Below are 576,716 nucleotides of genomic sequence, written 5' to 3' on the forward strand. Positions count from 1 at the left end.
AACTTGGAACAGTATGGTGATCATTCCCTCACTCTTTCCTGCCTCATGACCTAAAACTCCTAGAACACGCTTCAGAGCTGCCACAGGTGGTGTTCCTGTCTGATGTTCCCATGGGCAACACCAAGAAGATGTAACAGCACCTGCAGCCCCAAAGAGAAAACCAGCCTTTCTCTGACAGAAGCACACAGAAACCCCACGCAGGAAACCTGCTCCTTCCCCAACACACACACCAAAAACAGAACCATAACAACAAAGGAAAAAGTAGCCTGTGTGGTGGTGTAAAAAGTTCCTCTTTGCACTTGCCATTCCCTCTACCTGGAATGCATGTAAAAAACTCTTTTTTACCCCCCTCTGAACACCACATCTGGAAAAAACATACTTCTATCAGGGCTAAAATTGTACACCATAACTAATTCTCACTACCTGGACCCCTTTTCTTTGTTCCTCTTCCTAATTTTCTTCCCTAGTCCCATTTCTCTTTGTCCAGTGTTCCTTTTTTTTTCATGGGCAGTATCACTGTGAGTCCCTTTGCTCTCTCTCTCATTCATTCATTCATTCATTGATCACTATGTGTCAGGTACTATTCCAGGTGGTGGGGATACAGCAGCGAATGAAACAGAAGACCCCTGATGCTACAGAGCTTATGCTCTGTGGGGGAAATGGAAGAAAATAAAATTCAAAATGATAAATAAGAGAATTTCAGGTAATGACAAGAGCTTTGAAAGAAATCTCACTGGGTAATGGGATGGAAGTATCTAGGGGTATGGAAGAGGATAGACTTCTTTAGATAGGATGGAAAGTTTCTTGGGGGAGATTAAAATTGAACTGAGACCTGGATTATATGGAAAGAAAGCCGGTATGACTGGAGCTTGAAGAATGAGGGTGAGGGTGGGAAGACATGAAGGTAGAATTTGCAGGGGCCAGATCATGTTGGGCCTGGGAGGTGATGTAGGTATTTGAATTTTATTCTGAATGCAATGGGAAGCCAGGCCTAGAAAGACAATTATTTTTCCAGAACATGACTATCCATTATTTAGTTCCTTTGCATTCTCCACAGGCTACTATTATAAAAGATTCTATGACAGGGCATACGTTGGGCTTCTATAAGAGAATGCAGGACACAAGAACAGATGACAAGTGTAAAGACCCCTCAGCTTTACTCAGCATCTTTGTCCTCTGCCCCCATCTTTGTGACATCTTAAAGCTACCCTCTTCCTACATACTTATGCCATGTTTTTCTTGGTTTTCTGATAAATTCATCATTTGCCTTTGGATTTTCATCTGTTTTTACCCTATGATTGTTAACATAGGTGCTTTTTTTGAATTAGTCTATTCTTTACATTTCTGTGTAGGTAGTGAAAAAGACCAGGAAAATCTGTGACACACTAAACCAAAAATTCCCATTCACTGCAGGGTGATGATTCACGACAATGCTGCAATTCAGGTACTGGGGTGACCTGCAAACCACAGCACACTGCCATTGCAGCCCTAATACATTAAGTGCTTTTTCTTGGTCACCAGCTCTATTAAATTTCCAACAATCTTTGACATAGCCCCAAAGGTTTTCCAAATAATATCCAACCTAGAAAACAGTTCTAGATAATGAGCATTTTTTGGCAAATTCCACTATAGTTGGGATAAAAATATTCAAATGGTTAATATGACTTAAAATTATCCAACTTTATATCATGTGGTGCTGTAACTTACAAAGCATCGTAGTGTACATAAAAATCCCACAGTAATCAACTTCAATTAAGATGCCTCTCCACCCAAATTAAGTTACCAATTAAATAAATTTCTCCTAAATGAGGAGTGCATCTAAGGTAAATTAGATTAATCCCATCAAATCTGTATTCTCCAGTTGCATTGTAGTATTCTCACCATTTTTCTTCAACAATAAAAAAGAATGAACAATTCAAATGTTTCCATTAGAGAGACAATAAAATTGGTTGTCAATTTTAAGCAAACAGCTATATCTAATTCCCCATTGTGTTTTTTCTGCAAACTTCAGCTACTATTTTAATTGCTTTGGAAAGGAAATATACACAATCAGAGTTTTTCAAAGTTTTCCTATTAGGCATGTTACTCAGAGATGAGATTCCCTTTTTCTTGTTTTACCCTAAGCAGGGCAAGACATTTCTGATATACCAGTTTTCAAGTCAACCTGTCTGTGTAGATTCTTTTCTAGAATTGTGTTTGTGCAAACCAGTCTGTATAGATTCCTTTCTAGAAATGTCTTTGTGCAATTCCTCTTGTCCTTCTCAATCATACCCCTCTCCAGCCCCAGTATATCCAGACTCCATGGCCAGCTGGTGTTCACCAAAAGCTTGTCTTCCATCCAGCTCCCTCTCTAGTGAGGTTTATGATAAAAGAGGGAGGATTCCATCCTTCTGGAATTTACACATGGAGTACATCTAAATTTTAAAAGTTTTTAAAAGCATCTAAATGTTTTTTTTTCTTTGAGACAGAGTCTCACTCTATTGCCCTGGGTAGAGTACAATGGCGTCATTGTAGCTCACTGCAACCTCAAACTCCTGGGCTAAAGTGATCATATTGCCTCAGACTCCCGAGTAGCTGAGACTACAGGTGCGTGCCACCACACCCAGCTAATTTTTTCTGTTTTTGGTAGTGACGAGGGTCTCCCTCTTGCTCAGGCTGGTCTCGAACTCCTGACCTCAAGTGATCCTCCCACCTCGGCCTCCCAGAGTTGTAAGGATTACAGGCATGAGCCACCGTGCCTGGGCAACCATCTAAATTTTTTAAAAATGTTGTATATACATATATTTATAAGAATCGTGTGTGTTTATGTCACATTGAAAATCATAATTCATGTTTCATTCTGCAAGGAGATACATCAATTTCATTGTAAGTAAATCTTAATTTAGCAGTGTATCCCCATATTAATGAATGCCTAACTGTGTTTGCAATATTCAGATGACTCAAGCTTTTTTCTTTTTTAATCTGGCTGAACTGTTAGCCGAAATGCCCTGACCTGCAGAAACACATTCCCATATTTAAATCCGGAGAGGCTTTGAAGAGATTAGAATCACATTATCTTTTATTTGACCAGTTAACACCACAGGAAGAAAAGAGCTATTTCAACCAAGCTAACCCCTCATAATCACACTTAAACATTAATCCTCACACTAAGGCAGACACATACATTAAAATTCAGAATTGCATCTCAGGAGCCCTTTAGGACATTAATTTTTGTTCTGTGAAAGGCATCATGTCTCATATATCAATTTACATTTGTTGAGTGCCTGCTGGGTGCCAGGTACTACATTGAGTGCTGAATGCTCAAAGGTGAGTGGATAAGACATGTTTTCTTCCTTGCAGAACGTTGGTCTCCAGTGGGGGAGTTGGTACAATGAAGTTAAGCCCTGGGATGGCAGCATCACAGGGTGTTGTCTATAAATTGCCCCAAAGCACCAAGACCCTAAGTTACCCCAACTTCCACAAACTCCTCTGTAACCTCTTTTGCTGAGGACAACGTGATCCCACAAAGAACTATCTCCTACTAACAAAGGAAATATTTGACATGAATATTTGTTTTCAGAAACTGTTGAAAGAACTTTGCTTGACCAAAGATGGCTTGCCTTGTTGGCAGCATCTTGCCACATCTGTCTCAAAAAAGAATCAAGCTGCACCCAAATAGTTTTACTGTGCATCCCACCTTGCTGAGAAAAGCTTGCTGATCTGCAAATGGAGGGAGAACGGCAATCATTCACAGCTTGTCCTCGTTCCCTCAAGGTAAGCCTCATTCTTTAAGGCTTCGCTGCTGGCTCATCACCTTTCCCAAGTCTGGTGTCAAGCCTGTTCTCATGTCTTATTCTCACCACGGCTAATGGCAAGTTGGACCCAGTGTCCTGGAGCTCTCCTCACAGGACAACTGTAGCTCACCCATCACATGGTGGGAGAGAGCGCCCTCCTTTGAACTCTGAAGACTTTTTAACTGAGGACCACATATTTCTTCTACCTAGCCTCATCAATGTTTCCATATGGTTCTTCAGGCCTGAAGAGACCCATCCCTTACTTTTTAAATTAACTTTTTTAACCAATCTACACTGTGTTGTCCAAAATCCCCAGTCTGGCTCTGAGGATAGCTGGCTGAGCTGCTACTCCACAAACGCTGGAATATTTCATCCTTCACAACCATTGTTCATAACTCTTCACCTACTCTAAATCTTACCTTCAGGGAATCCTCCATCTGAAGGAACTACGCAGAGTAACCTAAACAATAAAAGAAGGGCCTGAAATTTGTAGCAAATCCAATTCTTAACTGGTTCATGAAAGCATTCATCATGAGCTAATTGCTTCTTATCCCTTGCCAGGAGGGAAATGGAGAAGTTTGGTTTATAGGTGAAAATTCCAAAGCTGCCAACAATGGGACAACTCAAATGAAAAGAAAAATGATAATACCAGTTTATTTCTCCAAAAGAGATGTTCAGAGTGCTTTTTTTTTTTTTAATGTTCTCCTCATGTATCAGCAGTTTGTGTTGTAAATTCTGCAAGCTGGTTTCAGTGCCTGAGCTGGTTGCAACTTTAAGATGCAGTTAGCTGCAAATAACAGAATCCAGTCTCGCAGGGGCTTAAGCAATAATGTTTCATTTTCTCACCTAATGAAAGGTCTGGAGAAGGCAGTTGCAGCAGTGGAATGATACCATCTGGGACCCAATTTGTCAACTCTGCTGTTCTGCCATTTTTTGCCACCTCAGCTATTGCAGCTTCAAATATCAAGTCCTCACAGGGCTGTATTCAACAAGAGAGGAAGGGGTTAGGCTAAAAAGCTTTCTCTCTGTGAAGTTATGTGTGTGTGTTTTCCAGGATGATAAATTTCGTCAGCCACATGATATAGGCCACATGCCTGCTCCTAGACCAATCACAGACAAAGGGGAATGGGATAAACCCAATAGCAATTCATTCCCTTTGAACTTGGAATGGGGCCTGTCTTCCTTGATCTCAAGGCCTCACTATCCACCACTCAAACAAGATGGGGCTTTTTTTAGCCAGGAGGAAGAAGTTACACAAGGATAACTTTTGTGTAAAATGTAAACAGTGATGGTCCTGTTGCTGGGGGAAGTGATCAAGTTAATATTCTTTCTGCTCTTGCCACTTTATATGATAATTAGAAATTGAAGTAACATGGAGATTTATTTTATTTTAATATAGTCACATGGTTAGGCCAGGAATCCTATTGAAAAAATATTCTTAAGATTAATTGTTAGGAGGTATCAAAGGGTTTCGAGAGGCCTAGATTGTCAGATTCCTAGAGACCCATAAGATTGCATTTCTTTCTCATATGAGCAACTGAACATGAAACATCATAGAAACAATACGATCATTGTTGCTAGTTTCAAGGAAGTCCAGATATTCAAATTCAAATTGGACATGAGATTGACCAGTTGACAACTGAAAGTTAGGCTCATTTTCAACCTATTGTGGAACTGTTCTGAATTGTTGATTTGAGACATATGAAGAGTTTTTTATTTATTTTGAAAAATGAACTCACAGTTTCAGACTGTAGTCATGTGAATTTTGGTATACAGTATGAACCATGCTGTAAATTTTTGAAGCTCTCTGTCATGCACACCTTAATATGTATGCAGTAGAAATTATTTTCCTATGTATATTCAGTTTCAAGAAGAAACTATGATATTGAAGTCAAATTATGTTCACCAAGAAAACACAGTATCCCTGGAAATTTAGAGGTGAGTCTGACACAAATCCCAGGGAGATCCAGAAATTTCTAGAGATTTGAGCACTTTGGCACTTTGCTCTTTCAGAAAGGAATAAGGATGAAGAGACTAACATCAGTTCTGTGAATTGACTTGGGGATCAGAAATTGTGACCTCTTCCCAACAAAATAGATCCTGTATCTCAGTCAGTTAATACCCAGATATCAGGTCTCACCAGCCTGTGGATACAAGGGAAGTCATATTAAAACTAAATAATACAGAGTTTCCTTTGTTGACACTCTTCCTCAAACCCCAAAGACACACTCACATATTTTTGGGAGTCTGCAAAAAGGCACCATGCATGTATGTGCTCACAAAGAAGTCTGCTAGTTACAATCATTACAGAGCATCTATGTTATCTTTCCTCTTCTGTTCCAGTCCACACTGCCAGCAAAGTAATTGTAAAGGGCCTCTCTCTTGCCCTTGCGTACGGTAGCCATGTTGAGGATACCACTGCCTGTGCCAAGGGTACTATTTTTCAATACTTCCCCTACTATCAGTTCTCTAGGCTAGGCTAGACTATGGTGCAGCAAGACTAAATGCTAGTGTCTCAGTGGCTTACCATAAGAAAAGTTTACTTTTCACTGCCACAAAATCTAATAAAGATCTAGACAACTCTTTAGGCAATGGTTTTTCCATGTAGCAACTCAGCAATTTAGGCTAAGGGAGAGTCCACAGTCCTACAGCTGTCTGAGAAGTAGGAAGCCTCCCTGGTCAACCAAGCAGGGCTTAAAGAGATAGCTTAATGATTACTTCCCAGCTCTGTGCTTAAGGCTGCAAATGCCAGAACTAATCACCATGGCTCTACTTAACTGCAAGAAGGCAAAGGGCTAAAAAGTGGAAAGAGATATTTTATATATACGAAAGAGGAAGAGAACAGATTTTGATGAATACTAGCAATATCTATTTTGCAAATCAGTACTAGGTTCCAGGAAGAAGTGGAAACAATGACCCTTTTTCCAACTGTTGCTTTGTTTTGTCACCTGATCCACAAATCAAAAACTTTTTCATGAGTAAGCTCTAATGTTTGGTCCTGATTTCTATTTCAATAGGGGCTTCAACAGAGTCCACGGGTGGGGGGAAATGTTGTGCCATCTCTCCCATTCTCTCTTTTATTTCAAAAAATAATTGTCATGACAAATTCACATGCACCCTCTCCCCCTCTTTTTTTCCCAACCTCCTTCAGACAGTGTCTAACTTGTTTATTGCTGTATCACAAAGTCATAGTCCAGTGCCTGGAACTCAGAAATGTGTTAATGAGTGGATGGATGGATAGATAGGTGGATGGATGGTAGGTGGACGAATGATGCCTCCCTCTCTACTGTGAACTAAAATAAAATCGTAAGTCCCCTGCTGACTGAAGGGACCCCCTTTGGGCCAAGGGGACCCCTGAAAACCTTAAAACTGAGGTCATAGCCATGAAGGGAAGGGATGGAGGATATACCTCCTTATACCCTCTCCCTTTGAGCTTCGATACTAAATTATTAGTAGGACCTAAAGCCGTACAAGGCAAAGGTAAAATCACCCACTGGCCATCAATTTGCTTAACAGATCACTTGAGTCAGTATACTGCGGCTTGTCTCTGATTAACAGCCTTCCTTATCTTAACTCAAAACATTCCAAGCCTTTAGACAAGCTTTATTTCTTTAACCAATTACAAATCAAAGAGTCTTTGAACCCACCTATGACCTGTAAGTCCTGCCCCCCTTCTAGATGTCCTGCCTTTTGGGGGCCAAACCAATGTACATCTTCCATGTATAGATTTATGATTTTACCTGCAATTCCTGTCTTTCTAAAATGTATAAAACCAAACTGTAACCCAAACACCTTGGGACCACGTGTTCAAGACATGGCTTCTCAAGCCATGGTTGTACATATTTGGCTCAGAATAAACCTCTTTAAATTATTTTATGGAGTTTGGGATGTCTTTCTATTAACACTACCCACAGATGATGCAACAAGGGGAGCCTAGTTCCACTTTCTGTGAACTTTGTCTGTCACCTTGAGTCTAGTTGCAGTCCTGTCTTAGACACAATTTTTTTTTCTCTGTTTTGGGCTCCCTTTGGATAGCAAGCTTGTTTAAGATTAATTATGGGAGTGTCATAGGTTCTGTTTAGGGGCTGAAATATTACCACTCAGACCTCTTCAGTGATTCCTAAGAAATATGCACATGCGAACAATAACCACATGGAAAATGAAATACCCTTTTATTAACTAAGTAAGTACCTAGTTCTCTCTCAGAGTGCAGATCTTTGTTAAACCAAATCAGATTATGCCATTTAGGTCTGAAAACCTAAGGAATGCTTCCATCACTTTTATCTTGGGTGATGGAAAGGTCTAGAGCAGACCAGCTGCAATTTAGGAACATAATATATATGCAGAGGACAGAGAAGGGCCAAGCTCTGTCCCACTGTGCTGTAGTAAGGCGACTGCAATTGCAAATGAGGGAACATCAGCTTAGAGACCCTACAGTCTGGTACAATGCGGTTGGTTTGCTAATCGCCCTGTGCTTTGAGTACTTGAGTAATTCCTCCTCCCTCAGGAAGAAGCCAGAAAGAAAGGTTGACAGGGGTGGGAGTGGCAGAAATGCCTCTTCCCTGCCAGGTCAAGCCAGAAATAGGAGGAGAGGGGCTGAAAATCTTCCATTTCCTCCTCCCCTCTTACATAACTGGTTCTTTGCTCTTCTTCACTCTGAATGCTGTCTTCATTTCCCCCTTTCCCAGGCCTTTCAGTCCCTTCCCCAGGGTCACATCCATTCCACTTCAGGACAAAACTGTCCCCCAGGACCCTAATCTAGGCCAGTGTCCTCACTCTACTCCATGCTTATCAGAGAGACAAGTTCAAACTCTAGGCTCATAACTGCACTTTTGTATAAATAAAGTCATTATTTTTAATACAAAACCTACTATACATTAACACTGGTGTCCATATAAGCTCGCTTTTGTCAATACATGGACTTCTGATCATTGGGCCACCATTGAAAATTCTTGGCAAACTTACCATAAGGAATAGCCTATAGCTAGATTCTGCTGCTGAGCTACAATCTCTATCTCCTTAACATATTTGCTATAAAATAAGAACAAAAAAATTCATCCACAATAATAAAAAAACATGGAGTGGGGGAATACTCTTTATGAAGAGTTGGACATGATTATAGATAATGTGGGAGGAGAGAATTTGGATGGGGCAAAATCAACTTTCCCCTTTCTGGTTTCTTTCAGCTTCTCCCATTGCCTCCCAATTATACGCCATTATTTCTCCCATTATCATCACTTCTGCCAGCCTGAATCAGTGCGAATAGTCTCTGTCTATGCCATAAATATCAGCCTATTTAGATAGTAACACAGATTTCCTGTTTCCAACTAATAGTGCTGTTGATCTAGTAGCTCTGTTGATGAAATTTTAGAATAGACAAATAGAGTAACGTTCTCATTACTGTAGAATTTTCACCAGGAAAAAAAAAAAAAAACGGAGGCATTTAAACGTGAGTAGTGGTTACAGACATTTCACCGCAGAAGAGGACAAATAAGTACATGAAAAGATGCTCAACATTATTAGTCATTAGGAAATGCAAACTAAAACCACAATGAGATATTACCACACACCCACCAGACTGGTGAAAATTTTTAAAAACTGACCATACAGAGTGTTAGTGAGGATGTGGAGCAATTGGAACTACCCCATACTGCTGGGTGGGACTATAAAATGGTACAACTACTTGGAAAGATAAGGAGGAAGTTTCTTGAAAAGTTAAATATATACCCACAATTTGACCAGATCCAGCCATTCAACTTCTAGGTATTTTCCCAAGAAAAATGAAAACATGTTTATATAAAGACTTATACATGAATATTCATAGAGCTTTATTTGTAACAGCCAAAAGCTGGAAACCACTCAAATGTCCGTCTATACCAAATGGACAAATAGATGGAGAAATATCCATACAATGAAATACTACTCAGCAATGCAAAGGAATAAGCTATTGATATGTGCAACAATATAGATAAATCTCACAAAAATTATGCTGAGTAAAAGAAGCCAGATCAAAAAGAAAAAAAATGCCGGGCAAGGTGGCTCACACCTGTAATCCTAGCACTCTGGGAGGCCGAGGCGGGTGGATCGCTCGAGGTCAGGAGTTCGAGACCAGCCTGAGCAAGAGCGAGACCTCGTCTCTACTAAAAATAGAAAGAAATTATCTGGCCAACTAAAAATATATATAGAAAAAAAAATTAGCCAGACATGGTGGCACATGCCTATAGTCCCAGCTACTCGGGAGGCTGAGGCAGGAGGATCACTTAAGCCCAGGAGTTTGAGGTTGTTGTGAGCTAGGCCGACGCCACGGCACTCACTCTAGGCTGGGCAACAAAGTGAGACTCTGTCTCAAAAAAAAAGAAAAAAAAATGTGTACCATATGATGTCATTTATGTACAATTCTAGAAAATATGAACTAATCACTGTAGTGACAGGAAGCAAATTGGTGTGGCCTTGGAGATGGGGATGGGGTGCGGTGAGGTAGGGAGGAAGCGTTGACAAAGGTGCATAAAGAAACTCTTAGGGGCAACAAATACTCAATATCTTGATTGCAGCAATGGCTTCAGAGGTATATACAGATGTTAAAAGTTATTAAATTTTACACTTTACATGTATGCAGTGTATTATAAATCAGTTATATCTCATACATTTATTTAATAAAAGACTGCTATAATGTGTTTTTTTTTCACCAGCCAAAGATGAAAGAACTGGCCTGCACCTTTTCATGAAGTTTCAAATTACTCTCTGAAAGCTCTCTTAAAAGTGAAGGTCAGTAGAGAGTCAGGGCGAGTGTGCTGAGTTCCCTATCTCTCCACTGTGCTTTTATCTGCCGGTTTGTTAACAGTTTCTCTAAAGATTTCTTTCAAAAAAAGCCCAGGTTTAAGAACAAAAGGGAAAAGATGGAAAAGGCTTTAACATCCACTGGATCTTTAATGCCCACTAGCTATAACATTTTATCCTTCTAAGATTCTGTAAATGAGGAATTTTGTAAATTACTGTCTCTTTGAATTGACGATGACTTCAATTATAAAAGGTACACCACCATATCCTCAGCTTTTCTTAATGGCTTTTTAGGGAGAAAAAAAAAGCAAAAGAAATATATTTAACATATACTTCTTATAAGATGCATTCCAATCCCAAATATTCAAAAGTAGGGGTTAGAATACTAATTACACCAAGCAGTGCTGGGGGTGTGGAAAGGAGTGTGTGGACCCAGCCTTCATAATCTAAAAGTGCCCAGGTTGTGGTTTCAGCACCAGGGCTAGTCTCAGGCACAACCTGCTTAAAGAAGCAGCAGTACACTAAAAACCCAAACTCCATACTCAGTACTAGGTTCTCTTTCCCCAGACTCTGTAGATTCCCCAGTGCTGAGATTCTAACCAGAATCTAGCTCAACTCTTACAAATGTAAACTGGTTTTCATTCATTTATTTATTCATGCAACAAAAATTTATTGAGCACCTACCTAGCACTGTTCTAGGCTCTGGGGATAGAGCAAGGAACAAAATAATTGAGTCGACTTCACAGAGCTTACATTCTAGCAAGGAAAACAAATGTTTAAAAAGTACACAAATGCAAAATAATTAGATTTCAGATTGTGAGAAGTGCTATAAAGAAAAGCAAAGCTGTTTAAGGGTGTAGAAGGTGTGTGAGTTATTTCTGATAAGGTATCACAAAGGCTTCTCTGAAATGACATTTATCAGGCACACGAATGGTATCAATGGGTAAGCTCGGAGTATAAGGAATCCAGGCAGAAAGCATAGCAAGTAGTATGAGGTCCTGGGGTAGACACAAGCTTGGCCTGTTTAAGAAGGTCCGTGTGGCTGGAGGACAAAGAGAACAGGGAAGTGGTCAGAGATGAGGTGGGAGAAAGAAGCTCTTTTAGGCCACAATAAGGAGCTGGCATTTTATTCTAAGTGTGATGGAAAGGTGGAAAGTTTCTGAACCTTCTGCCAAGGTTCAGAAGAAACATCTGTTGGACACATGCTGACATCAGCATTCTTATCTAATCTCCTCTACTGCAAACTCCCAGATTCCCCCTATCACAACCACAGAATATAAAAGTACAAAGAAAACTGTAATTTTTCTAGAAATCAAGGAAAGGGGTCAGTCACATGCTACAGACTTAGAGGTATTTTCGCAAGATACAGTGTAGAAGGGACTAGTTTGAAAAAAATGTCCAGTCTTACAAATTGCAACTAGTCACAAGAAGGAATAACTAACCAAGAAGTGGGCTGGACCCCAGCAGAACCCACCCATTTACTCAGGGGTTAGGGTTGGAGATAAGGGTAGAACAAGGGATGGTCTGGGGGTATATCTGGATCCCCTCAACCACTCTGGGACAGTTTACCTGATACTGGAGGTCATACCAAGCAGGATCCTCCAGTGCCACTTACTGCCAGCATGCCTCAGATGAGGGTAATATGGCCCGAAAATATCCAGGCACTACCTTGACTGGTATCTAACAAGGTCAGCATTGCTTTGCAAAGAATAGAGGCATAGGCCCAACTACATTCTAATTACACTGCAAACAAGAAAATTAAGCTCTTTGGAATACAAATGAATTTCCGAACCACAACTGCCTCTGGGCCTGGCTCTTTCCACACGATCCCTAGACAGCTTGATGCTTAAACTAGCAAAAGAAAACTATATTAAAATAAAAATTGTTTATCTGTCCTTCCTTTGGACATCACACAAACTCTAAGCAACTCCATCTTAATTTCACATGCAAGACAATCAGAAACTACCTTAGGCCTACTTCCTTAAGAGGATGCAAATGAAAACATTTATAGGTGATAAAAAGATGAAAAAGAAGAGAATCAGTCTAGGAATCGGAGAAATATCTTCCAGTGAAATGTAATTGCTGCAATAGAGAGATTTTAGAAAGCTCTAAATCAAGTTTTTGCAAGATCCAAGAGGACCTTGAAACTTCAAACCTAGAGCACGTAATCGTGAAACATTAATGACAAAAAGATGTAGAACTATGTGTTGGTTGTAGTGAGTTTGATAAGGATGTCTGAACACCAGATTTCTGAACCCTGTGTTGCCACCTTTCAACACCTTGATAAACACCACCCCATAAAGTATGTGCACAGGTGACAAGTTACGGGAAAAAAATCACCCCAGCCCAAACCACGGTGTCATCTATCCTTGTGAGCTGGGCTAGACGGAATGTCCTGAGCCTAGATAAGTTCTCTTCCTGCCCAAGGGTCTTCCTTCGCTCTGGTTCTTGGCTTAGTTTTCTAAGTGGAGGAAGTAATTTTTTTTAAGTGGGAGAAATAACCCAGTGTCTTCCTATAGCACCAGCTTTATGGGGGCAAAGAGAGAAGAAATTCAACAGAAAACACCTGAAAAGAGATACCCACGGCCAAGAGGCACACGAGCATTTATCCTAACGCAGTTCTACTTACCTTAACTTCACCCTTCTCGCTGGAAGTGCCGGGGCCATTCGGACGGTCGAGGAGAAAGCCTTGAGCTCCCTCTAGAGGACAGAGCACGTGGCCCGCACGTCCCCATTCTGCGCTCCAGGTGTGTTTAACGCGCCTGTGGTTCCCTTCCCTAGAAGAGGCACCGGAATCTGCCTTACAGCACTATACTATCATGCTGTTTATTACAGCTCGTTACAGCTTGTTAGAGAAATGAAAGTATCCATGAGAAACAAAAAACACTAACATTCCTGGAATGACCGTATTTTATTTTGCAATGCTCAGTTATTTTTCCTACTTTCCTTTCTATTATTTCCCTCCATTGCCTATTATAACTAACAACTTAGATAGGTAGTCCTTGAACATGCAATATGTCACTTAATTTGGACAATTCTATGGGGACAGATATCTGTGCCTGCCTTGACTAGCTGAGAAAATTGAAATTCAAACAGGTGAAGTGAATTGCTCAAGGCCACGTAGCCAGGAAGTAATAGAACAAAGAAACAAAGCCAGGTTTTTCTGACTTCAGATTCCACGATCAATTAGGCCACTTTACCGTGTTCCTTCACATTTTTGCCAGCTTTAGCCTTAGTTTGTCTGCAATAGCCAATATATAGTAATATAACACATGCACATTGCACATAAATTGGCAAAACTAAGGTGACTTTTCTGGCTCTCCCTCCTCCTGCTTTAAAACATGATCATGGACTGTAAAACATTCAAACAATTTAACACTAGTTCTCAAACTTGATTGCACATTGGAATTATCTGGGGAATTTTTTAAGTTACTGGAACCTGAGCCTCACCCCCAGCAGTTCTGACTTAATTTTTCTAGAGTGGGCTGAGCATTCATATTTTTAATAGATCTTTAATGTGCTGCCTAAATTGAAAACCACTACAACACAGAAAAATGTAAAGAATTTTTTTAACATCTGCAATACCACTACTCAGAGATAACCACCATTGTTAATATTTTGGTGAATTTCTCCTCTCTTTGCATGGAAACGTACACCCAATGTTCCAAAAACAGGATCCCATACGAGTCATTTTGTACCTGCCCCCTCTCCTCACAGTGTGTGAGTGTATATACACATAAATACATGTTAATGCATTTATACTGTTCCATTGTATGAATATAATGCAATCACTTAAAATCTCCTAGTGATGGACCTTTTTATATATATATCTAAATTTTTCTGTTAAAATCAATACTTCAGTAAACACTCTTGTATACACTATTATGCCGCCAGGCTTGTTATACCATCACTATTTCTCTAATCTGAATTACACATCACTACAATATTCTCTCCTCACCTAAGTTTAAGAAAAGCAGAGAAGAAGGAAGGAAAGAAGAAAAATGAAGATATGAAAGGTTAGTCCGGGAAACAGAAAACTGAGCTCTCTTACACATTTTCTCGGCTTATTTTGAACTCATATTGGAATGATACCCTTTTCTATGCTGACTTCCAAGCGTGTCAGTGTGTGTGAGAGCAGCTAACCTCCCATTTCCTAACTCTGATTTCCCTGAAGCCCTTTTTTTTTTCTCTAGTCCACGGATGTGTACAAGAAGCAACAAGCCAGGGGCATTCCAGAGGCAGGGTCCCAGCAGGGAGTCCATCAGCCACAAGAGGTCACTAGGGAGGGAAACTAGGGAATTTCCCTCAGCAAACTCAGCAAACTCCTCTGGGCAAACACAATAGCTTTCAGGGTGTGCGCTGGCAATGTCAGGAATGACACGGACAGAGTGATCTAATAGGACACCAGAGTTCCGGATTTACCAACTATTGTTTTAGGAATTTTCTTGCCATCACAGAAAGGTTGAGAGAAGTGATTAAGAACATAGGCTTTGGAGCCATAAATACTGGGATTATATCTCTGGTCAGTATGACCTTGAGCAAGTTAAATGAGCTCCCTAAGCTTCCATTTCTTCATCTGTAAAATGGCCTGATGATGATGACAATGATGGTAATAACACCTAACAAATGAAGTAAGTCTGCAAAATGCCTAGTACATATTAAAAGCTAAATAAATATTAGTTGGTTTTGTGTCTGTGTTTGATGTGGAAGGGAACATGAGTTCCCTTGGGGCATTTTAAATTAGAGGAGCTGTTGAAATGAAAATGGAGACAATGGCGAGAGCAGAGGGAACCGTGTGCCGTCATACACTCATACTCAGCTGATAGGGTGTCAGCTAGACATGCACACACGCTCTCCTGGTTATGCAATTTGTGAACTAAAAGTGTTTTCATTAGTCAGGATACAAAGTGTATCAAAAAGACCCCAAAATGCAACAGCTTAAATTAGGTAGAAATATATTTTAATCTCATGTAACAGCCAGTAGGCAGGCAGTCCAGGACTCTGCCATCCAGGGCTGGCTTTATGGGTGTTTGTCCTGTGCAGTCACACAGAGCCCCACGCTCAGAAGAGCCCAATGCTTGGTTTAATGCTCTGCTGTTGCCATCTTGAAATTCTTAATAATTTTATCTTTGAATTTGTGTTTTGTAAGTAAAATCCAATTGGACAATGAAATACGCACATAAGCAGAGGAGTACACAGTATGTGTATCTGTCATTTCTTGACACCATGTTTGAATGTAGTGATGACAATGCTCTATGAGCACGAATCCCAGCAGACTCACGATGTGTGGGAGTTGAGGGAGACTTGAAGTGAGTACAAGTTAGATATGTTATGTCTGTGGCTAAATAAGGAGCTGGGGGCGGGGGGGAATGACAGTCCCAAAAGGCCAAGCTTTCCATTTAAACCAGAACTTGCACGTATTCCAGAGAGAAAGCAATGGCATCATAAGAAACATGAACAAACAAGGAACCCCATCACAACCTTTCTTACTTGTATCACTGCCCTTTATCAGCCAGGCACTTATCTTGAAAATGATAACATAGGAAAAAAGGGAAAGATAGGCAACCTATACTTCCTCTTAATCCTTCCTTCCTCATCAGTTGGTGGAAGGTAGAGGGTGTTGATAGAATGTGTGTGTATCAAGGAGTGAAATAAACATTGAGTCTATTTTGTGCAGAATTTCTACTTTTTTGGTAAGAAAGAAATACATATGCATGCATGAACTACAAAATACAAAGTAGGTAATTTCTGTTATTCCACACACGAGTTAAATGCTCTTCTATTTGCATTTAAAACTGGCACGACACAGTACAAAGATGATAATTCAAACTAATGATTTAAATTTTAAGTTTTGTTTATTTAGAATAACATTAAATAGTGATAAAAATACTATGAGAAATCAAAAGAACATGGAGGAAAGAGAAATGTTATATTTTATTACCTTCAATGCTACCTTTCCCCTCCTATTTGAACAAGAGGCCCCATATTTCTATTTTGTACAGGGACCCACAAATTATGTAGCTGGCCCTGCTGCTATCTTCAACATGTGATTTCCACTTCCAGTGAAGAAATGTGTCTGCTTCAGTTTTGCTATCTTCCTGCTATCAGAGAGCTGGAAAAAGAAAACAAACAGAAATAATTCTTTATGGGCCCACATCATTACACTTGCATCCCACTAGCAAGGACTCAGTCACTCAGCCACATCAAGCTTCAAGGCTGGCTGCAAAATATCACTAGTTAAGCAGCAATATGTCCAGCTAAAACTCTATTACCATACATTAGGAGAAGGGGGAAATGGATATTGGGGAACAATTTGAAGTTGGCCACTGTATTCATTCAATGTGACCTAATATTTCCCTATTTCTGGGAATTATTCTTAATGAAATAAGTAGAAATGTATAAAAAGTTTTTAAGTGTAGGGTTATTCACTGCATCTTTATTTATAATTACACCAAAAAATTAGAAATAACTAGATTTCCAATAATAAAAATTGATTAAATAAACAAAGGCACATCTATATTCTAGAATATTAAAGACCCATTAAAATCATGTTCTCAAAGACGGTCATAGTAAAATGCTCAAGATGTAATGAAACATGAGGAAAGCAGGATGCAAAACTATACATACAATATTATATATACATATATATGCACACACACATACATGCACAGCTCATGTCACTATTATATGTCATTGTAAATGATCATGTTTATCTTATGATCCTGGTTAAGATGTCTCACTCTGAGAGACGTATCTGTTCTTAGTCTATAAACGAAATCCAGTTTCTGGTGCTGCAGGACTATAGTCCAAACAATTTGACCATGAGAAATTTATCCTGTGAAGCCTATAGTCCTGTTCTTTTGATCAGATGTCTTAGATAAACCAAGACATCACCCAGGTAGTTGAAAAAGCACATCTATGTTATATTATATGAATATATGCAGTTATATATATATGATCTTATATATATCATAGACGATAATACAGCATAGCCAAGGAACTTTCACTCCAGGAACAGGATAGAAGGGTTTATTCTTAAAGAATTCTCCTTAAGGATTTTTTGAGAAAAGCAGCTAGAATGAGAAAAAAACTACATTTCTTAGAGATGCTGAACTTCTCTCTGCAGTGAATTATAGACAAGGGAAAACATAGATCCCCTACATCCTGCAGCCATTTTCAGGAGTCCTGGTACAACAGGTGAGCAGGAATAGAAGTTTTGACTTCTATATCCTATAGGGAAGAGATATGGTGTGGCACAAGGGAAAAAGGACCAAAAAGCGTGTTCTAAAGAGTAGTCTGGGAGAGATTTGGAGGACAGTGGGGCGAGAGAGTGTGAGACATTAAGACTCTGGAGTTCTTATGGGGTAAAGAAAAACCAGAAGAGGACTTAAAGAAGTATTGCTGTAGTTGTGAGTCTGAACTTTGTTAATGTCCTTTGAGAAACATAACTAAATCTTTAAATTATTTTTTGGTTACTTTTTGTTATGTGGCCTTGAATGTGTTCAAGGCAGGGCTGAACTCCATGTGATCTTGGTTTATAATCAAGTAAAATTCCAGGGATAGAAAAGATACAAAAAAAATTAATGATATAAAAATCTTCATATTGCCAGACATGGTGGTTCATGCCTGTAATCCCAGCACTTTGGGAGGCTGAGGTGGGAGGATCGTTTTGACACAGGAAAGTGACTCCCAATACTGGAAGCCACTTGAAGTCCAAGTGGGTTCTTGGCTTCACACTAGAAAGAATTCAGGAGCCAGCAGACAGCATAAAGTGAAAGTGAGATTTATTCAAAAAGTATAGAAAGTCTGCTCCACAGACAGTAGAGGATAGTTCTCCCTCCAAAAGAGAACTGGCTCCATGGTTCCTTTTGCCCCTCTATTTAAGCAATAGCTTAATTATAGGCTAAACAAGGGGAGAAATATTCATGTTTCTTGGGAAGGGGCAGTGTTTTTCTGGAATTAGGAGGACGCCTTCCTTTTGACTACATATGGTCAAACAGGAAGTGTCATGTCATCAGGTGCATGATGGGACTGGGAGGTGTCCTTAGAAACTTTTAGGGTAATGAAGTGTATAATGAAGATGTAAGGTCAAGAAGTGGTCAATTTCTCCACCATCTTGGTTCTGACTGGTTGGTACTTGTCCTACCTCCATCCTGTTTTGATCAGGGTAGTTCAAAACTTTGTTTTGAGACTTCCTAACTCAGTTAAACAATGCCTAAATAAGTAAGCAGTGCCCGTAGCAATGCCCAAAACAGTGCCTAAAGCAATGCTCAAAGAAGTGCCCAAAGTAGTGCCCAAAGCAGTGCCTGCCAGGTCCCTGTCTCAGTTTGAGGCCAGTAGTCCAAGACCAACCTAGACAACATAGCAAGATCCTGTCTCTACCAAAAAAAAAAAAAAAAAAATGGCTGGTCCTGGTAGCATATGCCTGTAGTCCTAGCTACCCTGGAGGCCGAGGTGGGAGGATTGCTTGAGTCTAGGAGTTCTAGGTTATAGTGAGCTATTAATATAATCTGGCCACTGCACTCCAACCTGGGTGGAAGAGCAAGACCCTGTCTCAAAAACAAGACAAAACAAAAAAACCTTAAGCCTCATATCAATAGTAAAAAGCAGAAAGAGATTATGTTTTAAATGGCCGAAAAGATTTTGATAATACTTGAAATTCATTTTTTTAAGATGAAAAAGTTTAATATATATCCACTGAAGAAAAACTCTTAAGCACCCTTCAGATAGCAGTCTTCAAACCAGGCATGGTGGTATACTCCCAGCCGCTTGGGAGGTTGAGGCAGGAGGATCACTTGAGCCCAGGAATTAGGGGCTGTAGTGTGCGATGATGGGGCCTGTGAATGGCCACTGCACTCCAGCCTGAGCAACACAGGGAGACCTCACCTCCAAAAAAAAAAAAAAAAATCAGTCTTCAGGCTGTGCCACCATGTCTCCAAAAATAATTTTGAGAAACTGCGTACACATTTGCACTTTACATTAACTTCTATAATGTTTCATCATAGATGTAAATAATTCCAAAGGATGTAATATCCAGCATACTTTAATATTTAATATTGGTCAGCCTTTTAATTGCACATAATGGAATCTTAAATATGATAATGATTAAATACCCACTATCATCTATTCAAGAAAAATACACATAAAAGTCTAGAACATTCATATTATTCCTTTCCACTTCCCTCACAGAAGTCTATTTTTAGGCTTGAAGTCTTATTGATCACCATATCACACTTATATGCCACAAACTAAAAGAATTTTCTTAGTTTCCTGTAGCTATTACACAAGGCTCTAAGGCTGCACTGCCCAATACTGTCACCACTAGCCACACGTGGCTATTAAGCACTTGAAATGAGATGAGTAACTAAGAAACTACAATTTTAATTATACTTCAGTTTTAAAATTTAAATGTAAATGATTTTAAAATTTTGTCCATTGAGATCTTACCTATTTGCTAAGTTTCTAAGTGTTTGTTGTTGCTTGATGCTGTTGAAAATTATCTTTATAAAGACATAGTTTCTGTTTGTTGTTGGAGATATTTACACACACAAACACTTGTCCTTTGCCTGGTAATATATTGCTGCTAAGGTCACACATTTTACTGTACTTGAAGATTGGTTCAGCTGATTGTGCTGTCATCTAGAATTATGGCTGCTCATAAACTACACTTTTTAAGTAAGCTGCCTGGAGACATATGGTTTATATACTGCTCTTCTTCTTTTCTCCAAGATCCATCTGAGATTTGCACAGGAAAACAGCGCTCGCTTTTGGAAGGTCGCACTGATTTGATCGCAGCTCTGCTCACTGTTGCGCTTCAAGCGTTGGCTCCGCCGCCTGGGGAACCCAACTCGGCGGACGCCGCCGTCTCCTCGGCCACCAGGTCCCCGCGCGCCGCCTCGTGGCGGGCTTAGCGCGGGCCTGGGGACTCGCCAAGGGTCAGCCCGCTACCTATGGACCGTCTCAGCTCTGCGTGCTTCGTTGTTCCTTTGCAGCCGCGCGTCCCTGACTCTGCCTGGCACAGTGACTACCCTTCCTTCACAAGAGCAAGACCTGGTCTGGACAGGGTCCCACCCTATCCCTGCACCCCGCGCCCTGCCAGGACAGACACCCCACCTCAGCGCCGCATGCCCCACCTGGCCCTGAGTGTCCCTGCTTCAAACCAGTCCCTGCCCGCACCTCCCGCAGGCGCCAGGCGCTGCTGCCTCTCACCCGCCGAAGCACCTGCTTCAACATCTGCTTTTTTTTCTTTTTTTTTTAAATCATGAATTAATATAGATAATTGTCTAAAAGAAAGATACCTCAAACAAAAAAGTAATACACTGTGCTTAACAATAAAACATGAGCAGCATTACCATGAAAAATAATAAATTAGAAATAAGCAAGGAGGCCCACTCTCACAAAATTTTAGCCTTTTTCTGTAAGTTCTAACTAAAGTATAAGTAAGAGGCTATTAAAAGGACTATAAATTTTTTCTTTATATGATATATGGTACTTTCTTTTAGATTATCATTTTTAGGGTAGAAGAAAATCAACTAGAAAAACTATTATAACTAGTTATGAATTTCAAAAAGGAGGTGAATTACTAAAGAGATAGTTTTTCTAAAATAAATAGACTTTCTAACAGCATTAATAAGTTAAAATATAATGGAAAAACGTCCAAATTTAACGTAACATCAACAACAACAAATGTTCCTAGAATAAACTTGAGAAATGCACAGGGCCAATTGTCAAAAGAAGTACAAAAATTTGGTGAAATAGAAAAATTAAGATGTGAATAGAGAAGCATATTATTTTTACTAATGGTAAATTTCTCTAACATATCAACTATTTCTTAATTTTTATAATAAGTTGTGTATAATTTCATGCCAAATTGGGAACTTCATGAACCCATTCTGAAGTTGGTTTGGAAAATTAAAAGGTAAGAAAAGACAAGAAATCTTTGAAGAATATTGTGTGGGATACATTCTTTCAGCTGTCTAAATGCATCATGAAACTACAATTAATTTTGACAAAACAATGTGGACACTTAGTACGAGGATAAACAAAAATGCCTGGATGTAAAAACGGAAAGCATAAGACATCTGTATCTGTGTATGTGTGTGTGCTGCATGTGCATATATATTTATGTATTACTCAAGTGTATTATGGGTGGCGTTTCAAAAGAATTCTGAGTAGTTTTAGAAACAGTACTATGACATATTAATGTAGGAGAACACTGTCACTATGGCTATCCAATATCTTTTAAATACCCTTTTAACAGTTTGGTAGTTTCCCACATTTTAAGTCCTGCCTTCGAAAGGGAATCCATAAATCTGCATGATTTAGGCACGATGCCCTCTTCCATCCACCCATTCATGACGTCTGATGTGGACGGGAGCCATGTGAGAGGACATGTTCAGGGAGACCGGTCTTCTGGCAAGTGTGCTATCAAAAGCTTTTGCCCCTTTGGAGCAGCCATGTGAGAGTTGCAGGCATCCCACTGAGTCAGTTTAACAAATTTATTTATTATCATTTTTATTTATTTATTTATTTTGCTCGAACCATTCTATGATGTGGTCAGGTATTTTTTCTGAATGCCTTATTCCTGGTTGCATAGTCTACAAGCCTAGTTCACTGACCCTCCCAGAGATCTGTGAGTTACTGAATCTCGTTTAATAAATCCCTTTTGCTTAAGCTAGTTAGAATAGATTCTGTTATTTGCATTTAAGAGCATGCGAGAAGAGCATTCATAAGGAGAAGATGTATTTAAGAACATTCATGATGCTTACAATTTACTATTTGGGAGAAAAGACATTTCAATTTCTGCCTCAAAACATTCACAAAATTAGAATACGTCTGGATTAGTGAGTAAAATGTTAAAAAGAAAAATGAAAAACATACATACACTGAAACACCAGAAACAAAACCCCCAAACCTTAAAAGAACTAGCCAAACTAATTACATTAACTAACTATTAGCCCACCACTTGCTACGGGTAGATCAAAAATGTATTTATGAATAAACTAGCAGGCAATGAGGAATGAAAAGCCAGTTAAGCAATTTCACAACGTTGTGAGATAAAATGAAACCGAATGCTTAGAAGAATTTACAACTATTATTAGCTCTCCAATCAGGGATTTCTCTCTGAGCACTTAATGAGCATAGTCTGTGATGAGATTGTTGGACAATGGCCCAAGAATAAGTTGCATAGACCTGTTTTTGATGATGACCTTCAGATAAATCAGATGTTATCACACCAAAAGCATCCAAGTGCTATTCACCCAAAATGATTCCAGCAAGAAAGGTATAGGCACGAATATATAATCTGCCCATTTTCTATACCTCTTAGATCAGCCAAACTAGATGAATTGCATATTCTTCCAGTAATCCTTCCCTGATATTTCTTTCAGGTGGTCTTTTAATAAGTAATTAGGGGAGTTGAGCCCAAGTTTATAATCCTTTGTTGTGGAATAAAGATATATATATAGAGAGAGAGAGAGAAAGAGAGAGAGAGATTCATATATATATATAAAATCAGATGTGAGACAGGACCTCTCAGAGGCCAAAGGACATGTAGGCTACTTCCATAATTTTAAATTTCCTGTAAATATATTAAAAGTGAAGAAGTGGCAAAATCAGAGTTATTAAAACTGTGGTATAATTTGTATATATTTAGGAAAGTAAAGCCATGAATACACACATGAAGCAATAACTGCAATAACTGTGGGTGATAACATCTAAACTGGATTTAAAGACTTTCTTAAATGTGAAGCTCAGACTCTTCTGGCCCCCTGGCACTGGTCTGGTGAAGGTTAAGGAATCAGACTGTTCAGCTTCTACGCAGCAGAAAACCACCTGTGGAAGCCAATACAAACATTGCTTCACTCTATTTCAAATGTTGTTTTACTTCACTTTCAATGAGTGCCTAAAACCTCAGACACAGTCTTTATGTTAATAACCAAGTCTTGACTAGACTTCCTACTTGGCCAAGATAAAAATATTGATATATGCCTAATTTTGAACAATGCTCTTCCTGGTTTTAGCAAGCAAATGTATAAGAAGGTCACTTCTTGTGTGGACTTTGATTTTTACAACCCACTTTAAAGGAGGTGGATGTCTATAAAATAATAACTTAAGGTTCAGAATTGTCTGTGTCTACCCTTGCCTTTCTTCCTGGCAATGATTAGCTAACAGGGCCAGTGTCTGTTCTGGTCATGTCTAACTCAAGAAAATGAAATTACATCATCTGGGTATAAAGCAATGCTTGTCCTTTGTTAGTTCTTCTTTAGTGTTTTCTGTTCTCTTCCACCCCTACGTCCACAGGACAAAGGGGGAGGGGAGAAAACAGAGGCAGAGAAGGACTGCTCCTCACCACAGCTCAGCATCCACCTCCATCCTTCATTTCACGTGCACAAACACACACACCTGCAGGTCTTATAACACTGTGCACACCCAACTGTTGCTTCCTAGTTTTGATTCTTCCTTGTAGTCTCATAGAGAAAGAAACTACCTTTCCTCTGAGTTCACTTACAGTGCTCCCACTTGCCTCTCTTGTGACCCTTACTGCACAACCTTGGAATATACCTAAAAGATAAACTAAAATTGTGATGTAATGCCAAAAGTGCATTTAAGGAAGGTGGAACATGTTACAGGAAGTCTCAAGGTTTCCATGAGTGGCTTGTTGCTAGCACAGTAGACGGCCCTGTCTCATAGCCAAGTAAGTTGATTTGTTTGAAGATACAAGGTTTAGAGGTGAGTTGGGGATTTTACCTAGTAGAAATAAAGCAATTCAGCTCTCTAAGTGAAATCTGTGAGCAAAGAGGTGAGGAGGAGAGATGAGAGGGGAAGGAAGAGAAGTAGAGTTTGCAGCAGTGAATGGAACACCCCATTCACAGCATCCTACCCATGGAGGGGTGTTTCAAAGGACTTTTAGGAAAAGGGATGACTAATGTTCAATTTTAAATTGTTCTATTGACAACATGCAATTCCCCTTTCTCTTTGTAAACCTTTAGTTATGTCTACACAAAGGCTTTTTGCAAGTAAAATTGTTTTTTTGTTTGTTTTTGGTTTTTATGGAAATCAAATCAAGTTTCCCATCATGCCATGGACAGGGCTGGTGCACTGGGGCTGATTCAGTGAAATGAGAACCTCTGAGCCAAAGTGACCTTAATAACATGACTCCCCTTGGGATTTCTACCAAAGTGGGGGAAGGCATTGGACTTTATGGAGGTTATAGAATGGAGGATTTGGCCAATCTTATCTGGGTCTAAAAGGGTTCTTCTTGAGCCAAGATGAGATATGAGTTACACATACTTATGTGTGGTCTTGCCTTCTCTTCCCTATGAGACCTAAGTGGAAAGGGACTTCCGCTTTTGCAGAACCACTCTAGGCAGCTTCTCTCATAGGTCCAAGATGCTCATGAGAGTGTGTGCATCTTGAGGAAGAAGATCTCAGAGATTGTGCTTTTAGGGGTTGGAGGAGGGAAGAGGGCACTGGAAAAAGGGCTGGAAGAACAAATTCATCTGCTCTCACTGTGAGCAAGAGCTCTCGCAAGAGGTAGCCATTTGTTTTCTCTGACCATGACATTCCAGAATATATATATATATATATTGACTTATTTATTTAACAGCTTTATGAGATGTAATTTCCATGTCATAAAATTTACCCATTTAAAGTATACGATTCAATGGTGTTCAGTAGATTTACAAAGCTGGGCAAGCAGCTCCACAGTTTAATTTTAGAACATTTTTGTCACCCCCAAAAGAAATCCCATGTGCATTAGCAGTCACTCCCCATTCCCTCTCCCCCACCTGACCTAGGCAACCACTAATACACTTTTTGTCTCTATTGGTTTGTCTATTTTGAATATTTCATGTCAACAGAATCGTACAGTATGTGATCTTTTGTGTCCAGCTTTTTTCATTTAGCTTAATGTTTCCAAGGTTCATTCATGTTGTAGTATATAAATTAGTAATTCATTTCTTTTATGGTTGGATAATGTTCCACTGTATGGATATATCACATTTTATTTATCCTTCTGTCAGTTGATGGTCATTTAGTTTGTTTCCACTTTTTGGCTATTACAAATAATGCTGCTATATTTTTGTGTGGATGTATGTTTTCATTTCTTTTGGGTAGATTTCTAGAAGTGGAATTGCTGGGTCAGTTGGTATAAAATATAATTTTTTTTTAATAAATGACTACCTTTTTATTCCTCCCACTTTTTAAAGTAATAGCTTTTACATTCCTCCCTGGGATCGGAGCATCTCTGTTCTCACTTGGCAAATGGCCCAAAGAAGAGCCACCAAAAGGAGTGGTGAAGGGGACAGGCCTGCCCTGGGACTGGGGTAGGAAACAGATTAAAAGAGAGTGAATCCTTTTTTCCCTCTCCAGGGCAGCTGGGGCATCTGCTGTCCGGTCATGATCATTCTGCATGCAGCCTCCTGCTGAGGTGCCAGTGATTGGAAGCAAACCTCCCCTGGGCTCCCTGCCACAGAGATAACTCGTTCCAGCCTCTTATTTACACCTCCATCTGTCAACCCAATGGCAGCCCCAGCATACCTAGGAGTCAGCTGTGCCACAGAGGACAGGCATGGTCTGGTGCAGGCCAGCTCACACCTTGCATGGTGTGTGGAGGGGTGCTAATGAGGTCAGCTTGTCTGCTCGCCTGGTTGGACCTTCCTGCTGCTCAATCTGCTTCTGACTCTGCAAGAGTGGGTGCAAACCCTCATGTCTTTTATTCATTGCTCCTCCTTCATTCTCCTTTATACTTTCCACAGATAATATTGCCATTTCCTCCATTCTTCTCCAACCTGCTTCTATCTCTCTCTATTGCTTTCTGTGTATAAGTTTTACTCTCCTTTGTTTCATGTAAAAGGGGAGAAAGTATTTACTTATTTACAGCTCTCCACTAATCTTTAAGGGGGAGAAGCTCTTCTTGGGTGTGGGTATGCAACTTTTGAAATGGACTCAGGGTCCAGCTCAAGTTTCTGCATAATAAATAGATAAATATTTTGAGGGTGGGAGTGGGATGGGAGGATTCCAAATGAAGGACACAAGAGATAATGAGGTTGGAGCAAAACTTTTAGAATGACTTCTCTTCAGTGATCAAGAGGGAGAGGGGGATTTGGAGAACTTGGAGAGGAGAAAGGAATAATGACAATGACACCAGCAGTGCTTGTCTTTTGCCAGGCTTTATGCTTAGTCCTTTAATTCATTATTCAACCCAATCCTCCAACAACATTGTCAGGTAAGGTTTATTATTATCCTTTTGCCACAGAGGAAACTGAGGCTCAAAAAGTTTAGAGAATTGGCCCAAAGTAATACAGACAGACAGCTCTGAGCTGGAATTTGAAACAAGTTCCATCTGACTTCAAAGTCCAAATTCTTAATGACTTAATTATATTGACTTGCCAAGAAAATATGTAGTTGGACCTTCAGAAGGGCAGAGAGTTGACTTTATAGGTAACTGGATTAACTGTCCCAGGCTTAGTGGCTCTACTCGTCATTTTGTGGGAGAGAAGGTGGCACTAAGGGGGCCACTAGGCAGTGGACTGGCCCACCCTCTGCATGTGCTGCTAGCGCTCACTCTCCCCAGTCGGGGCCATTTATCAGCCTTCCAGCAGTGTTCTTCTGGATCTGGTCAGACTGGCATCCTTCATTCCTAAAGGGTGCCGAGGTGGGATGAAGCAAACCCAAAGAATAGGAAAAAAAGAGGCAAGGGGTTAGAACCACCTGTTTCTTTCATACATGCCAGCATTGTGGAGACCTCTAGGTAAGAGTCACTAAATCATCCACACCAACAGCTCTTCCTAAAAGAAAACATCTTATGTTCTAATCCAAGTTTATTATATCATTGCTTAAAATCATTTCCTTTTTTTCTAGGACAACCATATATCTCAAAAATGTGCAATTTTGGAAGAAAAGACTCTTCTTTGCTGTACAGATGAAGAGTTCAAGGCCCCAGGTGGTTTTAGAGTCATAGACTTGTGTTTCAGTCCCTGCCCTGCTGCTTACTAACGTAACAGTAGGACCTGAGGCAAGATAACAGATCATCTCCCTCCTCTCCAAAATAATGCCTACCCTACTGATATAGTGGGGATTAAATGACATATTCTATGTGAAGTGCCCAGAAAAGTCCCTGTAAGGAATAGGTGCTCAACAAATGGTGATGCCCTCCCATGGGCAATGCCATGTAGCTATTAAGGGCAGAGCTAGGGCCAGAACCTTGTTTTCTGAATCTCAGACTTGTGTGTGTATGTGTGCACACATGTCACAGGAGCAGTGTAATGTCCACTCCTGTGAAGTAACATGGTTTATAACTCTTTACAATTATCTAGGGCTTTATAATAAGTTTTCAAAGCACTCATGTAGATGATATCATTAGATCAATGCAACAATGCAGTCAAGTTAGGCAGGAGTGGTATTACTGGGCCCACTTTACACATTAGAGAAGGAGGATGGCAGAAGTGACTTCATCCAGTTTTAGGGCCAGTCAAGAGCAGAACTGGACCCACCACCCAGACGCCATGTGCCTCCTCATCTGGGACCTGTCCCACTAGTGGACAAGGCCTTCTCATCTAAGAGCCAACAAGCTTTGCCAAAGAGATAAGGAACAGTGAAAGACCTGTTATGCTGGGGTCATAAATGACATAAGTAATGAGCAACCTGATTAGATAGTGAGGGAAAAACAGGACTTTGAGATGATTGAGCAAAAGGCAAAGAGAGAGCACTAACAATGCAATAAACAACGCAGTGTTTACGCAGGGAACGTGGGGACATGGGGGATTGGTGGCCACTTTGGGCCACAGCGTAACTCTTTCCTGTCAGATAAATACTGGTCACTCAATAATCGTGAAATTCTTTCTTATTCACTCTGCTTCTGCGGCGTTCTGACTACACGTGCGCATTTCCTCAGACAAGGAAATCCTCAAGTTCTGCATCACATTTCAAGTTTCAATTTTACTTTCTAATCTCAAGGGGGTATTGCTGAGCCACAGAGTTTGGATAGTCTTAAATTTACTTACCCAGGATAATCGAATATACACAGGCACTCCAGTCTTCCTCGAATATACAGAGTTCAGATTTCTTATCAATGAGGAGTGTCTGAAAAATTACCATGAGGAAGTGGAAGGGAATTCCTGGCTCTTCTCATGTCTGCTGCACCCAAATGGCTGTTGCCCTTGACCTTCATTCTGGTGCTTTAAAACTATATGTATATCCTCAGATTCTGAGCTTCTTAACAACCTACCGCATCTCTCCCACAAACTGACATTTAATGCTCTAACTCTGTGAACTTACAAAAAAACCATTAGATTGTACACTTTAAATAGGTGAATTGTATCATAGCATATAATTTCTATTTCAATAAAGTCATAAAAAATTGAAATCAGGGTCTCAAAAAGTATTTGCACACCCATTTTCAGAGTAGCATTATTTACGATAGCCAAAAGGTGGAAGAAACCCAAGTGTCCATCAACAGATGAATGGATAAACAAAATGTGGTATCTCCATTGTATAGAGATGCAATGGAATATTATTCAGCCTTAAAAATGTAGGAAATTTTGATACATGCTACAACATGGATGAACCTTGAGGATATTATGCCATATGAAATAAGCCACTCACAAAAAAGCAACTATATGATTCACCTACATAAGGTACCTAGAATAGTCAAACTCGTGGAGATAGAAAGTAGAATGGTGATTGCCAGGAGGTGGAGGGGAGAAGGAATAGGGAGTTGTTATTTAATGGATATAGCGTTTCAGTTTTACAAGATGAAAAAAGTTCAGGAGAATGGTTGCACAGCAAAGTGAATATACTTAACACTACTAAACCAGACACTTAAAAATGGTTAAGATGGTAAATTGTATATTATGTGTCTTTTACCACAATTTTTTAAAAAGTGGGGAGGCTGTGGTTCTTGTGTATAATTGCGAGGGACTGAAGACTAGATTCCTGTGAAATTCCAAATAAACAATGATATAAGAGCTTTCAGAACCTAGTATAGTTTTAGAAGAGAGTAATGTTCATATTCTTATTAATTATTTCGAAGTTCCCAGGGATGAGAATTATAAGTCATTTACTCCAGAGTTTTCTGAGATTGACACTAATGTATACTCATATTGATACTCATATATTTATTGATCCATTTATTCAACAAAAAGTGATTGGGTGCCTCCTGTGTTCTAGGCATGGTGCTGCATGCCAGGGTGACAGTGGTGAGACGTCACTGCCCTCATAGGTCTTACAGCATGACGGGTTGAATCAAATGGTATTGAAGCATGACTTGGCCATGTGAAAATCCAAATATTTAGACTTTTCTTGGGACTTTTCTTTCATTTTACTTCATGGGGTCTTCCATGAATACTGAAGTAACAAACCACCTCAGCAACAATCTCTTGGTACTTTTATATACATTCTCTTTGATTTGATTTGATTTGATTCCTCAACCCTCTCGTCATCCCTTAGATTGTAAGTTTCTTGGGAATAGGCCAGTCTTACTTATTTTGTATCCTCTACAAAAAGTCTTCTCTACAAAAAGTCTCCATAGCTAACAAAATCCCTTACACACTTAAACTGAAAAGAAAATTTATGAACTATGCAGAGATAACAGAGGTATATCTCTAGACCAGAATAATGACTGCTGATTTCAGGGTCCTGAAACCATCCCAATCACCAAAGCAGATTGCAATACAATAAAGAACTATCTGCACCACAGTTTGGAAAAGATATTTTAAAATGCCAACCATGGTTCTTCCAGTTGCATTGTGTAGATGTGGCCTCTTTTTATAAAAGTTCTTTCTCTATAGTGTTACTAATTCTATAGTGAGTGTAACTCCATGATATGCGAGATTTACTTGCATGTACAAGTTTGCAAGTGGACTTGGACCTCATGCTGTGCATTAATACATTTAACTCATGACTTGTCAACTGACTTATGTAGATATTACAGTCAAACCAGAAGTATCTAGAATGGGGTATGGAGTGGGGCTAGGCAGTTGTTGGAAGTATTGACAGTAATGATCATGAATGGTGTCATCATGTCACCTATTAAAAGAGTCTGCAATCAGAGGCCCCTAAACCAAAATTATATTAATACATTAGGATCTAGCTATTTAATGAAAACCTACTCTGTGCTAGGCCCCTTGTCATATATTATTTCATTCAAGCTTCATGATCAGTTTTGGCTGGAGTTACTACTAGTCCATTTTACAGATGGGGAAACTGTGGACCAAAGAGGTTGGGGGATTCCCGAATGTTCCACAGCCTCCAAGTCCCAAGCTCTTTGCAATTTTGAACACTTTAATGAGTTAGGAGATTTTAAAAAAGCAAAGCAAAACAAAACAAAATAATAAGAACAAAAACCCTGTGAGCAGTCTGTGTTGGTCAGGAGTTACTATTTCTCTAACCTCCAGTAAGTCCTTAGCTTTGCTTTCTGAACTTTGAATTTCAATTGCACATCAAGCTCTGAAGATGAGCAAGTGCTGATGCCACAGGAACAGCAGCAGGTGGCAACACTCAGGGGTGGGAGTGCTCATACTCCTCTGACATGATGTGCCTGGCCAGGCTGTTGTTCACGTGCAACAATGCCCAGAAAGACTGGGGACACTAGGTCTGCCGACACAAGTCATTCTTTCCTGACTGATGAAAGTTTAATGTCCAAGGTTATAAACTGCTGAGAGGGGAACAGGAAAGAGCTAATCTGTGCAGTCTCTGGTCACCAAAATGTAAGTAGGTCTGCTTTGGACCACTGACTTGGAACAAGAGAGACTGTCCATGTACCTGTCCTGTGACTCTGGACAAGTTACTTGCCCTCTCTGAACCAGAGCTTCCTATGCATCAAATGGGGGTAATAAACCTTTCCTCAGAGAGGTGCCGAGATTGGAGATGATGTATGAAAAGAACCAGTTACATTATAGAACCTTGAAAAAAGATAGCTATTATTGTTGTTATTGTCATGGTTATAACAAGAATAATTAGTATTAATACTAGTAGCATCTCTCAGCAGGTGGAATGTTTTAGTTATTTCAAAGGAACATGTTCCTGAAAACTTAACGCTTTTCTGTAATCATACTCATTCCATCATTTCCCCCTTTTATTTGCCTCATTCTTTATCTGCCTTGGAAGCACATAACATTTTTATTTACGTTTTCTTGAATTAGATTTTGGTTTAATACTCAAAGGAAAAACATGTAAAATGAACCCTCACCCAAACAGTGGCATATTGGAGGATGCTGATGGCTTAGATCAATCACTTTGAGTTTAATTCTAGTTTTTACCAATTTTGAACACAAAAATATAAAAATTGAAAGAGATTGAGAATTAAAAAAAACAGTGTTTCTGGCATTAAATATAATTAAGGAGCCCAGTTTTGTTTTGGGACACTGGGCAGGATGGTAGAGACAATGATTTTTTTAACAGAATGTTTTGAATTTTGTTTTTTATCAAGATAAAATCTACACATAGGAAATTCAAGGATTCAGAGTCTATTTCTTTCAACAAAAGAGCATTTAAATTTGACCATAAGTTATAGAATAAATTGTTGGAACTGGTTACTAATGAATCATTGAAGATAAATAATGAAAATATAGCATTTCTTGCCTAACTTGGAAATAATGATTCTTGAATACCTATTGCTTACAGGCACTTTACAAACTCATTTCATGCTCCTATGAAGTTGAGAGCCTACTTTACAAAAGAAAAAATTAAGGCTTGTAGAATTAAAAAAATAAAGTTAACCAAGGTCATATGTTTAGTTAATGCTAGAGCTAAGCTAATATTCTTCCCAGCATTCCTTAATGAACCCAAGAGTGCAGTCATTCACTAGCTGCCTGATCTTGGAGAATTTCCTAATCCGCAATTTCCTCATCTATAAAATGGAGGGTCTGGATTAGGAACTACATGGTCTAAAGACAGTCCTTGCAGCTTTAACATTCTATGAGCATAAGGAGTGGGTGAGCATGATTATAAGGAGTGGCTATTTATGAGCCAATCAGGGTTATTGCATAAACACCTCCCTAGTAGGTCAAAGTAGGAAGGGAAGGGCGAAAGGTAAAAAAAAAAAAACAACTTTTGATGAGAAGTCTATAAAAACTCTGTGTTCCATCCTATTGGGCAGCTGCTGCCTCACTCACAGCTTCTGATATCCAAGAGAACTCTTCTCTCCCAAACTGTAAGTAAAAAAACTTCCCTTGTAATCCTGGACTGCACCAGTAAATAAGGGGTTAATGATAGCACTAAGCCTGTAGAGGGGAAGGTTTATCTGCCTTTGTTTTCAGGAAAAACTTGATAGTGGCTGGATCTGCTGAAATGATTATTTCTCTCTCTCTGAGCACAAATGCCCATTCATACCTTTCCTAGCTTTTTGTGTCATGGCAAAACGCTCAAGATTGATTGCCGGTTACATGTGTTACCTATGTGAGGCACTTCTGAGTCTTTGGTCTAGGAAAAACAGCTTGAACACTCCTATTTGGTCAGGTTCTAATCAATTTTTGAGATTCCTGGTCATTTTGACTCTCTCTTTTCATAACAACTACTTATTTCAGTGATTTATTTACATATCTTATTGCCTTATGTCATTTTCTACATTCTCTTCCCACACCTACTGATACTAGCACTGAAGTCTCTTTGTCACAGAACTGAGCCCTTGGAGTGTGTTGCCCTTTGCTTCACCCACTGCTCACATGAGGAAATGGAACAGGGCTGGGAACTTCACAGGGCACAGTCTTCATTTGGTTACGAATTTTCAAACCCTCCTCTTGCTTGACACTTTCTAGAACATTTCCTACTAGCACCAGATACTGTGAAGACCCTATAGCTTAAGATATTAGGGATCAAATGGTGTTGTATTTTGGTATGTTTGCTTTACTATCTGAAAAATAGACATGTTGTGAGGCTATGTTGCCTTTTTTATAAAATTCTATTTAAATAGCTACCTTGGGCTCTATTAGCCAATTTGAATGCATGCAGCAGGGGCTTGAGCTCTGCTGGTATAGTAGTCATCATTTTAGCCGAGGCACATCTGGGAAACACCCAGTCCCAGGTTGGAGTTGGAGGTGCTGGGACAGGGAGTGGGGTACAGTTGCAGAAAACCTAAGAGTTCCTTTGGCTTAAGTGCCATTTTAAAGGAAAGAATGCTACTCGAGTCTCTTTCTAGGCTGTTCCACATGTATTCAAAGGCACTGGGGATCAGGCTGCCCTAGGGCTGCCCTTGATCGTCTCCCTGTGCTTGTCACTGGGGCATTAGGGTGAGTAATGAAGCTGTGCACATCTTCAAGCATCATATATAAAAGACTGCTTATAGTGCCTGGCAATCATAGGCTTTCAATGAAAAAATCCCTCTTGTTTACCTTAAAAATCCACTCACCTTGTACATAGAGAAGCAAATAGACTCTCTGCTGCTTTATATTAATATTTCTTCAGGAGTTAAATATCCATATTTTGCAAATAATCATCTTTTCACAGAACCTCTTTAAGGAAAGCAGAAAGAACCACGGCTTAGGGTTCTATCTGCTAATTTGCTGAAGGATTAGGAATAGGATTCCAAGTCATAAGCCAGTAGGATGTGACTTGTGCTCCTCAAACTTCACACCTTAGAAGGTGCATCAGATGCGGTCTCCTTGGGCCTCAGTTTCCTCATCTCTAAAGTGACAGGGTTGATACAAATATCTCTGAGGTCACTTGTATCTCTGATTTTCTGTATCTTCTACCATTAATACTCACAATCTTCCCCCAGATTTGTATACATATTTCCTGTTAAATATAACGTAATAAATTACACACACACACACACACACACACCTGTTCATTAAGAAATCAACCATTACAAAGAATGTATAAAGTGAAATGTGGGGGTCTCTCCACCCTATCCCATTCTCCGCAGGTAACCTCAGGGTGGTTACTCTTTGTTTATATACACACAAACAGTATGTGTGTATACCTTTTTTTTTGTTTAAAAAATAAGATGATAGTATACATTGCATACTTCTCTGAAACTTGCTTTTTTTCAGTTAACAAAGTTGGCTTGAGACCTCAGTGAGCAGAGGCTTAGGGGTATAGGAATCATTACCCATCCCAGGTTGTCCTGTCTCCCAGTGGTGAACATTGGCCTGTGACACTGTTTTATGATTAACAGAGAGGCCACATTTGTGCTGATGTAGTACAGACCTTTAATCTCTCTGTAGAAGTTTAACTTCTTGTAAACAGTAAACTGACCTTTTCTCTGTTATTCTGGTTGAGTCAGCACACCCGGATTGAAGAAAATAGCTTATAAACAGGTAGTAAAGAGAAACAGGGAGGTTCCTTAGGTGATTTTTTTTTAATGAAAAAAAGAGAGAAATAGTAATACCTTGCATTTTCATAATAAAGCATCTTTATGTTTATTGTAAAACTCAACAAATATATTTTGAGCAACTACAATGAGCAGGGTGCTCACAGGTTGCTTTTGAGTCACTTGGCAATAAGACAAACAGAGCAGTTATTATCACTATTTTATTCATGGTAAACTAAGATCAGTGAAGTTGCCTGACTTGCTCAAGGTTCCAGCTAGGGGGGGCAAAGCTGGTTCTTGATCCCAGGTCTACCTTATCTACTAGCAGGAAACCTCTGTGTGAATGTGTCAGATGTTTATGAATTGGTAACGTCAGTGGTGCAACGACCAGCAGCCTACGGCACTCTGGGGTGTCATCAAGGACATTAGGAGTCATCCAAAGGCTAATTCTTTTTACAAAGCTTAACTCTTTCCCTTGTAGAAAGGAGTACTGCCCCTTATCCCAACTTTGTACTTTATTAGCTATTTGTCCTTGGACAAATAACTGAAACTCTCTTATTTTCCATCCTAATGTATTAAATGTGGGGGGGAAGGAAGCCCAACCACCTTCTGGGATTATTATGAAGAAAAACTTATACAGTGCACGCAAAGCAATTAGCAGAGTGCTTGACAATAAACAATAGCATTATTGGGCTGTTATTGCTTTATTAAGAAAACATCTTTATTTTTTGGTAATTGTGAACAACTTTGTGCAAATACCTCAGCTGAAGGTAAAATTTGCACCTTGGTCTGCAGGTCACCATTCCCAGGTTGGCTTTTGTCCACGTGAAGATCTGGAGCCCAGGTTAAAAGCTAAAAATTCCTGACTCCAATATTAGAAGCTAATATGTAAACAACAAACACCATCTGCTGGTGGTGGGAATGTGACGGGGCTTTGGAAGACCATCTTCTCTAGAAATTATTGTCCACTAGCTTGTCATAGCACCCAACAGACAGCATTGCAGGTCCATTTTGATGGGTTAAGACAAGAACCTCTGTTGAAGTGGTGAGTGGTAACAATGAGGTTATCAGTTACACCTTCTCATGAGTTAGTTCAGTAGCCATTGACTCTTTATATCAAGGGACAGGAGACTGAGAGCCTGCCCAGAAGGAATACAGAAAATGTGGAGAAATTGATTTGTCTTGAGGACAAATCATGACTGGGTAGGGAGCTCTGCCTTATCCTAGCTGGGACCTTGGGCAAGTCAAATAACTTCCCTAAGTCTTAGCTTGCTATTAATCAATAAAGATAATACCTGCTCTGATTACTTTATTGCTGAGTGTATCAAATGAGAACTGAGGTCCCTGGGCTTCCAGGAAGTAGTATGTAGGCATAGGGCACCCACCCTGCATTGAGTTATTGCAAGAAGAGAAGACAGAGGAAGGAAGAGACCACAGGATTGGATATGAAGCTACTCAGATAATCCTCACTATTGTTTTTTTTCTTTGACAGCCCAACCTATGCAAAATTCACCCAAAGCCCTATGGGCTTGCATTGTCAAGACTAACCCAAAATAGCAGCTGAACAGGGGCAATGATCCCCTTCAGAGGACCACTGCTGAGGAAGCTGCTTGGGTAGGGGGTCTTTGAGCCAGAGACTCTCCTTGCTAAAGCAGTGAAGCTGGAGCAGGGATCAACATACGATTTTAGCATGCTCAGAGGCCATGAGAACCCCCAGCCCAGAGGCATTTAGGAAAAATTCTCCCTGGTCTGCCCCAAGTGGTTTCATAGACGGTTGAATATAAGAAAAAGGAATCTTGCAGCACACCCTCTATGGCCCAAAGCCAAAGAGAGGGTAACTTCAAGGCTGAGTATAGATGTCTCCTCTCAAACTTATTGCCTGGAGAAGAATGTGCTAGGACTACAGCTAACAGAGCAAAGTAGAAGATAACCACAGAGGCCAAGAGTCTCACTGTCCTGGCATCACGCCACCCAGGGCACCCGCATGGCACCAGGAATACACAGAATAGAGAAATAGTCTATTACTGCGGTTCCTCTGTGTGTCAGCTTTTAGTGGTCGCTAACTAGCTGGTTCAATCTCACAATCAATGATCCCAAAGGTCTGGAATTCCATTTAGGATCACCGTGAAGAACTTCATCCATATGGCTAATTGCAACTATTTAGATGAGGGGGAACAAAACAGATCTCATTTATTTATCCAGCTGTCGAAATAGGCCAGAGGTATCAGAGGGGTCTGCATGGCTTGTCTGTGCTCCCGACTGTCTTGGTCATGAATCCATCTGAGCCAGCTCCAGTTCTGTGTGTGACTCTCCTGCACTCTTTTCCAGACCTGTCACCATGGCCCACCAATACCCAGCCCTCAGCTCAGGGCAGAAGAAGGAGCTCTCAGAAATCGCCCAGCGCATTGTTGCCAATGGAAAGGGGATCCTGGCTGCAGATGAATCTGTCGGTGAGTTTAAGAGTGAGCCACGTGATACAACAGCGTACTCTTGTTTCTACCCTTAGCAAACACAACTGGATAATCTTACTCTCCTTCCTCTCAGGGGAAGTAAAGATTTATGTACACTGGAGCAAGAGCAGAAGAAGTAAGCGTAGACTGTTGGAGTTCCCTAGCTTTAGCAGGCAGATTCCTGAAAACCAAGGAAAGAGGCTCAAGCTTTTCATTTTAAGGCCTCTTGCCAGGGGTCTTTGAAACCAGCCTGTAGCAAGGCCAGGATGAGGTCAGGTGCACAGCTATCTGCCACTAATGAGAAGCCAGTTTAATGTCATCTGAGTCCGGAAGGGCAGGGAGGTATCTGCATCTAGAATGAGGCAGGGCTTACAGCTAAGAGAATCTCAGTCTGGCACAAGGGAGAGCTGTGGTAGAGTGGCACAGACTATCATAAAACCACAGAAGCCAGAGAAGTCAAGAGCCTGCTGTAGCCCTCCTTCCACTGTGTGCACATGCAGTGAGGTTGAGGACTGGAGCAGGGGAGGGATAGAGAGACCTGAGGGCCTTGCATATCCATGGGTCCCAATGGTGGCTTCCACGCTGACCCCTACATGCCCAGCTCGTACACCTCCTAACCGGCATCCTGGCAACAACCAAGGTCTTCCCCTGGGAGGCAAAAAACGAGGCAGGAGCTTTGAAGATCCTTCCACCCTGGCGAGGGTCACACAGGTGCCCCGGCTTGCCCTTCATGCTGCCCTTGGCCTGCCCACCTTAGGCACCATGGGAAACCGTCTGCAGAGGATCAAGGTGGAAAACACCGAGGAAAACCGCCGGCAGTTCCGAGAAATCCTCTTCTCCGTGGACAATTCCATCAACCAGAGCATCGGGGGAGTGATCCTCTTCCATGAGACCCTCTACCAGAAGGACAGCCAGGGAAAGCTATTCAGAAACATCCTCAAGGAGAAGGGGATCGTGGTGGGAATCAAGGTGAATACTTCCATTCACGCCTCACCTCTGGCTGGTGTCCTGGGCAAACTCCCAGCACAATGGCCAGGGCAAGGCTGACTCACCAAACATTCTCATCATTTCATTTCTCCTCTCACTCTTTTCCGTCATCATCTTCCCACTGAGAGCCAGATCTTCTTCTAGACGTTTTTCTCCAGTGCACTCTTTTTCCAACCAAGTTTTCTACCAGGGACCTTGACATCTCAATTTTCTCATTTCTTCAAAGAGAATAATAGTGCATAGCTCATAAAGGTCTTAAAAGAATGAAATGAGTTTTTAAAACATGTCCTATCACATAACAATTATTCATTTAATGGTAGCTATTACAATTAAAGCACTTACTATTCTGTATTCTAACTTGGTCTTCCAGTAGCACATGAACTTCCCAAGAGTAAAAATTAGTATTTGTAGAGTGCTTACAATTCCAAGCACTCATTTAATCCTCTTCACAATCTCTGGAGGTAGACTCAATTATTACCCTTATTTTACAGATGAAAAAACTGAATGTAACCTGCCCACATGGCAAGGCAAAGTTAGAGCCAGTTCAGACTATCTAAGTCTCGGGCTCGTGACATTAGCTTCCATGTTGAGTCAAGGCTGCATCCTTACTTTCTTTACCTCTGTACAAACACAGTGCCTGGTATGTGCAGATGCTCAGTAAATGTCAGGCTAGACACTCTCACATTGCTTCTTCCAGGGACCTTCCCTTCTGCTATGGACTGAATTGTGTTCCCACAATGACTAGTACACTTTCTAATTCAACTCCTTGGTTTGTAAAAGATGTCAACTATTAGTTAGCACCAGGAATTCTGCTTGTGTTTTACTGACATCTGACACCTGTTAGATTACTTGTTAATATCTATATCCACAGTTGGACCAAGGAGGTGCTCCCCTTGCAGGAACAAACAAAGAAACCACTATTCAAGGTAAGGATATTGCCTGCTGATATGAATCATGCCAACGTGCGCTAGAAATGAAGGCAAGTAAAGTAAGAAGCAAAGGAAAATAAAATATCAATATAACGCTGGTCTTAGAGCCATGCAGACCTTGTTTTCAATCACAGCTCCTCCACTTAATAACCTGTGTGACCTTGGGACAGTCACTTAAATGTTCTGAGCCTCAGTTCTCCTATCTTTAAAGTGGGATAACTATTGTGGGGGTTAAATTAGACAATGTACATAAAGTGCTTACCACAGTACCTTGCACAGAGAAAGTACTCTGTACCTGGAACTATTATTTTTAGAAAAAAATCTAGAAATAGTAGAGAGGAAAGGCACCAAGCTCTGGGATCAGACACACTTGGGTTTGAATCCTGTTTCTATCACATGCTACTTAGATAATTTTGCAAGGTATTTCACTGCCCAAGAGAACAAGTATTAACTGGGTTAGCTAAGCAGAATTTGAATCTCAGGCCTATCATTCTTTAGCTGTTCAAACTTGGCAAAGTCACTTAACCAGTCAGGGCCTCAGTTTCCACATCTGTAAAATGAGCATAATATTAACTATTGGTTCCTTCTATTCTACTTATGAAGTATCCAGTATGCACATCAAAACTATATTTATTTATGTTAGGTCTTTTGATCCAGTACTGTGATTAATGTTTATATTCTTGAAGGTTTCAGTTCTCAACTCTGTGGACCCAAAGCTAAGCCAAGGGAGAATTCCTCCACTTTGTCAGAGGCCCCATGGACCAGGTACAGGGGTGCAAAGAAGCCTTTCTCTCTCTTGTGACTTGCAGGGCTTGATGGCCTCTCAGAGCGCTGTGCTCAGTACAAGAAAGATGGCGCTGACTTTGGGAAGTGGCGTGCTGTGCTGAGGATTGCCGACCAGTGTCCATCCAGCCTCGCCATCCAGGAAAATGCCAATGCTCTGGCCCGCTACGCCAGCATCTGTCAGCAGGTGCTCTGCCTCCCCCTTGGGCTGGAAAACAGTAGGCTGGAACTTTCTTTGGAGTCTCTCTTTTCAATTTTACAATAACTGCACATGAGCCTTCCTCTTCCCTCACTAGTATATTCTAGTGTCATTTTTCACTACTTTTGCTATAGCCCAGTATGGTAGAGAAAGATTTGGTCCCATGAGCCTATAGGAGTCCAACAATGAATTCAACTATAAGCTATGAATTCAAAGGCTAATGTCATCAACTGATGCCCGCTGCTGAAGCTCTATAAGCTGTCTCAAAAATGGTCAGGGTCATGAGGACAGGCCACTTACTTGTCCATACTCCATAACATCCAAGATATGACCCTCTTGGATCCGTAGTTGGAGGGTGATAGCTCTGACCAAGTTCCAATCCAAATAATTTCTCCCAGGATGGTGACCTGAGCTAAAGTTTCCAACACATATCAAAGTGACTCTGGGTCCAAGTTAAGTCTGATTTGCTTCTGTAGGCCCCATGTTGGGGTTACTGGAGTTGCGGGCACCTGGAGATTCCTAATTAGAACCATAAATATTGCTTGAATTCCTTCATTAACCCACACTAGAGGTTTCTTTCTTAGTGATTTAAGCATGACTGCCCTAAAAGGGTGGCAGCTAGGTATTGAAGCCACTAGAATAGTCTGTAGTATTAATAAAAAATACAGAAATTAAGGATTTGTATTTATTTTTTACCCCATTCTGAAAAGCTTTTCTAAAACCTCACTGTTCTTTTTTGGTTAAGCCACAAATACTCACTAGATACCCCATCAATTTCTTTTCACTGTTTTTAAGTCACCTACATAATATTTCTCCATAAGGGCTTCACTTTGTACCAATGCAACTATTGAAGCTCCTCCTAAGGAAAGGATCACAGTGAGCACAGCTTCACTTTTTCTCCCCACTTTTCCTTTTAGAATGGGCTAGTACCTATTGTTGAGCCAGAGGTAATTCCTGATGGAGACCATGACCTGGAACAGTGCCAGTATGTTACTGAGAAGGTAAGTCTTAAATATAAAGGTCCCCATTCTACTTGAAAAATCTTATTTTTAAGTAGCAGCTGTTACTTAACATATAACAGCTGTACATTTGCAATAGTCCTTAGGTTAGAATCATTACATTGCATTGAGAAGGAAAGGAAGTGCTTATCAATCCTTCACTTTTTTGGTACGTCGAATGCTCCTTATGGAAGAAGCACAAGATTTCCAATACCAATACTTGGGTTGGGGAATCCACTTTTCTCCACTTGTGGGATCTTGAGCAAATGATATTATCTCTCTTGGACCTCAATTCTGTGTACACTAAGAAATTTAAAAATAAGATATGAGGCTCATATAAGAAAATGTAATTAGAAAGTATTCACATTTGACTTTCTAAATTAGACACAGTTTATCTAAAAGAGGGTGGTTCTCATACATGGAGAGAAAGAGTCATAATGTCACCTGACCTTAGTTTCTCCACTTGCAAAATTATGTGGGCTGAATGAGATCTAAAACCACTTCTGTCTCTAAAATGTATGGTTTTTTTTGGGGGGGGGTTGTTTGTTTTTGGTTTTTTGTTTTGTTTTGTTTGAGACATGGTCTTACTCTGTTGCCTGGGCTAGAGTGCAGTGGCATTATCAAAGCTCACAGCAACCTCAAACTCCTGGGCTCAAGCGATCCACCTGCCTCAGCCTCCTGAGTACCTGGGACTACAGGTGTGCACCACCATTCATGGCTAATTTTTTAAATTCTTTTTTGTAGAGACAGGATCTTGCTATGTTGCTCAGGCTGGTCTCAAACTCCTGAGCTCAAGTGGTCTTCTCACCTCAGCTTCCCAAAGTACTAGGATTACAGGCATGAATCACTGCACCTGGCCTCTAAAATGTATACTTTTATGACCACTCAGCTTCCATGGGGATGGAGAGTGGAGGCCAGTTTAGATGTCCCCCACTGGCAAAATCAAGGCAGTCTCAAGAGGGGGTGACATTGACCAAGGGAGTAATGGGAAGAAAGGAACGAAGGGCCTCCAGGAAGCAGAGCCATGTCAATAGTTTGTGCGATGGAGCAGCTGTAATAGATTAGGAGTTGCGGGGATAGGCCAACGTGATTGTGCTCAGGGGCTATTGTTGATGAGGTCAAGAGGCTGGTTTGGAAACTTTGGCCAAAATGGGAATTCTTTCATCCTGCATCCCTGTAGTGTAGACGTGCTAAGGTCAAGTGTCTCTCAGACTAGCTTTGCATTTCACCTGTTTGGACTTCTTTCCTTCAGGTCCTGGCTGCTGTCTACAAGGCCCTGAATGACCATCATGTTTACCTGGAGGGCACCTTGCTAAAGCCCAACATGGTGACTGCTGGACATGCCTGCACCAAGAAGTATACTCCAGAACAAGTGGCTATGGCCACTGTCACCGCTCTCCACCGTACTGTTCCTGCAGCTGTTCCTGGTAGGGCCTTCTTCCTTCCCTGACTCATCCTTTGAAGGAGCGCCACAAGCATTTGTGTTTGCCCAGAAGTCTGCTCCTATTCGTGAAACAGACCTCTGCTATCTCACAGGCAGCCAGTATTTCCCCTCCCACTCCAAGATGTCGAGCATCCTGAGTCTGTCCAAATGCACACAGTCCATGTATTTCCTCAACATTGCACTGCCCTCTTTATTTATTTAAAACCTTTCTCTCTTTAGCTCAACTAGCCTCAGCAAAGGTAAACTGATTTCTCTGACTCAATCCCACGCAAATCAAGCAGAGAAAAGATTGAGGCATTATGTTTCCTTTTGGCTCACTGCTTGCTTTCTCAAGCGGGGCACGTAAGCTGGGACTAATAGAGTGGAACGGCTTCTCTCCTACCAGGCATCTGCTTTTTATCTGGCGGCATGAGTGAAGAGGATGCTACTCTCAACCTCAATGCTATCAACCTTTGCCCTCTACCAAAGCCCTGGAAACTAAGTTTCTCTTACGGACGGGCCCTGCAGGCCAGCGCTCTGGCAGCCTGGGGTGGCAAGGCTGCAAACAAGAAGGCCACCCAGGAGGCTTTTATGAAGCGGGCCGTGGTAAGACGCTGCTACCTCTTATTTACTTGATCAAGTCCATACTTGGGGCTTGACCTTTTCACAGGAAGAAGCCTGAAGATACTTTCACATGAAAGTATCTATAGATGGTGTCTGCTGGGTATTTTTAAACATGGCATTGGGGCTCAGTAAGAGGATTGGGGTGAGAGAGAGTTTTGCATTATCCACACTGGTAGCATAGTTGATGACAGTAGGTTGAAGGACAATTTCAACAGAGACACTGCAGAGGGAAGAAGATAAGAGGGCCAAGGACTGAACCTAGGACACCTTTCATTTGGGGAAGATGAAGAAGAAAAGCCACAATTAGATGATAGGATGAACCAAGGGTTCTGGGAACAAAGAGTAAAGAGTTTCAAGGGGTCAATAAGAACATGCTACAGAGAGATTCAAAACAGAGGCTGAGAAAAGGCACTAAGATTGGCATTTAGGGGCATATCAGTGACCGTCAACAAACTAGTTTCAATAGAAAGAAAAGAAGAAAGGTGCTCATTCAAGAAGTGTGTCAGGAAAAGACCCAGAAAGGTTGCCAGGAGAAATAACAAACAACAAATGTTTTATTCAACTAGTAACCATTACTTTTTTAACACCCTCTATGAGCCAAGGGCTGGGGTGAACAAATCAAACATAGCCATGGCCCTCGGGGAACTTGGAGTTTAGACAAATAGGAAAGAGCTTGGCATGTTTACATGTAAAGCAAAAGAAGCCAGAGGAGAGAGTAAAGACCTGGAGAGTGGAGATAATTGAGGGGAGAAGGACTTAGAAGAAACGGGACTGCATGAGACTAAATATTAAATAAAAGTGGCATAGTTGATCTTAGAGACAAAAAGGAGGGAATAGACAGAAAGGAAAAAAAGAGAAGGGGGTTGGAATCAGCTCTGTAGAGGTGAAGGGATGTAGCAGTTGATGACTGATTACAGTGAGGGCTGAGAATGATAAAGAAAGAAATTTCAATCCCAACAGTGGGAAAGGTTAGAATAGCTATTGAAGGAATTTGCTAGGAAATTGACCAGATATTGCGGCCAGACATTATAGCCAAGCATCAAGTAAGGTACAACTGAAATAAGAGTGAATTTGTGGTACGTTAGCTTCATTCCTGAATTTTCCTAACAGCTTTCTCTCTAAACCATGAAGAAGATTCAGAGAAACCTGAATGGGGAACAGCAGGGCAGATGAGTAAAAGTTTAACAGAGAGATAGAAGAGTGACAAATTTTAGTGCTAGCGTCATTTAGCCTGCTGACCATAGAGGGGGCTGGTCAAGGAATTGAGTGTAGTCAGAAATGTGTTGATGAAGTCCTAAAGGAAGCTAAAAAATCATCTCAGGGGCATAAGAGAGGTGTGAGGTTTTAGAGTTAGTGCTTTACCTTGGTGTGTGGCTGATGGGGTAGGGAGAGGTAGCTCACATGCTGGAGGGATTATGAAAGTACAGGTCAGACAGGAAGCTGAGTTTATCATCCAGGATGCCACTTATCAAGCTCAAGTGTGTTTATGTTTTTATTGATACATAATTGTATGCATTTTCATACATGATATTTTCATACATACAATGGGTAATGATCAATCAGGGTAATTCGGATATTCATCACCTCAAACACTTACCTTTTCTTCGTGTTGGGAGCGTTCTAAATCTTTGCTTTTAGCTATTTTGAAACATATAATAAATTGTTAACTATAGTCACCCTACTGTGCTATGGAACACTAGAGCTTATTCCTTTTGTCTAACTGTATTTTTGTTCCCATTAACCAACCTCTTTTTATCCCCCCACCCCTTGAAGGGCTTGTTAAAATGCAGATTGCTGGGCCCCACCCTCCCACCAAGATTCTAGTTCAGGAGGTCTGGGGTGAGGCCAGAGAATTTCCATTTCTAGCAAGCTCCTAAGTGATCCCGGTCGTCCATGAAATATACTTTGAGAACCACTAATGTAAGATGTAGAAATAAGTCCTGGAGAGAATGGACAATAGCAACAGAAACTGGAAGAAGTGGTAGCGCTGAGAGGCATTTGAGTATTGCTATGGTTTCATAAGCAATAGTTAGGTTTCATATTTCTGAATTTACCTTTAATTGGAATTTACATGGGGACTCAAATGATACGGTGATAACTACATAAAATTTACATATTCTTGTGGACAAACAAAGGTAGAAAACGGAAATATTTTTAAAATAAACACTTTTGTTTTTGCCATAGTGTACTATACTAGTGATAAGTTTCTCAACTTTAATTTCTAGTACTGTTGTTGGTACATTATTTCAGTACATTATTGGTACTGAAAAGAGATTTTTCCCAGTAACTGATACAAACTGATATAAACTTCAGGTTTGCCAAGGAAATGCTCAGAAAACTAGTATAAAAAAAAGGGAGATTAACAAGGGGATGGTGTCTGTCGGCAACAATATTTAGCAACATCACTGTAAGGAGAACAAAATCCCAATGAAGGTGTGGCTGGTTTCCCATGCAAAGTAGGCAGGGTTACAGTGGGGCTGCATTTACTCTAACTCTGTCTCCTGTCTCACACTTGTCTTCTAGGCTAACCACCAGGCAGCCACAGGACAGTACGTTCACACGGGCTCTTCTGGGGCCGCATCCACCCAGTCGCTCTTCACCGCCTGCTATACCTACTAGGACCTGACGCCCGCCAGCCTGGCTCCAGTGCTTCTAGGTTCCAGTAGGAGGGCTGAAAGGGAACGACCTTTTGACCAACACTGGAAATGAGAAAAAAATTACATGGGAACTGCTAGAAACACAAAACATGTTAATCTTAAACATATGGGGAGAAAAAAACTAAATCAAATGCAACACCTCAAAAGCTGGGTGTAGAGAAGTAGAGAAGTGCATCTTACGAAACAATCTTAGCAGTGGTAGGTTGGGAAGGAGAAATCTGCAACCTTAAGAAGAAATAAAATGTTCTATAAACCTTCCACTGGTATTGGGTTTCACTTTTCTGCTCTTGTTGAAGGACTCAGTATATTTCATTACCTTTGACTCTCCTACACATGACTGGTGTTAATGGTCAGGAGCCTCAACTTTGGCTACTCACTGGAATCAAATAGCAAAATTTTAAAAATTGAGGGAATTGTGGGAAGTCAGCCTGGAATGGTGAAGCCAAATGGGATGGCATGGGGGAGGGGTAGAGAGTTTTTTGGAAAGTCTTGCTTAGAAGTAATGAGAAAAAGGAAAATATGGATAACTTTTAAGCAAGGAATAACATGATGAAAGCATTGCTGAAAATTACTTTTTAGATGTAGAGGATTAGAAGGGAACTGGGAGCAAGCTAAGTGTCTCCAATACCAATCAAACACAGCATCCAGCCTTTTGTTGGTGGGGCTGAGTGGACATGATATCTTTAGGGAAAACAACAAAACTCTAAGTAGTGTAGCCATTTACCACCCTAACAAAGTCTGTTTCATTGCAACCTGATAGGCAAGCTCTTGGGATAAATGAAAGCTCAAGATTCTTCTTCACCTAGTTCTCAAAAAGAGACATACACGCACAGACTCATCCCTTTGAGTGCTGGGGCACGTAAAAAATAAGGCACCTTCTAAACATGGCACTAATTCTTCTGGTAGTTCAGAACCACCGGTACTAGGCTGTAGCCTGAGGTCTCAGGTGTCAGAGAAATCTACTCTGCCCTCCTAAGATATTCAAGGACAAGACATCTTTCTGCAGCCACTTCCAACTTTTCCTTGTCCTACACTGGTTTTGCCCTGGGGAATTTACCAAAGAAGTCAGAGTGCACTTCTTGGTTACAGAGATGCAATGACTGTCATGTGATGTGGAGGTTTACCTTAGCCATTGGACTAACATGAGAAACCCATTCATAAAGCATGGCTTCTGGACAGGAAACAACACAGGCAAGAGGCACACACCATGTTTTATTTGTGCAAAATGCAGAGTTGATAAAAACTCAGTGTTTAAGAAAGTTAGATGATTTCCCCCAGTTTTTATGATTACATATGGCTTACTATTCATTTCTCAAGTCTCCTTAAGATAAAGGATTACTTGACACAGCTGTGCAGCTAAGGCTTATAGAATTAACTAACATAGCAATACTTATAGAATTAACATAGAACTTGACAGGTATTTTAAAAATATATGTTAATTGGACTTGTACCACTTGTGCAGGAAAAGTAAATATTTCTGTCTTTCTTTTGTTTGTCCATGCATCAGGGTTATAGAGATGGCCTTAATGAAAAAAGAAGCCACTCAATCCACCCTCATCATCCACCTGAGGCCACAAAACACTTTTGAAGGAGGTAGAGAAGGAATGTCAAAGGTATCAAATACGGACTGGGAACAGCAGCTTAAAAAAAAATGACTGGAATATTTGGACTAGATTTTTTAAAAAATGAGTTGAAATTTGTTCTCTAAGCACTGTGCTCCGCTAGGTATGCTGTATATGCCCCTACATTTGCTGATAACATCCTCCTTCAGGAAGACAGATGAACGTGAAATGCCTCACTCATCAAAATTACAGAGAAATGGAGTATTATAGTGATTTTATATCTTTTTGCTACCAAAGACTCCTTTTACCTGCTCATTTTGAAATTTTATTAACAATTTGCTTCATCTACTTTAAACTTAATTTTCTTTCAAAATTGTTCCATATGTTAATTCCCAGAAGGAATCAGCTGGGGTTTAAACAAAATCCTACAAACTCTTCCCAAGTTTCTGTTTCCCTCTCCCATTTTCTCCAGCTGGTCCTTAAAACCTTTATTACTGACAAGGCCCCTAACCCTACCCCAACCATGTCTACTCCTCTTCCTTCCCTGACTCTCAAACCATGAATTTAACTATTTTTTTTTTAAATGGGTCATCTCAAGTTAATTCAATTTTCCCCTCCCCCAACCAGACACTAAATCTGTCCTTCCTTTTCTCTCAAATTCGAGGAAGGTCCCCAAAGAAAATCCTTCCATTATTGCTAAAACTCATTTTATCCTATCCAGTAACTTTATCAACTTTCCTCCTGCTCTTTTTCTTCAGACTCTCCCTCAACTGGCTATCTTTTTAGAACAGGAAAATACTCAAATTTTTCTTTAATCTCAATTTATCGCCCTCTTTATATTCACAGACAAGTAATCTACTTTTATTCTCTGACTTTATAGACTAGTAAAATTAAGTGGGTAAAAAAATAATCATTAAAGGGTTGCCTTAAAAAAAAAAAATAAGACACACACTTAATAGACCATGTTCCCAAATCATTATTATTAATATTTCATAAAGGATTTTTTAAAGTCCTTTTTATCTAAAAAAGGGTGTAGTTTCAGAATAAAGTAAGGTCTTGATCTTCAATCAGTTCAGCCCTTTTTTTTTTCTTAACAAAGACATCATATTGTCCTTATTTCTATCATTTGAATGTAGTTAAAATTCCTGTCATGAATTGACAGTAATTCAGAGCTGATGATCTACTCTCCAGACACTATTTAACCCCCTGAAAACTGGCTCTTCTCAACTTCAGAAGCTGCTCCTATAGAAACTCATTATGGCTTTTTATTTTTTTTGGTAGAGACAGGGTCTCGCTATATACTCAGATTGGTCTTGAACTTCTGGGCTCAAGTGATCCTCCTGCCTCAGCCTCCCAAACTGCAGGGATGACAGGCATGAGCCACCATGCCCAGCCAATGGCTTTCTAATTATCAAAATCAAAGGACACTCTTCAGCCCTTCCTTGACCTCTCTGCAGTACTCTTCCAGGTCACTTTCCTATAGCAGTTATCACTCCATGTTGGGTTTTCTGTACTTCTGGATGTTTCTTCTTTGTCTCCTTTGCATCTTGCTCACACACTAAGCAAGAGCAGCCTAGAATTAGGATTCCATCTCTGGATTTCTTTTCTTGCTTTATTCTTTCCTTAAAGTTGATTCAAATTGTGTCTAAACACGGGTTAAGTCAATTTCTAGTCCAGATTTCTCCTCTAAGTACCATATCCATATCTCCCGTTGCCTCTGGATATCTTTTTGTCTCACACACAGACAAAGCATGTTCAAAATGACTTTAATAATCTCCTCATTCCATACCAGGCATGATTTTTTTTTTTTGTCTCTGAATAAGAGCACCAACCACCCAAAACCCACTTTGAATCTTCACTGTTCTTTGTCACTCAATTAGCAACCAAGTCTCATTTTGTTTATAAATACTTCTCAAATCCACCTTTCGCTCACATTCCCACTGCCTTAGTTGAGGCACCATAATTTCTGAACCATTCTACTATAAAGACCTCTTGAGGTTAACACACAAACAAGTCCTTGACATTCTGCATGTGCAAATTTCTGCATGTGCAAGATCCACAGACCTAAAAAAGGTCAAAGCCATGGTTTCAAATTCCTTCCCTCCAATTCACCTTCACATTGCCTCTTGAGTTAAAAAGGAGGAATCACAGGATGTACTGTGTGTAGTATTTGGAAACGTGCACAAAGGGAGTATTTGGAGTACCAGTGACATTGTTTCTTAAGCTGCATGCTGGTTACATAGGTGTTTAGTAGTGAAAACTCAAGAGCTGTACACTTCAAATATGTGCCCTTTTAATATATGTATATAGCATAAATACAAAATAACAGAAAATTTTAGGCAGAAGAATAAAATCTCCCTAGTATGACAACTCTCGTGATATGCCCTTACTTAAGGGCAGCCTTACCTCCTGCCACATCTCCGAGTCATCTCAAGCAACCATGAATTCACCCTATAGATTCTCACAATTCATCATTTTCAGACACAATTCATCTTCCCTGGTACTCATCTTTTAGTATTATCTTGAGCATCACCTCCTCTTGAGAGATTAACTTTTTCCTTCCCCCCTCTTCTAGGCACTTCATTTTCCTTTCTTCTTATTTATTTATTTATTTTATTTTTATATTTTTAGTAGAGACGGGGTCTTGCTCTTGCTCAGGCTGGTCTTCAACTCTCAGTCTCAAGTGATCCTCCTGCCTTGGTTTCCCACAGTGCTAGGATTACAGGTGTGAGCCATCACACCCAGCCCATTTTCCTCTCTAAAGCCCTCTGCACATTACTATCATTTTCTTGGGAAACAGAAGTAAACACATAATTGCTCAAAAAAACATTCTTGGGGTAGCTGTTTTTTATAAGCAATGATTTGTACGTATAGTCAGGAACTAACCACTGCTACTGGAGTTTTGTCACTCCAAATTCACATCCAGATGTTAAAAATTATGTAGGAATATCTCATATAACCATGGCCTCAAATTACTATGAGATCAACAACAGCCAGAGTTTCTGCTAAGCAAGGTAAACATACATGAAAGTGATGTAATTCCAGCAAAAAGCAAATAAATGCTTTAATGTGCATGCAGCAAAAACATATACTTCAGGTTTTTAAAATGATGAACACAAGGCTAAGAGCCTCAGTATTAGTTAGGACCCTGGTGTGGGAACCACTGGTATAGAATAAATAAAACTGGGAAGAGTCAGGGCAGGAGGATAATTTTATTGAGGAATCAGATGCAGTTAGTTGTTTTGTGTACTTTTAATGGGGCTACAAGCTCTGTTTCGAAATGTTAACTGTATAGTAACTATGAGTACCTAATTTGAATAAGGGAGTGCACAAACATAGGTATCTTTCTATACAGGTCTCATAACCTCCACATTTACATTCAGGCACACACACAAAGAGATGGGAAGATGAACGTTTGGAGGTGATTTTTAGAATAGCTGGGGTACAAGAGAAAGAATTGCCCAAACCATTAGAAAGTTAGAATTGCAGAGTTCTGGTGATTTGGAATTCTACAGTCAGACACTAAAGAACCTGGACTTAACTGAACTACTCCAGAAAAAGTTAACAGGCAGAACAAGTGAGAGCAATTTCCTTCAAATCCTTGGTTCTAATTTTAAAAGCACAGTAACATATTTGACAGGATTGATTTTATACTTAAGTAACAACTCTTACACAAAGCAAAAAACAAAACAAGTTTTAATGATTAAAACAGATGAATTAATAGGTTTATAGTAACCATTAACTAAAGGAAGCCCTAGAACCAAAAATAAAGATTTTAAAATTGCATGCAAAATCTAGTTACCATAAAAAAATGCAATATCAAAATATCTCAGCTTCCTAGCATAGACTCCAGGTCTTTTTATTTCCAATTCTTGGTAGTAAAAATATGTACATTTCACATGCTCCTGGTTGTGAAGGAATAAGCTTATTCATACAGGATTATAAATATCTTTTACAGATGTGGGAGGGCATAAAAGAACAATATCTTCCTCCACCTTTTTGGGCCCATCTGGGGGGTGGGGGAGAAGGCACTCCCAAAGGTTCCTTGGTAACACCTTTGCTAGGTTTATTAATTACTCAGGTAATCTTTATACGTAAAGTTAATGGTCCACTCATTTCATAGATCTGGGAACTACCAGGCATTGGAACTGCCTTTCTTTAACTAGTTGCCAAACAAGTAGCTTTTTTAAACCATGACAAAAACTTTGTATACTGGTTTCAAAAACATCTGGGCTTTGTTACCTTGACAACTTACATATGCTTAATCACTGGACTTTGGCATGCACAGCCAAACATATCATGGAACTGAAAGGACCATGCGCTAGTGACAGAAGACTCCTGGAATCATTATTCTGTTTTCTAACATTAACTCCCTTATATTAATTCAACTTTGTCTTTCAGAGCACTTCCCATGTGCACTGAACCTGGGTTTAACCTCTCTGTTGAAAGATTTGTTAAAGAAAGATGCGTAGATAAATTACCAAGTCTTTATGATCATCAAAACAAAGAGCAATGGAAGTCAATTGACCATGGGCAGTTGTCCACTATTCACAGAATCTTTAGAAATCATTTGCCTGAGGCCAAGGAAAATCTGCTTTATTTATCACTAAATCTGACCCATGTTGAGCCATACTAAAACTGCACTTGGGTAGTCTCAAATAAAATATTTGAGCTCACATATTTTTCTACATTTACTGCATCCATGCAGTATGCAATTTCTGATGCTGAATGAGAGAAATGCGGCAATTGAAGGCTTCACCACAAGCATCACATTCATAGGTTTCTTGGATTTTCACCTCTACATGGATCTTCTGATGGTTGACAAGACTGCGCTGTTGACTGAAACTTTTGTCACACTTCTCACACTTATAAGGTTTCTCTCCTGTGTGTATTCTCTGATGCTGAATAAGACCTGAGTTCCGGCTAAAGGCCTTCCCACATTCATCACATTTATGGGGTTTATTACCTGTGTGAACACCCTGATGTCGAATGAGATTACAAAGCTGACTGAAGCTTTTGCCACACTGTCTGCACAGATAGGGTCTCTCACCAGTGTGGATTCTCTGATGTTCAATAAGAAATGAGCTCCGACTGAAGCTTTTCCCACAAACAGTACATAAGTAGGGCTTCTCACCAGTGTGGATTCTTTGATGTTGTACAAGATGAGCACTAACACTAAAAGTTTTCCCACATTCATCACATTTATAAGATTTTTCCTTAGGGTAGACCTCCTGCTGTATAACAAGACTGCAATTTGGATCAAAACTTTCCTTAGTTTCACTGTATGGGTAAGTCTTCTCCCTGGTGTGGATTCTCTGATGCTGAATAAGACCTGAGCTTCTACTAAAGGCTTTTCCACATTCCTCACATTTATGGGGTTTGTCTCCTGTGTGAATTCGCTGATGACGAGTAAGGTTGCAAAGCTGACTGAAACTTTTCCCACACTCTTTGCACTGATAAGGTCTTTCGCCAGTGTGGATCCTCTGATGTTCAATAAGGAATGAACTCCGACTAAAGCTTTTTCCACATTCAATACAAAGAAACGGCTTCTCACCAGTGTGGATTTTTTGGTGTTGTATAAGGTATGTACTTAATCTAAAGGCTTTCCCACATTCACCACATTTATGGGGTCTTTCCCCAGTGTGAATTCTTTGATGCTCAACAAGCAATGAATTTCGACTAAAGCTTTTTTTACATTTGGTACAGTGATAGGGTTTCTCACCAGTGTGAGTTCTCTGATGCTCAATAAGGTGTGACTTCCAACTGAAGGCTTTCCCACAGTCACTACATTTATGGGGTTTCTCACCTGTATGAATCCTTTGATGTTTAACAAGGCTCCTTCTCTGGCTGAAGCTCTGTTTACACTGATTACACTGATAGGGTCTTTCTCCAGTGTGGATTCTCTGATGTCTAATAAGAGTTGAGCTCACACTAAAGGTTTTTCCACAGTAATTACACTCATAGGGCCTCTCTCCAGTGTGAATTCTCTGATGTTCAATAACAAATGAACTGCGACTAAAACTTTTCCCACATTCATTGCATTGAAAAGGTTTCTCACCAGTATGGACCCTTTGATGCTGAATGAAATGGGCCTTGCGGACAAAACCCTTCCCACATTCTTCACATTTATGGCATTTCTCTTCTGAGTTTGGTCTCTTACGAATGTTAGTGTTTCCTCTGAACATTTTCTGTTCCTGGGTCAAAGATTCCCTTGGTATTTCCCATAAGAAGATCCCTCTCTGTTTATCTAACCTACCAACAAGTTCAAAGGTTTCTCTACCCATGGGATCCTGGTCAATTTCACTTTTGATTCTTGTAACTATTACACCCTGTGGTTCCACTTCTTCCTCAATTTCTTCAATTTCTTGTTTCACAGTTGGCTCCTCATCCTTATCTCTGTTTAAAACATCTGGAACAATAAACAGAAAATACAAACATTAGCCAAGCTCTTTGATGGTAAGGAGAAACAAGAAACAATCAAAAACCAAGGTAATCAACATAAATTAATTTACTATATCTACAAAATGTAATTTACTACCTCACAGTATTATTGTGAGGATTCAATTAGTTCATATATATAAAACATTTAGAATAGCACCTGGCAAAGAGTACAAGGTACACATTTATTATTAGTTATACTATGTAATGAAATGGTTTTCTTAGAGAAGAGTATGATAAAAGTATTCAGTAGGCAAAGAACAAGACAGTGGGGGCAATTAGAGTTGGGAGGAAGGGCTAGCAAATCAACACTGAATTATACAAGGTAAGATGGGCAAAGAAATAAAACAAGTAAAGGTGGGATTAACCAGTCTATCAATGAAGAAAGGGTAAGAGGAGAAGAAAACAGTAAGTTCAGGAAAACTCAGAATGAGAAAGAATTATTGGACTATGAACAGACCAAATAATTAACAGAAAGAAACACATGAAAACGTGCTAAGAAGGATAAACAACAAAGAATCAGTGGAAACAATAATTCATTCACTAATAAGAATTTATTTGCTACCCATGAAAAACAAGCCAGACACTGCGTAATTAGCTAGGATTCAGAGATAAGACATGAAGCCCTCTACCAAATGGAATGGTTGATGAATAAAAATGGGGAAAGAAAATAATACGATAAAGAAAATACTAAAAGTAGCTCCTATATGGAGACAAAATAGCTTTTTTAAAAGAAAAAGAAAACAGAGTTGAAATGACATGGAGTCTATGATATAAAGAGACAATAAAATAAGTACAAAGGAACATAGAGCTAATGGAAGAAATGAAGAAACAGAGCAGTTGGTGGTAGCTTATGACTTCACCTACCACAAGTCATACTACAAGTACAAATGATTCTCAACCCTCTAAAGATGTAAGACCCAAGGTACACCATCTGTTCCAACTGAGAGCCAGCATGATACCTGAGAAATGAAAATCTTACATGTGTTGAGGAAAAGATGGTATTAACGGTCTGTGCTATAACAGAGTGGCATATAGGACACTTAAGCCTGCTTCTGATTTCTTTCCTGATTTTTTTTTCTTTTTTTTGAGACAGAGTCTGGCTCTGTTGCCCAGACTAGAGTGCTGTGGCATCAGCCTAGCTCACAGCAACCTCAAACTCCTGGGCTCAAGCAATCCTTCTGCCTCAGCCTCCTGAGTAGCTGGGACTACAGGCATGCGCCACCAGGCCCGGCTAATTTTTCCTATATGTATTTTTAGTTGTCCAGATAATTTCTTTCTATTTTTAGTAGAGACGTGGTCTCACTCTTGCTCAGGCTGGTCTTGAACTCCTGACTTTGAGCCATCCTCCTGCCTTGGCCTCCCAGAGTGCTAAGATTACAAGCATGAGCCACCGCGCCCGGCCTCTTTCCTGATTTTCCATCTCTTGTTGCCTATTAGGTAATGCCACCAAAGATTCAATCATTTTTCTTCTGAGTTTAGTCTCTTATGGATGTTAGTGTTTCCTCTGAACATTCTCTGTTCCTGGGCCAAAGATTCCCTTGGTATTTCACATAAGAACATCCCTCTCTGTTTATCTAATCTACCAACAAGTTCCAAGTTCATTTACATTTGGTCCCCCAAAACAGTTCCTTTTTCATACATCCTCTTTTCTTTCAATTTTCTAGTCTTCTGACTATGGAGTCATCTTTAAATTTTCCATCCACTTACTTCAAACCAGTCATTAAGTTATTTTATTCCAAACAAACTTCTTGTCTTACTCCTCTGAGAAACTGCTAGAAAGTTGATTTCTTCCTTGGCTACTTAGAGCATTTCCTCTCAAATTTGCTTTAAATGGACTGTGTTTTCTTTCACACAATAAAAAAAGATGAAAGAACTCCCTCAACTTTCCACCTCCCTACCTATAGAAGTATCTGCCAATGATACATAAAGATATATCCTATTCCTATCCAAAGCTAATCTATCTACCCCCTCTTGATCCTGCTCACCTCTGGGCAGTTGTTTAATTAGTACCATTCTTTCTTCAGTCTACACTCTCCATTGACACCTTCCTACTATCACATAAATACATCCAACTTTATCTTGAACCTGACATCCTTTCGTTGATGAAAGTCAAGATTCGGGGGAAAAAAAGTCTTAACACTGTAGCTTTTTATTGCCTATATTTTCTATGCCCAACCCTTTCCCATTCAATCTATCCCATAACCTACTGTGAAATGTGGTTTCTATTTCTACCATCTAGAGAAACTTCTCATTAAATCACCAGTGACTTTCAAAGAAAATATAAAATGGGCATTTTGCAGTCCTTGTTTTATTCAGCAACATCTGACAGTGTGAACCACCCCCATTTCTTGACATTATCTGTTTTTGGTTTCTATGCTATTACATTCTTTTAGTTCCCTCCCTACTTCTTTGGCCTTTTCTAATAAATTTTCCTCATTTATTTATTTTCCTTTGTCAACAGTTTTACATTATTGTTACGCAGGTTTACATCCTTACTTACTTTATGTATACACTCTCTAGATATCTCCACTTAGATGCTTCACAAAGAGCTCACAATTAACATGATCATTATCTGTTCTCATGTCTCTCGCCACATCTAATCATCTCGAGAGGTACCTCCATCAATTACCCTAAAGTCCCAAAGGAGGAAACCATCCTAGATTTCTCCCTTTTTCTTACTGTTAATCAATCACCCAAATCACAGATTCCTCTCTAGAATACCTTCTCCTTCTCCCTTTAACCCTTATAATCATGTAGCCATCTAATATTCCTTGACTCTGTTCTTAAGGCTGCCCTCATATTACATGTGCCTTACTGATTCCAGAAGAGATCTTTATAAAATGGAATTCTGTTCATGTCATCACTTGTAGATTTCACCTGTAGATTCAGCAGCACTGCATCACCTTTAAAATCAAATCAAAGCTCTTTATTTACTATGATAATCAGAACTCTTCATGACATGTTCTGTAAGCCTCAATTCACTTTCCTACCTACTTTGCCATACTTTATGTAGACAAATTACTTGTTTTATGGTCTTTCATGCCACAGCTTTGTATATACTGTTTACCTCAACACTGTTTACCTGGGAAACTCGGTTTTTCTCTAAGATTCAGTTCAAAGCAACAGTTTCTCTACAAAGCATTCATCAAGTCTACCAGACAGATTGAGGTGTTACAGTTTTTATTACTAGCCCTTGTCCATAACTCCATTACAGCTATTATTACACTATACTTTTTAACAGTTTGTTATGTGTTTGTCTCTTCCATTGGATTATAAACTTGTAAGAAGGGAAAATCTCTTCATAACATTATTATTCAGTGGATATTGTTCTGAGGGTTTTACTGAATAGAAATGAGAAAAAATTATTTGAAGATGATATGAATGTCTACCTAAAATTCCTCAAAGAATTTTATATGTAATAGCTACAAGATTGAAAAACTGTTTTTTTACTATGAAAAAAACCCAGTTAGTAAATATTATAGAAAAATGAAATATGTTCTTTACAATAGTAACAAAAAACATAAAGCCTAGGAATAAACATAACAGGAAATATGTAATGTTCATAAAAATAATTCATAAAAAGACAAAAGGACAATTCAACAGAGTCAACCAAATGGCTAAAGAGATCCAATATTATAAAGACCTCAATTCCTTCCCAAACTAATTTATGAAACTAATCACATTCCAATCAAAAAATCATATGAACCAATAAAAAAATCCCAATTAATCTAAATTTTAATTTGAAGAATGCAATCAGTTAAGTACATTCTGAAAAAGAATATTAAACAATGACTTATCTTACCAGATATAACATGTAGTATGCTGTTAAAGTAAATAAAACAATGTTACTGGCATAAAAATAGATAGGACAGTAAAATAGGCAATAGAAGAAAATGAGTGTAGGCTCCACAAAGAGCAGCCGTGAAAAGACTATTCATTACAACTGGGCTTGGTAATGCTCATCCCATCCTGTAGTCACAGCTAATTTGTCTAGAGTGGACAGATGACTAAAAGTGGATCTCTCCCAGGAATTTGGAATTGAAACTGAAATAGCTCTTTAATCGGAATGTGGCTAGAATTGTAACTTATCAAATCAGAAGCTAAAAGAACAGAAGCATGTGAATATAAGAAGAAAGGACTGGTCTGCCCAGGGGAAAGAGAGATCAAAAAAGAAACATTATAGACTAAATGTTTGTTTCTGCCCCCCAAATTCATATTTTGAAGCCCTAACCCTCAAAATAATGGTATGTGAAGGCGGGGCCTTTGGGAAGTAATTAGATTTAGATGAGGTCATGAGAGTGGGGCCACCATGATGTGATTAGTGTTATTGTAAGAAGAATAATAAAGACAAAAGCATGCTCTTTCTCTCCCTCTACCAAGTGGAGATATAGTGAGAAACCAGGAAGAGGGCTTCATCAGGAATTGAGTCTGCCAGCACCTTGATCTTAGACTTCCCAGCCACCAGAAATGGGAGAGATAAACGTCTGTTTAAGTCACCCAGTCAGTGGTATTTTGTTATAGCAGCCTGAGACAAGATGAAGAGTAATTCCTAACTTTCTGAGAGTGATTTATCTTCTGGTTTCAGTCCTTTTCTATGTCTACCTGTAACCATGTTCATATATTCTACAAAACATCTCTGTAATAATTTCCCTTGTTGGCTTAAGCTAGTTTGAGTTGATTTCTACAATCTTTAATCAAGTTTGATAACATGGTAGCTGGGAGGAGAGAGAGAGAGCAAAGAAATAGTAAAATAGAAGTAAATGAACTTTAGGATAGGATAAGACTTGGCATGTTTTTTTGGTAAAGAGCCAGACAATAAATATTTTTGCCTTTGGGAGCCATATGGTCTCTGTTGCAATTATTCAATTTTGCCATTATATCATAAAAATAATCATAGACAATACATAAAGGAATGGGCACATCCATGTTTCAATAAAACTTTACTTAAAAAAACAGGCAGGAGGCCAGATTTGGCTTGTGAATCATAGCTGTCAATCTCTCTATCCAACAGAGTATTAAATGAACAGTTTTCTTGGTTAATAAAATGGGAACATGGAGAAGAAATAGAATTTCAAGTGCTTAGCAAAGTGTTTGATAATTACTTATTGAATGATAAATAACTGAATAAATAATTGAAGAGAGATTATAATCAAAGAAGAAAAACAACGTTCAAGGTCTTGTTGGTACAGAAGTTCCAGTTCTGTCAAGGTTCAATCAGGCTCGAGTTGACTGAAGAGAGCCCTTAAAATTAAAGAGGTCAAAGAACTGAGATATCAAGCTATCAGATGTATCATCAATGTAGTTATTCAAGCTTTTTTAAGGTATGAATGAAGAGCCAAAATTATAAACCTAGAAGAGAATTGTGTTATGAAAAGTAGTAAGATGAAGTAGAAAGAACACTACATTGGAGCAGCAGAGTAATAGCCATCTCTCATCAAGGGAGCTCTCATCAAGGGGATGGAGACAGGGTCCATTGAGGAGGATGAAAAGACTATGGGAGGAGAAATAATAAATGAGAGAAAGTTGTACTTAAGTAGAAATAAAGAAGAGAGCCTAAAAGTACAAGATCACAGATGGGCTCCCCGCCACGCCTTTGTCCATATGGTATACACATGCTGCAGTACTACGGGCAAGCAGGGCTGGGTACTTGCCTGGTTTTATCAACCAGAATACCATATGTATGGGTAAGCTGGCAGTGACTCAGAGATATCATGGCATACTTAAAAAAAAAAAAAAATCAGCAGTTGATATGGCTGAAGATTGAGTGGTGTGCATGAAATAACAGCTGAGGCAAGAAAGCTAGGCAGAGTCTATATTTGGGAGGTCTTAATATGATAGAATAGGATAAGAAATTAAGATTTTTGTTCTTTAAGCTATCAGGAACCATCAGAAGGTTTTTTGTTTTGTTTTGTTTTTTTTTAGATAGGGTCTCACTCTGTCACCCAGGCTGGAGTACAGTGACTCAAACATAGCTCACTGGGGCCTTGAACTCCTGGCCTTAACCTTTCCTCTCGCCTCAGTCTCCTAAGTAGCTAGCTACAGGTACTACAGCTGGCTGATTTATTTTTTGTGGAGATGGGGTCTTGCCATGTTACCCAGGTTGATCTCAAATTTCTGGCCTCAAGTCATCCTCCTACCTTGGCCTCTCAAAGTGCTGGAATTATACGTGTAAGCCATCTCACCTGGCCAGGAACCATCAGAAGTTCTAAGTAGTTAACTAACACAAAATCACTTTGGCAGCAGGAGACAGAATATATTAAAAGAAAGGGAGACTAGGGGCTAATGCAATAATCCAGTTAAGAGATACTACGTCTTAAATCAGCTGTACTTATTTAGTCACACAAGTATTTAAGAAGCATATAATATAGGCCTGGCTCTGTTTTAAGTGCTGGAGAAATCAAATAAAAAACTATATTTACTGTCATTATGGTGATCAGTGAAATTAGAGAAATAACATATTAAGAATGATTATAGTATACTATGGTAAATTCAGCAACTCAAGTATACACAAGGTAGCACAGAGAATATAGTGCTTCACTCTGAAGAGAAGGCCCTTGAAATCATAATGGATTGAAACTTGACAGGTTTGAATTACTTATGTGGCCTTCAAAGGAATATGACTAGGGATTTGAAGTTCAACAGAGAAAACGATGATGACGGTATCAATCAACACTTATATTGTACTTACTATATGATAGTCAGTGTCCTAAGTGCTTTACAAATATTAACTCAGTTAATGCTCACAATAATCCTAAGAGATCTTTTATTTCCATTTTATAAAAAAAGAAACTAAGGCACAGAGAAGTTAAGTGTGCCACTCACAGTCACAAGGCTAAACAAGTGGTGGAACCAGCATTTGAACCTAGGTGGTTAGGCTCCACATTACCTTTCTTAGGTGGAGATAAAGATTTGAGATTTATCATCACATAGTGGTAGCTGATGAAGGAAGTGTAAAGTTTTCTAAGGAAAATGTATAGTCTGAGAATGCAAGCCAATGGAGGGAAGCAATAAAGAATTTCAGATATTCATAAAGAAATGAAATAAAATAAGGCCCAAGAAGAGTCTACTGCATCTGACAATGAGGTTATTATAGACCACTGTTAAACAATTGAAGGGGAGTGTTACAGACAAGACAAAGGGGCTTAGAGATAAGGAGAGGTAAAGAAGTACAAAACACACATAAACTACTCTTGAAAGACTCTGGCTCCTAGGAGGGTTTTTTTTTTTTTCCTCCTCTTTTCCCCAGTTGGAAGAGTCGTGAACATACCAAACATCAGAATAAAGGTACCAAGGGAGAAGAAGTAGATTGAAGCTATAAGAGGGGGAAAAAGATGATTGATGATAAGTTTCTGAAAAGTAAGATGATGGGAGCAGCATTAAGTGTGCAGACGAGGGGTAGGGGTAGAGAAGTTCAGAGTTCATACTTAGCAGCCTCTATTTTCTCTGTGAAAAAGAGGGTGAGATCTACTATTGAGTGATGCACCCAAGGAAAACTTCTTAAGTTTTTGGAATAGTCACTAAGTAGAACAGGGGAGTGAGCACATCAAGGACAAAAAAAAAAAAACAAAAAAAACTGCCGAGATGTAAAACCCCAGTGGAGACTAGAAGGAAAAGAGCCATGCATACAGACAGGACATTGATCCCTTTAGTTAGAGATTTCTCCTGCTGTGTTTAGCAACTCAGGTAGGAGAGAAGAAAAGGGGAATTTTATAACAAATACAGGATTTGAAGTTTGCAGAATTGGTAGAACACAATGACAAGGTGGCAAGAGAGCATGCTGGTGATTAGATGGGGAGGTGAAGTTGGGGGAGGATCGACACCCTGGTGAAAAAAATAAAGATGTCAAGGGAAGGGAAACATCATTAAGAATGAATAGGTTTAGGTGGACAGGAGCAGGAAAGATAGAAAGATAAGAAACTGTAGTAAGCTCCACAAGGACAGAAAGCATGTCAGTTTTATTTACCTTTGTTCAGTTTAGTTACAGTCAGTAAACATTTATTGCCTGAATAGCTAGTCAGAGAATAGGATATTCAGGTTTAAGATTTTCCTGTTATGACAAAATTGAGGGTATATGAGCTGCTGAAAAATAATGGAAAGCAGGGTCCCTGAAGTCAATATAATTGAGATCTACTAAGATTCAGGTATTCACTGGGTCCTCAATGACATGAGTTAAGGTAGAGAAGACTACAAAACATGTGACAAAGTTATATGTGAGGGATCAAAAAAAAAAAAGTTGACAGATGATAGTGAAAAGTAATTGAGTGGGTACAGCAAGACTGCTGAGGCCTCAAAGGAGGGGAGACTTTATTTGAAGGTGGAAAACTAATGCTTTGGGAACAGCATTGAAAAGCTGAAAGAACAATAATTTCTTCCTGCCAGCTTTGAGACAAAGGATGGAGAAAGAGGAGGATGTGGGAGAATAAGCAGCCCCCACTTGAAGGACTGTCAGAGAAGTGGTGTCCTTGGGAAAGTGCCAGGTTTCACTTGAGGCCAGGAGGGGTAAGGAACATTATGTGAAGAGGAACAGGGGCTCCAGAAGGCAGAGTGAAAAGAGGTGGGAGGAAAGCAGTGGGAGGATGAGCCAGGAGGGAAAGTACAGAGCAATATGGGAATGAGATTATGAAGACAGGAAGCCAGAAAGGCTTGCATTTTAGTCACTGCAAGGAAGTTAGGGATGACAGTCATGGAAACAATTAATGACTGAAAGGTTTGAATCAGAACTTTGGAACAAAGCCGTTTTGGTATGGTTTAGTCCAAGTGTTCTCTGAGTCTGATGTCTAGTACCTTGTTAGTTAATTAGAGAAACAGCAGATTCTTACCCAGTGAGACCAGGTTTCCATAATTCTCCATCATGACATCTTTATACAGGCTTCTCTGAGCTGGGTCCAGATAATCCCACTCCTCCTGGGTAAAAAACACAGCCACATCCTCAAATGTCAGCAACCCCTGAAATAGTATGATTTCTGTAGTCAGTTCCTGTGTCTCAAGGACAATTTTCGACTCAAAGTGGCAGAAGCAATCACTTATCATGAGGCCAAGTAGGCTAGGAGGAACATGGTAACTAAGAGTTCCATACGGTGCCCAATTCTGGGAAAGAACTATAATCGACAAGCACCTCAGATTCGAGGATAACTGGAGTTGATCCTTGTCCGTCCTCCATAGTGAAGGGCCTAAGGACAAGGTTTTTCTGGTTTAATAATTATACCCTAACATCTTAATTTTAATAAACTGCTCCAAGGCCTCTCCAAGCTTCCCTCACCTCAATGCTCTGCTCCAATTCTCCATTCGCGCTGGCTTGTGACCCTATTCAATTCCTTGAGGTTCTGTAAGCATATACCTTGGGTCCAGGCATAGTGCCAGGCGCAGAAGACACAGGGGAAGGTAAAAAATGGTGCCTTACCTGGAGGAACTCACTAATGAGAGAGTTAGCTTGGAGCATTACTAATTTTCTCCAATTTATCAAATCTCCCTTGGAAAAGAAGGAGCCACTGGGCAGTTTGTTTGGGAACCGCACCCCAGAAAACTAGGGGTGCAGAGATTCCTTGCACGGTGCAGGCCCTCAAGAAGGCAGTCATGAGGCGGGCGGGGTGTGGGGGGAAGCTGTGGTGCGGCCTACCTAGGGCAGTGGCGAGACAACGGGGATCCCCACAGGAGCTTGCTTACCTTTGGCTCCAGCGGGGGGCTCGGGGAAGCCATCTCCCGGCCAGAGAACGGAGGTAGGAACCCGAGGCTGCCGGACGGAAAGGAGCCTGTGGTGAGGCCTACCGGGCTGCTGGAAATTAGGCCCCACGAAGAGAAGGCTCCCTGCTGGGTCTGGCTAGCGCCCGCCTCGGTCCCCAGGCGATCACGACCCCGGCAGCATATCAGACACGCTCCCGGGCTGGCCTCCACCCCTGAACCCCAAACCCCCAACCTCCTCCCTTGCCTGGTTGCGCAGCCTTTCAGGCCTCACGAGAGCCTCCTCCCCACTGCCAGTCCCCTCCTCCTTTCAGCCAAGCAGCGCTATGACCGCCCGCCCCCGGACCAGAAGGCGTCACCCGGATCTTTCTTGGGACGCCCCCAAACTACAACTCCCGTCATGCTCCGAGAGAGGGTCGTGGTCCGGCCTCCGCCGGCAATGGCTACCGGACTACATTTCCCGGCGTGCAAAGGGAGAGGGAGCCGCTAGGAAAAACGGAACACCTGCCACTAAATTTGCATCCTATTGGATAGTCTGGGCGCGGCACTGTCGGCTGAGGGCTGAGCACAGGCCGGTGGCTTTCATCGAAAATGGCGGCGCTGTCTGTGTCCAGCGTTACCAGGAGAGGCTTCATGCGGATAGTCTCAGGGGCGCCACGCAGAGAATTTTGGTCTCGAGTCAGGTAAAGCTGAAGGTTGGACGGTGGGTTTTGTTCACGGAGAGTAAGGAGAGAAACTGAGGATGAAGGGACCAGTTCAGAAGGCAGTGTCATAGTATTAAGACAGGACCATGGTCCTGCGACTGATTAGGGGAAGGACAAGAAAGTCCCTTAAGGGTCCCGAGTTCAGAAGTTTCAGTGGCGGTCTCCGAAAGCAGTGGGCCCAGTCACTTACGCGCTTGGCCTCAGTTTTCTCATCTTATATCGGAAATACCGTCCCCTTTCCCTTCCACCTCTTTCTTTTATTAAGCAAACACGATTGACCACGTGTGCGAGGCACCTAGTGTGTTAGGAAACAAATGACTCGTTTTTAGCGATTATCTTAGAATCTGAACGTGAAAGCGCTATATCCTGGGTGTTGTAGGAATACAGTGGTCACTAAGACCAAATTTTTGTTCTCTTAGGGCATGTGTTCTAATGGAGGAAGGACTGAACAAATGTTAATGTAACTACAGGAAGTGGTGAATTATAAAGAAAACTAGTGAAAATAAGAGATTACTGAGATGGAAGAAATGAATTACATTTCTTATTTATTTTTCGAAATTGTATATATATTTAAGGTATAAAACTTGATATTTTAATATACGTAGTGAACTGATTACTGCAGTCAAGCTGATTATCATATTCATCTCGACATAGTTACTATTTTTTTATGTGTGGTGAAAACACTTAAGATTTACTCTTAGCAAATTTCAAGTATACAATACCAATTGCACATATGAGAGATTGTGCAGTATTTTTCTTGGCTTATTTCTCTTAGGATAATGTTTTCCAGGTTCATACATGCATAATAAATTTCCTTTTTTAAGGCTGAATACTATTCCATTCTCTGTGTGTATATCCACAGTTTCTTTAATTTTGACATATAGATATGTATCAAAATTATATATCACAATTTCATGATCCATTCATCTGTCAAGGGACACGTAGATTGTTTCCGTATCTTGGCTATTATGAATATTGCTGCGATGAACATGGGAGTGCAGGTATCTCTTTCAGATACAGATTTTGTGTCCTTTGGATATATACCCAGTAGTATAGATTGCTCGATCATAGGATATTTCTATTTATAATTTTCTTGAGGAATCTCCATACTATTTTCCATAATGGCCATACCAATTTACATTCCCATGAACAGTGGATAAGATTGCCCTTTTTTCCACATCCTCACCAACACTTGTCTTTTTGATAATGACCATCCTAATGGGTGTGAGGTGATAGCTCATTGTGTTTTGTTTTTAAAATTTTTTATGGATGCATAATAGTTACATTTATGGTGTTCATATGATACTTTGATATAAGCATACAATTGGAATGACCTAATCTGGGTAATTGAGATATCCATCCTGTCAAACATTTATCTCCTTATGTTGAGAACATTCCAAATCTTCGCTTCTAGCTGTGTTGGAAATATACAATAAATTATTGGTAACTACAGTTGCCCTATTATGTAATTGAACACACTAGAACTTATTCCTTCTTGTCTAACTGTTTGTATCCATTAACCAAACCCTCTTCTTAGCCTTCTCACCACTACCCTTTCCAGCCTCTGGTAAGCACCATTCTATTTACTATCTTCATGAGACCAATTTTTTTTTTTAATTCTCCTACATAGAAGTGAGAAACATAAGGTATTTTTCTTTCTGTGCCTGGCTTATTTCACTTAACAATGGCCTCCAGTTCCACCTGTGTTTCTGCAAATGACAGGATTTCCTTCTTTTTTATGGTTGAATAATACTCCATTGTGTATATATAACACTTTTTTTAATCCATTGATGGAAACTTAGGTTGACTCCGTATCTTGGTTATTGTGAATAGTGCTGCAATAAACGTGGAAGTGCCAGTATCTCTTTGGTAAACTGATTTCCTTTTGTATGTAAATCCAGCAGTGGGATTGTTGGATCATATGGTAGTTCTATTTTTAGTTTTTTGAGGAACTTCCATACTGTTTTCCATAGTGGCTGTACTGATTTACCTTCCCACCCACCAACAGTTTACCAGTGTCCCATTTCTCCACATCCTCCTAGCATTTGTTATTTTCTGTCTTTTTGATAATAGTCACTTTGACTGAGGTGAGATAGTATCTCATTGTGGTTTTGAGTTGCATTTCCCTGATGATTAGTGACCATTTTTTCATATACCTGTTAATAATTTGTGTCTTCTTTTAAGGAATGGCTATCAAGATCTTTTGCCCATTGTTAAATTATATATATATATATATATATATACACACACATATATATACATATATATATATATTTGCTATTGAGTTGTTTAAATTCCTTATCTATTCTGGTTGTTAATCCTTTGTCAGATGAATAGTTTGCATGCATTTTTTCCCATTCTGTAGGTTGTCTCTTCACTTTGTTGACTGTTGCCTTTGCTGTGCAGAAACTTTTTATCTTGATGTGATCGCATTTGCCTATTTTTACTCCTATTGCCTGTGCTTTTGAGGTCTTACTCAAGAGATCTTTGCTCAGACCAATGTCCTGAAGCACTTCCCCAGTGTTTTCTTTTAGTAGTTTCATAGTTTCAGGATTTACATTTAAGTCTTTAATGCATTTTATTTGATTTTGTATATGAAGAAAGATAGGTATCTAGTTTTTTCTTCTGCATATAGTTATCCAGTTTTTCCAGAACCACTTGTTGAAGAGACTGTCCTATCCCCAATATATGTTCTTGATGCCTTTGTTGAAAATGAGTTAGCTCTAAATGTGTGGATTTACTTCTGATTTCTCTGTTCTGTTTCATTGGTCTATGTGTCTTTTTTTTTGCCAATACCATGCTGTTTTGCTTACTATAGCTTCATAGTATACTTTGAAGTCAGGTAATATAATGCCTCCAGCTTTGTTCTTTTAGCATTGATTTGGTTATTTAGTGTCTTGTGTGGTTACATACGAATTTTAGGATTGTTTTTCCTTTTCTGTGAAGAATGTCATTGGATTTTTGTTTATTTGTTTAAGATGAGATCTCACTCTGTTGTCTAGGCTGAAGTACAGTGGCATGGTCATAGCCGACTGCAGCCTTGAACTTCTGGGCTCAAGTGATCCTCTTGCTTTAGCAAGAGTAGCTGGGACTACAGGCCATACCACCAGGTCCAGTTAATTTTTCTTATTTTTTGTAAAGACTTGGTCTTGCTATGCCAGCCAGCCTGTCTCAAACTCCTGGACTCAAGCAATCCTCCAGCCTTGGCCTTTCAAAGTACAGACCTGAACCACTGTGACTGGCTACATTGGTATTTTGATAGGGATTACATTGAGTCTGTAGATTGTTTTGGGTAGTATGGACATTTTAACAATATTAATTCTTCCAATCCATGAACATGAGATAACTCTCCTTTTTTTTGGCGTCCTCTTCAATTTCTTCCATCAGTGTTTTATTGTTTTTATTGTAGAGATCTTTCTTATATGTTGTTTTTGTATCCTGCAACTTTACTGAATTTGTTTAACAGTTCAAACAATTTTTTGGTGGAGTCTTCAGATTTTTCTAAATATAAGATCACATCATCTGAAACCGAGGACAATTTGACTTCTTCCTTTACAGTTTTGATGCTGTTTCTTTCTCTTGTCTAACTGCTCTGGCTAGGCCTTCCAGTTCTATGTGGAATAAAAGTGGTGAAAGTGGGCATTCTTGTCTTGTTTCAGATCTTAGAGGAAAGGCTTTCAATTTTTCTCTATTTAGTATGATGCTAGCTGTGGGTTTGTCATATATAGCCTTTATTGTTCCTTCTATACTCAGTTCATTGAGAGTTTTTATCATGAAGGGATATTGAATTTTATCAAATGCTTTTTCAGCATCTATTGAAATCATATGGTTTTGTTCTTAATTCCGTTAATGTGTGGTCTCACATTTATTGATTTATGTATGTTGAATTATCCTTGCATCCCTGGGATGAATCCCACTTGATCACGGTAAATGATATTTTTACTGTGTTGCTGGATTCTGTTTGCTAGTATTTTATTTAGGGTTTTTACATGTATGTTTATCAGGGATATTGGTCTGCAGTTTTCTTTTTTGTGTGGTGTCTTTTTCTGGTTTTCATATCAGGGTAATGCTGGCCTCTTAGGAGTTTAGAAGTATTTCCTCCTCTTCAATTTTTTGGAATAGTTTGAGTAGAACTGGTATTAGTTGGTATTAGTTTTTCTTTAAATGTTTACTAGAGTTAAGTAGTGAAGCCATCAGGTTTTTCCTAGATGGAATACTTTCTATTACTGCTTCTGTCTCATTACTCGTTATTGGTCTGTTTAGGTTTTCTGTTTCTTCATGGCTGAATCTTGGCAGGTTATATGTGTCTAGGAATTTATCCTTTTCTTCTAGATTTTCTAAATATTGGCGTTTGCTTGTTTGTTTAAAGTTTTTCTTCTGTTTTGATGTTGGCGTATATTACTATAAACTTCCTTCTTATTACTGCTTTTGCTGTTTCCTGTAGGTTTTGGTATGTTTTGTTATCATTTTTATTATTTCAAGAAATTCTTTAATTTCCTTCTTAATTTCATCATTGATCTATTGATCGTTCAGGAGCATGTTAAGTTTCATTTATTTGTATAGTTTCCAGAGTTCTTCTTGTTATTGATTTCTAGTTTTATTTTATTGTGGTCGGAAAAGATACTTGATAGGATTTCAGTTTTTTTGAATTTGTTAAGACTTGTTTTGTGGCCTAACATATGGTCTACTCTGAAGAATGTTCCATGTGCTGATGAGAAGAATATGTATTCTGTAGCAGCTGGCTGAAATGTTCTGTAAATGTCAGGTCCATGTAGTCTGGAGTGTAGTTTGATGTTTCTTTGTTGATTTTCTGTCTGGTTGATCTGTCCATTGCTGAAAATGGGGTTTTGAAGTCCCCTGTTATTGTATTGCAGTCTATTTCTCCCTTTAGACCTATTATTTATATGTTTGGGTGCTCCGATATTGGTTCCATATATATTTAGAGTTGTTATATCTTTTTTGCTGAGTTGACTTTTTACTTTTTGTTGTCCCTATGTATTTATTTATTTATTTATTTGTTTTTTCTTTTTTTTGAGACAGAGTCTGGCTCTGTCGCCCAGGCTAGAGTGCCATGGCGTCAGCCTAGCTCACATCAACCTCAAATTCCTGGGCTCAAGCAATCCATCTACCTCAGCCTCCCCAGTAGCTGGGACTACAGGCATGCGCCACCATGCCCAGCTAATTTTTCTATATATATTTTAGCTGTACATATAATTTCTTTCTATTTTTTAGTAGAGACAGGGTCTCGCTCTTGCTCAGGCTGTTCTCGAACTCCTGACCTCAAGCGATCCTCCCGCCTCGGCCTCCCAGAGTGCTAGGATTACTGGTGTGAGCCACCGCGCCCGGCCCCTATTGATATTTTTTATATTGCCTGTGTCTTAACAAATTGTTGTAGTAATTAACATTTTTGATAGTTTGCTTTTTAGTTTTCATACTAAAGACATGAGTGCTTTACACCACAATTACTGTGTTCAGCTATCCTGAATTTTCTGTGTTTTTTTAATCTGTGAGTTTCACATCTTCAGATGATTTCTTATTGCATGTTAGTGTCCTTTTAGATTGAAGAACTCCCTTTACCACTTCTTGTAAGATAGGTCAGGTGATGTTGAATTTCCTTTTATTTATCTAGGAAAGTCTTTATTTTGCCTTCATATTTTAACGATATCTTTGCTGGGTATAATATTCTTGGTTGGCATTTTCCCCCACCCTTCCCCTTTCAGCACTTTGAATATATCATCCCATTCTCTCCTGGCCTGTAAGGTTTCTGTTGAGGAGTCTTCTGCTAGGTGTATCAGAGCTCGCTTATATGTTACTTGCTGCCTTTTTCTTTTACTGCTTTTAGGACCCTTTCTTTGTCTTTGACCTTTGAGAGTTTATTATATGCATTGCAGTAGTCTTATTTGATTTGAATGTGCTTGGTGTTCTTTGACCTTCTTGAATCTGGATAGTCGTATTTTTCTTTTTGAAAAGTTCTCTGTTATTATTTCTTTGAATAAACTTTCTACACTAGTCTCTTCCTCTATATCCTCTTTAAGGCCATTAACTTTTGCATTTGCCCTTTTGAGGCTATTTTCTAGATCTTGTAAGTGTACTTCATTTTTTTTTCATTCTTTTTTCACCTCTGTGTATTTTCAAATAGCCTGTCTTTGAGCTCACGGATTCCTTCCTCTGCTTGATAATTCTGATGTTGAGACACTCTGATGTATTTTTCAGTTTGTCAATTGAATTTTTCATCTCCGGGATTTCTGTTTGATTCTTTTTTATGTCAATCTGTTTGTTAAATTTCTCTGATAGAATTCTTAGTTTTTTTGTCTGTGTTTTCTTTAAGTCCATTGAGTTTCCTCAAAACAGCTCTTTTGAATTCCCTGTCTGAGAGGTCACATATCTCCATCACTCTCGGATTGACCATTTGGTGAGGTCGTATTTTCCCCAAATGTTCTGGATGCTTGTGGACATTGGTCAGTGTCTGGGCACTGAAGAGTTAGGTATTAATTCCAGTCTTTGCAGTCTGGCTTTGTTTATGCCCATCTTTCTTCAGAGAGCTTTCTAAGAATTCTATGGGGACTGAGTGTTGTTACCTAATCCTGTGGTCACTGCAGCTGTTTTAGCACTAGAGGGCACCCTGTGCCCAGGTACACTGCAACTTTTGCAGACTTCTAAATACTGTGCCCTCATGGACTTGGGGAAAATAAGGGCGAATTCTCTGGGTTCCCAAGTAAAGTCCCTCACTCTTTCTTCCCTCTCTTTCGCCAACTGAAAGGAGTTTCTCTCCATGCTGGGCTGCATGGAGTTGGGTGAGGGGTGATGTAGGCACTCCCATGGCCACCACAGCTGGTACTGCATTCGGTTACACCTGAAGTCCACAGCCTTCTGGACCAGCACAGTACTGGGGTTTGCCCAAGACTTGAGGCGACTACTTCCTGACAGAAGCTGATGTTTATTATAGTAGGCCTGAGGCTACTTTAATCAGCAGGTGGTGAAGCCTGCTGAGATTTGGGTTCATTCCACTAGGGCAGCAGATTCCCTTCTGGCCCACGATGAGTCTAGAAATGCTGTCCTGGAGTGATGGCCTGAAATCAGGGGCTTCAGGATTTTAACCAGTGCTTTATTTTACTTTGTTTGGGCTGGTACACAGTTCCAAGACAAAGTCTACTGTACTCTCCCCTCTTCTTCCCATGGGTGGAAGGAGTCTTTCTCTGGGCTGCATGCCTGGAGTTCAGGTTGAGGAACGCAGGCACTCCCATGGCCAGCACAGCTCATGTCGTGCTGGTTCACACCCCAAACCCATAGCCTCAAAGACAAGCGCAACACTGGGGCTTCCCTAAGGACTGCAGTCACTATGGCCTGGCAGTTGGCGCAATTTATTATGGGTCCCAGGCCACTTTGGTCAGCTAGTGGTGAAGCCAGCCAGGACTTGGATTCCTCCTGCCAGGGTGGTAGATTCCTGTCTGGTACAGGTCTAGTCTAAATGCTCCCTTTGTGGGCACCAGCAGAATTCTGCTTGATTCTGTGTTCCATTGTGACAGAGGAATGCTGAGTTCTAATGCAAAGTCCCACATTCACTGTGCTGTCCCACCCCCAAGCACACAGATTCTCTCTCCTAGCTGCACTGTCTGGGGTTAGGGATGGCGAGGTAGTGGAAGACTGTCTGTCCTTCCTTCCCTCTTCAGTGCTACTTTCCTTGTTATTATGCCATGAGGTACTGTGATCTCTCACCTGTTTTTCTTTTTTTGTTTGTTTGTTTATAAAGGTGCTTTCTTGTGTGGATAGTTGTTCAATATGATGTTCCCATGAGGGTGGGGGGATAATCACTGGAGGGTTCTATTCAGCTATCTTGTTCTGCCTCCTCTCATTATGATTTTGATTTAAATTTCTCTGATGATAAGTAATGTTAAGCACCTTTTCCTTGTTGGCCATGTGTATGTTGTCTATGGAGAAATGTCTCTTCAAGTCCTTTGCCCATTGTTTAATCAGCTTATTTGGTTTTTTGCTATTGGTTTGTTTCAGTTCCTTATATACTTTGTATATTATCAGACATTAGATTTGATCAAATGTATATTTTACAGATATTTTCTCCCAGTCTGTAAGTTGCGTTTTTCATTTTGTTGCTTCTTTTGCCTTGCAGAAGCTTTTTAGTTCTATGTTTTGCCGCTTGATTATTTTTGCTTTTGTTGCCTGTGCTTTTGGCATCATATCTAAGAAATTAATGCTAAGACCAATGTCAAGGAGCTTTCCCCTATCTTATCTTATAGGAGTTTTTGTGGTTTCAGACCTCACATTTAAGGTTTTACATCATTTTGAATTATGTTTTGTGTATGGTGCGAGATAAAGATCCATTTTCATTCTTTTGCATGTGGATATTCAGTTTTCCCAACACCATATTGAAGAGATTATCTTTTCCCTATTATATATTCTTGACACCTTTGTCAAAAATTACTTGACTGTATATGCATGGGTTTATTTATGGGTTCTCTGTTTTGTTCCTTTGGCCCGTGTATCTGTTATATGCTAGTACCATACTCTTTTGATTATTATGGCTTTGTAATAGAATTTTAAGTCAGGAAATATTATACCTCCAACTTTGTTCTTCCTCAAAATTGCTTTTGCTATTCTGGATCTTTTGTGATTCCATACAAATTTTAGGATTGCCTTTTTTCTCCTTCTGTGGAAAATGCCATTAGAATTTTGATAAGCATTGCATTGAAGCTATAATATACCCATTGCTTTGGGTAGTATAGACATTTTAACAATATTAATTCTTCCAAAGCTTGAATATCTTTCCATTTATTTGTGTTGTCTTCAATTTCTTTCATCATTGTTTTGTAGTTTTCAGTGTATAGATTTTTCACATCCCATCTTAGTTAAATTTCTTAAGTATTTTGATTATGGGATGCTATTGTAAATGGGTTTGTTTTTTAATTTTCTTTTCACATAGTTTGTTGTTGGTGTAAAGAAATAATTTTTGTATGTTGATTTTGTGTCGTTCATCTTTTCTGAATTTGTTTCTTAGTTCTAACAGATTTTTTATACAGTCATTGGGGTTTTCTATTATTAAGATCATATATTCTGCAAACAGGCAATTTTACTTCTTCTTTCTGATTTGGATGCCTTTTTTTCTCTTCCCTAATAACTATGGCTAGAATTTCTAGTATTGTATTTAATTGAACTGGTGAGAGTTGGCGTCCTTGCCTTGTACTGGTTCCTAGAGAAAAAACTTTCCATTTTTTCCATTGATTATGATGTTAGCTGTGTGCTTTTTCTAGATCATCTTTATTGTGTCAAGGTAAGTTTCTTCCATACCTATTTTGTTTAGAGTTTTTGTCATGAGTGCGTGTTAAACTTTGTCAAATGCTGTTTCTCCATCTATTGAGGTGATTATGTGGTTTTTACTTTCATTCTATTAATGTGGTGTATCACATTTATTGATTTACATATGTTGACCCAGCCTTGCATTCCAGGGGTAAATTCTACTTGGTCATAGTTTAAAATCTTTTTGATATGCTGTTGAATTTGTTTTGATAGCATTTTGTAGAGAATTTTTACATCCATTTTCATTACGGATATTGGCCTGTAGTTGTCTTGTGGTGTCTTTGTCTGGCTTTGGTATCAGGGTGATGCTTGCCTCATAAAAATGTGTTTGGAAGTTTTTTTGGAAGAGTTTAAGGAGGATTGGTATTCATTCTTTGAATATTTGGTAAAATTAACTCGGGGCCATGTAGTGCTGGGCTTTTCTTTGTTGGGAGGTTTTCAATTACTGCTTCAGTCTCCTTATTTATTATTGATCTGTATAGGCTTTCTATTCCTTCTTATTTTTTTCTAGTCACACAAACAGCTTTATATTTAAAAATAGGAGACATTACAGTATATTTTGTGCCCTGGGAATACTCTAGTAGGTAGTAAGAAGCTCCATTACTTTACATTGGCCCATCTACTCAATAACAAAATGGACATACATGTATATATGACCCAATTAAGAAATACATTACCCATATTTAGCCCTGTATGACAGTTTCCCCAATGGCTCCCACTATTTCTGCCTCAGAGTAACTATCATTCTAAATTCTGTTAAATGGTTTTTTGCTTTTTTAAATATTTTTTAATTAACTATATTATTTTATTGTTTTTTTAAGTGTATAATATATAATTATTTACTATATTCACCACATTGTGTAATATATCTCAGAGGGAAAAAACTTATTTCTCCTTTCTAATAGAGGCTTTGACTTTGACCATTTATCTCCTCATTCCCTCCATATCTCCCCCTGCCCCTCAGCCTCTGCTTCTTTGAGTTCAATTGTTTTAGTTTCCATATATATATAAGTGAGAACATGCAGTATTTGTCCTTCTGTGCCTAGCTTATTTTACTAAGCATAATGTTCTCTAATTCCATCCATGTTGTTGCAAATGACCAAATTTCCTTCTTTTTAAAGGCTGAATATTATTCCATTGTATGTGTGTGTCTGTGTGTGTCTGTGTGTTTGTATGCGCCACATTTTCTTTATCCATTCATTTGTTGATGGACACTTAGGTTGATTCCATAACTTGGCTGTTGTGAATAGTGCTGCAGTGAGTATGATAGTGCAGATATGTCTTTGGTGTACTGATTTCAAATATTGGGTAAATAATGATAAGTATGATTACTGAATCACATGGTAATTTTTTCTTTTTTCTTTCTTTTTTTTTTTTTTGAGACAGAGTCTCGCTCTGTTGCCTGGGCTAGAGTGCAGTGGTGCCATCATAGCTCACTGTAACCTCAAACTTCCTGGCTTAGGCGATCCTCCTGCCTCAGCCTCGTGGGTACTCCTGGCATCAAGAAATCCTCCTGCCTTGGCCTCCCAAAGTGCTAGGATTACAGGCATGAGCCACTGCTGCCAGCCTATTTTTAGTTTTTTGACAAACCTCCATTCAGTTTTTAATAATGGCTATGCTAATTTACATTACCATTTATTTTTTCTTGAGTTGGTCTTAGTAGGTTGCATGTTTCTAGAAATTTATCCATTTCTTATTGGTTATCCAATTTGTTGGCGTATAATTGTTCCTAATATTCTCTTACAATACTTTTTATTTCTGTGACATCTGTTGTAATGTTTCTTCTTTCATTTCTGATTTTATTTCTTAGTCTAGCTAAGGGTTTGTCAGTTTTTGTTTATCTTTTCAAAAAACCAACTCTTAGTTTTGTTGATTTTTTTTTTTTTCGTATTGTTTTTCTGTTCTCTATTGAGTTTATGTCTACTCTGATCTTTAGTATTTCCTTCCTTCTTTGGGCTAACTTTGGGCTTCATTTTTTCTTTTTCTAATTCTTTGAGGTTAAATGTTAAATTCTTTGAAATCTTTCTTTTTTAATAGAGGTATTTATTGCTATAAACTTTCCTCTTATTACTGCTTTTTCTGTATCTCATAAATTCTGGTATGTTTTGTTTTGTTTTGTCTTATTTTTTAAATTCCTTTTTTATTTCGTCTTTGAATCAGTGGTTGTTTAAGAGTGGGTTGTTTAGTTTCCATTTGTCAATTTTTTTCATTTTCTTACTGTTACTGATTTCTAGTTTAATTCTATTGTGGTCAGAAAAGATACTTGGTATAATTTTGATCTTGTTAAATTTGTAAAGACTTGTTTTGTGACCTAATACATGACCTAGAGAATGTTCTCTGTGTGCTGGAGAAGATTGTATATTCTTTTACTGTTAGATAGTTCTGTTGGGTCCATTTGGTCTATAGTGGTATACAAGTCCATTGTTTATTGATTTCCTATCTGTATGTTCTATCCATTATTGAAAGTGGGATATTGAATTCTCCTACTATTATTGTATTGTTGTCAATTTCTCCTTTCAGATCTATCAATATTTGCTTTATATACTTAGGTGCTCTCATGTTGGGTACACATGTGTTTACAATTGTTATATCTTCCTATTAAATTGACCTTTTTATCATTCTGTAAAGACCTTCATCTTTGTCTCTAGAGATAGTTTTTGACTTAAAGTTTATTTTTTCTGATGTATGTATAGCTACTCCTACTCCTGCTTTCTTTTGGCTAACATTTCCATGAGATATCTTTTTCCATCTTTTCACTTTCAGCCTGTGTGTGTCCTTGAATCTAAAATGAGTTTCTTGTGGACAACATATAGCTGGGTCTTGTTTTTTAATTCATTCAGCCACTCTGTATCTTTTGATTGGGATGTTTAATCCATTTATGTGAATTACTTTTCTTCTATGTGTGATGAGATTTGACTGCAGTGATTTGAGGAGAATATGGGAGGTGAGGAGTTAGATAATAAGTATAGACAAGTCTTTTCCAGAAGTTTCGTTGAAAGATGAGCAGTAGCTAGAGGGGAACATGGAGTCTAGGGGAAATCTTTTTTCTTTAAAAATAGGAGACATTACAGTATATTTTGTGCCCTGGGAATACTCTAGTAGGTAGTAAGAAGCTGATTTTAAAAATTGATCCAGAAAGAGAGATTAATTGCTGCAACAAAGTCTTTAAGGGAAGGAGGAATAGCATTAAAAACCATATTCTTGACCAAACACCATTTTTTTCTGGTGCCTCCAATTTCTATAGGGATGAGCAGTTCCAATCAGATGCCAATTCCATGGGAAACAGGAATCTCTAGGTAATTTATGAACACATCTTTTATTAAGCACTTAAATAATATATGTTAGGTCAATTACTTTACATTGGCCCATCTACTCAATAATAGTTATTCAGTCAGTTATTAAATGTGTTTTCGAAGAACCTCCCAAATCAATAAAACATCTGTCTTCAGGAGCTTATAATCTGATAGAGGGGTTCTCAACCAGAGACATTTTTGTATACCAAGGACATTTGGCACTGTCTTTTGGTTGTCATGACTCGGGGACAGGAGTGCTACTGGCCTCTGGTAGACAAAAGCAAGGATGCTACTAAACATTCTACAATGAACAGGACAGCCCTCCATAATAACAAATTATCTTGTCCAAAATGTCAATAATTATGTTCTGCGGTGAGCAGATATATAGAGACCTATCCCTAGAGGCTGAGGGAAGTGAGAGATCAAAGAAAGAGTCTGACAAATCCAGTTTCAATGAAAGAAATATTTAATAGGAAATTAGGAACAGAAGCAGTGTCTTGGAACCACAAAATGGTGGATCCCTGCACTCACCCTCCAGAATATCCTTAGCTTTTAGGGGAAAGACAGGCAGGTGGTCATGTTTCAGATTTTCTTGCTGAAACTTGTGATCACTGTGGAGATTAGATAAGCATCTTTCTGAGGGCTTTCTATGCTACAGGCATTGTTTAAAGATATTGCTACAGAACATCTTGATTTACAGCAAACATTGATGATCATGGTAGTTTTAAGATGGTGTCACTCTTGCCATGCAGCAGACTGTTTTCCTGTAAGTAGAATGTAAATAAAATTAAAACTCAGGATGTGATATGCAATGAGAGCAATATAAAGTGCCAAGGAGATCAGAGGATCTTACACTTGTTTTTGATTGTAGAATCAGGTAAAGCTTCTGTAAAGAGAACAGTTCTATCCTAAGACTTACACGATAAGTAAAATTTCATAGGTAAAGATGAAAGGCATTTCAGAAAAGATATAACTCAAGCCAGCAGATGGTGTCAGAAAAGTAGGACTGTGTTTTGGAAACAGAATATAGTTTAGTTTGAGTAGGACATGGAGTATATATAGGAGATTAGTGGGAGATAAGGTTAGAGAGGTAGATTGGGATTAGATTTTGGAGGACTGAGAATCCCAGATAGAATGATTTACCTTACTTCTTCATCCAGTCTTAGGAATTCCTATAGTATGTGTAATATATACTTAGTTTTTGTTTTCTGCCTGTTCCAACTCAATTCAACTGTAAGCATTCCAAGGGCAGGAACGTTTCTTATTCTCCGGCATGCTCAAAGAGTAGTGAGTGTGCAAATTATTTATTGATTTTGATTGGTGGGCAAGATTTGGTTTGGTGTTTGTCGACACAAACCATTAATGCAGTCAACCAAAGATTCACATACTTGTTTTTGATCATTTCAGAAAGGAGAAAGAGCCGGTGGTAGCTGAGACAGTCGAAGAGGTGAAAAAGGAACCTATCCTGGTGTGTCCACCCTTACGAAGCCGAACATACATACCGCCTGAAGATCTCCAGAGTCGTGTGGAATCTTACGTTAAAGAAGTTTTAGGTTCACCTCTTTCTAGTAATTGGCAGGATATCTCCTTAGAAGATGGTCGTCTGAAGTTCAATCTCTTGGCACATTTAGCTGATGACTTGGGCCATGCAGTCCCTAACTCCAGGCTTCACCAGATGTGCAGGGTCAGAGATGTTCTTGATTTCTATAATGTTCCTGTTCAAGATAGATCTAAATTTGATGAACTTAATGCCAGTAATCTGCCTCCTAATTTGAAAATCACTTGGAGTTATTGAGCAGAAGGGGAGCACACTGAAATCATTTTTCCCCTTGAGGAAGGGGGCTGCTTATTAGACCTTTTGATGTATAAAATGCCATCAGAACTGTTGTTTAAACCCACTTTTTCTGTAGAAGAATGCATCATCTCTTTTTTTTGTCTCATATCATGAATCAACAAAGAAATAACAGGATTTTCTATCTTAACATTTGCCAAAGCCATTTTTTAAATGGAATTGAGTCATTAATAATTTATGAAAAATTTCTAATTGAGAAAACACTGAAGTTAACTTGAGCTTAGTACAGGAGGACATTACAAGTTCAGACCCTTCATAGGCATAACATAGTAGTTGCATGAAAATATTTTAATTCTATTAGGACTTTAAAATCCAAGATAGAATTATTATATGTAGCACATATAGATTAAGTATTTATAAGAGAAACATAAACATCTGTATTGTATATTACTGTCCATTCTGGATTAATTTCTTTTGGAATTAAAGTAGATTTATTAAAATTATGTGTGTTTTTAATTTTTTAAGTGAAATTTGCTTTTCTTTTCTCCCTTGCTATTTCTTTAAAGTATGTATTATAACTTTGAAAAAACTAGGCTATGTGCCAACTGTTAAGTGCTTTGATTTTTTTTCCAATAAGAGATATGCCAGCTTCTATACCTAGTTGTATATTCTCCTCCTCAGAGGAGATGATGCTTGTTTTAAACCTTTTATCTTTTCTATAACTTTTAAAAAATAGCATTGAGTACCTACACTGGAGTGGCAAGTCTTTGTAATTTGATGTACTTAATTTGTGGAAATTACTCAAATAGCATATTGTCACATTGTCTTGAATCACAAAATTAGTGACTAAATTAGGAATTATTTTTGTTCAAGTTTTAAATATGACTAGAGAGTAACGAGACAGGAAGCAGGAATTTCTTATATTGTTGTATCTTGACTACTGACAATTACAAAGGTATGACAATGGTATGACTAGAGAGTAATGAGACAGGAAGAAGGAATTTCTTATATCATTTTATCTTGACTAATAACAATTCCAAAGGAAAAGTGACAGAAAAGTTTTAAACAAAGGAAATTTCATTTATTTTCTTTTCTAGGGTGACTCTTTTGAAGAGGGCAAAAATTAGTTGGGTATATAAATTTTGGCGTGTTCATTAGGAAAATTAGTTAACACTATAGTCATGCCCTATAAATGTCATTAGCAGGTACTATATTCAAAAGAAATGCCTGGAGCCCTGGAGCTTAGGCATTAGAGCTGATGTAATTACAGTCGTCCCTTGATATCCATGGGGGAATTGGTTCCAGGACTCTTCTTGTACCAAAATTCACAGATGCCCAAGTTCCTTATAAAAAATGGTGTAGTATTTGCATGTAACCTAGGCACATCCTCCCGTCTACTTTAAATCATCTCTAGACTACTTATAATACCTAATACAATGTAAATGATATATAAACACTTGTTATGCTTTATATTTAGGGAATAATGACAAGGAAAAAAGTGTATGTGTTCAGTACAGACCTCTTTCAAACATTTTTGATCCCGTGGTTGGTTAAATCCATAGGTGGTAAACCCACAGATACCAAGAGCCTGCTATATATCTGTTTGCTTCTACTATGTAAAAGAGGGATTCAACATGGAAACATTTAAATTTTACATATAGGATCTGATTATTTTCTATAACATTTTTTCTTCTGATCAAAAGACAGAAAAATGCACAAAGGGCAAGATGGAAGTAAGGGATGGGGAGGTCAGTGTGGAAAAACACTTGGTTACAACTGGAGAAGTGACTCCAAAAACCAGGCTTTTTCACGTGATTGTTAAGACAGAAGAATTAGTTCTTTATAGCCTATAGCAGTATCTCTCAAAATTTAATGTGCATATGAATCATTTGGGTATCTTTTTAAAATGCAGATTCTGATTCAGTAGATTTGGAGTGGATTCTGAGCTTCTGCATAATTCAGAAGCTCCTAGGTAATGCTGATTATGTTTTAAGTAACATGGCCCTAAATGTTAGTATTTAGATGGGAGACAAGCACCACTCCCTAAAACAAGGGTCCTGGTAAATTTAGCCAACAGAGAAGGTAAATTGTACATCCATCGGTACACTCTAGAGGGCATCAGTGGTTAACAGTTCAATACAGTGAATATTTCAGTTTTCCTGAAAGGTTAAATTTGGTTTATTAACTTGATTAATAAGGCAACCAAATATGATGTAATTTTAAGAGGTTTATATCAAAAAAATTAATGACTGCTATATAAAAGGGGTATCAGTTAAATAATTTTATTTAGTTGAATGTCCTATAACCTCTGGAGGTATGCTTCCATGAAATCTGCTAATATAATAGAGATTCAGAGTCAATAGAATGATTTTTCATATATAATATGTGTTTTAAGCAGTATAAAATAGAATTTTGCCCTATCTCTACTAAAAAAGATAGAAAGAAATTAGCTAGGCAACTAAAAATATAAAAAATTAAAATTAGTCAGGCATGGTGGTGCCTGCCTGCAGTCTCAGCTACTAGGGAGGCTGAGGTAGGAGGATTGCTTGAGCCTAGGAGTTTGAGGTTGCTGTGAGCTAAGCTGATGCCACAGTGCTATAGCCTAGGCAAGAGTGTGAGACTCTGTCTCAAAAAAAAGAATTCAGTTGACTGAAAAAATTTGACAGAGAAGAGAAGGCTTAAAACAATACATATACGTATACATATATATATGTATATATATACACACACACACACATACAGCCTAAATTTCAATCTTAATTAAGTTGACTTTTGACTACAGAACTCTTAAAAAAAATCTTTCCTCCTAATTGTAATTCCTATTCAAGCTGCTTTACTTTTGCTTCTGTAGCTAAGTGGGCTTCCATCGACAAACCGAACAGCCCACAGAGGCAGCCAGCCCACTGCAACAGCTGCCTGCTGCAGCTCCTTACTGCAGTCTGATAGACAGCTCTCAGTTAACAATAGCTCTAAACCTGCCTGCATTTTGAGGGTGCCCTTGCACTCGTTCAGTGGTCCACAAACATCTAAAAAGTGAGCCAATTCCTTCACACAGACATGGCTGGCCACCCTGGGCTTTCCTCGACAAATGCTTCATTACTTTTTCCTACTTCTTGGTCTCAGTTCCTGGATAGCTCACCAAATGTTCTGCAGTGAGCAGGTCTATGCAAACCTATCCCCATGGCTGAGGTTGCTGAGAAGCCAGTGAAAGAGGCTGACAAATACAGTTCCTCAGAAAGAAACATTTAATGGAGACTTACAAACAGAAGCCATGTCTCTTCTGGCTGCAAGATAGTGGATCTCCACAGTTTCCCCTAGACCCAGAGCTTATATACCACAGGGAAATGTTGTACTGTTTCAGAAGGAATGTATAGGAATTTGCCTAAGGGCAGGATTTATGGTAACATGTTTAAGTTGTTTTGACCCAAGGGCAGGATTTATACAAGGGACAGTATATAAACTAGAAACCTTAGAGGCATTTTCAGAACTGGGGTTAATCGTAATTCAACGTGCCAGACTAGCATTCAAGATAGAATTACTTTAGTCTCCACAAAGCCCAAATTATCCCATGCAGAAAGGCCCCATTGAACCCCACATATAGGGGAAGTGATGCCCACAGTTGTAAACAAGCAAAACTTCCAGACATGTAAAAGAATAGCATTCAGATGATTTTATTTCCCTGCCTTTGAGCCTTCCAGTTGAGATACTAGACATTGTGGTACAGCAACAAACTGAAGGCCAGGCATGGTGGCTCATGCCTGTAATACTAGTACTCTGGGAGGCTGAGGCTGGAGGATCACTTGAGCTCAGGAGTTCGAGACCCAGTCTCTACTAAAAATAGAGAAAATTAGCTAGGCATGGTGGCGCATTCCTGCAGTCCCAGCTAGTAGGAAGGCTGAGGCAGGAGGATCGCTTGGGCCCAGGAGTTTGAGGTTGCTGTGAGCTAGGCACTCTAGCCTGGGCAACAGAGTGAGACTGTCTCCAAGAAAGAAAGAAAGAAAGAAAGAAACAAACAAACTAACTAACTGGCCCCACCGTGAGCCAATGCACTGCAGTTTTTGAAAAGAGTTGCAGGCAAGGACTCAGTCATGCTTTTTGTGTATTTGCATTCCTAGCCTAGGTGCCTTTAATTTTAGATCACTTATCTCAGGCCCTCGTTCAAGGTCCAAGGACCTCTCAGGCACCTCTGCCAGGCCTCGGTAAGTGGGGAGGAAAGGAAAAATTTAGACACTATTCTCTACTCTGACTCACTAAGGGCATTTTTCTACTCCTAGCCCTTCCCCCTCATTCTCCCCTTACCTGAAGTTGTGTAAAGTTGCTGGAGCCTTTTATTTGGGACTTCCTCAACGGTAAGATGGCGTCTATGTCTCACTGATCCACCAATGTTTTTCCTGCACCTAGCACTTTGTTCAGTTTAGATGCTTTCTAAATGATTAATATCTTAATCCTTTCATTTTTAGTTGTCGATTTAGGCTGCTACTCTGACACCTGACTGCTCAGCTCTCTCTCCCAGCTTGGCTGAGTTCCTGACAGTACCTGTAAGTTATTACAGTCTACCTGCAAATAATTTTGTATTACTTTAAAAACAGTAATATAAGAATCTTACAACAATATAATTCTATTTACCCCTGTCACCTTTTTGTCATTATATTTTATTTCTACATACTATATAAATGCTATAATACTTGCATCTCATTTGAACTTGAGCAAAAATAAAAATAAAAAAATAAAAAATAAATAAACCCCACAATATTGTTATTATTTGTATTTTAAGCAGTTAATAGTCTTTTTTTTTAATTTCAGAATATTATGGGGGTACAAACATTTTGGTTACATTAATTGCTTTTTTACAGTTTGAGTCAAAGTTATAAGTGTGCCAATCACCCAGATAGTGTACATTGTACCCATTAGGTGTGAATTTACTCATCCCTCTTTCGCCATCCCACGTGCTTGATTTCCAATGAGTTTTATATCAATATGTGCACATAAATGTTGCTTCTACTTTAATGGTGAGTACATGTCATGTTTGTTTTTTCATTCTTGTGATACTTCGCTTAGAAGAATGGTCTCTAGTTCCATCCACGTTAAAACAAGAGGTATTAGTTCACCATTTTCTTTTATGGCAGAGTAGTACTCCATGGTATACATATACCACATTTTATTAATCCACTCATGTATTGATAGGCACTTGGGTTGTTTCCACATCTTTGCAATTGTGAACTGTGCTGTTATAAACATTTGAGTGCAGATGTCTTTTTTATAAAATGTCCTTTTTTTCTTTGGGTAAATACCCAGTAGGGGGACTGCTGGATCAAATGGCAGGTCTACTTTTAGTTCTTTGAGGTATCTCCATACTACTTTCCATAGAGGTTGTCCCAGTTCCAGCAGTATATGAATGTTCCTATCTCTCCGCATCCATGCCAACGTTTGTTGTTTTGGGATTTCTTGATAAAAGCCATTCTCACTGGAGGTAGGTGATATCTCACTGTGGTTTTGACTTGCATTTCCTTGATGATTAGAGATGTTGAGCATTTTTTCATATATTTCTTGGTCATTAGTCTGTCTTCTGTCTTTAGCCCACTTTTTAATGGGGTTGTTTGATGTTTTTTTCTTGCTTATTTGCTTGAGTTCTTTGTAGATTCTGGTTATCAGCCCTTTATCAGATGTATAGCATGAAAATATTTTCTCCCACTCTGTAGGTTGTCTATTCACTCTATTGATTGTTTCCTTCATTGTACAGAAGCTTTTTAATTTGATCAGGTTCCATTTATTTTTGTTGTTGCTGTGATTGCTTTTGGGTTCTTCTTCATAAATTCTTTGCCTAGGCTGATGTCTGTAAGTGTTTTTCCAACATTTTCTTCTAGAATTCTTTTAGTTTCATGCCTTAGGTTTAAGTCTGTTATCCATAATGAATTAATTTTTGTGAGTGGTAAGAAGTGCAGATTCTGTTTCAGTCTTATACATGTGGCTATCCAATTTTCCCAGCACCATTTATTGAATAGGGATTTTTTTCCCCCAGTGTATGTTTTTGTCTGCTTTGTCAAAGATCAGATGGCAATATGAGGATGGTTTTATATCTGGGTTCTCTGTTCTTATCCATTGGTCTATGTCTCTGTTCTTGTGCCAGTACCATGCTGTTTTGGTTACTATAGCTTTGTAGTATAGCTTGAAGTCTGGTAAAGTGATGTTTCCCAATTTGTTCTTTTTGCTTAAGGTTGCTTTGGCTATACAGGCTCTTTTCTGGCTCTTTTAATTGCATTAAAAATACACATGTGTGTGTATGTATATATGTATGTATATAAAGATAATTTTTTAAAAAACTTTCACATTCCACAGATAATTTCTGTATTTTTTTTTTCTGCTTTTCATCCTTTCCCAAACAGATTCAGTTGTCCATCTAGTATAAATTCCCTTCAACATTTTAGCATTTATTGTAGGATCGTCTGCTGCAGACATAATCTCACAGGCTTTTTTTCCTGGAAATATCTTTATTTTGCCTTCATTTTTGAAGTGTATTTTTGTTAGATAATGAATTCAAGGGATTTTTTTTTTCCTTTAAGCACTGTATTTATTCTATTGTATACCTATTTGTGGCAGGAGTCAAATGTTATATATATTGGTCATTTGTGTGTATGTAATATTTGTTTTTTTCCCTGACTGCTTTTAAGATTTGCTTGATATGTTATCAGTTAGGCTATAATGCATTAGTTGTGGTTTTTTTGGTTTTTACTCTCCTTGTGTTTACTGAGTTTCTTGCAAGTGTGGCATGATGCTTTTTGTTGTTGTTGTTAACAAATTAGAGGCAATTTCAGCCTTATTTTTTAAATTATTTCTTCTGTGTTTATCTCTCTTTTCTCTTTCTAAGGCACCAATTACACATGTATTAGAGTTCAATGTTGCCCCACACATCTCAAATGCTCTGTTCTTTTACACCCCTTATTCTCTTTGTGGTTTAGTTTGGGTACTTCTGATTGGGCTGTCATTATGTTTGTTGTTCCTTTACTCTTCTGTATCCTGCCTGATAATTCTAATATCTGTGCCATTTTTGTGTCTCCTCTACTGATTATTTTCCTCTCATGATCATGGGTCAATTTTCTTATTTCTTTTGTGTCCCGTAATTTTTTAATAATTATATGCTGGGAGGGGCTTCCATTTCCTTTCTTTTTCCATTGTTTTTTTGATGTGGTTTGATGGTTTTCTGTAGTGGTAACGTTTGAGTCCTTTCTCTTCCTTAGTAGTGTGTTTGCTCTACCAGTGGGTTTTATACTTTCATGTGTTTGCACCATGGTAGATATCTGTTTCACTGCCAGGTGTAGGACTCCCTTAAGCATTTATTGTATGGCTAGTCTAGTGGTGATGAATTCCCTCGGCTTTTGCTTGTCTGGGAAAGAGTTTATTTCTTCTTCATTTATGAAGAATAGCATTTCTGATATAATATCCTTGGTTGGTAGTTTTTTTCTTTAAGCACTTTGAATCTATCATTCCATTGTCTTCTGGCCTATAAGGTTTCTTCTGAGCAATCTACTGTTAGTTTGATGGGAGATTCTTTTAGAAGTGACTAGATACTTTTCTCTTGCTGTTTTTAGAATTCTCTCTTTGTCTTTTAATTTTAACAGTGTGACTATAATGTGCTCTGGGGAAGACTTTTTCGAATTGTATCTAATTGGGGATCTCTGAGTCTCGTCTATCTGGATGTCTAAATCTCTTGCTAGACTTGAGAACTTTTCAGCTATTATTTTGTTAAATAGTTTTGCTTTCCCTTTGGTTTTCACTTCACCTTCTGGGACACCAAAAACTTGAGTATTATGTTGCTTTATAATATCCCATATGTCATGCAGACTTTGTTCATTCTTTTTTATTCTTTTTTCTTTATTTTTATCTCACTGGGTTATTTTAAAAATCTGTGTTCAAGTTCTAAAATTCTTTTTTCTAATTGATTTAGTCTATTGTTGAAGCTCATGAGTGTATTTTTTAAATTCCATTCAATGAATTCTTCAGTTCCAGGATTTCTGTTTGATTCTTTTTTAATGGTATCTATCTCTTTAGTAAATTTCACATTCATATTCTGAATTGTTTTTCTAATTTCTTTGTATCATTTGTCTGTGTCCTCTGACATTTCATTGAGCTTTTTTAATATCAGTTTGAATTCTTTTTCTGGCATTTCATAAATTTCTTTTTTATTGAAATCTGTTGCTAGAGAATTATTGTTTCCCTTTGGAGGTGCATATTTTCTTGCTTTTTCATGTTTCCTGTGTCCTTAGATTTATACCTGTGCATCTGGTATAATAGCAGCTTTTTCCAGTTTTTTGAATTTTCTTTCATAGGGGAGGACTTTTTCCTCTAGATGTATCTATGTTGTTAGTTGGGTATGGCATTTTGGCTTTAGTTCTAGGTGCATGCAATAGTATAGTCTCTATATAATTTTTTCAGTTGTAAACAGCATTGGTGGTATCTGTGATTTGCTCAGTGGGTTAGAGTATGGTTGTCAGTGGAGGCTGTGGCAGTTTTGCTTGGGACAGAAACACCAGGTGGCCTATCCCTCGGGCCCAGTGGTGACAGTGGCAGGCTAAATATGTCTGTCCTTGGGCCCCAGAGTGGCATATGCTGGCACTGGCATGTGTCCAGGAAAGTTAATTCTTAGGTGCCAGAAGTGGCAGCAGTGAGCCAGATGGGTGGGCAGGTCTTCAGGACACTGGGTAGTGGCTATAGTGTGGGCAATGGCAGTAGCAGTGGTAGGACACCCCTTTGCCTCCTGAGTGGTTCATGCTAGTATTGGCAGTGGCTGCAATGTGCTGAGCCAGTCTGCAGGTTGTGTATGCAGGTGAGCACCCACTGTGGTGGTAGTGGCTAGTTGGGTGCACCCATCCTAGGTGCCTGAGAGGAGTGCTCAGGTGCCTGTGATGATAGATGAAGTAAAGAAATCCCAAGGCCCCTGAACATAATGCTCCAGCACTAGGATGGGACTGGGCAGGCCTGTCCTCAGGCACCTTGGTGGTGCATGCTAGAACTGGCTGTGGTGGGCAGGAAGGTGAGCCTTAGGACCCTGGCACAGGGTTTTGTGGGGGATAAAAAAAGCTGTACCGTGGTCCTGCTTCTGAGGAGGGTGGAGTTGCTTTCAGTGGCAGCAGCCATAGGCAGGCAGCTAGGGAGCATATGCTTTGGCCCCAGTGGCAGCTGCGGGGAAGGGAACCTGTCCTCAGGGTGCTTGTAAATACTTGGTAGCCCTGTTGCAAGGGATGGCAGGGTCACTGCCAGTGGCTCATACTTTAGCCCCTGTGGCAACACCTAGTAGCAGCAGTGGCTGAGAGTAGGTTATGTCAGTAGGGCTCCAGGGCTGTGGAGATGCAAAGCTATATGGCCTCTGGGCAGGATGCAGTCTGGTGGGGGCTGGGCTTTCAAAATGGCACCATGCTGTAGCTGCTTAGCACTCAAGTGGTGTGGGAAACTAGAGTGAGCTCCCTCTCTGGAACAATGCCATTGTGTGGTCTCTAGGCAGTTCCTTTTGTTAGTCTCAAGGCCCACAAAGGTAAAGGAGTTCTCTCATGGCTAGGATTTCAAGAAACATGGTGGCAATGTAGACCATGACTATGAAAAACAGTATGGAGATTTCTCAAAAAATCTAAAAATAGAATTACCATATGATACAGCAACCCCACTACTGGATATTTATTCAAAGGAAGGGAAATCAGTCTATCAAAGAGATACCTGCATTGTGTGTTTATTGCCGCACTATTCACAATAGCCAAGATTATCGAATCAACCTAAGTGTGTATCAGTCCCATAAAAGAGAATGAAGTCATTCTCTTTTAAATTACTTATTTGCAGCAACATGGATGGAACCAGAGGTCATTATGTTAAGTGAAATAAGCCAAGCAGAGAAAGACAAATATCGCATGTTCTTATAACATGTGGGAGGTAAAAAACTTGATCTCATGGAAGTAGAGAGTAGAATGATAGGTACCAGAGGCTTGGAAAGGTATGTGAGTGTGTGGATTGGGGGGATGAAGAAAAGTTGGTTAATGGATGCAAACATACAGTTAGATAGAAGGAATAAGTTCTAATATGTGATAGCAGAGTAGGATGACTATAGTTAACAGCAATATATTGTATATTTCAAAATAGGTAGAAGAGAGGACTTCAGATGTTCCAACACATAGAAATAATAAATATTCGACATACTGAATATCCTAAATACCCTGACTTGATCATTACACATTCTCTGCATACACAAAATACACAACAAAATATCACATGTACCCCTGTAAATATGCACAAATATTATGTATCAACAAAAATGTATCCTGGATATTTTGTATAAAAGTAATAATGTAAATACATAATATTTGCCTCCAAAAAAGAACATATGCCTATTTTGTCAGAATGTTAGAATTAGAGACTGAATCATCCTGATCTGTAGTTGAGTTGGATCTTGGCTTTGTTGCAGCTTTATTTGATTCAACACCACACTGGCTTCAAGTATTTTTGGGTGTATGGGATTAGGCTTTTCTCATCAGAAGGGCCTGGGATCTCATCATTAATTAAGTTCTGGAGTGATCTTTGTGTTTTATGGCCATGTTCCTAGCTTTTCAAAGTGTGGGAGGTTTGGATTTACAATCCTTCTGAAATGAGAGTCACTAGGGAGTTTGCTTTTCAATCTTGCTCCTAGTTTTCTGAGCGTAGGGAAATCTCTCTCTCCTCTGCTTTTCTGCCCCCACCCTTTGGAGGGCAGCTGCCTTACTTTATATGAAGGCCTGCAATGCCTCAGACAGATTTCTCTCAGCTTGGCATCCCTGCTCTCAGTCTTTGATGCACTGTCCCTGAGCATATGGTGAAGTCCTATGGAAAGTTGGCAGACGGAGAAAGACTTACTCTATGGCTGGATTTTCTCAGAATTCTAATCTATCAAACCAGCCCACTCACATCCATTAAAACTGCAATAATTTTTTTCTTGATTTCTTCTTATTTTTCTCTGTGGGGTTTCTTTTTTGCTGCTTTGTCATAATCAAAAGTCAGCATGTAGGAGAGAAAATTTCCTGTCTCCTATGAGTAGCTTGTCACCTGCTGGAATTTAATTCACTTAGATTCTTTGGATTCTCAGCAATTTAATGAGTTAAAAACAAAACAAAAAGAAAGACAAACAAACTGATTTCTTAGTTTATCCAGATAGTTTTAGTTATTGGAATGAGAACAGTGGTAACTCTTGTGGCTTTCTCTACACTAACCAAAAGGAGAATGGAATTCCTTAATTTTTGGTTATGAAAAGCTCAGCAAGACTTCTGTGTACATGAAGGGCTTGTCAGCTTCTAGTTTTGCTTTAGACTGAGTAAATCCTAAATACAAAGGTATGGATATGTTTTTCTCTAAGAAGCAATATACACATCAGCCTTTTTGTTCTTCCCAAAGATTTTATTCTCATTATTCTGAGAAGATTCCTGTATTTTTTATGTTCTGTTGGAGGTAAACTCTTGGATGCCAGGCATTCTGTTTGTAGGACTTGGGGAGGGAATTAGCAGTGAAATCAGGTGTTCCATAATCAAGTGGTTCAATAAACCACCCTGTTTTTAACTTCACATCTCACTCCTATCCTCTATTGTACTGGATTTTTCAAAGATTCTGTATGGCACTAGTACAACCTCTTTGGAAAGCAATATGAGGATACCTCAAAGAGATATAAGTAGAACTACCATTTGATCCAGCAATCCCATTACTGGGCATCTATCCAAAAGAACAAAAGACATTCTATAAAAAAAGACATCTACACTCTAATGTTTATACCAACACAATTCACAATTGCAAAGATGTGGAAACAACCCAAGTGCCCATCAATACATGAGTGGATCAATAAAATGTGGTATATGTATATCATGGAGTTCTACTCAGCCACAAAAAACAATGGTGATATAGCACCTCTTGCATTATCCTGGATAGAGCTGGAACCCATTTTACTAATTGAAGTATCACAAGAATGTTAAAACAAGCACCACATATACTCACCATCAAATTGGTTTTAACTGATCAACACTTAAGTGCACATATAGTAATAACATTAATGGGGTGTCAGGCAGATGGGAGGAGGGAGGAGGAGATGGGTACATACACACATGATAGGTGCCATGCACATCGTCTGGGGGATGGACATGCTTGAAGTTCTGACTCGGGTGGGGCAAGGGCAATATACGTAACCTAAACATTTGTACCCCCACAATATGCTGAAATAAAAAATAAATAAATAAAAAAGATTCTATATGACATATTGTGTTATCGTTCTTGAGGTATTGACACTATTCATGCATATTTTGGCTGCTGCTTCCTCAACCTTAGTTCATCATTATTATAAAACTTATTGACTTGCTTTCTGTATTCTAGAAATTTGTTGAAAGTTCTCAGGTGTCTTGTACTAGAAGATTATATCAGGATATTTGCTAAGTAACTAGAGAGTTAGAACTGAATCCTAAGTGGTCTGAATCCTAATTCAATTCATCTATCATTAACCTTATCTCTACTTTATTTCATTCCCCTTTACTTCTTTCTATTTTGAGATTTTTTTTCACGTGTCACTGACTTGAAACTTATATTTTGAGGTTTTGCTGAAGATATTTCTGAAGAACCATCCACGGTGTCGCACTGCACAAATGATTCAGTTGACAGCTACCCCTGTTACTGCCCTTGTTGATGAGCCAGTACATATCCGAGCTACAGGCCTGACCCCCTTTCAGGTGGTGAGTCTTCAGGCATCACTGAAAGATGAAAGGGGGAACATGTTTTATTCTCGAGCCTACTATAGGGCCAATGAAATTGGTGAAGTGGACCTGGAGCGTGATTCTTCACTCGGAGGGGATTATGTGGGCCTCCACCCCATGGGTCTCATCTGGTCCCTGAAACCTGAAAATTTATTAACTAGACTAATGAAAAGAGATGTGATGAATAGCCCCTTCCAGGTCCAATTAAAACTTTATGACCTAGATTTACTACTAGACAATAAACCTATCAGTTCTCTAAAGGCAAGCCTGACTTTGGAGAGGTGGTATGTGGCACCTGGTGTCACACGGATCCTGGTTCGAGAAGGCCACCTTCGAGGAGCCCTCTTTCTCCCTCCAGGTGAGTACAATTACTGTGGTTATTGCTATTCTTGTTTTTCCTCTTTGGAATGCATGATCCTTCTGGAGATTTACCTTGAATGTGGATAACACACTGAGTGCTCCTTTTCTGCCTCAGAATCAGTGCTAACTTTGGGTCTGAACAAGAATGTGGTAATATTCTACAGCAGCTCGAATTTCATCTCAACAATTCTGGAGCTTGTCTAAGGATATGACTTCATATAGCTTAGGGAGTCCCTACATTTTGGTTTATATGGCTTTGGATTTATGCTAAATTTATCTGTATTGAAGCCTGGCTATCTGAAGACCCTCATCTTGATATCATGGAAACCATGTCCTAGCTCCTTTTGAGAGCTCTGTCATGTTGAGTTTCAGTTTACACATGGGTAATTGTATGGTTGCCACAACAAACTGGAGATATGATGGACTGAAAGATTGCAACAAATATAGAGGATGCAAAGAAACTTTATACCCTCTAGTTTCACAAGTACTGCATATTTATATACTATTCCATAAATCGTATAATACAGCATGCTCCCTAATATCTATAAAACTTATCCAAACATGCATAGTTTCCCACAGTGATCTCCATGTACCAATATTGGTTTAAAACATCTGTTGGTACACTTCTCAGAGTTCATTGTGGGCCCAAATAAAGCAAAGTTAATTTCCTAGAAGACTTCAGCAGGCCTAGCTGTCAGGTCTGTCTGAGGTTCCCTTCTTTAGATGTGTGCTTTGATCTGGGACACAGCCATCACCTTGTCAGGATGTATTGCTTTTGTTCATTTATTTTTATTTAGTAATCCACTTCTAGAACTGAGATGGGTGGAAAAACTCTAAAGTATTAGGGGTGGTTTCTGACAACATAGAGTTATAAATGGTGTAGAAGGAATAAAAGCTTTCGTTTTCAAATTCACCATGACTCATGCACTTGTTTGGATAAATTTGAATGTTTTTACATCCAGTATTTAGCATATAGAATACTTTATTATGCGTAGGGACCAGGGAAATAAGTGGCACAAACTGCTGGGCCTCTATTATCTCACCCCAATTAAAAATCTGTACACTGGTACTGGCCTTCCACCTTGGGATGATATGCTAGTTTAGGATGTATTACTTTTGAACCCTCTTGGACAGTGCATTTGCTGGGTTTCCCACTTCAGGCGTGTGTTCTGTGGGGTGTACAAAAGAAGATTGAGTTGTGTGGGTTCTTAAAGAGGTTGAGTCTTGTCTCAAAATATTTCTACCTCTTTTTTTTTTTTTTTTTGAGATGAAGTCTTGCTCTGTTACCTGGGCTAGAGTGCCATGGCGTCAGCCTAGCTCACTGCAACCTCAAACTCCTGGGCTCCAGTGATTCTCCTGCCTCAGCCTCCTGAGTAGCTGGGACTACAGGCGCGCACCACCACAACCAGCTAATTTTTCTATTTTTAGTAGAGACAGGGTCTCGCTCTTGCTCAGGCTGGTCTTGAACTCCTAACCTCAAGCGATCCTCCTGCCTCGGCCTCCCAGAGTGCTAGGATTATAGGAGTGAGCCACCACACCCAGCTTCAAAACATTTCTTAACTGCAATGTTCTTTCAAGATAAGGGTCTCTGTACTCTTAAGTGTTCCTCCTATTCTTGTCAATCAGAAGATCGAAAGCATCCTTATTCATTTACTCAATAAAATTTTTAAGCCAATATATATTCAATATTATTTTATTTCTTTGTTTCTCAGGGTAAAGTAATTATAGCAACTTTTAAAAAATTCCCAGTACTCCCTTCAATCAAGCCACTCCTTTCAAACATGGATGGGATCAATTTTTCTTAGCCAAAATCACTTATAAAAGAATAGAATACTCCCAATAAGTGCATCATAAATTTCTTTCAGTGTATGGGCTCTACTTTATTTTGGGAAAAAGCTACATTTGCAGAGAGGGAGTGTAGAATGATACTCTAACCATCCCTACTTTTTACCACATGTTAAGCTCCAGGGAATGAAAAGAGTGTTATTGAGTGAAAGGGTTCAACATTTTCATCTGCTTACATGTGAGATTTCATTACTGTATAGTCAGATGATTATAATGGAGCACTGTTAAGTTAGGATTTTAACTAAATAATCATTTCAAAAAATTTTTGAGCCATATACTTCATTGAGAACCCAATTAAATCTGTGGAATCTCTCATAAGTAAATTGCACAAATAAACATTTATACCATATTTTGCATATGGTGTAATTTCAGGACCCTCATAGATTTCTTGAAGCCTATGTGTGTACTTCTATATAGGTTACGAAGCCCTGACCTAATTTCTATGGCTTTCTTTACACCAAGAGTATAGAAATGAACCACGATGACTTCCCATTCTCTTTGGATGCAGAGATTAAACATGTCAGTGAACATAGTTTCCAATCAAACTTGTAGATGTTGTGCTCCATTATATAGTCAATAGGCCTTAATTCTTCCCCATATGCAAGGCTGAAAAATTTGGGATTACATTCGAAAATGTATATATTTAAAAATTTGTGATACTCTTTTTCTTTGTATTCTCATATTTTTATTATCTTTTCCTCACCTTCCCTTCATACTTAATACTGTTTTGTTTCGTTCTTTTTCAGGAGAGGGACGTTTCCCGGGGGTGATTGATTTGTTTGGTGCTACGGGTGGACTGATTGAATTTCGGGCCAGTCTTCTAGCCAGCCATGGCTTTGCCTCCTTGGCCTTGGCTTACTGTGGCTATGAAGATCTGCCACCCCACCCAGAGATAATAGATTTGGAGTATTTTGAGGAAGCTGTCAACTTTCTCCTTAGACATCCTAAGGTACTCTTTGCCTTTCCAGTAGGTTTCAGTCCGTTTTTAAATAACCATAATATTTTGTGACTTCTCTTAACTTTCAAGTATGGTTCTTCTTTAGTGAACTTGAAATTCTATTACATGCCCATATTGTTCACTTATTTCTCATCCAGTGTCTTTTGCTCAGAAAGACAAAATGTATAGGAAGTGAGTCCATGTCCATCATAGTATCAAAGGCATTGGCTTTGAATTCAGATAGAAGTGGGTTGCATTTCTGGTTCCATTCCATTTGGTTAAGAAAATTGGGGCAGGTTACTTAGTTAGACTCACTCATTCTCCGTTTCTTCATTATTAAATAATATTGTAGTGTTACTACTTCATAAGTCTGTTGTGAGAATTAAAGGGCATAATGTATGCAAAGTGCTTATCATAGCACCTGGTAATACCAAGCACTCAACAAATGTGAACAATTATCATTTTCTTATCACCATACATAACCACACAGATAATCTGTATTTCTTTGAATAGTGGGTCTGAATCTTTAGTTACTTGTGAGGCCTTAAACATAATGCTGTAGTACTTTCCAATCCACATACCTTCTTGAAGCTTATTAATAAAACATGTGCTTTGCTGGTATAACATGTTTGGTGCATATTAACCCTTATTAATTGCCTAATGTTTTTTCTTAAACAGAATTGAAGGAAAATCAAATCTCTGTACTACATAGTTTTTCATATAAGGATTGTTAAAATCTAATCAAAATTACAATAATGAGATGAGCGACAATTACTGACAATCTACTGCTGCATTGAAATTGTAAATGACTATTTTTGGTGCATTATAATGGAATTGTTTTTGAACCATCAGCTTGTCAATGTTACTTACCACTGTGCTAGCCCTCTGCTTGGCTTAGATGAAAAGCAGAGAGGCTATGTGATTCTGCTTTCCAACTTTCTTAGCCTGGTTTCCCTTATGCTTGCTGCGTAACATTCATCACTGCTCTTGCCAGGGTCACATAGACAGCTTGTTAATGACTAATCCAGGCCTGGAAATCAGATTTCTTTCCTAGGTTCTGAGAACTTCCATTAACCCTACTTCACACTCTCTCTTCTGCAGGCTGATAGATCACACATCTTTCAACTCCTTTTGGGTCTTCTCTACCTGTTGATTTTATGTTACTTCTAAGAACTTAAAATTCCCTGATCCCAAATTTGGTGGCAGAAGCTGTAACAAGAGTAACTGTTCTGGCAAGGGTCAGAAACAAATTAGATAAAGTCTGCATATACTTGAGTCACCCTTTTTTGTTCACCCACATTATACTTGCTTTTACTTTATCCTCCACAGCCAAATCTACTGTGAGTTCCCATCTCTCCTTGCCGTAATTGTGACTCTCTATTATATTAAGGCATAGAATTTTGGGGATCCGGAGTAGGTGGGGAAAAGGAAAATGTTGGTCAAAGGGTACGAAGTTTCAGTTAGACAAGAGGAATAAGTTCTGGTGATCTACTACACAGCATGGTGACTATGATTAGTAATAACATATGTATTTTAAAATTGCTAAAGGAGTAGATTTGAAATGTTTTAACCACAAAGAAATGATACATTTGTGTGGTGATGGATAGGTTTAATTATTCTGATTTGCTCATTCCACAATGTATATATGTACCAAAACATCACATCGTACCCTGTAAATATATATAATTATTATTTGTCAATTAAAATTAAAAAAGACAGACTTTCAGAGCTTGAAAGGACATTTTAAGAGATTTAAACCACTCCTGTTAATATTCAGGATAGGAAACAGGGGGTACATATGAATCATTCCTTTTGTTTTAGGGTTTTTTTCCCCCTTACCCTAAAAGTTTTTCACATTTCTGTCAGCTTGGCATAAGTTGTACATGCATTCCTGTTTTTCTAAATAGCAGGGGAAAAAAACCCAAACATTAGTTAATAAAATACCTTGAAAATATAGGAGATCAATTAAGATAAATACAGGAAATCAATTATGGTTTTAAAAAAGAGGCGTTTCTCTCTGAAAGTTTGTCTCTGCATGGAGTCAGTGCTGAAGGAAAGTCATAACTTTATTTTGTGGCACAAAGAACAATCATCTTTAATTCTTTCTTCTCTTTTCACTCCCATACCAAATTGGTGACTGGGAACTGTACACTCTACACTCAAAAATAACTCATGAGCATGTTGTTTCCTTTTCATCCTCACTGGTGTTACCTTAATTCAGGACATAATCATTTCCTGTCTATTCTGTACCATTGCAATAAGCTCTGGTTTTTCTGCCTCTATTTTTGCAAGTCAGAGCTGAAAGATTGGCCTTTCCAGAGCACAGCTATTCTACTTACTTGCTGATCAGTCACCCTATTTACCACAGGATAAAGGCCAGGCTTCCTAACATGTTAGGCAAAACTTTCTATGATCTGACTTTTCCGTAATTCTGCAGCCTTCTCTTATGCCCGTCTTTAAAATTTGTCGTAATTCCCCTCTTTAGTAGGAGAAAAGAGTTAAAGCTGTTTAGCATGTCTTTGAAAGCTATTCACTATCAGGTTGTTGTTTTCTTTTCCAGACTTATTTTGCTATTTCCCACCTTATAAAAAAAATGCAAGTAATGAAGAACTACCTGTGGTTCCCTAAATGCATTTCTCTTTGTTGCTTTTGAGTTTTTGCAGGTGTTTCTCCCACGGTGAATCCATTAGGAATGTTCTGGCTACATTTCCCAGAAAAGCAACTGGTGGTGGCTTAAACACCACCACCATAAGGCAATTTATTCTCTCATGTGACAGGTCTGGAGATAGGTGGTTCAAGCTTTGGTTCAGAAACTCAGTGAAGTTTTTGATTAAGGAAACTAGATTGACATTTCTGCAATTTTCTGGCCTTATCCTGAAGGTCACAAGATGCCTCTGGCAGTTTCAGACATTAAGTCAACATCTCAGCATCCTAACCTGGAAAGAATGGTCAGAAACACAGGCTTTCTCTTCGTGATTCTATGGCATTTTACAAGGGAAAAAAGAAATCATTAGGTAGAATTTGTTGGCCTTACAAGAGAGGCTGAAAAAATATACAGGAAAGGGAAATGGATTCAGATCCATTGGAATTTATCTCTTGGGGCTGGATACATTGTTGTGCCGCACAAAAGCAAGGTCATGTTATCCTTGAAACTGGAGAATGGCTCTTGTGTGGACAACCAACAGTGCTACAAACAGCACAGAATACCATTCTTTCTTGTTGGCTTCCATTTTTTGATATGAAGACTCACTTTGTAGCCCATTTCCTCTGAGAGTCTTTCTTTGATCTTGCCTTTATTCTCTGCTAATCTGGGTTGCTAGTCTTGCCTATATACATTCTTATATTATAGAATTTATGATTCTCTAATCATCTTTTTTCTCTTCATCTTGCCATGAGTTCCTTGAGGACAAGAGATTGTGCCTTTCCACTCTATGACCTCCCAGTGCTTGGCACAGGGTGGATGATCTAAAAATGCTTATTGGATGACTGACAATGAAAGAGGAAGCTGAGCTAAGCTTCTTTATGGAAACTTTATCCAAAAGGAGAAACCTTTTGGAGAAACCAAAACAAGGCTAGAATCTTCTGTTCATGCTTCCATGCTCTATTCTACCAATCTCACCTGGTTTATTAGAATTTTCCAACAAGGTGCCCTTTCCTCTAAACTTCTAGGGAGCTTAGAAACAAAGTTTACCAATCAGTTATACCCTGACTCATATTATTCACAATAGTCACATGCCATTTCTTATTTATTTATTTATTTATTTATTTATTTTTAGACAGAATCTTGCTCTGTTGCCTGGGCTAGAGTGCCATGGTGTCAGCCTAGCTCACAGCAACCTCAAACTCCTGGGCTCAAACAATTCTCCTGCCTCAGCTTCCTGAGTAGCTGGGACTACAGGCACATACCACCACGCCCAGCTAATTTTTTCTATTTTTAGCAGAGACAGGGTCTTGCTCTTGCTCAGGCTGGTCTCAAACTCCTGACCTCAAGTGATCCTCCCACCTCAGCCTCCCAGAGTGATATGATTACAGGCATGAGCCACCACACCCGGCCTACATTGGCATTCTTGAATTCAGAACCTTACACTATATGAAATCCACAGTATTCAGTCAGTAAAGCCTGGCACATTTTGAAGGAGTATTTCCTTTAAATATATATTAGATATTCTAGAACTCTAGATCTAGGTATGTGGGTGGGATTCATATTTGCTCTGTTCCCATTGGTTATTGAAATTCTTTGGTTTTTTGAGATTGTGGTGTTTTCCTAAATGAAGGAAAGAATAACACCTTATTTCCATTATTTTTTCAGGTCTGTGGCCCAGGCATTGGGGTAGTCTCCATATGCAAAGGGGCTGAGATTGGACTCTCTATGGCTGCTCACCTAAAACAAATCACAGCCACTGTACTTATTAATGGACCCACCTTTGCTGTTGGAGTTCCACAGGTATATCGTGGTCAGATCTATCAGCCTGTTCCCTACTCTACACAATTAATAACCATCAGTAACTTGGGGTTAGTAGAGTTTTATCACCTGTATGAAGAAATTGGAGCTGAGGCCAGTCAGTCTTTTTTTCCTATTGAAAAGGCCCAGGGACATTTCCTCTTCATTGTGGGAGAAGAAGATAAGAATATCAACAGCAAAACAAATGCTGAGCAAGCCATAGAACAGCTGAGAAGGAATGGGAAGAACAACTGGACCTTGCTGTCTTACCCTGGAGCAGGCCACCTGATAGAGCCTCCTTACTCTCCACTGTGCCTTGCCTCAGGGATCAGCACTCTCTGCTCAGCCTTACACTGGGGAGGAGAGGTGATTCCACATGCAGCGGCACAGGAACATGCTTGGAAGGAGATCCAGAAATTTCTCAGGAAGCATCTCATTCCGACTGCGACCAGTAAACTCTGAGAACACTAGATATTCCTAGGTAATAGAGAAGTAAATCTCTTTACCAGCACCTCTTTTTTGGTTTTTTTTACACAGCTGATTGGACTGAAAGCACCGCTTGATTTTTGCAGAAGAATATGTTTTTTTTTTTTCTTTCACATTTTATGTCAATTTGAATGGTAAAAATGGCACAGGAGTAAAAACCTGATATTTCACTTACATTGCACAACCAGCTAACCAAACTGGACATGGGGAATAAATTATAAAACAAATCATTTTACTTATTAGTTCTATGATGTTTTTTTCAGTTAGGTCTTTCAAATAGAACTGAGGTATAGTACATCAGCAAAAATAAAAAGGGGCAAACAGGAATAGTGCCAGAGTAACAGATACCCCAAACCAAATACCATGTCAGAAAAATCACATAGTAATCATTTATCAGATTAGAACAGCAGGAGAAGGTTACTTCTAAATCATAATCATTTTAGTAATATTTGCCAACGTCACCATGGTAACTTTAAAACATCATTCTTCATTTGTGGAGTAATAAAATTCATGTCAAAAAGGAAAGGGGAGAATGGAGGAAGTCAGTTAGTTCATTTTAATAAATTACCTCTCTAGTTCTTACAAACAAGCCCATCAGCACAAAATTAAATAATACCTAAGACTAAAAGATACTTGGTTTAAGTTATACAGCACATTAAAATGGAAAATACAAGAAAATAAAACCAATGGTGTTGAAAAAGACCCTCATTCACTAAAACATGAAATTAAAAAATAAAAATAGAAATGAAACTCTACTAGTACAAACTAGCTTGAGTAGTTTGATGGACAGAGTAATTGGGTCAACTGTCACTGTACTTCCATAATTGGATTTTCTTCATTCACATTAAAGTAGCACATGAATGTAAGCTCTATAAAGACAGGTACTATATTTTCATAGGACCCAAATAATTACTATACAAGGGCTGTCTGGAAAATATCCAGCCATGTAACTGTTCTCGTCATATTAACAATGGCTGGATACTTTCCAGACATCCCTCGTATATCCTGTAAATAAAAAACATTTTAATTGGATAATGACTGAATATGAGGGTACTCCATGTAATCTAACCACATAGTTGTTTGTTGTACGGTCCTATAAAAAATATTTTAAAAAAACTTTGTTATAAGGCTTTGAGCCTACAGTTTTCACAGCAATATAACTATGCTCCAGCATGTACCATATTTTGTAAACCTTCAAGTTCAACCATCCAAATTCTCGATTTATATTATGTCCAAATGCAGCACCCTTGAGGAGTATAGTAAGTCAGTTAATCAGGTAGAGACATACAAACATCTCCTGATTCATCCCATCAAGATGAGTCATTCTGATCTTCTCCACCATCAAGCAGATCTCCATCAGCTTCTTATGGTTTGTTCTCAAATTCTTCATCTCCAGAGAATTCTGTATCATGTCCCTGATCTACAACTTCTTGCCCTCCTAGCTGTGATTTATCTGCATAGTCTACACAAACACCATACTGTTGAGATCCATGTCTTATTCCAACACGGTATGCTAACATGAAGACCTTGCGCACCATACGTTTGTATTTTTTATCCTTTTTATGCACTAGGGAATGTTTTTACATGTTCTCTTTGAGTAAACAGCTTTCCACAAAAATCACAGCTAAACAACCTCACTCCCATATGAGCAAGTGCCTTTTTTGTATTTGGCTACATAGCTATAATGAGGGTATTTTAACTTGTTCATGATTAGAGATGATTCACCATTTTTCTAAATTTCTTGTTTTGGCCAAGATTCCAGAAATAATCGACACTTGAAATCACTTGAAGAACCAGGCATCAAACCATACTTGAAATCATGTGAAGTACCAGCATCACTTCCATCTTGACTAGAGCTAGCTTCAGCCAATGAATTTGCATTCACACTTTTATCACCATCTGGCCCTGAGAGTAGAGCACCATCCAAATCTGGTTCTTTTTTGATTAGTAGTGTATTTTCTTCCAGATAGGCAACAGATGGCTGCATCACTGAGCAAACTTCTAAATATTTCACTATTATTATTATAGGTGGTATATTATAAATAAATCCCTTTGTAGTCTGGTTTTTCCTCCTTCTTTTGCCAGTCTCTTGAATTCCCTGGGAACACATATTATTCCAAATAAATACTTTTGTTTGATCTTCAGATTCATTTCGAGCCATTTTAGGAGATCTATCCTGGACACAACTACTGTCATTCATTTGGCTCTCATCAGTTACAATCGTCATCTCCAATTTTTACATAAATAGGCAAATTGGTAAGATTCCATCTTGTCCCAAAACTGGCAATTTTTTTTATCCCACGATGAAGACAGATCATCTCTGTTAACTGGTTTTCTATTTTTATAGTCCACAACTACAGACTCTGGAGCTTCTGATTTAATGCTTCTATTTAAGGTATACTAATGACATTTCAGCAAGTTTAAATAAGTTCACTCATATGAAGGTAGCTGCCACTATCATCACTTCAGTGGCATTTTGGCTTGTGAGCACCAGGTTACCAGAATAGAAGAAGTCCAAGGTGATTGAAGAACTGTGAACTGCAGCAATATCTAAATGGATAGTATTTTTCTGCTTACAGATTTCTTTGTTTGAAGAGCAATATAAAGTAATGGCTTCCTGCAAACAGGATATTCTTATGAGCTTTAAAGATTTTTCTGCTTACCCCAATGCTGACATCACAAAGAATACCTTTCTTCCTCTGTTCATTTAGTTGTTGCCAAAGTTGATACCAATGAGTTCTCATTTGGCCTACTATTAAAGTCAAGTATCTCTCCTCTAATGGTAATTTTGACTCTTGAGCATTGGCTTTGTGCAGTGTATGCTCTATACAAAGAACACACCAAGGGTGCAGCTAAGCAAACATTTAACAAGGAGATTAGTACAGATAGGCAAAAGCCAGGTACTATTCATCAAGATGATGAAAGAACAACCCCAAAGGCATTTCAGTTTATTTATGCTGCCCCCTCTCATCATAGGTTCAGAGGGCCAAGTCCTGGGGGATAGAACTGTGTCAAAAGAGGGGTCTTGGGCACCTGTGGGATCTTAGTGCCAGGACACTCAAGTCTCCACTCCCTGCATTCCAGGGCCTAGCTTCTCAGCTTCCCCAGGTGTAGTTCAAGCAGGCTCAGGTGCAGTTTGGGCCACCCCTTTGGAAGACACAGATGGTAAACCTAGGCAGTGTTTGTGCAGTGCCAAAGACAAAGCCTGTGAACTGCACCAGCCGACCACCTGGGAGCTATTTCTTTTAACAAAAGACTTAACCTGCCTCAAGGATGCAGGCCAAGCTGCAGTTCCCAAAAAGACTGGGGGAAGTTTTAAATAGACAGAAAGTCTTTTTTTTTTTTTTTCTTTCTTGAGGCCCTTCCCTCTGTTACATCATCTGCTGGTTGAGCGGGTGTTCCAGATGGCTCCCCACTTCCTATTGGCCCTGTGAGGCTTGCTGCCCTCTTGTCCTTGGGATTTATAAGTAATATACTGCTGCCTCTTTATTTTTTAAGAGACAGGGACTCACTCTGTCACCTAGACTGGAGTGTAGTGGTGCAATCATAGCTCTCTGCAGCCTTGAACTCCTGCGCTCAAGTGATCTTCCTGCCTCAGCCTTCCGAAGTAATGGTGACCACAGGTGTATGCCACCATGCCCAGCTAATTTTTTTTTCTGTAGAGATGGGGGTCTTGCTATGTTTCCCAGGCTGGTCTTGAACTCCTGGCTTGAAGTGATCTTCTCACCTTGGCCCCCCCAAAGGTCTGGGATTACAGGCATGAGCCACTGCATCTGGCCTTGCTTCTGTTTTTTTAATGTTTTTTGTTGTGTTGCTTCTGCTGTCTCTCACCTGACCAACACATGCAAACTTAACTTATTTCTAGGAAAGGGCTCTCCTAGAGAGTGGCTATCTTAGTAGGAATAAACTGGACCCAGATCAGACAAGAGCCACAAGGGCATCTGCCAGTATAAACAAGTTTCGCATGAGAGAGAGAGTTGGTCACAGGTCAGACACTGAGGCATTAGGTCATCCACCAGGATAAATATCACCATGAAAGGCACACTGTACATGTTCACAGCCAAATTCCTGGAGCCCTGTCAGGTCAGGGATACACTTTGTAGCCACTCTTCTGAGGGAGACATTGGATCAAATTAGAAGAAAATTCAACAGCTGTGTAATGACTGAGTTTTTTCTTGAATACTGATCTATGCCAGCCTTCTCATTTTACAGATGAATAATAGAGGCTCAAAGAAATTTTTACAATGATTTAATGGCAGGGCTGAGATTAGAACGCAGGGACTTAGCCCTAGATTCTCTATGTTACATTATGTGGAGACTTTCTCCCACAGACTGTTAAACTCTAGTTTCTGGAAATTTGAAATAAACTTTGGTCATATACTAACACTGTTTTTGTCTTAGGAGAGCTAGAAACACTTCAGTATCTATATTTATTCTTCTTATGGAGAAGGTTTTTGAGGTTCTAGTGATGACTAAGAACATTGTTGGGTCTATTACTGAAAAAGAGTCCCAGTTTCCATTGATTGTGTTGCAGCTAAGTGGAAGCTTCATGAAATCCTTAAATACACCTGGTGACTTTAACCATTAGGACAGTCTTTATTGCATAATCATTTATTTTTGCTACCTTTTTCCCTGTCCTTGCCATGACTTATGCAATTAGATGTTCCTAAATTTTAACCTTCTGGTCAGTAATGCTAGATTTTTAAAAGATGCTTTCAAAGATTTTTTTTTTTTTTCAAATTGGAGGTATTTTATTGTTATGTTCTGTCTTTTTTTTTTTTTTAATTTTTATTTATTTATTTATTTTTATTTCAGCTCATCATGGTCAAAGATTTTAATGGTCACAATGATATACTCCAAAATTACAATCTATAAAGTAAAATTTCATGATGAAAGGTGTTATATGATACATGATAGAAAGTAATTTGATATTAAAATTTATATTAAGAAAAAGAGGACCTTGTTAGCATGGTAGGTAGCCAGAAGGAGGTCAATGTGGTAGACTATAACAAGAGCCCTGAAATAATTTCCTGGGATTCAAAATGAAAAATGATATTCTATGATAACTGGAAGATTGATTTCAATTATGCATAATCATTGATAACTGTTATTGAAGACCAATCTACGCTGTGACCAAAGGAGGATAATAATAGAACTTATTTATTCCTTAGCCAGAAATCATTTTTTTCTCTCTACAACTGAACTCTCTCATTTGCAGAATCTCATTTCCCACCCCTGAATCAGTATCTGCATGTTAACAAGATCCCCAGGTGATTCTTATGCACATTAAAGTTTGAAAAGTACAATAGTACATCTTAAGCCCAGCTTTTTCTAAAAATTAAATATCAGTTATGATTTAGTTCTCTTGAGGAGGTCCCAAAGTACTGACATTGTGTTAATGACTAAAAAGCGAAAGATAGGAATAAATACCACATGATCAAGTGTCAGAATTGATATTATATGAAATTAAAACATTGAATGCCACATTGGAAAAATTTTTTTTTCCCCTGGGGCCATGGTGTTTTATAAGAAAATAGAATAAAAACTTTGAAAAACAAAACAATCCTTTATAATTTAATGAAAAAATTGTTATTTTTTTATTGTTTTCTCTGCATGAGTTATAGGCAGCTTGAAAAATAATTCATAGGGGTAAAGGTAAAGAGACGTGTGAGTTACATATGCTTCCTGTGGCCCTGGGCTCAAAACTAGCCTGAGTTAAATACAACTCACATGGCAGTTGATGTGTTAAACCATATTATTGTTTTTTGCAGGTCAAAAATGTGCAAATATCACCTATCATTATGAATCAACCTAACAATGGTAAAACAATAATATCAGATAACATTTATTGATTGACTTTATTAGATTCCATCCTAAATACTTTATATGCACTATCCCAATTAACACTCATGGCCTTATGAAGTAAGTGCTGTCAATGTCATTCTCACTTTTTAGATGAGAAGGGATATTTAGATTAAGTTATATGTCAAAACTACCTAGGCAGTAAATAACAGAGCCAGTCTGATAATGTCTTTGCTCTAAATCATTAAATTATCTTGACTCCCCAACGTGTATCATTCTTTCCCACCCCAACTGTGGAGAGCCTTGACTCTTCTCAAGGAGAGATAGGATACATTTCCTGTTAGAGCATCATCAACATCTTCATCTTTAGGGTAGATAAAATGTATGTGTGATTTTTCTAAGTCTATCTGGATCTTTTTAAAGGATTGCCTAAAAGAAATTAAATCCCAGATAAAATGTTTTCAAGGTAATTTTTTAAATTTCAAATTTAACTATTTGTGACATTGTCTGAGGAAGAAAGTCACTTGCAAAAATTCAATTTGGGTTTAGATTTAGCAGATGAGCTTCAATATCCACCTCCCTTCACACTGTTGTGACCTTGGGCAAGTCTTTTAAAGTTCCTGAATCTCAGTTTTACTATTGGAAGGACTGAGATAATATGTGTAAAGCATTTAGCCCAGCATACAGTAAACTCTTAATAAACCCACCTTGTCATCTTTGCCCATCTGGTTCCTCTTCTCTCTCTTTCCCCAAGTCTTCAAACAATCCCAAATGCTGTTTTAGCTTACTGATCAATTTCCTATTTCCAGTTACAGCCTTGACTCCCTCATCCATCCCTCATATGGATGGTTCCAAACCTATGCTCACTGGATTTCCCTGGGGGACACTTTACAGTATCAGATTCTTGGGTATCAGACCTATCAGAGGAGACACTCAAAAAATTGGATCTCAGAAAGCTCTAATTTTAAAACTTGTTTTCCAAGTTATTCTGATGACACAAAGTTGCTGAGGGTACTATAGTGGCAAAATAAACCAGCTAGGTCTCTTTGTACTTGCTGTTGTCTGTCCAGAGTCCCCTTCTTTTCCTCCCTCATCTCTTAGACTTCTTTCGCTCCCCTGGGCTCCCTCAGTTTACCAGGGAATTAATGATCCCTTCTACAACATACAACCTTTTCCTACTGGGCTGGGTCTTATAATTCAATTATTTATTGAATCCAAATCTTCCATCTTTGTATTCCCAGTGCTTTCAGGATCAGCCCTTGAATTCATGAGGTTTATACATGGGCAAACCTTTGAAGCTATAAAATGCTATTTAAATGTGAATTGCACTTACGTAATATTTGAGAGAACCAGAGAAACGTCTTTTTCTGGCTAGAGACAAGAATTTGATTCTTCAGACAGCTTACTTGTCTCAGGTGCATTAGACTTTGCATTACAGAACTCTACTTTTGATGAAGAGCAAGTTTTTTTCTGTTTTTTCCACTTCATCCTCCTAACAACCTTGCAAAGTAGGTAATATCACCCCCACAAAACTATAAAGCTTAGAGAGGGTAAGTAGGTAACGTTCTCTGTCACAGCAGCTGGTAAACCTGAGTACCAGGAGGACTCGACATTCTTTGATTTTCCATCATACTGGTTTTATTGGCATGGGTGGGACAGCTCTTTCTCAGAGGATGACATATAATGGGTTTCCCTTTGTCTTGTGCTTCAGATCCAAAAGGCAGGAATTGGAGTGATCTCCTTGTCCAAGGGTGCAGAGATCGCGCTGGCCGTGGCCTGCTACCTGAAGCAAGTGGTAGCCGCCATCTGCATTAACGGGTTCAACGCCGTCTCTATTGTTCTGCTCAGGTACAGGGATCTGGTCGTGACCCCCATACGCTCAGGTGGGGAGCGCAAGCAGGTACACATCTCTGGAGCTGTGTGCTATCGCCACTGTCACGGAGACCCCCGGGATGAGCTGAATCGGCAGAGTGTGCTTCCTGTTGAAAATGCCTAGGGCTGGATCCTTTTCATCGTTGGAGAAGATGACGAATCCATCAATAGCAAAGCGTATGCTGAGCAGGCCACGGACCAGCTGCAGAGCTATGGCAGAAACCGCGGCAGGATTCTAGTGTATCCCCGCGCGGGCCACCTCATAGAGCCACCCTACGCTCCTCTGTGCTTCACGTCCTGCGTCCAGGGCTTTTCCTGGCCATTCCTCTGGGGAGGGGTCCCTGCTGCCCATGCCACAGCCCAGGAGCACGCCTGGGGAGAAATCCAGAAATTCCTCAGGCAACATCTCATTCAGACCACAAGCAAACTCTGAGCAAGGGCTGAGTGATGATGGGGGTGGGGGGACAAGAGACTGGAGTTGGGGAATAACTAGGATAAGGCAAGGAAGAGGTGGGGAGAGGGTCTCTCCTGGCTTCCCTAGATTCACAGTCATCTTGAATCAGTTGGAAGTCAGACTAAAGGAAAGGGCCGGGCACACATATGCATTTGAAGTATTTCTGAAAAATTTGTGCTTCAAATTTTTGTAAATGGAATCTTAGTTTATACATACTAGGGTACATTGCCATTTCAAAATCATGATAGCCTTGGAAATTAAATACTCTTTTATACCTCAGTTAGAAATACTTTGGATCCAGGCATTGCCAGTCTGGATGAATTCCCTAGAACTCCAAGTTACTTGCAAAAGTACATCTTCTGTTTGAACCATTTTGAGTTGGGTTTCTGATACTTGATATAAAAAGTTCTAATACCACTATTGAGTGTAATGTTTGCTGTAAATTTCCAGTAGGAACTTAAAAAAGCTTTTTTTTTTTTTCTAGAATAGTGATACTTCTCTTTATTTCTCTCTCTCTCTCTCTCTATTACCATTTTAATCAGGAATAGGATTGAATTTAATGAAATGCTTTTTTGGTATTTATTAAAATTAAATCAGTTAATAATTTTAAAGCTGTTAGAATAGCACCTGGCACATAGCAATTACTATATCAGAGTTATCCATCATTATTTTCATAATGCTTTTCCTCTTGAATGTGGTGAATTACATTCATTAATAGACTAATTTTGCTTATCTATCTAATTTTGATAGATGAATTTCTCATACTGACTAATTTGTGTTTTCTTTTGGAGCCAATCTAGTCATTTATATTTTCTCAGAATTTCACCATGTTTTCTAGAACACATTTTTCTCTTATAATTTTTCACCTAGCCCCTGTTGTTTATATGCATATTTTCTCTTTTTCCTCTCAGTCTGACTTGCTAAATATTTGTCTGTTTTTTCCAGGGACAGCTTTTGGTTTACTTATTGATCAGATCTATTTTTTACTGATTCATTAATTTCTGATTTTTAAAAATAAAAATTGCCATTTTTATATTTTTCTGGCTTTGCGATATACAGTGCTCTCATTTTGTTAATTTCTAAATAGTTTCTGATTTACTTTTTGTTCCTCTTAAACCCAAGAGTTATTTTGCCAAAGTACAAGTTATCATCCAGTAGATAATCTGCCCTTATAAGGTGGAGGAGGAGGGGAATGTCACTTTGCAATGGAGAAAACAGGTTATCGCCACCTGAAGCTACTGCTTAAATTTAGCATCTGTAAAAAGGGTCAGTTTGACATAATGTGCTTCACGATGGGATGTGACGTGGAGTGCCCAGCAGTACTTAGAACTATTCCTAACAACACTGTTGAATCTAATCAAGCCTTTAATAATTAATTCATATATACTGTGGCTGGAGAACAAGGTAATACAAGTTAACAAATCCAGATTATGTTTCATTCTATGGGACAACTGCCTTGTTTTTTCAAGTGAATTACGTGAGAAAAAGAAAGGCTGGAGTGTGCTGGGGCAATGAACTTCAGAATTATTAAGTTTTATGATGGGTATGATAATGTGTTTGTTATAATATTCTCTCTATTTTATGTGCCTGAAATTTTTCATGGTAAAAAGTTAAAAAAAAAGATATATAATCAGCGTATCTACCTTTGTGCCCCAAAAGACGAGAACATTAGCAGGTACTGCATCTTTTTCTCCATGGAATTCACCATTAATTTTAGATTATTAATTTTTTTACAATAAATAATAAGTTAATCATAACTATGCTTTAACAGTTTCTTTGCTACTTGCTATTTCTTACAGCCCATTTTTTAAAAAATTCTTGGCTTTATCTTCCATTTTGCCATTTTTCCAAAGTGCAAGCTCACATAATTCGTTTAAAAGGTTCATATTTATTTGACTCTTAGCACATCTGAAAATGTCTATATTTTGCTCTAACTTCTCAATTATAATTTTTATAGATATAAGATTTGATATTAATATGTCCCGACCAGCGGGGCATACAACGCAGGGGCGCGAGGAGGACTACCTGCTGCTGGTGAGGGAAAAGAGACAGGAGACACACAGAATGGAGGCAAGACAAAATTCTGATCAAGCCTCGAAATTTTATTGCTGGACGGCTGCTTATATGCGCTGTAACAGGGGAGGGTAGGAATAAGACTTGTGGCAGCTGCTGATAGGAGGAAGGGTGGTGATGTGATATGAGGAGAGGGAGTGGGAGGGGTGTTACAGGCTTTGCGCGCGCTTTCTTTGTGCAAGGACGAGGAAGAAGATGTATGTAAACTTAAGATGGCGCTTGTATAAGATGGCGTTTTGCATAAGGCTAAGCTGGCTCCCAACATTAATAATTATTTCTCTCAGCAGTTTGGTCTTTTTTTCAGTGTCCATTGTTCCCAATGAGAAATCTGATTCTCATTACTTTGGGGAATTGTCTTTCTTTCCCTCTCTCTCTCCTTTTTACAATTTTCTGTTTGTTGTGAAATTCCATCAAGATATGACTAAGTGTAGGTTTATTATTCATTTTTTTATTTTGCTTGGCACTATATGGGCCATTTCATACTAAAAACTAAAACTTATCTCTATGCTGTGGTTAGAATGTGTCCCCTCCCAAATTCAGGTGTTGAAACTCAATGGCCAATGTGGCAGTATTAACAGGTGAGACTTTTAAGAGGTGATTAGGCCATGAAGGTTTCTCCCTTGTTAATGGGATTGGCGTCCTTATAAAAGAGGCTTCAATTTGCTTTTGGCTTGCTTGCTCTTCAGTCCTTCTGCGTAAGAGGACAGGGTGTTCTTCCAGTAGGACCTAACGAGGCACCATTTCAAAAGCAGAGAGAGCAGCCCGCATGGACACTGAACCTGCCAGCACCTTGATCTTTGACCTCCAGCCTCCAGAACTGTGAGAAAAAATTTTCTGTATTTTATAAATTACCCAGTCTCGGGGATTCTCTTATAGCAGCACAAACGTAGTAAAACAGTCTATCTTCAGCTTTAGGATATTTGCTTCTATTAATTATCTGACCACTTCACCCGTTTCCAGTTTTTCTGTCCCTTCCTCTGGAACTCCTATAAAAAGGATATTGGAGCTTCTGGATGTATTCTCTATGAATATTGAATTTTTCTCAGACTTTCACTATTTTTGCCCTTCCCTTCCTGCATTCTTGGAGAATTTTACAATTTTAGTTCAACTCACTAATTTGTTCTTCAGCTGTGTCCAATCTGCTGTTTAGCTTATCTCTTGGGTTTTATTTTGGACATTATTTTTAATTTCAATTATCTCTAATTGGATCTGTTCCTTAAAGGCTATTCTCATTTTATAGATAGGTCTGTATTTTCTGTTTCTCCTTTCACCTGTGGCTTTCACAAACACACTCAGGTTCTGTGCAGAGTATTGTCATTGTATTTATTTAGCTATATTTTTTCAGTTATAGGAAACTAAGATTTTTAAAAATTTTTAATTATTTTGGGTATGTAATAGTTGTATATCTTTATGGGGTACAGTGATGTTTTGATGCAGGCATACAATGTCAACTAATCAAATCAGGATAATTGGGGTGTCTATCACCTCAGGTATTTATCATTTCTTTGTGTTAGAAATATTCCAATTACATTCTTTTAGTTATTTTAAAGTATACCCTAACTTATTGTTGATTATAGTCATTTTGTTGTGCTATCAAATATTGTTCATACTATCTAACTATATTTTTGTACCCATTAACCATCTGCACTTTATCCCTGCCTCTTCTACGCTTCATAGTCTCTGGTAACTATCATTGTACTCTCTGTCTCCATGAGGTCAATTGTTTTTAATATTTAACTCCCACATATGAGTGAGAACATGTCAGATTTGTCTTTCTGTGCTTGGCTTGTTTCACTTAACATAATGTTCTCCAGTTCCATCCATGTTGTTGCAAGTGGTAGGATTTCATTCTTTCTTTGTGGCTATATAATATTCCATTGTGTATATGTATAGTACCTCAATTTCTTTATCCATTCATCTATTGATGGACACTTAGGTTGATTCCAAATCTTGGCTATTGTGAATAGTGCTGGAATAAACGTGAGAGTGCAGATATCTTTTTGATATACTGAATTCCCATCCTTTGGATATATACCTAGCCCTGGGATTGCTGGGCCATATGGTAGTTCTATTTTTCATTTTCTGAGGAACCTCCATACTGTTCTCCATAGTGGTTGCACTAATTGACATTCTCATCAACAATGTATGATGATTTCCCTTTCTCCACCTCCTTACCAGTATTTGTTCTGGCCTATTTGATAAAAGCCATTTTAACTGGGGTGAGTTGATATATCATTGTAGTTTTGATTTACATTTCTCTAATTAATGATGTTGAGCAATTTTCATACATCTGTTGGCCATTTGTATGTCGTCTTTTGAGTATTTAGAACCTTTGTCCATTTTTTAATTGGATTATTTGATTTTTTTTTCTATTGAGCTGTTGGAGCTCTTTGTGTATCCTAGTTATTAATCCTTTGTCAAATGAGTAGTTTGCAAATATTTTCTCCCTTTCTATGGGTTGTTGCTTCACTTTGTTGATTGTTTCCTTTGCTGTGCAGAGGTTTTTAGCTTGATGTGGTCGCATTTGTCCAATTTTGCTTTAGTTCCCTGTGCTTTGGGGGTATTTATTAAGAAGTCCTTGCCCAGACCAATGTCCTGAAGCATTTCCCCAATGTCGTCTTTCAGCAATTTCATAGTTTCAGGTCTTAGATCTAAGTCTTTAATGCATTTTGATTTGAGAGAGAAGCATCTAGTTTTATTCTTCCTGATATGGATATCCAGTTTTCCCAGAGCACCATTTATTGAAGAGACTGCCATTTTCCCACTGTATGTTTTTGGCACCTTTGTCAAAGATAAGTTCACTATAGATATGTGTATTGATCTCTGCATTCTCTATTTTGTTTCAGTGGTCTATATGTCTGTATTTATGCCAGTACCATGCTGTTTTGGTTACGACAGCTCTGCAGTATAGCTTGAATTCAGCTAGTGTGATTTCCTCAGTTTCTTTTTGCTCAGGATGGCTTTGGCTATTCTGGGTCTTTCTGTGGTTCCATATAAATTTTAGGATTTTTTTTTATTTCTGTGAAGAATGTTGGTATTTTGATGGGGATTGTATTGAATCTGTAGATTGCCTTGGGTAATATGGACATGTTAAAAATACTGATTCTTCCAATCCAGGAGCATGGAATATCTTTCCTTTTTTGTATCCTCTTCAATTTATTTCCTCAGTGTTTTATAGTTTTCATTGTACAGATCTTTTGCTTCTTTGGTTAAGTTTATTCCTAAGAATTTGATTTTATTTGTAGCTATTGTAAATGGGATTATTTTCTTGATTTCTTTTTGATTGTTTACTATTAATATAGAAATGCCACTGATTAATTTTTCTTTTTTTATTTCAGCACATTGCAGGGGTACAAATGTTTCAGTTACATATATTGCATTTGCCCCACCCAAGTCAGAGTTTCAAGTGTGTCCATCCCACAGTTGTTGCACACCGCACACATTACATGTGAATATAGCTATCCCCACCTCCTCCGCCATCTGCCCAACACCCAATGACTATTACTACTATATGTGCACATAAATGTTGATGAGTTAATACCAATTTGATGGCGAGTACATGTGGTGCTTGTTTTTCCATTCTTGTGATACTTCACTTTGGAGAATGGGCTCCAGCTCCATCCAGGATAATACAGGAGGTGCTAGATCACCATTGATTTTTGTGGCTGAGTAGAACTCCATGGTATACATATATGACATTTTATTAATCCACTCATGTATTGATGGGCACTTGGGTTGTTTCCACATCTTTGCAATTGTGAATTGTGCTGCTATAAACATTCGAGTGCACATGTCTTTTTTATAGAATGTCTTCTTTTCCTTTGGGTAGATGTCCAGAAATGGGATTGCTGGATCAAATGGTAGTTTTACTTGTAGTTCTTTGAAGTATCTCCATATTACTTTCCACAGAGGTTGTACTGGTTTGCAGTCCCACCAGCAGTGTATGAGTGTTCCTATCTCTTCGCATCCACACCAACATTTACTGTTTTGGGACTTTTTGCTAAAGGCCATTCTCACTGGAGATAAATGATAGCTCATTGTGGTTTTGATTTGCATTTCCTCAATGATTAGAGATGTTGAGCATTTTTTTGTATGTTCATTGGCCATTAGTCTGTCTTCTTTTGAAAAGTTTCTGTTTATGTCCTTTGACCACTTTTTGATAGGGTTGTTTGATTTTTTTTCTTGCTGATTTTGCTGAGTTCTATATAGATTCTAGCTATCAGCTTTTTGTTGGATGTGTAACATGCAAATATTTTCTCCCATTCTGTAGGTTGTCTGTTTGCTCTTGTGATAGTTTCCTTGGCTGTGCAGAAGCTTTTTAATGTGATCAGGTCCCATTTATTTATTTTTCTTGTTGCTGTGATTGCCTTTGGGGTCTTCTTCATAAATTCTTTGCCTACACCAATGTCTATAGGAGTATTTCCAACATTGTCTTATAGAATTCTTATAGTTTCATGCCCTAGGTTTAAGTCTATTATCCATTGTCAGTTGATTTTTGTGAGTGGTGAGAGGTAAAAGGTGCAGATCCTGTTTCAGTTTTCTCCATTGGCTATCCAATTTTCCCAGCACCATTTATTGAATGAGGATTCTTTTCCCCAGTGTATGTTTCTGTCTGCTATGTCAAAGACTAGATGGCTATATGACCATGGTTTTATATCTGGATTCTCAGTTCTGTTCCATTGGTCTATGCCTCTATTCTTGTGGTAGTACCAAGCTGTTTTAGTTACTATAGCCCTATAGGATAGCTTGAAGTATGGTAAATTGATGCCTCCCGATTTATTCTTTTTCATTAAGATTGCTTTTGCTATATGGGGTCTCCTCTGGTTCCATAGGAAGCATAGAATTATTTTTTCTGGATCTGTGAAAAATGATGTTGGTATTTTAATAGGGATTGCATTGACTCTGTAGAGCACTTTGGGTAGTGTAGACATTTTAACAAAGTTGATTCTACCGACCCATGAGCACAGTCTGGTTTTCCACCTGTTTACATCCTCTGCTATTTCCTTCCTCAGTGTTTCATAGTTCTGCCTGTACAGGTCTTTTACCTCCTTAGTTAAAGGTATTCCTAGGTATTTTATTTTCTTTGTTGCTATTTATTGTGAAGAGTATTGAGTCTTTGATTGGGTTCTCAGTTTGTTGTTGGTGTATAGGAATGCTACTGATTTCTGCACATTAGTTTTGTAAACTGAAACTTTACTGAATTTGTTTGTCAATTCTAGGATTCTCTTAGCAGAATCTCTGGGGTTTTCTAGATATAAGATCATATCATCAGCAAAGAGGGATAGTTTGACCTCTTCTGCCCCCATTTGGATACCATTGATCTCCTTCTCTTGTCTCATTGCTCTGGCTAGGACTTCCAGCACTATGTTAAATAGAAGCGGTGATAGAGGGCAACCTTGTCTGGTTTCAGTTCTGAGCAGGAATGCTTTCAATTTTTCCCCATTCAGTATGATGTTGGCTGTGGGATTGTCATATATGGCTTGTATCATTTTTTAGGTAAGTTTTGTCTATGCTTGTTTTCTTAAGTGTTCTTATCATAAAAGGGTGCTGAATTTTGTCGAATGCTTTTTCAGAGTTAGAGACTCTGCCTGGTAACCCAGGAAATCTCCAGTATCTTACCCAGTCTGCTCTTTAGCAGCTCTGATGCATTTCTTAGTTTGTCAGTTGAATTCTTAAACTCCAGAATTTCTGCTTGATTTTTTAAAAAATATTTCAATCTCTTTGTTAAATTTCTCTGATAGGCTTCTGAATTAGTTCTTTTTGTTGTCTTAAGGTTCATTAAGCTTCTTCAGAACAACTGTTTTGAATTCTTGTCTGAAATTCACCTATCTCCATCATGCCAGGATTTTTTAGTGGTACCGTATTTAGTTCATTTGGTGAGATCACGTTTTCCTGCATGTTCTTGATGCTTGTGCATTTTCATTGATGTCTGGGCATTGAAGAGTTAGGTATTTATTTTAATTTTCACAGTTTGGGTTTGTTTGAACCCTTCTGTCTTGAGAAGGCTTTCCAGATATTCAAAGGGAATTGACTGTTGTGATCTAAGTGTTTTGTCACTGCAGCTGTATCGGCACTGGGTGTGCCCCACACCCAATGAGGCTATGTCTCTGTGGACTCCTGGTAATACTGCCTTGGTAGATTTGGGTAAGATACTGGAGAATTCCTGGATTACCAAGCAGTCTCTCACTCTCTTCCCTCACTCTCTGTGCTGGGCTGCTGGAGTTAGGGGAGTGACATGGGCATTCCCTTGTGGCTACCAGAGCCAGGTCATACCTGAAGCCAACCCAGTCTCACCCACAGCCAGTGGTGACTGTTGCCTGGCTCTCTCTGATATTTATTTAAAGACCAAGGGCTCTTTGGTCAGTAGGTGGTGAATACTGCCAGGACTGTGTCCTTCCCTTCAGGGAAGAATGTTTCCTTCTGGTGCAGGAATGCTGTCCAGGAACTAAGGCCTGGACTCAAGGGCTTCAGGAGTCTGCTTGGTACTTTATTTTAGTATGGCTGAGCTGGAATTTCAGTTGCAAAACAAAATCCTCTGAACTCTTCCCTTTCCTTTCCCCAAGTGGAATAAGATTCTCCCTGAGCTGTACTGCCTGGAGTTGGGGGAGGGGTGACACAGGCCCTGGCTTGGCCACTGGCACTGATGTCTCACTGGGTCATGTGCACCCCAAGTTCACTAGCTGGAGTTGGGGGAGGGGTGACACAGGCCCTGGCTTGGCCACTGGCACTGGTGTCTCACTGGGTCATGTGTACCCCAAGTTCACTAGCTGGAGTTGGGGGAGGGGTGACACAGACCCTGAGTTGCCCGCTGCCACTGTTGTGTCACTGGGTCATGTGCACCCCACACCCACTGGCTCCATGCTAGCACAGCCACAGGAATTTCCCAAAGACTGCAGCATTTGCGGCTCAACTGCCTTATTAATTTAATCCAGGACTCAGGATGATTTTTGCCAGCTGGTAGTGGGGCTAGCGTTAACCCAGGTTTCAGGGAAGAGAATTTCCCTCTGGCCAGGCTGGTCTAAATGCACTCTCTGTGGGCACCAGCAGAATTCTGTCCTGTGCTGTGTTACTACCCTGTGCCATGGTGGCCTTGAGTTCCAACGCAAAGTCCCATAATCATTTGCTCTCCCTCCCCAGGCACACAGTTTCTCTCTCCTCTTGGTGTGCTGGTGTGGCACTGCTGGCAAGGGGTTGTGTAGGCAATGTGAGATTGTCTTTTCTGCCCTCTTCAGTGCCTCTTTCCTTGATGTAATGCTAAAGCCAAGTAGTATGATCGCACACCTGATTTTTGGTTCTTTTGAAGGTGCTTGCTTATGTGGATAGTTGTTGAATTTGGTGTTTGTGCAGAGGGATGATCACTGGAGGTTTCTATTTGGCCACCTTGCTCCACTCCCTCTGTTTCATTGTATTAAAAAAAAGAAAACACAGAGTCCCCTTATTGGGATTAGGAAACTCTCTTAGCACCACCCAGATCTTACTTTTCAGTGGTATGATTTCAGCAAAATGAAACTTATCTCTTTCACTTTCTTCTTTGCAAGGCTCTTCTGAGATCTCAGCTCCCAGCTGCACCATTTAATCTTGGCTTGATTATACCAAATGCATAGAAATTGATTTTTTTTAAGTTATCATGCTTAACTGAAATCCCTGAAATGGTGAATTAATTCACAACTGGTGACTATGTAGTGAATTAGCCCTAGATATGCACCTCATTGGGCCCAAGGCCCTGAACCAGAGAAAGCCTTACCAGACAACGGGCAGCCGTGGTGGAGCTGCCCCTGCCTGCCTTCACACCTAAACCCTGTGGCGTCTGAAGAACAGAAGAAACACCGAAGTGATAAACACCTGACTGCATGATCACTACTAAAGGTAGAAACTGTTGGCTGTAAAGACAGGGAATGAGAAGAAGCTGTAAATATTTTGTATAGAATTACATGTAATGAGTCTGCTTGACTTAGTAAGCCTGGTTTTACCCACTTCTAAAATACTAAAGAACATCACTTAAAATTAGAAAAAAAGTTTGCCTTATAGGACGATTCACTGGGGAGATAACCTTATGTAACGTGAAACATCATCCCAAAGGAAAAGTTGTTCTCTGTTCCAAAGAACTTGAGATAAATAGATAGATGGAAGTTCCATTGTGATTAATAGGAAGGTGTAAGCGCATTTTTCCTTTAAAGAGAATGACTTTGAGGAAAAAAGCATCACTCTCACCATCACCATCACCCTTCATTCTTCACATGGATTTATTTGGCTTCTTCAGAAGACCATATCCTTTTATAGATGCAAACACACAGGATACCAAAAGGAGCAAGCCAGGCTGAGGACAGAGGCACCAGCCTTGAGTGGTACAAAAGTTGATTTTTTTCCTGGCAGAGTCATTTCTAGTGTTAGAAGTGAGTGTGGCATTACCGGAGTTCCCGTGAGAAGCAGAACTGTTAGGGGGCCGATGGATGGGCTGAGGAGTAGATCCAAACTTGATTTCCTTTCCAGCTTTTCCTCCATCACAAGGTTCCTATGAGTCAGGGGAGTTAGATTTGGAAAAGTGTACTCTAAGAAGCAAGTGTTATTGAAAGCTGTCATCCCCCTACATTCAATGCAGCTTCAAACCCTGCTGAGTCTATCTCCTAGAGGTAGACTCTTCCTATCTTTCCAACCCACATTCTCTTCATCATTACTGCCTCTACCCTACTTCAAGTCATAATAATGTTTTGACCAACACAATAGACTCTTAATCATTGTCTCCCTTCTGGTCTTGATTCTCTTCAACCCATTCTACACACAGATACAGCCCAGAAGGACCCTTTAAAAATAAGAATCCAACTATGCCATTCTCCTGCTTACTGAGGGCTTCCTGTCACTTCAGGATAAATTCCAAAGTCCATAACAAGGTGTCCAAGATCTCTGATGTGCTCACCAACATTATCAAGTGTCTCTTTTCCATTCACTAACTGGCCATCCTCCAGTTTTTCGCATGTATAAAATTCTTTCCTGCCCCAGGGCCTTTGCATGTGCCATCACCTTGGTTTCATATGCTGGTCCTTCTGCTTTGTGTCTAGTTACCACCTCATTCTAAATAGTCCAATATATATGCCACTTCTTTGGGTAAGATAACTCTGCCTTCCTTCTCTAAATCAAGAGTCCCTTTAAAGTGCTAATTATATATTAAATGTTTTGTGGCTATTTTCCTTTTCTTCCACTTGACTCTAAGCTCCATGAGGATAAGAAACAGGTTATTTATTTTGTTGCATAGCCTCAGTTCTTCACGTGACTCTTAGCCTATAATAGATGCTTATTAAATACTTATAAGTGAATATATCAATCAATCGTGGAAAATTCTGGATCAAGAATGAGGATGAGAGCAAGAGGTTTGGTGTTCATTACAAAATTCCCACAGTAGTACATAATAGTAGATGACACAATGGTTCCAGCACACATCTTGAATTCAACAGGGCAGAAATAGTATCACAGCCTTAACATAACCTACTGTTTGAAACAAACATGGGAAATCTGGTATTTGATGTGTCTGCCTCCAAGATATTCAACACCCTTGAGAGATTCTGCATACAAAGGGAGCCAACCCAGTTTTTTGCAGCAAAAATGCCACTCACGGTTCTATTCTTTAAATCATCCCAGTGATACCTACTCCCTCTCCTTCTGAGTATCGAATTATCCCATTTGCATTCTGGTTCAGTAGAGCTGCATGTCACCCTTTCATCTAGCACAGCCTAATAGATCTTTAGAACTCACCAGAAGTTCATAACATGTTTATGTTATGCTGAGTGCAGGTTCAGCACCATTATTCCTATATTTAAATGTATTCATCTTTCAGCTACCTTCAGGCCCCATTAAAATTCCCTTTATTTCCAAATGACTCATAGTCTACCTTCAGCCAAATTAGGAAGAAATCTGGCATCCATATGAGAAATTTTAACTAAGTGGTTTTTTTTTGTCTGTCAGACCATGTTCTGGGCACAGAATGAAGGTCATAGATATCCACAGGGCTAGCAGTCTCATAAGGTTACTTACACGTTGTTAGCCTTTCTTTTGTTTCTTCCCAGTTCCTTCTCACAGTGAGTCAGACTTTCTCAGGTGCCCCTGGGCTTTTCTTGACAAATGAAAGAAAAGTTCACTGCAGAATTCATTCTCTGAGGCTACAGTGAGTGACCACTTGTCTTATTTGGACAGAGGGCTTTGTCCTTGGCCAAAGACCCAGGTGGAGCGGTGCCTAGTGTGAAGAAATGAAACTCAAATGGCAGACTTGAGAGACCATTGCGGGGCCTGTGCAATGTCGTGGGGCTAACCAGGAGGCAGTGATAAGGTAGCTGTGGCACAGTGGAAAGGAATCAGGCTGGCTCAGGGATCCCCGGACTGTGAGTCCAGAGATACCCCTAGTTCCAAGTATGCCAGCGTGGTGTCCTGTGGAGCGTGGCTTCGTCACCCACCAACATCTCCCAAGTCCAAGGCTGGGAAAATGGAGTCTGTGGCCAGAGTTCTTGAAACACTACGGATAGATCCTACCGGAATCAAAACTAGAAAGAAGAATAGGATCACTCGACTCACTTTGTCTTATGTTCTTGGAAACGCTATTTGGTGGCTGGACATTTAAATGGCCTCTTATTGTAACAAATGGGTAACGTAAAAGCAATCTGGCTTGTCAGCATTTTTTCAGCATGTCTTATTTTGAACAATGAAATAACACTAATCCCTCATGGCAAGCTCAGAGCTTGCAAATTGTTCCCTCTCGTGGTTTCCTTTTCTTCCAGTACCATCCCCGTGAATCATCTAAGTAGGTATGTTACACTGAAAAATGCACAAAACGGTGTGGACTTGGTTCAAAAGCATCTTGATGTAGTGAAAGAATGAAATTTGGAGTCAGGCAGACCTGGATTCTAATATTAGTGATGATACGTATAGTACTACTTTGGTATTGTCACAGCTCCCCTGGGCTCATTGCTTTGAGAACAACCAGATTATGTTTGTGAAAGTTCATAGCTTGGTATCTGGGATGAACACAGCCTCAAATATTCTCTGGTTCCTTGTCCCCCTCCCCAACTTTAATCAGACATCACTCAGAAGATAAGGCCAGAATGAAATGGGAGATTAGGAGAAGTTTTATCAGAGCTAACTTTTGTTCCTAAAAACAACTTATTGACAACTCGGAGGTATCTATGGGTAGGTTGAAGATTGAGGATTGCTAGGCCTCCAGAATGGGCTTCTGATTATCGTAATAATTTGAAGAATTATTTTATTTGCCTAAACACACTCTCTCTCTCTCTCTCTCTCTCTCTCTCTCTCTCTCTCTCTCTCTCTCTCTCACACACACACACACACACACACACACACACACACACAAACACACACACACACACACACACACACACGATCTCTCAGTCATGCCCTTATTGGGGTTTATCTCAACAGATATGGGCACTGGAAAGTATAAATACTTGTTTTTGTTGAGGTCACTTCATCGTGACTCTTCAAATAACCTTTGCCCAGTGGATAAAGCTTAAAACAAAAGACATGAGCCAGAATACATTTTGTGATAACTTTTTCTTCTCTTTAGAAAAAAAAATATGTACAAAAAAATCTAAGAAGAGCCAATATGGAAGTGTCGAGAAAACATTCTGATAGGTACAGACAAAGGAGCTCCTTCTCTCAAAGAAGTTACACATTAGTTATCACCATGCTAGAAAAATGAGATGCAGTTAAAATTCTAGAACAATTAAAAGCCACAAAGTGAAGCTGTTGCTCTGGGGCTCTATGCCGTAGATGTTCTGATTCCCTTTCTGTAAAATAATACTGTGCAAACTGTAAAATATTCATTTTCATATAAAGTCCATACAATATGATATACAAAACTGTTGAGTTGACAGGGAAGGCTGGTGATGGCTGTTTTTTGGAAAGGAGGCTGCAGTGTCACCTGCCTGCTCAGTGACAGGATTCCATAAAGGTCTCGAGTTCTGAGGTGAGCGAGGCCATTCTCAAAGAAAGAATCGCATAACCCCAACACCCCCCAAATCCAGGATTTTCTGACAATTGTTTGTATAACAAGATGGCTTCATTAATTTATTACTTTAACTTTGAATGCAACAACCTGTTAAGAGATCAAAATACAAAATTCTTTTTGAAGATGATTATTTTACACAACTGATTTTGAGATTAATCATTAACCAGCATGGTCTTTCCTGCAACTCAAAAGTTTAACTTTCATTAAAATTCAAAAACTCTGGAAGAGGCAGCAACTGTAGTAATAAAAGTTTAAAGTGAATTGTTATATTTATTTCTGTTTATAAAACTGAAAAAAGAAGGTTTGTGTACAAATATCACAAAACAACATCAACCATTGAATAAATGTGGTTCTTCAATGCACACTTGAATAAGAAGAAATTTTTGTTGGTTTTAAAATTCTGGCATAAATATATTAAAGCTGACCAAAAAAAAAAAAAAAAAAAAATCAGGGCAAGCTACATCACTTCCTTATACAAAAAATGTACAAAACATTAGCTTCTAACTAGATAAACATAATATTTGTCCTCACAGTTTGACATTGAGTAACTGTGTATTTTGAAGTATCGAATTGGAAGGTGATTTAAAAAACAGCTTGTGACATGTCAGTTGTTTCAGGTAACTTCGGTCATGGAGGCAGAGTGATTCTGCAGAACAAACAGAAGCAGATAAAATCTTAGAGCTGGATGGATTGACGCATGCACACACACCCCTGAATATTCCCTGGTTTTCTTAGTCTCCTCGAGTTTGCACAGGCTGTTCCCTCTCCCCAGTTTGTTCTTCCAAGGACCCTCAAGTTCTGTTGCCTCTCTTGTGAAATCTCCCCTAGTTTTTCTTAAACCAAATAGGATCATTTCTTCATCTAAACTTGTTCTCTGCATAATCCTGTCTTATACTTAACTATTTTCTAGTATAAGCATTTAAGGATCTCAAAGTAACTGTAGCATTCCAAAAGTTTTTAATGTAATGTTTTCAATATTGAACAGTTCCAATTTTTAAAAAGCTTATGACTTATCCTTTGAGTCATGAGTTATACAGAAATGAGCTTGATATTTCAAAATGTATAGGTTTTTTTCCTAGTTATTTTTCATTTTCCTAGAGAATATGGTGTACATAATACAGATACATTAACATTTCTAGAGACATGCTCCATGGTCTTGTACATGATCTATTTTCATAACGTTTCATATGTTTTGAGGAGGATTATATATAATGCACATTAGATCAACCTTTACTAATAATAATCATGTATATCCTTACTACGTTTGTTTGCTTGTTAATTACTGAGAGAAATGTGTTTAAAATCTCCTATAATTGAGGAGGCCTTGTATTTTATTTGAACTTATTTAAAGTCCTTTTATTTGAACTTAAAACTCAATGCTCTGGGTCCATGAAATTGGCAAATACTTTTAAAAACTGTGGCTTTAATCTAATTATTATAGGTTTCCTGATTCCTATTTATTTTTAGGACATTGGGCATTTACATTATATTCTCCAGCTCAGATATACCTTTAGAAACTGAGTATTTTATATTTTTCAAGGTACTTTTGTCTGCTAATCTTGAAAACTGAGATTTGGTGTATTTCTTGCCATAAGGCAAAAAATAACTTTCCTTTTATGCTTTTACTTCTATAATATGCTTTCTTCTTCTAACTTTTTTTTTGGGGGTGGTCAATACTTTGATCATTTATATAAGATTCCGTCTATGACTAAGTGGTAAAGATAAAGGAATTCAATATTCTAAGATAACTAGACAGGTGACTTTGGGCAGATTTCTTGAACTCTTCCTTCAAGTCTTGTTTTTTTCCTATTTATAATACGAAGTCAATAGTAACACTAGTTCTGAATCAAGGGGCCATCAGAATCCTCTGGGAGTACTTTTTTTTTTTTTTTTTCCTCCATACCTGCTGAATCAGAATCTCCTAGGCTAAGGGTGCAGGCATCTGTGGTCTTAGTCCAGATTGGATTCTTCTTGTTTGTGCTTAGGGAAAACAATCCTTTCCCCCAAGTGGAAGACATAAGGAGTCTCTATAGCACATCCAGTGTGAATTAACACAATTGCTTCATTTCTAATTTTGCTTTTTGTTAACAGAAACCTACTGTGTCAACAAGAACACAGTTGCTCAATGCTAAGTCTGATAGCTCAGGTGAATTGTGGGCATTGGGGGCATAGATCTTGGACAGCTCAAGAGTTGGTCCCTTTGGGATCACAATAACTCTGTAAGAACATAAAACAATGCTTTGGAAACCTGACTCTTGTTTTATTTGAATTTTCTATAATTTACTTTTTGGTTTCTCTTTAGTACTTGGGAAAGATTTTAGAAAATGCACCGTCTCAATTAACTATACTAAGGGGAATCACAGAAGGAAGATATTAAAATTTGAGTTAGTGTTTTAGAGGAGAGAGCACTGTAGCTCTGGGGGCTCCATGTGGCACAGGGAAAGGAATGTCTCAGGAGGAAGGAAAGGAGGGTGACTTGTACTCTCCCCATTCAAACAGTCTTCTCCTTACAGTATTCTGAATCGTGGGATAGATTGCATGTGTATGAATGTGTGCTCTGAAGAGAGGTTCTAATTGCTCAGATCCCAAAAGGTTCTCTTTCTAGGAAGATGATTCTATTCAGAAATTACAAACAAGCAGTTTCTAATAGAAACCAGCTGTTGGAGTTGCACAGGAAGTTCTTGCCCACAGGAGAAAACACAGGCAATATTTATTTTAGAAGAACTATAACTCAGATCAAACACACCAGCCCCTGTAACATATTTCAATGTTCATTGCTGGGAGTTGTAGATTTCAAAAAGGAATGTTCCTTGAATAAAATCTCAGGCTGTGTGGTATGCTAGAATAGGCAGGGCCTTTAGAATTAGATGGGTCTGTGTTTAATTTTGACTGGGTGACTTCGGGCATGTTACTTAAACTCCTGGCACCTTACTTTCCTTATCTGTAAAATAGGATAATAATATCCATTGCAGGATTATTGTGAGGATTAAATGAGATGGCTCTCAGTAAGTGCTAGGTCTCTTTTCTTGACCAACAAATACAGGGTTTATCTTCCTAACTCTCCACATAGAAACATTTGATACCCAAAGTAGATGCTTGGTTACTTGAATCTTTCCCAACTGGTATGTACAGCGTAACTTGGGAAGCAACACTTCTGGTTTAGCCTCCTGTAGCTTCACTTTGTCTAGCCTGGAGAAGTCCTGCTCCTTGTTTCTCATAAATCTCTACTTTCCATGGGGGTTCAAATAGTGACTATGGTCCAATGTGAGGTTCTCGGTTCTGGCTAAAGTTTCTAGTTCAGGTTTTTGGTTCTAGTTTGTATCCATTAACCCAACATTTATTTCACATCTAGTGAATGCCAAGAAATATGAAGACTAAGACACATAGTTCATAGGGTCCTGATCTCAAAGATCCCTAAGTTCTTGCGGGAGGCAGATACGAGGGAATGCTTGGTTCTAATTGTGGGGGCAATTATATGAGATGGGCCCTGAGGGTCATTTGGCCCAAGCCTGGTATTCAGGAAAGGCCTCAAATTGTATGCAGATGGGGTGGCAAAGCTATATTGATGGGTTTGAAAGAAGTTCAACTGCTGCCTATAGTAAACAATGAATTTATGTATACATATATTTAAGAATCCTTCTTATTAATTTATATATATTAAAGAATGTATCTTACGAATAGCAGTTTTTAAAACCCTGGTTAGCACTTCATTTTTCGTTGTAAGTAGAATCCCCCAAAATATGGCCTGGATATCTCTAGGCCTTGGTCAACTATCGACAGTCCTGAGGGTGAAGAGAGAAAAGTCTGGGAAAGGCATTAGAGAGGTGATGCTCGAGCAGAGTTGGGTGGGAGGATGGGGTGCGAAGAGAGTGTTCTTTGACCAGCATATTCAGGGGACAGTATTGACAAGGACACAGAGATGGTGATGTTTGTGGAACTCGGCAAATATTTTGTTTCCTTTTTAAACTTTCTCCATCTCAGAGATAACCACTCTGACGTCACTAGGCACAGAAACATAATTAGGCAGGAAAGAAAAGCTAGAGAGATTCTATAGCACCTTCATTAAAAGGTATCATTATTTAGCTAATTTATATCATTCAACCTGCACCAACAGTCTGTATATTAATAAACCAGAAATATTTTCAATATTTTATTTCTAATTAGATCAAGTCAAAATGTTCACTTTAACACAAGTTAAGGGAAAACAAAAATACTTGGCACTGGGTTTAATGGAGAGCCCTAAATATTTTCCCGGGAATGGAGAGAGCTTTATTATTTGTTTTTATTTTTTCCTGGTTCATTAATATTAGATTTCATTAAGGGTAGTTTATCTCAGATATCTGATAGTTAATAATTTTTAAAGAGTGAAATATTTTATATTGCCCTGATATGAAGTACATGATAATTTCAACAAGCAGCGATTTGCTTTTCCCTTGCACTAACTGTAAAAATAGCTTAGTAAGAAAGTACCAAATGTGAACAAAATTTCAAGATAAGCAGACTATTACAGAAAAGGAACACTTAAGCAGAACTCAGCTACCTGAAAAAGGTGACATGCTAATAAATAAAGTCTGTTTCATTATGAGTTGTGCCCCTCTCTGTCTGCTTAAAGAACTCCTGCTTAAAAAACTCATCCCAGCTCTCTCGCTTGCTAGGTGGCCCTGGGCAAGTAATTTAACATCACTGTCTTTAGTATCTTATCTCTGTTTATGAAATAGGAATTATAGTATCTATTCAATAAGGTGGCTGTTCAAATAAGAATATAGTTGTAAAGCACCTAGCAATTGTCCTAGGCAAAAGTAAGTATGTAATACCATCTTGCCAGTTGGAAAGTCTTCTCTATGGCTTTCCTTGCTTTCTCAGAGTAGATCATTTCCTCATTTGCATTCACACAGCCCTCTATGGAACTCTGATTCGGCATGTCATATTATGGTTCCTCGTTTATATCCACCTTTCCTCATCATCTGTGAATTCTTTAAGGACAAGGACTATAGCTAATATTTGTTGCACCCCTGGCATGATGTAAGGTTCTGTTGCAGAACCTTGGATCACGAAATAATGTTGTATTGATTTTGTCATCAGAACAGGTCCAAAAGGACATTCAGTTTAGTAGCCTTTTCAATGTGCCTCCAGCTTATGTCACTGCATGTAGCAAAACTTTTTCTTTTCAGATATTGCCCCAATTACTAAGTCAAATCGGCCTTGCATGTGATTAGTCCAAATTTTATAAGTGTGGCATTATATCAGAGGCCAAAGTATCCTGAAGCAGGTGGGGTTTAAGTTAGACATTACTAAGAACTTCCTGAAGATTCGTGCTTGCCAACCCCAGAGTAAAGACAGAACTAATTGAGGGAAACAGTGAAGACTCCTTTCTTGAGGGCCTTTACAATGAATGAACCAGATTTTTATGGTAAGTTCAGTGGTGTCAGCGGATGGCTTGACCTCCCAAGGTTGTGGGTTTGAGCCTGTGGGTGGTTTGGGTTTGCTGAAACCGCTTTACTATACCTGTGCACTTAAGGTTTCCAGAGGGCTTTCTATCCTTGGGAAAGCCATTAGGGGTACTCCACGGGGATCCTCAGGTTTGGGTTTGGAAGGAGATCCTTGTGTTCCTTTAAAGTTATGAACCACACACATTCCCTGCAGGATAAGGGGGAAAAAGAATGGGGTAAGACTCCAGCCATCCATGCCTGGCCATCTGTGAACGTGGAGGACTCTCCTATCTTCACCATGGTGATGTTTTTCCTTGGAAGGAGGGAGTAGAGACCATGGGAGGCACGGCCCGGGGTGTCGGCTGATCACATTCTAGGTACAAAGGAAGCATCTGTTTGATCACCAGATGGCCATTGACAATAACCCACCCCATTGGGCCTGTCTTCTCACCTGTAAAATGGTAATAGTAATACCTACTTTATGGCTTTATAGTTATTAAACATACAACAAATGTAACTCACCTTACAATAACAGTTAACATTTATTGAGGGCCACTATGTGTCTGGCACTGTCCTGGATTTTATCTTATTTCATTTAACCCACCCAACAATCTTATAAGGGAGGTACTGTTATCATCTCCAGCTTAGATCAAGGGGCACAAAGAAGGTAGATAATTTGCCCAAGGTCACATAGAGATTTTTAACTCCAGATCCCCTGAATCACACCCCTATAGTACTGTGCCTCTTAGCAAGTGCCAAACACATAGCAAGTACTCAGTCAATGTTAGCTGGCCTTCCATTCCTACCTGAATTCCATCCTCAAATTAGGACTTTTGTTTGAGATTAAATAAACCATTAGTGGCAGTTTTCTTTTATTGCTTCCATTTAAAAACTTTCCCCTGTAAGTTATTACCCACTTTTCTTTGTTTCTTACTGAGGCCCCTTCATAACTGACTTTATTTTTTAACCATCTTCTCTGCTCCTTTTTGCCCATGGAGAGTTTATCTGTTTCTTCCCACACTTTCATTGTTGCACATATTTGTTTCTCATGGTGTCTTTGAATCTTTTCTGTCCCTCTTCAAACCCTGGAGAACATTTACACAAAGACTCTCTGCCTGGTTCACCTCTGTCTCACTCTTCAACTCTGCTTAAAATTCCTCCATTCAGAAAGTGGGAGAAGTTATGGAACTCTGGAGTTGAGAGACCCAGGTCAGATTCTTGGCTTACTGGTTGGGTGTCTATTGGACAACTTACTTATCTTTAAGCCTCACTGTTTTTCATCTATGAAATGAGAATAAAAGTGCTCCAGGATTGCCCTAGGAGCACTTGATTTGATAAAGCATATGGCATGTAGTACTTGCTCAACTAATGATTTCCTTTCTCTTTCCCCAATCCTATCACATGGGAAACACAAACATGCAAAGTGATGTTGAACACATACAGCAGATAGGCTGCCATTCGCGGTATTTGCTCTTCTCTTTCTCTCTGTCTCCTCTCAAAGGCCCTGCTTTGAAATGCCTTCAGGCTCCTCCAGGACATCCTTCCCCTCCCATTTCCCAGCTTTGTGTGTGTGTGTGTGTGTGTGTGTGTGTGTGGCATGTACATATGCGTGTGCACATGCAGGCAGGGTAGTCTCACTCATGCCAGAGCAATTCAATAGCAGATCTGGGTCTTACATAAAGGCCATTGTGGGGGCCTGACAATTGGGACATAACCTGAAAGCAATAACAGACCAAACAGTAACTGAGTGATAAGAAACAGGGCTGCAGGTTATGGAGAGAAAACAAGTTTAATGTTAAGGCAGTATTTGTGTATGGGGCTTCAGCAAACACCAAAATCTTCACAGATATCGTCCCCCAAAGACCCCATGATGTTGCTTGGGACAGTCAGAACTGCTCTTTCTCTTTAGTCTGGGGGTGGCTGGCTCCAGGACTGATGGAAAGAAAATGGCTTAGCTTTTCTTTTGCGCCCAAGTCTTTATTTATATACCATTGATCTCCCTTTGAAACCCCTTTGTTCTCTTGAAGTCACCTGTTTTCTTTTCATCTTTTAAAAAACATTCTTCAGGAAGGGTAGTGGGGAGCTGGGGATAAAGAGGGGTTGGTTAGTGGGCACAAAAATACAATTAGAAGAAATAAGACCTAGTGCTCAGTAGCACAATAGGGTGACTAGATAACAGTTTATTGTGTACCTCAAAATAACTACAAGAATAGATTTAGAATGTTTCCAAAACAAAGTAATGAATGTTTGAGTTGCTGGGCATCCCAATTACCCAGATTTGAATATTACACATTGTCTAATTGTATCAAAATATCACATGTACTTCATAAATGTGTACAACTATTTATCCATACAATTTTTTTCAAAACATTACTCAGGAAATATCCCTAATGAGAGTTAATATCTTGGGATCATTTCATTACTGATATTTTTCCTGCAACTTCACCCAGAGAAACTGCATTTCAGTCTTTCATCTTTCACTATAGAAAGAAAGCCTGGATCCATTCAAAATACAGGCATATCTCACTTTATTGCACTTCACGGATATTGTGTTTTTTACAAACTGAAGGTTTGTGGCAACCCTACATTAAGCAAATCAATCAGAACCATTTTTCTAACAGCATGTGCTCACTTCGTGTCTGTGTCAGCTCTTTTTAGCAATAAAGTGTTTTTTTTTTTAAATTAAGGTATATGCATCTTTTAGACATAATGCTCTTGCACACTTAGTAGACCGCAGTATACTACAAACATAACTTTTCTATGCACTGGGAAACAAAATTGTGTGACTAGCTTTATTGTGATATGCACTTTATTGCAAAGGTCTGGACTGAACCCATAATATCTGAGGTATGTCTGTAATTTTGAATTAGAATAGAGCTCCCCAATCAGTGTTCTGAATAAATGTGAGCACTTCCTGTGTGTATCTTAGCAAGTAAAAAAGTTGGAAAAACTCTGAATGAGAGGTTGGAAGAGCCATATGTGTATTTTGTATATTGAAGAGGGCAGGGAGGTAAGGCTAGGAAAGGGAAGAGTTCAGTCATATCACTGTGAAATCCATCTATGTGTGATGCTGATCTCAATGGGTCCTGGACCCGAAAGCTCAGAATTAGAGGAGGGAGGTCCTTCAGGACTGTGATGGCTTCTTTCTCCTTGGGAGGCTTCCTGAATATTGTTAGAGGATTCATTTTATGTACAAATATGTGAGTCTCCAGGCCTGGTGACTCATTGTATAGCCTTCTGGGCCTATTTCAAACCTTTGAAGATAAGAAATCTGCACCTGTGTGGCATGCCCATGCAATGGAATACTACACATCAATGAAAAAGGAATAAATTATTAAAAATTTTATAACATGGATGAATCTCAATATAATTGTGCTAAGTGAAAGACATCAGAAAAAAAATACATACTATAATATGCCATTTATATGAAATCCTAGAAAAGGCAAACTAACAGAATGACAGACTGGTTGGGGATGAGGGGAAAGGAAGGGTGGGAGAAAAGGCTGTATGTCAAAATTTATCAAATTATACACTTTTGGTGCCATTTACTGTATGTGTATCATACCTCAAAAGTGTAAAAGAAAAAAAAAGATAAAGATAAAAAGTTAACCTTTTCCTTTCCAATCCAACTGAAATTAAGGGATTTCCTATGTGAGCAGGGGGCCAGGTCTCTATCTATTTGAGAAAGTAAAACATCATCAGAAATGTAAAGAGATGGAGAAAACTGTATTAACCAAAACTCTTCTCCAGAAAGATATGTGGTTAAGAAGCCACTGGTAGTGGAAATAAGATCCCTAAGAGGTATTTTCAGGTAACAACAGAGGCCTTCCAAAAAGTGTGGATGTGGTTATTAGTTGCCTGGGTTTTGCATTTCTGAGTAGAACGTGCAACTTTGGAGCCAGAGCTAAGCTGCTTGGGATAGTGGAGAAGTAGCTGCCTGTTTCTACTAGTGCTCTTCATTCTCTGTTCTTCTCTCAAGTAATACTTAGCTTCTATCCCCAATACACCGAGAACAAATAATTAAGAAAGATTGGTTTGAAGGTATGCCTGGCCCCAATCCCAAGCCCAGTGTTGCAGGAAGTAGAGCCAGCTATTCTTCCCGGGTACTTCTCTCCCCAACACCAGAAGGAATATGGTCAACCGTATTTCTGACAGGGTGTTTGGAAGTTGCTCCTGCAGCAAAAGGATGTATATATAATACATGCAGAATAATTACAACTCACAAGGTGGGGACAAGAGGAAGACAGACTCAGACCGTGAAGTCTGGGAAACATGACTCGCCATGATCTTCAGCCTCTCAGCGAGCACGAAAGGGGATACAGGTAGAAAGAGGGAAGCTGACCTACCAGAAACAGGGCCACGGCGGTGCCCAGGATGAAGCCTGCGATCACGTCTGAGCAGTGGTTCCGATACTCAGAGACCCGGTTGAGGCCCGTGAGGAAGGCTGTGCAGAGGGTCCCGAGGCACAGCACCGGCTTGGCCAGTCGACTGCTCTTCGTCTTGATTGTGCTTGTAATGTACATCTGGAATAGGACAGAGGCTGGGCAGTGACCAGGCAGCGTCTGTGTGCTGGCACTATGCACATGTGTGTACACACACCAGCACATACAAGCAGGGGCCTGTGCCAAAGCAACCACACCAACTAGTTTTCCTTGAACTCTGCTAAGCTACTTAGTAAAAAAAATTAAAAACATTTAGGCCAAAAAAAAAAAAAAAAAAACATTTAGGCAGAAAATCAGTGCAGCAACAACAGTATTTTGTATTCTAGTGGGCATGTGAATACAACTTATGCAGTGATCCCTTGCATTACTATAATAATCAGATTCAGAACATGTAATTTCTGTGCAACAAATTAGAGACTCATTGGGGTATTAAGAAATCCATATAAAAATCTCCGATACAAATAAACCTTCTATGAGGATGAAGTTTATGGTGGAGAAGACCGGGTAGGTGAGTGACTGTGCATAACTTTTTGTGTCTCCTATAGTCCTAGCTGCTTTGTCACACTTTCAGGCAGTGTTGACCGATTAGTTGATGGACTGAACTAGAAATTCCCAATCACTGTGTCACACACATAGGTTTCAGTTGTGCTGGGAAGTTGATTCCCACCTTCCTTGGCACAGCTGTGACTATCTCCATCCATTCATTTACTCCAGTGTGTCTTAAAATATTAAACTTTTTTGTGCGAGCCATGACTTGCAAAAGGTTGGGAAGACCTGAACTAAATAAAGGTTGATGCAATTTATGACACCTGAGATGTAGACTGTTATTATTTCATTGAAAAGATCTGGGTAAGAATCTTAAGTTTCATAGGTTCAGTTAGCAAATGTGTTCCTAGTGGTTTAGAGTTAGGAAGGAGTGCCTCTTTCAAACAAGTAAACACTTTGTTAGATCACCTTTGGTAATAGCTACAAGTCACCACTAGAGGGCATTATTGATCCATCATTTAACAAATGTGACAAGTTTAGCAACCCTAAAAAATATGCCTATACTTAAATTTTATTCTATAGTGTGTATGGCCTGAGTACACGTAAGTTGAAACAGATACATTTTACAATATTACAATAGAAATTGTTACTTTCCTAGAATGATGCTTCAACACTAATGTGGATAACAGAGGCCCTATAAAACTATGATTAGATGGAAGTTTGATACATTACACTATTTGGAGGCTGTGTGGGGAATATTACTTAAAATTCATACTGTATATATTTAGTTTCTTATGCTCCTATATTTTCTAATTATATTCTTTATAAATCTTTTCTGTAAGATTATGAACTATTAGGAGCATGGACCTAAATGATTAGTTAGTATTCTTCACAGTATTAACCAGTACTTAAGAAATCTTTGAGTAATTTCTAAAAGCACTTAACATGCATTATAGGCTCAGAAGATGTTTGTGAAATTGGAATCTTATATCAGGGTTTATCTGATTATAGTCTGCGAGGCATGATTTGAATTGGATTATATCTGAATCCTTCAAAACGTGTTAGAGCAGTATCTTCTATGTGAGCTGAAGATATTTACTTTTCTTCTCAAAAGAAGTTTATACTTCATTTGATGAGAAAGTAGTTTATTATGAGTAACAGATTTATTTTTATAATGGTATTATAAAATTAATTTCACACAGCAGTGACTTGAGTCTGATAGAAATATAGGAAAGGGCACAATACATTGTCTTGTACTATTTAGGTTCTAGATAATTGAGGACAAATCAACATTTGCAAATTGAAAAATATGCTGAATGCCTCAGATGGCTTTCTTTGTTTCAAAAAAATACCTGCACAGAGGTTTTTTGATTTGTTTTTGATAAAACAAGTCTAACCAAGCTATGATTGATCTGTTTTGTAAATTGAGGCTTCTGTGTTATTTGGACTCATGTTTCCTTAATATGGGGGCAGCTGAAATAATTTTTACCATTATTCATTAAAGAATAGATCTAAAAGGAATAACCAGGAAGATATATATTGGGCAGTTGGTGGCTGACAAATTGATCCTATAGATGTGATCCTGTACGTGGGACACACAGGCACTCAGCAAATTATTTTATGTTCTACTAAATAGACCAGACTCATAGTCAGTCACCCTTTTTGCACCCTGGGGGCAAAGGCACAGCCCCTCTTCCTTCAGAAGCAGAATGTGCCCCCTGCAGCTTGTTTGAGAGGGGATGGGAGCATGCCCCCCAGGGTGGGCCTGGCACACTCAGAATGCCTGGGAGAAATGGATAGTTTGAAAGGGGTCTTTCCTCTGCCTTTTCCCTCCTCGACTTTTCATTGTGAATCACTACACTAGTCATATTCTGAATATAAAATAAATTGAAGTAAGGAAAGGGGGTGTTTTTGACCAACACTGGTCAATGCATTGATACCTGCAAGTGCTATTATGCCATCAGCACATGGGGCCTTTGAGCTCATCCCTATAGACATCTATGTTCCGGGTTCTAGGGAAACCGAGGCCAGAGAAAGGTGAAATGAGGTTATTTCCAGAATGAATGCTGTTAAAGAGCAGGAAAATAAGAGGCACACCATTGTTTCTTCTTTAATATGTGGGACATACTTCGAATTTTCTCTGTGACTAGAGTGAGAAATTTTAAGAGAACATTACTCCCCAGTGGGGCAGTCAAAGGCAGTGACTTGGGGAGCAATGAGAAGTGGACTTTCGGGTGCTGGGGTTCTTCTGGGATCACCCATCTCTCCTAGCAAAGGGATGGAAGAAAGCATCAGAAAGAGCAAAGGAAAGCTGCGTATTTATCCTGGGTCTGCACACTGCTGGGGCAGCTGCTCACATAAGGCCCATGCTCGCAAATCTGTAAGCAGGTGTGAGGAAGGTGTACTGTTCTGGAACCACCCAAAACCCTGGCAAAAGAGTGCTGTTGGGGTGGTAGGAGAACCCCAGACACGGTGCCAGGAGCCTGGGTGCCAGCTCTGACTGTATGTCCTTAGCTGTTCTCTGGGCTGCAGCTTCTGCTTCTGTATGACGGGAGGCTGTAATTAGGTGACTAGCAAAACTCTTTCCAGAACTAGCATCCTCTGGCAGATCAGGGAATGACGCTGGGATGTGGGGAGTGGGGTGGGGGTGGAGGGCTATTATATCAATACCATGATATAATAATATAGGAGAAACAAGTTGTACAAGACTTTAAAAATCGCTAAGCGACAGTGATGAAAGAATGGGGACGGGGAGAGCAGAGATCCACCCCCGAGCAAAAACCTGGGAGAGACGGCAAGACGCGCGCTCACCGTGGCGTATAAGGCGGAGTAAATGCTCAGCGCGGCGTGTTTGGAGGGAAAGGACCTCCGAGCCTTTTCTACCACCTCCAGGTCCCCGGTGCAAATGTTGCCGTTGTTGATGAACTGGTGGTGCGCCTGGCAGTCCGCGCCGGTGTAGTTGGGCTTGCACACGGTCAGGAAGTACGGCGTCAGGTGCCCGGTGACCACTTGCCCGGCGTTTACAAAAATGTCAGTAGCAAAAAGCCCAAATGCAAACACCCCTATAAGAAAAGTTAAAATAATCAGGAGTGGCGACATACCCCATCAACTGGTTTTGCCCCTAAGCGGAAACAGAGCGGTGAGAGTCCCTGACCTATGGAAAAGATCCTAAGTCCTTCCCAGGGTCAGACTGTGCCCCCACTTTCCTCCTTCCCGGGAGTGGTGCCTGCTTCCCAAACCACCGCTTCTTCCGAATGGACACAGACATTCTACTGTTGGCATCTTATTATTCTGTACAAGTAATATAAAAGTACAGTCTAACGAAAGCAACTTGAATTTGAGAGTCATATAGCCCTGGGCTCCAGTCTCACCTTTGACTCATCGGTAGCCTCAGCTGCAAGATGAGGAGGGTAGTTTGGGAGTTTGGGAAAATAAGATATGTGCAAAATATCTGCTATGGTGCCTACATCAGCAGTTCTCTTTCCTTGCACAAAATACATTCTCCCTTATTCTATTTGGAAATACAAATATTCCTAGGAGGAATATCATGGCTTCTGAGAGTGAATGAGGCTTTTAGGGAATTGTCTCTAAAAAAGAAAGATTATTTCAGAAACTCTGAATTTGATGTTTCATTTGATGTCGGAAACAAGAAGAGAGAATAAAGAAAAGGTGTTAGGCAAATGTTGCTGACTGTCTTAGTTTCTTACTGCTGCTGTCACAAACTGAGTGGCTTAAAACAACACAAATATGTCCTCTTAAAATTCTGGAAGCCAGAAGTCTGAAATAGGTTTCATTAGGCTAAACTCAGGGTGTTGGCAGGGTTGTGTTCCTTGTGAAGGCTCAGGGTATAATCCATTCCTTGCCTTTTCTGTCTTCTAGAAGTTGTCTTCATTCCGTGTTTTAGAGCCCCTTTGCAGCAATTCACGTCACTCTGCCTTCTGCTTCCATTGTCACATCCATCTCCTGTGACTCGGGCCCTCCTGCCTGTCTCTCATAAGGACCCTTGTGATTACATTTGGTCCATCAGGATAATCCAGGATAATCCCCCTATCTCAAGACCTTTAATCACACCTGCAATTCCCTTTTGTTGTGGAAGGTAACATTCACAATTTCCAGGGACAAGGCCATCTTTAGCTGGGGAGGGGGCCAATATTCTGACTTTGCTGTTTGGCTGAGAACCCTGCAGGTGGGCTAACTTCCTGTATTTTATCTGTTCTCTGGTAAATACCACAGGATTAGCTCCAACAAGCTTGAATGTAGATAATGAGAATTCCTCATGGGAAGCTTTGTTGTGAATTTCAAAGCCCGTATATTACATCTATACATTATCTGTTAAATGCATTGAGGAAGGCTATATAGAGCTAAGGTACAAGTCACTTGAGAGGATGAAGAAGGCATTTCAACTGCAACTCAAGGAGAGGTAGGCAAGTGTGAGAGGTAGTATTAACCCTTGTAAATGTCAAGAGTCTGCTATACTTTCAATTAAATGTCTACCCAACTTTTATTCCCATATTCAATATTCTGAATCTGCAAACTGTGCTGGTTTCAACACCCCAGAGTTATTCCATTATAGCAGAAGTGAAGACAAGTTTGGCTGAAACCTTCATCCAGTTTTCATTTTGATCTGTATTGATTGCTATAATTTTCCTTTCCGTGGCCTTGCCAAAACATGCTTTATCACAATGAGAATTGGCTCTTTTAATAGCTCCGGCTGGCTCACACCCACAGGGTCCGACCTCTGGGAGCAGCCATTCACTCAGTGATCAGTCCTGGCAGTTTGCACCCTCAGGTTCTTGAACTCTGAATGGCTGGAAATTTTTTTACGTCTTTAAGTAAGATCCTCAAAGACTAGGTCTCTGGCTCTTTCAAGGGGCAATAAGTCTGTCCAGACACACTTTTCCAGGAAACTATAGGGTAATTTATGATTTGAGAAAGGAAAAGTGACAGTATTTCCTTCTGGCACTTTGTCAGAAGTTGTTTCCAATTAGGGCAGGTTTGCTCTTCGTGAGGCAGAGGATTTCTAGGCTCCTTGAATCGGTGTCTGAGGTGCCAGCTCCGTGGTCACAGTGATTCTGGGACTGTCGGCTCTCCACCGTCCTCTATGTTGTTGATGAAATCTGCTTTCTCTTTGCCTCTTCTGGATTATGTCAGCTTCTCCTGATGGCTTGACAAGTGTCTGCTTTCCAGACACTTCATTTTGGTGCATTTGATCTGGCTTCAGAAGGGGGCCGTGTCAGCAGGGGGAGTCCACCTGCCCAGTGCATGTCACACCAAGAAAGGGCCGTAGAACTTGCAGACAATGCCACATCATACAGGGCTGTTGTAAAGAAACTCAAGCCATCCCTCTGTTACTTATCCCTGAGCTTCTTATGGGTATTTTTATAAAGCACTAGAAGCTAAAAACAGCTACTTTTGTCCTTTAGAGTCTGAGTGAAGTACCACTTACGTTCTCCTGTGTTACAAGGTATGATTTGAAGGAGATATTTTAAAAATGTCTGTGTATCCTAGTCTGGTATTTAAAATTCTAGTGAGACCATAGTTTTGAAATTAAGACATTTTTCGCTCCTGTAACCCCCACCCCCCGACCTTCTTGGCTGGTTCTGTGTGGCTCTGCTCATCAGTGGTGTTCCTTGCTTTGGGGGGGGACAATTAAATTTCTGAATGGATTTTCAAATTTACAACAGACACAAAAATCTAAAAGTAAACCACTTTTGATTGGCCAGAGCTATGTGCTGGAGATGTGTGTTGTTACTGCTGTTGATTTGTTTGTTCAGAATTCTGAAGAGGCTTGGATTGCAAGATCAAGATCTATAGCCTAGCCCTAGAGTATGTGACAACTGAGTTTCTAAAATCACCGTAGAGCAGGGTAGGATATAGATGCACATGTCACACAGGAGGAGATAGGACCCCGCCTGCTCTGGCTAAAGCAATGAAGAGCCACTTCAATGCTTCCTGCCTCATGCTGGGGTCAAACCTCAGGGGCTGGGCAATAAGAATCTCCAGAATGATTTTTGAAAATTCAGATAAAGGGCATCCTGTGCCTCGCAGGGCCTAGCTCTGGAACTCTGAAAATCCCCTAGAGAAGTTTCACATCCAGGTTGGCACCAGAAAGACAGGGCGACTGCATTATCCATGGCTGAGGGAGGGTCAAATTGGTTGAGTAGAGGCTTGGAAGTAGGACAAAGAGACTGGCATCTACTGATGATGTCCATGGTTGGGTCATGGCGACATGGCTCCTCTAAGGAAACCTGACCTTGCCTCCTCTTTGTGGCCTAGAAGAATTTAATGGACACATGCTAGGCTAGCTAAAGGATAAAGAAAGGTAACGATGAAGGTGTCCCTCCTGTCTTCTCCCTCAGGGTTTCAACTGGACCCTATCTGATCTTAGATAGCACATCATTGGACAAATTAGGATCTTTGATCACTAGCAATTAAGACATGGAGTAGAATTCTGTGGTTCCTGCTATGAAATCCATGCAGGGCTCCAGCCCTTATACTCCACCAAGAATGCAGTGGAAACAGTGACATAACCAGGAAACAGGGGTGATGAGGATCTTCAAAGCCCCTGATAGTTGGTCTACTGGTAGACAATCACAGGGCCCATCCCAGGACACCTTCAGAACTGGGCACAATATACATAAGCAGACTGCCCAGTGTGGAGGAGGACTCTGTTGCTGTCCACCAAGCAGACCTTCATCATGAAGCCTAGAGCCAGGCAGTAAAGCAATAATTAGCAGAGGCTGATGAAGGACAAATTCCCTCTTTTTCTTTTTTTCTTTTTTGAGACAGGGTCTCTCTCTCTCTCTCTGTCACCCGGGCTGGAGTGCAGTGGTGCAACCCTAGCTCGCTGTAGCCTCCAAGTCCTGGGCTCAAGCAATCCTCCTGCCTCAGCCTCCTGAGTAGCTGGGGCTACAGGCACATGGCACCACACCCGGCTAATTTTTCTTATTTTTTTTGTAGAGACCGTGTCTTGCTATGTTGCCCTGGCTGGTCTCCAACTCCTGGCCTCAAGCAGTCCTCCTGCCTCGGCCTCCTAAAGTGGTGGGATTACCGGTGTGAGCCACCATTCTCAGCCCCAGTTCCTTTTACACGCAAAGAGCCTGTGACCGTAGGCGGAACCTCCAAACAGAAGGCCGAATGTTCTGTACTAAATTATAAATGTGTAATTTTCCAGTTAAAATGGCACTTTGCTGACAGCTTCTGATGGATTAACTCTCAGTTGGCCACTAAAGTACACAACACAGTGAAAAATGATGAAAAATGGTGACACTGGGAGGTAGAACTGATGCCAACCCACAGGGAGAACCAGTGAGGTTTCCACCACCAATAACCTACATAGGAAGTATGTTTAATATCTCCTCTCCCCGCCCCCCACACCTCATGGAAAACTCAAGCTTCCCTCAGAAGACAGAGCCCACAGGAGAAAACACAGGGGACATTTTCCTTTCTCTTTGACTGCCCTCTGACTCTGAGAGCCAGGATTTTAGACTCCTCAGAAAACAGGGCTGCTCCCTGGATGGGTTCTCGCTGAATTTTCCTGCAGACTGTCTCCTCTCTTACCTCATTTCCCTAAATGAACGTAGAGACACACCTCTGCACAAGAACGAGGCCGGAGGTTGCAGGGGTGCAGGCCCAGACAGAAGCTCCGCGTGCCATGCAGACTGGCACGTGCTGGCTCCTGCACCCCTGTGTGCCCCCTCTCTGCAGAGCACCAGGGAACCGGGCAGCGAGGATGGGAGGATATGCCAGTTCACTGGAGCTGAGGAGCTCCAGGAGGAAGCCTGCTAACTAGGTTTCGACTCAGGGCTGTGCACGTCTGCTCTCAAGCTATAGCTCTGAAGAGTGGGCCAACACGGTCGCACGTCTGTTTGTTGGTGAATGTTGAGTGTGTATAGATCTCGCCCCACATAAGAGTGAATAGGGAGAAATAAACAATCACGTATCATATGGGGTCTTGGAAAAATACTGTTTTCAACTAGTATGGTACCATTCTTTCATATTCCTTGTTTCAGTAGGAACGTTACATTTGTGTGGATTATTCAATAATGTCCATCTCTTACATTAGAATTGTAGAATAGGCAAGCTTTATAAGAGCAGGAACATATTTATTCTTATCACTGTATTCCCAGCACCTACTATCAAAGTTGGCACATAGTAAACATTTAATAGATATTTGTGGAATCAACAAATTGCTAAAGCAACTTTACAGAAGATTAACAGGAGAAGATAAAAGAGCAAAGGAACTTGTCCATATTTTATTTTTTAAATTTAATTTTTTTTTGAGACGGGGTCTCTCTTGCCTGGGCATGAGGGCAGTGGCATCATGATGCTCGCTGCAACCTCACATTCCTGGGCTCAAGCGATCTTCCCCCCTCAGCCTACTGAGTAGCTGGGACTACAGGCGTGTGCACCACACCTGGCTATTTTCTTTTTTTTGTAGAAACAGAGTCCTGCTGTGTTTCTCAGGCTGGTCTAGAACTCCTAGATTCAAGTAATCCTCCTGCCTCGGCCTCCCAAAGTGCTAAGATTGCAGGTGTGAGCTACCAGGCACAGCCCATATTTTCTAATCTATGTTGATGTTTCACATCCCTGAGTCTATGGAATGTACGGTTGACAAACCATTTAGCATGTAGGATGCAGGGATCATGGCTCTTTTTATAAATTTCACAAAATCCAGCAGAGCACTGGACACCTGGAAAATACGATAATTGAAAACTGGGACGTTATAAGTGTCTCATGAATTGGGAAACTTATAAATCATAACTTGGAAATCAACGCATTCTATTTTCAATGCAGCAAGAATGAAAAAAAAAACTTAGCACATGAAGATCTATGCTATCACAAGAAACACTTCTTATTGGAGACATTTGTGAAGCACATGGAATTGAAGTCATGATGAACTTGGGAAGTACCGATGGGCACAGTTTTACTGGGACTCGCACATGTTAGAAATGTCCCCATTTCTGATTCTGAGATGTTACAATGGTTGTCAGTTTAAATATAACACATGGGCACATAAAAGTATGGCTCCCACACATTTTCATGTGGGGAAACTAGCACAGGATACTTTAAAAAAGAAAAGGATAGTGAAAAAGAAATAAAAAGTTATCTGGGTTCAGCTGGTAGCGACACTCTGCACCTGTGTGAAAAGGGAAGGGGAGGGATGTTCCTACCCTGAGAGGTTGTGGCAACCAAGCCCCACGCCCCCTCAACGTTCCTTCTCAACCTTTTACAGGTAATTGTAAAGAGGACCATTCTTTTGTCTCTGAATAGCAAAATGCTGTAATGAAAGAGAAGTAAAGAGGTACTATGTTGTGTGATTGAGAATGCTTGAACATTTCCTTGTTTTCAAAACTTAACCAGCTTTGTGGATCTTTTAGTGGTAGGTTTTCTATCATGAGGCTCACAAAACAAGGAAACTTGCCCTCCAGTCAGTTTCTGACCTGTTTTGTTTGTAAAACTGATAGGAAATCTTATCCCACACAGATGTGTGCAAACAAATGGCATGGGTTCACCAGCACCCTTTTCAGCAAAGGAAAGGGAACACTTAAGGAATTCTTATGTTCAGTTTCCTCAAACTACTAGCTGTTGAATTCTGATCCAACTATTAGCTCTTAATTCTGGATCATGTCTTTCATTAAGTCACCACTGTAAATGGAATACAGGATACAAAGATATGGATACAGTTCCTTTTGCTTTTTTCTTTTGCCACATCAAGGTCCCCAGTAGAAAATCTCAATGGAGAAAGTAACTCAGCTCTTGCTATGTTGCCCAGGCTAGGGTGCAATGGCATCATCACAGCTCACAGCAACCTCAAACTCCTGGCCTCAAGCAATCCTCTTGCCTCAGCCTTTTGAGTAGCTGAAACTACGGGTGTGTCATTGCACCTGGCTAATTTTTTTTTCTTTAGAGATGGGGTCTTGCTATATTGCCCAGGCTGGTCTTGAACTCCTAGACTCAAGCGATCCTCCCGCCTTGGCCTCCCAAAGTGCTAGGATTACAGGGATGAGACACTGTACCTGGCTTAGGAAACTATTTCTTTCAGAAAAGGAGAAATGGTGAAATGTTTTTTCTCTAACATTTTTTATTCAAATTGGAAGTTTCTTAATGAAGATAAGTTATCTACAATTACCATGTTCCTTATAAGGATGTGCTGAGCTGATGAGATGTTTGAATATGCCTGCCATGGAGACTAGGTAGAAATACTCATAATAAAGATAGTGGTAGCTAATACATTGTGCTCAGTATATAGTAGGTACTGTACTAAGTGCTTTGTAATATTAGTTCACCTAATGCTCACCACAACTCTATGTGATGGACACTTGTTATCTCCACATTTCACAGATGAGGAAATTGTGGTACAGAGAGGTCAATTAACTTAACCAAGATCACACAGCATGTAAGTACAGTAGCATGGCTTAGAAACTAAACTGTATGGCTCCAGAGTCCATATTCTCAATCATAATCCTCTAAGCTTATTTTTGTTACATATTTTAAAAGATTTATTGGTAAGCATCAGGCCATGAAAACACTTTGGTTAATGCTTGGTAGTGCACACACACACACAAGGCACCAAGAAGAAGCAAGGACTGATAGCACGTCCCCGATGAAATGTATTGCACTTGGCACAACGGAACAAGAATTCCACAATTTTGTAGTCACAGTCTTCCAACGAGAACGTGATGGAAGAGCTATGGTCTGTCATCATTTAATAAGACATTTTTCTCATCACTTTGGCAATGAATCTCTTTTTAGTATGATGCAAACGCAATTGGTGCAAAATTGACCCATATACATTAACTATTTTACTTCAAAAAGAAGTTTCTGACGAAATTGAATCCATCAGTTCCTCAGATAGTAAATTTAATGGATTTATGCAACAAGAATTCTGTGGTCTTTCTCCTTTAGATACTGTGCAAACACCCAAGGCTGGCAACAGTCTCCTTATCTTAATGGCATGGTTTAAATCATAAGAATAGATTTCACTTAACTCAATTAATCTGAACCTTAGTTATTCTATCTATAAAATGGGTTTCAATAACAGGGGGCTATTTAAATCATTGAAAATAGTTGTAAAAATACACCATAAATTGTGAGCTCTACAGAGATATTAGCTGCTGTCATAACCAAGGGAAGTAGATATTATCATAACTAAGGGAAGTAGTTATAAATTGATTATAAAATTATTTTTTAAATGAAGGAAAGAGATAGGAAACCCATAATTCTAACAACCTAAATATTCAACTCTGCGTTATTTATCCTTTGTGTTAATAAAGCACCTTTTACAACATAAACCGGTGGTTTTTAAAAACTCTGCATTTGTCATTATTCTAATTACTCATAAGTGAAGATGAAAGATAATGAGTAATCAATCAGAAATCCCCTCAAATATTTTTACAAATGAAAGAATGAACAAATACATTTTTACTTCCTCAAGACATACAACTTGCATGACTTTTTTTTTTTTTTTTTTTTAAGAGACAGGGTCTCAATCTTGCTCAGGCTGGTCTTAAACTCTTGTGTTCAAGCGATCCTCCCACCTCGGCCTCCCAGAGTGCCAGGATTACAGGCGTGAGCTTGCACCCCGGCCTTAAAACCACATGACTTCTTGACAACAGGATTTTATCTCCAGTGTTGTCTTTACGCCTCCTTTCACAGGACAGTTCCTTGGTGCTTTTATCTCTCAAATGTCCAACTCTCTCACCACTTAGCCTCTAGATATCTTCTCAGTCCCTCTAGGCACTGTGGATTCAAATACTGATCGATAGAGATGAAAAATCCCAAAAGTTTGCCAGAGGCAATGGTAACTTTAAAATAAAATGGAGGCTGTGGATGCAGCTAAACCTACAAACTATGCCCCGGGTACAGAGCACATGTGGAGACAGAAGTGTATCTACCAAGGAACCTAGAAATGGGAATATCAAAGCCTGGATTGTCCGAGGGCTCCCAGAATCCCTCCAACTCTGTCTTTGTGATTGCACATTCATACGTTTCTGAGGCTGAAGCTGATCTGAATCTATTCCCACTTCTACCGCAAAGCCAGCATCAAGCCCGCATGGGCAGCTGCCAGCCCTGGTGATTTACAGATACTGATCTGGTGCTGCTGTCCTCTGCTTGGTGCTTTTCCTAATCACTTTTATGCTCTAATGTAATAACTTAAATTGTTCCCAAAACGTTTTCATTTTCTTTTTTAATAATGGAAAGCTCTGAAACCACTCTTTTCTGTTCGGAGCCATTGCAGATGTTCAGAGAGCATTTTTGTGCCTTACTGGGCCTAATTGTTACACAACATCTTGTATAGCAAAGATATTCATAACTTTAAAATGCCTCTGAAATATACTTGTTTTCTTAGTAATTATCAACTGAGGATGATCCGGCCTCCAGGGGACATTTTGCAATGTTTGGAGACGTTTTTGATTGTCACTAGTGTAGGCTAGCATAGGAGGGGGTGCTACTGGCATCTGGTAGGTAGAGGCCAGGGATGCTAGTGAACTTCCTACAATGCACACAGGCCTTGCTCTTGGTACTTTTCTTTTATGGTTTGGACTCATGGCTCAGAAAAAAAGTTGGGTGCCTGGGCGCTGTGACTTATTTTTAGACTACGTAGACAGGTTGAACCTCCTCGGCCATCACACATTCCCTGGACACCTGGTTCCCTGGCATCGTCCCTGTCCTGATGGCTCTGCCCTATTGAGTTCACTGCCAACTCAATTCTCATTGTATAACAGCCTCCCCTCTCCATTTGAAATTGCATATCTGCCCCTATAAAGTCCCTCTTTCCTTTCCCTAGTTATTTTTCTCCAGAACACTTATCTTCTAACACTATAATTTACTTATTTTGTTTAATGTCTGGCTTCCCCCATTAGAATATAAACTCAATGAGGGCACATTTATATATATATATATATTTTTTGAGTTTTAAAATGAATTTATTAAAGAATATTCTTAGGAAGGCAACAAGTTTTGATTTGTCATTAAAAAAAAGTTATGTTTTTTCATGCTGTAAGAGGCTGTAAGGTAAGAGGCTACAGAGTTATAAGCATCTTTCTACTGGAATTTTCATATAACACAGTGTAGTCATTTCTGCAATGCTAGAATAAATTAAAAAAAAGTCTCTTCTATGCTTCTCTTCAAAAAGTGATGAATAATAATACAAGATAGCATAAAAAAGCCATTGTTTTCTATTCATTCTGTAGTATTGGAGCCAGTATTTTTACCATCACAGGCTACAATTTTCACTTTATCCACTTTAATAAGTTCTGTCACCTCTCTGAATTCAACATCATTCAATACAAAAGCCACACATTATCGCAGAATCTGTACGTATTTAGAGAGGCCCTGAAATTGACTCTGTTCCTGACCCTCTGAGCCAATGCTGAATTTATAGCCTTATCATACTGAAGTAGAACTTGAAGGGCAAGTTGGGGGGTGATCTGTTGAGACTGTATGAGCTCATCTAGGCTCTCCTGAAGACTATTTCCCAAAGTGGTATTTCTGTATAACTGATATGCCATGGCTTTAGGAGGAAGAAATTGTTATTCTTATTCAGGTTTGCATTGATGTCCTGTGGCAAAGGCACCTCCCGCCGCAGAGCGGACAGAAGCTGCCAGGAGCCCAGCACGACGTTCCTACACCCCGACCACTGGCTTCCCTTGCCACAGAAACTGCAGAGCTGGGGGCACATTCATATTTGATTTACTAATGTCCTCAACACATTCACCAGTGCCTAGCATGTAGTAAGTGTTCAATAAGTTATTTGTTGAAAGTTGAACGAACATGACCAGTCCCTCAGCCTATATTGCTAATTATAAGCACTGAATGTGAGCACAAATGAACTGAATCAAATAGTGTCTCTTTTCAGATAAAGTACATTTAAATGACTTTCAAAACTGAGAAGGATTTTTTAGTTCTCAAAGGCTGACATTAAGCTTGTCTCAGGGTATCAATTCTTACAACCATAAAACACCATGACCTTTGAAAATGCATTTAAAATACTCATGCTTCATTTAGATCATGCTTAATTTATGGCAATTAATTAGTGTTATGTGAATTAGCTGTTTACCATGGCACGTTCTATTCAGTCCAGTGCTACCTAATCCTTGGACCTGACCTAAATGGCAGAAGACTTGGTTGATGTTTAATTAAATTTTTATTAGAAGTAATAATGGAACAACTATGTGAACCCCCAAAAGAAAAGACTACAATGAATAGCTTCTGGATGAAGGTTATTTTAGGTGCTAATAGTTTAATCTCGGTATATTTGGATCAGTTTTTTTTTTCATTAAAGAAGAAAGAAGAAAGAAAGTAGAAAGTAGCCATTCAAGAAAGGAAAGTTAATTTGGCTTTCCTTCTATACAGTAAACAAACCAAAAACCCTCATCAAATTCTAATGCTTTCTATTCATTACTTTTAATATTAAATCAAAAAGTTACTATCTAATAATATTTATAAGAATATTTTTACCCAAGAATATTAAAAAATTGAATTTATCTGAACTTCATACATTTTTGGGAGAATGTGACTTCCTGATAGAATCTTTGCTGCTAAAAAAAAAATGCAGGGGTTTATCTCTCCTCAGAATATAAATCTGCGTACTGTTGCTATGTACTCTGCTACCAAACAAAATGGTACAAGAAGGGAAAGGAATGGAGAGGAAAAAAAATGAAATGGAGAAGTCTAAATATGTGTTTCTAATTTCACTACATTTGCTTTTAGAAAATGTTGGTCAAATTTGTTAGGTCAGCCAGTTCCTTTCCTGCCTTCCCACATCATGTAAACACACCTTGAGAAACTATGTAACAGTTTAGAAATGGGTAGAGGAGTTTAACTACAAGGGTTTATGCTTAAAACTTGGGAGGCCAGGCATCCTTCCGATAACCAGTACCTTCAGAAAAAATGTAGTGTTATTATTTGTGAAACAGAGGAATTCAATTTCCTCTGTCAAGGTCAACACAGTCAGCATTTGCTAAAGGAGGAGATGACTTCATTTGAACATTTTCTATTTGACTTCACTATTCTTGCTATTTTCTTATTTGGGATCTGGAGGGCAGCTTCAAGTCTATGCCACACAGACTAGAGAAGACAAAGAATGAGAGAACCATGGTGTCATTTCAGCTCTCCTATGTACATTGAAGACCATGTTAAAGAACTTGGCCATGATTTTGGATAGTCTCTATTTTTTGTTAAATTACTTCTCTTTCTGATTTTTAAAATTATACAATTCATAATAAAAAATTAAAACTACATAATAATAGAAAGCAAAAAAAATTATTTGCTCACTATCCTACAACTCAAAAGTGACAACAGTTAACTTTTAGTGTATTTCCTTTGGGTCTCTTTTCTATGGGTAACATACACATACAAACACATATTATGTATCCTTTTTATTTAGAAATAATTATAGATTCATAGTGTTCTGACTTACCACATAACAAATCATGAGTATTCTCCATTAAAAATTCTTAAAAATACAATTTTCTGAGGTGGCAACTATGGTGGCAGCATTATTTTTCAAAAACTATTAAAAATTTCTAATTTATATTATGACAAAATAATTTTAGTCCATAAAATCTCCATTTTTCTGATCATTTCCTTAGGACGTATTATTTGAAGTGGAATTTCAGGCCAAAAGGACACTTCCTTTTCAAGGCTATTGAAATATACCATCAAACTGCGATGCAGAAAGGTTGTATCAACTTACTCTCACCAAAATGTACTAGAATCCCAAGTTTTTCTCATCCTTGAAAGCATAAAGCATCATTTTCTTAAATTTTGATAATTCATTGGCCTTTTTTGCAATGTGAATCTGATGGTATTTGCTGAGAAATACTATTTGTAATGGATTCTAGAATAATTACATAAGCTGCAAAAGAAAAGTCATGCAATTTCAGCTTAATTAGAATGGTTAGCTGAAACAGTTGTCATTTCCCAATTTCAATTGCATAGTATGTATTTTGGTGGCTTCTGGGCTAGAAAAAAAGATTGTTAAGCTCGTTACAATAACATTTCTAGCAAATTTTGATTACTACCTTATTTTACCCTAATTTTTTCAAAGGAAACACTTCCATTTGAAGGGTCTTTATTCTAAGTTGTTCATTTTCTTCTCGTGAAAAATTAATTCACATATACTCGGAAAGAATAAGTTACCCTCCTCAAGATAAATAGACCGCTTCCTTCACCCTCCACGTCCAACCCTCCCATATAAAAAGTCAGAGCAGGCTTCTGCTTTCTCTTAGAGATTGCCTTATTTATGCACTTTGATTTCCTTGAACTAAGCTAAAGAGTAGTAATAAAGTTAAACAGGAGGCAAATGAATATTTAAGAATCAGCATTTATGAAAATAGTTTTAGGCAATCCGTGATGTAACAAATTTTATCTTTGCTCTCACTCATCTTCCTCCCCGCCCAATAAAAACCCCACATTTATTGAAAACTTGTGTTCCAGGCACTCTGCAAGATGCTGTTAACACAGAGTGAAAAAGATACAGTCCCTACTCTTTAAGGGATTACACATTAATAGAAATAATAGATCTTGAGTAATTACAACAGTCTATAAGTGCCTATAGCAGATGTAGGTGCAAGGCTTAGTGTGGGGACCTAGAAGACAAGGTGCAGCAGTTGTCTGGATTGGTAAAAAGTAATGTTTAAACATCATTATGAAGGATGAGTAGGATTTGGCCAGCTTTTTTAAAGTGAGGGGGTGGTGATGGAATATTCTGGGCAGAAGGAGCAACAGATGAACAGGCTCTGAGACAAGGCATCACGTGATCCTTTGGAAGGCCTGTGAAGCAGCTTAGCCTGGTGGGAGAAGGTGTTCTCCTATGGGAGTGGCTTGAGACGTGGCTGGGGGACATGTGAGGACCTCAGAGCAGGAAGGGCTCTGTAGGCTATGTTAAGGACACTGGGAATCCACTGAAAGGTTTTAAGCAGAGAAATGATTTATTCTTCATATTCTTGCTTCAGAAAGATCAATGGTCTTAACCAATGCAAAATGGTCAATAGACGGTACTTTTGTGGGGCTGGGGTGAATGAAATGAAGTTGCAAGACAAGATGTAGGGAGACCACCTAAAGGGGCAAGAAATTTTAATGCCCTACACCAGTGGCTCTCAAACTTAGCCTGCATCAGAATCACCTGGACAACTTGTTAAAACAGATGATCAGACTAGAGCCCCCGACTTTCTGATTCCATAGGTAGTGGATGAGGCCTAAAAATTAGCATTTCTAGCAAGTCCCCAGATGGCTTAGGATGTCTCCTAGGTTTTCAGCTTGAGCAACTGAGCAGACCCTGGTGTCATATGACAAAAGAAGGAAAGTATGAAGCAAGTGCTTTTACCCAGCAATTCCCCCCTGCCTTTCAATGCTGTTTCCTCTAATTCTCCAAGTTTTACTCAATACCTGTTAGCTATCTCTCTACTCTAGCACCCCTTCCTTACAAACATCTCATGCTGCTGAACTCTATCTGTCCTCACTTGAATGTCTCTGGCTTATGCTCCCAGGATCGAGCAATTAGCTTATTATGATAGCTCCAAATGGACTGATGTGTCACTGATTATGACTATGAAAATTTGATGCTCCTCCAAGGTGACAAATTTCTACTTGAACGGTGGTTTTCCTGAAACTATACCTTAGCCCAATGTAGTGTCTCAAATGAGAATTATAGGCACCAAAACAGGCAATCTAGAGGGTTCACTCCTGGATAGAAGGGGTCTTCTGACATCCCTCAATGGACAAAGACTTGCTCTGTCAATGCACAGAGGCCTATACAAATGGCAAATGCTAGTCAAAATTTCTATTTTTTGGACCCTGTCCCAGCTGGAGTGGGTTACAAATAGGTATGACTTATCTTTGCCAAGGAAAAATAACAGTGATTTTTAAAGATATTCCATTTAATTGTAATAACCCTCTGCTTTGAATAACCAGCTTTCATTACATGTATAGAAACTAGATCAGACACTGACCCATAAGATCTTCTTCCCTGAATCAAATTACATCCATGTATGCATGTGTGTATATGCACACTCCTTGGGAAAAGTTACTTTACCCATTTTCTATCAGATTCTTCATATGTACAACTAGGACCATAAAATACCTCGCAAGGTGTTGGGTGGATTATATGAAGTAAAAAAAATCTAGCTCAGTGTTTTGTATAATATTCTCTCCTCCTCTTTATCCCTTGATTTGTTATCTAGCCACTCTGTGAGTTGATCAAACTCTGGACATCTTTGAAAGGAACTATTGTTTGGAATGAGTGAACTATACAGTAGTGGCATCATGTTGCTCAGGGTATATCCAGTGAGTCAACTGCAGACTTCCATAATCTGCAAAAATTTTTGTTCTGCAAATATCATCAGTAAACACCTGAGACTACTTTAATGTTAAAGGTTGCTTTTTTTATTGTGTATTTATTTTTAATTTCAGCATATTACGGGGGTACAAATGTTTAGGGGGATGGACACGCTTGAAGGGTTACTTCTTTTAATTTAGATTTTCTCAGGCTTGCCACTATACTACTACCCTCATTCCCACTCCAATCAGAAGTTATTGCATATTTGATTTTGAGATGGTCATTTGCTTATTACTTGAAGAAGTTCAACCCACTCCTACAACAGGAAAAAAAAAGGATTAAGGATTACCAAAAAGGTTGTTAAAAGCATGCTATATTCTGGCCTTCCCTTTCTCAGTTGTCAGTGCTGTGTGTTCTAAATGGTATCATGGCTTGTTTTAATATCACCCATGTTCACACTTTGGGAGTTTGTCATGGTTCCCAGGAAAATCTGGTCAGTAGGTATTTATAGCATCTTATTTGGACACTGCAATAGTTATCATCTATGGAGTACTTAATGCATAGGAACTCTGCAAGATCTCTATTCCTGCCTGTACATACACATTCATTCCCATATCTATAAGCATTATCCATGGCACCTCAAGAGTTTTTATGAAAGTCCTAGAGGGGTGTAAAACATGCCTTCACTACTCTTTGTCATAACCACTAATAAAAGTATTTGTTTTCTAACTTTGGAAAGGCATTATTTTCAAAAAACTTGACAGATGACATTTCCCACCCTGTTAAATTTCCTGCATAACAAAATTACTGGATGGGAAGTCTTGGTCAGGAAACTTGATTATTTCTAAATTCATTTTGTTGGTGTCCCTACCTTTGCCTGCTTCAGATCAGGGTATATAGATCCTGAAGTCAATATGAAAATATATGTCCAAGGAGAATCTGAGACAAATGCTATGTAGCGAAAAAAGATCAAAGCTGAAATCATTCATAAGACAATTTAATAAGTACTACTTCAAGGGTCAACAATTAGGCTTGGTACTAGGATCAGGCTCAGTTTCCATAGTTGCTGGAAAATCCCCAAAGCAGCCCTTGCTTTTAAAGTTGATAGTTTCATAGTTTATTTTATCAATCATGTTTACCCTTTATAAGTTGTTCCTGAATGTGAGGGCTTAGCTCAGCATGCTCTTGTACTCACCTGTGAATCTTATGATTCTTCGGAGTAAGGGGTTCAGGTAACAGCATTCTCCGGTCAGAATTGTTTTCTCCTGAGCAATCAGGGATTCTCTTGTTGATTTTATGAAATACATGGATATCTCACCAATAAAAATCTGGGGAAGGAATGTTTAAGAAATGTCAAGTTGGAGAGTTGTTTCATAAGAAGGACCAATGGCTTTATTTTTTTAAATAACTTTTGAGGATCCACAATCCTTTTAAAGGATATCATGTTGGAAAGAGAAAGAGTTAGATAGTAGTTTGCATTTAACATCTCAAAAGAATTAGAGAAAGCGATAACTGATCATTTCAGATAGAGTTCAGTCTACAATATTAAATTCTAAGGTCATATAAAGACAACTTGAAATAATAAATTGTAATCGAATTTATGACAGGATCATCCTGGGATTGAATTTTTTTTAACTCGGTGTGTGAGCTACAATGATGAATGATTCAGCCAACGTGCCCAGGAAGGCATTATGTACACATATCACAATAAATTACAGTGAGACCTCACTTAACATTGTTGATATGTTGTTGAAAACGGACTGTAAGCAAAATGACATGCCGTGCGCTATAGGAACTTAAGTCTTGTTTATATCAATTAGCCTGTGGTAAAACTGGTTTTGTTTGTCTCACTTAATGTTATAGATAGGTTCTTAGAAACTGCATCTTAAGTGAGGATTTACCTACTGCATGATGTGGCAAGACTACCATTATTTACACTATGAATCCTTATTTGATCATGTTTGCCTGAGAGATATTTCTCCCACTGTGAACTGGTTGACTGGCCCTTCTTTATTACTGGCACCTCTCTCTTTTTATCTTGAGCTAATAAATATATATGTTACCATTTAAATCATAATGCCCTTAGGAGATTGGAAGCTCCCTAATGGCAGGGACTATATCTTATATTTCTTTATTACCTTTGTAGAACAGCATATTCCCATTTACAACAAGGAACAGGCACGAGGCAGGTTTTCACCAAATCTGACGCTGCCACAAATGAAGACTGAGATCCATCAATGAAGAATAAAAAGTTAATTACTATCATCTATTGAATATTGGATGTCAGGCACTTTAGCATAGCATTTTTCATGCTCACAAGAGCCCTACTGTAGGTATAATTATCCTTGCTTTATGAGGGAGGAATGAAAGTTCAGCAAGTTTAAGTAATTTACCCTCTCCAAACAGATGGCACATGGAAGCACTGGGATTAGAATACAGGTCAACTGGGTTTCGAAGTCCATACTTCCTACTATATCATATGCCATTTTCATTTTCCTAATCCTAATTTCAACATTGACCTAGGAAAATATGATCTTATAGATGGTCTTCTTTGCTGTACATAGATCTATGATTTTAGAGAAAACTTGTCAATGTTTTAAAAATTCCCATATCTCATATTCCTCCTGTCATTTTGGAATATCTATTTAGATGGATAAAGACGATATCATAAAAGGCACATGGGTAATGGAAATTAAAGTATAAAATTTCAAAACTGGAATCATTTATAAAAGTTGTTCCCTTCCCTTTATGAGTGACGAAACCGAGGGTCTCAGGAACTTGTGCACACACAGAGAGAGCCAGAGTTGGAAGCAGCTATAGAATATGACACATAATTCTATTTCCACTACTCTATTCTACCTCACTCTTTAACATGATGTGAGCCTTTCCGCACTTAAGGCATATTGCATTTAAATTGTTTTGTTTCCTCAACGTTAAGTATACATTCAGCAAATATTTCTACTGAGTCACTACTATGTACAATGTGGTGGTTAAAAGGAAGAACTCTGAAGCTAGACTTTCTTGGCTTCAAAGCTGGGGTTTGTGACTTACTAGTTTTGATAACCTGGAACAAATTATTTACCCTTTCTATGCCTCAGTTGTCTTATCTGTACCGTCAAGATGAGAGTGTCTCTGTCTAATCAAAGATATATACCCGTATGCATCTGCACACACGTGTCTGTATAGGAATTGCTTAGAACAGTGCCTGGAACATAATATACACTATATAAGAGGCAGAAGTTGTTGTTAAATGAATAACACTGCATTCACATTGTTGTCTTCATTATTACTATTATATCATTATTACAAAGCACTTTGCCAGATCACTGGGGAAGCAGATTCCAAGAGGAATAAAAGAATCCTGTCCTCCATAAGTACATAATCTATTGAGGAACCCACACACAAAGGTGTTGTGCTAAGAGGCCGAGGCTCCTGGGTAGAAGGGGATTTCTCTCTTGTAGGAAAACCAGCTTTGCATTGGTGAGTTTTCATCCCTAATGTCAAATGAACCTCATGGCTGGGTGACGACTGCTTGTCACATACTGTCAATATGCCACCTTTATTTACAGGATGACCTTTTTCCTTTTCCACAATCCATCCATTCAGACCTCTATTATAGCTCTTACCCATCACATGGAAAATGTGAACCTTGCCCTAAAGACCCTGAGTTCCTCCCGTTGATGGCCACTGATATCTTAATTTTTGCTCCCACTGCCTGCCCAGAATCTGGGATGTTTTCCTCTTAAAAAAAAAATAAAAAAGGTTTAATGTGAATTTTCTTTAGAAGAGAAGAAAAGTAGACGCACATTTTATGTGGCCTAGAGAATTCTTGCTGCCTTATAGGCAATCAGGCCCCTGACAGCCCCATAGCTCAGCGCGGCCTTTGGAGCTCCCTTGGATTCACGACCCACTTCCCTGGAGACATCCTAAATCTGAATGATGTGACCTTGAAATGGACAGTACTGGTTCACATTGACATTAGAGACAAAATGGGGAAGGGAGAGGAAAACAAAGAACCGTCGAAAAACAGAAGTCATTAAATGTGCAGGCTGATTGTTAACAGTCCTAAAGTAGCTTAAGTATTTTGACAGAAAGCTATTTTAAAAACTTTAGTAGCTACATTAAGTCTAGCAATAAATTTATTATTACTACATCTTAGCCAGAAATTTTTTTTTAACTGAACAAAGTGATCCTCAGCCTTTCAATCTGAAGATCCTGCTTTACAGGACTGTCACACTCTGAAAAGTGACGAGGCTTCCTCGGGGTTGGAGGTTCCTTGGGGTTCAGCACCAGCCCCAGCAGAGGATGGGGCAGATGTGTAGAATAACGTGGTACCCTGGGGGCTGAATCAGAGAGAAATCTACCAGGGAGGGCCAGCAAAGTCCAAAACAGCAGTTCAGCACTGGCACAGAGGAGCCAAGCAAGTCAGAACCAGGGTGGAAAGCAGATGGGAATAGACAGAGTGCAGGGTCACAGGGAAACAACAGCCCAGCACGGATCACCTTGGCAGGCAGTGGCTACATACACTTGTGCAAAGTTAGAAATGCTTTGCACCTAACATCTCTTGGTATTAACAAGGACTTCATGCTCTGCCATGTAAAAATATCCAAACGCCTTCAAGAACTCAGCCCTCTCTCTTTTCTCGTAAGACCTATCTCTGCCAAAATAAGGTGCCAAGGGCCTTCATTTGTCCCTAATGTATATGATGAAACTGCACAACTGTTTTTTATCTCAGTGAACAGATGGGGAGAAATTCATGCATGATTGGATAAATGAAATAGCATTTCCTTGAGGGAGCTTTCCCTGGTCCTACAGACTAGATTAGGTGTACTTAATTGAATCTCTTACCTTGTGTTTCTCTTTTCTAGCTCTTATCACAATTACATATTGTGTTTCTTAGTTAGGGGATGTCCTATTTGTCTCATTTTTGGTTGTATCCCAGGAGCTTAGCCTAGTATAAGTACACAGTAGCTGCTCAATGTTGAATGAAGTAAATGTATCAGATTAATGAAGGTCCTTTAGAATACAAATTTCACTGAACAGACTATAAAGAAGAAAAAAATGATTGATCATTTATCTTTCCAGATCCAGTGAAAATGTGACTGCCTTAGGTAGAGACTTTGCCAGGCCCTGCAGAAAAATGCAGACCCTGTCCTGTCACTGCTGAGGCACATTATACGGATCTCTACCCAATTAACTGAATTATTGTTTATATGTCCCTCTTCAGTTGTCTGTGATCTCCTTGAGGGAAGTTTTGCTTTTCCTTGTACAGTGCCTTGAACAGAGCCTGGTAAATAGCAGGCTTAGTTGACAATTGTCAAATGAATGAAAAACTGAATCTTTAAAGGATCTACACATGGATAGAACCCTCCAACCTTAATTTCTCTGAAGATAGTATCACAAATCACAGAATTCTTGTTGTATTGCTTAAAAATAATTAAAAATTGGGACTAAATAATAACTAGTTCACTAAATAACTAAAGTGAACTATCTCTTTTCCATTAAATTTACTTATTTACTCATTTAGTAGACAACAGTTTGGGGGAGGAGTATGCACTCTGTGTCTGGCATTGTGCCACCACTGGAAACACAGAAGTGAACAGATACACAGTGGGGGAATACAAATGAATATATGCCATACAGTGTGTGGCATTGTGATATAAGAAATATATACATACTGGTTTCTGCCCCTAGTTCCTCAGACTAAGCTACTAAGACCTTTGTGATTTCCCAAGAGAGTGAAGCATCTTTTGTTCTAATGAGGTGACTTAGTGGGCTGCTGGATAGCTTAAGGATGGGGGCTGGTTGCCAGGGGAACCAACATATGATTAGTGGGTTGGAACTTTCAGACCCACTCCCACCTCTGGGGAAGGAAGGGGAGCTAAAGGTTGAGTTAATCACCAATGGCTAGTGATTTAATCACCTATGCCTACATAATGAAGCCTCCATGAGAAGCCCAAAAGTACTGGGTTCAGGGAGCTTCAGGATTGCTGAACATGTGGAGGTACCCGGAGGGTGGGTACATCCAGAGAGGGGATGGACACAGCGTACGCCTTCCCGCATGCCTTGCTCTATCCATCTCTTCCATCTGGCTGTTCATCTGTATCCTTTGAAACATTTTATGGTAAATATTTATAGTAAACATTAGTAAAGTGTTTCCCTGAGTTCTGTGAGCCATTTTAGCAAATTAATGGAACCTGAGGATGGGGGTCATAGGAACCCTGATTTATAGCCATTTGGTCAGAAGTATAGGTGACAACCTCCCTCTTGCAAGTGGATTTGGAAGTGGGGGCAATCTCGTGAGACTGAGCTCTCAATCTGTGGGATCTGATGCTATCTCCACCTAGATAGTGTCAGAATTAAGTTAAACTAAAGGACACCCAGCTGGTGTCCACTGGAGAACTGCTTGGGGTGTGTGTATGGGGGGGCACACATGGTGTCAGAGTGTTGTGTTGAGTGATGTGTAAAAGAATAGAAAATTTTTTTCTTTGGAAATGTCACACAATTACACATGATTAAAAAATAAACCAGGGAAATGGAAGAGGGAATGACAGACACATGAGACTATCTAATAAAAGAAATAAGCATTATCTGCCTCAGCTATTTCAGAAGGCCAAAACATTCTTACTCTATAGGAAAGGAGATGTGCAAATTCTAGAAATTCTCCATTCAGCGAGTCTTTCCACTAATTACACAAAGGGGCAAAAAAGCAGGATATGGAGAAAATTTACACACAATCTGTCCTTATTAAAACACACGAGTGTGTACAAATACAGATTTAAATGAAATCATTCCAAGGTATACCAGGCTAAACAGCACTTATGAAAAAGGATATGGGACTCAAATCCATAAGTAAAATGTCCTAAGACTCTCATGTCAAAAGTGGTACAAGGATTGTTACTGTCAGCCAACAACATTCAAATCACAAATGAGATACAGAGCATAAAAGAAAAAACTCAGAGCAAGGGCATATACTAATGTGTATATCTAGTTGCTGACGTAATGCTGGAATATATTAAGTGATAATGAATATTTGCTTAAGAAATAAAGGAAGGGAGGAAGGGGGCCATTTTATAATTACAATGTAGTGAGATATTCTTGGCTTTCAGTTAAAACTATGACAGATACAAAGGTTGCTGATGAAACAATCCAGTTCTCATGTGCCAATGAGTGGGCTTCAGGGACATTTATTTTCCTGTATTTTACTGACCGCACATAGGGATCCATTCACTGGGTCATATAGTTTCATACAGGGCCTGATTCTGCTTGGAGAGAAGGGAGATCATGAAGGTAAGGGGTCTTTCCTCTTTCTGCCAAGCTTTCAGCTCACATCAGATGCCATGTGGTGCATGATGGCAGATTTGTGGCTTTGGTTTTGGCAGTGTCTGGGCTCTTCCATCTGCACCTTTGCTACATCACTCTGCCTCAATCTATTACTCTGCTCAGAGAGCAGCTGGGGCATGCAGTACTCTCCATGTGTTTGGGCCTGGTTGCTGTGCCTATTTTGGCCTTTCTGATTGTTGGCGAACATACGTCGTAATACTCATGGCAAATGAGAGTATCCTCCAGTGAGAGGTGGTCAAGGCCAAACTAGATCTGGCAATGAATGAACTGCAAATGCATTCCATTGGTGCATCTCTCATCCCCCAACTATGCTAGCTACAGTCCCAACTGACATATAACTTTGCATAACAGTGAATATGCTTTAAGTAATGATAACTGTTCTATTGTGAAAAAGTTATCTTTTAACCAAGGAAATACAAACAGCAAATATAACCCTCAAACACAATGCATCAGTTTGGTGTGTTATCTTTTAGGCTGCATTTCTTCCTTTTTTAAGAATTGGAGATAAAATCATACATATCGAGTTGAAAGATAAAATTGTACATATTGAGTATAATACGATGTCTTAAAGCCATCCTGCAACTTTACTGAGCTTGTTTATTATTTCTAACAGTTTTTTGGTGGTGTCTTTAGGGTTTTCTATATATAGGATCATGTCACGTGCAAACAGGGACAATTTAACTTTTTCCTTTCCAGTTTGGATACCTTTTCTTTCTTTCTCTTGCCTAACTATTCTGGCTAGGACTTCCAGTACTATGTTGAATAGAAGTGGTGACAGTGGGCATTGTTTTCTTATTCCAGATCTTCAAGAAAAACCTTTTTCTTATTGAGTATGATGTTAGCTATGAGTTTATCACATAGGGCCTTTATTGTGTTGAGGTATATTCCTTTATACCTAATTTGATGAGGTTTTTTCTTAAATCTTGAAATAATGAATTTTGTCAAGTTCTTTTTATGCATTTATTGAAGTGGTCATATGTTTTTTGTTCCTCATTCTGTTAATATGATGTATTAAATTTGCTGATTTGCATATATGGAACCATCCTTTCCTCCTTGGGATGAATCCAACTCAATTATGGTGAAGGATCTTTTTAATGGGCTACTGAATTTTGTTTGTTAGTATTTTGTTGAGGATTTTTTTATCTGTGTTCATCAGGGAAATTGATCTGCAGTTTTCTGTTTTTGTAGTGTCCTTTGTCTTTGGTATTAGACAAGGACATGTAATTTTGGCCTGTAAAATGAGTTTGGAAGTAGCCCCTCTTCTTCAATTCTTTGAAAGAATTTGAAAAGAATTGATAGCAGTTTTTCTTTAAATGTTTGGTAGAATTGATTAGTGAAGCCATCAGGTCCTGGGCTTTTATTTGATAGGAGACTTTTTATTACTGATTCAATATCCTTACTCATTATTGGTCTATTCACATTTTCTATTTATTCTTAATTTCAATCTTGGTAGGTTTCATGTGTCCAGGAACTTATCTTTTTCTTCTAGGTTACCCAATTTGTCAGCATATAGTTATTCATAATAGTCTCTTATGATCCTTTGTATTTCTATGGTATCAGTTGTAATGTCTCTTTTTCTCATCTTTGATTTTATTTATAAGTCTTCATTTTTTTAGTCTAGCTAAAGATTTATTGATTTTATCTTTTAAAAACATCAACTCTTCATTGATCTTTTCTATTGTTTTTCTAGTCTTTATTTCTTCTCTGATCTATATTATTTCCATCCTTCTAATAACTTTGGGCTTAGCTTGTTCTTATTTTTCTAGTTCCTTGAGGTGTGATATTAGATTTTTCTTTTTTTGATGTAGGCCTTTATTGATGTTACCATCTTTTTTAGAACTGCTTTTTCCGTATCCCACAAGTTCTAATATGTTGTATTTCTATTTTTTTTCCTCAAGAAATATTTAAATTTCCCATTTAATTTTTTCATTGACCCATTGGTTGTTCAAGAGCATGTTGTTTAATTTCTATGTGTTTGTGAAATTTCTAGCATATCTCTTGTTATTGATTTTTAGTTTTATACAATTATGGTCAGAAAAGACACTTGATATGATCTTAAATTTAAGACTTTTATTGTACTTAACATATGATATATCCTGAATAATGTTCCATGTGCACTTAGAACAATGTATATTCTGCAGCTGTTGGGCGAAATGTTCTGTATATATTTGTTAGTCCATTTGGTCTAGCATGTAGCTTAACTCTGTTGTTTCCTTATTGATTTTTTTTTAATCTATTAATATTTACTTTATATATTTAGGTGCTATGATTTGGGTTCATATATGTTTAAAATTGTTATATCCTCTTGCTTAATTGATCTCTTTATTATAACTGTCTTTGTCTCTTTTTACAGCTTTTGACTTAAACTCTATTTTATCTAAGTATAGCTACTCCTGCTCTTTTGGTTTCTATTTGCATATATTTTTCCAACCCTTCACTTTATGTGTGTACTTACAGGTGAAGCAAGTCTTTTGTAGGCAGCATATCGTTGGGTCTTGTTTTTTCATCCGTTTATCCATTCTATCTTTTGATTGCACCATTAATCCAGTAACACTAAGGGTAATTGACTTACTGCTGTCATTTTATTATTACTGTCTAGTTGTTTTGTAGATCATTTGTTTCTTTCTTCCTCTCTTCCTTTGTGGTAAAGTGATTTTCTCTAATGGTATGTTTGGATTCCTTGCTTTTTATTTTTTAAATATCTACTATAAGTTTATGTTTTGTGGTTACCATGAGGCTTAAAATAAATACAGTCATAACAGGTTCTTTTAAGCTGATAACAACTTAATTTTGATAACAAATAAAGAAAATCTCTACACTTTTACTCCACTTCCCTACACACACATTTTGAATTTGATGTCATAATTTACATCTTTTTAGATTTCATCTCTCAACAAATTATTGTAGTTATTATTTTTAATAGTTTTGTCTTTTAACCTCATACTAAAGTTATAAGTGATTTATTCACCACCATTACAGTATTATAATATTCTAAATTTGATTGTGTACTTACTTTTACCAGTGAGTTTTATACTTTCAAATGTTTTCATGTTACTCTTTAGCATCCTTTTCTTTCAGCATTTCTTGTAAGACAGGTCTGGTGGTGATGAACTCCCTCAGGTTTTGTCTGAGAAAGTCTTTATCTTTCTATCATTACTAAAGGATATTTTTGCTGGGTACATTACTCTTGGTTGGCATTTTTTTCCTTTAGCACTTTGAATATATCATCCTATTCTTTCCTAATCTGTACATATTCTGCTGAGAAATCTGCTGATAGCTATTTTGAAGCTCCATTATATGTTATTTGCTTCTTCCCTCTTGCTGCTTTCAGGACCCTTGCTTTGTCTTTGACTTTTGACGGTTTGGATTAAATCTGATTGGAAAACTTTGACCTTCATGTACCTGAGTATTTATATCTTTCTCCAGGTTTGAAAATTTTTCTGCTGTTACTTTTTAAAATAAACTTTCTACCCTTTGTCTTTCTCTTCTCCTTCTTTAACTTCTATGACTCTAACATTTGCTGCTTCTTGATGCTGTCCTATAAATCCTGTAAGCTTTCTCTATTCTTTTTCATTATTTTTTCTCCTCTAACTATATATTTTCAAATAACCTGTATTTGAGTTCACAGATTCTTCTGTTTGATCAGTTCTGTTGGTGTTCTCTCTACCACATTTTTCATTTTGTTCATGGTATTTTTTAGCTCTTGAATTTGTTTTTATTATTTCAATCTCTGTTAAATTTTTCATTCTAGTCACTTATTGTTTTCTTCATTTTATTGAATTTTTTTCTCTGTATTGAAGTTCACTGAACTGCCTTAAAATAGTTATTTTGAATTCTTTTTCAGGCAATTCATACTCTTGACTTCTTTGGGGTTAGTTACTTTACTGGTGCTTTATTTTGTCCCTTTGGTAACATCATGTTACCCTAACTGTTCTTGATCCTTGTGGCTGTGCATTTGAAGAAGCAGATATTTACTCCAGTCTTTGCAGATTGGCTTTGTCTGGGGAAGTCTTTCAACAGTCAGCTCATCTAGTATGTCTCTGAAGCCCAGGGTTACTGCAGAGCTGGGGTGCACCCAAAGCCTGGAACCACTGAAGCCTGCCCATATCCTGGGGATGCTGACGTCAGGCTGGGGGTGATATAGACCAGAGATGGGGTCTGCCTCAGAGTCCTGAAGTCTGGGGCTGTGGGGGCCTGCCTGCCCCTTGCTGAGTTTTACTGTGGTGGGCCCAGTGTTGGGGTCCAAGGCAAAGTCCTGCTCTCTTTTCACCAAAGTGTATGGTATCTCTTGCTATACTGTGATGCCTAGGGTTGGGGAAGGAGTGATGCAGGTAACGTAAAACTCTCTTCAATGTGTCTTTTCTTGTTATGTTTTTACAATCAGTTACTTGGATATCTCACCTGGTTTCCTTAGCCCTTATGAAGGTATCTTTCTGTGTAGATACTTGTTTAAATAGGTATTTCTCTCTGTGTGGGAGGGAGTTAGTTATGATCACTGGAAAATCTTATTCTGCTACCTTGTTCCATCTCTCCCCTTCACAAATATTTTATAGGAGTTAATGATAAGCAATAAATAACCGATACAGATGACAAAAAATTAGAGGACAGTTTTAAGATTTCAAAATATAGACCATGAAAAAAACTAATCACTGGAAGATGTATTATGATTTTATATTCTAAGAGGACTTCACTGCATGTTTATGGGTGGTTGCCATTAATCAGGTCATTTAGAATTCCTAGAATACATATTTTGAGTTCATATGTATGCTCGTTGTGACTCTAGTACTTGGCAATATCAAAGCTGTTGTTGTTTCCTGTGGGCTTTGTAGTTGAAATCCCAGCTCTCTCATTTCTTGATGCATGACTTTGGGCAAGTAATGGAAACTTTTTGAACCTCAGTTTTTCCTGTTTAATGATTTGAACTTGAAGGTAATGACTACATCAGAAAGTAGTTTAGAAGATTAAAAAAATGTATGTAAAAGCATCTATAGATATTCAATTAATGTTTGCTGTCTTCACTTCCTGGTCCATCCAGGGAAGAATGTGTGCTGAAATAGGAAAAAGAAGCCATCATGCTTAGTCCTAGAGTAAGGAAACATGGTGTAATTCCTGCTCAGCTAGTAATACCCCTAACTGGGTTTTTTTCCCTCCCTTTGAGACAGGGTCTCACTCTGTTGTCTAGGCTAGAGTATAGTGACATCATCATAGCTCACTGTAACCTCAAATTACTGGGCTCAGGAGATTCTCCTGTGTCAGCCCCCTGAGTAGTTAGAAGTGCAAGTACATGCAAACACACCTGGCTAATTTTTTGTAGTGATGGGGTCTTGCTATGTTGCCCAGGCTGGTCTTAAATTCATGGCCTCAAGCACTCTTCCTGCCTCAGCCTCCCAAAATGTTGGGATTACAGGCATAAGCCACTGTGCCTGGCCTAGACGTAGTTTGTGTTGTAGATTTTATTTAAAATCTACCATACAGACTCTGATGCCAGCCCTAACTGTAAATGTCCTCATGCTGTGCTTTGATCTTTCCTGATTGCTGTTCTGTTGACAACCTCAGATCTGTAGAGAGGTTCTGGTCTGCTTACTTGCTGAGCTTTGGTTGGTTCAAGAGCTCTTGACTTCTGTTTTATCATACCTAGGTGTAAATGATGGAATTCAGCTCTAGACACTTCCTATGACTTTCAAAGTTCAAGGTTTAAATGGAACTAAGGCCATTTGGAGGGGGGCATTTTGAAAACCATTCAGTAACTGGGATAATAAGAGTTTTGTAAACTGGAGCCTCCCTACTGGTCTTACTCCAGAGGCCACGTCACCCATTCAGAAGGTGTCTTTAGTTGACACTTGATGTAAAATACAGCACACCAAGGTAGTACCATACATTTCCAAAACACAGTGTTCTCTTATTCTTTTTTGTTCCCCTGAACAATGGATAAAAGAGAAATGAGAATGTAAAATGATTTAGCTAAAATACTGCTCTCAGTAAAGAGTAAAATGCATCACCAAGTAAACTGACAATCACATCCATCACATATTTTTAGACAAAAAAATATTCTTTTCAAGATTCAGATTATCAAGCTCCATAACACAATCATCTAGTCACCAATCACTAGAAGAGGCATCTTGAAGGTAGAAAGAGTGTCTCCTTGTGGAATGGTGTCAGGGGAAAAACAATCTCTAAAGGAGATTTGGAGCACGCATCTGCGGTATGGGCAGAAACTGGGAAAATGGATTTTTTTCCTTTAAGTTTTCTTGAAAATCTAAAACAATTAATGGGGATATCTGTAAATCCATCCCAGGAAAAAATGTAAATTGTAAAGCTCATGTATATTGGCAACAACAAAAAAAATGTAGTCATGGGAAAAAATTTTTTTAAAAAGGAAGTCATGTGATAATGTAGCAAAGGGGGAAAGATGTGAATTATAAAATGTTAAAAGGAGTCTCAACAGATGAGATTGTTCAATGCCTGGAAGAGGCAGATCATGAGGGATACAAGGCCCTACAATGTCTCCTTTGCTGCGGCAGCTGCGCCCCTCCTCAGCCAGCCAACAGACTTGCATTCTTGCATTAGTGAGAGCCCACTTTGTGATCTGCACTGTGCTTTGGGCTTTTACATTTGCTGGAAGAGCTTAAGGCCCAGAAACCCCCAAATGAAGATTTGCAATTTCCTCCAAATTGTGCCTTTCTATTAAACTGTGTTTGTCTCTTCCTCTCCTAGGAAATTCTAGATGAGTCTTCTATATGCAAGCGTGCACACTTGCATGCAAACTCCGAGCTATTTCAATTCTTGGGCTGAGAGTCAAATGTTCTGCTACTTCAATACTAAATACTCCTCTGTCACTTCGTTGTAAGGCCAAGAAAAAAGCTTTAATAGCCATTTTCTCATGCCTTGTGCCGCTGAGACTAAGATAAAATAAGGGCAAATCAGATTCTCTGCTGAGTAAATCCTCTTATCCAAACAGGCTCTCTTCCTTTGACTCCGAGTATATGAGTTTATTCAGAAGGCTCGAGGCAGTAGTTAGCCAGCGTTTCCAGGTGGTCAGAACACACACTGCAGATTTCTTTGAATCACAGGGCGCCACTTTTGGCTAAATGGTTCTGGACACAGTAAATTCCCGACGCTCTAACCTTTCCTAAAGATCTGGGACAGCAATGGCTTTGGCCCTTTGCGGTTTATCCCATGTGGCCTTATCTCAGTATGATGCTGATCTTTTCTGACAGCAAAGCATAAAAGGAGAAATAAGAGATGACAGGTCAAATGCAGAGCAAAGTCTTTTCCCTCATGCCTTTCTTGTGTGTCCCTGCAGTTGTGAATGGGCTTGTTAATGCCCATCTGCAGAAACACACAGCAGTGTAGGGTGCTAGGTTCTTTCATGGTTAATGTGCTTGAGGATGCACAAAAAACCAAGGATGAATCCAGGTTGAGTTACTTCCTTGAAACTTGCTATTAGTTAGTGTCACACAAATCACCCAAAGGACTCCTGACTTCATGAAATGGTTTTAAAGAGGAATAAAACAAACAAACAAACAAACAAACAAAAACTCCAGCAGTTCTGTGAAACAGTCGACCAGACAGAGAGGTACCAAACTGAACTCCAAAGAGAAAGTTGTGACTTGGGAATTAAGAATCTAACATTTGGAGCCTTCCAATCAGAATGTTCCTTTTCTAGTTCTCACAGAATGTGAGAACTAGAAGGATCTTAAAAAACATTTAGCCTAACCTCCTTCTTTCACACAGAGATGAGGAAACTGAATCCACAGAGGGAACATAACTTACTAAGGGTCAATTACTGGGGGCAGAGCCATGAGTGAGACCCCTGCCTCTTGTCAGACCACACCTGAGCAAAGATGACTGTATCATGAGAATGAAGGATGCACACTCAGAAGCAAGGGTGTGTGCTGAGGTGGGCATTTGGGATTTGTGAGCCAACAAAGGCTGCTTTGGGACAAGCCATACCTCACCAGGATGGGGCAGAAGGAGGTGAGCATAGCTCCTTGCTCCCAGGAAATTTCCCTGAGCACCAGAAGAGTTCTGCTTTCTGTCCTGCTGCTGCTCATTTATTGTTGGTCTTGAGGGAAGATCAGGCACCATCAGCAGGGTCGCCAGGCCACACCACTCTCTGTTATTAACCCATCAACTGTAATTAGCCCCGGTTCCTGGCAATGTCCCTCATATGGGAGGAAAATCAGTGGAACCGAATGCGTAGCTATTTGTGCAATCGTGCAGAATTAGCTGGAAACCTCAGCAAATCATTTAACCTTGTTGAGTCTCTGTTACCAATTAAAAATGAAGAAAATTGGACCACACGCTTTCTCTATGTTCTTTGGGATATCCCTTTCCTATCTCACTGGGTTGTTGTGAGGATAAGGCAGGCTATAAGTTAAAATGTGTTATTCTTATCATCATCATTTATGGAATATTCCTTAGCACGTATTTTGGAGGCTTGTCAGTATTGGTCATATTTTTTTTACCCAGAGAAGCAGAGGAATGGAAAGGTTGAATCAGGGTTTCATAATTGACAGCTAGAGTAGAACTCTAGGTTCATAATGCCCAGTCCACTGTCCACATCCCCTTGGCTTCCCACTGGAGCATTTGTCCTGCACTTCAATTTGTGTCATTTGGGGAAAATGAATCAATGGAAGAAAAATGTAGCCTGGAGAAGAATTTCTGCTGAAAATCTTAGAATGAAATGAGACCTATCATCACTTTTGCCCATAGAGAAGAGAAAACTGTAAAGTCTTATTTTTTTCTATTTTTGCTTTTTGGCTGCATGTGTTTTTATTAGAATTGGCATTTTCAAGTGTATTAAAGTTTTGTCACTTCATAATTATTGCCAAAAGAACTGGAGTATACAGTTCATTTTAGAAATATTTCTTTTGGTTTAAAAATAATATACAGTCACAGAGAATTTGGAAAGACACGTGTAAAAGTATGAAAGAAGAGAAAAAAATTAACATTAGCATTCAGAGAATAATAGTTAAAAATGTTTTGTTTCTTTCTATTCCTTTTATATAATTATAAATTTCAGATTTTACTTGCAACACCCACAAGGTATCTCCTTAGGTTGTAACTCAGGCTACATTTGGTACTGGTCCACTTGGAAAGAACACAGCTTGCCAACAGGGCAGCAGTACCCACTTGTCTTCAGCATGTGTCCTTGCAGTGGTCCAGCAGAGCGGTACAGCTCAGGTACATGGGGACTACATCTGTATCAGCAGATGCAGGAGTCACCCTGGCTTAAATGACACATGATGTATAAGAGTCAATATCTGGTGTACCAACGCCATAGGCATAGTTTCCAGGGTCCTACAGTGGACATGCCAAGTTACCAGAGTCACTGCAGTGAAATCATGGCACGGCACTCTCTCAGGTAATAACAGTTCTCTGTGAACCGATGAAATTCACCAATTAGGGGTCAATTTTGCCTGGGGACATACTTGATATGTTACCATCTTCCTTGTTTTTCTCGGGAAACAGAGTCAGAAAATCAAAAGAAGTTCAGATTCTCTCATAGAAGGGAAAAAGATTTTACCCACAACTATATACAATGTTGTGGCCTTAAAAAAAATCCTAACATTAAATCATAAACATGTTCCAGCACTACTTAAGGTATTTCAAAAACATAACTGCCTCATAATATCCTCTAGTATTGTGTACTGACATAAACATTCCTATACACAAATCTTTGTATTTGTATAAAATGCTGATCATTTTCTTGACATAAATCCAGGGAATGGAGTTAATGACTTAATACAAGGCTCTTTGACAACATGGACTGTGTTCCTTTAAAACGTTTGCCAATTTTATATGGGGAAAATGCTGTATCCTTTAAAAATATTTTTCTTTGATTACTGATGAGTTTAGAAATGTTTATATGCACACGGACTATTAAGTGTTTTGTTAATTGTCTATTCTTCATTTTTATTCAAGAAGTTCATCTTTTTAATTTTCTTTTGATAGAAACTTATTTTTAGGTAGACAAATCTAATCCTTTTTATATGATAACATTAGCACTTCTAAGTGAGATTATTACTATTAAGAGTGCTTTTGTGGGTATTTATGTGGACTTACTTTCTAAGTGTTTGAAATCTATAATTTTCTTGTTTTTAAGTATGGGTTGAAAAGCTTTCCATTTATTTTTGGGCTCTGGAACATTTCATATAGTTTGGGACTTTTTAATTCCTCAAAAGTTTGAAGGAACTTATTCCACAGCTACATGTCCCTAGTACGAGTTCTTTTTAGATAAATTTTAGGCATGTTTAAAATTTTATTCTAGTCTCACTCATCTATTCAGCTTTGCCACATCCCTTTTGTAAATTTTTTATTTCATTGTTAGCAAATCATCTTTTCATAGATTATCAGTTTTGAGGTTTTAAGCATTTATTGGCATAGAATTGTACACATAATTTAAACCTTTAAAAAATCTACATTATATTTTTATGTACTTTTGGTTATATTTTTTTTCCTTAACTTTTTTACTTCTCCATTTTTTAGACTAGCTAGGGTTGCACATCTTATTTATCAATTCTATTGTCTGATTCTAATTTTCTGCTTTCGTAATCTTTATTACTTAATTTCCCTAAGAGATTTTGTTCCATTAAAATTTTATATTTACAAAAAGTAACTATAGGAGAACCTTGGCAAAAATAAATATTTTCTAGGATGGGGAAGAATAGAGAATAATATTCTAGTAATTCACTGAGTCACTCGGGGATGGATATCTGAGTACATAGGAAAATGACATGCTTATGAGACAGGAAGAAACCAGGATCTGATTCCAGACTGAGTCCACTGCCTTCAGGTAGAGCCACCATCAAACCATTCCATACAAAACCCTGGTTTGATCTGGCAAGTATAATATCAGTCTAAAACCAGACAGAAAAGGTCTTATGAGGGTTCTCAGTGGAATTTCATCCTCTTCAGATGAAGGGAGTTGGTCTGTGACCCCGAAGAAGGCAAAGAACAGTTTTCTAGCCAGGTTTTTTGATTCCCTACTCTTTAGCACTTAGTACATGCCACACATTGTACTAAAGTCATTTCTAAGCTTCCCAACAACTCATGAAATAAGTAGCCAATTGTCCTCATCTTGCATGGGAAGGAACAGTAAGGTGCCTTGGCCAAAGGATGTGAATCCAGGTATGTTGGGCTGCAAAGTTTGTGTTTTTAGCCACTCAGATACATCATGTTGCAGCTCTTCAGTTCTGACCTTAATCCCTATAGCATACATAGTCTTGTCATTGAAGGGGGAGCTTTATTGAGCCTGGGATCAATGATCCAAAGGAACTTATCATGTCCCTGTTCTCTCTCCAAAGGTCTATTCCATTTCTCATCTTAAAGCAAGCAAAACAGAAAATAACATTTGAACCGAATGTCTGAGCAGTCAGTGTATTCCTTAGAATGACTGTCAGTACCTTTATTACTGCCCCTCAAAGACAGGGTAGAGAGCAGGTAGGGGAGGAGGGAGGGCTGGGGGAGAAAGCTATTAGAAGAGAGAGGGGGGAATGGGAACTGAGATTACATCCCAACTAATCTGACCTTATAGCATGTTTAGACAAAGAAAGATTTACTTTAAAACTCCCCAAAAATATCATTTTTAAAATTAAACTGTCTTTACACTCTTAAGCAATTTCCCTAGAGGTTGCCTGGCCAGATTTTTCCCTCCTGAGAAAGGAAATGAAATAAACAAAGGTAAAATTGCAACTTAATTGAATGTGATATAATGTGAACAGAGCCATCAAGAATGAATCACAATAAACTTCGGGTCAAGTAATTTCTCTCATCTCTGGCCTCTCTGGAAGTTCAATCAGAACAGCAGGAAACACCGGCCTGGGGGATTCTCTTCCACTCTGATCTTAGTCTTTGTGTCAACTCAAGCACTAACATTCAGGATCTCTTCTGAATACATGTGGCCCACCGTGTATTTTTTTTTTTGTAAGAGCCCAGTAGCTGTTAGCTAATCATACTTGCTGATTTAGAACATCTGCATGTTGTTTTAAAATATATTTTAAAAAATTCAGATACCAAAAAAGCAAAAGCCACCTGTAAAGGACCTGATCTATTTTAACGACTTTTTATGCAGAGCTCTGTTCACTCTGTTTTGGCTAAAACAGGATACCACTGATAAGGCAGATAGGAAAAGGCAGAAAGAGCAGACAGGAAATATTCTTGGGTAACTGACAACAAAGAAGGAAGTCTATTTCTGTACTTACAATAGCAGTTGGGGTGGCAGCCAGCACACAATAGAGCACCAGAGGGGTGATGAAGCTTTCTTCCTCTGTCCCTGGGTAAGGCTTCATTAAGTCTCCATCCTGACAGAAGAATCCTTGTATATGCACCTGAAAAGTGTCAGTGCATTCGAAGTAGTAGGCAAGCAGCACTGTCCCAGCCATGATGACAAGCTGAAAATACAGCATGGCCACACAGAGACATTAGCAGGGCTTTGGAGCAGCCCTTGCCCCTCAGAGCACACTCCCTCCATCACCCCGGCAGCAGCTCTCCTGATATTGGTATTGGCGAGTGTGTGCGTGCCTGGCGCAGCGTGCCGTGGGAGTGTGTGCTTGCTTGTCTGCCTTGTAACATCTGTTCTATAAACCTTCCAGCAAATAATGAACAGCTCCCATCTGAAAGGCAGACCCCAGGCAGGCTCGTGGAGAGCCCCAGCCCTCGCAGCTACCCTCCTCTCAGAGTATGCATGAGAACCAGGGCAATGTGTCCATTCAGGACAGCGGTGAAAAGTCTCAGGGCAGTGGCACGAGACTTGGCAAGATGTGGATGTGAGAGCTATGAGTGAGAAATGTCATAAAATATTAAGGTAGACTTACCTTATAAAATATTAGAGATAGGTGAATCATGAATAAACGAAGCACTGAACAGGAAAGCCTAGAGTTGAGAAGGGTTAAGCGAAATTTCTATGCCCTAAATTCCTGGCAGGTATTCTACATCAGTCTTAACTTTACCCTTTCCAAAATGGTTTTGCCTTTATTCCAAAATGCTTTCCACCAGTAAATCAACGACTTTGCTGATGATCATATCTTATTTAGACATAGAGCCCTCATACACTTTTAGGTATAAAAAGAGACAAAATTATCCTTTCATTTTGACCCGAATGTCTGGGATACTCACCAAGGTTTAGATATACCTTTTAACAGGTATGTGGAACTGAGGGGATATGGAAATGCAACATTATTTTTTCCATTCATATTTGGAAAATATCCAAATGCCAAGATAGTGATAATAAAAGTAGATCAAAAAAATAGGTCATTGAGGTTATGAGACTACAGACACTTAAGCTGGAAGAGATTTCAGAGTTCTTCCTGTCTAACACTTTTATTTCATAAATTAGAAAAATGAAGCCCAGAAAGTGGAACTGACCACTGCTTGATTATGCAATAAGTAAACTAAACATTGTTTAGACTGAGCATTGACAAAGCAGGGAAACTAAAATGGAGAAGAAAAATTTTTAAATGGTAGTTTGTTTAAACGTATCAAAGTTAGCCCTATATATATCTATGGCTTAAAATTGTTATTTGGAAGTACATATAGGGCAATGAGGGGCAAAACATAATCTCTTCAGAGTCTAGGAAGCTTAAAGTTCCTATTCCAGTCCTGGGACTAATCCAAGGTCTCATGGAGCGTTGGTGTTAAAGCCAGGACTAAAAGACCACATTTCCTGATCTCCCAGGGGAAAAAATTATCTGTACCAGGGTATTGAAACCGCATCCTATACAAAAAGAGGGAGAGAGGTAGGGGAGGCAAAGTAGCTGAACTCCAGTGCAGAGAGGCAATGTTTGGCATTTTTCTATGCATTTCTTTAGCCACAGCAACGAAGCACAGCCTTTATACTCTGCCCCACTCTTAACCATTCTCTGGAACTCACCCAGCCTCTACGTCTGGGATAGTATCTCTGCAATTCCTCCTCACCATAGCAGAAAGCATCATTTCCTTTAAGAGTCATTTGTATTGAGAATCTTACCCATTTTTCCAATTTTCCCTGTTGCATGCCTTTCTTCTCTGGCTCATAAGCCTTTCTTATCTCCCAGTTATAGTATGTCTCAAGCCTAACTATCTGATATGAAGGTCTTTACCTGTGGGCTGTCTCTACCACTACCACCTTTCCTTTTATTCCTGGTAGGCCGCAAACCAGACTCTCCATTCACTATCCCTTGCCTATGGTTTGTCCTTGGCTCTACAAGGATTATGCTCTTCTAGTATCTGGCATTTTCTAGCCAGTGGATCCCCCATCACAACTTCTGACCACCTCATAGGCTCTGGACACTGTGTGTTTCTCCATGCCTGAAGTTGTTTGTTGGTACCATGTGTAAATCACCAACCTTCATGCCAACCATCTCTGTTGCTTTTCTTATAGCAGCAGGGAAGAAACTTGGATAAATATGTTTCCTATAAGACTGAGAGAGAGATCCTCCAAAGCTGCCCATGATAACGGGTGCTCTTGTCTGCAGCTCATTTACAAAGTCAAAGCTACAAAGTTTCTATCTCTTTTGTGCTTGACTGGTCAACTGAGGTGAGCTGATGGGAAATAACACAGATAGCTGACTTGAATGTTCTGAAAATGAAATAACACCAGGATTCCAACAGTTTTGAAGTTTTGCCTCTGGAGTTGTCTCTGTCCCCTGCACAGGGCTGATGTGGGATTTTTGTGTATCTTATCCATTGGTTGGAAACACATTTCTCTCTCTTGGCTTCATCAGCTCTTGGGAGATACCTGCTTGACAGGATCTATGGGGGCTTTTGGTCAAAAAACAAAATGAAAAAATGGCATCTAACCTCTTCTATTGAGGAAGAATATTGTATTTTACTGGGTCCTTTTGTGCTACAACTTCGTTTTAAAAAAGGGAAAAGTGAAAATGAAGTAAACAAAATAAAAAAAACATACATTTAGGAAAAGGACTCAATACAAAAGCAAAGAACAGAAACTTTTAAAACACAGGACTGTCTTGATACCAAATGCATCAAAATCAACAATAGCAACCCAAAAAAGCATCATATGCCTAAATTTGAAATCTGTAGAACAAATCTTGAATAGTTGCCTGATTTATTTAATCCTGGGAGGAACATTCAGAGAGAATTAAACAAATTTCTCAATCAATTACAGGACATGAAGTAATAAACAGAGAACCTAGGCAACTCAAAGGGTGGTAGTGGTAGGTGGGTGCTTCAGCTCATGTAACAGAACTGACCCATTTGCATGAGTCAACTTGCCTTGGCTCTTGGCCTGAGTAGCCAGAAACTCCCCCTCTCATTTTCAAGCAATCCTCAAACTCCCTGGAGAGTCCCCCAATAACTCCATTTAGAGATGCACAGAACCAAAAATAGAACAATTGCTATCTTGATTTTTAATTTCTTTTCTATTGAACACTCTCTTGTGACCATATATTAAAAAGGAGCTGATGCATTTGCTGTTGGAACAGAAACAACACGTTGATTCCGCCTCTGTGAGCAGAGACATCCACCTCACTGCACTGACAATGCCACACAATTAGCCATCAGCATACTCCCTTTTTCCTCCCTGTCCTGAGCCATGATCCATCACCATCTAGGTTTGTGTCACTGGTGCCAGCTGGCACACTTGCCACCTCCGTTGCCTTCCCCAGCCCCATTTAGGGATGCATGGAGGGAGGCCATAATGTTGATGTCACATGAGCAGATGGTAAGGCCAGGCCAGGCCCAAGTACTGGTGGAGGGTCGAAGATGTCAGCGTGAAAGAAGCAATTATGGCTTGTGGGAGTATAATAAGGTGTAAGGAGCTCATGTACCGGGGACTTTCCTCAGCTGTCGCTTTCCAAGAATGACAATCTAATACAGAAAGAAAATGTATGAAGTGCTGATCATCCCACAAAGATTCAGAAGGCAGATGCCAGCACTATCTGAAATCCAGCTTCTCATGGTTGAAAGCACTGTTTCCAGCCAGGCTCTCTGCTGATTAGAGAAAAGCAAATGTCACAAAGAGTGATAACTGAGGTCACAAAGCTGAGAGAAGAGGCTGAGAGGACAAGAACATTTTCCAGCAGGAGATAAAATCTGGAGGAATTTCTGTCCACTAATTTATAGGACCCGATACAAGCTGGGGGAACAGGGAACTAGGCAATGGTGGTGAGCATATTTCAAACCAGGAAATCCTAGTGCTAGGTGACTGGTTGTCCCTGTTTGCCTGGGACTGAGGGGTTTCTTGAGGCAGAGGACTTTCGGTGCTAAAATCAAGATGGTCCTGAACAAACTGGAGTACTTGGTCACCCTACCTGAGATGATGAATATTTCTTTCCCCAAAGAGGTTTCTCATTCTGGTTTGGCCATGAGCTGTCAATGCTAACTGATAAGTCAATCAATAACTCTTAGTGTGAGAATGAGCTCAGAGGAAGCACCCAAGAAGAGCTGTGATGGTGAGGAATTCTCAGACACACTCTCCAACCCCAAGCAATCTGCTATTCAATTGGAGAGTGCTCACCAAGACAGGCGACAGACAGTGATTTGCAGGAGGGTATCTGCTGATCCCAAGTGGGATTCACAGGTGGCTGCATATGTCCTGTGTACTGGAGGGGAGGGGAGTTGAGAGAAGGAGGACAAGGGAAGGGGGCTACTGCATGAGGGAGGAGAGAGTGCCAGGGGATGAAGAGGGCAGCGTGGTGGCTGTTTAGGGTATTGATCCTCAGCCAGCCCCATGGATATATATGCTCAATTACATAGGGTGAGAGGATAAAGGAAACTCAGACAGCAGGAGCGCTGCATCAGAGCTTAGGTGATAATTGACACAGTTGATGCAACAGCAATGTCTTAGTGAGGGCTCCAGGGAACAGCACACTTTAAGAACCTGCATGTTTTACAGTATTGAAAAAGAGCATCCTAGTCACAAGTGTCAATGGCTGCACACAAAGGCTGGTGTGGGAAACCCCAAGCAGCACTGATGGAAGTAGAAACCAATGTAGTAGGCTAGAGGGGAAGCCCAGGAGAAAAGTGATAGTGAGCCATTGTGAGACCTCACTGGGTACCCTTAGATATAAGTGTGACCCTTGGAGAGGGGCTGGAGGTTCTCCATAAACAACAGAGGCAAGAGCCAAGGAGGGGGAGAAGGGAGGGAGAAAAGGAAAAGAAAGAAGGAAGGAAAGGAGGAAGAGGAGAAGATGATAATGGCATCCTATGCATAGGTCCCAGGAACTGTTCTAAGCGCTTTACGTAAATTAACTCTAAATCTGTCCAACCTGTGTGGTAGGTGTATTATTATTTCCATTTTATGGAGGACGAAACAGGCAAAGAGAGATGATCTGAATTGCACAGGATCACACAGCTCACAAAGGTAAACCTGGGATAATTACTACATATATATGATGTCGGTCTCCACACAAATTCATGTGGCCTGGGGAAAATTAGGTTACACATGTAAATCAGCATAAGAGTAAGCACTAAATATGTGGTACATACTTGGATACTTTATTTAAATGTCTCTGAGTGTCAGTTTCCTCATCTGTATGAAGGTTGATAACTATCTCATAAAGAGGCAATGAGATCTGTTTTATATATTCCATTTTGTTCCAAAAATCAACTTTCCTCAAAGAAAGCAAGCTAGTATCCATAAGAAGTTGGAAAGAAGAAAAAAGGAAATAGACATAGTGACCTAAAATAGGCAGGAATTACAAGTCTGAGTGTAAACTGTCAGTTCAAGAAGGAAACGCTGCTCAGTTACACATTTCACAGTATCTACAAGACAAAACCAACAGTTAAGGATAAGCAGAATATTTCTGACATAGTAACCAGGCAGGATTTCTTCCTTTGGATTCTCATAAAGGAAGTAAAAGGATAAACAGTGACTCAGTGATGAGTGTGATGGTGCTATTCTGTTTATGAGACCTCATATCAACTTTATATAGGCTTAATGTAAGCAAAATTTACAAAAGCAGGACTGGGATAGAGTAGAGGAGGTTAGCATGATGATTCTGTCTGGATTGAACTTGAGAGAGAGAGCACAAGTGAAAGGTTAAGAGTGTAGGACAGACAACCTAGGTTGGAAAGCAGCTCTGCTGCTCACTACATATGCGATGTAAATTTTTGTGTCTCAGTTTCTTCATTTGCAAAATGGGGCTAATAATACTGTAGCACCTACTTCTTTGGGTTATAAACATTTAATGAGGATTGTGTATCAGTTTCTTAGGGCAGCATATGACTCATAACACTAAGCATTTTCTGGAAGAGTGGATGGACTATTGGGCAGCAATGAATGAGGGAGACTATCTTTCTAGCATGCGCCTGGCTAATTAAATATAGACCTGCATCTTTTAATTAACAAGCCATTAAACTGTGATTAAGTGATATCCTGTTGTGAAAACTGAGGAACCCCAAATGGACCAGTGCATGTATGAGAATTCATCCCCCTTTTTAAAGAAGGATGAAAGGGCAACCAAAGGCAAGCATATGTGGATCAAATGGGATCAGTCAGTCATTCAACTGATATTAACTGAATGCCTACTATGCACAGACATTAGGAGTATTTAGTTGTTAACAAAACTGAGTAACAAATAAGAAAACTGTTAAAACAGGTATGGTCTTTGGACTCATGGGGCTTTCTGTGGGGGGAGACAGACATCATAAAAGCCCCTCAAATAATAATAATGACTCTCATGGATTGACCATATGACCAGCTATATAACTTTAAAGGTATTACCTTACATGATACTTACATTACTCTGGGAGATAAGAGAAAACTTATCTAAGCTCACAGAGCAAGTGAATGGTAGAGTTAGGCTTTGAACCTCTAGTGTCATTTAACTACCATTTTATATTTAAAAACTACAATTAGCATAATGAGATGATATATGTAAAGTGCTTAGTACACTGCCTGGCACTTGATAAGTGCTCAGTTCTTTTTCTTGCTTTTTAACTTTTATTTGCTCTACCTTTTCAGTGCTTTTTTATATGATTTTGGGGGGCAAGTAGAGGTTGACTATGGCCTCTCCCACATTCTCCTTTCTTAGCTACCTCAAATTACTACTTTCTCCTGCCTATGACCATTCTTTCCCCAATTCCTTTAATATTTCCTTTCCTTCAGCCTGTTTTGTAAATAGTGGTGCCCTCCCAGGATCAATCCTTAACCCCCTTGTCACTTTTCTTCTATGCTGTCTTCTTGGGAGATCTCATCTCCTTCTGTGGCTTCCATCCTTACACTGATTCCATTGACCCTCATATCACCATTCTCGGCTCTGTGTTCTCTCCTGACCACCAACATGGTGTTCCATAGACACTGCAAAACCACAAGTCTAACTGGAATCCAGCATGTCTCCTCCTCCAAGCTGCAATTTCTTCCGAGACCCCTATCCTGGTAAATGCAACCAATATCCTCCAGTCTCCAGGCTAGAACTCTCCATGTCATCTTAGACCCCTTCCTCCCCCAGCTTTCTCACTCCTCCTCATGCCGTACCTGGTCAGTTGCCAAGTCTTACTGCAGTGCCCCTCATATGAATCTTTCTCGTGCCAACTACCACTGCCTTATTCAGGCTTCCATAGTCTCTTACTTACATTATTGAAAACTTGTCCTACCTGCTCTTGCTGCCTTTGGGATCTCAACCCCTCCATGTCATCATTTGCCCTGCTGCTAAAGACTTACCATCGTAAGGTATAGCTATGATTATATCTTTATACTCCTCCAAAAGCTTCAACGATTGCTTTCTATGCACTGAATGTTTGTGTTTTTCCAAAATTCATATATTGAAGCCTAAATACTCAATGTGATGGTATTTGGAGGTGGGGGCTCTTGGGAGACAATTAGGTCATGAGGGTGGAACCCTCAAGTATGGAATTAGTGTCCTTATAAGAGACATGAGAGAGGTGATCTTTCTTTCTCTCAGCCTCAGTGAGGTAACAGCAAAAAGGCAGCTGTCTGAATACCAGAAGAGGGCCAGACACTGAATCTCCTGGTACCCTGATCTTGCACTTCACAGTCTCTGGTGAGAAATAAATGTTTTTTGTTTAAACCACTCAGTCAATTGTAATTTATTACAGCAGCCCAAACTAAGGCATAGCTATTTCAGGTAACCCAAGCAATTTTCTCTGCATTGAATATGCTGGGCTTTGCCCTGCCCATATTTTTTTTGATAATGGAGAGAAGAAGCTTTCGATCTGAATAGAGTCCAAGCCAGAAAATCCCATCAGGCATTGCTCCCCAATTAGTGTAAAATACATAACATAGGTCTACCTCTCTGGCTGCCTACACCTTCCTACTTGGCCACTTCTTAACAAATGCAAATACTACATCTTTGTCTTTATTTAGCATTTCCTTCCTCCAGTATCATGTTGTTTGTGGATAATATGGAGAAACAGAGTATATCATAATATTGTTAGGTAGATTTACAACTACATCAAGGAAAGGATAAATATTGGGTATAAGTGAAACTAAATTGGGTCACAAAATTTTCTCTTTTATCTGCTGTCAGGGATTTTTTAAAAAATTCAGTGGCATGGATGAATACATGTTAAATGTATAGTAACATAAAACTGGCAGGCATAGCTAATATCAGAGAAAGCAGAATAAAAATTCAAAATGATTCTGACATTTGGGACTATTCCTTAGGGATAAATATAAAGTCCTACTGTAGGGCTCTGTTAGTCAATAACTGCAGAGGCCAGAAGAGTAAGAGGCTTGGGAGCTCAGCCTTCCCCAGGGTGGCCTCAGGCCTCAAAGGAGGGAAAGGACAGAGCTCAACAGTGATAGTGATGAGAGAATAAGCAAAGAGAAGGCTGTGAAAAGAAGGTCCTAGATGACTTGATGTGTGTTTTACTCCTTTACTTACTTACTAGAGGTAGGTAAGGAAAAAAGGGAGCAGATGGAATCCATCTAGGATCCTTGTGGTCTAAAACTTTACAGCTCTGCTATGTCCTTTGTTAAAACAAAATAAGTTGATTTGGGTACTGACTCGAGGGCTCTCACAAGAAGCATTAGAAGTCAGCAAGCTACTTCTAAACACCAACTATGTGCCAAAACCCTCAGCTTGGTTGGCAGAAATATAAAAATGAATGAGCTCTTGTTTTTAAAGGGTATGAGCATGTGGCCACATGGTCAGTGTTATAACACAGTTGGTTAGTTGTTATGATTGGGCAGATGGATAGCTGAGTGGATGAATGGATGGAAGGAAGTATGGACAGATATTTTGATGACATCAAGGAAAGAATATTAACTGAGACAGAGAAGGAGTTGTATTGGCAGCGATGTTTGAGCTGGTTGTCATGGTGTAATGGAAATGTATGGCCTTCAGAGCTTAGAGACCCTGATGTAGTGCTAGCTGGACCATTTACTACCTGTGTAGCTTTTAGGCAATGTACAAAATCTTTCTGAATCAGCTTCTTCATATATAAAATGAGAATAACAACATCTACAACACTGAATTGTGACTATTAAAACAGGCTTATAGTACTTGCTTAGAAAGGGGAACCTCCTCAGCATCACCATCTATATCTCTAAAAGACTCAGGAATATTTCTTCAAGGCTTATCTAGGTATGGTTTTATGTGATCAAAACATTCTATAAAAGTATAAGAGCAAGTACTTACATAATGTTTTAAAAATTAAACTCTTGAGCTTCTATAAATTATTATGTAAAACACATGTGTACTATTTTGAACCTGACAAAGCTATATGGAAGGAAATCCCAATGACTGACATTCATATACATGAGCTCAGAAATGCAAATCAAAACAATAGTGACATGTTACTAATATTTATGTCCATCAAATTAGCAAAAATGTGAAAGTTAGATAGTAACAAGTATTGATGAGAATATAAGAAAATGGAAACATCATGTACTGCCAAGAGAGTTTAAGCTGGTGCAGACTTTTTGCAATCTGGCAATGCCTGGAGAAATGAGGTGTGCATGCGCCCTGTAACTCAATAATCTTACTTGGGGTTTACATTCCATAGGCCTATGCAATTAAATACATGAAGACGTAGATAAATGTCACTTTTAGTAAAAAAAGAAAAAAAAAGAAAAAAATGTTGAAGATCACAAAGTAAAATGAGGTATATGATGCAATATTAAATGATTGTCAGAAATAAATTATTAGATTTCATAAAATAATAAGCACATATCTGGCTCTTATTCAATGTCAAGTACTTTTCTAAGTGCTTTGTGTAGATCAATTCATTCAATTCTTACAACTCCAAAAGTGAATATTAGTAACTCTATTTTACAGATGAGGAACATGAGAATCAGAGGATTCAATCATTAGCCTATGGTCACACCGCATATAAATGGAAGAGTCAGCATTCACCCCATGTAGTATGGTCTTGATTTTTCACTTTTAATCACTGTGCTCTACCGAGTAAAACTTAAAAGCATCCAGTGAACAACAGAAAAGAAACAGAAAAAGATCTGTAGTAGAGTGATCTTTATCTGAACTAAAAGCACATACTGAAAATGTTATATACTTTGCAGGCCATACACACATTTAAGGACATACAATAAACACATGACAGTCAGGATAGGTGATGTTGAGGACAAATAATCAAATGGCTCTACCACACACTGAGTAATATGATTAATGCAACCTGGTAGACCCAAAGACCAAATAGGGCCAATGAATGAATGTTTAGCATCCTACAGACTTAGCCGGTATCTGTGTTGAATGAAAGACTGTGTTTGATAATTGACTCAAAATACTGCCTTTCTCTATTTGTTGTAACAAATCTGACTTGTTGAAAGAGAAAGAGTAGAAAATAAGGATTATGCTGCATGTATAGCATTCTTAATCTTTTATTAAAAAATTACTCAACACATCTGATTGCTGTAACTCTTGTACAAAAGTGCACAACCATGAAATGAGTTTCTGCCCTTCACTGTAATTATTACAGATATGAATATAATTAATGTTGCTCTAAAAATAAGTAATATTTTCATGGATCCACTGTTTCATGATTTTAAAAGGAGATCAGAAATATAACATCTCTATTTAAATATTAAAATTGCATTTATCTCAAATTTTAAAAATTAATTTTTGTTATTTACTATAAGAATTCTTTTCTCATCATGAGCTTTGAAATTAGAGGTTTAGAATAAAATGCACTGAAAAATGATTTATGACTCCACATTAAAATGAAAACATAAAATTAACACTGAATTTTCTGAGTGCCATGTAGAGCAAAACATTAAAGATTCCAACCGAAAAAGAAAACTAAGGGAACAAGGTAGAGTTTCTTATGTTTGTTTTTGAAGAGTTTTAAACAGAAGTACTTGTGATACCATTTTAACTTCCCTGGCAGGAAGGAATATGATTCTTCTTTCTCCATACACATTGCTGAATTACACAAATAAGTAGAAAAGGAAAAACATTCTCTTCAAATAGTTTTGTTTTTCTTTCAAATTAAAACAGGTAAATCCCAACATTGCAAAAGACTTAAATGTTCTCATTTACTTTTGAAAATTACTGGGTAAGGATTTTTTCTTATTTCCTTTTAAAATTACTCAGTAGGTTGCCTCTATGATAGCTTCTTTCCCAAACACATTAGAAAATCCTGCATAAGTGAACACAGATTGGCACTTCACTCAAACTCCTGCCAGCTCACAGGTGCTCAGGCCTGCACCTGCTTCACTCTGGCTGCATCTAAACAAAGCCAATTAGCCTAGAGAAAGCAATCAGGTGAACATCCAGCTCGACAGGTGTGTAACATTGTAGAAATAATGCTTTGTATTGATGGAAACGTTCTATACCTGCCTGCTTAATGTGGCAGCGACTAACTACAGGTGGCTATCGAGGACTTGAAATGTGGCTAGTGCAATTGAGAAATGGAATTTTTAATTTTATTTCAATTTATTTAAATTTATTACTAAATAGCCACACGTGGCTACACACTGAACAGCATATAATGGCCTCACATTAGCAGGGTGGTACCATGAACCAAGCATAAGTTTAAATCTTTATTATAAAATATTCTAATGATAAGTATATAAATTGGAAAATACACCATCAGAAATTTACTCACAAAGGTTAATAATTTACTAACATTTGGTGTATACTGAGTCTTCCAGACTTTTTTGCTCCCTAGGCACATAAACACTTTCAACCATAGGTCGATTTAAAAATATATAAAATAGAATCACACCATAGATGTTCTATGGCTTTTCTCTTAACAATATACTGTGACCAACCATTTTCCTCCGTTAGCACAGAGAGATATTTATAGCTGTATGAGACAACACATTCCCTTCTTTGCTAAGCCAATCTCATTTCTGTCATTTCCAGTTAAGGAGTCCTGATTAACATTAATGTGTTCAGGGACCAGATTCACCTTTAGTGTTACTATGTTGCTCATATCAAGGGCCCTGTCCCAGGATGAACCAAGAGAAGCGTCGGTGGAAATTCAGAAAAGGAGCGTTTTAGATACCAGGTGGAAGATGTTAAATTTTTATTATGTACTTCAAAGGAAACCACCAAAGGATTTTGAGCAGGGGTGGCAGGATCAGACCTGTCATTGAAGAGAGTGACCCTAGTGTTAATCTGTATGAGACTGAAGCAGAGAGCCTGGGCAGAGAAATCAGATTTGGTACAAAGGTTTGTTTACAGGTCAGCTACGAGGTACTCAGAACACCTCCACTACTGCTGTGCTATTGCATTTCCAGAGCAAGCTCACAAAAGCCCAGTTAGCTCTCTCACAATAGAGCAGAAGTAAAATAGCCTCTTTTGTAATGGTTTAGTTTTCAACTGTTTTTGTGAAGATGATTCATATATTAAACTCTTCTTGAGCACCTACTGTATGCCAGGCATTAGGGAAATAGCAGTACACAAAATAAGCCTCTGTCCACATGGGAGAGGCTGTAAAAAAAAAAAAAGCAGATTTAGGGGCTAGGGTTTAATTTTGGACATATGCATTTTGAGATACCTATTAGGCATCCAAGTGAGATGTCAAAGAGGCAGTTGGATACAGGAGTTGAAGAAAGTTCTGGGTTAGAGATCCATTTTGGGAGTCATCAGAGTATGTGATCCCCTAATTAGTGAACATACAAAGAATAAAGAGGAGTTCAGGAGATGAGACTGAAGAAGGTGATGACAAGAGGAGAGTTAGAGAGAAAGTGTCAATCTAGTCCTAGCTCTGACTATGACTCAATCTCCAAAGAACAGGGGAGATAGTGGTATAAGAACTTTGTGTAACTGCACCAATGAGGTAGAGTGAGTGGTACTGACTGATGGCCCAAGTTTCCAAGTGGAGTGATCTAAGGAGGAGAGTGGAACAATAGTCTGGAAGAAGCACTGAAGAGCCAGGACAACATGTAGCCTGTCTCTGAGTCCAGCAGTATAAGAGGTGAGGGAAATAAAACACGGCCAGGGAAAGGCTCTGGAGAAGCAATATAATTGAGAGCCAAGTTCATAGTAAGAAGGGGAAGGGACTGTTCAGACAAGGTTAAGAAGATAAGGACTTGCTGATGACAGACAGGTGAGTTTTGGAGCTCGTAGGGCAGCTCAGACTTTGGGCACAGGAAGGTGCTCTTTGAGCAGGGTGGGGGATGGGATCAATTAGAGATGCACAGAGCTGTGTGGGCTCAAGAGGGTCTGGAGTCCTTGATTTCTGACTGTGATGAATACAAATAGGAACAAGGAACATGGCAGAATTAGTCCCAATGTTCTTTGAAGGAGACTGGTAGGGCAGTATTGAGAAGGGAGGAAGAGAGAGCTCTTCTGTGGTGCACTGTGAATTAAAATAGTAATAAGCTTTTGGGTAGGAATGAAATCATTTAAGAAGGATTTTATGATGAAATATGTTTCCTAAGTTGTAGCAATCTAGCAGTAGGCCACATGGATTCAACCCTTACCACAAAAAATATTTGTTGAGCACCAACTATTGTACTATGTGTGGACAATGATGGATAGCAAAGAAAGCAGTCATTTCCAGAAAATTTACATTCTCAAATGCAGCTATACCTATTGGCTGTGCCAGATCTCTTCTTATCTGGCAGTTCCAAAACACTTCCTTGCTCTTTGAGACTCCAGGAGGTGCATCTTTTCCTCCATCTCCAAGCAGAAGGTGCCAGCTGTTTACTTCTCCTAGTGCTCCTATGTTGGATATTTGTAGCTCAGAAATGCCTGCACCATTTTATAACAAACACCTGATACTCTATTGGAGAGCGACACAAATGTTGTAAAATGTGGAAGACCCAAACCCACCTCCACATCCAACCAGGCTTCCTTTTCTTCTGTGCTTTTAAAGAATTGAGACAATGTCAGAGAAAACGAAAGTCATATGGAGTCAACAGAATTAGACATGACATGCCATGTGTCCCCCTCCTCCACCCATGACTATGACAGATGCACTAACAATTCCTAGGACTCTCTCCTGTTGATCTTTTCCACACAGTACTCCAGTCATTACTAATTGTTTAGAACTGGGCTACCCCTGATGACACAAGTGGTGCCACCTTTTCAGATATATACAGTAGGTTCTGAAATGGAATAGAATATCACAGCATTTTAAATACATGTTTGAATGATTCCTGTGCTCATTTAAATTACCCTCAAGGTCATTCAAAAAGAAAAGAAAACTCAGGCTACAGAATGAGAGAAACCATTTGCAAACTATGCATCCAACAAAGGACTAACATCCAGAATCTATAAAGAACTGAACTCAATGACAACAATTAAAACAAAATCAACCCCCTTAAAAAGTGGGCAAAGGACATGAACGTTTTCCAAAAGAAGACATACAAATGGCCAACAAGCATATGAAAAAAATGTTCAACATGACTATCAGAGATATGCAAATTAAAACCCCAGTGGGATACCATCTTACACCGGTCAGAGTGGCTATTATTTAAAAAGTTAAAAAATAACAGATGTTGGTGAGGTTGCAGAGAAAAGGGACACTTGGTTGGTGGGAATGTAAATTAATACAACCTCTATAGAAAATAGTATGGGTATTTCTCAAAGAATTAATAATAGAACTAGTGTTTGATCCAGCAATCCCACTACTGGATATCTACCCAAAGGAAAAGAAATATTTATATCCAAAGACACCTGCACTCATATATTCATTGCATCACTATTCACAGTAGCAAAGATATGGAATCAAGCTAAGTGTCCATTGATGGATAAATACACACACACACACACACCCATAGAATACTACTCAGCCATTAAAAGCAATGAAATCATGTCTTCTGCAGCAACGTGGATGGAACTGCGGGCCATTACTTTAAGTGAAATAACTCAGACACAGAAAGTCAAACACCACTTGTTATCACTTATAAGTGGGAGCTAAACAATGGGCACACATGGACAGAGTGTAGAATAACAAACACCGGAGACTCAGAAGGGTGAGAGGCTGGGGTATGGAAGGGAGGTGTTGGATGAAAAATTACTTAATGGGTACAATGTACACTACTATTCAGGTGATGGTTACACTATAAGCCCAGATTTCACAACTATGCACTATATCCACGTAACAAAACTGCACTTGTACCCCCCAAATCTGTAACAAATAAATAAAACATGTAACTTCTGAAAGCCCTTAAAATTCTCTTGAATAAAAATGATAGAGATCAAAAACAAAAAAAAGGGAAAAGAAAACTCTGGTTCCAAAGTACCTTTTTGAGAGGAGAGGCACACAACAGGCAATCTATCATGGGGTATTGTTAGATGTTTGCTCAAAGGTTTAATTTTGGAGGAAGCCAGATAGCTTCGGTGAAGATGGCTACCTCTTGCCACAGGTAAATCCTCAAATCTGCCAGCTGACAGTGTTGGCATCCCATGGAGTTTGTCATGGAAATTGGTACAATTGTGGTGATTCTACTAAATTCAGAGAGAACATTGAATAGAATAGAGCAAAGGTTTTTGTTTGTTTTCTTTTTAAACCTCTAATCTTGGGTTAAGTTGTTAGGAAGATGTTATTATACTTTTCTAACAATCTTAAGACCACCTTTCAATTTGGGTTCTGACCTGGGAGCTGCCTTCTTTACCTTTTTATATTTGGACAGAATGCAGCTATTTGGTCAGTCACACAAGCTCAGAGCTTGGAGTCATTTTCACAGTTTCACTTAGAGAAGCAGACACAGAGCAGATAGAGCATTTTTGTTGTGTTCTCTCTAAATTGAAATAAGATAAGAACAGGCATTAAGCTTCTTAGAGATTTGAATTAGAGAAACAATTATTCTAATACATGCTATACAGGAAATGCTCTCAGAGCCGGTAATCTCCTGATTCTTATGAAAACTGTCACTCTGTGGATGTCCATGCTTGAATGGAGGTTCTGAAAAGTATTCTAAGCCTCCTTTTCTCACTTTTATCCTCTAGGATTGATTTTTTTTTTTTTGAAATTGATTGTTCCCCTTTAAAACTTTCTGAACATGGCACAATGTGTAATCTGTATCATTTGGCACTTGAAATACTCTGCCATTATACTAGGGTTCTTATGCCTGAGCATGGCCTTGTTGGTGGAAATTTATTCAATGAAATATGTGAAATTGCATTATAAGATAGATTTAGAGCATTTGACTTAGGCCAAGCATGCTGAGCTAGAAAGGTTCAGGAAGTGATATTCTTAAGTAGTTAACATTGTTCATCACAGTTAATACTGTTAATTAATTCTGTTCGTCCTTTTCATTTTTGAGTGCTGCTTCTGCCTTTTGACCTCTTGCCATGGCCAGCAGAGCGTAGGAAACTTGGTGTGTGAAGATCATTTCAATGGTGCCTTCACATTTTCCTGACATCCTTGATGTCAGAACTGTCATAACTAGGGTGTGCAGTCAGGGTCTGAGCTACTCACCTGACGCCTTGCATCCTCAGCCTCTACTGAATCCAGACATAGATCCTGGAAACTGTTAGTATTGCTGTATGAACTATGCCAGGCTTAGGCCACCCACTTCCTAGACAGTCTCCTTTATTTTCTATGAAAGAGAATAGGGACTCTATTCCTTGGGAATCAGAAAAAAAATGTATTTAACTGGATATATTTAAGAGAAAGTTATAGTCACTAAGCATGTTTGGAGACTAAGGAGCCTTAGGAGACAAACAGCAATAATCAGGCCATTTTAATTTCTATAGATATTCCAAGAAGCACCCTGGGACTGGAAGACACACCCTTTCACCTGGGAGCCAGTGAAAAGTTAGTGTGCCAGACTAAGAGGTCCCCAGGGATTGCAAGCACAGCACAGCAGGTATGTTTCCAGAGCCTGGTACATGGTAGCTGCTCCATGAGTGTTTTTGCAGTAAATGGGTGAAAGTCAAAATGGAATTGCAAGAGTTGGACATGGGCAGCCAGATGTGCGCCAATATGCAGACCACTGTTCCTGCAGCCCATGCTCTCTCTCAAGGGCCTCAAGACAACCGTCAACAAAAAGCAATGCTCTGTAGATTGCCATATGGTAAATCTAATCCCCCTTAGAAACTGAAAAAAATTTTCAAGTATCCCTGTTGAGGCTCCCTTCCTTTCCCTACGGTGGCTGTCAAAGTCTTTCTCTTAGATGTTAAGTGGCTGATGTAAATGCTCACTCATTTGGGTCATCTGGAAGCCCAAGGAGGAGGGAGGAGTGGAAGGGTGTTGGAGTTGCCTTTGTGTTACTGCTTCTCTGTGTTTTTCTCTCTCTCTCGCTGAAAAAATCTTCTCTGGAGGCCACATTTCTGAATCCAGTTGTCTTCAGGCTTGGCTGCAGATGACATATTGCTGGGCCTCCCTCCTTCCAGGAGCTGCTGCCCATGGCATTTCAGGGAAGAGCCTGTCAGCAGAAGCATCTTTGGGCACTGTTTAGCATAGCTATTGTGGTAAGTTAGTGGTGTTGAATGAACTGGGGTGTTAAAGGCCCCAATTCCTCTCCAAGACCTCCTTGCACATCTGCCCTTTCCCTTGTAGTTTCTTTCACTAAACAGGAAGAGTGACTTTTTTTGGCCAGCGGGGACATGTGCCACCATGACTACAAGCAGAGGCACTCGTGTGTTCATACCTGCTCTTATACTTCTACCTTTGCCAGGAGAATGTGCCTAGGTTAGCCTGCTGGAGGGATGTGAGAAATTCATGGAGGAGAGCTGAGTCACCCAGGTGACAGCAAACTAACTCCCAGATGTGTGTGCCACAGAAAATAGCTGGTCAACTCCAAGACCTGTGAAGTGAGCCCAGCTGAGACCGGGAGAACTGCCCAGTGTGGTCTACATAGCCAACCTACAAACTCATAAGCTAAATAAATGCCTACTGTTATATGCCACTGAGTTTTGAAGTGGTTTGTTATGCAGCATTATTGTGGCAATAGATGCTGGATACAGCTTTCTTTTGCTGTTGAGGGGTAGTATAGTTTGGTAATTAAGGAATCAGATACTGGAAGCAAAGAGCTTGGGTTCAAATCCTGCTTCTGCCACTCACTATAACATGGAGAGAGTAACTTAACTCTCTATACCTCAGTGTCTTCATCTATAAAATGGAGACAATAGTATCTATCAATAGGGGGCTAATGTGAAGATTAAGTTAATTGTATCTGAGGAGCTTAGAACCATCTCTGGCATTTAGGAAGCATGATACATGTGCTATCATCATTTGCTACTGTATTGATTTGCATTGGTGAAAAGAGCACCAAGTGGTTTGATCTTGAGTGCCCCAGAGGCTGCCCCTATCCCTCCTAGTTGGGGAATGTTGGTGGGATTTTCCCAAGGGCTTTTGTTTTATTTCACTTGCTATTACTGCTTTCTTAGGGTGGAAAAGAAGTTTTTAAAGCTGGCCTCATGTTCTTCTCTCTTCTTATGAGTCAATCTGTGATATATCTGCAGACATTTATGAGATTTTTGTCATTTGAATGTCATTTTTTCCCTAGATTTCAGTATTTATGCAAACTTTTCCTTATTTTTACATTGTTTATAAAATTTTAAAAGGGATATGGAAGGAGCGAGTGGGAAGTTTGTGGTCAAGTAGCTGTTTGACCCAGAGAATAAAACAATGTAGTTTTAAATAGTTGAATACAACCTTGTCTTTCCTTATTTGGATTTTCCATTCATTCAGAACAACTTGGCAGATTATTCTTTGCCCCTTTCCCCATATTTTGAGTCTATATCAACATGTAGTATTTGAAAGCTAATTAGGTAAAGAGCCAGATAGTAAATTAAAAAAAAAAATAATGGAAAAAAAAGCACCAATTGGGGGAGGTTCCTTGATTTACATAACATGTTAGTTCTTTGAATACTGGGACTATAGATTCTTGGGACTAGAAAGCATTTCGGAGATTATCCAATCTCTCAAATCACAGATGGGGGAACTAAGGCTCAGACAAGTAACTTGTTTGAGGTTCCACGAACACATTAGCAAAAGAATCTGCATAAAAATATGGACCTCTCCCAAGTCCAGTGAGTGCTTATTTTTTAATTCAATATTTGATATGCATAATATATACATACATATATAGCATGTTAGTCACATAATAATGAAATACCTAGACCCAATTTTAGAAGTAGGACATCATCCATGACATAAAGACTTCTTATATATGTAGCTTAAATCTTAGCCTACTGTATCCTGTTGAATCCTCAACCTGAGGCATCCCCCCCAAAAGTCACTATTTTCCTGATTTTATATTTATTATTGGGTATATTTACCTAAATTATATATTTTTAAATAAAAATTGTATCTCATCAGAATCTTGTTTTTTCACTCAACGTTATGTTCCAAAATTCATCCACATTTTTGCATGTAACAGATTCATTCATTTTCATTGTTTAAATTGGGTTTTCTTTTTTTTTTTTGCTATAAGGTAAAATTTCTATGGTTAATTTTATTCATCTCTATTGAAGCTAATGAAGTTTCTCTAGGATAAGTGCTTACAAGTGGAGTTTCTGGAACACAGGATAATATACATGTTCAACTTTCTAAGATAAACCAAATTGTTTTCAACGTAGTTTTTCATTTCCTAGGCTCATCAGCAGGGTTTTGGAATTCTCACTCCTCACAGGATCATTAATGGCTGGTGTAGTTAACCTTTCAGCAAGTAAATATACTACTAGCAGGTATTAATATATTGTAGTCTTTAATAAGGTTGACCATCTTTCATATATTTATTCATACTTGGTGTTTCCTCTTCTATGATATGAAATACCTATTTATGTCTTTTTTGTATTTCTTCTATTTTCTATTTTCTTCTTCTTTTCATTGACTTGAAGTAGTTATTAATAAATTCTGGACACTTATCTTTTATCAGATACATAGGTGGCAAATAAATTTTGCTGGGTATTTATTGACTTAACTTTTAATTTTCTTTATGACATCTTTTAATGAATACAAATTCTTGGTATTAATATTGTCTTCAGCATGATTTTTCACTACATCAAAGGTGTATTTTATTGTACATCAACATCTCCAAATTATCAGAATGTAATATGTGGAAATCATCTACTATGCTAGTCAATAATATATCTAGAATGAAAGACTGAATTAAAAAAAAATTCATAGAGATTACAAGAACAAAAATCCAAATGCTTTGGTCTAAAAGTATCTGATGCTCAAATACTGGGTGGTGATGATTCAGGGCATAGACGAAACTTAAGAGAACACCAATACCTAAAGAAACAAGATTCCGGTATAAAAACCTATTCATTCTCAGCTGTTAACTAATTTGTCCTTCTTGGAAGCCCTCCCTATTCATTATTTTTCCTCTTTCTGAATCTTGGACCTCTCCATCTTCACTGCTTCTAAACATATTTCAAACATTTAAAACAAAATAAATATGCAAAACAAAAAACACAGCCCTCCCTGATTTTATTACTGCCTTTAGCTACCACCCAATGTATTTACTTTCCTCTGCTGTGAAGCTACTCAGGGGTTAACTTCATTTGCTCCCTCTGCTCTTCTCAAATTTGTCTCATTAAAGTCATCAATGACCTCCTAACTGAAAAATTCATTAAGCACTTTCCAGTCCTAAGCTTATGTCTCTGCAGCATTTGACACTCTTGTTCACTCCTTTTCTCCTTGAATTTCCTTCTTCCCTTGGCTCCCTTTCTTGTGTGGTTATTTTCCTAGCTCTCAGAATTCCATCTCAGGTCTTTCTGGTCAGCTCTCCTCATGTGCACACCACAAATGGTGGTGTTTTCCAGGTTTCTACACCTAATTCTTTCCTCCACTGTACTGGTGGTGGGGTGGGGGGCAGGGGAGCCATGGTGGGAATCTCCTGTACTCGCAGGGTTTCAGCTGTCTCTAAACCCCAACTTCTAGACCTTAGTTTCTACTAAGCTTCTTCAATGGCTTCCACTACCACCTATACTTTGATGATTTGCAGATCTAGAACTCTAGCCCAGACCTCTCTCTTGAACTCTAGACCCTCACTTCTAAATCCACACTCAACATCTTCCCCTACAAGTTTATTAGCACCTCATATTTAAGATTTTCCAACCTGAATCATAACGTCCCTTCCCTCTACCTCCTGAAAACTGATCTTGCAGTATTTCCTTCTTTGAAAATTGCACCACCATACAACTATTTAGGCCAAAAAATGGAGAGCCATCCTTGAGTCCTCCTCCTTTCTTCTTCCACTCCACATTCAGCCAAACTTCAAGTCTGATTCTGTCTCATTATTACTCAAAGCTGTTCCTCTTCATAGCTGCTGCTATTTAATTCAGATTCTCGTCACTTCTTTCCAGCACTAGTCTCTTAGCTAGATTCCTAAATTTTGGTCTTTTTCTGGTCCAGAAGAGTCCAAAATGCTGCCATTAATGCCCATCATCAATGTCCTTTTCCTAGAGGATAAAAATCTCAACTCCTGACTATGCCATCCAAGTTTCTGATGAGCTGGGTCCTCCCTACCTTTCCAACCTTATCTCATAGCTCTCCTCTGCAAATATCCCACTGACAAATAATATATTTTTACTTAAGATAAAGTTACTTTTGCCTTGCTTTATTATACCCCAAGTGCTCTTACTCCTGCTTCAATTGTTCTTTCTCCCATTTCTTTGCCTGAAGGATTTTTAAAGGCATAAATCAAGTGTCCGCAGGCAGAATGAAGCCTCCTTGTTTTCTCCAGGCAGCACAAGAAAGGTTCTCTTTTGTATTCACTTACAGCCTTATTTTCCTATTATAGTTCATAACACAGAGCAGTAATTACTTATTTGCATGACAATGTTCACCACTAAACTGTGGACTCCTCCAGGAGGATGACCCAGTTCTATTTATCTTTGTAGCCCAAGTGCTTACAGTTTCTGGTATGCACTGAACATTTTTTTTTTTTTTTTGAGAGTCTCACTCCATCGCCCAGGGTAGGGTGGAGTGGAGTCATCATAGCTCAGTGCAACCTCAAACTCCTGTGCTCAAGTGATCCTCCTGCCCCAGCATCCCAAGTGGCTGGGACTACAGATGCGTGCCACCAACACACTCGCCAATTTTTTCTGTTTTGGGTAGAGACAGGGTCTTGCTCTTGCTCAGGTGGGTCTCAAACTCCTGACCTAAACTGATCCTCTGGCCTCAGCCTCCCAGAGTGCTAGAATTATGGGCGTGAGCCACCACACCTGGCTGACAGTGAACATTTAACATTCATGGACTAGATTAACTCAACATGCATGAATACTACAGTAACACTTACACAAAAGCTGTGCCTCCTCTGGCTCTACCCACCATTCTAGAACCTACAGACAATGATAGCTCTGCTTTTCTCTGGGATGATCGATCCACATTTAGAATACTCTGATGTGATTAAGGTAGATATAAATTGAAAAACATTAAAAATAAAGCAATCAGGAAACCAACACCATGTCAAAGGAGTAATGACTGAAGAAATGGAGATTATTTTTGTGAAGCACCATGAATAAAAAAGAAAATTAACAGTATCTAGTATTGAGAGCAAGCCCTTTTTCTAATAAAACACAAGGATGGTAGATTAAAATTGACAATAAATCCTTTGTTGCTTCTCCCACTGAGAGGTGGTGGAATTTAATTCTTCTCTTAAAGGTGGTTTGCTTGATCAATATCAGGGAGTTAAAGGATACTGCAAGACTTCCAAATTATATCAGAAAAAACCTTCCAGCTTCTCCCTTGGTCTCTTGGAATGTCTCCTCCTGGGGAGACACTCCAAACCCAATCACCATACTGTGAAGAGTTCATAAAGAGGTCACATGTATGTGCTCTGTTAGATAGATAGCACTAGTGAACTCCTGGTTGACAGCCAGCTTCAACTGCCAATGACTTGTGAACCATTTTGGATGTCCAGTCTACTAGAGCTTTCAGATAACTATAGCCCTTACCAACATCCAACTGCAGCCACATGAAAAAAACCTAAGCAAGAGCCAACCAGCTAGATTCTTTTTGAATTTTTGATATACAAATTCCATTACAAAATGTTTTTAAAAGAAATTATTAAATTTGGGATTTACAATTATTAAAATGAGGTGGCTTATTACCCAGCATTAGACAGCTGAAACAACTACTACAAATGTTAATTGACTGAGGAGTGATTTGGTAACAATAAACCAATGTGACAAAAACTGAGATGTGCCACTCAGAGCTCCCTTCAAGAAAGATTTTGCTGCCCAGTTGCAAGGAATGTGGTTAGCTGGCAGCCTCTGGCTGTTAACTCCTTCAGGGTCTACCTCATATCTGAATTGTGAGCTTGCTCTTTTCAGGTAAGGCCACAGCCAATGACTGAGGCAATGGTAGTGAAGGCCACATTGTTCTTAAAGTGTACCCACCCAATGTCTAAACAAGATGGGATGCAAAAGTCTAGCCTTTTCTGAACAACTGCTTGAATGAGCAATCACTTCCCATTAGGCTGGCAGGACTTTGTCTGCATCATAAGTTGATCTCTCTACCTGCCCAATACTGCCTCCTTCTCTTTTCACAACACCTATCTTGCATTATCTTAAGACAATTATAATAGGAAAGGGCAACCTTTAACATATGGTAGCAAAACGAGCCCACCAATACTAATGTGGCTATTGGTCCTAGTTATTAATGGCTTAAGGCCATTGCTTGTTTTACTGCTGTTGAAGTCCAACATGGCAATGCCTTCACAGTTGCCTTCCTAGACAGCAAAACTAGGACTGCAAATAAAAGGAGGCAACAAGTGAGTTACACAGCAAACACTAGGATCTTGAGTTTGCATCTGCCTGAAGAGAAGTAGTAGGACACTCAATGGAATGATAAGCATCTCATAAAGATTCAATTGGCCTTGTGAGACATTTGCTGATTTTAAAGAAAATTCAGCCCAAGTTCAGTAATTTCTCAACCTTGTCAGAAATCCTCATCTGACACTGCTTGCTTATGAATATGTGGACTAAGAAGGGAAGTCTAATAATAATTTCTAAGCATTTATGAAGGATCCCCTAAACTGGATCTTTGGACTCACACTATCACAAAAGCTGAATTTGTCTTCAGCTTTTTTTTCCCCCTACTAAGTTCAAAGATGGTTAGTTTTTTTTTTTTTTATCCCATACTCCTGGATTGTAAGAATTAATATTCTTAAGGTTACTGTACTACCAAAAGCAATCTACAGATTCAATGCAATCCCATCAAAATGCCAATAACATTCTTCACAGAAATAACAAAAAATCAATCTTAAATTTTTATGGAGACAGAAAAGACCCCGAGTAGACAAGGCAATACTGAGCCAAAAAAATAAAGCTGGAGACATCACACTACCTGACTTCAAAAGATGCTACAAAACTGCAATAACCAAAACAGCATGCTATTGGTATAAAAGCAACATATAGACCAAAGGAACAGAATAGATAACCCAGAAATAAATTCACATCTTTATAGCCAACTGATTTTTAACCAAGGCACCAAAAACATACATTGGGAAAGGGCACCATCTTCAATAAATGGTGCAGGGAAAACTTGTTCTCCATATGCAGGAGAATAAAACCAGACCCCTGTCTCTCACCATATACAAAAATCAACTCAAAATGAATTAAAGACTTAAATGTAAGATCTGAAACTATAAAACTACCAGAAGAAAACATAGGGGAAATACTTCAGAACATTGGTCTAGGCAAAGATTTTATGGGTAGAGCTCCAAAAGCATAGGCAACAAAAACAAAAATAGACAAATAGGACTATATCAAACTAAAAGGCTTGTGTGCAGCAAAGGAAATAATCAACAGAGTGAAGGAACAACCTGGAGAATGGGAGAATATATTTGCAAACTATTTATCCAAGAGACTAATATCTAGAATATACAAGGAAGTTGAACAACTCAACAACAAAAATGGACAAAAGATATGAATAGGCATTTCTCAAAAGACATACAAATGGCCAATAAGTATATGAAAAAAATGTTCAACATCACTAATCACCAGGGAAATGCAAATCAAAACCACCATGAAATATCTCACCCCAGTTAGAATGGCTATTATCGAAAAAGACAAAAAATAACAAATGCTGGTGAGGATGTAAAGAAAAAGGAACCCTTATATAATGTTGGTAGAAATAGAAATTAGAACAGCCATTATGAAAAACAGTATAGAGGTTTCTCAAAAAACTAAAAATGAAACTATCATATGATCCAGCAATCCCACTATTTATCCAAAAGAAAGGGAATTAGTATATCAAAGAGATACCTGCACCCGCCCATGTTTGTTACAGCTCTATTCATAATAGCGAAGCAATGGAATCAACCTAAATGTCCATCAACAGATGAATGGATAGAGAAAATGTGGCATATATGCCTAATGGAATATTATTCAGTCATAAAAAGAATGAAATCCTGTTATTTCTGGCAGCATGATGAGCCTGGAGGACATTCTGTTAAGTAAAATGGAGTCAGGCACAGAAAGGTAAATACTGCACGTTCTCACTCACATGTGACAGCTAAAAAAAAAATTGAGCTCATAGAGGCAGAGAATAGAATTGTGGTTATTAGAGGTTGGGAATGGTAGGGGAAGGGAAGGAAAACTAGGTTGGTTAATCGATATAATAAAGTTACAACTAGATGGGAGGAATAAGTTACAGTGTTCTGTAGCACTGGAGGGAGAATACGGTAAACAATTTAATGTTTATTTTCAAAAAGCTAGAATAGAGGATTTTGAATGTTGACAACACAAAGAAATGATAAATGTTTGAGGTGATGGATATGCTAATTACCCTGATTTGAACATTATGCCTTGTATATATGTATCAAAAGATTCTGTATCCCATAAATATGTACAATTATTTCATGTCAACTAAAAATAAAAAAAAAGATAGTCATTTTTAAGTGTGTTGTGTTAACTATGGAGAGAGTGAGGGGGAGGGAGGGAGAGAGAGAATGAGCACCAGTACATGTGTGTTTGAGAGAGAGAGAGAGAGGGAGGGAGCTAAGAATTACTGCATGGTTTGAAAATAGGAATTTTTATATCCTACTTGCATTCTGTCCTTTGGCCTCACATTTATAGAAATATTTGCCTTCTCTCTGACAGTTGACATTACTTTTCCTGGGGAAAAGAAGAATGCCAGAAGAAGGGCATGATTTCTCTGTTTAGATATTTGAAGAACTAAGAGAAATTAGATTTGTTATAACAGCTAAAGGGTAAACATTGCCCCTGCTTAAGTATTTGAAAGTTGAACAGAAAAATTTTGCATGAACTTTTTTTGGAATTGTTTAAAGATGCAATGGTTTGCTTTGATAGATGGTGTGTTCTGTATTGCTAACGAAAACCAAGCATAGCCCTGACAATTGCTTAATGGAGACAACAGTAGAGGGGATTCAAGCACATCTGGAACAATAGGCTTTAAAGTCTCACTATTGGAAATTCTATAAATACTGAAGAAACAAGACAATAAAAGGCATTTTGAGGGACTATTCCACCTTAAATATAAACATAATGTAACAGGAATTACATTACCATAATCAAATGTTAGTTCGGGTTCCCATTTTGTCAGGTATAAAGCTCTGCTGATACCTTCAAATTATTTTTTTAATAAAGCCAGCCAAGCATGAAATAACTTCATAGCTGCTTTGGTAAAGACTAATAGGGGAAATTACACTAATGAGAGGCTAATAAGGCAGACTACGATGACCCTAGAAGCACACATCTTTTTCAAATGAAGATGGTGAATACTGTGCCTATTATTACGTAAGTGAGAGGGTTATGTTCTCATTTTCTAAGGAAAGGTTTTGGGAAATTTATCAGTAGGGGGCATTGGTGTTCTATCAGCAGGAGAACTTGACCCAGAGAATAAGAAGTGCTCTTGGTAATTCTGAGTATTTTAAAATAATCAACAAGTCAAAGCAGACAGGAACCTATTTTTTCTTAGGAAAAAAATCCACATAGAAATGTCATCTGTTCTAAATGAAACTTTAGGAAATGAAAGTACAGCATGTACATATTTGGTCTTCCCGAGATAAATGAAAGATGCTAGAGGCTTTAAAAAAAAATTTTTTTTTAGAGACTAATATCGCAGCAGCTGCAGATTCAGCATTTCTAATCCTAGGAATTGAGAAGAGCTGAATTTGCATCCTGGTGAAATAGCATCACAAATGCTTACAGCTCCCATCTAACTGTAATTAGAGTGAAATTAAACAGTTCCCTGTTATAAACTTTTCCAATACAGTAAATTCAGTTTTGTTTTTTTCTCTCCTTCTACCCATATAGGCAAAATCATACAGTCATGAAAGGAATGGGGGGAAAAGGAAAATACGCAAATTTGGAATGCACAGTACATGAGATAAAGAGAGCTACATTTCTTTACCATAAACACACACGCAAGCCCCATAATTTGTCATGGCTAGAAAGATTATTAAACACCATTAAAAATAAGTATAATTTTTTCCATATCTACCATGACATAAATGCTAGATGGCCGATATAATTACATGTGAATTATTACACTTCATAGAAAAACTTGATATCCTAGATGCTTTGACTTCTATCTTCAAGAATATTTTAGTTTACTATCTTAAAAGTTAGAATCCTGAGACTTAATAAAATTTGGGATCTTAAGGAACTGTAAAAATGAAGGACACATTAAAACACAAAAGTACATCTATAGATTTCTCTAATTCGAGTCTATTTGAAGCATGAGGCTTCACTTTTAAGGCTCACCCACATTTTTTACCTTCATTCATTTAACACACATTGATGAAGCTCCTTCTAAGTAAGTTGTAGATACAGGCTAGCTGCTGCTCTCTAAAATTAGCCTTGACCTCGGGGCCACTCTCTGAACTCCTGGAACAGGAATTTCTAGTTGGGATCTATCTCTTTCTCTCTCTTTCACTCTCTCTCTCTCTCTCTCTCTCTAATGTAATTCCTGATATATATGTTTGTAAATATATATATACACATATATCTCAACTTAATAAGCCCTGACAATATTTAAGGCATAGAACTTTTATTCATTTTTAAAGAAAAATACACTTCAAGATAATACACTTGGAGACAAGGTAAAACCCCAAGGGCATGGTAGGAACCAAGATAATAAAAGGGAAGCCTAAATGGCTCTGCATTTTTAATAAATTGTGAATTCAGAAATGGGGAGAGAATGAGAAGAGGTAAGCTAATGAGAAGGTTCTTTGGAAGTGGAATAGCCAATAGAATTCTCCAGATGATGAGAAGGCTTTTTAGAACTGGAATGTCTAATATTAAATATGAAATCATTTGCAATATTACAAGGTAAACTCCCTCCCTTATACTTTCTACAAACAATTGCATTGTGAGTATGCATATGTATAAAACAGTGGAAAAAACACAAGCATGTTGATGTTGCAGGGAAAACAATGAGAACTTGAATGACAGAGAAGTACAGGAAAATCACACACAGACTAAACTGAATATGCAGAATCAGGACCATGAAGCTAGAGGAGACTGAGAATGAAAATCCTGCTCCTGTTCACTGCCTGTCACCCCCTACCCCACAGAAATTAACAGAAATCTTGGGTAGGACTCTGGACTTCTACAGGTATGGAATGGAGGGTTGAATCAATATTATAACGATATTAAGGGGATCAAGAAGCCTTAACTGACTTTGGAATTAAATGGTAGTGAAGCCCCAAAATGATTTTCAACTCACTTTTAAATGATAGTCTTGTCTCCTTTATACCTTCCAGTGCAAAGTTGTTCCGACTCATTCCTGAGTAACTGAGGTCCTGAGATTCTGGATTCCTGTCTCAACTCCTGTCTTAATTCATTTTGTGCTGCTGTAACAGAATACCTGAGACTTACAATAAACTGAAATTTATTGGCTCACAGTAATGGAGGCTGGAAAGTCTAATATGAAGGTGCTGGCATCATGCAAGGGCCTTCTTGGTGCGTCACAAATAGTGGAAGGCAAGAGGGAGAGAAAGTGCACCAAAGAGGAGGCCAGACTCACCCTTTTATAATAGCACCAACGAGGATGGAGCCCTCATGGCCTAATCATGTCTTCTCGCCTCTTAATACTATTACAATGTTACAATGGCAATTAAATTTCAATATGAGTTCTGGAGGGAACAAACATTCAAACCATAGCAACTCCTGTCCATGTTTGGTCATTCTGGCAGGGGAGAGGGTACCATCTCTGCCACCATCAACCCTCCTGATGTGGTCATTTACACTGTTTGTTTTTTTTTAAGTTTATCATTCAAACCTTCTCTCTCTCTCTCTCTCTTTTTTTTTTTTTTACCATTACTCCATTTTCTCCAATTACAAAATATTTTTTTAATCATTACACTTTCAAAGGTAAATGAAAAAGAACCCTAAAATCACACACCTACATCCAGTTTGGCACGTTTATGTTTAGAGAAGCTTGTCATGGTAGTAAACAGAATTAAGTGCAGCCCTCTGGTGGTAAATGAAATATTTCTTTGAGCAGCAGTTGCATTTCAGTTCAGAAAAGATTCTGAGCTTAATCTAAATATGCTGTGAAAGCTACCTCAAGTCCACTTAGAAAGATGAGCTATATGCATGAGACATATATTCTAATACAGGGTAGATCGTAAGTGCTTGGATGCTGATCTGAATGGGAGGCCCCAGTGGTTGCTGGATCAGGTAAGAAAGCTGCTCAGTGTAGGATCAGACACATGTTGATTTCATCTGGGTCAAATAAGCTAATAGAAAGCAAATGAGATAAAAGGAAGCATTTAGGTCCGTATGAACAATTGGACATTTTCTTTATAACTACTTTATAAGGTTACATGCATTCATGCCCATTTCTTAGATTGAGAAAATTGAGGCCCACAGAGAAAAAATAACTTGCCCAAGACTTCATAGCTAGGGTGAGATGATAGTGGGGTTAAAATGCTGGAACACTTCTAATCTCCCCACGAAACCACAGATGCAGCTCTGCAGCCAGACAACTAGGGAAGTGATTATAGGCCCAAGGCTACTTTGATACCAGAAGCAGGGCTGAGCAATACAGACAGCACAGATTTCTAATCAGGGAAAGGTTCAGGCTCTGCTACTCATTGGATCTACGACCTTGGGCTAATGACTTAAGTTACTCTGTAACCTCAATTTCTTTATTTGTTCAAAAGAAAAAGAAGAGGAAGAGGATAAAATTATCTACTCAATTATCAGGACACAAAGTGACACTAGCCCCACAGTGAGACTACTCCAAGGCCACTGGTCTACTTGAACCAATTCTGGCTGAACCAGGAAAGCAGATGAGGTATATCCTAGAATTTCTCAGTAAGGCTCAGAGACCTGCACGGAAAACTTTGGGATAACCACTCGTTTACTTTGAAAGATATTAAAAAAAAATAAAAGCATGATAAAAATTGCTCCCCCCCCCCAAATCAGTTCTACTTCCTGTCACTAACTGTACTCATATATTTTGTTTATACACTTGTGGCCACACCAAGGCCCTTTTTTCCATGGCAATATACTTCTGCAAACATAAAAATGTGCAATTTTTAAATTTACCTTTGAAAGTGTAATGCTTTGAAAATTTTAACTAGGGCACATGGTTTGATGATCAGAAATAGAAAATTGGAAGCATAAGATTGAAAAAGTAGAAATGTATAAGAACCATAATGAGAGAGATTTAGAATACTGTGAGTCATTATGGATTGGAATAAATGTGGCATTCTCCCTGATGCTGCCTAGAGCAACAGAAAAGAATAAAGCACTACTCTCTGACAAGTGAATCAACAGTATACAAAGTTCACTAAAATAAAATAGGGTACACTTGGATGCTTCTCTAAAATATGGATTTTATCATTGTGGGGACACAAACAAATCTTAATTTTCTCAGAAGTGAGAATTCCCTGAGTTGTAAACTAAAGAAATTTTGACTTTTGTGGTGATATTTTCAGAGCAATTAAATAAATTTGGAAGAAAAAGGTCATCAGAATTGTTTTGAAATTGAAAAAAGTCTTGGTTAGACCAAAACTATCAATAGCATAATCACATAAGACATTTTAGAAAACAGTGTAGAATCTTCCTCAAAGTCTTTTTTTTTTTTTTGAAGATCTCGCTCTTTTGCCTAGGCTAGAGTGCAGTGGTGTCATCGTAGCTCACTGCAACCTCAAACTCCTGGGCTCAAGTGATCTTCCTGCCTCAGCCTCCCAAGTAGCTGGGACTACAGGTGCACACCACCACACCTGGCTAATTTTTCTATTTGGTTTTTTTGTAGATATCGGGCCTTGCTATGTTGCTAAGGCTGGTCTTATACTCCTGGCCTCAAAGGATCCCCCACCTTGGCTTCCCAAAGTGCTAGGATTACCTGGCCTTCAGATCTTTTTCAAAAGTACTTGAGAAAATTAAACTCTTGAAATAGGAGAAATTTTGCTAAATCCTTGTTTCATATATTTGGCTTAACCTGTTTGGGGGCAGAAACAAACCAAAACTAAAAAAATAATGGCTCAATTTATAGCCAGGAGACTTCAGGCTACAGATGAATCCTACTGCCCTCTTCCAACAAGTATTATTTATTGGGGTATCATTTTCTGTTCACTTATTCCCTCCTTCCCTTCCCCGATGGTTATGACAGTGACAGGACTGGGCATGGGGTTATAGGGAGAGATGCAGTGAAAGTTTTTCAAAAGAAAAATTCTGGCCTTAGAGCTGGACAGTTCAAATACCTATTCTGCTGCTAACAGGCTGTGTGAGCTTGGGCAAGTCACTTCACCTCACCAAGTTTCATTAAATGGGGAAAATAATTCCTAATATGACACAGTAAAAATATCAATGCATGAGAGATGACAGCCTCCTGTCAAGGAAAATTCTAACCACTGACAGCTGTCTTCCCTCTCTCTCCTTTTTATTCACTAGATACGGAATTAAACACTAAGAGACAAAGAGGATAGCAGGACTTACACTGAAAAAAAATAAATACATTTCAGGACAGAGAGTGACTAATTAAAAAAAAAACTCCTTAAAAACTACACCTAAAAGTATGGTATTTTTGTTTTGTTTTGCTTTTCAATTACCAGCCTTGTGTTTCATGGTGTTGACCTATAAGAGAGCATGTAAATAGCACCCATTGTAGCCCACAAAGTGATTTGAATCAGTTGAGAGAGAGAAGGTGTAAGAAAGATCAAAAGAGTCCCTTATTACTTCTAAAGGCTGGGTTAGAGGACCTCCTCATACTGAACCACATAATTAGGTCGACTTGCCTACTCAGTCGTAGACAGTGCTGGAAACCACAGTTCCTCCCCACATAGAAAGAACAGACTAGAACATGTTTTCTGTGATATCTGGCTCCCAAGGGGAAGGAGGGAGGATGACACTGAGCCTTGCATGCCTAGTTCTTCCAAACTTGCCAATCATGTAATTTATTCCACCCTAGAGGAGGACCAACTGAAGGTGTGGAGAGAGGCCAGAGTTTACACCCTTACGGATTTCTCTCTACATGAAAGGAGATATCAGGAATCAAAAAATGTGCTTCTGTGAGCATAAATCATCTCAATTTATCCTTGTTCAGTGGAATGAATTGGATTTTACAATAATTTATTATAAGTAACAGAACTCTGCATCAATATCCTTAGTGTTTAAACAGACCACATTTCGACATCCTGATGAAAGTGTCCTGGTTTTATTCTGGAATGGCTTGAGATGAGACATGGTATGTCTGGATTTTCCTTTCCTTGATTAAACCTTTTGATGCATTTAATTTCCAGAAATGAATGGATTGGTTCCAGGAGAGGGAGGGAAGGCAGCTGTGTACATCTGTAATGATCTCTGACAGTAGGACATGGAGCACTGATTTTTACAGCAGTAGTCAAAATTACAGTAATTAGAGAAAATATCCACATCTTTATAAACAGAGTGTTAACTGATTCAAAAGGAACTTAATGAGAACCTACAAGAGGAAGTGCACTTTTGCCACTGAGTATTAAACATTAATTAAAGTCAGAAGGTAATAGTCAAATTGCCTCTCCACTTCAGTCACTTGGCAAGGCACAGAAATTGGAGAGGATTTAGAATCTGCTGACTTAGCTGGCTGTGACCCTCCAAATGGGTTCTCTAAATTTATGGTTCAGTTTTGCTGCTGAATTTTACTTTCTATTAAAGACCTTATTAAGACCGTGTTGCAGAAACTCAGAGACGAAAGCTTTCAAATGAGTAGCATTTAAGAATTGAGTACCTTATTTAAAAAAGGTATTTTAAATGCCCTTTTTATTATAAAGATAAGTAAAATAAGCCATATATGAAATAAAGCATGATCCCAACTATAAGCTAAAATATGCACAGAGAAAGAAAATATTTGCAAACTGCCATGTGACAAAGGATTAATAACTAGAATACATAAGGAGCTCAAAAAAACTCAATAGAAAAAAAATCAAATAATCTGGTTTAAAAATGGGCAAAAGATCTGAATAAATATTTTTCAAAAGAAGACATAAAAATGGCCAACAGGTATATGAAAAATGCTCAATATCATTAATCAGAATAATGCAAATCAAAACTACAATGAGATATCATGTCACTCCAGTTAAAATGGCTTTTAAACAAAAGACAGGCAATAACAAATGCTGACAAGAATGTGGAGAAAGAGGAACCCTCATACACTGTTGGTGAGAATGTCAATTAGTACAGCCACTATGGAGAACAGCATGGAGATTCCTCAAAAAACTAAAAATAGAACTACCATATGATCCAGCAATCCCATAGCTAGGTTTATATTCAAAAGAAAGGAAATCAGCATATCAAAGATACCGGCACTCCCAAGTCTATTACTGCACTGTACACAATACCCTAAATTTGGAATCAACCTAGGTTTCTTTCAATGAATAAAGAAAATGTGGTACATAGACAATAGATATTATTCAGGCATAAAAAAGGAATGAAATCCTGTCATTTGCAACAACATGGATAAAACTGGAGGACATTATGTTAAGTGAAATAACCCAAGCATAGAAAGGCAAGTTTCAGATGTTCTCATTCAAGTATGAGAGCTAAATATTGAAACAATTGACCTTATGGAGACAGACAGTAGAATGATGGTTGCCAGAGGCTGATAGGGGTACCAGGAAGGGGCAGAGATAAAGTAGGGATGGTTAATAGGTATAAAAATATAGTTAGATAGAATGAATGAAATCTAATATTTGCTAGCAAAACAGGTGACTATAATAATCATCAATAAGTTATTGTATATTTTAAAATAACTAAAACAGTGGAATTGGAATGTTTCTAACACAAAGAAATCATAAATGCTTGAGGTGATGTATACCGCAATTACCCTGATTTGATTTTTATACACTGTAGGCCCACGTCAAAATATCATGTGTACCCCATAAATATATACAACTATTGTGTATTCATAATAAATAAAATTTTAAAAAAATACTGGAAGGAAATATATAAAATTATTAGAAATCGATTTCTTTGAACACTGAATGATCTTCTTTTTCTGCATTGTTTATGTATTAGTTTTTTTAAATGGAAAAAGTTAAATAAGGTTAATTTCTAAAGGTTTGCATATTCTCAAGGAAGAGCTAATCAGTGCCCCCAAATTGGCTACGGGGTACTTAAGAGAACTAGCTTTCATGTCTGAGCTCTTGGGGATGTAGCAAAATTGATAAGCTGGAAAATAATAAACACAGCTAACATTTGAATGTCACACTCACTGCGCCTTTGTTTTTTTTAACTGAATGACTGCCAATACATTTTGTTGCCATTTCAATATACAATTATGCTTAAGAACTAATTTTATGTCACTGTGGCTTTGATATAATATCAAATCTCTGATCCAATAACAAACAAGACAAACTTCTAGGAGCAGATCTAACAGTTCTTTTTTCATTCTGAGTTTAGAACTGGCCTATTTTGATAAGGCAGGTCATAGAAATGTCTGATTTCATCAGACGAACCTCCTTGGGGGCTGCAGCTCAAAACTGTTTACATTGATTCCTAAAGGATTTATACCTAACTCCTTGCTTTCAAAATCCAGTGTTTATGCCACTGCACGATACTGTGTGTGACGGGGCATGGGTTGGCATTTGTACCAGAGCTTCTGTCAGGTGGGCTTCTGCTAGGCCTGGAAGGGGACACACACAGGGCACATATGGGTGAGGGAACTTGCAGCATTGTTTTTCTCACCATTTAGACTAATTTTACCTACTCTTCCCAGTAGGCTAGGAGCTCCTTGATGGAGTGTGTGTTTCCTTACAGGAATAATAAAACGCTTCAACATACTAGGTATTCACCTTGAGTTTGTTGAATTGGCCTGAGTTGAAAGTGAAGGTGGCAACAAAATCGAAAAGCTGGAAACCTCACACCTTCTAAATAACTTTGGGCTCCCCTGTTTTCATTAGGTTAATGAAGAATGCATAGGTTTGGGGTGCGGGGAGGTTGTTTTTTAACCTCAAATGAAATTATGTGTCATCTGAGCTGCTGACCTGCAATTTGCTCTTGCGGGAAAATGTTACAGGAAAGTCACAGCTCAGACCCCAGCATAATATAGATTTCCTGATGGCCTCCTATGTGCCCACATTTGAGCTGCTCTCTAATCATCAGGAGAATGCAAATCAAAACCACAATGAGATAGCACCTAATTCCAGTGAGAATGGCTTTTATCAAAAAGTCCCCAAACAACAGAAGCTGGCGTGGATGCGGAGAGAAAGAACAGTTACACACTGTTGGTGGGACTGCAAACTAGTTTAACCCCTATGGAAAACAGTAGGGAGATACCTCAAAGAACTAAAAGTAGATCTACCATTTGATCCAACAATTCTGCTACTGGGTATTTACCCAAAGGAAAAAAGGCATTTTATAAAAAAGACACTTGCACTCGAATGTTTATAGCAGCATAATTCACAATAGCAAAGATGCAGAAACAACCCAAGTGCCCATCAATTAAATGAGTGGATTAATAAAATGTGGTATATGTATAGCATGAAGTACTACTCAACCATAAAAAATGAGGAACTAATACCTTTTATAATAATCTGGATGGAACTAGAGACAATCCTCCTAAATGAAGTATGGCAAGAATGGAAAAAAAAATACCATATGTACTTACTATTAAGTTGGAACTAAATGATCAACACTCATGTGTATGTATGGTAGTAAAATTCAACAGAAGTCAAGCAGGTAGGAGCGGGGAGGAGGGGATGGGTCAATTCACAACTAACGGGTACAATGCACACTATCTGGGTGATGGACACACTTACAAACTTTGACTCAAACTGCACAAAAGTAATTCGTGTAACCAAAACATTTGTACCCCTGTAATATTCTAAAATTAAAAAAAAAAAAAACAGAGAAAGAGGAATTAAGGAAAAAAAAAAAAAAAGAATGAGGCGCATGCTCTACTTTTAATGAGCCTGAAGTCCAGGCAGGGAGAGTCTTATCACAAGTAATGGCGATGCCGAGGGTCAACTGCAATTAGAGATGCACTTACTGGACACAGCAACGGCCCAGAGGAGGGTGTGTCTGGTCAGGAAAGACTTCATAGAGCAGACAAAACTCCACCTCATCATTAACAAACAAACACCATCAGAAGGAAATCATTAGTTTTGAAGTTGGGCTTTTTTATACACTTAAAAAAATGTTGCTAGGATTCCTGTTGTTGAGGCATACTTGCTTAATGGTGAAAATACAAATACAAATAGAACAGGTATAAATTTTGCCTTTAATGTACGGTGTTAAAAAAAATCCCATTTCCTTATTTTTTTAAGTCAATTTATATCTGATGTTGGGGCACTGTTGCACTGGGCTACAGGAAATGCATTCCCAGTTGTGAGTACTGGGACTCTCCTACAGGATCATAGTGCATCAAGGATGCCCTCGGGGAGCTGGTCTATACCCGTTAGCTCTGCAGCTGACATGCTTCCTTCAAGTTCCAGGGGCTCTGCTGCTTCTGTGCCACAATCCAATTAGGGCACAGGCATCTTTGCTGAGGCCTAGAGCCCCAGGATCCAAGGTGCAGCCTATTTGATGCCCCACGTGGTCATCACCTTTGAGATCTTGCCATATGTCCATATGTTCCCATTAATTGAAAGACCAACCCATTTTGTTACTTCTTTTTTGTTTTTATTTTTAGTGATGGGGTCTTGATCTCTTGCTTTTGCTCTGTTGCCCAGGCTGGAACGCAGTGTCATAATCACAGCTCACAGTTCACTGCAGCCTTGAACTCCTGGGTCAAACAATCCTCCTGCCTCAGCCTCCCAAGTAGCTGGGACTACAGGTACACTTTTCTAATTTGGGGGAATATGCTCCTTCTTTCTCTCTCTTGGCCCTCAATGGCACCCCCCTTCTTTTCCTTCCCCTCCAGGTTTCCTGGTATAATCCCTTTAAGGTATATGAGCCTTGATAAAAGACAAGAGCTACGTGTGAATGTTTGTGTCCCCCCAAAATTCATGTTGAAATCCCAGCCCCCAAAGGATGGTATTAAGAAATGGGGCCTTTGGGAGGTGATTAAGTCATGGGGGTGGAGTCCTTATAAATGGGATTAGTACCCTTATAAAAGATACCCCAGGGAGCTCTCTTGTTCCTTTCTGCCATGTGAGGACTCAGAAGACAGCAGTCTATGAACCAGGAAGTGGGCCCTCACCAGACACTGAATCTGCTGGTACCTTGATCTTGGACTATCCAGATTCCAGAACTATAAGAAATAAATTTCTGTTGTTTATAAACCACTCAGTCTATGGTAGTTTGTTATAGCAGCACAAAAGCACTGAGATAATAAGAAAAGTCAGTAACTTTAAGTAGCTTTAGCTGTTTTCCTTGGCATATAGTCTTGTGATTAACAAAGTACACTGAGGCCCTGGCAACTTGGTTGGTGTTGACATGGAATGGAGTGGGTAAGGGAGGGAATACACACATACACATACTCACACACACACGTGTGTGTGCACAAATTAATATCTCAAAATATTGTTCTGCCACATAACCAACAAGATACACAGGAAATTCACCTTCAGGAAAAGCTACCATGACACCTGTTCATAGTGTGAATAGCCAAACCATCATGTCAGAGGGGTAGCTCAGGAACTGAGGTTATAAAAGAGGGTCTCTGATTCTGTAGAAAGAACATTGAATTGGGAGTCAGGAGACATGAGATCAGACCTTAATTCTCTCACTAAACTTACTGTGTGACCTGGGACAAGTGACTTTAATCTCTTTGGGGCCCTCAGTTTCCCCAGATGCAAAACAAGTAGCACTGAGGCATTGATCCTAAACGTCCTGTAAGCCTCAATATTGCTAAGTGGTTTGGTATAACAGGAGTGGCTCTGTCACTTTTACAAAGCAGCTTAATAATCACCAGATCATTGCCTCTAGTATTTGACACATTTAAGTTACACCATTTGGCTAAACAGGTACAAGGTACAGTGGGGGAATGATGCCAACTGGGCATCTGAAGCCTCTGAGAGTGAACTCATTGTGTAAGCACAGGGTGTGTGAGTGTGTCAAAACCATCTCACACTCACTCTCTGCTGTGGGCCCTCCTGTTGTGCTCAGCTGTACAGGCAATTTTTGCAATTAGGATGAGAAGTTCTGGAAATTGGGAGTTTATGGGTGAATCCTTGCATGGTAGTGGTCTAGCTTGTGCTTTGGGTGAGCCGCATGGGGCTGGAGTGAGCCCATCAGTCCTGCACAGCAAGGTGAGGCATGGCCCTCATTAAATCTATCTGTGCCTTCTATTTTCGGGAAGCTGCCATGTGAGCTGTGGCAATATGTCACTCCACAAATGGCCCATAAGAAACATTAAAGATGTCATGTATTCTAAAGGAATTGATTTAATGATTCTTTCCACTTAAGCAGGAATTGCTGGCAAAATTCATTCCTTAAATGACTCCAAGTGACAGATTCCTGAACAGGCAAGAATTCAGGTAAAACATGCTAATATATAGTGAGTCCTCGCTTATCCCCATCCATAGGTTCTTGGAAACTACAACTTTAAGCAAAATGACATATAACAAAACCCATATTATCATATGTTAATTGATATAAACCAGAGTTAAGCTCCTGTGGCTTATTTCTGGTCATAAAAATATCAAACTTCTAAATAAAGACCCCAACACTTCTAATATTAAACATTGAAATAAATGTGATCTATACATACACTTAAGAAAGATGAATAAAAATAAGTGAGATAATTATTTACCCCATTATTGCAGTTCAGGGTCGTGGGTGACGGGAGCCTATCCGGCAGCTCAGAGCACCAGGCGGGAGCTGACCCTGCACCCTGTCACAGGGCACACTCACGTGCACCCCGCACTCACTCAGGCTGGGACAATGTAGACGTGCCAATTCACCTAACGTGCACATCTTGGGGATGTGGGCGGAAATTGGAGTACCCAGAAAAAACCCGTGCAGACAGGGGGAGAGTGTGCAAATTGTACATAGACAGTGGCCCTGGTCGGGGAATAGATATTTTTATCAACGTTATAATGAAACATTATTTGAGGACCTGCTATATAGCCTTTTTACACCCACAGATTTCCTCCATCATGTCTACAAACCCTAACCCTAGGCCCTCTCCAGGCACTCGGAAAGAGCCCATGGTGCATTTTCTTTCCTAAGTGAAACATCCACCAGGATGTTCTCTTTATCAGGAAGAAATAAAACACTCTGTCAAAGACTCAGAGACAGAGCCTGAGCATCATTAACTTTGGGTTCAGTGAGACAGGAAACCAATTCAAAGTCATCAAAATGGAAGCTTCTAATTAAGTTCCCCACCACGAACTGAAATGAACATTCAAAATTGAATAGTGGATCATATCTTTTGGATATGGCTCTGGAATCTTCCCTATTTTCCTGGCAGAACATTTTCAATCATTGCTAGTGTGTAACCATCAGCAAAAGCAAAGACCTTCAACTCCTGATTTGTAGGGGAAAAATCCTTTTTGCAGCATTTTTCCATTTTATTCAGCTTCTTACATTGTCAATTGCCAGCAGCTAAGTCACAGTGGAATCTTCTTATTTATTTCTCACAATAGCTCTTTTAGGGAGGATGGAGGGCTTGTTATTCCATCTTTATAAGATAGAAGAGATTCAGACCCAGATATCAAGCCACAGGTTTTAACACATCATTAACAGGAACAGGCGAGAAACTCAGGTACAGGTTTTATCTTGTTACAATACTTTTTGAAAAATTTTAAAAATAGTTGAAAACGGATTACTTTTTACAATTATGAAATACTGGTTTGGTTACATACACGTATATATTACATGTATATATTTCATACATATAATTTTCTTTTTTGTTTTTTCTTTTATTTTTTTTAGCATATTATGCGGGTACAAATGTTTAGGTTACATATATTGCTTTTGCCCCAACTGAGTCAGAGCTTCAAGCATGTCTATCCCCCAGACGGCGCACACTGTAGCCATTAGGTGTGTATATATCCATCCCCTCCTCACCCCGCCCACCGGCCTGACACACGATGCATGTTACTACTATATGTGCCCATAAGTGTTGATCAGTTAATACACAAATAAACTGTTTCATTTTACATTAAAATTGTCATAGCTCAAGTTATCTCAAAATATGGCATAATTTTCCCAATCCATGTCTTAAATCCATTTCTTCCCACTCTTAGGCGGCAGGTTGGGAGGAAAATTGTCTGTAACCTCTTTTCACTGTCACTAGTCATGGTGGACAATCCAAAAGCCCTGGCACTTTACTTAGACTGTGCCATTATAGGACTTGTTGGCTGTGGGTGAATGAATGAAAAGATTTAATCTCACCATGGGGGAGGGGTGTCTCATAGTATGATGGATGGTCTTACACAAATTCTTGAAATTCTACTTTTTGAATGTCATGGCCAGCACTATTATATATCAACAAACATGTTCCCATGCAAACTCAGGAGAGACTTGCACCAATAGCTGTGTTCTCCACAGCCATTGATTTCCATATTGTTTTAGGACCTGTCATTCTGAGAATAGTTCAGACATTTTAGAGACAGATATACACTTCCTTCTAGGCCTATGGCTTTTAAACCTTTGTTAGTAGTGACATGTTCACAGACACAAGCTAACACAGAGCTCTAGTATTAGAAGCATGCTGAAGTGGAAGTGTCCCCAAGGGGTGATGGGAGGAAACACATAGGCTTCCTCCTGGCCCTACTTCATACCTCTGCAGAACCCAATTTGAGGGCTCCTGCTCTAGGGTATGTGCAGAACAAGCCAAATCACATACAATTGCCCATAATCTCTGAGACATACAATGAAGAAATGGCTAATTTGTGTGTGGCACCCTACTTGTATATTATGGATCATGGGAAAAGGAATGAACATTGGAGATTTAATCCTAGGTTACAACCCTTCAAATGTTTAAGTGCGTTTGGATGGCAGGTATGTAGAGATTGAGTTGGGTGGGGGTTATTTTTTGCATTTTGGTGCGACTAAAAGTCATATTCTTAACAGAGCTGAATGGAATCTACATAATACCCTATCAGGTAAAGAGCACACCGAAATGTTATGGCTATATTGGCTTTTCAGGGTAGACCAGAAAATGAGCAAATACTCCCCCTGTTTGTTCTTTTTCAGACTTCAGAATTTGAATTTTAGCAGAAACTACACTTGCATGTACTGGTGCACCATCCTTCTCTAACAGGAATTCCTCTAGGACACACTAAACAAGCCGGAGAGCTGAGATGCTTTGCAATGTACATACTGCTGGCTTCCCTCGCTTCTCAGATGCTGCTTCAACTCCCAAGTTGCTGCAGGGCTGCCCCAGCTGCTGCTCATTCCTCTGTGGAATTGGCGTCTCAACCTAAAAAAGTCACACACTGCACTTCTACTGAAGAAATTGCTTCACCATTACTAGAGATGCAGTTGTTATTATATAATGATGCTGATTTTCTACACAGTTTCTGTACTGCCAGAATAACTAAGGGATCCTCTCACTATACAAGGATTTTATCTTTCCTATTTTCTTTCCCTCTTCCATTCATTTATTCCTGGGGAAAAGGCTTTATGTTCTCTTTTATCCAAATAATGTTGAGCATATTATTTGATAAATAATAGCATCTTGGTAAATATATATTCTTCTAAAGTAGTCAATTTTGGAGACAAAAAGCACAGGCTTTGGATTGAAAGCTATCTCTGAATCCATGTTCTGCCTCTTACAGGTGGTATGATTTCAGGCAAGTTGTTTTACCTCTCCAAGCTTCCATTTCCTCATCTTTAAAGTGGCATAACAAAACCTACTTTACAGATAGTTATAGGAAGACTAGCATGGCATACAGTCAGTGCTCAGAAAAGGTAAGTCCCTTTCCTTTCCCTTTGAAGAATGAAGTGCTGTGCTACTTGCAGGACATCAGTCTGATTCTGCCTTCACGGAGTCCCCATGGCCCAAAGGGGCCTGGCCATTCCATAGGGCCAGCTGGGGAGGCCTCTCCACCGAGCAGGGGGTGCTCCATGGATCTTAGTCCACCACACTTTCTGCCTACTACTGGACTGAACCTGGGCACTTCAAAGCTAAGCAAAGGATACAGTTCTACGCTAAAGTTGCAGAGACAGAATGGGGAGAGGGCTGTTATTAAATAATGGATACTACCAGCTGTAGAAGGCATATTAACAAACTTGGTGCAGAAGCATGTCATTTGCCCCCAATCCAGCATCCATTTCTTCATCTTCTGGGATCACACTCCTAATTTCCTTTGAGAAATGACTTCTCCTCATTTGGGCTATATAATGTGAGGGGAATTAACCCTATCCACAGCTCCAGGATACAGCCTTGATTGGCTAAAGCCAATCACATATCCAACCATCTGGCTGCAATGATCGGTTTAGAGATGGACATATGACTCAAAGATAACCAATGAAATATTTTCCGGGGCTTAAAAGAAAAAGGAGTTGACTTTCTCTTTCATGGAGCTACCACAAAAGAGGTCTCTTCTTTTTGGATGGTGCAATATGAAGCTCTAAGACCTGAACTACTACCATAAGGGGAAAACCTAGAGCTGCTGGGCCATGGTGTGAAACGTAAGGATGAAGACAGGGAGTTAAGAAATTAAGAGCCTGGGTGGGGTGTGGGGAGGGGATAAGGTCCTTATCTAAAGTCTTTGAACTGCTGGATCAAGCCTTATCTGAAGCCTGTATCCATCTGGACTTTTAGGTTATGTGAACCAATCAGTTTGAAACTTGTTTTCCTGATAAATTGCCACTTATTAACTGTAGAACATTTGGTAGGACCTCAATTTCCTCACCCTGAAAAAAGGAATGTAATAATAATATCCTTTTATAGTTGAGGTGATGAATAATGAGATATTTAAACCATTGTGCTCAATTAAATGGTATTTTTAATATAAAAATGATAAGTTCATGGAGAAGTACCATATAGAAGAGTGCTTCTCAATTCAGGCAGTCTTGTCCCTCAGTGGACATTTGACAATGTCTGGAGAAGTTTACAGTTGTCACAACTACAGGGGAACCATTATTGGCATTTAGTGGGTAGAGGACAGGGATGCTGCTTTACATCCTATGCTTATACCACAGCACCCACCCACCCCCAACCTCTCACAACAAAGAATTATCCAGGCCAAAATATCACTAGCGCCAAAGTTAAGAAACGTGGGTCTGGAAGACATGTCTGATTGGTGTCAATGAAGTGCTCAAATTGGGGGCTCCATTATTTCTGCCAAAACACTATGGAGATATGAAGGAGGGAAAATGGCACAATGAGCAAAGAGCAGAAGAGGGTAGCACCAAACAGCAAAGCACAGGGATTCCCTGCACCTCTGCCAAGGCTATGAGAGTTCTACCTGTGACCTGTGGATTTCAGAGTAAATGAGGGAATAAGAGCCCAGCTGAGGAAATGTAGGGATTATGGAGCTATAGAAGTGAAAACTTGAGTACCCATTTAGGGCTCATAGCAATGCAGCAAAAATAAGATGAATGCTGTCCAGGTGGTATGGGGCAAGACACAATCTCAGGACTGGAATGTTGCCTGCATCTTTAGGTATCTTGAGGTGGAACACGGTTAAAATGTTATGAACTTGGTGTCCTAGGAAGTAGAACACATTAATTTCATTAACTAGCTACTAAGCTCCTTTGGGTGATATATTATTTCTTATTCCTTAAACATAATACAGATATATTTCTGTGCTGAGAGTGTTTGCAAATCCTGGCATGGCAAGGAAATAGGACATTGCCTAGTTCAGTCTAACAGATCCCCAGGTATAACAGAAAGAAAAAAGGTGGAATAGCCCTATAAATCACAATCTGGCCCTTTGTGGCAATGATAATTATCACAAAGTTGCAGAAAGATTTTGGCATTAAATGCTTCTCTTCTCATGAAGCTTCTAGACACCAGATAGCTGGGGTGTATTCAGTGTCATGCCCCCATCTCCTAGACCTGGGGCAGAGTTGCTTAGAGTAACCCAACTGGGAACCATCTATCTGTATGGTGTCTGGGAATCCCATTCACTACAGTGAGAGGTGAGGACAAGGACAAGGACAAGCTTTAACAGCAAAGCTTCTTGGCATTAATGCTGATGATGTGACTTCTCTTCCCCTTTTCACAGTGGGGGAGAAGCTGGGCAGGGGAGAGTGTTTAATAACTCTTCTTTTCTCTGCTCTTCTGCTGACTTAATCAACTTCCCTAAAAAACATATAGCTGTGTGTGAGTGTGCGTGTGTATGTGTATCTGGTGGCAGCTTTAATTATCACTGATCATTACCTTTCCCTGTGCTCACTCTAATTGTCTCTGTGACTTTGCCTAGCAACTTGTTTTAAGGCATTTCAGCAATTCTTTTCTCTTTTCTATTGGTGAAATCTTTAAAATAGTCTTTTTATTATCCCTGTTTTAATAGTTTTAGTTTTCTACCTGCTGTGATTGCTGTAGTCTTAATCATTACATTCTAAAAGACAGCTGTTAGAAGTTTCTTTAACTGCACAGATAACATCCTAACAACTGAACGAAAAATGAAATAAAATGTTTTAACTTTCTATGCATTGCTAATATAAATAATAATGATAATAATAACAATAGCTAACATTTGAAAGCTTACCATGTGTAAAGCACTGTGCTATGCCCTGTTTTTTCATTTCAGTGTCACATCCTTATGAGATAGGTAGCATAAGGTTATTTATATCTATGTTGTAGAAAAGGAAACTGATTCTTAGAAAGGTTAAGTAACTTGCCCAGGGTTCAAGCTAAATGGTGCTCTGCCCAACAGGGCAGGGCCAGACCTTCAGCTCAGGACTAGACTGATGCCCGATTTTGGAACTCAAAGCTTATATTCTGGTTCCTTGCTCTCTGATTACTTCTAGTTTTCATCATTACACACACATAATTTTTACATTTTTTGCAAAGATAGCATTGATAGACTTTATTGTCTGCTCTTTGCACTTAACAGAATACTAAAAACACTTTCTAGCTTGTTATTAATATCTTGTATTCACAATGTGTATTATTTTTATTGATAGTGTATTCTTTCATAAAATTGATAGATCATACTTGAACATGTTTCTGTTGTATATTTATGTGATTTTCATGGTTTTCATCTTTTAAAAAAATCTCTAGTGAACATCTTTATGCATGTAGTATTTTCTAACTTTGATTTATTTCTTGGAATAAATTCCTAAGAGTAAAGTTGCTGAGTAAAAGGGTAAATGCCTTTTTTTAATTTTTCAACTGTATTCTACAAAAGTTTTCCAAGTTATGCTTGGAGTACTTCTTGAGATGATAGGTTTATTATAATTTCATCAGTATGGAAATTCATCATTATTTTAAGTTTGTATTATTTCAATAGTTGTCTTCTGTTAATAGGCATTTCTTTGAAAATTATTGAGGTTGGATAATTCATTAATAAATAGTTCTTTTTACCAATTTCTATAAACATTGTATGTAGTATATACAAGGAATCAGCAAACTATTTATGCCTATTGCCTGTTTTTATAAATAAAGTTTTATTGGTACACAGCTACATTCATTTATGTGTTGTCTATGGGTACTTTTGCATACTACAACTGTGGAGTTGAATATTTTGCAACAGAGGTTGTATGGCCCACAAATAGAACTGACTACATAATTTGAAGGGTTCTATAAAAATTGAAAATGTGGAACCCCTTGTTAAATAATTATTAAGAACTTTAAGACAGTGACAACAGATAATTAAACCAAGTACTAATTACATGCCCATGAAGCTGTCCCTGCCCACAAAGCCTAAAACATTTATTAGCTAGCTCTTTACTAAAAAGAAGTTTGCTTACTTCTGGTACACTTATTTAATCCTAAATTTGTTATAATAGGTTCAAATATATTTCTTTGTCTACAATTTTCCTTTTTAATTAATCTACTTGTGTCAAAACACTGATATTTATTTTTATATGTGACAGAATCTTTAGTTTCTTTCAATGATTCCTGCCCCAAAGATCAGACAATGAAATCTATTCTCTGCTAGTTCCTTTTAGTGATATGATTTCCTATATTTAATTCTATTTATAACATTAATTTTAACATGTAGTTTAAAACATGGATTATGCGAATCTATTTTACAATTGATAATCACAGATCTAATTATAAACATTTTCCTTATTCATTGCTTAGTGATCCTACCTTATCATAAATAAATTTCTTATATATAATTGGTCAATTTTTGAGTTTTTCAATCTATTTCATTAATATCTGATTATATTTTTTGTTCTTTAGGTCAGTGATTCTCACTCAACCAGAGGTGATTGTGCTCCCCAGGGGACATTGTTGGTTATCACAACTGAAGGAGGAGGTGCTACAGGCATCTAGTGAGTAGAGGCCAGGGATGCTGCCAAACACCCTACAGTGCACAGGACAGCCCCCACAGTAATGAATTATCTGGCTCAAAATGTCAATAGTGCTGATGTTTCTCAACATTCTACTTTAGCTTTGTATTTTATTTACTGATGCTTTATAACATGTTTAAATACCTTAAATGTGATATAAGGCCAGCCACCTCCTTCATTTCTGCCTTCTTTCAAAGCATCAGTTTTTGTGAATCTGTATTTTTACAAATGCATTTTAAAATAGCTCAGTCAAGAAAAAAGAAAATTCTTTTTGAGATTTTGAACAGAATTGAACTAGTACTATCAATTAACTTATATTCGCAATCTTCTATTATAGTTTTAGTTTTTATGGAAATCATTACCAGGTAAAATTTCCAGCCAGATTTTCATGTTTTTTAAAAGTATTTTATAGATTTCCCACTCTAAAATGAGATCACTTTATTATTAAATGGCTATTTCTGGATACTATTTTTTATTTCTCTTAAATTAAATTAAACAAGACCTAAAGCTGCCTGTATGTATAGCAAACTGAAACCTAACTTAGTATGTAAATAAACTGCAACCTAACAACTTAAGAGTATATTCTTGTAACAGGTAGCTGAGTCTCAGCCAATCATAGCGGCCAAGCTTCAGCCAATCACAGGCTGTCAACTGATCAGATCATGTCCATATGAGACAAATGTGGAGCTATAAGCAATCAAGATGCTTCTGTATATCACTTCCTTTTTCTGTCTATAAATACTGCCTGCCTATGTTGCTGAGTGGAGCCCTCTGAACCTCTCCCCTGGTTCTAGGAGCTGGCTGATTCGTGAATCATTCTCACCCAAATAAACTCTGATAAATTTAATTTGACTAAAGTTTTTCTTTTAAGATTTCAAACAACTTTACTAAAACGTGTAACTTGACGAGAGTTTGGCTGGGTCCTTTAGCCTTTCGAGCTATAAAGTAATATAATTTGTAGATTCTTTTCAATGTTTATCTAATTTTTTGTTTAGGTTTTACAGTATAGGCTTAGACTTCCAACCCAGTTTTAAAGAATAATATTGATAGAATTAAAAATGTGAAATATTTCTTCATTAAGCAAAATGTTCTTGATCTAGAATATTTATCATTTTAGTTAAAAATAACAAACTTTTAATGACTTTCTGTATAAAAAAGTTAAGCTCTAGATTTTTATTTTAAAGTAGTTACTACTGTCCTTTAGATTTTATTACAAAGTACATATGTGTGTATATATGCATGTGCGCGTGTGTATTATATCCATAAACACACATTTAATGAATCTCTAAAATTTAATGTGTCATGGCAAAATGCTGGATGTGCTAGCTAGGTTAGGATGTGTCAGCAATACAATGATGTACTTAAATTCCTTGAAGTTCACAAGCCATCAAGCATAAAAGGTACCTCGGTAGCAGGTCAAATTGTAATTTCCTCCAGTATCCCCACAGAATAACGTGACTGATTCTTGAATGCACTTGAACAAAGATATTTTTGACCTAATCCTTAGTCCTTCAGTGACAGTGATCCCTAAGTCCCTTTTTACCAAGACCTGTTTTGTCACCTCATTCATCTATTTACAGATTTTTCTGGAGGCTTTACAGGGCAGTGAAGAATGATTGAACTGCACACTCTCTTCAGAGATCAAAACTGTAGATAAATACTTCTCCCTGAACTGACTCGCATTTCTCTCTGTGTGTATAAGACTCAGAAGTTTGCAATATGAGGTACAATACTGATAAATTATTTAATTCAAATTATAATACTTTTCTCTTTCAGCATTTAACCTTCTGTGAATTATGTTAAGACAATGGCACATTTGCATTTGAGGTGTTTATGATTAAACTAACTTTCCCTCTGCTCTTTCACAGTGTGTCTCCATTCTTAGGTACAAAGCCTTAGCCTCAGAATCTGATTGGCAATATGGACCAATGGAAGGATTGTGAAAATGAATTGTAACTCAAACGATATTAGGTAAGAATTGATAAAGAGCATTCTATATACAAAATGCTAAGATCTATACTGAAGGCTCAGGTGGTCATAGGTTATCCTAGGGTTGCTCCAGATAATGGACATAAAAGCACACAGTAATCATGTTTAAACCATACCTTTTAATTTATAAAGTTCACATCGAAAAGTGACAGGAAGGTAATGGCCATTTATAAATTTTATGTGTCTCTCTCCATTTACTATTTTAATGTTAACCTTAAAATTTCCATAGAATATAAAATTAAACCCATCCCTTATTTTGAATTTAATATAGTGCTTTTTAAAAGTATTTATAAGGATCATCTCTTTCTGGTAGATTATTAATACTAAGATATTTTATGCATTTTGGGGTATCCAAATAAGCTCTTGATTTATTAACTAACATTAATCAAAAGTTTAAAGGTTTGAAAGGTGTAAAAATGGCTAAACCATTATAAAAATTCTGACAAACTGTAGAAGAATGGCATGTTCACATTAAAAGAGTGATCAAGTAGACTATGAGCTGGGAATCAAATCCACTGTGTGACTAAAATGAACAGAGAACAACAAAGAATGAGAAGAATGATTGGGCAAAAGAATAGGAGTGAAACATCTTTGGGCAAATTGAATAGCACTTCCAGGTATAAATACTCAACAAGGTATTATCAGTGAGGAAGAGAATTAGACGGGAAACGTGTTACAACTGATACCACCATAACATACTTTTGCTCAATACTCATGTTATACATCTCTCTCATTCCTTCTCATACAGATATGTCTATCATATCAAAGAAGACAGTTTTTTGCATATTTATACAATGATCCTTGATAACTCAGAAAAATACACTTTGACAATATCTGCTTATACAATGTGAAACCTGTAGTTATATACTCATAATATTAATAGTATATGGTTTAAGAGTTTGATAATTGGACTCATTAACTATTGTAACTAAGAAGAATGAGGCTGGTAATTACATTTACCATAAAATAAAATATGCAAACATTTTGACAATTATATTACAATGTCCTAGAATTATTTATATTACTCTGGGTATAGTTGGCATTATGAATTACTACCATTAGATTCTAGAAAATAGAGCAGGCATCTCAAAAGCAACAGAATGTAAAAGTTAAGAGCAAAAGATATGGTGTTAGAGAACTTGAATTTGAACCCTAGCTTCACCATTAGCTATGTAACCTTGGGCAATTTAATTCCCCTCTCTGTTTTCTGTTTCCTCATCTGTAAAATGGAGGTAATAATAGCATCCACTTCATAGGCTTGTCGTAAGGATTAAAATAGTTTGTTTATGTAAAATACTTAGCATAATGCCTGACACAGAGTAAATATGGGCTATTAGCTATCATCATCTATAAATGAAAGATTCATTTTCTCTTTTGATTCTGAGGAGGAAGTGACTGTTTCTGCCCAAAGGACTAAAACTCTTTTCAGCATTTAAACCCATTAATAACAAATCTAGAAGAACTGAAATTCTTCTAGAGAGGGATGGGGCTGCTGCTTCAGCAAGCCAGGCCCAGAGTTAAGGAGGTTGCCTAACTAGTAGAATTCAGATCTGTTCTCCAGAATGAACATAATCAAGTAATCAGCCCACTTACAGAATATTCTCTGGTCAAAGAGCAACAGGAACACCCCTATAGTTGAACAAGTTAGGCTTACTTGTTGCAGCAAAGGACAATGAACACTATGGGGGGTGCATGTGAGGTCTCAGTAAGAGGTTGTTAGAAAGGACTTAGAGGTTTGAGCTTTGATTGCGTGATTTGAGGAGGATCCAAGGAAGCAAGTTTTCCTCTGGACTAGGTGCTTTCAGAGAGCAGGGATAACTTTATGACTAGGTATTTCAATATATCTTATCAAAGGGCAAGACAGACTAGAGGGAAACTAACGCTGTAATTGGTAAAATATATATATATATCAGTCACTCCCATTAGCCCAGAACGGGCGACATTTGGAATTATGTGGTTTGTTTGTATTCTGTGAACAAAAGTTCTCTGAAAAGGAATTTGGAGGAAAGAGACTTTATTCTAGTGTATAGTCTGCAAACGAGGGAGACAAAAGCCTTTGGTGTAAAACCAGGGTGAATTCCAGAGAAGAGAGAGAGGGTTTGGGGTTTTATAAAGAAAGTTCCCACCCAGGTTCCCAATCAGGTCTGTTTATATAAATTAAGGATTGAATTTTGCTTAGTTCTGATTGTTCGATACAGCCAAGTCATGATCGGTTGGGGCAGGTGAGCCTTAATTGGTTGGTTTCCAAGCCCCAAACCAGAAGTATCTGTCAAATGTTTCTTTCAAATGGCTAGTGAGGGTGTTAGATTTCTTTACCTTGGCACTGACAACAGGAACTGATTTGGCATGACTGTAGAAAGGGAGGTCCTGTGATACTTTTACTGTATCTTTGTGAGAACACAGAGTAATGTGACCGCTCCCCACCCAGCTATAGCTGCCTGACTCTGTTTTAACTTTGGACACCTCAGTTAGCCATGAGGAGTCCACTTTGTCTGTTGACCAGGGGCAGCTTTTAACAGTTCAGATGTGAATTCAGAGTGGTCTTGCTTTTGTCTTGATCCATCATGGTCACAGAATGACCTTGCCTGATGATGCTGTATATGAAATTGTCTGTGTTCAACAGGAGAACACCAAGGCCTAGTTGATAGCAGTAGGACAGCTCCTGGGTTAGAGGGGCTGCCTTTTTTTTTTTCTTATCATCTTAATGAATCTTATTTCTGACTGGGTGGGTGATCCCTTGTGAAATCCTCAGTCTTATCTTTTCTGAATATTATTTTCAGCATCAACATCTAAATTCTGAAATTAACCAGGAGCTCATAAACTATAATTATAATTATAGCATGAATATAATATTAAATTTTATTAATATTCAGAATGGAAGGATGCCCAATGTTCATTGTAAAGACAGATAAAGCAGTAAATGGCATTCTTCTTCCAAATTCTAGGTTTTAAATGCTTCTCTATTGTTATAAACAAAACTAATCAACAGAAATATATAAATTTCATCATATTCATGTGATACAAGGCCAAATTTCGGGGAAAAATTGATTGTAGACTATGAATTGTCTTATACTCAAAGTCCATTATAAAGGATGAGAGAAGGAAAGTAGGTCAAGTACCCCTTGCAGAGAACTCAGGGAAGTGGGGTAGGAATGGGGATGCACAGACTGGTCTTTCCAGTCTCTTCTTAACTACTGGTTACTTCCCACCACAGAGCACAGGGAGCCCCTGGATTAAGGTTCTAGAGGCCTCCAAGTTGTTTGTGTCATTATCTACACATGCCCTTGTCTTCTACCAGATGATCCCTGCAGTGCTATGAAGCAGCAGTATGGGTTAAATTAATTTCTGTGAGGTGCATATAATTCACACCTGACTTCTCCAAAGCCATTGGTACTTTTGCTTATGACAGAATGCCACCATATGTTGTGTTGCAGCACTAACCACTGTTTGTGGTATCAGCAAAGCATAGCCGATGATCACAACTTAAAGCAATTATTGGGACATAACAAATATATAAAACATTTGTTTTATAATTCTGAAAATAGTTCTACATCTGAAAAGAAACTTAAGGGGTTATGAAAATAATCCACGTACTTCCCAGAAGTACTACTCATTTTTTACATCTAAGACAATATCATTCCTGGGCTCAGGCAAAATAAATAAGCTAAGGTGTGAGGTCCATAGTATTTAAACCTGGGTTAACCGTCAGTGCACAGTCAAACTATCTGCAGGAATCAATGTCAATCTCGAAGACAGAGCAAATGATTAGATCAGTGAGGCTGTGACCCAGAAGATAGCTGATGTGCTATTTTTAAAAATTCTCACTGGAAAAATTATCCACATTTGCAGTAATTCCTTAGGGTTATTACCTCAATAGCTGAAAAATGGACAAACCTGGAATTATCAGATTCCTCAACACTGATTCCATATTGTAAGAAAACTGCATTGTCAATTACTCAAAATATGATGCAGGTTTGGTTTTACCTTATATATCTTCATTGTTTGAACCAAACATCAGTCCCCCAGTGTAAATTGGTTGATCCTATCTTTCTGATGAATAGATAATGAAAAGGAAGCTGTATAAAGAAAAGAAGCAAAGATTGTTGGGCTGTAATGACGCTGATGCACTAACTGTGCCCAAGAAATCCAAGAAAGGACCCTAAACACAGAGATAGACAAGGAGCAAAGACGTTTAATCCATTCCACAATTACTTTAAGGATTGGTCCTGTCTATAACTTATTTATGCTGAGATACCCAGGCAGCACACATATCTACCAGACAAGAAAAATTCATGGAGGAAAAAGGTATCTCTTTGAATACTATGGACCTCACGCCTTAGCTATTAATATTTATTTTGTTTCAAAGGAAACTTTATGGAGAAACTCAGAGTGTACTGTTTTTGTTTGTTTTTCATTTTTCTGCTTTTTAGACAGGGTCTCTCTCTGTTACCTGGGCTAAAGTGCAGCGGCATCATCTTAGCTCACTGCAACCTCAAACTCCTGGGCTCAAGGGATCCTCCTGCCTCAGCCTCCCCCTCCTGCCTCAGCCTCCCTAGTAGCTGGGACTAGGCACACGCCACCACGCCTGGCTAATTTTTCTATTTTTTGTAGAGACAGGGTCTTGCTCTTGCTCAAGATGGCCTTGAACTCCTGGCCTCAAGCAATCCTTTCACCTTGGCCTCCTAAAGTCCTAGGATTACAGGTGTGAACCACCACGCCCAGCCAGTTTTTGTGAACGGAACCCAGAACACTTGGATTCTCAAACTTTTGTGTGTGTCAGAATCACCTGGAGGGTTTATTAAAACACTGATCACTGGGCCTGATTCCCCAGACTTTCTCATTCATGAATTCTGGAGCGAGCGTTGAGAATTTACTTTTCTAACAAGTTCTCAGGTAACACTGATGCTACTGGCTAGAGACCCCTCTTTGAGAACCACCAGTCTAATTCTTTCACTTCATTGGTTTCTGAGCTCTCTAAGGGCAGGCCTCTTTCCTTGCCCAATGCTCTCCATGTGTGCTCAATAAATGGTAGGTGGTGAGTGAATGAGGAAACTGAGGCACAGAGAGACTAAATGCCATGCCAAAGTTTGATGCTTCTCTTCTTTTAGCCCGGCCAAAGGGTGAACCACTAAAGGCAGTGGCCGGGAAGATCTATCTTTGCAAATGTGAAAGGTACCAAATTACAGCTTACAAGTAATCAGAATTGGTAAGGGTCTTTTTAGAAAACCACTCCAAAGCCTCCATTATAAAATTTCTATTTCCTTTTTCTGACTGTTGCAGGAAAAAAAAAAAAACTATTTAGTGAAATTACCTTTACAAATGTATTAATTTATTCTACCCCAAGGATATTATATTCAGCGATTTAGCAAAACTAATCTGAACTAATAACAGATACGCATTTACTGAGACTAAGCAAATTTTCCAGTAGAGAGATACTTAGCCATTTGGAACAATTGAAGGTTGAGGCATAAAGATTAAAGAATAGCTGTGATGTCCAAAAGAGGTAAGAGTGTTTACAAAGAGATCAGCACAAACTAACTAAAATGCAAAGTTAAGGGTGCTGACAAAAAAAAAAAAAAACTGTCACAAGGCAGTAAAAATCCACCACTACCAGCACCACCACAAAATTCTCAATCACTGACAAATGCTCAATGTGTGTCTCCAAAGGACTTTTTTGTTTTTGAGTCAGTGTCTCACTGTGTCACCCTAGCTACGATCATCATAGTTCACTGTAATCTCAGACTACTGTCTGAAGTAATCCTCCTGCCTCAGTTTACCAAGTAGCTGGGACTACAGGCGCACATCACCATGTCTAGCTAATTTTTCTATTTTTTATAGGGACAGGATCTTGCTATTGCTCAGGCTGGTCTCAAACTCCTGACCTCAAGCCATCCTCCTGCCTTGGCCTCCCAGAGTGCTAGGATTTATAAGGCATGAGCCACCACACCCGGCCTCCAGAGGGTTCTTCATCACTACATGAGAACCACACTTTCTCAGAGCCTTTGGTTCTATCCAATGGAGTCAGGCAAATAGTGACTGCCTATTTACCCCCACCCTGTAAATGAAATATCAGTGCACACTGCCCTTTTAAAAATCCTAAACCTGTTCCACAGACCAGTTGAAATCTTGAAGCCTACTGGGTCCAATATAAATGAGTGAAATTGAGAGAACATAAAGGTAATAGGTAATAGTGAGACTTGGTTAACCAAAAATAATATGCTTCATTTAAAGGGGAAGTTGTACTCCAGCTTCAGGACATTGTTCCTGTATGAGATGCTATCCCAGTATTATCATATCCTCCACTTTTTCAAGAGGTATCAGAATCCAGAAGTTCTGATGTGGTAAACACTGTGTGACTCAAACAAAATATGTTTGTAGGTAAGACAGGGCCTCTGGAAGTCCATTTGGGACCTCTCCTTAGGCTCTAGGAAGTCTTTTCTCTGGTCCTGTTTGCCTGGTTATGTCATGGTTTCTTTCTGGATAGGTATTAATATTCTCTTTCTTCCTTGACGAATACTCCATTTTGTTTTTCAAAATCACTCACAGGTTCAAAATTTTTCTCCCCCCAATTCCTAAAGGACTGAGCAGGTAGATCATGGTTTCATCAGAAGTTGTCTTTGACCACTTCATATGCTGAGACAGAGTCTGTTAGTGACGAATTTGTTATCCAAAGTGACCAATCCTGTGTTAACTAAGACTTTAATTCTCACTTTGCCAGAATCCTTGGGGGAAATGCGTTGGTGTAATTTGTGGGCAAGCTCTCCCTACTCTCAAAACTTTCTTACCCCCTTCCAACCACCAGCTGAAATCCTCTCTGAAGAGACATAGAGCATATCCTTCCTCACAATTATAGGAAAGGTCATGATATTAATAGCTAAACTGACTAAAACTAAATTTTTATTTTGCAAAACTTATTTTTGTCTGAGCCTGTGGATTTTACACAAACCCATCAGTTCGGGACACTCATATGTAGAAGAGTTCAAATATGGCATAACTTTCCTGCCTGGCATAGGGCCTAGCACAGAGAAAAATTTCAATAACTATGTATTTAATAAATTTGGGTGAAGTAAAATTTCTGATCAAACATTTTTAAGGTCAGAAACTAGTCTATGACATGATAGACTTTTTAAGTGGCTATATTTGTCATACTAAAGGGAACTGTCGATGTGAACTTTATAAACATCAAAAAAGGTGAACATATAAAACAAAATACTTGAATACATATGTCCCCAAATAAATAACAACAGTGACTTTCAGATGAACATCTCATACCCAATGTTTATTTTCCTGTAGAAGACAAAGCATTACTTATCCATGATTTACATCTTCTTAAAAACATTCAATTTCTGGCATTAACAAGACCTCATCTTGGTAAAGAGATTTTTCAAAACCATTTATCATATGAGCTTCTCTAAAATAGTTTTTCTCAAAATAAGATCCACCTGCCAATTGCATTTAGCATCAGGTGGGTTAATTATTTAAAATGTAGATTCCTAATCAACCACTTTCCCGGAATCTGGTCGTTGAGAGTCAGGAATCTACAGTTTTAACTCTTCTAGTGATTTTCTTGCATATTGAAGTTTTAGAATTACTGTTCTAAGAACTTCTGTGTAGAGAAAGATAACCTCCAAAAATAAACAACTTGCATTGAACAGATGAAGTCTTCTTGTAGATACATATGAATTTTTCAAGTATTAATGACTCCATTCTTTCTTCCAACAGGGACTTAAAACTATGAGAAACATGAGTTCTTTAAAGGTTACAAAACTAGCTTTGTAATTATTAAAATAAAATCCACAAGTAATTGAAGAATGAACTGGTTATCACACTTTCCCCCTGTCCCAACACATATACAAACCTTCCCTCCAAAGATAGAACCTGAACTTCTTTCAGAGACCCTGGTGAAATTGAGCATTACCCACTTTATGATTTGTGCTAGACTAGACCGGACAGGGGTGAGCCCAGGCTCTTATATCTAGATCTCCTTAGTTATTAAAAAGTTCCAAAGTTGAATTGCACTCAAAAGTCTTTTGCGATCTCAGATATTTCTATTAGCCCAACAAGAAGCTATCAACACCCTAGAGAAGCTAAGAACCCCATTCAGTACCTCCAGGGCCCTGAGCACCCAGTTTGGAGTGGGGGGGGGTCTCTAGAGAGGTGAACAGGTACACACAGTGGCCAGGCCCTAGCAAAAGAGCCTGGCTGTGGCTTTGCTTTCTCAATACATGGGAGCAGCAGCTGCAGAGTGCTCATCAACTTGGCTGGCTGGAGCTCAAAACCAGAGCTAATCATACTCTGCTTCTTCAACTGAGCATCTGCCAAGCCTAGGCACTCCCTGAAAGGACCCAGGCAGGAAGGTTGAAGCCAAGGATGATTGGGGATAGTGCTGGCCTGGAATGTGATTTGCCTTCCCTTTGACATCTCCACCGCAATGTGATTTTCATTCTTATCTTGAAATATCTGATTTCCCTTATTCACAGTGTGATATAAAGTCCTCAAAGGGACCAAGGTTGTGGCAGATGAGCTCTACAAATCCTCAGTGAGCTTGAGCTTATACCCTACTCTACCTCTTGGGAACAAATACTATAAAATCTTATATTTATTAAGTTATGAGAGCAATACTTTGCCTAAATCAGAAAACAAACGACAAGTTTCTTTTTTTTAAACATTAAAAGATAGGGAATCCTTTTATACTAGTATAATCCTATTGAGTTTCTGAAGACACATGGGAAATTAAGAGAAACTTGCATCACTAGGGGAAGCAAACTTCAGTTCAGAAACCTTCAAAGTTTCAATTGACATTCATCTCTACAGACCACTTAGTCATGCCAGTTTTCATAAGAAAAAAATGTCATAACTGTCTTTCTCAAATTCCTTTCCCTATTTTGTCCTGTGTGGAAAATACATTCTCATTTTTAAGTGGTAGAGGGTATTTGCTTTAGGGGAAAAAATCATTTGAAAAGTACAGATTACATAATTTGTTTTTTAATTTTTGGAGTAAACATAACTATAGATACACATATTACAGAAACAGAGATGTGTATTTAACCACATGTGTGAGTCTGTATTTTTTCTTCCAATCCCTACTTGATCCCCATAATATATATAAATCCCATTGCCATGTTTCACAGGTCAATTATGCTTGAATCTGAAAGAAACCTTAGTGTTCAATATGAATATTTTGCAAATGAGCAAAATGAAATCTAGAAGGTTCAAAGTGATTTTTTCAAGGTCACATGTCACACAAGAATGAAGATGAAAATCCAAACTTCCTGACTCCTGGCCCAACACTGTCTCCAAAGGAACACCAAGTCTTTTTTTCCCCCCATATAGCTTGGTTTTAAAAAATAAAGCATAAAACGTACTTTTATTGCTCCATCTGTAACATAGCCTGAGTATGGAAGACATACCAATAGTGTAAAATAATGGTGTGTTAGAAGAAAAACTGCCTCCCTGCTGCTTTTAGAGGTACTGCTGCCCCCCAAATCATTCAGTACTGACAGTGTTGATACTGTTTAAAACATATATCTGCAGGAGGTTTGTAAAAATCAATGATCTGAGGTCTTAGGGTCATTTGACGTTTCTTATAGCTCTTACTGGACATTACAGCAGAGGCAGCCATTGCCCTGCCATGGTCCCTTGGCACTCACTGTTTTCTTACATGAGTGACTCTCTGCTAGAGGGTTTTCTGGGGTTCAGCAGTACACTGGCTGCATTCATGGCTGGCCAGAGTGCCCAGGAATCAATGCCTCTGTGAATAAACTTCAAATAACAATGCAGCTACCCTATGATAAATACCCCAGCTTCTTTGCCCTTAAGTTGGGATAACTCTCAGCCACATTCTAGGCAGCCTTCCAGAAGTGCACTGAGCCCCAGTTCTCCACAATGAGAATCTGCTCTTTGATGCACTGGTATTAGCTTCATTTCTTTTCCATTTCCCACTTCCTGGGATTATCATCCAGATAAACTATTTTCATTCAAATTCTTGTTTTAGGGTCTGCTTCTGGAGAATCCAACCGAAGACAGGCATATATGCTCTATGCAAACCACTGTTCAATAGTAGGTGACAAGGGATATGAAGATGAAAAAGATATCGCCCTAGCCCTCCAAAGGTTGAAGCCAGGGAGGGATGATAAGACTTCTACATAGGTAGCAACATAGGTAAGACGAGAGAAGACATAATATTTGGGGAGGTTAAGGGAAATAAATAAAATAAAAACATTTTCACAAAGGAAGGATTCTCAAAATAAAAAGCAGAATTTACCATTAAGAACTCAATACAACATTCTTTATAGCAGAAAGGAGTCAAACAAGCAAGTAGTAAGATTACACACATTAAATAACCAAGGTCCTGATTTTCCTTGGAAATACATGTCAAAGAATTTATTATTGCTTATACAATGCAAGCTTGAATGATCAATCCCAAGGGAAAAATTTCATACAACTAGGGTTTATTTTTTTTTTTTAGTAGCAAGAGTAGGCACATAAACCTCCAATCTGATTGGACAAGATTAATTGGCTATTTTGCATCTTATGTTGGAAGAGTGTCAGAAACTTTTTTTTTTCATTCAGTTCTGTCAAAATAGACTAATTTCTGTGGAAAGCAAACAAATTAACCAGTTAACTTCTGTGTGTGTCATTAGGTTGACAAGGCAACCCTTGGAGTTTTCACTTGAGCTGGTGGCCATGCCAAAGTCAGTCAAATGCTTGAGAGTTGCAGACATTGACTACCCAGAATCCTATAAATAACCCTCCCTCAGCCCAAGATGAATTACTGAATAAAAATGACAGAACAGCGCAAGTGGAATAAAACTATGTGATAAAAAACCTCCAGGGCATCCCTGAGCTGATAAAATGCTGCATTCCTCACGGTAGTTTTGGCTGGATTGTCTTGTGAGCTGATGACGATTTAGCATATACCTGTCATGTGCTAGGCACCTTAAAAACTCTATTTAGCCCTCAAAACAGTACAGTAACACAAGTATTATCACTGTTATGCTTTTACAGAGGGGAAACTGGAACTCAGAGGTGCTCAGTCACCTGCTGAAGGTTGTCAGACCCTCAAATCCAAACTTTCCCCAAAATATCATGCTGTCTTCCTTCAGGGCTGAAAATAAAGTATAACAATATTTTGGCTTCAAAGTGTGTTGTTTTAGGAGATGCCAAAAATGAGTATGAAGAAATGTCAGCTGAGAGAAACTTAATATCTTAACAATATAGAGTTGAAATTCTTATTAGAATGCTATAGTTTGAATGTGTCCCCTCCCAAATTCAGGTGTTGAAAGTGAATGGCCACTGTGATAGTATTAAGAGGTGGGGACTTTAAAAGATGATTAGGCCATGAGGGCTTCTCCCTCACAATGCAATTGAGGCCCTTATAAAAGAGGCTTCATGCAGCATTTGGCTCTCTTGTCCTTCTGTCCCTTCTCCATGTGAGGACATGGTATTTGTCCCCTCCAGAAGGTGCAGCAAAAAGGAACCATCTTGGAAGCAGAGAATAATTTTCTGTTTTTTATAAATTACCCAGTCTCAAGTATTTGTTATAGCAGCATAAATGGAATAAGACATTAGGTCTAATAACATGTAGTTCTAGAGAAAATGAGTCTGTAAAATGTTTTTTCTAAGCATTCTTTTATCTAGTATCAAAAGAAAATTAATTTCTACATTATTTAAATTCCATGTAGTGTACAAAAAAATTAATCTTTATCCCTAGAAAATCTGAAGATTTTTCTCAAGGAAAAGTTGCAAGATTTAATCTGAGAAGTTAGGCTGGGCGCGGTGGCTCACGCCTGTAATCCTAGCACTCTGGGAGGCCAAGGCGGGAGGATCACTTGAGCTCAGGAGTTCAAGACCGGCCTGAGCAAAAGTGAGACCCCATCTTTACTAAAGATAGAAAAAAAAATAATCTGAGAAGTTCATCAGGCTGATGGTTTACAATAAAAAAAAACCACTTTCATGAATTAATCTGCAAAGAGAAAGAGGAAGGAAAAATGAAGGTAAGAGAGACAAGGGACATCGGTCCTTCTACAAGTACACGGATTCAGGTCTGAGTCCTATGAAAAGAAGGCTGTAGGCAGAAACAGCACCCCACTGATGTTCAGAAGACAGTGAGACATCAAGTTTGAAAGCAGAGTTTCTTCCCACCTCTGTGTGGGAAAAGTCCTAGTGACTAGGGATTAGCATCCCTCCTGTGAGTAATGCTAGCAATGGCAGGATAAGGCACCTTTACGCAGTTTCTTTGCTTGAGGGAATGGATGTGCATGACTAGAGTTGAGGAAGAAAAAGATAGCTAATTCTCTGGGTAACAAGAGCCAGGAGACTGCTTCATAAGCACGGGTGGAAATCCCTGGCTTAACTAGAAGGTCTATGGGGCTGTTGGAATCCTCTGTGAGCAGGTATGAGCCACAGACCGTGACATTTTGGTTCTTACTGATACCGTGACTGTCATCTATATTCACAGGCGGATGAAGCCAGAGGAAACTTAGATTATATATTGTTTTGAACCCAGTCCCTCCCCCATTCACTAAACTATCTCATTTGAATACTTCCTCATGGGATTAAATCTTTTTCTACAATATAATTTTTATGAATGCAGAGTGTTCCACTGTATGAATGAGCAAGAACTTTTAAATCAACATCCTGTAGTTTAATTTAGGGGTTTTATTTTTCATTATTATTAACAATTTTGTGATAACTTATCTTGAAGCAAAATAATGTCACATTCATGATTATTCCCATAAGATTGATTATTAGAAGTGTATTTTTGGGGTCAAGGGGAAATACAAAGTCTTAAACATTTTGCTACACATTGCCAAGCTGCTCTCCCTACTGATAGCTATTTTATACTTGCTCCTCTTAAACGTGAGCATTCCCATAAAGTCTTGTTATACAGTCTGTGAGACAGATTAGAAGGTGAGTTTTTTGGTTTTTTGTTTTTGTTTATTTTTTTAGAGTAAATGATCATAGCATTGCAGTAGCTTAGAAATTATGCTTCATGTAATTTTGGAATTGAGATTGAAGAGAAATACAAAGAGCTTGGCCAGCCATACATGCCAATGACAACTTAGACTAATTCACATGCTCAAGGAAGGATGAATCCTATGAGAGAAAAATGTATCACAAAGCAAAGAATGGATTCACCTGCCACCTATGCAAAATAATACTCTGCATCAGACAAGATTCTATCTTTTATAGTTCTTGAGACATGTAACATGTTTACTTCAGAGTCTGTCATTATCTTGGGATAGTTGTTTAGGCTTATGCCCCCAAAGAGAAGGGGAGGAATGTAAAATTCCATGAGGATTAAAGTATTTGTGTATCTACTCAACATTATGAAGAATGCTTGGTTTAAGGTAATATAATGCCAATTCTCAGGAAAACTGACAGGTAACATGTTACCAACTGGAATATAGCATCAGAACAAGGTGGTCTAGAAAATGACAAAGTAGGTGGCAGATTGAGGAAAGCATTCTAGGGTGGAATCTGGGAGATGCCACTTGGGTATATATGGCTCTCACTAGGACTGTCATCTTTGGAGTCATAGGTATTCAGGGTCATAAGGCAATGTTAATGGTCTCCTAGTTCAGTCATGTAGCACTAGAGTCTCCTCTTCAGCCTGATATCACTGGGCAAACTCCATGGTCCCTGCTCGAACTCTCCAGTGACAGGGATCTCTTTCCATCAGGGACATAATACTACATAAATCATTTAATGAATAAAAAGTTCAGCAAACATTTGTTATTAATTGGAACCTGCCTAAGTAAAACCTTTTATTATCTGGATGATTTGGGAGTTAATTTTTAGTAGGAAGATAGATAAATCACAAGGGTGCTGTGGTAGTCATTTAGGCTGTGAAGATACACTTGTATCTTTGATACACTTGTAGGATGTAGTTCCCTACTTCCATGGGGGTGGGACATGGCCACATTTTTGTTGCTTTGGCTAATGAAATGTGAGTGGAAGTGACCTACATCAATTAAATATGAAGCTTTAAAAGCCTGTGTTGTGAATCATCGTGTTTGCTTCCCTTTACCAAAGTGACTGTGGAAACTTGTTGAGAGGTAGATTCCAACAGGCTGAGCCCCTGAGTAACTGTGATGAACAGAGAACTCCCACCAATATACATGGATCTCACAGTGTGAGAAATCAGCTTGTATTGTGTTAAGCCACTGAGATTTAGGCACCGTCTGATATCATGGCACAACCTACACCATGCTGACTGTTAGAGTCAGTTTTAGCAGGGATTATTTTAAAATGCCAATTTAGAAGACATAGCCTGAGTCAATCAATAAATGTATTTGGTCCAATCTCCTGCACATCTACAGCAATGGTAGCATGCAATCACAACCCACACTCGATACCTTATCATTAAGAGAAGAAATGTAATTGTGTTCAGCAGTTTGAATTTATTAAGGCACAAAATAAGTTAATGCATTTTAGAAAATTGATCAAATCTTATAAAGTTACGTGCACCAAATTCAGTTTAGTGGTTACCACTGAAGAAGCAAAGAGGAAAATGAGATCCTGTGTGGAAGAGCACATGGGAGCTTCAACTATATCAGTTGCGTTTTATTATTATTTTATTTCAAATCTGAACCAAATAATGTCAAAATGCTAAGATTTTATGTAGCTGAGTTGTAAGTACTTGAGTGATTATCAAATTATTTTCTATTATGTAGAGTATGCTTGAGATCACTCCAAATACATTTTAAAAGAATGTTACTTAGTAACACTATGGGGGTCAAAAGGGTTTTCTGATAATTGCCAATTAACCTAAACCTCCATCACAAAATGACCCTATTTCCCAAAGAGTTCTAGATAGTTGAGATTTACGTGGATGAAAATGTAATAATATTCTTCAAGCTCCTAAAGGAGGACAGATTATAGACATGAAAGTTCCCATTTCAACATTTCTGTATGTCTGAATGCTGCCCTCTGAACATGATCAGACAGGACTTCCTTACTCTGTTAGTTCTTCAGTGGAGAAAGTTGACTTCTTCAATGTGACTCTCAGACCAATTATTAGGCCTACATATATGCAGTGGAAGAAACATAAGATTACATGTTAAATTAAAATCCCAACTTTAACATCTATTGACTGTGTAGCGTTAAGCGTATCAATTAACTTCTCTGTGTCTCAATTTTTTCATTTGAAATTTACAAAGTGAAGACTATTGCATAGAGTCCATATTATCTTACTGATGTTTTCAGTCCCCCAGTTTTATAATGCTATATAAATACCAAATACAGTGTATTTAATGATGTAATGCCATTATTTGGGGATTTTAAAAATCTGAAATCTGAATAACTTGTATCGTGAGATGTATACAGAGAGTTAGTTATTTCATTAAAATGTTGACAAGAGCAAAGGTGCTCTTATTCGGAGTTCATCGTGTCCCCATTTAAAATCTTTCTATGGTATTTTGTAGTTATAATCATTACCATTTCCTAGATTACTAATGAGTTTGCATATCTTTTCTTATACTTATTAGAGATTTGTATTTTCCTTTAGAGTCATATTGGGTCTTCATTTATTTATTTATTTTTTTTAGAGACAGGGTCTGTCTCTATTGCCCAGGCTAGAGTACAGTGGTGTGATCATAGCTCACTGTAACCTCACACTCTTGGGTTTAAATGATCCTTCCACCTCAGCCTCCTGAGTAGCTGGGACTACAACTACAGGTGTGTGCTACCATGCCCAGCTAATTAAAAAAAAATTTTGTAGAAACAGGGTCTTGCTTTGTTGCCCAGACTAGTCTCAAACTCCTGGCCTCAAGCAATCCTCCCACTTTGGCCTCCCAAAGTGCTGGGATTACAGGTGTGAGCCATCACACCTGGCTGATCTTTATTCTCTTTGAAAGGGTATATTGAGGAGAGGAAGGAAAATAGGGAAAGAGTGTGGTAGGGGGAAGACAGATGGGGTGTAGGAAGTTTCCAGGCCAATTCTCTGTTCTTCTTTTAAAGTCTAATCACTTGATTTCCTTCAGAGCTACATTTCCTCCCCTCCTGATTTCTTGTCCTCCAGGGCCAGATCCACTTACTTAGTCCTAACTTCTCTTCCTCTTGTGGGAACTTGGTTTAACTGGGACCTTGATCCTAAAATATCCAAATTGGAGGGAGTCTCAATGCTGAAGAACAGAAGACCCCTCACTCAGCTGGAAGAGTGTCTGAAGACAAGGATAAAGGATGATGAAACCATATCGCATTTTAAAAATTAACACTGGTATTTCGATAGCTTGAAAAATATATACCTGAATATCAGTATTGTTCTTTTGTTCCAATATCACAAACACTAGTCAAATGATATTTAAATAAGAAAGTGCATTCAAAAGTACATTATATTTGTATTTGTCATTGCAATTTAAAAGACTCACAAATTTTTCATTTGCTTATTTGAAACTTTATCCAGTAACACCTCAATACATATCCTAAAGACATTCAAGCCCAGCAATGTCACATATCTGGGGATTAAACTGCCCAGAGTCCCTCTCTTGGTGGCTAGTGTTCTAGCATGTGGGAGACGTGGGCGGGTAGAAGCTGTTATTTTTAATTATTTTCATATTAACATTTATTAAGCACTACCTGGCAAGAACTTTCAGGTAACATTACCTCATTTATTTCTCAAAAGTTCCCATAAAGAAGTTACTTTTATTTCCATTTCACAGATGAAGTAAACGGAGGTTCAAAGAACTTCCCCAACTTTATACTAGCAATAATGGCAATGCCAGGATGCAAACACAGTACTTTTGGTATCAACTGTTTTCTATTTCCACTCCATTATATATAAGGAGAAAATTTTGATACTTTGTTTAACAAGAGCCAGCAGAGTTTAAAAAAAAAAAAAAAAACTTTTTTCTCGCTAGCACTCTGGGAGGCCGAGGCGGGTGGATCGCTCGAGGTCAGGAGTTCAAGACCAGCCTGAGCAAGAGTGAGACCCCGTCTCTACTAAAAATAGAAAGAAATTATGTGGCCAACTAAAAGTCTATATAGAAAAAATTAGCCGGGCATAGTGGCGCATGCCTGTAGTCCCAGCTACTTGGGAGGCTGAGACAGTAGGATTGCTTAAGCCGAGGAGTCTGAGGTTGCTGTGAGCTAGGCTGACGCCACGGCACTCACTCTAGCCTGGGCAACAAAGCGAGACTTTGTCTCAAAAACAAAAAAAAAAAACTTTTTTCTCCTTTAGAGAAAAAGTTCTCAATTTGATTTAAATGTAAAAATCTAAGAGTTGCAATCTAAGTCTCAGAAACAAGGCAGTCAATGCTGCTAAATCAAAGCACCTGCAAATAAACAACAAAGAGCAAGATCCAGAGACCTTCTTCCAAAATCCGAGGCACACAAAACAATGGAAGCATTGAAATGGCAAAAGTAATGATATGGAATCTCTTAACTTCTGGCCCCAGAGAAAGACACTTGGAATCATCAAGTTCTCGCTGAATTTCATGATATTATTTATCTTCAGGCTGCAATTTATAACAATCACCTGGTAGGTTCAAGTGGAGAAAAATGAGTTGTCAAAAACAGGCAATAAAAATTGCAAGCACAAGCAACCATCGAAATGATAAAACTGTCACATCTGTATACATCAAACAACAATTGCATTCATTATGTCCAAATTCCTGGTACTTAATATTGTCTGCCGAGGAAGCTAAGCACAAACATATTTAAAAGGGACTTGACTGAGTTATTCATGATTTCATAGAGAATGCAGTGAAATTGTTTGAGAGGAATCCACTGGTAACTGGGAAGATTTGTCAAAAAGGACACCTCAGTCTTAAGCATTTTGGAAATACACGTCTGGTATCGGTCGTGGAGAGACAATGAGAGACCTCAAAGAGTTCTCATTCTTATTTTTCAGATGCGCAATGTCCAATTTGGGTGTGTTTTCCTCAGAGAAATCTTTACAAAAAGTCTGCAAGCATGAGAGGTGTTGCTAAAATGACAGTGGGGAACAAAAAAAAAAAAAGGAAAAAGGAAGAAAACAGGAAGAGAGGGAAAGTCTCAGAAATGAATGGGAGAGGAGGCAGGGAAGGTGGAGGGAGGGAAAAAGAGGAAAAAGGACTAAGAATGAAAAATGCAGAGAGATTGATTTTTTTGATCACTATTTTTATTTTTTAGCTATTTTAGGTACCTTTATCCTAACCAAAAAATTAATATTATTGAATTCAAGGAGAAAAAGTGAGGATGAGAAAGTAGATGTCCTCATTTTCATATAAAGTTTGTTAATTTTCTTCTTTTCCTGTCCCCTTTGACTTCTCTAGCTTTTTGTCTAGTTCAGCATTTGCTGTTTTCCACTTGCTCTAATAATGGAGAGCAGTGAAGAGCTAAAAGCTGTTGGTCAGAAATGCTATTGTGGACCATCTTAAAATGTTAGTGTTTCTGTATTTCCTTCTGATTAGTGATAGAAAAGTTTATATTCCGGTACTTAAAATCATTATCCTCTTGTCAAGGGCTCTTAGTTTAAGAGGCTCTGGCCAGGACAACAAGGTATCTTTAAAGGTCAGCTGACACTGGAGGTACAAGAGACATTTTTCTGAATGTATAACATTCGAGGAGTTGGTTTCTAGACCCACCTTCCTTGTCCATTACATGTCATACTTCTCGATTCACTCTGCTCTCTTCCCATTGTTAATCTCCTCCGTTTCGGCCCATTACCTTCTACATGCGCTCTCCTAATCTACCAACTGTTCTCTCTTCAGTAACATTTTAACTTTTCATTTAGGTCTGTTACCTTCAGGATTGAGGGTGGGGAGGGGACAGTGCTGCTCCTGACTTGTGACCACCACAAGACCTTTTATGCTGCATACCGATTCGTCAGATACCTTCTCTACCACTGTTTCAGCCTTCTGGGTGGGTCCCTGCTTCATCAGTAACTTTGAATTGTGGAGGCTGATTGGCATCTATCCTCCTCATCAACTGCAGAAAATAAACAAAACATCTCCCAGTCAAAACTCTGCGCCTGTACAATTAAAATCAGGAGGGAAATGCACACCAGTGCTTCACTGTGGGCATCATGTGTCTCTCATTCCCAACCTGTATCTATCACACACATTTCAAGCATGGCCCAACAAACCTGGCTCTATGGAGAATGTAGTGAGATCCACGTTACAGAAGCATAGTTGTTACTATGTGAAGTATTCAAAAAAAAGCAAAACACATAATGCCTTGGGAAAAAATACGGTTACTGAATAAGTGTTTGTGGAATGAATGAATGCATTCCCGAAACAAAAATGGCATGACAACATTCCACTGCAAACATCTACAATGTTTAACCTGCCTTCCTCCCTATCTCCCTCCCTTCCTTCCAATTCACAGGTAAGCTGAAACAAAAAGGGTACCAAACGTAAAAGTGATACCTGAATAGACTGATGCCGCAGTAGGCCTAGGCAGGGGTAGGGAAAGGGGTACATGTGAATTTCAGTAACAGGTTTGGGCTTTAATGTTCCCAGGGACAGGGTGTAAGGACTTGAGTCAGAACTGAGATTCCTATGGGAAAGCTAGGATTCCTGAAGGGTTGCTTTTCACTCCAGAGAAAGAATATTCTATATAAATCTACCTGCCGGCATAGGAAGACCACAAGGAAGATGAACTTTGACTAAGTATACTTTTGAGACTGCAAGTTGGGGTTCTGAATATAGAAGCTAAGCCCAAGGTCAATATTCATGCAAACCCCCTCGAAAGTGATACTCTTAAAACTTAAGGCCCCCTGAATCTTACAGAAGCATAAAGTTCTGCTAAAACTGAGCTTAAAAAATACAAAAATAAATAAACAATCCACCATGAGCTAGACACAGCAGACACAACAAACAGGAGGATCAGAGTGTCAATAATTTCAGATAATAGAAGAATCTGAAAAAATAGAAAATAAATACATTTAGCGTAATTAAAGACAAAAGAAATAAAACCATAGGCACAGGAAATGACACTGTAAAAATAGGTAGATATTCAAAAACACACATAGAACTTCTGGAAATTAAAACAACAAGATGGGTTATGAAACGTATAGAAAGAATGAGATGATACAACATATATCAAATAGATGTTGCAGAAAAAAGGGAAAAGAGAGAATATTTGGAGGGATGGATCATGGGTGAGAAGTCCTAGCCTGTATGAATTCACACTTAGACATATTATAGTGAAACTGCAGGGTACCAAAGAAAAAGAAAAATTTAAAAGCAACTGTAGAGAATAAATGAATCACCTATCAAGAACAGTACTAAAAGAGAAGAGTTTTCACAGCAATAATAAAGGTCATGAAGAATAAAATGTAATAAACATGTAATAAAAATGAAAGTTCTGAGGATGGAAAATAATCCCTTCAATCTCGAATTCAATGCTAAGCTAGATCATCATTCCAGGTTGATTTCAACATAAAGATAATTTTAAATAAATATTTAAAATGTTTATAATATACCAGACCTTTGCTGAAAGAAGTGCTAAAGGATAGATTTCATGAGGAAATTAAAGGAGGCAAGAGATAAAAGAAGCAATAATAAACAAAGAAACTTATGTAAATGTGGGGCAACTTCAAAGAAGCCTTGACTGAAAAAAATAGTGAAAGGTTTAAAGAAGATATAAAAATTAAGAATGACACATTCTCAAAGTTGCCTAAGAACAGTCATTGATTATTTAAGAGAATCATAGAGCTATTGATTAACCTCAGTTTGTGTTAAGTATATATATTTAAAATTTAATAGTAATTTTTAGAAGAATAGAAATATAAGCTATAATTTACAACCAATAAAAGAAGGAAATGGAGGATTAAAACAAATTAATCTAATCTGGAACACAGAATAGAAAAAAGCACACACACATCTATTGTTTAATGGCAAAATACCTGAAATATTTCCTTTAAAGTCAGCAACAAGGCAAAGATGTTCTCTACCACTGAATTTATCTGATATTACACAGGAGGACTTAACCGAAGCAATAAGGCAAGAAAAAAAATTAAAGGCATAACAATTAGAAGAGAAGAAATAAATCTGTTACTTCTTGCAAATGATATAAGTATCTGAAAAAAATCTAAAAAATATATACAAAATTCATAAAACTAATAGAGTTTTTAAAAATTTCTTTAAAAAACCCAATGTACAGGTATCAGGGCTATTTATGTAATGCAGCAACAAACAATTAGAAAATGTAATTATCCCCTAACAATTCTACTGCTGGATGTTAATCCAAGGGAGCTCTGGCATACAGGCACACAGAGACAAAAATAAGGACATTTTCTGAAAAGTATTTTTTCAAGTAAAGAAAAATATTAAACAAACAAACAAAATAATCAAACTCTAGGTATATCTGCACAACAGGACAAATTGCAAACAACTAAAATGAACAAAACTACCAATCTGGATAAGTCTCAAAAACAATGTTGAATGAAAAGGTAAGTTGTAAAAGGAAGGTTCATCACGGTATCATTTATGTACAATTTCCCTAAATATTTATGAATATATACATATGTAGAAAAATACAAAAACATTCATGAGAATCATATAGGGGAAAGAAGCCTCTAACTTCACATATACAGTAGTTCTGGGTTCAGGAAAGTAGGAGGATTTCAGCCATATCTGTAACATTTTATTTTCCTTGAAAAAAATATTTGAAGCAAATATGGCAAAATTTTAAGATTTGGTCTTGATAGTGAGTTCAGGGATGTCTGTTATATTGTTTTCTGTACTTGCATTCTTTTATAATTAAAAACCAACATTAAAAAGATATTCATTGATGAAACTGACATTTTAACCAAGTTATTTTTGGCCAGGTTTTCTGATACCCCTGTTGCAGTGCCTGGAATAATGGAGGAAAAGAATAAGTGTTTGATGCATGAAATACATGAGAATCACAAGAGCCACACTGAGATTCACCTCCTCCCCTGTCAGTTTCTATCGTGTTCTACTTCATGTCCTCTTTTTTTTTTTTTTTTTGCCTGCCTGTTTCTGAGAGAAGTCACTGATGTATCTTAAACTTCCATGCACAATAAGAATGACAATACAGCAAGAAAAAGAATAAGCCATCTTTCCTCTCCCAGATTTTCAGGCTTCTATTTATGTTTGTGTCAGGATAAGCTACAGAAGGACTAATTTATCTCTCTTGTTGCCGTTCCACCAGCCAAGCTCATCATTCACACATTAGAGAGCTGAAAATCTTCAGAGACTACAGCTTCCAGCAATAAATTAAACCTCTTACTTTGAGGATTGGTTCCTGTTTGATTTTTAAGAAAATTTAAAATAAAATTGCTGCTGGGAGGATAAAGATCATGACAGTTGACTTATTCCCCAATTTCCCCCAGCTTACTTTAAAAACTTATTTTTCTTATAAAAAAAAAAAGAGAAAGAAAGTATTGAAAAAGGTGGTACTACTGTACCTTCTACCCCTTCCACATGTGCAGCAGGAAAAATGACTCCTTTTCCTCATCATAATTTCAATAAGAACAATATTAACTAGAACTCACAATATAGATAATGTATAGTTATTGTCTGAACGGAGTTATCTTTGGCATTAGCAAATTAAAAGCAGAATATTAAGAATATGTGTTCATTATTGACAGATGAATTCTTTGTTAACCCTTTTAGAGATTTAGCTTAGATTGAGCTCATATGTGCCTTCACTTATATTAACATCTCTGGTCCAGACTTCTCTCTCGTCTCTACTTGATTCTGCAATACAAACAGGTTCACAAATACCTCCAGAAAATAAATCATCAAGTAATATGTGTTCATCTAAACTATCATTCAATGTGTCTCTAAGGTGAAACTCAAGGATCAGCAAAACACATACATCTGATAAAAAATCACAATGCTCAAAATTAGCTGACTACATAGACAGGTAAAGTCATTTCAAGAGGAAGATCATAAAAGTACTTGTCTAAATGATTCACAGGCTGTATATAAACAACACATGTATTAAAAGTACATTTTTACTAATATAAGTAGTGGTTGAACCCAAGTGTCTGTTTTTACACAGGTGACAAAATAGATAAGCATGCATGTTTCTCCCACACTCAAACAGAAAGATGCCACAACATAGAATACGTTACAGCTGACCCTTGGGATGTGGAGACTATCCAGGCAATTACCCAGACAGGAAGCTCAGAACACTTACTTTTCAATTCTTTACATTGTCATATTTAAACCTCATCTTTAGGATGAAAAACAATCCAATAGATGCCCTATCTCCTTAGAAAGCAGAAACTATAACACCTCTGGCAAATCAACATCTTAACTTGAGATAACCCAGGGAGTAGCTTTTTTGCATCATACAATATGATTCCAAATTTCCTAAAATTTCCATGTCTTTTGTCTCCTCTATAGCAAACAGAGAGGGGGAGATATAGTGGGGAAAGGGTCCAGAAGGTTTATCCAAAAAGACGCTGGAAAAACTATTTTCTGGCACAAAGTTGGGGCTATGCAACAAAATAATTCATGACCAAAAGAAACCACATATTATACAAGTTCCCAATATCTCACTAAAGAAAAATGCCCAGTGGAGATGGTCAACTCTAAGATTATTTTCCTTTATTTGGGCTCCAAGACAAAAGACCATGAACTAACATCATCTGTAAAATGCCTGGTTTATTGAATTTCTGAAACAGGATATTGATTTTTAAAAAACAATTGAATTGAAATGCTGCAGTCTCTTTCATAGTTAATATATTCACATCACCATTGAAAATAAAAGAAATATAATAAAACACAATTTTTGTACCCCAAAGATGAAGTTTGGAAACCTTCTTACTCTGTGGCTTCCTATCTAAGAAACATTTTGCATTATTTATTAATTCTTCACCAATATTTGTGCTACCAAAATTTAATTATCTATCATGAGGTTAAATAATTTTAGAAAACAATCCCAAGTTCTCAGCATAAAAACGGCTACTAGTATTTTACTTTGTCCATAAAGGTTTAAAAAAAATCCACATACCTCAACAAATATAAAACACGGGATGATGGAATGACTTCGTTGAGTGTTGTTTCCTACAGCCATTTCTCACACCATGTAGCAAGACTGCACCGTCTAAAACTGTCCAGGCTGAAACAGAAATAGGTTGCATGGCGTAAGAACCATATATTGAGAAGTACTTTAGGTACTTACGTAGATAAATCAGCTGCCCTCTAGATAAGGAGGCAGTGTACAAACAATGCAAAATAGTGATCTACAACCCAGACAAGTCAGACTAATAATCATTCCAATGAAAAGCAAACTATATATAGCAGCCATAAATAGTTTAGTGTCAAAATGGCCAGGTAGGGAGCTCCTTGTCCACAGAGCTGTAGTGAATAGAATTCCAATTGCCTGGTGCTACATAGTGCCTGGTAGGCTGCCTTCATGCCATGAAACACAGTTTCTGGTATAAAACATTTGTTACTGCCCATCCTGCATGAACCTCCCCTACTTGTGCCTAATCCTCCCAGTGCCCGGTGCCTAGGGTCTTATGTGCTGATGTCCTTTCCTGTCCCTTTGGAGCTGATGTTTAGTATCGAGGCACTAATCCCTGACATCTTTCCCTGATCTCCATTTGCCCTTACTCCCTTGACTACACAGCCTTGAACTACTTTGGGTTAATAAATACACCACTGATCTGTTTCACTCGGTTCCTTCAGTGCAGTGTATGTGACCCAAACACAAAACACTGAAGCGATAATACATTCACCTAATTTACAAGAATGGAGCACTGAGCAACAGCAGCTTATCATTAATATTTTATTAGAACATTTCTGTCCTGCTTTGAACTGAAAATATTCTTGTATTAGGAGACCAGTTAATTTTGGTTCTTCTTAATAGAAGCAATGAAATGAAGATTTTAGACTTTTACAAAACTTTCAAATCAGATAAAATTTTTTCCCCCACTTTATCTTTTATTCTCTATCCAAAGCAATACTGACCTTCATACTTATTATTTTTCATTTGTTCTGTTTCTCTGTCATCCCTACCAACAGTCCTTGTGGATTTGGATTGTGGCATAAAAGGTGACACAGGGATTACTAGTCTATTTAAATGGCCAACTGTACTTTTGTTAAAGGTCATAAATTAATGTTAATGTCATTAATTTATTTCTATTTTTACTAAGTCTCTCCTTACCCTTCTCCAGAATGAAACTTTAAAATACATTTTCTTCTCTTTTTGAGACACCAACTTCTCATCAATTAAAACTTTCTCTGGTCAAATTTAATCTTATATGCATTGTAAGTCCATACCAATCATGTTATTTAAATCATTTAAGTCTTAGGCAACTTAATTTTTTCAGTTAAAATGGATATTATATGTTATAGTCCTCATAATACATTTGTGACTTCAGCATTCTATTTTAGGATTTAGAAGAATATTTTCTACAATAAGAAAGGAATCTATATGTAAAACATACAATGAATTGATTTGACAACCACGTATTGTTTTCATTTTGTACTTAACCCAGATATCTCAGAAGACTGAAAAACAAATATATGCACAAGTATAACAATGTGTTATAGGTACTGACATAAAAGTAAATAAGAGGGATAACAGTGGCACAAAAAAAATGATCAATTTTAACTCTTGGGGTCAGAGATGTCTTATCCATTAGACACAGTGCTTAGGGACCACAATATTTTTTAGGGGCCTAAGAACATGTTTTAACTTCTTTTTTGATTAAAATAGAGTAGGTGCTCCCCTCTCATACCAGGGGGAGAAACATTTCAGCTAAAGGGATCAGCAAAAGCAAAGGTTCCAAAGATATGAATCAGCCTAACATGTTTGTGAAACTCTAAAAACAATACCAGGTCAAATATATGAAGTTCAAGAATGAGCTAATATCAAAATTTGTTTTCATACATGCAGCTCACAAACTCTCACAATAAGAATACCTCAAGGATAAAAAGTACAGGATTGGTTATTTCCACATCAGATAAGAACATAAAAGGAAAAAAAAAGATCAATATTGATATACACTGCTGTTTCTTGCCAATTAACTCAGATAAAGCTCTTCATTTCTAGGTAGGTAAGTATATTATGAATCAAACTTCACTGGGATATGAATCCCAGTGAGAGAATCAATGCCATCTCATGTGTTCCTGCTGAATTTTCTACAAAATTTCCTCTTGTTCATGAGAAGTATATTAATTCCTATCAGGACAAATACAAAATAATTACTGATTACAAAGTATCTGTGTTAGTGATACTGAAAACGGATGGTGATGGAGCATGGTGACAGCAGGATGGGGATAAACCTTTTTCATTTCTAAACTATGCAAAGCTGGATCCAGCCTATCAGTGAAGGAAGTTGCAAAGGACAACAACGTCCTTGAAAAGGGTCTCCAGGGCTCTCTAGGGCCTTTCAGCCTGGCCTTGATGTGAGTTAAAATGCCAGTTGTCAAAGTCACCACCGGTGGTCATTCCCGGCAGCCCCGCGTCTGTGATTTTAAGGACGCTCGAGCTTGCTCTCTCTATAGATAGAGTATATGTTGAGTTAATTTTTCTAAAAATGCCATGGTGGTTCCCTTCAAAGTTAGGATGACTTGAATTTAAAAATCTAAAGATTAGCTAGGCAACAAGACCCCCCAAAATTGTACCCTTCTGAGTAAGTCCAAGAATTTCATACTTTAGCCCACATTGATTTTAGACAGTGTTTCTCCACTCTGCTGCTGTTAAACTTGCAGGCCAGATCATTCTCTGTTGTGAGAGGCTATCCTGAGCATTGCTGGAAGTTTAGCACTATCCTTGTCCTCTACCCACAGGATTCCAATAGTAGCAATCCTCCCCCCACAACCTGAGTGTGACAACTAAAAGTGTCTCCAAACTTCGTCAAATGTCCCATTCAAGGAGGAAGAGGAGGGCAAGGGGACCATCCCTGATGGAGAACCACTAATTTAGGAAGATTGAGAGCAGAACCCCTAGAACATGAGAATTTTTCAGTTTGTGGAAAATCCGTTTTACCCAGGATAAAGGCCACAGTTTTGGCCAAGGGAACAAACCTATTCCTGCCTACTATCTAATCTAGAAATCTAGAAGGGAAATCTAGAAATTGTCAAGGGGCCTTATTGGCATTTCGGGAAACAAAGGGCTTCCCAAATCAGCCCACAGCTGGGGTGATATTAAAGCTACTATAACTGGTAGTTACTACCACTCTCAACTCCAGAAGAAACCAGGGCTATTTTATCCATTAGGTACTGCAGGCCCAATTCCTAGGGCCTGTGAGCTATTTAAGAGCCCATGAAAATACATAAGACATTTTTTAAAAGGCATCAAAAATATGCAAATACAAATGAATAAATATGTAAGAACCTGCCTAAAAAGGTAAAACTCTGACAATTTCATTAACTATTAAACTTAGTGTTCATAACAATTTAATTAATTTGAAAATGATTTATAGGTGAGATTTTCTTAATTGTAAAAATTCCTTTGCAGGGAAACTATAGATAATTGTAAATTAAATTAGTGATTCAGAAAAATAATTTCAAAAGAATAGTTAAAATCTTTTCATTTCATTCACTTTGCCACAAAATAAAAATTTACAGTTGGATATAGTTTACTCTTTATGGGTTTGTTATCATAGCGATTAGAGTCTCAAAAAGCAAGCACTGGAAACAATTTTAAGGACCTTAAAATAGTCCTGGAGGGAGTTTGCTTCCAGCCAAGATAAAGTAACCAGGACTGGATTTCACACCTGAAACAACCAAGAAATACAGACAAAAGTAAATGAGACAATGGTATTTGAGACATTGGACATGAGGCAATGAAGTGCAATGATCTTTGAAAGAATAAACAGAGGTGAACCCTGGGATTGTCCTAGCTTACTGCTTGGAGAGAGTGTCTGGGTCACAGCACTAACAGGGGAACTCAGACAAATGGCCAGTGGTCTCCCTGAGTTGGGTAGATAGAGCTGGGAATATGGGAAGGCCAACTGGAATTTGCAAGGCAGGATTCCAGAGAGGAGAATGCTGCACAGAGAGTGCTCAGGAGTTTTGCAGATGGTCCCTGAATCTTCAGCAGAGCACTGATGAGCATATGCATGGGTGGAATCTACCCAGGGCCCAGAGAGAAACCATTCAAGAGGAGTAGAGCATATAATAAGGGTTCACACAGGGCCAAGAATACTTTCTCTTCGCACCAACCAAAGTAGAAAACCTAACTCAGCAGGTATCAGGTAGAGTACTTAAGTTTTGCTTGAATAATAACTTTCATGAAAACATTTCTCATTCAGGAATCACAAGTGACACTGAACAGTACTCCTTGTAGCACAGGTTTCCCCCCCCACCTTTAGTGTGTCTGTTACAGAATACTGAATATTTATTGAGATTTCTTTTATTTTTTGGAAGACTTCTTAAGATATTAGTGCTAATATTTGGGTCACTGATTGGTGTGTTTTTCCCTGCTTTGGGGCGCACACATACTTGTGTGACAACACAATCCATGGACCAGGTCATGTCAAAGGCATTTCTGATGTGAGTTTTATAGTATTTTACATAGTGAAACTTCCCAGAAGTTCTTCAAAATTAGGTTGTTTTAAGATTGAAATGAGATTGTGGCTAGAATTAAAAAAGGAAAAACTAGAGTTTATTTCTATATGATTTCAAATTTTAACTGGAGTTGAGGGAAGTTGGAGAAGAAAAGGGAAAATTAAAAGGTAAGAAAAAATGCACTGTGAGAGTCACATGTCATCATATTCCCCAGCACTCAGGATGAGTCATAATCCCCAAAGGCAGCTCATCCTTAACAAGTATTACACAGGCATTAACTTCCTCCGTGGTACTGAGCTACTCCTCTGTATTCTGGATCATTTCTATTCAGTACGTGCTCTCTGCTCAAAATCACAGTTTGCATTTAATTCCCTAATGCAAGAAAAACTTAACCACTTTTTAAAGCAATAAAGACATTAAAGGAACAAATCAAATGAGGTTGTGAATGAGTGTAATCAATTTCATCAATAGATGGCATGGGATTTAGGACTACACTCCTTGGGTTTTCAAGAGAAATACTTTGTTCACTTTCAGAGATGCGTTTCAAAGCTCGTAAAGGATGCCAATGAGAAGGCCCACACACAATAAGAGGAAGGCATTGGGATCCCCGTTTTCTCCAGTCTCTCCCCTGCAGTTTCTCATAGCTAGATCCACCATCCGGCCCTTGAGCTAACCCTGACTAAGGCAGCAAGATACACAGAACACAAGACACACAATCTAGGGAAACTTAGAACTGAATCAACTTTTTGCAAACTACTTAGATTCAGGGGGCCTGTGAGCATACCTGGCCCCCATGTTGTTCTTAAGTGGTTTGTCAGACCCATGGATAATTCCAGGTTCCCTCAAGGCTCCCAGAGTACATTGTCCTTGTCCATAAGATCAGTCGTTTGGCTTAGTTCGTATTGCTTAACTCTGATGATTCACTCTCACAGTACTTTAGCCTCTCTCCAAGCCTAGATCTCTGCCTGGACCTCAAGTGAGGGACCAGGACTCGGCTGCTCTATTTATCTAATGAATCCTTTGAACTTACAAGTATGGCTGGTTCACACTTCAGTCCTATGCCCAAATGGACAGTCTGTGAGACAGCTAATGCCTCTGCCACTGGAGTTTTATTTGGCATCTAGGGTTCCTATTGCTGGGCCCCTTACACATGAGTGGGCCTCCGAAGGCAGAAGGTTGCCTGGCTCATATCTGGGCTTGCTATAACTCTTTGACTCCGTCAATCCTCTCCAGTCCCATTTTGCAACACTCCCTACCCCATGCCCACCACCAGCCTTTCTGCACTCCAGCCGGTCAGTTTCTGCAACATGCCAAGCTCTTTCTCACAAGCCATTGCCACTGCCTACAACACTCTTCCCTCCTGCATATTTGCCTAAGAAATGTCTGCCTATCTTTCAGATCTGCAATAAAATGCCATTTTCAATGGGAAAGTTTTGTTGCCCTCCCAGACTGGTTCAGGTCTCTATTACATACTTTCATCATACTCCTTCACAGTATTTATTGTGTAATTGCTTCATATCTTTTCTTTTCTGGACAGTCAGCTTTGTTACATGAGGCCAGGATCATGTTTGTCTTGCTAAACACTGTACAGTGCTTGGCACATAGTAGGTACACAGTAAATGTTGACATAAACAATGTGACTCAGCTACTCAGCTCCATCGTTTGATTCCACATTTGCACTGGTTCAGTTTCTTAGCTCCTGACTCAATCTTAGCTCATTGGAGCAGGCAGAAGGGATTGACTCAAACCTAGATTAAGGCCATATTGTTGAGTTCAGGCAAGACGTAGAGAAGCTTGACCTAAGACTACTATGCCTTAGACTCAAAGAACAACAAAAAATAAAGTGTTCAGAAGTCCTAGAAATCAAAATGTAAACCAGAACACATTTCAAAATGTAAAATTGAAGAGGGACTATTCCACTGAATTCTACTTCTGGGCCTTTCTGATTATGAAAAAAAAAAAAACAAAAAACACTTTAGATTACTTCTTTGAAAGGTATATTTTTTAATTAAATGTAACAGAAGGTTAAATTAAAAAAAAATCTGAGTCCATCTAAAAGTAAGCCATCTCTGTCAGAAACCAGTCTTTTCAGAACAACAATAAGCACAAGGATGATGCCAACCACAAAACTCAGTGGGTAACTGGAAGCCGCAGAGACCAAACAGAGAGCATAATGTCAAAATGACGGATGGGAAGAGGGGTATCCTGGATCATCTTATGATCCACCACCAGGAAAACTGCTAAATAGGAAACCACAGTCGCCAGACAAGCAGGGCAGTGCCCCAATTTCTTTTTTAAATTGTTGTTACTGTTTCCCTCTAGTTTTCCACTAGGACAAAAAACTAGCTTTAAAAAGTAGAAAGGCACAAAGAGATTTTCTTAATTATAAAGTAGTCAGTTAATGTTTCCTTCAATAAAATCAAAGGCTGGAAGGAAATGAGGTTTTGATGCTCAGTTAAACTGAAACCTTAAAAGCACTGAAGCAAGAACCAGAAGCAGAAAGAAAGAGAGAGAGAGAGACATGAGTATGCACATGCACACACACACTGGAACTGCTGAGACATCAGAGAAGCTCCAGGAAAAGTTGTGCTCAGCTTAAAGTTCGAGGCAAAAATCGGCAGAGAATATATTGTAATTGCTCTCAAAAGTAATGAATATGATTCTTAAATATACTTAAATGTAAATATTTGTATTCTCTTACATCCTGCCATGGTTATAAAATTCCAAATATAAAAAACTAATTGTAATTATAAACTAAATTATAATTAAACCCCTTGTCATCATGTTCCATGTTGGACTGACTATATTAAAGGTAAAAAATTGTTTTATTCTGGTGTCTCACACCCTTCCACTGAAAAACGTTCATTGATAAAGTTTAAGATGAACTTGGACTATGTTAAAGTCTATTCTAAAATGGGCCACATTTTAGAAAGGCTCTGGTATTCTTGGTGTCATAATGCCTTTTATTAAACTATTTTGAAAACAGACATTGAAAATAAGGTTCCTTATTATTTATTCACCCATGAATCCAATAAGGCTTCACTAAGGATCTACTAGGTGCAAGGCCCTTTTTAAGGCTTCCAGTGATGCAAATATGAGTCAAGCAGTCATTGACAGCAGGTAGCTTACAACCTAGCAAGAGAGCAAGTGCAGATGGAAATGCAGACTCTATTAAAGCGTAATGTAGACAATGATAATTAATTGGAAGTAGAAATTATTTTCATAGTTGATACTTGAGCTGGGCCTATGAGGACACATAAGTAACGAAGAGGCCCAGCAGGAGGGCAAAGAATTTCTATGCATAAGGAGTGGAATGAGCAAAGCAGGGAGCACAGCATCTCATTGTATCTATGGTGTGGGATTATGGTTAGGTGAGTTTGGCCAGCACATAGGAGACAAGAAGGAAAACAGCATTGCGCACAGCTAGAGTAGAGATAAGGGTTGGGCTGTTGCATGCAAGCTAAGGACTTTAGAGTCCCTTCATTAACTTGAACTAAGAGAATGCAAGAGGGATGGCAGGAGGTGACCAGTGGAGTTAGGGGGACTTATTAGGGGCCACTACCATCTAAGGTGAGAAATAATTAGAACCACACCAGACCTGGCTTCAATCTAGTTTTTGTATTTTTGAGATGAGCAGGGAAGAGAGATTGGTAGAAACTACTGTTTGAATCTGGGGCTCTCTGAAGAGGCTTACAAGGGGCATTTGTTATGTTATTAAGGTGAAAGGGACCAAAGTGCCCTTTCAGAACTGTCATTTGTTCTTCTCCATTGCCCTTTGACTTCTCCTCTGGTTCGCATCTCCAGGGCCACAGTGGTTTCCAATGATCCAAGAAATGGGGATCATTAATTAAGCAGAAAGAAAAGAAGCAAAAGATCAGGCAAAAAGCAAAAGAGCGAGAAATTGCTACAGAAGAGAGGAAATGCCCCCTAGACTAGAAGTCTAAAGAAGCTGCACAGGAAAGTCCTTTTGGATGTTGTGGTTCCAGGATATTAGACAGCCGGTTACGGTCTTGCCTGCAGGGATGTATGTCACAAGCTGTTCAGAGCAGTGGGGAGGCTGTGATACTGTTGTTCTGCCAAGCAAGACTGCATTTTCCAATTTAAAGCTAAGCTGCCCAGGAGCCAAGCTGTTTGTTTTTCAGAAGGGGAGACAGGAAGAGAAAATACGTGTGTGTGTGTGTGTGTGTGTGTGTGTGTGTGTGTGTGTGTGTGTGTGAAGAGAAAATACGTGTGTGTGTGTGTGTGTGTGTTTGAGAGAGAGAGAGAGAGAGAGAGAGAGAGAGAGAGAGAGAGAGAGAGAGAATGCGCATGCAATCCGTTAGCTGAGATACCAAATCTATCTGCATGTCTACTCTTTGGAACAGAGGGGTTTTGTTTTTGTCATTACATTCTCTGGCACCCTCAGAAATCACTGCCAGGAAGTCCCTGTGCCCTCCCAACAGGGTAATTAATTAGCTCTGTGGGACTCTGTTGGGACCTCAGAGGAGACAGGAAAAAGAGGTGAGAGGAATTCCCTTTCACCACAGGAGATTTCGGAGAGGGATTCAGAACACAGTGGGCTAAGCCTCGGTTTGCAGCACTGCCACACAATCAGAAAGTATCGTGTGCATTCTGTGACTAAACCAACCTTAGAATTTTGAATGAGTGTGATAATAATGACAATTTTGCTCATTTATCTTTTTGACAAACATTTATTGAGGACTTACCACTCCATGTCAGGCTCCATACAGGTTGTAGCTGTGCAGTTTAACTTTTTACATTTAACACTGTACTATTTCTTGAGTTAATTTTGTACGGCATGGAGATATGCTGACTGTTCTTTGTAACATTGCACACTGCTTTTCCCATCTAGCATTCTTGATGCTTTTTACCTCTTTCTTCTTTCTCTTATCTGTGCCATTTCGCATTTGACATACTATGTAATTTATATTAGGTTTCTTTATTCTCATTCTCTAACTGCCAGAACGTAAGTTTCACAACTTCTTACTTATTTTATTCGCCAGTTATATCCCAAGTGTCTCTTGAAAAGATGACATTAAACAAATAATTATAAGTGAGGTAAAAACAATATCTTCCCATGGCCTGTAATGGAATATTAAACATAGGCAAGGGGGCCAGGAAAATCTCTTTTGAAAAATTGATCTTTGAGTGTATAGCAGTTAAGAGAGGAAAGGGTGGGAAGTATATTCCTGTCAAAAGGAATCATGCATGAGCAGTTTCTGAATGAAGGAAAGCATGGTCATCTGGCTGGAACATAAAGGTAATAGGGACATGCAAGGAGGCTGTAGAAGAGACAGGGTCCAAGACACAGAGCCAGGTATGTCATGGTGAAACACCTGAAATTAATTCTAAGAACAAAAGTAAATTATTGAAAGGTTTCAAGGAAGAAAACTACCATGACTGGATTTGCTTGTAGAAGATTGCTCAGTTGGCAGAGAGTGGTTTGGGAGAATGGGACAAGAATGAATATGGTGAAGTGGCCAAAGTCTGTGATCACCTAGACAAGAGGAGAAGGCGCCTTGGGTTAAGGATAAGGCAATAGAGACAGGTGAGTGCATTAGAAGTAATTAGAAGACCAAATAGATAAGATTTAGTACTTGATTAAAGAGGGAGTTGTGAGGATATCAAAATGCTTTTCCTTACTTATTTAAATCCCTCAGACTAAAACATTCACCTTCCCTGTTTTGTCTCCAGTGGTGATGAACAGCTTTCTGCTCACTATCCTGTTAAATCATCCTGCAGCCTCCTCTTTAGTCTTCCTCATGAATCCCAATTGTTTCCTCTCAGCCTTCATCTGGCCCAGAATTAGACACAGCATGGAGCAAACTACTCTTGAGAATTGCCTCAAAAATATCTCGTTTTAAAATACCATGCTTAAAGAGAAAATGACAAAAAACAATACCTTACTGTAAATTTATTCCCCATGTAAGTTGAGGTCTCTAGAAATACATGACGGCCCTTTCTTCTTTTCTCTTTGCCTTGTCAATTCCTACATATCCTTCAAGGCACAGTTCAATTTCTGCCTCTGCCAGGAAGCCTTCTCAAATGACAGTATTCAACTCAGTCAGTCATTCAAAACAATTGTGCTTTGATGCGTCAATAAGCCATGCACACTTACCATCTTTCTCAGCCACTGATTTGGTGCTTAACCACAGGCAACATTATGTCATCAGTGACAGGGTGGGGGAAGGCAATCTCTTAAACCGTTTCCAGTCTCTGATTTGCCTTTTATGCTCTCATTTTGTCATTCAGTCAAACTCCAAAGCCCTCATTTAACTTTCTGTGGGCATATGCCTTATCCTTCCGTCCTGATTATAAACTACAAGAGTGATCTGACTTACAATTCTTTGTCTCTCGCACAGCATCTAGCATAGTGCTTTGAATGTTGGCTAAATGAACAACACATGGTGAATATTTATGGTTATTCCAAGGAGAAGTATAGAAGAGGTAACTAAAAGTTTGCCTTTAGCATCAACTCCCTCTCCTCTCACCTCACCAACCACTGCAGCAAAAACCAGGTAGCCATCCCATAGGCAGTCAGTAAATGCTGGCTATTATGGAATTGTCTGTCTGCAAAAGACCCTGTGATCAATGCATAGTCAATAATGAATATTCATATTAGAAGGAAAGTGAAGTCAAACAACTAGCAACCCAAATTTGGATCCGTAGTTTCACCTGTCCTTTTGCTAAAATTTCTTCCAAAGACCCCTAAAACTTAGGTTTACTTTCTCTTTCTCTTTTAATTTTTAGTGGAAACACTTAGAAAGGTGTCAAAAGACAAAGATCATGGGGGTGAAGAAAATAGCAAAATTTATATAGCATTTCTTACTCATTTAACACAACCACCCTTTGAAACAGATCCAATTATAAACTGCCTTTTGTATATGAGAAAACAGTTTACAGAGAGTTTAAAGCAGAGTGCCCAGGTTCACACAACTGGTAAGTGTTAGAACCGGAATTTATACCTGGGTGTCTGGCCCAAAAGTTTGTGTATTTAGTCACCACATCAATTTCTTCTCAAAAAATTCAAAAAGAAGGAATGGCTTAATCTACATATCTGGTCATCAGCCTTCTGGCTAATGGTCAGTTTATTCTCTGGTTCTTTTCAGAAACCAATAAGTGTCCAGGGATTGTGACTCCCTGATACAGTCCCTGAATGCTTCCTAAATTTCTAACAAACATCCACAAGTTCCCCACAAAGATATATTCAATGACTGTATCTAAAAGACTTCTCATTCTTTTATTCTATCTTACTGAAACTCCATACTTCATAGGATGGTAAAAATTATCCCAAGGATTTGACAGTATTTTGTGGTCCAACACGGAATGGTTAAGAATGCAAATTAGCCTCCCCCTCAACAAAAGGTAGATGTTTGCTGCAGTCAGCAGCAAACCACACTGCTCTCCGCAAATAAACTTTGGGATGAAGTTAACACCTGTGCCAGTGTTCTCACCAACATGTTCTCCCTTGTCTCTGCACTTTGCTAGCTTGTAAACCACACAGTGAAACTTGACAGGTTCATTAACAATCTATGCCTTAGCCTGATGTCACTAGAATTCACCACAATGGCAGAATTTCCTCTCTAGGTCAGCACCAACCCCATCACATGAGTAAATGCATATAACTTTGCATCTAGATGAAAAAGCACCGGTTCGATGGACTTGAGCACCAGTTTTAGAGTCTGACAGGTGTGGATCTGAACCAGGTCACAACTAGAATCAATTAAGTAAACTAGTCCCTGTGGCTTGCCGCATTTCTGTCTAGTCCTTTCTATTCATGAGGGGTAAATTATGTGATGCGTGTAGTATTTAGCATCTGCCAGGCGTTGGGCAAACATTTGTTGGAATGAAAGCTCCTTACACTCAGCACTCGTAGTTCAGTTTTCTATTTTTGTCCTTGAGTGTCCAGATACCACCAATTTGGAAGATTCTGCTCCATAAGAAAGGACTATTTTTAGAGAACTTTAGCAATACTTACTAAACATTTTCCTTATTGACACACACAAAAAATATCATTAATTACTTAGCTTTGGCTAGTTCCCAGGACACCTAATTTGTTCACATCTATTTGCAGAAAAACTCATGCTTTTTTTTTGAATATGCATTAATGTCACAATTGTTTTTTTCTCCCAGAGAAACCACAAGGCAGTCAAGAGGGTAGCAGTTTTGCAGGCTACAGGTCAGCCAGTGTCAATCTTTTATGAAGATTTCATTCTTGAGACTGGAGGAGAAATGTGGATAATGAGATAAGGAGAGCAATGAACCAATCAGCAAGAAAAACTTGAAAAGCACTTGTGGGTTCTGCCTGAAGCCCTTAATTAACCACATTCTCCACAACACAGAGCAAACCTATCTGGACAACCAAGAAAATAAAAATCCAGCATGGAGAGTTCAGTGACGGATCAGTGCTGGCAAAGCGGTAGGCTAAGCCCTGAAGATTTTAGAAGCCCCAGAAAGTGAAAATCAAAAGCAATGGTGAGATTGAAGCTAGAATGCCCCAAACCTAATGAAGTAGTATGTCCAATTCTCTCTAGTTTAGCACATCGTGCCGCAATGGCTCTACAAAGGGAGAAGAGATAGCTGTCAAAATGTGTACCTTTGCCGTTGGCACAAAATTCCCAAGTTCTTCCCTGAATAAATAAAGCCAGCCACAAAATCATGTGCTTTGCCCTTGGGAAGCCAGTCACTTTTGTCACTGCTCTGTGGATGAGCCAAGACTGTTTCTAACCACAGCATTTATTTAGGGCCTTTGTACTGACACAGTCTGGGTGCAATCCAAAAATCTTACACTTTTGTCCAATTTTGTGTTAGGACAAAGACAAGGCAGAAGATATTCCTGCTGTTTGGGGGTAAGGAACAAAAGACTGTCAGGCTGGGTTTAATCACCCGGGCATAAGTTGAAAAGTGAAAATCACAACCTTCAGGAAAGACTGTTTGCTGGCTGCCCAGGGCCCCACGACAGAACGTGGAATAACTCATTGCACCTTCCTCCCAGTTCTCTGAAGAAGATATTATTTTATCCTCATTTTACAGTTGTGGATACTGAGGTTCAGAGAGGTTAAGGACCTTGCCTCTCAGGAGGTTGGTTACAAGGCTAACAAGCACTGAAGCTAGAACATAAGCTGTGTGCACCGGCTCTGAAGTCAGAGAACTTTCTACTCCACCACGCTGGCTCCTCATCCTATCCAACGCTTACCTAGCACAGCCAGGCAACCAATATTTTGGGAGAAGAAAATATTGGAAGATTTACCCTAAGTGAATACTATGATGAACTACTTAAAATAATGCAGTTGGAGTAAGAAAAAAAACAAAAACAAAAAAACAGATATCCCATGAGTCTCGTCCTCCTAGTACCCAACCTGTGTTTAGAGTTTCAGAAAAGGATTTTTACAGTTTGAAAAATGTAATAATTTTCAGAGAGACAAATAGTCTTTAAGGTCTGGGAAAATCCCCTTATAAGATACTCTTTTTTCTCTTTATTTTAACAAATACCTGATACTTTAAATGCTTCCTGTGAGCAAGGCAGAGCTAAGCTCTCCAGGATTGCTTTAATGAATCCCCATGATTATCTTACAAGGCAAGCACTATTATTCATAACCCCATTTTACAGATAAGGAGGTTTAGACTAGTTACTAACTTTCCTAGGTCAGAAAACAAGCCCTAGTGCAAGGTACAAATCCAGTTTGTGAATGTGGTTTCCAAGGTATATGGAGAGTCACAGTGGAAAAAAAAGGAAGTAAAGCTATTTAATGAGTTCCTACTATTCTCTAGCTTAACATCAGCAGACAGTTGTGCTTATTTGCAAGTTTGTAGAGATGTGTCCTATAACCCAATCCTTTCTTCAATTTAATGCATGCCTCAACTCTTCCCTTCCTCTTTGGTTTCCTAGAGCCAGAACATCTTGAGGCAACTGAGTCAACATGCTAACTATCGTATCTAGAGCCTATATTTGAGTACCTGAAGAACAGTAACACTCTTACAGCTTGTTCCATTTGTAGTCAGCTCTGATGATCAGAAAATCATGCTTATATTCAGCTGACAATGCTGCAATGACATTTAGGAACCTCCCACTTGTATCTCTTGTAGGTCAAGGGCAAAAAACCATGCTGATGAAATGGCATTACCAAAAGCAAAGAAGTTTAATGCTATTCATTGAAGCACAAGTGATCTTCAAGGAAATTGAGAGCTATTCTTTTTCAAGGACAGCTTTAATAGCTGAAGGGGTATAATGTTTTATATCCAGTCAACCATCTAGCTACAGACAACTTGTCACAGTAAAGTGGTTAATTTTTTTTTGAATATTTCAATGACATTTTGAATCAATGCAAGAGGTTAGAGTGAACAAGGAAGTTAAGGGCTTTTTTCCCCCAAAATCATATTTGCATTTAATTTGAAATTCTTTCCAGTCCTATGATTTTTGCATAAAAATTTATGGAATCCTGATGGCTAATTACATTTTAAGTCTTTTATCCAGGAATTTGCCCAATTTTATGCTCTCCATCAAACCTGAACTCTTTGCTGATCTTCAGTCCATGTTAAACAAGTAATCATTTTAACAACCTTAAAAGACTACATTTTAAATTCTATTTGTTATGCATACCACATCATGGAGTATATAATCATTATTTTTGGACAAAAGTTTGAAGCTCAAATCCCATAACAAAATTGATTTCCCATGTGAAAGCTTTCATTTTGATCAAAGAGTAATAAGGTACCAAATGCCCCAAAAACAAAGAAAGCAAAAAGCAAAAATGGGCACTTTACATCATCTGCCAGGGAGCCTTTTACATAGATGTCTTCCTGTGGTCCCCACAACAACCCTAAGAAGGGGAGATTACCACCCTATTTTACTGTGAAAGAAACTAAGGAGTAGAAAGGCTAAGTGACCTGTTCAGTATCACATAGCAACTAAGCAAAAATAGTTCTCAAACCAGGTCCTCAGGTACAACCCCACTTCTCTAATTAGAGGAAGGCCAGCTTGCAATTACCCAGAGGGGAATAAAACTCCTCTTGTTCTGCCCATTTCTAGCAGGCCCTCCCCAGGTATGCACTTTAGGAATGCGAGTGGGTACTGACCCGGAGGCCTTTTCACCTACACTGAGCATTGTCTTAAGGGATAAGAACTCGGAGTGAGGGTGCCATCACTACCATCAAATTTTTCTTAGTATATTTTGTTCTGGCATTGTCATGTCACAATATTCAAAATAATTCCTCTTTTGTAAAAGAATCTTAAATTATAACCTTAAGGTCCAGCTCTAAGGGTCTCAGTCCCTGGAAAATGAGATGCAAATGTCAAACTATCAATGCACAGCTTGGAACACAATGGTTGCTCACTTCAAACAGCTGGGTCCCTATCAATGCCCTCTTCATTATGGAGGTATTCTGAGTGACATAACTTTGTGACTGTGTGTGGAAGTGACCACTTTTTCACCCCTGCCTCCCTGGACTCTGTTCTTTTGCACTATAGTTCTGACTCACCACCTCTTCTCACTTGTTTCTCTATTAGCCTTTCTCTTTTGTTCCAAAAACCATTATTTCTTCATAGAAGCTTTAAAAATATATAAAGTAATATATGTGCTGAGTTTAAAAGGTCATATAAAACTGCAAGGCTTATAGCCCCAATAGCAGTCTCTCATGTCATCTCTCCTCACCTCCACACCCCACTCTTCAGAGGCACTTTGAAATATTTTAATTGTCTCTTCTGATATTTAGTAATTAGATTCACACATTAAAGGGAAAATAGTGTGATTAGTATCATTATACAGGTTAAAAATCATTTTGATCCAAGCCTCAGAGAGGGAAGTCCAGAAGAAACTGATGTTGCCACAGCCTACACCACCACTCAAATCTTTCACATCAAGGCAACTCAAAGCAGGATAAATTTGAGGCCAATGCCTATATTTAAATCTTTATAATAACAGACACCAAATATAGTATGATTTGCCTTAAGGATATGAATTCTGTGTTCTGGGTGGGATTTTTTTTCACTTTAATCTAATTCCTAAATATCTAGAATAATTCACTGATGATCTTGAATTTCTATGTGCTTAGTCACACAAACTTGATTTTTCACAGTGAAATTCCATTTCCAGGTGTTCTTGCAAGATTAATTACGAGAAATCAAATAAAACCTTCTACTTCTATTGAAAATGAAGTCAGGCATCATCAATATATAATATTATCAATTATATATGTAAGATGGGGGGTAGGTTTTTATCCTATAGACTATTTAAACACATTTTTGACTCATAAATTGAGGACATATGACAAAGATGAGCTGAATTTAGCATATATAAACTTATCACATGAAAGGTTAAAGCAGAGCCCATTCAGTCCCATGACTCCATTCACTCAGCTGAAGAGTCAATCTTCCCAACTGTGGGAGAAGCTGCTGGTGCCTAGCACATACCCCATGAGCCTTACTACTTCAGCTGATCTGACCCAACTTCCAACTGTGCAGTATCTGCAACATCTCCTTACCTGGGGTTATTTAACCTCAAGCAGAGTATAATTGCTTAGTCACCTGCAATGCAGGCTGGAAGTGCCAGAGAATTAGAACTCCTGGAAGCAGCCCTCAACCAACGTCTGATGGTACTTGCAGTAAAAATGCCTCAGCTTCCCCACCTCTTGGATGAGAAAACTCTGAAGCATGCATTTTATACTGTTTCAGACTTTGTGCATGGGTTTAAGCTCTAGCCACTCACAGTGGTAGCTGGCTTGCGAGTTTATCCTTTGTTGGCTGTCTTCCCTCCCTGTCTCACTTTCCGACTCCACTACTGGCATTTTCCTGGGCTTCCAAAGAAACTATTTGTACCTGCTTTCTTGTCTCACAGCGTGTTTCTAGAGAGATCCAAACTAAGATGAAGGCCAGCTCTTTCACTTGAATTCTGGTCCTACCATCTCCCATCTCACCTTCTCTTCTTCTTCCTAGGTAGGACCCAATCTTCTCTCACTCTAGGAAGAAACCATCTCATATACCTTTCCAGCTGTCTTCCTAATTCCCCTCTCCTTTTGCTTTTTCATCCAATCTAAAGAGTGCTCTATATGTTGTAATTTTCCCATCTTTACTAATTGCTATCTGGATTCTTTACCCATGTCTCTATTGGACCTCTGTTCACTCAATGTCAACAACAACATTCTAAGTGCCAAACCCAACTAGCATTTTTCTGCCCCTAATTTACTTGATTTCTCTGTAATATGTGATACTGCAAAAACCATCTAACTAAGTTTCATTTACCTCGACTTTTGTGACACCACTCTCTTGATTTTCCTCCTCTATTTCTGATTATTCCTCTGCAGCCTGCTTTTCTGGATTCTATTCTTCTGTAAACTATTTATATATTGATGTTCTTCAGGGTTTTCTTCTCAGACTTCTCTTTTCACTATACATGCCCTTCCTGGGTAATTTCATTTTTCCCCATGATTTTAACCATCACAATATGCTAGCAATGCACACATCTATATATTTAGGATTGATAACTCTTCTGAATTTTAGCACGTATAGCCACCATCCCACTGGAAATATTTACTGAATGTTTATAGGCAACTAAATTTTATATATCCAAGACCGAACTCATCGATTTTTTAGCTCCTAGAATCTGCATCTTTCTTAATGAAACCTCTATATCCCCAAACACCCATCCTCTCTCTCAGGGATCATGACCTGATCATGTAAATTTTACCTCCTATTAAAAATCAAGTGGGAACCAAAAAGTATAAATTGGATTAGGTATTTACAATCTGGCATTTCACATTTGTCATGATAATAGCTCATTTTAATTCTTCATGAGCTCGCTCACGTGGCATAATAACCTCCTGTTTAGGTTCCTTATCTCCAGGCTTTATTCCAACCACCAATCCATCCTCAATACTGCCATCAAATGGTCCTTCAGTAGTAAGTGGGATCATTTCAATGTCAGACTCATCAGTACATAAAAAACAAAGTTTAAGCTTCTTTATACATCACACAGGGACTTTATTGTCTTAACCCTGCCTCTGCTTGCTATTCAGAATCACTTACAGTTCTCTACAAATAATAGTCAATGGCTCTCCTTAGCTTTTGAAATCCATCTATTTCATGTTTCTGGAAAAACCTTTCCCTCTGCTTATCTGCCCACTGACATCCTATCCATTCATTCAAATCTCCCTCGAGTATTTCCTTTCTGTGCTTCCCTGATCCTACAAGGCAGAATTAATCATTATGCCTTTGGTATTACTTCCATTTCTTGTATATGACTCTTTTGTTGTGTGTATTATTCAAAGTTCTATTAGTTTGCTTTCATGGCTATTTCTAATACTATTAAGAGATGGCAAACCTCTCAAACCCACAACAAACTCAGAATTCTGTCAAATGCTAGTAGTAATATACAGTCTACCACTTTGAAGCGCTTTGTGTAATTGTTAGTTAACCATTATATGTTTTGAATCCTCATCCTCCTTTCTAGACTATATGTTTCAGGAGGACAAGGTCAGAGTCTGTTTTGTTCTCTGCTGTAATCCCAGTCCCAAGCATTATGTTTGCCAGAGAAAGTGTTCAATAAATATTTGTTGACTAATTGGCTAACTCCTTGAAGACAAGGTCTATATTTTATTCATTTCTGAATGTGTCCCTTAAAGTTCATGTGTTAGAAACTTAATCACCAATGTACCAGTGTTGAGAGGTGATCACATCATGATGGATCTGCCCTCATGAATACCTTAATGCTTTTATCATAAGTGTGGGTTCCTGATAAAAAGATGAGTTCAGCCTCCTTCATCTCTTGCACACATGTGCTTTCCTGCCCTTCTGCCATGGGATGGCGCAGCAAGATCCCCCTCGCCAGATACAGGCTTTTTGATCTTGGACTTCTCAGCCTCCACAACTGTAAAAATAAATCTCTGTTCTTTATATATTATCCAGTCTTAAGTATTCTGTTATAGCAGCACAAAATAGACTAAGACAATCTACTTACTCCAGTTCAACAGTACCAGCCCAGAGTCAGATCAATAAATGTTGTTTGAATTAAATATCAGTTACCCTATCCAAATGGCATGGGAAACAAGAAAATAGAATATTTTCTGACAGTTAGAAAATTGCATTTGCTTTGCATAATTTTGCACATTTCTTCCTGCTCATCATTATTTTTGGTATGTCATCAAACCAAGAAATCCAATGATGAGTTAGACCAAGAGTGGCAAACAGATTGCTTTTATCATGCCAACTTGAATGGATTTATAGTAGATGCTTCAAGTTTTGTATTGGGGAAGATTTTGAGGCCATGTAAATGTAAAGTGTAAAATGATGAATTAGCACTCACTTATGGATTCAGCAAGAGGGAAGTAGTAGCATAAGTGCTACATGGTTGCCATCCCTTTGTAAAACAAAAGTTGCAGGTGGGTGACAAGTAATACTGCCACACACAAGGCTTCACTGGTACATGTTCAAACATTCATCCAGAATGTCAGAGAACCTGGCAATTAGTTCATTAATTATTAGGATGCTGCTCTGCTATTCAGTCTGACTGTAGGATGTTTAAAACAAGTCCTTATCTCTTATTTATCCCATAGCTTATACTTGCCCCTGCTTAAAGGACACTAACATATTTTTCCTTGAAAATAAAAACAAATATTTGAAGCCAAATAAATAAAAAGGCCTTAGGGTATGCCAGCCAGTTTCTTAGAGTGACTCAGATTTATATAAATTCTGCTCTGTAGTGGATGTTATCACCTTATACTTAAATATTGTCCTACATCTTTAAGTTGTTTCTTCTCCATTGTTCTATCTGAGAAGGGTTCCAAAGAATTACACAGCCAATCCATAACAGTAACAAATTCCCATTACTTTGGTGTTATCTAGTTCATAGACTATTTCCTATTAACCACACACGGCTTTGTTTTCATCTGATTTGACCTTTAAAAACATACCACCTGGACCTTTGCTTAAAGACAGAAAGGTGTTTTTCCATTTTACTCTGTTCACTCACAAGCTACACTTTAAAAGGACTATTAAGGGGGAAAAATTCCATTTAATTGGAAATGGCAATGCTTTCCCAAATACAAAGCACCGCAGACCAAAAATGTGAAATGTGTATATGTGAGAGTGAACACATATTCCTCGGAACTCAAGCAGAAAGCAAACTGCACCACAAGCAAGAGCCACTGCCCTCAAAGGCCTGTGGAAATGTCAGTTGGTTTGAGGCAATGAGATCTGGGCTCAGAGGCAGGTTAAAACAGCAGCAGGTCATATCCCCACAGATCAGCAGGGATGTGGATCTGAAGAGGAACCAAGCTGAGCAGCTCTCTCTGTGGTCCACGGCGTAACTGCCGAGTTGATAAAGGCTGTCAGAGGAGAACAGGGTGATGAATGGGCAAGAGGCAGCCATCCCCAGATCATGACACTGACAAACTGTTACTCAGATATTTTGCTGAAAACCACACCAGATTTTTAAGTGACAAATATTGAAGTTGGGTACCTAAGATTAAAATAGATAAACAAACATAAGACATAACAGATTTTGTGAAAAGGCTTTTGAGATAAAAAGGCTCAACCCAGACTGTGGAATGCTCTAATTTAATTGTTCTCTTTGACTTTAGACTGATATATTCTTCTGAAACTAGTGGTCCAAATATTATAAAAGGTAACTAATAATAAGAGAGGCACTGATTTGAGACCTGTGCATAAAAGCTACAAAACTAGGCAAAATTAAACAAACAAAACAAAAATTAAAACCCCACAACAAAGAAAAAAAGAAGAAAACATTACATTAAGACTATTTAATAAAAAAAGGACCACCCAATAAAAAAGGATTTCTACAAATAAATCTCAATAGATAAAAAAATATTACAGATAGCTGTAGAAAGAGTTCAAAGAAGAGATACAGAATTTTAAATAGGTGATCACTATAATATTATAGAAGATAATAAAAGAGTGAGTTGGCAGAGTTCAAGAAAGAAATGAACAAGAAATATCAACTCATGGTAAATTAAAGTCCTATTAAAAGCACAGATATAAAGTAAACACAACTGAAAACAGAGCCAGAGATATCATAGGGAGGCTTAAGGAAATGACATAAAACAAGGTGAGAGAGAACCAAGATATTAACATGATTGTAGAGAAGATGACAGGTGTAGGAGGCAAAAGAAATCCAACATATCTCTAATCGGTGTTCCTGAAAAAGAGAACAAGAAAAAAAGGAATAAAAATATTAAGAAAGATAAAAGAAGAAAACAATCCTAGAATAAAGGTTTGAAACTGAAAATAAAAAAGACACACCTTTCTGTAAGAAAGCCTATACAGTACTGATGAAGTTGTTGAACTCCAAAAATAAGATAATTCTGTAGATACCCACTTATAAAAGGAGAATAAAAAATCCTATTGGCATCTGACTTCTTTCTGGTAACATTAAATATGGAATATGATGAAACAACATGAACAAAATTCTAGAGAAAACACAACATGACTCAAGAATTTCATAACCAGCCAAAACTGTTCTAGATTTTTATCTGCCTCAAGTGCAAGCCAGGTACGGGGCTTATTGTGGGGAAGGTGAGGCCCCCATGGATCCCAGACGGAATATCGCTTGGTATATCACACAGAGCTACCCCCAGGTAACTGGAAGACTGTGTAACCCTACAGTATTCTGGAATTCTTACAGATAAGCCCAGGAAGTATATGAAGTGGTAATGGTCGTAAGGTCAGGAATTTTTAAAGACTGAATTCTTGAGGAATTTTCATTTACTTATTTATTCATTCACTCATGCAACAAATATTTGTTGAGTCCCTGCTACATTCCAGTGTCTATGTTTACACATTTAATTTTGGATATATGATGTATAGTATTTTATGGTAATTACTTCTTTTAACCGTAATTCTGATAAGAGTGTTTTCCCAGTATCTCCTGGGGGAGACACAGGAAGAACACATCAACTGGTCGTAATTTTGTGAAGGAGATTCCTGGAAGAATATTTAACACCAGTACATATGATTACCTAAATATTTCTAATAAAATTTAAAATGTAAAGGTCCTTAAACTGGGAATTTACCCTAAGGGAAGAAAGACATTATATAAAAAAGACACCTGCACTCGAATGTTTATAGCAGCACAATTCATAATTGCAAAGACATGGAAACAACCCAAGGGCCCATCAATACGTGAGTGGATTAATAAATTGTGGTATATGTATACCATGGAGTGCTACTCAGCCACAAAAAACAATGGTGATCTAGCACCTCCTATATTATCCTGGATAGAGCTGGAGCCCATTCTCTGAAGTGAAGTATCACAAGAATGGAAAAACAAGCACCACATGTACTCACCACCAAACTGGTACTAATTGATCAACACTTATGTGCACATATGGAAGTAACATTCGTTGAGGTACGCACTGTCTGGGGGATGGACACGCGTGTAGCTCTGACCCAGGTGGTGCAAAGGCAATATAAGTAACCTAAACATTTGTACCCCTGTAATATGCTGAAATAAAAAAATAATTAAAAAAAAAGAATTTTCAATAACATGATGGGAGTTTAGTGGTGGGAGATAATCACTTCAGGCAGGAGGATGGGGAAGAGAGCACTAACAGGTTTTTGTGGTAACTGGCATTAGAGTTACAGGTAGGTTTGGACATTTGGGGATGATTGGGGAATAATAGCCAAACAGATGAAATTGTGAGAATAAAGGCACAGAAGTGGGAAATGTTCTGAATATGACCTGGAATAAGGAAATTTGGGTAGGGGAGTCCTAGAAGGCAAGGTGGGATGAGTCCTTGTGGGACTGAATGGAGAGCCTCGAAGGCCAGAGTAGGGAGTCAGACTTTCATTCTGTAGTTGGTGCTATTGAGTCAACATATAGCAAGACCAACACTGTTTGGGGAAGATTAATCTGGCAGAAAATATTCAGGATGAACAACAGAGAGACCACAGGCAGGGGGCTATTTGAGGGCTTAGCAAAAGACAGAGAGGGCTTAGCCTGACATAATGGAAGTAGGGAAGGAAAGCTGGAGAGAATGTTAGAAATTCGTTCCATGGGAGTAGAAGCAACAGTTTGGCAATTGGCCAAAAATGAGGGATGAGAGAAAGGGACCTGGGGAATCCAAATCTCAGGTCTGGTTACTTGAGAACTGCTAGAAATTTCCTCACTCTTTAAGGATTTTCTGCAGGAGTTGTGTATATAAATAGCTTCATTGCTGAGGCAAATGAACCCATGGCAGGGCTTAAAGTCAGATAACAAGGAACATCTGAGATTCCTATAAAGGCAAACAAGGTCCCCAGGAAATGAAATATGGGGGTGGAGAAAAGATCAGGGTCACAGCGGCATTTACTGTAGGAGGGTGCGAGGGAGGTAGGTGGCTGAGGAGAGTGTGTAGAAGACACTGCTCACCCACCTCACAATCCTACCAAGGTGAGGGACCCCAGGCACCCTGAACTCCGTTCTATCCACTCCAAGCAGAAAGGCAGATTGGAGCAGCCTACCTGCGCACATGCAGGACACTCTCCTAACACCCACCCTCAAGTGAACGGGCACCCAAATTTTACTTCAGTTACAACAATGGTTTGCTGAACACCCTGAGCCAGCAAGAAGATGGCACCTTGGAATTGGCCATAAGAATGGGCTTTGAGGTCAAAGCGCACCTAGGCTTAAATTCCATTTCTGCCACTTACTGAGTGACATTAGGCAAGTGACTTAACTTCACTGAGCCAGCATTGGATATTAATATCTCCCGGGGTTATGCAGATTTCACAATATAAGAAGAGTAAAGCTGACAGCAAAGAGCCTGAGATACATAAACATTCTGCAGATGGGCACCTGGTGCCCCTCACCCCACACTCCCAATGTACCTGCTGCACCAGCCGCTGGTTTCCTGCAAAGTTAGCTCCAATTCCCAAAGGTACATCTTCTCTCTGCTTCATGGATGTCCCCCTTTCTCCTTCTCTGTCCCTGGAATTCCTTTCTCTTTGTCCTATTTCCTGGGTCTCTTTCCCTTCTCCTAAACTTTGCTCTCCAGGCTTTTTAATTGGCGGGTGCCTGTCTCTTCTATGCTTTTTGTGATCCTGCTTCTCCCTCCTAAGAAGTTATGACTAAAAATGACTCAGGAGGGGCCAACAAGGCACTTAGTGCAAAAACTCATCTTCTTGATGCCCAGAGCAGTTCAAAATATCATACCCTAATATTATGGAGAAATAAGTACCTTCAAGGACTCAAAGTGATTATTTTTCTAAAGCCCACCCAAAGACAGAAAACTGTGGTAATTCCCACAGAAAGCCCTTACTGTGGATGAAAACAAGACATTCCTTACAAATTATAAATGTACAGACATTGGAAATATACTAGACCATTAGGCACCGAGGAGGATTCTGCTCTGAGCCACACAGAGCAACTTGTGAGCGAAGTTCACATAAGGTCATCAAACCAGCCAATAGGTAATTCTAAGCACAAGTCCTCTTTTGTGGGGTGAGGATGGAAGTCACTCTCAGCCTGCACACCAAAAGGTGTCAGGTGTCTGGGCTGTGACCCCACTGTGTCATAACTGCCAAAGTGACATTTTACCCAGTAACGTGGTCTTAACAACATTCTAGTTCTTTTTTATTAAGCAATTTCTGATTTATGTATTAATAAATCAGAAACAGAAGTCTTTTAAAATTCTTAATGCCACATTGAATAACAAGGCTAAAATTGCAAAGTACCACTATCACTAAATAAAATATCTCTGTCTCTCTCATATGTAATGCCATGTGTTTCTGGTAGTGTTTTGAGTTTCTTGGAGGCAAGGCAGGACCTTTCCCACTGACCCTAGGATAATGGTCTGTCATCACTGGGAACTCAGGCAATGTGCTCTGTCCTGGTTGGACATGAGAGGGAGATTAGAGAAGGCATTTTTTAAATTGTGCCTTAGGTCTCTGCTGAGAAGTAAGGGGACTTATTCCTTCTGAGCCTCATGCTTGGAGCCTGTTTGTTCAGCTAGTTTGTTCAGGTGTATTTTCAATAATGTTGCTTTACCAGTGTCTGAAATTCCCAGGCAATTCAGAAGGACAGACAGACCATGAAACACCCAATTCCGAAACATTCTGCCTTTCTGTCTGCATAGTTAACAGACCTCCTCTCTTGAATTAGACTGGCAGGTATCTGGTAGAATCTTCTGGGAGACCTATGCTTTCTACTCCATGGGCTCCTATCCAGTGAGGCTTAATATTTGTATGTTAGCAGGTATGGCTACCACTCCTTCATTTAACATTCTGCTCTGAGGGTCCTTTTCCAATCACAGTAAGAATCCATCTACCTAACCAGTCATTTATTTGATAAATATTTATTGAGCATTTGCTATGTGCCAGATTGTGTGCTGGTCACTGGAGGTACAGAGAGGAACAAACTGTAGTTCCTCAAAGCAAGAGATGTATAAAGAATTCGATGACACTATGAGAAATACCAAGAGATACAAAGTGCGATGGGAGCCCAAAGGAAAAAGTAATTAATTTTACCCGAATAGTGGGATAAGGGAAGGATTCCCAGAGGAGGCTATGTTTAGGCAGGGTCTTTTTTTTTTTTTTTTTTTAATTTGTGGACTTTTTTCTTGTTTACATTCTTATGTAACTGACAAAAATTATATATGTTTACTATGTACCATACTATGTTTTGAAATATGTATACATTGTGAAATGGCCAAATCAAGATAATTAACATATTCTAATTAACATATTACCTCACAAACTTATCATTTGTGGTGAGGACACTTAAAATCTACTCTCAGTGATTTTTGAGTATACATTTTATTAACTGCGGACACTATGTTGTAAATAGATCTCTTGAACTTATTCTTCCTGTCTGAGATTTTGTATCCTTTGGCCAACATCTCCCCAGCTCCCGACCACCATCTTACTCTCTGCTTCTGTGAGTTGCATCAACATGGATGAACCTGGAAGACATTTTTTTTAAAGATATAAAAGTAAAAAAGTTTATTTTATCCTTTAGAAGGACAGAGAGAAAGAGAGAGAGAGAGAGAGAAGGGGGATAGTGGTAGAAGACATTAAATGAAATAAGCCAGGCACAGAAAGAAAAATACCTCATGATAGGCCAGGACTTTCTCACCACATAAAGAAAGAGGAAAGAGAAACAGCATGAGCAGAGGTAACAGGTGAGAAAGTGTCTGACATATGGAGAATGCTGCAAGTGACCTGGTTGGCTAAAACACTGTTTATATAAATGGATGAGGCGGGGAGAAATGAATGGGAAGTAGGCATGCCCAGTTGATGAAGGAGTTAACAAAATGTTCTTCAGATCAGTAGTCTTTAAAATGTGTTCTCTAGGCCGGGTGCGGTGGCTCACACCTGTAATCCTAGCACACTGGGAGGCCGAGGCAGGCGGATGGTTTGAGCTCAGGAGTTCGAGACCAGCCTGAGCAAGAGCAAGACCCCGTCTCTACTAAACATAGAAAGAAATTATACGGACGGCTAAAAATATATATAGAAAAATTAGCCGGGCATGGTGGCACGTGCCTGTAGTTCCAGCTACTTGGGAGGCTGAGGCAGGAGGATCGCTTGAGCCCAGGAGTCTGAGTTTGCTGTGAGCAAGGCTGATGCCACGGCACTCTAGCCCAGGCAACAGAGTGAGACTCTGTCTCAAAAAAAAAAAAATATGTGTTCTCTGGACCATCAGCAGCAACTGAGAACTTGTTAGAAATGTGAATTCCCAGACCCTATCCTACCTGTATTAGTTTGCTAAGGCTGCCATGACAAAATATTACAGATTCGTTGTCTTACACAACAGAAACTTATTTTCTCATAGTTCTGGGTGCTGGAAATCCAAGGTCAAGGTGTCAGTAGGTTTGGTTTTTTCTGAGGCCCCTCTCCTTGGCTTGCAGATGGCTGCCTTCTCACTGTGCCCTCCCATGGTCATGCCTCGGTCTGTGTGTGTCTGTGTCCTAGTCTCTTCTTATGAGGACACCAGTCATTGGATATTGGGGCCTACTCCAGTGTCCCCATTTTAACTTAAATACTTCTTTAATACCCTACCTCCAAACAAAGGCACATTCTGAGTTACTAGGACTTCAGGATATGAACTTGAGGGGGTCACAATTCAGCCATCAGTCAACAATGCGGTTGACCTGGAGTGGGGAATCGCTGGGTGAGTGCAGGGACTGAACTTCTAGGGAACATGGGAATAGAAGGTGCCAGTGCCAGATGTTCCAGAATCATGTAAGAACGTGTGTCCTAGTGCACAGTTATTCAATATCAGTTACCTGAATACTTATTCATGGACTTCCCTCATCCACCTTATTGCTAGATAATTATTGTAACTTTAAATATATTATTTTTACTTAATCTCATTCTAACAACTATAAAATCATGGGTTAAATTATTTTCTAATCCTCATTCAATAAATATATTTTTAAATGCTCATTCATATACAACCTAGAATCCTCCTGCTCACCATGTGTAAGGAAAAACCCATCATTCTGGGAACTTGGGCTTTACCCTCAGTTCAATTTCACCTAATAGGGACTAATGAGATCTGCCACTTACAGTGTGGTTTTTGGCAAAGTACCTAATCTCTCTAATCCTTAACTGGTAATGATAATATCTACTTCATAGATTATGCCAAGAATTAAATAAGGTAATTCACTCAAAATGTGTACCCCGGTGATTGGCATAAAGTAGGTGTTTAATAAATTATAGCTAGTTTGGTTATATCAACCCTCATAGTCCTTAAGAATCCATGATGCTAATGATTAAATAACATGAAACAGCCAATACTTTCAGTCTCCTTTTGCCAGAGGAGATTCCTATAGATTCTCCTAAGAGACCCATCTCTCTTCACAGTGTCTAACAGAATGTCATGTTCTCTGTAGTCAGTAATTAATGCTTATTTTCTATTCAAGGAATTCTTACTGAATGAATACTATACTCCTATACAGTGATAAGTTATACAGAAGTGTCATATTTTTTGTCCAGAAAGAAACTTCTATATTTGGATCCTTTTCTCATAGGATTCCTACACCAAGTGTCATCATCACGACGCCTCTAAGCAGAGAGTGTTACTTACTGAAAAACCTCGAGGTCACACATCTTGCGGAGCACACTTTTCACCTCTTTCTCACGGTTTGCCTTGTGTCTTGCTATTGTAACTTCTTTTATTCTATCATCCTAGCACTGTGCTGTCCTTCCTATTTGGCTAGACAGAGTACATACTTATCAAATTGTGGGAGTTCAAAAAGTTTTATTACATATTCCTCCCAAACAATCCTCCCCACAATGTTCTGGCCAAATTATTTTGTAAGTAACTGGTTGCCACCTTCTTACCCTCATTCTCCCCCACTATTTCTAAGGATATAACAATCTCGTTGGTATCTGCTCTGTTATGTTAGGTTATTATGTGTCATTGCATAGCTGCCATATTGTACCTTTGAGAAGGGGCCATTTATCCTTCCACAACAGAAGAGATGATGGAAGCTATTTAAATGGGGGGAAGTTCCTAGGGAGAGAGGCAGTTCTATAAATACTTAGCACCCTCTCCAGCCTTTTAGTCTCTTGTCAATGCATGTAAAAACATAAGGAACATTTTACACACCAATTTCCACCCTGACAGTTTCAGTGCTGTTTCATTATTGCTGGGTTTTCAAATACCCACATCTCTTACATGCAGTAACAACCAGAGTCTGATACGTAGTAGACCTCTACAAACATTTGCTGAATGAGTGAAACTCAAACTTAGCTTCCATCCATTTGAGGAATCTATTAATATTTTCTCTACTTATTAACCTTGTTTTCTGTTTCTCTAGGAAAAACCAAATCCATTTTTCAAAAACAATTTTTATCAGAATGTTTAAAGCCTTAGCTCTTTAGGTGACATAAAAAGAGGGAAACAGAGAGGGATGGGGATGAGTAGGGGGCAACGGCCCCTTTTTGCAGCTCCTTTTGTGTTCACACTATCCCTCTAGTTTGAGGAGGCTGCAGATGCACAAGCTTCTCATTAATTCTATTGAATGGCAAATGTGTGGCAGATGTTTACTCCACTTGCTCAGGTGAGCAGTGGAGGCTCAGAGTAGGGAAAGTTTCTCCAGCTGATTCAGATCATAGAATCCAGCTGGTTCTAGACCTGGATCTAGGTTCCACTTTTCATCTTTTACTACAAAATGTCCATTCTAGAGAGACTTTTCATGAGTGAGGACAAGTGGTTTATGGAAACTCTCTGTACTTTCTGCTCAATTTTGCTGTGAACTTGAAACCACTCTAAATATAAAATGTATTAACGTCTAAAAGTTGATCATTCCATTGGCCAATTATGGTGATATATAACTTTTGTTTTACATTTCCATTCCTACGAAAATTAATATAATGACAGTACTCTCAATCTGAGTGTAATACACTGCTTCTTCACTCTCTTTGTGTCTTCTCTGTCCACCTCCTCACCACACTGTCAACCCAGAAGGGGAAAGGAACCATCTTCACAGAGCACTCAGTAGCGCCAGGCACTTAGGTGTGCTGCATCTGTTGCCTGCTTTAGTGCTCACAAAGTGCCTGTGAAGCAAAATTATCACCCTCAACTGACAGAGGATGGCTCAGGCTCAGAGAAGATACTACCTTACCCAAGGTGATAAAGCTAAAAAGTAACAGAACTAGGATTTGAACCCATGCATTTATTTCTATTCCATAGTTCATGTTTTTTTCCCAGACTATCACTGTAGATGGGGTTTGGTAGGATTAAAGTTGACTCTTTTTATAATTTGTGGCCACTTTTGTGGTCTATCCTATTGCTGGGACACAGTAGTCTTCATATTAAGGGAATGGGGGTTCCAGCAACTGTTTTAATGTATTGCAACTATTTACTTGATGTTTTCTAAGTATCGTATTTTCTGTTTCCAAACGGTGATGAAATATAGATTATCTATTTCACAACAAATACATGGAAAAACACTACCAATTGCAAAATTATTTTGCCATGAAGCCTCTTGGGATGAATACATTATGAAGACAAAACTGTGTTCACCATCATATGGGATGTTAGTTAGTCACTTTTGTTTGCTCCTCTACATCCTTGGAAAGAAGCCAGCATCATTGTCTCCCATGTCGTGAGACCTGTGAAAGCATGCATTGCCAGAGCTAATGAGGGGTGTGTGATTAAGAAGAAAAAGTCATCACTTGGTACCCCAAGAAATAGTCATCACCGAAAACAAGATGGGGAAAGAAATCTGACTAGTCAGTCTTAAGAAATTGAGCTTATGGTTCTTTATCAACTAAAACTTCTTATATTTGCTTACTCTAGAGACATTTAAAAAGTTATCATGATTTTTGGGTTTAGATTGGAAGAAAAGAGAAATCCTCATTAATGGAGGATCTCTGTGTTACACATTTTGTTAGGTCCAGTATCTAATTTTATTTAATCCTTATAATAATTGCAGTAGCTAAGAGCATAAGCTTTAGGATCAGGCAATCTTGTGTTTGAATCCCAGCCCTGCCTCTCACTAGCTGTATGACCTCTGGTGAGTTACTTCACTCTGTGTCTTGATTTCATCATTTGCAAAATGGAGGTTGTCATACCTAGCTTGCAGCTCTGTGATAAGGAATAAATAAAATAACATTTGTTAAGCATTTAGTACAGGACCAAGTATGCAGTAAACATTCAAATTCATTAATTCTTTTGACCTGTATGGGTATATTAAATATTTATTTGTGCGAGGTACTGCTCTAGTCTTTGGGGATACAACAGTAAATGAAACATGGCCTCTACTCTATGGATTTTAACATTCAGAAATATGTGTATGATTTTTAACAAGGTATATATCACTGGCCTCAGTTTACAAATTAGGAAACTGAGGCACAGGAATTCATTTCTCCAAATCACCTTGGTGGCAGGAATGCTGATCTGTAGTGATCCATACACACATAGCCTACTTTCCATTCTCTCCAGTTATACCAAGGTGGATAAGATGACGGAGTTGTCTTAATGACTGCATGTGCATACTTAATTATGCATGTGCATGAGTGACAATTCACACACACAGCCTCATTTATTCTATCTCTGTCTTAAGTGGGTGGGCTGGTCCAGCAGAAAAGCTCAGAGAATCTAGATTTAAATCTTGACTCTGCCACTTACTTGTTACCTGTGAGTAACTTGCTTTTTTTTTTATTTCAGCATTTTATGGGGGTAACAAAAGTTTAGGTTATGTATGTTGCCCTTACCCACCCCACCCCACCCCAAAACAGAGCTTCAAGCATGTCCATCCCCTAGTAACTTGATTTCTTGAACCTGTCTGTTCGTCTATAGCATGGGGATAACAGTACATTCACAGAGCTATTTTGGGACTCAGAAGAGGCACAGATATTCTGGGACTTCGTAAATCCTAATACATTACAGAAAGAAATGTTACGACTATTTCAGAGGCAGACTATTTTCTCTCATTATCTTTTAGCCTCCAGTTCCTTTTTAAAAAATATAGATGTAGGGAGTACCAGTGCAGTTTTGTTACATGGACATATTGTGTAGTGGTGAAATCTAGGCTTTTAGTGTATCCTTCATTCGAATAGTATACATTGTACCCAATAGGTAATTTTTCTTCCTTCACCTCCCTCCCACTGTAAAAATAAACAAATGGGACTTAATTAAACTAAAAAGCTTCTGCACAGCAAAAAAAAAAAAAAAAAAAAAATCAACGGAGTAAATAGACAACCAACAGAATAGGAGAAAATATTTGCAAACTATGCATCTGACAAAGAAGTAATATCCAGAATCTATAAGGAACTCAACAAGGAAAAAAAAAAAAAAAACCAAATGATCCCATTAAAAAGTGGGCAACTGACATGAATAGACAATTTTCTTTCTTTTTTTTTTTTATATATATATATTTTTTATTTCAGCTCATCATGGGGGTACATAAGTTTAGGTTATATACATTTTCAAAAGAAGACATACAAATGGCCAGCAAACATGTGAAAAAATGTTTAACGTCACTAATCACCAGAGAAATGCAAATTAAAACCAAAAGATACCATCTTACTCCAGTCAGAATGGCCATTACTAAAAAGTCAAAAAATAATAGATGTTGGCAAGGATGTGCAAAAAAGGGAATGCTTATACACTATTGGTGGGAATATAAATTAGTACAATCTCTATGGAAAACAGTATGGAAGTTTCTCAAAGAACTAAAAACAGATCTACCATTTGATCCAGCAATCCCAATACTGGGTATTTACCCAAAGAAAAAGAAATCATTATATCAAAAAGGTACCTGTTTATTGCAGCATATTGCATATGTTTATTGCAGCACTAGTCACAATAGCCTCAACAGCAAAGATATAGAATCTACCTATGTGTCCATCAAATGATGACTGAATAAAGAGAATGTGGTATCTATATCATGGAATACTACTCAGCCATAAAAAAGAATGAAATAATTAATGTCTTTTGCAGCAACTTGGATGGAACTGGAGGTCATTATCTTATGTGAAGTAACTCAAGAGCAGAAAATCAAATAACACACATTCTCCCTTCTAAGTGGGAGCTAAACAATGGGATGCATGGTCACACAGAGTGGAATAATAGGCATTGGAGATTCCTCCAGTTATTATCTAGAGGTAACATATACTGAGAGCTATACGACTGCTCTTTAGAGCATATTGTTGAGCTATTCACCTTGGGCTTCCATGTACAGTATGCAGGCTATGCCTTGCACCAGGATACCCAACCAAAGAAGCAAACAATAGCTAAAATACAGCCCAATCTGCTCACCAAGCTGCACATTACAACACAGGATCACTGCCTGAAGGAACTGGCACCTTTCTCTAATTTTCCCAAAGACAGAGTGTGGCTTAGCAGTGTCCTTGATTATGCTTTATGTTGTCTTTCTTTAATCTTTCCTTTTCCATCAATTTGTATCCAACTATGTGTTTCTTGTCCATTGAACTTTCATTCCTTCTGACTTGTGATCTTCTTACATCTCCCTGACTTTCTTTCCCACCTGGCAGTGCTTCAAACCAACATGGTTCCTCTCCCTGCCAGTAGCTTCTCTTCTTGCCTATATGTATAAATATTTCCCAAGCCCAATGTGCAGAGCATCTTTGTATCCAGATCTGCCCCTCAAAGGAACGGGCTCATCGAGAAGAACACCTTGACTGTATGTAAGTCAGAGCCAGATGCTGCCACTAAGAAGCCAGGTAATCACATTCAAGTCCTCATCATACAATTATGACTTACAATAACAAAACATACTTTCACACATAAAAGTACATAAAGTTCTTAAAAGCAAACATAGCAGAATAAATGCAATTCATGAAAAAACATATTAACCTTGTTAATCAAAAATGGAATAGGAAGGAAGGGATTTATGAGTAAAAGATTTAGTAGTATCTAGGTAAGGAAAGGTAAAGAAATCAGAAAATTCACTAGGGTGATAGAACAGCTTAAAGTCAGAGGAAAAAAGATCATTGTCATGCAAACCATGTGTTGAATGGCATCAAATAGGACCAAGAGAAGAAACCATAAGTCTTTTTTGTTCCCAAATTTAAACATAGCCAGTGAAACAGGTCTCTGATTTGGTGAACAGACATGTAGTTACTCTCCCAACTCTAATCCTGACAGTATAAGCTGTTCTATGAATATTGTGTTTCCTTAGGGTACTCTGCAGCAATTTGCAACATGCAAGCAGTATCTCAGCGTTTAGAGGAAAACGGGCTGGTGATAAATGGTAAAAGAGAAGATGATGAGATAATTATTCCCCATTAATTCTATTCACCTTCCACTAAGGGGCTGTGAAGGGAAATTGGAGGAAGAAGAGGAGGAGGAGGTGAGGGTGAGAAAAGAGCTCTGAAATAATTTACACCTACTCAGAGGTAAGGAGAGAAAAATTAAAGCTGATGAAACAGAAAAACTTACCATGGAAACTTGCCTAAATCTCTGTAACTTAAATCACAGCACATACTATCTGCTTTTGCATTTTGTCTGCAGACTTTGTGACCTGCCTCCTCTTCCCAACACAGCCATTTAAATAAACCACGGGTTGTGTTAACGTACAGGATTTACCTGACTCCCCTGCTGCTCCTTTACTCCATGAGGACCTGTCGGGCAGACAGGGACAAGAGGGGACAACAAAAATGTGAAGGTAAAAATAGCTACACAAGAATGTATTGGCAAACAGGGATCTCCAAAGGATGTAAGTCTCTGGGTTTTATCAAGAAAGGACCCCCACTGCAATGGGACCAGAAAGCTTTAAGCCAGAGGTGACTCTGAATAGGAGGAAAACATCTTTCTGCTCTAATGACCTACATGATTCCAGACACACAACCCATCAGAATGTAAACTCCAGATCAGCAGATCTTAGGGAGCTACAAGGAGAGCAATCCTGGAAGCTCCATTTTAGTAGGAGATGATAACGTTTCATCGATCTTGAGGTAGCTGGTAAAGTGAGAGAGAGAGAAAAAAAAACACGCTATAGGAAAAAACAAAACAAAACTGAGTCATTTAGCCTGGCAGGGATAGATATAAGGAGACCCTTAAGAGAGGAGTTTGCAATCATAGTAAATAAATGCAAGCAACATGATAACAATGCTTATTTTGCCCTCGGAATCAGAACTTGGTCCTGAGCCAGCACTCCAATAATCAAATTGCCTGTTTAGGGATGGGTGTTCCCAAATGGGGACTGATGAGGTGTTTGAGTGGCCTGTGAATTAATGTTTGCTTCTTTCACTTTAGGAAATATGGATAGAAAAAAAGGACAGCATTTAATCTACAAAATTAGAAAAATGACCATGGGGGTAGCATCAAGGGAATTTTCCCGGTCTAGGTTCTTTGTAATCTGACTCCACATGGTGATGCCATCATAAGTACACCAGCCAGGGAGTTAGGGCTAATAGAGTGGGTCTAACACCAGCTCTGACTCCTGATTCTAATTAGTCAGCACGAGTTGGTCAATTAGTTCTTCATGGCTCACTCACTTCATCTGTAAAATGGGCAAGGGTGTGAGTTGAGCCTAAGCTTGGCTTTTTAGAGGTCCTCTACTACCCCATATGCCATACCCAGACTGAATTCTCACCAGTTGCTCACAGATACCCTTTGATTAATCCTGGGGGGTAGCGGGTATCATTCATCTGCTGCTATCCTCCACAAACACCAGGCCCACATCCCATTTGCTCTTGCTGTTCTCTTGAACTAGAATTTGAATCTATCCCTACCATCTTCCACATTCTGAGTCATTTACCATACTCCCTATAGGACATTTTTAGCTGCTCTGATCAATTGAAATCAATCTTTCAATTTTTCCTGTTCTTACAGACCATAACACATCACTTAGCACTTGGACTATATTATCTGATGCTGTCTTCAAATTACTTTCTATGACTTAGGCTTCTGTCTTTCACTAAATAGCAAATTCCTTAAGGCATAAACTTTCATTTTCTCTATGGTGCATATGCAGCCAATAGAGGCTTAATACATAAAGCTGTAGTCAATTTGGCTTGAGGGCCAGTCAAAACTATAAAAAGATGCCAACTTCATCTTTATACAGAAAAAAACTCCTACACATTTCCTGGAACTGCAAAGTTTAGTTAGGTTGTTTACAATCTGTGATTTCCTTGACTATCCTTGAATATGAGTAATTCAAATATTTGAATGCTTTCAATGTGCCAGTTCTATGTTCCAAGTGCCTTATGTGTGTCATCTGACTTAATTCTCACAGCTACCCAATACATGGTACTATCGATCCAATATTTTGGATGAAGAAAATGAGGTGCAGCAAGTTTAAGCAGCTTGTTGAAACTCACAAAGGAGTAAGGGATAGAGCTGCGAATTTAGATTGTCTAAATTCAGAGCCTGGATTTGTAACCATCATACCACACTACTATGTGGCTTAAGAGTGTTTTTATTTTGCTTTAGTTTTCCTCACTTTCCTACAGAGATAAACTCAATAGTAGTCATGCAATTGTCATTCTTCTTCTAGAATGGAAATATTAAGCTGAAAACATTGAACACAGTGATATTTACTCATTACCAGGTGCTCACTCACTCTGTGCCAAGCACTACACTCAGCATCTACAAGTGTCACATCATCACGTATAGTATTAATACAACTATTACTCCTTTTTTATAGATAAAGTATCTAGAGTTTAAGTTAAATAATTTATCCAATGACAAAAGGTTTTAGAAGGTAAAGCTAGATTTCAAATTTAGTTCCACCTGACATTGAAGACGGAAGTTAACCTGCTTACTTTCCTGCTTTCTCATATTTATATAAATTATAATGCTTAGATTAATTACAGAAAATTTTCTTTTATAATGGACATAAAATCTGGAGGGAAATAATTAAATCTATGTCTTCCCAGCAGTTGAAAACTACACCTATTAAAAGGAAAATGATATTAGAGTATAAGATAGATTTCAAAAGCATGTGTTATGTAAGGAGACAGATACCTCGTGTGGTAAAGTGAGGTCAAGAGTGGATCAAAGTGGGTATTGATGGGGAAAATTCTATATATAGGAAAGAAAAAAGTTTTATTCCTAAGATGGTTACTGAAGCTTATCTTTCTGTAACACGGTTTCCTAATGGGAGCCTGATTCCCAAGGGATTTCTATCGCAGCTAAACACTAATTCAGCTGAAAAGCTTTGTAGCATTATTGAATCCATCTGGTGGGCAAACTTAGATGTGAGAGAACACAAACTGTAATCCTTGCTTAAAATCATTCAAGTTATAGGAAAGTTTCAGAGACTGAGGAAGAAAGAAGAGACAAAAAACCCACCCAAGTACTAGAATTCCCCAGTGCATTTTTTTTCCTTAAGCCTAAGGCATGAAACTCTCAGAATTCTAGAAGAAAATGTTAGAAAAACTCTCAGACACTGGCCTAGGCAAAAAAATTATGAGGAAGACCCCAAAAGCAATCACAGCAACAACAAAAATAAACAAATGGGATCTGATCAAATTAAAAAGCTTCTGCACAGCCGAGGAAACAATCATTAGAGTGAATAGACAACCTACAGAATGGGAGAAAATATTTGCATGCTATATATTCAATAAAAGGCTACTAACTAGAATCTATAAAGAACTCAAGCAAATCAGCAAGAAAAAAATCAAATAACCCCATTAAAAAGTGGGCAAAGACATGAACAGAAACTTTTCAAAAGAAGATAGACTAATGGACAACAAACATATGAAAAAATGTTCAACACCTCTAATCATCGAGGAAGTACAGATCAAAACCACAATGAGATCTCATTTAACTCTGGTGAAATGGCTTTTATCAAAAAGTCCCAAAACAACAAATGTTGGCATGGATTCAGAGGGATAGGACCACTTATACACTGCTGGTGGGACTGCAAACTAGTACAACCTCTATGGAAAGTAGTATGGAGATACCTCAAAGAACTAAAAGTAGAACTACCGTTTGATCCAGCAATCCCACTACTGGGTATTTACTCAAAGGAAAAAAAAGCATTCTATAAAAAATATACCTGCACTCAAATGTTTATAGCAGCACAATTCACAATTGCAAAGATGTGGAAACAACCCAAGTGCCCTTCAATACATGAGTGGATTAATAATTTGTGGTACATTTTATTAATGAGTACTTCTTATCCATAAAAAAAAATGGTGAACTAACATCTCTTGTATTACCCTGGATGGAACTGGAGAACATTTTTCTGAGTGAAGTATCACAAGAATGGAAAAACAAATACCACGTGTATTCACCATTAAATTGGAACTATCCATCAACACTTATGTGCACATATGGAAATAACATGCATTGGAAATCAAGCAGATGGGAGTAGGGAGAAGGGATTGAGTAAATTCACACCTAATGGGTACAATGAACACTATCTGGGGAATGGGCACACTTATAACTTTGACTCAAATGGTACAAAACCAATTTATGTAACCAAAAGGTTTGCACCCCTATAATATTCTGAATTAAAAAAAATCTACAAAAGGTTTAGCTTCACAGAAAAATTGGGAGGAAAGTACAGACATTTCCCATGTACTTCCTGCCAACACACATGCATAGCCTTCCTTATTATCAACATCCCCCACAAGAGTGGTGCATTTTTTATAATTGATGAAACTATATTGACACATCATAAATAAGCACCCAGAGTCCATAGTGTTAGGGTTCACTCTCAGCAGTGTACATCCTGTCTATTTAGATATATGGATGACATGTATCATCATCATAGTATGATACAGAGTCTTGTTACTGCCCTAAAAATCCTGTGCTCTACCTATTCATCTCTTCCCCCATCTTCAACATCTGATAACCACTGATATTTTTACTGTCTCCATAGTTTTGCCTTTTCCCTTTTCCAGGATGTCATATAGTTGAAATCATACCATATGTAGCCTTTTCAGATTGTCTTATTTTACTTGTTAATATGCATTTTCACTTTCTCTGTGTCATTTCACGGCTTGATAACTCATTTCTTTTTAGCACTGAATAATATTCCATTGTCTGGATATACTAAAGTTTATTTATCTATTCACCTACTGAAGGACATCTTGGTTGTTTCAAGTTTTGGATATTATGAATAAAGCTGCTATAAACATACATGTGCAGAGTTTTTTGTGAACATTAATTTACAACTCATTTGGGTACTACCAAGGGGTGTGATTGCTGGATCATATGATAGGAATATGTTTAGTTTTGTCACAAACTGCCTAAGTGTCTTCCAAAATGGCTGCACCATTTCCCATTCCCACCAGCAATGAATGAGAGTTCCTCTTGCTCCACATCTCCACCAGCATTTGGTGTATAATCAGTGCTCCAGACCTTGGCCATTCTAATAGTTGTGGAGCCCCAGTGCTTTCTTTAGGGGCTTGCACCCTGCTTACTTCTAGGAACTTAGTAGTGTTAATTGATCTTAATCTCTTCATAAGCCTTTCAGGAATGCTCTGGGTACAACTCCCTGCCCCCAGGTTCCAAACTCTGTTTTAAAAACCACTGCAATGTCATTAGCTGCTACTGACCAAGTAGTCCAGGAGAAATGTAGGCATGGAAAACTAAGATACTGCCAATACGCCAAAGCTTCTTTCTATGAAACCTCCTTTAACAAAGACTCAAAAAACAATAAAACATATAGCACTTATTATAAGCCAGATACTGTTCTGAGCACGTTGTTTTAACCAAAGTCAATCTGTCAATAACGCTATGAGGCAGATACTATAATTATTACCATTTAGTAGATGGGAAAACCAAGACAAAGTGAGTTAAGTAACTTGTATGAGATCACACAGCTAATAAATGGCAAAATTAAAAAACTGAAGGCAAGTAATCTGAGCACAGAGTCTATGGTTTTAATCCCTTTGCTAATAATTTCTTTCAAAGCAAAGTTCTTCATTGACTATTTCTCCAGGACTCACTTCCCCATTTGAAAAAATCAGGTTAAAATGTGTACCATTCTCAGACCCTGTGAGTTAGCTAAGATAAAGAAGGTGAGTGTTAGCAAACCTTTTGTATCCGTGAGCATATCTGAGGGAAAGCCTTCATGAGCCAGTCAAGTGTTCTCCCTCCCTGGGGAAAGTCCTCCACATTCTTTCTCCGTCTGGCCCACTTTCTGCCTCCACTTCCCCAACATAACTTCTGAGTCCCAGAAGTCCTCCTAAGATGGCCCCTTTAAACCTGATGACCCCACAACGGACACAGCTGGGGCCAAGGAATTTGGAATTGCCTTAGTAATTGGAGGCTTGGGTGTTGGCACCTGCCTCCACTACTTTTAAACAAAAATACCGTTTTAGTCACTTTCCTGCCCTTAGAAGATTTCAAATATGACAGAGATTCTCTCATTGAAAGAAATACTAATATAAGAGGATTCAAGAAATCAGGCAATCTCACTTCTCCCCACGAATGCACACAATTATTCCAGAATGAGTTTACCAGAGCATTACAACAGGTAATTTAAAAAAATGCCATTAAAGTCAAGTTAAATCACATGTCCATCATTATTAATTATGCAATTGGCCTCATCCAGAAGAAGGGGAGTAGGGGCCATGAAGCACATATTTATCTTTAAAATTATTTCTAATATTAATATTGTTATTTATCCTCATAACACACTTGTGATGTGTGCACTGTTATCTACATTTTACATATGAATAAAGTCAGGTTCATAAAAGTTTAATTTAAAAAAAAGAAGCTTACTAACCTGCCCAGGATTTCATCTATAAATAGTAAGTGGTGAGCTCACATTTAAAATCAGACCTGTCAAAACCATAACCCATACTTTTTCAAGTACTTTTTGACTGCTCTGTTTATTAATTCTCACTTTGCCCCTGATTAACATTCTCTGGAGTATTCTATTCTCCACTTACAACATCTGAACACACTTACACATGTGCTGCCAACTCAGCTCACCACACATAATGATGGAGAAAGAAGTGGATAGGCGCCCAGAAATGATTTCGTATTATTTATATTTTCAGGCATATTCTGCTTTTTCTTTGTTAGTTGTTTTATTCTTAGTAATTGGTTGGGAATCAGCAGAATTAAAATCAAGCTAAGAGAGTTCTCAGTAAATGTGTGCCAGTCTCATAAAAAATAAGTTCTTAGCAATATATAATACATATATATAATAATAATAGCAATCATTTATGAAGTGCTGGACTTTGTATCTAATTTAATTTTAAAACTTACCTCTGAGGTTGTTATATTGATAGTTCCATCTTATAGAAGGCAAAACTGTAAGGACACTGAGGAATTTTACCAAGACTACGTAGCTGGTAAGTGGTAGAGTTTGGACCATACGAGCTCTGTCTGACCTGAATGCCCCCAGTCTGCTCAGTGTTATACTACATGATGGTCTCAAAGCAGAAGGAAACTTCCTACCATGAAAACACAGAGACAGTGGAATAATACTAAAGCGAAAACACTGCATACAGGATAGTTTCAGTACACTTTCTAAAATGTTTTTACAGTTTCGTAAGGTATAATTGACAAATAAATTGAACATATTTAAAGGGTAAATTTGATGACATTTGACTTATGTATATACCCATAAAAACCATCACCATAATTAAGATAATGAGCATTTCCACCACCTCAAAAATTTTCATTATTGTCCCTTATGATCTACTTCTCTCTGCTTTCTCATCCCTAGGCAACTACATTATCTGCTGTCATAATATATTAGTTTGCACTTCCTAGAATTTTACATAAATGGAATCATACACTATATATTCTTCGTTGTCTAGCTTTTGCAATCAGTATAATTATTTTGAGATTCATCCATGTTGTTGTATGTATTGTTCGTTCCTTTTAATTGTTATTGCTGAGTAATACTCTGCTATATGGATATACCACAATTTGTCCATCCATTCACCTATAGATGGATAGATATTTTGGTAGTTTCCAGTTCAGGGCTGTTACAAATAGAGCTATTATGAACATTCATGTACAAGTCTCTGTGTAGGCATATTCTTTCATTTCTCTTGAATAAATACCTAGGAATGCAATGGCTGAGTCATACAGTAGGTGTAACTTTTTAAAAAATTACACCTAACTTTTTTAAAAAATTAAAACTTCCCAAATGTTTTTTAAAGTGGCTGTACCATTTCACATTCTCACTAACAGTGAATGAGAGTTCCAATTGCTCCATATCTTTGCCAACATTTGACATGGTCAGTCTTAAATTTTCAACAAGGATTTCTTGGGCCGTATGCTCTGTGCTGGGCAAGGGAGCATGGGGCACTAAAGAATTAGAGGATAAGAAACTCCACCCTGTGGCATTCAAAATCTACCTGGGGAGAAAATGAAGTAGTTAGAGCACCTTTCTTTAGTACAGATGTATATCTATATCTATGATTACATATATGATAAGAAGGATTAATATGATATAATATCTACATATGATAGGTTAGGCATTATTAAGTATAGTTGGCCAAGTTTAGTGTCTGGGAACAGATAAGCTTTGTACCAACCTTAATAGAACAAGATGTATATTGTTAGAGAAAGGAAAAAGATGGTGTTTCATAATCCTCTATTGATTAGGTTACCTTGGGTCAGTTTTTTAACCAATCTATTCCTCATAACAGAGGGTTATGTTGTGAATGACTCTCATCAAACTATAAAGCAAAGTATTATGAAATCATCTCCTTCCAAAGGTTTCACCAGAGAAGTTTTCAACCCTGCAGATCACATGGACTTAGGCAAAGAAATGGATAATACCTATGTACATATTTGGAGAGATATCATAGATTAACTTGGGCATATCAATAGAACAAATGCTGCCCTCTTGTCATGTTAAACCTACATTCTGCTGAATTCCAAACGTGGTATCTAACTGCTGCTTTGAAAGAAGTTCAGGTATACCATGCCTTCAAAGCACCAACTGGAAACTGAGTTTGGCACTCAGTAAATTGTCTTCCCTAGGTTGATGCAAATCATACAAGGGTTTGGCAAGACTGGATAAGATCATTATTACATCTCAAAGGAAAAATGTTTTCTATTTTCTTTTAAAAACAGGTATTCATCTTTTTAAGGAAAGAATTTCTCTGAATTTAAACAAAAAGTTATAAGAATAGGTTGGGAAGAATAATGGTTCCAGTGAGGTTTTTCTTCCTTAGAATTTCTTTACAATTGGATATTCTAGTTGGCATTCCAATTTAAGCCACCATGTCTAATATGATTTAATTCTTCCTACTCTCCTTTTCTACTTCTCATCCTTCATCCTCTTGAAGTAATCCTTCAATTTCCTACTTGCTCTCATTTGCCTCATATATCCCACCTCTCTCTGCTCATATCCTATAAGCATCTATCCATCACTGAGCACATTATATTTATGGTAACCCACATTTGCCCTCACTGGCTAGATAATACTCAGGTCATCTGATTTCAAGGCTTGGAGACCTAACTGTAAAGATGTTCTACTACTTGCTGTCTTGAAGGCCTTGGGGCTAAAGTATAGGTTAAGATATTCGATATTCCTAATTCGAGGGGACTTTTAGATTTATAATGCTTGGTCTCAATTTTAGAGCATGGAACACTATTCAGGATTTTGAAACTATAGTGATATATTGATATGGCTTATAGTGGGAAGCATCTATAGCAAAGTCCTTGAGAAGCTTCAGGAACACTAATTCCTTGGCATAAGCCCAGTGGAATCTACCACATTGAAGCTAAATTCAGATCTAAGAGAAAGAATGCTTTTATAAGGCCTCAAAACATTGCACCTAAGACAAAGCCATCTATATTAAATGTCACTATTTGCAATGCTGAAAACAGATGTAGAACAGATCTAGCTCCTCCAGACAAAACTGAAAGACAGCAGTTTTTGAGAGTAACCAGTTCCTAACTAGGTATCAGAAGAAAGACTAGATAGGTTTTAATGAAGATGGAAGTACAGCAGTATGCAAAAGGCAACAACTCTCATTCAGAGTTTGCCCTCAGTCTATTTTAGACCAGGCTATTTTTTCATAGCAATCTCCATTGTTTTGAAATAAATTTAGTTAAGTGGATCTATTGATTCTGATTAGCTACAAAAATTGTTAAACAGGATTGAACACTAAGGTGAATAGTAAATATGACTTTACAAATAGCTTTGGGAATAGACTTCTTTGAAAGAGTTTTTGTTTTGTTTTAAATTAAATATCCACTTTAAAGCTTGCCGAGATTTTGCTTCAACTTATTTTTCCCAGTCTAATATGGGAAAAAAATAATAAATCTTGATGTAGTTACCACTTCTGGAAAATGAGAATCATCACAGAGTCCTTGTGAGATAAAAAGCTCTCAGAACCATGCCAAGCACATAGCAAGTGCAATTAACTGTTTGCTGGTAATATTATTAAAACTAACAATTGTAGACAATGTTAATGTTTGTAAAAACAAAGGAAAGATTAATGGGTTTTAAAATGCCTGGAAAGAGTATATATCTTTATGATGTATGACAGTGCTCCCATGGTGAGATTAGCCTTCAGTGACAGATCAGGGAAGACTGCCAGATACGATTCCTTGTTATGGCTCAGATGCTACTTCTGAAAAATCCCTCTATGCACATTCAAAGCAAATTGCAAGAGCCAACCTGAAAAACAAATGAATACAAAGCAAGTTTCAATGTCTGTTTTCATATAAAGGAAATAAATACCAAGAGGCTGCCTGCATGTATTCCAGCTTTCCAGACAGCACTGGGAAATGCTACCTCCACGTTCCTTGGGGTGACTCTGACCTTTTAGTTCTTCAAACGACAAATTAATGGAATCACTTAACTGTATTACCATGGCCACATTTGTAATCAGTGCTCAGATGGCTTGTCTAGTGCATATCTTTTTGTAATTTTTTTTAATTTCAAAATATTAAGGAGGTACAAATATTTTAGGTTACAGGGATGGCTTTTGTAATGCTTGAGTCCCAGCTATAGGTGGTATATGTATACCATGGAGTACCAGTACATATCTCATATCTAAAGAAGAGGAGATGTGTACTCAGCCAGTGTAACATCAAGAGTAAAATCTGCTACCATCTTGTAGGATTCATTGTTCTTACTTGATCATTCTCACAATTCTTACAGCATGGCTGGTTGTAAAATCCTTGCAACTCTTATAAATCTAAGATGGTAAATTATTTTTCACCTCCGTTGAGCACCACATCTACTTGTTTGCTGATATGGAGTGTGAGGACTGACTGCTCACATGCTCTGAGGTGAATGTAAAATGAAGCTGAGCCAGGTTTATCCTGCAGTCATTGCCAAAACATTACAAACTGCTTGTTGATCATGAATTGCTTTTGTAAATGTTGTTACTTGTGACTGCAATGCATAGTAAGATTCAGAAGAACAGATCTTGCTTTGCTTACCAAAGCTATGCTTTGGTAAGCATAGCCTTTATTTCTTTATGAAAAGCGGTCTGGTGTGTTGAAAAGACAGACCTTCAGACAGATCTGGCCACAAATTTGGGTTTTGTTATGATATGAACTTGGACAAGTGACTTAAACCCTCTGAGTCTCAGTTTCTTTATCTGTGGAATAAAAAGAACAAATCTTGCCTAGCAGCCTTGTTGTGAGCATTAAAGGATATAAAGTGCTTGGCACAGTACCTGGTACATAGGAGCTCAATGAATGCTCATCTATTCTTTGTTGGGCAAAAAGAAGTTAGATACTGCTTTTAAAATGCATTGCACTATTCTGCTAGCTAAAGTTCCAGATATCCATAGGGACTTGTTAGAAACCCATTCTAGAGCGCTATAATCATTATGTGTACTGAATGCTATAGAAGACTTTAAAAACAAAGAATTTGATCTGACCACGTGAGAGAACCAGTGGTGACAAGAGGCCTTCACCTCTACCTAAGCCTCCAGTGACTGTAGTTCACCCCCTTGTGAATCAGCCCTATTTGTCTTTAGGTAAGTTTAACTTAGAAAATGCTTCTTTAAATGGAGCTCGTTTCCTTGTAATAGCTATTCACTGATGGATTCTAATTCTGTCCTCTAAGCCACCAAGAATAATATCAATATGCCCAATGCAAAGGATGTGATTGTAGTGAGAAGATGGAAAAGCCACTAAATTCTGGATATAAAAGAACAGAAAGGGCCTTATAGGGTCATATTCTCTCCCAAGGTAAAGAGATTCTTAAGCCAAGTAGAATGAGTGGCTGAGCTAATTGGTCTCAAACCCTTCCTTTGGTGATGACCCCACACTTACCACTATTGAAGGAGGGAAAAATATGATGGTAACCATCTCTTTGTTTAGCCAAAGAAAGAGAAAGGTCCTAGTATAAAAGAGGGAGATGGCACTTATAATATAAGAGGCACTCACCTGTCCATTCAAGGATAAGTCATTTAGAAAGATACCTTACCAGGAAATGAAACTGCAGCCAATAAGGATATTCATGATGCTTCCTTGAGGAATAATACACATAGATGATAAAAGCATAAAGACATTGATAAGATATAATTGGCCAATGAACTTGAAAAAATTAAATGTGGACATCTGAATGTTATCTCTCTTTTAAATAAGTCACAAAGCCTAATGTCAGTAATATCACCAACTCTAACTATCAAGACCAACAACAGGAACTCACAACCATTGATTCCATTGGCTGTTACAGCTAGAGTGAAGGCACCAATGGGGGGTAAAAAAAATGGAAAATAAATTGTGAGGGATTCCTATTCTCTTTCCCACATGTGGCAGATGATCATTTGTATTACTGTACATGGAAAGATATTTTTTCTCCTGGGAAACCATAGTAAGAGGAGGCTGGAACATCACTTTAGGCATGAAGATATGTGGATTAAATTAGCCACCAGAAAGAACCCAGAGACCTCTTTTAGCCAGTAAGCAAAAACTCAATAAAAGTAGGAAGAAACATCTCCTGACTTCTGCTAGTCATGGAGGTGATCAGAGGTTAGATGGTCACCAATGAGGCTGCTGAGTAGCCAATAGAAACCCTAGATCTTACCTAAGTATGGTACTAGCCTCCACAGCTAACTACAGAACAACAGATGAGACAGAAATGGGTGGTTTGGGAGGGGAGGGAAGTCAGGGAGAAGGACAGGGAGGGCATTATTTCAGAGCCCAGAGCCCCGAGCCCCGGCATTCTCTAAGCCAGATAAAGGGCCTAATGACCAATTGGGGTTCTCTTTGAGGTCCTCCAGAAAGTGTCTCATCCAGTTGGCCAAGGTCTCTGATGGTCTGCAGAAAGTAAAAGGATTGTGTTATGGTGCTAGGCGGGTCCTTTCTCCACCTGTTCAGACAAAGTTCCTAGTTTCCCATTGGCATTCCCTAATCTATTTCAGAGTTTTCAAGGTGTCAGCTGCTCAATTTCTTCACAGCCTAATCTTTCTCCCAAGGGGCTGTTGGCTCTTCTTGGCTGCCTGTGGGCATTTCGCTGTCAATCCTACACTCTGATATACAGAGACATCTCCTGGTAGTTCCATGGCCTCCAAAGGAAGCTGGACCATGCTCTATAGCCCTCTGCTGCCCTCCACTGGCCACATGTGATGGCCAGGGTTTGCTCTTCAGCTCCTGCAGTGCAGTGTGAGATGGTTTACTCCCAGGAGACCAGGTGGGCTGCCATGTTGCCAAAGCAGTTTACCACCCTGGAACACAAGGATACCCGTAACACAGAGGAAAGCCCACTCTGAAGGCCTCACCCCAAAACTGTCCTTCAAAGAAGAGGTACCAGACTTTACTAAACACATGTTGAAAGCTAAGGGCCAAGAACAAGGTAAGGCTGGGGAAACAGATGAAACGGAAAGAGAAAAAGAACTCTCAGGAAGCTTCCACTGCTGCATGCCCAGTTTGGCTGACCCATTCTCAGAAACCTGATTTTAGTATAGGAGAGAAGCAACTTGCTACCTGAGCCCCAAGCCCAAGTCCTTCAGGAGTTTCCAGAAACAAAATTGTCATGGATGTCATCCAAAGCTGAACTTTATCTGCCATGCCAGTCCTTCTCTCTCTCTCTCTCTCCCTCTCTCTCTCTCTCTCTCTCCCTCTCTTTAACAGCATCAAAGTCTAAGACACAGGGTCTGCCTTCAAGGAAGTTCACAATTGGAAGGAGAAAGACAGTCATGGAAAAATAACTAAAACATAAGTCATGATGTGGCAAGAGCCAAGCTGTGCAGGAATAAGGAGGAAATGGCAATTAATTAGCACCGTGAGGATAAGGTGAAGTGTTTAAAGGTGGTCTTTCTAAACAAAAATATGATCATCATTGTCTATAGGCTCAAACAGAAACCCCTTAGTATGATCAGGAGTAGGCTTCATAATATTTCCCCTGCCTTCCTTACCAGCTTCTCTCACTGCTCTGCAGAGTCTGTGGGTCCAGCTGAAATGCATCTATATTTCAAACAACGTGCAGCCAGAACCCAGAGAGAAAGAGTTCCAGGCATCCCTTGGCATCCCTTGCCAGTTCCGAGACCAGTCTTAGCTATTTTGTGCTTCACTTCCTCCTTAAATTCCCTTCATCTCTTGTTCCACTTATTCAGCTCTCCCTTTTAGACCCTTTTTTCCAGAAAGGAAAATTTGGTCTCTAAGGTGTGACTCTAGGTACATTCTCTCTCTCTTGGACAGTTAAGTGCTTTCTCTTTGGCTCCCTCAGCTCAGCCCCACTCAACCCAGATCCCCTAACCCAGCCAGGCAACACCCATGTCCCATCTGTGAAGCGGCATCTAAGGTCCTTGAACATTACGGCCCACAGCAGGTCAGTGCCTGGCTTTATCAGCCTCCTGCCCATCTGTGTCCTGAAATGTTAGTGTTAAATCAAAGCTATGACAGCCACACTGTATCTTGGGTAATTTCTCTGGACTAAGCCTCTACCTTCTCCTCTGAACATTTGATTTTATCTTCTTTCACCCACTGGCTACCATCTGGATTGTTCCTTTACACTTTTCCCTTGAAAGTATTGCTAGACTTACAAATTCTGTCTCTGTTGATAGTGTCCAACAAAGCATCCCTTGGGCAGGGTTAACCTCAACATCCCAGAGTCCCACTTAATTTGAGAAGAGGGAATCAGACAAAACTATAGTGACTATAAGAATACTGGTGGGATTTAGGAACATTTACCGAGTGCACATGATGTGCCAGGCTCTGTGCTAGGTACATGACATCACTTGATCTTCACAAGTACCTTTGGAAGAAGTGTTATTTCCATTTAAAGAGAAGGACACTGAGACTTTGGAAATTGAACTATCTGCGTGACGTTTTCAGACATCTGATTTCAGAATCCTGTACTCTTAACCACAGGTTTTTTTCTCACAGATAGTAAGTTCTCCATAGCTATTTATTGGACTGTCTAGATGATATTGACATTTGGCCACAGAGCCACATCCAGATTTGTAGCAATTCCTAGACAGTCTTCCAAGTTTTGCGCTTCTATAAAAAATTCCTTCTCATTCTCTGAAAAATGGAAAGGGTTTGAATACAGCCCAAGATCCACTGTTAAGCGGTGAGAGTGATCTGGAATTCAGCATAAAGTGACCATCCTTAATAGAGTGACTTACCATTATTGCTGTTATTATCTCTCCTAGCTGAATCTGAGGGAATTCTCTGAGTATAGAGAAAGCAAGAGATCTGTTTCATTAAGATGGAATGCAGCTAAGTGTACATCCAAGTTATTTGATAAAAAGCACAATGCACACATGGCATATGGTATATATGCACATTTCACTGTCAGGTTTTAAGTAATGGTTGCTAAAAGGCTATTATGCAATATGGTTTTTTATGTGTCTCACATCTATAATTTTTTTAAGCTTGATTCTTTGTCCTCTCTCATATTCTCTAAGGGAGGTAAAGACACGTCTTTCATTCTCAACTGGAAATTTGTACTTTTAAAAGCAAAATTCTGAAAGTATGATGAGACCACCTCTGTCATATTCATCATTGTAGCCCCAGTGTTTGGCCCACAGCCCACGCAATAAATAACTGCACACTGAAATCAGTCATTACAGCTATCACAACCACCCCTACAGGTTAAATTTGTACAGGAAGCTGATGCCCTATGTGAATCAGCCTGGGAACACAGATATATGTAAATGTTTAGGTTGCCTCTTTTCCTGCCCATTCTTGAAGCTCCAGTTGGAAAGAAGAAAGCCGTCTTCCAGAAGTGAGCAGGCAGTTTGTTTCACTAGGACTTTGCTGTGGAAATGAAATGAGGTGTCGTAAATGAATGTCCTTCCTGTGCTGCGGAGATTGGACGGAACGTGACAAGGCAGCATAATCAAATACAAGCTGGCCCCAGAGTGTGATGCTGAAGTTACCTGGAGAGTCATCTCCACAGCTACAGGGCTCAGACTATTCTGAGAAACATAATTAGCTACAAGAGGTAACAAAATAAAAAGGAGACCTCTCTGCCACCTCTTAAAAGTACTGAGGAAGTTAATCTAAACCAGACCATTAACAAATGGTCCTTAGCTCTCCCCTATAGAGAAGCATGTCTAACAGCATCCACCTACTGTGCTTTTCAATGAGTACAGGAAAACAGTAACCCCTCGCTGACCATTCAGGCCTTCATTAAACTGGGACCAGCCCTAGTTAAGCACTTTGTACTTAGAGAGGCAGACGTGTAATTGTCAAGAGCATCTGTCCCAGAGCCAGGTTAAGTTCAAATTCCTGTTCCACTGCTGCTTGCCTCCGGATCTGCCTTCCTCACTCTGTTCTGTGTCCTTAGGAGCTGGCCTGTGTGGATCACATCGCTGGTTCCCTTACCTTCCTGCTTCCCCATGGGGAAGACTGGCAGGAGATTGCGGGAGAAAGGACAGTGAGGTCTGAAAGCCCCCTACATACCACCATGCGCCACCCTCTGCACCTCCCACCATGCCTCCCTCCCTTCAGGGTCACCTTAGGCCAGCTACATGCCTTACCTAAAGTCCTCAGGCTTTTATAAGTGACCCCCTGCACACAACCCTGTTTCCTGCATCTTCAGCTTTAAGGTCTTCTCCAATCAGACAAATCTGAGTATCTGTCCCCTGCTGATCAGACAAATCTGAGTATCTGTCCCCTGCTGGGATCCTGCCTGATGCACCATTTGCCAGTCTGGGATTTTGGCAAGTTACTTAACCTCTCTGGGTCTCAGGCTGTTCATTTATGTTGGGGTGATAGCAGTAGCAAGGTCACTTGGGTGTTCTGAGGATGAAATAATGCATTAAAGCAGTTAGAACAGTGCTCAAGGAAATATTAACGATTGTTATTACAAAAGCTCAGTTCAGGAAAATTCCTTTTTTATCCTCAGCTTGGCCTCATTCTTTCTCTCATTCCCATTCTCTCTCTCTGACTTCATTACCAAAAAAATTAACTAGGCAAACACTTTTTATGCCTCATCTTACACACCTTCAACACATTACATGAGGCAAGTGTAGCTTTTTTTTCTTCCAGGTTCCCAAAAGAAAATGAGACTATTGAAGTGGTCTCTTGTCTAACCCAAATCCACGTGGAGGTCAGGTCCAAAGCCCATATGTGAAGTCAGGCCCTCTGGTAGCCGAGGCTTTAATCTCAACAAGTCAACTTGATTTCATCTTGTATGACAACTCTGATGGACTGGAGGTAACTGCCAGAACACAGTGTTGAGAAGGACCCGGGAAGGAGGAATGCTGTGACTGATTAATAATGTCTACCACATGCACCTAGGAGACAGTGATCACATCAATACCCCTGTTCTTCTCTGTCTAGTGGTCCATTGCATCTTCCCAATCAATCAATCCATCAAGTAACTAGTCAACAGATATTGATGAAGCACATCCTCTATTTGGATACTTTCCTAGGCAAGGTGGAAGACACAAAGACAAGTTAGACATAATCCACGCCTACTCCCTAGGAGTTTATAATCTAGCCAGAAAGACAAAGCAAAAAGGATACATCAATGAGATCAGGCTGTCCCTAACTATAAATGCAATAGAAACTGAAAAGAGAAGAGTTCACTATTTTATACATAGTCATTTTGCCAAACGCTGGGTATGTAAAAATGAACAGAGCTGCTCTGACAAGTGTACAAAACAGTGAGAGACAGAGAGAGAGAGAGTATTTCAATACAATGCTGTAATAAAAGGAGACTCTATTAAAGCATGATGGGGGGAGCTTAGTTCCAGTTCAGTGGAAGGATGGAATATGCAAAAGAGCTTCCTGGAGAGAAGATGGCCACAGTGTTTAGAAAAAGCTTTTTAAATAAACTGCCAGATAGCCTTCTCTTTACTCTCTCCAAGGCTGTAGCCATGTGGTCCCTGCCTCCCACCACAATCACCTTTAGACTCTGAGATCAACTATGTCTTTATTCAGAACTTAAACATCCCACTCAATGTTTAGGGAAGTGGGCATAAAATTGTTTTGATGATATTCACACTAAGACATGATGCCTTAGTTCTAGAACCCAGGAATTCTTGAGGCTCATTATCCTGTTCTCCAATGCAAGTTATAATGTATTTGCCATGCTGCCACGTACTTAGTCGCTCTCTTAATTATATAGGTATTCCAAGCACCTATTTTGTTTTTACTTGTATTCTCCTTTCCTTGTATTAATTCATTCATAATTTAATAAGAATTGATTAATTCAATATATACTGAGTATCAGTAGGTTCTAGGCTGGGTACAGACTACATGGTGATAGAACAAGACATGCTTGGTCCTTGCATCTTATGAAACCTATAGTCCAATGGGGAATATAGGCATCACAAACAAATAATTCCATGTTGTAGAAAGCATTACAAAAAACAGGCACAGGTTTCAATAAGACTGAGACAGAGTATAACTGGGCAGGGGTTCTACTATAAATTAGGAGGCCAGGAAAGGCCTTTCTGAAGAAGGTTACATTGCAATTAAGCCTTGAAGGAGAAACAGGAGTCATCCAAATTAGGGGACAGTGGGTAGGGAAGTAGTGGGGGAAACAGGATTCTGGCAGAGGAAATAGCATGTGGAGAGGCTCTGAGTTGTGCAAAAACTTGACATTTTGGAAAAACCACAGGCAGGTGAATTTGCTGGATCAGAGTGAGCAATGGGGGATGTAGCGAGATGAGGCTAAAGGGGAGAAAGCTAGAGCTAGATTTTGTAGGACTTTGCAGGCCTTGGTAAGGATTTTGGATTTTACTGTGTGTGCTATGGGAAGCCATTGCCAGACTCTGATGCTGCTGTTTGCCTTCCTGATTTTTTCAGTAATACATATTGTAAGAATCCTGTCTGTTTTTCAGGACACCTCCATTGCTCTTTGCCTGATCTCCCACGGGGCCACAAAAACTGCCCCCACTGCCTGCCGTGGCACTGCCTGTCCCTCTGTCCCTAGCTGTGCTGCTTCCCCTGGTCTCCTAAGAGGTCCACTTTCGGGTCCCAGGCCTTCCCCTCTGCCCGCGGCCTCCGCAGCCCGCCCTTCCGCGCTTGCCTTCGCTTTTCCCTGGGCAGAGACCTCTCCGCGATTCTGCCACGTGACCAAAAGAGCCACAGAGGCTCAAGTTTCTACAGAAAAACACAAACTGTTTTTTAAAGGTTTTCTTGTGAAAAGAAATGTATTTTTGTCTATTAACAGTTAGGAGTTTGGCTGTTTTTTTGTTTTTCTGCATGTGAAAAAGCTTCAGTGATAGCCTAAAATAGAATCTGATTTTCTTCTGTTCTTTCTTAATACCACTACATTTTCCCTCGAGCATATTCAATACCGGAATATTTAAGAAGTTGTAAAAGTTCCCATTAGGAATGCAAATTGTAGTTCCATGGGTATATTTGAATTTCGATTTGTAGAGATCTTGAGATGATAAATTTTCTAGTTCTTAGGAGAGATCCATTTCCTGCAGAAAAATTAAAAACGTAAATAGTAGTCCTACATCCCTTACTCACATCACTTTCTTGTTGCTTCTCTAAAGAGCAAACAGCACTCATGGAGTATGAAGGTGTAAATGTACAAAACACTGACTTAATTTCATAGTGTTTTATTTGGGCTTGGTTTGGTTTGGTTCAGTATGGTTTGGTTTCGGTTCTATATAAGGTTCACAATGGAGGCGACTTTTAATAAAACATCCTCCAGGGTAAGAAATGATTAAAAACCTTAAGGATTCAGCAAGAGAATAAAATTCTTCTTATCACTTCCTCTCCCTTCTCTGATTATCATTCTAGCACCTCCTGAACTTAATGTCTCTATCTAAAAGAACAAGACAGCCATGGTTGAGGTTCCAGGTATATATGATTGTCAACAGACAGGTATCTCTCTCATGATTTTTCAGCTCCTAAAATGAGAAGTAAAAAACTGGAGGAAAGGATTCATCTTTCAAGCCCCAAACCATGTTCAATGCAAATATCTGAGTATCTTAGGCAGACGTCTAAATGGTGAGGTCAGTTTCCGGCTTATCCCATGTGAACTGACAGGACCTTGTTTCTGCTGGGTTTATTTTCAATATAAATAATAAACAAACAAACAAGCAAGAGCCACCACCTGGCATTTGACAGTGTGAAGATGAAGTTTTAACACACCTGCTCAGATGTTCCACAGTTAAACAGCTGCCGGCACCACTTCCTATCTCAATTTGGAGGAATGAAAGTGCACTCTCAGCATTCCCCATTCCCACATTTCTCCCGAAGTGTGAAGCACCATACGGAAACTGTCAAGTTCAGCTCTGCACTGCTTAGGGTAACCAAGGAGTCATGCACGAGTTCTGCATGCCAGGGTGGGTATTACATGTCAGGAGGAAACAATGATTAAATGCAGGAAGAAATAGTTTCCATACTAAAGCATCCAAAAGACTACTAATAACACTGTTTGCACTTGAAGCTGTTAATCTGGGATATTTTTAGATGGGAACAGTAGCAAAACTCCTAAAATCCAAAATTGCATCCTATCAGAATATGAACCCAATACTACGTAGGTAAGGAGAGCATATACGGGCAATCTCAGCTAAATGCTATTCATGAAAGTGGGCTTTTATTTCCCTCTGTACTCACTTTCTAATTCTATATGTGGGGTACCTGTTGCCTGCATGTGTAAATATAAATACATACATGCATATGCTTCATAGTACAATAGAGAAACGACAGTATCTGAAAAGTCGTCTTTACCACCCTTTTGTGATACACAAATTTCCAAGTGGTGAACTAGGCAGGCGTTCAACAAATAAATATGCAGGTAGGGTGTTTAAATAGGATTGTAAAACTGCACTGTCTTTAAATATGATTATCCATTGACATGTATGCCTGCTTATACAGTGTTTATATTGGGGCAAGGGAAGGCCAAATGATTCTCTGAGCTTCAATTTGTTTAAATAAAGCACATTATGCGGTTGGGAAGGAAAGAGCTAAGGTTGAAACAAAGTTGTGTCTATTTTAAAATATTGGCATTTGAGATAACAACTTTTATTCATTTCTACTGCAAAGACTTTCTAATGTTTAGGTGCCCTGCTAAATGTCGCATTGTCAGTGGTAGGTTGGGTTGGTGGGTGCCATAAAATGACATGGTTCAATCATGTGAAGCAAAGAGAAATTCAAGCATGTGCACTGATCTCTGATCAGGGAGACTCAGCAAATAATAATATGCAGTTCTTACACCATGCTATTAAGTTTTCACCACCTGGTACCTAAGATTTTCAAAAAGTAACTGACAGTCCTTCGTAGTTTGTCTGTTTTACCAAAATAAATAAAATCTATTTATAAAATGCCAGATTAGCACCAACAGAATATTGACAAATCATATCAAGTTGCATTGATTATTTAACATTGTTTAGGTATACAAATATAGGTATAACAGGAAAATATAATCCCCAAAATATTTCACCATATAATCTCCAAAATATTTTTGTTAAAGGAATTGACTACTATGGGTCATATGAATGCATCAGTTATATAGGATTTATACTGCATGTCAGCAAAGCAGTACTACCATTACTGAACTATGAAATAGAATCGGGCTATAATTAGAATCAGATACTCTAATAATGTTAAGAGGAGATTGATTTACCCTTAGCAGGAATATCCTCTTAACTCTTATTTTTATTTTCTTACAATGATTTATATTGCTTTTATTGTTATTCTTTTTTTTTAACAGCAGTTAATACCTATACTTTGGAGATCACTTAGGAAATACAGATTTAGAAAAAAAGAAGAAGAAAATAAAGATCACCCATTTTCCTACCACTAGTCATGTTTTGGTATATATCATTCCAGATATTTGAGTTACATTGTACATAGTTTTTTGAGGGCCATGACTTAACAATATATCATTAATATTCTTTTACATTATTTTAAAAAATGAACTGAAATTCCTTTAACCCATCTTCTGTGATCACTTATGTTGTTCCAATTCTTCACAATTATTAACAATGCAAAAAGAACATCGTAGGACCAAAGCTTTACATACATACCTAATTATTCCCATAAGATTAATTGCAAAATGTTGTATTGTTGGATCAACAGGTATATATACCTTTTTGTGTATATACAGTTTAAGGCTTCTTACTAAAGTATTTGTCATTATAGAAGTAACACATGAACATAATTTCTCAGAAAGCAAAAGCCTATTTTTTTCCTTCTCCCATGCCAACCTACAGTGTACTCTTCAGATATAACCACTGTTAACAAATTATTGTTTACTCTTCCAGAAATTACACAAATGGAAGCATGCTAAATCTTAGCAATATATCTTGAAGAGTATTCAATATCAGCTATGAATATATACATTTCTACCTAGATAGTAGGACTGCAAATTACTTACTATATTATTCTTGATCTTTCTGTGAACATGCTAAAAATCAACACCAAGTACTTTGTGCATGAACCTGCTACCTGTACCCCTTCAAAAACATACTAGAAGAATTTTAAAAAATTAATGATAATAATAAATCAGTCAATGAGTATATTTTGAATACTTCTTGTGTAGCTATGATTGCACTACAAGCCAGAAGTATATGGCATAGCACTGGCTTTCTAAGAGCACACAGTCTTAGATATACAATGAAATGATAAGCAATGTCAAATGATAGAAGAGAGTAAAATGCTGATTTAAATGTATCAACTATGACCTTGGGGAAGTCTAGGTCTCAGTTTCCTATTGTAAAATGATGGTGTTTAACTACAGTAGATCAGAGGTTCTCAAACTTTTTAGTCTCAGCAAGAAGTTAATAACCAGAATATAAAGAGCTCAAACAATGCAACAGCAAAAAAATAGATAATCTGATTTAAAAATGGGCAAAAGATCTAAATAGACATATCTCAAAAGAAGACATACAAATGGCCAACAGTTACATGAAAAAAATGTTCAACATCACTAATTATCAGAGAAATGAAAATCAAAACTACAATGTGATACCAGCTTACCCCAGTTAGAATGACTTGTATCAAAAAGACAGGTAAGAACAGATGCTGGTGAGACTGTGGAGAAAGGAGAACCCTCATATGCTGTTAGTGGGAATGTAAATTAGTACAGCCACTATGGAGAACAGCATGGAGGTTCCTCAAAAAACTAAAAATAAAACTTCCATATGGTTCAGTAATTCTACTACTAGGTATATATCCAAAAGAAAGGAATTCAATATGTCAAAGAGATATCTGCACTCCCATGTTTATCGCAGTACTATTCACAATAGTGAAAAAATAGAATTAACCTAAGTGCCCATCAGTGGATCAATGGATAAAGAAAATGTGGTATATATACACAATGGAATATAATGATATATATAGCCACAAAAAAGAATGAAATTGTGTCATTTGCAACAACATGGATGGAACTGGAGGCTGTTAAATGAAAAATGCCGAGTGTAGAAAGACAAATATCACATGTTCTCACTCACATATGGGGGCTAAAAAAAAGATAGTGGATCTCATGAAAATGGAGACTATATCAGTGGTTACCAGAGGCCAGGAAGGGGAGGTGGGAGGGGGAAAGGAGGGGGAAAAAAAGAATATAAATATATTTGTTACAACTGATCTGTACACTTAAAAAGGATAAAGATGGTAAATTATATATGTATCTCTTACCTCAGTAAAAAAAATTTTTTTTAAATGTTTTGGTCTCAGGACCCCTTTACACCCTTAAGAATTATTGAGCACCGAAAAGAGTTTTTGTTTATGTGGGTTATATCAATCAATCTTTACTGTATTAGTACATAATATTGATAATTTTAACATATTTATTAATTCAAGTATAACAATAAACCCATTGTATGTTAACATTAAAAACATATTTTTATGAAAAATACTGTATTTTCTGAAACGGAAAAGAATTATAAGAGTAATAGTAATCTTACATTTTTGCAAATCTTTTTCATATCTAATAAATAGAAGACAACTAGATAATCCTGTCTACTTCTACATGCAACCTGTTGCGATATCACAGGCCATGGAGCCTCCAGTAAACTCACTGTACACTTGTAAGAAAATGAGAGTGAAAGGCAGATCATATCTTAGTATTATTATAAAAATAATTTTGACCTTGTGGACCCCAAAAAAGTCTTGTAGCTCCACCATGTATTACACTTTGAGAATCTCTGAAGTAGATGATTTCTAAGGTCTCATTCAGTTCTGACGTGTTCTAAATATATGATTCTCCCCACTTTAAAAATGTCCAAAAGGAGGCATACAAAGAAACACGGAAAACTAAGGTCTAAGAGGGAAAACACATGAACAAGAAAATTTCCCTTAAGCTTTGGTCTTCTGGAATTTGCTCTTTCCCAAAATTGAGACTGATCTTCCAGAAAATAAAGAAAATTTAAACAAAATCTTTAAGAATTTAAGAGAATTTCCAACCACAAGTGTATTTCTGTCATTAGATTGCATAGAAAACTTCACTTTGGGAATTGAAGGATTCATGAGTTTCTCAGAGAATTGTTTATTTATTTTCAAGTTATCAGATAGATATTATTTTATATTTTTATATATGTTGTAAATCTCTAACTTAATCAGCAATTAATATTTTCTTTTAGTCTTCATGTTTTTGTAGGTGGAGTAGGATGTGTAAAAGGTGGAAGAAAATTTTAATTGTCTTAGTAACTGAACCTGAGGCATGAATTATATGTGTATGTATACAAAGTATTACTATTTTGTCATGTGCTTATATTGTACACACTTCTGTCATTCCATAAAGAGGTGAAATCTCTGACTAGAAAACAATTCTAATGATTAGGCATTTCCTCTTCAGATGGAATTTTTATAATAATCAAAAGAATGTTTGTGTCCAGTAGGGTGTTCAGACATAGGTTAAATTTAATACCATACCCAGTTCATTTCTAATCTTTACATGGGTCAGTAATAATAGAAAGGGCCTATGAAGACTCCCTGTGAAGATAACTCAAATGCAGGCATTAAGGAGCACATTCACTTAATGTATCTGTGATTAATAATAAATAGTTTCTCTTCTGCATCATTCCTTACATGAATTTACATCAGAGAACTGCTTCTGTTTACACAGTTTGATATTAACTCATTAATCCTTATTAATGGTGAAGGTTCTGGTAAAATCCTCCATATCAGGCTTTCATAGATGGCAGAGCAAAGAGGGACAGAGAGTGTATTTATATTCATTTTGCCAACTGAGAATATATTTGAAATAAATTTTAAAGGTTCAAAAAAGCTTTTAAAAAATGCAGGGTTTTACAAAAAATAGAAAAAATTAGCTGGATGTGGTGGCACGAGCCTGTAGTCCTAGCTACTCGAGAAACTGAGGCAGGAAGGTCATTTGAGCCCAGGAGTTTGAGGTTGCAGTGAGCTATGATGATGCCACTGGATTCTAGCCCAGGTGACAGAGTGAGACCCTGTCTTAAAACAAACAAACAAAAAAATTCAGAGTGTTAAGGATACATTGTGCTTTTGCAAATCAAAATGATGCCTTACAAAATAAACATATCTTTAATATAGAATTCATTTCCAGTCTCCACCCTTTACTAGGAAAAGCTGATTACTTAATTCATGTATGTGATTCAATTTACTCTTCAGTAAAATGGGGATAAAATGAACTGTACCCACCAATCTCAATAGCATTATCTGAGGGTTAAATAAAACAAAGCATAAAATGCTTTCAGCATAGTCCTTAACCTAAACTAATTCTCAATAAATGAGAGCTGTGATGATGATGTTTCCTTCTCTAAAATGCTGCTTGGTAATACAGACCTGCAGATATATGGAAATCTGATGCATGATTCAGCTAACACTGCAATATCGATAGGCTTTTCTAACAATGGCCTTTCCAAATACTGACATTGGGACACCTGATTATCGATAGGAAAAAATAAAATCAGATATGCCCCATTTAATATCATACACCAAAATTAATTCCATGCAGATTAAAAACTTAGATGTAAAAAGTAATATTCTATTGCTTTTAGAAGACAATATAGGAGAATATTTTATGAGCCTAGGGTAGGAAATTATTTCTTCAATAAGACACAAAAAGTGTTAACCATTTTTAAAAGGTAACCAATTTGACCCTAATGGGTGTGGTGCGCACTGTCTGGGGGATGGACACGCATGTAGCTCTGACTCGCGCAGGGCAAAGGCGATATATGTAACCCAAACATTTATACCCCTGTAATATTCTGAAATAAATTTTTAAAAAAATTTGATCGCAGTAAAATAAAAAAAAAAAGTCTTCTGATACTAAAACACACACAAACACACACACACACACAAATTCAAATCAAAATTGGGGCAAGATATATATTTGCCACACATATAACTAACAATTCATTTGTATCCAAAAATGTAAATACCAACAAGACAATTAGGAAAAGAATAACAATCAAGTAGAAAAATAGGCAAAAGATAGTGGAATCCATTATCAGAGTGAAATCCAAATAGGATATAAATGTATTAAATAATAATCATTCTCTTTTGTAATCAAGAAAATGCAGGCCAGGCACAGTGGCTCACACCTGTAATCCTAGCAATCGGGGAGGCTGAGGCGGGAGTTCAAAACCAGCCTGAGCAAGAGCAAGGCCCCGTCTGTACCAAAAATAGAAAACAGATGTGGTGGCATGAACCTGTAGTCCCAGCTACTCAGGAGGCTGAGGCAGGTGGATTGCATGAGCCCACAAGTTTGAGTTTGCAGTCAGCTATGATGATGCCCCTGCACTCTACCTGGGGTGACAGAGCAAGACTCTCTCTCAAAAAAAAAAAAAAAAAAAAGAAAGAAAGAAAAAGAAAAGGAAATGCAAATAAAAATAAAAACCATAATACAATATCAATTCATCATCAGATTGGAAAATATTAAAAAGTTTGGCAGTATCAAGTGTTGGCTAGGATGTATAGGAATCAGAAGTCACATGTTCCTAAACTCATTTTACACATTAAAGAAGATAATTAGACATTATCTAGTAAAGCTGAAGATGTGTATAATTTATTATTCAAAATTTTCTCTTAAAATTTATTACTCAAATTTATTACTCAATAATTTATTACTCAAAATTTTCTCTTGTACCTTAACATGGGAACACATGTACAAGAATGTTCATAGGAATGCTGTTTGTAATAAAAAAAAAATGGAAACAAAGCAATGGAATACTAAATAGCACTGACTATGGATAAATTTTGCCTATACAGAACAATATGGAACATAATAAAATTGCAGATACCTAACAATAAGAAGAAATCAAACCCCAAAATATATATAATTCTATTTATATCAAGTTCAAAAACTGGCAAAATTAACCTATGGTTATTGGACTTCATTGACATTATTAACTGTTTTCTGAAGAGAAAGACAAACAGCGGCCTAGAAGCTGGCAGCATCCTCACATCATCTATCAGTAATGATGTCCAGAGCAGCTACGAGATGCTTATTTGTTTAGGTCTTTACAGTTTCTCTATTATCTCTTACCATTCATAAAGCACTTTCTCATGTGATCTTTACAACATCCATGTTAGCTGGCATCTTCATATATGAATAAAAGAGGCTTAGAAAAGTTACATGAATTTCTCAGCTTCACACAGCCAGCACAATAGCAAAGTCAGATCTAGTCTTCTAACTCTAAAATCCACTCTTCTACACTGCCTGAAAGTTAGTTTGACCAAAGGATTATGCAATCCACTAACAGGAGATGAGGCCCATAAACTGGAATTGAACCGGAGCCACAGTACTCCCACACCACTGACTCTGGAGACCAGCTCCTTCTAGTCTGACCCAGATAGGTGGACCTAACCCTGATGGATGTGGGTAAAGGCTCCATTCTGATCCAAAGCAGAGCTAACAGACAAAAGCAGGCTGGGGAAATTTTCTGTAAGCAAGAGTGTTAAGGGACCTTTCCCAGGGGCTGTTTATTCCCTTTCCTTATATCAAAGAAACAAAAGTGTAAATAGTTATAACAATTTACCCCTCAGGCTACCAACCCAGTGCCCAATTGCTCACAGTGGTGTTTTGAGCCTGCTTTCCAGTCTTCAAGATCTTGGAGATGGGAAGGATCCTGGAACTTCCAAAGCAGGTAATAGCCTAGCTTAATTGTTTGGGGTTCATTTATGGCATGGAGTGGGATTTTTTAAAAAAAGTTAAGAGGAACAGCATTACAATGCTACTGGCTTTTATTTTCCCTAAACAATAATCTACTTCATTTGGTATCACCTTTATCCCTAGGGTAACCAAATTTCTCATGTGCCTGGGCAGTTCCTGTCTATGCCTGTTATTCTGGCACAATTACTTAATTACTAATGGTGCCAGTCTTCACAAAGGATCTCGAATTGGACAATAGATTATCTAATTATACTACTCATCCAAAACATTGGATAATCATTTATGCATCATTTAAGCATGTATGTATTTCATTAAACAAACATCTATTGAGCACCTACTATGTGCCAAACTCTATGTTATAGGTCAAAAATGCAAAGTAGAATAAGCTTTATGGAAGATGTTTACAGTCTAAGATAACCCCTGGTCCATAGATGGATCAGTTGACTAATTTAATCATGCATTCATTGATACACGTCTCCTTCAACAAATATTCAACAGATGACCATACACTGGGGTGAAGTTTTCAATAAGAAATTTTGGAAAGCAATTATGTCTGATGCCCAATTGTTAGTTTTTCCTTTTTTCTTTTCTTTTAAATTACTTCAGATTATCCTCAGGTTATCACTAAATATGTCAACCACTGTCCAGAGTGGTTCTTGAGCTGCGGCTGGACCAAGAGGTGACATAAGGCAACAAAGATTCAGCAGGATTGAAAGCAAACACTCAGACATTTTCAGGAGGTGACTGAGTTTCCTTTACGACGTATTTTAATAGTATCAGGATAGTAACTAGAAGACTGATCTCATAAGGCTGGGAAATCCAAGGATATTCAAATTATATTTCGGTGGGAGAAATACATGATGTTATACAAGTAATCACTGGAGTATTAACCCAGTTTAAATGTATGCACATTTTTCCTGAGAAAGGTCTTAACTTTGAAAAATCCTCAAAGGAGTTCATGACTGCCACCACCATCGCCCACTATCCAAAAAAGTGCAAGAACTACTGACAAAAAAATGAAAGAAATATAAACTAATTATAACACAAAACAAGTATTAGAATAAAAGAATGCACACAATTCCAGCAGCAAGCTCAGCAAAATACAAGCAGCAATGGGTTTGCATTTCTTAAGGTGCAGTTTACTTGCATATACTTTTCTATACACACACATACTGTACAATGGCTCGAAGTGTGGGTTTTGAGATCAGGCAGATCTGCCACTGTTTACTATGTGACTTTGGGTGAATCACTTTGCCTTACTAACCACAGTTCTTTCAGCTATAGAATGGGGTCCTAACAGTGAGGTCCTAACTATGAGGATTAAATAACAGAGAATTGGGAAAACTCCTGGCTATTAGAAGTGCTCAATACATGTGAGCTAGGATCACAACACACAGACACAAACACAAGGAACAAAGAATAAATGATTTCTGATAAACTATCTTTAAGTTCATCTAATATAATATCAGAAAATAATTCCTTGAAATTTCTGAAACGTTAGCAGATAAAAATATGTGCTCCAAAATATATTTCCCCAATAATTATAATATGTTAGTGGTTGAGCATGATGATGTTGCATTTCAAGCAGGTGAGCTGAGCAACGTGTGAAGAGTTGAGGTGGAAGGCAGCTCAAAAAATACCTAGAAAATGCAACCCTAGGTTTTTTCACAAATAAAAAAAAGTAAGAAACTAGAAGGAAAAACCTAATTCTTATTCCTTTCCCATGTCCAGCCTTTAATCCACTAGGTCTCATTAGCCTGCCTTTGCAAATGGAGATGAAAGGATTTTGCATTGCAAAATAGTCACTGTCACCCCAAAGGTGAGATCTCATCTTCTTCACTTTCCATGTGTGACATTTTTTAAGTCAGACCCTTTTATCTTTCCACCTTGCTGGGTTCTAAATTTAGTCTGGGGACCCATATTAATAACCCACGTTTTATAAATTTCATGTTTCTAGATATTGCATATATGAAAAAAAATTTTACAATGTGATTCTTGTGAAGGAAACAATAAGTCCCTCTAACCAGGTGTAATAAAAGGAAAAGAAATAATCAGCCACCACATTTTTCCCAAATCCATAACTCTTTCTCATTTTACAGCAATATGCTGAGAAAAAATAATTAGCAGTCCCAGTGACGGGATCTAGGAAGCAATTCATTGTTGGTCGTTAATGGAACACTCTCTTGATTCCAAGCAGCACAGGCTCCCTCACTGCCTCAGGGGACAAGGGAAGGAGAGGCACTTGCTGGTAAAAGTGGCCTTTTTGTCAGTGTACAATTGTCCCTCAGTATCCATGTGCTATTGGTTCCAGGACCCCCCAAGGACACCCAAATCCACAGAAACTCAAGTTTCTCATAAAAAATGGTGTAGTATTTGCTTAGAGCTTAAGCACATCTTCCTGTATGCCTTAAATCATCTCCAGATTACTTATAATACCTAAGACAATGTAAGTGCTATGTAAATAGTTGTCACACTATATTATTTAGGGGATAATGAAAAGAAAAGAAAGCCTGTACATGTTCAGTACAGATGCAACCATTAGTTTTTTTCCCCCTGAATTTTAAATCCAAGTTTGGGTGAATCTACACATGCTGAGCCCACGGATATGGAGGGCTGGCTGTATTTGCATTTTATGCTGCTTTTATTTTTCATCAGAATTACTTTCTCTTGACTTTGCAATATATACCAGAAATCAGAAAACAAATCCTTCTTCCTAGTCAGCATTTAGGACATAAATATCTACTGAGTGGCTCATCACAGGACAAAAAGGGGAACAGACACAGACAAGGGCACTAGGCTGGGAGGGACATTAGAGACGATTTATTAATAATTCAACCTCCTCTATCATCATAATTTTCATAGAGTTTTGTTGTTGTTAGGTTTTGGGGGTTTTTTTTTGTTCCTTTGTTTGTATGAATACTTACTCTGCACCAGACACTTACTACTCTTTTACATGGCTTGTCTCTTTAAATACTCACAACTCCTCCCCACCCTCTCACATACACATATACGTCTACTAGTCAACTTATTTTATAGGAGACTGAGGCGTAGAGGGATTAAATAACTTTCCCAGGACCAAAGAACTAGTACGTGATACCTGCAGGCTTTGAATCCAGGACTGAGCAACCTAGTCTAGGGCCTGCCCATGCAACAAGCATGTCGGGACAGCCTTCAAACCCTCATCCACAGGCAAAACTGAAATTACCAAGCTCTTGTTCTTTCACAGTCAAGACTACCTTCTTATTTTTCACATTTGAAAAGGTAGGCCCAGAGACTCAAATCCATGAACCAACGTTACAAAAGTACCGAGTGGCATAGCCAGCATGGAAGTTGGGAATTCTTGTTTCATGAGGTCATGTGCTTCTGCATCTCCCTACCTTTCTGCTGGCTCCACCTCATTTCCCTTGGCTGATTCTCTTCTTTTGCCCACCCTTCAAATGTTGATGGCCCTTCAGGCTCCTCTCTAGTCTCTTTGTTCTTCATTCATTCTCCAGTCAGCCCCATTCCAGGAGGTTCGTTATCATGGAAAAATCATCTCCAAATTTCTGTCTCCAGCCTGAACTATCCCCTGAGACCCACACCCAAGTATACCACATCCCCTTCTGAATGTCACAGAAGAGCCTCCATTGACTGATACCAAACATATCATCCTTCCAGCCCAGCCTCCCCTCGGCCCCCATCTCACCACTCCTACCTCATTCTCATGACCCACCAGTACACAAGTTCAAGTCCTGTTGACTCTTACCTCCTCAAATAGCTTATTTTCTTCCTTATTTCCACTGCTCTGCTATAATTTAAGAGCTTATCATCTGGCATACACAGATGTTGCAGATTTCCTGCTCCATTTCCAATCTATCTTCCACTCGTCCTCCAGAGTGATATTTCTAAACATAAACCAATCACATGACTTCCCTGCTTAAAACCATTCATTGATTCTCTATCACTTACTGGGAAGAAAAAATAGAAAAACATCACTGCGTTCCGTGTTACAGCTCACAAGGTTTTCCATGATCGGATCCCTTGTGAATACTCTAGCCTCAGCCTTCTACTCCCATCTCATAGTTCTCATTCTAGAAATCCCAAACTACATGAGGTTCCCCAAACATGCCAAGTCGTTTTATGTTTTATGCTTATTGCCTATGCTGGGCCCTCTTACAGAAATACCTCCCCCACCTACCTCTTCCTGTTATTCTGAAGAATTCCTAGTCAGCTTTTAAAAGAGACCTCACATGTCATCTTTTCCACCCATACATCCTCCTCTGGGTAGCTTCTGTTACCAATGTAGCTATTGTTTTCTGTGCATTTTTTGTTTCTTGAACACTCATTGCTGCATTTCCCACAATGTATGGTAATTATTTGTATATATGTCTGTTTGGTGTCTTATAGACAATGAGTGCCTTCGGGTAGAAAATATATGCACACCTCCTAGATGTTAAATCTACTCAGATGGTGCTAGCACATACTCAGTCCACATGCTTTCTCAGGTGTTTCAGAAAGGTATGGAGATGTAACTCAGGTTCACTTATATGCTACAGACATCATTCAAATGCCATATATGTATATGTAGATGGCACAATACTTATTCAGTTGATACATGCATGTCACCTAGACTGGACATACATTCATTTGGAGGTTAATCAGCTCACTTAGACTTTACACATAGGTGTTACACATATTTAGAACAGTGGATCTCAAAATGTAGTTCCCAAACCAGCAGGAGCAGCATCACCTAGAAACTTACTAGAAATGCAAATTCTTGAGCTTGGCCCTGGATCTGCTGAATCAGAAACTCTGGGGGTGAGGTCTCAGCAATCTATATTTTAACAAGTCCTACAGGTGCTTCTGGCACACGCTCAAGTTTGAGACCTACCAACGTAGATGTTACACACCCTCATTCAGATGTTCTCCCTGCCTGTTCAGATATCTTTATTTAAGCAAGTGATACACATGCTCAAATGTTACATGTTAGCTTTTCTAAAAACCATATTCACTTAGACAGTAAACATCTCCAGCATTACACACTGACATTCAGATAGTGCATGTGCTTATTCAGACGTTATACCTGATATATCAGAAGCCTTCATTAAGTAGCATACATGTACATGAAAATGATGCAAATGTGCACTGTGTTATCAACAATACTTCCTTCAATCTTATGGATGTTAAACTGTTCACTTCGATCTTTGACATCCATGTGTTTATTTAGATGTTATCTACCCTTTTTTAGATGATACACACATTCACTCAGGTCTTATACATGTTCACACGTTTCACAGATCCATTCTGATGTTATATGTGCCTATTCAGATTGTATTTGCTCATGTAGGCGGCCATGAGATCATTCAGTCGTACTCTCATTCGTTCAGATATTGCCTTTCATACCTCGTATGCATTGCCAACCGACCCATGCAAGAGATAATCAAGGAGCAGCTACTGTTCTGGCCACTTCCCATTCTGATTATGCTAGTCCTTTTCAGAAAGATCTCCTTGGTCTCCTATGCCTCCAGCCTCTTTCCTGATGCTGTTGGCATGCCGCTGCCTTTGCAGAATGTGCTGGCCCACTCACTGCCTCATTGCATTTTGTGATTTTCAGGGTAGCCCAAGCATAACATTGTTGACATGGAATTTATACCAGTTTGCCATACTCAAATACCATCATCTACTTGAAGAATATTGTTCCAGCAACTGTAAGGCTTTTGCTGGGGTAGAATGTGCTTTTAACCACATCTTCTGTCATTTTTGGCAGCCTACAGTCATATAACTACAAGGCATTCCATGTTCATTCATTTCAGGGAAGCTTTTGATTGGTTCTACTTCATAATTTTACAATTGCTTTGACCACAATCAATAAGAAAGTCCTGGGCAGAAATACTGGGTCAACATTTAAAGCAAAGAATATTGATTGAGCACTTATTATGAATTCAACCTCCTTCAGTGGCCCAGAAATACTTCTCTGTTTGTCCCAAGTGTTTCCTTTTCCAATTTACAGAGAAAGAGCTTGGTGTTTGGAGTCAGACTGGTACTAATTTGAATTTTGGCTCTACCATTTTGGCTATGTGACCTTGAGAAAATCATTTAATGTTTCAGAAACATAGTGTCTTCATCTGTATGAATAAACAATGTTTACTCTGTGGCACTTACGTGAGGATTTCATGTCTGGTTCATAGCATGTGATCAAGAAAGGTTAGCTTTTTAAAAGGATTGTGTTATAAGCCAAATAGAGGCAAGAGTTATGCTTTCCCACATTGAAACTACCATGGCACAGGAAGGTATGGTTGGGAATGAGAGACAAACTCCACTTATACAGGCAAACCCACCTCAGTCTCAGGAAACATCCAGACCAGGAACCTCCAAGGCAGTAGTTGGGACAATGCTCAAAAGTCCAGCAGTCAATCAAATACTCAGCTACTATGACTCTACTCACAGGTATTAGAAAATTCCTCAGCAGGAGCACAGGGACAGTAGTGAAAGCACAGAGGTCTCAGTTATCCCAGAGGTTGCTGCGATAAAATCTTGGAATAGGGAGTAAGTCAGAAGCCTCAATCCTATTGATCAAGGCACAGGAGGCTAAAAGAGAAGTTATTGAGCTTAGAAAACTGGACACAAGTGGACAACTCTAGGATGGACAAATTCAAGGTCTGAGAAAGGGATAGAGGCCTAGATTAACACCAACTATAGTGTCACTATTCAGACACCTCACTCTGGGTCAGATTAGCTGCAAGACCACTGACAGTAAAGCTTAGAGCTTGTGGTCAGCACTTGGGCTTGGCGCTACCACTCACTAGGGAGAAGGATAGGGGCTTCTTGAAATTTCTGCCTTAATATCAGATTGTTTTTAGAATTGAGATAGACCGGAGCCTGATGGGAGGTCATCAGTGAACTAAAAAATGTAGAAGAAAGGGAATGAGAGTGTAGGTTGTTGACAGAGTGGCTGCTAGAGTGGTTTTCACATTCCTGTGACCTTTAAGTCACAATTCGGTGCCTTGACCAAAAGGGTCACCTGGCTGTATGTGTTCACTCTTTAAATGAGGCAACATAGGTACGGTGCTTATAGCAATGCCTCACACAGACTAAGGACCATGCATAAGCATTATTAATATGATGGTATTTATGAACTAATTCAATAACTATATAATGTGTACCCGCTATGTTTTGGTTGTCAGGGACACAAACAAGTAAAACATAGCCTCAATAATCTATCAATATAATCTGATTTTTTAAAAGCATAAAAATACAAGGAGAAAAATGGCCAATTCTGACTGGATTTGGTGGGATGGGTGTGTCCCAGTGAGCTTCTCCGATGTGTTTGAGCAAACTCTCGAGTATTCAATAAGAAGAGAGAGAAAATGGGGTGTTAAGAGACAACATTGGAAATGCAAAGGGTTCAGGAACATGGAAGGAGCCAAAGATGCTATGCAGAGAATGGGAAAAGGGCAAGCTGTGGAGGCAGGTTAGAACCAAATCACCAAAGTTCTAATCAGCATTGTAGCCACATCACTCTGGCTTTACAATGTGAACAAGGCAGAGGAGGCAAGGCAGGAAAAAGGGAACCTGCTAGAACATTCTAGGTATAATTCAGATAGAAGATGATGACAGCCTGGATAAAGAAGAAGCAAAAGAGATGCAGATAGGAGTTCAGAAGTAGAAATGGCAGGATTTGGTGATTACATGAGCAAAGGGTTGGGAGACAGAGAAGTGTGTCCTATCACACTTTCAGAGAAAAATGCAATATTACAGAGGGGGTGGAAACAATGATCCACTCCCTTGGTGAAGGATCCAGGAATGCTGGCAATGATTCCCAGATTCCTGGTCAGTCAAGGACCTCAGCTCTGGGGCCTCAGCTACTTCCAGGATGGTAAAGTAGCACAGCTGATCTAATGAAAAGAGAGTCACAATCTCCATTTCATTTAGGCAAAGAAGATGGAAGCAGCTGCCGTGGTGATGCACTTACATGTCAGTGGAGTCAATGAATGGAAATTTGAAAGTTAAAGCAGAAGGACCTGGGGTTGAATGAAGAATTGGTCAGTGGCTGTGGCATGTTTGGTGGATGCATCAAAACAGACAAGAAACTAATTACCTGACTTCTGAGTGCTGCCATTCTGAAATTTCAGAGCTCTATTATAGCTGCCACGACCAAAATATTCAGTTAAAAATGTCAGGGCTACATATTAAGTGGGCACTCAACTGAGTGAGTAAATGAATGAATGAATTTCTCTGAAATATTAAATCTAGCTTTCAAGATTCCCCAGTGATTACATTATAGTTCACATTTTCCACATGGGCTTGGTGGCAGCATATTAATAACTGAGAGTGTTGATTAATGGATTAGTCTTAACTCCAAGGGAAGTTTTAGTACCATTTCCAGGTTTCTGTACTTAGCTCAATGCTATTCAACCTTTTTGTCTATAATTTGATGAAAGTGCAATTGTCATTCCTACTAAATTTGAAAATGACTCAAAGCCAGTAATTTTTCTCTCTCGCTTTCCTTCCCTATTCTCTGTGATGATCAGGGCAGGTCTGATCTTTAAAAGGAACATGAGAACTAGAGATTCTACAGCTGTTTTATAGACTTAGGGGAACTAACTAGAGCAAAGAGAGGAGAGGAAGGAAGAAAAACACAGGGAGATGGAAGGATGAGGAGAATAGGAAGTGAGAGAAAGGAAGGGAAAAACAAAAATAGAAAACAAGGGCAGAGAAGGAGGGAGGAAAGAAGACAGAAAGAAAAGGAAAATGAAAGCATGGAAGGAAGGAAAACAGGAAGAAAGGGGGAGAAAAAGGAAAAAAAGGAGATAAGGAGAGAAGCAAGAGAACAGCCTCAAAACACAAACAGGATGGCGACTGCTGAAAGGAATGGAATCTACACAAGAGTCTTGGGCAAGGGAAAGGGCCCCTAATAACCGTCACATTGAAAGGAAGTAATAGGGAAGAGACAATGACTTTATCCTGCATTTCTACAGTGGCTGAGATGGGATAAACAGAAGGAATCTGAGAGCTCCTTGTTTGATAAATAGAGAGTCTTCAAACAATCAGACCTATTGAAAAATGTAATGAATTGACATGTCAAGAGCTACCAGTGACTGAAAACATTCCTAAGACATTATCCACCCAAGACTCAGGGTTGGTGAATGAACCGCTCCCTGGTATAAAGATCGGCCCGGATGATTACCACGGCTATCCTAATGTAGGTGGAAAAACACTTTCTGCACTCGTGTATTTGTGATGAGTTGCCCTAGGTGCCACAGTGACTGAAAATTCAGCAAAGAGCAGAGGAAAGGGGGAAGGGAAAGAAACAGAGAGACTCAGAGGACAAAAAGAGAAGAATTCATTCATTCTTTTTTTTCATCCAACAAATATTTTTTTCATCCAACAAATATTTTTTTGTGGCTGAATGGGAATACAATGATGAGTTAAAATAGATACTTCCTGTTTTTATGGTACCTACAGTCTAATAGTGAGACCAACATTAAATATTCCTTCTAATGAATGCAAAAATACTAACTGAGATAACAGCTCTAATAAGTGTTTTTGCAGAATACATTACAAGTGAGCTTAATTGGGAGAGTAGATGAGGGTGTATCTTAGCTCGGGCTGCCACAACAAAAGACTATAGACTGGATGGCTTCAACAACAGACATTTATTTCTCTGTAAGCTGGAAAGTCCAAGATCAAACTGCCAGCAGATTTGGTGTCTGGTGAGGGCCCTCTTCCTGGTTTGCAGATGGCCACCCTCTCACTGTCCCTTCACATGGCAGAGAGGTCTCTAGTCTTTTTGTCTCCTTGTAAGGACACTAATCCCATCATGGGGGCCCCATCCTCATGACCTCATCTAACCCTAATTACCTTTCAAAGGCCCCATCTCTTAACACCATCACAGTGAGAGTTACAGCTTCAACGTATAGATTTTGGGGTGACACATTTAGTGTCCAACAGGATGGGAGTCAAGGAAGACTTCCCTGAAGAGGTGAGCCCTGAGCTGAGATCTGAAGGATTTCAGAAAGAGGATGCAGATGGGTAATGTTCCTGCAGCATGAGGGATCAAGGGCCCTTGGCAATACTCAAAGGCCAGTATACATGGGGCACAGAGAGGTAGGGTGAGGCTCAAGAGGTGAGCAGGGCTGCACCAAACAGGGTCATTTTATGTAATAAGATTCAAACTATAGTTATTCTTTCTTTCCTTTATTCAACAAATTTACATTGCAAATTTACTATGTCAGGTACCAGTTAGGCACCAAAAATACACCAGGGGTGGTAAGACAGATATGACTCTCTCCTGGTCTTCATGAAACTTAGAGTCAAGAAGAACAGGCTGATAGTTATTTTTTTTAAAAAATAATAATAATGAAAAATAATAAGTGCTGAAATAGGAAAGTAGGGACATCTGTCATATTCTGGAGGATGGGGATAAGCAGAGGCTTCCTAAAGAAAGTGACATTTAAACTGAGACTGGAAAGAGAAGTAGACTTTTGTAAGGTAAAGATAGAAACAAAATACATTCTAGTTTGAAGTAGCAGGTGTGTAGGTCCAGAGGTGAGGGTGAACACATCATGTTAGAGAAAGATGAAGGTCAGAAGTAGTTGATATAAAGAGTACAAAAACAGCGTCAAGAGAAGAAGCTGGGGATGTGAGCAACAGCTACATCATGAAGGGACCCACTTCATGTTAAGCAGCACAGACTACGTCCTGAGGGAGGGGGCCTTGAGGATTCACTGGCAACAAGAAAGCCAAAAGGTGGGAGGCCAGTTAGGAGACTGTGAGAATAATTCAGGTGAAAGTTGATGAAATCTGAATCATAGACTGGACAAGAGAGGAAAATGGAATTGGATAGGTTGAGACATATTTAGGAGGTAAAAGCCATTAGACCAATTAACTAATTAGCTAAGAAAAGTGTGGTAGGTAGAATAATAGCTGCCCAAAGATGTCCATGGCCTAACTCCTGGAACCTATGCATATGCTAGACTATATGGCAAAGAGAATTAAGGTTGCAGATGGAATTAGGTTGCCGATCAGATGACCTTAAATACAGAGATAATCCTAGATTATCTACGTAGCCCCAAATGTAACGACAAGGACCCTTAAAATGGAAGAGGAAGGCAGAAAAGAGAGAGCCAGAGGAATGGCAGTATGAAAATGACTTGGCCTGACCTTGGCTGCATTTGCAGATGGAGGAAGGTGGCCATGAGCCAAGGAGCTGTGGAAACCTCTAGAAGCTGGAAAAAGCAAGAAAGCAGATTCTCCCCTAGAGCCCCCAGAAGACATGTAGCCCTATCAACACCTTGATTTTACCCCAGTGACACTCATTTTGGACTTCTCACCTCCACAATTGTAAGATACTAAATTTGTATGTTTAAATCACTAAATCTGTGGTAATTTGTTACAGCAGCCGTACAAAACTAATACAGTGAGAGAGAGGAGGGATTAAGGATGATGCTCACGCTCTGTCCAGGCAATTGTATGTGATGGTGCTTCTATTAGGAAACACAGGAAGAGGAGAAACAGTTTAAGGAGATAGATGTTGATTCACTTCTGAACACATTGATTTTGGTATACTGCAATTCTGATCTCAGATAAATGCATGGGTCTGAGGATCAGAAAAGAGCTCTGTATTAGAGATGTAGATGTGAGAGTCATTAACATATGTGGTAATTTAGGCAACCAAGTAGAGGTGATTCATCCAGAGGGAGAGAGTAAATAAAGGCAGAAAGGAAGGAAGGAGGGAGGGAGAAGATAAGAGAAAAGAAAGAGAGGGAGGGAAGGAGGGAAGGAAGGGACCTAGCACATAACCATGAAGAGCACCAGAATTTAGAGGATAGGGAAAGAAAGAGAAACACGTGAAGCTGCTTACTGGAGCTTTACCTACTCTATATTCTAGCTTCATTACTTACTATGTGTTCTTGAGCAAGTTTCTTAACTTTTTGAACATTAATTTAATTGTCTGCAAAATGAGAATAAGAACTTTCTCATTTGGTTGTGAAGATTGAGTGAGAAATAATGTAACCCATATTAGCGCAATGCCTGCCAAATACTAAGTAGTCGATAAATGTCACCCGTTATTATTGCCCATCTCCTAGAATTAGTTTATTAGGAATCAGACATCCATGCCAACTATAGGAAAGGCAGTCCCTGTGAGTTTTAAATGTTCACGATTTGAAATTGCTGTAAGGTGTCAAAATATTTGTTTCATTAGCTAAGTACTAACATTGAGGGCTCAGTAATGGAGCATGGCAAATTTGAGCAGCTCTTTTGTGTTCATATTGTTACTTTCCTTTAAAAGTTATAATTTCAGTCTAAAAAAATTCTAGAAATGGAAAAATAAAAGGCTAACCAGGTTAAAAATGTTTGATCACTATAGGATAAATGACAGCTGAAATATCATTGCCAACAGTTTCCCATTGTAATCCTCACTGTAATTTCCTCAAAGCATTTTACAGGGTGAGAGCAATGAACAACGCCTTTCTGCTCACACAGAGCTCAACAATAGAAAATTTTATTGCTGGTTACTTAAGATGGTCTGATACAGTCATCGTGAAAATCAACGGTTGCTCAATACTATAGAACCAAATGCTGTGACTTCTAAAATAAAAAGGGAAGGAAACACAAAGTGAGGATATTTAAGCTATTTTCAACTTTTACACTGTCTGTCTGGTCATCAAAGTCATTTTCTTTATCCAGATATACTTTCACTATTTTAGCAGAAATTTCTTGAAGTTCTTTGACTAATTCAATTAGTCATTTCCATGGGGACTGGAAGGGTAGAATTGAAGGCAGAAGAGATTTTGTTTTATGTTTCTTTCCATATTCCAAAATTTATCAGTAAGGGTCCTCTTCTAATTCTAATGTGAAAAAGCCTAAGCGTGTTTATTCATTCATAGTTGACAAAGTCTCCACCATGCACTACTCCCTCTGCTTAGTACTAGCATTTATCAGAGAGACAGAGATGAATCAGATATCTGTTATTGATAAGTCAAATTTCAGATTAAAGGAATGACCATTTATTTTATTTGTAGAACCATTTGCCTCAGAAAATATTAACTAGACAATTCTGAAGAAAACAATATCAAATAATTACTCTCACTTTGAGAATAGATTAAGGTTAATGTTTAGCAACATTGAATGGGTTAATTTCTTCCTTCCGAGTTCTTACATAATCTAGTATGTAAGACCTAAGAGAATTATTTACATAAAATGTATTGGGACTTCACATCAGTGTAAATGTGGTTTCCTGTTCATTATTCCACATTTTCTGAGAACAAAGAATAAGTAAGCACAAGCCAGTCTACAGTGGTTTTAGAGGACCACTAAAGTGAGACCTAGAGAAACAAAACTAGAGTAAACAAAAAGTGAAACCCACAGCAAGGCTAATATGTATGCTAGATTTATAAACATTTCTTTGGTAGAAACTGGGCCGGCCACAGTGGCTCATGTCTGTAATCTTAGCTCTCTGGGAGGCCAGTGGGGAAGATTGCTTGAGGTAAGGAGTTCAAGACCAGCTTGAGCAAGAACAAGACTCCATCTATGCTAAAAACAGAAAAAATTAGCAGGGCATGGTGGCACGTGCCTGTAGTCCAAGCTACTCAGGAGGCTGGGGCTGGAGGATCACTTTAGCCCCAGAGTTTGATGTTGCAGCGAGCTATGCTGATGCCACTGCACTCTAGCCAGGGTGACAGAGTGAGACTCTGTCTCAAACAAAACAAAACAAGAAATATATGTGATTTTTAAAATATTTTTCTTTTTTTCTCATGATTTCTATGAGTCTCTGAGTAACATGGAGAATTTTAGTAGGAAAAAGTAGAAGACAAGGATGAGAAAAGACTGGCAGAATGAATAACCATAAAAGGAAACAGCTATATTAACATACATTTTAAATTTAAAATTCCTTTTCTTAAATGAAGAGAGTGTCGATGAAACTTCATGTCCTAGATTTTATAAGAATTATTTGTCATCATAAATAATATGAATCTATTCTCAATTTTTTTTCATTCATGGTATCCCTCTTTCTCATGAGATAATATTTAGATTAGTCATCAAAGCCTTGTAACACTATAAATATAGAGTTTTGTGGGCTAAGAAGTCTAAGAAGGAGTATGGGGACCTGCTTATGGATTTGTGGCTACTGGCTTACTATGCAGGACTCTGACCAAAGAGCATGAGAGTTACCCATACAGTTCTGATACTAGAACAAACCCTGGGTCAGAGTCTCAGATGTCTATGAGTGGTGGTATGGTGGACAGTAATGCACAGCCCAGATGACCCTTCCAAGGGAGGACTTACTGCCCAAGTTATCTGCAGACAGCCCCTAGATGTCAGCACCTTCAAATTAATATAATACACCATATCAATAGATTAAAAGACAAAAACCACCTAATCAGCTTTTCACAAAATGCAACAATCTTTCATGATAAAATATAACAGTGTTTCATGATACAATCACTCAACAAACTAGTAAAAAAAGGGAACTTCCTCAACCCGATAAAAGGTTATCTATAAAACACTCAAATAGCTAACTTCAGACGTGATGACAGACTGGAGGATTTCCCCCTAAGATCAGGAACAAAGCAAAGATACTCTAGAGTTCAGGTCTAGCTTAGGATGAAGCCAGCAGAGCCATCTTGATCTGCCTGCAATGAGGGAAGAGGAAACCCAAGAAGCCGGAGTAAGCCCTGGGGACAACCTAAAGAGGTGTGTCCACTTTGTCAATCACCCCAGTGCCTCCAGCATGGCCTTCTCCTCCTGAAAACTAGCCCCAGCCTACTCCCCTTTAAGGGCCCTGTCTTTGACCTGCTGAGGAATACCAGAATCCATTTTCCAACAATGTTCTAGCAAAAATTCAAAAGTTCATTAATTATGGCTTCACTTCCAAATAGCAACTGAATTTTTTTCCATCATTTTTCCCCCTCAATTCCCATAGTCTCTTTTGTCTTCTAATGTTGCCACCTGCTATTTGTTTCTGAGACCCTGTGTCTCCATGTTTAGGATTAGGAGTACATGTGGCCCCATATGGCCCTGTGCTCTGTGGTTGGATTCCATCCTTGTATCCTTGACTTTCCTCTACCTCCTTCTCCTTCCTTACTGACCTCACAGGCAGCCCTGTGAATTAGTACAGTCCTTGTTAGTTGCAAGTGGCAGGAACCCAACTGAAACTAGCTTTGGCCAAAAGAGAAATATCTTAGAAAGATATTCTAGAGTATCATTTTTTGTAACTAAAGACACAGTTGAACAACCCAATGGCAGGAAATGTGTCACTGGGTCTTCAAGAGAACTGGAGCCAGACACATAAATGCCATCTGGGCTCTCACTCACCTCTCCCCTTGTCTCTGCTTCTCTGTGAGTCTGCTCCATTCTCATTACAGTGACATCCTCAATGCAAGAGATGACAGCCATCAGTCCCCAAGCTTCCACAGCCAAACTTTCATATCAGAGAGGTACAGAAACTGTCATAATTTTAATATAAAAAATCACAGAGAAAACATTTTATTGACCAAAGAATTAGGAAATATCTACTGAACTAATAGCCAGGCCTAATCCAGCCCAGAGAGGAATTCTACTTGTGTGGCGAGGATTTTTGCTGTCACTACTGCTTAATTTAATTAGAATACCTTTCACAGGACATGTACTCTCTAGCCAGCCTCAGGCCCTGTCACACTGTCATACTCGTCAAGGTCATGCTTCATGGCTTCCCCTGAAAGAAATTGAGTTTGTAGCCCAATCTATACTGAATTTCTTAAGGACATGTACCAGGCCATTTTGCTTTGTCTGTGCTCAGTACCCAGCCAAAATACCTGCACACTATGTCCCAAAGAAATCCTTGAATTGAAAACTGTGCGTAGGGGAGGGACAAGATGGCTAACTAGAAGAAGCAGGCATATGCCTCTTCTCCAGAGAACAACCAGCATATTCCATATCCATTAAAAAAATCCATATTTTGAATAGATCATTGGAGAGAGAAAGTATCAAGGCAACAGAGAGGTGACAGGGGACATTGAGGGTGAAGCTAGAAGACGGACTGCCTGTGTGAATTGTTTTTTTTTTTTTTTTTTTTTTTTTGAGTGCCTTGAGCAGCTCCTGATCAGGACCCAGGGAAGGGGAAAGCAGGAGATCTTCGGGGCCCCAGGCTCCTGCCTGGAACCTTTCCAGTTTTGGCTGAGGAGGAGCTCCTTGATATGCACAGGCCCCAGTGTGCTGTGGGGACCTCAGGTAGAGTTTTTAGAGGCTTCCAAACCCCCAAAATGGGTGCTCAGATCTCACTGAGAGAAGCACCGCAAAGTGAAATTGTCATATTCTCTGTTAGAAAAGCATGACTCCCTCTACAAAGCTCTGATTTGTCAATTTTTTCTTTCCTTTTCTAACGAAAGCCAGGGACTTTATCTCTCCACTGTAAACAGGGTATAATAATGGCACTAGCCTCACTGAACACTGTGTTGATTAAGGAAGATAAAGAAAACAGAGCACTTGGCTCTGGACCTACCACACCAGCAGTCAATAAAAGTAAACCATCATCACCACACTGCTTTCACTCTTCATACACTCCATCCATAGGTATCAAGTGATGCACAACAAATTTTTAGTTCTTCTCTCCCCATTGATAGGAATTTTCGCCATGTACCTTGCTGGGCATGGATCTCCAGCCTATTCAGACCCCAGAATTTAGAAAAGAGAGTGGGCCTTTGCTGATCTCAGAGGCATGCACAGAACTGTGTTGCGCCTCCTAGATCTGGGACCACCTGAACATTTCTAACAGATTTTCCCTGTTTAAACAGCCTCCCAGGAATCCCATACAGAAAGCTCTGACTCAAAGTCCCCTTGTGTACTGTTCATTATTGTGACTGTAGAGAACTCCTCTAAAACCAGCTATTCAGGGAAAACACAATTTATCTTCTATGTTCCCTAGTTATTAGATCTACAGATTGGAGCACATTAAAACTGCATCCTTCTTACAGACAAACTGTAAAGATTAATTAGGCAGTATCAGCCAAGTGGAGTTCTCTTGAGAATTACACATAAATATACTCATGCTTGTTATCACAGGGCTTGGAAATATTCTTTCCTTCTCTTAGTTATTTAAGGTAAAGAATCTGATCATTAATAAGTAAATAGATGAAAGAACAGAGCTTTGTATGCAACGTGGCATTCCTCAGTCAAACCCTCTCCTTTAAAATAGATGCAGGAACCCATACTAAGGATGCTGCCTAGTGAGCTATCACCTCTCTTAATGGTCCACTTCTTTATGGTGTAGATGTAGTTTTCAATACCATTTTGATTCAATCTTTTGTTAAAGATCTACCTGGAGTAACCAATTGATTTTTGTTAGTCCCTGGAGTAAATGCTTACAGGAGGCTTCATTGCATTTATTTAAGAGGTTCCTGCTCCTTTATGAAATGCATTTGATTTCATACCCAGGAAAAAGAAAAAGGCTTCACTTACTAAGTGCTATTCTTTTCAGCAAATTTTGCATTACTTTTTTTTTAAAGTGCTATAAATCCAGTTCTGAATCACAGAGCTTTACAAGTCTGTTTATTTTCCTAGCTCAATTTTTTAAAAATACTCTCTCCAGATCTGACAATGTATCAGCTAGAAAGTTTGGAAATTTTGATAATTTTCCATGTGTTCATTACTCTGTACAATAACTACTCATGTGAATATTTGGACTTTAAAAAATATTTTAGTTAAAAATGATATATTTAGGGCTCTTTTCTTGTTCTATTGGGACTCCCTCAAGAGTAACAATGTTCATTGACTATTTAGGTTGGACACAGGCAAGGAAAAACTGAATGAACTTTGAAATAGTCAGTGATACTTTACCAACCTTCTCCCTGGGGTCTAACAAAGATGTCTGGTGTAAAATAATATAAATTTTACAGAGAACTAGTGGACATTCCATAAAGCAGGATTCATTTGCTAGTCTGGGTGTGGATCCTAAAGATGGCTGAGCCTCATCTTTGCTCACTTGCGTGCTACTTCTGAAATTCCTTTTCTCCCCTTTCCCCCTTCTGACATTCTCTTTCTTGAATAGTAATGACAGCAGTAATAATCACGGCGATGACAGTAGTTGCCCCTTATTGTCATGTGCTTGGCAGTTTACTTACATTTGCTCATTTAATCTTCATAGTAACCCTAAGAGGAACACTAACATCATCTCCACTTTATAAATAAAGAGGCTGATATTAAGAGAGACCAGCCAGCTTGATCAAAATCACACACATTTCTACCCATACTTTTGTGGGGTTTCTTTTTGTTTTGTTTTGTTTTCTTTTTGAGATAGGGTCTTATTCTTTTGGCCCAAGTAGGGTGCAGTGGCCTCATCATAGCTTGCTGGAACCTCAAATACCTGGTCTCAAGTGATCCTCCTGCCTCAGCCTCCTGAGTAGCTAGGACTACAGGCATGTGACACCACATCCAGCTAAGTTTTCTATTTTTTTTGTAGAGACAGGGATCTTGCTATGTTTGTTGCTCAGCCTGGTCTTAAACTCCTGGCTTCAAGCAAGCCTCCCACCTCAGCCCCACTGCTTAGGATTACAGGCATGAGCCACCATACCCAGCCCAAACCCATACTCTTTACTCCTGAACAAAGCTGCCTCTAGAAATGTGGGGTTAGAAAATTCCCGGTCAAAGAAATAAACATATTGTGCTATTGTTACAAATTTAAAACCCAGAAAAGCCAAGGAGTGGCCAAGCTTCCAGTGCAAAATCATAAATGACAACTTTATTTTCATGAGTTTGACTTTTCAGTTAAACACAAATCCAATCCGATTTCATGGGTAGCAAGGATAGCTGTCCCCCTGCAGCACTGGCTTCACAATATGTTGTAACACCCCAACACCCAAGGGGAATGTCACATGGGCAAACCATGCCAAAAAATTGTAATTCCCACTCCTTGAAGAAACAAAAGCTTTTCTGCTCACCCCAACATCGCCACTCTCACCATGAAAAAGAAAAAATTATCCCAAAATACTAGGTAAGCTGATGTTATAACTAATATGAAGGATAACAGAGAAGAAAAACAAAAGGCAGAGCAGATGAACCTAGGGACTCTGTGAAAGTAGGAGGTCATCAGACACTACTTTTCCAACAAGAAGTCAGAAGATCTATTATTAATAGGTGGGTTGTCTGTGGTAAGCGTTTTTCCTACTGACGGCAAGAGTACTCTCCTCCCCTCCTCCCCTCCATAATCCTCACTGAGTCCCTGCCCATCTGGCAGCAGCTACGCCTTCCATTCTTAAAAAATGAAGCCCAGGCATTAAATGGATATAAGTGACTTGATCTCAGGGACAACTCTGTAATATCCAAATGTGCATCAATGTGAGCATTGCATTTGCTTAAAATTGCACATATTTCTTAATCCAGACAAAGAAAAATGTGTGCTTGTCCTTGCACCAATTGTTGTGCCTTACAAAGGCAGTGCCAGCCAAGTTAAGATCCATGTTTATGCTTCTAGCTCTTTGTCAATTCAGCTACTCACAAGCTTCAGTGGATTCCCCTGATAACACAATTCAACATCCCACACAGTCAGGAGATTTCTGCTATTATCTCATCTCCATTCCTCTTTCTGAGATTTAAATACATCCCTGCTCATCTTATGTTAAACGGAAACAGAATTGGACCATGTAGATATGTAACATAGTGGGGGAAAAAAATTGTAATCTAAACTTACTGTAGCTATTTCTGACTTCTAATGGGGAAGTATAAGGCTAGAGATGCCATAATTCATATAATTCTCTACCACTTCTAACCTAATTCAGAGACTAGAGGGGAGGAAATAGGTTTGAAGGCATTTCTGGTTTAAAATGGTGAATTAAACACATGCATTTACTTCTGCTACCTCCCAAACCCCATTAAATTTCAAGTAAAGTGTTTTTTAAATGCATAAACTTACAAAGGAAAATGGGAGAGGCGACAATAATCTAAAATGTGAGGAGCTAGGAAGTGGATGCCTGGGTGGTAACTGACTTGGTAGACTTGAGAAAGCAGAATTTTAAATCGGCAGCAGGGAAAGGCAAGAAGCAATCTGCTTCAAGCTGCAGAATTCCCAGGAGGCTAGGAATCAATGGCACCAGATAATTCCGAAAGAGGGAAAGAAGATAAGGCTAAAAACAGGGAGATTTGTTAGAAGAATGTTTAGGAAGCAGCTGGCTCCAAAGTCTTTTCCCATCTTTCTCCGTTTTGGTAGAGCTTGGAGCTTTATTCTCAGAAAAAGGAAGAAAGGATCGCTGAACAGTTGAGAGCAGAGCCCTATACTGAAAACAACAGAATTATAGAGCATTTACATACTGACTGTTCAAATCTCAGCCCTTTTCCACATCTCAGCTCCCAAAGGTTGGCAGACAGCCAGGGGATTAGAAGAGACTTTTCTGGGGATTATAACCAGCCAAAGAGAAAAATCTAAAGATAGTTATATCAGAAGTTTTGTAAGAAAAGAGTCCATCCAGTCACCCTATAGTGAAGACCAGAGTCAACAAACTCCTCCCCAATACCCAGAGCTTCCAAACAGCTTCACATTTTAAAAAATTGAATCATCAGACAAAAACAGAGAAAATGAAAGAGAGGAAGCCATCAATGTAATGACTAAAGGAAATTTCCCCCACACACGAAAGATGTAAATTCCAGATTTAAAGGTGTGATGAGCACAATGGTCCAGTGTAATGGGTGAAAATAGACCCGTATTAAGGCATTTCACAGAGAAATTTCAAAATTTTAGGGAGAAATAAAAGATGCCAGAAACTTATAGGGAGGGGGGAAAAACACGTTTTCATACAAAGAATGGAATATCTGAATGGCTTTGGAAGTGAGAAGACAATGGAGCAATGCCTTTAAAATAGCAAGGACAAAATGATTTTGGATCTAGAAGCTTTTCTATGCACAACTATAATTATTCAGTGTGAAGAGAAAAGAGAACAATTTCAGACATGAAAATTCTAAAACTAACCAAAACAAAAAACAACAGAGGCATTAAAGGGAATGATTACAAATATTTACTGATTATTTTTCCCTTCATACACAAAAGTGAAAGCTCTTTCTGTATCTGCAATACAGAGGTACACAACCCACATCCCCTTCCCCACCCTTCAGGACAAGGCACGGGTTCTCACACCTGTGTCCCTCTAGGCCTAGAAAGGGAGTTGTCCTTTCTGAGGGAGCTGCTTTGGCCAAGGTTAGGCCCCTTCCCCAGGGGCAGTCTGCAAACAATGTCAGGTCATCTAGGGAGTTCCTAGGTACATCCCTTTCCTCAACTTGGGATGATTTGAAGGGCTTTCCCAGCTTCAGAGCTCCTCGTGGGATTGTCTAAGACCTCCATCATAATGCAGTTTTCACTCCTCCCCTCGGCCAGTCAGCTTCTTACCTCCTTGCAGGGCCTGTTGTGAACACATCTTCCAATAAACCTCCTGCACACAGATCTCTATCTCAGAGAAACTGACCTAAGACAGTTATGAGTATAATGTAACTTAATTAATGTATACAACTATTTGGCTGTACGATATACCTATTAAAATGGCTGTGTGTTTATAATACATGAAAAACAAATTATGAAAACAGGTGTAGCAAAGTGAAATGCAAATGCTTGAGTAAGATAGATGGCTGGAGAGATGGATGGGGTGGCTGACAGCAAAAGGGACATATGAGAAGGGAGGGAAACTCAAGGTAGTCTTGGAGAATTAGCCTCTGGCCAGCCCTAGACACCTGTCTGACTCCCAAGGAGAGAGGGAGCATAAGAGGGAATGGGAACCGTGGCTTTTTCTCACATTTATGAGCTATGGAGAAGCACAGACAACACTTCTGTCTAATTGTTGTATTAAGGTAGGAGGAATTTGCCCCTTCAGAAAAGCAGCCTTAGCACCAGCCCACTGGGCTGCTGCTGCCACAGAGCCACAAGGGCACACACATTACAAAAGACAATACCTCTAGTAATGGGAGGTGGTACAGGTATGTGAGGGCTGTCTGGAAAGTATCCAGCCATTGTTAATACGAGAATGATTACATAGCTGGATACTTTCCAGACAACACTCATAGTTATGGCACAGACAAGACATTATTTTATAACTTTACTAGGCATATCATAGGAAAAGAGGGAACTAGAGAAGAAATAAAGGGAAAAGGGCAGATGTATGTAGTGGCTAAGAAGACTTGCTCTAGAACATTCTTGAATCATCCCTTGAAGACTCCATAAATGTCCAGAGGAATTTCATAGTAGAAAGGTTAAGTTCCCACTCTAGAAATATGTTTTATACACACACACACACACACACACACACACACACACACACACACACACACAATCAAATCTAGGTTGATATCCAGAGTAAAATAGACAACTAATATTAATTTATGACTATCCTGATTACATTCTATTGCTAAAGACAACTGTTTGTTTCAACTAGAAAATCTGCCCTACTTAAGACATTAGTACCCAAAGACAATTGATAATGGGTTTGCATTTCCACGAGTGTGTTTGAATTTCAGTTATCGGACATATCACAGTAGGGAATTACGATTTGCATTTTCAGGTAGGGACATCTGGAATTCAAGCATAATATTGAACACAATTATCCTTCACAATAAAAGTAAACAGAGCTTGGAGTGAATCTGCTAATTGTTCTTTCCCGCTGAGCTACAATTTTTAGTTAGAATATATACATAAAAGAGTAAATACCAATCTGCCCATTTTTCTCAGAAAGGCCAAAGTTATCTTCTCAAAGGCTAAGTCATAGTATTTCACTCTCCTGTTTAAAACCTTCCAGGGGAGAGTAAACTCCAAATTCCCTATCACGGCAAACAAGGCTGTAGATCAGTGGGCCTCAAGCTTGCACATGCATCAGAGCTAGCTGGAGGGCTGGCTAAGACACAGCTTGCATTACTCACAAATTTCCAGATGCTGCTAATGCTTCTGGCCCAGGGACCACACTTTGAGAAATGTTGCTGTACCTGTGCAGGTCCCTGTCAAACCTCTAGCTTCATCTAATACTCTCCCTCTTGCTCGTGATGGTTCAGCCACACCAGCCTTCTTTGTGACCCTCTCAACACCTCACACTTGCTCCAGCTTCAGGGGTCTTTGCTCTTACTGTTTCCTCTGCCTAAACCTTCTCAGATAGGCCTTCTTAACCACTAAAGGACCTTCCCCATGGGAAATAAATTGTCCCATTTTATTTCCTGGCACTTACCTGTATCTGAAGGCAGGCTATCAGTATTTGCTTATATGCTTTTTATCTGTCTCCCCTATAGAGAGAAAGCTCCATATAGGCAGGTTTATCTGTAGCACTTTGGGGCAAATGATAAATAATTTTTGGATGAACAATAAACCTGTGTAAGAGACCAGATAGCAATTTGAGTTTCCTAGTCACATGAGCTTTCCTCACTGGCCAGAAAGGCATTGAACAAGTTGACCTTTATTGGTCTGTTTCCATGACTGTCATCTAAGAACTGTTTGTTCCCCAAGTCATCTATAATTAGAAAATTTATTCCACATGTAATCTGAAAATTAGACCAGAAGGTATAATTTAGCACAAAGCTGGTGGAATGTCAGTTGTGCTAAGCAGGGAATGAACATAGTAATATTATCCTTATTCGAACAAAGACAAGCTATTTTATAAAAAGAGCAATGGTATGAGCAAACTAAACATATTTTTTAATGAAGCAGAATTAAAATTTATTTTGATGTGAAGCTACTATCTGCGATCTCAGGCATATGACCCTTGACATGTCACCAAACTGCAAATCTGTAACAGGAAATGCTGATTTTCAAGATTTTATTTTTAATATAATTAGGGCCATTTGAATAACTCAATTTTCAACCCAAACAAAACCATAAAAGATCACTTCTCTTAGACATTGGATTATTTAACAACTATTTGTTCTCCAGCTCTTACAAATACAATTTTTATAGCACTCATTTGAGTGGTTTCTTGCAACTGTTGGCCATGAAAATTTATTTTCAGGAGAGGTTTAATGTTTGGTTCAAATTCTCTGGCTCACAGTAAGTGATCTCCCTTAATTTCTTTTAGTTGGGAAGGAAAGTAAAACACTGCACTTTAGAATCAGATCCTGCTGGGGGGTTTTAATGGCACTTCATAAACTTGTATCTGTAGTCTGCACCCTTGTAATTATTGCATCAAACGTGCTTCTCTTATTTGGACTTTTTTCCTGGGTAATCACTTGATAATTAGTGCAATACTACATATACAAACATATTCCCACATCTTCTCTTGCTGTTCTGTTAAACCTTGCAGAAAACCTACCACATAGCAATGCTTAGTGGGTACTAAACAAATGAATATCCAATACAGCAATTAAAGAGACAGGAACACAAAGTTATATTTAGATGAAGGAAACTTGTTTCCACCATGGCCTATACTGCCCCATTTTCTCAGAGAAAATATTTAATTATAGACAGAGCCTTGATGCTTATTCAAAGAGAACAATATTTGTGGGCCTGTCATTGCAAATGGGCTATCATATAATGTGGCAAAACACAGTCATTAATTAGCTGGGTGATTGGGGGGAAGCTGCTTTACCTCTTTGGACCTCAGTTTTCTTTAGGGGGAAAATTAGGGATAAAAGCTGATTAATGAGATCCAAAATTCCATGCTCAACTATTAGATCCATTTCTAATAACTTGGAGGAAAAATGCTACATCCCAATGTCATACTTGATTTTTTTTTAACAGCTAATCACCCAAACTGAAATATACACGAGCCTCCACAAACCATCCAGTTAACGTCTTACATTTTATTGACCCACGGAGACAACGGATGCATCAATATACCCCTAGGACTTCACAACTGAATTCAGAATTGAAAACTTGGAGCCATAGTTTGTTACTATGGCAAGGCCTAGAATCATACTCTGTTTCATGCTCTTTCCTGGCTCCATTTCTTTGGGACAGGAATTATATAGCTGACCCTGGGATCCTTTCCTTTCTCATTTTGTGGTTTTTATGATATCTCTCCTTAGAATATCATCACATGGAAATAGGGTATTAATATTCATGGTTTCATCTTCTTTCTTCTCTCTCCATAAAACAGATTCATATAGATTAGCTCTGGCTGCTTCAGTGCAGATACACAAACACGAGCCTGGGCATGGAATTCCATGTAAGGAACAACTTAAATTAGAGTGAGTGAAACAGATCATTCAACTTTTCTTCTTCAAGCTGAACACATTGTAAAAATTAAGCAAAACAAAAGTCAAGTGTGACAAGGATTTTAATTGGAGAATATGGTAGATTGCCATCATCAAAGCCCACAGGAAAAGACAAGGCTAATCTTATTAAGGTTATCTGGGTATTCAGCAACAACCAGCCCCAAGAAACCCACGGTTATACAATCAATTTCCCCACCCAGGGAACTTAGTTTATTCAGGCTAATGAACTGAGGGAAGACATGGGACTGGAAATAACATCTAAGCATTTTTTTTAGCAGAAAATGTAAATGATCCAGGTTGTATACAAACCAAGAGGTTGGTTCATTCTTAATGAAACATGCAAATTTTCCTTTACATGGGGCCCTGAAAAGTTGCCAATTGAAGAGAAGCTTTTCTCTGATTAGTGGCCCTTTGCATAACACCCCACACTATAGAGTCATTGAAATGAAACACATGCTGTGCACAGCTGCCTCAATTTGTGCAATAGATTGGCTGCAAAACAAATTTCAACGTAGAATCCTGTATTGGTGAGCTACAATTGAACTGGAAGTTCCTTTGAGAAATAACCCAGCAAAAATTAGAGTTCTAAAGTACCACCATGCTATAGAAACATGCCATGATTTATTACTTTGTGCTCAGCTCATCTGACCTACACCCATTTCTCTGTAATTGTCTTTCTTATACTTACCTAATAATAGTAGCTTCCTTTTATTTTCTACATTTGTCAAGGTAGATACATATGTTCATGCATTTTTAACCCTCTTAGTAAACCAATAAGAATTTCTCTCTCTCTCTCTCCCAACTCCCACAGAATTTTATCTGTTTCTCCAAGTTCTGCAAGTGCCTTGTTCACCATTGGAGCTAGCGCCATGTCTGGCACATAGTAGGTACTTTGTTGAATAACTACCAGTTACTCATTGGGGCTCAGCATAGTGCCAGAAGGTAAATATATCATTGTTTAATCAATGTAAAATCCACATTTCTACCAGGTTACATCATTCTACAGTTTAACACTTCACAGCAGCTTTACTTTTCCATCCAAATATCTGTTGTTCTTCAGCACTCTCTAAATGAGGGCTTTCCATTCCTCTAGTTACCTACACCAGAAACCTAGAATGACTCTTCTCTCTCTTGCACCCCCTTAGCCAATCCCCACTGGTGCTACTTCCTAAGCAGGACTTGAATGCATCCTGTCTTCATCAGCCCCTGCTCCGTGAGTACAGGATGGCATTGTCCCCAAACTAGCCTTGCTGCCTTCGGTCTAGCCTTTAACCTCTCCACACCTAAAGTCCACTAGCTATGCAGCAACCAGATAGTCTTTCTAAAATCAAATACAAATATGATCTTGTTCTTTACTTGTTTAAAGTCCTCAAAAGGCTCTTGACTGATTTTACAATTATGCTCTAGGTAAAGCAAGCATGAGCTACCCAGATTTTTATAAATTGATTAGTTCATTAACAATAAATGTGAAGCATCTCTTCTAAGTGTCAGATACTGTTCTTTGTGCTAGAGGCTACAATAGTGGGGAGGGGGCAAAAACATCATTTGTGCCCTCATTGAGTTTACATTCCAGTGTGGAGATATGCAATAAAGACAAAACTAAGTACATTCTATAGCATGTTAGAAGACTATAGTTGTTATGAGGGAAAAGTAGAGCAAATAATGGAGTCTGGGTGTGCAGGTTCAGAGGAAAGAGTAAAATTTAAATGAGATCAGGGTAGGCCCTTAGTGAGAAGGTATTATTTGAGGTAAAACAGTATGAACCATGCAGATGGAGGAAGTAGCATGTGCTCAGCCCTGGGGCAGAAGCATGTTTGGCTTGTATGAAAAGGTTCACCTTATAACCTCTTGGCAATCTCTCCTTCAGCCTCCAAGACCATTCTTTCTCTTGTGGGCCTCTGCATTGTTGTTCACTCTGTTTAGAATTCCCTCTTTTTTCCCTTCCCTCTTTCCCTAATTCCTCCTCATTCTTTAGGGGTTAGCCGGGCACTGCCATCCTCTCAAACTCTGGTGTGCATGCAGATCACCTGAGATCGCCTGGCAGTTTGTGTGTCTGATAAACTCTCAGGTGACGTTGATGCTGACATTTCATGGGCCATAAGTATGAGCAGAGTCGGAGGGTTGGTCAGTGGTTCTCAGCCATGGATTATATTGGAAACACCTGGGGAACTTTTAAATACCTCCTTTCTCCACAATGCCCCACCCAAACCAATCAAATCCACAGTTCTGTGAGTGGGATTTAGGTATTAGTATATTTTCAAGCCCTCCAGGTAATTGCAATGTGCCTGCAAGTTGAGCACCTATGGAGTCTCCAAGATGCCTTCTAAGAAACCTATCACTAGGGTGGCTAGGTCTTTCCAGACAGGACATTACTGATACTGTCTGAACATGACACAAATGTTGCCATTCTAGACGCAGGTCTGTAGCACAGTGGTTCCTACTTGTGGGCTCTAGAAATCACAGATGTAAGTTCACATCCCAGATCTGTTGCTTGACTTTGGGAAAGTTGCTTTACCTCTCTCAGCCTCAATTTCTTCATCTCTAAAGTGAACATAATTATATCTAACATTTAGGTTGTTGGTCTATTGAGGATTTTAAAAGGTGATCATGCACAGCACCTCACAGGTGGCAGGAACCAGTAATTTGAGGCTGCTGTTGATTTTAATATGAGATTTTACAGCATTGTAGCTTTTTTTTTTTTTTTTTTAACAAAGATGCTTGTTTGTCCTCTTGCTTTCCTCCTGAAGAGCATCCACATGGAAAATAACAACATCCACTAGGGAAGGCTGGATCAGCTTAAGAGCTACCAGGGGAACTCTTTCCAATAGTTAATTTCCTCCTCTGCCCTCAGTTCCCAAAACTACCCTAAGCGGAAACTGCTGTTTTACTTTATGAAACATTTGGCCAAGATAATAGGCAGTAATTCTAAGGAGTCTTTCGGCAGACAGACCCCTCTTCCTTTCCCATGTCACCCTTGTGCATGATAAGCAAAGCTGATATACTATATTTGCTAGGAGTAACGGCCTTGTCTGTCTTCATTTGCTAGCAGTGGATTATAGTTTTGATTGCCTTACATGAATCAAACACTTTCTTAGCGGAAGCTGCAATAGCAATGAAATCATTAGATGGTTCCACCTAATTAGTAAGTCTTGAGCACATTTGTCTCTTGGTGTTTGGGGAAGGGATCATGGAGCTAGTGAGGCCAGGTTTTAATTTCTAACCATGGGGACTCTGAGAAGTGAGAGCATTTTCCCTACTCTTTATGAATTTTCACCCATACCAAATGTTTGAGCATTATGGCCATCCTCAAAATCTGCCTTTCCACACCCCAGCAGGCCTGGGTAGCAAGTCTTGAGAAAGAAGAGATGGAAAATTTTATTATAAATTCAAGTCTGTCAAAGCCCTTCGATGAAGATTGAAAATCCTGCTCCCAGGTACCCCTTTTAACCCCCCGCCCCCTCAGACCTGTCTGTTCTGTTCACTTGCCCACAGCTTTCCATAAATCCACTGACTTATATCTACCCTACTCCCATGACTGTACTCACACTGGAATGTTATCTTTCTTCTTTCCCACATCTAAGTTTGAGAAGTATTTTCCCTAGAAACAATATTGCAAAGGCTGGTTGGATTCAGTAATATTATTAGCACAATTAATTCACTTAATATATGTAAAGTACTTAAATAATGACTTCTACATGGTATGTGCTCAATAAATGTTTGGCATTAATATAATTATTATTAATGCCATTATAATAGAGGATCAGCTAGATTATACTTTGAATAGGTTTTTGTAGGCTGACCTGTATGTCAGACACCATTTAATAACCACATAGTACCTTCTAAGCATTAAGCATTATGCTAAGCATATGTCTTACCTCAGTTAATTCTCACAATATCCCTAAAAGGAAGGTACTATTATTTCTCATTTAAACAATGAATAAACTGAAGGTCAGGGAGGTTAAAGAACGTACTCAAGGTCATACGGCTAGTAAATGCCAGATTTAGGCACATGACTGTTCTGTCCTTAAGCCTATTCTCTTGGTCATGTTGCTCAACTTCCCAACAGAACAATGGTTGGTCTACTCTGAACAGTTTTTGCTGTTCTCAGCATCCACCTAGAAGAAGGAAAGGAATCTGTTAGTGCCTAAGAGTTTGGAAGGTATTTTTTTTTACAACTCCAGGGGAGACTTTTCATCTCCACTCCACACAGAGTTTTGAAAAGTTGGCTGTGACCTCTCTCAGCAGAATAAGACGAGATTAAAAAAAAAATAAGACGAGATTGATCTCTCACACTTTGTATCAGTTCCTTCAAGAAGACTTTCTGGCTCAACATTATTCATCCTCTAATTTCCTAAGAACCACTGATTTACATTCTCTTCTTAGGGTCCTTTAGTTATTAGTGAAGTCACACATTTCTACCAATTATATTTGTTCAGGTTTTTTACCTGTCCTATTCAATGCAATATTCTTTTTTTTTTTTTTTGAGACAGAGTCTTACTCTGTTGCCCGGGCTAGAGTGAGGGCCATGGCGTCAGCCTAGCTCACAGCAACTTCAAACTCCTGGGCTTAAGCAATCCTCCTGCCTCAGCCTCCCAAGTAGCTGGGACTACAGGCATGCGCCACCATGCCCAGCAAATTTTTTCTATATACATTTTTAGTTGTCCAGATAATTTCTTTTTATTTTTAGTAGAGACTGGGTCTCGTTCTTGCTCAGGCTGGTCTCGAACTCCTGACCTCGAGTGATCCACCCGCCTCGACCTCCCAGAGTGCTAGGATTGATTACAGGCATGAGCCACCATGCCCGGCCTTCAATGCAATATTCTTGAGAGCAAGAACTATATGTGTTTTATAAAATGTATAGCCCAAAGCCACATGGCTTCTCTGATTGACTTCACTTCCCCAAGTTCTATCCTAAGGCAGAGCAGAATAAAGATAGTGACATTATATAAAGTGATGTTATTTGCTCACCAAATTCAGGTCCTACCTTTGAGCCTTTCTTTAAGGTGATTTGCACTGAAACAGAAATATTATATTGTACAGTTAGTTTGAACCTATAAAATAGTTAACTACTACAAGGAGCAAAATTTATGACTATGCGACAGAGTTGAGGCAACATTGCAAAACAGAAAGAACATGGTCCTTGCCATCACAGAGAATAAAGCTTGAATCTTAGTATTGCCATTTACTAGCTCCTGAACTCAGGCAAGTTATTAATATTTAACATATCTGAGAATGTTTTCATCTGGAACACCAACATGCAGGGTGAGAATTCATCTTATGTAAGTAAAATGTCTTGTCTAGCTCAGAGTAAATGTTCAGTAAGTGGTAGGCGAGTAGTGTCAGGCTGGGAAAATTCAATGAACCCACCCAAGTAGCAACAAGCTCATCTAGCACCCAGATCTTGGTTTCTAATATCATTTTCCAATAAAAGGACCAAGGTTCCTTGGAAAAATGGCTGAGTCTCAGGCAGGGGCTGGAAGTACACAAGATGAGTTTGGAACATCTTTTAGTGCCAGAAAGTAATGAAGTGCTCAAAGAAAACCACAGTGATGGAGACATGTCAAAGGGACACAGGATTCAACTGAAAGAGCTCCCAATGGCCAAAGCTGGAACAATTTGAGCAACACAACATATGTAGTATTGGATTACAACACAAAGTATAAGATAAATACTCATGAGTCCATACTGACATGAATAAATGATTAAGTAAATAAATGGGGGAGAATAAATAAATCTCTTGTATGGAAGAATTCCAAATAATTTAAATGGACATCCCCCTTGCCCGAATGTGGTACATGACTCCCCACTCCTGAAGTGTAGAATGTGCACAGCAAATTCCTTTCAAAGTGTGGAAGGGGAGGGGGGACAAAAGTAACTTATTACAGTAGAGAAATCTGACAAACACTACTTCAGCCAGCTGATCAAAGTTAACATCAGTAGGAATAAGTCATGTTGATAGTATGTAGTCTTGATACAATATGAGTAGAATGGCACTGGCTATTTTCCTCCTCAAAACTCACAACCCCTGTCTAATCATAAAAAAAATCAGACAAACCCAAATTGAAGGACATTCTACAAAATACCTGATCAGTATTCCTCAAAACTGTCAAGATTATTACAAACAAGGAAGGTTTGAAAAATTATAACAGTCTAGAGGAATCTAAGATAACATTACAAGTAAATGTAATGTGAGATACTGCGTGAGATCCTAGAACAGAAAGCAGACATTAGGTAAAAACTAAGAAAAATCTGGGTAAAGTAAGAATTTTAGTTAATAACAGTGTACCAGTATTGGTTCATAAATTGCAACAAATGTACCATAGTAATGTTAACAATAAAAGAAATTAGATGAGAGTTATGCAACAGCTCTGTAATATTCTTGTAACTTTTCTCTGTAAATATAAAACTCTTAAATAAAAAGGTTTTTTTTGAAGTCAATGAATTCTTGCTCAAGGTCACACTTGGAAACGATAATATTTCTAACTATAAACAAAGTCTCATATTAAAAATAAAAGGGAGGATTTTATTTCACATTTGATTAAGGATCCCCTGAGCATTTTGGAGCTTGGAGCAATATAACAGTTTGTGGTTTTTCTAATCCTAATTACCTATCTTCTAAAACATCTCATTAGAAAAGTTTTAGTAAGATGGTTGTAAAGCAGCATCTTAGAATTCATGGTAATTCTTTTCTCCAGAATTTTGACTAGGATAAAGAATATTTGATGCATTGTTTAAAAAAAGAAAAATGCTTTAATGAAAGTGGAGAATTTGTTATGTAAAATATTAAGGCTGGGAAACTAAGACAATTATTCTGAAAAAAAGCTCTTTTCCACAAATGTGCCAAAGCAATGTTATGAATCAATACAGCCTGATTCCAAAGGTATGAAAAGAAGTGAGTACTCAATTCGATGTCCAAGTTCTCATAACATGATATCTACAATACCCTGCAGAGGAGGCACTTTTCAAATAAGAAGTTCTGAATACATACATATCTCAGCTACTTAAAGAAGTCTGTGCAGGGAGGAGATTAAGTTCTGTGGAATTCCCTCCTGGCCTGTGTAAAAAAGTAGGGTGGGAGAGACATCCTGGTAATAATAATTCCTTAAAATGCTCTGCAAAGTGCAGGGATTCATTTCCTCATGGTTAATGTGACAGTTTAAAAAACATATCCACAAATCCTTTGACACTCGTTGTTATGGTTTGACTATGTCCCCCAAAAGTTTATGTCCTAGAAATGTGGTCCCCAATGCAGTAGTGTTGAAAGGTGGGAACTTCGGGAGGTGATTAGCTCATGAGGACAGAGACCTCATGGATTATCAAGGGTTATAACAAATCCACATTGGTTATCACAAGAGTGGATCTGTGATAAAATTTGGCCATCTCTAGCGAACCCCTTCTCCATGTGATGCCCTGTGCCACCTCAGGACTCTGAAGAGAGTCCCCACCAGCAAGAAGGCTGTCATCAGATACAGTCCCTCAACCTTGAACTTTCCAGCCTCCAGAACTATGAGAAATAAAATTTTCTTTATAAGTAACCCAGTCTTAGGTATTCAGTGATAGCAACATAAACTGGACTAAGACACTCTTCCTATCCAGATTTGGGGTCTGTATCCCCCATGCTTGAACCAGGAGGGGTTTTGTGATTGTTTCAATGGATAGCATACAGCAGAAGTGATGCAATGCATACAAAGATTAAGTCATAAATGTCAACGTGCTTCTCTCTTACTCCTAGGAATACTTGTTCTCTTAAAACCTGCGGGCTCTATGTCTGCTCTGCCCCACTGCTGGTCTAGCTCTGGCAGCTGTTTGACCATAACCACATGAGAAACTCTGAGCCAGGATAACTAAACTGAATACTTCCTGAATTCTTGGCACACAAAATCTGTGAGAGATAATAAAATTGTTGTTGTTGGTTTAGGACACTAAGTTTTTAGCTAATGTATTATACGGCAGTAGCTAACTAGAATAGTCAGTTTATGGTAGTTTAAGAAAGAGTTGGGTTAATATAAAGCATCAGTACAGGATAATGATGATTCATTGACTATGTTGTGTCAAACCTGGCCATAGAATCATACATATATACATTTATGTTAATGGTAAGCAATGGAGTTTTAGTTTAATACTATAATTATTTACTCATTACTCAGAGCCTCTGTCTTAACTGAGAAATTATTTTTTAAGCATCTACTATATGTCAGGAACTATGACAGGCACTAGGAATTCAATGGTTTAAAAGAATGTTGCATAACTAATTTCATGAGCTTACACTCTAGTGGGAGAAACAAACAAAAAGAAGTAAATAAACAAATCAAATGATTACCAGTGCTGTAAAAGAAACCAACAAGGTGCTTGGGAAAATCCTACTTTTGAAAGGTGATTAAAAAGGTCCTCTTTGAGAAGATGACATTTAAGAAAAACCTGAAGGTAAAGAAATGACTAGTCATGTTAATAGCAGCAGAAACTTTCCTAAAAGAGGAACATGGACAAAGGCCCTCAGGTGGAAATGCCAGGATCAGAGTAAAAGTAAAAGTCAGTGTGGATGGAGCTTAATGTGCAAGAGAGGCATGGAAGAATATTTACTCTGTGTTGTGGAGTTGATCTGGGGAAGTGGCTTTCCAGGGAGAGATTTTATTTCTCAACCCCACCCCTACATATGTGAGCACGTCTATGTGACTGAATTCTGGCCAACAGAAAGTAGGTAGAAGTGCCACCACTAGAGCTGGCCCTTACAAGCTCTCCACTCTCTTTGCGTAAGTGCTAGCTGGACACTGATACCTAGAGGGTCTTTGAAAACCATACGTGAGGATGCCATAACACCACCAACCTGAGCTCCTGAATGACCGCATGGAGCAGAGGCCCAGCCTTTCTCCCACTCTCGACTTTGTCCAGAAAAGCAAGATTCACAAAATTAGAATTTCTTTTAAATGAAAAAATAATAATAATCATATGGTTTAAGGAAGTGATTTATACATTACCTAGCAGATTTTACACTTTCTGGAACTCTTAATAAACACTTTACAAGTTTTAGAAAACATAACTTCCTCAAATATCATCTCACCCTGGCTATGTTAAAGAAAATTTATGTCGGGCTTCTCATGATTTGTGATATGTGAAAACCAGTTGACCGAGACCACACAAAGACAGTGAGATTTTTTATCAAGCCAAGCCTGCTCGTGCTGCTCCAAAAACCAAACTCTGAGCATAACCTAAGACTCTATGGCAAATTGAGATATCATCAGTATGAGGACTGAAAAAGTCTGGTGGACACATGATGAATGAATGATTCAAAGTAAACTATGCTTCCAAACACAAGCCCAGTGGGAACACAGGAGATAGACAAACTTAGTTGGCCAGGAGGGTTGAAATGTGGGTGGGAGGGGAGTCACAGGAGGTAGTTTGAATATAAGTTTCTCCAGGCAAAGCACTTATATTGTATGATAATATAGGGTCTATCACTTCCTTCCTTTATCTTATAATTGCTATCTACTGGATCCAACTTTCATCTGAGAATCTTTTCTGAGAAAGAATCTTTAGACAAAAACCAAAATTCTGGTTATCTTTACTCTTTACAAGATATTTCATGAGTTAGTTGTCTCAATGCACTGTTATAATTTGTCATAAGATATTCTAAACATGTTCCCTAACTGTAACAGGTTATCATAGTATGAAACAATAGAGTCTAAAATATTTGAGGATTATGCCTGTAATCTAACATTACAAGAACGTTTTTTGCTTTCTATGTTTAAGTTTAAAATCTATCAGAAGGCTTGCTTATTCTGCAAAACTCAGAATAAGCCTGTATGTGGCCTTATGAGTTCTAAACTGAAATAAATCCAAGCAATCAGTGAGCACCATTTGCACATTTATTTTCTGAAAAGAAAATATATATTTTTAAAATTATCTTCTTTCAGAGAACATCTGTTGGTTTGAAGGGATTTTCATTGTTGCAAATGGTGGTTAATGTTGTCTTAATGTGGTCCTTGACATCTGCACAAGATCCTCAGGTTTATAACGGAAAACACACATGTCTCTCTCTCTCTTACACACACATACACACACACAAACACACACAAACACACAATACCCCAAACTTTGTCATAACTGTGAGTGCCCCAGAAATACTTGCAAAAGACAGAATTTAATTGACAGCTAGAAATTGCTTATATTAGCCATTTTTAGATTTTGCCCACTTTAGCTTTTACTTGTGCAATTCTATAACCTGACGGACAAAAATGCAGCTGTTCACAGATATCCACAGCGATTCCCAATAGCATGATAGTTCTTGTCTCTACTGAAGATTCTAGACTCAAGCCAACCATATAGTTATTTCTTGATTTTCTTACCTGAAGATTTTGGTCAGATTGGAAAGAAACTATAGAGGGTTATCATCCTAAAGCAGTTCAAAACGATTTCCAGAGACCCTGACCAATTATTTGTTCATTCATTCCATAAACATTAACCTGGGTTCACTATGTGTCAGTTATGATAATTATGTTTTCAAGTCCCCACACAAATACAACACCACCCCTAACCTCAGGAAGTGAGTACTCTCTTATATATGCAATACATGTTTTAGGAGCACAGGCAAGGGACAATTGACTCTGTCTGAACGAGCCTGGGGCCTCAGTAGTCTACTGAGTTCTTCTTAACATGGATTCTCACATTTTGCTAGTTCGGTATATTCCCCTCAAGACCTCAGTTTTGAGGAACATCTTCCCTCAAATATTTCAAGGAGTCTTCAGGGGACATTACAAGTGATCTTGTCATTCTCAGGTCTCTCTTTGCCCACTGGGCATCACAATCTCCTTCATGCACTACCGATAACATGCAAAGGTGCTTCACTATTGGTATGATGTAGAGTGGAGACGGTTCCTCATTCAGTGTCACACTTTGTTTTCCAGTCATCTAAGCAGCTTTAAGGTTCTGCCCGTAATCTCTTTCTCCGTGGGGCTCATGTGGAGTGGTGGGAACAGAACTGGAACCAGCTGCCTATCTGATCCATTTCCTTATGTTTTATTTGCATCCAAATGATATCATATTGTATGTATCCTTCTGCAGCTTGCTTTTCTCCATGACTAGTACTTCCATATTCTACATTGACATATAAAGACTAGGCCATGCCTTTATTGTTCACTGCACTCTGCTGCATGAGTACAATTCTTACTCTCCAAAGTGGGTGCCCAACTGCTCTCTGTGACAGGGTCAGCTTTCCCACAACTTGGCCAACCCTTGATATTATCAATTTGGCTGCTACCCAACTGATAGTGCTTTAAGAAATGGCAGTATTACTAGAACAAATATATACAGATTCTAAAGTGACTACTTTAGAGAGGAAAATGTACTTAGATGTGTAAAATCTCTCCAGCTTGCTATAGAATGAAAAGCTTACACTCAATATATTACTTCTAGCATTAAAAGAAAATAATATGTTACAAGGATTATCTAAATTCTTGTATATTTTTAATACCTAGTGTTTATATTAATTGACAAGTAAAAATTACATATATTTATAAAAGTGTATGACATTTTGATATATCTATACATTGTGAAGTGGCTAAATTAAGATAATTAACACACACATTACTTCACATACTTATTTTTTTGTGTTGAGAACACGCAAAATCTTCTCTCTGAACAATTTTCAAATATACTCTATATTAACTATGGACAGCATGATGTACAACAGAACTCTTGAACTTAGTTCTCCTAACTAAAATTTTATGTCCTTTGACCAACATCTCCCCAATTTTCCCACTCTGGTAAAGACTGTTTTACTCTCTGTTTCTATGAATTCAACTATTTGACACTTTACACATGAGTGAAATCATGCGGCATTTGTCTTTCTGTTTCTGTCTTATTTCACTTAAAAAATGTCCTCCAGGTTCCTCCATCTTGTTGCAAATGATAGGATTTCCTTCTATTTTTAAGGTATATGTACCACTTTTCTTTATCCATTCATCCATTGATGATCGCTTAGGCTGATTCCATCTTGATTATTGTGAATAATGCAATGGACATGAAAGTACAGCTATCTCTTCAACATATGGATTTCATTTCCTTTAGATATATACCCAGTAGTGGGGTTGCTGTCTCATATTGTAGTTCTGTTTTTAAAGGAACCTCTATAATGGCTGTACTAATTTACATTCCCACCAATAGTGTGTAAGAGTTTCATTTTCTCAATATCCTGACCAGCACTTGTTATCTTGCCTTTTTGACAACAGTCATCCCAATGGGGGTGAGGTGATATCTTATTGTGGTTTTAATTTGCATTTCTCTGATGATGTTGAGTATTTTTCATATACCTGTTGGCCATTTGTAAGTCTTCTTTTGAGAAATGTTTTCAGGTCCTTTGCCCATTTTTTAATCAGGTTACTTGTTGTTTTGCTATTGAGTTGCTTGAGTTCCTTTTATATTTTGGATGTTAACATCTTATCAGATGTATGACTTGCAAATATTTAAATTCTTATATGTTTTAAATCTCATTACCTTATAGCCATAATGCCTATTCCCTCCATGTAATTATAGGAAACATTTTATATACACTGAATTCAAAAGTCTTTTACAGACAGGTGGCTGATGAATTACCAGATCTTTAATTCATAAATTTAACTTGTTACACTCATTTGGTTTATTGTGTGTACTGCACACAAACCCTGAATGATTCACACAAACTATTTTTTACTCATAAAAACATGCCAAAACCTTTTCAGAGAGTTGCTTTTGTCTCCTTTTAGAGTGCTCATTCTTCAGTGTGTATAAACAAGCAAATGCTTTGATATTCAAATTAATGAAAGCAGTGGAAATGAAAAATGAATCCATCTGAAAATCATAAGCTTCCTTTTGATACATATTAATGAAAAGCTCACATGCAAAAGAAGTTACTTAAGAGAGTATCTACCTCACATGCAGTGAAAAGCTCCCTTACAAGTAAAAACAAATGAAAAGATTATTTTACAGGTAATGACAAAATCGGAGTTCTAGTTCTGCCTCCCCTAGAATAGCAAGGGGCTAGAAGTTGGGCTTTGAGTTGGAGGTGATATGAATTTAACCCTTGACTCAGCAATTTGTTAGCTATGTGACCTTAGCAAGCTAATTAACTTTTTAGACCCTTAATTTATTCATCAATAATACAGAAATAATACCAGTACTAATTTCACAGAGTAATGTTAAGAATTAAATAACTGTGTATGCAACTTGCTTAGCATGGTGCCCTGAAACTTTATTAGTCGTTGTTTTTTTTCTGTGCATCAGAAAAAAATGGGGCTCTCCTATAAAATGGGGCTGTTACCCAATTCATCAGTCAGAAATAAATGAGATGACATAGAAAATTTAAATAAAATTTAAATGCTATGTGTACTGTTATGAAATACGGGATGCTATTTTGCCTATATCACAAAGAACAATAAAATACCTTATTCCTCTATACTATTTCAGACTGAGCATACATTTTCAAGTAGTTGCATCTCCTCTGTTAGCAATGGAAGTTGGGTAACTCTAATCTGGGATAGTTGAGTTTCTCCAGGCTTCACCAATAGATGGGATCACAGTGGCTGTAATAAATCAAATTTCAGTGGTTCCTGCCCCATCTGTTCAGGCAAAACCTGCAAGCAACTCCACCCCCGACCCCCTCAGCATCTCACTCAGATATGTCTAGTGGGCCCCACAAGGTATCTTATGTGTGCTCACAAACATCTCTCCTAGTTCCGATCATCACATGGCACTTGTTAGGTTTTTTCTTTCCCATTCATCTCTCTTAGTCAATGTTCATGGAAAACAAAGCCACTTGAGGAAGGGCCATTGCTGCTGCTGCTGCTGCCAATGCCCCACCATGTAGAGTATTCACACCAAGCATGGTGCATCTCAGTGCTCACAAAGCTGTGGACCCTCTAGCCATGTTTAGAGAAGGCTCTAGCTCTGCACTTTCTCCCTCAGCTTTGCCACAGCATTTCTTAGAAATGGTAACTTCCATTGGGCTCAGATGGGCCAGATCATAAAGACAAATAAATGTCTCACAAAAGCCATCATGTTGCACTTCCCTGGCCCATTTTCTCTTCCTCCTCACCTTGATTCAAGAAAAAAATAGAAGCTAATAAGCTGGGTAGTAGTTAACTTCTCAGGTGTACACAGATAACGCTTGGTTATAAAGGAAGATGCAATGTGGTTCAACCAGACACTCCTTCCAATGAAAAACAGTAAAGCCTAGTGGTTAAAGCATTATTCCCAGTAATAAACAGAAGATTCAACCTCCAGCCCTCTTGTTAACTAATACAGCAGCTTTAAATCTCAGTGTCTTCTTCTATGAAAATTGGGGTAGTAAGGATACCTTCTGAGCTATTGACAGAACTGTCAGTCAATAAGTATACAAAACACTAACCATAGTTCCCAGCTTGTAGGAGGCTCTAAAAATGTCAGTAGTTATCAAATAAGGTGTCTTTTTACAATATACCTTCTCCTTCTTTGTGTGTATATCCATAATGCCCATTAATATATAAAAATATAAAATCATTAACATTTTCACTAGAATGATATACCTTGATCATGTATGTGCTGGCTTATTCATTTTATAGAAATAATCCACTTTTTTGATACTAATAAAAAGTAGGCTTCCAAATGGCATTGCTACTTATAGTATATTTGTACAGAATATTAATATCATTCCTTTCAGCCAAGAAAACATTTTATCAAATCATTTTTCTTGATCCTTATACATGTAACATCGTACTAAAAAAAATCAGATTGCTGTTTGAGGAGGATTGCTGTAAGAGGAGGATTTATTCAAACATTTTCTGGGAATGTACTAAATTCATTTATTTAAAAGACACAGATTCATGTCAACAAAAATGCTAAGCATTGAACTAGATGCCAGACATATGGGCTACATAGGGGAGGAGATGGGTCTCAAGGTGTGCAGAACAACATGAACAATGCCAGGCTTGATGCATCATATATGTCTGGTGTGCTGTCTTGTGCCTGGAAAGATGGGCTAATAGTAGATGGGGCAGGGGGTGAGTAATGAGTAGCCTGGCCTGACTGGTGTGGTAGGCTCATCCCAGGAGCAGTGGAGAATAATAATGATCAATCTTTGGAGTTCCTCCCTCTCCACCACTCCTTTGTGGTTCACTCTTCAGTCTACCTCATCCCCATCCCAGAACTCACCACTCCCTGGGCATGACCACAGCCTCCTTGCCTGTATCTCTGGCTCTTCCATAGCTACTGAAATACCTCCTTGGATTTCAAAGTTAGAGAAATTGATTGATTCTTTCCCTTGGCGCCCTTCTAATTTGCTTTAGTATATTTGCCCCACTCAAGCTAGATTCCATGATGGTTTAACTCTCATCTTGTGTGGTCTTGCATCTTCATAATATTCTGGGTCCACTGCCATGACACCTGTTCATCCTCTAACTCTGCAGCCCCCAACCCCCTGGGTCGTGGACCAGTAGCAGTAGCGGTCCGTGGCCTGTTAGGAACCAGGCTATACAGCAGGAGGTGAGCAGCGGGCAAGCAAATGAAGCTTCATCTGTATTTACAGCTGCTCCCCATCATCACTTGCAACATCACTTAAGCTCCACCTCCTGTCGGATCAGCAAGGGCATTAGATTCTCATAGGAGGGTGAACCCTATATAAACTGCACGTGTGAGGCATCTAGTTTGCACACTCCTTATGAGAATCTAATGCCTGATTATCTGAGGTGGAGCTGAGGCAGTGATGCTGGTGCTGGGGAGGGGCTGCAAATACAGATTATCATTAGCAGAGAGGTTTGACTGCACAATAAATGTAATGCACTTGAATCATCCCAAAACCATCCCCAGCCCCCTGCCAGGTCCGTGGAAAATTTATCTTCCATGAAACCGGTCCCTGGTGACAAAAAGGTTGAGGACTGCTGCTCTAACTTGAATCCCTCTGACCACCAGAGTCTTGCTGGAGAAAGACATACTAATTAACTCATGTTATAATAAATATGTGATAGCCTATGTCAAGGGCACTGTCAGTATGGCCCAACAATCTCTATGATTTTTGTTTATTACCTAAACAAATTCTTTCAGAGTTCATCCCAAACTGCAAGAACTCAAGCTTTGAAGTGCAAAGACCTTGCTGTAATAACTTACTAGTTCAGTGAACTTAATCAAATAATTTACTCCTTCAACTGACAAACTTCCTCTCTAGACTAGAGTCAATACCATCTGCCTTATGTGTGTTATGGACGTGTGATGGCTCTAAATAAGATATGGCAGGAAATCATATATTTCCCCTCATTCTCACAAGCACAGTGTTTCTTCTGTCAGCCTTATCCTGTCCTGGCTCCCAGGCTCCCCACACACTTCTCTTTATAGTGAAAGGAAATCTAGAGAGGCCTGGAATGAACCACCATTGAAGTCAAAGTTAAATGAACAGTATTGAAAAGTAAAATCCAGGAATCAATAAAAACATCACTAAGCTTTCCCCCTCAAAAACACAATTTGGTAAACCCTAACATAAACTATGGACTTTGGGTGATGATTCTGTGTCAGTGTAGGTTCATCAATTATAATAAATGCACGACTCTGATGGGGGAGATTGGTAATGGGAGAAGCTGTGCATGTGTGGGACCAGGGTGTATATGGGAAATCTCTGTACCTTCCTCTCAATTTTGCTAGAAACCTAAAACTGCTTGAAAAAATAAAGTCTACTTAAAAAAAAAAAAAAGGAAGAGATGTCAAAAGGACACAATAGCCCACCTAGAAGAGCTTTCAATGGCCAAAACTGAAACAATTTGAGAAGTGAAATAAACAATAACATTATTGGATTATAATGCAAAGAATAAATGGACAAGATATTTTAAGACTGTGAAATTTCCTGTTTCTCCTTAATTACAAAGGGAAAAGTAGTAATTTTCCAATGGAGAAACCCAACAGGCACCACCTTAACAAAGTAGTCCAGGCTAACAACACCAATATTAGGACGTACTGATATCACACACCCACTGATACGATATACTGAAAAGGGTATGTCACCTCTGTGGTGTTCTTTCCAAAACGTACCTTGATCTAATCATAAAGGGGAAAATAATCAGGCAAAACCAAACTGAGGAGTACTTTACAAAATAACTAACCAGGATTCTTCAGAAGTGTCAAGGTCATGAAAGATAAGTGACTGTTATTGACTAGGGAGACTAGGGAGATGTGACAACTAAATGCAAGATGTGACTCTAGATTGCATTCTAGAACAGAAAAAGGACATTCATGGGAAAATTGGCAAAATCTGAATAAAGTCTATAGTTTAGTCAGTATTGTCTCAATGCTAACTTTTTAGTTTTAATAATTGTACTAAGGTTATATAAGATGTTGATGTTAGGGAAAGCTAGGTGAAAAGTATACAAAAATTCTATGTACTATTTTTGCAACTCTTCTTTAAGTCTAAAAATATATCAAAATTAAAAGATTTAAAAAAAATTTTAACTTATTTTCCTATAACTGAATTTAAATTCTCTTATGAGCCCCTCTGCTGAGAAGAAAATCTTAACCTCTATCAGTTCAGGGTCCTCCTTTTACCTGGGGTTTTGTCTACATTCTGGAGCGTTTCTATGGTGCCAAGGCACCAGGGTAAAGGTACCAATCCTGAAGTTGACTGTAGATTCGATAGATGATAGGTGATCATCTTGGTTTGTTCTTCCAGTAGCGGTGCACTCGGGTGGTTTCTAATTGTCCCAGAGTCCCAACCACAGGGCCTCTGTGGCTCTCTATGCCACATCTGTGCCATGCCTGGTTCTCAGTAAACATACAACTGCTCTCTTGCTTCACAGTGAGGGGAATCTGTGATGCTCTCCCAGCCACATCTGCCTAGACACATCACCCAGACTTTCCCTTCTCTCCTATCACAGTCAGGCTGATGGGGTTGCTGGGAGTGTAGACGGGGTGGGTAGAAGAAGCCTATTCAAACTGCCAGAGCTAATGGTCCAGAAGGGGGTCCAGAGCTTCACTAGACTGTATGTTAACGTAAATCTACCCTTGCTAGAGGAAGCCCCCAAAAAGTTTTTACCAGGCCATGAGCCAACTCTTGGCAGCCCAGGGCACCATAGAGAAATTCTGAGATCAAGCTTTTTTCCAGGTTCTACCTAAGAAAAGAGATGTAGGTCCCTCTACTCTTGTGTGCCCAAATCTGTCTTTTCTTTATCATTCCACACCAGTCTCTGCTTGAGGGAGTAAGAGGTAGAGCCGGTCAAGTCCAATCCTCAGCTAAGCTCTCCTTACCTCCCTCAGACTCTCTCCATCACAAGACATTTGTGGAACAGAAAACAAAAACAGGATTCAGAAAGTAGAAAACATCTCCTTCCTTCTCTCCCCTCCAGGGCCTGGAGACTCTGGCTAGATAAAGGAAGGGGGTGATAAGGCTTGGGAAGCAGAGTGGCTCAGGGTTTTGTACTGCAATAGGTGAGGTCAAATGCATTTTTAATTTGTCTGGAATCTTTCTTCTTCTTTTTTTATTCTGGCTATCAGGAAATTCTGCTTTTTCTCTTTTATTTCTTAAATGGACAAGTGTGTGTGAGGTCTCAAGGAGAAGAAAGAGGGAACTTGAGATCGGGGACCTTCAAACTTCTTTCTAAATTCTCCTGATGTGTCACCAGGGAGGAAAAGGAAGAAGAGATTAAACTGAACGTTTATCTTTGGGAATATTGAGCACAAGAGACTGAATACAAAAAGGCTGGCTGTTTCTTCTTAACTGACAACAAAACCCTGGGGGTAACTGAGCCCAGAAATAATAAGGGTCACCATCAGTGTCAGTGACTCATACAGCTGAGTACTGAGTCAAGTAGCCAAGAACGGAATAACTACTCAGAGATTGGGTTAAGACATTTTATCCTTATTTTTTTATTTTTTGGGGTTAAGACATTTTAAATGACACTAAACTATCTGTCAGAATAAAATTCCACCAGCTTTACAAATATTCAAAATTAGAAGTAGACTAGAAATGCGTGGATTTATCACAGAATGCTAAAAGTAGATATATTTTTTAAAATTATGAGTTACATTCAGGTAGTCCCCATGGTCAATATAAGGCCTGAAAATCTGACTTTATGTTAATTCTGGTTGGAAAGCTCAGCCATATTTGGGTAGGTATCGGATCTTGACTCCACTTGGCAATGAGGGGACCTGCTTTCCCAGATCAAATTGGATTCCTTAACCCGCCACTGAGTTGTCCTGAATCCATAGATGGCCTAAGAATTTTCAGATGACCTGAGACTGGCTGAAACAGGAAGGTGCTCTTGTTTCAGTCAAAGAGGATGCTGTGAGTGCAGCCTGGTCCAGATGTGAGAGAGACACGTGACCAGAAAAAAAGAACTACGGGACAGAAATCACCCAAGACAGTGTTAATGATATACCAGGATGAAGAAGACACATTGAAAAATAATTTCTATAAAAGTTACATGTGGTTCTGAGGGATGAATAACACTTTCATGGGAATATATAAACCTGTGGGTCAAATGTCCAATACATACTCCCAGAAGGAATTAGGGATGTTTCACTTAAAAAAAAAAACAAAAATCCACAGAAATGACTGAAAGCTGTTTCATCGAGCCAAAATAGTCAAAATAAGATCAATGAGTAAAAGCTATAGGAAGACAGATTTTAAGGACACTTAAGGTAAAAGGTTTTAACAACTAAAAGATAGAATGGGTCACCTTTGGAGTATATATAATAAAATGATTAAGAGCACAGGTTTGAGAGTCAGAAAACTGGATTTGAATCTTGAAGGTGTGTTACTTACTTCTCTGGGCCTCTCTTTTCTCTCCTGAAGACCATGGATAATAATAGTACATACTTCCCCAGAACACAAAGGATTGATATGGTAATGCACACGTAGCACTCACACAGTGTCTGGCACATAAGACTCAATACATGGAAGCTGTTAATATTGCTGATTTTCTATTAATAACTCACATAAAGTAGATGAAGTTAATTGTGTCCACTAGCAAGAGAAGCCTCAAAACGTGTACGTCAGTCCAGTGTACCTCTCCATCCTACCCATGTGATGTGGAACCATGTAGCCCAACACAATAAACCAGACAGATCAATAAAGTTAAAACGAGAATTCCCACATGAAGTAATGCAGGGGGAAAAACCCATCCAATTGGATTATGACATAAAGGGCCTCTGTGTGCATGTTGAAAATATCTGTAAGTGATTTTATATGACCCGCAGCAGAATACCAAGGGCCAGTGATTACATAAATAATGGAGCAGGAAGATAACATGGAGTATTTAAGGTTATTCAAGACAATGAGTAAAAATAAAGCTGCCATTTGACAGGAGACTGTCTTAGCCAATTCTCTAAGGAATTGATTAGCTGATCTTTTGATTTACTTGAAACACTTGGCCAAACTGCTTTCAGAAAGATAAACACAACCGTCTCAGCCGGAGAGTTAAAGGTAAGCTCTGTCCTGAATGAAATAAGAACTCACAGCACATTTCATAGGCGATTATTTGGTTTGAGAGATTGTTTTTATTAGGTGAATATCAAAAGAATGCTCCCTGGATTCGCACAGGAGAGGAAAGACATTTAGATCAATTTCATTGTTAGGATAAAAACTCAAAAACAAATTAATGTTCCAGATGATCCTGTACAGGATGCAAAAACCCTGCCAGGAAAATAGAATTTAATCTTATTCAAAGTGTGAAAACCTCCATCCCACGGATAACCTTTTTATGTAATCATTGGTTCAACTACAAAGAACTGGAAATCCTAGAAACTGAACTGAGGAGCTCAGGTTAAGCAGTCCACATGGAGCCTTTTGCGCATGAAACGGTCATGTTGTTACCGAGGAGCAAAGAAAAAAGTGCCTCTGCTCCTTTCCCGCCACAGCCCGGCCCTCCTTCATGCTCGCAGCAGGGCCCGGGTCTCCTGATCTGATTCCTGCTGGTTCAGCGCCTAATGGCCTTCCTCAATTCCCATTCTGTCTTTTCGCTTTCGGCTGACACAGCAAACGCACACGGAAGAGGTCTGCAGCGTAGCAGGAGTCAGAGACTTGAAACAAAGAAGGCTCATCTATTATTTATTTATTTGTTTGTTTCTTTATTTGCAATTCTCTCCCGTCTGATGGTCCAGGATTTCAGTGGCTGGCACCTAGGAAAGGCACTGGAACAAATCAATTTTCAGTGACCTCAGGGATCACAGGGCACTGGACAATGTAGTAAGTCTTTGTGAAGAATGACGCCTGTCTAAAAGAAGGGTTTGTGCCAAGCACAGCTGAAGACAGGTAGGAAGGCCTAACAAAAATATTAAACCTTGACTCCAGAACACCAATATACTATTCTGGACTCTCTTCCAATTGACTGTGTCATCAATGCGCTTCGGAAGTGTTGTTGGGACCATTTTCTGATGCAGACCGAAGGTTGCATCCAAAGAAATGAATGCATGAGAGGAGCTTGAGAAATTATCCTGTGCATCTGAACCCTTTATGAAAGTTAGGTTATAGAATTCAGGCTGTTAGGAAGATTAAATTTCATCAGGAAATTGTGGTTCAGTATGGACCAGAACATTCACATTAATAATATTTTTACATTGAAGTATATGGTAAATAGGATTTTATGTTTCCCTTTCTAGAGATTATTTGAAGTACCAGAGGCTATCATATGCTTCCAGTTTCTTACACAATAAAATCCTGTCTTCTCAGCCTGATACACAGGCCACTTATGATCAAGCCCCAGACTATCCTTCAAGCTGCATCTTTTCCCTACAACTTCCAAACCCTTTACTGTAGCCACACAGAAGTACTTCCTTTGCATTCATTGATTCATTTATTGATCTCTGTATTCATTCATTCATTCAGCATACATATAGAATCTCATTTATTTATCCAAACAATCTTATAAGTTGGGCAGAGTGAGTATTACCATTCCTCCCGCAGCAGGGACATGAATGCTCTGTTAAGGCATCTGAACTTAATTCCTAAAGGACACGGAGATTCCACAAAAGGCACAAAGATTCAAGGTATTTTTGTCATGGAACTGACTTGTTCTGATTTTTATTTTGGAAAAAGAACCCTGGAGGCTTTAGAGTAGGTGGGGTATAGTAGATTTGATAGTGGACACAGAGGATATTGTAATGATCCACACAAGAAATTATAAGAGTCTAAATGAATCCTGTGGTGATGGAGATGGAGAAATATGAAATCAATATGAGAAACCTCTAGGAGGTAAAGCAATGGAGGGCTTGGTGGCATTAGAAAAGGAAGTGGGGGAGAAGAAGGATCTAAGAGGAGACCTGGTCTTCTGGCTCAAGTGATTAGATAATGGTGGTACCACTAACTGAAATGGGAAGTACAGGAAAAGCAGATTTATGGGAGAAGGTAAATATTTTAATTTTACGTGTTCTGTTTTGGTACTGTGTGACATCCAGGTTGAGATGCCATCAGGCTGTTTTTAACAGGTGAATCTGGGCTCTTCTGAGTGAAAATATAAAAACTGGATTAATATAAAGTTATATATTTTGTTCTGTTTCTGTTCTGCCCTTTTACTTTCACCTGACTGACAGAAGACTTTAAGCACTAATATCTTTTTAACACCAGCTTAGAAGTATTTGTGAGATACCAAAATACAGGCAGTGTTGCTGAGTGAGTAAACTGGCACAGCCTTCTAGGAAGCATGAGTCTCAGTTAAAAGTACACCCATCTTATGTGGAAGATTTAAAAAAGAAAAAAAGCTACAGTGGTTTGCAGCTCCAGTCAAAAAGTAGAGTCTATTTCTCTACCCCTTGAATCTGGGCTTGGCCATAGAACTTGCTTTGGCCAATGGTACATTAGACAACATGACCAAAGCAGAGAAGAGAAAAGGTTTTGCCCTCTCCTACTGCTGGGAAACCGTCTGCCACCACATGAACAAGCCCAGGCTAGCTTCCTGTAGGAAAAAGGGCAAGATAGAGAGAAGCCCGACACCCAGTCACCTCAGCCATCTCTGCTAACTTGGCCATCTCATCTGTACTAAGCGAGGTGCTAGACACCTTAGACTGTCGTTTCTTGACCTTGCCACTATTGACATTTGCAGCCAGATAATTTTGTTGTGGGAGCTATCCTGTGCATTGCAAGACGTTTTGCAGCAGCTCTGGCCTCTACCCACTAGATGCCAGTAGCACTCCTCCTTCCCCTTTGTGACAGACAAAAATGTCTCCAGACATTGCCAAAAGTCCTCGTGGGGGGCAAAATCACCATCCGCTGAAAACCACTAGTCTAGGTCGTACTTACTGTCACAAAAAGACGTTCAGATTTTTTTTTTTGTAATAGTAGCAAGTAACATTTACTATGTGCTTATTATGTCAAATACACTATGGCATATTTAATGTGGATTATGTCATTTAACTCATATCACAAGCATAAGAGATAGGTATTATTATTATCTATATTTTACAGATTAGGGAATGAAGGACAGAAAGGTTAAATATCATGCCCAAGTTTACCTAGCTCGTAAGTAGTAAAGTAGGGATTCGAATTCAAGCAGTCTGTTTCTAATATAACTCACTTACCTACCATTCAATTGTGACTTCTCATTGCATGTTAAAATCAAGTTATAGAAGAATATGTGTACTGTGATATCATTTTATTTTTTTAAATGAGGAGAACCATACATACGCATAAAGAGAGCTTTCAAGGATATACATCAAAATGTGAATAGTGGTTATCACCAATGCATGTTGGAATTACACTCTTTATCTCTAAATTAAAAAATAAACATCTTCTTGCCTTCAGGGAGGTGCAGAGTGAGTGGAAAAGAGTAACATGTGTACAAAAGAGCTATAAAGCAAGAATTAAAATGAAATGAACACTAGCAGAAGTAGAAATGTAACATGAAAAATTAAGTGGAGAATGATTATTCCTGATTAGAACCATCTGAAAAGGTGGGGGAACATTTTGGTAAGTCCTGAAGGATCATTAAAATTGACAAGTGAACATGGGACAAGAAGGTCTAAGACATGGGAGCAGGAATATGCAGAGCATGCTTGTTGAAAGGCAAGAAGTCTGATGCAGCTTGAGCAGGTAGGAGATAGGATGGGGAAGAGAGTCTGGGGCTTGATATTGGACAATATTGAGAATAAAGAGCTTAGACTTCATGGTGAGCTACTACTCATTGTTGGGGAATGGTGTGATAATGATTAGAGATGCATTCCAGACAGATGATTGAATGATTGATAAATCAGGCAGTAGTAGTTACAAATAATTAGAAGTTACTAATTAGTTATGATTAATTGGAGGGAATGGAAACAAGAGACCATTTAGGATATGAATGAAAAAATATAGGCAAAATGATTACAGCCTTAACTAGGGCAGTGGCAAAAAACAGACACAATACTGAGTACAGTGGAGAGCAGAGAATGGAAGCTCATCAACATCAACATTTAAGGGAAGATGGAGTAAGATAAGCTAGAAAAGTAGACTGGAAATAAGAAGCCACAGGAGAAAAAGGAAAACTACGGAAGGACAATGTCCAGGAAGCCCTGGGAGGAGACAAAGTGAATCTAGAGTGACAACAGAGTTTGGACAAAACATTCTCTTGGCAAACAGAAAGCCAAGGAGACTAGGTTAGAGTCGAGAGATGGAAAAAGAGGTGCAGAGGCTGTGAGATGAAAGGCTAAAAGGTGGTGGTCACACGAAGCTTTCATAATTTCAGGTTTTTGAGGGGCGAACAGTTCTAGTTTGTCTAGGATCAGTCAGCGCTGCCATTAATAGGCACCAACGTGGGCTAATTTGACTCTCATAAATGTTGGTTTTTATCAACTTGGCACTACCATTAGAGAGACCAACAGAGACACCTGATGCACTGGGTTCTCTCTCATGATCCCTCCTCCCTCTTCTGGGGTCCTTCTATCCTACTCCACATACTTGTATGTATGCTTACAATAGCCCCTACCCCAGACGCTGCCCCTTCATGTTTGGCTTTGTCGGGAACAAATAAATAGCAGAAAACACAATACCTACTCATTTGGGAACTCTTTCTCATAGATGTCTAGATGTCAAAAATTAGACCCAAACTCTTCTTGGAAAGCTCAAATGCACAAACAATTTTTATTGCTTTTCTGTCTTTTATACTCATGGCTTCATATTTAAAATGCAACCTGCTCCATGACTCCTCTTCATCTCTCAGAGTGGACAGAAAACTCTCTCAATACATATATTTTTTTTTTTTTCCAAAAAAGACACTGAGGAAGATTCAAATCAATTTGGAGATCACAGAATCACAGATCCTGGAATTTCCTAGTGATGGTTGTTTGGGCATAATAAACTCAAAAGAGAGCTGCTTTCACTTACTATCTCATGTAAAAAAAAAATTACAGGCTGTTACTAGAAGCATCACTCTTTAACGTATAGTTGTATATGTGTATATATTGACTATTTGCATTTTCTCTAGGTTTCTTGTTCATACACTTTGCTTATGCTACTATTGCCTATTTTTTATTTTGTAGTGCTCTTTGATAGTATGTTTACTAACCATTGTCTGCCATATGTACTACTATGATTTTCCATATTTTAAGGCTTCATTGTCCACAGGTACTAGTGAATGGCCATCCTCTAGACAAGGGCTCTGAGTCAAGATTTTCCCTGGCCTCTGAGGATCTGTGGCTACTAAAGTATGAGTATTCAATGCAAATGCATTAGGAGATATGCATGCTTCCTATTATAAAATCAATGCTTCTATGAATCCCCCTGAAATGAGACAGCATCACATTAATCTTTATACTTTACCTAAAGAAAAGGAAGCCTTTTCCTGAAAAAGGATCTCTGGTTTATTATGATTTACTTTCTCATTGTGAGCCCCATTTTCCTGGATTGCCTTACATCCTAAAGTGGTGTATTCTTCTCTGACACCTTGTAGGAATACATAAGAGACTCAGTAAGAAGTTTACACAGTTTTTGAGAGGCCCAAGGGCTCTAGGATCCCTGTGGCTTTTAATTAGCTCAGGGTTGGCTTGGTGCATTCTATCTCAAATGCTCACTAGATCAAGGATTATGCTGTCTTATGTCTATGCCTTTTGTCTTCCCAATGAAATGATAAGCTCAGTTGTCACTTTTCATTTTGCTTTTCAGGAGCCCCAGTGTTCTCTTGGACACAGAACAAGGCTATTTGGCATCTCTCCCTGTGAGTAATGATCTATTTATGGACTGATTTCTCTGGCACATCTCTCCTGACATAGTTCTCAAGACACAGAAAAAGAAGAAATGAAGTTGGGCCAAATGGCACCTGAGTATGGCAAATGGGATGAAGGAGCAGGTGATCTATTCAATCAGTGAGCCAACACATTTTTGTGGAGCTTCTTCCGTAGACCAGACTGGGGTTCTCCTACTAGTATGGTGTAGTTTGAAAACCACAAGACTCACCTAAGCTAAAACACTTCCTTCAACATTAAAGATTCAGCTTCTAAAGATCTTAGCAATATCTTAGCCATGATCAGTAGCCTGAGAAAAAGAAACATGGCAGGAATCAAAAGGAGCAAGAAGAAAAAGAAATTGAAGAGCTGCTCAAAGAGAAGTAGCTGTTCAAGACACACTACAGTCACAGATGTCTTTGGAGATGGAATTAACCTACAGTGTGACCATTATAAATGTATACTTTTAAAAGCCACAAGTACTGAGCATTGAATGGTTAGGAAATCATATGGTTCAGACCCAAGGGTAGATTCATACCAGCTACAATGAGGCTGAAAATGAAAAGAGAGAAACTGAAGAGATACCATTGTAAGAGTACAATGGAAACTCCTTGGGCTGATGAAGGAAAGGAAGGTGTGTTCCTCACACAAGCCATAGAATAGGCACCACAGTGAGGCAGAGCTGGGGTGGAGGACAAATAGCTACTAACTGGCTGAAGGACAATTTGCTTGACACAGTGCTCAGAGATATACTCTTAACATCCTTTCTGTGATCTCATTTCTCAATGGGCATATGAAGTCATTAGATAAGATGACTACCCTGTAGCTAATTCTGATCACAGTGATATGGAAGTGTGGGAAATATCCTCAAAACAGTAACATGGGAGTTCACGATAGTCAAGGAGGAATATTGCAGGGACTTCCTAGAAGAAAGGAGCAAAAATCCCTTAAGCTAAAAATCTAGAAGTGGCTAAAAGGACTAAGTGTATATAACTGAGAGAAGGGGAGTCTCAGAGTAAAAATAAGACTCAAAAAACTGTCAATGATTCTGCTGAGGAAGAAAAGACGAGCTATATAGGGAGACCATGTGACTATAGAAGGGGGGGTTTTCAGTGAGTCCCACCTGAAAGACCATATACTAAAGGGGACACATAACCAAGATAAATTCACTAAAATAATTACAAGGAGTTGTGAGATTAGTAACAGCAAGAATAAACTAAGGGAACTGAGAGTTGAGAAAATGTTGGGAAATAAAAAGAGGTTTTATTGGGTTTTGTAAGAGTAAAAGAGATAAAGAAGAATGGAGGCAGATGGTAGAGAAGCTATGGAACTTGGCAGTTCTGGTGCCCTTAAATGCGGATGTGGGGGAAGTATGGATGCAAAGATGTCTGGGGGAGAGGATGGGGGTCTTACATTAGGGGTCAGCAGCAAGGGATGTCTAAAATGGGCAAGAGAGTAGACAGACAAAAGCAAGGGAAAAATAGCTCTGGAGAAGCAAGGGAAAAATAGCTCTGGAGAAAAGGGGCAGATGCCTGGGAAAATGTCAGAGTAGAAATGATCCTGGGTGAAGTCCATATAGAGTGACTGATAAGGTGAAGTTTGTGCTTAGTGGGCCCTCAATGCCATACACTTACAGACACATACATGCTTAAGAATACATGTGTTGCATTTTGTAGGAGTAAACTAGTGTCAGTTACTTAATATGAATTTCTGTAATGTTGGAAGAAATTGTAATCTTTGTTGGTTTTTAATATGTCTGTATCTGAAGGATGTTGCTGATATTTATTTTAATCCAAGACCAAGGAAAGGGGAAGGCAACTGATATTTATGAAGAATGAACAATGTGCCAGAGATTTACAGGGAGCTCAGATACTCCTTGAAATAATCATGTGAGGTAGGTGTTATGAGCCCATTTTTAGTGGAAGAAGTTGAAAGTCAGAGAGGTTAAATACCCTAGTAGCTCATCAAAGCAAGTAAATCAGAATCTGTTGGATTCCAGAGCTCAGGCTTTTCCCACTGGGCAGCACAGGATATTATAAACTTCAAGTATCAGACGGCATCATCACTTATGGCCTGCACAGCTTTGGACCAGCCTCTTATCTGCCCCTGTCTTGCTAAAACATGCTTCTGTAGAATGATCATTTGAAATTTCTAATCCAGGGCATTTTTGGCTCATTCTCTCCCTACCTATTGCCAGTTAGGCATCTAGCTTCCAGCTCTCCAAAGCACAGAGTCATTCTATTCATTCATTGCTTTTTTGCTTCACTTACTCATTTACTTCCATTCATTGACTCATTACACTTCCATTTATTCACCAAATATTTACTGCATACTTAAATATGTCTAATAAATCAAAGAATAGGAAGGAATGTGTCCAGTTTCGACTAGTGCCTATCAAGATCTCAATCAGCCTGCTCAGGTTCAATCTAGATTATTCATCCAGTTGAATTTTCCCGCTGATTTTGGTCAAAATGGTTGCTCCAATTTTACAGAGGTAGAGGGCCTTGGGACCCTTCCTTTAGAATCGAGCTTGATACTTTCAAACCACACAGCCATGTCTGGCAAGGCCTTGGTGCTTCTATTTTAGGTAAATGTGAAATAGCTGATTCCTTCTGGATCAGCTCAGACCCCTGCTCCCCAGACCCCCTTCCATTTTCCTTTTTCTGCAGGCAGCACCTCCCTCCACCTACCCACAGTTTTAAAATAAAAGCTGAGAACGTTTTCTACTTCTCTGGGTAATCTCAGACACTCTTCATATTAAAAAGGGAACATAGTAAGCATAAAACTTAATAGCCTTAGGTAAGTAATTTTGGGCAAATTAGGTAAAGTGATTCCTTGTATGAATGCCAAGCATGTACTATATTTACCACAGAACACTTCCTAGTCATATCAAAGAGAAACACATCTGAACCTAAGGTGACTTCTATCCTCAGCCAGCACATGCATTTCCATCTGCTCCAGACTACATACTTTCATTTTCAATTGATAAATGAACAATAAAAATTTGATCCCCACATTGCTGTAAGAATAACTTCATCCTCCTTCATTTTCTTTAAAACAATGGGACTGAATGAGTAGTAATGTTTTAATAACAAGTACTTGTGCAGAATTTTAGAATTTACTCTCCAATACATTATCTCAAAACAATCATTTTGAGTTACTCTTGTCTTCATTTTAAAAATGAAGCAATTAAATCTGAGAGGAGTTAAGACAATTCTCAGTTACACAGTGAGTAAGCCATGTAGACAAGGCTCAGACTCAGATCTTTTGACTGAAATGTCACACTCTTTACAATACATTCCACTATTTCTTAATGATCTCTATGTTCTCTTTCAGGAAGAACTTGTATGAGCTGCAAAGCTGCCTGGAGGATCATGGGCAGGTCTTGCATTAGGGGTCCACAGCAAAGGCTGTCTAAAATGAGCAAGAAAGTAGACAAAGACAAATGCAAGGGAAAAGTAGCTCTGGAGAAAAGGGGCAGAATAGGGAGAAAATGCCAGAGGAGAAATTATCCTGTGTGAAGTCCACACAGGATGATCGGTAAGGTGAAGTTTGTGTTTCATCTCCTACGATAATGGAACTTTCTTTTGGTCAACAGTGTCATCACCTAAATTATAGCAGTTTCCTAAACTCAAATCAAGAAATAATTCAGAATTACTTTTGAAAGGAAATAAAAGGTTCTCAAGTTTCTTGCTGTGGTTCTGAATGTTTTCAGTAGCAGGTTTATTTGAAAGCTGAATCTATCTTGATGTTAACTCACCATTATTTTCATGATGAGGGGGGTGGGGAATCTAGCACCTGGGAGAGAAAAATGACCAAAAAATTTTAGTAGGTAGATACTCTCTTTGCTACAGAAGGATGTAGTAGATCAGAAAAATTCCTAGACAGAAAGTATCCTTGGCATGATCCACACATGCTTTCTGAAGGAACTAGAGGAAAAAGAGGCCTAAGTCTCTTAAACCATCTTCTTGGATCCACAACAAAGAATCTTGAATTTAAGGAAAAAGGTAGAGGAACAAAGGCTTGCAGCTAAGGTGAGAGTCTGGATAGAAGAGGGGAAAGATTCTCTCTTGGATGAAGGTTCATCCTTCGGTGAAAGACCATATGTGGGATTCTCTCCTCCATATGCCCTACTTGGAAAAACTACTAATTATCTCATAAATTCTGATTTATTCCCAAGTGACTTTAACCTTCTTGTAATGCCAGTCAATTCATTCACCCAGTTCTGAATGATTAAATGTCTCTTCTCTCAGTTCTTCTATAAGTTCTATTTTCTCCAGAGATACAGAGTTTAGCTTTTCACTATTTGCCCCCAGACTTGCTTTTCCTAGAGACTTTTATAAAGGTGGACACATTTTAAGGGTGCAGGTCATCATATTCTCTTTTAATATGGTTAAATTTTCCAAGAAGTTTACATTTCCTTTTAATCAGTTTAGTAAGTTTCTTCCCTGTAGTTGATATTTAAGTGTATGAAAACTTCTTCTCAGAGCAAGAGAACCATAAAACATCCAATAATTGTTCTCTAAAACTTATGTTTTCAGGCAACACTGTCACACCTTATATGGCTTCCCCAAGAGAAACTCTGGGCACAATTTCGGGTAGTCTACAGCTTTCACATAGCCCCAAAGTCCTCCACAGAACTGCTTCACAGGGCTGCTATACCCCAGATCACAACAAACCATACTGAACACCTGCCAGCATTTCACCCAGAACCAAACCTAATAACCAGAGGTAAACTCATATTTAAAGATCTCAAGAGAGCTACATTTCCTGTACAAATTTACACTTCCTTAATAATGGATCATATATAGAGATAAGAAGGTATATGTGCTAATATGTGCTAAGTTGTTTTTAGTTTTCCAAAGGTATTTTCTTCCCCTGATTCCTTAATCTGTGTCCAGTTTGCTTGCTTTGTTAAAGCACCATGCAAATGAGTCTTTATATAAAATGGGGTTTTATTTCTATGGGTACCACTTAATTGCATCTTCTTCCACATGAATTGTACCCCTTAACCTAGCCATCTTCCCTCATGTAGACAGAGCGAGGCAGAACTCAGCTCAAGTTGGAAGAATGTTTTAATGTTTCAAGGTCCCACAGTGAAATGGACTCTTATGCATAAGTGGGGTCCCTGGCATGTGCCCCAACTACCAGAACCCCATGTGCCTGAAAGCTAATGGTTGCAGCTAAGACACCTCTGCCTCATTCAGAGCAATCCTCTAGGACCAGCTCCAGCCTTGGCCCCCATTACTCACCATGCATTTGTAGATCTGCCTTGCTCTGGGTCTCTGGAGCTATCTCACATCTTCAGATGTTCTCTTGCTCTCCTGCTTTTCAGATCTAGTGATTGCTACTGGCTTTGTAGATACACTCTAAAGATGCTAATTATTTTTCCCTCTAGTTCACTTATTCAATAAATTTTAATTAAATTTACAGAATGTGATAGGCACTATTCCAGGTCTTTGAGATGTAATAATGGACAAAATATACAGAATCCCTCATCTTGTGATACTTCCATTTTAGTAGGAAGAGGCAGGTCACAAACATGTACACATACATATGGCAAGTAAGGTATTTTTCAGTACTAATGGAGAAATATAAATCACAGTAAAGAGTTAAAGAATAATGGGTGGGGTCTTTTAGACAGAGTTATCACAGAAGGCCCGATGACACTTAAGCAGAGGGATGACATCGTGGGAAAGGGAGACATGCAGATTTCTGCAGAGCAGGCAACCCACACTGAGCTAACAGCAAGTACAAAGACACTGTAGTAAAAGTATTCTTTGGGGTGCTTGATCAACATCAAGGTTACCTTCTCTGCTCTAGCTCTCAGGATCCTGGCCAACCACAGCTCAGACCCAATCAGTGTGTATCTTGGGGACACACATTATGATCATAAATAGGGGGAAGGAGTGGAGCCCTGGTGCCAAAAGGCAGATGCTGGACATCTTCTTGTTATGGGGTGTGAAAGGAGATACCCCAGCACTGAGTGGGTGGATGGGATTCTGTGATTCTGTGCAAGCATTTCTATGTGTCTACATCCAGGTAACCTACCAGTACTACTAAGGAAAATGAGACTGAAAACATATATTTCACCAACAGTGATAATGTTGTCTTCATGCTTGAGAAAGACATACATTATCATCAATTCCCAAGAATTTCCATGAAAGTAGAATAATACAGAGAAAGAGAGCTGAGATTTAATTTTTAAAGTGGAGTTTTGATGTGTTGATCAAATCCCTTCATTTTCACACCTCTTGCCATACTTCTGAATTCTGTGGTTCATGGGTCAGTAGTGACTAAAGGTGATACTCTCATAAAGACCTGACAAAATTTTGGGGTTACCAGCATAAGGAATCATATTTTCAACTTGTTGGTTTAAGTCTTGATTTTTTTAATTAAAAAAAAAAAAAGAGGTTGAAGTGTAATGGAGAAAAGTGTGATAACTCAGCATTTTAAAGCTTCATATCTATGTGGTTCTGACGGCTATATCAGCTGTATGTCATATGAATATCATAAATAATGAATGATAATAAAAGCTACAATTTCTTTAGTCCTTATTATATTATAGACTCCATGTTAAGGCAAGTAATTTATTTATTCCTTATAAAGTCTCTATCTGTGAAGGGATACTTTCGTATCTCCATCTTACATATGAGAGATCTGAGACTTAGCAAGATTGAGGGATTGGCCCCGACATCACAAAGCTAGTGAATGGCAGAGCTGGGGTTAGAACCCAGCTCCATCTGACCCCACAGTGCAAGCTCTTAACCCACCACATGATCCTGCTTCCAGCAAAAGATAATCAAAGTATTTAAGAATTGAAGTTTTCCTTATGCTTCCATCATGGAGAAAAAACATCAGTTAGTGTAAGAAAGAGTTCATGACTTAAGTTGGCAGATAAAATGCATTTACTGTGGAATTTATTCCTTAAGGTTCAAGATGGCAAGAAGCTAAATTTAAAAATCTCTGCCAATATGTTTATAGAAGAACACCCTCCATAGGTAACACGGGCACCATCTCATCTCAACATCACAATTGCTTTTTGCCTAACTTCAAAGTGTTCTTCCAATGGGAGAACATCAGGCTGTGGAGGAGAAGACAGACTGCATGTAGGGCTTAGGTGGGCAGGGAGGGGTGGGAAGATGGGGAGGCAATCTGCAGCAGCTTGTGGGGGACAGCATTTACATGCAGCATGAGTTTCAATTTGCTAGGAATTTTTGCTCAAACTAGTGTTTGTGAATTCCCTAGAATCCACTTCCTGTGTAGGAGTTGTTTTGCAGTCAGGTGTAATGGAATCAACACTGGCTTAACAGGCAGGAAACCAGCCTAGCCTGTCTTCCCAGCCTCTCCAGCCACCAGTTGAGGGACCCTGAACAAGTCAACTTCGATGGACTTTGACTTTCTCATCTGGAAAAATAAGATGACTGAAATAAACTATCCCTTCCAGCAATTCTTTGAATCAAGGATAATTTATAGCTTTTGCCATTCATCAAGTTCAAATTAAGTTCCCGCTTTATGTTATCTCTTGCTAGAATGTGAACTCTTCAAAAAGTACATGGTATATGTAGGTAGCTCCTAGCAGAAGCCCAGAAAATATTTATTTATGACTGTATCTAAAAATATATATATGAGGACAGATGGCCAAAGGACCCTAAGAAATATCAGCTTTAAGATGGAAAGCAGAATTCGTCATTCTTATACACAGTAACATTTACCAAATGTTTATTAATCAAAGGAAATTGGTTCCATTTGAAATTGTAGTGAAAATTCAATGCCAAAATAAAATGTAAGGTGTAATTCCACCTTTAAAAAAATATGCAAATGTTAGTGCACCAAAAAAGTTGGAAGAACATACACCAAACAACCGACAGTGGTTTTCTGGGAAAGAATTTGGGGCAAAAATGTGAGTGATATTTACTTTCTACACCAGGCACTTCATTATATAAGCATTTTATATACCATTATAGTGCATACATATAATTGTATTAATCCATTTCTTAATTGCTAAAATACTTTAATTGTTCCAAACTAGTCTGGCCAGGAACTGTAAAAAACTAAACCCGAAAGATTTTCTCAAACCTAAAGATATTACCTTCCTTTTACACTGCAGAAAAAGAAACATAAGAGAGATGATGTTTTTTCCAGTTAATACAAGTGTGAATGAATAGGTCTTTCTTTTTTTTTTAGCTCCTGTGACCCCCAGGAGAGAAGGCTGTGGGCTGATTATTAGAGCATTTGAGCGTGTGGGTTTGCCTGGAGCACAGGCTGGCAGACGGGAAGGATGATAAAGCCAGCCCGGCTTGCAGAGCTGCTGAGCTGAACAGCAGTCCTCTCACCCAGATATTATTCTTGTTAATTGTATCTGAATCCGCTTAATTATATATTTCATTGAATTTAAATGTTGGCAGGGGGCAGGTCACTGTTCCATACTACTCATTAGAAACCTCAATAAAAAAAGCACCCCAGAAACCCTTGACGGTCGTCTGTGCAAATACATCCCCCTTCATTGTGACAGATTTGTCCAGTAAATATGACCACCTTTTCTTCTGTGGCTGTGAGCATTTTTAGAATGCTTGATGCCATCGTACCCAAAGAAAAATCCCTTTCTAACATGATTGAGACAATATAAAATAAGGGCTTTCGTGTCATGTAAAAATTTATGAGATTCACACAGAGAGGGGTATTTATCTCCTACGTGTATGCATCTCTTCTCTCTGTTGTTGCTGATGAATGGAAAAAGATAAATGTACCGTATAAGGAGGAAATAACGGCAGGACATGCAGCTGACTGTTCACTTCCCATCCAGTTAATGCTGACAAGCTGCTGAAGCCTGTCACCTAAGTGTTCACAGGTGGCAAGAAGTTTATGGGGTGATCTGAAACTCTAAGGCTTTGAGGGCCAAAAGGATTAAGCAGGATGAGCACAGGCTTTGGATCTGGGTTTGAGTCCAGCTCTAGTTTTCAGAACTTGGGTAAGCTCATCCACCTTTCTGACACTTGCTTGGCTCAGCTGCCAAATGGGGATATCACTACCGATTTTCCAGTGTGTTATAGTAGAAATTAATGAGATAATATAGGTAAAGTCCCTAAGATAGTTTATAGTAGTACCTTGCAGAGTACGTACAAGATACCCACTCAAAATTACCCACTTAATCTCTTTTTCTCCTTTCCATCCATGCTCCTTTTCCCTACTTTCCTATTTTTTAGTTTTTTGGCAGCAATAGCCAACTTCTGTCATTCTCCCTTCTGACCTCAAATCTTCAAAACAGGCCAGCAGTGCCAAGACCAGCCAAGTTCATGGGTGAAATAATTTTCTTCTCCTATCTTGGGTCCTGACAAAACTCAAAACCATGGTAGTAGAGAAACTACATGTAAATTTTATAAATGAAGGAATTAGTCTAGATGGTCTCTACATTTTCCTCCAGACAAAGAGATAAATATAATAGATGATAAGTAGATGGAGCTTTTCTTCAGCTCTTATTTTTATTCTTTGGGCCCTGTTTTTACAATGCGAATATGTTTGCCCTGAAATATTTATTTACAGCTCATACTACCATGCTGAAAGGTGTTTCCTTTGCTATCTTCAACGATGCCCTTGCCACACACAGTGTTACTGCATTCTCGAGCCAGTGTTGGAAGGCCAGGAAGCATCCTGCACTGAGACCAGGGTCAGGTGAATGAGGCACTTGCATCAAACACAAAATTTAAGGGGTGCCAAAACACTCAGTAATCAACATAAACAATATTTTAATGCAATATTTAAAAAATCATAATGCAAAGATTGATTCCGTGATGAACAAAAATAACAAAATTTTAAATAAAGACAGGAACCAACCCTGCACTTGCACAAGCCTGGTCCTAGCCCTGGGTAGAGTCTGGGTCTGAAATCAGGAGAGGAAGTTCTGGCCTCAGTTCTGACACTACCCAGCTACAGTAAGTAGTGTCCTCAGGCAAGTCTCTGCACTTCTTTAGTTCTCGGTTCTCTCATCTCATTTCACTTGAAAGTCTAATTAAATAACTTCCAATGAACCTTTAAACTTGAAAAGTCTATGATTTTCTATAACACAAAGCTGCATTATTTGGGGCGCCATCACTGACTCAAAAGGGCAAGATTGATTCATTTAGTCATTCAATTAAAAATGTTTACTGAGCACTTTCTATGTGCCAAGCACTACATCAGACACTGAACAAAAGTTGGGGACTACAGAAAGACACAGAAACGGAAGCCAACCTTAGTGGTAGAGGTCAACCTTCCCTAAAAACCCAAAGGAGTTAGTTAGGGGGAGGCAAGGATGGAATTCCAGAAAGAGGGAACAGGGAACAAGATGGCCAAAGATCTGAAGGTAAAAAGAAACATTTCACTGGAGTAACTGTAAGAAGTTTAGTAGGGCTAAAACATTAATAGGATGGATGGGACCAAAAAAGAAACAAAAGCAGTGTTTGATTACAGTGCAGTAATAAAAGCAGTTGCCCGAGTGCCATGCAAAGAACACTGGGTTATGGGTCAGATCTGGGTTCCAGTCCTTGCACTGCTGCCAACTAGCTAGGTGATGGGGTTTCCATATGCCCTGGGATTCTATTATAGTTTAGAACACACAACAAACTTTTCCATGAAGAAGGGAGGCATTTAATTTCCTAAGGAATGTTGTAAACCTCACTTCTGAGATATTTAGAGTTTATATCCCTCAGTACCAAGAGGTGCTGTGATTAATACATGCAGTTACGTCCCTGAAAACAATTTGGTAAACAGCTAAGTCCCTGTTGTGTGATGCCTGTGAGCCTGAAGGATCCAAGGACCAGCTTAAAGGTAAGCAACCTTTCATCTTCTCCAGACAGGTGTGAAAAGTAGGTAACTAAGCAAATGTTATTGGCAGACGCTCCCAGCACATGTGTACTCCACCTAGGCTTATGACAGCCGGGTTGGTCTGCTCGTACCATATTTGTGTCTGCTGATTTAATTCCTGCACTTAGGAAGACAAGGAGATAGCTATTTATAACCAACCAAAAATTTTTTTAAAATGAACACTTAAGCACACCATCTCTAGAGTCCTAAACATAAAGTCAAAGCTTTATGGTTTTAACCTCACTGTTGTCACACGATACCTGCCCTTTATTGAGCACTTATTCTATGTCAAGTGTTATGAGTAACTCATCTAATCCTCACAATCTTATGCAACGGGTTCTACTACTATCTCCATCTTAAGAGCAGAAGTAATTTGAAGCACGGAGAAGTAAACTGTGTGCCCAAAGTTTCACAGCTGATACGTGGCAGAGCCAGAATTAAGAATTCAATTAATTCAGGATTCTGAGTTAATTCAGAATTAATTCAGGTTAACAGCCTGTCTAACTCTAGAGTCTGTGCTCTCAACTGCTGTGCTACATAAACAAGGAAGGCTCATCAGCCTGCATGCCCAAGTGGCACCACTCGGGACAGGACTCAAAGGCTCCTTCAGTTTTCAGGACACTCAAGGATCTGAATTTTCTGGGCTGCAGAAAGCACACCAGTCAATTAGTTGTGGGGAGAAGAGCAACTTCAGTATCTGTTCTCAAATCCATCTTTCCATGCTCTCAGGAAGAGGCACCCTTCCTCCTATCTCTCCTCTCCTGCTCCCATTTCCCACATCCTTTGTTCTCCTTACACACTAGCTCTTTCCATCTGCTCCCCCTTGATAAAAACTGCAGTTGAGGCTCACTGTACCTTCTCCCTATGGCCCTATAACTCTTTCCCCTGCCAGACTTCATAAATGACTGATAGGTACGCATTGCTTTGATTTTTTTTTTTTTTTACCTCTTATTCCCCACTGGACTCTCTGAAATATGGTTTCTGAGCACACTGCTACACGAAGATTGCTTTCCTAATGGTCACCAGAAGACTCCTTTTCATTTTCTTTTTCAGTTCTTCTACTTTCAATCTTTTCAACCTCTCCTCACTTAAAATCAGCCTGGTAATTTACAAATCTGATGAAGGAGACAGCTTGTACAATGACGAAAATGGGCTTTGAGACCTGACTCTGACCCTTACCAGCCTGGTAACTAGGGACAAACTATCGGAACCTCTCTGCCTCAGCAGTAAAGTGGGAAAAGGAGCCTTGGGTGTTGTGGGGATTAAAGGAGATTGCACATGTACGCACTCACACTGACTGACCTTGGTTAGGATCGCTTTGACCTTGGTTAGGATTGCTTCTAGCAAGTCTGACCACCCCTTCTCATGATTCCCTAAGGCTTTTGCTTTTGTGCCAGTTCTTTCCCATCTTTTCGGAGTATTCCCTTACTATGCTCTTTACTGGTGCTTGTTTCTCTCCTTAATCCCTAAATTATGCTAAATGCTGAAATTTAGTCTTTGGCTCTACGGTCTCCTGTTCTTCCCATCCTCTCCCATAGTAAAAACAATAGTTGGCATTTATAGTGAAATCACCATATGCTGGGATCTGTACTAGTGCTTTCCAAGATGTTCCAGTGTTGCCCCAAAATCGATTTCTGTAGAACACCATTGAGCCTTTCACCCTCCTAAGCTAACCTCCCGCCCCCTTTCTCTGCCACCATTCACCCGGCTACCAATGGTCAAACCAAAGTGCTTCTTCTTCACCCCCTCTAGTCAATCTGCAACCAGATTCTGACTATGCTTTTCTCCATTCTGATATCTCTTATTGGGATTTTTGGATTGGAACTCAACATGTTTGGGCTTGGTTCAGTAAGAAATCTAGTTTCTAGGGCTGCACCATTGTTGATTGGAACATGGGTGGTCTGGCCCTCACCCCAGGATGCCAAGATACTATTAGCGCTTTGTATTTATTATTTTAGAGATGGGGTCTCACTCTGTTGCCCAGGCTGAAAGTCAGTGGCATGATCATAGCTCACCACAACCTCCAACTTCCAGGCTCAAGCAATTCTCCTCCTTCAGCATCCCAATTAGATAGGACTACAGGCATGTAGCACCATGCCAGGCTAATTTTTATTTTTTTATTTATTTATTTATTTTTTTTTGTGGAGACAGGTTCTCACTATGTTGCACAGGCTGGTCTCAAACTCCTGGCCTGAAGTGATCCTCCCACCTTAGCCTCCCATAATCCCGGGATTATAGTCATGAGCCACTGCACCTGGCATTATGAGCTCTTTAAATGAGACCCTGTGGCTTAAGAATGCCCTGATCCAAATTATTTGTAAAGTTTTTGCAAAGTCCATGAAATCAGCAAATTCTGACAAGTAAGGGGGAAGGAAAAGGGGATTCACACATACTGCCAGCCTACTGTATATCATGAACTGTGCTAAGTGACGTTGCTTCCAAGATGCAGTGATGATGTAACTTTTTAAATATAAAAAATATGATGTCACAGTGCTATTTCCTAGGGGCACTTCTGAGTACAGTTCTTCTTCATAGAGGTGGCTGAGAAAATGTGTTCGAGTTTGATCTGTGGCCTCTGTGGAACATTTTGTCACTGACCTCTGATCAGTTGATCACCTTAGAGAAATGAAAGTCATGACCAGATTGCTCAATCACTTATTTAATCATTCATTTAACAAATATTTATCAAGTCCCTACACTCTACCAGGCCTGTGCTGAATGCTGGTGATGTGGCTGTGAATACCTTGTTGTCACAATGCAGCAAAGAGCTAAACAAGTGAATGGTGGGGAAGAAGAGGGTGATAAGGAAGCACACAGAGGAGGCCCTTCTTGGATTAGCAGACTTTACTTTCCTCACTTGTCTTGCAGATGTATCTCCTCTTATCCACCCCCTATGGCCACCACCCTCATCATTTCACACCTATATTTCCACAATAAGCTCCCTGCCTCCAGTTTCATCCTCATACACTGTGGTCACAGTCATCATTCTCTAATGCAAATCTGATCATGTGGCAAAATTTCCCAGCCTTCTGCATAAAATTGAAGCTCCTTTGCTTGCGATAGTTCCATTCACACTGGATGCCTGCCTATTTCTCTGGCTTGATGTTGTTCCACTCCGCACAGTTGAGAACCCACATTTCTCACTGCAGCCACACAGAACTCCTTCCAGTCCTCACAGAGGTTTTTTTCCTGCCCAGAAAGCCCTTCTCTTCTCCTTGTTATTGTTCAATACTCAGCTTATGTCAACCTACCTTCTTCTTCTTCTTGATCTTCTTACCTGTTTTGAGTTGGATGACCTCCCTTTGTGTATCTCTCTCAAAATATTCACTCTATAGCATTAGTTATTAATTAGTGTCGCCAGGTGCTGTGCACCCTCTGTGGCTCTAACCCCATGGGATGGCTTACAATAACCCTAATTTTTCAGGCACTCTCAAATGTTTCCTCTGCCTGGAATGTCCTTTCTATCCTTCCCTACTTGGTAAAAGACTACTCATTTTTCAAGAATAACTCAAAGCCTACCATCTCAAACCCACCAAGGGAAGAAAAAACTCACATGTGTATACTATTGGCACTTGGTTTACCCTACAGTTATAGCAGTTAATCAGATTGTGTCATAGCTAAATACCTATTTCCTCCTTGGGACTGGGACTACTTTTTTACTTCTTTATTTTGGGTGGAAGGAGGCAGCGGGCTGGGGGGACAGCGAGCACCAGGCCCCAGCACATAAGTGCTCATGCATGTTTTCTGAGTGTTGAGAAAATCCAGAAGGAGGGATGGTGTAAATAGCATACATGTTTAAGAGCTCATAGTACAATGTAAGTACAGATATACATTAACATATATCTCAATATATATACAGCTAGCTCTGTACTATGTTCTACAACATGGTACAAAGCTATCCTCCATTCTGACTATTTAACGTGTATTAGCCTTGTATTAAAAACTACATTGTAAACACTTTGAGGGCCAGAACTACATTATACACTTTTATATGACCTCCAATACTAAATACAGAATAGGTGATCAATAAGTACTCATAAATGGAATCTGAAAGTAATCAAAATAAATTGATCTTGCAGATAAAAAGGAAATATATTGTAACAGAACCAATAAAGAACTCCAATAAAAAGAAAAATTAATCTTGATATTGTCTTGCCAAGATTTGCAAAGAAAATGATGAGAATGTTCACCATGAAATAAAAAGGACATATGCTTACAATTATATTTAAACCCCCTCTATGCCGATTTTAACTTGAAAATACTTCTGGAAAGGTCTTTACTCCGCTAGTTATTTGAAAAATAAAAATAAAACTTTCAGATTTCTATCTTACCGAATACCCTTAAAAATCATAAACGCCAAGCTGTTTCAGTGATAACTGTCCCTTTCCCCATTCCCCATTCCCCCTTTTCCCTTTCTTTTCTTTCTCAAAAACATCCTTACCTTTTTTTTTTTTTAACACTGACTTAGGAGTCAAGGTATCTTTCATCTATGAACTTTCTCAATTAATCTCATGTATATCATGCTTTCTCCCACTTGAATGAAGTCACAAAATGTTAAAAATACAAAAGGTCCCCATCTCAAGGGGCAGCAGAGAGATGATCCCCACTTGTCATCCCAAAGTGAAGAGAACTCCTCTGATGACGGACAGTCATCCGTACTGCGTCTGAACTTCCAGTGTTTACTTCTGTCAGCATTAGCTTGGTTCCCAGGTTCCCCACACACTTCTCTTAGAAATCCAAGGCTCCCGAGGCGCAGAAGAGCCAAAAATATGCCTGTCCACCCATCCCACCTTCCAGGTACAAACAACATATCAAGATGGAGAAACTTTCTAGACCCAAAGAACTAATTTGTGATTGTGCTAAAGGCTATCCCAGGAAGAATCAAGTCTTTTATACTCCAGATGTGGCATTCCAGACATCTCCAAGCTAGAGTCCCACCCGAAGAATAGGAGCTGCTAACCCTACAAGCAGCAGAAGAGGCACATGGATTCAGGGAAGGCTGTAAAGTATCTCCCCTCCAATCTCCTCCTGTCTTAACTGGCCTCTAGTCACACTTCTCCTAAATGACCATTATCTGTCCCTTTTCCATTTCCCTTTGTCCCAGTCCTGGACTCCTCACACGCTGACCCAGTCTCAGCTGTTTCCAAGGGCCATTAGATTTGAGGCTTTTCCCAGGTGCAGCAGGCGCTCTGCACTCTGAAATCCGGTCCCCACGGGGCTAGCATTTGGGGGAATCCTTTTCTCGAGACCTTTCCCTTGGGCCAAAATTATATTCTGAACGGTGTCTGTCTGCCAGCTAGATACCAGACGGTAGAGAATCTCACCCACGAAAGAGGTTGAAAAGAAAAGCGATATCCCCACAAAGAAAAATAATATCCTAGAGCCCTCCACATATTCCACACGTGCGTGTGTGTCATAAAACCCCAGGAAAAAAAATAAAGTCCCTGCTTCCCCTTGCCGCTGCCACCACTGCAGCCCCTATCCAGCTCCCAGAGCTGTCGCTGTGCTGTGCATGAAGACAGCACCTTCCCCTGGGAGGAGAGATCCTGGCGCCCAGCGTTTCTAGGAGGTGATTATGACAAGCCTTTCAGTAACTCATCATTCATCCCCGCACTGACCCGAGCCTCACCCCGGCGCCTTTGGCACTGACGCTGAATGAGAAAGGCTGCCCCTCCGATTTTCCAGGTGACACCCCCCGTCCCGCAACACACACACACTACTATGCGCATAGGGCGCAGGTGGGGGTGATAGAAAGGATGGCAGGTGCCCATGCCTGAGGGAAAATCAGTGTCAATGCTTACAGCTGGGGGTGAGAATCCCAACCCCCGCCCGGGTGGGAGGACTTGGCCTCAGCTACCTGCAGGGCGCCCCCGCCTGCACGCCCACCCGCGGGCGCCGGCTTGCGTCGCAGCCCGGAATGCAGTCAGGAGGGTGGAACGGGACGGAGGGAGCCTCCACGCCCCCTTTGTCTCCACGTTTCCCAAATGACACGGGAGGAAAGTTTACGAGCAGGGAGGGGATAGCTTTCTACTGGGTCAATCTGACACCTCGCAGGAGGCGACCCTCCCTGGGTTCACCCCCCCTCTCTAGGCACAGCCCCGGCGCCGCCTTCATCCGCACCTCGAAACCCACAAGCCAAGCTTGGGCCACCTGCGCCGCCGCGTCCGGCCGGGAACCTGTCCCCCAGCTGCAGCGGCGCAGCGACGTCCCGGAGCGGCCCGCGGCTGCGGACGCCGCACTCACCTCCGGCAGCGGAGCGTCCGCCCGTGCACCCTGCTGGGCCGTCCAGCGCCCGGGAGCGCGGTGCATTCAGGCAGCGGCTGGCGACACGCTCCCTGGGCGCTGCTGCATTCCGCCTGCGTGGGAGAGCGAGCCGGCGGGCGCGCGGCGCGGGCGTGTACGAGTGTGTGTTTGTGCGAGTGTGTATGCCAGAGTGTGTGTGCGTGTGACAGAGTGTCAGTGTGCGCGCGCGCCCGTGGGGCGGAGGTGCGCGGGATCACAGATCCCGCTCGGCGCCCATCCCGCCTTCTGCCTCCTCCTCCGCCTCCCGGCGCTGCCGCTTGCACGGGGTCCAGGTTTCAGGATCTCCTGTTTGTTTAATGAAAGGAAAGGAGCAAAAGGCTGGCAGGGTGGGGGCCGGAGAGGCGGGGAGGGCGCCGGGCTGCGCATGCTCAGAGAGGGACCCTGAGCGCTTGCTCCCGAGCCGAGGCAGAGCAGAGGGAGCGAGCCGAGGGGAGAGGAGATCAAGACGGGGCCCACCCGTGCTATGGAGGCTCCGCGGGGTTCCCGCAAGGCCGAGGGGAAACCCCGCAGCACAGGTGCGCCCTGCGCGGGGATTCCGCGGCGCCTGTGGCGTTGCGAGCCGGTGGCGGGATCCCCACCCATCCTAGGCGACCGTTTCTGCCCAGATTCCTGGGTGACGCCGGGCTGTCCTCTCTATTTTTAGTGCTTGCGCCAGGCTTCCTGCGGGCCACTGTCTTGCCCTCTGCCCCGCGGGCAACCCTCCTGAGTCTCCCCAGAGGTCCCGGAGGAGCCACACGCTGCGGGTCGCCCCTGACCTAAAATGAGTTTCTAATTTGTGCTTCTTTCGTCTCCTCCCAACTTCCACTCTGTGAAGAGCAGAAAAAGGCAGCGTCCACTCGGGTCCCAAAACAGCTTTAATGGGGCGAGGGTGAGGAGGGGCACACAATTACCCACTTCCAAAGAACAAAGGGGGGATGGAAGGAAGGTGAGTCTCTGCGGACCCCAAACTCAGCCTCCTTTGGTGACAGGGTTAGATGGAGGAGACATTTGCCCTATTCGAGAAGGCTAAAAAGAACAATGGATCCATTGTCCCCCTTGCCTAGAATGTCAAAGCAATTCTAGGTCTTTGTAAGTGAGGCTTCTGGCTACTTGGTAAAGTGGAAGAACTGTCAACTCGAAGAGTCCGGTAAGAGAACCTGAGCCTGCAATGACACAGTAACCTGAGGCCAGAGGAGACGCCGGGCGAGAGCCTTTGCGAGTGGAATGGAAACTCTCTTTGGTGAGATTGTTCTATGAGCAAAACAGAATGGTTAGCACCCATTCAAGAGCTTCCATTTCAGTCTCCCCCAACCACCACCCCATTTTCTCTCCTACAGAAGAAAAGCTATCCCAAGCAGGGAACTCCCTGTAAAGATATTCCTATCTTCTGTTTATTCATTTTCTGGCCCTCCAGAAAAGGACCACCCTTGGTCCCCCCCGCCTGCTTTGAAGGGTGAGAGAACAGCCTGCCCTGTGCAAATCTTTTCCAAGCTTTCATTAAAGATCACCTCTGAGCACTTCAACTATACAGTGCAAGCGAGCAGATGCCTTGTTGCTGAACTCTGACCCACATCCCATTCATCTTCCCAATAATAATGCCAAGTGACACTCGAACAGCAGGACAATTAGATCAAATCCTAGAGCACACCCGGAGGAGAGAAAACAGCAAGTCTAAATGCCACCAACAAAAGCAAAGTTTAGGAGAAAAGATTCAGAGGAAGGAAAGAAGGAAGGGAAAGTTCTTAAAAAGAGAAAGTGTCCTTGGTGGAGTGGCAGTTTCCTTCTCTCAGTAGCTCATTGAAAGGACTAGAATTGCAGCATCTCAGTGAGTCTGAGTCTCCATCCACCAGGTAGGGGAGATCAGGTTCTCCTGAAAAAGCAGCAAAGCGTCTATAGTAAACCACTCACAATATTTGGAGCTCCTACTTCCATGCCTGTTTTTGTCAGGACTTCCTTTTGGTGCTAGGCTTCTTGGAAGGCATCCAAGACAGATCTGCCGTGTTGCCACATTCCCGACAGAATAGTAAATAGTATTCACTGGAATTTCAAGGTGTTAGCATTGACAGAGCCAACTGCTTCTTTGAGGCAGAAAAGCCATTCTCCCTGCCCTGGTGCTGTTTAAGCATGAGGTGAGTGAGTGCTCTAAATCCAACAATTGGGTGGGTCTGGGATTGGTGCCAGTCTCAACTCTGCAGTTCTATCAGTAGGAGACAGAACTAAGGCTCTTCCTCCTACGATGATAACTGTCTGGGACTGCCTAGCCAAGAAGCACACTCTATCTGAGCCTGGCCTTGGGAGAGGAGGAAAGGGACACCATGCCCACCCTCCCATCGATGCTCAGGGACACCCTGTTCACTGTCTCAAAGCAGAAAGGAGCTCCAACAAGGTCAAAGGTGAAGAAGAATTTATAAATTCAGACTTGCAAATAAAGTGGAATCCCTTTATGGTGCTTCTGCTAGGAGATGGTAAATGAGCAGTTCTGGAAGAGAATTTTACTGTTTAGGGAGAATGGGGGAAACACAGAGGACATTAAAATGAGATGATGTACATAAAACACTTAACATAGTGCCTCCTGTGTAACAAGCTCTCCATATCTTGTAGCTATTATTATTTTGGTTATTAACATTTTCATTATTATCATGTTTTAAAAAAAGTCTGAGGAGATCTTTTTTAAAACAGATAAAAGCCAAATGACTTCCAATTTTCCTTCTGGCTTCCTCCACCGCCCCCTCACCCCACACCCTGATCACTGATGTATTCAATCCATGTAATGAAAAGCATGCTATAAAAACGTGTGGCAGTGTGAATGGTGAATAGCTTCAATTCTCACCCTTTCACACTCAAATCTAGATGTAAGTGTGAGATAGCATTGTCTTTCAGTAACATGCCTCAAGCACTTTTTGTCACTCACATCTCACAGTGATTAAAGATCTGTCCTGCCTGGCAGGGTCTCTTGCTATATAATACCTCACCTACATTGGCACACCAAGGTTTGTATTTTCACTTTTTTTAAATCTTCCTTCTAATTTTAGCTATCAAATGTGTAACTCCTCCAAGGTAACAGAATGCCCGAAGCCAATTAATATGCACACATCTGCAGATGGTTTGGAGAGAAATTAATGGTAAGAATTTCACTGGCTGCCAGTATTTTCAGTGCTCCTTAAATTCAGATTTCAGACTTAGCACTCATCCCCTCTACCCAGGTAAAGAACAAACCCCAAACTTTGGACCTTCCTCCATCAACCAACCGAAAACCACATCTAAGGGCTTCACCTCCTTTATCAGCAAAATAACCCAGCAGTGTTGCATGGCTCTGTATTAAATTATATATTTTAAAGAAAACTACCTATTAAATTTTAAATAGCACTAGCTATTCAAAACATACCAATACAAAAAAATTCTAGAATTAATAAAAACAATAGATGAAAAGATCGAACATTAAACTCTCCAGAGTTATGGATGCTAGAGAGATGTCTCAATTCTTAGAAAACTAGATGAAAATAATTTTATTTTATATATTGGTCAAGTCACATAACTCTGCATTGATGCAGTGGGTGCAAAAGTTCTGCTCTGAATATTATCTAATAAATACGAAAACACACCATTTCCATTTGAATTGGGTCCTACCTATAATTTTGGTTCTTTTCAAATACTACCCTAATGAGACAAATATATAATTTTTTCTTCTTGATTTCTTATGTATGGCAATCTTTTCTGGTTCAGTAAAAATGTCAAGCCATGACTGTGAGGGCTAAACTAGTGATTTCTTTTTATAAGAATCAAAGTTTTTCAGTGAGTATCAAAAACTATTACAAAACTATGCCTATAGTCCTTTGCATATTTTCCTATTATAACTCTTAACATCAGGTACTTTTTAATGTCTGACTTGCCCCCACTTAGGTTAGTTGTGAGCCTTTCGAAGGCAGAGTTTTATTTCTTTTTTTATGCTCCCGGTGCCTTGTGAAAGTAAGCAAGTGGTATATGTTCAGTAAATGTTTAAAGAGTGAATGAATAAATACATAGCCAAAAATGAATTTCTGTTGGTAACATGTTGACTTTGAAAAAGACTTCCACGTACCATGATACTTGGCACTCCTTATAGATGATGAAGTCAGTAGACACTGGTTTGTCAAATTTTGTGTCTGATTTTCTAAAAATGGGAGTTGAGAAAGGCAAAGCAGATTTTTGCAGATAGCTTTTGTTTCCCCTTGGAAACATATAAAGCAAACCCATTCTAATTTTTCTGGTTCAGAAAGTGAATGAATTTTGGCTCAAAATGTATTATTATTCAAAGGATAGCTTCATGCTGGCCAACCTAATCCTCTGGAATAATGTTCTAATTTATTAAACTTTTCCCCTAAGTAGGATTAAACATTTGGGTCAGTAGTGGTTATAACTCTTTTTGTCATAAAGAGAAATAATCCAAAACGTGAAAAGAACCATCCCCAGGATAGCACCCCTAGCATTTCTGCTATAATTGTCTTGAATGAAAGGGACCAGCAAGAAGTTGGTTCTGTTTGCATGGATGGGAATTTGGGTGATGGGGAATGGGAAGGGAGAGAGGGGAGGGTGAACTGTGAAAGGTCGTAGCAATGATCACAACTATGCTGAGCCAGAGAAAGGAAGGTGGGAGGACCAGGTGATTGGTGTCATATCTGTCCTTTCTCTTTCATTCATTTGCACATCCAGTAAGAGAGTTTATTCCCCCAGGATCTATATGTATGTGTTGCTGGAGCTTCTACCTAGTTTTTCATGTCTGCTCAGGTGGGACCCAGATACCTATCATTGATTTCTCTACTATTTGTTTCCACCTCCTGAGGCCATCCTTGTTATCTCTTCTTGGAAACCTTATTAGGAATTGTGAAAATGATGATTCAACCTCCCTTGGACTTCCATGTTGTAGATATTCTACTGTTAGCATTTCCTGTCTGCAGATTCTGCCCCAATCCAGGAGAGGCAGCCCTGCCAAAGCCCATCTATCTCTGTTTTTCAGTCTGTCGCATGCTGCCTTCACTCCCAATGGCTGATATATGACATGACATTAGTGTCTTCATTTTTGTCATCTTTAACATGAGAGGGGTGAACTAAATTACTCAATCATCACTTTTTAATAGTCTAGTCCAGGAATCAACAAACTTATTCTGTAAAGGACCAGAATTATATTTTAGGCTTTGTGGGCCATATGGTCTCTGTCACAACTACTCCACTCTTCAGCCACAGACAATGCACCAAAGAATGAGAATGGCTGTGTTCCAATTTTTTTTTTTTTTTTTTACAAAAACAGGTGGTGGGCTGGATTTGGCCAACAGGCCAACCCTGGGTCTAATCCTTCATTTTGGGTGTGCCAACCCTGGGTCTAATCTTTCATTTTCTGCCCTTTGCCTCTGGTATCAGCAATGTGTTGGGTGGAAGGAACTTGAATCTTGCTTTCTATCCTGATTGCAGGTAAATAATAAAAACCATGAAATGGGTGCAGGAAATCTTAGTCTGTTATTAGTTTTAGGGGCTCTTCATCAGTGAGTGTGATTTTCACACTATCTTAGGAATGCACTGAAAAAAATTATTTTTTTCTTTTTGTAAAGCAGTTGGCCGTGTTTTCCACATGGAAAACAGTGTCAGCAATGGCAACTATACTATTTTTAGCCTAAAACTGACTTATGCAGCCCTGGAATTTCAATGAGAGGAATAATTTAAATGAAAATGAAAAAATAATAACGTGAGCATGATATTCCTATCTGGTAAAATAGAGCAGGTGAATATACTCAAATTGTGATTAACACCTTAGGAAAACTACCTCTGTAAACATAAGTAAACTCAACCCCAATAAAAAAAAAGAATACATTGTTATATAGGTCCCAGTATAGTTAGTTAGTTCAACCTCTAACTAAGTTGAACTCACACAAATTGAGCTGCTGTCTGAACATTTTTACATATTCAGCCCAAGTTATAAATTCAGCTTATCTAAAACTTTCACTTCTCCAAAGTGATCTACAGATTCAATGAAATCTCTATCAAAATCCCAACAACACTTTTGCAGAAATAGAAAACTCCATCTTAAAATTCATATGAAATCTCAAAGGACTCCAAATAATCAAAACAATTTTGATAAAGAAGAACAAAATTGGAGGTCTCACACTCCCTGATTTCAAAACTTGCTGCAAAGCTAATCAAAAAATCAAAAGCTAGTCTTTATGCCAGTGTGGTACTGGCATAAGGACAGACATATAGACATATAGAATAAAGAGCCCAGAAATAAATCCTCACGTATATCATCAAAATGATTTTTGACACAGTTGCCAAGACCATTCAGTGGGAAAAAAACAGTCTTTTCAACAAACAGTGCTAGAACTGGCTACCCACATGCAATACAATGAAGTTGGACACTTACCTTACACAATACACACAAATTAACTCAAAATAATTTTAAAAAACTAAACATAAGAACTAAAACTATAAAGTACGTAGAAGAAAACATAGAGGAAAATTTTCATGACACTGGATTTGGCAATGATTTCTTGGATATGACACCAAAAATACAGAAAACAAAAAAATAGATACATTGGACTACATCAAAACTAAAAACTTTTGTGCTTCAAAGGACATTATCAATAGAATGAAAAGGCAATCCTTGGGATGGGAGAAAATATTTGCAAATCATATATATCATATATCTGATAAGGTGTTAATAATATCCAGAATGTATAAAGAACTCCTACAACTCAATAACAACAAAAAGCCAATTAAAAATTGGACAAAGGAGTTGAGTAGGTATTTCTATAAAGAAGATATACAAATTGCCAATAAGTACATCGAAAGATGTCCAGCATCACTAAGCATTAGAGAAATGCAAATCAAAACCACTCACACTCATTAGGATGTCTATTATCAAAGAAAAAAACAGGAAATAATAAGTGTTGGTGAAGATGTAGAGAAACTGGGACCCTTGTACACTGCTGGTAGGAATATAAAATGATGCAGTCACTATGGCAGTTCTTCAAAAACTTAAGCAGAGAATTACCATATGATCCAGCAATTACACTTCTAGATAGATATCCCCCCAAAATGAAAGCAGGGACTTGGATATTTGTATACTTATGTTCATAACACCATTATTCACAATAGCAAAAATGTGGAAGTAACACAAGTGTCCATTGACAGGTGAACAGATAAACAAAATGTGGCATATCCACGCAGAATATTATTCAGCTTTAAAAAGAAACTCTGACAAATGCTATAACGTGGATGAACCTTGAAGACTATGTGAAATAAACCAGTTACAAAAGTCTAAATATTGTATGATTCCAATTACATAAGGAACTTAGAGTAGTCAAATTCATAGGCACAGAAAGTAGAATGGTGGTTGCCAGAGGCTGCAGGTGGGAGGGAATAGAGAGTTATTGTTTATTGGTACAGAGTTTCAGTTTTGGAAGATGAAAATGAAAAATGTTTTGAAGATGGGTGATGGTGATCGTTGCACTTCTTAATGAGGAAAACTCTCTCAGGAAAATTACTGAACTATACACCAAACTATACAAATCTCTTCATAAAATACCAATGATAGTTAACATTATCATCATTAGCAGCAGCAGATAATCTCCATCAGAATTAGTCACCTTTAGTCAACATAGCTCGGTAAAGCTTCAGTGAGGTTGGGTGCTTTTTTTGTCTTTCAATCTTCCCCCTTTGGCCGGTAATATATCCTCCAAGAAGCCACCATTCTCCAGCAACTAATCTACATGGTTTGGGTGGGAATGGACAATCCCTCTCACCTCCAAGCATGGGCATGGAACCCCAACCTAGTTAAGCAGAGTTTCCCATTGCCCTGCCCATTCTGGTGTCTCAGGGAGAGCAAACGATCCAAACCAGGAAAATTAGATTAAAATCCAGAACTTTTGCTTCCATGAAAAAAAGGTCTCTTTTTACTAGGATGCTAAATGGTTAAAGTGGTCTAAGCCTGGGAATGCCAGGAAAGAAACCTGAACACAATTTTGAGTCCTTGATCACACTATGCCTTAAAGTATCACTGGACTTTTCAGTTACTTGAACAGTTAATTCATTTTTTGCTTAAGGCATTTTAAATTAGGGTTTATTTCCCTGCCCCCATTGAAGATGTCTTTATGGATACATTAATTTTGGCATGTCTTTGTGAATAATAAAGACAGACAAAGGGAAAGCAAGCAAAGAGGAGAACAGTGTTTGAAGGATCCCTGTGGCCACACTATGGCTGTTTTCTAGTCCTGAACATTTTAGGCAGTCTTTCACCCAAGTCTTTCACCCATCTTGTGTGCCCTCTTCCCTTTTCTGAATTGCCATATTCGAAGGCTGGCACTCTTTAAGGCTGACACCCACCGTTAGACAGATGGAGCTGAGTGGGGCAAGGCAGAGGCCAGGCAGACCCTGCCAACTCATTTGGCCTCAGGCCCAGCCCTACTCCATAACCACCACTGCTGTCAATATCCAGCTAAGGCTGGTCTGAGTTCTCATTACCATCAGCTTCTCAGGGCTCCTGAAGATGACAGTGGTGTTGCTCCTCCTGGGCCTGGTGGGTGCATGTGCCATTCATATCTTTGTACAGTTGGTGAGGTGTCCCTTGGCACTCAGGCACACTGAAGCTGCCTCCCATTCCAGAGGCTCCTGCACCACAGGGGTTGTCAGGGAGAGTGGCTGGAACAGCTGTCATCCATCTGATTGCCAGACCGATGTGACTGGCTTGGTGGGTGTTCCCAAAGTTGTTCAGTTCATGAGCATCGACCACCCAGAGAAAGAGGAACTGTTCTTAGTTTGTCCTCTTCACCAGGTGCATCTTATATTCTGCAACCAGAAGGGACCTAAAATGTACATTGACCCTGTTACTCACTGGCTTAACCCTTCAGTGGCTTTCCCAGCCTGGTACTCGAGTTCCATCATGATCTTGACCGAGACTTTGTCTCAGCCTCAAACCTCACCATTCACAACCCACCCAAATATTGTTGCCTCCCAGCAATTCCAAATATGCCAAGTTTTCTCCCACTGGTACCTCTTAAACACTTTTCTGAATTTTCCCATCATGTCTGCTTGGGTCTTATTTGTCCTTCAAGTGTCAGCTCAGACACCACTTTATCCAGAAAACCTCCCCTGAACACCTCCCCCTCCAAGTAGGGGAGAGGAAGTCAAGTCCCCCTCCTCTGTGCTCTCACGGCCCTCCGAGTTTACCTCTAGCCTAGTACTTCACATTTTATATTATAAATACACATTTACATATGTGCTATGGTTTGAATGTTTTTGTCCCCTCCAGAATTCATGTTGAAACTTAATCGTCAATGTGATAGTATTAAGAGCTAATTAAGTCATGAAGGGGAAGCCCTCATGGATGGAATTAGGACCCTTATAAAAGGACTTCCTGTTATAGCCTGTGAACAAATTGAAAATAGGCATATAATAAGTACTTAGCTTATGTTTGTTGAATGAATAAATAATGGCCTATGAATAGCTGTGCTTCCCTACTAGAATGAGGGCATAAAATGTGATGGTAAATGCCTGATTCTTAGGAGGTATCTCACTTCAGGAAAAATGTTACTGTTGTCTTTGGTTCATCCATAGGAGTGCCTGGTTGAAAGTGAACGTGGATTGTGCCAGCCAGGGCATCAAGGAGCAGGAGGACTCTCACCACTGTTTCCTGCCTCTTGTCGGTGGGTCTAACAGCAAAGAATTCTTGGCTCTGCAGCATCCCATCGTCACCTCTGTGTTGACCTCTACCCTAGCACTTCTCATACTTTATTGTAATTACACATTTATATACGTGCTGTGGTTTGAACTAAATCACTTTGTCTCCATGCCCATTCCCCAAAGAGCGGCTTACCAGGCGTGTGCACGAGCACCAGGGAACATAGCCCTGCTTTGGCACATCAGTGGTGCCAGTGTCCCCACACTGCCCGCGACTCTGGTAGGGATACCCAGCAGCTCCTGTGCCACCTCATGGCTATGGTAATGCGCATCAGCAATATTGAGGGCCTTGAGACTTCAGTGGCACCTGCAATGCTACCTCAGTTTATTGGTTTTGTCACAAAGATCAGCATCTGTGCCCATAGTGGCGGCATCAGCTGCAGTTGCAACAGCCAGGCTCCCTTTTCTAGACTAGTGGGTTTCCCTTGCCGGCAGCCTGAATTATAGAAAATTAAATAAATTAAATTTAAATTAAATAGGAAAGTCAAGTATAGAAAGCAATTGGTAAAAGAGAGTATATTTTCATCACTACTTGTGCCCCATCTAATACACCATAACAAACTGGAAGAAGCCAGAGAACCATATTTTCTCCTGTCAATGAGACCATTTCCTCTAAACCAGTATGGCCTAAGAAAACATTAGAAACTCTAGGTACTGCGTTGAAACAGAGCTTCACACCTGGAGTTCAAAGCTTGGTCGTGCTCTTTATTTATTTCTCACACTCCTGTTGGATGAGATTCCTCTCAGCCTCAGGACCGTCATCCGTAAAACAGGTATAATAAAGACCCTGCTCACTGGACTAATGTAGGGGTTAGATAATGTATTTCAAAGTGCTTTACAAATGTGGGGTGTGACCAGCAGCCACTCTGCAGTGCATAGTGCTCTACACAAAGAAGGTGCTCAATAAAGACGTGTTGAATTGAAATACATGGGAGTCATCACTAACTCAGCACTGAAATGTTGCCAGCAGAAACTGATAGTTCCTTCCTCGCTCCCCTTCACATCATTCTCCTCAGTTTGAGGAAAGGACTGACATTCACCAGATGGTTTGCAGCTGGGTGGAAAAAACATACAGGACCTGAGTCTTCATTTCAGTGAAAAAGATGCCCTTAAGGTTCCAAAGCAGGAATCACACTTCCTGGGTTTTAGAGATTCTCACAGTCCCACGTGTACCCTGAGGAAGCAGCAGGAAATGGTTAGCTGCATTTTCTCTGGACTACTTAGCAGCATAGGATTTTGCTAGTTGTGGGTGATCAAAGTACTCACCATTGCCAAAAACTGCCAACAAACAAACAAACAAACAAACAAACAAAAACCCCACACATGGCTTCACCGCCCACTGTGAACAGAAAAGGCCAGTCTTGGCTAACTGGCTGTCAACAGATGCCTTGCTAGAAGGGCCTCAGATGACGGTAGTCATGATTCAAGTAAAGCAGGAAACAGCGAACTGGCAAAGCCCGCCAGGTGGGCAATGAGAAGCACTGAAGGGCACTGGGTACAGCTGCAGACACAGGCTTATAAGGGGAAAGGTCTGGGGTAGACCAGAGAGTTATGTCCTTCTACAGGAGGGCACTGCCAGTTGTCATGCAGGAAAAGGGCACAGTGTTATTAGTTCTTAGTTTTGCAAGAGAAGCCACAAATCAGGTTTTACAGAAAATCTTTGATTTTTTTTAACGTTGAATAATTTTTTTTTTAGAAAGATAAAGAAACCCTGCATTGGCCAAGAAAATGCATTAGCAAGTAAGACTTAAATCATGGCCAATCAGTGTGCAGCTTCTGACCTTGAGTTTCTCTGTCATTCTTCAGAGTTTTCTTGCTTTGATAGGGGCATAGGCCACAGAAGGGCACATCCTACGGCCTGTGGATGACTGGATTGTGCTCTAGTTGCCAGAAAATCATGAGATGCATCAGGACTCCAAAGCAAAAAGCGATGATATGATAGAGCACAATTTCTAGTGAAGGAGGGGCAGTAAGTATGATGAATGAGGGGTGAAGGTTTTCCTATGCAGCTCAAAGAGCACAGAAGCACACCAAACACACACACACCCTAGACTAGACCTCATGGATGACATCACATATATAGAAACATATGCAGCAAACTCAACAGGGGAGGACTGTAGATTAATAGAAAGAGCATTGTGCTCGGAAACAGACTCCTTAATAACTGCAAATCACCCAGCTTGGTTTCCTCATCTGTAAAATGGTGATGAAGATAATGTGCTTTTTGTAAGGGAGTTTAGAGGATTCAGTGAGATATGTTTGGCACCCAGCACAGTGTCTGGCAAATAGTATATCCAATTATTATTGTCATCATCATTATTAAAGAAGTTAAGCCCCATGTAGGCATAAATTTTCCCTGTAACATACATTTCATAGCACCTGACTCACAGAGTGTTGGATCCTCACAAACATTATCTGTGTTGGGTTGGTTTCATGATTTTGCACATTGGTAATGAAGAAAGAGTGCAGAGCTTAGCTTGAGGGGACTGGTTTGCAGAATTCCATTGCTCTGCCACCCTCTCCAGCTGCCCTCATTATAATTCTCCATTGGGGTGGGTGTGGAGGGTTGGTAATGTCATCTTGGGCGGCAGGGAAGCTCCTCAGTAGCAGAGCTCTTGGCTGATAATGAAGCCCTTTACATAGCAGGAAATGCAACAGAAAAATGAGGCTATCACCATTTTTATTGTAGTTGACATATTTCCCTTCACCACTGCCTAAGCAAGATCTTTGTAAGAACGGAGAAACAAATGCTTAATGACATTTTCCAAAAGAGTCTGTTGTGTATCGGGGGCCTGATCTGCAAACACGGCTTTCGTGGAATACATGGAGGCTACATATTTTCAGTTTGGAATTTGTCAGCCTGTCCACCTGTTGATTTCCACGTGCATTTACTCCTACTCCCTGTCAGCCTTGAGGGCCGGTCCACTTGAGTGACTGGTGCACAGATGAGCCATCATATCGTGGGCAACACATGTAAATTTCTGCAAATGAAAAATTAAATTGACAGACAATTCCTTACTGGCCACCAGTCATGTGTATTCAAGATGAACTAACTAGCCCAATAGGCAACATTTAATGAGTGGCTCATTTCTTACTGCCTCTCCTTGAAGATTTGGATGATTGTGCTAACAGCTATAGGAATTGTTGCAGAGAAAACATGGTTATTATGTGAAGAGAAATAACAGATTTTTTTCTGCCTACATTTTAATAAACATGGAAATCTATGCTTTATATGCAAAGGACTACAAGTTACAGTTTAACATATACGTGGAGGGCTTCTTTTTGGCAATAGGTGTAAACCTACAAACCAATAAGTTGAATTTTGTCAATGAAATGTAAGGGAGGATCTGGACAACTGAAAGGGATTACTTAAATTTTACTACAAAATCTCTGTTATAATGCCACAATTTTGATTACGTTGTTAAACATTGTACATGATACATTCATGTTGAAGCAGTTTCCACCAAAGGACAGTTATTGTAATTTTTTTAAAAAGCTAATAAAATACAAATGTAAAGAGAACACCAATATTACAGAAGATAGAAGGAAGGGCATATATTGGCTACAAGGATTAATCCAATGTCTGAATTTGAGTCCTGAACTTTGCTCTATGCTTTCTTTTTGGTTGAGCAAAAAGCAAAACCTAGGAAGATCACAGCAGAGAAAAGAGGAGAAGCTTTCCAATTTCTCAGGGATAAAAAGCTTTTATTTATTATATTGTGGTTTTATTATTTGTTATATTGTAGCATTATTTAAACTACTATAACTATTAGATAAGCATGAAAATAAAGGGCCAAGCATGGCAGTTCCTACCTACTGTGAGAAGAATAACTCATGCCACCCATTAGTAGAGTAATCCCAGTGTGTGTATATACCCTACCCTTTTTGCTATTTCTCAGTAAACTTTTGTAATCAACAGCTTACTTTATTGGATATGTAAATTGCCTATTCAGTTTCAGCAATATTAATATATTGTGATTAATTTAATAAGAAATATTCTTACAAAAGCATGAAAAACTGTAAGCAAAATACATTTTATAACAGTGTTAAGATATAGAAATAGAAATTATTTAGTGTTAAACAAAATATCACCATAATCTCTGTGATAATGTTTATAGTCATTCCTTTGTCTTAGCTTCAATCTGCAGAAAGTGGAAAGAATAAGACACATGCTTGAGTATTTATTTGGGTGAATGTTTCCTCTCTATTGCTCCAGCCAACATGTAATTCTGCCTGAACCCAGTCTACAATCAGCACGTATATTAGTTATTCTAACTGCATCCTATATATCTCTTGTTCTTTCTTCTGTATTTTCTATCCTTTTGCCTCCTTGTGCTTCATTCTGGATATTTTCCTCCGATCTTTCAATCACTAATTCTTTGTTTTTAATCTTCAGTAAATCCTATCTATTTGTTGTTAATATTTGCTGTTTTTTTATTTTTAAATGCTCATTTATTTTTTAGTTTTCAATTCTCTACTGAAATTCATAATCTTATCTTTTACCCCCTTGAATATATTTGGCATAGTAATTTTAAAGTCTAGGTATTAATACTTCATTACTGGAGGTCCTGTGAGTCATTTCTATTGTTTGTCACTTCTGCAGGCTTTGTTCTCTCTCATTTTATCTCCTCGATGCCTGATTACTTTTTTATTGTAGCCATTTAATTTGTAAATTGTTTATAGAATAATTTGAGGTCAAATCTCTTCCAGACATGATTTACTTTCTGCCTGGTCCCTGGCGGCACTAGCAATCTAGGATACACTTTAACCAGTTGAATGAGAGTATTAGTTTGCTAGGGCTGCTGTAACAAAAGATCACAGACTGGTAGCTTAAACAACAGAAATTTATTTTCTCACAATTCTGGAAGTTAGAAGGCTCACATCAAGGTGTTGGTAGGGTTGATTTCTTCTGAAGCCTCTCTCTGTGGCTTATAGATGGCTATCTTCTTCCTGTGTCTTCACCTGGTCTCCCCTCTTTGTGTGTATGTGTCCTCATCTTTTCTTCTTGTAAGGACATCAGTCATATTGGATTAGGGCCACCATAATTACTACATTTTAACTTAATAACCCCTTTAAAATTCTAACTCTAAATACTGTCACAATCTGAGGTACTGGGTGTTAGGGCTTCAACATATGATTTTCAGGGGGACACAATTCAGCCCACAGTAATGAGTAAGATGACTCAAAGCTACTGAAGTACTTGGAAGGCGGATGCTGTTTACCTCTTACAACAATGCTGCAGCCCTTCAGGGTTCCAACACAAAGTCAAGGAGTTCACCAGGGTTCCTACTTTTTGGTGGCCTCTAAAATTCAAGCTCATATTCCCTTAGCTTCACGAAATTCTCAAAATGCCACTCAGGTTTATAATCTCTCTGCAATCAGTTAATTCTCCAAGAGGAAAAGTTCATTTTTATATTTGTTCTTTCATGGATCCTGGTTAGGTAAATATTCAGAGACATGTTGGCTCTCTGACATCTATGAGTAGATTTTGTAATATATTTCACTCACATTTTCTAGTTGTCCTCAGTAGAAGTATTAGCACATTTCTTTTTATTGTCTATCAAGAATGACAGATTTCCTTTGGAAATGTCTTTGTGTTTAAACAAATAGTGTTGTGTGTATGATTTTATTAGTTTTTACAGTGTTTATTATGAAAAATTCACAGTATAGAAAGATGTTTACATAAAAAGTCAATGGCCCCTATGTCCATTCCCCACACTTCCACTAATTCCACTCTCCAGAGGTGACAACTGTTAAGAGATTATTTCACATCTCATGTACCATTTTTGGTGCACTTATATATGTACATAAAATATGTAGTCTGTTTTCAGTAAGTGGCATCAGATGTAACTTAAGTTCACTTAATATGTCTTGTCTGTGTCAGTTCATATAGATTAACCTCATTCTTTTTAATTGCTATATAGAATACTAATATGAACATGCTATCATTTATGTATACATTGCTTTATTAACATCTAGATTGTCTCCAATTTTCTGCTACTTTAGACAGTGTTGTAATGAATATCTTTGTGCATGCCTCTTCATGCACATGGGTAAATATTACCAGGTAGAAGTATGTGTGCATTTGAAATTTTGATAGTTATAAATTTTTCCCCCAAACACTTTACCAGTGTACACTCTTGGGGAAAAAAAGTATGAGAATGTCTGATTCACAGTACTCTCACAAACTCCTAATTTCCCTGAATACTATGAGCATCTCTTCCTGTTATTGATGATTTTTCTTTTTCTATAAATTGCTTGCTTATGCACTTTGGCCCTTTTACTATTTATGTCCTTGTTTTTTTTTTCATTGTATCAGTTATTTAATATTTATAATAGCAATTTATAATATGATGCCAAAACTGCTGCCTGGTTTTAATTTTTGTGATATATTTTATAATTCAGTATTTTAAAATTTTATGTGATCAAATCTATCAATTTTTTATTCTTCTGTGCTTACAATTATCATCACCCTTGTGTATTTTCTTATGAGCCATTAGTTTTAGAACCATCAACAAAATTTCATTTTAAAATCTTGTAGGTATTGCACTCAATTTATTAATGTGGAAGAATTGTTTTTCTTAAAATATTGACTCTCTCTTTCCCGTAAAATGGTACCTTTCCACTTATTCAGATCTTCTTTTATGTCCTTCAGGAAAGATTTACAGTTCTTGATGTAAGTATTACATAGTCCTTGTTGTGTTTAGTTCTACATATTTGAAAGATTTTATTATTGTGAATGCTTCTAAATCTTTATAGGTTAGTGTAATTTTTGCTTGGTTTTGTTTTCTTGTAGAGACACTTCTACAGTTGAGAAATTTTCTTCTGTGTAGTTTACTACCAGTATTATCAAGAATGGGCATTTAATTATATTAAATCCTTCTTTGGAATCTTTTGGGATGATTTTTTTCCCTCTTTTAATCTGTTAATGTAGTGATTTGCATTAATAGAAATTATTTAATGCTTGACCATTCTAACATTCATAATACTAAAACATTTGATAAGGATTTTTATTTTATTGTAAAAGATTATTAGATTTCATTTGTTAATATTTAGGAAGACTTTTACATCTATTTAATAAACAAAATTTATTCATTTTTTCTTTCTCTTTGCCTAGTTTTTGTATCTAAATTATAAAGCCTCATGACTGAAGTAAAAATAAATTATCTATGTCTCTGCTACAAAACAGTTTAAATAGCAATGAAATTATTGGATTATTGGAATTAATGGTATTATTGGAATTATTTATTGGATAACTTTTTGTTATTATTTTTGGTATATCTTTTCTAAACAATGTGTTTGAACTGTTTTTTTGCCACCATATATAATAGATCTCTGTGTTTCAATGTGGAAATTTAATTCATTCCCATTTATTGTGATTGGAGATACATTGGAAACTATTCTTGTAATCTTCTTTTCTTTTCTTTTTACTGTGTTTGCTTTGAGTTTTTCCCTTTTTTTAGAATTCTCTTACCAAATTTTGTTTTATTTTTTTTCCTGTAATGGTTTTATAATTATCTGTGTACCCTTTGATGGCTACCCTTTAAGTTTTACAATGCTTATTTCAATGTATTCCTTTCTGTCAACATCTATCATTATTTAGTAGTATCAGAACCGCCCCTTTAATAAAACAATAACATATATTTACTCCTATTTCTCTATACTCTGCTACTCCCTTTGTTGTTAGTTACATATTGTTGCTCTTTTTTTTAACTATACATCAACAATTACATACTTATAACAATATAATTTTATGCTTGTTTTTTTATCATGTAGCACTGTTTCTTTTCCCATGTATTCTTTTTGGATTGTATTTGGATTGGCAGTATCCTCAGTTACTATTTCAAGGAGCTTCTGTGAGTGGTTATGTTTTCGAGTGTGTGTTTGGGAGAGAGAATTTAACTTTTCCATTACATGCAAATTTAGCAGAAGTAGAATTCTTGATTCAAAATCATTTTCTTTACAAATGTTTAAGGCATCTTTTCATTGTTTTCTAGAATGTAGAGAAGTCTGATATAAATCCAATTTTTGTGCCTTTGTAAGGGAAATATATTTTCCCCTCTGGAAGTTTTCAGAATTTTAATTATCATTGTCCTGAAACTTTTTTTTTTTTAATTCATTCTACTTGTCTCTTGGGGATACCTTTCCATTTAAAAGTTTACATTTTTGTGTGGCTATGTAAAATCCTCTTTTATCCTTCTTTTATTAATATTAATTGATCTCTATTGTCTCTAGTGCCTCCTTCTGAAATTGTTGTTAGGTACATATGTGTCTTGACAGCCTATCTCAAATCTCCCTCAGTCTGTCTTTTATAAGAATGTGATTGCATTTAGGGCTCACCCCAGTAATCCAGGACAAACTCTGCCTCTCAAGATCTTTAACTTACTTATATATTTTGCCACGTAGGATAATATTCAACTTTCTTCCCAATAAGATAATATTCAGAGGCTCCAGGGATTCAGAAGTGAAATCACTCTTGGCAGGAAGAGGGCATTTTTTCAGCCTACCACAACAACAAGGCAATCCTAGTTGAAAATAGCATACATTCCAGATCACACTTACTTTTCTTTGTATGAAAATCCATTGGCTCATTGGATTACCCAGGGTGGCCCTTATACTCAGTTCTACAAATGTTCACTCTTTAAATTATAGCATTATAGCATTTAATTGTTACCTACTTCATGGGCATATGGAGAAATAAAATGAATTGTGATACATAAAGCATTTTCTTAAAGGAATCATGGAAAGAATACAGAGTCTATATTTTACATGTTAGATTCTAGAATCATATGTTGGAATTATAGCCAGGGCCCTGCCACTTATTAGTGACCTTGGTCTTTTCATGTATAAAGTGAAGGTAAGATACCTATCTTCCAAGTTTGTTGTCATAGTAAGATTCATCCTCCTCTTTCTTCTCTGCTAAAAAAATGGTTTTGTACACACACTCTGTATTGCTAAAAGATGTTAAGATGCAGATAAGCTTAGATCAGCAGTTTTTATTTCAAGCAAGAAGGACAAACATAGATAATAACTATTTAAATAATTAATAGGCTGGAACAAACCATTCACTGATGCTATGCATGGGAAATAAGAATTCTCTGCCAGGACCTAATTCGTGTCCTTGGTCAATACATTTTTCCTTCTTTGTTCCTGGGAAGATTAACAGTATTGTGCAAAAAAAAAAAAAAAAAAAAAAGACCTAATCAGGGCCTAAAAAAGTATAAACCAGTAAATTATAGTTATTGCTACTAAAGTTATCATTTACTTGTATTCTAGAAGACACTACTGGCAGTATTACTTTTCCTATGTAAGAGCAAATGAAAGTGTGATTCAAAAGACTGATACATAACCCTAAGTTCATTCCATACTAGCTCTATTTCCTTTTACATCTCTGGTTAAATGGCTTCATTCATTATCAGTTCCACAGACTAGTAACATCAAGCTTATGGATCGAATAGGTGGCCTTTTACCCATGACCTCTTACATGATCACAGACTGATAGCACAGGTCTCATAAATGGGGCCTTTGACCAAAAGGAAGGCTTGATGAGGAGCTGTTCTTACTATTTAAAATAAATTCCTACTCTACTTCCACCATTTAATTGGTGGTGTTTCCCACAGACCCATTCTTTGTATTCCTGTTTTTGGGGGGAGGGTGGCCAGTTCCCTGGGGAATCTTGCACAGTCCCATGTACTCAGCTCTGTCCTATGACCTTCACATATATAAGTCCAACTCAGCCTTTTATCCTCTCCCTCTTTCCTGCTTCAGGCCTGTAGCCGCAGCCTCTAGCCTTTAGATTACTCAGGCAAGGAACCATATCTGCCTCTCCGAGGGTCCCTTTGGTGGCTCTCCCACCAGACTTAAGGGGCAGCCACTACTCCTGTTTCAGACCCTCTGAATTCAGAGCAGGGAGAGGTAGAGGAATCGGGTGGGGAGGGAGCAGACGGTGGGAAGGTTCTCACTCGGCTATTGACACAAATCCTCCCTTGGACCTGGCAGATATTTTAAAATGACTCTAGCTCTTGGACTGCTTTTATGACCCATTGGTGACTTACTGCTGCACATTCCTGACCACAGTTCTCTTGACCTGGCAGGGGCTCCCCTTCAGCTGGTCACCACAAGTATCCTTCCATTTCTTCACCCAGTGGTTCAGCCTCAGTTTCTGTCCGTGGATCCCCTTGTCTTCTGGCAGGCACCCTTTTATGCAGAGTGTCTTTTTAAATGACCCCAGGCCAACATTCTTACAATGCACAGGGATTCCATGCTTGGTCCCCAGGATCTCCGTACCTTTGGCCCTCTGTCAGAAAATGCCCTGCTTTCCAGATTCAGCCTCTACTCTGCCTCCATGAGAAGCTACAGATAGAATCGCTCTCTCTTTGATATTCTCTGGCATTTGTCAGGCATCAGTACACAGGGTCTTCCAAATGCAGAAAACAATCTGCTTTCCTGCTAGAACTGAGGTGAGGGCAACAAAACCATTCCATGCCCCTCACTCTCCTGGGTGGCTTGAGTCAGCCACAAAGAAATTTTCACAAAGTACTCTCCAATCTCCAACCTTATCCCCTTTAGAGGCCCAATATATGTACATTATTTGACTAGTACATTATTTGACTAGTTCTATAAACCCACTTAACTTTGGAACATACTGTCTACTGTTTTTATGCCTTAGCCAAAAGCTAGCGAGGATATTTCCCATTTTAACATTCTATTTTTCTAAAGTAAAGGACTTTTATAAGGTAAACCTCATGTTTCTCCCTCTGGCCCACCATGTTATCATCTTATGCCAATAAAGGTAAAATCCTGCTACTACTGCACTTTGTGCATTTATATGTAATGAGACTTATTTGGCTTCAGGTCATGCAGGTAGACCTCTTTTTTCATAAGAAGCAATATTTGTAAATATTTCATAATTTCATCAAACAGCAGGACAGACATATTATAACTGGGGCTGGATAAATAAATGAGTTAACTATGGACTTGTCCATTTTAAAGAAACATAAAATCATGAAGGATCATAAATAGCAGGGTAATTGTTCCAGATCTTAATTCCTAGAATATAGAACTTAGAAGATGAATGCCTTGTTTGCATAATTCATTTGCAAACGAAGTGACTATGATTGGTCCCAACCTAATTCTCCATGTCTGCATTACTCCTTCTCCCAATCCATAGGTTTCGTTTCACCACACTGTCATTGTCAGCCCCATCCCCAAAGTACGAGGAGTGTATCAGTTGCCTATTGCTGCTGTAACAAATTTAGTACCTTAAGACAACACAAATTTATTCCCTCACAAATCCGGAGGTCAGGAATTCAAAATGGGTAAAATCCAGCTGTGTTCCTTTCTGGAAGCCCTAGAGGAGAGTCCATTTTCTTACGTTTTTCAACTTGTAGAGGCTGTTTGCACTTCCTGTCTCGTGGCTCCCTTTCATCTTCAAAGCCAGCAATGGCTGATCAAGTCTTTCTCAAACTGCATGATTCTTGTCTGTACTTCTCTTCTGTAGCCACATCTCCTTCTCTAAATCTGACTGTTCTGCCTCCCTCTTCCACTTTTAAAGACCCATGTGATTACATTGAAGCCACCCGCATAACACAAGATACCTCCTTCTCTTCAGGTCTGCAGATGAGCAACCTTAATTCCATCTGCAACCTTGCTTCCCCTTTGCCATGTAACATCATATTGACAGATTCTAGGGATTAGAACTTGGACAATTTTGGATGGAGTATTATTCTGCCTGCTTTACAGGAAGTCATCCCAAACTGCAGCAGAAGTTGCCTAAATCTCTCCTTGTCCTCACCTTCCAGCAGTCCTCAGGAAGCAGGTGTCTATTACTGTGGCTGCTTGTCTGACCCTGGCATGATGGCCAATATCTTCTCAATAATCCCTTCTAATGAAGAACAGGACTCTAGGTCTGTTTTTGCAAATACAATTTTATTGGAACATGTAGTCATGTCCTTTTGTTTACATATTGTCTATATCTGCTTTTGTGCTGCAACAGCAGAGTTGAGTAGTTACAACAGAAACTGTGTGTCCTGCAAAGTCTAATCATCAGGCCCTTTACATAAAAATAAAGAGTTTGTTGACCCCTGCTATAGAGGGTTGCTTTCTTTCTGATTTATCCTTACGCCTACATTGTAGCCTTTTGTGGCCCCTACTGAAAGCCAAGCATGTGCACCAGGACCTCTTCCCTTTAGTGGACTCTGAACTTCATGTTTTATACCACCAGCCGTGCTAGACTGCCAAAAGCTCTGACCAATTTTTCAACCTCAAGGCTGAAACATTCAGAATCAGCAACTGTCTTAAAGATAAAAGGAGTGCCAAATGCAAGGTTTGCTTCTTTCCCAGATCTTGGTTCCTGCAAATCCCTTCTATTTTAGTAGTTCTCCAATGTGTTCACACACACACAGGTTTTATTTTGTCTAGCTTTTCTAGTTGTTCTCGTCAATAGAACTGATGCAAGCAATCTGGTCCACCATTACCAGAAGTATATTTTTTGTGCTACTGTTGCATTTTTGTGGCCTCCAAGTCCTTGTTTTATTATTCATATTCCTTTATATTTTGTTATGTTGTCTTTTGTGTTTACCTTATGGTTTCTTTATAGCTTTTGTTATCTCTTACAGACTACACTTTCTTGCTTTCTAATGAGGAAGGCAGGTTTCAGGAAATATTCTTCTGATTCCTACAGTTAATTATTTTCTCAGGTAAACTTATCCTTGACTATTCAGAATAACATTTCTTTTCACATCATTGTGTGCTGATTCACTAGAGCCCACATTTATCTAGTTTTGTTTCTATCTCTTTATCTTCCAACTAAGCAAAGTTTAAACTTGATGACAAATTGACTGCTCTTAGTCTCCCTTCTCAGATAAACAACAAATCAGCTTATTAGATATATACTCAACTAGAGGGCAAGTAGATGTATAATTTCCATTCCAAGTTAAATTTTCCAGCAATTTCTCCCATCTTCTGGTGAATCTTTGCTTTATTCGTATGAAATATCCTATCCCCACTACTCATTCTGTTTCTGAACTGAATGAGTTCTTTAAAAATTTCTCTTAGAGAATTTACTGGAATGAAAGTTCTTATATCTCTCATTTCTTACATTGTTTCCAATTGCTTTTTATTAATAAAGATACAAAAAGGAAGTACAGTGTTTTGGCCATTTCATGGAGAAGCACTGATAACCAAGGACAATTCATAAGTTTTCTGATTCATTAGTATCATCACTGGTGTTCTGTTTCAGGAAGTGAACAGTTTCTTCTTAACTTCTCAGATTGGGTCTGTTTCAAGAGATAAAGCCCAGATAGGCTTTTCCTTAATCTAGCACTGCATGCCTTAGTGGAAATTTCTCTGATGTTCTTGTATTATATTCCTCATCAATCTTAGTTTTTTTATTGCCTTGAAACTTATTGTATATAATTATAATCCTGTTTGGGGAATTTATTTGGGAACTATGAATTAAAAGTCAGTGTCTACCACCAGTAACAGTTCTGCAGAATTAAATCCTGCAGTTTTCCAGGGACTGGGTCATTCCTTTCATTCCATAGAGTTAAAAGCGTTTCATAAATATTCTACTCAGGCTTTTTAGATTCAGAAGTATGACATGGTTTGTGTTATGAGCCACAAAAATGTAAATTGATATCAGTGCAAGTACTTGGCATGAATTAAACAATTTTCTTTAAAATTACTGATTTGTGATTCGGTATCCAGGGATTTGGTACAGTAGAGAATTTCTTCTTGTTTTACAAGAAGTACTAATGAGTTACAAAAGAAGCAATAAAGTAGCCACACTAGACACTTGCTACTTTGTACGACTGCATTTGGATATTTGGGTGTCTAATAGATAAATAATACTGTACAGTGGAAAGAGTCTGAAAAACCTGGATCTTAATCCTTTCTCCTCTGCCTACAACTCTGTGACCTTGAGCAAAACACTCCAAACCTCTCTTTCCTCTTCCATAAAATGAGGATGATAATAATGATACAACCTTACCTGTTTCACTTGTTCATTAAGATAACGAATTGGTATAAGATATGGAAGAAATCTGTAAATGATTAGGTCCTATTTAAGTTATACTTATTTTTGAAACTATTTCAGAATGAAACTGAAAACTATTCCTTGCCAAAGTTAAAATTTGAATGACTAATACTACTTTTAATGTCTAATTATTCATTCATTCTAGAATTACCATAGAAAATCTTTAATATTTATTTTCTATATGATAACAAGAGTATTGCAGGGTAAACAGAGAAGCCTATGAGGAATGGAGCTAGTTTAAAGGTATTTTTTAGACAGGTAGATCCATCCTCTTATCTCCTAGTAACATGTCAGACATCAACTACTAGTACATTTCTCAGCTTCAGATGCCATAGGTCCATTCTCTGAATCTCGAAGCAACTTGGGGGAAGTTGAGACCAAAATATTAAGGTTAAAACAAAACAGCTAAGAGCTAAAACCATAAGAAATCGACTTCAGATTTTTATTTTTAATTATATTCAAAGGAATTTCATGCTAGGCTACGCAGTATGTTAGGGATTTTTTTTTTTTTCGTACTGAGGAATTGGAAACATGCTTTCTTTCTGTCAATGAAAAAGATTCAACTCTGAGAATATACTTCATGGTTAAAACAGCAGAAGAGCAGATTGCAGTGGAAGATTAGCTCACTATAATTAAGGATTTCTCTGTATGTCTTTCAGAAGGAAATATCACTGTTCCAAGTGCAAGACTTTAATAATTTGCATACACAGAAAAGGGAAGGGAAGGATTTCCTGAAAAAACTGCTGTTGTACTGATAGCATCAAAACTGAAGGACATAATCAATTGATTTCTTCTAATAACATTATAAATATCATACTAAGTCGATTATTACTTTGAAATACAAATTCATTTATAATATGTTTTTAAAATGTAGTGTAACCCCAATTCTGTCAAAGAATGTGGAAAAATATTTTTAACTAGAAAAAATTTGTAAATCTTTAGTTTTTACTAGTGTTAGTTAGTGGTTGTAAACTTGCCTAGCTGAAGTGTTACAGTTATGAAAATGAACAATAAAAATTTGTGATTTCTATATTTTCTCTTAAATTTCATCATGTACATAAAGAATATTCATTTAAGCCTACAAATAAAATGGATTATTGTTACAAAATCTTTTACTGTTATATATTATCTCATTTTCAATATTATTGGTTATTGGTTGGTTTCCTGGACATCAATGAATGCATGATAAAGATTTTAAATAATTAGAAAGTACAGAGGAATATAACAAAAAATTATTTATAATCTTACTACCCAGAAATAACTGTTGTTTAATATTTTTAATTTTTTCCATGTACACATCCATATAAATGCACATTGTTTTGCAAATTTTGGTCATATTAGTGAGTTTTATTTTTATTTAATGATTTGGTTCTTTTCACTTAAAATTTTGTGAACATTATCCATATAATTAAATATTTTTCAAAAATATTTAATTTGTGATGAACAACATATCATATAAATATGGTACTTAAGTAGTCCTCTATTTTTGTACATATTCAAGTTTTTCTGATTATAAATAATGCTATGACTATGACTAGTATTCATATACCTAAATCTTTATTAGCAGCTTTTATTAATTTATTCCAAGTTTCCTTGAACTGTAATTATTAAACCAAAAGATATGAACTCTGTTTAAAATCTCAATTTATGCAACCAAGCTATTTTACAGAAAGGTCATACTAATTTTCATTTCTACAACATGATGTTAGAGTACTTTTTAAGCTATCTGTTCCATTGCTTTTAAATGTTTTTAAAGTATTTATTTATTGATAAGTGAAAATGGTAATTATTATTTTAATATTTATTCATGATTAATAAAGATGAGCTTTTCTCTGTACATGTAATAGGCTCTTGAAATGTCTATTCATGCTCCTTACCTGTTTTGTCTATTGTTTGTTATTGTCTTATTCTTTGCTGAGCTACAGATATAGGGATATTAAAAATATATGGTATTCTTTCCCAAAAGATTGCTCCCAATTTGTCAAGGATCTTTTATTTTTGTCTACTTTGAGCCCAGATCTTTTAAACAGTTAAAATTTTCTACTGTTTTTGTACTTAATAGGTTGTTTCCTATCTCAATATCAGTTCAATATTTATCTATAGAAACACCTAGTTGTTTAGAGTTTTATTTTTAAATACTTAATTTTATACAGTGTGAAATTAAAATAAAACTGTTTTCAAATACACTTTGTTGAATAACTTGTTCATTGTTTATAATATGTGCATTACATTTTTATATAGAGTAAGATTTCTTTCAGGGCTTACCCTACTCTTCCTTTGATGAGCCTTTTGTTACTCAAACCCCACACTGTTGTAATCTCTTTGATTTTATAATACACTATAATAACAGAGCAAGTTCTTCCCTTATTACAAATATTTTTAATCTAGATTTTTATTTTTTCAAGTTATGAGTAATTATAATTGCTGCAAATATACGAATTAGGAGACCAATGATACCTTTAAGATACTTTCATTGTCTTCCCATCCTGAAAGTGGTGTAATTTCCCACTAATTCAAGTGTTCTTCATATAAACATTACTATTTTCTGATTTTTGTCCCTATTGGTAATGGGAACTATTATCCCCATTCATCTTCTAATTGATTATTTTGCTATATTGGAAAGTAATTAGTTGAAGAAAATATTCATCTTATATCTGATCCCTTTGCTGAATTGTATCTTTTAATTCTAATTATTAGATCATTTTCTTTCTATATCTGAGCCTATATATATTATCTACAAGTAATAACAATGTTGTCTTCTTTTAAGTATTATACTTTCCATTTCTGTTTCTTCTTTCATTGCATTGCTATAAATTGAAGGGTTAAATTAGCCTTACTTTCCCATCCTCCTGATTTTAGGTTAAATGATACCTCTCTAGTGGGAGCTTATCTGACCAACACTCTCTGTAGCATCTAACAAACCTTCTATTAATTTTCTTTCACCATCCTGCTAATTTCCTTCAGAACACTACTTACATGAAAATTGTACATATACAAAATGGAAATTATTTAATTCCCTAATTCTTGTGTATATTCTACTGGAATGCAAGACTGTAAGTGACATAAGAGCAGGGATTAGGTCTGTTTTGCTCTCTCCCCTGTATATATCGTATTACCCAGTTCCTGCCATGGAGTTTGTCAATAAATACTGTGTCTGTTTCTGATTTAAGTGGAAAAATCTTTGGTGTGGCTTATAATGAAAAATTTAACTGTTGGATTCAAATAAATACTTATTATGTTTAGAAATACTCCTATTCCAGATTTGGGGATTGTTTTGTGAAGAATAACTTCTGTGTGTTATCAAATCCATTTTCAGACTGCGTTAAAATTGCCACAAATCTATTTATTCTCATTAAACCTATCTAGCCAAATTATTATAGAAACAGATTGCCTAATACTAAATCATCCTTGAACTTTATCACAAGAACCCTACTTGATTGTGGATGGACTTCAAATATACTAGGGAATTCAAGTTTCTAGTATGTTGTTAAAGATTTTTGCCTTTGTAGTTATAAAGAAGATTGATCTACTTTTTCATTGGTGTTGCAATCTGTCTTATGTCTTGAAGTATTATTATGGAATAAATAAATTGGATACTTTTTCATATATTTCATAAGTGAAACAATTTATATATCACGGAAATTATTTGTGCCTTGATAACTTGAGAAAACTCAGATAAATGGTCAGTCTGTAAGTACTTTTGAGAAGTAATTATCATTTATAATTTCTTTCATAATTACAAAAGTTTTTTCAACTTCCATTTTTTCCTGGAGCAATTAAATTAATGTGTGGTCTCATTTTCTTAATGTAAAATTAATTTATGTTCTTTGAAGACTATTCAGTAATATATTTAGAAAAAAATTAGTATCATCTCAGCTCATCAGTTACAGTTCATTTCTATTGATATCATATTTCCTGCCACGACCTTTCTTATTTATTTGTAACTATACACATATTTACATGAAAAAAATGTATATCATGCTACATTTATGTACATAATCTTTTGTTCTGTTTTCAATTAGCATTAAAATTAAAAATTAAAATTATCATTTTTGTTTCCTGATATCCTCAAATTTTCTTAAAGAATATGACTTTTTATGGATGTACAGTATCCTATATCATATAATAATTTGTTTCACTGTTAGTTAGACATTTAAATTATTTCCAGTTTTCACTGTTAGAATGTTTTAATAGGCTTCCTTGATATTTGCATATATTTTTATATCTCTAGCACAAATTCTTAGAAATCACAGCCATTTTATATTTAATACCAAGTGTCTATACAAAATTAACTTTTACCAAAATGTTTTGAAAAGCAAACCATGTTTATTTTTTATCTAATTGTTTTTGATTAATTGCTGCAAATCTTTCATATATTTACTGGTAGTCTGTCTATTTCATGAAATGTTTATTCACCTAATGTGACCAATTTTGATTTGTGTTCTTCACATACTGAAGATATAAATCTTAGCTTTCAGAAATTATAAGCAAATTACTCAATATTAGTCAATAACTTAGTAAAGGATTATAATCTATTTTATTTCTTAGTGCTTAATGGATGTTTCCTTATACTACAATAAATTATTAATATTTGCCAACCATGTGATTTTCAGCAAAATACTTCTTTGGACCTTGATGATTAATTATGACATATTTTTATATATTTATGTATATGAACATTATACATGAATAATATTTTTCAAATAAAATATCAATTTTTGATGTTTTTCCTGAATATAAAGTAATGTCACACAAACAAATTCTGATTCTAAGGACATTTACTGAGAATCCAATGATGTCTGCAGAGGGACTCAAACAAGCTTCTTGGACTTTGTATAATAGGTTTCTGAAACTAGGCTATCTTGGGCCCTTCTAATCATACCATCACTGCAGCTGAAGTACCTGCTTTTACCTGTTCAGAGTTGGACACTTTGGATAGATCATGGCAACTATGACCTCTTTTGCCAGAGTATATGTATTTGTGAATAAAACTTTGCCATCAACAAAACCCATTGAAAATAAACTCTATCTTTACTTGTGATTTATCTTCCCTAAGACCTCAAATATCTGGAAATATTATTTGTATTTTTCCACATAATATTTCAATATTTTATTGTAAATGTTGAGTACAGAAAGAGGTTAAGAAGGAGAGTAAATGATCATTGTGAAGTTGACTACTGGTGAATTATTAGTTGCCAGGAGAAGACTGTGCAAAAGAAGCTTGAAATAGAAATGTTTGAAAGAGTAAGTCACTGGTAAGTCTGTCCCTTTTTTTCCCTTTCATATTCTTTGTCATGAAGGATTTGACTTACTGATGTGTATAATAGCTATAATGATTATTGTTCTTCAATCTCAGAACTGTGCAAAGTAGTGAAAGAATAATTGGAATTCCTGAGCCCTGAAGAAGCTTTGATCTAACAAAACTAACCCTAAGAAACCTCATTCTTAGTGTTTCCAGGAATGGGCGATGCATGAAATTTCTACCTCCTCCTCAAGAAAGAGTCAACAGCTTCTTGATAAGGCAAATCTGTGAAAAGGCTGGACCTTGCCATACCCATTCTCATTCCCTTACCAACCTCAACAAACTTGACCCACTTTCAAAATGTTGAGCTTCAGAGAGTTTTTAAGTTTAGCCCCTTCCCAGGTTCCATGGAAATTGTCCCCTCCTCAGGGGCATACAAGATTATCTGGAATTGAAACTTTGCTTGAATTAAGTTGCTGGTCCTTCTTATCTTTGGATCATGTCTTGAGAATTAAGGTCCTGACCTGGCATCTAATTCCCCATACCAGTTCTATGACATAGTCTGAAAGGTTATGCTTCTCCTAGCTAGTGCAGTTACTTTTCTACCATGAATGCAGGGACACAGAAGAAAGAAGTTGGGGTTGGGGGAGAGGAGAAGGGAGGTTGGGGAGAGAGAGAGGGAGAGGGTACAAGCTTGATTTTGAGAGAATTTCCAGTTAGATCCAGTTCCTTTTGAAGACCAGTTATACTTTTTTGCCCTTAAATTTCATGAGAAAAAGATACACTTTTTAAATAAATGTACTTTCACGTAAATACCTCTGAAAAGTTTCTGGTAGTTGCAATCAAAACAACATTGATGGAAACTCTAGCCAGACACAGTTTATCTCATATCTACCTATTGGATCCCAGTTATGATTCAAACCTTCTCTTTTATAAACATTAGATCTCTGGATATTCTGGTTTCCCTAAGAACACCTTATGCTTCAAAATTATTTCTCTGTCTTTCAAAAAAAAAAAGAGCAAAGAAGCCACCAAAAAACAACTTCCTATTCCATTTGCACAATATTCAAATTTTCAGTTGTTTAAGTGGAAAAGTGATCATATTGAGGTATTACGTGTTCAAGTGTGAATGGCCAATAGTTTAAGTCTCCCAGGGATATTTCTGTTAGAAGTATGGCTTTAATTTCTGCTTGTTGAATTTTATGAAGCAGGAAAGGCTGATAATGGCATTGTGGTTCCTCTCAAATTTAATTCAACCCAACAGATATATGAAATTATTGTCTTTGGAACCATATTTGGGTCCAACATTGAAAGTAGCTGAACTTCCTGTCTCTTAATTTCCTTAGCCACAAAATAAAGACAAATATCTACTTTTCAGATGTGTAAGGACAAATAAGATAGCATTTGTAACACATATAGCAAAGTTTATGGCATTCAAGTCATAGCTATTGACTAGTCACATTAATTAATTTATTTAGGAAGGTGCTAAATTTGCCTTACATTAGAAATTCCCTGCTCTGCCTCATATTAAAAACATGCTTTAAGACATCAGTGAATTTCTTGGCTGAGATGGGAACGCCTATGTCCAGTAAAACCACATTTACAAAAACAGGCAGTAGGCAGCCTAAAATTTGTTAACTCCAGGTTTAGAAGCTCTTCTGAAATCAAGGGAAGTCACTATGATGGTAAATGCTGCTGAAGTCATTTCAGGAAAGTTTGCAAAAGAGGTATTTTAGCAGCCTGGCAAGGTAAGGGATATAAAAATGAGCCAAAGACCTGAGGAGTTTCTTTGCTCAATGCCACCTGAAATCCTGCCGAATCAATTTTTCTCTCAATTCTCAAAGACTGCAGAAGTCAGTGTGCCCCAGTTCTCTTAGACCTCAGCTGAGTCAGTGGCTCTGTTCCTGGCATTTGTGTTAATGTTAAAATGCACCAGCTGATGTCTCACAACCAGGCAACTTACCAGCTGCACTGTTATGTTAGATTACAACGCTAGCTTTTAGCCCTGAGTTTGAGCTTCCTTCATACTTAAATTCATAATCCAAAAGATTATTAGAGATTCCCATTGCCTCACATTTAAAGTAAGCTTACAGTGTAGCCTCTCCCATAACCACGCAATGAATTGAGTTACAGATGAGCAATACCAGATCCTTCTACCATTCTCATATTGAATCCAGTGTTGTATTTTCTTTAATAGAAATATGGAAGGTTGAGTATATGATGCTGGGCAAGTCATTTTACCTTTCAGAGCCACAGTTTTCTCACACATAAAATGGAGATAATAATATCTTCACTACTTACCTCATAAAGTTATATAAGACTCAATAGGGAACTTTTTTACTAAGGTTTATATGTGTCACAAAACATTATCCATTAAAACCCTTTCCACCCTAGTTTTAACACTGCCATTCACTTCCACCCACATCATCATAATTACTCACATCCTGTGACAAACATCAAGGTTAATGCTAGAGGGATAAGTCTGCTCCCAAATCAAAGATGTTTGTCCTAATGAGTGTCCTACCTTCTTCACTCATCAACCTCTTGTAACAAAGAATGTGTCAAGGTCTCCAGATGGATCCTGGGGGGCTTTCCTTGCCATATTGGCAACAAGACCCTTCCAAGCATCCAGCATCAGCAAATCCGACAAATACAAAGTCATTTAAATCCTACATGTCTATGCCAAGGAAAGTGATGATAAGGTATCCTAAGACATAATGGACTGAAGCAGTGACTATTGCTGGGAAACATTAAATAAGAATTACTTACCATAATAGCTTTGACTTGGGCAGAAGAGCCCTTCAAATTCCAACTGAAGTCCCTTTGAAGAAAAATGAGTATTAGTATTATTGTAAAATCAAAGCTATTACTCTCATTGCAAATTCCCTAATGTGCATGAGAAGTGTATATTTGACGTCTTGGTCAAATTGAGGGTCAGCAATGTTCCCATAGAACTTTGAAAACACTCATTTTAGAATAATATATCTTTAGTGACAAAAGATTGTTTTGAGGTCACTTAGTTTTTTGTTCCTCAGTTTACCCTACAAATTCTACTTCTGCCTTTGTAAAATAAAATTTACAAATACCTGTTTTTCTTCCTCATGAAGGTATAAAAAGGAACAAGTGGAATGATACACATGCAAGTACTTTGGAATTGAAAGATCCCTATAGCAAAGTTCAGCAAACTTTTAAAATGATCTCCTATAAGTTAAATAAAAAGATAATCCCCTTGCCAGCAGTATTTGTCTCTAAGTGATTTCTGCAATGAAAAATCAAATAACTCACTGTTTTCTTACCTTTGCTTTTCCTCCCAACTGAGTCTACTGCCTCTTATTAAACATAGTCTCTGCTGTTCAACAATTTTCTTACTATGGTATTGACTCATAAACTAATCAGGTGACCAACTTTACTGTGAAGAGCAGAGTACACCCCATTCTTACAAAGTGCATCATGTTTGCTCTTCATACGGCAGGATGGTTATAATTTGCACAAAAACTGACAGCACGTTTGGCTATTTTCCCAACTGGGAAAAAATCAAGCTGTCTTTGTTCAGTTGCTTGGGTCCAGATGTTGAGGGGCCTTTCATTGTATAACACTCCCAGTGGTGAAACCGGGATCCCACTATTTTTGCTCAGGGGATTATGAGTGTCCTGTGCTGTGGAAATGGAGGAATTGTCTATACGAGTTACTTGAGATGGACAAAATGAAATGTCAAGGTATAGGCAGCATCACTCCTGGTGGAGGGCCAATGGCTCTGTCTGCAGAGAGCCTCCCTGAAATAATGAGGAGCTGACACAGCATCTCAGCAGGAGCCGTCACTCACACCGTGGTGGGCAATCTGCTCATGCCCAGCAGCCTCGTGGTTCTGGCTGTGAAAAGTGCTCATTTTGGCAGAGACCAGGCGGTGTCTCCTGCATGAGGACTTTCCAGGCATGGAGCCCACTGGCCTCCACCCTCGCGTCCCTGCTCCCTTTACTCTTTATTCTCTAAGCCCAGGCATCGCAATTCCTGCTCCCCTCTTTATCCCTGAGGTCAGGGTCTGACTGTTCACCTATGCTCTTTTTAATTTCTAATGTGTATTGTTACTGTTTATGTTCTCTTCCTTTAGGGCTTTACCCTTGGACTTCTGAGATGCTTTTTTCCTCTGAACTAGCCTGAGTCTTGCTATCAAAGTGTACATCAAAAGCTTTGTCTTTCACAGCTGTTGCTCTGAATTGGGATGTAAGAGTCAAATTTGGAAGACAGAAATTAAACAGTTTCTCTTCCATAATAATCCATCCATTCTCAAAGTAATGAGTGTCTCTAGCTGAAATGGGGAAAGGTAATACACAAAATATAAGTACAAGTTCACTAGCATATTCCAACATACCATCTCCTTACATCATCCAGCGTGCTCTTAAATTTTTTCTAATAGGCAAAAGTCCCAAACGGAGGTGATATTCTTCTGATTTTCATCTCTTCTGCTCAGGTCCTTGCCCACAGACTAAGCAGCCACTGCCCACTCCTAAGGGGACCAGAAGGGGCCAGGACACCTGCCGGCAAAGAGCCATTTCCTCTATTACACAATGGGTCTCATTAAGCACTATATTGATGTGAGGTCCTGTTTTAAGAGTTTTCCTGAACTCATATCAAGGTGCTAGTGGAAGTCATAAGACATAGACCATATATGTATTTCTTCTTGAGTTAATGAGGAGGCACAATTCCAAAGCAGGGCCAAAATCAAAAAGCTATAGATATGATGACCACCTCCACACCCGCCAAAAAAAAAAAAAAAAAATTGCTCTCCTTAAAGACAGTTATTTGTTCATAAAAAGATTTTGTAAACTCTCCAGAATAATAATAGCAACACCTTCACCTTTTCTTAAACATGTACTCTGTACAAATGCTTCACATATGATAACTCATCTAATTCACCCACAACTCTAAGTGGTAAATGTCTCCCCAGTTTTACTGACAAAGAAATTGAGGCTCAGAAAGATGTTAAATAACTTGCCCAACTTTTCACAGTCAGTATATGTAGAAGTCAGAATTCAAACTCCAGGTTCTCTGATTCAAAAAATGTACATCAGTATCAAAGTCCCCAGACTCTGGTGCTGAGCACCCTTCATTTAGAGTCCTAAGCACCGATGTTGGTGTGACCCTAGGATCTTTGCTTCTCTGTGCCTTGGTTTACCCATTTTTAAATAGGGAGGAAAAGGATTGTAATAGTGTCTTCCTTGTAAGGTTATTCTGAGGACTAAATGAGTCAGCATATGTAAACAGCTTAGAATGATATCTTGACATGGCAAAGAGTTATTATTTTTGATCTGATGCACTATTAATCAGATCCTCTATTACACAACGTATCACATTAAGCAGTATATATATTTCTGTAAGATTCCATTTCAGACTTGAGAATTACTGTGCTTCGCTCTTCATTTGACTTCAGAAGAATTCATGGGAATATACATCTAACCACATACAAAAATTTCTGGGCATTCTTACCTTTTTTATACTGCAAATTTGATATAAAAATTATATGAACTAGGCATAAAACACCTAAAGAATATATTTTCAGTTGTGCTGTAAAATAGAGTAACATCTTATAAAATAATTACTTTTTCACTACACTGTGAGATATAAAGTAATTGTTCAAATGGAATGAGTCAAACTTCTTAAATTTTAAGTCTCATACATTCTTATAGCAGACAGGTGATTATTTTTTTTCACTACTTCCTTTATCAAACTATTTCCTCATTCTAGGTAGGCAGAAACATGTATGCCTTGAATTTCTGAAATAAGAATAATCCAGATAACCTTCTGTGCTCACTGTTAAATATATGGAATTCAATAGTGATTTAGAAAAAAAAATTATAAGTGAAAAAAAGAACATCTCTTAATTAGGTTTGTTTGGAGTTCCTTTGAAGAAAGGAAGATCATTTCAGATATGCTGACATAAAAAAACAAGCCTAAAAGAATTTATAATATATGTTTCTTTATTTGTTCTCCACATTCTTATTGAATGCCACCAGCATCTTCACCTTGGCAGATGCTAAAGGATCAGATGCTTCACAAAAGCCATGTTAATATAGGTACATGTGTAGTAAATATATTCCTTTTTGAGATTCTAAGTCCTTCTCACAACTACAATTGTTACTACATTTTGCTATTAAACCCTAATTTTTAAACCACATTAATGTATTTTATAAAAGAATATGATCTATCTCTTGATTGGATTTATAGTATAAATATCAAATATTATCAAAACACTAAACAACTTGCTCTTTAAATTCATATGTAAAACATTTATGCCTTATTTGAACTACGCTTTTTTTATCTGTTCAATTCTTGTTATCAAATGCATTCTTAAATTCACAACCTAGAATTAATATTCCTATTCCTAACATTTTAAACTAAATCATTTATATTTTTATTGGAAACCAAATCCACTCTGGCACTAATTATGTTTTTGTTCAGTTTTAAGCCGTCAATTATATTTGTGTTCTATTTCAAGCATTCAGTTCTTTCAGTGAGAATTTTATGGCTAAAAATATATCCATGCTCTTTCAATGTCTTTATTTTCTGCCCCTGTGGTACCATTAGTCATCATTAGGGTAGGATTCTGATCAAAGAAAGAAGCGTGTAGATAATGGAAATACCAATATAAAGATGAGGATTGTGATGCAAATCACTATGTTTATGAACTATTTCCAACTAGCACCCTGGGGATAATATAGTCCTCTGTCTGCTGAAGACCTTAGAACTTATAAAAGAACATGGATGCTAGCTGAAATGCTCCACATTTGAGGAATGCTTTCCTTTGAAACTGCACTATACTTCTAAATTTTTGTTGCATGTCCTAGTCTATAATTTTGTAGCCTATATACTAGGTGACACAAATTGTGCATATGAAAAACAGCAGAGGTCTAAGGCATGTGACTCAAACAATAATTCACTAATTGTTGTTATGACATAAACTGCTAAGGAAATAACTAAAATTCTATGATGTAGTGTTTGAAACCTGAACTGCAAAAAAAGAAAAAAAGAATGAGACCTATCTATTGAGATATTATGAATTCAGTTATGTGACAATATATAATGAGAAATGAAACATTTATTGGGTGTCTATAAGTATGACAAGGGATGAGTGTCTCAAAGATGAACAGGAAATATTTCTTAACATCAAGATGCTCACCATCTAGTCATCAAGACATATATGTCAATAATTATTATTCCATTTAGAGGGTTTTTTCTAGAGGTTGGTACACATTACTAACAGGTGCGAGGAAAACAAGATGGAAAATTTCTGGAAACTGACAGAGCAGTATCACAGAAGAGATGACATTTTGAATGTGGGTTTGAAGAATGAGAAAGAAGTTGTCTAAGTGGAAAACTGAGAAGAAGTACTTCCGAAAGAGGGAAAATCAGCTGAAAATTAGGGGCATGGTGGAATAGAGCAAGTGTGGAGATTGCAGAGAGTGGTACGGCTGTCACGGAGGGCATCGTGGTTGGAAAATGGAAGCAGCTGAGTCCAGAATGGCACATTAGGAGGAGCTTGCAGGATTTTGCATTGTAAACCATGCTAAATAGGCTAAAGGGGGTGACTTAATGGAGTCACAGTAGGACATAAAAATTGTAAATACACCAACTCACATTCCTGGGGTCTAATTTGGCCTCCCTGCTTAGACCAAACCTTGAGGATGATGTTTGCCCAAGGAAAGAATGCAGCACCACATCCGTAAAGATTAAACCTATGCCTATTGTCTGTGTAAAGGAATCACACCCTGCAAAACACAAGGAAATTAGGGGGCTAAAGTCATTTGTTAAAATTAGAGAAAATTCTTCATTGTCATTCTAAAGTGAAAAGCCATTAATGCTTGTGTGAGAAGGAGTCATCTCTTGCTTATATAGCCCACATATACATGTAGGTATATATCAGTGTTATAGGCAGCAGATATGAAAAACGAATGGATGTGAGCCATGATACTTTGAGGAAACACAATCCTTACCTCACAAAAGAAAAATAACCCACAAACACAAAAAGAAATCTTCTTAGCCTAATTCTTCATCAATTTCTAATTGATAATAATTTACATTTTTATGCAATTTGCACATAATATTGCCAGATCCATTATGTTTATTGCTACAAATAGACCGAATCTGTATAATTTGCACTGTCTTTCCAACATCTCTCATTCCCTTCTGAGAGCATAACCAGCTATGAACAGTTAAATATTCCTAGAGAAGCTGTTTAGCACTTTCCTGAGAGATGCAGATGTTCCCTAGTCCCCAATTATATATAAATATATTTATGTAAAAAATAATATTTACTATGTGATGCTGTTTTCCATAATTAATATACCTTAGTCCACCACTCACGAGAGACATTTACTAATTTGTCCCTTGGGAAGACACATTTCTAGCTGAGGAAAGCCTATACTTAACACCATTGCATGTAAAGTTCTAAGCACAGGGCCTGGCACAGAGAAGACCATCCATAAAAGTGATTATTATTGTTGTCATTTGATTGCACCCTTCAAGTGAGAAGTACGAATTTGCACTTGGGAAGAGTAGGCCCTTGCTTTTCCAAGTACTTCATAAAGTTCACCTTGTTGACACTAGAGTATCTCCCCAGATTTTGCAGGCCTACAACTTCCCCACATGATTGGGGGCCCAATTTTATTCTGACAAATTCCCATTATGTAATGCACTAATTAACAGGTGATCCAAATGGAAAATAGAAAATCCTTTCCCAAAAGCCAAGAATAAATCGTTGAGAATTCTACTTTATGGAGTAGGATAGTAAGCTTGGGCTTTGGAAAACTGGATTCAAATACTAGTGTAATCATTCACTTAAAATAACCTCAGGTAAACTATTTAACTTTCTGAACTTTGGACTCATCTTCTGTAAAATGAGAATATTGATATTTATTGATGTTGCTGTGACAATCAAATAATTTATCAAACACTATATGTTTGATAAATATGTATCTTCTTATATCTTATCTGGCATAAGGTAGGTACCCACCAAATGATACTCATCAAATCCTAATGTTCTTATTCAAGTTTCTTAAAACTGCAAAGTTGAAGGTAATAAAGACCTTCTCGCAAGTCATAAAGATGTTTTTATTTGCTGTGCACTGGAAGTCAACCCAGGATTCAGTGACTTCTAGTTTCCCCTAAAGCCACGGTTAGATCAGGGTCTGAGTGATACTGAGAGGAGCCTGTAAGTTTCTAATATTTTAGCTGACATCCTGTGGCTTGTGGAGCCTGATTATTTTACACTTCCAAGCAGATGCTTGTTTCAGGCAAACTGTCACAACCCAACACAAGCAAGCTCTGCGTCTCTGTGGATCTTGCCGCCAGAGCCTGCTGCACCAGTGCTCTCTGAGGGTCAATGTATACTTTGGAAACAGCCAAAAATCATTTTGAATCCAGAAAATAAGACAGAGGATAAACTTGGAGTAACAAATTCAAAAATATTTTTGACAATGGCCTAGGATCCTAGGATTGCCTCGCTGGATTATTATTTTAATAACACACGACTTGGTGCATCTATGGGTGTATCTACAAAACAAAACAGTCCCTGTGCTTTTCCAAAAATTATCTTCCAATTTTGAAAATAAATGCATACCATTATCAGTACATTAGGATGATATTAAAGTGTTTACCCAGAATTTTAGAAACAAACTCATGCCCGGTGGCTATGACTGTTCAACAATGGAAGTGAACCAGAGGAACACCTATGAGAAAAATGGGTGTGACTTGGGTAAACTCAAGGAAGCAGACCTGCACTGTGCTACTATTTGGTAGCAGAAATATAGTTAACGTGAAGAGGAAGGAAATATTAACAGCCAGGAGTTGGCAGTGTTTTGTTCACTGTTCAGGCCAATGAGCATGAGAGCTTTGCCATCACTGGAGTGGTGCTTTCTGCTGTGGAGCAGGGTGATTTATTGGGTTTCCCCTTAATCATGATAAAACATCTCTCAAGACTAGCCACCTTGATTTGCTCTGATTATAGGCTAGGCGAGTGACCTTCCGATAACACTGAAAGGTGACAGGCTGTGAGCTGGCCCTGGACCACAGTGAACTACAAAACTATTGAGAAAATCAAAATCACCTTAAACTCACTACCCAGAGACAATTGCTGTTAACATGGTGGTGTACTTCATCTGAACTATTTTTTTTTCCATAGCTGAGATCAAATTGCACATTCAGTTTTTTACTTTGTTTTTTATTAAGCACTAAAACCTAGATATTTTCTGAATTCCCATAAAGTATTCATAAATATAACCATTAAAATTGTATAATACCCCATCAAGTGAATTTTTCAGTGCACTAAACTAATCCTCTATTGCTGGATATTTGGGTGGTCTCTAAATTTTTTTGTTCTTTTGTAGAGAACACTATAATAGGCATACTAGCACAAAAGGCTTATTCTCTATTTGGGAGTATTTCCTTGGTTTGAGTAAAGTTGATTTTTAAGCTGACTCACCTCCCCGTTTCTATGTCTAATTGCCTATGGGACTCTCCCACTTGGAAATTAACATACCCCAAGCAGAGCAGCACCGAGGGTGAGCCCAACCCTCGTCTCAGGCACATGAATGTGTTTTCTGCTCCAGGAGAGACCTGACCTCAAGCATGAGCCAGGGAATTGCTAGCAAGGGAAAGTGACAAAGACCAATAGGAGTGGGAAGTTGGTGGGGGAGAAAGAGAAAGGTGGCCCTCATCCCCATCCTTTAAAACCTGGGCCCATGGATCATGACTGAGTAAACTTGGACACCAGTAAGATCATGTGACACTTCACTCTATTTTTAAAACTCCCATTTATTAGCTCCTTCATTACCTTATCAATCCTCAGAAGAGCCCTGGCTCTGAAATAGCTTCTAATATCAGCCCTATCTTACTGAGACTCAGAAACGTTAAGTGCTTTGTCCAGAGTCAGGCATACAATAAGTGGTAAAGAGTATTCAGATCTGTTCCCTCTGTGTTTGTAATATTTCTACTTCACTGTGATGTTTCCTCTCCAGTAGTTATGTTGGGGTGGAAGGGAAAATAAACCAGGCTACTAGAGCTTTTATTATTCTTTTTGAATGTGTTCAAGAGGCAATGATGGCAAGCATCAATCTGTGATTCTAAACAAATGCAGTTTAAAATCCCACATGGACTATCTTGCACACTGATCCACCTGAGACCCCCAGTTTGAGTGATGATAGAAGCAGCTGGATATTTGCAGTAGTTAGGGGAGATTATATATGTTCTAGGAGCTCAGGAGGTCTAAGCACTCCTCTATCTATAATTGAAAATGTACTGGAGCAAATAGAAGCTTGTGATCCCATGTGTATTTTATCAGATGCTTTGGACATTAGAGGAATTCCTGGAAAAATTATAAATTGGAATACTTGTCACATAGCATTAACAGAAAAAAATCATACTTAGACTTTGGAAAGAAAAGAATAAATTGCTCATAAAATAATTCACAATAGACTTGCAGTTAGAATGGTTATGACAGAGTAATGTGGTATAAAAGATAAGAAATAGAATTTCGAGAATGCATGGGAACCATTGCTAATTCTTTATAAAGGAGCAAGAATAATTGTATGGAGAGAATTAATTGTTCTGAATGGAATGCGATAAAAAGACAAAAATAAGCAGTAACAGCATAAGGCCTATGAGGGAGAAATAGGTGAAATATATTTTTTCTTATTTCCAATTCTATAAGAAAATCCCACTCTAAGTAAAATCAACAAATTGCTTTCACAATAAAAAATACTATGAAAACATAAAAAGTGTGCCCTCATTTTCTCATTTCATGATAAGAGAGACTCTAAGAGCCAATTTTAGTAAAAAGTACAGTTGCATTATTTAACTAAGTGCTGTAAAAATTATCATTTTCTTGTTTTATAATAAGAGGGGCTCTAAGAGTCAATTTTAGTAAAAAGTACAGATACATTATTGAATTAAGTGCTGTAAAGGTACTTTCAGACAAGATGGTGGCAAGGGCTGTCCTTACTCCAAATTCCCAATAAAATGACCAACAAAATGTATAAATAAATTCTATCTTCAGTAAACGTAAGGATCATGATAATGATGTCACTCTAAAATAGAGAAGAACTGAAAATTATATAAGATGAGAAGAGTAAAAGAAGGATGAGATTCCTCCTAAATCCGAAGCTAATATTGTGACTAACCAATGATTTAACTCTATTCTGGCAACTATCATGCTAAGAGGTCTGTCCATTCTGAAGGTACACCAGAGGGCCACAAACACACTCAGGCTTCAGTGACAATCTGGAGGCCCCCGTGGACCCCACCCTCAGTATCAAGAAGCAGACAGCTCCAATTTAGTTTCCTAATCGTACCCTCTGTCCTCAAGCATCCAGTTTATCAGGAGTTAAACCTCTGTATCCAAGTGCTCCTCCTAAATAAAAGAATGAAAAAGAAATCTTCTCTGATTAAGGAAATTGCAGGTTTTGAAGCATGTTGATGTTCAAAAAGGATATTATGCTATAATACAGTTCTTTAACATTTTGTGTAAATATTCCTAAATTATTCTGTGATTACTTTCTTTGAAAATTAAGAGACAATAATGAGGTTTATAGAAATGTCTCCTAATTTCCTTTTCCTCATTTTCCATCAATGACATCACACATACGTGTCTCTACATGGCACATCAGCTTAACTCACAAGAAATCCTGACACACGGTCACGGTAATCCAAAGCTGTACTTCCTTATTTGAGCTAAGTTGCAACTTTCTCAAGTTCATGTCAAACTTATGGTAAAGAATTTATCTGGAAAATTAAAAATTACTCTTTCTGGTTTTATTTTCATAGATCTTTAATAATCTTTTTGGTAAAGCAAAATAGGTGTGGAAAATACTAAAGCTTCCAAAATGCTCCTGGATTTCTCTTTACTGTATAATACACAGGCTACTACAAAGTAGGAATTATATTCCCATCCAGTAACTATTTTAGAAATATAAAATAAATTTGAATTCTTATTACAAAGAATATTAGACTGATTAATATATGAAAAACTATTCAGTGAAACCCATAACTGGGCTTAAAGGACTCTGGATATTTGAAAACTGACCTAGAAATTGAAGGGAATGGAATACACAAGGCTGATGAAAAGTTGATCTTTTGGAAGCAAACCACATTACAAATTTACTGTCTTACTTTTAGAGGTTCAGAGATTCAAAATGGGATTAGGCACAGGCCCTGGTCTCAATGAGCTCACAGTATAATATGTAAAGTAAGAAAAATAATTATAGATTTTATGATATATTACTAGGCATTGTTCAAACTGCCATAGTTCCCTTAACAGTTTCTTTACCAATTAGTGGCTTCTACTATCTGTTTCCTGTAAGGCTTCTCCCATTAAGAAGAGTTGCCTGGGAGAATACTGCCTCAGAATACTCAGTCAGCCTTGCCTATCCCCCGTTCCAAACCTTTTCCTGAACACATTTCTCTCTTCAATTTCCCCTTCGTTTCTGCACTTTGGAGCTTCTCCATCTACCTGAGGTCATCCTTGCCTAAGACTTAGATCTGATGTGGAATGATTTTTAAATGCAGATTTTTAGGCCTCCCTGGGCCTGTCTTCAGAAGCTCTGGAGGAGTAGGGAGCTCAGTAATTTTTATTTAACAATTAACAAGCTGCCCTTGTATTTTGGATGTAGATGTACACCTTACACCCCTGGCCCCTCAGTGCATATATATTCTTAAGTATTACATAATTTGATTTTGCAACTGTTTGGCAGGTTAAAGATCAGGATTTATATTACTTCAGAATTGACAGAATAATTTATTACTCCAATCATTATCAGAATAGATTATTGATGTTATAGATACACTCAAATATTTAGAGAATTTTATATATTCTATTGTCATGGAGGCTCAATGCATGCCTTCAAACACATGGTGTGCCCCAAAAAGCAGCAAACAAAACTTAATTTGAACATATTTTTTTGCATATTATGTCATACTGATATTTATATTCATTACCCCAAGTACTGCAGAGAGATGCTAATCAGTACTTTGAGAACAAAGGGTTTTATACTAAAAAAAAAAAAAACAAAAAAAAAAAACCTTAAGAAACTGCTTTACTGAATCCTTCTCTGAGCACTTCATAAATACATACTAAAGATTTGAGATGCTCTGGAGTAAAAAAGAAACTTGTTAACTTTATTTAGTATTTTACAAACAAACTTCTTTGAGCAGAGGATGATCTTTTTTTTCCTTCTTTTCTGCACATTCTTTACCACTGATATGCTTAGCACTGAATTCATTTACTCAACAAATATATGTTGTAAATATATGTAACAACAATAAGCTAGGCAATGTGTTAGATTGGAGGATAAAATGGTGAATAAACTAGATACACTCTTCAAAAGCCACATTCATTATCACTTGAAACTTGTCAAGTCACACAGGTTTCTCACAGCCCAAGGGGCCCTGATGCAACGCAGCTGGCTCTATTGCCTCAGTTCCACCACTGCCCTTCCTTGAGTCACAGTTTACAAGAGGCTTCAAGATTCTCCCAACTCAAGAGCTGCTGCCGAGCTGGGCTTGACAAGGGATTCTCCAGGTGGCTGCATATCCAAGTTAGTCCTCTAACAAGTACGGTATTACAGAATCTGTCTTGCCAGCAATGGCTACTTCGAAACAGACATTGGAACTAGTTGTTGAATCCAAATTTAAACTGCAAATTTTATTCTGTGCAGTAGTTTGTTCATATCGTGGAATACTGGCTATTATTTGTAAGGCTGTTTTGAATGTCCACTGACAAATGATGCAGATAATGGAGATATTTATTGGATAACTCGGTGGACAATGCTTTGTTATTATACTTTTGTTGTTGTTGGGTTATTATTTTTCTCCTGAAATAAGGAGCACTAAATGAGTCCACTGAAAGAGTAGGTCTTCCTCTTACCCATCCCACTGCTTTGAGAATGGCCAAAAGAATGTTACATCATTGACTTATGTAAGAATTGATTTGAGGGGTTATTTATTTTAATGATCATGCCAATTGATAAGCATTCCTGGCTGTAACTTCTGTAATGAATATATATATATATTTTTTTTTTTACACCTGTTATAATTTAGACAATTATAATTTTGCCTTTGCAAAAGATGCCTTCCAACATGGAGAGTCTGTAACCTGTAAAAGGTTTTCTGATTGTGAAACATTGAACACTCCCTTAGCTCTCTCCTATGGCAGAGGAGATAGCAGCAGAAATTTAGGAATTGAAATAAGGTCAAAAATTGGTGGTCAAAACTCAGGTCATCTACCCATACATGTAGTAATCCGCTGTTGCATATTGCGCTTCACCTACCTGTAGCTTAACTGTGTCTGCCTCAACCTGTGACAACATATAACCCTTGTAACCCTCAGGAAGAATAAGTTGACTCCCTTTGGCATCCTGTATTCTAGATATCAGCTGAATCCACCCTGCTCATCAACACAGTGACAGATATTGCTGCCAAATCTTCCACACATTGTAACTACTAGCTTTGGATGCCTATGTGTAGTTCTCATTTTTATCTGGCCAAATAACGAAATCTTTTGCTACGGAATGTGAACAAAATTGATAAAATAAGACACTTAGACTAATCAAATATGTTTTTTTCTTTGGAAATATTTATTTGTTTGAGGCAGCAAAATTATCCTCATTTATTTGAGAAATATTTGGAATTAACTCACCTACCTGCCAGATGCTCTACTGGGGCTATAGATGCAGCAGGGAAAATGAGGCAATGTCTGGAATTAAAAGTACATTTTTTTCCTGAGCTATATAAGGTTCAATTCTGAATGTATAAAATAATGTGCAAAAGTAAGATAGCTTGTTAGTTTTGAAGTCGTATGATCAGTTTGGGTCATGTAGGCTATCTAACACTTCCAGGCCTGCTGCAACCTTACTTTGGGGATATTTATGGAATCCTAACTGTCTGCTGAAAGAGTTTCCAAAAAAATGCTATGTAGAAAACATGAAGGGAGGCCGGGCGTGGTGGCTCACACCTGTAATCCTAGCACTCTGGGAGGCCGAGGCAGGTGGATCGCTCGAGGTCAGGAGTTCGAGACCAGCCTGAGCAAGAGCGAGACCCCCGTCTCTACTAAAAAAAATAGAAAGAAATTATCTGGCCAACTAAAAATATATATGTATATAGAAAAAATTAGCCAGGCATAGTGGCACATGCCTGTAGTCCCAGCTACTCGGGAGGCTGAGGCAGTAGAATCACTTAAGCCCAGGAGTTTGAGGTTGCTGTGAGCTAGGCTGACACCACGGCACTCACTCTAGCCCAGGCAACAGAGCGAGACTCTGTCTCAAAAAAAAAAAAAAGAAAGAAAACATGAAGGGAAAAACTAAGGCTCATCTGGGAGGTGGAATTAATAAAAGGCATTGAAGTAGAGATGGAATTAGGTGACCTAATTCCCTTGGAATATAGTGCACAGGTTACAATGGTTGAGAATTCTCTCCCAAAATAAGACCATCAAAGGTACTATTCTGGCAACGTTCACCATTTATTACAAAAAGGAAAAAGCATGCAAGTTGTGTTATACCTTTATAATATGAATTTTGGGAACTACCATTTGATTTAAAAAGAGAAAACATGTAGAAATCAGCATTCTATTGCCAAAAAACTAGATTTCAGTCTTTTAGTAGAAAATTTGAAATTTTTCTATCCAGCGTTTACCTTTATTTGCCTGTATTTATTATTTTTCCATTGAATACAATCTCTGAGTCTTCTAAAGTGCTCTTAGAGAGCATAGTATAACTATATATGGAGTGTAAATGCAATATGTGCATGTGTATTTGCACACAATAAACTTTATAGCATTAAACAATTCATTCTTGGAGCCCGTTTGTGATAGCACTTTATGAGACGGCTTTAAACAAGAGGTAGGAGAAAGTGGAGCTATTTGTGTTTGTCTCGAGTGAATAAAAGCTTTTTTGTGAATTCTCTGATGCATGTAATATTTGAGATTTATAGAAACAGCATCCTTTTCCCATGAGAATAAAAACCCCCTCCCCAAGTGAAAAATAACCCTGTGACATGTAGGTAGTCTGTTCCATCAGTTACTCATATAAAAGATGCAGAAATTTGAGAAAAACAATTTAAACTCTATTGCATAAGCACATATTTCCCTAGTACATTCTGCTCTACCAAAAGAAAAGGCCTAAAATTATTAAAGATTTCTCTTTCTGCTTTGCCCCTCTACCCTCCCTGGTTCACTTCTCTACCCCATAGAAACCTACAGTTCCAGAGGAGGCTTTGCAATCAAGGATAGTTGTTCATAACCTCATCAGTCAGCTTGTTTTGCCAGACGCCCTGATGAATGCTCAGGTATTCAGGAATGTTCTGTCACAGATGGGGAGAATGAAATTCTTCTTCCTTTTCAAGATAAAGCTTCTTCATCACTAAAATCCTGAGTTTCCTTCTGAACCATCTTTAACTCCTGAAGGCTGCCTTTCCCCATGCAGGACATTAGTGTCCTGAGGTCCTGCTCACGGCATGCTTCCTCCTCTCCCAGTACTGGGCCTCTTACACATTGCCTTCTTCTGACCCTCCCACCACCCTTGGCTTTCCCATCATTTCTCAAGCATGGTTTTTCTGGAACACATCTGACTCTCTTTCTCAGATTGCCTTCCCATCTTCTCTTCGAAATATTGGTGCTCCAGATGTTTCATCCTCAGTCCAGTTTTGTGTCCTATATTCTCTCCTTGAGCCAGGTATCCTTAGGTAAGTCACTTCCCCTCTCTGGTCCTCAGTGTACACATATGTGGTGAGAGGGAAAGATAATGAACTGGAGAGTTTTATCAAATTCTGTGATAATGAATCAGAGGGAAGAAATGACAGTGGGAATAGAGAGTTGCAAATCCTGGCTTAGAAAAAAGATGGGCTCAGGGGAAAGGACCTTGGGAAGGACATCCTGAGAGGACTGGGTGCCACAGCTCAGAATGGGTCTTGACAAGCACTCACACAGGAGTGGGGGCCCCAGTAACCCTGTGGATACCACCCTCTTTGGGAGAGAAAGGGAGGCCAAAGAGGTGTCTGGATAAGGGAACAGATGTGTTGACTCCTTTTCTTTCTTAACTTAGAGAAAGCAAGGTAGAAACAACACTCTCCAAGAGGCTTCTCACTGCCCACCTGGTTTTGCTCCAGGAAGCCCCAAGCACCAGACACTGGACTCTAATCTTCAATTAGGGCTCCCTTATCATGACCAAGTGGGTTTCATCCCAGAGATGTAGGGATGGTTCAACATATGCAGATCTATCAATGTAATTCATCACATAAACAGCAGTGAAAATAAAGACCATATGATCCTCTCAATAGATGCAGAAAAAGCATTTGACAAAATTCAGCACCCTTTTATGATAAGAATGCTTCACAAAATAGGCACAGACAGGACTTACCTAAAAAATGATAAAAGCCACATATGACAAATGCACAGCCAACATCATGCTGAATGGGAAAAAATTGAAAGCAATCCCACTTAGAACTAGAATCAGACAAGGTTTCCCTCTATCACTGCTTCTATTCAACATAGTGCTGGAAGTTCTAGCCAGAGCAATCAGACAAGAGAAGGAAATCAAGGGCATGTAAATAGAGGCAGAAGAGGTCAAACTATCCCTCTTTGCTGACAATATGATCTTATATCTAGAAAACCCCAGAGATTCTGCCACGAGACTATTGGAATTGATAAACAAATTCAGCAAAGTTTCAGGTTACAGAATCAATGTACACAAATCAGTAGCATTCCTATATGCCAACAACAGTCAAACTGAGAACCAAATCGATGACTCAATACCCTTCACAATAGCAACAAAGAAAATAAAATGTCTGGGGATATATTTAACTAAGGAGGTAAAAGACTTCTACAGGGAAAACTATAAAACACCGAGGAAGGAAATAGCAGAGGACGTAAACAGGTGGAAAGCCATACCATGTTCATGGGTCGGCAGAATCAACATTGTTAAAATGTCTATACTACCCAAAGTGATCTACAGATTCAATGCAATCCATATTAAAATACCAACATCATTTTTCATAGATCTAGAAAAAATAATTCTATGCTTTGTATGGAATTAGAGAAGACCCCATATAGCAAAAGCAATCTTAAGTAAAAAGAACAAATGGGGAGGCATCAATTTACCAGACTTCAAGGTATATTACAAGGCTATAGTAACTATCCTTGATAGAGCTGGAGCCCATTCTGCTAAGTGAAGTGTCCCAAGAATGGAAAACAAGCACCACATGTACTCACCATCAAATTGGTATTAACTGTTCAACCCTTACGTGCACATTTAGTAGTAACATTCATCGGGTGTCAGACAGGTCGGAGGTGGGAGAAGGGGATGGGTATGTTCACACCTAATGGGTGCAGTATGCACCATCTGGGGGATGGACATGCTTGAAGCTATGACTCGGGTGGTTCAAAGGCAATGTATGCAACCTAAACATTTGTACCCCTGTAATATGCTGAAATAAAAAAATTAAAATTTTTTTTAAATTCCTAGGTGTTCAAAAAAGGATAAATTAATTTTCCAAAATTAAAAAAAAAAAAATAGTGCCAAGGTGGAGAAACCCTGACTTAGAACCAACTCAGAGAGCCACCTGTCAGATTCATGGGAAGTTCACTGTGAGTCACCTGGGGACTCTCTCACCCTTCCCTCCTTCTCTTCAGGGATTTATTAAGCCTGAAAAGAGACTCACGTGACTTCTGTCTTGGGGTGGGAGCTCTGCCTCTGAGCCTGTGGTTGCCTAATTCCCCAAGCCTCTGTCCTTTCCTGTCATTGTCCCACAGTACCCCCTGATCCCATCAGAAATATCTTGATGTCTTGGGATCCAAGACTAAGTAGAAGGGCTCTGTGTGTGTGCACGCCTTGTCTGGAAGTAAGGAGAGCCAAGGCCTTAGGCGTGCTATGCCTTCATTAACCTCTTAAGGGGAGAATCCTTATGTTCAATCAAGTCTCAATCACTTAACTCTGATTCTGGTAATGACACCTCTCACTCTGCCAGCCTCTCTCAGTCTGGGACTCTGCCTGTCTTCTCCTGACCTGAGCCCTGTGGGTCCTGATTTCTGCCTCCAGGAATACTGTGCATGTTTCTGCCAGTACTGTTGCAATGGGAGAGGTCAGAAAAGCAGCTCCCTTAGAGAGGAAAGTGACTCTGATACAGCATCGGGGCTACAGATGGATGCCACCTGGTGCTGAGCATAGCTCCTGTGGCCGGCCTGCCACTCCTCCTCCTCCTCACCGTCAGCGGTGGTTTGAGATTTTCCCATTTAGCCATTTCATACACAATGTATGCAGCCTCCAAGCATCACAACACTTATATCACAGAATTGTAATTATCTGTGTACTCATTTGTTTTCCCAGAGGGCTTAGAGCTCCTTGGGGGAAAAGACTGTGTCTTAGTTATCTCTACAAAGAAAGCACAAGCCCTAGTGCCTGTGCATGGGAAGCATTTAAAATTAGAGGATGAAAACTGCATTTGAATAAAATATTTGCAAGTGAAATGTTTGTGAGGACTTATAAAGAAAAATTGGATAAGAATAGCCGTCTGGAATTCACAAGGTGATATTTTATACAAACATGTTAAAAGACCCACACACAGCTCTTCCGAAGCTGTTAGCACAGTGGAATAAAAATCAGAAGCAAATTTTTTTTCTTTCATTTGGAAATTGTGGCAGCAAATAAGCTCCTTTGTCTTTTGTTTTTGGAAGAAAGTAATAAAATGTCACACATCATCATTTGAATTATTTATCTCACAAGGTTAGTTGAAAAACTTACCTGCAAGTTAAACAGAAGAGACGCTGGGGTGAGCTTTCACAGGCTCCCTGACTCTCACTAATTTCAAGGGGAAAACGACTGACATCAAAGTGTTCGATGGACCTATAAGCAGCTTCTCTCCAACACCCTCTTTGATCTAAAAGCTGCCTGCTTTCAGAGATAGTTTCCAGTTACCTAAACGATCTTTCTAATGGTCCCGCTTAGCCCAAGGTCAGGTAACTAGCATGCAAGTGTATTTCATTAAGAGGAATCCTGATTTTGCACCATTGGGTACACGTGACCCACAGGAACGAGAAATGGATGAAGTTTGCACTTGTAGTTTTTCCAATGTTTGGGCCCTTGTTACCCAGCTGTTGAACCCCCTGAATTAAGTCCCTAGAATAAGTCTGAAGTCTTTATAATAGCAAATTATAACCTGTATTGGACCCTGTAGTTACCTTAAAAAGTGCCATAATATTATCAAATTCATTTTTATTTATTTTAAAGGATTGCCCTTTATTGAGCAAAGAGGGGACTCAGGTAAGAACTGTGCCATGAAAGTGATAAGGCAGAGCTAATGTAGTTAATGTTAATCTCAGCCTACATCTCAGATGGCAAGTAAAGAGAATATTACGGTAATTTTAATAATTTGACCTGAAATGTACCTTGAGTTTCCATGCCAACAAGATGGCATAAACTTAATCTCACGTAATTTGGGGTTCCCTCCCCATGCCCAAGAGTGTGTCTAAGATCTGGGTGAATTATATGGTAACATGTCACTCGGATGCAAGGGGTGAGATTCTCATCTGATGTTCAATATCTTACGTCCATGCCGTTCTCCTCTGAGAATGCTACAACCTGCTCCAGTTCTCTGTCATCAGTCCCCACAGATCACCACTGAAAGAAATACCACCAGCTTCTCTCTGCCTGTCCCCTTCAGGTGTGAAGGCTTGTTTCCAATTTCCTTTCACTTTATGGGAACATTGATATAGTCTAATCTTTCTGTGTCAGGCAGGGACATCAAAATCTCTGCCAAATTGCCTAAAACCTATGCTTCAAACTTACCACACCTGTTTCGTCTCTGAACCCCAGGCTTTCTCCAAAAAGCAGGACACAGGTCCGTCTCCCTGGAACAATCCATCCTCCTTCCTCCAGCTGGGGATAGAAAGGTGTTTACCCTTTCTCCTTCACCCCAAACTATTTGTCCGTGCCTAAACTCCTCTCCAGTTACCTAAGGGCCTAGGCTTTTGAAGACAAGGTCAGTAAGACTCCTTTGTTTCTGTCCTTTATCCTGTCCCCTCCTTTCCCTGAACAGGGAGCATAGAACTGCCCAGCTCCTTGAATGAAGTAAGGGGTGGGAAGTTGATAAGAAAGTGAAGCATCTGAAGATAAAAAAAAAAAAAAAAAAATTCTTCATAACTCAAAATGTTATCTCACCAAGCTCACCACATTTATTGAGTATCCTTCCCTCTCTAATACTTTTTGAATTGCCTCCTGTGGTTTGTTTCTCGGTTTTGCTGGGTTTTGTTTCCCTGTTTACCAATGCTTGTCATCAGATGGCTTGAGTGTGCTGTCACTCCTCCTCCAGCTATAGGCATGAGAACATCGAACACAGAACCCTAAAGAAACATCTGCAAGTGACCTGGGACTCCATAATTGGGATATAATATAAAGAGAAAAAAGTACAGACTTTGGGTTTTGATGGACCCAGATGCAAATCTCTGCTCTGCTTAGCAACAATCCAGAGCCTTTCATTTGTCAAACGGAGATAATGATATTCACTTCCCAGGGTGGTATAGAAATCAAATGAGTTTATACCTAAGGCTTTTGATATGCACAGAAAGTAAATAAAAAATAGGAGTTGTCAAAAGTAAGATGCTATTGATTTCAAGTAACAGAATACCTAACGAATTGGCTTCATTAATAATGAAGGTGATTTCTTGTATTATGTAGAAGAAAAGTTCAAAGATAGAGTGGGTTTCACATACAATTTAACACAGCAGTTCCTGATGTCATTGTAGGACTCCCACAACTCTCTGAACTTGCCTTGGTTCTGGCTCCTCCCCTTGGGTCAGCTTTGTGTTGAAGCTAGCTTGCCCCATGTTGACAAAGTTGTTCATTACACTCTCTAAAGAGAGAATGAGCAATTGTTCCAGATTTCCTGGCAGGAGTCTTGAGATTCACTCTGACTGATCACATCACTCCAGAATGGAGAGGCTAAGGAGATGGAATCCACTGATTGGCTCAGCCCCCGATTCTGCGTTGGAGCAGGCTACAAGCTCAATATCTCTACTCTTTCATTTTCCTTCCATTTCTCCCACAAATCCTCAACACTCCTTCTACGGAAACCTTTTCTAGTCTGCATTTGAAGGATAGATAAAGGGAATTCCCTTTCCTCAGACTCTCAAACACTTTGTTTGTACCTAGAATTCTCTGCAGATTTCTAAAAATTTAGGTTTTTGTAAACCAAAGCCAAAAGGTTTGCTTTGTTTCTGTGTTTTTTTCCAGCCTATTCCTGCTTTGTGACAATGCTCGCTTGATTTTTAATTTTCCTTTTCCTCAAGTCACAGGAGTTAGAAAGTCTTGCAATTATTCAAGTCAAACACTTACATTTGTCTGTGGAGACAAGATATACTACACATATAATACTTATTTCAGTAATCATCAGCATTTTCATCTTGTGATTCTTTTGCAGCTGCCTTGGTATTAGCAATAAACTCTAAGAACCATCTTGCTGATACTATTGAACAAATAAATAAGGACATTTCTAATCCCTAGCCTACAAATACAAGGACTTGAGCACGCACAAAATCTTAATATACTCCCCAAGGAGTACTTGTGGGAGCCCCACCAGCTCTTAGTTTGGATTCCTATTACCAGATACGGTTGAATCTAGGTATTCTAATTTTTATCAGCTGTTTGGCGTTTGATGCTGAACCTAACTATCTTTGGGATTCTCTCTTTGTTCTTTTAGTTTAAAAAGAAAACTAGCAACAGCAACAACAATTGGCTGGGAACAAAGAAATCTTTTTTCTACGATTCCAGACCAGTGGAACCATAACTGCATTTAGTTATATATCCTGGGATATTTTGCCTATTGTTTGTCTGAACGCAATATTACTTCAATAGAGGTATGTGTAAGCATCAAACAAACCCACACACAAAACAACAAATAAGCAAACTTGTGTGGCTTCCAGAATGGCTCTCTTCTTTTCCTCTCCAAACTTGGAAGGCTGATTTGGGAATTGGCAACATCATAATTTACTATGGCGTTTAGCACATACTCAGTAGATGGCAATTTCCCTTATTACTATTACTACGTGAAGAAAGCTATACAGATGTTCCCCAATTTACACTGGTTTGACTCACGATTTTTTTACTTTACTATGGTGCACAAGTGATAGGCCTTCGGTATGCTCCTTGACTCACGATGGGGCTATGTCTGGATAAACCCATAAAAAGTTAAAAATATCATAAGTTAAAAACACACTTTCAACATACAATATTTTCAATTTACTATAGGTTCGTTGGGATATAACTCCATTGTGAATTGAGAAGCATCTGTATATTCTTCCTAACCCCTGATCTGGGCCGTTAAATCTGTTTCTCAATACAGCCCCAGTGGGTGGTGGAGAAGATTTGTAATAGAGTTCCTAATTGAAATCGGGTATGTGGGGCTATTTCAGCAAAGCTGCAAGTACAGGATCTGTGTTTGTTAGATTAGTTTAACTACCGTTTTGTGTTGTTAAAGTTGTATGTGCTGATGTTGGATTTGGCAGAAATTTTAAGGTAGGGCTCCTTGTCTAAAAGCACTTTATTCAAGAAATGTAATTAATGACAAACCAAGGGAAGATGAATAAAACTTTGAGGAGTGAAGAAATAATCTAGTAGTTCGTAACAGTGATCCTCATGCACCACTGAAGATGTTAAACCACACCCAAGAGTTGCCAAATCCTAGGTAGGAAGTCTGGGGTCCAGGTAGACAGCTGAAAATCACTTAGGTGGACAACTCATAGACTAACAATTCCTGACTCAGGTCATCTTCTACACAGAGTCCTTTTAACCAGGCTTCCTCCTCTAATAAATGATTTGCCTTTAACAGTGGCTGGCACAGAGTGGGCAATTAATATACAGGCATACCTCAGAAATGTTGAGGGTTTGGTTCCATACCATTACAATAAAGTGAATATCACAATAAAGCGAGTCACACAACTTTTTTGGTTTCATAGTATATGTAAAAGTTATGTTTATACTATACTGTAGTCTATTACATGTGAAATAGCATTATGTCTAAAAATAGGTACATACCTTAATTTAAAAATATTTCATTGCTAAGAAATGCTGACAGAGGCATAAAGCGAGCACATGCTATTGGAAAAATGGTGCCATAGATTTGCTCAACACAGAGTCTCCCTAAACCTTCAATTTGTAAAACATGCAGTATTTGCAAAGCACAATAAAGCAAATCACAATAAAAGGAGATAGGCCTGTATATGTGTTGGATGAATAAATAAATTAATGAACGAGACACCTTCAAATTTATGTGTTTTGGCATTATAATCACCTTCTGCCTAAGCAATGGCCTTCAATATTAGAGATGTTTTCAGACAGATACACAAAGACCCCAAGAACCAATGTTAAAAAGAACAAATCTTTTTTCCCATAACATATTAATCCAGGAGAGATATAAGCATAAAGACGTACTGCCAAGACCAATCCCTACCCACTTATCAGTTTAGAATAGCAGAGTGTTTCTTTGGGGAAGGCAGGTAAATGTAAAAATGGGAGCCATGGGAAGAAAAAGGCAATGTACATTTCCTTCCAAATGTTTCCATTAGATTTTTTTAACCTGGGACAGTCAATGCAAGACTATGAACAATGAACAGGAAACCAGCCTTTCTGAGCAGTCCAAACAGTGAAGTGTTCTCTGTCACTCTTAGTCTGACATCATCCGTGCTGTTTGTTGTAAGACCCTGGAGTGAAAAGGTAAATCCAATCTCATCAAGTGGCCCCAATTCAAAAGGTCTTCATTCTCTGGCCTCTCCCCTGAGACTTGAGGTCCAGCCCTGCAGCCACCATGGACATGAGGAAGCTATAGACCAACAGTTCAGAGTATGAGCAGAATATGAAGTAAGCCATCAAAATGAACCACTTTCCTGAGGACAGTATTAAATCAACTGTGTATTTCACGAATTAGTTTTTCCTAATAGGGCTCAATAGTTATAAAGTCATCAAAACAATCTAATTTAACAGTAAGAACTTCAGAAAATTCACAAATACTGGGAAATTAATTAACATGCTCCTGAACAACCAATGGGTCAATGAAGAAATTAAAAAGAAAATTTAAAAAATCTTGATATGAGCAAAAATGCCAAAACTTATAAGATGCAGCAAAAGCAGTTCTAAGAGGGAAATTTATACCAATAAAAACCTAAGTCAAAAAAGAAGAAATATTTCAAATAAACAATATAATATTACACTTTAAGGAACTAAAAAAACAAGAACAAACTAAACCCAAACTTAGTTGAAGGGAGGAAATAATAAAGATCAGAGTAAAAATAAAAATAAATGAAATAGAGACTAGAAAAACAATACAAAAGATCAAGAAAAATAACAGTTGGTTTTATGAAAAGATAAGAAGACTCAAATAAATAAAATCAGAAATTAAAAGGGGGAAATTACAACTGAGACAACAGAAATACAAATGATCATTAGAAGTTTTTATGAACAACTATATGCCAAAAAAATGGATAACCTACAAGAAATAGGTGAATTTCTAGACACATACAACCTACTGAGATTGAATCATGAAGAAATTGAAAATCTGAACAGAACAATAATAAGTAAGGAGATTGAATCAGTAATAAAAAATCTCCCATCAAATAAAAGCCCAGGACCTGACACCTTCATGGCTGAATTCGACCAAACACATAAAGGATTCTACCAATCTTTCTTAAACTCTTTCAAAACATTGAAGAGGAGGGAATACTTTCACACTCATTTTATAAGGTCAACATACCCTGATACCAAAGCAAGACAAGGACACTAAAAAAATTTAGAAAATTTTAAAAAGCCAATATCCCTGATGAACATAAATTCAAAAATCCTCAAACAAAATACTAGGAAAATGAACTCAGCAGCACATTCACAATGATCAAGCAGGATTCATCTCAGGGATGCAAGAAGGGTCAAACATACACAAATTTATAAATATGATATACCATGTTGACAGAATGAAGGACAAAAACCATATGATCATCTCAAAAGACACAGAAAAAGCATTTGATAAAATTCAATATCCTTGCACAATAAAAAAAAAAGCCTTAACAAATTAGATATAGAAGGAATGTACCTCAGCACAATAAAGGCCATCTATGAAAAACCCACAGGTAACATCATATTCAACAGGAAAAGTTGAGAACTTTTCCTCTAAAATTCAGAAGACAAGAATGCCCACTTTCACTACTTCTATTCAACTAGACGTCCTAGCCAGAGCAACAAGGTAAGAGAAAGAAATAAAAGGCATCAAATGGAAAGGAAGAAGTCCCTGTATGAAGATGACATGATCTTATATATAAAAAACCTGAGACACTCCACCAAAAAAAAAAAACTGTTAGAACTAATATACAAATTCTGTAAAGTTTTCAAATACAAAATCAACATACAAAAATCAGTAGCATCTCTATACACCAAGAGCGAACTATCTGAAAAAGAAACCCAGAAAACAATTCCATTTACAATGACATCAAAAAAATACTTAGGAACAAATTTAACCAAAAAGGTGAAAGATCTCTATACTGAAAAACTATAAAACATTGATGAAATAAATTGAAGAACACACAAATAAATGGAAATATATCCTGTGGATTAGAAGAATTAATATTGTTAAAATATTCACATTGCCCAAAGTGATCTACAGATGCAATGCAATCCCTATCAAAATTCCAAAGATATTTTTCACAGAAATAAAAAAACAATCCTTAAATATGTATGGAACCACAAAAGTCCCCAAATAGCCAAAACAATCTTGAGCAGTAAGAACAAAGCTAGAGGCATCACACTACCTAATTTCAAAATCGACTACAGAGCTATATCCAAACTATCAAGGTACTGGGATAAAAACAGACACATAGACGAATAAAACAGAATAAAGAGCCCAGAAATAAGTTTACAGATTTATGGTCAACGTATCTTTGACAAAGCTGTCAAGAATACACAATGGAGAAAGAACCATCTCTTCAATAAACGGTGCTGAGAAAATTGGATATCCACATGCAGAACAATGGAATTACACCTCATCTCACACCATACACAAAAATCAACTCAAAATGGATTAAAGACTTACACCTAAGACTTGAAACGTAAAACTACTAGAAGAAAACATAGGGGAAAGCTCCATGACATTAATCTGGGCAATGATCTTTTTAATATGACCCCAAAAGCACAGGCAACAAAAGCAAAAATAGACAAACGGGATTACATCAAACTAAAAAGCTTCTGCACAGCAAGGCAAACAATCAAGAGTGAAGAGACAACCTAAGGAATAGGAGAATATATTTACAAGCCATACATCTGGTAAGGAATTAATATCCAAAATATATAAGAAACTCAATAGCAAGAAAACAAATGGCCTAAGTAAAAAATGGACAGGGCAGGTACAGTGGCTCATGTCTGTAATCCCAGCACTTTGGGAGGCCGAGATGGGAGGATTGCTTGAGGCCAGCAGTTCAAGACCAGTCTGGGCAACATAGAAAGACCCTGACTCTACAAAAAAAAAAAAGTTAGCCAGGCATGGTGGTACACACCTGTAGTCCTAGCTACTTGGGACATTGAAGTGGGAGGATCAGGATCATTTGAGTCCAGGAATTGATGCTGCAGTGGGCTCTGATTGTACCACTGCACTTCAGCCTGAGTGACAGAGTAAGACTCTGTCTCTTAAAAAAAATGGACAAAGGACTGTAATAGACATTTCTCAAAAGAAGACATAAATGGCCAACAGGTATGTGAAAAAATGTTAAACATCACTAACCACCAGAGAAATGCAAATTAAAACACAATTAAATCTCTTCACACCTACTAGAATGACTATTATAAAAAATAAGTCAAAAGATAACAAATGTTGTTGAGGACGTGGAGAAAAGGGAACTCTTGCATGCTGTTGGTTGGAATATAAATTAGTACAGCCAGCATGGAAAACAGTATGGAGGTTCCTCAATTATTAATAATAGAATTATCATATGACCCAGCAATCCCACTACTGGATATATATCCAAAGGAAATAAAATCAGTTTGAAGAGATATTTGTACTCCATGTTTACTACAGCATTATTCACAATAGCCAAGATATGGAATCAACCTAAGTGTCCATCAATGAATGAATAGGTAAAGAAAATGTGCTGTATACACAATGGAATACTATTCAGCCATCAAAAAGAAAAAGATCTTTTCCTTTGCAACAACATGGATGAACCTGGAGGACATCATGTTAAGTGAAATAACCCAGGCACACAAAGACAAATACCAAATGATCTCACTTGTATGTGGAATCTAAAAAATCGATCTCATAGAAGTAGAGAGTAGAATAGTGGTTACCAGAGGCCGGGAATGGTGGTGGGGAGGGGATATGAGGAGAAGTTGGTCAAAGGATTAATAATTACAGTTATGTAGGAGGAATAAATTCAAGAGATCTATTATACAGCAAGGTGACTATAGTTGATGATGATTTATGGTATTCTCAGTACAGATATGATAACTTTGTGAGGTAATGCATATGTTACTTAGCTAAACTTAGCCATTCCACAATGTATATATATTTTAAAACATTGTGTTGTGTATGATAAATACATATGATTTTGTCTGCAGTTTTAAAAGAGAAAAAAGAAAAACACCAAAGAAACTAATTTAATAAAAAGAACAAAGAAAGAAAAGGAAGAAGGTAATATGAAAGGAAGGGAGAAAGGGAGAAGGGAAAGAATTCAATTTTTGTTTTCTTTTCCACTTTAAAAACAACAAAGGCAAAATACCATTCACCACTTTCAAAAAGGCTGAGGAATGTAACCAACGCCTGATTTGATTTCTACAGCTATAATTTGGAAATGAATAAACCTTCATTTCTTTAAAACTAAGTACTGTAAATAGAGCTTTCAAAGTAAATAAAATTAAATCCATAAGCTGATGTTTTTGTATAATTCAGATTGGACAGTTTTTATTTTTTATGTAATTTCATTTTTCAACTTCCATCCTTATGTCCCCCAAAGTCCCTCTGCCTTGATAACAGTCATTATCTGGCTGGGTGAAGCCTTGTGAAAATACCAGCAGCCAATTTAGCAGCTGGTGGGAAATCCAGGGCAAGGTTGCCCTAAGAGATTTCAAGAAAGTAGGTAGACTAATTTACAAAGTCTCTCCATGTTTCTTTACACAACAGTAGTAACTGTAGAATAAATGCATTTATATTTTAAAAGAAAAAAATAAAAGGAAAAGAATTGTTCCATCTTTTCTTCATTTATGCAAATGTTGATTAGATTCAAAAGCCTTCACTTGAGAAACTCATTGACTTCCTGGGTTTAAGGGATTATTGTCTGTGGCATTTTTAATTACCTTTTGAAGGCAAAAAGATAATTGGATTCAGGAATTGGCCAATAAAGAGGCAGCTGATTTGATTTTTAATTGTGGAGATTTTTGTTAAAACCTGTAGTTCCTATATAGTTAATATCTATTAAATTTTGGCTCAAAAGGCCTTTTTTCTCCTATGTACAAAGTCAGGCATATGGGAACACATATAACTCTTTAGACTCTGCTATACTATACAATAAATATGTCTATGAAATGAAAAAATAAACATATGGCACCTCAAGGTTTGAGTGCTGGCAGCTGGGAGTGGCATTGTTTAAATTTCTGGAGTTTCAAGCCAAATGTTGCCATCCACATGGCCTGCTCATTTTAACCACCCTCTGTCACTTGTCAAATAGACTTCACTATATGGAGGCCTGCACTAGATGTAAACTGCTGGGACAAACAGATCAGCCTGTATAAAATCACATTGTTATCTTTCCTAGCATCCTGCTCTGGCCTACCGATATTCCCTAGGTAAATTTTTACCATTATTTATTTATATTCTTGTTTTAAGCCTCTTCAGATTCCTAATAAACACACACCAAACAAACCAAGCTATAAGATATTTATGTCTCTTAGAGCTCCAAAGACACATTGAAGGACAAATGTTCTGAAGGTATAATAGCCATCAGACCCCTTGGGAGTTACACACGCTTAAGGTGGAAACGAGACATCGTATGACTTTTGCTCATTTCACCTTCTTTGAGGGTTGATGCTGAGGGCACCTGTAGGTATGGCCATTACACATGATTTAGTACCACCGCAGATAACTATTTTTGTTGCATGACCACTAGTACAGTTTTCAGGACCTTCGCTCTGCCTCTTGAATACCCCCAGTCATATTTACCTAAAGTGGCCTTGTAGGAAGCTATCCTTTGGAATGATCGTGTTTCTTTCCTGTCCTTCCTCATCCAGGAAGAGCTGGTTTATCATCTGCTCTCCACACGTGGATGGTTCACTTGTGTTTCATCCCTGCAGTCCTGAGAGGCATTCCTCAGAATTACATTTAGTTTTAGCCTCATATTTAGGTTGAGGAAATGACTCAAAAATCCTCTACGTGACATCTTAGAGTTGATGTAGGTCTCTCAAACTATGAAGAAGATAAGAAATTGCCCCTACTGGACAGATGTGTGTTCAGTGTTGAGTTTGATATTACATCTACCATACTCTCAAAGGACATTCATCAATTTTTAATTATTTTCCAAAATCTTTGTTCCTCCACCCATTGCTGACAAGAGTGTTACTTATGGAGCAGAATTAAATGATAGCTTTCTGCTATCTCACACAATCTACAGAAGGCTGGTACACAGCTTCTGGGATTTTGTTTTTGTTTTTTCAGTTTATTTATGTTCATGAAACTGTACCAATTTTCTGAAAATTAGCCCTTTAAGTTTTACATTAGTAGTACTGGCATGGCATACATTAATCATAATTAATGAAATGTTAATTGTTACCCTGATTTATTTGTATAATAACTACTTTTATTATCCTTAGATAATGCTTCCTAAAGGTAATGATCATGCTCATGAGAGAGCCATACCCTGTTTGTGGCTTAAGACAGGTATCCAGAGGGAAAAGCAATTGAAATCAAACTTCTGTCCTGTAGACAAACTCAAAAGTGTATACACTTAAAAATACTTCAATTGTTTTATAAAATGCAAAATAAGTAACAAGTATTTACCACTGGACAGTAGAAATTCTAAGTTTGATATAAAAAGATGAAAATTCTTTTAATCAGTTACAACATGCTTATCACCATTGTTGGTGTGTGTCAATCAAAATAAATACTTTCTAGAAGCTCAATGGATGCTTCTCTACACTGTGGCTGGAGTAATCGTGTGAAAACTATGTCACACTGAACACCCAAGCAAGTGTTTATATAGATGAAGAACATGGAAAATCGTCATCACGGTGGGAAGCAAAGCTGTCCAGGGTGGCAGTTATGAATGTGAACGAAGGGCCCAGGTGGGCGGGGCTCACCTTCCACTCGGCCAATTCATAGCTGTGTGGTTAAGTCACTGTGCCTACTATGTTTCCTCATGTGTAAAGTGAGAATAATGATAATACTAATAATAGTAATAATACATACATACCTCATAGTATTGTGATAATTCAAAGATCTATAAAAAATATAAAAATATATAAAAACATATAAAAACAACTATGCTTTATGCTTACTACCTTACATTAATAGTACCTAGACACAGTACCTGGAATGTATTAAGTGTAAGCCATAGTTGTTATTTTTATTTAAGGGTAGATCTGCAATGGTCAGTGTGTCTGAGACGCAGGCTGCCCAGTGTGTACAGAGCAATCTGAGTGCTGGTCCTGAGAGTCTGTCAGGAAATCAGGACTATCCGGATAGTGGATCTGGAGCGGTGAAGTCCAAGGTGGGCAGTTGGAGGCTTTCAAGACTTGTGCTGAGCTTTCACACTTCTCCAGCACCCTCATATACCTGGGTGAAGTCTTGTGTCTCTAGAGGGAGTGGACCCTAAGGGCAGCCATAGCCCAGCTGGGGGCAGGTGGTTACTGCTGAGTACTAATGTGCAGACCTTCTTCCTCTCTCCAGACCAGCCACTTTGCCTGTAAAGTAGTTGTTTCAAATTTCCCTGACTTCCTGGTGGGGAGGGGAAGAGATCCTCCTCCATTGAAGCTGTTCCACAGGGTATTCTGGGGTAGACTAGTCCCTAAGTGAAGCCCCCAACCTAGGTTAGATCCCAGGTAGTCTGGGATTGGGGGTTTTCCCTCCCTTATCTTTCCCTTCCTTACCCTGCATCTCATTTCTTCATTCCTACACACATCTGCCCAAAAGTTGTGCTCTCCAAAGGCCTTTTCACAGTGAAATTCTCAAAAAGGCAGCACAGCCAGCAGGTGACCAGCAGGTGCAGACACTGGAGGAGCACCGTCCAGTAGAACTTTCTGTGACAATGGACATGTTCCATATCTGTGCTGTCCCATATGGTAGCCATTAGCCATAGACACCCACTAAGCATTTGCAATATGGCTTGTGTGACTGAGGAACTGAATTTTTAATTTTATTTAATTTTAATCAATTTTATTAGTCACACCTGTGGCTAGCAGCTATTCTATTAGATAGCACAGCTTTAGAGACACACAGCCTGGGTGCATCTCTGAACTCTACATTTTCCTGGCCCCATGACACTGAGAAAGTGACTTGAATTCTCTGTGCTTCAGTCTCTCTGTATACATGGGGGTTATGTTATTAATTACCTCATAGTGCTGTTGCAAAGATTAAATAAACTCTTAAAGGACCTAGAATAGGATCTAATCTCTACTAAATTTTCAGTAATGGTGGCTATTGTATGAACATTAAAACATGCTCAAGTTATGTTTCCCTGTGATTCAGCTGGGTTTGCTCTTCTCTGTGTATTGATTGGCGGAAATCATCACACCAAAATTGTGTTCAGCTGACCCTTTGGAAAACAGAAAACATCAACCAGCAGACATGATAGAAACACAACAAAAGCCATTCTCAACTGTACCTTGGTGAAATAAACCAACAACCATGCCTAGCTGAGCCTTGGAGAAACATAGCTAAGCCTTTTTTTAAAAAAAATATATATATATATATATATCTTATTCTGTGGGTGTTTCAAAGGCTGAATCATAAGAAAATTTCTTAAAGCAATGATATATTTTGTTTGGTTGAGTCTGGAAGGGTTAGGCCTTGCCTGAAATATCTAACAGAGATATTTAAGAAATAAAGGATACTCAATAATCATGTATCAAAATAGTAAATTAATTTAATAACTTTCAATTGAATATCTAACTCTAGATATCCTAAGTTAGTGTCTAACTCTATGCTATGTGCAATGGGATCCAGAAAAATAATTTCCTTTGTTTTTAAGAATTTTGCAGCGTTTCTAGAGATGCAATCTTTTCTAGATACAAATGGCAAAAGTATTAGGTAAGATAAGTGCCACTGGTGTTTGGAAAGGGAGAGCTTCCTATTGGCTGAAATGGTTGGGAGATTTTTATGTATAGAGGTGGACATTGGGTTGTGAAGCCTAAAAACAGGCAATGCTCATCTTCTAGGTCTGAGGAGGTTTGTATGGGAGTTATTGTTTCTGAAAGCATGTGTTTGGGACATGCATTGTTTAAATTGTGTAGGCAAGTGTATGAGTTTCCTTTGGATTCAATTCATTCAACAAATATTTATCGATCATCAGCGTGTGCCTGGAAAAAACACATCATGGGCAGTTCACAGTTTGCTCAGAATTCGACAGTTGAACACTTCATGCTGAGTGGGGAATCTGCTTTATGTATGAAACTTTGTATCCCCACATTCATAAATCAGAATGTCCTAGTACATGAATAAGCAAATTCACATGGTTATCATGACAACAATTCTTACGAAAATATCACTGTGTAGTTATCTACTGGTGGTCAGCTTAAGTCATTACTTCATTAATGGTGGGCTTTATGTTTACAGTTTTCATATCCTTTAAAAGGATATTTAAAATAATATTTTTAAATGAATATTCTTACTGAGTAAATCAAAAATCTTATCACTTTTAAAACAGTTGTAAATATAGGTCTATCGGGGCTTCCATATCTCATAGTCTAAGCAGCAACTACAAAATTCAAATTCTAAAATCACAGAATCATCTAATTCTTTTCTGAGAGTAGAAGCCTCCATTTTTAGTAAGATATCTAAAATAAACAGGGAATTTCTTTAATATTAGGGGCCAGTGACCTACTCCTACCCTAGCCAGAAAAAAAAAATATTTTAAAGATTTATAAGTAAGAAACAAAAAAGAAAACTAGCTTCTTGTTCTCCCCTCTTCATATAGAAACATTGATCCCTCCATTCAGAGCCAGATTAAAGGTGGTGTGACAACCCCTCCACCTTCCCATCCCCCCCACCCAGAGCCTTCCTACTCAAAGCTTGACTCCTAGACTGGCAGCATCAGACTCTCCTGGGACCTTATCAGAAATGGAGAATCTCAGGCCCCGCCCCAGACCTACTGAATGAGAATTGCTGAATCTGCTTTCAACATAATTTCCAGGAGACAGATACGCACATGAAAAATTGAGAAGCACTTCTCTAAGGAACATTAAAATATTACTGAACTAATTTGAAAAAAAGATGCCAGTTAGCTCAGCCCTCCATCCTCAGTTCCATTCACAGCCAGCGACATGTAAATTGGTCCTGCAGAACAGGTGGGAATAGAGCTTTCAAGATGAAACAACAAAGGATTCCTAACAGGTGCTGACATTTCTTCTTCTTCAAATAAATATTGAACATTCATTCTGAAGATACAGTTTAAAGAGCCAGCAAATTGCTTTCTTACCTAGGTCACCAACATGAGACTCTGTAGGGGCATCCTTCTCATCAACTGTTTCTTTTTTAAAATTAAAGTCTGAGATGTAATGCAACCCGATAAGTGCAATGAACAAGGAACCAGATCATGATGAGAGGAGAATCGGTAAGACTGAGGAAGAAAGAAGTATTGGGGAGGTTGAGAGACATGGATGAAGCCAGCAGGGCTGAGGCCAGCAGCTTCCGTCTACATTCCTCTCAGACAGTCCCTTGAACCCACCCTGGTCAAAGCCTTCATGCTTCAGGATGACTGAGCAAACTGGAAACAGGACCCTAAGCCAGGGACATTCATTTATAACATATTTTCTAAAGCAAATGAAATTAAATCCGTTGTGAATAAAACTGCAGTCATTCATCCTCTAATTGATATTGAAGTTTAAAAATATTGAAATTGAAGTGCATCTTTTAACTTGGGATGATTAATGATAAAAAGAATATCAAAGAGGATCTAGTTTATAGTTGCTGCCTTTTTGTGGTTATTAGCCACACACTAACAATTCCTTGTGGAAAAGGAGGAGTAAAGCCACGGCTTGAACACGGGTTCCTGCTCTTGTGTAAAAGCAAGTGTATGGAAATTCAAATCCAATATCATTGGCTGACTCAATCAATCACTATGATGAAGGCTGGGGAGGTTCATATAAAAAGCTAAATATAATCATATACTCATGAGGAAAGAAAATATAAAAAGGGCCCTAATAATTTTGATGTGCTGATAAAGGTTTAACAACTGACTCTGTGGGGGGAAAAGCCCTAACTGTAGCATTTGCCAATTTTCACAACATAAATGCTCCAAACATGGTGGGTTTCAAGCTACCAATGTTATGTCATTGAGCACAGAGTGTGGAAAAGATGCACACAATTGGTTCTCTGGAATCCATAAAAGCCACTGTAGCACACCCTTGCAAATAACTAAATGTACAGATTTTTCTACACATCAAAAGACTTGGCAACATTTAAACTTGGTCCAGATATATGTTTACTTACACCATGAAAAGTGTGGTGGTCCTACTGTTAATCTTAATGAATCAAAAGTGGTAGGACCAAAGTTTAAACTTTGGAAGAATAAACACATGAATTTTGGAAGTCTGACTTCTCATTTTTTCAATTTTATCATATCAGAAAAAGCCTTCAAATTTCAATTTTATGATATCCTCCTGCACATCAATCATTCTCATGTCAATGTTTTTAATACCTGTTAAAGATGAGGAACTACTCTGTGTGGCTTGTATTTTGCTTTCTTGGATACTTCCCCTGAGTTTCTGTCCCTACGTGGATGCAGTCATGAATTCTGAGGAGACACATGAAGGAATGGCCATGAATATGTATGCTTTAGGGTACTTCATCATAATTTCTGGCAGCAATGTTCTTCAGGATCAGCATATAGATTATAGTTAAGGTGGTTGCCTCAAAAATAATTTTAAGCAAGACTTTTTTATAGCATATACAAAACAAGATTATGAAGTTATTTGTCATAGATGATATTTTAATCACATAATAGAAAATAATGTTACTTATGAGTAAAGTTTAAAACACAAGAAATTACAAAGCCCTGTTGCTACACATCGTGCTCGACGAATAAGATAAAAATCTATTTTGCATTTGTTGTAATATACGTGAAGATGCGATTTCTCATTTCAAGGAGTGTCTTGTTAGCATTTACTTACACAGGATCTCTCAATCTTTCACATATATATTAATGATAACACAGAAAACAATTCACAATGCCATTAGAAATTAAGGCTGTCACATAACCTAATGCTAAATTCTGGGAGAAACTAATAATAGCTATAAGAAAGATAACATTAATTTAGAAAATTGACCAAAGCATCAGCTCATGGCATTAACCACATTTGCTTTATGGGGAAAAAAAGAACCATGCAAAATAAGGTAGGAAAAATCTACCATAACCCTTGCAACATAAAATGTTTCCTAGACAGACATGTAGGACCTGCTCCAAGAAATCATCCCTCTATAATGCTTACACCTAGTGTGGAGTGTGAAGTCTTCTGAACCCCTTAAACCACTCCTTTCCACCTCCATAGGCATTATCATACATCCTTTCAGAGTCTGTAAATCCTATAAAAATAACTGAGCAGGAAATCAGAGGACAGGGTTAGAAGTGAGCACAATTGGAAATGGCATGGAGCAACCTCGCTAATTTAATCATAGTTTTCAATATCCTAGAAGAGTAGGCAATGAAGGAGAAGCCCTCAGTGGGTTCATGTCTGGTAGCAAATGGGAATTTATCTAGAACCTGTGTACACGAATCTTCCCTCTTCCAACAAGAGATCTGAGAAAGGGATTTGATCTCTACACAAATAGAAAGAAGCACATAGTCCAAACTAATTACCCTATTTGTTGATAAACACGTGATGGCTAATTTTATGTGTCAACTTGACTGTGCTAAAGGATATGCAGAAATCTGGTAAAACATTATTTCTGTGTCTCTGTGAGGGTGTTTCTGGAAAGAATTAACATTTGAATCTGTGGACTGAGTAAAGATGTGCCCTCACCAGTGCAGGTGGGTGTCACCCAATCCATTAAGGGCCTGAATAGAACAAAATAGTGGAGGAAAGACAAATTTGCTTTCTCTGCTTGAACTGGGACATCCATCTTCTGCCCTCAGACATTGGAGCTCCTGGTTCTTGGGCCTTCAGGCTCTTGCTCATATTATTAGCTCTCAGTTCTCAGACCTCAGTCTTGGACTAGGACTATATCAGCAGCTTTCCTGGGCCTCCAGCTTGCAAATGGCAGATTGTGGCAGACTATGGAACTTTTCAGCCTTCAAAATCACATGAGCCAATCCCTCACAATAAATCTCAATCTCTCTCTCTCTCTCTCTCTCTCTCTCTCTCTCTCTCTCTCTCCACACACACACACACACACACACACACACACACGTACACACACACACATATATACACATACACTATTGGTTCTGTTTCTCTGGAGAATCCTGACTAATGCAGTCTAGATGTTATCTTTACCAAGGATGAGTAAAAAATATGTAAATATGGAACAAAACAAAATATAAAACTACAGAACAAGAGGGAAAGGCAACATCCATAAAGCCCAGAGACAAGTATACCTCTATGATATTATCAATCGCAAGGTCTAAAAGAAAATTCCAGTAAAGTATAAAAGATATGTCATATATGAAACAAAACAACGAGTCATTTTCAAAAGCTGAGATGAGAGGAACAGGGGTTATGGATGAGATAATGAGGAATTGGAAAAATACAATAGCAGAATTTAAGACCACATTGAGAAAGTAAAGAATAAAACCAACACTGCAGAAAATGGAAGGGGTGATGTGGGTAACAAATTTGAAAAGCCTTCTTAAAATGCAGGGAACAAAAGCAAATATATGTAAGTAATGAAAGAAGCTATGATACACAGGGAAGAAAGATAATTGAAAAAATTTAGATTTTTAGTGATGTTTTGTGATCGTAAAGGAGAAACCAGACAAATCAGATTTCATGAAGAAGAAATCAGAATTAACAAAGAAATAATCAAAGCTATAGTTTAACAAAATCCTTGAGCTTAGAAAAGTTAAGTGCACACATTTTTAAAAGAGTTCCTCAAACCAGAGAAAAATCAGATAAAGAAACACAACCTCTGGGAAACCTGACAAAATTTCAAGTAACCAAGATCAATAAATTTTTAAAAATCTTATAGGCATTGGAACAAGATTACCTCTACCTGAACAAACTTACCTATAAACAATTATTTTCCAGTGTGTTCCCCTACAAGAAGATTTTTGAGACTAGAGTTCGACAATCCCAGGCAGCACCTATCAAGGAGTGAGACCATGAAATAAAGAAGCGTAAGGAATCATGAAAGTTACTTTTATTGAGCTGATTTCAGCTGTGGGCAAATGAGGCTCAATCCTAATGAATAAAAAGCACAATTCAGCATTATCCCACTCAAGGGGTGAAGAATCTGAGATATTTTATCTTAAACTGCTATCCGTCTCTGGCTAAAAGGTGATCCAGGGAGATTAGCTCCCACACTTCAGGCCAGCCCACGTGCTGAGAGAAGCCCTCAGCAGAAAGTCACAGATGCTTGCAGTAAGTAGTACACTGTTGGCAGCACTAAAACGGTGAATACTTTGGCTATGTGGGAGAGCACTGAAAATATCTACTTACACATTTATCAAGAACCTACTTATCCTAAGACTTCCGTTATACAACTACAACAACAAAAAATGCTAGAAAGCAGTGAATTTATGTCTGCAAAGTTTCAAGGAGAAAATAATGTATATCAATAACTTGATATCAACTCAAACTTTATGGATCATTCATGGGTAGTTGCAACAGCAAGACAGCTTCATATGTGAGACCTCAAAAACTGTATGGCCCATGCACCTTATCTTTAAAAAAAATTAGTTGACGATTTCCATATAAAAATAGCATTTGATCTTACATATTTAACTCCCTTCCCTCCCAAATTCCCTTTGAAATTTCAAAGCAGAAAAAAATGTTTATCCTTGGCATAACCCAGAAAATAAGTCCATTCATCAGCCAGAAGCTTCAAGGTATAGCAATTTCTACAAGGTATAGCAAAAATAGGATCTGGCTGAGGAAATTACTGAGCACCGCAAGGTTCAATGCATGCATATTTAAAATATGTGGAGTAATTACTCAAGAAGAGACTCAACGCAGGACAGCTTCTGAAATGACTCCCAGTGATCCCTGCCTTTGGTATTTAGACCCTTGTGTGAGCCCCTCCCCATGTCCCTGTGTGTGTGTGCTGAAGACAGTGACTTGGTTCTAACTAATAGAATACAGTAAGATTGACAGCATACCACTCTGAGATTAGGTAATGAAAGACTGACTTCCCTTAGCTAGTCCTCTCTCTCTTGCTGTTGCTTTTTCTTGTCCTCTCACTTGCTCACTCTGCCATGCTGTGAGATGCTCTATGGAGAGACCCACGTGGCAAGGAACTGAGGGTAGCCTCTGACCACCAGTCAGTGGGGACCTGAGGCCCTCAGTCCTACAACTCCTGTGGAACTGATGCCTGCCAACAACCATTTCAGTGAGCTTGGAAGTGGACACTTTCCCAGTGGAACCTTGAGGTGAGACTGCAGCCTACACCTTGCCTTCAGTCTGGGAGAGAACTTAAAGCAAGGGATCCAATTAAAATGCCCAGATTGCTGGTACTCAGAAACTCTGAGATAATAAATGTTGTTTGAAGCCATTAAGTTTTAGAATTTGTTGCGAAGCAGCAGATAATACAACCAGAATCCCTCCTAAGGTAGAAATTTAGGACTTGGAAATAAGGCTGGGTCATCAGAAAGCAGGGGACAAGTTGAACAAATTTAAGTTCTGTCATCAGTGCCCATACCAACTTTCCTTGGGAATGAGCGGTGTTCTCAGTGGTGGAGGTGTTACCACCGTGAGCTCCCAATCATAGTGGTCATGCCCATTCAAGCTCAGCTTCAGACCCTCAGCCACTTTTAGGCTGGTGTCTATGGTAAACCAAGAACAGGGCAGTGGGAGTGGTCATACTTCACGTGAAAGCAATGGGGGGGTGCATTTTCTAGAGAGAATTTAAAGAAAAGCAAACTAAAAATCAGTCTGCTTTCTGTTACCACCATGTACTGGCGATTCTAAACAATGTCAGGGCAACTCCTCCCCGTCAGGGCAGACAGCTCTCCCCACCTCCCCTCTGGTACATCACTGACTGCTATGACAAAGATTTTACAAATGGTTGGCAGAGCTAGACTCCCTGCTGTGCACAGCCTTCTTGATAACTCCATCTGCACTTTTTATGGAAAATTGGATCTCTCATCCAACACAGATGCCTCCACAGATCAGAGCAGCAAGAAAGAACAGGAGCAATGGCAAAGGTGAAGTCAGGCTCTGGATCAAAGCGAATGAGACTGTTAGGATTGACTTCCAGGAGTGCACCTGTGCCCTATGCGCAGAGTGACCACCTGTGTTCACCTGTCAGGGGTGGTGATCATTCTCATTTATTCAACAAATATTTATTGAATGCCCAACTTGAGCCAGATACTGTTCTTGGACTAGGGAATCCAGTAATTAACACACACAAATAATTGCCTGTGTGGAGCTCATATTCTAGTGGAAATAGACTGGTATAAATAAATTAACAAGTATAATATACATCAGACGATGATAAATGCTGTGAGGAAACTTGAAGCCAGAAATGGGAGATAGAACCGTGCCAAGATGGGTTTTGCAATTTTAAATAAGGTGCTCAGGGAAGGTTTCAGGAAATAGGAGACATTTGAACAAAGACCTGAAAGAGGTGAAAGAGAGAGCTATGGTGGATATCTAGAGAAAGAACAATCTGGGTAGAAGGATAATCGAATGCAAACCCCCTGATAAGGTAGTGTGCTTGGAGCGTTTGAGAAAAAGCACAGAGGCTGGGAGGTGGGGAGCGCTGGAGTAGAGTGAATAAAGGGGCAGTGGTAAGAGATGGGGTGAAGGGGCTGGGTCATGACTTTTGTTTCTCTTCCTTTCCCAAATCTCCCACAAATTCCTCTCATCTCCAGAATCTAAAGTAGAGGCCTGTTGGCAAAGGATTCTGGGAAATAAAGTTGCCCCTTTATTTCTGGGAAATAAAGTTGCTTGCAGCCCCTAAGACACTAAGAACATAGGTGGACAGTAAGAGCGCTAAATATTAATACCAACAGGCAAACTGGCATGTTAACTTCCCCCCACCTTTCCTCCTAGGTTCTGAAAATAATATTGTCCAAAATACTTTCTAAGACCTTACAACTTTGACATAACCTGGAAGAATGACCTAATTTCTAGTTCAATTCTACTGCTTGATCTTGAATAGGCCCCTTAACCTTTCTGAACCACAGTTTCCTAATCTTTCAAATGGAGATAATAATATCTATATCTCAGAGTCATGCAGATTTAATGATTCAGTTCATGTGAAGGGCTCATCCCAGTGTCTGGCATACTCTAAATAGATAGTGGCTATGGTTATTATAGATGGAAAATTAAGGGACCTATGGGTCCTAACTCTTGCTCCTCCACCCACTAGTTTGATGATGGCAAGTGACTTCTTTTTCACTCTGTGAACATCTATTTCCTCACCTTTAGAATGAGAATGACACGACCTACATCCCAGTTATTTTAAGGATTAAATGAGATAATAGATGATACTTGTGTGGGCACATTAAGTTCTCAATGGATAGTAATTATGATTATCTAAGAAATCAAGGGGGTGAATTTTCTTCAAATTTCCTTCCCATCCCAACAGTCCTTGGTACTGTCAGCAGTTGAATGATGTAGGACTTTTGTAATCTACATCTTTCAGAACTTGTGGAATTTACAAATCTTATTTCCTCTTAAGTAAATGTCTGACACACTGTGTCCAGAATGCAAGAAAATTAGAAACTCATGGCTGCCCAATCACCTGTATACCCCCTACCCAGGTCCCTGTGTAGGAGCTAATGTCAAGAGTAGGAGTTACACAGGAGGTAATCTTGGCCCACTGAACTTCATGGTAATTTAGATAAACTCCCTCCATCCCTTTCTCATCTATCTACCACCTGGCCACCTGTTCTCACCAGAAAGGGCAACTGCAGACACTGGCCCCATTTTCTGAGGCTATTTCAGCTGATAAACCCAGCACCTGGGGCTTGGCTGTCACAGACCAACTTGAGGCCAAAATCAGTGAGAATCAAGCAGCCAACTGGTGGCCAACCATGATGCTTCCCAGAGTCCCAGCCATGGCCCTGGGAGGAGCGAGAACACACCCAGCAGGTGCCTGTTTCTCTCCACAGCAACCAGTCATGGCAATTTCCCAGGTATGGCCAAAACCAATGCTGAAAGAAAACTGTTGTAGGAGCAATGGAGTAAATGAGTGAGAAGGCCCAGATATGAGTACCCTGAGCTCTTGGCCGGAATGGAGAGTCACTGATTCAAGGCCATATTGACATACAGCTGACACAGGAGTGTGGAGCAATTCTCCCCACAACCCTTTACAGTAGTGATGAGGAAACAAGCTAGAGGCACACTCCATCTGAACACGTTCTTGGTAGCAACCAGCTAGTTAGGCTACATATAAATAATTCTTACCCTTCCTACCCCTCCATGAACCACTCAAACAATTTTTCTTAGAGGAAGAACCAGGCGTGTGGACAACCACTTCTCCACTTGCCCCTCTCGAATCTTTAGTGTTCATTTATTTATCCATTTATCCATCCAACCTGTAATTATTGAGTACACACAGTGCCTCAGCTAGGAACTGAAAATGTAACCTGATTCAGCCCTGGCCCTCAAGAAGCTCTCATTTGGGAGAAGAAGACAAATAAATTAATCCACAATTGTACCCTGATAAGTACTGTGGAAATGAAGGATATGACAAAGGATGCTAGAGGAAAGGCATGAAAATCAGAAAAGTAGTGAGGAAGGCTCCAGGAAGAGCTCCACTGGGACTGAGTCTGAAAGCATCTGCAGGAGTTAGCAAGTTAGAAAGGCAGAGAGGTGGGGGTGTTGGTGGTCAGCGTCAGAGATGGAATTCTAGGCAGAGGGAATAGCAAGGGAGGGGGCACGGTGTGTCCTAAGTCCTGCAAGTAGCTCAGTGGGACAGGGAGTGTCAGGGGAGATGAGGTTTGAGCTACAAACTACAGCCAGAGTCTTGAGAGTCCTAAGCCTGAAGGACCTAGCTGAAGCCATGGACAGGAATAATATCACCTATGGTGTGTTGTGTGAGAAACACAGTCCAAGGACCAAGACCTGCAATGGACCTGGTTATTTCTCAATGCCCTATTTGACTCCAGACAACAAACTTCACCACACTAGAGCTCCCCCACTTTTTATCCTCCCTACTACCTACACCTACCCTCACCCAGCTACCATCTCCCTCTCTCTACATTTTCTAATGTCGTCCCCAGTTGTCATTCGTATAGAGGAAGAAGAATAAGAATTGTCAACTCTATGTTTTTAAGTAACAGCAGGACTTTAGACACAATTCTGCTCTAGAGAATCTTTTTATAGTGGGATAATCATTTGCAATAGGTCCGTGTAATACACTGGTCACAGAAGGATGCTGACATTTAAAGAAGAGAGTGTAAACTGTATTTTAACCTCTACGTGTTGCTAATTAAGCATTTTCCACCAAGTCAGTGAGCAGACGGTTTCCCAGACTTTACAGCCTTTTGTTTTAGTGCTGCCTTAGTAGGAATCCTGGCAGAAAATGAGCCTGTTGTTTTTGCTTAGTCGTCCTTGCTTACAGGACAGACTGGATAGATTGTTCTCACAGAACGTTTCGAACTTAAGGTTTCTGACTGCTTTTGGCCAGGGAAGCCCTAAGTTTGATCCTCTGAACTTCAACAGCATGGAAATTTCTTTTTTATTGGATTTCTTCTAACTAATCATTCTGCTGCTACATATTGTAATTCTCTGCCCAAGGTGTCTTCTGGAAGGAAATACTGACTCTCGTTTCTCATTTAAGGACTGGACACTTTCCTGTCCATCGTGATGAAGGATTCCCAGGAGCATCTCGTTTCTACTGGAGCTGCACCGCTCCATCGCCATGGTAACACCATGGAATGGCAAGAAGAAGATGCAGAGGACCCGTGCTGACATCCAGGGCCAGCTGCACGGGCGTATGACCTGTGCATTCACTCAAGGCCCTGCATTTAGAAAGGCTCCACACTTGGCTTAATGTTCTGCCGTCAACACCTTGAAATGATCAATAATTATTTTTAACAAGGGACCCCTCTTTCTCATTTTGCCCTGGGCCCTGTAAATTAGGTAGCCAGTCCTGCCAACATTATAATCCCTTTTGACAGTAAGAATCAACCTTAGTGTTCTATGAGGTCTGGTTTCCAGTGGCAGCAAAACCAGTTCACTTCCTGCTTCCATCAGTCCTATGGCTGCATACCTGGTAAACCAGATTTCAGAAGTCCAGAGGGCAGAGGGCACTGTTGCACTGGAAGAACCTGGAAAGACAAAACCATACTCAGTTGAATACCGCCAGGTACCACACGCAACTTCTATGCCAAACTTCAGCATCGTTCAGAATAATAAAGACAGAATTATCAAGGTGCTGAGAGTTTCCCCATAGCTGTATCTAGCTCCAGGCATAACTTCCATCAAGCTAGCGAAGATTCCCTATAGAGAGGCACTTGAATGATCAAAAAAAAAAAATCACAAAATTACAAATCCCAGCAATCTGGATCTGTTTTCAGGAAGTGTAAAGAGAGATGCCTTCTCGATTACACCTTTTGTTCATGTAAATGCTGTTAAACTAAAAACCAGGTTAACAAAATATTTTCTGTTTTTTTCTATTTAGTCCAAGAACACCTGGCAAAACCAGGTTAACAAAATATGTTCTGTATTTTCTATTTAGTCCAAGAACACCTGGCTTGTTTAGAACAGAAACCAGAGAGGAAGGCATCACTCCAATTGTGGAGAGTTTTTATGTCTAATCTCTTTATTCATTTAGATTTTATCCAAAGGAATAAAGCTGTTATACTGGATTTCACTTGCAATCACGTGGTACTCAGTTGCCAAGGATATCAATTTGCCTAAAATTCTGGCTACAAAAGGAGTGTGTATATACATACATATATATACATAATATACATTTATGATATCTTTCAACTAGTGTAGCGTAATTTTGGAATACTGATTAAAGTTTGCTTAGTTAAAATATTTTAAGGTGATAGATGTCCCAAGTATACTGATTTGATCTTTACAAATTACATGAATATATTAAATTATCACATGTACCTCAAAACTATGTACACGTATTATTCATCAATTAAAAAATTGTTTAAAAATATATACACATAGTATGAAAAAAGAACATATCTCATTATTAACTTTAAGATTTTTTCTATTTCAGAATATTATGGGGATACAAACATTTTGGTTGCACATAAGGCCTTTGACAGTGAGAATGACCTTTATCAAAACGTCCCAGAACAACAAATGCTGGCGTGGATGTGGAGAGATTGGAACACTCTAACTTTAAGATTTTGATTACATGTTGAAATTATATTTTGATATATTAGATTAAATAAAATACTACTAAATTTAAAAAATCTATATGCTGTTAACAATAGAGGCAACAGCATACTGGAAATGCTTCATTGGCTCTTGAGTGCTGAGTGCACACATCTCTTCCCAACTGTACATTCAGTGATATCATGTTGGTATCTTTTTTTTATTTCAGCATATTATGGGGGTACGAATGTTTAGGTTACGTGTATTGCCCTTGTCCTCCACCCTCTGAGTCAGAGCTTCAAGCATGTCCATCCTCCAGACGGTGCACATCGCACTCATTATGTATGTATATGCCCATCCTCTCCTCCCCCCTCCCATCTGCCCAACGCCCGATGAATGTTATTCCTATATGTGCACTTAGGTGTTGCTCAGTTAAAACCAATTTGATGGTGAGTACATGTGGTGCTTATTTTTCCATTCTTGAGATACTTCACTTAGTAGAATGGGTTCCAGCCCTATCCAGGAAAATACAAGAGGTGCTATATCACCATTGTTTCTTATAGCTGAATAGTATTCCATGGTATACATATACCACATTTTATTAATCCACTCATGTATTGATGGGCACTTGGGTTGTTTCCACATCTTTGCAATTGTGAATTGTGCTGCTATAAACATTCAAGTGCAGATGTCTTTTTTATAGAATGTCTTTTGTTCTTTTGGGTAGATGTCCAGTAATGGGATTGCTGGATCAAATGGTAGATTTACCTGTATCTCTTTGAGGTATCTCTGTATTGCTTTCCACAGAGGTTGCACTAGTTTGCAGTCCCAACATTGATATCATGAAGTCAGCCATGAAGGGAGTATTTACATCATGGTGTCACAGTGACATGCTACAAACTAGGGCATTTTCCCCTGGAGTTCCATATACCAGCATACCACACTTTAGAGCTGACAATAAAGAGTTCTAAAAATTAGAAATTTAAAAAATTAATATATTGTTAATCCAAGTGATTAAAACAAAACTGATGAAGAATGATTAAAGTAGGAGTTTTAATTCCACATAAAAGAAGAGAGGAAGCTGGAAGAATAACATTTAATTTCATCAGCTCTAACCTGTTGCTGGGGACCACTTTCCAGGGAGAGAGCTTAAGACACACCAGTTGAATCCTTCCCCATATGTTGAGCAATATTGCATCTGAAAATGCAGTGAGTATCTGTAGTCTATATTGGGATTGGGGCTACCCAATGTCATGAGTACAAATCATAAAAATAAATAACTACATAAAATCATATGTGCCTTTATTTTCTCAAAAGTCAATGCTATTAAAAGAAACACAATTTTATTGATATAAATGTGGGAACAATTAAAATGATTAGAAATCTATTTAATTATCTCATTTTATTTAAATGTATAACAATAACCTCAGCATCATATATAACACAGAGGAAAATAAACTGATTAAAACTGAAAAGGAAAGTTGCCATTTTTTCATATCAAATATAATCATGTGAAGGAACCACTTCCCAAAAGGGAATTACAAGAAATTAAACAAAGAATGTATTGCTCAGCTGTCTGTGGCTGCATAAATTTATGGCCAAAGGGAAAATTGCACCAGATGTATTTTGTAGCAGGATAGGGGTCCACTGCATTTCATCCGTGCTAGTAAAGATCTTATAGGAATAATCCAGCCAATTTTATTTCATCATTTCAGCTTTTAGATATATCACTAACCACACCCCACCAAATACCCAACATTTTATTTTCTATTGACTTATATCTTTCTGTAATTCTTTAATGAAGAAGAGCTGGAGAGAGGGATAGAGAATGTTTATAAGAATTTTCAGGTCATATGTGTCATTTAGAAGGGCGGTATATACTCTTGTTTTGTAATACAAATTAAAGACAGGAAATCTGGACAAAATCTTTTGGACTAGTGAGAACACAGAGAAGATATAATGCCAGCGTAGGTTAAAGACATTGCTTTACAGTGCTAACTACCAGAACCCTAGGGCTGATACTTTAGGACTATGTGCCCAGCACTGTGCTAAATTAGCCCATTTAATCCTCATAACTACTCTATCAGGTGATTGCCTGTTATAGACTCCATTTTACAAATGAGGAAACTGAGGCATGAAAAGGCTAAGTAACTAAGAGATTGAGCCTGAATTATAAAACCAGAAAGTCTAGTTCAAAACCAGAGTCTATGTGTTTGTAGTCATAACACCTATACCTGGCTGCCCAAAGCATGAAGATACCTGCCCTGAGAAAGCTAAAGAGAAGAAAGTATAAAACCACCAAAAAAACAATTTGGGGCAGGATTTTATTGCTGTTCTTTTACAGAAAGTTAATCTTATATAAAGTACCGTATGTATATACGTATGTTTCTTTGTGAGAAAATTTTTCTACCTTCCCAGACTTAACTCTCATTTATCCCCTTGAAAAGACTTTCTCTTCCACTCCTCCTGATACAGCCAGCATCCAACATACAATGTTGCTGATGAAATAATTTTTCAATGAATGAATCCATCAACCAATTAGTCAGCTAATGAGTGCCATAATAGCTATAGCATTCAACTCACCTGGAGTTGAACAGTGCTCGATGGGCTTTGTTCTTTTAATAATCCTGGGTGGTCTCAGAGCATTGGGATAAGCTTTGAAGCTTTGTAAACTAGAGCTGTGAAGCTACAGTATGAATACAGAAACAGCATTGAGAAAGATAAAGTCTTTAATGATGTGCCAAGGATATATATCAAGCACGCAAGACTGTTCACATCACTTAACTCATTAATTCTTATAACAATCCATTTGGTAGATGAGAAAACGGAGGCTCAACATATAAAGCAATTTGCCCAAAGTCACACCAGCAAATGAATGGAAAACTGAGGGCATGAGCCCAATTTTTCTAACTCCAAAGTTCTTTTCACTACCATCCAATATTTCAGGGAAGTGCAGGAACAGAGCAGGGGTGGAGGAGGAGGAGGAGAGAGAAAAAAGTGAGAATAAAATGAAATTTAGCCAAGAGATCAGCCTTATCCATGAACCTCAGTTTCTACTCTAGTTTGCCCTAGAAATATCCAGCCAATTATCTTAATCCCCCAATTCCCTTAAAATAAGAATGACCCACTTATCACAGTCCTCTGGACAGGAAAGTCAGGGCTGACAGCCAATTAATTCAGGGCTTCACTCTGTGCTGGCAGGAGAGCCTCAACGGAAGTTCTTTTCCACCTTCTGAGTTGGAGGTAATTGCTCCTGTATGGGAAATTCTAAACCTCGGTGCCCTTAGGCAGCAATCTGACCATTCATTTGCAGAGTCTTGGCGCTAACCTGGCAGCTACTCATGCCCCCTGAGGAGTTATAGCTGTCTGGTGGGACACTTGTTTCCCCTAATTGAAGGTGATGGACAAGGGGCTGGTGGGGAAATATTGGCAGAAGCCCCTCTAATGTCTTCTGATTGGACAAAAACTCACAAGGAGCCGTAATGGAAAGGAAATTCTCCCTGTAGTAGCATTCCTCCAGAGAAGAACCACCTTAAGGTGCAGTAAGTTAGAGACACGCAGCAGAATCTGATGATGGGCAGTAGAGAAATTCCTTTAGAAAAAAATTCGTAAGGAGAAAGTATAAAGAAGTGAACAGTGCAGTGCCCTCTCTTCATTGATAATACTATACATTTGAAAATCTGCAGCATTCACAACCCTCTCCACCCACCCTACCCCCGATTTCTAGTAATTGGTTTAATGGGCACTAAAAGCATGATGAGGAATGTAGCATACTCAATTTATTACTACAGCTCATTTCATAGATAGCAAGCCCACGCCTTACATGCTGCATTGAATATATAGGTTACATTTAGAGATCAATATCACTTGACTGCAATTTGATAAGTGCTTCTAATTTAATTTCTAGCTATGGCATTTACTTAATCAAAACTTTGGCAGTGAGAGCCCATTTAAACACAATATGGAATAAGCAGATTTGGAAAAGAGTCAGGGGCAATTACCAAGGTGAATAGTAAGAAACTTAAATGAATGATTTAAGTTCACTATAACCTGAATAAAAACTATGTCTTTAAAAACAAAATTCACAAGCATTAACTGTCCCATCACTGGAGGAAAATATAATAATAAGACATTTTTAAATGCAGGGACTCTGGGTAGAAGATACAATCAAATCAGAAATGGCGCTGGCAATATAAATAAGATCTAATGGGAAATACCTTATTAACTAATCACATATAAATGATGACTTTTTATATCGCATTATGATCTGATACTTTTAATCACTTCAAACATAATTTAAAGGGTTTTTTTTAATTTAAAAAATTCATTCTCAGGACATTTTAAAGGCAGCTTGGAAATTGTTCTTAATGTATCTAAAAATTACTCTAGGTGTCTAACTTAAAGGCTTCAAACAGAATTATTTTGTTATAAATGATCAAAGTTATTTTTCCTGGCCAGGCACGGTGGCTCATGCCTGTAATCCTAGCACTCTGGGAGGCCGAGGCGGGTGGATCGTTTGAGCTCAGGAGTTCGAAACCAGCCTGAGCAAGAGCGAGACCCCATCTCTACTAAAAAATAAAAAGAAATTAGCTGGACAACTAAAAATACGTAGAAAAAATTAGCCGGGCATGGTGGTGCATGCCTGTAGTCCCAGCTACTTGGGAGGCTGAGGCAGAAGGATTGCTTAAGCCCAGGAGTTTGAGGTTGCTATGAGCTAGGCTGATGCCATGGCACTGAAGCCAGGGTGACAGAGAGGGACTCTGCCTAAAAAAAAAAAAAAAAAATGTTTTTCCCATTGGAGCTCCATAATACAGCATAATTTTCCTCATTTTATATTTTAAAGGCTTTGTGTCTTCCTAGTAAGAGCTGCACGATGACACATGAAATCGTCAGCATCAGCTCTTTTATTTGAAACATTAGGCCTTTAAAAGAATATGGTTAAAGCAAGAAGAAAGAAAACAAGTCAATGATGAAAGATGAAAGACCAACACAGAATGTTCTGAATTTCAACTCCAATCTTGAAATTAGACTACCAAAGAAAAGTGCCCTTCACCTAAATAAAAGACAGAAAAAGAGCATAGCTTTGCCATGCCAAGTAGGGAGGCTTTCCTGGTACTCCTTCCTCTAGGGCTGTTCTCTCTTTCCTTCTCCTCTCTCCAACATCCCAGGGGATCAACAACTTTCAGAGGAGAAGTTCTCTAGCTCAAAACATAGTGTAGGGGAGATGGTCTGGGTACCCTGGAACTGTATAAGTGATTTCCTTGTGGACTCCTTCCCTTGGATTCAGGAAAGGGACCCATGCCACCCTCCCCTGCCCACTCCCCCAACCCACACACGGGTAGATGAGGAGAGAGCTTCCCTTAGTGAACACAGTATTCCCCAAGAGGCCACCTGCTCTTCTCCCGAGACCTTTTCGTATATCCAGCTGGGAAAGGGGCAAGCCCCGAAGACAGGCAGATGGTTCCTGTGAATGATGGTCCTATGAACATAGAATATGGGGTACTTTTGTCCTTGGCTTTAGGCCTTGGCTGATTTCTACATTTCTGAGCCAACTGAGAACACCCTACTCAACACCTAGCCCAAAGCTCTTATATTGAAAACATCCTAAATGTTCATTTCTAGGGAAACAGAAAAACAAAACTAACCTATTTAAATTATATAATATTGTGCTAAAAGGAATTAACTAGATCTGTGTATATCAACATAGAGAGATCTCAGAAACATAATGATGACTATAAAGTGACACAGAATGAGAGATGTACGGTAGTCTCTAACTTCAGTTTCCTCATCGGTAAAACGACGATTCATTCACTCAAGAAATCCTGATTGGGTGTCTTCCATGTACCAGCACCTGTTATAGGTGACAGGGATATAGCAATGAAAAATGAAATGAAAACAACTCTTCTTTCAAAGAGGTTACATTCTATTGGTATGAAACAGGAAGATAAAGATTAAACAAATGATAGAGTTAAATTTATGGTAAGTCTGGTGATTTTAAAAAAAAACTATGGAGAAAAGTAAAACAGGGAAGAAAAATGTAGCATCAGAGGAAGAGGGCTAGGAAGTTTTGAAATAAGATCTCACTGGAAAGGTAACATTCTAGCAAAGATGTGAAAGAGTGGGGGAAAGACAACACACAGACTAAGATTTGGGGTTGTTTGTTAATGAAGCTTTCTCAAGCCTATTCTGATTAACATAATCCTTTTCCAGTGTAGATATAAAATATTCTCTGTTTTTATATCTTGTCAAGTACTTTGGTGAGAATCTACTTTCTGGGGCTGAGGGGAGGAAGATTAAACCTGGAACCAATTTTATTTTGAATCAACATGTACCTTTTAAGGGATTAGGTAGAAAAAAATTTTTATTGTTATTAAATTATTGAGAAATAATTATGCCTGATATACCTGGTGCTGAGGCAGGAGAGTCAGTACTGAGAACTCTGAGGTTGAGAACTTTTAGGAGGCTAAATGAAAGCATCTGGCTTATTTTCTAAAGAACAATCTCATATAAGTCAAAATCTTACAAGCTTGCCTCCCAATGCAAAGCTAACCATAAAGTTAATAGCAGAAGAGATTCTGTGACAAATGGAGGACTATCAAAATTAATGTCTAGGCCGGGCGCGGTGGCTCACGCCTGTAATCCTAGCCCTCTGGGAGGCCGAGGCGGGTGGATCGCTCGAGGTCAGGAGTTCAAGACTAGCCTAAGCGAGACCTCGTCTCTACTAAAAATAGAAAGAAATTATCTGGCCAACTAAAAATATATATAGAAAAAATTAGCTGGGCATGGTGGCACATGCCTGTAGTCCCAGCTACTCGGGAGGCTGAGACAGTAGGATCGCTTAAGCCCAGGAGTTGGAGGTTGCTGTGAGCTAGGCTGATGCCACGGCACTCACTCTAGCCCGGGCAACAAAGTGAGACTGTGTCTCAAAAAAAAAAAAAAAATTAATGTCTAGAAATAACTGCATGTGAAACCCAGCTTCTTAACAAACCTGTGATATGAAGCAAGAGAGGTCACTTCTCTGAGCCTCAGTTTCCATATTTGCAAATGGAAATATATTCCCACCCCTCAGGAATTGAGAAAAAGAATATACCAATGTTGGTTCTACACCTTTCTCGCTGCTGGATTCTAAGCTCTATGGAGGCAAAGAGCATGTGTGCTGCATTAACCCCAGGACCTATCACATGCACTCCTGGCACATAAAAAGTGCACATTAAATTTTTATGAACTAAATTAATGAATATGTGACAATATCTGGAATAGTGTCTGGCACAGAAGAGATTCTCACACAACAAAATATTAGTTTCATCCTTTCTTTTCTTTCCTCCAACATTCTGGGGACTTTTCTCTGCCTAAACCATTTAACCTGGTCCTGTGCTAATAATCATGAACCCCAAAAGGATTTTTTTTTTTTTACTGTTTGTAAATTGACTTGCCAGGATTATAATAGAGAATCTTCAAGCCATGAACATGATCCATGCACTGAAAATGGACTCCTTTCACCAGAGTATGCAGAACTTGGATGTCTCTTCCAGCTCTGGCATCCTAATATCCAGGTTATGCCTCTTTAGAAGTCTTTTTTGTGATGTGAAAAAAGTGCATTGATCTGCTTGCCTCAATGAGGGCCTCTGTCCAGGTATCCTACTCCTCAGAAGCTTACATTCTCTGCTTAAGCCAGGTGTTTCACTTAAAGTGTTCAGAGTCCAGGAGAGGTCAGTAGGTAGCTATCACAACCTCCTGGCCGGGGACCAAGATGAACTGGCTAGAGGCACAAACTGGGACCACCTGCTACCTAGCCATGGCTTGCATGGCATCTCAGAGGCAGGAGATGGGGAGTGCAGCTACTAATACCTCTGGAGATCTAAGCTGTTTCTTAAATGAAAGAGACTGAGGAGGGACTGCAGGTGTTGTAAATGGTATGAACAGAAGCCACATAGTATAATGTTTAAGTAGATTCTGAACTCGGACTTGATTCAAACTCCAACTTCGCTAACTTTTTACATCACCTTGGCAATTGCTTAACCTGTCTGTGCTGCAGTGTCTCCTCCTGTATGATATGATACTGACAGCCAACATCTACTGAGCACACCCTATGGGTTAGGCACTGTTAATACATACCTGCATTAAACCCTCACAATAGCCCAATGAGGTGGATGCTAGTATTATTAACATCTTCATTTTACAAATAAGGAAACAAACACCTGGAGCAGTTACATTAACTGCCCAAATTCACACAATGGATTACATTACTTGCCCAAGTTCAATGCCCAACCAGCCAGCACTTGCATTCACAACACCATTGTGAGGACTGAATTAGATGATATGTACTAAGTGCTTACAATAGTGTCTGGAATGTCATCATGCTTTGGGAGGACAATGAATAGAACTACATGGCGAGAAATAAGGGATCATGAAGGTCCCTAGGCAGTGGGGCTGGCTAATAAAAATTGAAGAGTTTTGGATTTTGTACTACGAGGCTTGGGAAGCAATGAAGGTTGAAGCAGATGAGGGAAGTTAACTAATTAAGAGACCATGGCAGTGATTTATGTGTGAATTGATAACAGCCTAAAACAGCATGATGGCTCAGAGAACGAGAAGGCAAAAGCACATGAGAGAAAGGGGGCTATTGAGAAGGGTGACTATTTGGAAGGGCCACCCAACAGAGAAGGGGACTTCAGGATGGCTCCTTGAATCACAGCAGGCAAGGATAATACCGTTCCTTTAAAAATGGGTGGAGAGCAGAATGAAAGAGGCTTTCAGAGGAGGTCGATGCATTCAATTTCAGCCATGTTAAATTTTAAAAGAAAGCAAGACATGGCAGCCAGACAGAAGACAAAGAGACAAGGTTGCTCATGTATAAGTGAAAGTAGACATAAAAAACAGCACCATTAGAAAGGAAACTCTGAAATGGAACTCAACCTTGAGTAAACCTCTGCTCTACCATTTTTTTCTCAACAGTCGCAATTTGTTGGGCTCCAACTCCTTGTTATTATGTTTTAAAACTTCCCTTATATGAAGGTAGAAGAGCTTTGTGGACAACTAAGAAATTTTCACATGTGCTTCTTTTCTAAATGAATTGTGATGTGAAATAGTTTATGTTGGCAGATTCTTAGGGCTTGAGTCTTTACCTTGAAAAAAAAGGAAAGAAAGGTCTTTCGCTTAAAATGGCTTCTCAACCATTATAACTAAAAGAGACAACAGGCGGAAAAAAAGCTTTCATAACCTTTTATCTGAACATTCTGTTGAACTGTTCAAATTATAAGAACTGATGTCTGAGTTCTTAAATTTTGAAAGCGCACAAAATAAACTTTCTGCTCTCCTCAGAAAAGATGCAATATTATCTCCACAGGAGAAAAGATTGGGAAGGGTTAGAACATTCTTTACACTCTTCCAACAATGTCAAATGGAATGGGAGACCTGCCTATGTCAGGAGGCTCATCTGCTTCCCCCTGTGCCTGCCAAAGTCCAATATGCTGAAATTTTCACTCAGTTGTTCCTCTCCATGGGATGCTTTATGCCGCCAGACATTAATGGTTGAACTGACAGTCTCAACTTCCACTGTAAATCTTCCTATTCTCAGCCACCTAGAAGAGTTACTTGAGAAATGGCTCCCTTTCCCGGAAGTGGTCTTGTGCCTGCTGTAGTGTGATGTATAATGAGTATTTCAGCAAGAGTGGAAGCAGCTGGAGACAAAGGTGAGAAGTCACCCAAATTATCTTCTTTTTTTTTTTTTTTTTGAGACAAAGTCTTGCTCTGTTGCCTGGGCTAGAGTGCCGTGGCATCAGCCTAGCTCACAGCAACCTCAAACTCCTGGGCTCAAGCAATCCTACTGCCTCAGCCTCCCGAGTAGCTGAGACTACAGGCATGTGCCACCATGCCCGGCTAATTTTTTCTACATATTTTTAGTTATCCAGCTAATTTATTTCTATTTTTAGTAGAGATGGGGTCTCACTCTTGCTCAGGCTGGTCTTGAACTCCTGACCTTGAGCGATCCTCCCACCTTGGCCTCCCAGAGTGCTAGGATTATAGGCATGAGCCACCATGCCCAGCCCAAAGTGTTTTCTAACTGGAGAATCCTGACCATAACACATCAGAAAGTGGTGATGTCAACGGGTGTGCAAACTACCTGATTGCATAGTGCTGGGCAAGTTACTTACACCTGTGTTCTCAGTTTCCTCATATGTAAAATGAAGATATAATGCCTACTTTCCAATACTGTCAGTGGAAAACTTATATGAATAAAATGCCTAGAACAGTGTTTACACTGTCTCCCTCCCAGTTCTGGATCATGAGCTCATTCTCTAATAGTGCTCCAACAACTACCAGAATCCACTTCTCTGCCTCCATGCCCCTTTGGGGAAGGAGGGTTAAGGATCATAAAGCATAAATGGTCAACACAATTTGGCTAGCAAAATCATAGGAGGTTTTCTGACACCAGCTGTACCTTACACTATGAAAGTTAAGGAATGCCACCGTACTAACTCAACTCAGAGAAAAAGACTTCCACATGGGTTTTACAACTAAAACCTCCCAAGACAATATGAGAGTCAGGCAGAAGATGGCAGAAAGTGGAAGAGAAAAAGGGACCATGGAGGTAATATATTCAAGAGAGAGACGGGGGAAGCATCTTTTATTTGTTGTCGTAGAGATTTGCTCCCATATATTGTATAGTCTCTTAGCATTTTGTGGTCTTTAACATCTGTTCATAAAGACATTTACTAGAGCATGTTGGTCCAGCATCTTTGGGTCGACAGGAAAATACCCAGATTATATATTAATAGATCCCACAAATCGACCCAGGGAAAGACGAAGAAGAGGTATCCTTGGGGAACACTGCATACCAGATAAGGAAATTAAGGATGGTAGGCTAAACATTACCCAATCCTAGAGCTGCTATAATTCCAATTCCATAATGCTTATCTAGGTAATGCAAAATACTGACCTAATCCCCTTCGAAGCCTTCCCGCATTTCTATCCTCCAGACTCATCACATGAGCCCGTTTGAAGTGGCCATGCTTCGTCCTCAGATCAGCTGTGGAATCCCAACAAGTCAGGCATTCTAGAAGACTGCACATGTCAAAAGAATTTTAGGGCAACGCCATCTAGAAATGCACTGATCACTTACCAGTTTGTCCAAAAGAAACTAGATTAGTATATGGAGGTAGAAACATGTGTCACACAGATAGCAGCAGGAGAAAAGATTGTGTCAAAAGTTCACATATTACAATCATTAAAATAACTTTTTCTCTTGGTCCCAGGTCAAAGGGGCTCCCAGCTTCTTCATGTTATAAATAAAGATAACATAATACATTTCAAGTGATATTCATAAATAATGCTAAATAGCTTAGCATTAGAGCAGTACACTCAAATGAAACCAAAGAAAACACAGGACTCAGTTTGGTCCCACTCGTTCCTTAAACAATTTAGGGAGCACCACACAAGTGACAACTACCATCCTAAGGGCTGAGACTACAGGGATAAATGACAATCTTCCTGTCCTTAAGGAAATCACAGTCTGTTGAGGGAGACTGGCCCAGCATTATGCATATAAAAAATAGCATGATGTATGCCTTAGTGTTATAGAAGTAGAGGTGCCATGTGCCATGGGAGCACAGTGATGTCAATAATTGAACTAGATCTTCAAGAGTAACGGTGAGTGGGGGAACATTCCAAGAAGAATGTACACATGATGTAGAAGTGCAGAAGTATACGGTGAATTGAGGAATGATATAGTGTTTTAGCCTAAGTCCCCTAGAAAGCAGAACCTGAAGTAAGAATTAAGGCACTAACACTTCGTTTTAGGAGGTACATGCCCAGGACCACAAAAATGACTCCAAAAAGTGGGGGAGTAGGGCTGAGGAAGCAAAGAAAGATGTGATACAAGGCAATGCAATGTGTTACAATAGCCACAGTTTCACAGAGAGACAGAGCCACTCAGCAAGCGTGTTTGCTCAGAGCAGCTCTGGAAGAGCCACCTCTGGGAGCAGTCCACAAGCAAGAGAAAGGAAGAAAATTTATCTGTCAACTTCCTCATGGATCAGGGTCAGCAGGCCCCTTGACAGCTGCTCAAGAATCTAGATCATACACTGGGGAGTGAAGGCCATCCCAGTCTGAGAATGAAGGGGTGATCTGGGGGAGGTGGTCTGACAACCAAGAAAGCAAAAGAACACAGCAGCTGGGACTCTGAGGAGCCATTCATAGTTTTTGTGACTAGAAAATAGAAAGCACAGAGGGAAGAAGAGGTAAGATGGGGCAGAAATAGCAGAGATTCACATGTGAAGGCTTTTGTGTACACCTTTGAAGAGCTTAGGTGGGTCAAGAATATTTTTAGGAAAGGGAAGGCCATCCAGACATAGTACAGGGTTAACTGAGTATCTAGGTAAAAATGGATCTGCATTTGCTACTGATGGCTTCAGTATCTGGACAAAGTTAAAGAAATTCATTTTGGGCTATTCCAAATTTAGAAGTAGAGACAGTCAACTGAGATGCTGTAATTATACAGGGAGCAAACTGTCAATGAATAAGCAATGGTAGATGCTCTTGTCTATTTTGTTTAACTGCAAATAGGAAATAAATTATGATTTACTCAAACAACAGATGGATACCAGGTCCACATGGTATCTTGAGTTGGTCTTGAATTATGTGAGTTGGCTGAGATCACTGTTGAAACTCTCTGGGCAAGTATCTCCTTTTCACACCTGACTTGCAAAGCAATCACCCTGGAGGATGCAACCACGTTTAGTGCTCCCTGAAACACAACCAAGAATAACATCTGGCATTTTTTGGAAGAATGATTTTTTTCACTGTGTAGTAGTAGTTATTGTCTAACAACAGCCAATGTTTCTAGACAGCTTTTCGTAATCCATAATCTCATTTAATCAGCATAGTTTATGAGAAAGGAATTATTACCCATTTGTATAGATGTCAAAATTCAAACAGACTCAGAAAGATTAAATACTGTGCCCAATTCCTACAGCTAATTAATAATCCTGCTTGAAATTTTGGACCTTAATACATTTGTCTCCAAAGCCCACATTTTTTATAAACTACCTTGCTGCCTCACAGAGATGTTTTGTAAGAAGACAAAGCCTCTTTTTTATTGTTGTTTGTTTGGTTTTGGTGAGAGTACAAAGCCTTAGAAGTTGAAAATCTATCAAAACACCCACACCCGTCATTTTCCTGTGACAAATTTCTAAAAATCTTTCTTGATCAGATTTATCTTCTCAGAAGGCACAAAATCTTGAGGAAATGAGTTCCACATATACAATGTGAAGTTTTTCTTCCCATTAAGGGTATTTAGTTCATACTCTTAAAGTTTACAGAGTTTCCATGATTATATTAATAATATTCTGGAATTCATCTCAAGGATTTCAAAGATTCTTTTATATCATACATCATCCTTTATGGTCAATAGACCGGAATTTAAATCCAAGCTCCTCCATTATGTGGACTTGAAAAATGATTTAAATTCTCTGAACTTCCTCTTCCTTGAGTGTGAAATGGGGCTAATAGTAGCTCTCTTGTGGGATTTCTAGTCTGCTAGATGAGAGATTTATGCAAAACACAAAATAGGCAATGGTTTGCCTGAGAGTTGCAAGAGCACCGAGTTCTCAGCTGCCCCAGTGGTGCACACACTGCTACCAGATCTTGACTTGAAGTTTGACTCTTGCATTTCCAAATCTCCTGATTTCCATGGGGGTCAGAATAATGCCTTCAGAAATGAAGACATTGTAGAGATGAGATGTGATTAATATGTATGTACCTTAATCTTTACAGTGAAAGAGAACAGTGATGATTTGTCTTCTGTGTTCTCTTTTACAGTTAACATCAAATAGGATAGGATAAAAGGTGTAAGAGCCCACGGACTGTAATCTGTCCAGGATCTGCATCTCTGGCCCTGGTTGTTTCTACCAATGGGCTTCATCTTTGTGTCTCCCCCTCCTTCCTGCTCTGATTCTGTTATTTCTGAGATTAGATTAGCAAATCTGACCCCCTCACATATATTCCCTAGCTTTTACTTGGCAACTGCATTTTGGTTTCTTCTCATTCTCAACTCATTTGTTCAAAAATTGTTGCAGAAGATTTCTGGATAAGTTGGTGCTGGAATAATAAAGGTCTTATCCCTTCCACCTGATCCCCATTGAAACTATCAATGAACATATTGGAACATTAAATATGAAATGTCTGATTTCAAATCAAAAGTGTAGTTTATTATATCTCAAACAAGAAACAGTACAATTAATCAAAGTATGCACCTAAACTATCGATACAGTTTTGCCATCTTAACGGTAGCTTGTTTATGCCAGCAGCAAAGAAGCCTAGAGAGCAAGTGGTGATGAAATTCCGAAAGGCATTTTCCAGGGCTTGTTGAGAATTGAATATTTTTCCTTGCAAAAAGTGGTCCAAAGCCTAGAAGATGTGGTAGTCAGTTGGTACAAGGCCTGGTGAATACTGTGGATGACAGAGAGTTTCCAAGTCCAGCCTCTGTAGTCTGAGCAGCATTGTTTGTGTGACATGTGGTCAAGTCTTATCTTGCAAGAGGATTGGCCTGTCTCTATTGACCAATCTTGGCAGCTTAATTGCAAGCATCCTCATCATTTCATCCAACTGGTTGCAGTAGACATCCTCTGTAATCAATTGACCAGGTTTTATGAAGCTATAGTGGATAAATACCAGCGCTGGACCACCAAACACACACCATTAGTTTTTTTTGATGAATATTTGGTTTGGGACTGTATTTAGGCACTTCATCTTTACCCAACCATTGTGCCAAATGCTTTCAATTGTCAAAAAGAATCCATTGTTCATCACATAATACAGTGTAGAAATGGTTTGCCTTTATGTCCTGACAGCAAAGAGAGGCAAGCTTTGAGGTGATTTCTCTTCCGACACTCATTTAATTTATGTGGTACCCATCTACCCAGCTTCTTTACCTTGCCAATATGTTCCAATATTGTTGTAATAGTAACATCAAACCTTGCTGCTAATTCACACATAGCTTGAGATGTATTCACTTCCACTACAGCTTTCAGCTCATCATTATCCACCTTGGTCTCAGGTCACCCACATGGCTCATTTTCAAGATTAAAATCACCAGAACAGAACTTCTCAAACCATCTACCTACTGTGCGTTCATTAGCCACATCCTTCCCAAACACTTCATTAATATTTTGAGCTGTCTGTGCTGCACTGGTTCCACAACGGAACTCATATTTGAAAATAACACAAATTTTTGACTTATCCATGATTTCACAAAAATTGTTCTAAAAAAAATATGAAAGATAATCAGAAGCCAAAACATGCATTTAAGACTAATGATGTACTTTCACAATAAACATAAAACAAGAAGTGTCAAAGTGAAAAGTCAGAGATCAACTGTCAAACTTAGTACTTAAGGAAATCAGACATTTCATAGTTAATAACCTAATAAAAATTAAGCTGCAGAAATATTTTTAATATTTGAAATTGCAGGTATGTAACTGGAGGATGTTCCTTTAAATTAATATACTTTCACATAGAAAAAAATCTGAAATAAAATATAATAAAATAAAATATGAAATAAAAAATGTCATGAGATTATGGTTTACTTTGTTTTGCCCTTATTTGCTTCAAAGTATTAAATAATGAGCCTGAATCACTCCATAAACAGAAAAAAGATAAATGGTATTTCTTTAAAAAGAAAAAAGAAAGAAAATTTGAAAATATAACATTGCCTACATTTTTAAGCTAACAGAGGCTGTAGTTTATTTTTATTTTGTCTACTTTGGATCATAAATAGCAATACTAAGTACTTTAAAATATGCCTCAAGGCTAGTAAATAAGAAATGGCATATAATTCCCACAGGAAAAAGACAATGTACATTTTAATGGTCTTGTGGTTAGGCAAAATGTAGATATTTTAAATATCATATAATGAGTTTGATACTAAAATTTGAAATATGCTGATAAAATACCACAAAACATTTGAACAGCATGGCTATTAAGATGATTTTAATTTTCCTTTTAATCATAAAGAATATAAAGATTAAATTCAAATTTCTTTTAATCATCTTTATGTAGTCATATCTCTTCTCGGCATTACTATTAATATTATATCCCTTGAAGCATTCTTCATTAGCACTCTGGCATAGAGAATTTAACATCTCTATTTACTTTTTCAACTTTCTCTTTTCCAAGGAACATTGTAATTCAACAGTTTGCCTGTAAGAAATGCACTCAATTACAGTGTTCCAATCTTCAGACATGTCATAATAGTTGCTTAGAATGATAGCAACATGAAAGGGGTAGGGAAGAAGAAGGCATAGGCAGATAATTAGAAAGCTTTACTGAAGAGCTTAAGACATGATTAAAGTATCAATATTGAATCTTCAAAACTCCTCCAGTATAGTCTATGACAGCTGCATAGTGATTTATGAATTTATGTTGTCTTAGATATTCTTCATATTCATATTTTCCTTCTGTTCTATGTAAATTCTTAAAACAGGCACATTTTTAGAGACTCCTTTCAATCATATTTTTAAATTAGGCTTAGAAAATCAATCTACTTCTCTCCAAAGTTCTTTCTTCCATTTTTCTTTCCTTTTTTCTTCCTAAATTGAGCAGCTACTATGTTCCTGGACACTGCTAAAAGCAGTGAAATGAAATAAAATATAGATCTTGTTGTGAAATGAAATAAGATCTAAATCTTGACCTGAAGGAGCTCATAGCTCAAAATCGAATCAAGTTTGTAAATAAAGAATTTTAAGTTCCATAACGACAGTTTTTACAATGTCCCTAGCAGCACAGGGAAGGTGAAAAACTCATGTGTGAAATAGTTAACGAGGAAGAGCTTGGATGAAGGGAGATTAGTTAAGAGGTTATTGCAATTTTACAAAAGAGAATGATGTCTTCAGCTATGTTTTGTCCAAGAGAAACGATCAAAAGGAAATAACTCTGATAGAATAGGAAGCTGAGTGCAGGGACTAGTAGGACCATCTGCTGTTCCCAAGTATGACAAAATCTGTAGCTGTGGAAACACACAAATATCTTTAGGAACCATAGCACAATGTGATAAAGATTATAACTGAGTGATTTTTAACTTAAAAATTAGTCATAAAGGCCAGAACCCAGAGGGTTCTAACTTGTCTATTGAAAATGGCTAACATTTATTATGCCAAGTTTTAGGCTAAGCTCTTTACCCACATCATCTAAGCTAATGTACACAACAACCATTAGAATGAAGTATGATTATTTTGTCAATTTTATGATGAGAAAACTGAGACATAGAAGAAGTTAAGCAGCAAAATAATACAGTAGTAAAATTAAGATTTACCCACGGTCTGACTACAGAGTCTGGACTCTTAACCATAGTACCAGGGGTTCTACCTGACAATATTTTAGATTCACCTGGGGATCTTTAAAAAAAAATTTGATACCCAGGCCCCACTTTAGACCACATAAGTCACAATCTCTGTTGTAGGACCTAGAAATTGGTATTTCTCTTTTCTGAGTTACCTAGGTGATCTCATATGCAACCCGGTTTGAGGCTTATTCCATTATATTTTTAAAGAAAATTGAAAATAATGTTGAGTTGACATTTGAAGGATTAATAAGAGTTTAGCATACAGAGAAGCAGAAAAGGCCACTCAAATAGGAAGAAGAGTGTAAGCAAAGGCATGGCATGTTAGGACAAAGGGGATGCAGCACACCCAAACCAAAAGCTTTGTGGGATGGAGAAGGGAAAAGCAAGAACGGAAAGACTGGTGGAAACCAGATTTTTAAAGGCCTTGAATTCCATAATAAGAATCTGTTATTTTATTCATCATGCAATAGAGAGCTTTTACATGTTTTTAAGTATGAAAGTGAAATAGAATCTGATCTATACTTTAGAAAAATGGCTCTCTGGGGGAAGGGATAGCATCAAGTTTAGTAAATGGCTTAGGATTTATTGAAATAATTTGGAGAATTCACATTGGCCAGTGGTTTGTTCTGTCACATCCTACTGGAAAGTGGACATACTGTTCAATATTTATAATTTAATTCAAAGTTAATTCTTTATGGTACTTTTACACCACAGCTGTTATCCCAAAGTACATGAACTTGAGAGATTTAAAATAAATGTAACAATCATTTAGGTATAAATAGAACTAAAGGGATTCACTAGCCTTTGTTTGGTGTCAGGTTTCCATCCCACATAAAGTGAAGACAGAGGAAAAGGTGAAATGTGGGAAGGAAAACACACATTTTTAAATGAGACTCAATTATTTTTCTTCAATCAAGAAAACACTCCTTGAGCCATGAAAAATAAATGGATTTCTAAAAAAAAAAAAAATGGCCTATCTCATAAATCTTATTCTCTTCACCTAAATGTTGTATCTTTCCAAGCACTTTACCATATAGGAATGGGATATGGGGGGTATGGGTGTACCACCATGAGTCACAGTGAAAGGCTTTCTCTTGTCTTCTTTGCAATCTCTCCATAAAGCCAGGCTTCTTGCTTCCTTTAGAACTGGAGTCAGCTGAAGGGTCCCCTCAGGAATGACATGTAGAATAGAAGTGTTTAGCAGCTCTTCTTATGTGAGGTTCCATGACAGAAGTAAGCTATAATTCCAGCATAAGGTACCCATTGTATAGAATGAATTAACTTTCTGTACATCTAAAATGGTACTAATATGTACTATCCTTGGGAAAATTGAGAAAATCATCACTAAAATCATTTCTGTAGGCTTAATTCTCTGGCAGTGCTCAAGTGCTAAATCAGATATATGGAAAAATCATGGGTTGTTCAAAGAAGATAGAGCAAGAACATCAAAGCTCCTTTATATCAAGAATAAACCATCCCAGATCCATACGATTATGAGATTGGAATTTAGGGAAATGAATATATCAAGAATATTTTCCTTTTCTTAATTATTCTGTTTACTGAAAACAGTCAGCCTGAATGATAAAAGCCTGGGAATATGCTAATTAGTCATATACTTGTAATCAGTAACAACATAGCAACCTATGCGGAAAGATGTTCTATGAACCAGAAATTCAGGAATCAGTGTAAATAACATTATTTGATCTTAAATAAACCTTTAAGTAGACATTTGAATAACTCTATGTTCCTTGCAAAAAAAATTATTTTATTTACAAAAGTTAAACACTATGACCTAAAAACACAAATTCTTTCTTCTCTCTCCTCAGATCTCACTAATATGGTGTAAAAAAATTTTTAAAGGGGAATTCTGTTTGTAGCTGTGTGACATACTAGAAACCCTGAATGACCCTCATAATCAAATGTTGACACAATATTTTTTTAAAAAATTAATGCACTACAAATGCAGGCCATATAAGATAAACCCACAGCTAACATAATTTTCAACAGTGAGAAGCTGAATGCTTTTCTCTCAAATCAGGAACAAGATAAGGATGCTCGCTCTTACCACTTTTATTCAACATAGTACTAAAAGGTCTAGTCAGAGCAATTGGGCAACAGAAAGAAATAAAAGACATTCAATTTGGAAAGGAAAAGTTAAATTGTCCCTGTTTGCAGATGACATAATCTTACATATAGAAAACTCTAAAGATTCCACCAAAAAACTATTAGAACTAATAAACAAATTCAGTAAGATGCAGGATACAAAATCAACACTCCTATAAAATCAGGAATGTTACTATACACTAAAAATAAACTATCCCCCCAAAAATCAAGAAAACAATTCCATTCACAATAGCTACAAAAAATAAAATGCTTATAAATAAATTTAACCAAGGAGGTGAAAAAATTGTATACTAACAACTAAAACGTTGATGAAAGAAGCTGAAGAAGACACAAATAGAAAGATACCCTGTAAACATGGATTAGAAAAATTAGTCTTGTTAAAGCACCCATACTACCGAAAGTATCCACAAATTCAATGTAACCCCTATCAAAATATCAATGACATTTTTCACTGAAATATAAAAAACAATACTAAAATTTATATGGAGCTACAAAAGACTCTGAATAATCAAAGCAATCTTCAGCAAAAAGAATAAAGCTGGAGGCATCACACTATCTGACATCAAAATACACTACAAAGCTATATTAATCAGAACAGAATGGTATTGTTAGAAAAACAGAGACACAGACCAATGGAACAGAATAGAGAATCCAGAAATATATCTATGCATTTAGACCCAACTGATTTTCAACAAAGGTGCCAAGAACACAAATGGGGAAAGAACAGTTTCTTCAATAAATGTGAAAGCTGGATATCCAGATGCAGAAGAATGAAATTAGACCCTTATCTCACACCATATACAAAAGGAAACTCAAAATGGATTAAAGACTTAAATGTAAGACCTGAAACTATAAAACTATTAGAAGATAGGAGGAAATATCTATGACATTCATCTGGACAAAGATTTCTCCGTTATGACCCCAAAAGTATAGGCAACAAAAGGAAAAACAAATAGAATTGCATCAAACTAAAAATCTTTGCACAGCAAAGGAAATAATCAACAGAGTGAAGGGTCAACCTATAGAATGGGAAAATATATTTGTAAACCATAATCTATAAGGGGTTAATGTCAAAAATATATATGGAACTCAAACAACTCAATAGCAAGAAAACAAATAACCCAATTAAAAAGTGGGCAAAGGGCCGGGCACAGTGGCTCACATCTGTAATCCTAGCACTCTGGGAGGCTGAGGCGGGTGGATTGTTTGAGTTCAGGAGTTAGAGACCAGCCCAAGCAAGAGCGAGATCCCGTCTCTACTAAAAGTAGAAAGAAATGGTCTGGACAGCTCAAAATATATATAGAAAAAAATTAGCCAGGCATGGTGGGGCATGCCTGTAGTCCCAGCTACTCGGGAGGCTGAGGCAGAAGGATTACTTGAGCCCAGGAGATTGCTGTGAGCTAGGCTGACTCCATGGCACTCTAGCCCGAGCAACTGAGCGAGACTCTGTCTCAAAATAAATAAATAAATAAATAAAAATTAAAAAATAAAAAGTAGACAAAGGACCTAAATAGACATTTCTCTAAAGAAGACATACAAATGGCCAACAGGTATATGAAAAAATGCTCAATATCACTAATCATCAGGGAAATGCAAATTAAAACCACAATACGACATCACCTCACACCTGTTAGAATGGCCATTATCAAAAAGGCAAAAGATAACAAATGTTGGCAAAAGTTTGGAGAAAAGGAAACATTTGCATACTGTTGGTGGGAATGTAAATTAGTACAGTCATTATGGAAGACAGTATGGAGGTTACTCAAAAATTAAAAATAGAATTAACATATGATCCAGCAATCGCACCACTAGGTATATACCCAGAGGAACTGAAATCAGTTTGTTGAAGAGCTATGTGTACTCTGTGTCTATTACAGCATTATTCACAATCGCCAAGATATAAAATCAACATATGTGTCCATCAGCAGATGAATGGACAAATAAAATTGGTATAAATACATAATGGAGTACTATTCAGCCATTAAAAAGAAGGAACTCCTGTCATTTGCAACAACATGGATGAACTTGGAGGGCATTATGTTAAGTGAAATAAGCCAGGCACAGAAAGACAAATATGAAGTAATCTCACTTCTATGTGGAATCTTAAAACTATGTGGAGCCCATAGAAACAGAGAGTGGAATGATGGTGGGTGGAGGGTGTTGCACTGAGGAGATGTTGAGCAAGAATACAAAATTTCAGTTACACAGGAGGAAGAAGTTCTAGAGATCTATGGTACAACATGGTGACTATAGTTAATGTATGGTATTCTTGAAAATCAATACGAGAGTTTGTCATAAATGGGACCTACCTAAAAATAATACAAGCCATATATGACAAACCCACAGCCAACATCATACTGAATGGGGAAAAACTGAAAGCATTCCCACTCAGAACTGGAACCAGACAAGGCTGCCCACTGTCCCCATTACTTTTCAACATAGTATTGGAAGTCCTTGCGAGAGCTATCAGACAAGAGAGCAGAATCAAAGGTGTCCAAATAGGGACAGAAGAGATCAAACTCTCACTCTTCGCTGATGACATGATGTTGTATCTGGAAAACCCCAAGGACTCAACCAAGAGACTCCTGGAATTAATTAACGAATTCAGTAATGTCTCAGGTTACAAAGTCAATACACACAAATCAGAGGCATTCATATATGCCAATACCATTCAATCGGAGAACCAAATTAAGGACTCAATACCTTTCAAAATAGCAGCAAAGAAAATAAAATATCTAGGAATATATTTAACTAAAGAGGTAAAGGACCTCTATAAAGAGAACTGTGAAACGCTAAGGAAGGAAATTGCAGAACACGTAAATAAGTGGAAATCCATACCATGCTCATGGATTGGAAGAATTAACATCGTTAAAATGTCTATACTACCCAAAGTAATCTATAGATTCAATGCAATTCCTATTAAAATACCAACATCATTTTTCACAGATTTAGAAAAAATAATTATACACTTTGTATGGAATCAGAGAAGACCCCGTATAGCAAAAGCAATCTTAAGCAATAAAAACAAAATGGGAGGTATTGATTTGCCAGACTTCAAACTATACTACAAAGCTGTGGTTCTTAAAACTGCTTGGTATTGGCACAAGGGCAGGGACACAGACCAGTGGAACAGAACAGAAAACCCAAATATAAAACCATCCTCATATAACCATCTAATCTTTGACAAAATAGACAAAAACATACTCTGGGGACAAGAGTCCCTATTCAATAAATGGTGCTGGGAAAACTGGATAGCCACATGTAGAAGACTGAAACAGGACCCACAGATTTCACCTCTCACAAAAATCAAATCACGGTGGATAGCAGATTTAAACCTTAAATGGGAAACAATTAGAATTCTAGAAGAAAATGTAGGAAAGACTCTTACAGACATTGGTCTAGGCAAAGAATTTATGAAGAAAACCCCTAAGGCAATCGCAGCAACAACAAAAATAAATGACTGGGACCTGATTAAATTAAAAAGCTTCTGCACAGCCAAAGAAACAGTCATGAAAATAAACAGACAGCCTACAGAATGGGAAAAAATTTTCGCATGCTACACATCAGATAAAAGACTGATAACAAGAATCTATTTAGAACTCAGGAAAATCAGCAAGAAAAAATCAAACAATCCTATCAAAAAATGGGCAAAGGACATCAATAGAAATTTTTCAAAAGAAGACATAAGAATGGCCAAAAAACATATCAAAAAATGCTCAACATCCCTAATCATCAGGGAAATGCAAATCAAAACCACAATGAGATACCACTTAACTCCGGTGAGAATGGCCTTTATCAAAAAATCCCAAAACAACACATGTTAGCGTGGATGCGGAGAGACAGGAACACTCATACACTGCTGGTGGGAATGCAAACTAGTGCAACCCCTATGGAAAGCAATATGGAGATACCTTCAACAGATTCAAGTAGACCTACCATTTGATCCAGCAATCCCATTATTGGGCATATACCCAGAAGAACAAAAGTCATTCTTTAACAAAGACACATGTACCCGAATGTTTATAGCAGCACAATTTACAATCGCAAAGATGTGGAAACAACCCAAGTGCCCATCGATCCACGAATGGATTAGTAAACTGTGGTATATGTATACCATGGAGTACTACTCAGCTATAAGAAATAACGATGATACGACATCTCTTTGGTTCTCCTGGAGAGAGCTGGAACCCATTATACTAAGTGAAGTATCCAAAGAATGGAAAAACAAGCATCACATGTACTCACCAGAAAACTGGTTTCCCTGATCATCACCTAAATGTACATCAGGGAAGGATACCAATTGGATATCAGACTGGGATGGGGGGCGGGGGGAGGGGGTGAGTGTATGCCTACATGATGAGTGCGTTGCACACCCTCTGGGGAATGGTCATGCTTGAAGGTGCAGACCTGGGGAGGTGGGGGGGGAGGGGATGGAGGTATGACTACATGATGAGTGCCAGGTGCACTGTCTGGAGAATGAGAACGGACGCGCTTGGGACTCTGACTCGGGGGGATGGGTGGGACATGGAAAATGTATATAACCTAAACTTATGTACCCCCATGATGAGCTGAAATAAAAAAAATAAAATAAAATAAATAAATAAATAAATAAATAAATAAAAAGAAAAAAAAAAGAAAATCAATACGAGAGTAGATTTTAAGTATTCTCACCACAAAATGATAAGTATGTGAGGTAATACATATGGTAATTGGCTCAATTTAGCCATTCCACAATGTATACATATTCCAAAACATCATGTTGTAAATGATGAATATATATAATTTTTATTTGTCAATTAAAAAATAAAAAAAGAATCTATTTTGTTGAGTCTATTAAGAGAGGAGATTCCTTGATTTAAAAAATTAATTCATTGCAGAGCAGGTACAAATGTAAGGAATCTGCAGAAGTCAAATGAAGAATTAAAAGGAACCTTGGTAGGAAAGCAAGCAAAAAAGTGACTTTTCCCTAAGTATCAACGGAGAAATTTATCTTCTGTTTTGATGGCTACACAGGGCATGAAGGAGATAGAAAAAGTCATAAGTCTGCTTAAAATGGGCAAATCCCTCCCCACCAGACCCCAAATAAAGCTGGGACATCTAAGAGTAACATCATAAGTATAATGGTGAATGTAAAGTAAATCCACCTTGTAACAAGGCATTATTCAGAATCCAAATTGTCTTGGTCTTGGTGGTAGGTAGAGGAAAAAAACCTACCATCTCTGAGAATTCATAATTACAATCTGCCACTCATACTACTAGTGTGGTCTGAAAAACCTCAGGCAGATAATTTAATATAAAATCATGGGCTATGTTTCATGCAGCAGTAAACACATTTTCTCTCTAAAAGAATGTAACTTCAATCTAGGCTGCAAAGAATTCCCATAGATAAAGTTCAAAAGAACATGAGCTCACAGTCAAAAATCCCAAAACACCTAAGAACACAGAGAACAATCACTGAGAGGCACTAAAAGCAGTAGCAAGCAGAATCAGATCTGCAAAGATTCCAGATAACGGTATTACTAGACACAGACTATAAAATAACCATGTCTTAATGTTTAAAGAAATAAAAGGAAAGCTTTGAAATGTGAGTAGAAAACCAAGAGATTTAGAAATAACCAAACAGACTGGAGAAAGAACCAAATAATCCTTACAAATATTAAAAATATCTTCCACCTAGGTTGTGGAAAATCAGGACAGAAAACAGCTCTTTCCCTAACAATGAGAACAAGCCAGATGGCCTAAAAAATGCCTAAGCCCCTCAGAGAGCTGAGGTCACAAGGTAACCTAGACTACTATCCAAAAGATGGCAATGTGCTCCAAGGATGAATGGATCCTGCAACTGTTTCATCTTTGGCAGAGGAGTGGAGATAGCAGATAGCCACCACAGAAGTGGGCAAGAAAAACATCTGAGATTTTAATAAAATGTGAAACAATGAGTTTGGGCTGGCAAGACAGTTTAGAATGTCTGGGAGCCCCAGACACAAGGGGAGTCTACACCTATCCAAAAAATATTTTCCACTAATCTACATTGAATATTTATGGAAAAGAAGAGGTGCAAGAGAGGGAAGCCGAAAGAGATGGGCTCTGTATAAAGACAAGCAGGGGCTGCCTACGTTTGAGGCTGGAGAGGAGAACAAGAGCAAACCTCCCATGTCCCAGACCCTGTAAGAGAAGCAGCAGAGTCCTCCGCTGCCAGGTGCAGGCAGGAAAGCCCACTCTGCTCAAGTAAGCAGAGGCCCAGCCTCTCAGTCTGCCTTAAGGTCAAGTGGTCTTTTTAAGTTGTGGGAAACATGCTTTGCTCCAAAGTTGTTTTCAGTCACTTTCAACAGATCGTCCAATATGGGGAAAAGCAAATAATAGAATCTAACAATACACAGGCTACTTTTTAGGTAAATGTGTGGAATAACTCTATGAAACATTAAAATAGTTCATTGATTCTTGCAATTAAGTTCGATTACCTGATTATCAAGAATTCATTAGGCAAAACCAAGAATCCTTTTCTAGGGTAAGCATCGGCACTCGGTAGAGAAGTGTGGTAGAAGCAGGGGCTGTTTCACTCAAAGGTAGAATAGGAAGCTCTTAGTCATGCCCAAAATCACGCCCCTCCCCGCTACTGCACACAAAAATACCTCCTCCAACACTCAAAGCCTTCTGGACAACTGGAACTAACACAGCAGGAGACCAAGCTCCGACTGATTGATTGCTAGAATAGATATAAATAATAGATTGATAGATATAAATAAATAAAAGGTATAAGATAGATGATATAGATAAACAGGTAAGAGTGAGAGAAATTTAGAAGGCAAAATGCTTGTATGAGAAATAATTATATGGAGATGATTTTATTCTTAGATGTGAGTGAGTGATCTAACAGGAGGTTATAGCTACAATTATATACAGAAGGAGATAGACAAGGGGGTATCTGAAGAGGAAAGGGGGATAATTTATTTTTGTAACCTAAGATATTTGTTACAAATTAAATCAAAAGGTAACAGTGGAAAATGCAGTATTCATATGGGTTTTCTGTTTCTGGTTTGGTTAACTGTTCTGACCATTCGGGAACCATCCTAACAGAGCAAAGATCACTGTCCTGACGGAGCTCCCATGCCAGTGGAGGGAGACAGACAACAAACAGTGAACACAATAAATAAGAAAATTATTTAAAATGTTAGAAGGTAAGTGTTACGGCCAAAGAAAGGGGTAAAGAGGATAGGATATCAAAAATGCAGGGGGTTGAAGTTATAATATTAAACAGGTGGTCAGAGAAGGTATCACCGAGAAGGCCAGATACAAGCAAAGACAGGAAGAAAGTTACATGCAAGCAGTTAGCTCACCTGCAAGAAGAGCATTCCCGCAGGTGGGGTATTCCAGATGTGCTCAAGGAACAGGAAGGACGGCGAGGTGTGGAGCAAGCAAGGGGAAAAGTAACGGAAAAGAAGGTCATCTACTCCTCCTTACTCATTTTTATTTCCACTCCAAGCTATTAAATCCCACCAAAGGAAATCACGCAAATGCAGTGATGGGCTCCACTTTGAGGTAAGTTATCCAACTTCAGCTGCTATAACTCAGTCCTAATTATGTCCTTACTCTCGTAAGTCATTTAGGAGAGTAAGGACTTATGTCCTTACTCTCCTAAGTCATTTAGTCGTAGCAGAACTCCCAACTCTGTTTTTATCAGAGTGGCAAGCCTGCCTCCACACCCTTCACTCTGCAGGTGTCCTTGACTCCTGCTTTGTACAGAGAGGAGGAAGGACCTTGACTGCGCTCACTCCCGTGTAATTCCAGTCCCTTTTCACATGACTCAAAGAGAGAATCTCTTCTCAAAGCCAGCCCCTGCACCTGGCCTGGGCCCTTTCCCCTTCAGTTGTTCCTCTCTTAGGGACTCCTGAGTCTCCTCCTCCGAAGTCTCCTTCTTGAACGTGGGTGTCTCTTCTCAATTGACAGCCTCCTTGAGCAGTTCCATTCATACCATTGACATAAATTTCCATCTATATTGTGATGATTTTTCTCAACTACATCTCTAGTTCCGACTTGCTCCTGAGGTGTAAGTAGTCATTTCCAGCTTTATACCAGACATGTTTATTCTAACGATACATCACATACAATGTGTGAAAAATCAAGCCCAGCTACACCCCCCAAATATATTCTCCCCATTTCCTGTCTCAACCGATGGCATCATTATCCTCTACTTTACAGTAGTTACCTTCTCTCTTTCCTTTACTTCCCGCTTCTAATCAGTCAAGTTCTGTAAATTCTTCTTTCTGGGTGTCCATCACATCAATGCCCACCCTTTGCCAAACGCCTGCATTTGCAACTCTCACCGGCCACATTCATTCAAAGACGAAAGCCAAATCAGAGGGATCTTCTATGTTGAGACTAGGGATAAGGAGCTAAGTGCCATTTGCTGTGTCTGTCCTTGTTGATAAATGAGGTTTGGGTTTTGGGTTGTTGTTGTTTTGTTTTGTTTTGATGTTTTTCATTTTCTATTACTTAGTGAGATAAGTGCTTAATTCCACTGAACCATTCCTGTGAGCACGGGAGAACTGACTGGCTTCTAAGCAAATTAAATTAACCTTAAAACCACACCATAACAGAAAAGTTAACAGGGGAAAGCTCTAAGCTGAGACTAGAGAAAAAGTAAAAGCTTTGATAGACAAATAAGAGAGCTTGCAAAGAATTTGAGAGAAAGAGAGAGAGAGAGAGAGAGAGAGAGAGAGAGAATATAGCAAGGGAGAACATAAAATTTCCAAAGAAAGCCTGCAGTTTAGGGTATCATGGGAAGGATAGTAAGAAATGAAGCTAAAATGCAGGCAAGAGCCAGATGCTGTATCCTCCAGGGAGCCATTGAAGAGTTCTGAGCAAGAGAGTGACCTGAGAAATATAGATGTTAGGAAGACCCCCACTGTATGTTGGTGGAAGGACTTAGCTTAAATCATTTTTTTTATCCCTCACAGAATCTAGTACAATGCTTTCAACGAATGTGTGAAAGTCAGAAATGGATTGTATTAGATTGAAGTAAATGATAGAGACTTTGTGAAAAGCAATGAATGGCTGTGTTGTGTGCAAAGCACAATTCTGAGCTGTCTAATTTAAAAGGGGACATATCGAGCGGTTTTAAAGTTGAGACCAGCTTGTAAGCCCCACTCTTCCCTTTTGAAGGCTGGTAGTTGCCATGGTTACGGTTGCATGGGTAGGCTTATTTATAACTGTACACTATCTTTAGTGAATTCCACAACAGATGAGAGAAAAATTCAACTGTGAAGCCATCTAAGTGCATTGGAAACACTTAGGAAGAGCAATAGAATTAAATATACCCAGAGAATCTCAAAAACACTATGGAGAGCCCCATTTTAAATAACTGTTTTGTGAAGAGTGCTCTGAGTAAATTGAAAAAATAAAGGGGTAGAAGCTGCCAAAATCTAAGCTTTTGCATGCCCTCTGCTAGCTCTGCCTCTACAATTTCCAAGCATAAGTTCCAGGATAGGTTTTGGAAACAAATAAGTAAATTTTCTCTACCACCTACCATATGCAAGATACCCACAGACATCAAGTCTTTCAATTCTTACAAAAACAACATGAGAGATGTACTAATATTATCTCCATTTTGCAACTAAGGAAAGTGAGGTACAAAAAGGTAAAGGGTTTCCCAAAGCCACATAGTTGACAAAGACCAGAGCTAAGCAAGAGCCCAAGCAATCAGCTTCCAGAGATCTTAACCACTATAATATAGTGACTGTTTTAATGTGCATAACAAAAAGGTATGGAGACCAAAAGTCACGGGAAGACCAAGAAACTATATTTATTTCAATTTAAAGTGAATACAAATCTAAAATGATTGTTTGCTAATAGAGAAGACTGAGAATTCATGCTGCAAAACCAATTATACCCAAACCTGAAATTTCAAATAAGACAAACTAGGGGCATCCTACTCCTATTTCAGAAAAAAGTGACAACAGGATTCCTTTATAAAGTTTCTGCTTCATGTCAAATCAAATACGTTTTTAAAAATTGATTGCATGTGTGGGTGCACACGTAAATTTGGGGAACACATTCATTATGTAACACAAAATAAAACTGTAGGATTATTTTAAAAGGAATGGATATTGACAGCTATTGAGTGTTTTCTTCATTTAAACTTGACAAGGCAATGAAGCAAGTATTATTGGTCCCTCGCTAACAGGAAAAACTGAGGTGCATAGTGGATAAAACTACCAGAAACACTCATACCTAGTAGACGGCAGAACTAGACCTGAAACCTAAGTCCTTCTAACACTAAAGCCTAGATTTTTTTCCCCTATATCTTTCTGTGTCATCTTGACTTACAGAAGACCCAAATTTGGCTAATTTCTAACTGCAGTTCTCAAAGGCAAGGAAGCTGTCTTTGAACAACCACAGCTTATTGTAGGAGTACAGGTGAAAATTTGCATGGACAAGTCCTAATTCAGTGCAAGAATCATTGACTTTTTGGACAAATGTCTATTATAAAACCATGACTTGAGGAGGAATACACTTCCATCATGCAGCAAATGTCTTTCACTGAGGAGTTTTGAATAAAAGCGATACAGCAAGGTTTTGGGATTTATATTTGTTGTTAGTGATCACATGATCTAAGAATCATATAATGTTTGTTCATGCTTCCATTAGATATATATTAGCTAAGTCCCCATAATGTTCCTCTCAGTGTGGTAGGTTCTGGGGATACAGTGGTGAATAATACCAGCACATATTTTAATTTTGATTGCTAGTGAAAAGGCAATCATAGGCTCACAGAACACTCAGAATATTCATTCATTCAATAAATATTATCCAGTGTCTCCCATATACCAGTCAGCATGGGAAATACTGAGTACATAAAGGTGAATAATTCACATTACTAGAAGTAACTTTAGGCCGGGCACGGTGGCTCACGCCTGTAATCCTAGCCCTCTGGGAGGGCGAGGCGGGTGGATCGCTCGAGGTCAGGAGTTCGAGATAAGCCTGAGCGAGACCCCGTCTCTACTAAAAATAGAAAGAAATTATCTGGACAACTAAAAATATATATATAGAAAAAATTAGCCAGGCATGGTGGCACATGCTTGTAGTCCCAGCTACTCGGGAGGCTGAGGCAGTAGGATCGCTTAAACCCAGGAGTTTGAGGTTGCTGTGAGCTAGGTTGACGCCATGGCACTCACTCTAGCCCGGGCAACAGAGTGAGACTCTGTCTCAAAAAAAAAAAAAAAAAGAAGTAACTTTAGAGATCAACTATATAATAGATGACTAAACTGAAACTACTGAGAGACTAAGCACTCATCCAAGGTCATACAGTGAAACTGGAGTTAACACCAATGATTAGTAACTGTGTCTTTGACCCCTGTACTTTTCCTGAGGGCTCAAAACACTGGGAAGCCTCCTTCCATCTGTAGAAATTTGTGGGATAACATAATTACTACATGCTATCTCTTCTAAATTGGGGGACATGACAGATAAAAGTAACATTACATCTGCCATAAAGGTGTTGGAGCCATAGCCCCAATAACAAAAAATTATCTGGCCCAAAATGTCAATAATGCCAAGGTTGAGAAACTCTGATCTAGACTATCTTTTTTGAATAAAAAGGACTATGTAGTATGTATTGTAAAATAAAGATCATCCTTTTTGCCTTAAATAAAGTAGGAACTCGCCTAAGGAACTAGGAAGTAGCTAGATGTGAATAAAGAGAAAAAAAAAAGAGGTAGTTATCTTCAAATACTGAAAACTAGGGGGAGAATCTTGAGAGTTCATCACCAGAAACAGCTTAAATAAAAGGTCCATGTCCAACTGGTGTATCTTCATATCCAACATGAGTAGAGGCTTAGACCAGCCTTGACCTGCATATCTAACTCATTTCTGAGTCTGCATATTGACCAAGTAATTCTCAGACCTTTGGATGTGTCAATTTTTTCAAGGAGATGAAGGTCACTTGCTGAGTAGCAAAAACCATAGAGCCGGGCGCGGTGGCTCACGCCTGTAATCCTAGCTCTGGGAGGCCGAGGCGGGTGGATCGCTCGAGGTCAGGAGTTCGAGACCAGCCTGAGCAAGAGTGAGACCCCGTCTCTACTAAAAATAGAAAGAAATTATCTGGCCAACTAAAAATATATATACAAAAAAAAATTAGCCGGGCATGGTGGCTCATGCCTGTAGTCCCAGCTACTCGGGAGGCTGAGGCAGTAGGATCGCTTAAGCCCAGGAGTTTGAGGTTGCTGTGAGCTAGGCTGACGCCACGGCACTCACTCTAGCCCGGGCAACAAAGTGAGACTCTGTCTCAAAAAAAAAAAAAAAAAAAAAAAAAAAAAAAAAAAAAAACCATAGAGTAGGGGGAAAAAAAAACTCATAGTGTAGGTGATCTTTTTGGCTTTTAGATACAAGGTAGTCCTGTTTAGTCTTAAGCCCAATGTCAGAAGACCCAAAACTCTGGTCAGGAAAGGCCGAGGTCTGTAGAATATTATAGTTCAGAAACACAACCATAAAGTCTACACCAGCCCTTACCTGCTCCCTTTGTAGCCACTTCTTGCCAACTTCTCACTTCAGTATTTCTGTTTCCTATTCTAAATATCAAAATTAAAACATCAAAGTCCTGGACTCTGGAGATTTAGAAGATTTTTAGTAATGATGTAAACTGAATTAACCCCCTAACAGAACTTGGATTAGACATGAACACAATAAATAATTATTTTTAGTGATGAAAAAATAGTCAATTAAAATAAAATATTAATTATGAAATTGACTCTCTGCCCCAGGGAGTCTTATAACCAAAAATAACAACCACAAAGGGATTAAAAGTGAACAAATTTGCAAAGTTCAAAACAATGTTTCAAGATTTCAGGAAGGAAAGAGGGCAAGGCTGTAATACTAATATAAGACAAAATAAAATTCAAGCCATGAAGAGGGAAAGATGGCATTTGTATACTAATAAAAAGATTGAATGGATGTTGAACATTTATGCATTAAATAACAGCATGGAAAAAATAATAGCTAATATTTGAGTGTTTACTACTTTCACTTTAACCTTCAAAACAACCTAATGAAGTAAGTATTGTTAAAGATTGAGATCACAACTCAATACCTGAAATAGAAAAGCACAAAGCTAATCTTATTGCTTGCTTAAATAAGGAAGAGCTATGCTGGTCAGGTACTCTCCAACCTTCTGATATAAGGAGAAAACTATATATCCTTAATAAAACTTGATGTGCCAAGTAGCATTGCTTCAAAGTATATTTAAAGGAAAATCTCTTTGAAATGTATTGAGAAATTGACAAAAAGACACCAGTGAAAGATTTCTACAGAGTAAGAAAATAAAAAATGAGCAAAGATATAGAAGAGCTCAATATTATAATTATTAAGGTATACATAAATGTCCTGGAACATTTTGCCTAGATCCTGCATCTCTTTTAGCATTTCTTAATTGCCCTTTTCTCCCTTAGCTGGCCTAGCGATTCTCCTATTGATTTAAACTAAAATTTGTTCCTAACTATGGGTCTGGGGGTGGGGCTGAGAGGGCAGGGGAGGGTATGTCCTCATGGGGACATGTATTGACCGGAAAGTAAAAAACAAGTGGAAAGTTAGTGGCCAGGTCAGACCATAAAAAGAGCAGCTAGCAAGGAGCAGAGACAAGAACCAGGAGGACATTCCAGAACATTTCTCCTGTAAGGAAATGGGAGCCCCGGAACTTTGTTTGAGATTTTCTATATACAGGTGTGATGACAGCCTGGAATCAGGTGGAAAAGATGCTGATTAGCCTTCAGGAGTGCCTGAACAATAGTCATACGGTGCTCCTGTGGGATGCTGCCTGAAGAAAAACCATATGACCCCGTGTCCTAGAAGGCAGTCCTGCCTTATCAGCTCACTTACCATTTGGAACACCAGAATTTACATTAGCAACTTCAGCTCACTATAGATCGTAGGGTAATTTTGAATGGACAACATTTAGAACAGGAAGGAATTTGATGAAAAGTCCCTGTGGTATGCTCTTTTAATAGGAACAAGGAGAGTAATAGTTATAAAGACCTTGTAAACAACATAGAATTCTATGCCTGTGTATCCTGAAACCCTAGTATTTTCTTTAATGACAAATTATGTGTTTTAGGTGAGTGAACATTATTCCTTTTTAACTCAGTAACATAAATCATTACACTACATGATATGAATTTTCTCTTCCAGTGACCCACAGTTCTTGGTGCTGTTGACTTCTGAAACAGTATCCTATATGCAAAATCTCTCAAGGTTTAGTGATTGCCATTTGAAAGAATAAAGTTGTAGAATAAAGTTGTAGTGGCTTCTACCATTTCACATTTCAAGTATAATTAGCATGACATTTTATGGATTTAGTTTGAAGAATGCTACAAAATCCTTATTTTATGGACTCAAAGAAAATTAGACATTTAGATCACTAGCAGTTGTATTTGCTCACATTTTACTATAAAGTAAATTCTTAATTATATCCACCAAGAATTCCTTTCTCGTTTGGAAAAAGCAAATTGTCTTTCTTCTCATGAGCTCAATAACTGAAAATCCAGGGGAATCAAATAAAATGTCAAATTTATTAGCTAATGATCATTGGTTTAATTATATTTTATGCTGGCAAAATGTGGAGTACTGTGGCAAAATAAATCAAATTATTTTAAGAACATCAAAGCAATAATAGAGTTGCCCAACTCAGTGGTGAAGGCCTGTAATCGCAGCTATTTGGGAGGCTGAGACAGGAGGATTACTTGAGCCCAGGAGTTTGAGACCAGCCTGGGCAACACAGTGAGACCCTGTCAAAAAAATATATGTATAATGGAGAAAAATTAATTGAGATTTTGTTTAGTCATTCATAAGTCAACAAATATTAATACTTATAGAACTCTGTTAAACACCCAGGCCTTATATTACTAAAGCTAATTATTTAATTATAAGTCATGAGAGTACAAAAATTAATGATAATTTGCTTTGGTGTTTGCTAATGCATGTGAATTCATAAAGGTATTTGAATTTCATATCTAGCACTTCTTAGCAGTAACCCAAGATCAGTCACTTATTTTTCACATTGAAAACTATAGTTGAGCATAACCTATCTAGACTAATAAAAAATAAGATTTATAACAAAGTTATAAATAGTATTTGAATTTGGCCTTGTTAATGCATTGGCCAGGATTTGGTCTTAAACAACACAGTGCTCTCTCTCTCTCTCTCTCTCTCTCTCACACACACACACACACACACACACACACACACACACACACACACAGACGAGCAGTGAGCATCTCTTTATTTGGTTGCCATCAGAAACTCATTTTTCAATTCAAGAACTACCTCTCCCTACTCTCAGACTATGTGGTTCAGGTGAGGTGCCTCTACCTTCTCCCTCCAGAGGTGGACATGTGACAGAACCTGGTCAACAGATCACAGTGTCTATTCTTCTGGTCACAGATGGTCATGTGACCAATGTCCAACTAATCAGAACACTTCTTGGAACTTATTCCAGTACTATTGGGAAAAAACGTGCTTCTCTTCTAAGATTATAGAAGCTAAGGACCATCTAAGATGATGTGGTTACAAACGCCTTTGTGGCAGTATGAAGAAAGCCTTCCTAAAAATGAATCCAACAGAAGAATGCAGATCTGGGAGATGGAGAAAAAGAGAAAGATTCTCAGTGACATCAGTTTAACTTCACAATCCAGCCATGTCTAAAGATAGCTTGACCCCTGAAAATCTTAATTATATGAGCTAGTTGATTCCAATTTGTGTTTCTTTTTTAAAATGGATTGAATTGAGTTTCTGACATTTGTGATTGAAAGAGTCTTGCCACTACACATGCATACCCATGGTCTCATTATCTTGTTGATGAAATTTCTTTCCCTCATAGCAATATACATCACACATACACACAATGTGCTATAGAAGCCTAGTATCTGTTTTGTAGATAATGACAAAAGAAAACCTCTGACAATATGGTTTTCACCTTCATGGCCAGCAGGATTTTTCTGAAACTCAGCAACTTTTTACCTGATTGATGTGCAACATGTTCTGACCGCTTGCAGAAACTTCTTTAGCCATTGACACAGACGTGACAATACTTCAAATTGTGCATCAGCCCTCTATCTGTGTAGCATTATTTCTACCCGAGCTCTGACACTCAGAAAACTTACTCTCACATTTGTCACAAAGTTGGAGTCACGTGGATATTCAACTTCCCAAATGTTGGGCTGAAAATGATATAGACACCTGGAGGTCCTTATATGTGACCACGTAGGCATCTGTCTTTGGTAAGGGCTTTAATGCTTATGAATGCCAAGTTGAGACTAGCTTAATCGTGTGCTTTCTATATCTTTGGCTGACAGCATATTGTTAGAGTTTGCTCAATTGTAGCAGAAACTCATAATTGTTTTCAGCTGCAAACAATACAGGGCTGACTCTATAGAAGTACGTGTCTTTTGTTCCTTTGATCAGCAGCTCTGGTTCATCGCATCAAGATGCCATCCATTCACAGCATCTCAAGGCTGGCTACATTCAGTATATTTTGCTGGGTTATTTGACATGTATGCTTGCTGTTACATTTTCTTCCCTTCAAGACAGTAGAATTAAGACTACCAAGTTACCTAGTGGGCCCATGTTAACCTTTGGATTTAAAGGGCCAAAGCTAGGGTGGAGGAAAAGCCAGAGTTTGAATCTAAGCCAACATATTAGCATAATAGACTTCCTGAGTTCAAATCCCAGCTTTTCAGGCAACTTACCTACTTCCCCTAAGCCTTCGTTTCCACATCTATAAACTGGGAACATTTACAAGTAGTGCCGAATCATAGGCTTGTGATAATTAAATTACATAATTCATTGAGGTACCAATAAACATCAGCTGTTAATATTAATGCTAAAAAGCTTAGTAAATAAACACTAGCTATTAATAAACATTAAAGGTTAATGATCAATAAGCATTATTACTATTAATATCTAGAAAAGTCCTTTCACTTCCCTGAATTTAAGACTTCTCAACTGTAAAATGGGAGTAATAATCCTTAACTTCCTGCAACTGTTTTTAAATTCAAATGAGAGCATTTACATGAAAATATTTTATACAATGTAAAATATATCAAAATATATGATGCTATTATTTCTGCTGCTATTGTCTTCATTATTGGCATTGGAGGACAAGAAAATAAGTGTTTGTATTAAGTCATTAAGTATGAAATGTCCCAATTCACTTAAGTACTGAGTGTGACGATTGGTATCTTTGACATTTTCACTTTGACACTTCTTGTTTTATTTTTATTGTGAAGGTACATCCTCACTCTTTCAAACATACAGTTTTTGTTTTGTGATTATCTTTCAAATTTCTTTAGAGCCATTTTTGTGAAACCCTGGATAAGTCAAAAATTTATGTTATTTTTGAATATGAGTTCCATCGTGGAACTAATGCTGTGCAGACTGTTGCAGCTACTTTTTTGCTCCTGAGCTTGGCAGCAAAGGAATGAATGATTACTACTGAGAAGGGGAGAGACCAAAATCTAAAGCAGAAAATGGCCTCCTCAACTAAGTTCCTCCCTGTATCTATGTCCAAGGACACGTGCAAAGGGTCAGGACCGTTTGTTAATTTTTTTATCAACTTCCATAAAGGTCAGCTGAAAATAGCAAACAAGTGGCTTCGGGGAGGCATTTTCACCTGACCCTTCATTCACCTTGCTCATGTTCTTTCCATCCATCCATCCTTCCAGGCCCAGACCCTACACAGACAGCTTGAAATATTAATGAATTGTTTGTGAAGGATGTGGTTAATGAACACACAGTATGTCGATGGTTTAAGAAGTTCAGTTCTGGTGATTTTAATCTTGAAAATGAGTCACGTGGGCGACCTGATATCAAGGTGGATAATGATGAGCTGAAAGCTGTAGTGGAAGCGAATCCATCTCAACCTACACATGAATTAGCATCAAGGTTGGACCATATGAAACAAATCAGCAAGGTAAAGAAGCTGGATGGATGGGTACTGCATGAATTAAATGAGCATCAGAAAAGAAATTGTCTCAAAGCTTGCCTTTCTTTGCTCTCATTACATAAAGGAGAACCATTTCTACACCATATTATTACATGTGATGAAAAATGGATTCTTTTTGACAACTGCAAGCATTGGGCACAATGGTTAGATAAAGATGAAGTGCCGAAACACAGTCCAAAACTGAATATTCATCAAAAAAAGCTAATGGTGTCTGTCTGGGTGGTCTAGCGCTGGTATTATCCACTACAGCTTCATGAAACCTGGTCAATCGATTACAGTGGATGTCTACTGCAACCAACTGGATGAAACGATGAGGATGCTTGTGATGAAGCAGCTCAGATTGGTCAATAGAGACAGGCCAATCCTCTTGCAAGACAATGCTCGACCACATGACAAACAAACAACATTGTTCAAACAACAGAGGCTGTACTTGGAAACTCTTTGACATTCACCATATTCATCAGACCTTGCCAACTGACTGCCACTTCTTGCAAGGAAAAATATTCAATTCTCAACAAGCTGCAGAAAACACATTTTGCAATTTCATCATCATTCACTCTCCAGTCTTCTTTGCTGCTGGCATAAACAAGCTACCATTATGATGGCAAAACTGCTTAGTTTAGGTGGATACTTTGATTAATTGTACTGCTTCTTGAGATATTAATATAATAAACTAAACTTTTGATTCAATATCGGACATTTCATATTTAATGATCTAATCCATATTTACCATCTAGCATGTATCAGGTCCTGGTCAGATAAAAACCCTATTCTCTAAATATTTATAGTCATTGCAAAGACATTAGCAAGAATAATAACACATAAAACAGCCTTTCATACTATTTTAACTAACAAATCCCTTTAATAATAATGTAGATCAGTGTGGTCTTACCGAATTTTCTATGATAATGCAAATGTTCTACATCTGTACTGCCCAATATGAGAGCCACCAGTCACACACTCACTACTGAGCAATTGAGATGTGGCTAGTGTGACCAGGGAACTAATTTTTTAATTTCATTTTAATTAATTTAAATAGCCACACATAGCTAGTGGCTATCATATTGAATAGCACAGACATAGAAGGTCTTCAAGCCCTTACATACTTGATAATGGGTTTGACATTTTTTGCACTGTATGCTATAATGATGTGATTTTAGGTTGGAAACATATTGCATTAAAAATTCCATTTAAATGCAAATTTCAATAAATCATATATTTATATTGAGTATATACCCATTATATATAAAAATAAGTTTTGACTTTTTTCTATTAACAATAATACAATTTAATTTAATTATATAAGAAAAATCATAATTTTAAATGCATATTAGATTGATACTAAATCTGAGAGTATAAAAAATTTAAATTTAATTATGTATTATATGTAGCCTAATTTAGATTAAAAACTATTTTATTGTGAATATTAAAATTCTTATATTTTACATGCACAAGAATACAACTAGTATTTTTACATTTTGTTTCATTTGTCTAGTTGTGTACACTCCTCTAATATTAGCACATGGTTAAAAATAGTCTTTATTCCCAGACAAATATAAATTCATCTTTACATTCTCCATTCAATATTGATTTTTGAATTATTCTTAAATCTCCTGATGTGCTACATGAGAATTTTGATCAAATGGATACAGCTTACAGATTTCATGAACTTCATATTGAAACAGATTTGAGAATTATTATTTTATATGCCTCATTAACATGTATCAGTTTCTGTATTCCTTATGTCCTGATCTTAAATTATTGTCCAGAATTAAGAATAATTTTATTCTTATGACTAAGAATAAAAATACTTTATAGTTGTGTGATGGCCAAGTCCACCATGGCTTGTGGTTAATGTTCAGCTCAGTGTTTTCCTGAGTGATCGAGTCATAAGCACATTCGATTTTCACAACGTGCACTGACTACATATTCATAACATTGTCCTCTTTTAAAGCAATTTAAAGAGACACCATTATTGCTTTTGATAACATAAACTCCTCGGAACACTTTCTCTAACTTTCAGAATTTCTCAAAGCACTTTTAAAGAAAGTCTACCAAAGAACATTGAGGAGCTTCTTAACCTTCATAGACTATTTAGACACCCCCCAAAAGGCTCCTTGCTCTTCTTTGGGCCCATAGAAAACAACTGGAACCCTATCCACAACTGGGTATCAGATATGCAGGTGTAAAGGAGAGGATCTGTGAGGAGAGGAACCTGGAGAAAAGCCACACCAGACTCAATATGAGGAAGAACAGGGAGCCCCAGAGAGGAAATGAATGTGAAATAAGAAATCTAGCACATTGCACCAGAAACAGCACCAGCTCCTAGGGATGAGAGGGACCATAGAAGAGGGAAGGGCAGGAGCATGGGCATGACCACTCCTGACCCCACTCCCATTAGTTACCCCCAATCTGCCTCTAACTCCAGAGTACCCAAGCCCTCTTAGAACGAAAAAGTGGTGGTAGAAATAAAAGATATGTATTATTGGGATCTAAACAACTCTGCTGTGGGGACAACACTCTGAAAAGAATTGGACACAAGAAAAAATGTGAAAACATCATCCTCTTGGCTTTCAAGAGAGATGAGCAATGGAGATCTGGGGGCAACAGGTTTGGTCAAGCTGTAGAGACATAGTCAACAAGAAAAGAATGGCACTGAAGATGGAATCCATGGGCAGTCCAGATTCACTAGTTTGGAGGAGATAGCAGCAGTACTATCAACACAAGGTGCTAAGGCAGTCCAGGGCAGGGTAGGGGGTTGGTGAGGGGCATGCAGTAAGGTGAGTAATCGAAGAGCTATAGCACAACAGCAGGCTTCTGGGCACAGCTAAGGGACAAACAAGACCAATGGACATGGTGGCAAAGGAGAGCCAAGAGCTCCTGTCAGAAGCACTGATTCCCTATGAGAAAATATTTTCCTTCTGTTAGTAATTCTCAGAAGGAAAGTGACATAGAAGAAAGAGCCTAGTGGAGAGTTGGTTTACATGTGTAAGTAATCCTGGATATTCTCAGAAATATTCAGGGAGACAAACCACTTCATATATAAGCAGATAAGGGGCAGGACATAGAGTTATTCAGATCTGGAAATTAATTTAAATGTGACCAAATATATACTCACCTGTTAATAAAGCTTAGAATATAGATAATCACTTTTCTCTAGCTAACAGATTATGGATGCACTTTTTTTTTATTTCATCTCATCAGAATTTTCTAAAGTTTCTTCAATGAACATGTAACATTTGAGTATCAAAAAAATAAAATTTGTTTAAAAATTTAATACCATGTTCTGTAGGTTAAATTGAAAAGATATAAAAACATCTAATAGCATTGGCAAATGGGTAGGGAAGCAGGCCTTCATACTGTTTACAAAATAATATATTAGGCTATTTCTGGAGGAAATTTTGGAAAAAATAATCAAAATCCTTAAAACATTTTTATGTAATTTTATCCAGTAATTCTGCTTCTTACTGCATCTAGAGAATTATCCTGTTTTTATAAAAGCTATGTGTAGATAGATAATTGGGATATAAAGTGACAGATAATACCTACAGTACTAATACCAAACTATTAACAATGACTATTACTGACGGGATCAGGGGTAACTTTCATTTTAAGTATTTGCTTCCAAGTAGAACAGCAATGAAAATCGTTGCTTACGTAATCAGAAAAAAATAATAATCATTGTTTTAAACAAATTAAGTTCAAAAGTTAACATGGTGGTAAACTTCTCATTCTATTCTCATATTTTTTTCTTTATCTCTGGTTATAGCCTATTCTAATTCCTAGTGTCACTTAGTTTCTTCAGAACTGAGGCAGCAATACTTTTTATAGTTTTTCAATAATTTGGGGGATTTATTAATCAAATCTTATTTCTATTTTCTAATCCTCTAAAATTTTTTTGGCTGGGCACGGTGGCTCACGCCTGTAATCCTAGCCCTCTGAGAGGCCGAGGCGGGTGGATCGCTCAAGGTCAGGGGTTCGAGACCAGCCTGAGCGAGACCCGCCTTTACTAAAAATAGAAATAAGTTATCTGGACAACTAAAAACATATATAGAAAAAATTAGCCGGGCATGGTGGCACATGCCTGTAGTCCCAGCTACTTGGGAGGCTGAGGCAGTAGGATCGCTTAAGCCCAGGAGTTTGAGGTTGCTGTGAGCTAGGCTGACGCCACGGCACTCACTCTAGCCTGGGCAACAAAGTGAGACTCTGTCTCAAAAAAAAAAAAAAAAAATTTTTATCTTAATTTCTTCCTCGTGTTCTCCTTTGATTTATTTATTGTTCTGTTTATAACTGCTTGAATTGAACACTTAGGTATATTTATTTTTATTTTTTTAATCTATGGTTTTAAAAAATATAACTTGTAAACTCCAATTTTGAGCCCAGTTATTTATTTCAAATGATTAGCATTATTTAAATATTTATTCTTTTATAAGAATTATTTATTACTCTGGGTATGATATCGCAACTGATATTTAGACTTAATTTTTCATTTAAATCGTTTTACTATTCCCCACCAGTCCTTTTTTTAAAATTCACATCGAGTGAAATTTATCTTTTTTATATGTACAATTTTATGCATTTTTGACAAATACATACAGTTTTTGTAACTATCATCACAATCAAAATATAGATTATTTCCATCAAAAATTTCCCTTGTGCACCTTTGTAATTAATCTCCTCTCCTACTCTCAGTACCTCACAACCATAGATCTAATTTCTGTCCCTATAGTTTTACTTTTCCAGGATGTCATGTTGCTGCGTATGTCAGTAGTTTGTTCCTTTTTGTTACTGAATAGTGTTCCATTGTACGGTTGTGCTAAAATTTGTTTATATGTTCAACAGTTGGATATTTGGGTTGCTATACATAGCATAGAGGACTTTGTGTGGACAGATATTTTCATTTCTCTTGGGTAAATACATAGGGATGGAATTGCTGGCCCTATGGTAAATATATGTTTATCTTTGTAAGAAACTGACAAACTTGCACACTAGTGCAACCCCTATGGAAAGCAATATGGAGATACCTTAAACAGATTCAAGTAGACCTACCATTTGATCCAGCAATCCCATTATTGGGCATATACCCAGAAGAACAAAAGTCATTCTTTAACAAAGACACATGTACCCGAATGTTTATAGCAGCACAATTCACAATCGCAAGGATTTGGAAACAACCCAAGTGCCCATCAATCCACGAATGGATTAGTAAACTGTGGTATATGTATACCATGGAGTACTACTCAGCTATAAGAAATAACGATGATACGACATCTCTTTGGTTCTCCTGGAGAGAGCTGGAACCCATTATACTAAGTGAAGTATCCAAAGAATGGAAAAACAAGCATCACATGTACTCACCAGAAAACTGGTTTCCCTGATCATCACCTAAATGTACATCAGGGAAGGATACCAATTGGATATCAGACTGGGATGGGGGGTGGGGGGAGGGGATGGGTGTATGCCTACATGACGAGTGCATTGCACACCCTCTGGGGAATGGTCATGCTTGAAGGTGCAGACCCAGGGAGGTGGGGGGGGAGGGGATGGAGGTATGACTACATGATGAGTGCCAGGCGCACTGTCTAGAGAATGAGAACGGACACGCTTGGGACTCTGACTTGGGGGGATGGGCGGGACATGGACAATGTATATGACCTAAACTTATGTACCCCCATGATGAGCTGAAATAAAAAAAAAATAATAAATAAATAAATAAATATAGTTACATAATTATAAAAAAAAAGAAAAGAAACTGACAAACTGTTTTCCAAAGTAGCTGTACTATTAATACTTTACATTCCCACCAGCAATGTATAAAAGTTTCAGATGTTCTGTATCCTTATCAACACTTAGAATTGTCAGATTGGGGTTGGGGTGCAGGGAGAAAGGGGTGGGGTTCATTCTTTTTTGGTGTTCTAATAAGTGTGTAGTGGTATCTCATAGTGTCAATTTGCACTTCCATAGTAACTAATGCTTTATTATTACACCCCCTGCATTGTGCTTGTTTAGTATCATGTTACACTGTCTTTATATTTCACTGACATTTACCCTATTTGCAAGAGCTAAATAGGATGCCCTTATACAGTCTGATATATTTTCCCCATAATCCCTATTTCTTCCTATTGTCCCTTGCTCTCCAAAATATATGTTTGGAAATTCCCCACCCCCATAGATGCTGCTTGTTTCAAGAACTGCTTTTAATATCCAAGTCATCAGTTTTCTTTCCTTAATATCTTCTCCCCAGTGTGACAAAATATCAATGAGTGCCGCATACGTGATTCTTAAGTGAAAATTTCCAATTGTGATCATGGGATTTAGGAGAAGGATGTTGTTGCTGGAAACTGTGACAAAATGATAATACATTCTGTTACCAAGATCAATTGTCCCCTTCAATCATAAAATTGGGATCAATAATCTCTTCTCATAAGATTGTTATATGGATTAAGTTGAACAGCATTTGAGAGAAAGTACCTCGCAGAGATTAAGGCACATAGAATTCACTTAATGAACGTTGGTTAACTCCAAATCTGATTTGAACTTCACTGTGCACAGCTCTCTCTCAAAATCCTGGACTACAAATGTCAAAGATCCTTAAGCTCCAACAGCATAAACCACAATTTTGCCATTTAGTTTTGAAACTCATTTAGATTAACCTGACTTTATTCGGTAAAGAGAAAGAAGGGAGATGAGAAAGGAGATAAGTGTTTGAAGAAAGTTAAAACAGATTATTAATCAATAATAATAATTTCCCATGAAAGAAATTTATTTTTGACTAAAAATGAACAAGTTGTACTTAAGGCAGAATCTATCACCATATTAATATAACTTCAGTGAAATGCCATTAACTTTCTCTGCCTCACTTCCTCTATCTTTAAAATGGTGGTTATGGTTATAGTTTATGACTTTTATGACTGTCAAATTAAAAGTTATGTTCCCAGTGGGAGAGATGGATTGGTAGATTTTAATAACATCTTCCCTTCCATGCAGCATTGCCAGCAAGAGGAAGTCCCTAGGACCTGAGCACTGGTATGAATGTGTATCATATAATGGAGTTTATATGACTTCGTAAAATAACATTAGTAATGTCCCTTGCCTGCCATATTGTCCCAAAATGTTTTCCTTCCACAGTTGGTGAGAGGAAAATTATTCTTTAACTTTGTGAACAACCTTCAGAATTAATTTCAATAGGATCAGGAAGGATTGCCAAGATAATAATGAACACCTAGAGAGTACTTTAAAAAATCAGGGCTGAGGTTTCATAATTCTGGACATAAAGAGAAGTCCCAGGTAAGACCAGATCATCTGCACAAAGACACTTATCCCTGTGAAGTACAATGTGCCTAAAGCCCCCAAGAAAGTTGTTTTCCTTAATGCCTGGTTTCAAAGCAAGAGATGCAACTAATGAAACTGACCTCAAGTCCAATAAGCACACCTGGGCTTAAAGAGAGTTTTTGAATTCTGTTTTTGTTTGGGGTTCCTCTCATGTGCTGTTCAATATAATTGATCCTATGTCCAGAAGGGCAGAAATGTATTTGAATTCAGGGTACACAGTCTTTCTACTAGAGGCTGGAAACTCAGAAATAAGAATACATGGGTTGCTAGTCTCAGATGGCTTCTGTAGTGATGTTCACTGAAGGATGTACACTCCCAGAATCCTGGAGGAGGAGAGAATGGGGAGTTATTGTTTAATGAGTACAGAATTTCAGATGTGCAATATGAAAAGAGTTCTGTGGATGAATGGTGGCAATGGTTGCACAGCAATGTGAATGTATTTAATATCACTGAACTGTACCACTCAAAATTAGGTAAGATAGTAAATTTTTATGTTAAATGTAATTTACTATAATAAAAAAATTGAGGGGAAAAGAGAATGTAAGGATCTCGGGGTCATTTGTGGGATATGGGGTACTAGCCTTGGGGAAAACCACTAGAGGTGAGATACTGAGAAGTGCTATGGAGTATCTCCCAAAGCTGGCACAGGAAACAAGACATACATTCCAGACCTCCAGAGCATGCTATAAAAGGCCAAAAGAGTCGAACAGCCCTCCTTAGAATCAATAGGCTTCCTAAAAAGGCTTCCTAAAAGTGGCTAGGTTAATATTAGAGCAAGAGAAACAAGAGAAACAAGATATCGAGATTGCTAGGGGGTAGAGTGGAGATCAGACACCAGCAGTTATAAGACAAAGTTTTAAAATAGCGCTATGGGCTGAATGTTTGTGTCCCCCCAAAATTCATATGTTGAAACCTAACCCCCAATGGGATGGCATTTGGAGGTGGGGCCTTAGGGAGGTGATTAGGTCATGAGGGTGGAGCCCTCATGAAGGGGATTAGTGCCCATATAAAAGAGGCCCAAGAGAGTTTCCTTACCCCTTTCTCCATGTGAGGGCTCAGCTAGAGGACAGTCATCTACGAATCAGGAAGCAGACCCTCACCAGACACTGAATCTGCTGGTGCCCTGATCTTGGTCTTCCCAGACTGCAGAACTAAGAGAGAAATTTCTGTTGTTGATAAGCCACCTAGTCTATGGTAGTTTGTTATAGCAACCCAAACAGACTAAGACAAATAGCCAATAAGAATTTGTGAGTCACCCAGAGGCAGGCTCACAGGGATTTGCCAGGGAGGTAGCCCAGAGTCTGATAGTTGTTGCATCTTCTAGGGGAGGAGTCATGAATGCAGATCACCCCCACCATAAAAGGCAAGACATGATGTACACCGTAAGAAATATGCAAGTTGAATACTATGAAATGCAGAGTAGAAAGACATTGCTTCCAGATGAGATTTGCAGCATCTGGGACCATGTAGACAAAAGCATGGAAATGGTACATTGTAGGATATAATCACCTAGGGATTTCAGAGGAGCTGTGATCCAAGTTATAAATGCCAAGGTATATTGATTAAAGCATTTATTGACTCCAGCTAACTCAGGGACTTATTCAAGCATTATTCACACTTAAATGTCACACAGACACTCAGGTATCGCAAATGTTCCCAAGATATACAAAGTCATTTGTTGTGTATGCTCATAGGTCCACTCAATTCAAAAGTTTCTATTCACTGCCTGCTGGGCATGGCCAGAGTGCTAAAGGGAGAATTTCGACAGAAGAGAATTCATTGTCTCATGGAATCTTCCTTCCTCGTAACATTCTGTCTAAAGCCTTTTGATCTCAAAGGGATGGCCCAGTCTAATCTTGGTCTTCTACTTTTACCCTCATAAAGTACATGCTAATCTGCTATGTAGATCTCAAAAATCTCACAAGGCTGGTGAAATCCTCCCCAGGAAAGACTAGGTTTTGCTGGTCTCCACAGCACTGTCACTGACAACGATAGTCAGTTTTTGATCCCATATGAACTCAGAACATTAACAAATTGATAAGATTCTTATTGATCATAATCTATAACACAGGCCCGTTTAATAATTTGAAAATAAAGCATATAGTGGGAGAAACTCTTTACACTCTCAATCTTCCCAACCAAACCTAAACCTTTTCCAGGGTTTCTCATATCAGTGAGTGGCACCACGATCCACCCACATGTCCCAGCAAAAGCCTGTATGTCATCATTGTCTCTTGCTATCTCTGTTCACCCACCACATGCCTTTATTTCTCAGTTCTCTCTTGTTTTTTCCTTCTTCATTTCTGTGGCCCTAGTTCAGGCACAACCACAGCTCACTTGGACCACTCTAACAACTTTCTGTCTCCGCACATCTATTCTGACCTACTTCAATTGGTTCTCCATATTACAACCAGAGTGGTCTTTCTAAAGTGCAGATGTTGAGGATAAATTCCAAATACTTTACACGATAAGTGTGGCTTTATTTATCAGAGTCGCAAAAGGAAACTCATGATACACTGAAATTGGGAAACTAAGAATATAATGAAGAAAATATTTTCAAAGGAATAGGTAGTATTAAGAGCCTTGTAGGGTAGCCAACTTTTTGGCCAAAGCTGAGGGTTTCCCAGATTCAGGACTTTCAATGATAAAAATTCCCAGGCAAAAACTCAAGATGAGTTGTTCATAAGCAGTTACAACCAGAAACCATTACCATCCAATGCCTAAAGGAATAAGAGAAAGGGGTGGCTAGTAGAACCCAGAGAGGACAGCTGTATAGAGATGGCCACCTCACAAGAGTTGTGGCATTTGGAAGAGGGGCAGACACACAACCTGCAAATACTCAGCAGGAAGGAAGCTAGAAAAACAAGGTTCATATTCCTCATGCACTCCAACCTCTCATTGGTGCCTCTCATTGACCTAACCAGGAGAAAAGGGCAAGAGAGATTCCTTGATATCTTCACAGGGGTCCTCCTGGAGGAGGCAGAAGAGGGAAAACCAGAGGTGGCTGCATGAGAAAAATCCTATCTTATACTTCTGGCTTTGAAGATAGAGAAAGGGTGCCACAATCCAAGGAATGCAAGTGGCCTCTAAAAGCTAGAAAAGGCAAACAAGTAGATTCTTCCCTAAAACCTCCAGAAGAAATGCAGCCCAGCCAACACCTTGATTTTAGCCCAGCAAGAATGATTTCAAACCTCTGACCTCTGAAGTGCAAGAAAATAAATTCATGTTGTTTTAAGCTACCAAGTTTATGGTAATTTGTTACAGCAGTGATAGGAAACTAATACAGAAGGAAATTTAGAGGGCATCTGGTCCAACATCTCAGCCAATACATGAGTTGAGCCAGGGCTTTGACTGGTGTGGCCAGTGACTTTACTCTGCTGACAGCATGGAGTTTGTGAAGGTCTTTAACATGGGAAGTGACATACTCAGAGCTATGCTTTGGGAAGGACATTTGCCCCCCTCCCCCACCTCTATTACAGGTGAAATGGGAAGGAGAAACAACTAAATGAAGGAGAACCATTAGAAGGCCACTATGAAAGTCTAGTTAAGAGATATAGCCTTAAAATAAGGTGAAGACAGCAGGCATAAGTAGAAAGACAAATATGGCAGAGATGTTGTCATTACATGATAAATGGAACTCTGTGATGAGTAGAAGCCAATGTTTTTAAGATCGACTGACCGCAATGATGATGTCATTAATAGAGACAGCATGGCCTTCCCTGTTGGCCTGGCACCTACTGCCTTTAACAGAATCAAGAACCACTTAGAAAACAATTGAAACTCAGCTTCTAAATACATTGAAAGGTGAGAAAAGAGTTACTCATTTAAATAAAGCCCAAATATAAAGTAATGAAAAATAGGTGAAGTTTAACCACATAAACTGGAGGTATGAGTAACTGCAGAAGTATTTTAAAATACCATAGTTATTCTTTCATTTCTATTTTCTTTTAGGTTGCTCCATTTTAAGAAAAATTAAGAAAATGTTTTTGAGGTGTACAGTGAATATGGTCAATTTTTCACACACACACACACACACACACACACACAGTTTTGTTTTTTTTTTTTTTTTTCATTTACTGGAGACAGCCTAAGGCAAAAAAACAAAAAAATCACGTGGAATATGTCTTATGATAAAGACAGTATTTGAGCATCATGGTTTTTATTCCATACAAGCTGGACAATGATAAATCAGGTTGATTTTTTTAAAAGCGTTTTAGGTTGTATTCCCCAGAGGGAGACCCTGAGACAAGGGTGTGATTTATTAGGAAAATGTCTCAAAGAATAGAGAAGTGGGATAGGAAAGCAAAGAAAGCCAAGCAAGGGTATAATATCAAGGAAAGTCCAGCAGTGAGCTCAGTCTGCAGGGGAATTCTGGAGACAGTGTCATTGTCATACCTTGAAGCAATGAAGTTGGAATATTTATATTTCCACCTGGCTTGAATTGTGGTTAAGGCTGCCCCTGGTTACCCCTGAAAGTACTTCCTTCTCTCCCTGTGAGTACACAAAGTGGGTTCCGGCAGCCATAGGGCAATACTCCAACAAATGAATACAGGTGCTGGATGTTGGGAGTGAAAGTACACCTGGAGCCAGTGTGCAAGATAAAGGAATCCAAGGGATATGAGCAAAGCACTAATTGTGTCTGCAACAAAATATTCCTGAAATTTTCCAGATTGTACTTGAATATGAAATTGGTTCAATTGGGTTTCTATATCCACAGGTCTAGCAAACTCGCTGTTAAAAAAGATCACCAACAATTTCAGTTGGTACCAAATCCAATAAATATTTCTTCTGTTCACACCTTACTCCCATTCCTAGCTGAGCCAGTTCCTCCCTACTGAAACACAGTCCTCTCCTCTCTCAGTGTCTCCAACATCACACTCTCCGAGGTTCCTCCCACTCAGTCTCCTTTGCTGGCTGCTCTTACTTTTCCACAAATCTAAATGTTAGAGCTCATTCCCAGGCCTTTCTGTCTTCCTCATTTTCTTCCTTCATCTCATCTATTCCCACAGCTTTAAATATTCTAACACTGTAGTTTTCTCATTTTATGTCTCTATTCCAGACCTCTCCTCCAAGCTTAAGCCTCACTGCCAACTGCTTACTTGGTATCTTCTCTTGAATATTTTTAAAAACATCTCAATGTTAAAGTACCAAAATTAGAGGTTCTGACAGTCTTCTCTTCCTATAGTTTGGACCCAGATGGTCAAGACGCAGTCTGGGACTCGACCTGGCTGTTTTCTAAATTCCTGTATCCAATACCATTGGATTGGGCATTGGATATGGGCAATACCTCCAGATATACATCTCATGGGTCCCTCCACCTTCACTGCTAAAACCTTGGCCCACCCTGCTCTTTCATCTGGATGACTACAGTCATCTCCTGACCAGTCTCCCTGTTTTATGTCTGCCCCCTTAAAATCCAATCTCCACATAACAGCAAAAATAATCGTTCAGAATTGGATTCTGCCATTTCCCCATTAAAATGCTTTACTGGCTTCTTATAGTATTTTAAATCCTGTCACTTTCCTGATTAAAACACTTCAGTGACTTCCCGGGGGATTTAAAACTAAATACCACAACGTCCTATGTCACCTGGCCCCTGCGTACCCTTCCAACCTCATCTCACGTTTCCTCTGCTCCTTTTGTTTTGTCACACGGGGCTGACATTTGTTAGACGTCTGCCTCTGCACTGGGTTGGGAACATCCCTAACACCGGCTCTTTCCGTGGCTGGCTCCTTCGTATTCTTTTAGGTCTCAGCCTAAACATCAACTCCTGGAAGAAGCCCTCCCTTATCACTCTATTACTCCTTACCTTGTCATTATTTACGGAAATATTTCTACTCCAGCACTTATCACAATCAGTACCTTGTTTGTTTATTCAACTGGTTATTGTGTTCCCTCCACTAGAGGCAAATCTCCTTAAGGACAGGCGTCATGTGTCCCGTTGACCATTGCATCCCCGGTAGCCAGCAGTGCCTGATTCATACCAGGTGCTGAACAGAGATCTCATGAGTGAGTGAATGAATGAGACATAGGCCTGCTACAGCTTATTTCACTTTTGCTCCTAACAACCTGACTATTTGAGGTCATTTAAAGAATCGTCACTTTATATAGACTTAACCAAATCTTAGTTACGACCAACAAATAAACTTGCAATCCTGCGAGAAAAAAAAAAAAACGGATGCTTTTTTGTAATGTTGAATTGATAAGGTAAACAAGGTATATATATGACATAGAACTGCTGAGAATGGGTGCAAGACTCTAACACACCTTTCCAGAGTCATACTATCTCTATTTTAGATGGCAATACAGATAGTTTCACTATGACATTTTTCAAACTCTTATATCAGTCTTCCTACTCAACTGTCCTTTGTAACGTCTGGTAGCATGCATGAGACTAACCCCTGGCAACCATTTCTTGAAACTAGTCAGTAGTACTTGATTTTTTAAAAAATTATTTTTCTCCTTATTTGAAGAGTTTTATTTTAGAATCTTGGAAGAGGATCCAATTTGGGTGGTGGATTTTGGCCTGATTTCTATTATTCAGCTAAGCTAACTAGATGTGTTAAATGTGTGAATACTTTAAGAGAATGCAAGCTGACACTCTTATTTCTAGGAAATTTGTTCTTTATAGTATGCATAGCTTATTACATTTTTTTCAGTGCTGATTGAGATTAACAAACTGACACTATAGATGCTATTATTTAATAAAATATGGGTTCCATCAACTACCATTTATTATTCTAACAATCAATGTAATATATACTCATTTTAGAAAATTTAAGACAAAAATTTTTTAAAAGAAAATTGTAATTATCTACAAAATTCTACCTAGAAAAAAACCTCATTATTGCATTTTGCTCTATGTCCTTCCAGTCTTTTTATTTACACATATACATATTCAGCCTTTCACTCCTTCATTCAACAAACACTTATTGAGCATCTGTCACATGTCACAAACAAGTCTAGATACTGCTGAACAAGACACATGAGGTCCATGTATTCATGTGGCTTGCATTCTAGGGAACAGATAATACAAACAAATAAGATGACTCAGTTAGTGATAACAGCTACAAAACAAGTAATATGACAGAGGGAAGGTCATAAACAGGGAGACAGTGATGGCTGGCTACTTTAAAGAAGGTCAATAGAGGAGACCTTTCTAAGAAGAAAATATTTGACCCAAGACCTAAAGAACAAGGAAGGGACAGTCATGGGAGAATGGGTAGGGAGAGCATTCCAGGCAGAGGGACCAGCACATGTAAGAAGAGACTGACTGTTTCTAGAAACTGCCAATAGGTTATTGAGACTGGACCTAGAGAATATAAAGGCAGGGAGCTCTCATATTAATTGTGCACTTTAACCAGTTTTGTGTATACTTTTTTGTTTTGACTGAGGTAATTTAAATTTTTATATTGTCAAATCAATCTGTCTTTGTGATTTCTCCCATTAGAAAGTTTTTTATATAATCATTGAGACAAAAATATTCACCCATATACTCTTCAAGTACTTTTATTATGTCATTAATACTTCAACAGCTTAATATATGGTAAAGAATTTAAGTGGGTGTTTTTCCCTAATAAGTCGTGTCTGAGCACAACTGTTTGAATAATCCTTGTCTGAGCACAACTGTTTGAATAATCCTTTCTTCTCTGCTAATTGTGATGACACCGTTATAATATACTCATTTCTTACATTTAAGGCTTCAGAAGAGAAGAGTGACAGGAGGACAGTGACCTAAATACTCTTTAGGATATTTATTCTGGCAACAATTTAAACAAAGATAAGGAGCTTGAAAAGTGGAAGACCAGTTGGAAAGCTACAGTAGTGATTTAGACAAAAGATGGTAAGAACTTGAATTAGGTCCATAACACTGAGAATGGAAGAGAAGTCAAAACACCACTGAAGATATCAAGTAAGCAGAACTCATCAAATGCCTGGATGTAGGGCTGGAAAAAAGACAAGGAGAAAGATAATTCTCAGTGTAACCCAAAGTGTAAAGCCTCCATATCTTGACTTAGGTTACTTGTTCAGATTCAAATGCCCACTCTTACTATTAATTTCAAACTCAAATTAAATATTGGAACAAGGCAAAATCAACTGATCTTTCTTCTTAGCACAATGGAATCAAGAATCGCAGAGCCCAATTACAAACTGAGTCCCACACTGATTTTAAAGTCCCCAAACCCATCTATCCTGTCTCCCCACCCATATACCCCTTCAAAACCTTGCTTATCTGGAACTTACCTCCATAGGCTATCATACTTCTTTCACCTCCAGCTCTCCAAATCTTCACCCTTGCTTCTTTTTTCTTCAGGGCAAACAATGTGGCTTCCTTCTCTTCCTCACCTGGATTAGCCTCACCAACAGCAGTAATTCAGTTTACCTTTAGGGTTGTGATAAATTCTAAAATGGTTCAGTAATTCTCATCCATAAGTCATTCATCAACAAACTTGATCCAAGCCTTTCATTTCTGCAAACATCCATAGTTCCCTGGTAAATATCTCTCTTTAGGGAAGTTCTTCCAACACAATCACTTACATAAAACATTCTCCCCAGGTGTTCCTCCTGGTGGTTTCAGAGGTGAAGGAGGCCATTCACTCTCCCGCCAAATCAGTTCTTCCGGACAGTCAGAATTGTAAAAGACTTGAACATAAACATAAAAATGCTGTGCTGCCACCCACTTGTATCTGTGGCATTATAATATGTAGTTTTATGAAATTACTTATCATGTTTACTGTTAAGAACATTGTTGAGGCAAAAAGCAAATTATGGTTGCCAGAAAAGTGACTATTCAATGGGTGTTGGATTTTTATTTGATGAAAAAGTTCTGGAAATTGATAGTGGTGATGGATGCACAATAATGTGAATATACTTAATACACTGAATTGTACATTTTAGCATGGTTAAGATGGCATATTTTATCTTATGTGCATTTTACCACAATTTTTTAAAATGAATATTGATGATGCTGTTAACTGGATTCAAAATGACCTCTCTGTAAATATCCATAGGAGGAATGTCTCACTATATTACCAACATTGTGAATTGCACAGTGGATCATGTTTCCCGTTAACATTGGCCTCCAGGAAGGTTCGATCCAACTTTCAGCCCTCCCCTGTCAAGTACATAAGATTTCACAGCTTGTCTTTTTGTACTAAGGTAATTCCAGGACCCATCGTACGTTCCTATCTTTACTTTTCCTTCTTGCCTCGTTTTTCACTCCTATTTTCAATTTATTTTATCTTGCTAGTATATATGGCTCCTTGGCAGATACTTTAAATCATTTTAAGAACCTGACAGAATATAAATAACCTCCAATCAAAATATGGCTAGATATAATGTTTGCTTGTTTTGTCTCTCATAATGTGGTCTCTTCCCAGTGTGAACTTCAAAATAGTCTTTACATGGAGATCTTGAAGAAATCTTATTAGACTTGAGACATGTTTTTATTAGATAATTAACTTCCTCATAGTGAACATATTCTTCTTACTGACTTTATTCACACCTGGTATTTTCCTCTGTTAATGGAGCACCAACTGTCAAGCACCATATTACAAATGCAGTGATAATGATGATATCCTTAACTCTGAGTAACAACTACTATTGAGAAAACAAATCACACTTACTCTCTGTCAGGTTTTTGCTGCTTTCCATGCTTAGAAAGAAAAAGAAGCTTAACAATGCCTTTTTGTCCAAAGTGTGAAAAAATTGATACATTTTAGAAAAAGAAATAATAGACAATTATGTCATACATTCTTCTTTTTGTGGCAAATTGGAAAAAATATAAATAACTCCTTAAAGCAGCAATGCCAGCTTTTATTTTGGGGAGATGAGAGAGGTTCTTCATAAAACAGAGGCTAGTTACTGTGGCAGAGAATATTCTTAAACAAGTCTCTATGTTTGGTCTAAAAGAAATAGTGAACACATGGACATTTGGAATATGTCTTGGAGATTAGACGGATCATCAGGATTGTACCGTTGACTAATATGGTGGTAATATTAATGAATTTACCTATTTACTCAACAAATATTTGAGGTATATGTGCTGGGCACTGTACTATGCCCCAAGGATAAAAGTGGGAAAAGATACTTTTTAGTTGAGGAGAGAGATAAATAAGCAGGCAATTACAATATAGATATTATATTGTGCTAGGAAGCACAGTCTTGGTGGTTTGGGAAAGCTTCCTAGAGGAAGTGACGTCCTCACTGAGATCTGAAGGATATACAGGAGAAAGTCAATCTTAGGAGAGGCGGGACTGAACGGAGAAGAAGAGAGCTTTGTCCCCAGACAAAGGGGCAAGTGCATCGAAAACCCTAGAGCAGAGGAGAGGAGAGAATGGTACATTTAGAGCACAAGTAACTTGGTATGGCTGGAGCTTACAGGGCAAAGCAGTGAATGGCTAAAGATAGAGCTAGAGGAGAAAAAAAAGGGGCATTTGAAAGAATATGAGAGTCATTTTATCCTGAGAAAACCAGTGAAGGTTTTAAAGCAAGAGAAGGACAAGATTGGATTTACATTTTAGTAATATGTAAACACATAGCATCGGTGTTTTGGATTGGACTGGAGGAGAGCAAAACATATCAGCATTAGCAAACAGCAGACCACTGTAGCAGTGTAGGTAGCAAATGATGGAGACCTAAACCACTGTTGCCTGAAAGTTTTGATCATGTACTCACATCACTAAAATAATTTTGAACAGTGGACCCCCATTTTATGTGCATTTTGTATGTATAAATATAAATGTGTTATATTAATAAATAAAACTAAACACAAATAGAAACAAAAATTCTAATATTTTTGACCTGCATCCCAACAGATTATCTTACACACACATCCCTGAATGTATATGCTACACGCTAGCCTGAACTAAGAAAATGGTGGTGAAAATAGAGAAATGTGAATAATTTGGAGAGACAGATAGGATACAAAAGGAATAGGATTTGATTGATTGAACATAGAGGGAGAAGACGAGAAATAACACAAGAAACACCTGGGATTTCGATTTGGCTAGCTGGTACTATTTGCTGAGTTATGGTGCACTGGAGGAAAAACAAGTTTGACTGGAAAAAAATTAGAGCATCTTTGCACATATTGAATGGAGACAGAGAGGCACAATAGGCATTCGTCTAAGCAGGAATGAAGAGAGTTTATTGGTCAGTGGCATATGGGGAAATAGGAAAGTCATGTCAACTTCCTGGCTAAACCCATGAATCACAGATTTTTTTTGCATTATAATTAAAACTGATAACTCTTTTCCTGCCAAATACACAGGGATCTCTTTTCTATTTGGGGCTGTACAGTTAGGGAACTGCATGAGACAGAAAACCGTAGGCTTTCCTTCATGAAGGTATCAATTCCTCTCAAGAATCTTGTCCTTCAGGTCTGGCATAATATTAATCCACTACATCAGGGTGTAGTAATGAGTACCATTAGTTAAAATACCCAAAATATAATATGGCCTTTAAATGAAGATAGGCTTTCTGTGACTTCTAAGATCCTGTACTTCAAGGCAACTCATTTAGAAGCTAGACTATCTATTCTAATATAAAATTCAGGAAACCATAACAACCTAAAAATGTCTACTCTTTACTGATTGCATCTCATGCCATACAGAGACCAAAAGCAGATTCATTTGAAAGCCCCAATGTCAGTCACTAAGGCCCACTATGGACCCCAAGAATTGTTGTAGGGAGAAGAGAGAAAAGGCATGAAGAAAGGACCAGAACCACATACATACACTTTCAACTATACCTTTAATATGTTTAACTGATCTCACCTAAATTCTTTTCTGAACAAGAAACATAGTGATTAAAGATTAATGTCAGGTGTGTTATCATGTTTTATCTCATGTTGAAAGAGCGCCAAGATTTTTAATTGTTGGAACACAAGTTGTGGCCTTGTTGGAGGATGTTGATTTTCTAATACAGATATGTTCTTACTTAATGCTCACAATAGCCATATTCAGGCAAATGAGACAACACTACCCAAAAAGCAAAGGAATTTCTTGAAAGTCACACAAAGAGTAAACCCAACAGCAGGATTCCAAACAGGGTCTGCCTGAGGTCAGCAGCAGTGCTTCTAACCACTACACCAGAGTCTTGCTGGCTCACCCTGCAATACTGACAAAGTGCCCTCACACACCTGTGAGGAAGGTGAGAGAACTCCCAACTAATGGAGGCAGAGCACATTGTATGGGGGAAGAGCATGCTTGTAGCCCTGGCATGGACGAGGCAAAGGCACGACATGTAACCAAAATGTTTGTACCCCCATAGTAACCTGAAATGAAAAAAAAATCAAAGTTCAAAGAGACTGATTTTTCACTAAGTCAGCTGGATCTTAAGTACAGGAAGCAAAAATAAACCTAGATTTCCTACCACCCAGTCTAGAACTTTTGCACTGTAGCACATGCATGAACATGAGCACATGCATGCACACATACGTGCACACAGAATAACAAGAACCCAACTTTACAACTGCAGGCTGCTGATGATGCCAGGCAAGAAATGCATCCCCTTACACTGAAGAAGCTGTGAAAGCAGAAAAATCAATCCACTGTTTTAATAAAAAAATGTAAGAATCTGAGAAGATGAGCTATGCTGCAATCACTTTGGGCGGATCTGGATGTTGTACTATTAATCATTTTTCCGCTGCACAGTCAGTAGAACTTTCAGTCTATTCAGTGCACTGTCGGGTCCACTGCAGAGGCACTACAACCACTTGGGATGAGATTATAAAATCATCATTGTGTCCTGAGGACCAGGAACTGTGCAGAAAATTGCAGTCTTCAAGAGGAAAAGAGTAACCCCAGGAAAAGACCATCATTTTCCCCAAGACTGGAATACTGAAATTTCCTGACAAGACAACTTACATTCTAGCAACCACAAATCTTGAATTTGAGATAAAAAAAAAAAAATCTTATACTACATCCATGTGGAATCAATCTTCAATCACTACCTTTCTAAGAAATAATTTGAATAAGAGTCTTGAGTCTTGCCCACTTATTTTAAATGTGAAGTCAAAATTTTACGCTCATGTACTAAATATGGTAAATGCACATGTTGAAAGGGGGAAACAAGAGAAAAGCATAGGAGAAAGGATAGTTTTCTAGAGAATAATCTCTTGAGATTATTTGGGCTCTTTTTCTTTATGTTCTTTTGTATACCTCACAATGGGACTGGGATGATATAGTCTTGATCTGCACGCTTATAGACTTGAATTCTGCCCACCAGACTTAGAAGAGACTGACAGGAAGACACATTCATAACACACTGTAAGAGTTTCTGAGGTCAGAAATATTTAACAGTTAGCTTGAGGCCACTATTGGTCCTGAGGGTAGACTGGTCAATGGACTTGGCAGTGAAATCAGGATGGGGACAGCAAAACCAGAAGGACCTAGAACCAGTGAAGTCTCAGATTTTGGGTCAGTACACCAAGGTGGGCACTTTAGAGTACCTGAATTGTGATCAGCAAGGTCTTTATCCTGGGACAATATTGCCAAAAGTGAGGTCACTTATAGCCTTAGAGAATCATGAAGTCTTTTTGCTACTGCAGTTGAGGCGAAGGTAGATCACAAATGGGAAAGAACCACATTTTCAGGGGTTGGAGAGAGCATGGCACCAAGAGAGGGCACAGGAAGACTGAGCTCAGGGTAGGATAACACAGCATGCAGAGGCCACTAAAGCCTACAACCATGGCTGCTGCAGCATCAGGGTAGCCAACTTGTGTGATACAAAGAGATTTCTTAGAGAATATTTTTATGATTATCCTTGAGACAGAGAATAAGGGGAGGAGATCATAAAAAGTTAAAGATGTTTAGTATTGGAATGAGATTAAGGTTTAGATAAAGAAAGTAGATAAAATATTCTACTTCTCCACAATCTGGATTTTTTCTTCATTAGAAAAATAAAACAATAGAAAAGCAGTAGAAAGAGTTGAACTAATATGGAGAAAACCTGTGCTTCAGGTGACTGTCTTAGAGATGAACATGGTATTTAGAAAAGGGATCCTGTTATAATTTTGCTTTTTGGATTGTTGCTGAGACTTGACATCTTTACCTTGGATGAGCTCCTGAAGTTGGTAACCCAATGGCACAGCCAGTCTTAGTTCCAGAAGGGTCATAATATTGGATGCACCACTAGCAACGTCCATTCCCAGGGGGATGCTTTGACCTAGAACATGTACTGCTGTGAGACCAGGTGTGGGGTTTAGTGGAGATGGGTCTTTGATGGCACTATTACTTTTATTGACTGTTTTCTTCTAATACTTAGGCCTTTGCTCCAAGATCCTGGGTGTTTTGGGTGTTCAATTGGCTCATGTGAGTTGATTTAAGAGACTTGGTAAAAATACTCCCCATTCCATCTAGGTAATTCATAAGTCAGCAAAATGATTCTAAGCACCAGACACCAGGCAGGAACAGTCTGAAGACCTCCGAGGCAGTTATTGAGGTCCTCCAAATAGTTTGGGAGCAGAAGGCAAAGATGAAAAATAACTAGCTCTATAAGGAATTTAAGACCATTGTAAGGTATTAATCTGATCTTATTCAAATTTATATTTAATTTCATTATTATTGTGACCGTGAAATTTTCACAATATATAGGAACTTCAACTCATAAATATGTATGTGCAAATACTGAGCAGGATAGCCTTTTTAAGAATTATGTATTTTTAACATCTGATTCAAGTAATTAAATTTTCTAAACTTTAAAGGTCACATTTCTACTAAAGGCCAATGGACTGAATGTCAGAAATATGTCTTCCAATTTAGCATCTGTATTAGTTTTCTAGAGCTGTCATAATAAAGTACCACAAACTGAGTGGCTTGAACAACAAAAAATTATATTCTCAGTTCTGGAGGATAGAAGTCCAAGATCAAGATGTCATCTGGGCCTTCTGAAGGCACAAGGAAAAGATCTGTTTCAGGCCTCTTTCCCAGTTTCTGTCAGTTTGCTGACTATCTTTGGTATATTTTAGCATGTAGATATATCAGCCTGACCTCTTCTTTCAAATTCACAATGCACTCTCCCTGTGTGTCTCTGTGCCCAAATTTCTCCTTTTTATAAGGACACCAGTCATATTGGATCAGTGTCCACCTTAATGACTTCATTTTAACTTAACTAATTAAATGTGCAATGACCCCATCTCCAAATAAGTCACATTCTCAGGTACTGAGGGTTAGGGTTCCAACATATCTTTTTTGGGGGACACAATTCAACACATTAACATCTGTCAAAATTGTCTCTCAGTAGTGTCAAAGCAAGATGTAGACAACACCAATAGACTGCAGCCATATTCTCAATCTGATAAAATCCTAACAATATAAGTACATTTTAATTCTTTAAGTTTTCTTTCTGTGAGTCACTGAACTGAAAAACAAAAATTGGCAACTCTAGATTACCTGTGTAGAGACACAGTTTGGGGCAGAGAAAAAGGAGCCCTAAATGAGATACATAAAAGACCTGGATTCAACGCTATGCTGGGACATCCTAGCAATGTGAATTTGCACAGGAAAGTCACTCTCTAAACTTCAGTTTCCCCATCTGTAAAACACAGAAAACAACTTCTCTACCAGTGGCAGTTTCATAGTTTCTATACAGAAGGAGTTCAGGAGAAGTAATCAGGTTGGAAGAGGGGCTTGAAGCAATATTAGCATAGTAATTTACATAGAGGAACTATCAATTTTCTATTTCAAACAATAAGACAAGTTATTGTGAGATACTGTGTGGGAATGTACTTTAAAACAATATAAAACTACATAAAGTCATCATTATATGCTTTGTAGATTATCACTGGTAATCTAATTTTCAACTTACTTTAAAAGTTTTTAATAATATTAGTAGCTGTTATAATAACCACTCCTATTTACCTAATATTTTTTAATTCGGTTTGATTCTAATTCTAGAATAATACATGCTCATTATAGAAAACTTACAATTCAGGGAACAAAACACAGAAAAGTAATTTAAAATCAACTATAGCCTTCAAACCAAAATTACCTTTTGTGGCCTTTTTGTTTTTGTATCTCATCAAAATTTTCTACAGATACATGTTTTTGTATTGGGGGGATAGGGGAAAGGGTTATAAATTGGGATCAAACCTTATGTTGTGTTGTATAATCTTTTTTTCCTTCTAATGATATATTATGATCATTTCCCCACTTCAGTTAATATTCTTCTCAAATATCATTTCTAAAGACTACATAGTATTCTATAGAATGGATGTACCATAATTTATATTAGGATTATAGGCTATTTTCATTTTTTATTATAGCATATAACAACCATAATATCAATCATTGAAGGTAAATTTTGACACATCTATAATTTCCTTTTAAAAATCTTATAAATAAAACTACAGTTAAAAATATTGCATGTCTAATGAGCGAATTTTTTTACATATTATAAAATTACCCTACTTTTTTTTCATGCTCACCAAAATGGTTATTTTTTTCTTTCATCTTTGCAAATTAGCTGGGTAAAAATACGGGGTGTAATAGCTGTTTCAAAATGCAGCTTTTTAATTACAAGTAAAATTGAACATGCTTTAATAAATACATGTATCCTCCATTTGCAATTTTTTGTATGTATAAAATGCCCCATTGTGTTGTGGTCCATTGGAATGTTGTTTTTTTAATATTGATGATTGCAGCTATGTACTGAGGATAATAATGCTTTATGTGTCAGATATGTTAGAAATGATCCCAAATTATTTATATATATTTGGTTTGTAGTGATTTTTTAATATCTAGAAACCTTACATTTTTAAGCCAACAGATGTGAACGTCTTTATCTTTATGATTCTGCTTCTGAATACAGGTTTAGAAAAGCCTTGTTCATCCTAAGGTTAGAAAAATATCCAACATATATTCTTGATGTTTTTGTTTCATATTTTATATTTACATGTTTTAATTATAAAAGCAATATATGATGATAAAAATTTAAACCATGCAGAAGTGAACAAAGGAAAACTTCTTTTCCAGTCTCCAGCTTTCTCCACCTCCAGTCCTATAGCACAGGGAGATTTGTTTCAGAATACATCTTTCCAGATCTTTTTAATACATGTACATATAAAATATTTTCCTTTTTTTCTTTTGCTTATCTACATTTCCTAATGTGTCTAAATGAACACATATCTCTTACATTAAAAAGAAAAAATAGAAGCTTTAAAAACAAATAAGATGGAAATTTTATTCCAAGATATCTTAGGTATATCTCTAGAATTTTATGGGAAAAGCAAGATAAAAAAAAATCCTTAGAAGGGAGAAAGGCAACTTATTTGTTTGCGTATTGCAAGAGAAATATCCATTAAGTTCATTACCAGCTCCATTACTATTCAGTTGGAAAAGCACTAACTAGCCCAGTTCTTGGCACACAATAGCTTCTCAATAAATATTAATTATTAATTAATTAGACAATAAAGTCATTTCTAGAAAACATCATTTGGGACTGAGAGTTTGGATTAGGAATCTGAGAGGGCACAGGTGGTGTTGTCATTGCTTCTTCCAGCTAACAGTTGGGAGTTTGAAAGAGAAAGGAGGCTATGGGAGGTGAAAGGCTGGCTATGCAGATGGTGTCAAAGAATGAAATTTAGATTTCTGGACCACAATCTAAAACACCAAAATGATAAGCTTTTGGCTAGAAATGCAGCCCATGTTAGTAATATAAAGAAGCATATGTTTGTCTAAAAATGAGCTAACCTGGTTAAAAGGTCCTGAAAATGGAACAAGGGATCTGAACATGGATTGAAGCTTTGCCTCAATTAAGCTTCATTAACCAGATCATTGTGCCACTTTCACGCCAGTCACTTTGTAGATGAAAAGACAATGGCTAAGAGCCCTTGTAATCTTAATATTCAATGTGTCTCTAAAAGGGGAGGGAGAAGATTAAAAAACTGAGGTATGTGTCCACTTATTATGGAGACTCAGCAGGCAGGACCTGGGAGGAATTACAACAATGCCCAATTGCCCAGCAGTGTCCACGAGACAATAATTTTAAAAAGAGTCAGGAATAATAGTCATGGTCTCAGATAATTACAAAATTACACAAGGGCAGAGAACAAAGAAATCTTGATATTGTAAAACATAAAGACAAATGCAACATCATTATAGTCCTCAGACTTGATAGGCAGCTGCACAGAAATTTAATATGTGACTTATGTGAAGGAAGGAGAGGCAAAATTCTATTGACCGTAAAGTAAGATACATATCTGCTAAGAGAGTCTTAAATGTGAGGATGAAAATACCTAGAAGAATATACAGGTGAGGATAAAAGAAGAGATCAACTAATAATTTATTAATCTATTCATTCATTCAACCTGGATAATATTCAAAACATTTATGGGTACAGCCAATCAGAAGGTACACTTCAGCTTATCAGAAGAGATAGCAGCTATAAACAAATGGTCTAGCGGTCTGGGGTACCTGGTACATGTGTGCTGGCTGTCTAGCATGTCTGCATTCAGCAGTTGAGTACATAGGAGCAGTGTGTTGTGTGTGGGGGTGTGTGTGTGTGTAAAAGCACATGGAACACCTTTCATCACATATAATCCCACCTTACATGACATCTTAGGTCAAAATTATTGCTAACTAAATTGCAAGATTACATATATCTCATTCAAGAAAAAAATTCTGAAATTTGCACTTAATTTAAAAATTCAATTTGCTATAAATATTTGGCTTAATTCTATGTTTGACTGGTTTCCAAAAAAGACCGCACAACTTCTTTTATACTATGTTTTGCTTATGCTTGGAACACTGGAATAAAACGCCCAATAATTTTAAGTACTTCTCCATACGTTGCATATATGAAATGTATTTCTCTTGCCTTTACACATGAAATCTAATTTAAATAGGCATTAAATTGGTAAGGTCTCAAAAGTTTCCTGGTGGATTTGAAATCAGTACCCCATTGTTCTTCAACATTTTTATCCTTCCTAAGAAGAATTCTGACCCAGCAAGATTTTTATTCCTTTGAAGGTAAACATATGCATTGAGATTTTTTTTCTCTTCATCTGTAGTAACTATCTAGGTCTGGTTCTCTTTTTAATTTTTAATTCTCTTTTTCATTTTTTATACAATCCTTTCAGGAAACTTTTCTGCTTTTACGTCTCTATGATCTCTGTTTTCTTTTCTCTAACTATTCTTTCCTTATACTATTCTTTTCTTTTTCAAAAGAGCTATACCTCTTATCAAAAAAGTTCCCTAAAATAAATGTGTATTTTATAATATATAGTTTTATAAAGTTTTAAATACAAATATAATAAATATTTTTATAAATATATGTTTTATAACATATACACAAATATAATTTTTAGCCTCAGCCTCTGAGTCAGGCTATTTTCTTTCCCTGGTCCTGGTGCTGTTTCCATCAGCCTCACTTTGTTGTGGCAGATGTTGCTGAGGTTAGTGCTGTTGCTGTCGTCGTCGTCGTTTTCATCATCAAATGAGATACAGTCTGCCCAGACATCGTGTTTGTCAACAAACAGGTTTGGATTTTTTTTTATTTCCTTGACTTTGTTCAATGTACATTTAGCTAATGATCAAATCCCCTTTCTGGGATCTAAAATGAAAGGCAGTTTGATGTCTCAAATCATGGCTGATAAATGGCAGATTTGGGATAAGATAACAGCTCTTTCAGCATCATACTTTTTCTTGATGCTACACTATAAGAGTCTAATGTACCAAAATATGGCATTGTAATAAAACAGTGATGCTGATTTTTTACAAATGTATGTCTATATATATAATTTATAATGACAGTTTCTATTCTATAATAGAAGAGGATTCAAAAGAACACTAAAACCAAAGATGATATAGTAAAATATATTGTTAACAATATGGTGGAAGCAGAGGGCTCAGTACAGCTACAGACAGTCATCTAAAGAGTACTACACATTGAAGTAATTTTAAGGACTTCTTTCATATTTATAATGTATGCTTGATAATCCTCCTCTGTTTGGCTTTCTCATTTGCCCTAAAAGAGCCTGCAGAGTTATATAATTGCAAAATTAAATGCAGTATGGAGAGCAATTTTTCCATTTTATGCCATCCACTGATTAAGTGATCCAGTTTTCAGCAGTGTCAACAATCATTAAGAAAAGTCAGAGATTAAATACCGTATAAAAACAAATAGAGCAGGCGAATGAATAAATCTTTTTTTTAGAACTTGCAGATACTCAATAATGGAATTTTATACTGAAATTAAAAACTAATTCACCTGTAAATAATGATGATATTAATACACAAAATGATTGTACCACAGTGCATTTCCTGTGTGCCTTCTGTGGTTCTCAAGTGACAAGTCCTTTATGTTATGCATATTTATAGTCTTGATTCTTTGGGGGATCATTGTCATACAGGGTCACCTTGAACTCTTCAACTTTATGCAGAAAAGTCTGGAAACCACTAATATGATACCATTACCCTATTCACCAGCCTTGCTAAATATTTAATGGACGACAAATTGTTAAAAAGCCAATTACCATGACTTCACAGCCTCTTTAGAAGTTTAAGTTCAAGTTTCTGTCATTTAAGTGTGGAAGGATAATTGAATTTTTGTGTCTGATTCAGTCACCTAATAACCCATCAAAAATTTGTTTCTCAGTACTAGGCAAATTATTTAGTTTGTGCTTTTTTAGTTTGAATAAAAACAAAATAATTCAAAGAAATGTCCTTTCCCCATAAAGATTATGTAAGCAAAATTCATTTGGATTTAGATCCATTGATTTTTAAATTATGGCTTTATTTTTCATGTAGAATATTAATTATGTTAATTATAGAAATTTTACAAAATACCAAAAAAAGGAATGAAAAAATCATCAGCAGTACTTCTACCACTAAAAATAATCATGGTTAACATAGACATTTATACAGTTAGTCACTCTATAAATATTTACTATAACTTTACCATATACAAAATACCATGCTAAGTGGTATAAAATATAGTTGTGAGCAAGAACAAAATCTTGCCATCATGGAGTTAAGTCTGATAAGAAAGGAAGACAATGAACAAATAATTGTAATTTGACTAGTTCCTAGATAGTAGTTCTGGATACTTTCAAAGTTTCACCTAGTTTATGATTTAGAAAGAGGTTCTCTGAGGAACTGGTGCTCTCCACTTCCACTAGAACGTAAGTTCCACACAAGGAGATCTATTCACTGTAGTTCATCCCCTAATAAGTATGTGTAGACACTTAATATATGTGCATTCTATGAATGGCTAAAGCCAGAAATGTAGGGAAGCAAGGTCCAAATAAAACATAGGAATCTATGTTAAGGATCTGGCACTTCAAAGTGGTAGAAAACCACTGACAAATTCTAAGCAGGGATGTAACATAATCAAATTTACATTTAAAAAAAATACATTCATAATGAGTGCAATGCGCACCATCTGGGGGATGGACATGCTTGAAGCTCTGACACAGCAGGGAGCAAGGGGCAAGGGCAATATATGTAACCTAAACTTTTGTACCTCCATAATATGCTGAAATAAAAAAAAAATCTTTCTGTAGCTATAAAATGGAAAGTGGTATGGAAGGGGACAGTAGTGAGCAAATTCATACTCTATCTAAGTATTGTACATGAAAGATGATGGTGACAGGGACTAGAGAATGGCACTGGGATTAAAGAGAAGTGAATAGATTTGAGCAATAATTATAGCATAGAGTTTGTGGTCATTGGTTGAGTGACAGGAGAAAAGAGAGGGGAAATCAAGGATCACTCTAAAGTTTCTAGCTTTTAAACTAGGGAGATAGTTTAAACTAGTAATACTATTTGCTAAGAAAGGGACAACTGAAGTTGGAGCAGATCCATATGTGGGGATTGGCTATGACAGGTTACACTATAAACATGCTGAGTTTAAGGTGCTTGAGAGACACCCAGGTGGAGACACCCAATAGTCAAGCTGCAAATACAGGTTGAGGACTCTGGAAGAAGGTCTAGGCTAGAAATAGACTTTTGAAGATCACAGGAATATAGTTGCCAAGTGAAGCAGTGAGGATGGGTCATGTTATGTAGAAAAGTATATATACAGTGAAAAGAGTACCAAGCTTAACAGAAGATTCCTGAAGTATTACAATATGTAGGTGAGATTAAAAGGGGTGGAACTACCAAAGAGACTGAGAAAGATTAACACAGAGGAGTAGAGAAGCCCAAGAGAGTGTGCTGCCATGGAAATCAAGGGAAAGGGCTCTCGAGAAAGAGGCTCTGGTCAGTAGCATTGAATGCTTCCGAGATGGCAAATAAAAATAAGGATGGAAAAATGACTGTGGGACTAAGTTAGAGGAAGACCATTGGTGAACTTGATGAGTGCATTTACAGTAGCATGAGAGGGGGTACTTTAGAATAGATTGAGGAAAGAAAGGGAAGAGAAGAAATGGAGCTAATCATTGATAAAGATTGATTTAAGAAGTTTTACTGTGAGTGGGAGGAAAGAGAGGTCTCTACAGAGAAAAGCAAGTCAGATTGAGAAGATTTTTTTAAGATGGGAAACACATTATCATTTTAAATATTTATGGGAAGTTTATAATAGAAAGGGCAGTGTTGAAGATTCAGAGTCAAGACCATATTAATTATTGATCCCTGAAGGAATGAGAGAGGAAAAAAGAGATGGATAAAACAGATACATCAGAAAAGAGAGACAAGTCTTCAAATAGGTTAGAAGGATGAAAACTAAAAGGAAAAGACTGCAGGTTAATTTGGTGATGGGAAATTCATTAATGGCTTACCTGAAAGCATCTACTTCTCTGTGAAGTAAGAGGTACTATATCTTAATTTTCTGCGAGTATATGGAGGAAGAACTGGAAAAAGGAAGTATGAGGAAGTCTGAGGAGAAGAAAGAACATGTGAAACAGTTATAAAGAGCTAGAGTTTGACCTGCCAGGGAAACTGATGAGTACAGACCTGTTGAAGATGGTAACCATAAATTTATATGACATGAATTTAATTAGATTGTGAATTTTTGCTTATAGAACCAGATAGCTGAGTGCAGGAAAGGAAAACACAGATAGCTGGGTTAATCCAGGGTTGGGGTTTTGTCAGACAGACACATTTAAGGATAACAGGCAGGAGAGCATAGTGCATTTGAGGTTCATTCATGCTGTGGCACGTGTCAGTAACTTGTTTCTTTTCCTTGCTGAGTAGTATTTCATTGTATGTACATACTATATTTTATTTATCCATCCACAAGTTAACAGGCAGTTGGATTCTTGAAGCTTTTAGACTGTGATAAATAATGCTACTGTGAACATTTGCAGACAAGTCTTTTCTTGTGTAGGTAAGCTAAGAGTGAAATTGTTATGACATCTGGTCAGTATATATTTAAATTTTTTATGAAACTGTAAAACTGTTTCCCAGAATGGCTGTTCCATTTTTCATCCCCACCAGTAATGTATGAAAGTTCCAGTTTCTCTACATTCTTGCCAACACTTGATGTTGTCAGTCTTTTGTATTACAGCCATTCTAGTGAGCATGCAGTGGTATCTCACTGTGGTTTTAATTTGCACATCTCTAATAACATTTTAATATTGCTTTGGCATTTTTCCCTACTTTGTTCAGCAGGGATGACTATTTTTAATTCAGTTCCTTCTTCTAATATGTCATCAATCAACTCTTGCTTCAAAAGTTCATGTGTTCTTTAACTGACAGTACAGCGTAGGAGCGTGTCTGTTTCTTGCTGAAAATTATTCTCAAAAATATGCTTTTCCTCTGCCTCTTTTTTATTTTTTGTTATTTTATCTTTCAGAATCATTTCATAATTTCTATGTCAGTTACATGGTTTAGCCCTCCTAGGCTTCCTTCCTGGACCTTCTGTTAGATGCAAAACAGATTCCATTCTGTTCTGTTTTACTTTGTTTTTAATCCTTGAATAAAGATAGCTTTAACCTGGACTGTTATTTAACCCGGACTGTTATTTAACCCCAGAATGATCTGGGTAATTTCTCCCCAAGTCCCTTCCCTGAAAGCCTGGACACCATTAAATTCCTCTTAAATTCTAAAGTGAAGGAAAGTTTCATAATCTTGGAGCCTGAGGAGAGGGTCTGGGACTGGGAGAAATCTCAGCAATTGTCTTTTGGTAACCACTTCTTTGTTAAGAAGCCACGACCACCTTTCTATATTTAATTCTCCACTCCTTGTACTCAGTAAGACTGAGGGAATCCTTCTTCCTGATATTACTGCCCATCATTTTTGGGGTGACCCCATCTCATTAGAGAGAAGTCATGTCAAGCAAAAGCCTGACACCTGCTGCTTTCCTATTTGGTATGACCATATCACACTTTTAGCCCCATCAGAGCTACATCCAAATGCTATTGATGTGTGATGAAGAAAGAAGCTCCAGGAGGCATGGCCCTCACTATTGAATCTTCCTTTGTCCACAAAATTTATTCATCTTACCAGGATTTTCACTTTAGGTACAGTGAGTCCTTTCGACCTGCAGATTCAGATGGTTTTCCATTGAGTGAAAATTATTCAGTGCAACTTATTTTCCATTTCTCCTGATTCTCTTTATCTGGCATTTATTCATATTTTTAATATCTGCCATATTTATAATTTTCCTATTATCTTTACGTTCCATGTCCTTTTTTTCTATATTCCAAGAAAGCATTTCAAAATTGTCTTCTGCATGTTACCTCATTTCCTAAAATCTGTTTTGCTTTATGTCCTTCTAATTCTGATTTTAAATCTGAAAATAGGTTTTTTAATTTAATTAAACTCTAATCCAGGTCTTTATTTCTGTATACTTTTAAAGAAGATCTTTTATTCCTCTCAATATGATGTGTCATTATATTGTCTTTGATCTTTCGTCACGGAGTTGATGAAACACTAAGTACTTAGTTCATTCCATAAAGAGATGCTACCAAAATACTTTGTACATCTTATAGAAAATCTTTACCAAAAAATGCATGCTGTTTCTGCATTTTTAATGTCTTTGTGTTGCCATCCTATTTTTGAAGAATCCCATATTGGTTTCCCTTTACCTACTCACGCTTCAATTAAAAGAGGTTTACCAAGGCCTAGGTTTTCCCTCACTGCCCACCTGGTTGTTCTTGGAAATTCTGTGATCTGAAACATGAATGCTGCTTTATATCCTTTACATCACAGTTCAGTGAACCAATGGCAGCTGTAGCAAGGAACTTTCATGTGTCACTTTTTCCTCATGCTTGGTTATACAGCTTTGACAGAAGACAGCTTTCTCTTGAAAGGTTTATGCTTAGCCCAGCTTCTATGCCAGCTACGTGGCTTAGCCCTCCCAGACCTCCCTCCTGGACCTTCTGTTGGATGCTAAAGCCCTGCTGTGCTGCCAACCTTTCACTTGATTTAGCTACTGCACAGATCCTGGGGCTGCTTTGGACTGTTGCTCCAAGACAGCAAAAGGGATTCTGCATGGTTTATTGCCCTGCTACACCCCAGCTCACCTTAGCCTCTTCCAAAAATGGCATTGAAATAAGTTTCAACCAGCTGTTACTGTCTCAGAAAGGGTAGCAATGAATCAGCCTTAGGTTTCCTTCATCTCTAAACCTTTCTTAACTCCCCAAACTGAAACCGTTTGTTTGTTCTAAGTTTATTCAGTCCCCTAATCTTTACTCACAGTAACTTATTCCACTGCCCCAACCAATCTCGGACTCTCAGAATCCCTTTCATGTAACACGTAAACACAGACACATACACATGCACACAAAAAATCTGATAACATACACATAGTAATACACATTTCCATTAAAGTCAGGAACATGATAAGCTAATATTATCACCATTAGTTGTCATTATTCTGGAAAGCCAATGCAATTAAGCAGGAAAACAAAACCAGTGTTAAAAATATTGGCAAAAATGTGGTAAAAAAATATTGTGTGTGATAGGTCTAAATGCAGGAAAATCAATGGTAAAACTATAGGAACTGATAAAGGAGTCCATTGTGATTACAGTTTATTGTTGAGAGAAAAACATTTAAAAAATGAATGAATATTTTGATTATTTGAAATGGTATTTCTGTGTGTGAGGGGTGTGTGTGTGTGTGTCTGCCTATAAGACAAAAATCTCAAAATGTCAACAGTCTCTTCAGGTGATAACATTGCAAATGCTTTTCCCCACCCCTCCATCTGCATTTTCCAAAGTTTCTACAGTGAATATGCATTGTTTTTATAATAAAGAAAGTTGTAAAATGAGGAAATGACAATGAATAACGAGGTACTCAACTGTATTAGTCGCTCCTTTCCTATGACTCACCTTAGTGAATATTTAGGAATGCATTAAGACTTTCTTGAAATAATAATTCATGCAAAAAGGATTGTTTATTTTTTATGATAGGGCCTTTTTAACAAAGCATATCTGAAAAATAAATGCAGCCAAGCATAAGCACAACCTGAAAAATGAAAACAAGAGCAAAAGACTAAAATCCTTCATAAAGACCTTGCAGGTTGGTATATAATGAGATTCAGGGTTTAATAATAGAAAACAATTTCAATGCGAAATGTGTGTATTAATGTCAAGTTGGGATGAAGTGCAAATAAGACCAGCAGCTCTGTAGGGTTACCTCTTCATTCTTCTAGATTCCCTCTCTTACCTATCCCTGAACAGCCTGGGAAAATGCCACATCTCCTGAGAGTTCAAAAAATATTTATAAAGATAAATGACAAAAAGAACTTTTCAAGGGTCATTCAGCTATTTTCCAGGACACAAGTCAATACTAGAACAGACTCCTGGTACAAAGTTCTCCAAATAGGGATTCCAATTTTAAGTTAGTAAATATTTGCCAGAATATGCCTAGTGCTGTAAGCATTTATACACACTTTAGCTAATTTAATTTCATAACATCTCCAAAAGGTATTCTAAATATCTTTTTGCCAGGATAGAGATGACAACACCTAAGCTCTTCAAAGTGGCAGGTCTTGCTCCAAATGAAGAGCAAGGTGGGTGATGCTGTTCCATCTAACAAATGAACAAATAGAGGGAGATCCTGTTGCAAACAGATGAGAGGTTTTATTTGATGTTGGAATGGAAGTGGTACAATGTCTTCAGCAAATAAGGCCCAAGCACTAAGTCAGGTGCCAGGGACACTGGTTTTTAAGACTTCCTGGCAGCCCCATTGTTGACAAGGTGAGCCAGTTTCAGCAGCGAAACAATACAAGGTAGAAAGGAGAAAAGGAAAGAAACCAGGATTTTGGTGACATTGTTGACATTCTCAATCAAGTATTGCCTAAAATCTATCTTAACTCTGCACTTTTCAATTAATATAAGCCAATAAAAATGTTTTATTGTTTAAGCTATTTTATTTGCCACCAAAATATTCTTATGCAGACATCTCTTAGGAGGCCAAATTCCAGAATAGAGATACCATTAGTGTGGGCTAGGGTTGTAGCAGTAAACAGGAACAAATATGATAAATTTGAGATTTATTTAAATGGCATACTCAACAGGATTGGTGATGAGGCTGTTGAGAGAGAAAGCAATGACAAGGATGATTGCCAGGTTTGGGGGATGACTGAAGAGGGAGCTGACTTCAGAGTGAGTTTGGGGGAGAGGATTGGAGGAGATGAACATAGTCTTACACAGTTTGGGTCTGAGGACCCTCTGATATATCCAAGTAAAAATATCATAGCCAGTTGGAAATGCAAGCAGTAACCTAAAGTAATAAAATAGTACTAAATAATAAGTTTTTTCTTTCTCAGTCTCCATCAAACAGATGAAATAAAGCAAGTCTATACAATCTCTTACTGTCAGCCTATTCTCAGCATCTGAAATGATAAAAGAGTGACAAGAAAAAATAGGGCAAGATATTCTTTGTTTAACAAAAGAGGCAAAGGGGAGTATTTCCTGTTCTGTAGAAAATGGTGGAAATGCTAAGAAAAATGGGAATTGGGTGTGAGCCCTAACATCTTCAAGGGAAGGAGTAGGGAGTAGAAAGAGAAAAGCCTGGAAACATCAGTCAACTGATGATGCAGAAGAGAGAAGAGTTTCAGCTGTAACAATGTGAGGGGGTCTTTTTAGTCCATTCTTACACTATGATGTGGGTGAGGTCTGAACATGGACAGGCTGGGGTGGGAAGGCGGTGGGCAGTGGAGCACTATCATGAGCCATGCTTGTTGACGAAATGGCCTTTGTGAATCCTAGGGAGGTAGACTCCACCATATAATAACTGGGAGAGAGATTAAACACCCGAACTGACAGCCACAGATCCAGTAGTATCTATACATTTTTGTATCTGAAGGCAAAATATTTTGATGTGGAAAATGGAAAGGAATGTATCTGAGATTCACGGCAGGACAATCTGAGAAGCAGCATTTCTCGACACTGGGCTTTCTTCCTAATAATGCAACTGATTTAAGGAATCAAATAATAACTTTCCCATTTTCAAAGAATGAAAATATTACTTCCTGTGGTCAGAAAATATTTGATATTTGGTATTTGATGGGACAAAGTGTTTTGGCCATCATATCTGGATGAAGGAAGACAAGTTCCCTGTAAAAGAGCACAAGATATTCATATGGAGAAAACAGTCTAAAGACAATAGGGATGAGATTACAATGGAGAAGGATTTGGAAGAAACAAACCAAAACAGAAGAATTAAACTTTGGAGGCAGTTAGGGGGAGAATTGGTACTTCAGAAAACTGAGCCAATGATGTAGAAAACAAACTTGGAAAGTTTCCATAAATGTAGACAGGGAAAAAAACAAAGATACTAAAACTGAAAATATGAGCACATAAGGAAAGCAAACCAAAGAAACCAACTCTGACTAACAAAGGAAGAGGAAATGATTTCAGAGAATTTCCATGAGTACACAGAAGCAAGAAAAGCCTGAAAAAACAGGTTTGGAAATAGACAGGAACCAACTGAACTTCAGAGGGCAAACAGACAGGAACTGTAGTCCATCCTGGGGATAGAAGAGGCTCTAGGGTCCAGCCTACTGAGGACTTACCACCACTTGTACTGTGTCACTTGCTGAAGTTTCAAAGTCCCAGGAGAGGGTATCCAGTTGTCCATGCTTGGGCATGACTTAAGAATAAAACAATATTTCCAGGACCCTTAAATAAGTTCCACTAAACTATAAGCTCCTTAAGGGTCAGGACCAAGTAATACATAATATACATGTAATATACATAGTCCCACCATGCTTCAACACTGGTTTTTCTAAAGCAGCTATTCAATAAATTTTTGTTGAATGAATGACTAAATGAAAATATAAACCATGTGGACACTAAATAGGCTATCCTTATATAGAGAATCCTTTCAGATAAATTAATGATAAGGAATCAAAAATAATTCCCTCAACAGTGCCTCCATTCAATCATTCACAAATGCCCATTGCTTTTATTTCTCTAAGAGATTCCATAATTCCATCCCTTTCTCACTATTGCCACTTCCATGATCTTAGTTCAGTCCCTTAATCTCTCTCACCTGAACTACAGCAATGAACCTAATAGATATTTAGGTAGGCCTCCACATAGTGATTAAAGTGATATGTTTAAATTTTTTAATTTATTTATTTATCTCTGCTTAAAACATTTCAATGACTCATATTACCTACTAGAATACTCACACTGGCATGGCTACACAAACGTATTGCATACACATACATACACACACACAAATACACACACAAACTTTTTAGCCTCCATTTGCAATTCCAGAAATTTCTCATGCTTCAATATCTTTACTTGTTTTATACCTCCATTGTCCTTAGCCTACTTTCTACCTGAAAATAGCTTACATACCCTTTCAAACTTCAATTGCCTTGAGCTTTATGTTTTATGTGTCTATATTCCACTGGAATTCTGTGAGCTTCTCGACAGTGAGAACTGTGTCTAACTCACTTCTGGATTCTCTGTCATATACATTACAGCTCCTGGCACATTGCAAGCCCTTTGTAGAAATTTTTAAATATATTAATTCATTAGCTGATGTAGGCACAAAGTTATAATCAGCGTTTCCATGACTTTTCATGCAGTGTTAGCAAGCTATGATACTACTAAACTCTCCCATCATTGATGTTTTAATATACATAGATCTTCAAGTAGAAAAAATTATACCTTACACAGAATTTTCTTCTCTCAATGCTCTGTATTTACCTATCATACATACACAAAACCAATTTTGACCCAGTTGTATAAGACAGTTTGAGTGTCATTCCAACTACTGTGACTTTACATAAGAGCCATAGACTAATGATTGAAGATAATAAATAACTCACTGGAAAATGGCAAATAAGAGCCAAAGGAGAAATTGGATTTTACTTATTTCTGAGGCTGAGATTCACTTCATAAGGGTTTGTAACTGGAAGCGATAGATATGCTCCTGCAGTCACTCATGCATCGTTATCAGACTCTCTGAGTAACAATACTCTAAAAGGAGGAGGCAGTGCTTGAATTCGATATAAATGAAAATACAACAGATTTACTGGCTTTGGACAAAAATCTAGCAATATCAAAAACCAGGTGTATTAGAGATAGTTCTAGATTTGGAATGAAAAGAAAATCCTACTTTGCCTTTTATTAGTTGCATGGCCTTGGCTGCAAAACAAACTTTCTGAGCTTCTGTACCGTCTACAGGACTATTATGAAATTCAAATAAGTGGTAAATACTAATGTGTTTGTAAACCATAATATGATTATAAAATTTAAAAGAATGACCAAAAATTCCCATTGGCAAAAGCAAACAGGAATTTAGGCTCAAAGGTAGCAGGATAGCCATCTTTTAATGCAGGTTCAAAGTTCTCAGCACTTTTAAAATGTAGTAGGACAAAGACCTAGGAGCTTAAATGAGTATTCATGCCCCTTTCAAGTCACTGCCTGCCAGGAGCTCGCCAAGTGCTATTTCTATTACATCAGCACAGGCAGATAAGGGCGCAACTGGCAGGCAACCTTATCTTACAAGCAGTACAACAGAGAGCTTAGGAGCGTGGGCTCTGGAATCTGATTGCCAGTGTTGGGCTCCCCACTCTGACCATGCCAACCTTCGCAAGCTTCTTCCTTTCACCAAGCCTCAGTTTTCTAGTCAATAGAATGGGAATCACCCTCCACATTGGTTTCGTATTGCTGTTGTAATAAATTACCACAAATTAGTGGCTTAAAACAGCACAAATTTATATATTACAGGTCTGGATGTCAGAAGTCCAAAATTGGGTCTCACTGGGCTAAAATCAAGATGTAGTCAAGATTAAATCCTTCTAGAGGCTCTAGAGGAGAATCTCTTCCCTTGCCTTTTCCAGCTTCTAGAGGCTGCTGGCATTCCTGGGCTCACAGCCTCCTCCCTCCGTCTTCCAAGCTAGGAGTAGAGCAACTTTCTGACCCTCTTCTACCCTTGCATACCTTCAACCACAACAGAGAAAAGTTCTGTGCTTGTAAGGACTCTGTGACTAGATTGAGCCTGCTCAAATAATCCAGCATAATCTCCATGTCTCAAGGACTTTAATCCAATCACCTCTACAAAGTCCCTTTTGCCATGTAAAATAGTATATTCTCTACAAATTCCAGGATAAGGATGTGGACATCTTTGGGGGCCACTATTCAGCCTACCAGAGCCTGTCCCATAGAGTTAACGTAAAGGTGAGAGGACTATTGGCACAAGGTTGTATAGCAGACCTCTAAAACTTCCTCATCTTGTATCACGGAAACTTTATATCCACTGACTATCAACTCCCCATTTCCCCCTCCTCCCAACCCCTTGCAGCCACTATTCTACTCTCTGCTTCTATGAGATTGACGATTTTAGGCACCTTATGGAAGTGGAATCCTGCAGTGTATGTCTTTCTGTGACTGGCTTATTTCACTTGGCGTAATGTCCCCAATCAAATTGTGCACCTTAAATCTGTGTAGTTTTCTGTATGTCAATGATACCTCAATAAAGCCATTTCTTTTGAAAAAATGAGATGTTAGCATATAAACTATTTCAAACAGTGTCTGGCACATAAAAATCATGTAAGTATGACTGATTATGGCTTTAACTATTATTATTATTGTCACAAAGTTCAGCTTTGTCTAAGCCAGTTAGCTAATATAGATGTGGAAGGAGAGGGAGCAGGAAGCAGATGAAATTCAAAAGTAAGTTGCTACAATAAGTGCTGAAAAAGCAGGTGAGGCCCATTGCCCAATGCCCCCTCCAGTAATGAGTCACACCTGAAGCTGGTCATTTTCCAGGCAAACAGAGAAAAGTGCATTGATTCCTCAGCCAGCCAGACGTGTAGAAGTTGATGTTGTATAATATTAACTTCTACAAATTTAACTTGTGCCCAGTGGATCACTCCTTCATGTTTTATTTATACTGTGACTCTTTAACTTGACTGCAACTATTCTTCCTCAGGACAAAGTGGAAAGGAAGTAAACATTTATGGAGCACCTACTACATAATGGTACTATGCCAGGTATTTAACTAACAGCATTTCATAAAATCTTCACAACACACCTGGGAAGTTGGTAGTGTTGTCCCCAGTTTCCAGGTGAGGAAACTGAAGTCTGAGGAGGTTAAATAATGTTCCCAATGTCATACAACTTGGTAAGTGGTGAAGCCGGGTTCCCAGTGTCAGTCTGTCTGGTCTGTTTGACTGCAATGCCTGTGCTCTTTCCACTACCCACATCTCCTCATAAAACCCAGAATATGGGTATAGAGATGCATCTTCCTGAATTCTTCCAGAAAGAAGACAGCAGTGAGTTTGGGGAAAACAACACAGCTGGGAGCCATCTTAGCACTTCCTGAACAGGGGTGGGAACAGATGGCCTCTGATGTCCCTATGGCCCAAGGGTTCTCCATGTCAACACTAAGGCATGTGGGACCAGATAGTCCTTTGTTGTGAGCACTGTAGGATGTAGATCAGCAGCCTTGGCCTCCCACCATCCACTAGATGCCAGTAGCAGCACTCCTGCCCCAGCTGTTACAACTATAAATGTCTCCAGGCATTGCCAAATGTTCCCTGGGGAACAAAATCACCCTAGTTGAGAAACATGGCTCTAGGGCCAACATTCTGCAATTCTGAGACTTTCAACACAAGAAAGGAATGCAGCTGCTAAATATAAACAGCCTAGGTCAACATTAATCTGAGACCAATTAAGAAGTGCACCTATAGTGAAAATGAGAAGCTTGGTTCTGCTGTCCTGGCCTCTGTGGGACAGGAGGCTGATGGGCCCAAAGCTAAGTAGCAAATGCCAAATAGTGATTGATCCACACAGCTAAACTATGTTGTACTTATTTTTCTAGCCAAATTAATATTGGTTGAGCAAACAAATTAGTTACACAAATCCGAGAACTACTACTTGTGGTTCCAGGATTCTCTACTTTTTATAATATTATTTTACAAGTATTATTATCTTATAAATTTTCAAGGAAAAATATCACCTGTAATCTTAACACACATGTATAATCACATTCATATAATCAACATTTATATATGCAACATATGTGTGTATAATACATGTGTGTACATGTATGTATATATGGTGTATAATAAAAAACACATATATATAATCACATTCAGCTTGCAGAGGTTGTCTTTTTAGTCTGTCCAGGCAGTGTTAGTTGTGGGTAAGAGCTTAGGCTTTGGAGTCAAGTTTTCCCCAGTTGAATCACTGTTTTGCCTAGTGACCTTGACCACGTTGTCTAAGGTTTGTGTGCCTCAGTTCCCTCATCTATAAAATGATGAGGTACCCTCATAAGGTTTAATAAAGGATTAAATAAGTTAATACGTATAAAGCAATTTGGACAGTGCCTGACACATAGTATGCACTCAACAGACATTACCTATTACTATTATATCTACATCAAAAACACATTCTTTAAAAACACATATGTTTTTAACAAAAAACATTGGTAATTATTTGGTAGCCTGGTTCTTTTACTGAGCAATGTATCATAAATATCTTTATGCCTCTAAATCTTCTTCTACAATATGATCCTTAAAGGTATGGGTATACTTCATTTAACACAAACAGTCACTTATTTGGGGACATTGAGAAGAGTCTCAGATTTGGGATGTTGAGAAGTGCTGCAACTGGGCATGTATGAACATCTCTCTCATTACATCCTTAGGATACATTCCTAGGAGTGAAGTTGTTGCAATAAAAGGTCTATTTATCTTGAAGTCTTTTGGTACATTTTAGGTCCCAGGATTTATATCACCCAGAGTTCTCTGTGATATTTTACACTTGGGTTGTTATGAAAGAGGCGTAGGAGATTGCCTGAGAGCAAAGTGGAATAATTAACTCAAGTCAGGGCACTGTGTTCCTTGGCTACTCTGAACAGAAACGCGATGCTGACATGCAAGATATGGGTGGTGTGAGCATCCAGTGCAGGTGATTTGCTGGTGAACATGGGCTGGCTACCATGCCAGCATCTCTCCAACCCTAGGATGCTTAAGGTATCAGCACTCTCCTGATATCACTCACTCCAGATACAAAAATTATTGTCTGGCCCTGAGTGTCAGGCACCCTTAGCTTCAAACTGTGATACATTTGGGGAAGTCAGAACAGCTGCACTGACACACATTTCTCAGGCTTTCTCTCTTCATTTATTCCATTCGTGGAGAATTTCTCTTGGCAAGGTGTTACGGCCCTTGTGGCAGCAAAGACTTGTATAATTTAGAAGTGTGTTCCTAAAATAGTAAAAAGGCTGAAAGGCCTCAGAGGCAAAAAAATTACCTAGAAGGAGTCCATCGGGAGGAACCTTACCAGGAAGAGCTAATCACATTGAACTGCAGGTGAGGCAGCAACATGACATGTGTTTCCAACCCAGTAGTCCAACACTTTATACCTGCCTGTTATTAAAGGAGAGGCTTTAAAAATGGGCCATTGGTAAGTAAGTGCTTTAATATTTAGAGAAGATGTAAAATCATGGATTCATGGACTCTCGACATTGTAGAAATCTTCAAGGTCATCTCTTCCAGCTCAATGGTCAAGTGCTGCTTGAATTCTATTTATAATTGTCCCAACAAGTGCTCTTCGGGCTCTGCTTGGACATTTCCAGTAGCAGAGAACTCAACACTTCCTGCAGGTGATTCTCTCCTTAGAATACTTGTTATAACTATTAATAGAAAGTTCATCCTTTTTAATCCTGAAATTCACCAGCCTAAACAAACAAATGTTTTCAAAGCATGAGTGAATGACACAGGGTGTTGAAAGAAGTTATCTTAACAGCAGCCTCCAGAGCCTCTCCTCAGGAGGGAATGAACACTGTTTCAAAAAATACTGAATAAGCCATTTGGATTGATGAAGATGAGGTCCCAAGGGCTTATGTTATAAGGCAAAAGTAAAACCAAACTATGTGCCTTAGAAATTAATGGAAATTTGTGGGTGAGATGAGCAGTCAAAGGTTGAAATGGGATTGGGGTAGGGAGAACAACACAGCCAGAGGTTCAAACCTGTGAGGAAAAGATGTCCAGTTAGAAATTTCTTGTGCCTGAAGGTCTTTTAAGAACAATATTCCATTTTAGGTTCATTTCATTTCTACAATATAAAACATACATTGCTAAAACACTTTTAGAAAGCAATGTGGTAAAATATACCCAATTTGCATTAGTCTAAAAATTCTAATTCTTGACATCTATCCTGAAGAATTAAATCAAAATGTGGAAATGCAAAAAATTGCAAACAGTCTAAATCCTAAAACAAGAATTGCTAAATGAATTATTGTGCAGTCCCTTGGTGGAGTATTTTGCAACTATTAAATATAATGTTAAAGATAATGTAACATGGGAAAATTTATGACAAAATGTTTTTTGGAAATCTAAGAAAAATTATAATTTAATATTAGCCTAATAAGTAAACAAAATGACAAAAAAGTTTTATACATAGAAAATATTTTGAAATAAATACACCAAAAATGTTAATAATAGTCATCTCTAATGGAAATTTCTCCTATTTTCCCAGATTTTTTAAATTTTTACACAGCAAACATGTTTAACACTTAAAATTGGGAAACCTTTACATAATCTATATTTAAATGTCAATTTTAAACCTTGTTTAAAGTGTCTTTATTGGAGCAGGGGCAGAGCAAGATGGCTGAATAGAAACCTCCAGTGATTATCCCTCTACACAAACACCAAATTTCACAATTATCCCTGAAAGCAAGCACCTTCAGAAGAACCAAATATCAGATGAGTGATCATACTACCTCATTTCAACATTATATAGAGCAAAGAGGCACTGAAGAAGGCAGAAAAGACAGCCTTGCATTGCCTACGCCACCCCTCCCTCATCATCCAGCAGTAGGGCACCAGCACCCTGAGTGGAAAGAGAATCTGTGTGCCCAGAGGAGGAGAATAAGGTAATTGTGGGACTTTGCCCTGAAACTCAGGGTCACCCTGGCACAGGAGAACACAGCATAGGGCAGAATTCTGCCAGCACCCATGGAGGGAGCATTTAGACCATGCCAGCCAAAGGGAAATCCTCCACCCTGAAACCCGAGTTTCAGCTAGCCCCACCACCAGCCAACAAAAAGCAGCCTGGGTCTAAATTCATCAGGCCTTCAGGCTACAAAGGCTACAGTCCTTGGGCAATTCCTGTGATGTGCTGGGTCAAAGCCAGTGGATTTGGGATGGCCCAGTGAGACACCAGCCACAGCAGCCTAAGCCAGTGCCTGTGTCCCCCCTCCCCCAACTCCAGCCAGTGCAGCTCAGGGAGAGCCTTCTTGCACTTGGGGAAAGGAAAAGGAAGAACTCAGACAACTTTGTTTTGCAACTTGGGTATCCACTCAGCCACAGTAAAATAAAGTACCAAGCAGACTCATAAAGCCCCTAAGTCTAAGCCTTAGTTCCTTGATGGTATTTCTGGCCCCACTCAAGGCCAGAAGGAAACATGCTACCCTGAAGGGAAGGACCCAGTCCTGGTAGGATTCACCACCTGCTGACTAAAGAGCCCTTGGACTTTGAACAAACATCAGAGGTAGCCTGGTAATAGTCACCATGGGCTTCAGGTGAGACTGGGCTGGCTTCAGGTGTGACCTGGTGCTGGTGGCCACGAGGAGGTGTCCACATCACTCCTCCCCTAACTCCAGCAGCCCAGCACAGAGAGTGAGGAAAGAGAGTGAGAGACTTAGCTTGATAATCCAAGGAATTCTCCTGTAAATTACTCAAGTCCACAAAAGTGGTACCACCAGGAATCTGCAAGACTCACAGTATTACTGGGTTTGGGGCACCCCCAGTGCTGATATGGCTGCAGTGACAAAAGACTTAGATCACAACACTCAATTCCCTTTGAATACCTGGAAAGCCTTCTCAAGAAGGATGGGTACAAACAAGCCCACACTGCAAAGATTAAAATAAATACCTAACTCTTCAGTGCCCAGATATTGAAGAACATCCACAAGCATCAAGAATATGCAGAAAAACATTCTCACCAAGCAAACTAAATAAGGTCCCAGTGACCAATACTGGAGCAATGGAGATATATGCTCTTTCAGACAAAGAACTCAAAATAGCTGTCCTGAAGAAGCTCAATGAACTTCAAGACAACATAGAAAAGAAACTCAGAAGATTATCAAAGAAACTTAAGAGATTGCTATAATAAAAAAAAAATCAAGTAGAAATTCTGGAGCTTAAGAATTCAATTGACAAACTGAGAAATGCAATTCTTTCTTCTTCTTTAGCAACTAGGTGAGAAAAGAAGCTTTATGATTATAGAAGTCAGCTTTCCTGTCTTTTAAACCATGCTCCGAATCCTTGGTCAATTCACTTCACCTTGCTAAATGCCATTTGCCTCTTTCACAGGATTTTTGGGGAATACAATGAGTTAGTGAATATGAAATCCCTCTGACTTCTACATGCTTGTAAAATCACAAAGACTGTTACTGTCTGATTAGGATTTAGGGCAGTCATTTCATTCTTCCATCTTCCACTACATTATTCTTCTGCACATGGCCACTTAATACAATCTAGGAAAATACATTTCATATGGGTTACATTTCTACATAGCACACACTAGGATCAAACTTATAAAATTCATTGTATTACTCTGAAAACAAAATATACAAAAGGTCTCAAAACCAGTGATAGCATAATTCTCTTTAACAGTGTGTGTGCATGTGTGACGTGTGTGCATATGTAAGTGTATGTGCATGTGTGCTTTGTGGTATATGTGTAAATGTGTGTTTGTGTGAGTATGTGTACACTGAGGTGACCTGGAAATCCAGAGATGAATTTAGAATTCCTATTGCCTTATAAAGAGTTTTTGGTTTTATGGGTTGTTTTGTTTTGGCCTGGCTATTATCCATGGCAAATACAGACATTAAAACAGAAATTTTTAGGACCAAAGATTATAGATTCAAGCTCTAGGGATGTGAAACTATCACATGTAAATGACCTGATAAAGTAGGCTATTCACTGGAATCTGACTGCAATACTTTAAGTAAGAAAATTGAGAATAAGTCCATCTTTGGTTCCTTCCAAAAGTCAAGGGAGAAATTATTAGAAAACCCATATATAAAGCAGTCTTTTCTTCCCCTGCAAAAAAAAATAATAATAGTAGTTTTAATGTATATGTATATATAATGGTTTATATATGTGTGTATATATATATATCAATAAATGATAGTTTCTGAGGTAATATTCAGATATATATATTGAATTTACACTGAATTTGAGATAATATTTAGTAAATATACTGGGAAACACACAAGACTTGAGTCAGCAGCTCAAAGTTATAGTCATAGTTTCACTAACTCCAAGCCCGTTTCTGATGACCAGCTCAGCAAATGCTGCTTCTCCTCATAAGTAGTGCCACTTCACCCCACTCTGCCCTTTACTTCCTCAAGTCCCTGAGGCCTACCTGGCTATCCTCTCCCATGGCCAATCCTCCCAACTCAGTACCCGATCTATGACTGTATCTCTCTGCCTCTGAATTCTTACAGCTGTGCCCCTCCCCACTCCCAGCCTGTTCCATTTAGGTGGAGATCAAGCTCCCAGCCCGGCCATTTCCCATTGATCATCCAGGCCGTATCTCAGACTTCACACTAAGGAGCCAAGAGAACACTTCTAAGTTATTTAACCTCTCTAAGGATAATAGACTAAATGATATCTAGTGACCTTTCTTGCTCTAACATTCCATGATTCTATGGCATGAATACTACCAATAATAAATATAATAATTATTACACCTGACATTTGTATAGTTGGCCAGTTTTCATTGCATCTTTACTGACATTATCTCCTTTCACTCATGCAACAGGTAGATAAACCAGGTGTTATCATCTCCATTCTGCAGATCCAGATTGGAGATTACGTGATTTATTTTTCCAGAACACTGAGACTCAGACCCACATCTTCTGACTCCAACTTTTAAGTTTTTTTTAATAATCCACAGGATAACAAAAATGTAGCAAAACTTTATGGCTGTTTATTCAGAGTGGAAATGAGATTTGTGCAATTATGATAATTCCAAAATTTCAAAATATAAGTAATGTGACTGTTTCAGACTAGATTCAAATCCTTTGGAGTATAATAAAGCATTTCAGCTCTTGTGAAGCAAACCACATCTCTTACCCAGAAGATAAATTAGTAAGGTTTCAAAGACCCTTACCATACCCAAGGAGACTACAATTGAGCACATACCCTACTAGCTTGTCCAAACACAGAACATCATGGGCCTCGTCTTTTGTGTAACTGCACAAACTGTCAACATTGTCTAATCATGTACTAGTTTTCTATTGTTGCTATGGCAAATCACCATGAACTTAGTGGCTTAAAACAATATAAATTTATTCTCTTACAGTTCTGTAGGTCAGAAGTCAGACGTGAATCTCATTGGACTAAAGTCAGGGGGTTAGCAGGGCTGATTCATTCTGGAGTCTCTAGTAGAGAATAATTTCCTTGCCTTTTCTAGCTTTTGGAGACCACCACACGTTCTCTGGCTCCTGGCACTCTCCCTTCGTCTTCAAAAGTAGCAATGGAGCAAGTCTCTGCCTCTGCTCTGTCCTCATGTCCCTTCCCCTGATCACAGAAGGGAAAGGTTCTCTGCTTTTAAGGGCCCTTGTGATTAGATTACAGCCTCCCAGATAATCCTGAGCAATCTCATTTCAAGGTCCTTAGTTTAAATTACATTTGCCAAGTCCCTTTTGTCATGAAAGGTGTCATATACACAGGTTACAGCAATTACGAAGTTGACATCTTTGGAGGACCATTATTCTACCTAACACAACGATTATTTTTCATTAATTTTATTAAAATGATAATAGCTGAAATGTATCAACATGCCTCCCACATACCAAACACTAATGTAGAAACTACATACATCACCACAAATTTTTATAATAATGCCACAAGGTCATTACCACTATCCCCATTTTATAGACAGTGGAAGTGAGGCTCAGGGGCTAAGTTACTCTACAAGCTAGTCAGAGGCACAGCAGCCTTCTAAATCACTGCAAAACAACCACACACAGCAGAAAGAGCCACTTCTCAATGAAATCATTTATTACCAGGCATAAAGCTGCCATATAGCTAAGCTCAGCTGGAAGCCTCACAAATATCTTTGCATGGGGGAAACCCTGCCTATCCAGGGCCCCAGCTTGCAGCCTGAGATGCTTCTGCTGTGGCATGCTCCCTCCACAGCACAAGTGAATTCGAGAGATTAAGATGGCAAAAGCTTCCTGTGAGAAAAACTCTTCTAAAACCTCTGTAGACTCGAGATTTTGGGTAACACATGGCAAATGTGACAGGTTTCCTGGGCATCTGCTAGGACTTGGCATTGTCCCACTCCACAGTCAATTTCAAAATTGTCATTTTTGTCCCACTGAGGCTTTAAATAGCACCTCCCAACAACTGGGCCAGATTTTGCAGCTTTTGCTTTCTATTAAGAGCATGTGAGGGCTCACACACTATTGAAAATAAATGTCACAGAGTAAATGCTTGTATACATTTGGTTTGTTTAAATTACTTGGAGGACATTGAGAATGATGACATATCATTCAAAATGAAATCTTCCAAAATAATACCATATCCCAAGCACAGAAAGCATTAATATCATCTTCTCTCTGCAACATGCTGGGATAGAAATGCACATGTCACATTAATGCCAGGGCCAAATGTGAGAAAATAAAAGAAAATAAAATTTCCAAACACTAACATTTATTGAGCACTTTCTGTTTGCCAGGAACTTTGAAGAACTAGTCTCATTTAATTCATACAATAGCTATAAGTAACTCAATTTTACTGGTGAAGACACTGAATCTTAGAGAGGCTATGTAACAGGCCCAAGGTCATCCTTCGGGAAAGCAGTGAGGCCTGGGTTATCTGGCCATGGAAACAATCCATTGCACCATATATCCAACCAAAGGTACCAGGTTCAAGGGTGCAAGGCAGGAGTCAGCCCTGACTCATCTGAAAGCAGTGTGACTTGGAGAAAAATGTTTATTTGCTTATAGGCTGTGTGAGAGACAAGTAGCTACCTCTGATTTAGTTCCAGCTATCACAATTTCAATGTCAGGAGTGGTGATAGCAACACCTTGTAATTACACAACACCCTTCTTGGAGAAGCTCAGAGTTCTTTATGGACACATTCACATTTGTCTCCCCAACAGCTCTGAAATAGAGCAGACAGCACAATTACCTTCCTTTTACAGATGGAGATGCTAATGCATTTACCCAAGGTCATCCAGAGACAGAAGACAGAAGACAGAAGCCCTCAAAATCCTGCCCAGACTGTTATCCACTGGTTTGGGAAAACAAAGTCAAAACCCTGGGCCCAGAGACTCATGAGTGAAACATCCATCTAGTCGGCCTTGCTATATGTTCTGTCAAAATCCCTGTCGATATGGCCCACATCTCCAGAAATATGTGACAGGGAGGGCTTCTGTATCCTTACCCCTCCAGATATTCACTCCTGGTAGAGAGAGATTCTTTGTTTTGATAAACAGAACGTTTATGTTATTGAAAAACAGTCAGTCTTAGCCAGAGAAAGGTTTATTTGTCATATTGATGGTCTAACATGAAGAACCTCAAAGCTGGGGCCAGGAAGATCCTCAACACCATTCTGAGAAAGGAACCTGGAATTAGAATCTCTGGCCTTGACTGCAAAGAGCAGCAACTGAAGAAAGTAGGACCCATTAGAAGACTGAGAGAGAGAAAAGGAAAAGGGAGAGAGACCTTGCAGAGAAGGGACCTGCAGGTGGAATGTCCAAAGTGCACTCTATATGGGCCATCCCCCAGGTAAGCCACACAGATGATAAAGTGCTGTTTAGCACAAGCTTTGTACACACTTAGTGTTTGTAGTTGACTGCTGCTATAACTGCATTCTTTATGAGGATTGTATTTTTATGCTCTTTCAGATACTGGGGGGCTTAACAGTAAGTTTGCACAGGGTTCAGAATGTGTCTCCTAAAGCACAACACTACACAGTATAAAAGCTGATAGAACTTCATCGGTCTTGAACAAAAAATGTAAGTTTTTTCCAATTACCAGACTTACAAAAAGATTCTACTGCACTTACATACAAGTCTTCATAATTAAAAACCCTGCTCCAGGCACAAGATTTAGCACTGGAGATGGACCACGTCAGCTTCCTCATAGCCTTGATGTTAGGCCAGCCATTGAGCTATTCTCACCTCCTCGGGAACAGTTAAGTGAAGCTGACTTCTCCCTGAGGCAGAGAAGTTACCATTATCAAAATTTTGAAAGCTAATACCTGATTGTGGAAATGCTACAGTCTTAAATGTGAATTTAATGAAAATGCTTTGTCATTTCATTTGGGTTATTGCTCCTAGATTGGATGAACAAGATCAAGGGCTTTTAGATTAATAAAATGGGTATTGCCTACCCCACCCTTTCCCAATTTCTAATGAATAAAATCCAAAGGCAAATAGAAAAAGAAGTGGGTGAAAGAGCAACCTGAATTAGACAGAACCAGAAGAGCAGCTTCAAGACAATTCTGCTTCACAGACAGTAGATGAAAATAAAATGAAGGAAGGATAGAACACAATCTGGCTGAAAGAAGTGATCAGAACCCAAGGAAAAACTCACAAGCAGCCTCCCCAGCCCAGCCCAGAGTTTCAGGTGTTGGAAGAAAGAGTTGGCCATGCAGTAGTCAGACAAAGTCCCAGTCTCCTATAATCTCAATTATAACTATAAATACATGTATCATTAATAAAAGATTAGAAAATCAAATCTGTCAGGGTATTAAAAGAACAATACACCATGACAAAGTAGGATTCATCCCAGGAATAAATGCAATTAGGCTCAATATTAAGAAATCTATAATTCATCACATTAATGGTTCAAAGGAGAAAAACCATCTTATTGCCTCAATAGACGTTTTTAAAAAGCAATTGATAAAATTTTAAGTATATGACCTAAAAATAGAAGAGTATCCTTTAACTTGATAGAGAACATCTATAATCAAATTAACTGACAACACAATAATTAAATATAAAACACTATGAACATGTTTATTAATATAAAGAATGAGACAAAAATGTCCACCATCACAACAAGTACTTTGACATCCTTCTGGTAGTTCTAGACAATTAAATGAGACCAACAGAAGTAAAAAAAGAAGCAGAACAACAACAAGAAGAGAATGCATAAATATTCAGAAACAGAAGGAAATTTTATCCTTACTTGCATAAAATAAAATAAAAATATCTATCTGGGAAAAACATTTAAGACAATCAGCTGAAATAAATATTGAAACTAACAGGAGGACTTTAGGCAAGAATCCGCCCATGCATACCACTCTCAAGGAGAGGATCAAAAGTTGCAAGTAGATGCCCACCTATGGACAAAACTTCTTGGAGAAAGCATTGGGAATCATCAGAGAAGTGACAGGACACACTCAGAGAGAAGGAGAGCGTGGCAAGGTGATCCACTTGGCAAGACTGAAAGATACCTGAGGAGGCATCGACATGTGGGGCAGGACAGGAGAGAACCCCAAGGCTCCACACTCCCCCTGCAGGCACTGCAAACTGACCTGCGAGGGAGCTACCACCATCACTGCAAAACTCTGGACTGATGAGAAAACTAATTAGAGTCTGTGTAGTGATATTGCACTGGAGAGTGGCACAGCAGGGGCTCAGTGGCTTCCATTCCCAGGTTGCTGCAACTGAAGCCAGGGGAGGGAGCAGGGAGTTGGGGTATGTCATATACCCCAACCAAAAGGGAAATTGTCAAAATGTCAGAAATGGTATTCCTAATATGGCTGGCAAATAAGATGAATAGGATTGGAAGGAAAGATGAAAGTCAATACAAAGAAGCCAAAAAAAATGTTTCAAGACATTAATGAAAAAAATGAAAAAGGCACTAAAGAGATAGATAACATAAGAAAGAATATCACAGAACTTAAAGAATTAAGAGTCATTTAGGGAATTTCAAAATATAGCAGATAGCTCAACAACAGGCTAGATAAGCAGAAGAAAGAATCCCAAAGCTTGAAGACAAGGCTTTCAAACTAACACAGTCAAAGATGTGAAAAAAGAATAAAGAAGAATAAACAATCACTCAGAGAAATATGAGACTGTGTAAAGTGAGCCAATTGTAGGTATCCCTGAGGGAGATGAAGCAGCAGCAAAAAGCATGGAAAACCTATTTGAGGGAAATATTGAGGAAAACTTCACTGGTTTCACCAGAGATTCAGATAACCAGATAGAAGATGGTCATCAAACATGAGGAAGATTCATAGGAAACAGGACATCTCCAAGACACCTATTCATCAAGATGGCCGAAGTCAAAATGAAGGAGAATATTCTACAAGATGAAAGATGAAAGCCACAACTAAACTACAAAGGAAAATCCATCAGGCTAACAGCAGACTTCTCTGTGGAGACTTTACAAGCCAGAAGGGATAGGGGCCCCATTTTTATTCTTCTTAAACAGAAAAACTGCCAGCCAAGAATTTTATAGCCTGAAAAAATAAGTATCATAAATGACGGAGAAATAAAGACTTTTCCAGAGAAGCAAACACTAAGGGAATTTGTCACTACTAGACCTGCCCTAAAGGAATATGCTTAATAGTGCATTATACATGGAAGAGCACAATAGACATCCACCCACATAAAAACACTGGAAAGTTAAATCTCACAGCTCTTATTAAAAAAACACTTGCATTATCCTTAGGCAATAAAATAAAATAAAAAATAACAATAACACAAGGGGAAAACAAAACAATAAGATATCATCCAACATGATATCAAAATAACAAAGTATCATCCAACAGAACAGTATGCCACATATCAATGCTAACACTGAATGTGAATGGTCTGAATGCCTCACTTAAAAGACAGAGATTGGCTGAATGGATAAACAAACACAACCCAAGTATATGCCACCTCTAAGAAACACATCTAACTTGTAAGAACTTGCATAAACTCAAGGTAAAGGGATGGAGAAAAAATTCCACCCAAATGGAAACCAAAATTGAGCAAGTGTAGCCATTCTCATACCAGATAAAATTTTAATTCAATGATAGTAAAAAAAAAAAAAAGAGAGAGAGACAAAGATCGTCATTAGATAATGGTAAAGGGAAAAATCCAACAAGACATAACAATCCTAAATACACATGCACCTATGACAGGAGCTCCCAGATTCATAAAGCAAATTCTACCAGATCTAAGCAAATACATAAATAATAGCATCTTAATTGTCAGGGACTTCGACACCAAATGACAGAACTGGACAGATCATGGAAACAGAAAGTCAGTAAAGAAACACTAGATTTAAACTAGACTCTACAACAAATGGACCTAACAGTTACAGAACATTCTACCCAAAAAGTACAGAATATACATTCTTCTCATTAGCACATGGGACATTTTCCAAGATTGATCATATCTTAGGCCCAATACAAGTCTCAGCCAATTCAAAAAAATCAAAATCATACCATGTATCTTCTTAGATCACAGTGGAATAAAACTAGAAATCAATTCCAAGAGAAACACTCAAATCTACACAAAAGCATGGAAATTAAACAACCTGCTGCTGAACAATCCTTGGACCGATGAGGAAATTAAGACGGAAATCAAAAGATTTCTTGAACTCAACAACAAAGGGGACTCAAGCTTTCAAAATCTATGGACTATAGTAAAAAATAGTCCTAAAGGGAAAGTTCAAAGCCTTAAATGCCTACATCAAAAAGACAGAAAGATCACAAATTTACAACCTAATGTCATATATCAAGGAACTAGAAAAAGAGCAAACCAAATCCAAAGTCAGCAGAGGAAAAGAAATAAAAAAGCTCAGAGCAGAAATAAACAAAATGGATACCAAAAAAACAATAAAAAGGATCAATGAAATTAAAAGTTGGTTCTTTCAAAAGGTAAACAAAATCTATAGAGCATTAGCCAGATTAACCAGAAAGAAAAAAGACTCAAACTCAATCAGAAATGAAAAAGGAGATATTACAACTAATACCACAGAAATACAAAATAGCATCCATGAATATTACAAAAACCTATGCAAACTAGCAAACATAGATGAAATGGATAAATTCCAGAAAACATACAACCTTCCAAGCCTGAATCAGGAAGAAATAGGAATCCTGAACAGACCAATAGTGAGCAGAGAGATCGAAGCAGTAACAAAAAAATCTCCCAACAACAGCAACAAAAAAACCCAGTCCAGACAAATCCACAGCTGCATTCTACCAGACCTACAAAGAAGAACTGGTGCCTATCCCACAGAAATTATTCCATAGTAGCCAGAAGGTGGGAATACTTCCTAACTCTTTCTATGAAACCAGTACCATCTCAATACCAAAGCCATAAAAGGACACAAAAAAAACTACAAATCTATATCTCTTATGAACATAGATGCAAAAATCCTCAACAAAAATGCTAGCAAACCAAATTCAAAAGCACATCAAAAGATAATTTGCCATGATCAATTGAGTTTCATTCCAGGGATGCAAGGATGGTTCAACAGATGCAAATCAATAAATGTGATTCATAAACTGAAGCAATAACAAAGATCATATGACCACTTCAATACATGCAGAAAAAGCATTCCATAAAATCTAGCACCCTTTCATGACAAAAACCCTCAACAAACTAGGCATAGAAGGAACATATATCAAAATTATAAAAGCCATACATGACAAAGCCACAGCCAACTTCATACTGAATGGGGAAAAGTTGAAACATTCCCCCTAAGAACTAGAACAAGACATGAGTGCCCACTGTCACCACTTCTATTCAACACAGTACTGGAAGTCCAGCCAGAACAATGAGGCAAGAGAAAGAAAGAAAGGGCACTCAAGTCAGGAAAGAAGAGGTCAACCTATCCCTCTTTGCTGACAATATGATCTTGTATCTAGAAAACCCTAAAGACTCCACCAAAAGACTCCTCAAATTGATAAATAAATTCAGCAAAGTCTCAGGCTACAAAATCAATGTACAAAAATCAGTATTTCTACATACTAATAACAGTCAAACTGAGAGTCAAATCAAGAACACATTACCATTTACAATAGCAGCAAAGAAAATAAAATACCTAGGAATATACTTAACCAAGGATGTAAAAGATAGCTCTACAAGGAAAACTACAAAACACTGATGAAAGAAATCATAGGTGACACAAATGGGAAAAGCTCCCATGACCATGGACTGGTAGAATCAACATCGTTAAAATGTTCATACTGCCCAAAGTGATTAACAGATTCAATGAAGTACCCATCAAAATACCAATGTCATATTTAGACACTGAAATTATTGACAAATGAAATTATTATTTCATTATCTAGAAACAATAATTTTAAGCTTCATTTGGAACCTGAAAAGAATCTGGACAGCCAAAGCAATCTTAAGTAAAATGAACAAATCTAGAGGCCTCACATTACCTGACTTCAGGTCATTATATTACAAGGCTATAGTAACCAAAACAGCATGGCACTGGTATAAAAATAGACATACAGACCAATGAAACAGAATAGAGAACCCAGAAATAAAACCACTTACCTACAACCAACTGATCTTCAACAAAGCAGATGAAAACATACACTGGAGAAAGGAAGCCCTATTCAATAAATGCTGCTGGGAAAACTGGATAGCCACATGCAGAAGAATGAAACAGTACCCCTATCTCACCATATACAAAAATTAATGTAAGGTGAATAAAAGGCTTACGTGTAAGGCATGAAACCATAAAAATTCTAGAGGAAAATGTAGGAAAAACTCTTCTAAACATCAGCCTACATAAAGAATTTATGACTAAGACCCCAAATGCAAATACAGGAATAACAAGAATAAATAAGTAGGACTTAATTAAATTAAAAAGCTTCTGCACAGCAAAGGAAATAATCAACAGAACAAATAGAAAACCTACAGAATGGGAGAAAATATTTGCAAACTATACATCCAATAAAGGGCCAAAATCCAGTATATTCAAAGAACTCAAACACATAAGCATGAAAAAACAAACAACTCCATTAAAAAGTGGGCAAAAGACATGAAAAGAAGTTTTTCCAAAGAAGATAGACAAATGGCCAACAAACATGAAAAAATGCTCAACATCTCTAGTCATCAGGGAAATGCAAATTAAAACCACAATGAGATACCACCTTACCCCTACCAGAATGGCCATTATTAAAAAGACAAAAACAATAGATGCTGGCATGGATGCAGAGAGATAGGAATGCGTATACACTGTTGCTCGGACTGCAAATTAATGCCTCTATGGCAAACAGTATTGAGATTTTTCAAAGAACTGAAAGTAGACCTAGCATTTGATCTAGCAATCTTACTACTAGGTATCTACCCAAAGGAAAAGAAGTCATTTTATCAAAAAGACACCTGCACTTGAATGTTTACTGCAGCACAATTCACAGTTGCAAAGATGTGGAAACAACCTAAGTGCCCATTAATTCATTAATAGGTAAAGAAAATGTGGTGAGTGAGTGTGTGTGTGTGTGTGTGTGTGTGTGTGTGTGTGTGTGTGTGTGGTACTACTCAGCCATAAAAAGGAATGAAATAATGTCTTTTGCAGCAACTTGGATGGAATTGGAGACCATTATCCTAAGTGAAAAACCTCAGGAATAGAAAAACAAACACTACATGTACTAATTATTGGGAGCTAAACAATGGAAACAGGCAAAAGAGCTAAAGAGGAAACCAATAGAGTTCAGTAATATGGCTATTTAAAAAACAAATATATACACACTCACACACACACACACACACACACACACACACACTTAAAATGACAGATTTTCTGTATGCCAGTTATAACCATTTCTTCCCAGCCCTTGGGTCCATGTTGCAGAGATCTATTATGCCTAATGCTGAAGCCTACCAATGTTGGGAAAATCCAAAGAAAAATGAAGGTAAAAGAAATGGCAAGACACATGAACATTTCAAGAAACTTAAAGATAGCAAAAGTGCATCAGTTTTTTCTCTCATAACATCCCAAACTACACAGCAGGGTTGAGAAAAGGTGAGAAACATTTTAAGGTGAGCACGTTTGTGTGAACAAATCATTAGTTACACATAAAATCAAGCAACATTCCCTTCTCTTTTTTTCAGAGTATTCTAAAGTTTCATAACAGATTTAATCTTTACCATAGTGTCCCACATCCACACATCAACCTGCTCAGAGTAACACAACTATATCTAAACTTGAGGTTAGAGAAGCTATGCTTAAGTCATGTTGCAGACCCCCAGTTACGAACAGGTAACCTCACCACCAACCTTCATAATTCCTATGATAGGCTCTCCTCTATATAGCAATGCTTATTTTCCTCTCGTCCTAAACCTCTGGGTTTATTCCTTCACTTACTTTTCAAGCCCTGGTTCCTCATCAATGAATTTAATCCATGAACAAGGAAAACTTTGACTTATTACTTTTACTTGGAAATATAAATACTGCTACACACTGAGGGCCTGCTCTCTGCACCTATCCATTCATACAGTCATCTACATATGCCTATTCAGTGCCACCTATGGGCCAGGCACAGTGGCTGGTGGCATAATGGTGAATAAGTTACATAGAGTAAGGGACCTCATGTAGATTATGGTTTAGTGGGAGATTTGAACAAGTTGAGAGGCAATTACAATACAATCAGCAAATGTGTTCTGAGGGAAGGACCAGGTGCTAATACAGTAGAAAGTAGGGTTATCCAACCCCACTTGAGGAGAGAGGTGCTGGGAGACTGAAGGACCAGTGAGAGTTGAAAGACAAAGTGTAGGGTGAGGATGGGAAGAAGAGAGTGTGACTCATTTTGCTCATTTCTTGCATGAAAGACAGCCACACCCTCAGTTAACATTCTCAGACCCAATAGGTGAGCTTCTAAGAGTTGAAACTGTTTCAGCTGGTGCAGATACCATGTTATATGCAGTGTTTTATAGCTTCTTGGAGATTTCTGACAGCTCTCTAAATAATCTTTTTGGAACTAACAGAAGTTTCAAGTAGATATGATGGATTCTGGGCAGAGTGTTTGCAAGACCTTCTTTATCCTCTGGGGCTGACACCCCTTTAAAGGACTGCTCCAACAATCCTAGTTGTTAGATGACAACCCCCATGGTTACCAAGGATGAGAAAAGCATATGAAGAAAATACTGTTTTGCTCTTCAGTAAATGTTTGAACTCTGCTGAGTCTGACAGCAAAACCCTGAGGACAAAGATAAATGTTATGATGTAGGCTTTTCCCATCAGGGTTCATGACTAGCTAAAGTTTTCTCAGGCGCAAATCAAGGTCTGCTACCATGGCCAGCATTTCAAGTATGCAGCCTAGAAAAGAGTGGCTTTGTAGATTTAGGCAGTCTTGCTATCTTTTGTCCAGGAGAATCTGAATGTTATAGAGCAAAAATTTTTGCTAATCTCCTAAGAACCAGCACTTCTTTCTAATTCTGATCCTCAGCTACTACAAATATCACTTTATGAATATTTGCTGCTAGCCCCTTTGAATATTGCTTAAATTTTAAATAGGAAAGATATTTTTATTACTGGAAAGTAATTACTATGATGCCTTCCTAACCTTAAAGATTTACATGCATTCTGCTGAAACCTGAAAGAAAAAAAATTCCAGTATGTCTCATATTAATATTAAAATTTGCTTCAAAGTTAATTTATATTAGACAAATATATGGATTGCTGAAAATGTGACATAATGGTAGACCTCCAAAAATAGGAAACTGTTGTGAATTCTATAATAAAGAAAAGCATAATGGTTTTTTTCCTAAAATCAGGAATAAAATGAGGATGTCTGCTCTTACCATGTCAATATGTCAACTAACACCATACAAGAGGCTCTAACAGAAGGGGTAAATCTGTCTTTATCCAAAGACAACATGATTGTTTGTATAGAAAATCCTAATGGAAGGAAGGACTACTACTAAGCAAATATATCAAGATCAATATTTAAAAACCAACTTCATGTGTATATATTAGTAATAAACAATTAGCAATGAAAATTTTTGGAAATTCCACTACAATAGCAGCAAAATATATGAAATACTTAGGAATAAATCTGATAAAAAGATGTGCAGGACTTGTATAATGAAAACCACAAAACATTGCTAAGAGAAACTAAAAAAAATAAATAAATAGATAATACTGTATGGATCAGAAGACTCAATATTGTTAAGATGTTAATTCTCTCCAAACTGATCAATAGATTCAATGCAATCCCATTCAAAATTCCAGACGTTTTTTTTAAAACTTGATAAGCCAATTATGTAATTCATATGAAAATGAAAATGGTCTAGAATAGCCGAGACAAACTTAAGAAGAATAAAGTTAGAGGACTTATATTACCTGACTTTAAGACTTAGTACAGAGCTACAGTAATTAAGACAATGTAACATGTGCCTCGAGATAAACAATTAGGTGAAACGGAATAGAGGCTGGTAATACAGGCACACATATATGGTCAGTTGATTTTTGACAAAGATGCAAAAGCAATCCTGTAAAGAAAGCATAGACTTTCCAACAAATGGTGCTGAAACAATTTGATATCCATATAAAAAATAAAATTCAAATCATAACCCACACATTACATGCAAAAATTAACTCAAAATGGAATGAAAGTTAAAACCTAAAACTTCAAAATTTGGAAGGGGAAATCTCTGGGTTGGATGAAAATAATTTTGATACAACATATAAAGCATGATCCATGTATGAAAGATTTGATAAATTGGACTTCCTCAAAATTAAGGCTTTGGCTTTTCAAAAGACACTGTCAAGAGCATGTAAAGACAAGTTGTAGACTGGGAGAAAATATTTGCAAATAACATATCTGATAGAGGACTTGTTTCCAGAATATACAAAGAACTGTCAAAACTCAATAATAAGAAAATAATAATAATAAATAGTCAAAATATTTGAACACACACATCCCCCAAAATATAGATAGATGGCAAATAAACACATGAAAAGATGTTCAACGTCAGTAGTCACTAGGGAAATACAAATTAAAGCCACAATAAAATAGGCACTACACACCTCTTAGAATGACTAAATTTAAAACACTGAGCATATCAAGTTTTGGCAAGAATGCAAAGGAATTGGAACCCTGATACACCACTGGTGGGAAGGTAAAATGGTACAACCACTTTAGAAAACATTTTGGCAATTTCTTAAAAAGTTAAACGTACACCTACCATCTGATCCAGCCATTCTATTCCTAGATATTTATACAAGAAAATGAAAGTATATATATCCACACAAAGACTTATACACAAATGCTAATGGCAACTTTATTTGTAATATCCAAAAACTTCAATTAATCCAAATGTCCATCGGTAAGTAAACAGATAAACAAATTGTCATAAATCTATACAATGAAATACTGCTCTGTAATAAAAAGAAATAAATTGTTGATATAGGCCATGACATGGGTGAATTTCAAATTAATTATGATGATTAAAATAAGTCAGACAAAAAAGGGCATATACATGATTTCATTTGTATAAAATTCTAGAAAATTCAAACCAATCTACAGTGACAGAAATCAGTGATTGATTCTCAATGGTGGGATGATGGTAGAAAGGAATTATAAAGGGGCAAGAGGAAAGTTTTGGGAGTGACAAATATGTTCATTATTTTGATAGTGGCAATATAAATATCATTTGTGTGTGTGTGTACGAAAACTTATCAAATTACAGATTTTAAATGTGTATTATTTAATTACACTCAATAAAGCTGTTAAAGAATATACATACACATATATATTAAAGCATTGCTTTAGAGTTGTAAAATTAAGACTGGTTTTTATTTTATTCTATATGCTTCACTTCATTACACAACTTTTAAAAATAAACATATTAAATTTAAAATGAGACAAAAATAGTAATTTTTTTACTTTATGTTACATTCAAAACCAGAAAAATAACTTTCTTGTTTGGTCTATATGCTTTTATTTTTGTACAATTTGTAAAATGTATAAACATATAATTAAATAACCTGATTTTTTTTACCAAGTGTTAGTGTTATAATCTTTCTAACATGTAACAGACTTCTGAGTATATATTTTAATAAACCCATAATATTCCATTGCATTGCTGAACCACAATTTACCTAATCATTTTCTTTCATTGAATGTTTAAATTTTCCCCCCTCTCTTTTTCTTCCTCTTGCTGTTATACTTAACTTTCAAAACTACCTTCTGGAACATAATATATATTCTTTTAAAATACAGGTACATGTTACCTATTGTTTCCCAAAGGGAGGCATCATTTTATATTTCCCCCAGCACTATATGAGCATGTTCATTTATTATGATATTATTAGTATTGCACTGGTTTCTTTTTGTTTGTTTTTCTTTGGATGGGGGGGGCAGGCAGTGTAGGATGGAAGTGTCCAATATGGCACAAAATGATACAGCATTGATTATTAACTTGAAATCTCCATCATGTTTAAAGGTTAAGCATTTCTCATGTATTTCTTTACTATGTAATTTAGTCTTTCATAATGGTATTATTATTGTCTTATCATTACAAGAAAACAGTGATAACCAATTATTTCAAAAGGATATCAAGGAAAGAATGAAAATGTCTCTTTGTGAAATAAATGAGGAGGGGAATGATACATTTTACTAAAAAGGGTTAGTGGTGACATATTTAGGTAGACAGAAGATAGCACAAAAAAGGTATAAACTGTCATGAATTTCCTAAATCTGGGAAACACTCTTCTTGATGGGGCATCAATCAAGTGTCTCAGAGTTGAGAATGGAGCAGACTTGAGGACAGCTTGGCAAGCCAGCGAGTACAGGCACGTCACCTCATATCTAGCCAGTCATTACCATGCGGTAACATATGACCAGCTCTTTTGATTTGTTTTAAAGATGTCTAAATTCTTGATTATCATTTGCAATCTCTCCCATTTTTAAAATAGTACTTATTGAGTAAAGAACAAATTTTCCATTTCCAGACAAAATACACCTGGGGGCTATTTTGGACCTGCAGGCTGCCAGGTTTCTACTTCTGGCTTGAACCACAGTATGACTATCTTTCCTTCAAGTTCTAACACTTTTCATGAGCATCCATCATCATGTTTACAAATTATTCCTCAACAAGAAAGGAATTAAGGCTTTCAATGAAGGACATCTGATTAGCCATGGCACAATCAGCACAGGTGCTTACTTCTGCTCCTCCCTGCAACTCCACTAATGAGGATAAAGAAATTTAAAAGGGAGAATTCCATAATGACTAACAAAACATTGGAGAAAGCCATAAAAATAATAACAGGAAAGGAGACAATAGGGATAGATGAGAGGTGTCAATAAATTTTTGGAATATGGAAAATGAATGGAGGATTTATCATAGATGAAATATCTTAGTATCAAATACCCATAAATGAGAGTGATAAAGAGATAAAGAGATAAGAAGTAAACCAAATTCATACCATAAGCCCCATAAAAACCTAGGAATCGGCAACACCAGGTATACAAAAGGTGCAGATGAGGTATGGGGCTGAGAACAGGAACACTGGCTGAATGTCTCTACGAGGAACAGAGACACCCAGACTCCCTCCCTCTCTCAGGGCAGGGAAAACACTACACATCTTTTATTTCTATAGGATACAGAGAATTAAATCTGTGAAGGAGTTTCATCAGTCCATTGTACTCAATTACACTGCCTTAGCCCTGTAACCATTTGAGTTGCTGAACCCTGATTTAAACCAAATCAAAACAAACAAAAAAATACTGTGAGTTTATGAATACATCCAGTGCAATCTTTTCTGACTCAAAAGGAACTACACATAAAGTGTCACTAATATTCAAAGAGAACTGAAAGTTAAGCCCTGTAGAAACCATTCAAAATGTATTCAATATAATCAATAAATATTTATATTTAGTGTATACTATTAATAGTTGGGGGGAAGGAGACCAAAAAAAAATTACAACAGTTATGGCCCCAGGTTTAAGACACGGTAAACACTAATTGTGGTTATAACTTAGTCTATACCTGCTTAAGTCATCTACATTTACTGCTTCAGCATTTTTGTCTGCGAAACAGAGATAAGGCTTACCTTTATTATAGTGGAATTAGAAAAGCTTAGTTTGGAAGAGGATGGAAACGTTCTTTGAAAAGGATACACAGTCTTATTACATATTATAGTCCTAATACTAATGTATTTAGGAAAATCCAATTAGGTATTAAGACACAGCTCTAGAAAATCCATTTTTCTTTTCTTAATCAAAGGACAATTTTTTCAAAATTACTTTTATCCCTAAATAATCTTTCTGGGTCCCTCTAGCTTGTGAGGTGTCAGGTCTCACCAGTTTTCAATGTAAGCTCCTCTAGGTTAAGAACTTGCAGTCCGTAGGGGGCAGATGCTATCAAGAATTCTTAAAGATAAATGCCGTTTTCAAATACTCATTGATGCCAGTAGACCGACAAACTCACATAATACACACCTTTAAGTGTAGGAAGGAGTAAAAGAAGTTTTACACTTTGTAACTACCTGGCAACAATTTCATTTCTTCACTGTCATACTGCCATGGCAACAAAGAGACTTATCTACCATTTAATAAACAAGTGAAAAAAATACCAGCAGGCAGGTATTTATTTCATAGATTTATAGGGCTTTAGCCCATTGGCTATGTTGGCAGTACTGGGCACTTCTTACCCATGATTCTGCTTCAATAAATCCCAAGCAGTTCCAAAATATCAGCGTTTGGAATGTTAAAGCCACTTCCTGTCACATTCATTTTTCATGCTTTTTCTTACTGCCTCAGATGAGGAGAATCTGGAAAAAAGCAACTGGAAGAGAAGATATTTCTCTTGCTCGAAGGCTGTCAATGTACATATAGAATTATTAGTCAAGCAACAACAGAGCCATCGACATTTCTCAACCCCATATTAAATTTTAACCTAACAAAATTCATAGAAAAATATAAAAAAACAAACATACAAATCAAATTCCTTGGATTTTTTTTTTCAATTTAATTCAAACCCAGCAATGGACAAATGCACTTAAAACCTTTGGGCTCACATTTGAAAAGCCATCCTGGAGCAGGCAGAAGTGGAACTCAATTTACTGCTTAGCAATCTCTATAAAACTGACTCACTAGTGGGAGAGAGTGTTCTGTCTCTGGAGAAAAAGTCTTTTGACTACTCTTTCAAATTATTCCCAGTTATAGGGAAAATGCTAAGAAAGGGGTTTCATGTCAGAATATCTAGAATTCTGATAAAATATGTAGAGGCTTTGCAGTGCACTATGGAAAATGAGTTTGGATAAGAATACATCTAATTTTGAAGAGAATACCTTGTTAATTGCTCCATATTGGAGGAAGAAAAGATATTTTTTCCCAGGGAGTTTATTGCCAGCTGAATTTCTGGCCACAGATTCTTTGCTCTCTTTTTTACTTGCACCAACACAGAATATGAGTTTATGAGTCACATTTGCTCATTAATAGAGCAATGAATTTTCCCTTTAACTACATATCCAGGCATTTTTATAAGCCTACAGCAAAAGGAATCCTCCCACATAGAGAATTCACAAAGCAGAAGGGTGGCAGGCACAGCTCCAATGTTCCTGAGCAGAGAGCTTTCCAGACATTGCTTTAAACTACGCAAAGTTCATGTCAAGACTATCTAATCTAGTAACACCCTGAAAATTCACAAAAATACCAAATGCTGGGGACTACAATACTTATATCAAATATTTGGGGGCAGCTAAATGAATGCAGGCAATCTTCTCAAATGTGAGACTATTTTAATAAGTCCTCATAATTTTGGCTAGGAGGGCCTCTTTTGTCAAAGGACTCTATACTTCCCTTTGAGCACCAGTTGGTTATAAAATATAAGCTGCCAGGGACTAGAATATGGTGGTACAAGGGAGACCACTGATCAGTGGTGAGAAGTAATGAAGCAGCTAGTGTGCCATGAGGTTCATGAGCTGAGAAGGGCCCTCAGAGCTGATTCTGGGAGTAGCAACCTGCCAAGAGCAAGTGCATAATATGCTGCACCTAGACTATTAAATGTTTTTATAAAGCAAATATCTAATGAAGGAATGTTCTTCTTCATAGAAGAAGTCCTACTAAGAAATAAGACAATTAGAAAATCACCCATTCTGAAAACTCTAATAAATAAAGGATCTGGGTCTCAATGGAAGGTAAGACCATTAAATGGCAATTGATGGTGAACTTTTTAAAAGATAGTCTAGCTAATACCACCTGAACCCACTAATCAACCTTAAAATACCATGAAAGTGGGACAACCAGTCCTTCTGTGCTTTCCCACCTGTGAATTATTCTTGCCAGAGTAATTTAACTTAAATCTAGTTGGTTCTCTAAACCAAGCCTACAAAAATAACATAAAATGAAGGATGATGTTAAATGACACTATGAGGATACAATCAACCAGCTTCAAAATGAGACAATCTTTACAGGGATAATGTCCCAGTTTCTTTAAGAAATAAATGACATGAAAAAGTAGTGGGGGCTGTTAGAGATCAAAAGGGACTTCAGAACTTCAGAAAGATAGCAACCAAATGCAATGTGTGGGACTTATTTGGATCCCAATTCAAACAAAATAATGTAAAAGAGCAGTTGGGGGACAAATGTAGAAATTTTAAAATTTCTTTTAAAATCTATTTAATCAAATGGTATTATAGAATCTTTTTTAATTTCTAGTGGTGTTTTTTAAGTCCTTATCTATTACAAACAACTTCAGTTGACCCTTGAACAATTCAGGGGTTAGGGGAACCAACATCCCATGCAGTCAAAGATTCACATATAAGTTTTGACTCCCCCAAAACTTAACTACTAATAGCCTACTGTTGACGAGATGCTTTACCAATAATTTAAACAGCTGATTAACATGTATTTTGTATTTTACATGTTATTATATACTGTATTCTTATAATAACAAAGCTAGAAAGAAGAAAATGTTATTAAGAAAATCACAAGAAGGAGAAAATATATTTACTATTTATTAAGTGGAAGTATATCATCATAAAGGTCTTCATCCTCATAGTCTTCATGTTGAGCAGGCTGAGGAGGAGGATAAATAGAACGGATCAGTTTTGCTGTCTCAGTCATGGCAGAGGTAGAGGAGGTAGAAGGGGAGGCAGGAGAGGCAGGCACACTCAGTGTAACTTTTATTGAAAGAAATCCATGTATAAGTGGACCCATGCAATTCAAACCCATGTTATTCAAGGCTCAACAATAAAGTATTTATAGGTACAATAACATGATGTCATGGATTTGCTTTAAATATGCCACCAAAAAAATAAAGGTATGGGGAGGGGATAGACGAAATAGTATTGGCAAAATTTAATAACTTTTAAAGCTAGTTAATGAGTACTATGAAGGTACATTTTACTATTCTCCCATTGTATATGTTTGAAATATTCCATAATAAAAAGATTAAAAAGAGAGAAAGAATTGCTATGGCAAATTGTTCCCTTACTTTAGTCCCCACTAAAACAACCTATGGACAGAGACAGAAAGTTTGCAGAGGGGGCAGCAGACAAAAAGAGAGGAGAAAGAAGTAGGTATTTACTTCCTCAGTGTTTCATAATTCTCCATGTAAAGGTCTTTCACCTCCTTAAATATATTCCTAGGTATTTTATTTTCTTTGTTGCTATTGTGAAGGGTATTGAGTCTTTGATTTGGTTCTCAGTTTGACTGTTGTTGGCATATAGGAATACTACTGATTTGTGTACATTGATTTTGTAAGCTGAGACTTTGCTGAATTTGTTTATCAATTCTAGTAGTCTCATGGCAGAATCTTTGAGGTTTTCTAGATATAAGATCATATTGTTAGCAAAGAGCAATAGTTTGACCTCTTCTTCCCTCATTTGGATGCCCTTCATTTCCTTCTCTTGTCTGATCGCTCTGGCTAGGACTTCAAGCACTATGTTGAATAGAAGTGGTGATAGAGGGCAACCTTGTCTGGTTCCAGTTCTAAGAGGGAATGCTTTCAGTTTTTCCACATTCAGTATGAAGTTGGCTATGGGTTTGTCATACATGGCTTTTATCAGTTTTAGGTAAGTCCTATCTCTGCCTATTTTGTTAAGCATTCTTATCATAAAAGGGAGCTGAATCAACATTGTTAAAATGTCCATACTACCCAAAGTGATCTACAGATTCAATGCAATCCCTATTTAAATACCAACATCATTTTTTGCAAATCTAGAAAAAATAATTCTACTCTATGTATGGAACCAGAGAAGACCCCATATAGAAAAAACAATCTTAAGCAAAAAGAACAAATTGGGAGGCATCAATTTACCAGACTTCAAGCTATACTACAAGGCTGCAGTAACTAAAACAGCATGGTACTGGCACAAGAACAGAGACATAGACCAATGGAACAGAACTGATATAAAACCATCCTTATATAGCCATCTAATTTTTGACAAACCAGGCAAAAACATACACTGGGGAAAACGATCCTTATTCAATAAATGGTATTGGGAAAATTGGATAGCCACATGTGAAAGATTGAGACAGGATCCACACCTCTCACCTCTCATAATAATCAACTCACAGTGGATAACAGACTTAAATGTAAGGAATGAAATTATAAGAATTCTAGAAGAAAATGTTGGAAAAACTCTTATAGACATTGGCCTAGGCAAAGAATTTATGAAGAAGACCCCAAAGGCAATCACAGCAACAACAAAAATAAATAAATGGAACCTGATCAAGTTAAAAAGCTTCTACACAGCCAAGGAAACTATCATGAGAACAAACAGACAACTTACACAATGGGAGAAAATATTCACATGCTACACATCCAATAAAGGGCTGAAAACTAGAATCTATATAGAACTCAGGAAAATCAACAAGAAAAAATCAAAAAACCCCATTAAAAGGTGGGCAAAGGACATGAATAGAAAATTTTCAAAAGAAGATAGACTAATGGCTAACAAACATATGAAAAAAATGCTCAACATCTCTAATCACAGAAATGCAAATCAAAACCACAATCAGCTATCACTTAACTCCAGTGAGAATGGCTTTTATCAAAAAGTCCCAAAACAATAAATGTTGGCATGGATGCAGAGAGATAGGAGCACTCACGTAACACTGCTGGTGGGACTGCAAACTAGTAAAACTCCTATGGAAAGTAATATGGAAATACCTCAACGAGCTAAAAGTAGAACTACCATTTGATCCAGAAATCCCATTACTGGGCATCTACCCAAAGGAAAAAAAGACATTTTATAAAAAGGACATGTCCACTAGAATGTTTATAGCAGCACAATTCACAAATGCAAAGATGTGGAAACAACCAAAGTACCCATCAATACATGAGTGGATTAATAAAATGTGGTAATATGTATACTATGGAGTACTATTCAGACACAAAAAACAATGGTGATCTAGTACCACCTGTTTTATCCTTGATAGAGCTGGAGCCCATTCTACTAAGTATCACAAGAACGGAAAAACAGGCACCACATGTACTCACCATCAAATTAGTATTAATTGATCAAAACTCACGTGCACATACAGTACTAACATTCATTGGCTGCTGGGCAGAGCAATACTCTGAGAGGAGGCTTAAGGGGATGGGTATATTCACACCTAATGGGTGCAGTGTGCACCTCAAAGATTCTGCCGAAGCTCTGACTCAGGCAGGGCAAAGACAATATATATAACCTAAACATTTGTAATCCCATAATATGCTGAAATAAAAAATTTAAAAAGAAAAAAAATTTTTTAAAAGCAAGTAGGGGAAGAAAAATGCAACAGCTGAGCAAGGAGCCACAGGTCATTTTGTTCTCTCTAAAGAAGATGTGAATTCACCTTTATGACTGATTCAACCTTTTTTAGGGAAGAATAATCTCAGATCAGCCCTTTGGTGAATCGCATGTTCTCATTCATCATTCTTGGAAGAAACAGTGAAATAACATGAATGCAGGTATTGAGTTTGAGCAGATAAATGATATCTATTATGATACAGATTATTGTAAAAATATCTTTGCCAGAGAGATGTCTCTAAGCCTTTACTGTTTATTTTCAGAGTACTTTTTCTTTTCTATACATGGATTAAATAAAACCATTGTTTCTCCCATGGAAATAGATAGGTTCAGAGGCAAAGAAAGGGCAAGTATATTGAGAGTTGTTTATATAGGTAAGAATTTGAGACCCTAGGATGGCAGAGACACAAGCAGGCATGATCTTCAAGTGCTTTCAAAGTTAAACTGGGCTCAGTACAGCCCCAACCTGAACAGGAATGCTGCCACCCTCCTCTGCTATGCCGTGTTACTGAAACCTGAAAACCCCTAATTGTGTTGGTGTTGGACTATTGTAACTTGGCTTAATTGCCCTGGTGGGAGCCATTGGTCAAGATCACTTCCCTGTGGGATGTCTTTGAAAGGAATAAATATTCCCACTCCCAGTTGTTCTGAGAAAGAACAGATCCTGGGGCCGAAAATTAGAAGTGAGAGGGCAGGCAGAGTCTAGAGGAAGAGATAAATTCCTTTCTATCTCTGGAAGTTGTATCAGCCTCCAAAGTGTCACCAGCCTTGAGGACCATCAAGGACCCACCATCATGGATCCAGACCTATGGGAGCAAAGAGGGTCTTTATCCAGAAGTGGTTTGAAGTTACATGTTATATACTTCGCTTCCACTGTCCCTGAATCTTCATTAAAGTTTTGTCAATGTTACGACTTGGGTTTAGTCATTTCACTGGGACATTCTAGGAAGGGCCTGTGCCCATCCTCATGCAAAGAAGTAAAAGAAAAGCTGCCAGTTGGGAACCGTACAGTGACTTAAAGCAGAGTGAGCAATGGCTCTGCTTTAGGTCACTGTACAGTGAAATCAAAACTCCAAAGTCAAATGGCTTGACTCTGGGACAGACTTTTTTTAAAATAACAGATAAGCATATGGATTTCCAAAGAACCTGGTGAAAACTGTACTTATTTCTGGAAGCCACAGTGGAAGCAGGAAGGCTTTGTAATGTCGGGTATTAATGCAAATGTGTCCTCACAAACTAATGTGGCACACACTAGTTAAAATTATAAAAGGAAAATTTAATTTTAGTTTGGATTTAAAAAAAAAAAAGCAGTGCATTCAAATGCAAAGAAAAACACGCTGCCGCTGAAGCTCTGACAAAAAGAAGCTCAGAAAGAAAAAAAATTAACTTTGTTAGATTTGGGGGGGTGTGTGTATATGAGTGGCTGATAACAGAACTGCATCAGCTTTCAATATATCCACATCTCTTAACATCAAGGAAATGGAAAAGGATTTTTCCTAGACATTAAAATTTATATCAGGTCCCATTTTTGCAGGTAGCCAACTGCTCTGATGGTTTGATTCAATTTGGAGAACTATGGTGACCATCAGTTGATACCATCAGGCTTCAGGACACATTAACTTATGGTAAATAACAATAATTAGCTCTTCCAAAGAGATGATGGTGTGAGCACAAGTGGTCAAACTCCCCAGCAGATGCCAGTAAGAATGACCTCAGCCCAGACTTGACTCTGCTTCACTGTTAAGACTATATTACAGAATCGTCTCATGCATCTGACCCTAATCTGCCTCTGCATTAGATTCCTTACCTCCATCTCCAGGATGTCAGCGGAGAGTCACTTACCTGATAGAGTCTAAGACTGAATGTTTGTAGGTGGCAATGAACTTCTTCCCAACACTTGATTCTCCACCCACCTACCTGTTCTAACCAGGCAGGAAATCTAGTTCTTATCTCTAGGTCTTTGCAGCATCCCCCACTCTTACCAATACATGCTCAGCCATGGATAAATTATCCTTTTTCCTATCACCTTCTGATTAATCCCCACTATACTTCCCCCGCCCAAGCACTTCTACCAAATGACTACAGCCCTTTCTAGTTGACTCTAGATCAAACCTTGGTAAAATTCCCACTAAATAAAGTCATAGGAATCATCACTTGAATAATTTGTCAAAAATTTATTGTCCCCTTCTGTGTGCCCAATACCGTGTCAGGCCCTAAGTACACTTTCCAAAATATACCAACCTTAGGACTTTTTTATTTCCCAGTTAATTTAATAATTTTTTTTTTTATCTACCAAGTCACATAAATTGCTTATTATGTCCCAGGAACTGTTCTAAGTGCTGCTACATAGATTAATTCATTTAATCCAGTCAGCTAATATATATTGACTGCCTCTTGTGTACCTAGATATTAGACACTATAAAAGGAACTCAAAAGTATAATTCCCTAAACTTCAAGACCTTGAAATGTAGTCAAGTAGATAAGACTTAAACACAAATAACCATAACACATCAATCAGTGCCATATAAGTGGTTCAGACAGCAAGTTATATAGGAGCTTAGGAGAGAGAGAAAGATATAACTGACACATAGTAAATGTGCAGTCGATGTTTGATTGAATTAAATTGAACCAGGGCATTTAATATTGAAAATAAAGACAGGTGGAGTGACATGAAATTTGATAATCTGGAATGTACAGGAAAATGCACATTTTCCTGCATTACATGCATGTTTTCTTTTAAACAGGTTTTCAACTAAAATAATGTAAAAACATTAAAGTGACATATTTTGTTAAATAATATCACCACTGCACATGGGGATTTCTGCAGGTGGTATATCTGATAATATGCTAAATATATTATAACTCATTTTGTTTTTTGAAAGAACATCACTATCATTGGTGTGTATCCCATAGAGTTTTGCTTAATTTTAGCCTGCTGAAAAAATGTTGTCATTTGATTAATAACATTTCTTCTTTACTGTAGAACTGGTTTTCTTGTTTATTTCAAATACAAAAAAAGAAAACAGAACATGACATTATTCTGAAAGTTCACGATGAAAATTTAAAAAGTCACATTTGGGGGAAACACTATATAGGCAGCACTATAGACATGAAGAAGTGGTGACAGAAATCTGTCTCACTCCTTTACTGTGACATTGACTCATAAATCAAGATTAGCATGTCTAAAACATCACTAACAGTTTAGCGCACTAGTATTTCATGGCAGAATCTCAAAACTATGTTAAAGTGGGATGTCTATAAATTGAATCAAAATGTTCATATTAAAATGAAAGGCTCATAAATTAAGATTCTAGGTAGCAATATCTGTATCATAACCTGAATGAGATCTTGGAATTCCAATTTGTAGTCAGGATGGAAAAGAAAAGATCTCACAGAACAAGAAAGTAGGGGCACCCCCTAGAAGAAAAACTAGTAAGAACATAACAAACATATTAAAATAAAACACATTAAACTACCTGGATGAAGAACAGGCTACTATATGGGGTGGGCAGCATGGAAGAGGAAAAGAGTCAGAAAGCCAGGGCGCAGACTGGTGTCTCCCGCACTGACCAGATGAAGGGCTCGGGCATGAAAAGAGCTGAATACGGCTGGATGATATTTTCTGTTAAGATTTGTACTACACTTCCTGCTGTGGACTGGCCTCCCTAAGAGCCTCTGATTATCACTTGGTTTCCCCCAGAGTTGCTGCTTTGACTCAGCTAATGAGGGTTACTGATCTTGCTGAATGTGTTCTCTTTTAAATAAATAATTTGGCATACAGTTCCTACATTTTCATCTTTAAATCTGGTTATCCGGTGTTCAATCTTTCTGAGATGTAATTACGGTGTAACTGACGTTGTTGGCCTATGCACCCCCATACTGTAAGACCACTTTACTAACAATAATCACATTTATGGAGTTTATACCATGTGCTAGACACTGCACTAACAATGTCTGCCCATCCCTGACAGTGAGAAAACTGCTGATGTATTTATTTAAAGTCCTAAGCACAGTGCTTGGCACATGGTAGATATTCAATAAATATTTGTTGAATAGGTAAGCAAATGATCCCAATAAACCCAAGAAATTCCTAGCCCTGCCTTCCTAGGGGAAAAGTGTGTTCACAAGGGGAGAAAGGATGTGCCCTCCTTGGTGTCTTAATTATAGCAGGTTTGATGATAAATACATGCCCACTTTTCATGAAAGTATCTGCACTTTGGCTGTCTTATCTTCAATCACTTCCTTGTACATCAGGTCTAAAACCTGAATTAGAAGAGTCTAATTCTTATCCTCTGTATGTCTCAGAGTAGAATATTCAGTATTCCATGCATGATAAATATGTACTGAACTGAAGAGGGCTTTTTTTAAAAAGAAGTAAAATTCATCACATAAAAGAAACTTGCAATTGCCAAATATGAATGTGAGTGCAAAGTCAAAAACCAGTTTCCAAGAAATGTAAGTGCTAATCTGACTTTGAAACTCCCTTTTGGCCAACAAAAATCCTTACTGAAAATGATGAAGGATTTCTCTAGATTTTGCTTTTTGGGGGGTGTCATTCTGAGATGAAGGAAAGAGAGAGGGAAAGGAATGGTTATAGAAAACCTGTTCCCAAAATGTCCACACATTCATGCATATATTCATTTAATAGGCATTTATTTCATGTCTATGATGGACATAACCCTTTGCAGGGCACTGGCTACATAGTGACAAATAGGACCTTGCAGCCTAGTGGGAAAGACACATCAGGACTGCGTGGCCCCTGCGTCTTACAGGAAGCTGTAGAGCACAGGAGGGTTGTCTACCTCTGCTGGGGTACCATACCTGGACTAGATCACATGCAGAGAGAAAGGATCACTCTGCAAAGAAACATTTCAGGTGGCTCTTCAGAGCAAGGGTGGCACCCGAAATATCTTCTCAGGCAATGCCAAAGGCGATGTTGAAAATCTTTGGGTGAAAACCACAGGCAGGTAGAGAAAAACCCTCCTCCGTTTGTGCTAAACTAACTCACTATATCAAAGCCATATGATATCCACACTTTAAAGTACTCTTCACATTATAGGAATGTATATAGTGATATTATGTTGCCTTTGACCACCTAGGAAAGATGTACTCCTATGAAAAGTTAACTCACCAAGTCACAAAATAACCTAATGGTTTGGGGAAAAAAGATTAAATTTACCTCCTCTCAGTGCGATGTAAAAATATTTCTTGACAAAAAGAGACTTATCAACTATTTCTAATTTTCTTTCCAAATCTCTATATTAAATTACCTTTAATACATGTTTAAACGCAACTATTCTTTATGCCAGAGTACAGCATGAATAAAAATACTATAATGCAGTTTTGTACCCTTATTAATCATAGGCATCATCAAGTATTTTACATAATGATGCCATGATACAGATTCCCTCCTGCTAAAGAAAACAGAGCTGAAATATAGGGTAGATAACAAATATTTTATCATTTAATTGTGTTTCCCCATAAAATTATATAGATTCCATTAGTTTAATCTGGAATAATATACCAGTTTTCCTTTTTTTATTCAATTATTCTATGACTGCACTAAGTAGATAACTAATGCTGTTGGTAAAATGAGATCCTTTTAGAGAAGCTGGTGATTTTAATGCTTCTAGGTAAATAATAAATATCACTAGTGCTATAGACTAAATATTTGTGTCCCTCACAAAATACATATGTTGAAATCCTAGCCCCCAAGATGATGATGGTATTAGGAGATAAGACCTCTGGCAGGTCAAGAGTGCAGAGGCCCCATGAGTGGGATTAGTGCACTTGTAAAAGAAGCCCAAGAGAGATTTCTTGTCCCAACTGCCATATAAGGACACAGCAAAAAGATGGCCTTCTATGAACCAGGAAGTGGGCACCACCCCCATACACAGAATCTGCCTGTGCCTAGATCTTGGACCTCTCAGACTCCAGAACTGTGAGAAATAAATTTCTGTTGTTTATAAGCCACCCAGTTAATGGAATTTTGTTATAGCAGCCCAAATGGACTAAGACAAATAGCATTAAAATCCTAAGTATGACGGCATGGCAAGCGAAACAGAACTTCATCAAGGACTGAGCTAGCATAGAATGGGTGGGTCTCCATCTTCAATTAAAAATCATTCATTAACATTACCAAAAAAAAAAAAAATAGAAAGTTAACATAGAAATAGATATTTTAAAGTAATGTTGTGTCAAGTTTACCAAGAGCCCTAGGGAAATTGGAAAGAAAAAAATTATTATAGTTCCTATAGGAAGTCATTTCTGTAAGAGTCAAATATTCCCATTTAACATTTAAAACCTAGAATGTCTCATTTTATAGTTGCCTTGAATTTTCTTATTATCAAAGTAAATGCCAAAAAATATAAGAAAAAAGGATTAAGGAAGAAATAAAGATCACCAAGATTTCCACTTACAGTAATATGGTGGATGAAAGTCAATGAGCAGCCCTCAAGCTTGAAATAATGTTTTGGATAAAATTATGAAATGAACAAATTCAATTCAATGCAGAACTGAGCAGGTAAGAGAGTAAGGTATACCTAGAATCCAAAAATGAAGTGAAAGCAAGAACAGTGAAGGGTAAACAAGCACCAAAGTTAGCTTTTATCCTACAGTTTCTGGCGAACCCTAGGCACCTTAAGCTTATGCTTTGAGGCTGTACAGATCTCAACAGAAAGGAGATAATTAATGCCAAAGATTTCTTTAAAATGAGTAAATCAATTTTTTTAAAACTGCACATAAAGCTGGAAGTCCACAGTCTCAGATGAGCAATAAGTCCCACTGAACAAAAAGGGACAGCAAAACCTTCCCTGTCTTCACCTTGACACTGATAATTAATAACAATCTAGTTTTCACATGAGTTTGTAGTCCCAATTCACACCATCTGTGAGCACAGAAGTCCTCAATCTGGAGAATTCCATTCAAAGTGGCCCCAGGTTGGTAGTTCCACTAAGCAAGTGACAGAGGCCAATGATAATCCTATCTAGAGGAACTCAGCTTCAATCCAGAAGTCAAATATTTCCCAGAGATGGAGTTCCAAAGAAAATGAAGAGTCCACAACAAAAATGTTACTAAACACCCAAGAGAAAAAAGGCACTCTGAGCAAGAAATATAAAATAAATCCCAGAAAAAATCTGCAAGAACTGTGGATATTGGAATTGTCAGGCCCTGAAAATAAAATAACCATATTTAATAAGATTTTAAAATAACAGAGGAACTTGAAAATATGAGAAAGAAACAAGAGACCATAAAGAATGATTAAGCATACTGAGTTGGAACCAAATGGAGTTAGAGAAATATTTTAAAAAATGAAATCAAAACCTCAATGAAGGGATAACATAGCAGACAAGACACAGCTAAAAAGACAATTCATAATCTACAAAATATAAAAAATTATCCAGAATGAGATCCAGAAAGATAAAGAGATGAAAATAATGAAAAATAAAAGAGCCGTTGAGGATAAAGCTAGAGATCTAATATATATGTACATTCAGAGTCCCATTCAGAACAGGCAATATTTGAAAACGTAATGACTGATGCTTTCATGGAATTGATAAAAGACTCCATTTGTTAGATCCAAAAACCCCAACATATCCCATGCTCCCAGACAGTTCCAGAATAATACACTCCCAGATACATCACTGTAAAACTGCAGAACACAAAAGAGAAAAAATAAATTAAACACAGTCAGAAAGAAAAGACAAAGCACTAACAAAGGAATGATGATTAGATTAACAACTGACTTTTCAATAACAACAATAGGATACAGTAAATAGTGAGATACAGAAAATCATTACAGTATGCTAGGAAAAAATTACTGCCAATCCCAAATAACATAAACACCAATAGAACTGTCCAGGCTTGGTGGCTCATCCCTATAATCCTAGCACTCTGGGAGGCAAAGGTGAGTGGACCGCTAAGGTCAGGAGTTTGAGACCGGCCAGAACAAGAAGGAGACCCTGTCTCTACTAAAAATAGAAAAAATCAGCTGGGCAACTAAAAATAGAAAAAATTAGCTGGGCATGTTGGCATGTACCTGTAGACCCAGCTACTCAGGAGGCTGAGGCAGGAGGATCACTTGAGCCCAGGAGTTTGAGGTTGCAGGGAGCTAGGCTGACACCACAGCACTCTAGGGTGACAGAAACTCTGTCTTAAAAAAAAAAAAAAACAGTGGGCTGGGTGCGGTGGCTCAGGCCTATAATCCTAGCACTCTGGGAGGCTGAGGCAGGCAGATCGTTTGAGCTCAGGAGTTCGAGACCAGCCTGAGCAAGAACGAGACCCTGTCTCTACTGAAAAAAAAAAAAAAAAGAAAGAAAGAAATTAGCTGGACAACTAAAAATATTTAGAAAAAATTAGCCAGGCATGGTGGCACATGCCTGTAGTCCCAGCTACTCGGGAGGCTGAGGCAGTAGGATTGCTTGAGCCCAGGAGTTTGAGGTTGCTATGAGCTAGGCTGACACCAGAACACTCTAGAGCCTGGGCAACAGAACAAGACTCTGTCTCAAAAAAAAAAAAAAACAGTAGAACTATCTTCTCAAAACAAAGGAGCTCTACATATAACAAAAGCTGTAGTTTACCTTTAAAAAATGAAAATTAAAAAAAAAAAAAACAACCTCTGAAGGATGTACTTCCTCAGAAGAAAAGATGGTTCCAGGTAGAAAGTCTGAAGAAATGGTGAGAAAATACATTGGTAAATATGTGGGTAAAACTCAGAAAATATTCACTATATAAAACCTAACAAGAATATATTAAATTATAAAAATATAATTTCAAATTAGTGGAGGGAATGACATACTATTTAATAAATAGTATTAGGAAAACTGACTAGACTTTTTTTAAATAGATACATATGTATTATGGACTGAATTTTGTCCCCTGCAAAATTCATATGTCAAAGCTCTAACCCTCAATATGACCATATTTGGAGACAAGGCCTATAAAAAGGTAATATAAGGGTTAAATGATGTCATAATGGTAGGGCCTTAATCCAATAGAACTGGTGTCCTTATAAAAGGAAGAGACAACAGAGACTTCTGTCTCTCTGAGCAGACACAAAAGGAAAGCCATGTGAGGACATAGCAAGGATGCAGCCCTCTGTTAGCCAGGAAGAGAGGCCTCACCAGAAACAAGCCCCAACAGCACCTTGACCTTGGACTTCTAGCCTCCAGAACTGTGAGAAAATAAATGTCTGTTGTTTAACCCACCCAGTCTGTGGTACTTTGTTACCGCAGCTCTGGCTGACTAATAGAATATCTTATGTGTTACATTTTTTAAATTCCAGATTTATTATATATAAATAATATTAAATATAAAATTAAAACAATATTATATGCAAAAATTTGAATACTTTGAATAGCAGAGATATTTCTAAGCATGATAACAAAGACAGAACTCACAAAACAAAGCACTGATTAATACTAACTAAAAACTGTCAGGCAGAAATATAAGAAAGGCAAAATAAAAATGACACAGTGGGAAAATATTTGCAATATAAATGAGCAAGAGATAATTTAAGAATTCGTGCAAATCAATATGAAAAGGACAATGACTCCAGTTTAAAAATGGGCCAAGCATAGGATCGGACAACTCACAAGAGTGAAAACAATAGCTTAATAAACATGAAAAGCAACCTCCTTATTAATGGTCACACATTACAATTATGAGCTTTCAATTTTGCTTGAAAAATAATTAAGATTAAATTGTATATTTCTCATTGTTTGAGAGGGTGTGCAGGCACATTTGGCAATATGTATCACATTCTTTGGCTTTATTTTTACTTATAGGAATTTAACCTAAATAATAAATTGGACAAGGATGCAATTTTACATGTGCGTATGTGTGTGTGTGTGTGTGTGTGTGTGTGTGCATGCTCATTATATGGCTGTTTCAAAGAGGAAAGAAAGTAAAAAGTTCTCAACTTTTTTGTCAGTGTAAAACTGGTTAAATAAGATATAACCTACAGTGGAATATTACTCAATCTACATAAATTGTGATGACAGAGAAAGATGCCAATATTATATTAGTACATGGCTATTATCTTGCGAATAAAGCTGACTAAAAACTGTAGGTATAGTGTGATGTCAATGTCTGAAAGTAAATATATATAAATTCATGTAATTTGACTAGCTACTCCAGAATATTTTTCTGTCATTGCAGCTGCACAATCAGAAGTTAATCCTAAGCAAAACTCAAAACTCTAAGCCACATTTGTTGACGAAGCAATTCTCCATAGTTTTATACATTTCGGGGCTCATTATGTTTGATGGCAATTAGGCTTAAAAAAATGCTCTAATTCTTCATGTCACCATCATGTTCAAATTTCACATATACTTGATGAATGCACATGTTACTAGTCACAAAGGAAAATACTGATTTAATACTAATTAAAATTACTAACATGTGAATTCATCAAGTTTCAATAAAAATGCTTCATAGCTTTATTTGTTCACTTTTTAAAAATATATATATTTTGGTTTTAAACTTCTTTAACTTCCGCATGGAAGTGGTATTTAAGTGTTGATGGTTTCATTGCTTCTTTAGCCAGTATACCTCCATAAATACAGCACCCACAAAATAAAATTATCTGCCATTTAGTCAAAGACTACCACGCCTGAAAAACAATATGATGCATAATGAGAAGAATTTATTAAAACTGACATAAATATTATTAGTGGTAGACAAGGACATTAAGTTATCATTGTAATCCATAAATTCAAACTAACTTGTAGAGACAGGGAAGATACTTAAAAGACCTCAACTGCCTTCCTGGAGATTATAAACTACAAGGCATAAAATGGAAATACACTGATAGGATTAATGGCAGAAAAGAAATTGAAGAAGAAAGGATTAGCAAACTTGAATACATAACAATAGAAACTATCTAAAAAGAAAAACAAAAAGAAAAAAGAACTTTTGAAAATAAGATAACATCAGTGAACTGTGGGACAAAGTCAAGTGGTTTAATATGTGTTTTCAGAGACCCTGAAATGGAGAGAGATTAAAAAAAGAATCAAAATTTTTTGAAAAGATTATAGCTGAAATTTTTCCAAGTTTGATGAAAATTATCGATCCACAGATCCAAGAAACTCAATGAACTCCAAGCAAAATAAATGTGGGCAAAATTATACCAAGGCATATCATAATCAAATTGACAAAGATGAATCTTAAGAGTAGCTGGTAAGAAAAGACACACTATATCCAAAAAAAAATTTTTTTAATTCTTGAAGATGATGAATATGTTCATTATCTTGATTGTGGCTACTGTTTTACTGTGTGTGTGTGTGTTTGTGTGTGTGTGTAATACATGGACACACATATACACACACAAATAGATATAAAATTGTGTACTTGAAATATATGCATTTTATTGTATGACAATTATACCCTCAATAAAGCTGTTTTTAAAAGGGCAGGTTAAAGACATGAGCATAGATCTTTATCTTGGTCTCAGACCTCCCGATCGCTTTTTTGCTTTGTTTTATTTTGCCTTTGCTTCTATGTACAACCTCAGATAATATAGTCTTCTCTGTAGTCTGGTAAAATGAAAAGAGCATTGAGTTAGAAATTAGAACCAAATTTTCATTTTGCCACAAAATATCTGTGTAACCCTGAGCACTCTATTAAACCTTCTTGGATTCAGTTTTTTCTTCCAAAAAATGAGGAGGTGAGACTGAATACTCTTAGATTTCTTAAGTATCTATAATTTCCTGCAAATTGGATCAGGAGTAACACAGAAAGACTTCTTCCCTTCAAAAATGATTCCAGGGCAGCAGTAGGATTTGCATCTGGGCACGATTAAACCACCCACCATTCAAAAGGAAACAGAGAAGCAGTGAAAACAGAAAGAATATTTGGCACTGAGCCCATAAGTTTCCACCTGCTATACCTTCAAAGATTATCAGGAAAGGAAAAGTACTGACCTGCAGATCGGATATGAAATAAAGGAAGTCATTAAGGTAACAATAGCAGAGCAGGCAGCTTTGCCCTGTCATCTTGGGTAAGACATAGACAAGTGCCCCCCAGGATGGCATGATGAGGCCCATTTTAAGTCACAGAAGAGGGCTTTGGACTACACAGCCTGTGAAGGCCCTCCTTGCTCCAACATTCTGTCATTTACATTTTTATTGTAGAGTAAGGATTAAAATGGAAACAGATGAACATTTTTCACACCCAGTCCCAGTTTAATGTGAAATGTTTCTGCACGAAAATGTTTAATTGCTTTGCAGAAGTCACAAAGATGATTAGTGCCTCTTTCCTCTCCAAATGTGTATAACTATTAACTCTGCTTGTACAATATACAAAACATGATATTTGGGGGTAATCTAGGAAATGAACACGGACAATGTTCTTTGAAATAGCTATGACTGGTATCTAACTCAGCAAACGCTTGCTGAATCTTGCTGTGCTCATTTTTCCTTTTGGCTTTGGCCTTAAACAGACAAAAAGGATGGAGCGATTGTTTCAGAAAATGTTCCTGCTGTTTGTTACTTACATTTCTTGGTAGGTGTAGCAGATACTCCCAATAGTCATTCTTGCCTGCCATTCCTCTTCCCTCTGCCTGCCTTCATTAAAGCTTAAATACATTCCCAGCCTATCCCTGAAGCTGCGAGTGGCCATGATACAATTCTAACCACTGGGACATAAACACAAGTCAGATAGAGGCTTCGAGCAACTTATGCTTTTCCTGATAAGTCTTATACATCCCCATCACCCATCCCAACCTACTCCACCATACTTGCTTCCTGCCCTGAACACAGGTGTGACGTCTGGACTGGCAGCAGCTATAGTCCAAAAAAAAAAAAAAAAAAGCTTAGGTCCCAAATGACATAATGGTCAAAAAGATAAATAAATGAGAAAATAGACACATATTTGTTTAAGCTTCTGTTAGCCAGGCTAACTAGTAGATTAGCTGCTTGCTAGTTGTAGCAGAATATATTCCTTTTTAATACAATAGGTTTAGGGAAAGGATTAATTGCCTTTTGGTTTAAAAACATACATGTTACTCGCAAAACAAACAAAACTGATCCTTACTTGGTTTTTATTAAGAATGCCATCATCATTTAACAGGGCTATTTGCAGAGTCTTGGTTTCCATCAACATTCCAAGGAGGAAATATTAGCATATATCACCATCTAAGATAAATAGCATATGAATACATTACTTGTATGTGTATCATGATCCAGTTTATATCATAATCAAACTCATAGCAATAGGTCTTTCTTATTATCAAAAACCATATATAAGTATTTAGCATAAGTACGTTATCTGCCTCAAAAATTATAGCCATTCTTTCATTCATTCAATAGTTAAAATGCCCACTATGTGTTAGATATTGTCATTTCACATTTTCTACTTGTCCATAATTGTCATCCAAAGTGTTTAAAACTCTAAGGTTCTACATTTTTATACAACAAAGAGAATGAAATACTTATGATTTGTTATGTTATTCTAGCTATACTAAAAGTTTGCATCACGGAAAAGCAAACTTGCTCTATAAAACACCAGAGAGTAAACATTTTAGCCTTTACATGCCATGTATTGCTCCTACTCAGTTTTGTCATTTTAGCACAAAAACAGTCATCGACAACATGTAAATGAATTAAAGTGACTGTGTTGCAATAAAACTTCTTAACACTGAAATTTAAATTTTATATAATTTTCATTCAGGTATCACAAAGTATTCTTCTGATTTTTTTTCAACCATATAAAAATGCAAAAGAGAAAATTCTTAGCTCATGGCTACACAAAAACAGGCAGTGAACTAGATTTGGCCTGAAAGCCATAACTAAATGAATCCTAACACTTTTGCCCTGAATGCGTCAGTCAACTGATTATGCCTTACAGCATTAGCGAATGGAAACTTTCAAAGCCTCACTAATGTTTCACCATGTGGCTCTTTCTAATAAAGTATTCGACAGACTCTCTGAAGTATACTGCTTTACAAATTAGTGATTCTAAATTTCTTAATTCCTACTTTCACTTATACGGAGAATCAGCCTTGTTGCACAGAAATCAGCAGAATTACCATGAATGCAGCATGATCTGAAATCACATTTGCACTGACAGCTGATAATCCCCACGGAAGCTGCCTCCACAGCACAGGGGAGTACCCCCTTTATCTCTGTGCTCATCCCTGCTACCCTCCCCCAGAGCTTACCCCATCATGGGCTGTTTTTCTAATGTCACATAAGAACCCTGGCAAGGTAATAAAGAAAGAGATTCTTTGGTTGGCACGTGATTTTAAGTGGCTTCCTTGAGTTTATTCTGGCCACTAGAGAGATTTACATAGCTTCCTCTTTCATATAGAAGTTAATGGAACATTAGGCTTTTCTAAAAATAGTGTTAAGCAGGAAAAACATTGCTTTAGCATTCTTTGGCAAAAAAGACAAGGCAACACTATTTATAGAGCTTTAAAAATGTTGCTTGCTGTCATTCTAGGGCTCAGAAACATAACCCCAAAGAATGAGTTGGGCATTTTTTTATTATTGTTGTTTTTATCAAGATCAGCTTCTATACACATTTGGCATCAAAAACTAATAAGAATTGTCTTTTTATGATCAAATATTTTCTGATTCCTTCATTTTGCTAAGCACAAACAGAAACCAGTTAATGATGAAGCAGCTTTGGATAGCTGTGCCCATCCCGCACTTTCGTCTCATTCATCTGACTTATTACACCTCAGCATAGCCCCCTCCCAGGACTGGAGCTCTGCCCACATTTCCATTACGTTTGGCTGGAGTCCCATTAAATGAATGTGACTTTGATTTCCAGGATCAAGAAAGAGACTTGAGATATCAAAGAGATATCTGCACTCCCATATTTATTGCAGCACTATTCGAATAGCCAAGATATGGAATCAACCTAAGTGTCCATCAACAAATAAATGGATAAAGAAAAGGTGATATATATACACAATGGAATATCATTCAGCCATAAAAAAAGAACAAAATCCTGTCATTTGCAACAACATGGATGGAACTGGAGGATATTATGTTAAGTGAAATAAGCCAGGCACAGAAAAACAAATATTGCATGTTCTCACTCATAGGTGGTAACTAAAAAAAATTGATCTCATGGAGATAGAGAATAGAATGACAGACAACAGAGGCTGGGAAAGATCTGGGGGTTGGGGGAAGGGAGAGGGACTGGTTAATGAGTACAAAAATACAATTAGATAGAAGGAATAAGATCTAGTGTTTAGTAACACAATAGAGTGACTACAGTTAACAATAATTTATTGTATATTTCAAAATAGCTAAAAGAGATGCTTTGCAATGTCCCTAACACAAAGAAATGATAAATGTTTGAAGTGCTAGATATCCCACTCACCCAGATTTGATCATTACACATTGCATACTTGTATCAAAATATCATGTTTGTACCCCATAAATATGTACAATTATCATGTATCCATAAAAATTAAAAAGAAAAAAAAATGAAAGAGACTTGAGGGTGGCTGGGCATTGTGGGTAGTGAATGATTCAGTGAGAGTGTATATTAATAGCAAGTCACTATGCTAAGCTTTTCATTTCTTTAACACCTTATTTCTTATTATTCCTTTAACCCTCACCAATACCACAGAGTAGATGCTTTATCACCATTTTATACAGCAGAAAACTGAAGATTAGAGAGTTTTAAGAACCTAACTAATCCACACTGCTGGTAACAAGTGGTATTCTCTCCATTGCTCCATACTTCCTCCTGGATTCTCGTTCTTTCCAACTCTTCCCCCACGAGTCTGAGTCTATCTCCAGTGTCTCCATATGACTAGGGGAGGAGCTCCCAAAACAGTCACCACTTGCCAGTGGATGCTCTGGCATCTGGGTATTGATTTTGGATTATCTGGAACTATGCCCACCTCTGCCTCCAGATTGGCATTTGAGAATATTGTGTTTGAGCAGCCCAGCTGCTCGCTCCAGGCCAAGCCACTATCACTGGATACTTTCTCTCTGGCCCAATCTCAGACCCTGGTGAACAGATCCCACTCCTTCCCTGACAACCCAGTATTTCTGAATTCCTTTTATACTTAAACCACATCTACTCAAGTCACATTATTTCATTGTAAATCTCTGAATGCATAGCCTACCCATGAGAAGGAAGAATGTTTCCCCCACCTTAAACAACATTAAAAAATAAATTATATAATATGATTTTATGCAATTAAATGTGACTTCTGCTTTGAAATATAACATTCCAAAGAATTTTCCACTTGTTTTTTCAATAATACATCTTGAATGTTAGGTCACAGAGGACATAGTGGTATACACAAAGAGATGCATAGAGCTTCCGTTATGTATTTAAACTATTAGCCTTACTCCCAAGTCCAAAGTTTGAATAAATTGGGTAGTGAATTGCATATCTGTCTCAACTGTGAGAGAACCTTGGTTTGTGTTGCATAATGAGGGCATGGCAACTCAGTCCAGCCCGAAGTTGTCTTTGATGTGTCCTCAGTCCTTACGTGGTGCCTCATCCCTAGATATCCCGCTACTGTTGTATATCCCCCAGACCCTCCCATGGACAGCCCCCTAAACTACAGACCTTGCTCATTCCCTGTTTTTGTCCCTATCATAATTACCTGTTCACAGCCTCATTTTCTCAGAGCCATGTTCTCCATTTCTAATTAAAAAAGAAAAATCATGTCCTTTGCAGCAACATAGGTGGAACTGGAGGCCATTGTCTTAAGTGGAACAACTCAGACACAGAAAAGCAAATACCACATGTTCTGACTTGCAAGTGGGAGCTAAACAATGTGTACACATGGACTTAGAATATGAAATGACAGACAATGGGGACTCAGAAGGGTGGGGAGTGGGAGGGAGATGCATGATAAGAAATTACCTAATGGGTACAATGTACATTATGTAGGTGATGCATACTCTAAAAAGCCTGACTGTACCCCTATGCAATCTGTCCATGCAAGAAAATTACACTTGTACCCCATGAATTTATACAAATTTTAAAAAAGAGAAATCCACGAATGTCCTAAGTAGAAGTGCCTTAGTGTATCTCCCCTCAAAGGTAACAAATTATCAGTTTGGCTCCCAAAACTGGAATAGAGGTCACTGGTCAGAACAAGGAGAGTCAAAGTAAAGGATTTCGGATGACCACAAAAGCACAGAAGGAGAAAAGCTTGGCAAATGGCCAGAGGAAGTGGCAGGTACAGATGGCAGCAGTCCAGCACACAGGGATTCAGCTGGCAGCTAATTGACAGGAGAAAATAACCAGGCAGGTGGTTAACAGCACAGGCTCAGCCACCTGAAGTTAGGTCAGGCATAGGGTCAGAAAACCAAAAATAGAAGTCTAAGAAATGAGGAATTCATAGAAACGGGATGATACTATGTGAAGAAGCTACATGACTGAACCGTTTCCCTCCCCAGCTTTGGCATGGTCTTGTCCAGGTGTGGTTAACCATAGGAGTCCTGAGAATGAGGCATGTGAGAGCTTGATGAGAAGGCAGTGGACAGTGTCTGCGGGGCCAAGGTTATTAAGACCATGGACTGAGCCTCATGAGCAAACCTTGGTCACTCCCTTCCTCCAGGAGAGGGCAGACTTATAGTATAGCCAGAATGGCAAGGACTGAATCCATTCTAAATGCAATGCCCAAGTCCACTGTATATCACAGAGATTAATTCTACCTTGCAGCAGAAAGTGGGACAGGGACTTGACTGCACAAAAGATTTAATAACACTCCTCCCTCTATTGCCTATAGAGTAAAATCCAAATTTCTAAAAAAATAAAAAGAAATTTGGAGAAGGAATTGATAAAGATGGTCAAGAGAGGTTTCACAAAGGAGATGATATCTGAGCTCAATCACAGAGCATAAATAGAATATTGGTCATAAGGGAAGAAGGACTTTCCAAAGAAGGGTACCACATGAGCAGAGGCAGGGAGGTTTGAAAGAACACATTGTATTTGAGAGATTGTGGGTTTGTTTATATGATTGGCACATAGATAATAGAGCAAAAGTTAAGCTAGATTACACATACACACACACACACATTTAAACAAATTCACAATCTGGTTCCAATTTTTGTACACACATACATATTTGTTAAATTGGAATCAGATTGCAAAGGTCTTTGACTATAACCTTTAGGAGATGAAATTTTTGCCTTAAGGGAATCCATTTAAAGATTTTAAACAAGCAGAGGAACATAATCAGTTTATCAAAATCAGTTATAAAAATGTAAATGATGGCCAGGTGCCTTTGCTCATGGTGGCTCAAACCTGTAATCCTGCCACTTTGGGATGCCCAGGTGGGAGGATTGCTTGAGGCCAGGAGTTCGAGACCAGCCTGAATAAGAGTGAGACCTGACTCTACAAAAAATAGAAAAATTAGCCAGGCTTTGGGGCGTGCACCTGTAGTTCCAGCTACTCAGGAGGCTGAGACAGGAGGATTGCTTGAGCTCAGGAGCTTAAGGTTGCAGTGAGCTATGATGATGCCACTGCACTCTAGCCTGGGTGACAGAATGAGATTCTATCTCAAAAAAAAAAAATAAAAAAGCAAAGGATGGCTTGAAAGAAAGAGAACCACAGCACAGAGACCAGACTCATCAGACGTCAGTTACAACAACCCCTGCAGGAGATGATAGGAAATTAAAGTAGGCAGCAGCCAATAGGGATGAAGAAGAAATGGCATCATCAGGAGGCTCTGAGGGACAGAATGAACACAACTTGGTGACCTATTTTACACAGAGGAAGAGAAACCTTGAGGTTCCTAACTTGTGAAGCTGAGTGGATAGGTTGGAAGTACCAGTAAATAAGGGGACATGGGGTGAAAGGAAAGAGAAGAGACTTGGAAGACAATATGAACTGAATTTAAATATAAAAAAAGGAAAACTCTGGAACAGAATGAAGTTATACAAAAGAATTGAGAATCCGGTATATCAGTGATATTTGAATACTGAGAATACACAAAATCACCCAGGGAAAATTTCTAGAAGGGAAAAGGAAAGAGACAGACTTGCGGAAGACTAACTGACTACACACAATAAGATGGGCCATGACTACAAAAGTACCTGTGCAGATATTTCAGTCAAATGGATGTTACCCACTAGATTCTTCTATTTGAAACAGGTGCAGGAGAGGAGGACCAATCATACTTAAGGGAGAAGTCTTTAAAGATGGGAAAATTTTTCTTAGTCCACTCACATTGACAGAAGCTACTTTCTCTGTTCAAGACTTCTTGAAAGAACGAGAAAGCAATAATAATGGTCTGTAGGGTCCTTCCCAGTCTTTGGACCTGTAGTTCTATAATGCTCTCCTCCTAGAAGCACTTGCTCAACTTGCAGCTTACATGTTGGCTATAGAACCCTAGCCTTTTCATGGCCTGATGTGGGCTGGCAATGTTACAGTCACCATCTAAAACGCATGTGAGTACATGGCAACCAAGTCTCCCATGGCCATCGTGCATCAGGCCTGGAGGACAACTTCCTGAAAACACACTGGTTCTGCTGTGGCCAAAATACCCCCATGCAAATTAAGTCTTTAGATACATTCTTATTTCCTGGTAACAAACAATTTAGATATAATTTTTCAGGTCATTCTGCTACATATAGTAAATAACCTCTTCTATTACTCTGATCTGAAACAAATGTCCAGTTTATCATGCTTTCAAAACCTCAGTATGCTTATTAGTAAAACTGTGATAACGAATTTACCTTACTGGGTTGTTGTGAGGTTCAAATACTTGTGGAGGGGTTCTGTAAACTTTCAATTATTGTGTAGTTGTTAGTTGCTATTAACAGTATCAGATCTCTGGAGTTTAATGTAAGTTAATGACACACAGGATTAAATGGCAAAGTGATTTTCACCTCCTTTTTACTACAGCTCATAAAAAATAGTAAACGATTAAGACTCAAAGAAATATGTGACATTTTAACAGACAAAATTTGTATTCTCATGAGCTGGCTGAAAAATATTCATAAAATTGTATATATTCAATGCAGCACCTACCTAAATACAAACAGAAACTCTAACCCTTTCCTTGCAAGTGATGGAATAAATGAAACTAGGCTGCCAATGAGAATCTAAACAGATGTGTTTTCTCCAATCAATAATATTGCGTGAATGGTAAAACTACTGAATATCAGTGAATCAAAAAGGCATTAGTTTCATTTTTATAATTTTGGAGTGATACTGTAGGGCATAATTTTAGAAGAAAATTCTGTTCTGAAATGATTAATCAACACTACATAAAATGCAGAAGAGCACCGTTGTTCCAGACACTAACTTTAATAACGAATCAATTCACCCTGAGGGAAAACGTTCTAATTTTCACATCTTCGCTATATTTTACATCTATGCTCAAGAGAAGCCCAAGTAAAGGAAAAGATATGAATGAATGGTTGAACATTTTAGCAGCAAAAACCCTTTGACTCACGGTAGAATAGTGATGAGATTGGTTGGTTCAGAATAAAATCAGAAGTAAAGAAAAAAAATTACAGACAGGGTCAGCAAAGTAAATGTCAGCTCCCACATTTCACAAGAATATACATGTTCCTAAGGAGGAAAAATATGCTGACAATGAAGTCAACTCTTTGGGTATCCCAAGCATTTGGGGACAACAGGGAATGTGATTTCTTGAAAGAAATTTTTCTTTAAGACAGAATTATCTATTAAAGGGGCTATATCTGAAAACATGGGGCTCAGGGGTGGAAAAACAGAGTCAGAGAATCATTTCTATTCTAGAAGCAAGTTGCTGATTCTTACACTGGGGACCTTTAAGCAAAAGGTCTACATGGACGTGTAGATGTGGTTCTACTGCTCACAGTGCTAAATGTTTCCAGGGCTTTCCAGCCATTTTTCTAGAGGCCCTGGCATGACAGCATAGACCGAGTGGGATGGCCATTAACATGGAAATGTGGGACCGGGACGAGAATCAATTCCAGCTGTCTTCTTATGTGACCACAGATAATTTTTAAAGCACAAATTATTCTCCTTGATTTGGTGTTATGGCACTTCAGCTCATTTTTCAGTAGCTGAAAGTGCATGACTATATATTTACCCCTAAACACTTAAAAGGGAAACAGGAAGCCGTATTTCTCAAGAGAAGCAGCCTCGGCACGGCTGGACCATAGATCACACTAAGTGGGGGCCATCAGGCAAATGAACCCAGATTTGGGACAACAAATTCTGTCAATGGATTTAGCTCCATTAGACTTGGGTACAAACTACACCGAAATAATGGGATTTGGTTTCAAGTGAGAACAAAATTATAGAGCTAGAAAGAAAAAAAAAAAGGTGTTCTTTCCCATCACAACTAACTACTAAAGGATTCAGCAAGGGAAATGCACTAAAATGAATTAGTTGTATAAGTGTTACTCTTTCATTAAAATGATTTAATAGTCATACAAATGTCATGGCATTAGCATTTTATGCAAAGCTATAAAACAGTAGCAAGTAAAAAAAATCAACTGCCTTTAAAAGTCAGCACTTTTGGACTATGTTTATGAGACTACACGGTCACTTTGTGATCTGAAATGGCAGCATCACTAAGATAAATATCGCTTGCTGGCCAGTTTTATTTTGAGCAGGAGGCCATTAAAGGAATAAGGCTGCCGAATTTATCTTTCATACGGAAGGGCTTCAACAACCCATTTACACTGACTAACTCAATCTAAGATGTCTCTAAGGAGAAAAGAAGTTTTTGAAGTATTTCCTCAAGAAATTATTTAATTACGTATTTTTACATTTAAACTGCTCCTACCAGGGCAATCTAAAAACTTATTTACAGGCAGGCGATAGACATGTCATGGCAAAACCCTAACAAAGTCGAAAGATCCAATGTACAACAAGAGGATTATAGTTAATAAGTGTATTGTATTCAGGAGTTTTGCTAAATGAGTAGATGACAAACGCCCTTGCCACAGGAGGGAAAAATGGATAACTGTGTGAGATGATGGATATGTTGATTTGTTCCACTATAGTAACCATTTTACTATATGTATATCTTATAACATTTTTTATACCTTATATAAATAATAAAATTTATTTAAATAAATACATCCCTAACAAATGACTTTCCTAGAAAGACCAAGGGCACATACATAGGTGCTGACTCTGTTGACAATCTATCCCCAGTCCGTGGGCTCTCTAAATAAACATTAGATGTTTTCCAT

General features: G+C 38.4%; 5 protein-coding genes, 1 long non-coding RNA gene and 2 pseudogenes across 15 annotated transcripts; 4 read left to right on the forward strand and 4 right to left on the reverse strand.

Annotated features, from left to right (window-relative positions):
- Nucleotides 1–32,581: 32,581 nt before the first annotated feature.
- On the forward strand, nucleotides 32,582–46,108 carry ALDOB (aldolase, fructose-bisphosphate B). The gene is made up of 9 exons (XM_045562310.1): nucleotides 32,582–32,703; nucleotides 37,129–37,250; nucleotides 38,008–38,219; nucleotides 39,109–39,163; nucleotides 39,976–40,136; nucleotides 41,066–41,149; nucleotides 42,399–42,573; nucleotides 42,976–43,175; nucleotides 45,717–46,108. Exons 2-9 carry the CDS (start codon nucleotides 37,139–37,141, stop codon nucleotides 45,810–45,812), a joined length of 1,095 nt encoding a protein of 364 aa, XP_045418266.1. The 5' UTR covers nucleotides 32,582–32,703; nucleotides 37,129–37,138; the 3' UTR covers nucleotides 45,813–46,108.
- Nucleotides 46,109–51,092: 4,984 nt separating this feature from the next.
- On the reverse strand, nucleotides 51,093–63,863 carry ZNF189 (zinc finger protein 189). 5 transcript variants are annotated; one of them, XM_045562738.1, is made up of 4 exons: nucleotides 63,779–63,825; nucleotides 63,517–63,583; nucleotides 62,673–62,799; nucleotides 51,093–53,821 (listed from the first exon to the last, which is right to left on the reverse strand). In XM_045562738.1, exons 2-4 carry the CDS (start codon nucleotides 63,547–63,549, stop codon nucleotides 52,104–52,106), a joined length of 1,878 nt encoding a protein of 625 aa, XP_045418694.1. In that variant the 5' UTR covers nucleotides 63,550–63,583; nucleotides 63,779–63,825; the 3' UTR covers nucleotides 51,093–52,103. The 5 variants fall into 5 exon arrangements, with proteins under 5 accessions (XP_045418694.1, XP_045418696.1, XP_045418697.1 ...); XM_045562740.1 differs by having other exon boundaries at nucleotides 62,673–62,757; nucleotides 63,779–63,824; XM_045562741.1 differs by having other exon boundaries at nucleotides 62,673–62,754; nucleotides 63,517–63,863.
- A 209-nt stretch (nucleotides 63,864–64,072) lies between these two features.
- MRPL50 (mitochondrial ribosomal protein L50) lies at nucleotides 64,073–79,123 on the forward strand. 2 transcript variants are annotated; one of them, XM_045562250.1, is made up of 3 exons: nucleotides 64,126–64,214; nucleotides 76,789–76,840; nucleotides 78,245–79,123. In XM_045562250.1, the coding sequence occupies exons 2-3, from the start codon at nucleotides 76,791–76,793 to the stop codon at nucleotides 78,630–78,632; spliced, it is 438 nt and encodes a 145-aa protein (XP_045418206.1). In that variant the 5' UTR covers nucleotides 64,126–64,214; nucleotides 76,789–76,790; the 3' UTR covers nucleotides 78,633–79,123. The 2 variants fall into 2 exon arrangements, with proteins under 2 accessions (XP_045418205.1, XP_045418206.1); XM_045562249.1 differs by lacking the exon at nucleotides 76,789–76,840 and having other exon boundaries at nucleotides 64,073–64,214.
- A 12,034-nt stretch (nucleotides 79,124–91,157) lies between these two features.
- BAAT (bile acid-CoA:amino acid N-acyltransferase) lies at nucleotides 91,158–99,640 on the forward strand. Its single transcript, XM_045562308.1, has 3 exons — nucleotides 91,158–91,727; nucleotides 94,321–94,523; nucleotides 98,821–99,640. Exons 1-3 carry the CDS (start codon nucleotides 91,262–91,264, stop codon nucleotides 99,412–99,414), a joined length of 1,263 nt encoding a protein of 420 aa, XP_045418264.1. The 5' UTR covers nucleotides 91,158–91,261; the 3' UTR covers nucleotides 99,415–99,640.
- A 1,066-nt stretch (nucleotides 99,641–100,706) lies between these two features.
- On the reverse strand, nucleotides 100,707–103,282 carry LOC123645672 (annotated as a pseudogene).
- A 7,056-nt stretch (nucleotides 103,283–110,338) lies between these two features.
- On the forward strand, nucleotides 110,339–198,375 carry LOC123645830. Of its 3 annotated transcripts, none has more exons than XR_006737719.1 (4): nucleotides 110,339–110,458; nucleotides 186,652–186,764; nucleotides 187,219–187,368; nucleotides 198,247–198,375. It is a non-coding gene; the product is annotated as an uncharacterized LOC123645830 (long non-coding RNA). The 3 variants fall into 3 exon arrangements; XR_006737721.1 differs by lacking the exon at nucleotides 198,247–198,375 and adding an exon at nucleotides 187,575–187,786; XR_006737720.1 differs by lacking the exon at nucleotides 187,219–187,368.
- Nucleotides 121,174–373,440, reverse strand: PLPPR1 (phospholipid phosphatase related 1). Of its 2 annotated transcripts, XM_045562315.1 has the most exons (8): nucleotides 242,815–243,010; nucleotides 242,521–242,628; nucleotides 169,840–170,028; nucleotides 151,485–151,617; nucleotides 134,818–135,068; nucleotides 131,425–131,601; nucleotides 127,155–127,286; nucleotides 121,174–122,295 (listed from the first exon to the last, which is right to left on the reverse strand). In XM_045562315.1, exons 2-8 carry the CDS (start codon nucleotides 242,581–242,583, stop codon nucleotides 122,263–122,265), a joined length of 978 nt encoding a protein of 325 aa, XP_045418271.1. In that variant the 5' UTR covers nucleotides 242,584–242,628; nucleotides 242,815–243,010; the 3' UTR covers nucleotides 121,174–122,262. The 2 variants fall into 2 exon arrangements, with proteins under 2 accessions (XP_045418271.1, XP_045418270.1); XM_045562314.1 differs by lacking the exons at nucleotides 242,521–242,628; nucleotides 242,815–243,010 and adding an exon at nucleotides 373,113–373,440 and having other exon boundaries at nucleotides 121,960–122,295.
- LOC123645828 lies at nucleotides 145,030–145,661 on the reverse strand (annotated as a pseudogene). Its single transcript, XR_006737718.1, has one exon. The product of XR_006737718.1 is annotated as a transcription initiation factor IIA subunit 2-like (transcript).
- Nucleotides 373,441–576,716: the final 203,276 nt, after the last annotated feature.

Source organism: Lemur catta, chromosome 10 (genome assembly GCF_020740605.2).
Source record: "Lemur catta isolate mLemCat1 chromosome 10, mLemCat1.pri, whole genome shotgun sequence".
In the NCBI taxonomy this organism is placed as follows: Eukaryota; Metazoa; Chordata; class Mammalia; order Primates; family Lemuridae; genus Lemur; species Lemur catta.

Excerpts from the sequence above, each read along its gene's own strand:
- PLPPR1 (XM_045562314.1), bottom strand. The coding sequence starts at position 373,178 with ATGCACCGCGCTCCCGGGCGCTGGACGGCCCAGCAGGGTGCACGGGCG. Across the intron at positions 131,602-134,817 it reads ACTCCGCCTTATACGCCACG|ATGTACATTACAAGCACAAT; the intron begins GTGAGCGCGCGT and ends GTCCTATTCCAG. Across the intron at positions 122,296-127,154 it reads TGGAAACCTTAAGTGCACAG|AATCACTCTGCCTCCATGAC; the intron begins GTATAGTAAAGC and ends TTTGTTCTGCAG.
- BAAT (XM_045562308.1), top strand. The coding sequence starts at position 91,262 with ATGATTCAGTTGACAGCTACCCCTGTTACTGCCCTTGTTGATGAGCCA. Across the intron at positions 91,728-94,320 it reads AGCCCTCTTTCTCCCTCCAG|GAGAGGGACGTTTCCCGGGG; the intron begins GTGAGTACAATT and ends GTTCTTTTTCAG. Across the intron at positions 94,524-98,820 it reads TTCTCCTTAGACATCCTAAG|GTCTGTGGCCCAGGCATTGG; the intron begins GTACTCTTTGCC and ends TTATTTTTTCAG.
- ZNF189 (XM_045562737.1), bottom strand. The coding sequence starts at position 63,549 with ATGGCTTCCCCGAGCCCCCCGCTGGAGCCAAAG. Across the intron at positions 62,800-63,516 it reads GCCCCCCGCTGGAGCCAAAG|GGGTTGCTGACATTTGAGGA; the intron begins GTAAGCAAGCTC and ends ATACTATTTCAG. Across the intron at positions 53,822-62,672 it reads TGGAAACCTGGTCTCACTGG|ATGTTTTAAACAGAGATAAG; the intron begins GTAAGAATCTGC and ends TTATTGTTCCAG.
- ALDOB (XM_045562310.1), top strand. The coding sequence starts at position 37,139 with ATGGCCCACCAATACCCAGCCCTCAGCTCAGGGCAGAAGAAGGAGCTC. Across the intron at positions 41,150-42,398 it reads GCCAGTATGTTACTGAGAAG|GTCCTGGCTGCTGTCTACAA; the intron begins GTAAGTCTTAAA and ends TCTTTCCTTCAG. Across the intron at positions 43,176-45,716 it reads CTTTTATGAAGCGGGCCGTG|GCTAACCACCAGGCAGCCAC; the intron begins GTAAGACGCTGC and ends CTTGTCTTCTAG.
- MRPL50 (XM_045562249.1), top strand. The coding sequence starts at position 64,123 with ATGGCGGCGCTGTCTGTGTCCAGCGTTACCAGGAGAGGCTTCATGCGG. Across the intron at positions 64,215-78,244 it reads GAATTTTGGTCTCGAGTCAG|AAAGGAGAAAGAGCCGGTGG; the intron begins GTAAAGCTGAAG and ends TGATCATTTCAG.